The 491,592-nt window shown below is 43.1% G+C and overlaps 3 protein-coding genes and 1 long non-coding RNA gene across 7 annotated transcripts; 3 read left to right on the plus strand and 1 right to left on the minus strand.

The window, feature by feature from the left end:
- The first annotated feature begins 71,330 nt into the window (after positions 1–71,330).
- Positions 71,331–207,661, plus strand: ATP2A3 (ATPase sarcoplasmic/endoplasmic reticulum Ca2+ transporting 3). 3 transcript variants are annotated; one of them, XM_084650817.1, is made up of 22 exons: positions 71,331–71,518; positions 119,660–119,677; positions 121,410–121,492; positions 130,373–130,477; positions 133,728–133,866; positions 141,210–141,290; positions 143,813–143,898; positions 146,507–146,971; positions 166,900–166,988; positions 174,523–174,625; positions 176,194–176,325; positions 179,648–179,773; positions 181,652–181,870; positions 183,211–183,546; positions 184,409–184,629; positions 185,625–185,827; positions 187,162–187,247; positions 188,322–188,455; positions 189,242–189,359; positions 189,858–189,975; positions 193,488–193,575; positions 201,519–207,661. In XM_084650817.1, exons 1-22 carry the CDS (start codon positions 71,401–71,403, stop codon positions 201,595–201,597), a joined length of 3,147 nt encoding a protein of 1,048 aa, XP_084506943.1. In that variant the 5' UTR covers positions 71,331–71,400; the 3' UTR covers positions 201,598–207,661. The 3 variants fall into 3 exon arrangements, with proteins under 3 accessions (XP_084506943.1, XP_084506944.1, XP_084506945.1); XM_084650818.1 differs by having other exon boundaries at positions 193,488–193,563; XM_084650819.1 differs by lacking the exon at positions 193,488–193,575.
- On the minus strand, positions 195,782–272,435 carry LOC311532395. 2 transcript variants are annotated; one of them, XR_014714376.1, is made up of 4 exons: positions 272,276–272,435; positions 237,383–237,714; positions 200,485–200,591; positions 195,782–200,296 (listed from the first exon to the last, which is right to left on the minus strand). It is a non-coding gene; the product is annotated as an uncharacterized lncRNA (long non-coding RNA). The 2 variants fall into 2 exon arrangements; XR_014714377.1 differs by having other exon boundaries at positions 195,782–200,591.
- On the plus strand, positions 220,339–257,168 carry P2RX1 (purinergic receptor P2X 1). The gene is made up of 13 exons (XM_084650820.1): positions 220,339–220,613; positions 229,314–229,461; positions 230,268–230,339; positions 233,269–233,338; positions 236,070–236,166; positions 241,009–241,089; positions 243,462–243,603; positions 245,529–245,659; positions 247,351–247,441; positions 250,172–250,237; positions 251,079–251,180; positions 255,679–255,747; positions 256,196–257,168. Exons 1-12 carry the CDS (start codon positions 220,477–220,479, stop codon positions 255,742–255,744), a joined length of 1,203 nt encoding a protein of 400 aa, XP_084506946.1. The 5' UTR covers positions 220,339–220,476; the 3' UTR covers positions 255,745–255,747; positions 256,196–257,168.
- A 273-nt stretch (positions 272,436–272,708) lies between the features above and the next one.
- CAMKK1 (calcium/calmodulin dependent protein kinase kinase 1) lies at positions 272,709–470,993 on the plus strand. Its single transcript, XM_084651110.1, has 16 exons — positions 272,709–272,888; positions 343,911–344,480; positions 378,601–378,648; positions 381,419–381,472; positions 395,559–395,610; positions 397,784–397,917; positions 399,693–399,729; positions 404,659–404,680; positions 408,688–408,776; positions 428,537–428,736; positions 429,323–429,376; positions 431,793–431,866; positions 440,651–440,738; positions 443,347–443,475; positions 446,037–446,140; positions 464,571–470,993. The coding sequence occupies exons 2-16, from the start codon at positions 344,013–344,015 to the stop codon at positions 464,641–464,643; spliced, it is 1,626 nt and encodes a 541-aa protein (XP_084507236.1). The 5' UTR covers positions 272,709–272,888; positions 343,911–344,012; the 3' UTR covers positions 464,644–470,993.
- The last annotated feature ends 20,599 nt before the right edge of the window (positions 470,994–491,592 follow it).

A 491,592-nucleotide genomic window follows, 5' to 3' on the forward strand; every position in this document is an offset into this window, starting at 1 on the left:
ATGGATCGTGTAGTGTGGTCAGGGTGAAAGCTGGAAGCATGTAGGTAGGAATAGTGGTCAGTAGGTTTCCGGTATAGGGTGGTGTTTATGTGACCATTGTTTATTAGCACTGTATTCCACCATGATTTCAACAATTTTCCATCCCACCATCAACCTCAGCCTGGTCCAGTCCACACAAGAGATCCACTTCCTGGACACTACAGTGCTAATAAACTGTAGCTCACGAAAGCTTATGCTCAGATAAATTGGTTAGTCTCTAAGGTGCCACAAGTACTCCTTTTCTTTTTGCGAATACAGACTAACACGGCTGTTACTCTGAAACCTATTTCCCCTTGTTTTTTCCTCCCCCTCCCCTCCTCAGACGTTCTTGTTAAACCCTGGATTTGTGCTGGAAATGGCCCACCTTGATTATCATACACATTGTAAGGAGAGTGGTCACTTTAGATAAGCTATTACCAGCAGGAGAGTGGGGTGGGAGGAGGTATTTTTTCATGTTTTGTGTGTATATAAAAAGATCTTCTACACTTTCCACAGTATGCATCCGATGAAGTGAGCTGTAGCTCACGAAAGCTTATGCTCAAATAAATTGGTTAGCAATTGATATAAGGCTGTACAAGGAACTAGAATTGATGCTGTAGTGAAGGGGAGATGGGGGAGTGAGACTGGATGGAACAAGTCCTTTCCCTCTCTAATTTCCATGGTTTTGCCGCTGGTCCCAGTCCACATGGCAGGTACACAGTAGCCCCCACCCATGCTAATATCTAGTACTTAGTGCTCTGGCGTCTCTGCTTGGCTAGTTAATGGATGCTGTTCACATTCTCTGAGACGCTCTGTCCTGGCTCCTGAGCTAATCGCTTAGCCAAGTTGCAACTGTTTCACTTCCATTGGTAACCCTTTCTCCCCCCTCTCCCCGCACACCTTCCCTCCACAGGATGTGGCCAACTTGCTTATTCCAGTGGCTCTTTGAGGTGCGGCACTTCCTCTGTGTCCTGACTCAGGGGACCTGAGCAGGGCAACATTGGACTGTGTGGACAGCAGAACTTACTGGATCTGCTTCAGCTCCCTGACGCAGAACAGGAGCGAACAGTAAGCAACATATGCCATTCCCTGTCCTAGTGAAACAAAATGTCCCCTAGCAAAACGATCTGCCTCAAATCCTTGCCGAGCCAACACACAGTCCTGAAACATTGATTTGACCTGAACATTGTTAATTATTTTGCTTGGCTCGCTGCCAAGCTCTCCAGGAAACACTTGAGGAGACAGGATCTCTGAATAGATACAACCTGGTTAGAAATGCCATGCCATTTTCCATGTCTTGTGGGCTGATGACTGCTACTCTTTGTATTGCAGTGGCGAGGGAGGAAGAGAGGCAGGACGGTTAGGGCTTTAGCCTAGGAGTTGGGAAACCTGGTTCCAATCGCCTGCTCCACGACAGGCTTCCTGTGTGACCTTCGGTAAGTCACTTAGTCTCCCTGGGCCTCAGTTTCCCCACTCAGATACTTCAGTAATAGTACAGTGTGTGCAGGGGGTGCATACAAATATCCAAGACAGGCAAATAGCACCTAGAATCCCCAGCTAAGGCCTGGGCTTTATACAAACACAGAATAAAGATTTTACCCCAAGGAGAGTACAATAGAGTGGGAGGGGAAATAGAAGCACAGAGCGGGGAAGTGACTTGCCCAAGGTTACATAGCAGGTCAGTGGCCGAGCTGGGATTAGAACGCAGGGTGATGGGCCCTGCGGGACTTGGGACAGTTTAGTGTGGAGGTGCCTCTCTTGGGGAGAGGGCTGCCTTTGATTTTAAATAATAGTCCATGGAACTGAGCTACTAAGTTAGGGCCACGTTCCCTCTAATGGCGTCTCCTGCTCGTGTCAACGGGAGGCTTGCACAGGCCCTTGTGGAGGAACGCCTGGGTGTCGGTGACACTGCACGTGCAGCAGACTGGAAATTCCATGCCAGCTCCATGGACGTTACAAAAGGGAGCTTTTCACAGGCGCGAGAATATGAATGATGCCACCCACCCATCTGGTTCATTTGGGCCTTCGATGTGATTGTTTTAGGAGCCCCCAGAAGAGGGTGAGGGTCGTGGCAGCTCTCAGCTGCCTGTATATTTGGAGAGAGAGAGAGTGTGTGTGTGTGATGGCACCAACCAAGGCTAGTTGCTCCCCTTCTCAGGCCTGGGCAAAGGCAGTGGAACAGCACTTCTGCTGTCACTGCAGGCTCCCAGGGGTGCTTGCAGGCCAGCAGGCAAGTGGTCAGGGGAGGAGATGGAACAGTTCTTGATGCTTCTCCTTTCTTGCCTGTAACTACGGCCAGCAGCCTTTGTGGCTGCTCCGGAAGGGCAACTGATCCTGAACTGAAAAGTTGCTTATCCCAATCTCCCTGGCCCCTCCTGCTTTGCCCCAGCTTGCAGAGTGCTTGCTTACATTCAGGTCCCACCTCTGCCTCTTCCCCAAGCACCGATAGACATGCTGGCCTGTCCATTTAACACGCTGTACCTCAGCCTCCCCTGGCGCATGTGCGCACGCAGGCAACGTCACCAGTTAATAGACCGTACTGCACTTAATAGGCCACACTGCATTGTAAAGAAGGTCACGCGGGCAGCCTTTTGTCCATATCAACTGTCCCATTGCTATAGCTACCATGTCCTCTGTTGCCGGACACACCTGTTTGTTTTTCCAGCTTCTTTCTGCTACTGTCAGATTTCCCTGCTCACCTAAAAAAAAAAAAAAAAAAAGCCCACTTTTTTTTGTATACATTCATGATTGTTCCCTTTTAAAGAAGCCTCCCTGCCCCTGCTATTTCTGGTTGCTTTGTTCATGGAGGCAGCATGTCGTAAAGGGGCCTGTCTCTTATGCAGCAATGGGGTTTTAATGAATCCCTATTCCCACCCCAAGACCTTTATTTCTACCTGTAACTTTTAATATGACTCCATTCCTGTGGAGTAGTGGTTCCCAAACTGGGGTTCACGAAATATTACAGGGGGTTCTCGGGGGGGAAAAATTCCCTAATGGCGGACAGAGCTGTCCCTACAGACCCCAGGCAGCACGGGGCCAACAGCCCGGAGCCCTGGGACTTCCAAGAGCTAAGCAGATCAAAGCAAGCATATCTATCACACTGAGGAGATTTAAACTTCAAGACTCCTTATAAGAAATGGAAAGGGAGGTGGATATTTTTTGCTGTTTTTAAAATTAAATAGGTAGCTAGTGTTGTTTTTAAAATTATGATGAAGACCAAGTTTAAGCTTTGTTATACCGTGCGTCGTTTGCCCGGACTGCTCAAGACCTGAATGCTTGTGTAGGAGGAATGATTTGAGTTGGGTTCTTAAATACCTTCATGCTGTTTCATATCTGATACTCCTTGATGAACCATAGGAGCCTTGTCTTATAACAGGCTTATTCAACGTGATACAAGCTACGAAAGTGAGATCTTGGAAGAGTGTTGCCGTTTTCATAATGTAATAAAAATACTGTAATGATAAATAATAAATAGTGTGTAATAAGCATGTCATAAAAACAAATTTTATATTTGCAAGATTAATGCTTTTATAATTTATACTCAGGTAAAGGAGAAAATCCCTGGAAATATTCATGTTTAGGAGGGGGTTTGCGAGACTTGACATTTTCGTGAAAGGGGTTAACAGGTTGTTAAAGTCTGGGAACCACTGCTGTAGAGGTTCTACTAAATAGCTCTACTAATGTTCCCATTGTATTCACCTACCTGGGAGCAGAATAACCTATTTCATACATGGTGGATGTTGTATGCTGAGTAAGTAGACAGAGGCTTTGTTGCTTTTTTTCCTGCCACTCTCCCATTAAATATCTTTCTATGATTATTATTATTTGTGTTACAGTAGCACCTAGATGAGATCTGGGCCCCCATGTGCAAGGGGCTGTGTGTATAATGTATGTAGTGAGAGAGAGTCCTTACCCAAAAGAGCTCACCATCTAAATAGACAAAGGAAGGATTGTTATCCCCATTTTACAGGTGGGGAACTGAGACACACAGAGAAAGTGACCTGTTTGAGGTCACACCAGGATGTTGTGTCAGAGCTGGGGACTGAACCCAGATCTCCAGAGTCCCAGTCCAGTGCATTAGTCACAAGACTATCCTTCCTTGTTCACCTCAAGAGCCTTTTCTCTGCTCATGCATACTCAATCCTTCACTCCAAGTCAGTGACTGCCTCAGGGGAGGCTCTCTCATGAGTTCTGCTGGCACAATCTCCTGAAGGAGGGCATTCATGTTTGCACTTAGTCCTTTCCCATCCATCGTTCTCAAAATATTTCACAAAGGAAGGTAGCTATCACCATATGCCTGTTTTACAGGTAGGGAAACTGAGCTACAGATGATGCAACTTGCCCAAGAAATCACAGGCAAGACAGTGGCAGGAATAGAAATCAACTTTCTGACACCCACTCCCGGGCTTGTTCTACTAGTCTTAAAGAGCAATAACTCCTAAAGTGCCTGGAGTAGCAGCTCAGTCACACTGAGGAGCCACTGTTCTTTGGCTCTTTGAGCCACCATGTTTTGCTGCCGTGAGGACCCATGAAGAATGGGTTAAAAGGCTCTCATCTTCTGTACCACCCCCCCCCCCCATTTTGAACCAAGTGCACCCTAAACTCTTAGAGTAACAGTCGGGAAAGTTTGTGCCAAGGTTTCAGTGTTTGTGCAAGCAGCTATCTTCACTTGGGAAGAAGCTTCTGGCACATTTCATTGTTTAGAGTTGAATATAGGGACACTGCTCTGAAGCTATATCCCCTGGGGCGAGGGAGAGAGCTAGCCTTCCCTAAAGCCTTTGTGGAAATTTTTCTAAAAATATTTCAGGGCTTCTTAATGTTTGGGCTGACAGCTTCCACTGTAGTGTGTGCTGGGCATCGCCCAGAGAATGGTTTGGCTGGATTCCTTCTGGGGAAGAACAGCATTTGCAGTTCAACTATTAATGAAAGATTCACCAAGGCTATTGAGTCCAGTAGCCAGGAAGCCCTGATTCAATGTGTGACCTCAGGCAAGTGATGTAATCTCTCTGGGCCTTTGTAGAACAAAGGTAGTTTGCGAAGTATTATTATGTGGAGTGTCGCAAGGGCCAATTTAATACCTGTAAATGGTTTGTGAAATCCAACAAGCGTTAATAATTCTATAACTTCCTAGGAGGCGATGCTGTTGGAGAAAAAAAGCCATCAGTTGGGCTTAGTCGGGGAGAAAAACAGGCCTTCTTTCTAAATGTGTTTGTGATACTCACAACAGCCTAAGTCTCAAATGACGAGGGCAGATCCTTCCTGGAGGTGAAGAGAAAACTGGTAAATATTTAGAGTGAGCCGGTGTATGGGTGCATGCTTTGTTATAACCAGAGCACAGAAGGTAGGTTAATCCTCACGGATGATGTACTTTATTTTTCTTGTTCGGTGTTTATATGATTATACCAACAAGCCAACTATGTATAATGTGAGAGCGGGGCCTTGGGCATGGTGTGAATAAATACTGGGTATACACTAGTAGCTAGAGCTCAGAAGAGTAACAAGTCATTGCCAAAGGTCTAGGACCGTTTGTGCCAGAGAACATGCACTGAAAAGATCAGCTCTTCTGTGGGAATGATACGTAATGCCAACTACACCATAGTGTCAAGTATCAGAGGGGTAGCCGTGTTAGTCTGTATCCACAAAAACAACACGGAGTCTGGTGGCACCTTAAAGACTAACAGCTTTATTTGAGCATAAGCTGTTGTGTGTAAAAACCCCACTTCTTCAGATGCATGGAATGAAAATTACAGATGCAGACATAAATATACTGACCCATGAAGAGAAGGGAGTTCCCTCACAAGTGGAGAACCAGTGTTGACAGGGCCAATTTGATCAGGGTGGATGTAGTCCACTCCCAACAATAGATGAGGAGGTGTTTCAGGTGCTACTAGCTATTGCTGGGATAGGTGTTTGCTTTAAAGTACAGCGTTGTCTCATGCTGTAACCTGCTGATGTATGTCACTGTTTTGTAGAAGGTTTTAGAGTAGCAGCTGTGTTAGTCTGTATCCGCAAAATGAAAAGGAGGACTTGTGGCACCTTAGAGACGAACCAATTTATTTGAGCATAAGCTTTCGTGAGCTACAGCTCACTTCATCGGATGCATACTGTGGAAACTACAGAAGATGTTTTTATACACACAAACCATGAAAAAAATGGGTGTTTATCACTACAAAAGGTTTTCTCTCCTCCCACCCCACTCTCCTGCTGGTAATAGCTTATCTAAAGTGATCACTCTCCTTACAATGTGTACGACAATGAAGGTGGGCCATTTCCAGCACAAATCCAGGTTTTCTTCCCTCCCCCCCCCCCCCCGTGGTAATAACTTATCTAAAGTGATCACTCTCCTTACAATGTGTATGACAATCAAGGTGGGCTAGAAATGTGCTGGAAATGGCCCACCTTGATTATCATACACATTGTAAGGAGAGTGATCACTTTAGATAAGCTATTACCAGCAGGAGAGTGGGATGGGGGGAGAGAAAACCTTTTGTAGTGTTAAACACCCATTTTTTCATGGTCTGTGTGTATAAAAACATCTTCTGTATTTTCCACAGTATGCATCCGATGAAGTGAGCTGTAGCTCACGAAAGCTTATGCTCAAATAAATTGGTTAGTCTCTAAGGTACCACAAGTACTCCTTTTCCTTTAGATCAAGTAGCTTTTGGAGCAGGAGGGATCTGAGTTCTCTCCACAGTTGCCATCATGTTGCGTACGGCCACAATGTGCATGTGTCATAGGGATATCCAATGGGCTACACTGAGGGAGGGGTTTGAACTAAGATATGCAACTTCAGCTACGCTATTTGCGTAGCTGAAGTCGAAGTATCTTAGTTCGACTTATCTGGCCATCCTCACGGCGGCAAGTCAACCGCAGCGGCTCCCCTGTCAACTCCGCTTACTCCTCCTGCTGAGGTGGAGTACAGGCGTCGATTCAGGGATCTATTTATCGCGTCTAGACGAGACACGATAAATCGATCCCCGATAGATCGATCACTGCCCGCCAATCCAGCAGGTAGTAAAGACGTATCCTAATCGTGTGAAAAATACAAGGAAGACAGGGGAGTTGGTGGAGGAAGGCTGCTTCCTACAGTGTCTGTACTTGAATTAAATTTTTCCCAGTGTTTTCCCTTTTAGCCTTTGCTGGGAAACCAGTCTTTTCTCCAGCAGTGAAACTTTCACTAGAGCTTTGGTGCCATTCTACAAGGACGCCCTGAAAACACACCAGCCCTTGGTTTGGTAAATCTGCTGTCTGCTAGCAAAGAACTGCTTCCATAGCAGGAGCTCTCTTCTGTTTTAGTGTGAAACCAAATTTGGGTTATAGTGCTAATGGCAAGGTGTTCGTTAAGATGAAAATTTGCTATAGGCTGCAACAAGACTTCCATGTGAGAATGAAAGCCTTTCACAGTCTAATGTTCAGCAAGGATGTGGGCTAACTTTATGCTTCAGTTGCATGAGCTTGGATGAGTTTTCTCCATGCCTCAATTTCCCTGTCTATAAATAGGGATAATGATCCTAACCTGCCTCACAGGGATGTTGTGACACTTAATTCAAGTATCCAAAAGTGCTCTGTCCTCTTGCATAAGAGGATCTCATAATATTGGTAGCAGATCTGGTCAAAAAACTTCCCATGAAGAAAGTATTTCCTGAAAAAATTGGTTTCCACAGCAACAGGTTTTTTGGTGGTAAAACTTCATTTTTGTTGGAATTTTTCATTCTTTGACAACTTCCCAATGAAAACTTTTGACAAAATCAAGTTTTTTCATATTAAAGGTGTGTGGAAAATCCCACTTCTTTTCACAGACACCCCCATTTTTCTGGGGTCTGGGAGTGGGGGGAGGAGAGAGAAATTTTAAAATAGTGGGATTTTTTCCCTGCTAAAACACAATGAAAAATTTCTTCAAATTAAATTAAAACTTGTTTACATTTTAGGGGGGTGAAACTTACCATTTTTGACGAGAAGTAACTAATATTTATACCCTCTTGTGCCACAACTCTAGCCTATCTTGATTCTGCATATTGAACCTTTATTTGTGGAACTTCTTAGTCTCTTTTTTATACTCTCCAATCGACTCACATTAAAGCAAAGATTTTAAAGAAATGTGCAAAGTGGGTTAAAGAAATTCACCAGGTGCTGTGCTGTGAGGTTGACTTAGTTAATCCAAAAGCTGAATAGTCTGACCCCCTTAAATTGATCACTGCATTAATTCAACAACTTCCTGACTATCAGCAGCGACTTGAAAAGATGGTAAAGCTCTCTGTAAATTTGGACCTCTTAATGCATTTTGATTTCCTTTGTTTCACAGGGGAAAAAGCATTCGTGGAGAGCAGCAAGTAGAAATTTTAAGGCCTAATACAAATGCAGATGAGGTCAAGTTCCAAATGAATGTAGCAGATGCTAAAAAGGAAAGGAGAGAAGCATCAATGTGGGGCAAGTAGCTAGGGTGAGATCTTGTGTTCTGTGTACGGAATCTCTTAAATTTCTGGGGACTATGACAGTTTACTCTACCTGAGGATCTACTCTTTGCAGAGGCAGCTGCCATTTTGAGAGGCTGAGACAACGTAGAGGCAACAGGCACACTGAGCGCTCTCATAGGGGGACTTTATTTTTGTTCTTTCTTTTGTTGCTCTTTGCCTTAATCTAAAATGGCACTCAGAATGGAAATATCTGAGCTCTTTGCATATGGACAAATGCAGACCAGACCAAGGAGGGAAATTCTGGGGCAGCAGCACTAGTATGTGTCAGGACTCGGGCTCAGTTTGGGTTCGCATGGGCACAGGTAGGTATGTCTGCAACAACGTGGACTTACCATTCTGTCCCAGGGAAACCACTGGGGCTTGAGGGATTCCTTCCCTTGTCACTCAGGATCGCAACTTGGGCACAACTTATTCATTCAGCTCCCCATCCTGCAAGCTGATCCACAGAAGGGGAACCTTGTTTATCCCAGTTGAAATCAGTGGAAGCAGGGTTTGGCCTGCATGGATCAGTTTGCAGGATCACAGCCTTGGTCTGGCCCTATTTTCCAGGAACTGAGCCCTGTTTCTGCTGGAAATCTGCAAATCAGCACCAAAATAAATAATTTTTAGAACCCTGTTTAACATTAATTTCATTTGCTATTTATTGTCTTGTTTCCTCAGAGTAATTTCTAAATATTTCACAAGTTTAAAATAGTATTTTTGATTAGTTTGTTTTATCTCCATAAAGCACTCCTGGGTGTGCACACTCTGGGGCTAAGAAAGCCCTCTAGGTTCTCATATAGCACTCAGCCCTGTGCTGAACACCACCACAAGGTACGTGTTAATCCCCAATAATGTATGCCCTGGAGTGTTCTATTAAATAGAAATCTGTCAAATACTATATAAAAGTCTAACTGCTTCGGAGCTGCCAGCTGCAGTAAAATAAACCCAGTAATATAACACATCTGTTTGCTTAAATACAGTCCTGCATTTATGCAAAATTTCCAGCAATGCATGAGGAGTTCAGTATGTTCACCAAAAAGACACATCTGGATTGCACACACATCTGGGCAGCCTTTTCAATCTAAAGCAGGTGACGCAAGTAGTCTTCTCTCCTGCAGTGTAACTCTGAAGGGAAGAGGGTAATGGTCAAAACTCTTTTTAGTAGCAAGGGGCCAACTCTGCAGTGGAGAATTATGTGTATTGTATGATCCTGAAACAATAGCTATGTAAAATAAACCAATCTGCTGTTGCTGTTGAGTGAAACCTGAATCAGATGCCAAACTTCTCACAAATATATCAGTCATACTTTACAGTCAGGGTCAATTTATTAATAGTTTACAAAGAGTTAATACATAATTAATAGATTATTAATAAATGGCAAATCAAGTGCTATAGAGTCCAGCGGGCCAAATAAGTTGCTTGATAACTCTGGCTCATAGCCATTTGTAACACTTTGTACTGATGGGCTTAACTCTCTAGAACTCATGCTGCTCAGGACTGTAACATGCTCGTAACATTTATAAACCCTTATAAATCATAAGTAAATGAACCTTAATATAAAATATGACCAGTATAATCTTACAGGCATCTTTTTTAAAAAAAAATCTTCCCATATAAATTTCTGTCCAAAAAATTCCTTAGTGTTTTCGCTGAGGTCTGTTCACAAGGACATCTGTTTTTCCCTGAGTGGTTACACTTCATTTAGAACCAGTCAAGGTGTATGAGTAGCTCAAATTCTTTTTTGCTCTTTATTTGATGGATAGACTTAAGCAGTGAGTGGGCAACTGATTCGACTAGAGAGTGATGGGAATATAGCTACAAGTGACTGGCTGGGCCATCTTACAGATGGAGGGTATTAAAGCTCACAAATGGCTTCAGAATACCGAGGAAATAATTTTCATTGAGCAAATGGTGGAAGGAACCAGGCTTTGAGAAAATATCCCGGAGATGGATGGTGGGCATGGCTAACCTCACCCAGGTTAATAAGAAAAATACAAATGTCTGTGTTACTACATGTGAGACTGCTTCAGAGACACCTGGTATCCCAAGGGTTGGGTTTTCCCATGCTTTCCTCTTCAAGAGGCTGATCTAAAGCCTATTGAAATCAAATGAGAGCCTTTCAATTGATTAAATATATTTTTAAAGCCAGATGTGATGATTAAATCATCCAGTCTGATCTCCTGTGGTAATACAGGCCATAAAATTCCATCCAGTTACTTCTTCTGTTTTGAGCTCAATAACTTGTATAACTAAACCTATCTTCCAGAAAGGCATCCAGTCTTGATCGGGAGACATCAAGAGATGGAGAATCCACCACTTCCCTTGACAGATGCCTCAATGGGCTTTGGATAAAGCCCCAAGAGAAGAAATGTTAACAGGTAGAGGCTGCTTTTGAACCCTGCAGTTGGAGATGTCCATCTAAGGATGCCAAGGATTTGTTTCATAGAGATTTAGTAGAATTCACATTTGTGAATTTCTTTAAACTCTGTGGACGGGCGGCAGAATTTAACAAGCGCTTCCTGTTGGTATGAGCAGGGGCTCAAGTTCATGCACCGTGTGCTCATATACACAGTATCCTTCCCACAGCGTCATGTTTTAGGCAATAGTCTGTGGGGATATGATTAATCCCAATACACTTCCTCCCCGTTTTTCCACTGAATGCATCCGATGAAATGAGCTGTAGTTCATGAAAGCTTATGCTCAAATAAATTTGTTAGTCTCTAAAGTGCCACAAGTACTCCTTTTCTCTCTCCCCTGTGGCTTCTCTGTATTTAGAAAAGGCTTCAACTCCTTTCAGTAGAGCGTAGTTTTTCCTGGTTTCTATATCTGAAATGTCAGGTCCTTGCTTCCCTCTAGCCGTAGGAGGTGATCGGTGAGAACATAAGAATGGCCACACTGGGTCAGACCAAAGGTCCATCTCGCCCAGTATCCTGTCTTCCGAATTGGAGTCTGGATCATGGTGAGTACTGAGTTACCCAAATTTGGAGGGTGCCTTTGAAAATGTAGCCCTCTTTGTGCTTCAGTTTCCCTGTAGTTTACATGGGTATGATGTAACTACATTTCTACTGCACTGGGGAGTGTTGGCATGACCCAACAAGCCCTCATCCAAGCCCTGCTCTCATTCAGACTGCGTAATTTGTTCCACTGAATAAAATGGGGTAGATGATGGACAGAGAGGTAGGTGTCACCGTTGCAAAGACAGCGTTTTCCACATTTGCTCACCAAGCCCGCAAAGGGCCTCGCATACATAATGAACAGGAGTGGCAACAAACGAGAACCCTGCAGCATCTCAACTGAAGGGACCCCTGAGGTGAATGCGTAACTTCCCAAAACTTACCTTCTGGGACCTTTCACATGAAAAGGAGCACTGAGAGAGACTCCATCCCCCTCTGCTAGGGGTTGCAAGTAAATCCACAGCTCCTGGTGGCTAGTAGTATCAAAGGCAGCTTGGAAGGCTTAACAAATTCAGCATGGGCTGTTTATCCTCATCTGCCCCAAGGGGAGAATAACCAATGCAACCAGCATGGTTTCTATGTTTAGTTCTGAAGCGTGATTCACAGGGGTAAAAAAATCAAAAAGCTCCACAGAATACCTCCAGCACTGCCCTACCACAATCTTCTCCAATCCTAGAATTGGAAGACTGTATACTGGTTGGTCACTAGCAAGATGGTCAACGTCAAGTACTCTCTCTTGAGCAGAAACCTTACAATAATTTCCTCAAGGGCAGCTAGCACCCTGCCCCTTCTCTCTGAATGAGGTCCCTTTACCAGCAACCCTGGACTTCCTTATTGGCTTTCACCAGCCAGGAAGGAGGTAGGTTGTGGAGCCTGGAGCCACCCCCAGCCTCCCCACTAGATGCAGACACCAGCTAAGGACACACAGCATTAACCCCTGCTCTGTCACCAAGGAAACAGACAGCTCAGTGCAGATCTGAGCAATTTCACTCCACGGAATTGCAGGAGACTTCCCCAGAGCAAGAGTCTCAACCATAACTGAATGGAGACGCACAGGGTTAACCACGCTGCAAATGTTATGGCATAGGGGAAGGAAGTTTTCTTTTGCTTCCTGTCCTGCCACAGCACACTGGTCTGACTCCTAAAAAATGTCACAGTTTTGCTGTGGGCCAGTTCGCCACGTACGTATTTACAGCTGAAACTAGACCTTGCGTATTGAAGTGCGTGAAGCTGGGCATTTCTGTGGGAAACAGAGCTTCATATGAACAAAATCCTATGGTCTGAGAATGTGCAAATTTGGCTCCCCCGTATCATTGAGCAAATCTCCTTACGTTAATATTAGTACACACATTTTGCAGATGGCTTTTAGGGGGCTGCACTTGAGCCTCATCCTTCAGGACTGTCGTCCCCCCCCCACACATCTTGCCCCCTCTTTTCAGTCCCCAGTGAAAAAACAACTGACTGGCACACATCCCCTCCCTCTTGCCCTGCTGCTGCATCACTCCCTTTCTCTGCCTAGACTTTCTTCCCCGCCTTTGTGCTTTATCGAGTCCCTGTGTCAAACGGCAGGAGGCAGGCACAGGGTAGAGCCGCGCCTGCCCATTTGGCACCTGGTTGGCTCAGTCATGCCCATGCTGAACTGGAGACGTCGGAAGAGGCCCTGCTCTGCAAATAAACCGCACGCCGTCTTAGGAAACCCCGACACCCTGTTGCCGGGGTGACTGGGGTTGCTCTTGCCTGCCGTCAGGGAACCTTGGCTGCCCTGCTCAGCTGCGCCACTGACTTGCTCTGGGATGCCGGACGGACCCTGGGACCGAGATTTTCAAAAGCGACTAGTGATTTTCAGTGCCTGAAATTTTGGGTACGCAACCTGAGGTGCTTTAAAGGGGCCTGGCCCACAGGGTGGAGGGCTGGCATTTCCTGAATATCGGGCCTCTTCCGGTGTCTCCAGTTCAGCATGGGCATGACTGAGTCAACCAGGTGCCAAATGGGCAGACGCGGCTCTACCCGTGCCTGCCTCCTGCCGTTTGACACAGGGTCTCGATAAAACAATATTGGCCAGCTTTTGCAGAGTTTTTTTTTTTTTTTTCCTTGCAGTGTCATGAATGAATTTTTGGTACTTTTCTCTCAGCCTAAATTATTAGCCTGAATGGAGGTAGCTCCAAGCCCCTCCTTCCCTGGGTGGTAGTCTGAAAAACAGAAGGGGAAATAAACCAAGGACGCACCTAGGGCACTGGAAAACAGCCTGAGTCTAGAGCAGTGCAATCCCTCTGGTCATTCCCTATTCCTGTGTAACTACTAATGAGATCTGCCAAAGCTGCTCCTGTTCACCACCTCTCCTCACAGAGCCTTTGCTTCTGAAATGCTCCCTCATCACGCTGGACCCGGGTGCAATGCCAGCCCTTGTTTTGGTTCACTATGTGGTGGCTGGTTTCAGAGTAACAGCCGTGTTAGTCTGAATTCGCAAAAAGAAAAGGAGTACTTGTGGCACCTTAGAGACTAACCAATTTATTTGAGCGTAAGCTTTCGTGAGCTACAGCTCACTTCATCGGATGCATACTGTGGAAAGTGTAGAAGATCTTTTATACGCACAAAGCATGAAAAAATACTTCCCCCCACCCCACTCTCCTGCTGGCAATAGCTTATCTAAAGTGATCGCTCTCCTTACAATGTGTATGATAATCAAGTTGGGCCATTTCCAGCACAAATCCAGGTTTTCTCACCCTTCCCCTCCCCCCCTCCCACACAAGCCCACTCTCCTGCTGTACTTGTGGCACCTTAGAGACTAACCAATTTATTTGTGGTGGCTGCTCAGATCTCTGAACTGCGGCTGGTTGTGGCAGAGTGTGAGGTTCGTCTTTCCTTCTGTGCTTCTCCCCTCTCTAGCCTTGGGCCTGAACATCCTTTCTGTGTGAACATGGTGACTCAGAGAAAACCAGTGGGAGTCTGTATGTCTTCTTTCTGTTTTGTTTCTGTGGTCTTTGGTTGGATCATCTGCTTAAATTCCTTGCTGGGATTCCAGTTCCTCTTTGTGTGTGTGTCTCCACTTAAAGTTTTATTCATATTTTAATACATGTTGAACACAATTGTAATTCTAGAGTAGACAGGACACATGTTTGTTCCTGGTTGTGTTTTGTTTATTTGTATTTTTATTTGTATCAAAGGAACCTACAGTGCAGGATAAAGGCCTGGGTTATACAGGGAATCAGACTAGATCTAATGGTCCCTTCTGGCCTTTAAAGTCTTTGGAACTAAGTGCCTCTTTGTACATGTCAATAGAAATCTACATTGCATCTGTGCACTGCTGGCTTATGTTGAAGGCTTAGAGCTAAATTCATAGTGACGTGTAAATTTCATTTGTAAGCTCTTCAGGGCAGGGACTGTCTCTTCCTATGTATTTGTGCCTTCCATAATGAATCCCTTTTTCCTTATTGAGGCCTAGTAATAACATTATGGTGGAGACTATATTATTGTAGTATTTTTCCATTTGGGATATATGTGTGTGTACACACACAGACGCGTGCGCGCCAATGAGTGATGTTGTTGATTGTTTCTGGCTCTCACTATGCAGCATTTGCAACAGAAGCAGGTTTTTTTTAACAGTGAATCTTTTAACCAGTTCCTGTTTACATAATTGTTTCTCCTGCAGATTCCATTCTATTGAATTATGAGAGGTTCTGGAAAAGCAAGCTATTTTGGCAGCCAAAATGAAGGGTAGCATTACCGTTTTGTCATTGTTTCTACAGAAATGCCTTCAGACATCAGGCTCATTCTAGCACTAACAATCTCCCACAAGGCAAATAAAGGATCAACACCCCCCACCCCCAGTTTACTGAAAACCACCCAGCTTATACGGTTCAAGAATACAAAATCCCTAATTAGCGCAAGTTTTCTTACAGGAGATTTCTTAAAACAGCCATCTCTCAACTCTAGTATCTGAAACAAAAGGCAGATCAATACCCAAACCCCTTTTTTTGCGTATTTCTTCTTCCTTTCCTGAAGTCATTGTGATAATACCTCTTAGACTTATAGCCACTTTTCATCTGTTGGTCTCAAAGCACTTACCCACCTTTTGTGTAAAGCATTATTGTCTCCATCGAAAGGTGAGGGCCCAAGGACACACAGCAAAACAGTGGCAGAGATGAAGGGCCTAGTCTAGTGGGCTGTTTCTACTCTAGTGACCTATCTGACCTTGAAGGCTCCCTACCAAGGCTCAAAATGCTGTATATGTGATTTACAGTACAGATGAACCTGAGCTGCAGAAGTTGGGTTCAGCTCTGGGTTTTTGGGTATAATCAGATTTGTGGTTCTGGTTCAGCCCCTTAGAAAGACGGGCCCAAATTGTGGAATGTAGATATGGGTTTGGTTGTCATCCCCTTAAAATTTGCGTTATTGAGATTTGAATTTCTGGCTATCTCTGATTTGCAGTAAATGTGCCTGTCATTATCATTTAATATGTACTGGCTCTCCATATACAGTGCAGGAGAGATTATAGGTATAAACAGGGGAATATATTGAGTTGGAGTCAGGAAGTTCTATTACTTCTGTTTGCTTCTGACAGGACTGCTGCTGGAATACTGTGTCCAGTTCTAGTGTCCACAGTCCAAGAAGGATATTGGTAAATTGGAGAGGATTCAGAGAAGAGCCACAAGAATGATTATATGATTGGAAAACATGCCTTATAGTGATAAGAGTCAAGAAGCTCAATCTAATCTTAACGAAGAAGCAGTTAAGGCATGACTTGATCACAGATTATAAGTACCTACAATGGAAAACAAAAATTTGATAATTTAAGCAAAGACAGACATAACACGACCCATTGGCTGGAAGTTGAAGCTAGACAAATTCAGACTGGAAAGAAGGAACAAATTGTTACCAGTGAGGGCAGTTAATCATTGGAACAACTAATCAAGGGCTGTGGTGGATTCTCTATCACTGGTCATTTTTAAATCAAGATTAGATCTTTTTCTGAAAGATCAGCTCTAGCTAGTTCAAACCAGAATTAAGTCCGTGAAGTTCTATGGCCTATGGTATATAGGATGTCAAACTAGATAACCACTGTGGTCCCTTCTGACCTTACAATCTATGAATCGATTAACCCAGGTCAGTACTGACTAAGAAATGTTACCATCTGATGGCTGATCAGTAGCCTGTATGAAGTGAGTTTAGTGGTCCTGGATTCATAGGCACCGACTCTGTGGGCACTCTGGGGGTGGAGCTCCACGGGGAAAAAATGGTAGGTGCTGAGCCCCCACATTAGCTCCTCCCCACCCTCCTAGTGCCTCCCACCTGCTGGCAGGCCCCACAGGTCAGCACCTCCCTCTCCCTCCCCTTAATCCGCTGTTCAGCTGCCTGCAGGAGGCTGGGAGGGAGGGGGAAGGAGCAAGGACGTGGCACACCCAGGAGAGGGTGTGGAACTGGACTGGAAGAGGCGTGGTGTGGGTGGGGCCTTGGGGGAAGGGGTGGAGTGGGGGCTGGGCGTGGGGTTGAGCCGGTGTTGAGCATCCCCCAGTACTTTGGAAAGTTGGTGCCTGTGCCTGGATTGGTTCCTGTTAGAGAGGTAAATCAGGTGCCACAAGTACTCCCTTTCTTTTAACTATCTCACTGTCCTCTCTGTTGTGAAGGTGAGAACTAGCACTGAATGTGTATGGAGAATCAACTAATCTCTCTCCCTCAGGTTACATCTACACTACGAGCTAGGAATGTAATTTCCCTCCTCGTGTACACATCCACTCGCTCTCCTCAAGCTAGCATGTGTATAAATAGCAGTGTAGCCTTAGTAGAACTGGTAGCAGCCTGTTAAAGTCACTGGCAAAACTCTTGCTGACTTTAATGGGACCAGGATTTGCTTCAATGTTTGTATCGTAAAGTCATATAATCTGGGATCCATCTGGTCCTGCATATTCAAATTCTCATCAATGGTCAGATAACTTTGGGGGGGAGGGGGTTGTTTGTTTACTTATCCATCACTTGAGTAGATTACACTTGTTCAGTGTGTCAGAAATCTTCCTTCTTTCCCTGTTGAATTGATTTGTCTAAACGCAAGAGCCTGCTCCTTGAAGATTGTCTCAACATACCAGCTTATGGTGCAGTGTACTGAAAACTCTGTTCAAATTGTAGGCTAGATGAAATAACAGGGTTTTTTTGGTCCTGTTGGCAGGTTAGGGAACTCTGTAGGGAAATTTATGGTCTGGTCCTAGCAGCAGCCAGTCTGCAGACAGCCAATACTTAGGTGCCGGGTGAGTTCTGCTTCTGTGTTTTGGAGAGCAGCCTGCTTTGTGTATCTGTCTTTTTGGGTTCTTGTGTAATATCATTCTGAATTCTAAGAAATAACATTATGTTGCAACCTTACAGCATGTGCATTTGTTTTTATCTAACTTCTCTGCATGTGCCATGAATGTAACACACAGTACTTAAGGAGAATACTTGCAGGTCATTTACGTTCTCTGCCTAAGTGTTTCTTCTGTATTCATAGTTCTCAAGGCCTTTGGCAGTAGGTACAAGTATCTGTATCTCCAGCATCTTGCATCCCATCATTTGCAAGTTACACAACACTGCAAATGGGAGGATATTCCTTTCTGAGGGAAGAGAAAACGTGTTCTGGTCTGAACAACCTCTGCTGTTTATTTGATTGGGGGGGGAGGGGGAGAGAAAAGTTTTTTTAAAAAAAAACGGAACATTTAAGTCTGGAAATAAACACTGACCAAAATAAAATCACAGGATCTGAGTTGCTATCATCAAGAGTGAAAAATGAGTGAGGAAGGAACAAAGAATAGCTTAATTTACAGTAAGTAGGGAAAGTATCCACCACCAGGAACTGAATGCTTAACACCTGCCATACAGAAAAAGCAGGGTAATGCTAGAATTCTGCAAGGTTCCATACATCACTCCAAGGAGCTTCTCCATGGCAATAAAAGCTTGTGGGTGCCATCACCTGCCGAGCCATCACCTGCCGAGTCTGTCTTCCTCTATGGACTGTCAGAAGGCAGACCCTGAAGGGACAGCCCTAATAACCAGATTGTCACAAGTGCTCAGCGCCCGGAACAATAGAAACTGAGCCATTAGTATCTCTGGTCCAGAAAAGTGGCCAGGCTACCGTTATGCCTTTTAGGCTAGATTGAGTAGTTTTAGTGTTTTAGTCATTGAGTAGCCCCACTGAAATCAAGGTGATTAATTGAGGAGTAAGGTGTTATGCTGCATGAGTAAGGGCACAGGAATCTGGCCATGGGTGGTGGGTATAACAGGCCACTCCCCCTCTTCCCTGAAGTGGGCGGGGGCTCAGCTTGGGCTGGCAGCCTGGAGCTTGGGGCTTGGCCAGCCGGCGGCCTAAAGCTGGGGTCGGACTGGCCGGTGGACCAGGGTGGGCATGCCAGGGGTTGGGGCAGCTTGGATGGGGTTCCTCTGGCCATAGCGGGGGGGAGCTCGGGGCTCTAGCGGGTGAGGGTGGTGGTAGGGGCGGGGCCACGGGGCTAGCTTCCCCAAAGTGGGGGTTCACATGCCACCCATGAATCTGGCACTCTGAGGGTATGGCTACATGAGGATAAAAAACCCACGGCTGGCCTGGGTCAGCTGACTGGGGCTCCCAGGGCTGGAAAATAGTTCTGTGGACATTCAGACTTGTGCTGGAACCTGAGCTTTGGGACCCTTCACGGGCGGAAGGTCACAGAATGTGGGCTGGAGCCCGAGACCGAACAGCTACACAGCAATTTTTAGCCCTATGAGCCTGAGTCAGCTGACCTGGGCCAGCCGGGGCAGTGCCATGGGTCTTTCCCCCCAGTGTAGACATACCCTGAGAGGTCGCTAGTGTTGTGTGATACGTGCACCTTATGCAAGTTCAGCTACACTGAAGCTACACCTCATGCATGTGTCTTGCTGGGAGTGACCAGTTGGGATCGGAGCTCAGAGGACACAACATTCATAGAATATCAGGCTTGGAAGGGACCTCTGGAGGCCATCTACTCCAACCCCCTGTTCAAAGCAGGACCAATCCCAACTAAATCATCCCAGCCAGGGCTTTGTCAAGCCTGACCTTAAAATCTTCTAAGGAGGAGATTCCACCACCTCCCTCGGTAACCCATTCCAGTGCTTCATCACCTTCCTAGTGAAAAAGTTTTTCCTAATATCCAACCTAAATCTCTCCCACTGCAACTTGAGACCATTACTCCTCGTTCTGTCATCTGGTACCACTGAGAACAGTCTAGATCCATCCTCTTTGGAACCCCCTTTCAGGTAGTTGAAAGCAGCTATCAAATCCCCCCTCATTCTTCTCTTCCGCAGACTAAACAATCCCAGTTCCCTCAGCCTCTCCTCATAAGTCATGTGCTCCAGCCCCCTAATCATTTTTCAGAGTAGCAGCCGTGTTAGTCTGTATCCGCAAAAAGAAAAGGAGTACTTGTGGCACCTTAGAGACTAACAAATTTATTTGAGCATAAGCTTTTGTGAGCTACAGCTCACTTCATCGGATGCATGTGGGCTGTATCTCACGAAAGCTTATGCTCAAATAAATTTGTTAGTCTCTAAGGTGCCACAAGTACTCCTTTTCTTTTTGCTAATCATTTTTGTTGCCCTCTGCTGGACACTTTCCAATTTTTTCACATCTTTCTTGTAGTGTGGGGCCCAAAACTGGACACAATACTCCAGATAAGGCCTCACCAATGTCGAATAGAGGGGAATGATCACGTCCCTCGATCTGCTGGCAATGCCCCTACTTATACAGCCCAAAATGCTGTTAGCCTTTTTGGCAACAAGGGCACACTGTTGACTCATATCCAGCTTCTCATCCACTGTAACCTCTAGGTCCTTTTCTGCAGAACTGCTGCCTAGCCGTTCAGTCCCTAGTCTGTAGCGGTGCATGGGATTCTTCCATCCTAAGTGCAGGACTCTGCACTTGTCCTTGTTGAACCTCAGATTTCTTTTGGCCCAATCCTCTAATTTGTCTAGGTCCCTCTGTATCCTATCCCTACACTCCAGCATATCTACCACTCCTCCCAATTTAGTATCATCTGCAAACTTGCTGAGGGTGCAATCCACGCCATCCTCCAGATCATTAATGAAGATATGGAACAAAACTGGCCCCAGGACTGACCCTTGGGGCACTCCACTTGATACCGGCTGCCAACTAGACATGGAGCCATTGATCATTATCTGTTGAGCTCGATGATCTAGCCAGCTTTCTATCCACCTTATAGTCCATTATTCCCAGCTCATACTTCTTCAACTTGCTGGCAAGAATACTGTGGGAGCCCGTATCAAAAGCTTTGCTAAAGTCAAGGTGTAACCGGATGCAGACCCACCGGCGGCGCCTCCTGCTGGTTGTCCTTGGGAATTAGCGTTCCAGCCTCTGGAGCGCCCTCTTCAGGCTGGTGTCCCACCTTGCTGCTGTCTCCCATGTCCCTCCCAGGACTCCGGTGCCCCTTTCACTGGGTGCTGCCTCCTGTCAGTACCCCACAGTTCTGGGTCTCCTCCTCCCAGGGGAACCCCCCCACCCACTATCCTTATCTTGCCTCAGTCGTAGGCTCCTGCCAGTCACCAGCTAGCCCCCACACCCTGGGGCAGACTGCAGTGTGAGCCACTCATCACAGGCAAGGTTGGATTTGGACCTGCTGCCTCTGCCTACCCGTGGCTGCCCCTGTACCTAATAGATCTTACCAGGCCTACAGCCTGGGGCTTTCCTAGGCCAGAGCTCCCCAGGCTCCCTTGGCCTTTCCCCAGCCCTGCTCCAAACTAGGTCGTCTATTCAGGTCTTTGCAGCCAGGTCCCTCCCTCTCAGAGCTAGAGAGAGTGTGCTCTTCTGCTCCTGGCTTCCCTGGCTTTTATAAGGCCCGCTGGGTCTGTTTGGGATGTGGCCCCCAGCTGCGGCTGCTCTGCTAATCAGCCCAGCTCTTCCCCTGCCCCAGCCCTCTCTAAGGGCTATCTTAAACCCCTCTGGGCCCGAGTGGGTGTCCACCCCGCTACACCAGGAATAACACATTCACTGCTTTCCCCTCATCCAGAGAGCAAGTTATCTCGTCATAGAAGGCAATTAGATTAGTCAGGCATGACTTGCCCTTGGTGAATCCATGCTGACTGTTCCTGATCACTTTCTTCTCCTCTAAGTGCTTCAGAATTGATTCCTTGAGGACCTGCTCCATGATTTTTCCAGGGACTGAGGTGAGGCTGACAGCCTGTAGTTCCCCGGATCCTCCTGCTTCCCTTTTTTAAAGATGGGCACTACATTAGCCTTTTTCCAGTCGTCCAGGACCTCCCCATGTCACCATGAGTTTTCAAAGATAACGGCCAATGGCTCTGCAATCACATCCACCAACTCCTTTAGCACTCTCGGATGCAGCACATCCGGCCCCATGGACTTGTGCTCATCCAGCTTTTCTAAATAGTCCCAAACCACTTCTTTCTTCACAGAGGACTGGTCACCTCCTACCCAGGCTGTGCTGCCCAGTGCAGTAGACGTTATCTCTTTTGGGTGGGTATTTCACACTCATCTAGACTGCACCAAGCTGGGCCATCCACAAAGAGTCCAAACCCGGCAGTTTTACCAGCTTCCCATTTTCCCTATGGGATAACTCTAGGTTCATTCACTCCTTAGCCTCCCTCTGAGAATGGTTTCAGAGTAGCAGCCATGTTAGCCTGTATTCACAAAAAGAAAAGGAGTACTTGTGGCACCTTAGAGACTAACCAATTTATTTGAGCATAAGCTTTCGTACAGCTCACGAAAGCTTATGCTCAAATAAATTGGTTAGTCTCTAAGGTGCCACAAGTACTCCTTTTCTTTTTCCTCTGAGAATGGCAAATGGTAGCTAGTTAATGAAAGGAAGGGAAACTTTTGCTTTTAAGATCCAAGGCTAAGGTTGGCAGGTTATTTCACACAAGCCACAGAACACCTATCAGATGGTAACTTTGACTCCATCGATACTGGTCTGTGCTGGATTTGAACCTGTGCTTTCCCGTTTTTTGCTCACCTGAGCCACTCAACGATCCTACCGTGGGGGTGGTGTTTCTTCAGCAATAGAAGCAGTGCATGACACAGATGAAGTCATTGCCCTTGGCTGCTGCTTTCATATAAATTACAACAGTGGGAGGAACTGAGCAGAAAGCAAATTGTAATGATCTGAAATTGCCAGGAGTGATTGTGAAGCCTGAGTTGTGTGAGTTGCAGCTGCCTCCCCCTGAATGTGAGTCAGTTTCTCATTCCCCTGCTGTGTGAGCGAGCCTCATATGCCACCTTTTGTTATTTCTAGCAAGGTGAAGCCTTTCTGATCATTCTGCAGTAGTCACTGGTGTTGAACAGTCACTTGGATCGCAGACACACATGCAGCAATTAAGCGAATGTGCACAATTCATAAAATACTAACCAGGGTGGAGGAGAAGGAATAGCTGACGACAACTGACCTATGAGTAAGTGATGCCATATCTGTTTTCTGGGCTGCAGAATGCCTGGAGCTTTGCTACAGTTGCAGAAGTTGGGTTTGTTGTACTTCCTGCCCCAAATCTGTATTAGGAAATATCGCATTGGCCTCATGTTTGTCATTTCATTCCATCTCTATTAGGACAGAAGTTTCGGTAAGTGGGAGGGGGGAATACTGTTTTCTGTAGCAGTGTTTACTCTGAACATAGGGTGGGGGAAACTCCTAGTTTCATAGATTCTGGGGCGACAAGGGATGATTGAGTAGTAGGATTCATTAATTATTTGCATTATTGTAGCACCTAGGTGCCCCAGTCACATGCTAGGATCCCGTGGGGCTAGGCATTGTACAAACATTGGATAAAAAGATGCTCCCTGCCCCAAAGAGCTTACAATCTAAGTGTAAGATGTGAGACAACAGATGAATATGGATAGAGACAGCAGCACAAAGAAACAATGAGACCATTGACTGTTCTGCTAACCTAATGGTCTCAGCACATCAGCAGCCTCCCTGTTAAGTTCTGTGTAGGCATCACAGCAAAGGGGAATTTTAAGGTGGGATTTGAAGGAGAACAAGTAAGAGGCTTTGTGGATGTTTAATCATGTGGTCTGCCCTCCTACATGATGCAGACCACAGAACTTTACCTAATTTTACCAGTGGTCCTTGACTTCAAGGATTGATTGATATTAGTAGGAAAGGGAGCACTTGGAGAGAGAGTGAATCATATTTAGCACTGTTTGAGTGCTCTAAACATGAATTAATCTTCACAGCACCTCTGCGACAGGGAAATCTGTGTGGTGGTAATAATAGTGGTGAAGTTTTGAAACCACTAAGCTGAAGAGGAGGTTAATAAGCACCAATACAAATAATGAAAGTAGCACAAATAATGCCAGGTGCACCCAGCTCAGGGTTGTACTATGACTCTGTGTACTGCACCTTTAATTTTCCAAGAACTCTGTCTCCCGTGAGGCCCTCCGTTTTGGAGAATTGCAGACAACACTCTCAAATGGGGACTTCATGATGGATTTGTGTCCCTTCAGTTGGTGAAAGCAGTTAGAAGTGCTCTGTTGTACTTAGTATCCAAATATGTACACCCAAGTATGTTGTGACTAGGGAAGGCCCCAGCTTCATGGCAGCCTGCTCTTGAGGAAAGCTTGAAAGCATGTTATCAGCCACTTGAGACTTCCTCTTCACAGGAATTTCCTTGAGAAAACATCGCTTTGCACTTTGCAGCCCCACAGTACCCAGCAGACATCAAACAATGCTATATTGTTAAGTGGGACTGCAGAGAATAAAGCCTGAACTACTGGCCGGTTCTACCCAGTTCCTGTGGAAATTACTTGGCCGACTGATTTATGTTTTATTAGCTGGTCCTTGAGTTTTGCTCATGGAAAAAACGTACCCAGATGGAACTCTCCGATGGCCCGTTTCACCTTGCTGCTATTCTACTGCAGGAAATAGCTGCTACCTTGACTCTCACCTTACTGCATGGAGGCCATCTCTGAGCACCTTTGGTCACCTGTCATCTGCCTGCTACTAGGACTAGTTCACATAGATTAAGATGGGAATCTAATTGTGGAAAACTCTGTCCCTTCATCTGACAAGATTTGAATTGCAAACTGTGTGTGTGTGTGTGTGTGTGTGTGTGTCGGGGGGGGGGCATATAGTCATGATGTTGTAGTAAACAAACAGCCTCAAATGAGGCACCTAAGAGGCACTGCATTCTGAGAGAGCTCAGTTTCCCTTCACGTGCACTCTGGGGAATGAGTGGGTTTTGTTTGTGTTGGGAGGTTCAGTTAAGCACTAAAACACTCAGGTGTGTCTCCAAAACTCTTGGGTCTGCAGAAATGGGGTGGGAGGCCCATGAGAAACAGGTTTTCGTGATTAGTAGCACTTCCTGGTTTGGGTTGGATTAGAAATCCCAGAACAGAAGACCAACATGGCTACAACAACACAGCACAGAAGAAGATTAGTCTCTTTTTCCAGTGCTTCCAGGCCAAACTTGATCCTAGACGTGCAGAGGAAGAGATGAGGGGTGAAGGCGACTAAACTTTTCTAAACTGCCTAATCCATGACTTTATCACTTTTTTTTTTTTTTTAAAGCAACAACACTGAGCTTTGGGTGAAGATTTAGGTTTTTTCGTTGTACACAATTTGGTCTCAACCATCCATACTCTATTGTAAGACAAAGGTGCTTTAATTTGGGCTCGTCAAAGCCATGAGGAGAGGTATAAGAGCCCCAAAAGAATGAAGAAGTCTTACAACAGGGTTGTGGTCTTAAATCTGGCTGTTACATGAAGGGAATCTGCCTTTGTGAACCCATTTTGACATCAGAGCTCCTGTGTAATGCCCAGAAGCATATGAAGAGATGCATGAGTACTTTACTCTAGTACAGCATATCTGCAGTATTCCGTCCTTTCCTTAGCAAGAAATGTTTAAACCCAGTGCTACTTGCCCATCTCTAGTGGGCTGTCCACCAGGAAATAAACCTCATAGTTACTTTTAGAAAGAAAAGGGGGTAACACCGTTGTCCAGGGCCAAAGTGATTAACCATCAGAACAAACTACCAAAGGAAGTGGTGGATTCTCCATTTCTTGATGTCTTCAGATCAAGACTGGATGCCTCTCTGGAAGATATGCTTAATTAAACACAAGCTAGTGCCTTCGTTCTAGGGGTAACTGGGTGGAATGCTCTGGCCTGTGTTACACAGGAGGTCAGACTAGATGATTTTTAATGGTCTCTTGTGGTCTTTAAATCTATCCCAATTTTTACTCTGCCTTATTCATAGCTAGGCAAAACTTTTGTGTAATGGAATCCAAAATTCAAGAGAATATGTAAGCCACCATCTTCATTTCCTTGAAGTCCTATCCCTTCCATAATAGGCTCAGAAAACTGCCATTTGAAGAAGAGGTGGCGTGGGGCGAGCAGTGATCGCTACTACCGATTTGAATTCTCCATGCAGTTTAGTCTGTACCACCACATCCTGTTTTTGTTTATCTGCCCTTTATTTTTGATCCACCTGTTACAGATAAACAGTCTTTTAGATTGGAAGCTTTGTGGACAGGGATTGTTGTTTACTAACTGTGTTTCTAGCACAATAGGTTGTTTGAGGCTTCTAGGTACCACTGAAAAATAAATGATCAATATTTCAGTCAGCCTGTGCTGAGTTCTGAACTCTCCAGCTTTGGAGTATTTCATGTGAATCTGGGTTGATTGATGGTTCAGGGTGGAAAGCATGCAATAAGTGATAGTCCCGTGTAGTTGTTAGCAGAGAGAGGCTGTATCAAATCCTTGGATCCAGGTTGCAATCAGAGTTCACAGTTTGAGCTTCTCTGTAAAGGCCTGAATCTGAATGCTCCAAAACTTGGTCAAGGTTGAATTTGTATCTGAACTCCCAGGTTTGGGAGTGTTTTGAAATTGGTATTTTGCTGCAGCTTGTGAAAGTGAGAGAGAGACAGAACGAGAGAGTGTCTGAGTTCAAAGATGAAGATCAAGTCTGTCTTTAGGTTTCAGAGTAACAGCCGTGTTAGTCTGTATTCGCAAAAAGAAAAGGAGGACTTGTGGCACCTTAGAGACGAACCAATTTATTTGAGCATGAGCTTTCGTGAGCTACAGCTCACTTCATCGGCTGCATACTGTGGAAACTGCAGAAGACATTATATACACAGAGACCATGAAACAATACCTCCTCCCACCCCACTCTCCTGCTGGTAATAGCTGATCTAAAGTGATCATCAAGTTGGGCCATTTCCAGCACAAATCCAGGTTTTCTCACCCCCCCTCCCCAAACTGTCTTTAGTTTCCATCCCAAAGCCAGGCAAAATTTCATGGCTTTAGCTGAGCTGTGCTTTGACACCCTGACTTCCATAGAGTCATAGATTTTTGAGGCCAGAAGGGACCATTGTGATCATCAGACTAGATTCTTAATATCTATGAATCTAGTCTGACAGACCCAGGCATTCTGCATCAAACCCATAATTTTGGACTGAGCTAGAACAGTTCCTTATAGAAAGAAAGACATCCAGTCCTGAGTTAGAGGCTATATATATATATTTATATATATATATATAGCGGAGAATCTACCACATCCTGAGGTAAATTGTGCCATGAGTTAAATTACCCTTATTGTTAAAAATTTGCACCTTTATTCCTAGTCTGAATTTGTCTACCTTTCAGCTTTTAGCCATTGACTCTCATTTTGCCTTCATCTGCTTTATCCAATCTTTTCCCCATGCAGATACGTATAGACCATAATCAAGTCCTCTTAACCATCTTGAGGACAAGTCTTTCCCTGTAAGGCAGGTTTTCCAGCTCTTGGATAATTCTAGTAGCTGTTTCCTGAACTCTTTCCAATGTGTCAACCTCCTCTTAAAAGCATGGATGCCAGAAATGGACACAGTATTCCAGCCGTGGTCTCACTAATACTGTGTTTGAACTTCATGTTGGGGGTGTGGTCTGGCCTGTACCACTGTGAAACAAAACCACTATCACAGTACTGTAGTGCTTGCATCTTCAGGGACTCTGAGCTTTTGCAGAGTACTTATATACTTTTGAAAATTCCACCCTAAGTGATGTAGGGACTTTTGAAAATCTCATGAGTGGCTACATATTCACCCCACACTAGCAGTAGAGCTCATGGTTTTCTAATATGAGCTTTAGGCCCTACGGGCACTTTAGAAATGCCAGTTCTATTCTATTGAGTCTGTTCTGTTTACAGATTTTGAGGCTGGACAAAATGGTGTCATTCTGGCTTCTGGAGCCTTTTTTTCAAGCCAGTTGCTGCCGCACGCTCAAGTATTGTCCCTGGAGCTTCTGAAATGCCTCTGGAGAGTCAGCATTCTGTGCACACATGGTTTGCCTGGATCAGTCTAGCCTCTAGACCAAGACAAATGTTTACACACAATAAGCAAACTGCAAGAGGAAATAGGAGAGAATGTCCTCTCTGTGTGACAGACGGTGGCTGTGCTGAATTTGGGGACAGCCTGCTGTCTTAGGGAGCCACACCTGACTTAAAGGGGTCCGTCCATTTCCCTCTGCTCCTGTATGTGGGCCCTCCCCAACATCCTCATGTTGGTCCATATTTCCTCCTCCATGCTATCACTGCAAAGCAAGTGCAGGGACTAGGTCTCTCTCGCTTTGTACATATACATGCTGAGATACAGGCTTTTATGTCCTGGGTACAGGCTCAGTTAGTTATAGTAAATGTCCATATTGCAGGTGGAAAGCCTAGTTCTCCTGCTATCCAGACCACAAGGATTTTCAGTACTTTTCAGGCGCCTTTCAGGGTACATGGCTTATTGGAACCAAATCTTTGGTGGTTCATGCAGTGCTCATTCCCTCATCTTCTCCTGACAGCTGCCCCATTTTTAGCTCTTCTTTCCTCCTATGCCTCTCCTACTGATGCTTCTCTCCCCTTTTTCTCTTCTGCTGTTCCCCTGTTCAGCAGCTGTTTCTTACCACACACACTATTTTGACTACTTGGTTAACTATTTATCCAGGTGGAGCTGTTCTGTTGTCTTTAATCTTTCTGTTTTCCATATACAAATACCAGGCTGAAGCAAGGAAGACAAAGAGCCCACAAGCCCTGCAAATTATAATGAAAACATTGTGTTAGCTTTGGCTTAAATTCAGCCTCCCACAAATCGGCTGTCCGCACAAAATCCCCTTAATTTTAAATTCAGATAACCTTTATAGTTCGTGTGGTCCTTTCCTTCCCCTCTACAATGGGTCCCTGGCCCAATCACACCTGCCCTGCCCACGGGAGAAGCTGTGTCATCCTACGGGACTGGCATGGCTTTATTTTAATAGCACTTTATTTTAATCAAGGGCAAATGTCGCAAAGCACTTGGCACACCAAGCGATTTGCATTTACGTTGATTGCTGGAGCCGGAGCTGCTGTTAACTAGGCAAAGCTGCTAAAGGAAATGAGGTAGTCAGGACAGGTCTGAGGGGAACAGCACAACACTGTCCATAAGCCAGCCATCAAACCCTGGTTTTGGCATGCACCTTCTCTTCGTGTTCCTCACCAAAGCACAAAGAGGACTCATGCTAGGCAACGTGGACACTGTGCTAGTCAGAGCATCCAATAGTGGGAAGGTGTTTATACCTATCTTTAACTTGCCCCATCTGGGGGTTATGCAGTTACAGAGGGTGACTTTTCTACCCTGAAACACAGGGGTTCTGCAGATAATTCCTTTGCATTCCCACTAGTCCCAATGACCATTTTGTGCCCAAATTGATCATCTCATCAATGACAGAGGTTGTGGGGGGAAAGGACTTTATTGCAGGATTTCCCCACTTCTTCCAGGTTAACAAGACACACGATGCCCTGGACATGATTCTAGTACTTATCCCAATGGGGTGCAGGGATTAAACGTGGATGGTGGTATCATTCCAAAGCATGCCACACCTGATGTTGAAAAAATGAGTATGTGACACCCTAAGGGGTAAAATGGAGAGTTGGAGCTGCTTGTGGGTCTCCATCAAAGGGCTATGGAAAAAGTCCGGAGAGGGGTGCTCATGAAGAACACAGACAAGGTGCTGGACAGAGACCTGCTTCATGCAGTGGCTCAGTTCCTGCTGTCTCTGTGTTATATAACATGAGCTTCTTAAAGGTACAGTTCTCCACACAGGTCGAGGACTGCTTATGAGTGCCTGGGCCAGGGGGGATGAATTTTTGTACTTCTCTTGGACTCTAGTTTACTCCCAGAAGATGAACAGTTTTGGGGTTTGACTAGAGAGCTGAACTACTCAGCCAGTGACAGGCAGACTACAGACCAGTGGAGAAACTGAGGCACGGCTGCATCCCGAGAGTGACAGGTAAGAAATTCCTGCATCCTTATCTCCAAGATACAGCATCTGCCTTCATAAGTGTAATGATTTTATGACCTTTTTCTCCGAAAATGGTGAGTGGTGCACCTACTGTCCGCCTCTTCCTCCTCTCACACTGTCTGTACACGTGCTTGAGCTGATGTTATCTGCTGCATTGCACTGCCCTTGTGTTTGGTGTAACTGAGCTCACTCATGCTGGCTATGGTTATGTGCAATCCTCTGCATGTTAGGTCTCTAAGTGGCAGGTTTTTCAAGTGCTGAGCACTTGTAGTTGGAGCCAGATTTTCCAAAGTGCTCAAGACCCAGCAGCACCCATTGAGAGAAGGCCAGATCCTCAGAATCACTCAGCAGCCAGCTTGCACCTGCTGGGCTGAGCTCTTTGGCAAATCTGGCCCTAACTCCTGTTAAATGCAGACACTTACTGCAGTTAAACTAATGCTGCCTCTTTCTGATTTGGACCCAACATGCTGACTGACATGACACCTAACGCTCGCCATTTATGTTACAAACTCCCTTACAGCCTATTAAATAAGAAATTGCTTCTTCACAGTATTCTGCTTGGGTGTAGCTTTTGCTGTTTTTTTTCCTTCCATCCATCCATCCATTTTTTTTTAAATATAAAAATTATATATAATATGCATGCTGCAGGAGACATGTAGGCAGGGTACCGAAGGTCAAAGTGATTTACACACAGGCAAATTGAAGGCTCAGTGCCATCGGAGGTATGAAGCGTGTGTGTGTGTGTGTTCACTAAGGAAATAGCAGGATGTGGGGTCTGGATTTAGCTTCCCTGCCATATTTGCTTGGAAAATCTCAACTTTGAAATGTAAAAGGATCAGTGAGTTTTTGACACTTAATGCAGGGCTTGCCTATCCATTACCAGAGGAAGGATGGTTCCGTGGTTAGGGCATTAGCCTAGAACTTGGGTGACCTTGGTTCAAATTCCCTGCCACAGATTTCCTGTGTGACCCTGGGGAAGTAACTTATTGTCTCTGTGCCTCGGTTTCCCCAGCTGTACAATGGGGATAATAGCATTGCCCTGCCTCACAGCGGTGTTGCAGGAATAAATGCATTAGACTGTGAAGTGCTTTGAGATCTACTGATGAAAAGTGCTATGTAAGAGCCAGGTATTATTATTTATTATAGAAGCAGCTAAATTGTCATAGAACTGCAGTGTGTGATGGCTCTGTGGATATTTCCATTTTAAAATGTCCCTTTTCTCTGCAGTTTATAACTCAGCCTAAATATTTATTCTGGTAATAGTTGACTATAATGCCAGAGAATGGAAAACCCTGAGCTTTCCTCTGCTGACCAGCCTACCCCCAGGGTTTTCTGTGGTAGAAAAAAAATATGAATTGAAAATAAAAAACTGTATACCCTCCCAACCCCCAAATCCAGATAACATTCTCTCTTCTGAATGAATATGGACACCAGTGGAGCACAGAACTGCCTTCTCTGCAGCCTGTCAGGGCGTTCTCTTTATCAGTTGTAGTAATTTTGCCCATAAAACAGTGGTGCCCATTACCCCTGAGCATCCCGCAACCTGGGAGGCAGAGCCAAAGATCTGATAAATCCCTCCCTGTCCCCTGCAAGCCAGAGTGTGGGTGTGATTGTGAGCAGATCTCCAGTGTGCTCACAATGAGGGGTTGTGTATGCGTGCTGAGTGGAATCCTGGCCACAGTGAACTAAACAGGAGTTTTGCCTTTGATGTCAGTGTGGCCACAGTTTCATGCACTGGGCTTGTGCCAGAGTTCTGATTTGCACAGACGTTGTGGGGATTTGTATGCCGAAAATTGGGCCCGGGTATAGAAGCCCCACTCCCCTTGTGAGGTAGGTATTGAGAATAACCCACTTGGACACATGTAGCCAGTCCTGGCTGATGAGTGAAAGCTCCTCTTGAGGTGCTTTTAATGATGTTTTATAACCCTTACAATCTCATTCTCTCCTATGCCTTTGGGGAGGGGGATCCCCAGTGGGCATGTGGCTTTACAAAACCTAGCACCAGGGGGCTCTGATCTCAGTTGGGGAAGTGCTTCTGTAGACAGGGTCTATGGAACATCCTTCTCTCTCATCTTCCCCTGTGGCATTTGTGACTATATAGAAGCCCCGCAGGCTGCACTGACTCAGACATGGAGCAGGGAGAAGACGGTGGGTTATTGAATTCGCTTCTCGGTAGAACCGAGCGTTCAGACGTGGAGGGAGAGGCGAGGGGAATGATTTTAGTTCCCCCGTCTGCCATCACAATAACTAAAAGCAGATCCAGGGAAGCCTGCATCACCTGTTGCGTAAGCCAGTCTAACAATGACACTGCCCGGCCTCGAGCACTGGAGCGGGTTCCTCTGTACCTTCAGGGGGACAATGCCAATTCATTTCAGGCCTAAAATAACATAACATTTGAAACTAATGAAGGGGCAGGAAGGTCACAGCTAGATTAAACACAGAAATTGCCTCCTGGGTCCTAGGCAAGAAGCAGCTTTACTTAGCCAGGGTTGGTTGTTTTTTTTTTGTTTTTTGTTTTGTTTTGGTTTTTTTAAAAAAAACCTGTTCTTTGAGGGAGGTATAAATTTTCCAGGCTAAGCAGTGCATGAAGGCTGACTTCTTGTGTTGCTCACAATGTGAAAGGAAAGTTGGCAGATCTCCACTCTATTGTGAAGGGACGTATAAAATTAAAAAGCTTCGGCAGGACTTCCTACCAACTGACCTTATCGAGGCTAACATGCACTTGGCACTTCTTCATTCCAAGCGCACCCGGCTCCAAAGCTGCCCAGACGTACCCCAGGTCCGCGCAAAGCGTAGAATTGGCAGTCAGGAATGAGCCCGTGGAGTTATGCTATCCGTGTCAGCCCCCGCTTGGGAAAGAAAGGACATGTTCCAGCCCTGTGCTGCCCCCTTTGTGCCTGCTGCTGGGCCTCCTTCCCTGCAGCCCCCCGGTGGGGCAGACAAGGGGAGGGGCCAAAGGGCAATGTGCTCTGACAATCCCCAGAAGCCAGGTGGTCCTTTTAGAACCACAGACAGCTGGTGCAGGTTAGCTGGACAGCAGAACAACTGATGAGAAATTGAACCCAGGCAAGTTCCTAGGAGGTGCCACAGACCAATCCACAAAACACCGTTGCTTGAACGGGGCTTGTATTAAGGGTGGGTCCTATGTGTAGCATCCCCTAGTTTCAAATGGCAATGGCCCATGAGACATACCCCATTACACTGCCATGTATGTGTATAGGTCCTTGGGCTCTGGGGGTCATGCACTCTTACAGTACTTTGTCCCTATAGTGAACAGAGTCCTCTGCATTTGTATTTATTCCCATGGTGTGCCAGGAAGTGAATCAAGCAGCTATCTGAAAACAATTTTTCTGACCTCTTCACCATTTCCTTCTTATTTTGGCCCCAGCAAGGTAGAGTGTGGGGGACTGGCTTAATGACCTCTACCTTTGTGCCCTCTGCATTGCTGGGGACAGTTGTGAAGAGTGAGGCTAACAGTGTAGAGTGGGTCTTTCTTCTGTAGTCATCATGAAGTGGCAGAGGAATGGTAACGGTTACACAGTCTTGTGCATGAGCTCATCCAGGCTGTTGGAGGAAGAGAGAGCCACAGGAAATGACATGGATTCTTGTTACAGCCAGGCTGGAAGAGGGAATGAAGTGGGGGTTGGGGGAGAAAAAATGATGCTGACAAAACAAAAAACAAAACAAAACCCCAACACCCCTGCCAACAAAGGACACCGCTTTTGCCACATTGTAGTTAATTGCCATATCGTTGCCTGATCTGTTACCATTAGAACAGTTGGCTGCGGAAGGAAGGGGAACACTAACAAACAGGCCAGTCCTGGTATCTTTCAGTCTCAAGTTCTTTTTGAATTTGATTGACTTAGACGTTCCTGAGCTGGACTGTAAGGTGCAAATCACCCTCCCTTGAACGCTGATCCAGATCACAGCTTTGCTATTTGGACCCATCGCTACAGTGGGCTGAACCAGCACTTCAGATCTCAACATCCTGGGATTCAGATGAGTTCTGAATTTTGCTGCTTGCAACACCCCTGGCTTGCACAGGACGTTGAAGACATAAAGAGCTAAGCATAAGGATTACTGTGCTGTTAAGAAAAGGAGTACTTGTGGCACCTTAGAGACTAACAAATTTATTTGAGCACAAGCTTTCGTGAGCTACAGCTCACTTTGAGCTGTAGCTCACGAAAGCTTGTGCTCAAATAAATTTGTTAGTCTCTAAGGTGCCACAAGTACTCCTTTTCTTTTTGCGAATACAGACTAACACGGCTGCTACTCTGTGCTGTTAAGAAAAATGGTAAATGCAGTGCTTAGTATAAGGCTACTGGAGTTTAAGTACAGTCGCAATTAGAAAAATAGCTAAGAATAGACAGTGAGGGCTCCCTATTTATTTGTGGCTTCCAGATCAAATTTGTCTTGTTACAAATCAGAAGATGGTTTCTCTAATAGCCACCTCTTCTCTTTCTGCCTCTTAAATATTCTGCAGTTGCATCCTTAGCTCTTGGGTGGCTGGTATGTGAAGCACAATGAAATCCAGTGCGTTCTCCTTTAGCGGGACTGTCTAGACCAAGTCGACGTGCAAAAACTTGCTGGTGTCCATAAAATAAGCACATACAATGCACAGGCCCACTGGGAGGTTGAGAAAGGTGCTTGTAAGCTGATGCACCTGTAGCTGAGCCAGGACATGAACCCAGGTCTCTTGAATCCTAAGCCAGTGCCCTATCCCTGGATCAGTATGTTGAACAAAGCTTCCAACAGCAGAAGCATTCCAGTCCCTTCCTTTAGGGTGGTCTTTATTTAACACTTTAATGTCAGCTGTAAACAAAACTGTAATGGACTTTCTAGTTCCTTTCTGAAACCCAGAACCTGCTGCCTGGCTTTTCTCTCTATTGAGGCTTTTCCCACTGTTCCCATCTCCTCTCAGACCTTCCACCTGGTTGGTGCAGAGCTCATCCTCGTCCTTCCCGTGACCCTTATAGGAAGTTCTGCCTCTGAGCTTTCCCTTGACCCTGGATCATCTGACTCATCTGGCCAGCCAGAGCCTTGACATAAGGCACTTGTTAAACAGGTGCTTTACAGCCACATCATGCCCTAAAGACGAGATCGTCCTTCAGTTCCAAACTCAGGCTTTCTGGCTTTTTGGCCTGAGCCTCAGAATACCAGTTGTCGATCCAGATGCAAACATCTGTGAGACAGTCTCATCACTTGTCCTCCCTGGCTTGCATGTGCAGTGTCATACTTTCCTGTACCTACCACATCTAGTCCCTCAAAGGCAGCTATCGGCAAAGAAAATCAGCATCGATAGGGAGTGTTGCCTTCAGCACAAGGTTTTACTGTGTATTCTCATTTTGCCCTGAGGACTTACAGTTGAATTTCTAGATATAGTGTTTCTCTGTTGTTTACTTCTACCAAAGCTTCTACTAACCAATGTTAGTAAATTAACAGTTTAACAGGAATTGTAAAGCAACTACAGATGGATTTGGGCTTAAAACATTGGATTTGGTTTCAGGTAATCTAAATTCAATTCCTACCTCTGCCACACCCTTCCTGTGTGACCTCAAGCAAGTTACTTATCCTCTCTGTTTACAGTTCCCACCTGTAAAATGAGAATCATGCGTTTCTCCCACCATTTGCTGTTTTATTTATTTACATTAGAGTAGACTTGGAAAGATTAGATTTTTATCTGTAAATGTAGATTGTCGGTTTGACTGTTTACAGTGGAAAAATTATTTCCATTTAATATAATTGAAATTTAAAGATAAGAAAGTAAGAAAAAAATGCTGCTTTTGAGAACTTAAGGTTTGATTTAAGGAGGTTGACTTTGTAAATTTTAACCTGTGATGTTGACAATTTGTGCGTTAATGGTTAAAAAGCTTTACACTTTTTGAATCTCAGTGTCTTCTGTCATGAAATAATTGTCTGACCTCCCCATAATTTCCTGCAACTGTGAAAATTTAAACAGCTAAAAGTAGAGAGAGTTTAAAAATAAATATTGAGATTATCCATCAAAATTATATATATTTTTTTAAAAAATGGAATTCTGCCAAACTGGGAATGAGCGACAGGGGATGGATCACTTGATTACCTGTTCTGTTCATTCGCTCTGGGGCACCTGGCACTGGCCACTGTCGGAAGACAGGATACTGGGCTAGATGGACTTTTGGTCTAACCCAGTATGGCCATTCTTATGTTCAAACCTGATTATAAGCTCTTCAGGGTAGAGATGCTTTCTTACTCTGTGTCTGCATAGGGCATAGCACAATGTGGATCTGTTCTCAGTTGGGGCTTCTAGGTAGTACTGTAATGCAAATAATAAATATGAATAGCTGGTGCTGACTTTAATGATCTCTAAAAGTTTACAGAAAAGTGGAATTTTAAAAAAGTGACTCAGGAGAAAGTGCAGTTTCTGCACTAATGAAGGGAGCAGCCTCCTACACTGTTCTAAAGGTTCCTGGGCTTGCAAATGAATTTCAGGTTTATCCTTTAAAAGAATTGCAAAAATTCTAATAATTCTTATGTTAATGGTTTCTCTTAATTAAAAACTTGCAATTGATCTGGTCAGTGAGAAGACTGTGTAGGCCCAGAGTTTTGGAAAAGTCTCTTTAAATCAGTCAGATTGCAGTTTAAATCCAGTGAATTTAATAATTAAATAGCTAGGGAGTGATGCTGTGGTGGCTGTATAATGACACGATTAATGCGGTGAATGTTTGCTTTAAGGAATAGCATGAAGTACTACTTAAACCCCAATCTTTTTCCTCTAGAAATTGGATGTGGTTTTCAGGGATCCTTTACCCTCCATGTAGAAAGAAACTAAAGGCCCCCCCCCACCCACACACACAAAAAGATTTTGTACACCTCAAAGTTTTAGGGCTGTGTGTGTCAAACCTAGGTGTTTGGTTCAGTTCACTTTAAAAAAAAATAATTAAAAATTGCATAATAGACTTGGGGGTCTGAATTTGGATTTCAAACACTGCCCCCTAAAGTTTGCGTATTCCAGGAGAGTTTAGTGTAATAATTACCAGCATATGATTTATTCAGCAAATTCCCCCCAGTTCGATTCACAAATTCACTGATCTTCTACCAGTGTATTAATTTCTCATTCTACTGTTGCTTAAAGTTATATCCCAAATACCTTCTATGAATAGCTCTTGGTAAATAGGTACTGCACAAACGGTTAATTGTTGGAATTCAAAATTCTAGCTGCATTGGTTAGTTCTGACTGGATACATAGGGCACATGGTATAGTTCTTGTTCTGAAGATGGATCTGCATAACTCTTATGCTCAGGTTTCCAGTGTAAACACTCATGTATTTGTATTAAAGATTGGCTTTCTGTACATGTTCTCTTAAAAGCCAGTTTCTATGAACATTGCTGCCAGTTAACTTGTTTGCTAGAATATCTACAGAAAGCAAATGCAAAGAAGGTTCTAATGTAATTGGAGTGAATTCATTTTAAAATGTAAATGAACACTACAGGAAACATTTTTTTTCATGATTTGCTCAGCTTTAATGCTCAGACTTTTCCCATATACAAAAGTAGCTATCTGTCTAGGTACTTGTATGGACTTCTTCACTCCAGTGCCTGAGCACCTCACAATCATTACAACACCTTTGAGATAGGGAAATAACTATCTCATTTTACAGATGGGGAACTGAGGCACCAAGCAAGTTAAGTGACTTCCCCAAGGCCCACAGGAAGTCTGTAGCTGAGCTGGGAAGTGAGCTTAGGTCTCTTGAATCCCACTCCAATCCTTCCAAAGCTAGTTGATCTGTAGGTTAAAGACAGAGATTGAAATCTACATATGAGAGAGAACGGTCAGTGTCGTCTCCCAGTAAACCACAGCAACTCCAAGAACAAAATGGCCACTCTCTCTGCAGACAAGGTTCAGTTCTTTAAAAATGTAAAGGCCTGGCACACAGGCAATGCAGACTCCCCGCTTCATGCCTCAGCATTTAGATGTGGGAGTTTGGCTCAGGGTGTTCTCTACCCCAGCATTATGTATTTAGTGAGCAACTCAGCAGCCCTGTCTAGTCAACCATGACACTTTAAAGGCTCAAGTTTAATTGGTGCATTAGAAAGGCACAAGTAGCTTGTGGATCACAGAAACGTGCGGTGCTAGGGGAGGCTTCTGGGAATGTGCAGGGAGGAGTGGGGTGGTGACATCAGCCTAGGAAGCAGCAAGACAGGTGCAGAGCGATTCCCTTCCCCCTCCTCGCCCCCCTCCCCCGAAGGTAAAGTATCACGTGGAATAGCTGCAGGTGCTGTTTTGGTCCTAGCCCCAGTGCTACTCACATTTCTTAGGCCTAAGCCCATCGCCAGCATCACCTCACCTTTCGGTTACTCCGGCTGTTGTGTTTTGCTGATCCCCTTGGGTCAAGGCTGTTAGTGAGTGTTCAGGCACCTGCATATATCTGCACACCACACTAATGTGATGAGACAGTCGCCATGGCAACACTTTCATTAAAGAAAACAGCAGCATATTAAGCCCCTCCACTTTTTCAGCATGAAGTACGGAGGGTCCTCCGGAACTGCAAGAAACTGCTTCTGCACTCTCTGTTCAGTTTTTCATGGACTATGGGGGTCTTGCATTTGAAACCCTTTGATGGTTCCCACTTCTGCTGGCTCCTTCTCTTCTGGAGCCGAGTACTGATGTGCTGTGTGAGAGAAGCAAGTCCCTTTACTTCTAGGGCCTGGAAAGATTTTGTAAAAAATAAATCACTACTGGGAAATTTGCAAACTGAGGAATGCACATTATTCTAAGTATATCTATAAGCTTCAAAGGAAACCATTCCTATCTAGTTCAACTCTATTCTGCCATCTCAGGGTCTGAAATTATCCAGCAGAACCAAACAGTCTGAGGTTTATGTCCTATCTGTAAAATGTTGCCCTTCTAGAGAATCTTTCATCCAGATTCTCAGAGGACTTCACAGACATCTAATACATGTATCCTCACAACACCCTCTCTGAGATGGGTCCGCATCATTTAGCCTCATTTTACAGAAGGGAAAAGCAAGGCAGGGAGTTATGCGATATACTTATCCTCACAAAACACTAAGCTCTCCAGTATTCTCCCCAAGCCCTGCAGTGTTCAATCAATGCTGTAATACATTTATCCAAAGAGGGTTACAGAGCCCGGAATAGAATCCAGAACTCCTAACCCCTCCTGCTCCACCCAGTTATATGCTCCAACCTCTTGACACTTAGTTCCTGTCCCTTGTACTGTCCCTTTAAAGTTTGAGTAAGGTGACCCCTCCCCCAGCACACCCACCCACTACGGAGTCTAATATACTGCAGGTAGTAGGGTGACTGACATGGAAATTGGAAGCACTGTTGGATGCATTGGCAAGAGTTTTTTGTATTGTGTACGAGTATCGGAGTTTTATATCTTTGTCTGCTGGTGCATCCTGGATTCATAACTGCGAGCTTGATCTGTCATTTCAGAGCTTCTTGAGAGTCCGTGCTGTCCAGACTAAGCACCTAAGGTCCTGTCCCAGTATTAACTGAGTTCACTGTGGAACCTGGAGGGATTATTTGGGGGGCAGTCTCTGCTTTTGTTGTCCTAACATCATAGCCAGAGAATCAGAGGGCATGATAAGTGTCCATGGAAGTGGAGAAGATAACACAGACATGAGCAGAATCATGCAAAATATTCACAAAGCAGCAATTTGTCCCAAAAGGCCCAGCTGACATAAAATCCTGGAGCAGGTGGTGAGCCAGAAAGGTTTTGAAGCAGAATGTTTGCTCAGAGTTTTCCATGAGACATCTATGGCTCTTAGGTAAACAGGATTAGGTAGCGCCCAGAGCACGATAAGGACATATCAATACAGAGTTGAATGATGCAAGAATGAGATCAACTCAAAAATATTTATGTTCGGTCTGTTCTGCTACACCCATGCTTCCCCTGCCAGAGGAGCTGCAGGTGCCCTTCCTGCCCTGTGGCATCCCCACGGCAGCCCAGTGCTTGGTGACAGCCGTGCAGGAGCAGTTTCACCAGTCAGTGAAACATCTGGGCCCAAACCCTGCCGGTCTCAAAGTCACAGTGCTGGTGCAGTAAGGCTAGCAGGATTTAGCCTCTCTGGGCACTTCTTCCTATCGCCCTTCAGGTGTCCGGCCAAGTGAGACGAGGGTCTAAAGAAATGGTGGCAATGCAGTTTCAGGGATAAAGCACTGCACTGGGACACAGGAGACCTGGATTCTGTTCTTGGCTCTGCCCCTGCTCCGCTGAGGGACCTTGGACAAGTTACTTTACCTCTCGGTGCTTACCTGAATTTAAAATGGGTAATGATCCCTACCTCCTTTGTAAAGCACTTTGAGAGGTCTTGATGAAAAACACTAGATAAAAGCAAGGTGGTCGGGGGCGTTGTTGTTTATTACTAGTGATCAGTTTTGTTTCCTCTCCTTAGCCTGGTGCAGAGAGCTCTCCGTACCGCTAGCCCCATGACAGGGCTGTTGTGCAGTGCACAGTGGCTGCTCGGGAGCACGCATGCCATGGAGCTGTCTCTGTGCTGACTTCCACGTAGACCAAGACTGTTGATAGCGTCAGGATCAGATTATACAGACTCAATTGTCCTACTATCCCGTGCAAGTGCTGCGGAGGGTGGAGAGGTGCTGTTCTAGCTCCTAGGCTAGAGCAGCAGTAGCAGAAGGAATGAGTGCTGGGAGGTAAACACGTTGCAGCCGTGGAGCCCTGTCCTCGGCTGGGGAGGGTGGATTTCCAATTAGGTTTTAATGGGCATGAATTTCACTCTTATTTTGCAGAATCCTACAACTTTCAGGGCATTCCTTGCAAAATCCGCTGACATGCTATGGATTTACTTGCAGTATAATGGAGTGCAGAATAAAGTCTAGGAGTTTTCTCCCAGAGAAACAGGCTTACGTGCAGGATTCCCTCCTCCCATCCCCCCCAACAAACATAGATCGTAGGGTTCAGCTGTACATATAATGTTGCAGCAGATGACAAACCTGGTAACGTTTATGTGAAATATTAATACTCCCTGGAAATAGGCCACAAAGTAACTATGTAAGTGGGTGTTCTGCTTCCTAGAGGCAGTCTGGCCCAAAAAGATAAGAGGCAAGAACAGGAAGTTGGTCAAGCGAGTTGTGTGTATTTCTCCTTTTAGCTCTGGGGCTTTTACAATGACAAGCCAGACAGGGCCTGCAAAGCCTTTATCAGATCTAGGTATTACCCTCTGGCAGGGAGTAATTAGTGGTTTAGTGGATTACACTGTTTGTTTGTATTGTGCTCTTGTACTATGGCAATAGGAGAAGGAAAATATTCAAATAAGGACAGATTTCCCTGTCTGATTTTGCATCAGGTGCAGGCATGTACTGCGTGGAGGCTCCCTTAGAGCGAGTGCTGATTTGCCATTGAGAGCTTGATTTTCAGTCTTCTTCCTGGACTCCAGGGGAACATCCCCAGAGAGTGGGATAACCAATAGTGCAAGTAGATTTTAACTCTTACCGGTACCGTACTGACCCCCCACCCCCCAACCCAACCCTCCTCCCTCACAAAAAATGTTCCTTGACTAGAGCCCTGCATGGATACAAATTTATACCCACGGATGCAGATATCCGCAGATAGAACTGCAGGGCTCTCCCGGGAACCGCAGCGGCAAAAGAAGCAAAACGTGGGGCTGTCACTCCCAGGAGCCAGCTCCCCATGCCAGCAGCTCCTCCAGCATGGCTGTACTGCCCCCAGCCCTTCCACGCACCTGCGTCTCCTGTCTGGGCTCTGTACAGCCCCGCCGGAGGACAGAATCCGAGTCTCATACTAGGTGTTTGGTAGACAACCCTTGTGTAACCCTGGGCCATCGGTAAGGATAAAACCTTGGGAGCTGTAGTGCTAAAAGCATGAACCTCTGCTGTGCCTACATTGAAGGATTAAGGTACTTACCTGAGAGCCATCAGTGTAGTACCGGAGCATCTCTCGCTCTTTAAAGTATTTATCCCCATAAAACACCCCTGTGAGGTAGGGAGTCATCCTCATCTTACAGACTGGGAGCTCAGCCTCAATGAGTTGCCTGAGGTCATAGGGGAAGTCCTTGGGGAACAGAACCAGGCTCTCTTGAATCCCAAGCCAGCACCCTGACCACTGAACTGTCCTCCCTGTCACAATGGGAGGACTAGCCCCCGCAAGCAGCAGTGGAAAAAGGCTCATTAACTTCTGATGGGGACCAGTCCCTAGAGAGGCACAGAGATGCATCCTTTCTAGTGTGAGTTATGCTAGCATTCAAGTGAGTCATTTCCCACCCAATCAGATGATAACCCCCTGCCTTACCTTGCTTGTTTTTCATGAACCCAAGATACCAGCCATGTGAACCTTTGGTAAGCAGTAGAAGAAGAGAGAGAAGTCCCACATTCTTGGGGCTGAAAGAAGAAAAATACCCCTATGGAATTTGCACTACTAAGAACTTTGCATAGTGTCACTAGGAAGCAGTTAAATGGTGAATCTGCTCTGAGAGGAGACTGCAAATGACATTGTGGAGTTCCATGTCTGTTGCCTCTCAATCATTTCTGCATCAAATATGCTTAGTTTACTAATATAAAGAAAAGGAGGACTTGTGGCACCTTAGAGACTAACCAATTTATTTGAGCATAAGCTTTTGTGAGCTACAGCTCACTTCATCGGAATGCATCCGATGAAGTGAGCTGTAGCTCACAAAAGCTTATGCTCAAATAAATTGGTTAGCCTCTAAGGTGCCACAAGTCCTCCTTTTCTTTTTGCGAATACAGACTAACAGGGCTGCTACTCTGAAACCTAATATAAAGATACTTCTCTAAATCCCATCCCTGCAGACTCAACCTGGGCTCCGTAAGTCAAGCTGGGCTACTTCCTTCTCATGCAACATTGCTACTGACAGGTCAAATTAGGCCTTCATTGCCATCTGGGCAACTCCATTTGTATTCAGAGATGTTGCACAAATGTAACTAACTAGAGCTTAGTGAACAATCCTGTTGATGATGGACAAGAAAAAAAAAAAGAATAGAACCCAGCTCATTTTCCCATTGATCTGTTAACTCTGCAGGGCTAACAGGAGTGAAAACCAGTAAAAGCTTCACAGAAATAAATCAGCAGATCGGAATTTGAAATTAATACATGCAGGGACCAGATCTGTTGAGTAAGAAGGTACCATTTTTCAGTGCAGAGTCACATATTAGTCAGGGAAAGACTCTGTCTAAAAGCTAATAAAGTGTAAATTGCTCAAATAAACAGTTGGGCCCAGGACATTATATTCTATTGAGTGTACAATTTACGTATCCATTTAGAAGGTGTAAAACTTTACTGAGTCATTTGCTCAAGATCACTCAGATGAGACCCCACACATACCGAAGGACCCTGTATATAGCACAAAGAACTAGTATCTGAGGCTAGAATTTTCAGAAGCTCATAGGATCCACAAATGGAGCTAGATTTTCAAAACCATTCAGGTACCTAAATAAAGGCTGGCAATACCATAGCCCTTTTGAAAGTTTGATCCCACCTGTCTTAAATCGGTTTCCATTATTTTAAGGCTGTTTTGAAATAGTAATACTGAGTGCATGTCATAGTTTCAAGGGTAAATGCACCTGTATTTTCTTTTCCATGGTCCCTTGAGGGCACCTTCTGAAAGGTTTCTAGTTCCTAGCCATCATCTCTCTCCCTTCTGGCTGGGGTTTTTAAGGCTGCACAGCTCCCAGAGCTACACTCTGATATCCCCAGCAGGCCAGTTTTCCTAAAAGGCCAGCATCTGGGTTTTGCTTTCTCTCCACGGGCTGTGACCAGTGTATTGCCAGCAGTTACACAGCTCCTTCTAAGCAAGCACATCTATTCTTAAGGTAAAAGCATTAGAGAGAGATGGCATCTAAAACAAAAGAAGCATCTATGCACATGATAAAAAGCTTACCAGAGATCACCCCAATTCCAACCTAGGTGCAGGAGTCAGTCCTTCAAATCCCGCAACTGGGTTTTCACCGTGGTTATAAGTTCATATCGGTCTTTAGATCAGGAACTGGAACCAAGGTCGCAGGGCTTTTTATCCTAAAAGTCCTTTCTTTGTCTGTTTGCTGTCTGGAGAATCCAGTTTGAACCAAAATACATGACCCTCCCCATGTGGTGGTACCTCTCTAGAGGTGTTCTGTAACCTGAGAGATCTGCTTTAATTATCCCCCTCTGTTTTCGCTTCCTGCTGGAGCTGTGGTAGACTTTTCCTCCTGGAGTGCATACAGTCCCTAGCCCACAGTGATACATAAACCATTCACAATATGGGCTCCCAAAGATATTGTCGGAAGTTGCCCTATCTGCCTCGGAGTTTTCGGGGCTGCATGAACATCAGCTAACTAGACCTTACAGCATGCCATATCTTTATTTTATAGATGGGCAAAGTGAGGTTTAGAGAGAGAAAGGTGAAGTGACTTCCACAAAACCCATCAAGGGATTCCTTAGTGGAGTCAGGATTAACACTAGGTGTTCCTGGATTGCAGGTCTCTGCTTTAGACCACCAAGCAATGCTGCCTGCAGGATGAGAAATAGGGTGGGGCTGGACAGTTATTTGAATAATATGCTCCTTAGTCATTCATTTTAGGGTTGATTTCTTTATCGATGATTAACTGAAGCATTTCAGTCCTAATGGAAGGAAATAGGGAGGAAATGGTTTGTGTGTTGTATTCATTTATCAGGTATTGGGTTTAAATGCCTTTTACAGTGGCTGGAAATAGAACTTGATTGCACGTTCTTGGGTACAAAAGCCGTGTTGGACTGTGACTGAAGTGGCAGTTACTTGGACTTCGACTCCCACTGTCTTCCCTGTACAGTAATTTTCTTGTCTTCTTTCCCTTTCCTCCCCTTCTAGGCTTCTTGCCCCTAGTACAATATATCCTGCTATCCATGGTACTGCTGCAAGCACGATCCATCAATGTCAGAGCCCACCCATTAGCTGGTGTGTCAATGCCAAAGGAAAATGTATTCTGCTGCTGCTTATCCCTGCAGAAGAAATGTTCCTCTCTTTCCCTTCGTAACACCCCATTCAGATGGTGTATAATGGTTCGTCTGAATCTCTTGCCTCTGCATCATTGGGTTGGCCATCTTGTGAGATGTCAGTGTCGACCGGGAATATTACAAGTTGAGGTGCACAAAACAATATTTCCACAAGCTTTCACACTGCAACGTTCAGATGCAGGGCTTGATCCTGCGATGAATGTTAAGCAGAGTTCCAAAGCAGATGCAAAGTATCTTGGGGAAAATTTTATTTAATTGAGGGATTGGGGCGTTAGTTCGGGGGGATTTGTGAGCCCTCAAATTTCTGTTTTCTACCAAGTTCAACAAAATTGGCTAGCTTTGCACTGAGAATACAATTGCATTTTGAAGTTGCCTAATGAGCCTGCTTTTGACTCCTTAGCAATTTAAAGCAGGAGATACATGGGTACATCTAACCATAGTAACAAAATGCCCCAAACCCTAGCATTTTTACTAGCCTCCGTTTCCGCTCGTGCTGTTATCCTGAAGTCTGTGCATGACTGCTACCTCTTCCGGAGAATTTAAGCACTTCTGCTTCTAGCTACAATCAGGAAGTTCAGAATCAATATGAAAATGAAAAAATGACTTGGAAAAAATGAAAAAAAAAACCCTTGGTTTTTTAAGTTTAAAAAAACCAAACAAGCTTGTAACTTCAGTTCAGGCTCTAGGGAACAGTTCAGGTTAATTCTTACTTTATCTGAACTTGTTATTCCTGAAACCTTCCCTCAGCCCACATCTGAAACACAAGAGCATCTCCAGTGTGAACCTGGAATGGTGTTTCTGTGTATGCCACATTCTGAATTCCTCTATCAGGGCTTAAGCAGCCTCAATTGATTTCAATAGGAAGTGGGCCTTGGTGACAGCTGAGTTGAGGAGGTTAGGTTTTGGACCCATATTGGGAAGCAGAGACAGTTCTGCATTATCCGCAAGTCACTTCCCATTTTTCCCTCTCTAATCCATTTAACAAAGGATTCAGTTTTGTAGCTGTCAGAGTTCCCTCCACACTCTGAACTCTGGGGTACAGATGTGGGGACCCACATGAAAGACCCCCTAAGCTTATTTCTACCAGCTTAGGTTAAAAACTTCCCCAAGGCACAAATCCTTCCCTGTCCTTGGATGAGTACTGCTGCCACCACCAAGTGAGTTAGACAAAGATCCAGTGATTAGGGCAGGCCAGGGTTCAATTCCTTGCTGTGATATGGACATCATGTGTGACCTTAGCCAAGTCCCATAGGGACAGATTTTCAAAGGTATTTTGAGGCCTGAAAATACAGGTAAGTACCGAGTGGGATTTTCAAAAGCTTAGGTATTTCTGAGAATCTCACAAGGGCCCAGATTTTTATAGGTATTTAGGCATTGCTGAACTCAACATTGCAATGCCAAACTGATTTATCAGCTGAAGTCTTATTTTCCAAAGGGATTTAGGCACTTAGTTGACAATCAATGGGATTTTGGCTCCTAAGTGCCTAAATCCCTTTGAAAAATGAAACTTTGGCTCCCAAATGAGTTAGGCATTGCAACATTGAGTGCAGGAATGCTTTTAAATACCTGGGCCTAGGTGCCCATCTGCATCTCTAGGTCCCCAAATTCCTTTGAAAATCTGGCCCTTAGCCCCTCTCTGCCTCAGTTCCCCATCTGTAAAATGGAGATAACACTGCCCTACCTCCCAGGTGGGTAGTGAGGATAAACGTATTTGATTGTGAGGCACTCACTCAGATACTACAGTGCTGATGGCCATATAAGTACAATACATAGATAATCTAGAGTTTTTCTCTCTTGTCCTCTAGTAGCTGACCCACAGAAAGGATAAAGGATATACAACTACTGCTCATTATTGAAGATCTGATTGAGATCAAGTAGCAGAAGCTTTTGGGTTTTGGAGCAGAAGGATCAGGGACCTAGTCCTGGGTCCTCAGCGAAGGTGAGTGTGGTGATTTATTTTCTGTTTGCTTCTTCTTGGCTTCTTCACGTGGATTTGTTTAAACTAGGGGTGGGTCCACACAGCAATTGGGTAGACCTATCTGCACTCGCTCTGCTCAAGCTAGCACCTACAAATAGTGGTGTGGCTCTGCAGTAGCAGGGGCGGTGGCTCAGGTGGGATTGTATGTAGGTAATTAGCCCGGGAGTTGGCCTGTGCCCCTGGAGCTACATTGCTATTTTTAGATGCTAGCTCCGCTCAAGCTAGCGAGTATACGTCTACCCCAGCTGGGAATCGCGTCTCCCAGCTGCTATCTAAGAAAGATGCTAATGTCCATAAAAAGAGAGAACTCCAGATGGGGGGAAAAAAATAAGCCCCACCGTTCTGTTCTGCAAAATTCTCACCAGCTGTTGTTGAAATTTAGTCAAAAACAATATTTCGGCCTCCTGGCTGCATATTAACATTAAAAGTTTTAGAAAAGTGATGTCATACTGGAAAAAGGTAGGGAGAGGATGGCTGCCAGAGCTGACTCTCTCCCTTTACAGGGATCCCAAGCAAAGGTTAACACAGATAGTCGGGTGACATTGAAAAGTTTCCACCTGCAAAAGGTGGAGTGATGAATAAACTCCTGATATTAACTGTGCCATAATACAGCAGTCGGGTGTGACTCTCGTGACAGTACAGAACAATAGTCTATAAAGAGCTTTTTGATGTACACAGCCAATTGTTTTAGGGCCCTGCACTCAGGAGACCTCTGAGCTGTTTGTAGCTGTGCCACTGACCTGCTGGGTGACCTTGGGAAAGTCGCTTCACTGTTCTGTACCTCAGTTTTCCCATCTGTAAAAGGGGGATAAATACTGACCTTCCTTTGTAAAGTGGTCTGAGACCAATGCATGAAATGGGTTATGTACTAAGAATTATCACTAGACTAGGAAGTCTACTCATATTAAATACTAAAACAAACAATGTCAACTAATAGGAATGTTGAGGCAGAAATTTTAATGGAAGATAGCAGAGACAGTCTAAGTGAAGTCCAACATCCCCTTTGCAAGGTGTGTGTGTGTGTGGGCATGCGTGCGCACACACCCGCTCTTAGATCATGCATTGTGACAAGACTGCTGCAATAGAGACTAGGGAATCTCTTCATTTGTTTTCCAGTTGAAATAGAAAAGCTGTCTATGTGGCAACTCAACCAGGCAAGCACGCTTTATAGCAAATGCATTTGCTGGAAACGGTTACGCTCTGTTCCTGAAAAATATCTCCTCTATGTAGATAACTCAGCACGGTGTTAATAATGTGAAGTGGGACGGGGATATAGACCAGTCACATTCCCCCTTCCCCCCCCGGAAACTTCAGAATACCTGGCTTTGGATGCAATCTGGTCCATTCTAACTTGCTCTTTGGAAGTATATTGATGAGGTCATCATATCTGTCCACAATGGTTCAGCAGAGCAGGAGTGGCTCCATCACAAGCAATGAAAGTACCCCAACCTTCTGCTTGATAGGGTGATAGAATTTGTATTAGGGTCCCCCTCCAAGCACTGTCTCAATGCCACAATGATATGAGCATCAGCTAGTTATTGGGTGTCATTTTCAAAAGTGGGTCAGTGATTTAGGAGCTTATGTCCCATTTTCAAATGTGACTCACGATTTTTCAGTGCCTAAATTTTGGATGCCAAAATTGAGATGCCTTAAGGAGGCCTGATTTTTTTCAGAGCATGGGTGATGAAACCTTCACGGTGTCTCAGGTAGGGCACTCAGAATCACTGTTCACCTTTGAAAGTCTTGGCCCATGTCCCATTTTCAAAAGTGATTTAGTAGCCTGTTTTATTGAAAGTCAATAGTACTGAAGACATTTTTGAAAATGCAACTTAAGCTCTTAAATGACTTAGGAGCCTTTGAAAATGTTACTTTTTCTCTTATTCATCTCAAGTAACTACATACTCAAGAATCTTCATTTCAAGTGATTCCCTGGACACTGCTGTGCAAGGCATTCAACATGGCCTATCAGCTAAAGAATGAAAACCCTAGCAACAATTACATTGTTTTCTATATTTGCATCACTTAAGTATTAGCAGAAATGATGACACACTGCGGAGCTGGCAGTAAATTTGTTACTGATGCCATCTGTAAGAGCCTCCCACTCATGATGCTAAAATTAAATTTACTTAACTGTTTGTTTTACGTTTCTCTGCAGGTCTGCCTCCCAAGCCAGCATAACCCGCACCAGAACATGGATCGTTGCTCAAACTGTACAGCATGACAGACCTTCTGGAAAGTATATCATAGCCACGTACCAAAATGGATATTGCTCCTTCATATCTTTCTCATCAAAGATGGTAGGATATCAGCCCTAGTATTGGACAGTGGAGTATTCATTCTTGTTTCCCTTCCTTTGAATATTCCCAGGTGCACAGAGTGTCATGCAGACTCTCTTTCTAGGTATTGTCCACCTTCTGTTAACAGTGTACAGAGTTGCCAGATCTCATGACTTGTGATAGGGGACTTACGGGCTTAACTCCCATTAACTTACAATGGGAGTTAGGCACTTAACCTGCTTAGATGCTTTCGTAAATCCAACTGTCTGCATTAGCACCTTTAGGTTCTTCAATATTTTTGTAAATCTGGCCCTCGTTTTACTTGACGATTCAGGTCGTGGAGTCATGTGATGTGAGAATCTGAGTTTTCATTTTAAAAAGGAAGTGAGTTTCTAGCCTTTGTGGTTACATAAAAAGTGTGATCTAAGTTTACCTGTAAGCCTCATAAACCAGGAAGTAAATGAAAGGAATTCCAAATGTATTATTATTTGTAAAATCATGCCAATTGCCAGTTGTCAGTTGCATGATTTGGGGTGCCCGACTCAGGATTTTTGAATGTTTGAGGTTGGCTATAAGGAGTCTTGGTTTGGTCAGCAGAAAAAAAAATCCATATTGAATTAAATATTCTGTTAGGATCTAAACTGGTGGTATAAGCCATGTAACCGACACAGAGCTATATTATCTTCAGTTATGCCTAAACTGGACTCTCCTACTATGCAAATAATGCTAGGTTTATGGGTATTGTCTAGTGGGTGTGTAGTGAGAGCAGCACTGGGCGATTGCAAGATGCTGGTTTTCTGCTGTTAAACAGGGAAAGTGATCTCAGTTGTCTTTTAGCCTATCTGGAGATGTTTAGGACAAGAAAAAGAAAAAGAAAAGGAAGAAAGAAAGAAAGAGAAAAACACCCAGCTCGGAGGCTTTGAGAGAAATACCATAATGCTGAAACTGGTGAAGTCAGATTCCTTGCAGATAACTCAAAGGTGCAGTAGCTTCCAGCACACCTAAGCTTCTAGGCTGAGAAACGACAGCTCTGTGGTGTGTAGGGAAGGTTAAGAAAGCCAATCCTTTCCAATGTGCACATTCAGTAACACATGAACGGTCACTAAGCACGCTATAAATGAGGGATGCACTTCATAGTCTTCAGTATTGCCAGCCTCAAGTGTTCAAATATCACGAGCCTGAGACCACTAAATATTGTGAGATTAGCTTAAAATAATGAGGTTTTTTTTAATTGGGTTCTTTTTATTTACCTGGTGCCTTTTGAGTCTTCGGTGTGCATTTGCTTTCTGTTTCTTTGTTCCGTTTGTACGGCACCTAGCACAACAGGGTCTTGGCCTGTGTCTGTGGCTCCTAGGCGCTATGATAATACAAATAATAGTAATCATCATCTTCAGTCTTAGCTCTGCAGTCATGTTGGCTAGAAACTGGCTTTTTATTATTTTTTAAATTGAAAGCCAAGGTTGTCAGGCAAGAGGATGATTCCAGTAGCTGGGGCTTTTAGAAAAACATGAAACACTGCGAGACTCACCATAAAATCGTGAGGGATGGCAACACTGAGTCTTTACGCTCCCTTTATTGCTTGTAGAGTTCAGGTGAGTTTCAAGATCATCTGCTTTACTCACATGTAGAGTATTACACGGGAATGAATAGTGCACAGCCTCTGACATCCTGGACATCTGCGCCTCCCTGTCATTGGGGCTGCAAGTATTCCACACCCTTATCTCAGGTTTGGGGAGGAAAATTCATTGTCCCTTGCAAATCCTGCAAGGTTGATAAGACTGTAACTAGGGAGACCATATTCTGTGCAAAATGCACACAGCACCACTGCTTATATCATCCAGCCTGCAGAGGGGGAGTTCAGATCTAACAAGGGAAGCAGAATTGTTACATTACAATTATAACTGGGGAGTGTAAATAAAATGTAATATGACAACTAAGGAGCTGTTGTTCTGTGGCGTTACTATATAATCACTGGTTCTGCCATCCTTAGCAACGCTTCAGTCCGCAAATGCACCATTTTCAAATTGCTAGCTACACCTCTGTTGGGAAGGGAAGTTAGGGGAGTATCCTTGTTTTTGTTCCCTCCCAGCTCCATTTGCAGTGGCTCACTTTTGGTAAATAAATAATGCTCCGAGATACTAAAAAAACCAAACCAAGCCCCAACCCCCAACCCAAGCAGGCTTTCCTGAAGTGAGCCAGACCTGGAGGAGCCCAGGTTAATTTGACAATATTTTTCAGAAAAGAGCCTAAGCCTATGTTGCTTGGCAAGGGATTGATGCTTTTTTTTGGCCTTTGAATTTCCTCCTTTTTCCAGTTGAGGCTTCATGTTGTGAGAGCTCCCAGGAAGGAGACAAGCTGCTATGGGAGATGGTTTGTGTGGCAGTCATTGGTCTCCTGAGCTCGCACTCTCCCCCCCCTCCTCCTACAATCAGTTGTGGTCCCTTTGCTCTGCCTGGCTGAGAGTGGCATGGAGGTGGGTTTGAAGGCATGGATTGTGCTCGCTTTATGGAATTGGTTTCTCAGTTATTTTGTTAATGACATTCGTGGCTCACGTTTGCTTTTGAATCCCTGACTATTCCTAGAGCCTCAGGTAGGGATGATGGCCAGAAGTGCCTTTTACTTTCTGCAGTTCACTAGGAGCTTGAGGTTTTTCCACTCAGATGAGGACCTGCCAAGGGTATTCATGCCTTTATCACCTCTAGAGTAAATTATTGCAGCGGGTTTCATATGGGTTCCTACTGAGAAAGCTATAGCTAATGCAGAATGCACCTGCACACACATTTCACATGCCACATATTTCATCTGTTCCTTATGGCTTCCACTTTGTTTCTGGGGGCAATTCAGGGTTGATTTCAACCTGGTTAGTCCCATGTAGTTTGATTCCCTGCAGCTTGAGACCCATCTCTCTCAATAAACATAATTTCAGTGATTGAGCTCAGCTAGGATGTTTCTGCAGACCGTCCATCAGTATGAGCGCAGCCGAGCAGAGGCAGAGCGCTGCTGGTGGAAGACCCTCTATCCTGGAACTTGGTTCCTCTATCAGTCCCAATGGTTAGAGCCAAAGTGAGTTGACTTGAGGGCAGTGTGAGAGCTTTCTTGTTCCTGAGCTGGAGCGGCTGGGAAAGTTCTATGTCACGGTGGACGCTTGTTTAATTAGCAATAGATAATTAGTCATGTGAGAATAGGGTTTTTATTATCGTTCCCGCATGCTGAGGTGTTGTGATGCGTACATTTTACACCCTTACAAATGAAGAGACAAATAGTGTGGCAGTAGAACCAGGAGTGTCCCTACACCAGACTGCCACGGCTGAGTCAACCTGTTTGATTTCCCCCCTACTCTCCCTCTGACCAATCCATCATCCTTTTAGCAAGGCTGAAGTCATACATTATATTTTTACTTTCAAAACCTTGGTCCCTGGCACCCTGACTGCAGCCTGGAGGCAGTGGTATCACGGGAATGTACTTCTTAATTCACTGTGGAATAAGCAGTGTCAAGTTAGGTGAGGAAAAGAGCACTTCCCACGAGGCAGCCTAACCAGCTTCTGTGCTGCTTTTGGGCTCCAGCATCCAACAACTCTCACACGTGCTGGGGGGCACTTATTTGTGTCAGAAACTCCCGTCAACTTCCACCTGGATTTATGGAGCCTCCGTATGCGGCATTGATTTCAATGGGTTGACTTATGTGAGTAAGTGTTCACCAACGTAACTGGCCCTTCAAAAATACATGCGCCTACACAGCATATTTCAGAGATTTGCATTAGTTGAAGAGCTACCTTGAATACCTTGGGAAAATCATGTACATTCTCTTTTCTATCTACAGTGAACTCTTTGCCCCCAATATCCGCATCCTTCTGTGCCCCCACCCTCCCATGTCTTTCAGTAATCCATGAGCTGCCAGCTGTACTTAACCTGGAATGCCGAGTATTACATGTGAATGAATAGTGTATATCCTAAATCCAGGTTAAAGAGCCATTCCTGCCATCTGCTAGGATTGAAAGGTTAATCTAGCCACCATGTCCTGGCTCTTTGGTCTCTCTGCTGAGACTAAAAGCATACGGCCGGATCCCCAGCTGGTGTGAACCAGCGTAGCTCTGATTTCCACCAGCTGTGGATCTGGCCCATGCAGCATGTCAACAGTAGTGCGATGCCTTTAACAAAATGGTTTATCGTTTTAGAAAAATGACATTTAATTCATTCCCAGTGACAAAGCCAGTGACAAAGGACAGAGTATACAAAATGGTAGGTGGATTTCATAAATATGATTTGCCTACAAAGGTAAGAATCATGGTTTTCAGAAATGGCTGGTGATTCTAGATGTTGAACCTGAGACACCTTAAAGGGGCCTGAGTATCAGTGAGTGCTGAGCACTCACCCTTTAAGTTATTTGTTTTGTGAGAGTAGCTAGGCACACCAGTCATGGACCCATTACGCTAGGTGCTGTACAAACACCGAACAAAAGACTGTCCGTGCCCCAAAGAGCTTACAGTATATGTGAGAATCTCGTCTTTCCTCTTTATTTTAAAAGGTAAGTTTCTAGCCCTCATGGTTGCTGATAGAGGCTTAAAAGCATGAACCTTAAAGACTCCAGGCGAATAAGAAGAACCCAACTCTTTTTTTTAAAAAAAAATCATGATTTGGGGGAGCCTGGATCACGATTTCTGTATGCTTGGGGTTGGCAATACTGCACTAGTCACTTGGCCAAGTTCTCAAACAAGAAAGACACCGTGAACGGTGGTGAAACTTACTCGGCGGGTGGAAGACCTTTGCATGTTTTATTAACTTTCACATGTAGTTGAACTTACTCAGATCGACACCACCAAGTAATCAGGATATAGAGAGTAGATCTTAATCCCCAATCATTTTTTTGGCTCAATAACAGGACCATTATCAAAAGGAACAGAGCAATTTTGCCTGTTCTCAACTTGGGAAGCCAAAAGGTTTTCCGACACTTATAGTTTATATCTATACTTTGCCTTTGTTTAATCTAATCTTTGCAGGGAAGAGAAGCAAAGAAACCAGCATCAGAATGTTCTGCCTTTAACCAACACATTTTGTATGTTGTGCATGGGTAGCTTTAGATGTATATTTGGAACGAGAGTGTGATAATGTTCCGTTTTTTCTAGACTACCTGCAACACACATTCTCTCTCATAAGATGTGAACACTATAATTATAGTAGCAACCGAGAGCAGATCCATCTGCAGATTTAGATACAGACCATTTACATTTTGATTGCAGGGACCCTCTTTTTATTCGGTGTTTGTACAGCACCTAACACAATGGGATCCTAGATTGTGACTGGGTTTCTACGTGGTACCCCAATGTTGTTGTTCACGTAAGTTATCCTGAAGACTTTCAGAAACTGAGCCAAAGCCAAAAGACGTCACGCTTGAGAATTACTATCGCTAAGGTAGCATGAGCTGCTGCAGAGAACCATGACTTCACTGACCCAGCAGCAACATCTTTCTAATGTGGGCAGCTGAGCATTCATCAGACTAATTTCATATAGTCCCCCGAAGAGCCAGAAGCTGGTGAAGACATTTAGTTACTATGGGCCAGATTCAGCCGTGAACCCTCTATAGCCCATCACCAACACTCTGAGCCACCAAGGTTCCCTGCTGTTTTAAAGCAAGAACTAGATAAAAATTCCTCCTCCACTTAAAATCCATAAAAGGGGCAAATCGAATTAGGGCTTTTATTTGGTAGGACCAGGCCTGTGGGCATGGAAAGAGTCCTTTTAAAGTTAGCCAGTCTGTCTTTTCTTGCTTGCCCCACCACTGAATACAATCAATCTTGGATCCAAAGTTGTCCTATGGACAGTTTTTTGCATATCAGTGTAAAATAAACATCCTCCCCTAGAGGTGACTACAAGTGCGACTTGGTTGAGTTGTATTTTTGCCTGTGGGCTTCCCTTCCTCGGAACAGAGGTTTTTTGCAAGTTTATCTGGTTGTGTTTTGCTCAGTACACAAGCCCGTAAGAAAGAGGAAGGAAGCAGACACCACTGGGCTTGATACCCGGTTAAAAATAGCAGTGCTCACTCGGCCGGGGATCCCGTGTTTGCTAAAGGTCATTTCTCTAAGCCCCGCAGTTGAAAATAAGCCACTGAGCTTCCTGTTAGGGCTCATTTGTGACATGTTTGCCAATGGCAAGAAACCCTTCGCAAACTCTGTTTAACACTAGGCAAGATTTTAGTTGCCACCCTCCCGCTCTTCTTTCCATCTTATTCCTGGCATCCTTTCTGAGGGCCAGATAGTGATAACCAGTGAAGGTTACCTTGCATTGATAGCACCTTTCTCGTCCATTAACATCAGTAGGGCTTGTGGAGGATTAAGGTACCACTCAACATGAGTAAGGATGATATTGTCTCATTGTTTCCTTGTGCTTTGCTGTCGGTCTGTCTCTAGCCATCTGTTTTCTGTTGTCTTATACTTTCATTGTAAGCTCTTTGGGGCAGGGACTGCCTTTTTAGTTCTGCGTTTGTACAGCACCTAATGCAGGGGGTCCTGGTCCATGACTGGGGCTCTTAGGTCCTATGACAATACAAATAATAAATAATAATAATAATTAATAATAATGCAAATTGGCCTTTACCAGGATAGAGGGTCTGTGGTCCTCCCTTACATCTCTAATGGTGTAGCGACCAACTGGTGCAAGAGACTGAAAAATTAGTGAGTTTCCTCCTAATTTTCATAGACCGGGAATGGGGGTTCCTCTTTGATAGAAGGGGTGGGAGGAGAACATACTACTTCCCTGAGTTGCAGGTGGAGCTCAGAGAACAGGCCTGTCTATACTGGGCCCCATGCGCTTCCTCACTCCTTGAATTGCTGCTTGTGTGTTCCTGAACTCGTAGCTCAGAGTGGGAGCTTGCACGGAAGGGAACTGCATGCAAGTTAACACTGTTTTGGTGAGCACTAAGCTATGCTGGTTTGCCCTGATGTCTTTGAGGGAAGGGCAGATCGTATGCAGTGTGTCCAAACTGCCTTCTTCTAAGGACTTGGTTTTATTTCCCCAAGGAAATCCCCACTTCTCTCCCCTGCAGACCCTTCCTTTCCCCTCCCTAGTGCAGTTTTACTGTGAGCTGCATCAGAGACCTGGGCTGACAAGGCACACTAGAGGAGCTTCCTGAGGACAAATGGCATATTGCTAGCCGCAATGCTACTCAGGGTGGGGGAAGAGAAAGAGTGGCTGAAAGAAGGGGATGAGAGATGGGCAAGGAGGAGGGCAGCATTTACAGTTCAATGTAGTATTAGTCATCACTGGCACTGACTTGCAAGTTTCCTCAGTAACCAGGAGAGTGAATCATTTATAGCTGAATGCTTCCCGTTCCCCCCAACATTCCAAATTTTCCACATAGGGAAAGGCAGCTTGAAAAACACACACACATTCAAATGGCAAAAGATAACATTAATAAATTGTCATCCAATGTAGCTTTCCAGCAACTAAGAGCCACGCTTGCTCCTTCCTCTTCCGGTGACTCATGTAAGGCCACTCACAAACCTAATTAAAAGCGGGACAGCATTTGACTCAATAGGTGGATGCGGATCCTTGAAAGAATAGTCAGTTTAGTGTGTGATTTACTCTTGGAAGCAACCCGTGAGGGTCGTTCCTAGTCGGCAGCATCCCTATCACCAAAAAAAAGCAAGCATCGGCACAAATTGGCCAAGGGCAGGCCAACTCTTGGCAGACTCAGTGGAGAAACCAAGAACGGCATGGACAAAGCAGACTGAAGCACGCTTTCAAACAGAGATGGGTAGTGTCCACCTGTCCCAGGACTGAGGCCAGCTTGCTGTCCCTGCTGGCTAGATGATCTATTGTGCGGCTACAGGATGACAATTTCCAGTGCTCTGATGAGCAGACAGTTTATTCAGGCTCCTCTCCCTGCTTGACAACATCCCTAGTAGTGAGCAGAACTCATCTGCACTTGGATGAAAACGGATGTTCTCTGGATCTCCTTGGAGAACCTGAATGGTTCATGTCACTTGGTTAAAACCAGACATATTTTCTATCTTGTGCTTGCATTTGGTTTAGTGTGTGTGAATTTTTAGCCTCAGTGAGAGGTGCTGGGTCAACAACCCTGAAAACTGATCGGTCGACAACTCTGAAAACTGAAAAGACCCCGTTTACCCACAGGATGAGCACAGAATGGGCAGAAAGACATGGGCTTCCCTCTGCTCTTCCAGTCCCTCAGCCAAATGCAGCATTTCTCCTGCCCCTTTCCACCCTCACCTCTCCATCTGCCTTTGCTATTTTCCAAGCTGCGGCGAGAAAATACCAGGGGGAAGAAATGCCACAAGGATGACCTTTTTTCCAGGAGGTGTTCTGGAACCGGGAAAACTGAATGTCGGTGCCAATGTCCCCACTAGGTGGATGTTAATGCATGTTCCTAGCCTTGAAAGATGTTAATGCATGTTCCTAGCATTGAACAATTTGCCCAACAGAGGTCTGCTCTCATAAAAAGGTTTCAGAGTAACAGCCGTGTTAGTCTGTATCCGCAAAAAGAACGGGAGTACTTGTGGCACCTTAGAGACTAACAAATTTATGAGAGCTTTCGTGGGCTACAGCCCACTTCATCGGATGCATAGAATGGAACATACAGTAAGATAGATATAGATACAGATAAGTTGGAAGTTACCATACAAACTGTGAGAGGTAATTAGTTAAGATAAAAAGTTTTTTTCTCCAGCTGATAATAGCGCATCTTAACTAATTAGCCTCTCACAGTTTGTATGGTAACTTCCAATTTATCTGTATGTGTATATATATCTATATCTTACTATATGTTCCATTCTATGCATCCAGTGAAGTGGGCTGTAGTCCTCGAAATCTTATGCTCAAAAAAATTTGTTAGTCTCTAAGGTGCCACAAGTACTCCTGTTCTCTCATAAACAGACACTCCTGAGCCCATTGCTGCTGGGTTCAGGGAAAATACCAGGCAATTTACAAACTCACAAGAGAACCCCAGTCAAATCCAACACCTTTGAGCTTTGCCCTTGGAAACAATGGGCCAGGCTAGTGTGATTTTTCCTAGTTACAGTGGCAAAATATCCTTTCAAAGGCTGAAGGGGAACTGATTGGTGTCCTCCTGCTTAAAAGAGAAAAGGAGCGACATTTAGGACCTGGTTTATAAAGATGGAGGCTCAGGGCTGGCCTTACCATGAGGCAAACTGAGGCGGCCGCCTCAGGTTCCAGACTGTAGGGGGGGCGCCACTAGGACCCAGAGTGTAGAAAATTGTGTCTGCTGCTGGTGCTCATGTATTCTCTCTGCTGGAGGAAGGAGGGCGCAAGAGACATAACAGGCTGGCAGGAGAAAAGGTGAGAGGAAATAACAGAAAGCAGCAGGAGCTGCAGGGACAGAGAGGAAGAGGAGCCTCTTATGTACCTCTCTAGCACCCCCAGGAACCTGGACTGATTAACACCAGCTTCTCAGGGAGATTCCTGTTTCCTGCTGCTTCCCTGAACCCACTTGAGGAGAACAGGCAGACAACTGAACTAGTAGGAGCCAGTTAGGCCCTTAAGACGCTGATCTCTTCCCTCGCTCAGGCCCTGCTACCAGCCTGCTTATTTGTCCCCTTCAGTCGAGTGTTGAGAGCCACTATAGCCGGCACAGAACAGCGGTCACGAGTGAAAGGAGAAAACGCCCCTCTGGGGCAGCATTCAGAAAAAGCAAGCAAGCAAAGGAAGCTTTTCTATCTAAGCAGGAAGGTGCGCTCCTGAGATACATTGACACAAATGTTCACGGTGAGCCTTCCGGCCCCAGTGAGGATGTGAGTGGTGAGAATATGCCTGATCTTCCAGTTAGTCAGAGTGCAGGTGACCCGGCAGCTACTGCAGCATCCATATCTCCATCTCAAATGGATGTAACCGTGCACATTTCTGAAGAAAAGTGTAGATCAGGGAAGAGTGTGGTGGAGGCGCAAGAAACAGCTGCTGCTGTTTAGTTTCTAAGTTTAGTTCCATAAGTCTAGATGATCCAGGACTGTGGACCCACTTGAGCAGTAGCCCGAGGGACTTCCTTGTACTACATGGGCCACAGCAAGTGAAAAACTTCATGTTCCCCAAAGACAATGAAAATAGAAGTTTCCATCCAATACATTACTGTTATGAAATCCTCAGTGGTGACAAAGTGGAGGGCCCTGGCTTATGTACTCAAAAACCCAGAATGCTGCATACTGTTTTTGTTGCAAACTCTTCCAGTCTAATGTTTCAGCCACACTGGGTTCTACAGGAACAAAGGACTGGAAAAATCTGGCTAGAAATTTGGCATGCTATGAGAAGGCAGCAAATCACCAGAGCGCATTCCATAGGTGGAAAGAGCTTGAGATGAGACTAAGGTTAAAGGCCACCATAGATGATCAGCATCAAGAGAAGTTTGCATCAGAGTCTCTTTACTGGCAAAATGTTCTGAAAAGGCTCATTGCCATTGTGAGAATGCTTGCTACCCAAAACCTAGCACTGTGTGGCACTTCAGATCAGCTGTATGTGCCAAACAATGGAAACTTCCTTAAAATTGGTTTCAGAGTAGCAGCCTTGTTAGTCTGTATCCGCAAAAAGAAAAGGAGTACTTGTGGCTCCTTAGAGACTAACAAATTTATTTGAACATAAGCTTTCGTGAGCTACAGCTCACTTCATCGGATGCATCTGATAAAGTGAGCTGTAGCTCACAAAGGCTTATGTTCAAATAAATTTGTTAGTCTCTAAGGTGCCACAAGTACTCCTTTTCTTTTTCCTTACAATTGTGGAGCTGATGACTGAGTCTGATGCTATACTCCAGGAGCATCTAAGAAGAGTCACCACCCAAGAAATGTACACACACCACTACCTTGGAAAAACAATTCAAAATGAGATCATACAGTTACTGGCAACAAAAGTCAAACAGAAGATTGTGGCAGATCTGAAGTCAGCAAGATATTACTCTTTTATCTGGACTGCACACCTGACGTCGGCCATACAGAACAAATGACTTTAATGGTGCATTTTGTAACAACAACAGAATCCAGTGAAAATGTCCCTGCAATGGTGACTGTCGGAGAGCATTTTTTATAATTTATTGACATTGATGATACTACAGGAGCTGGTATGACAAATGTACTTCTTAAAAAGCTGGAAGATGCAGGAATCACGATAGCTGACATGAGAGGTCAGGGCTGCAATAATGGTGCCAACATGAGAGGAAAGAACAGAGGAGTGCAGACACGGATCCGAGAGTTAAATCCTCGAGCTTTTTTTGTCCCATGCAGTTCTCATTCATTGAACTTGGTGGTCAGTGATGCAGCATCAGCTTCTAGTGAGGCTGCTGAAATTTTTAATGTAATTCAAAGCATCTATGTATTTTTCTCTGCATCAACTCATCGATGACCAATTTTGAAGGAACATCTGGGAACATCCTCTCTGACATTGAAACCACTGAGTGCCACACGATGGGAAAGTCGAGTGTAGGTGATAAAGCCTATCAAACACCAAATTGGGAAGAAAGATGATGCCCTAGTTGCCATTATGGAGGATAATGCTATGACAGGAACTGTTCGTGGGAGAACTGTGGCAGAGAGAAATGGAATCACCAGAAACAGACATAACTTCCAATTTCTATGTGGCTTAGTGTTGTGGCACGACATACTGTTTGAAATAAATGTTGTAAGCAAGAGTCTCCAAGGTGTTGACCTTGATAGATCTGGAGCAATGGAACAAGTGGACAAAGCAAAGTCATACCTACAGTCTTACTGGTCAGATGAGGGATTTCAAAACATTCTGAAGAATGCACAGAAGTTGTCAGAGAAACTTCACACTGAAGCTATTTTCCCACCCATTCAAGAATACAAGAGTCACCAAAGAAGACGACATTTGATTACGAGGCACGGGATAATCCCATAAGAGACCTCAAACAACAATTCAAAGTTGAATTCTTTAACCAGGTGCTAGACTGCAATACAGTCAGTTGAAGAACGTTTCATGTAGCTCAGGGAATACAGCAATATATTTGGGAAGTTGTATGATATTCCAAAACTCCTCACTATACCTGAAGAAGACTGACACCAGCAATGCAGGGCACTAGTGACAGTGTTGACACATGATGATGTGCGCGATATTGATGCGAGTGATTTAAGTGATGAACTGAAAGCCCTTTCAAAATACATTTCAGCAGGATCAACTCCAAAGGCTGCTCTGGAATATATGCACACAAATAAGATGACCACCTTCTTTCCAAATGCTTTTGTTGCTCTGCACATACTTCTAACACTTCCGGTAACAGTTGCCAGTGGAGAACGCAGCTTCTCCAAGCTGAAGTTAATAAAAACACATCTACACTCCACAATGACACAGGAGAGGCTGGTCGGCCTTGCAACCATCTCAATGGAGCATGAGCTGGCCCAGACTGTGCACCTTCAGGAAGCAGTTCAAATCTTTGCAAGCAAGAAACCACGGAAAGAACCACTTTGATTATTGAAACAGATAAAAGTGCCAGTGTTTACTAGGCAGACAAGAAAAGTTACATTTGTTGTTCAGGCATTTCAAAGTTAAGTGTTACTTCAAATTTTTGAACTAGGCATTTTAAGTTGTTAGTTCTACTCCTCTCATGGTACTGCTCTGCTACCTACCTCAATAAAGGAGAACAGGAAGAAGGCAGAATTGAGATCTTTCAAAGTTTTGGCCCAAGCGAGGGGGCATGGGGGCATCATTTGAGCTCCCCGCCTCAGGTGCCAAAATGTTGTGGGCCAGCCCTGGATGGAGCCAGTAGTTTTGTGGGAAGGAACTCTGCATTTAGCTAGTATAAAGGTGGGGAAGGAAGGTGAGTGGGGACTTCTGTAATATAAGGTCTTGGCAGAAAACATTGCAAGGCGGCCACTGGCCCTCCATCTGATGCCTTATGCACAAAACATTTGCTTTCCTGGGCTCTGATTCTGCAAATGTGTAGATGTGTCCTTTTACTTTAAGCACGTAACTAGTCTCATTGACTTCAGTGGGTCTACTCATGCTACAAGTTTAACATGTAAGTGTTTGCAGGATTGGGGCCTTAGTCTTGAAGACCCTTTATCACCCCCAGCTACCTTCATGACCTCTTCTTTCCCTCTGCTTCTGTCACCCCAGCTGTGTGGAACAATCTATCTCCTGTCCTGTGTGCACTCTGATTCCCTTTACCTTTTATAAACTAATGCTGTGGTTTCTCTATGTTGTGTCTAATTACTAAGCTCTGAGCCATGATAAAACAGCATTATTTGTGGCTATATATATAGCTAGGTATGCAAAGTGCTCAGCTTCATTATAGAATCATGAGCAGAATGAGAGAAGGAGTTTGTGTGTCGTGTGTGTGCATGTGTACACGCATTCCTAATTTTGTGGGCAGCGGCTAGAAAATATTGCTTGAAAAAGGGAGCCCAGTTACTAAGGGGCTTTTCTGCTTCTGTTGATTCAGAATGAGGCCAATAAATAGGGAAAAGGCCAGATCCTTTATTTCACAATTGGGAAACTTTTCTGTCCCTGGGGCAGTATTTTATGTTAAATAAATAGTCTTCCTTATTGACTCTGAAGGGGTTTGGACAAAGCCCCATGTGAGTCAGGTTTAGTCCATAATCTCTCAGAATGCTGGACATCCGTTAGAAGTAAAATCCTAGCCCTGAATCCAAACGGTAAAACGTTTAGTCACTCCTCAGATTTTCAGTTCAGACATTATTCTCCGCAGGAAAAGCAATATCAAAGCTGTAGGAGAAAGAGCCCTTTCTTAATGTCCATAATAACGTGGGAGGAGGTTTACTACATGTGAACTGGGGGAGGACTGTTTAATGCGTGAAACACTCACTGTGGGAGAAAAGGGTAAGAGAACAAACGGTACAAGGGTGGAATGATCACAGGAAATGGGAATGCCACTGCCAGCTTAATAATAATCATGTCATCTTGTGTTAGAGTCTAATAGCAAACAGAAGGGCCGGGAGCTCTTCTGATTCCAATCTTGAACTGAAATATGGTGCAACCGGTTTTATCCTGCATAGTTTTATGACCGAGTGAGTTGCCTTGGCCTCTGAAGAGATTCCCACCTCCTTAGATTAGCCCCTTTGTTTCTGAGCAGATGATGAAGTATTTCTCCAGAATGAAGTAGCTTTAGATATTTTCCCCTCTCCCTCAGCTAGACAGAATTGCTGTACTGGAAAAAGTTTTAAAGGAGAGCGGGGGGCGGAGGGGGAGATTTTGTGAATTATCTTTATACTCAGGAAGCTGAAATGAAGTGTGTGGCGGTGGGAGGGTGCTAGATGGCTTTGAATTTACAAGCTAAGGATCTAGTCCTGCAGTTCTTACTTGCTCACTGCTTCCTTTTGAATCCAATGGAAACATGATCTGAGCGAAGATTGTAGAATTAAGCCCTAAAAGTATGTGGCAGGAAACAATTACCTGGGAAAGATGATGAGGATGAGCTACAGTAAAATAAAAGCCTGCTGAATTTTTACCCATCCCTCAAACCAGAATTTTTTTGCTGACATCCCTTGAAGTTCGGTTAACTTTTTATTTTATTCCTTGTCATCCACATCCACATTTCCTCTGCAACAGCACAGGTGCCAGAAAATAGGCAATTCTCTTTGTGTTTCCAGCAAGTATTACTTTATTCCCAGTTTAGGGGAACAAAGCTAGAGCTCTGTGCAGGTATAAAAGTTGTATCTGTATCTGATCCATTCACAAACATGGTCTGTGGATATAAAGTGGATATCTGCAGATTTGCAGGGCTCTAAAAATAGAGACAACAGCCCAATCTTATGAAGATTGTATTGTCCATGAGGCAAGGATTACAGCTTCTGTCCAAAGCCTGTTGGGAGTCTTTCCATTGACTTCAATGGGCTTGGATCAGGTTCCACGTGCCTGATGCTCTCCTTAAATTGTTTTTACACCGGTATAACTCCATTGACTTCAATAGAATTATTCCTGATTTACTCTCGATATAATGAAGATCAGAATCAGACCCTCATGTAACATTCTTTGTCTTGAATGGAGCCCAGCTCATTGTTGGTACTTAACAAACCAGAAATGGGTTGTTATTATTATTACCTGATGCTGTCTATTCGTATCATGTTCATCACCCTGGTGTCAGAGTATAAATTATAAGGTTTATTTTAAAAACATTTTATTTTTTCTTTTTAATAAGTATTTTAAGTTTCTCTACCTTCTGCTTCAGGTTTTAAAAAAGTGATTATTGTGGGAAAGCCAAGTCAAATAAGCGAGGTTTGCAATTTGTTCTGAAGGCAGCGAGATTCATGGCTGGTCTGATGTGTTCCAGAAGGGAATCCCCTCATTCTGGGCGGGCTGCCGAGAAAGCTCGGTCTCCCATGCTCACAGGTCTCGCCCTTGTGGCTGGCTGTTCCAGCGGAATGCAGCTGTCATTTTTAACTATTAGGCTGGTATCTGCTGTAATAATGTAGAGTTTAAATTGGAATGACTGTTTTATGGCTGTTTTTACAACGAACATTTTTCACCACTGGCCACTGTTGAACTGACTAATTTACTTCTCAAGGTTGCTAATTATATTTACTTATTGATTAATTATTAGCAGGGCTGGTATGGTATTATTAAGGTTGCCACAATAAGACCCTATTTTCAGTTGCTTATAACTTTCCCAAACTTTAATCATTTGGGCTGAAATTTTACATGCTGAGTGTCCGCCTCAGAATGACTGTTTTTGGAAAATTTCAGCCAAAACGGTTCAGCTGTTTTGAGATCATTGTTTTGCTCATATATTTTTTAAAAATTAATAAAGTCTGGCAACCTTTCCTTTAAACCGCTCTCGCGCTCCCATGCCTTAAAGCAGGGATATGAAATTTGGCAGGGGGCTGGCCTTTTGCTATCCTGGTGAAAACCCACTCAGACTTGGCCAAGTTTTAAGCCTTTGAAAAGTAGCAGATCACACATGCTCTGGGGACTTGCTGGAGCTCAGCTGAAATCTCCAGAGTCCATCTTTACTAAGCATGCTCAAACCTCTTGCAGCTCCTACCTGTGACTAAACTTCACATGTGTCATCCCCACAGAGCAACTGAGTATGCTGCAGGCTAGGGCTATGGATGTTCAGAAGGACTTTCCCTGTAATGGTTGCCCCCAGCAGCCCCTGGAACTGAGAGCAGAGAGCCTCTCTCTTGAGCTGTTAGCCCACTACAGACACACAGGTGGTGCCTGATTCAAATGCAGAGCGGACAAAAGGTGGACCGGGTGGGTGGAGGGAAAAGAGTGGATTGGGATAAGGAGTCTTAATACTGGGACTGGAGAGAGGGGGAGAAAGACTGTTTAGAAAAGGAGACTGAGGCTAGGAACTAGGTGTGGGGAACTTGGGGCGGGGTGGAAGGGGAGACCGATTCTGCAAGGAGCTGAGAGTGTGAGGGGAGAACTGGGACCAGCTGGGCAAAGGGACTGGCATAAGGAGCCTGGGGTGGGAAAGAGCCAGGACTGGGATTATTTGGAGGGGATGAAGCACAATGTATCCTACTGGGGAAAACCGGCAGGAGAGTTTGTGCTCACTAGAGCACGCTCCCCTCCAGAGCCTGGAATGGAACCAAAGGTTCCTGAGTCTCACCATTCCTCTGTGGTCAGCAAATATCTGTGAAACCCACTGGCAAAATATGTGTCTGCTTCTCTATACAGTGGATGACAACTTACTACTGCTATCATGTATTCTGTTAGCTTAAGTGGCAGAGACCTGTGTGGTGGATCAGAAGGTTCTAACTCTACTGATGACCAATGGTAGGTGTCAATATGATGCTAGATGATGGAATTCGTGTATTTGCATTTTGATTTTTTTTTAAAAAAAAAATCTTAGGAAACCTCTCTCTCTCACTCACACACACCACCACCAAAAAACCACACCAACACATAAAAGACCATTATTAAGATGACAAAGTCAAGCCCGCAAAAGATAGGAAATGGCAGAATAAAGTTGCCTGTGCACCTTTAATTCAGCCTCCTTGTGCGTATGCATTGAGATACTGTCTTTAAATACATGCTCCCATGCTATTTTCCCACAAGACCCCTGTCTCATTCTGTGCACTGGCTAGACCTGGTCCAGGGATGAATCAGGGCTGTGTAGTAAAGGAGGTGGTTGCTGATGCACCCCTGCTTTACTTGTTGCAGACGTTGGAAGCTGTGTACTGTTTGAAGTACTGGGTACAAGCAGGTCTAGGCCCACATAAAAACTAAAGGCTCTTTGCTCAATTAAGGGGGGAACCACTGATCCCCGAATTACTGGGGATAACAAATGAAAAAACAGCAGCGGGAGTGGGGTCAAAGGTTGAAAACCAGGGATCCCGAGCAGGATACTGAGCAGAGAACTCCTGACAGCACCCTCACTGGTGGACACAGCCCAGAGAAACTCTGTCCAGAGGCATGATCATTTGAGGGATTGGAAATAGGCCCCCCAGTTGCAGAGCACCTCCCTTCCTTTGGAAGTTGTGTAATGAATGAGGCAGGGATTGCAGCAAGAGAAAGGATGGTCTCCTGGTTAATGCCCTTGAATGCTGCCCTGGGGAACTGGAGTCTATCCCTGCCTCTGGCACAGTTCCTACATGAGGCTGGGCAAATCACTTAGCCATATTTTTCACAGGTGGTCACTAATTGTGTGTTCCTCATTTTCTGGGTGCCTGACTTGATACCTTGTGGTCTGATTTGCAGAAATGCTGAGCACTCACAGCTCCAGCTGATGTCAATGGGAGCTGTGCTTTGGACATCCAAAGTGGTACATAATGCTAAATACTCTGAAAAATCATGTCCTACTTGTCTCAAATTGGGCACCCAAAATTAGTGGAGACTTCTTACCTTAATCTCTGTGGCTCGGTACCTTGCCTGTAAAATAGGGATTATATCAGCCCTTTACCTTGCAGGGGCGCTGTAAAGATTAAATTAATGTTTGTGAAACACTCATATACTAGAGTGATAAGCTCCATAGAAAAGCCCATGAGGAAGTTAATTCCGTCTTCAGAGTGTATTTTGAATAATGTACAATAAATAGAGCATGGGGCCACAAACTGAACAACAAGGAGAAAACAAAATATTAAGTAGCTGCTACGTCCTGTAAAGACTGCACCGTGTGCCTATACACAATGGGAGAAAATTAACGTTGCATCGGATGCATAACACAAAAAAGTGTTCTGTGAATGTTTGCATTTGTAAATTATTTTGCTTCTGCTGTGTTTGCACATTTATTATGTTCACTGTCCATGAATATTTGAGCCAATGGGCCAGATCCTCAGCTAATGCAAAGCAGCGTTTTGTTCCACTGATTCCAGTATTACACTGATTTACACTAGCTGAGAATTTAGCCATAGGAGACTACTGCCAGGAGTGCCCATAGCCATAGTACATTTTAGCAATTATTGCAAAATATTCTATAGCAAATTGTGACTGGTAGCCATGAGTATGCACAGCAGGAACCATAATAGTTACCTTCACCATCCAAAGAACAGAATAAAAGCATGTGACAGATGTCTCATCAAATACTCAATATCTAATAGTCATGGTGAACTGCTTGTAAATGACCTACAATCTGAGAGTTTTTGGCAGAAATTATTGGAGGCCTCTATTTTTTTCCAAATTACTAATACTTTTGAGAAAATCAGTTTCTTTGTGGACAACTTGCAAACAGAACAAGAAGTAAAAGTTGTGAGATTTATTTGTTACAAGGCAATTTGCCTTGCTGTAGCAAAAAGCCTGAGAGCTAGATCTTCATAAAATGAGGTCTATCAGCTAAAATGAACATGCATTTGTCCTATGTGAGAGTGAGCACGAGTGTTGTTTGATCCCTGGGAGGCAAGGGGTTAAACTCTGCTCATCCTCCCACTCCAGTTGTAGAAGAGCTCAGCGGAAGGCTATATGAACAGCTGTCTGGGAGAAAGAATTCCATTAGGAAAGAGTGGCTTCTAAGGTCACAGGGTTGAGTTGAGCCCTGAGCTGGCAAATGAAATGTTAAGTCCCCCAACTCATTTGGTCTGGACAGTGTGATGCGATGGCCTGTTAGCAGCACTGACTATCTTGCTTTTCCCTTTGGTAATAGTTGGAGTTTGTTCTCACCTTCCACTGCTCTTTGAGCAGTAAAGAATGCAATGGCAGCTGCAGGGCTTTTCCTGAGAGAAGCAAGATGGGGTTGTCTTTACAAGGGCACAGTTTGGCTTCCTCCACATACAACTTTGGAGCATCAGACACAGGCCAACCCAGAAGCAGGGCACAAGAGTTGTTGGACTGTGGGATAGACGCAAAGTGTAAGTTTTGATGAAGGTTTACTGGAAAAAATGAAGGGCTTTCCCCAAAGGTTTTCATTCTAGCTCTGTTTCTCTTCTGTCTTGGTGCCTGAGAAATCAGCAACTGTTTCTGTGTAAGGTGGGACCAAACAAAGTCTAACCAAATGCCGAGAGCAAATGAAAGTCAAGTTGTGTAGTGTTCCATCTTCACTGATTCCCTGAAAACGGGCATGAAAAGCCCATGCTGTCTGGAGATGTATCCTGGGTCCTCCAATCCAGTTGTCATGCTGGGGGGAGGGAGGGCGTTTTTTGGTTGGTTTTTTTTGGTTGGTTTTGGTTTTTTTCTGCCAAGAACCATCCTCCTTGTTGTGTTCACTGGTATTTACCAGGTCCTTGAGAACTTCAAATTGTGTTTCCCAAGGGCAAGGGCGAAGTCATTGTTCTGTGTCACCCTACAATTAGTGCAGACAACGAAGAAAAATGACCAACCCCCACCGTATTCGTCTGAGGAAGCAGAGGAAGTATGACACTTCTTTTGCTAATTAGAGACCGGAATGTACATTGCTGATTCTATCAATGAGCCAAACTAAGGTGCTGGAACTTTTTTTTAAAAGTAAAGGAGTACTTGTGGCACTTTAGACGGTAACCAATTTATTTGAGCATAAGCTTTCGTGAGCTACAGCTTGATGCTTGTTATGAACAAGTCACTTTTTTCTTATTGACAGGTTTCAGAGTAGCAGCTGTGTTAGTTTGTATTCGCAAAAAGAAAAGGAGGACTTGTGGCACCTTAGAGACTAACCAATTTATTTGAGCATAAGCTTTCGTGAGCTACAGCATCTGATGAAGTGAGCTGTAGCTCACGAAAGCTTATGCTCAAATAAATTGGTTAGTCTCTAAAGTGCCACAAGTACTCCTTTTCTTTTTTCTTATTAAAAGTAATTCTCTAGGCTTCCCCCTTCTATTCTATGCTTCCCACTCTCTCTCTTTATTATATTCAGTTATATCTTCTTCGTATGGCCTGATGCTGAGAAAAGTAACAATCATCTACCATTACAGTTGGGTTCTTCAGTCACCCTTGGCAGTTGTCAATCCTCAGCACCTTCCTGAGATCAAGATCCTTACTGTATTAGCTCTATAAAGCCCATAGCTTGTGTGGTGCTGTACTCAACTCCTGTTGACTTAAATCTAACCCCTAATTCACTGACTTCAGTGGGAATTGCAAGTGTGCAGGTTCAGGCCTTAATTCTTCCTGGCTTTTGCTGCTACTCTTTAGCACACCTTCCTTGTCTTATCTCCAGCTGCCATTTTATGATCTATATTCACTGAGCCCTTGTAATGGGACATATAATCTGCTAAGCACTTGTATTAAGGCTTATATGTAACAATCAATTTTATTCTATGCAGATTTTATTTGCTGCTGCATTTACATCCAGCTGATGTGCAGACTACTGAACTGATCAGTTTTTATCCTGCAAAGACTTAATCGGTAGGCTTAACTGGCACTAGTTCCCTTGAGTTCAGTGGAGTTGTGAAGTTACAGGTACATAAGCCTTTACAGCCCTGAGGCCGTCACTAAACAATTCCTTCCCCAGAAGGCTTCTTGTGATGCATCTGGTAACTATGGATCCAGAAGGTAGGATTTTCACAAGCACTCCATCTTAGTCCTACTTTGCTTCTATGGAGGGCACTGGCAGCTGCGTAAGGACAATGCTGACTGCTTTTGAAAATCCTACACTGAAATAACGAAGACTTCGGTGCATGGTTCTGAAAGGGTACAGCTCTATCCTGTGTGCCTGCTGCTACCCCCCTCCATTGACAGCTGCCCTCTTCTGCAGTCTGCTTACCCCAGCTGGGGTCAGTGACTTAACAAGGTCAGGTTTCAGAGTAGCAGCCGTGTTCGTCTGTATCCGCAAAAAGAAAAGGAGGGCTTGTGGCACCTTAGAGACTAACCAATTTATTGGAGCATATGAGGTTTCCTCCTCTGGCTGTGCTACATAGCTTCAACCACAAGTGAAGGGGTAGTTCTTTAGTGGAGGGGGAGGGTGGGAGAGGGATCCCCCACCCTCGTTGAAAAGGAATTTGTCATGTTAAAAGAAAAGTGTTTTGTCCATTTAAAAGTGAGCAGGGCTGTGCTCTAAATGGGAAGTTGGAGGCAACATAATAGCTCTGCCCATGCGGCTTCGAGGTAGGAACTGTCACAGCTCTGATCTCTGGTGGATGTATCAGAAGGCTTACACCGCCCACGCATTCACAGAGACCCCCCCCACCCCCCTTTGCTAGGCAAGGGCTAAGGTGATCTCAGCTAGGAAGCGAAGGCATTAGAACCAACCCCCCCCCCCCCAATCACTTTCCCATCCCCTCCACGAACGAGCTCTCTCTCGAAAATGCAGATTTGAAAGCCTCGCCTCGCCAATCACGGCAGGCCAGGAAGGTGTGGGGGAGTGGCAGAGCCAATCAGGAGGGGGCAGGTAGCTTGTGAATGGGGGTGGTGGGGAGTTGAAGCTCAGCCAGTCTGGGGGCGGGGGCGGGAAAAGAGACTCTCAATAACCCCCAGCTGTTTAGCCTGGAGCGACGCGGTGCCAAGAGACATTCCCCGAGCAGACGGAGGGGGGGGGGGCGCCGTGGGCAGCACCCGGGGGGGGGGGCAGCTCCCCAGGCTCAGCACCGTGCGGCTCTGGCGGCGGGGGGGAGTGACTTGGGGCGAGCGGCCGGGCAGGGCGCTGAGCGGTGGCAGCTGCGGGGCGCGCAGGCTGTAGCCCGGGCGGAGGGCAGGGCTGCGCCGAGAGGAGGCGGAGCCGGACCCGGGGCCGGGCTCACCTTCTAGCAGAGGGAGAAAAGGTGCCGTGCAGGAGGCAGGGAGGACCGAGCCCGGGGAACTTTAAAGCGGACTCGACTTCTCCCCTGGAAGCTGCTGCAACGCAGGTCCCCCCCGCTGCTCCCCAGCTCCCCCAATACCCAGGAGCTGCTGCCCCCCCCAGCTCCCTCAGACCAGCTGCCCCCCAACACCTAGGAGCTGCCCCCCCCGGCTCCCTCAGACCAGCTGCCCCCCCCGGCTCCCAGGAGCTGCTGCCCCCCCCTCCCCCCGGCTCCCTCAGACCAGCTGCCCCCCCCCGGCTCCAGGAGCTGCTGCCCCCCCTCCCCCCGGCTCCCTCAGACCAGCTGCCCCCCCCTCCCCCCGGCTCCCTCAGACAAGCTGCCCCCCCCCCGGCTCCAGGAGCTGCTGCCCCAACACCCTCACGCCCCGCCCGCCCGCCCGAAGTCCAGCGGCTGCGCCCCGGCTTTCCCCCGGCCCCGTCTCTCGGCGCAGCCCGGCGGCCCCGGGGCATGGAGAACGCGCACAGCTCGCCGGCGGCCGCGGTGCTGCAGCGCTTCGGGGTGCGGGAGAGCTGCGGGCTGAGCGCCGAGCAGGTCCGCCGGAGCCGGGAGAAGTACGGACCCAACGGTGAGTCTGCGCCGCGCGCGGGGCCCGGGCAGGAGGGGCAGCTGCGTGCCTGAGGGGGGAGTAGCGGGTCCGGGGGCATTTGTAGGCTGGGGATAGAGGGGGAAGGAGGTGGGGGTATCTGTGGAGGGATACGGGGGGAAAGGTGGGGAGGTAGAGGGTTTGGGGATATCGGGGGGGCGAGGTACCTGTGAGGGAAAAGGGGAGGTATAGGGGAGGGGAGGGGCGAGGTATCTGAGGGAACAGGGGAGGTAGAGGGTTTGGGGGATATCTGGGGGGGAAGGGGGTATCTGAGGGGATGGGTGAAGGTAGAGGGTTTGGGGGTACCTGGGGGGAAGGGATGAGGTACCTGTGAGGGAAAAGGGGAGGTAGAGGGTTTGGGGGGCATCTGGGGGGATGGGTGGAGGTAGAGGGTTTGGGGGGTATCTCTGGGGGGATACAGGCAAGAGATGGGGAGCCAAGTTGAGGGCATGGAGTGTGCGGGGGTTACCTTTAGGTATGGGGATGGTGTGTACGGTGGGAAAGGTGTTTATTAGATGTGGAAGTGGATCTGATTTAACGGGGAGAGGTGCTTTGACCTGTGTGTGTAGGGTAATGGGCAGCAGGGTGAGGGATATATGGATTAAGAGATTTGGAGAGGGCTGTTAGGTTAAAGGGACATGGGTGTGGATGAAAGGATAGAGGATGTTACCTTCAAGAGAAGTTTATGGAGAACTGGGGTAATTTATAGTGAAAGGCCAGCTGTATGATTAGGCTAATGGGGGAATGGGTTGGGGTTCTGGTTGGGGTTAAGGCATGAGCCGGTTACCTGTGTGATTAGATAGGCTGGGAATTGGTTATTTGTTAAACATTGATTAAGGAGAGAGCTTTTTGGTTTTGTAAAAATATTGCCTATGGAAACAGTAAATAAAATGAACACACCTTGATCAGCAGAGTAAGGACTGGGAAAGCAGGTCATTTGCGGGACAAGGGGAGAGAGAGGCTTGCTTGGGAGATGGGGAAGGATTGGTTGCTCTATTGAGCATTAGGGCAAGGAGAGTGTAATCCACGCAAATCAATATTTGTTTAATTTAGGAGGCTCCCTAGAAGATCGGCTCCTCCCTAAGCAGTATTTGCATATGTCAGTTACTTTTCACATAGCTCTCAATGGGTGGAGTTGCAGTGGATGATGGAGAGACTCTAGTGGTGGGGATATGGCAAGTAGGGTGTGGATGGGTTATGCTGTAAATCGGACTAAATTTGAAAGACAGTTTTTGAACATTGGCAGGTTTTTTATGTTTCTGTCAAAAAAGAAAAAAAAAACACTCAGAAAAACTGTTAGTGAATGCCGACAAGGGAGTTCTGCTCTGCTAGATTCACACCTTGGAAAGCCCACTCTTGATGCTTTTGCAGTTGATTTGGGCTTGGGAGGAAGAAGCCATTTCTAACTGTCTTCTCATGATAAGAATCTATTCAGGTTGTTTGAATTATAAATATAGGGCTAGAGCAGTACTGGTGTAGGTCCATTGTCTCTAAGGGAGCTAAGGCGTTGTTTGCCAGCTGAGGATCTTGTGTGTGGCGGAAGAACTTAGTCCACATTTATCCTTGATGTAATGTTATCAATTTCAGTGGAGTTACACTAGGAGTAAATTTGGCCTACCGATTTCAAGGGTCTTATTTTAGTTTCTTCAATACAACGAGAGTTCAAGATCACCAACAGATCTGAGTTGGTTCTTCTTGCTTCTAAGTTCTAGCCAGGGGTGCTGGAACAATTTTTATAGTGCGGGGAGGGGGAGCGGCTGCTGATGGCAACCAAGTATCTGGTGTTTGTTATTTCCATTTCAAGCCAAGGGTTGTGGTAGCACCCCCCCCCACCCCTCATTCCAACATCACTGGTTCTAGCACCCTTTAATCTGATCTTCATGTTTCTAGGTTAAGGAAAGTTCAGTCCAAATAAATTCTGGTAGGTGTTGCCCCATTGCATCTTTATTTCCCTTTATAAAAAAAAATAGGCATGGAATATATGCAAATCCTTACAGCTATGTTTACACAATGTTACCTGTTTCACTGGTAAAATTGCCATCCAGTTTTGCAAGTATCTATTTAATTGTCAAAGTCAGAACTTGAGTTGTTTGGCAATTTGCTTTCCTTCGATTAAATCAAATCATTTAGGGTCAAATCCTGAAGTCCTTCCTGCTCAATAATCTGCAGAAATCTCATTGCAATCAATGAATTTGAGGATTTGTCTCTGTTAGAGTGTTGTGGGGATAATGGTTGGGGGAACCATTCATATAAAGGAGAATTACCATAGACTTCAGGAGCATCCTTAGGTGTTGAGTGCGGAATAGCACTTGAAGCATACTTTATTCAGCAGGAAATAAGGAACTCCACTGGCTCTGGATCTAGATACTGTCTTCCTATTTTCATGGAAATTCGTCTTACTCCTTGAAAATCTGACAAGTAATTGTAAATAATTGCCGCTTACCATGTCTTGCCAAACCGTTCTGTGCATTCACATGGACACATGTGGGAATATATTAAAATGTCCTTCAGTACTGAGTGAGAAAAATACCTGGGTTCTAATAATTTTACCCTCTTGCGGTACTGATTTGGCAGGAGTGGTCTGATCCAAAGTTCACTGATGTTAATGAGAGCCTACTTAAGTCAATAAATATGACTTTGGTTCAGGCAATAGAGCAGTGGTTCTCAAACTTCATTGCACTGTGACCCTTTATGACAACAAAAATTACTAAATGACCTAGGAGGAGGGGGGGACCGAAACCCTTAGCCCGCCCAAGCCCTGTCACACCTGGGTGGTCGGGGGCTAGAGCTGCCCAAGGACTTCTGCCTTGGGCGGGGGCATGTAACATTAGCACCGCTGACAAGGGCTGAAGCCTTTGGCTTTGGCCCTAGGCAGTGGGGCTTCGGCTTCAGCCCTGTGCCCCAGCAAGTCTAATACCAGCCTTGGCAATCCCATTAAAATAGGGTCATGATCCACTTTGGGGTCCCAATGCACAGCATTGTAGGTGCCCAGGGGTGCTGTGCTTCCAAAAGCAAAAGAGGCTGATAAAGAGCAAGATTTATAAGCTAAGAGAACAGGCAGAGTATTAAGTGGTCCTTGGATTTCATTAATTCTATCAAGCAATAGCTATTTAATATTGCCCTTTAGATAGGCGACCTGCCTTGATTGTGTTTCTGTCAGAAGCAGAAGGCTGTGAGCACTCTTTGACACCCAGTACATTTTTGGCTCCTTGGGCAATATTCTATTGCTGAAAATCTTAACCCAGGGCACTATTCATTATGCAAACAGTGAGTTGTAATGTGAGGCACAAGTGCTGAGAAGCTGTAAAGATGACAAGGCAACCATAAAAGTGAAACTGAAGTTTGTGATCATTTGTGGAACCCTTAGATGTGCCTGGACTTGTTATTTCCAGTACTCATATCTTACTGATGGATCTCACAAGCTATTACCAGAAAGGCATATTTAAAAAGTTATGCAGGAGGGCACCCTGTAAAACTTGTATTGTTAAAAATTTGGGCCAAAATTTTCAAACCTAGATGTCTTACGTTAGGCTACTTAATCCATGTTTTTAGACCATCTGAAAAAGATCAGGATACTTTTATTCAGAGGTGCTGACCACTCACAAATCCCACAGGCCACTTTTAGTTACGGTGCCTCAGAATGGATGTAGGAAGTTAACTTTAGGAACCCAGATTTGAAAGTGTTGGGCCTGGTATAACTGGAGAAGTCGTCCTAGGATTAATAATTTTACATGTAGGGTTTGATTTGATAAATTGTCATGTTACCTAACATGGAGAAGTTGGATATTAACATCGGAATTAACTAGGGTGAAGAGGATTTGTGTTATCCCAGTGGTCAGCAGCCAGAATCTTTATCTTCTATGCCACCAATGCAGCATCTGTGCAGAGCAGTTTGAGGTGAGAGGGAGAGACCCAGATCACGTGCACCTATCAGGAACTGATTGTGGCAGAAAGGGGAGACTAATGATGCCCCAACCTCCTTCCAGACGAGTTGTCACAATGAAGGGGCATACCCCTGTGCTGCTTTGCTGGAGAGAGCCAGGGAGTCGGGGCAGGGGAGCTGTACCCAAGCCCCTGGGATGCTTTGCAAACACTACAGAGCCTGCTCCATGTGGGCTGAAGCACTGCTCCGCTGCAATATTACCACACCTGTTGTTTTACTGCCTGATGCAGGAAAGCACGTAAGCGCTTGCTTTATTTTAATCACGTGTTTAAGTCCCAGTGAAGTTGATGGGCCTTAAGCCTGTGCTTAAAGTTGAGCATAGGCTGAAGGGCTCTCCTAAATCGGGGCCAAGGTGAGTGGCTCTGTGGAGGGTAATATATAAAATCACTTTAAAGTAGCCCTTCAGCAGCATCTTGCACCTGCGGCTCTCAAAGTGTGTTGCAAACACCAATATAGCTCGCCACATCCCTGTGTTACATGTTACAGATGGAGGGAAACTGAAGCATGGGGAGGTTAAGGGACTTGCATAAGGTTGCATAGCAAGGCAGGGTTTTTTTTTTTCATGGTGGTGGGGGAGCAGAGCTTGGCTTTCCTGACTCCCGTTTTGATGCTTTAATTGCAAGAGCAACCCTCCTTTACCCTTGCTGGTTTCACTTTCTCATCCCCCTGTTTCATATCCTTTGCTTCCTTCTAAACCTGAAATCAAACCGCCAGTTTTGTTGTGTATCGTGATCTAAACTATAGCTACATAATCCATCTGATAAAGAACCTTCTAATAAACATTATAGTCCTGTTTTCTTGTTTTTCTCCCTCTATAGGTATATTGTTGTGCTGCTGAGGCTTTTCAGAGCCATAACATCTGTAGCTGAGCCCAAACATTTAAATCTAAAGCGCTATCAATGGTGGTTGCATTTTATGTTTAATAATAATATCCTTCTTTAGCATAAAATTGCTTTTTTAATTCCAGTCCTCACATTTAAACTGGTAGGAAGAAATGGAGAGAGGACCTGTGTATTAAATATCTACAATTAGTGGCGTGGCAGCAAAACTGTAAGATATGGATTTATCAGGCCTTTTTGTTTTTTAAAAAAGGGAAGGGGGTTGTGTTCTTGTTTCATAATATCATTGTTGTTTTTTCTGCAAAGCAACCTACAAAAGATGCAGATCTCACCATTGCAGTTGTAAAAGTGCTTGGGAATCTGCAAACAAAATCTTAACAAATGAATACTTGGCAGTGTTTCCACTTGTCTGGTCCAGATAATTCCCTACTCCTTCCGCCATTGCTTTTAAACCACAGGTTCTTTTAAAAAAAATGCAAATCTATTATAATGAGCTAGTGTTTCTAGAATGCACGGTATGGAATGTGATAGAAATGCAAAAATATTTCTTGCCATCTTTCCAGGTTTAAAACCAAAGGCCTGATACACCCCTTCGCTACTCTATTGTATTGACGTAACTTAGTTAATTATAGTGGAGTTACATGATGGACAGTCAGGCCCCAAACAACTGTTTGTTTAGGAAGATTAATGTTATTTTTTAATCTAAATAGTTTTCCTATTTGAAAATAGGCACAAATTTAGGGCTTGGTCCTGCAAACTCTTAGGCATATGCATAATTTTGCTCCCATCATTAGTCGTTGACTTCAGTGGGGTGTGAGTGTAGTCACATATGTACTTGAATGTTTGCAGGATGGGGCCCTAATGTGTTTTGTATAAATGATTTCGTTGGGATGCAGGAGTCCCTCTGGCAAATGGGAAAATCATTATTTCATCAACTTTTAATTTGAAATAAATAAACCTGCTTGTTCAGACTCTTTCTCTGGGTCATCCCCGTGGTTTTATTCATCAGCTTCTTTACTGGAATCGTCCAATGGATGCATGCCGAAATCTACGCCTGAATTTTCTAAACCCTGGCACATTTCAGCAAAAGGCTTTATTACTAGCCTTGGCAGAATTTGATTTTTAATTTCAACAGGGCAAGTCAATGTTCACGGTTATCAATTGCAGTTTTCACAGCTGCACAAAATTATGAGTTTTAAGCATTTTTTTCAATTTTTATCAATGTAAATTTTTGCAGTTGTAGGAAATTATTATGGGGAAGAAAGCTCAAGCAATAATTAATGACAGTGGACATTGAGATTCAAAAAATTAAAGCTTTGTAATGTTAAAACACACACTGTTGACATCACATATCAAAATACACAAAATAAATATCAATATTTTTCTTTCTTTGTCTACATGTAAATTTCAGTGATCATCAATGGAAGTTTTTTCCCCTCGTTTTGTCTGTGTGTATGGTGAAATCAGTGTTTACTGACATTTAGTGACAACAATCTTAACCTTCCAAGCTTATTTATTACTAATAATATTACTCTTAAGCATGACCATAGCTCTATAGTGGTCCAAAGAAGTTTTCATATTAATGAGTTGGGATTTATCTTTATAATTTGATTTTTCTAACTCTGGGTTTTGTTTGGAAAGAGGAATTCTGCTTAGTGTTTGAAATGGTGATGGTGGCGAAGTGTGCCAGATCCTGCTTCTTGGGGACTAAGAGGGGAGAAAGATGACAGAGGAAACATACCCATCGGAACCAAGGCTTGAAATAGAGGGGCATGGTATTGTGAGAACATCACTGTTCTGTTGATATTCATGCATTTATGGATAGGGTTGTGTGATGAACTTGTATTGGTTTTATGCTGTTCGAACATCAGCACAGCTTTGAGCTGTTAAGAAAACAAAACAGATTGACACAGAGGTTAAGTTTGTAAGAAGCAGTGGCATGATGCACTTGACTTTTAGATGAACTCATTTTATTTTCTTTCTAACATCATATAGTTGAGTGTGCATGTGTGTGTTATATATAATATAGCCTACGTTATATATATTTGCTAACATATTTAATTATAGGCAATTACTAACCAGCCAAGGTTACATTCAGACTCTCTCTCGACAGTAAGAGATTCTGTATCACTCTAAAATATTTAGCTTCCTGAGATGCTAGTAGGAAGAGGAAAAGCACCATTTTTTTTCATTTTCTGACTCATCCAACTCTGCTCTCCATTCCTCTGTGCATCGCCCACCTTTTCCACCCCCAAAGCACACGCTGAACAGTCTGATTCATAAACATGCCCCCTCCCCCCCAATCTCTTCCCTCAAGAGAAATGCCAATGCATTAAAACATCTTGAGTGCCTGAAAATCTGCGTAGATACTAAACTCTATTCCTCTAATCGGGCAACAGAAAATCCAGGTTTTGATTTCTTTTTCCACTTGATAATACCTGTCTTGGTTTATGTTTTCAGAAAAAATATTTGTGAAGAGGCTAACCTCAGAAAACTTAAACTCTCATTTCTGTCTCAGTGCTGCAGCATTTTAACATATACTATACGAATTAGGAAAGAAGTAATTAGTTGCTTTATTGTAAATAGCCATTTGTGCATGTAGGATCTGTGGGTGTGTGGAGTTACTAGTGTTAATTTTTCTTCTGCTGTTGGCTGTTCTTCCCCATACTTACTTTGTTAATTTACATTAGTAGCTCAGTGTTGCCCAGTAAAACTGCACCTATTTTTTATGAAAATCTGCTTGTCTTGAGACCTCATGAAGAGAGCTGTACAAAATATTTTTGATAAAATGCCAGACCATGTGGCACTCTCCAGGTCTTGGGGTGCCTTCTAAACCCAGACTGGGTTTGCTGACACCTTTGTGACTCTGAGCCAGTTTATGCACATCCCAACATTTATGGCTGTTTTGCTTTGAGAATTTGGTTTCTTAACCCATCGTGGTTTGAAACCATTATTTCCTGTAACTCTGAGGAGGGGTTGGTAAACTTAGCCCAGGTTCAGCAAAGCACTTTGTACAGGGCCATTTCTCAAAAGAATGTTTACACTTATCCCGGTGAAGCAAAATCAAACTTTAATAAACTTCAGCCTGTTGGATCTGAAATGCTGAGGGCTGTGTGCATTAGGTACAATATGATGAGTGTTTTTCACCTTCAGATCTGTGGATCTGAACCCACTTCTTCAGTTAGAGTTCTAGAATCAGAACTAGAATGAACTTACTTGCTGGGTCAGCTGTGGTGATTGCAACTCCATCATAATTGGAGAGAGAAGTATGATATAGTGGTTAAAGCACAGGGTGAGATGTCAAGAGATCAGCATTCTAATCCCAGCTCTATGACTGACCTGTTGGGTTGGCAAATCATTTCCCTGTTCTGTCCCTCAGTTTCGCCACTTTACAGACAAGAGTGCCTCTCAGCACTCTGGTGATGTATTAATTCATTAATGTTTGCAAAAACACTTTGAAATTATTGATGGAAGAGTCAAGCAAGTCAGTTACAAAGTAAGAAATTTGCGTACAACAATGTGGTGATGTCATCTGCAGGTAAACTGAATACTTATAGAAACAGAGTTTGGGGGATAAATGGATTATATTGCAATGCTCCGCACAACTGCATTATTTGCATAGGTCATGTAAAGTATCCATAACAAAACAATAAATTCCCGTGTAATGACCTTAAGTCTTTATTATGTGAGAGATTGTCTATATTAATGTTGCACCTTGAACCAATTGTTCAACATGTTTCCCGCCTACTTCTAGTAATTTTTACTCTGGTGTCTCCAAACAACTGCATGTCTGCTTACTCTTACTTTTATTAAAGATGGTTTGGTTTATTTTTTTTAATCACTTCAATTTGATAGATTCCGTTTTAGGCAAGTGAGTTGTGTTTTTAGTGACTCTCCCAAAAGTTCTCTCTAGAACTTGTTTAAAAAACACCAGTGATTTTTGGAGGGAAATTTATAGAATGTAAACGGTCATTAAAAATTTCCCACAAAAAGGGTTAGGTTTTTCAGTGCAAAATTGAAGGTTTTTGAAAACCATTTTTGGTTTTAATAATATTGGGTTTGTTTTTTTCCATCCCAAAACTGTAAAAATTCATTAAAATACTTTTTTTTTCCTGCAAAAGGAAATTTCATTTCCATTAAAATTACTCCACCCCAACTGCTACTGAGCTTTCTTCAGCAAGATCTGTGTCTGATAGAGGTGGGATTGAACCAAATATCTACCGTCTGAACATCCCCGATTTTAAGGATATTTGTATCTGAGTCAAGAAATTTATGGCGCCAGCATATCCCTGTTAGCTAGTTTCATCCTTTTGAAGTGATTGGGCCACTTGACTGTGCCTTAATATACAATTTGAAAAGACACAAATATCCTCAGGAGGCAGAGGGTGGGTGTGGGAGCTGTTATGTCCGGTGACTCTTTGTAAACCTCTCTATGTATAAACCTTGTCCTGATATTGCAATGGGGCTGTACGCTGATTGCAGTCCCTTTGCAGGATCAGCGCCTTGTTCGCTACACTCAGAATTCCTATGAGGATTCTGATAGGAGGGAAGAATTATCCAGCTTGACTCTAATCTTGATGGCAACACATCTTTAAGAAGCTGCAAACCACATATGTGCTCCAGAATTTTATGCAGGCAAGATTGTGCTGGACCATGGTCTGAAGCTATGTTAGCAAGCAGAATTGTTAGGGGGACGAAATGCTGCGAAAATGGTTCTAACCTGGGTATAATAAGTTGCAAGGCTTATTTTACAAGTCACTGGTATAATGGCATAAGTGGTCTGGCATTGAAATACTGTTTTTGGCTACTGTGACAAAGTTCCTGCTCTACCTTGGTGGGTTTTGTGCTTTATTGGTGGATTTGCTTGCCTTGGAGCTTCACAGCAGCCCTCAGCTTGGCGGTTTTCTGAATTCACAGTCCAGGTCGACTCCTCCTGTGTCTGACCAGGAGTTGGGAGGATTTGGGGGCAACCCAGGCCTGCCCTCTACTCCAGGTTCCAGCCCAGGGCCCTGTGGAATGCAGCTGTTTAGAGTGCCTCCTGGAACAGCTGTGTGACAGCTACAACTCCCTGGGCTACTTCCCCATGGCCTCCTCTTTATCCTCACCATAGGACCTTCCTCCTGGCGTCTGATAATGTTTGTACACCTCAGTCCTCAAACAGTCTGCGTTCTCACTCTCAGCTCCTCGTGCCTCTTGCTGCCAGCTCCTCACGCGCACACCACAAACTGAAGTGAGTGCCTTTTTAAAACCCAGGTGCTCTGATTAGCCTTAATTGATTCTAGCAGCTTCTTGATTGGCTGCAGGTGTTCTAATCAGCCTGTCTTAATTGTCTCCAGAAGGTTCCTGATTGTTCTGGAACCTTCCCTGTTATCTTACCCAGGGAAAAGGGACCTACTTAGCCTGGGGCTAATATATCTGCCTTCTGTTACTCTCCTATAGCCATCTGGCCCGACCCTGTTACAATACATACAGCATGTACTTGTATTATTTGGCTGCACCTGTTATCCACAAGCGCTCTTTCCAAACAACTGTTTTTTTCCCCTTTGCTGCACTGGTGTCTAATGATGGGAGCTGAACTGAACATCTACAAATTTCATAAAACAAGCCTGTAACATCCATTTGACTTGTAAGCGATCAGACGTTTTCCTGTGTTTTATGTTCTAGCCATAACACAAAGATGCTTTCACTTATTAGGTTCTAACAATGGGATATATTGGATAACCCTGGTTATAAAGTAGACATCCGGGAGAAGGCAACATTTTCCCCACAGCCAACACGAACAAATAGAATTCAGTCGGGGTTAACCCTTGTCATGGCTTAGAAATGTTCATCAGGCTCTGAAATGCTAAGCAGGATCCTTTCTATAGTAAACTGGCTGCTGTTTTGGGCCTTTTATAGCACATCTACCATTCCAGAAACACCAATATGAACAATGCGTTAACAAGGTCAGGTTCATTCAAATGCCCAAACCAAAGCCCCGGTTGAGATCACTAGGAGTTCATGTGCTTTGCATCAGGCCTCAGGGTATGATTTTTTCCCAGCAGTACTGAGTGCTTACAGCTCCATTTGAAGTCAGCAAGATCTGGAGGCACTCAGCAACTCCGGAAAAATCAGCTCTTTAAAATATTTTCAAAATAGGTAGAGGATGATGATGGTGGGAAAGATTTAAGAATTGTATCTAAAGCACACACCAAAAAAAAGGACCTTTCTTGGTGCTTTCTGAGGAGGACAGTGTTGGGATTCAGTGCAAATGTTGCTATGTCAGAAAACTAGTGTGTTAAACTGCCTGCTATCCCCTCCGAGAAAATGCATCACACAGTCCTCTTGTGATTTTATGAAACATAGTGAATTGCTGATCCGAACTTTCAGAATAACTTAGTCCCCATTTAAGCATCAAAATAACTGGCCAGATTTTTAAACAGCCTCAGCTTCTTGGGTGCTGAGCTCTCTTGAAAATCTGGCCCATAGTGCTTATGACATTGAGATTGGCAGTTGTATCAAGGGCCTGCCCAATGTGGTTATTGCGCTGCTCTGGCAGAGCCCTGAGGGGCAAGACTCTCTCTCTCTCATTCTTGACCTTCAAGAGCTGTTAACCCAGGTGATTTTTCCCTGCATATGAGTGTCTAGTAGGGGCTGAATAGGGAGCACTAAGAGATTACTAGAAGTGCTGGTCTAGATCTCTAAAAAGTCACAACACACACACACATAGAATCATAGAATATCAGGGTTGGAAGGGACCTCAGGAGGTCATCTAGTCCAACCCCCTGCTTAAAGCAGGACCAATCCCCAACTTTTGCCCCAGATCCCTAAATGGCCCGCTCAAGGATTGAACTCACAACCCTGGGTTTAGCAGGCCAATGCTCAAACCACTGAGCTATCCCTCCATGTTGCATGTTTGTTCAGCACACTGAACACAAGTGGTGGGAGCTGGCCCAGAAGTTCTAATGTAGGTGTCAGTTTCCTGCACATCTCTTCTACGCAGCCACCATAGTAGGTTTGTATTTAATTAGCGAGTGGGAATGCATGGCACTCATGTCCTCACTCCATCCTAAGGCTTTGAAGTTCACAGCTGACTAGCTGTAGTTGAACTTCTTTACAAGTTGTATGGTGTGAATAGTCTCTCAGATGTTGTCTCTGAGGATTCCCACACCTCCCTCTCTTTCCTATTTGTATACTCGTGGAGGAGGAGGATATAGTCTTCTGAGGACTTCCTCTCCAGATTCCTGACCAGGTACCTGAAACAATCTGAAAAGAGATTTCCTCCAAAGAATCCTTCCCTGGGTTTAATACTGAACAAAGAGTATGTGGGGATGGGTCTTAAAGGCTGAAACTTTCAAAACGGTTTAGGGCATTTGGATGCTCAATTCCCATTAAAATTATTCCCCTGGGGGGCTTTAAAAATTTTGGTTTAGGAAGGGGTTGTGTACATGGGGAAATTTGCTGGTACAAGTATTCTAGTATAATTGTACCCGTATAACTCCACAGGTGGACACTCTTCTTAAAGTTTCCGCATGTAGATGAGCCCTAAAGTGTGCACCCAATGTTCTATAGATGTGCTCAAAGACGCTCCTAGGGAGTGGGAGCTACAGCACACAACTATGGAGTCTCAGAATCTTGTTTTTAAGGAGCTATGGGGTAGAAATGGGGTCCAGCAGATCATCGGTATCTCACCATTGACTTCGCAGATGCCATTTGGGAGGGGCAAGCAGGTATCTTTTAAACACTGGTGCTCAAAATTATTTGTTATTTGTATTGTGGTAGTGCGTATAAGGCCAGGGTCTCATTGTGCTAGGTACTGTACAAACACAGAACAAAAAGATGGTTCCTGCCCCAAAGAGTTTATAATTATACTTTTATTTTAATTACATTTGTTGTTAGTGAGTTTGTGTAACCCCCCAGCATGGTGCACTGGAAACTGATTGGCACCTGGCACTTGCTCTAATTGTAATAGGAGAAGGAGAGTGAGTGAGATAGGAGAGTGCTGTTTTCTAGGACAGTTTGTCTGATGTGGTTTATTTTAATAGCTAGTTAGCAAAGCCTGTCCCATAGAGAGAGGCAATTGGAAGGGGAGGGACAAAACTTGTGAGTTGACTAATTTGCTGGACTGACTTTATAGTTTTCTCAGAGCTGCAGGTGATACCGAGTTGCCAGCTGTCATGATATTATTGAGAACCACGATTACAGGTTGGAGTTTTTAAAGCTCCCCATGATTGTCTGGAAAAAGCTGGGTTTTTTCATAGCTTTTTGCCCTTTATAATATATAAATGGCCGCCACTTCCCTTTGGGTCTCCAAGTGGGATCAAAGCCGGGCTGCCCTCCGTAAAGCTGGCTGCCTGTTAGTCTCTAAGGTGCCACAAGTACTCCTTTTCTTTTTATGAATACAGACTAACACGGCTGCTACTCTGAAACCTGAAATTACTCAACCTGTATGTCCCAGGCAGGAGAAAGTGAGAAGGCAGGGAGGCTGTTAGGATGGAGGAATGTGGCAGGGATGAGAGGGAGAATGCAAAGGACTTTGAATCAGGGCAGGATGGGAAAACGTTGAGGGGAAAGAGCAGGAGGCTGCAGTTGGGCAGGAGACTGTGGGGAAGCCTGGAAGGACGTTGGGGCAGGACAGGGTGGGAGATTGTCAGGAGGGTGTGAACAGGGGAGGATCTAGGAGCCTGAGGAGAGAGACGGGCAGGGGATGGATAGTGATAGAAGGGCAGCTTTCCCACTCCCCAGAGATTAGGGGAAGGAAAGTGCAAAACCCCTATGAGCAATTGGCTGAGGGGTGGGGTGGGGGCATGGCTGCATTGTTGAGTGTGCATGGAGGGTTGAATTTTCAATATGAAGTGATTGCACAGAAATTGGGGCTTGGGGCAAGGTAACTAAAGGCACAAAAAAAACCAGTGACGGACCCATACTCCTCCACCCCATTTATTATTGTTCATGTGGTTTTTTTAAATTGTTAATGTTGCTGGTCCTGGGAGTGAGATCTGTAAAAGAGACCTCCATAAAAAAGAAGGGGGGGGGGCAAAATCTGTTGCAATTTATTACCGACTGCTCCAATAATCACTTTATAAAACGAGTAGCAAAGGTATAAATTGCGAGTCCAGAAATGTTCAGTAACTAGAGCTGAAAAGCTGTAAAGAGAAATGTGGTTACTTGAGTATTTCCATGACGTGTGCCTCTGTGTGCGAGAAATGCTCCTGAGTCGTGGTTTAATCCTGTTGCTTTAACCATTTAAAGGAATGCTGCAAAGACCAAACCTTTTCCCATGCTGTGAAAAATCCATCCAGTTTTCTTTAATGCTGCCTTCCCAGACTTGTTAACAGCCATGCAGTAGCCAGTGTGCATTGGCAGAAAGCTATTACATGCATATAATTTCAAGGTCAAGCTTAGGCCTGTTTATAAGATGTGGTTAATACTTTGACAAGTGTCGTGGTAGTCCAGTTAGGGGAATGAAGTCAATAAATTGGCTTTTTATTAATAATTCTTATTAAGGGGCAGACTTTGAACCCTTTACTCACTTGACTAGTCCCATTGCAGTTATCAGGTCTGTTCACATGAGTCAGACACATCAGTGAGGTCAATGTTGTTGAGAAGTGTGAAGAAGGGGTTAAAAATCTGTCCCTAATCTAACATTTTACCTATGAGGAAAGTTATTTTCTCTCCTGAAGTAAGTTCGCCTCACACTGGCTTTTACTAGGCCATCAACCTCTTGTCCAGAATTAGCGTCTGTACTTTCACAGTATAAAGAGACTGGGGGAGGAAACCAACATGAAAATTCCTAGAAACTGTCATCTTTCTTTTGCTGTCATTTTCAGACTTTTGGGCCAAATCTGCTGCTGATGTAACCAGGTGCATCTTCAGTAACGTCAGCAAACTGGCTAGATATCAATGACCTAACATTAATGGAGCTGGGTTTCACTTACGGCCATGGTAAAACTGGCTCTTTCTGCCATTGACTACTCATGGTGGAAGAGTCCGTGAACTGGGGAATGCAGTATCAGATTGGTCAAAACTGAGATCCTGGCCACTTGTGGCCATTAAAGACTGTTACACTTTTTGCCAAGAGTAGGAGTTGTAAACCCAGTCAGTGTCTTAGCCAGATTCTAATTTAGATAACTATGTTCTGCCAACCTACAATTCCCCTACTCCCTGAAGTTTAAATGATACTATTCTTCTTTTTATCGTTGTTTATATTGCTATATGTCATTAACAGCTTCCAAGTTCCACCCCAGTGGTAGCTATGTTCCCATAGCAGATGAAACCATTTGTGAGTTCCTCTAATATATTAAAAATTATAAAACAGTTTGGTATTCAAATAAAAGGACCTAATTAAATGTAAATTTCCTTTCTTGCGTGAACAAGAAGAGCTGTTCTAATTTACAGATTTGGAATGACGGGCTAGAAGTGAAAAGAAACTGGGAAGGATTAGAATGGATAAAAACAAGGAAATGTTGCATGTTTCTCAGTGTGGGATGCCTAGTGGAGTGTCAGAGCTTGTGCTCTGTGTTTTAGCCATCGTTATATTTTGACTGTTATGTACTCAGTTCTGACGGCGTGACTTTATAGAAGGAAATCCTCTTCTTGCTCTCACTATGTCCACTGTGTCCCTTGGTTCCTGTCCCTGACGTTAGCCTGCTTGTATTTTTGAATCTGGTATTTCCTGGTGTTTTCAGTGATTACATATTTTTAGTACATTCTAATCATGGGGTTGGTGGGGAAGGAAGATAATAAATTTTAAGGAACAAACATATGATTTTAAACTTTCAGCTTTGTGAGGAGATGTGAAAAGTTTGATTTCCATGGTAAATGCAAAATAAAGTGGGATTAGGAAAACATATTCGTGGTTCTAAGTGCTAGAGGGTTAACCCCTTCTCTGAGGTGGGGCTTTTCAGGGACATACAGAAAATTGAGCTGATTAGCACAGGATGGGTCTAGGACAACAGAGTTTCAATCTTGCTACACCACTGACTTGCTAAAGTGGCCTTGGAAAAAGTCACTTAACATATTAATAAAGGGGCAGATATTTAATTGGTTTAATTAGTTAATGCTGTATGCATGCTAAGCATTATTGACTAGGACGAGCACTCTCTTTAAATGGTTGCCAGGTTGTCTGCACTGCCCTTCAGGGCTGAAGAGGTGTACAGAGAGGTTTTTACGTGATGGCCTCTGTTTGATCAGAAACCCAGGCACTACTACGTAATCTCTGACTGGGAATTCTGAATGCTCTTTTTCAGACGTGTGAAAATACATCTTGATGGCGGAGGGTTCTGAGTGAATGACATGGGTTCTAGCGCTGTGAATATGCCGGGTAGCTGCATGGGCTGTGACTTAGTAGTTAATAGTTACATTGCTTTGAAACTCTGTTTGGTAGCGGGAGAGTGTGGAAAATCTTGGTCCAAGAAGTGCAGTTATGCTGGATAATTGGCCTCTGACCTCTGGACTGGGCAATTCATACAAGGTCTGTGGTGGTCGAGGTGTAGTTGGGCATTTGCAAAGAAAGGTACTTTGTCCTTTCAGGGCACTGTGTAAGGTGCCGCTGTTCAGGCAGATAGAGGATGAATTTTGGACAAGCGATGAGAGAGTTACAAGCCACTGGAGTCTAGTACTGAGGAATTCATTTGACCACCCTACGTTGGGGACAGCTTGTTGTGACATGACACGCAGATGGTATAATGGCGAATGCAATATACCTCTGCCTCCATTCTACTTTATTTTCAAAAGCTGTGGGGATTTTACCAGCACAACTCCCATTAACTTTAACAGGGGCTAAGCTGCTAACTTCTCACATCACTTTGAAAATTTGGTAGGTATGATGTTCGGGATCAAGTGTGCTACTCTTCTGGGTTCCTTGTTTTTTGAGTGAGGTTGTGGAATAAGCTGGCGCTGTGGCTTCGCAACCCATCTGCCCCTTCTTTAATTTAATTTTTGTTAAAACAAACAAACTCCTAAACTTTCTATAATATGCAGTCCTGTTTCCTTCTCTCTCAAGCACAAGGGGACATCCAGCTATGTGACACCTGAATGGGGACTACATAAAGCAGAAGAGAAAATTTATATCTAAATACGGGATCTTTATTTGCATTAATTGCAAAGCAGCTTTGCCATCTCACATAAACAAGGTGTGCCCTGTAGAAAAAGGTTTGTGAAGGCAAATTCTTCTTCAGCTGGTATTTATGTAATACCGTATTGCGGAACAGCAGGGAGTCCCACTAATGCAGAAGCTGCTGGACTCTCCTTTTAAATGAAGCTGTTGGCAATACCGCTGGCAGTTACATTTTTTTTCGTTGAGCATCTGAGCATCAGCAAAGTCTGTAAAGTTAATGTCTGCCAGCTAAGCGGCTAGCCCCCAGATCTTGGTTTAAAATCAAACATCAGCTGTCACAAGGTGACATGGCCGAGGCATGTAACTGCAGAATGCTCACTCCCACATGCACAGTTCCCACAGCTGTGAAAACAATTGCCTCTAACATCTTTCTGTACTATGTGTGATCCAAGTCATCTGGAATGGGCACTAATTCTACTGGTCTTGTCAATGGAGCCTGTGCTAATGTAACCAGCTTATTTGCTTGTTTCAGTTTCCGTGTCGGCCTTCCATTGTTCCTCCTTGTGCATTGGCTTATAATGTAACCTTGTTTGTTGGTATTCTGTATGGACATTGCTCTCTGCTGCTGTGGGCCAGCCTTAGTCTACTGACATTTTTTCATAAACCTGACAAATTAACAAGCCTGCATCTGTCTTGGTCTTTTATTATTTATTGTTTGTTCATTATTTGAACTTCAGAAATTGTCCTCTCAGACAAAAGTCTAGCTAAGCCCTGGAAGTTCCCCTTGCCAACTAATTCAGTGCATACGAGCTTCATTTGCAGATGTGCGGTCTCTGCATTCAGACATAACAAAGAAACAGCATCAGTTGATCCTAGCCTTAAAATCAAAGGCCCTTACTGCGCAAAGCATTAAGCGTCCTCGGCTTCCAAAGACATCAATGGGAGCTGAGGGCACTTAAGTGCTCCATAGGAAGTGCTCAGCACCTTGCAAGGTTGGATGGATCCTAGCAATGTGGTGCTTTGGACTAGCTACCAAAGGCAGGCATGTACAGAGTCTGCCACAGCTTTCAAGTTAGGGAACCTGGGTTTCTGAGATTAGGCAGTGATCTGCCTAATGCTGGTCTGACGCTTCTAGATCCAGATTAATTTGGTTTCAGTTCCTGCAGACGACAACCCAGCATCATGTTGTGTGTAACCCAAGTAACTGTTGAGCCCCGTTTTAAATTCTGGTTCTGGGGAGCAGACCCTTGCCTACTTTGTGACTAGATGAATTGAAGGAGACTTATTTTCTTGTGCTTTGTTACCAAACTTATAGCAGTGACTAAAAATTGAGGATGGATGCCTTGCTGCCCACACTTTCCCCCACCTCCGTACAATTGTCTGCTAGTTAAGGTGTTAAGTTTTCGGCATTCATCAATTAGGCAGTGCTTTGCACTCATGTGAATAATAAAAAGTGTTTTATACACACACATTCCTCTATTGAGAAGCATATGATGAATGTGAATTAATAGAATGTATCTCTGGTTTCAGAGTAGCAGCCGTGTTAGTCTGTATCCGCAAAAAGAAAATAATAATATCACTGTGCATTGCAAGGATGCTGTATACGTTTTCTCATTTCTGTTTCCTCAGCCAGGGCCTCAGAATGTGTGAGAGCCTGCCTATCGCTCCATACACAAAGGCAAATCTGGCTGACGTGGTAGATCTGCAGAGCTATAAAGTAAGCTTGTGGATGTGGGTTCCAGTGTCCAGGAGCTTCCGGCCCTTCAAATTCTGCTCCCCCATAGAACAAAACTGCAGTGTCTCTGCTGCTGAGCTGGGAGGTACGATTTGCTCCTTAGAAAGGTGGTGGGAATCGAGGGGATATGCAACTCACTGGAATCTCTTGGATGTCTAAACTGGTCACTCCTTTCTAACCAAGGTTATGTCTTTATTTGCCTGTGCATTTGTGGTGGCCATGCACAAGTCCTCTCCAATGGCAAATGAAAATGGCTGATTTGTAAGATCCAGGGAAAGAGCAAACCGAAGTTTTGAATGCATGATTCTGTAGTGGAAATGTGAGGGAGGTAGTGGTGCTGACCACCCAGGTTAGTAGGGAGAGGCACAGACCGGTGAATTGGACAGAGGGAAAATAGCCATTAGATCGTTTCAGCAATCCTGAGTTTTCAGGAGGGTGGATATTGATGCAAAGCTGGGCAGCCTCCGATGTGAGCCCATTCCTGTTGATTTTGGAAACAGGCCTGTTTGCAGTCATCGTTGTTAAAATTAGCTGGGGAAAATGCAAATATGCCCTTGTATCTTCGTTCACCTTCAGGAGGTGAAAACAAACCAATCCAACATGGAGCAACTTAATCTGAAGATTAATCGGTAGCAACAGTCACACTGTCTCCTATGCCTGTCAGAGTCCTGGTCCATGTGTAAAATAAACTGAAATGTGTGGTGTTGGCTAATTCTGTCATGTCACTTTCCAGCTAGATCGCCTGCTGTGAAACAATGTGGGGGGAAAACACGTATCTGCAGTAGTCTCTGGTGGAAGGGAGAGCCCATTATTTTGATAAGTACTTACAAATTGCCTAGCAAACTTTACATGTCTGTCCAGTTTTTTTTGTTCCATTTTGTAACCTCCAAGTCAACAAAGGGTCTAAAATAAGGGAAATGTGGTGAGTGAATGGAAAAATGAAAACAACCCAGCTGTGCAGCGTATCGGGCAGGAAACCTGCAGAGCACTTATAAAGTTGCAGTGTCAACGTTGAAATGAAACATTTGCTACTGCTCACGAATCGGATTTTTTTAAAAAAAATCCTCTTTGAGGGCAAGATTGAGGTCTTAAGTTTCTGGGTTTTTTGTTTGCTAAGGTATGTGGGGTATTTTGGTTTCTAAGGGTTTTTAAAAATTATTATTATTGATTCAATCTCCTTGTATTTTTCTTGTGCGTTAACATTCCCAAGGGTGAGGTATTTTAGGTACTAATGGTATCAGTGCAAAGTTGAGTGAGCACCATTAATTTCCCCATGAAGAATGGGGGTGGGGTGGGGAGAGGGAATCCCTGTCTTGTTCTTTGGGTTTTAAGTATCTAAAAGAGTATCTAGTATCTAAGAGCGTCTAAAAGATCTAACCTATGGGCTGGTTCAGGCATAGGGTAGTGTTGAATCCATGATGGCCTCTGTTACACTAGAACCATGGGGCTTTGGCTGAAAACTAGTTAGTTTTTTCTGTAGAATTGGCAACTGGCCTTTTTCTCCAGATCCCTTTCTTTTCCCCCTAGGATCATAGAATTTTTCCCCCTCCTCCAGATGTGTATGTGCCCTTTGTTTTGTGCACCTGCCTGTCCAGGGATAGTGGGGGGGATCCTATTTAGAACCCACTTGGCTTGGACAGGAGATCAGAGGGGTTATATCTTTCACAAGTTCAAGGTTTTCCACTAAGAGTTTTTGAGGCCAGAGGCTTTCGATTTTATCTAAAGGTCAATACAGGCTCCTCCCTGCAGAGCTCTGTCCTTTTACTAGCGTCTAAGGTGAATCGGAGCAATTTTAGCCTTTTGTAGGTAGGATTTAAACCATGGACATCACTTTGAAAGTACTGTGCACAATCAGGACTGGATAATCTTATAACCAATAATATTTACAGTTACTCTGTTAAATCTCCTGCCCCAGTATGTGATCCAATAGCCACCTGGTGTCAGGAAGGAATCCCTACCCCCACACCATGTACAACGCTGCACAGTGAGCTAGGTGCATTATCATCTGTGTTTGCCTTTCTCTGCAGTGTTGGGCATTGGCAGCCATTGAGGGAGACACTGGAATAGATGGTGCTAAGGTATAATTTATTATTCAAATCCTATGTGCCTACTGGTAGTTAGGTGCACCTGGTAACATTGCTCTGGCCATCAGTGCACCTCCACTGGTATGACTGCTAGCACAGATAAGGTCCCTAACATTTAACTACACTGTGGTCTAGACCTCTCCTGAGCATTTAGATAACCCTATGTCCTACATCCGATGAAATGAGCTGTAGCTCACGAAAGCTTATGCTCAAATAAATTGGTTCGTCTCTAAGGTGCCACAAGTCCTCCTTTTCTTTTTGCGAATACAGACTAACACGGCTGCTCCTCTGAAACCTATGTCCTACATGCACTATCGCGACCACCAGATGATGGGAACAGTGGTGAGAACTTTTTTTGGGGGGGAGGCAAGTACAGACAAAACAAAATAAACTAGTGTTTCACCAATATAAAAATCTCTTGCCTCAAGAGAGAAAAGTTTCTTAAGTATAGATATATGATTCCCAGAGAATTAAACCATTAAAAGTATTTTTTTCTCCCCCCCTTTCCTTCCCAGGCAATCCAGCAGAACAGATCTTTTGTACGCCACAGACATTTTTTTCATCTGATATAATCTAAACGAAGTGCACTGTATATTTCATTTTCCATGAAAATCCATCCAAGAAGGTTGCTGAAAATAGACCATGTTCTGAGAACAGATACCAGAAAAAGCAAGCATATGTGTGTGGGGAGGGAGGTCAGTTGAGGGGAGAAAAGTTCTTCTTCATAACTGAACTAAAATTTTTAGTGAACTTAAAAGAAGCACATCAACTCCCATGGAGGTCAGGGTTGGACTGTGCCTAGTATTGAGGGTTAGGGCGGATATGTTTTATAAAACTAATTTTGTTTATCAGCAGATGGGGATCAGCTAGAGATGAGAACAGTCAAGTTTCAAATTTCACAATCTTAAACTGATGGGGGGAAAAAGTTTCCTTCTCCCCTTCAAATAGAGTCTCATGAAACAAATAAACCGAGGACCCATGCAACCCTGTTTGAAAACCCAGTGTCTGAGTGGAATCTACTTGGTCTTAAACGCAAATTATTAAATTTTAAAATGACAATATTTGAAGATCATCTTTTCCATTATCAGGCAAGTTCTGGGCTCTGTTTCCCTTGCACCATTTAACGACAACAATCATAATCTGTAAGAGGAAAAATGCTGAATCCTGATCTTGGCAGGTGAAGGAGAGAGAAACTCGTTCAAGCTGTTTGGGCTTTAACATTTACGACATTTAACTGTCAGCAGTTGAGAGTCCCAGTAAAGTCAATAGGATATCACAGAAAGCAAGTCGGTACTGCTACTTGTGTGAGTAGGTGGTTGCAAGATCAATCTGAATTGTTTTCTTAAAATATTTTTTTTTAAACAAACACTTCCTGGGAAGTGCTGTGAACCCCTACACAACTGCATTTATATTGAACCTATGTAAGCCAGTGAAATTAACCAGATTAATTTTGTGTCCAAGCTCTGTAAAATGCAAAAAGTCAACAAACAAACATGGAAAAGCAAATTAGGTGTTTTAAAGTCATTGTAATGCCTTGAGTGGGTGTTAGTAACGCAAGTAAAGATTACGTGCTTCGGATTTTTATCTTAATAACAATTTTAATGGGGTTCTTTAAAACATTTTTTGCAGACCTCACTAAAGCAAAGTGTGATGGTTGGTCTTTGTAACTGTCTGCCAGCACAAGTAGCTTACTTTGATAAGATCTAACGGTGTTCAGAACAGGTGCTGAAACAGTGTCCTCCTCACCCCTGCAGCATTGTGGCAAGAGCTGTGTTTTGCTTTTTCCTTGATAGGTTTAACACAAAAGTCCATTATATGCGCATGTTGGAAAATTAACCCTTTCTTTCTGGAAGACTAGTGAGCAGCTCAAGTTGTGAAGACAGGGATCATCGAGGAGGAAAACTGCACACTTCAGCTTTGTTTCTCTGTGATAGTACTTTCACTACAGTCCCTTTATTGCAGAACTTTACAGAGATGGTAAAACAACGTGAAACCTTGCATTACTCCCATTTTACACAGAGGGTAAACAGAGGCAAAGGGTTGGGTGATTAACACAAGGTCACACAGCAAGTTAGTGGCATAATTAGAAATGGTACCTAGGAGTCCTGGCTCCCAATCCCCCGCTTTATCACTAGGCACTGCCTCCTGTAAAGTGTGATCTTTACACGTTAGATAATTACAGTGAGATACTGACTTTGTGCTTAGAAAACCCAGTGATAAGTTCAGCAGGGGTAGCCACCAACAACAAATCTGGTTTCGGCTCCATTCCAGCTCCACTTTGCTGTAAAGCACTGCTATTGCATAGATGCATTCGTGCCGGAGTCACTTGTCACTGCCTTTGGAGGCGCTCCAGGTAATTGCCTATGGAATGGAGCTCCACAGAGACAAGCGCGGGACGTTCAAAGGTGTAGACAGGACCGATATTCTGTGACCACTGATGACTGGGTAACTTTTCTTGGAGTTGGCTTTTTTTTTTTTTAAATAGAAACCTCTTAAGGTATTTAATTTTCCATATGTTCTGCTATGGCCCACGCCTGCACCCGCTTTTCTAAGTTACCCTGTCCTAGTAGATTTATTTTAAGATCTGTATATTATACATTCATCGATGTACTATTGTGGAAATCCTGGAGGGGAGGGGTTTAAGATAAAGTGGAATGACACCACTGGTCAGTAGTCTCTGAAGGTAGGACCAAGCTCTCCTCCCTGCTGTGAGTGAAACCGCCCCACTTCACCTTCGGGTCTGTGGGGTGTTCGGTGTGGGTGCGTTATATGGCCCTCTCTTGGCATGGCTGCACGTTAAGCCACCCCACTCTCAACCCTTCGTGTGTCAAATCAACCCCCTCACCAAGCGTGTCCCCCTCTGTGTGTAAACTTCCCCCTCTCTAGTATGCACACACCAGCATGTGTGTCTCTTCTTCTGTGTGTAACCTTCCCTCCCAGGTGTTCAGAGGAAAGATGGCACTCTCTGGGATCAACAGACACTCCCTCTCTCTGTGCTGCACTCCCCCAGCTGCAGCCCCTCTTCCCCCCAGCTCCGGCCACAGCCGGGGCGGGGAGGCATATAGCCCTGGGAAGTCATGAGGGGGGCGCATGGCAGGGGCTGCACGGTCCTTGGTTCTAGCCCCAGGTGCAAGGCAGGGGCGCACCGTTGCACCTCTAGCCCTGGCTTCAGCCCCTGACAGCTAAATCCGAAGAAGTCACAGAGGTCCGGTAAAGTCACAGAATCCATGACTGCCATCACCTCCATGACTAAATCGTAGCCTTATTGATAGATTGTTTATAGAAATCCTTAAGCAGAGCAACACAGATTGTAATGAAGTGCACTTTGAAGAGGATGGATCCTGGATGCCTGTATTATTGAAAAAGGAGTTGGAAGATACTACATCATACAAGAAGGTTGAAAGGGTGCAGCCCAAGAAATCTGGAATAAAATTAAAATTGATGTGATTGATATAGCTCTAGACAGTATGTCAGAAGAAGAGGAGCAGAGATCTACCCCAAAGAAGTTGTCTTACATATCTTCATCACCCATCAGGAGTTCAGTGACACACGGTGCAAGATACAGCAGCTAGCAAACGAGAGATCAAGAGGTGATGGAACAACATAAGTGACAGCAGCAAAAGGAGCAGCAGCTCCTTAAACACTTTTGGCAAACAGGCCAACATCATTGGCCCAAAGATCCAAAACCAGATTGACTGCGATTTCCTGGAAGACCAGTTCTACCACCTGCAGCAGTCAGAATGGAGGACAGTCCTTTATAAAGCAACAATTGACCAGTCAGAGCGTGACCAGCAGATCCAGAAGACACTTTTATCTTTGAGAACAAACACACAGACTACAGCGTGGCACAAGTCCGAGTGGGCCGGGAGGAGCTATTTATTTCCATTGCTACAGCCATCAACCAGGTGGAGAACCAGGTTTTTGATCCGCAACACCAAAGCGATCCACCCTGAGGAGCAGTAAAAGTTCTGGGTCTCCTATGATCATTCTGACAGGGATTAGAATTACACTTGCGTGGTGTTCTGAAGGTCATGTTCTCATTTAAGTTCCTGACTGGAGAGGAGAACTATATCCCTCTGGATAGACTACAACAGGAGCGGTCTCCTGAACAAACTGTGTATTGCCTTGCTCAGATGGCACCATACACTGGGCCTGATGCTCTGCCAAGTGCCCTGGATTACACACAACTCTTACAACACTCTCTGTATGGTGAAAATGTACCATGATGGCTCTTTTCTTCACCATCACGCTTGTATATCTGCTGTCCAGTCACAGCCATTCTTCACTTGCTTTGTCCGTATCCCTGTATCTTTTTTTTTTTTTTTTTACTTCAGATACCAAATCAGATATTGAAGGGGGGAAGAGTAGATGAGAGAAGATTGAACATAGAGGTTGATTTATCCTTTAAATTCAAATTTTACAGAAAATTTTCTGTAAAAAGTTGCATTTTATTGAACATTTTAAAATAGGAAAAATGAAATATTAAAGAAAATATTCTATCAAATGTGATGTCTTCCTAAACTAAGCACAATGTTACATTCCATTCTTTAACACACACACACTCTCTCAAACTGTATTGTGCTTAACTCTTCAACCTGCTGTTGTGTGTCTTATATTCATTATAGGGTTTAAAGGGAAATGTTTACTGGTTCACTTGTCTGAAAATATTTTTTTATGATAAGCTTTTGAAAACCGGCTGCGTTTTCCTAGAGGAAGAAAGTAGGCAGCTCGTGGTTTGTAAAATTAATTAAAATTTCATGATATGAATATAGTGTTTCAATGTTGTTTAATGCTGCTATATGTTCTAAACTTCTGCTAGAACATGCAGGTGGCCAGGTATCTGCCTGAAGGGCTGGCTCCTGGAATTAATGATAGCGCTGCCTAGACAAATAAGACACTGGAAGTGAAAACTTGATCTCACTAGTTGTCATTTGTGAAAACATTGTTTGGAGATAAGATGTTAAAGGATAATAGGGGCTGTGGAAGGTACAAAATCATACCTCCTTTTATTGGCTAGTATCCAAACTCATTTTGGGCTGTATACCTAACAATTCATAGGACCAGATCCACTAACTTAAAGTGGAGACATGTTTCAACACTATTTCCAATTTCTCTTCCTGGTCCAGAGTGGTTGATGCCTAAACAATTTGAGTATATGTTGCGGGGAGGGTAGCCAATAGGATATATTGTATTTTCCGCAGTCTGCGTGAAAGCTGCATTCTGGTACCAAAAAGTCTCCACACAATTTCCACATGCGTTGGCTAATGGAATATTTTAGTTAACTTTTTTTTTTGTATGCTAAACAAGCAGTATGTCCTCACTGGTTCCGTAGGACCTGATCCAAAAGCCATTCAAGTAAATGGAAACTCGCTTTCATCGGCTCAGTAGGGTGGGATTTTCTAAAGGGCTCATCATTGGCCCAGCTCTGCTCCCATCGAAGATGGTGGGAGCAGAGTTAGGCCAAGGCTTAGCGCTTTTGGCAATTCCATCCTTAATTCTGTTCTAAGGCCAGCAAGGAGGAGACCTTAGATCAGTCTTGGAGCTGGTCAGTGTTTTCTGGTGTGGGCTTGCTTGCTTATTTGTCTATTTATTTGTTTATTTAGAGCTGGAGATTGTTGCTTAAAAAGCGAGTAGTATTCTGTGATTCATTATAAAAGAAGAGAGTCCCCGTACTCGTCTGCTTTTAATTTTTTAAAGCATACATGCTGGCCATACCTGTTTAGCAGGGACAGTCCTGGTTTATTTTTTAAGCAAAATATTTATTACTGCTCCATCCCTACCATTGAATAAAGTTGTCCCAAATCCAGCACATCTGCGTTAAACTATTTCTCACATTTTTCTCCCCAAATGTCCCTACTTGTAGCTTTCAAAATCTGGCAGGTGTATATATATATTTTTAAGTGACCCTGGCAAGGCTTGACCTACCTTGACGACAACCCTTTCTGGAAGGGCTTCATTTTTGGCATCCTAACTATGTTTGGCTTTGTTTTGTTTTGTTTCCTAAACTGTTCTATGATGTTGCCAGGAAAATTTTATTGAGTTGAGTATTTGGCTTACTGTAAGTGACCTCCTTGGGGTGTAGCGTGGCAGTCTGTTGTGATGTGTCACAAAATCAACAGGTTGCTATTAAAGATACTTAGGTTTTCACCAACTTAGCCTAAATATTCAAGTGTGGCTAGATTTGGGTGCCTCTGTTTTGGCTACCCAACTTGAGAGCCCTTTGCCAAACCCAATTTTCCCAAAGAGGGATGCTCAGAACTTTATGAAGTCTGGTCCATTCAAAGTGTCTCAAGTTGGCCCCACAAAATCAGGTCACTTTTTTTTTTTATGTTGTCCATTGATCCCAAAATGAATATGAAATTATTATAAAAAAAAGAAACAATTCAAATAAAAATAAGCACTCAGTATAAAGTCTTCAGTAAATCTAAAATGAAAGAGCCAAGGGGGAAATAAGAAAGAAAACAATAAAATAGAACTGAATACAAATTAACGGAGAAGTCCACACCGTTAAATTACTTTGAATGTTATTCGGCTTGTATATATAAAAGCCTGGTGAAATGCTGTTGTAGGAAGAAAAAGAGCAGAAACCTTCCAGATCTGGGAAAAGCTTCTCCACCTTCTGTCTAAAGTGCTTTGAGACTGACCGCTGAAAAATGCGGTGTATGTGCTAAGTATTATTAAACGGTGGTTGGGGAAAGGTCCAACTTCAGATCCTTTGTAAGGGAAACAAAAGTGAAAAATTCCTTGTGACTTTTTTTTTTTTTTTTGGAAGGGGATGTGTATTTGAGGGCATGATGGCAGACTAAGGAAGGGAAATCATTTTTAAGGGTGACCTATAAAGTGGGGAAAACGGATTTTGAACTTTGTGGGGGGGGGTTACGTCTTTACCCTGAAACTTTTTTTTGGCTCTTCTCTTTACTTGAAAGCATAGGAATGTCAGGAATTCCTTCTTATACTGAAGATCTTTAATTGGATCTTTAATACAAACTCTTCCAAGAGTTTGTTCAGATGTTTGGATTCTATTGACCCTTGTTTCACTCAGAGTCTAAAACAATTGAATAAAAACTGTGCCCCCTGTCAGGTTTCATTTCCTTGATATTTCTGAAGTCTGTAAACCTACTTAGTTCTCCAGTTGCCCAAAGAGCCTTTCAGGAAAAACAAGGTAGCTGAGACTGGAATTTCTAATGTTAAAAATAAGTAAGGGAAAAATAATGCTATAGGCCACCTTGACATATCATAAAGGGGCAAACAGATCCCAAGCATGACTTTCATTTTCCTTTGTAGGTCAGCTCCAAGAAGCTATCCCTCCCATTCTGCCATATGCCTGAGTAAATCTCCTTCAGCAATGTAGCATTTTGGCAGCTCCTTGCATGTCTTTCAGTACCATTAAGGAATCACACCCCGTGCTGCTTGGCATTTCCTAGAGCTTAGCATTTGTGTCTCTTACAGAACTCACTAGAACTGGCTTTAATATACTGCCTTTGCTTGGGGCATTTATTTCAGCACTGCACGAAAGTTGAACGTTTAAAAAAAAATCTGTGGAAACAAACGGGCATTTCTCTCTCTCTAATCTTTGTGATCTTTCAAGCTTTGGAAATTTGCTGAACCCTGTAGTCCTGCTAGATTCTTCTTAAACAATTTGGAAATAGAAACAAGATGAAACTTAGTAGAGGCAAATTCAAGGCTAAGGATTCGGGGGGAGGGATTTTCAACAGAGAGATTTTGTTAGATTGCGAAAGTGCTTCAAGGGAAGAGGTGGAAGTCCATGAAATCATGTAAAACTAGACTGGACAAAGTATCTGAATACACAATAGGGGAACACTGGTTGGAAGTGGGGTGGCAAGAGGTGGAGACAGGTTAGATGACCCATAGGTTTTGTTTGTGATTCCCATGAAGTGGAGGTTTTCTGTTTTTTGTTTTGCTGCCTTGTGCATTCCCAAATGCCACCCACCCCATCAAGCCCTCTACCAAAGAAGACAAAGTTGTTTTATATATTTGATCCTGTAAACATTTGTACCTGTGGATAAAGCTAACTCCTGCAAAGTTTGCAGAGGAGTAACTAACTGTGTAGTATTGTGCCTTTGGATTTTAGATTTTTTTTTCTTTTCTGCTATTTGTAGGAGCTTGCCGTGGTTACTGGGCTACACTGTGTCCTGACCCCCTCAGTCTCTCTCAATGCACCTTTACTCAGGTCTTGGGCCTTGGGCTGTCACTTCTCTTGGGATGGAATCCAATGGTTTTCCCACTCTCATCTCGGGGCCTGGGTTGCAGTCTACTCTGTACTGACCAAATTACTTCAGCAGGTCCAATTTATGTTCAGTACCTGCAGTTTCCTTCCGGGAGCAATGATGGCGGTAACCGGTGACCAGATAGCCAGCAAAAAGCAAAGTATATTTATTTAGATTTTCAGAGAAAACAGCCACCATACGCCCATCTAGCTTACCCCGTGCAAAACTGTCCCCCACATGGGGGAACCTGGGTAAGTCTAACCTTCCTATAGATGTCTCTGCAGAGCTTCTGTTTGTGTCAGCTTGTCTCCTGAGAGAACCCAAGACAACCGACCCTGCTCCCCTCTTCCCTTGAGATGGGCTGTTTCACTGTTTACTGCCCTTTTGATCTCTAGTTCCCAGCCTGGAAAAACAGCTGTGTCACTTCAGACTGGAGCCTGGAAGTCCGCCATTGTTTTGTGATTGCCCCCTTGCCCCCCACCCCTCCTAAGTGTCTGCTCGGAAGTTGCTTCTCTGAGAAGCCATTGTGTTACTTTCTTGTGTGTTCTTTCCAAGCCCCTCTAAGCTAGATCAGTGCATTCCCACAGGAAAGTCTTCTAACCCGATATACAGCCACTTCCCCTCGCTGACCAGATCCCATAAAGTGTTAATCAAAATGTACACCTCACTATTCTAATATTATTACGTGGCATTTCCACATCTGTCACAGAGTTTATGGCAGCTCGCTTTCTGTCTGCTGGCGGTGAGGGAATGTTTATTTGTTTTGTTTCTTTGTTTGTTAAACTGCTTAAGCTTTATTTTATTCACACTCATGTGGGTTTTATTTTTTCCAAAACCAGTTACTATTTAAATGCAGATTTTTAGCTTTTTTTCCACTCAAGGGATTTAGTGGGAAATTCTTTCCACTGTGTTGGTTCAGCAGAGAACAAAACTCCCCTTTTAGTTTTCTCAATGAATATGTTCTAGGATGTTGCAGTGGGTTTTGAAAACCATTTCTTCCCCCCCCCCCCAACACACACACGCACATCTATGCCAGAGCAGTTGTTGGAAAAGTGGATAAACTACCCCGCTGGTCAGGATTATGGCTTTCCAGAGAGGGAAAAATAAAAACTCAGGCCATATAAGTTTCTGCAGTTGGCCGCTAATGATTCCAGGGCTGGCTCTGTGTGTATAGTGTGTGGAGGGGTGGGGATAGACTGGGCTCTTGGAATGCGCTTGAGCAGGCCTGGCTGACAGGAACATCTGACTGGAAAGGGGATTCCCTCAATCTGGCATGAAAGGAAACCCCAGGCTTGTGGGTCTGTTACTGCAGTGCTAGGAAACCAAGGGCTAGTTTTACATCAGGCAACTGCTTCTGCCACTGCTGGAGAGCTGCAACTGTGCAAACGCAAGGGAGGAATGGAAAAAAGGGAGAGAAGAAGCAAAGCAAACAGTGGAGAGTCTCCACCTTGCAGAAAGTGCATATCAGCCAATCTATCTTCCTATTCTAGCCTGACTTGCCAGAAAGCCAAATTCGCTTAGAGGCTAGGCTTGGAGCCTAGAGCTTTTTCTTGACCTTAAACTTCTTGGCTTGATAAGAAAATTGAGCTTGTAAAAATTGTTGCCTGCTGAGGTAGTTCATTTCCGTTCTCTGCTCACCCAGACTTAACCCATTTGTTGCCCTATGTCCTGCCTTTTATAGTCCTTTTGCCATGTGGCTTGTGCTTCCTTTGTTCTTACTGTAGAAAATCACAGCAGCAAGATGGAGTTTGTAGTCACATGGGCAAGTCACTTGTCCATGCGTGACTCGGTTCTTTACAGATAGAGCGGCAATTGCTCACATGCTGCCTTGGACATTCCCAGGAAGACTCCTCATATGTGGGTTGGAGTCTCCCATGGTCCATTGTTAGTTAACCGTGTTTCTAGATTGGGCAATTAATCTGAAGAGTCCCTTCTCAGTAAGCTGCCCAAATGCTTCCCTGGTGCTACTTAGAATCAAACGCATTGAGATACAAGTTCATAGTCAATATTCATAACTTCAGATACAAAAATGATACACACATGCAGACAGCATAATCATAACCAGCAAATTACAACCTTTTCATAGACACCTTACTAGACCTCCTGTCAAGGTTCCGTCCCCACTCTAGGGTACAGATGTGGGGACCTGCATGAAAACCCCCCCCAGCTTATTTTTACCAGCTTAGGTTAAAACTTCCCCAAGGTACAAACTATTTTACCTTTTGTCCCTGGACCTTATTGCTGCCACCACCAAGTGTCTAACAAAAATAACAGGGAAAGAGCCCACCTGGAAACATCTTTCCCCCCCAAGCCCTACATCCCCTTTTCTGGGGAAGGCTTGATAAAAATCCTCACCAATTTGCATAGGTGAACACAGACCCAAACCCTTGGAACTTAAGAAAAATGAAAAAGCAATCAGGTTCTTAAAAGAAGAATTTTAATTAAAGAAAAAGTAAAAGAATCATCTCTGTAAAATCAGGATGGTAAATACCTTACAGGGTAATCAGATTCAAAACATAGAGAATCCCTCTAGGTAAAACCTTAATTTACAAAAAGACACAAAAACAGGAATATACATTCCATTCAGCACAACTTATTTTATCAGCCATTTAAACAAAACAGAATCTAACACATATCTAACTAAACTGCTTATTAACTCTTTATAGGAGTTCTGACCTGCATTCCTGCTCTGGTCCCAGAAAAAGCAACACATGGACAGAGAGAATTCTTTGTTTCCCCCGCCTCCAGCTTTGAAAGTATCTTGTCTCCTCATTGGTCATTTTGGTCAGGTGCCAGCGAGGTTAACTTAGCTTCTTAACCCTTTAAAGGTGAAAGGGTTTTTCCTCTGGCCAGGAGGGATTTAAAGGTGTTTCCCCTTCCCTTTATATTTATGACACTCCTTTGTACAATTTTGGTGCCACTATAGGACCTTGGTTGCAACAATGGTCTATACAGTCACAGTTCATGTCAATAACGTCATACCTCCCTTAACGGATCTTGTGGTCATTGGGTGGGTTTGCTCAAGGTCTGCCATGCCAGTTTTCTGCGCAGGGCTGGGGTGGCACACAGAGGGAACACACATACGCAGCCAAACATCTATCAACATCTAACCCCACTGGTAACCCTGACCACTGATCTTGTAAGTAAGTTGTCCTCTGTAGGAATCACAATCTAACATGACAGAAAACGACAAGCTAGGCAGAGCCTGAAATTGAACCGAGTTTTCCTGAGTCCTGGTCAAATGCTTTAATCACAAGGTCATCCTTCCTTGGATTTGTAGCAGGAGTCAAAGGACATTTGGTTTGGGGCCACTTTGGGATAACTTGCATCCATTCTTATCTCTGGGGGTGGGGAGAGGATATAGTAAAAACTAGGGCTGTCAAGTGATTAAAAAATTAATCACAATCACATGATTAATTGCACTGTTAAACAATAATAGAATACCATTTATTTAAATATTTTTTGATGTTTTCTACATTTTTAATGTATATCATATATTGATTTCAATTACAGCACAACACAAGGTGTACAGTGCTCACTTTATATTTATTTTTTATTACAAATATTTGTGCTATAAAAACAAAAGAAACAGTATTTTTCAATTCACCTCATACAAGTACTGTAATATAATCTCTTTATCATGAAAGTTGAACTTACAAATATAGAAATATGTAGCAAAAAAACCTATTAAAATAAAACAATGTAAAACTTTAGAGTCTACAGGTCCACTCAGTCCTACTTCTTGTTGAGTCAATCACTAAGACAAATAAGTTTGTTTACATTTTCAGGAGATAATGCTGCACACTTCTTGTTTACAATGTCACCTGAAAGTGAGAACAGGTGTTCACATGGCACGGTTGTAGCCGACATTGCAAGATATTTACACGCCAAATGCATTAAAGATTCATATGTCCCTTCATGCTTCAACCACCATTCCAAAGGACATGTGTCCATGCTAATGAGGGGCTCTGCTCAATAATGACCCAAAGCAGTGCAGACTGACGCATGTTCACTTTCATCATCTGAGTCAGTTGCCACCAGCAGAAGGCTGACTTTCTTTTTTGGTGGTTCGGGTTCTGTAGTGTCCACACCAGAGTGTTGCTCTTTTAAGACTTCTGAAAGTATGCTCCACACCTCATCCCTCTCAAATTTTGGAAGGCACTTCAGATTCTTAAACCTTGGGTCGAGCGCTGTAGCTATCTTTGGAAATCTCACATTTGTACCTTCTTTGAGTTTTGTCAAATCTGCAGTGAAAGTGTCCTTAAAACAAACAACATGTGCTGTGTCGTCATCCCAGACTGCTATAACATGAAATATGTGGCAGAATGCAGGTAAAACACAGAGCAGGAGACACACAATTCTCCCTCAAGGAGTTCAGTCACAAATTTAATTAACACATTTTTCTAACTAGCATCATCAGCATGTCCTCTGGAATGGTGGCTGAAGCATGAAGGGGCATATGAATGTTTAGCATATCTGGTCCGTAAATACCTTGCAATGCCAGCTAGACAATGCCACGTGAACTCCTGTTCTCACTTTCAGGTGACATCGTAAATAAGAAGTGGGCAGCATTATCTCCTGTAAATGTAAACAAACTTGTTTGTCTTAGTGATTGGCTGAACAAGAAGTAGGACTGAGTGGACTTGTAGGCTCTAAAGTTTTACATTGTTTTGTTTTTGAGTGCAGTTATGTAACAAAAAAAATCTACATTTGTAAGTTGCACTTTATGATGTCGAGATTGCATTACGGTATTGTATGAGGTGAATTTAAAAATACTATTTTATCATTTTTACAGTGCAAATATTTGTAATAAAAATAATAATATAAAGTGAGCACTGTATACGTCGTATTCTGTGTTGTAATTGAAATCAATATATTAGAAAATGTAGAAAAACATCCAAAAATATTTTAATAATTTCAATTGGTATTCTATTGTTCAACAGTGCGATGAAAACCGCAATGAATCACGATTACTTTTTTTGAGTTAATCACGTGAGTTAACTGCGATTAATCGACAGCCCTAGTAAAAACAGATGCCCTGAAGCTGTGCATCAGCACATGCTATTAAAAGATGTGTTGAGTGCTACATTTTTAGAGGGTTGAGGTTCATCCTGAGTGTATAATAGGGCTTGCATGTGAGTCTGGAAGGCGCTGAGATAGCAGGAATGCTCTGGGCTTGGCTGAGGGTCAGTTGAGTGGTTGGGGTGGTAGGAAGGGATGTGCGATGCCCACACATGCTAATTCTAGTTCTCAGGGTTATGAGTTCCTCACTGTAATGAGTACTAGAAACAAAAGGGTTTTTCCAAACCAGTTCCTGGGGGGTGCCTCAAGCTGTTGAGTGGAAGATTTCTTCCCTAATGGGGAGAAGTGATGGAGGAAGCCCTTTCCAGGTTTGTAGCAAGACGACTCTGATGACCGGGTTGTCCATATACAATGTCTGTTTGGGTGGGTGTGTTTCCTAAGCTCACGGGAGAAGACCTACTGTCTAGATAAGTGTGTGTATTGGGGAGGGTGGTTCCATCATTTATAGCAGCACTGCTATCCACTTGTAGTGAGAATGGATAGTAAGACAACTTGCCCTCGAAGGGTGAGAGGGACGCTGCCGTTTATTTTCTGAGCCTCGCATTCAGATTTGAAATGGTCGCTTTCTATTTCTGCAGTAAACAAAGTGAACTGTGTCGCCTGGGGGCAATGGCACATGCCTCAGGAGGTGAAACAGCCAGACCCTAGAGGAGCTCTGAATGGTGCCTTAATGGTTCCATACAGAGAGCACAGATCCTGCGAGGGTGAACGCCGGCTGCTACGGGATTGTTACTTAAGAGTGCTGTGTGTGTAGAGGTGGGGAGGAGGGAGATACCAAATGGCTGGTTTGTTTGGCACCTTTCTCATTTGGAAGTTGTGGGGCTGAAAATCTTGTAGGTGAAACAATTATTCTCTCCCTCTGGAGAACAAATGTTCTTCAAAAGGGGGCCTAGGGGCATTAAAATCCTTGTTCTGGAAAGGTTTGCCAGCCTCACTACCTAGAGCCCGCTGCTGCTGTGAAATTAGCACTGAGCTAGCCCCTGTGATATGCCCACGTCACAGGGTTGTGTGCTCAAGGAGCTGCGTTTTGCAGTGCTTCAGGCTCAACCCAAAACTCTCCTTTATCTGGGCACGGGGATAATCTCTCTCCTTGCTGTGCTGGAACCCAGATCATTTCACACCATACTGGCAGAACATGTGTTCTGTTAGAGACTGTGTTATTGTTAGAGACAGTAAGGGATCAGATGGGGACAATGTCAGTGGTGTTTCACTGATGTTCAGGAGACCTGGTGTGGTTTTGAGTTTCTTGTTCCCTGAGCTAATGGACATAGACTTATCCTGCAGGAGAAGGAACAAGTGATCCAGTCAATTAATTACCAAACACTACCAGTGGGGTTACGAGTGGCCCAGTGGGAAGACCATGGCTGCTACCATAGTGGAGAGGGAAGTATTGTGGCAGTCTTGGCTGGTATTGACATCTGGTAAATTTAAATACTAAATTTTGGGGAAGCAGCATGGCCTGGTGAATTGGGCACTGAAGTGAAACGGACCTTGGCAAGTGTCATCCTCCCTCTCTGCCTCGGTTTCCCCCACCTGTAAAATAGGGATGATCAGTCTCACCTATTGTAAATTTCTCTGAGCTTTATGGGTGAAACTTGCTATGCTGTTTGTTATTTGAATAGCTTAGATATCTGGGAGTGACCCCTTTAGCCAAAACAGAAAATTCAAATACAGCGCAGTAGGCCAAAGACTGACTATGCTATGATTGGGTGTGGGATGGGAGAGCAGTAAGGACGTTTAACTGTAAAATACTTCCTGAAAAACAATAAGAGTAGTCACCTGAGTCCAGGCATTCTCAACCACTTTCATAGCATGGATTGCATCTTCATCCATCTTGGAATAAACCCGGTCCTGCTGCAGGTCTGCACTTCACTCTCGGTGGCATATCAGTTTGGCTCTACCCCATTGCAGTTCTACCTTGAATAAATGCTGCTTCAAAGGTGCAATGGGTCCTGGACACCAGCTGCGATTGATCTCAAGCTGGTGATGTCAGTTTGGGGAGGATCAGAGTTCAAGCTCCAGGTGTGCACAAAAAAGAAGTTATAAGACAGTAAATTTGATGCTGTGATTTTTGGATGGGGGGGGGGTTGTATATTGGGAACGCCTTCCTCAAACACTCCAAACTGGGACCACCTGACGCTGATGAGGCGCAGCAATTTTGAAGACCATTTGAGTAAGCTTGTGCGTTATAGCGCACTTAGAAAACCCATCTGTTCAACTGTAAGCAAGTCTTAACCTTAACTAGAGCAGACCTTCTGCTCTGTTACAATCTTGAGATTGTCTAATGGACAACTCCCCTCCATTCACCATCATGTAACATCTCTGTGGCAACTACAGCAACTGCTTGTCGAAAAGTAATATTCAGAAAGTATTTATGTTGTTTTTAGCTGTCTCTTAATGAAAGTAGGCAGATGAAAAAGTGAGGAGCCAGCTGCTTGTGGACCAACCAGCTTTCCACAGTCCCTCAGCAAGTACTCTGCAGATCACTGGTGGTCCAGGGACCATGGTTTGAGAACCATTACTCTACTCTAATTCTGGTATAGTCCTATTCCTAGTACTGTATATTTTGGTGCACTATGCAGAAGTTAAAGTATACATTCAGGTAGAACAAATACAAATCAATAAACCCCAACCTCCACTAAAGTGAGAGAGCTACTAACACTCACGGTTTAGTAGTAATTGGACCATAGTTTACGTTATACATCGACGTTTTACTATGTAGTGTATATTCTTGGGTCATCATATGATGGTGTCTGTCTTGGGAGGGGAACTTAACTGGTGATTGTGGGTTTACAGTGTAGACTGAGGATATGTGTTGTGTTGTATATGCCCTAGAGCAATGGATGGACAAATTTTAAATAACCTTAAATGAGATCTTCTTTGTGTTTTGTCTTATTTAACACTGCTTGAGGTTGTAGTTGCTCTTGAACTGTCACATCCCCAGACACTTCTTTTCTAATGTGAAATATTCATGTGTTTTCCATATGTTCATAGTACAGTATTCAGTTAACTTCTTCTTTAATGCAAGCAAGCTTGTTGTTGCGGTTTGTAATTTCTTCACCGAATGTAGGTAGCTTGGGTTTCCAAGCTACGAGCCCTAGTCTTGGTGTCTGCTTACCAGTCAGTAGCAAACAAAACAAGTTTCCTTTTATGCAACCAACTTCATCTTGGACTGTTTCCCCTCCCTCCCCCAGCCCTGCCCTGCAGAAATGCATGGGAGAGAACCCTACAAGCAGAGATGAAGGCATCTGATAGGGTGTCAGCATTTCCTGTGTGAATCGAATCTCCATCCCATTCTGTTACACTTCTGCTTTGTGACTACCGCTGTTTACTGTACAAGGGCTTTCTCGTTAAATGGCTAACTTGATGCTGTGGTATCCCTTATCTCTTTCTTTCTCCGGCGTGCAATAACAAACGTGATTCTTGCTGCTGCTTCTGAGAGGCCCTGTAAGCCTTTCTCCCCTCCCTACTCAAACTGCAGCTCAGGAACAAGTGCTTTCCGCATGTGACCCTACAGAAGTGAATCAGCTCTAAGGTGCAGAATGTACTCTTGTCTGCCCTGCCCTGCCAGCCTACTACGTTAAAAGGAAAGTGCAGAGAAAAGCATTTGTGTGGGTCTCCCCTGGAGTTTTCAACCTGGGTGTGGCTCACAGAGTGGCTCACAGCATGGCTGGGAGCACCTATTTATCAAACATTCCCAGCAAGTGGCAGAGTTCTGAAATATGCAGGGTGGTTCCTCAAATGAACTCCCCAGGAGAAGAATCAAAGATTTTTCCACTCTGGAGCCAGCCTTGCAGCTTTCTGTGTTCCAGGTGACACCGCAGCATTCAAGAGACCTGAGAGTGTAAAAGTTCCACTGGAGAAAATGTTATGGGGAACAACCCTGCGCTGGCCCTGGGGAAGCACTGCTGATCTAGTGTTCTTTTCCATCTGGTGCCACTGAGCCTAATTCTCTTTTCACATTGGTGTAAATCAAGAGTAACTCCACTGAAGTCAGCAGAACTTCACCAGCATAAAATGTGTGGGTGTGACACAAGAATGACTATTTCCAGACAAAAAACTACATTAGAATGGAGTTAAAGGTGAGAGTAATTTACAGGGGGGAAAGCATTTGATAGGGGTATTACGGTTGTCCCCAATCCGAGCATTATAAACCAAGGAAATTCAGAATTAAGTTTTCACTTAAAAGAAACCCAAACATGGTAAGAGGTATACAGGTAAGGCACTCAGATTACCTTAACTCTGCCCTGAAGTAACACTACAATTGTGATTGTCGTGTGTTTATCCCAGATTAATTTAAACCAATTTTTAAAGATACACTAGATTTTTTTTTTTTAATATCCTCCCTCCCAAATAGCATCACTGTAGGGTGCTATTCCCTGTAACTCAGGTGAAACTACAGGAGGTGATGAATAGCGGAACTCCTCTGTGTCTTCAAGTTGGATATTCTCCAAACAGGTGATCAGCCGAACTTGCTTTTAAAACAGACCGGCAAAGGGTTTTAAAGCTAGTGAAATCCATCAAATGCTTTCTCAAGAGCGCAGAGTGAAAAGCTGCCAGTCTGAAATTGTGTAAGCTGTCACTGCAGCTTGAAACACAGCAGATTATCTTTTGTGATGCGTTTTTGAGCCTAAGTGTGGGTAGAAATTTAGTTGGTTAAAATAACAATTTATGTTTCATGGAGTCTTGACGAATAACTGTGTCCCAGAATGGTGCTGTCTGGTTTTCTGTTCTGTGTCATGTATAGGGTGCTGTACCCTGGCTGATGATAGTTTGGGGATTCTTGTTCTTTTAATTGACCTCCTGTTTTTGCAGGTTTTTTCCACCTTGATTTTGGCAGAATCTAGAAAATGAGGCATGTATCATTTAGTGCAATATAAAAGGAACTGATTCAACCATTCCCTTCCCCTTTCAAAAACTGAGAACCTTACAACATGAGAAATATGGCCTACAGAAAGCTAGTCGTAGCAGATAGATAAGCACCATTCTGGTAGCTGATGAACATCTACGCTCACGTACCTTGGCGAGAGGGGCCAGAGTCGAGCCAGTAAAATCCTTGTCTTTCACTGTACACTATTCCTACAACACAGTGATTTGACTTGAATGCTACAGGTACTCCAGCCCAAGGTCAGGTCCCTTCTTACTGCCTCACTAACTGTTTTCTTTAAGCTTGGGTGAAGGACTGGAGGATGATGGCCTTTGTCATCTTCCTTCCTGTGGTGGTGGATATGAATTTAATGAGGTGAAAGGTACCAAACCAACAGCCACCCTCTCAGTAGTCCACAGAGCAGGTACGTTAGCAGGGCAGTATGTCTTTATGGTCCACGTGTGAGCTATACAGTGGCAATTAATTTTGACTTTACCTTTGACGAAGTTAGAGGGGTGGTGGTAGTGAGAAACTGAGCGCAGGTCTGTGAAGCGAATGCATTGGGATAGAGAAGAAGGGCATTGTGGGATTACCACTCTATAGGGCTTTGTGGGGATAATCTTGATATGTTCCTAGTTTCACCTTGTGACAGCAGAAATACCTCCCATATGGGAAGGATAATTGATTCTTAAGGATATTTCTAAGAGGGGGCAGGAGAGAGAGACTTCTTAAAATAATCTTGTCTACGGGAGACAATGTGGTTTAGTGGACAGAGCACTGAAACAAGACTTGAAGACCTGGGTCCTATTCCTGGCTCTGTTACTGACCTGCTGGGGGACCTTTGGCAGGTCACTTCCCCTCTCTGTGCTTCCCCATTGTGTAAAATGGGACTAGTGATACTTTATCCAGTGCTTTTGAGGTTTATGGATAAAAAGTGCTATATGAAAGCTAAGGAGTAGTATGCACCACGGGGTCCTGGCACGGGACTGGGGTCCCTAGGTGCTACTGCAGTACATGCGATTTAAGAAAAAAACCCTAGTAGACTTTGTTTAGGGAGGTAAAGCAAAGCAACCCTCTAGATTGGAGCTTTTTCAACCTCCTGATATACGTTTATTTCTTGTGCTAGTGCTGTTCTTCTTCCCCATGCCACAGAACATCTCACCAGAACCCTTTCCTCTGTGTGTATCACCAGATGGAATTCCAGGCCATGTTGTCCACGCTTTGCTTTGCCAAAGCAGTCTGTTGGGTGCAACCCAGATTCAGTCTCCTTCTCGTCACCTGAGCGTTGTGCCCTTACTCCTTTCTGTTGCCAGCCTGAGGGTGTCCATCCCGGAAAGGCAGCTTATTTGGATTGGCAAAGGACTGAACTTTTAACATAGTAGCAGTATTCTGAGTGTCAGCTCCAAATCTGCCCAGGATAACCAGTCTCTTTAGATGCCCTTAGAGGAGGTCATGTCAATATTTTGCAGTTCAATGAGTGCAGCCGTTATTCCATGCGTGGTGGGAGGGTGGGAAGCAGAGAAATCCAAAGTGACAAGTAAGTGGCAAATCCTTAATAATCCCTCTGGGTATCCAGAGTAATGATATTAAACATGAGGAAACTCTGTTGGTACTCCTATGGCTGCCCAATACTCAGAATGCTATTTTAACCTAGTGTAACTGGACATGGAATCCTGCAGGGCCTCACAGAATTGCAAAACATGGACATGTAAGAGAACCCTTAAGGCGTCACCTATTTGCTCAGTTTGTCTTTTTAAATTGGCCTGACTTTTAAAAGCTATTTTGATTGTTTTGCCAGGTGAAGTGGGGAAGCTCAGCATATCAGCTCTGGTCACCTTTACTGTGGTCTCCTGGCATGGTTTATGCAATAAACTCATACAATATTAAAGTTCCACATTTCCTGCAAGGGAGTGTCTTTGTTTTATAGGCTGTCAATATTATTTTATGGGATTCCCTCTCTAGGGCAGGTGGAATATGAAGACTCCAGGACAGTAGCCCCTATACTACTGAATGAAATGACTTGCAGGAGATAATTACAACCATTCCCATTAGGAAAGAAATTGTGCCCGGCATTGTAAAGAATTACCCACCTCTTCGTTCTTGTGTTTGAAATTAGTCTGTAATTTGTTGGCGCTGCTAACCAAAGCTTTTTATTATCTTTTTAAACCAGATGGCAAAATGTGTCCCTTCTGTGTGCGTGAGAGAAGAGAAGGTGCCAGAACAGTTTGTCCTGCCCTGAGAAACACTTATAAAGGAAAAACGTGCATGGTCAGCACTATGACTAAGCAAAGGCAAAGAGAAGTCTATTCTTACTCTGTAGGGCAATTTGGAAAATTGAAAGGGCACAGTCTGGGTGACGAATGGTGATTTACGTTTTTAGATTCTGAGAAGCAGTCTGATTTATACCTTATACTTTCTTCCCTCAGTACGATTATGGAAGATTATGGGCCTAGGAGACCCAGTCACAGATCAGAATCCCTTTGCACTAGGTGCTATACAAACAGAACAAAATTTTCCAAGAAAATGATTTTTCAACAGAAAATGTAGTTTCTGCAAAATCCCTAATTTTTTTTAAAATTTTCCAATGGAAAATCAACATGCAGGTCAAACTGATCCAAAATGAAATATTTCATCTAAATATTTTGGTTTGTTGAACTGACCCAATAGGTTTTGCTTAGAGTCCGTTCAGTAGGGAGCAGCATTTCCTGAAGTGTGACATTGCCTCATGGGAGTTGCCGTTCTGGATGTTTCATGTCCTATTGTTCCCTGTGGGACAGGCTCTGTGGCTGGGCTATATCTCCCATGATGCACCAGGCAGTCGCCTCTCTGATAGCTATGTATGGTGGGTCATGGGAGTCAATAACTACAGTGCATCATGGAATGTGCATTGAAGCCTGATGCCTAGAGGACCATGGGGTACAAAGCATTCAGAACTAGAGCTCCCATGGGGCAGTGTGGCACTATATAGAAATGCAGTTTAATATTGACCTGCCTCCAAATTAAACGTTTTGTTTTGCAAATACTGAAACTTTTTGTTTTGATAAAAATGTCCAAAACAAAACATTTTGATATTTCCATATTGAAATTTTTGAGATCATCTTATTCTACAGAAAACTTCAATATTTTGGCCTTTCATCATGGTTCAGGATGGGGGGGGGGAAATATCTGAATTTTTTCACTCAGATGGTTAACGCTACCTGGGCAGCTCAAAAATTGGGCTCCTTTTGTTTGCTAGGACCCATTTTGAAGGTAACAATTGAAAAACGTGAGGGCTGATTCTCTCGAGTTTCTCTCCCTCTTTCCCCAAATTTAGGTTTCTTTTGGGCACTACGTACAGAAGCTCTGGTGGCTTCTGTGACTCAGCAGCACCTGCATTGCCTTAAATTCGTAGCCGTGAAATTCTAGTTGTTTGGAACAGGCTTCCTTCAATCCCTCCATTTTCCTGTGCGTGCTTCACTGAGCTAAAGAAGAACTGTGCTGATCACTTGTTCCGTCCATTGAGTGCCCATGTGGCCATGCAGCCATGGGGTAGTGGTCAGAGGGGCGGATGAGCCTCAGCAACTTTTCTTATTCTTGCTGTTGATTTCAATGGGAGCCAGGTGCCCTCCACTCTTTGACCTGAGTGGCAGCTGAAGGCTGGGGTCACGGGTGGGTGTGTCAGGCAATAATTATTTAATGACAGTAAGGTGTTGAGAGTCAAAAAGTTAGAGATTCATAACTGTTAAAACACACATTGTCAACATCACATGTCAAAATATACAAAGTAAAGATCCCTAAATCAAACTCTGATTTCTCGATCAGCATTTTTCTTGTTTTGTGTATCTGTTAATTTTGATGGTTCTAGATGAACATTTTTTTCGTTGCTTTGCATGTGTATGGTGAAATGAATGTTTGCCGACATTTACTGATAAAAATCAGATCCCTCCAAGCCTAAGTGTAATGGTTTGAAGGGGGTGAAGTTAGGTTAGGAAAGTCATCACAATAACAAAGTTTCTGCCTCTGTTACTAGTAAGACCTGATGCTGTAATTGAAAAGTTGAATAAGTTTAATTTTTTTTTGGTCGTTTACTCTTTGCATTTCTTTGAATGAAAATAGACAATGGAAAATAGATTAGTTGGTTTCACTTCCTGGTTCTCATTCACCAGCTCTGTGCTGTTGCTGCTGTATGAAGATATAGAGTTCATAATCTAGGTTTGAGTCACCTTTTACTTTATCTAAACCTAGCCTTAATTTGCAGTTAGAGTAATTCAAGCACATTTGGCTGAAATCAGGCCTGGTGAAACTCCATTGAACTTACACCAGAGACAAATTTGGTCCATTAATTGGTATCAGTGAGTACCAGGGCTTGGAAGGAAAGCTTGTGTTTGCTGTCAGTTACCTATTTCAGTGCTTCACTATTAACAAAAATATCAGGCTGAAGACTAGGGTTGTCTCTCTCAAGGCCCACTGAATGTAGATGTGACTCAATCCCTTAGTCGTCTTTGAAAATTTCAATCAAAATAATTGGTATTTAATTACATGGAACTTTGATTTTTATTCTGATGTGCAAACAGTGTAGTACGAAAAGTGGAAGGAACAGCCTATTGCTGAGGGAGTTGATCGGGCATTGGAATGGGAATCCAGACATCTGGCTCCTATTCCCAATTGCCACTTAGCTGCTGTGGCCATGAGCAAGGCTCTTCTATTTGTCTGTCTTATCTAGTTAGATTATAAGGTCTTCAAGGCCGGGACTGTGTTTCACTATGTGTATGTACAGGTCCCCTAGCACAATGGGGTCCCAACCTTGATGGCAGTGCCCAAGCACTACCATACTATAGATAAATAACATTGATTCTTTGCTGGCTTATCAAATCTTGATTCCACAGGCTGAATTCTAGTTTGTGACACTGATGCAAACCGAGGAAGTCGGTGAGCCAAATCCCTGCCATCACTCCCCCAGCTTAACCTATGATATGAATCTACTAAGAAACCAACTCTTGAAAATGCAGAAAATTGTTTGCTCTGAAAGACTCTGCTGGAAGAGTTTGACAAGCCCTGAAAAGTCCCATCCTTGCTCTCAAACAGCCATCAGCTAGCGACTCCAGTATGCACATTCCAATCTTCCTTTGTACAAAAATATGTTACTGCAGTTTGGGTTTTTTTAGTGAACGTTTTCAGCGCTGGTCGTTTTTGTTCATCCTATGTTTTAAAAAAAAGGGTGTGACCCTTAGGTTTATAGCTGAACTTTAGGTTCAAGGGTGTTTGGATTTGTGTTTGTGTTTGACTCCTCTGTAATCTGGATATTACCTCTGTCCTCTCAATTCTCATCTTGCAATGTTTGTCCCCACGCCCCCTCTGTCCTTAAGTTTTATGGGGAGAACTCAGAACTCAAGTGCACTGAATACTTGTATACCACAGGGAGTGTAGTATAAATACCTAGCTAGACAGTGCGTGAGGGTGTCTGGCTTTGTCATATTACCTATCTTGCTCAGTTCTACTTGCTTCCTCCACAGAAGGCGAAATCGAAGCTTGCATGAGATGTTTTTGTTCATTTCGTTCAAAAAGATTCTTCCCTCTGAAATGTGTCTGCAATTGTGAGTCACCAGTGCTTTGCTATGAAATGAGAATTCATTCACTGAATGCTAATGATATTTTTTTTTAAAAAAAAAAAGAGACAGCGTGAGAGAATAAATGCCTTGGCTACCGCTGAGAGAGAGTGATCCAGCCATTTGCATGAAAAATTCAATGCCCCTTCCTCCTCCTCAGTGGAAGCACTGATACTTGTCTGGGATGAAACTAACTATGCTTTAGTGGACCAAACTTGTACTGTGGTGACCCCCCCAATGTTGAACTCTGCACCTTGGTGAATCCCTTTCGTCTTTCAGGAGCTGCCTGAAACATTATTAATGTGGACCCTGGTGTAGAATGGTTTCCCAGCTCCCAACCCAGGCTGAAATGTGTGCATGCAATTAAATTAGAGCACCCAGTCTTACGGCCTTTTGACAGCAAGCTGCAGGATCTAGGGAAAGTTGAAGAATTGGGATGTGCCTCTTGCCATTCCCCCAGCTCAGACAGTTTTCCTCTGTCCTCCCTTGGGAGCCCATCTGCCATCTGGACCGTATTCCCCTGCCTTCATCATTATTAGCTAGAAGTACTTTGTCCTGCTGGCTGTAATGTGGCAAACTGTGGCAAGTGCATGCAGTGTGGGCTCCGCCAGGCTTCTACATAGCTCTGTCAAACTACGCAAAATCCCATAGAAACCTTCACAGTGCACTGCGGGGGAGTCTAGTACAGTCTAGCAGAAGCCACTGTTCTTCCTGATCCCCTATCTCATTACAGGGCTGTCTGCTGCATATAGAGAAAATTCTAAACATGAGTCAACCTTAGGTAGTGTTCGCTCCTCCCAGCCCCAGGTGTGAAATGCAACAGAGAAAGTTATTGTAACCCCTGGATGGCCAGAAAAAAATAAAAATGTTAAGGCTTTACAATTCATTGTCTTTGGACTTCCCAGAGCTAGAAGTCAGTGCTCTGTGTGCCATTGGAAAGCTGGTTTTCTGGTTGAGTAAATCCCTGAGGGAACTGGCACGTGAAGTGGGCAAAAGTGAGTGATAAATACATTTATAACTCAGCTCTGCAATTTATCACTTGGAGGTCACCTCTGCACTTATAAGCCTGTGTGCGCCTGTGCGTGTATGAACTGAAAATCTTACTTTTGGAAATCTGTCATATATAACTAGGGTTTTTGGGTGCCGAACTAGGGTTTTTGGGTGCTGGACTAGAGGTGTTTTGGAGGTGCCTGACTTCCAGAGCGTGGGTGCTCAGAAATTTCTGAAAACTGGCCCTTTTCATATGGTTCAAGTAAGGCACACAAAATCACAGGCCACTTGTGAAAACCATGGCGTGTGTGTGTGTGTGTGTGTATATATGCCAAGATTCATTCTCTAATGTGTGTGCATGCATATAAATATATAGACTATAAACAAAATAATTTGGCTGTGGGTGGGAGTATATAATTGCAACACATGATATTGCATTGCCCTATACCTACCCCATTATTCCAGCTGAGTGTGGAAACATTAGACTATTATATCTATGAGGGAACTTCCTTTCCTGTTGCATTACCGCAGTTAAATATTTTCATTCTTAGAAATATGTGAGAAGTCTCTGAAGCTTGTAGTCTATCCTGTAAATCTTTATCAGGCGATTTCAGATTAGGAGCTTTTTTCCTTTCAGGCTTTTATTTTCACCTTGGGGCAGTTATCAGTTTTGCTTGCCAAGATTAAGATGCAAAGCTTTGCTCTGGTTGAGAGATCAGTCAGGGACTGTGTTCCTTAGAACTGACAGATATACCTTGGAATGGTGGAACAGCAGGTGACTGGTTAAAGCTGGGGAGTACCCTGGATTGCTAAGGGAGCTCAGGGCATCTGTTGAATATGAGTATTTGTAGGGGCTGCCTGTGGGAATTCTCTTCTGCAGGTGCCCAGAAGTGACCGATAGTAACATCAGTGACCCAGCCAGTTGTAGGTATTGCAAGGGGTGGCGTTTAAGTGTAAAAAGAGAGGTGGGGGAAAAGGGCTGATGACCAAATAAAATAGTCAAAATATATGGTTGAAGGTACTGGAGAGCAGCCTATCGTGAATACTGAAGCCAGTATAATTAGTGACTTATGCAAACTCACTGGTGTTTATGGTTACCTTGCCCTTCCATGCCCTGTTCGTCTGCTCATCCACTGATTGCATATTGTCAAAATGCTAGGCTGTGAGCTCTCTGGAACTGTTTTTGCACTACTTTTTTGTACAATGGCTAGCATGACGAGGCCCTGATTTGAGACCTGCAGACGCTATTGCAACAGAAATGATCAGTAATAAAGGGGGAGGTTGTTAGCACCAACTGGCATTTGTACATTCCAGACCTATCAAAATACTAGTGAGACTGGGGGAGAGAGAGGTGCCTCTCTAAAAGAGGTAGCAGGGACACTTGAACTGTTTTTCAAATAGTCTCAGCATTTCAGACCCAGAGGAATCGTATTTATTTGGAGCGCACAGTCTCAAAGTGCCTCAGTTCTCCTCCTGTAAAGTGATGATGGTACTTCTCTGTCTCACAGGTGTGTTGAGGATAAAGTCCATGTGCATGTGTGAGATACACCAATGATATGCTAAAACCTAGACAGACAGAGTTGTATAAGACCAGAAGCTGGCAATGGGACTCCTTTCTAACCGATGGGAGTTTGAAAAGTGTTGGCCTAATTCTGCTCTCATTGAATTCCAGGGGTAAAACTCCCACTGGAGCAGTGTTAGGTCAACCTTGAGTTCTTTTAAAAATGTCACCTTTATCTTCTCTGTTGTACTCAAAGGAGGGAAAAACAGAGCTAGTCTGGGAAGGAAAGTATAAGTGACAGAAATAAATAAATAAAATTAATTCCCTTCTGATCAGTTGTCGTCGTTCCGCCCCCACCCTGGACAAAGGCAGCCAAGCTACATACTTCATTAATCTCTTAAATCTCAAAATCTTAATTTGTTAACCCATAGATTCTGTTAAAATAATAATGCTTGTGAGAGGTATTGTAACTGACAACTCTTCTGATGTGGGACTGTTTTCAATACAAGCTGGATTTCCAAATGTCTTGCAGGCCGTCAAGGTTTCAGGCTAATGAGGATCTATTCAGTGTAATTAATAGTCTGTCAGGGAATGTGACTCTATCTTGGATAATGGAGTTTTGGATAATTGAGGTTGAACTGTATGAGCAAAGTGAGGGCTAGGCAGTTTAGTCTCTTGTCAGGGTTGTCAAGTTTGAAAGAAGATGTATATTTTATTGAAATCCAGTAACCTCTGAGTAATTCCAACTCTCTGCTCTGACCCCTGTGCCTTTGCCTGGTTGCACTGTCAGGGGGAAATGGAGACTGGCTTTTTGTTCTTTAAAACAAATGTTAGGAAGAGCAAAGGAGAAACGCAGACACTACTGGGAAGAATTATCTTGGGGTAGAAAAGAAAATGAATTCCAGTTTGGTCTCTAAAATGCATAATGTTCTCCATTCAACCAGCGTCCCGGGGGGATCATACATCTCACCTCTCTTCCTTAAGATTTGTTAGGCTGTCTCTTGTTGTGTTTGGTACATAGATGCCTTTTTTGCACCCTTTCCAAAGTTCTTGGGGCCTCAGATGTGTATAAATGAAAATATGTGGTTTTCACAAAGCTTTCTAGTCTAACCACTCAACCAGTTTGTTTCCAATGCTGAATTCTTGTGTCTGTTTCCAGATCAATAATATCTATTCTTTTTCTTTTCTTTCCTACCATGTATGTTTTTTGGCATGTTGGTGGAAATCTGCAGAACTCCCTGCTGAAGAAGGTAGGTGGAATTATATTGGCTCTGCTTTTTCTTTTTCGACCTTCCCTTCACTCTTGGAGCATGTCTTTAGATATTCTGGGTGGGGACCTTAGTGTCAGCTAGTCCAATGGAGACTGCTGGGCAGCTCACAAAGGACCTGATTCAATGCCCATGGGAATATTTTGCATTGGGCTCTTCTTTAAGCCCATGGAGAGAGTTGGAGGCCTAAGAACAACCCCAGTTACACAGAGGCAAAACATACCTGTGTGAGATTTAGGAGGGGAAAGAAAGATGACTTCACACTCTTGGGTGATGCTGTCTAGAATTTTGAGCTTGAAAATTGTCTCATAAAGGAATTTTTTTTTACTTCTTGATTCTGATACAGCAAATTTTGGTAAAAGATCATTCTATGGAACTGTTAAAAAGTAGCTCCTATGCGTACAGAGCAACCTGACCTGCAAGGCATCCTAAGCTAGACCAGTGCATATCTACTATAATAATAATACTACTTTACATTTACGTAGCACCTGTAACCTGTGGTTCCAAAAGCATTGCATAAAGATGATAAGCTTATACTCATTGTGCAGGTGAGTAAATTGAGCCCCAAGAGGTTTAAGGGACTCCCCATGTGTCATATAGTGAGTCAAAGACATTCAAAAATAGAATGCAGAAATGCTGACTTAGGTCCAGATCCTCAAAGGTATTTAGGTACCTAACTCTCATTGGTTTCAATGGGAATTAGACCGTAGCTCCCTGCTCTGATCGCTAGACTGTTGGTTCTCAGATAAAAAGGCATCTATTGTACACTGCTTTGTTGGGGATTATGAAGCAGGGTGGTGAAACCTTTTAAGTGTAAGAAGAATGGATGTCTTCAACACTAACAAGCATTTATACATCCTGTAAGTTGAGCACGTGCAGTTTTCCAAAACTACATAAATGAAGGGAAGGGGGCTCAATGTTAGTCCCTTTAGTTAAAACAAAACAAAACATGCAAACAAACTTAGTTTGGGGGAGGATTCATGTCTGATGATGTTTAGATAGGTCAAATTTTGGCTGTGAAAATCCTTCATGCTATCCCTTGAAAGGTGAGTTATATTACTCCAGAAATTAGAGCAATGCATAGCTCTGCAATGGCAGGCAGGGACCTCAGTTCCACCCAAACTAAAACCTTGGGCTTTTCAAAGTGTGTGAATCTTTTTTTTTTTTCTTTTAAACCCAGGAAACTTCAGGTGCATCAGTTTTTAGTGATATCCCTGTGCACAGGGCCATTGTCTACTAACCATCTGTGATCGCCACCAGGAAACACTGCCTTGTTTCTTGGCTGCCTCCTTCCATCCCCATTTGTCTTCTGCTTAGCCCCTGGCAAGGGCTTGTAATTCATGCTGGTGGAGCTTAGCATGATCCGGTCAGGCATCGGTATGGCTGCCACACGCTCACCTTGGAGTTGAGCTGGCAATGATACGAGTCCTGATTCAGGACAGCACTTAGCATATGTTTTACATTAGGCACGTGGTTGAGTCCCATCGACTTCAGTGGAGCGTAGGCATATATTTAAGTGCGGTCCTGAATAGGGGGTTCTTTCTTCAGTCAAGCCCACAGTGAGTCATGCCAGTAATTCTAACGCAAGCGGGTCCAACCTCAAAGCATAGCACAGAACCCTTGCACCCAAACAGGCTTAGTATCTTGAGCTCTCCCAAGTTCATTTTCAGCACCTGTGTAGCGCTTATGGTGCTTCCATATTTTGTTTTGCTAGGAAAGTCGCTCTGGGAGCTGGTGCTGGAGCAGTTTGAAGATCTCCTTGTGCGCATTCTTCTCTTGGCTGCAGTTGTGTCATTTGTAAGTATCCTCCTCTCCTCTGTATGTGTAATGCTCCCAAATAAACAAATACCAGTCAGCATTGTCTGTGCTCTAAAAGCAGACAGTGGTTGATGCTCCCTCTATGCACTCGCAAAGGTCCTGACTATAGTGGAACTGATGCTGCATCAGGGAAACAGGATTTGGAGGAAGTCTGTGAAAGTGAGTGAAAAGTATACAGAAAGGAGGTATGGGGTAGCACTTCTGGATTCGTTGTCAGGCACTCTCTTTGGAACCAAAGGACCACCAGGAGCAAGATCTGCTGCAACCTCAGAACTGCAGCAGCAGCCATGTGACTCAGATGGCTAGGGGGCAGAGGATTCCTACCCCAATATAAATCTGCAGATAAATTTAGCCCAAAAGAAGGTACAAGATAGACCGAGTATTGCACTTTAATCAGACCAGGTATATGGGATGCTAAGTGACTCTAGGTGCTTTACAAAGCAGTTATACCAGCAGTGCAGCGACTGTGCAGATAACTGACAGTAGCTTGCACACAGCTTTGATATTAGGGAATACTGATCAAGCCACTTACGTTATCCCAAAATTTCCTGGGTTCTTTAAATTTCACACTGAATTCTGTTGGAGATGGGCAGAAGGACGTCAGGGGTATAAGTGCCACTAACTGAGCCACATGTTGTATGCTCAAAGCCAATCCCAATAACATCCACCAAATTAGAAACCCTACAGCATCTATGTACCTTGAAACTTGGCTATTATCAGGTTCTCCCATTGAGTTTAATGATAATTTGGCAAATTTAAACCTTTGATCCAGATAATTCATTCTGAAAATTCATGTCAGACTTCTAAAAAGCCACAGCTGTTTAGCTGTGTATGTTTCACATGTGCTGTAATTAAGTTCCTTCCAAACTAGTTCAATAGCTGCCCAGTTAGAAGACTGCGAGCCCATTCATTTAACGAGGTATCACTTTCTACTGTACTTGTGGCTCTCTGGCTAGTTCCTGCAGAATAGCAAAGTACTGTGGTGTAGTGGGAGACAGTGCAGAGGACAAGGCACTGCACTAAGTCGGGAGACAAAGGCTATATACGCAGCTCAACCACTGACCTGCTGTGTAATCTTGGATAAAGCACTTCACCTTGATAGTCATTCATTTTAAGGCCAGAACAGACTACTGTGATCATCTAGTCTGGCCTGCATAAACTTCCCTGAATTAATTCCTGCTTCAAGTCCTGATAGCTGTGGTTGGACTCAAGAATATCTTTTAGAAAAACACACTTTCTTGATTTTAAAATGTCCAGTGATGGGGAATCCACCACAACCTTTGGTGAGTTGTTCCAGAGGTTGTTTACCCTCACTGTTAATAAATTGTACCTTAGTTTTCGTTTGAATGTATCTAGCTTCCACTTGCACCCTTTGGATCTCGTTATACCTTTGTCTGCTAGATTGAAGAGCCCTCTGTTATCAAATGTCTGTTCCCCATATGGGTATTTGTACACTGTGATCAAGTCAGCCCCAGTTGAATTTGAGATCACATTGTGCTAGATGCTGTACACGCGAAATAAAATACAGTGCTTGCCCAAAGAGTCTACAATCTCAACTGCATGCAATTCAGGAAATATAATTATGAAACATGAATACAGCACAAAAGATCTATAATCCGTAGGAATTTTAACAGGAGTGCTAAAACCCGTGTGATGGAGGAGCCACAGCAGAAAGTATTTTGAGTTGCTCAGCACTAAGTTAAGCTTGTTTTCCCCCCTGAGACGTTCAAGCTCTTTATAGTGACAGATCCAAGAATATGAGCTGCTCTGATGAGTGAGCATGGCAGGCAAATCAGTACATTTATTTAACCATGTGAATGTAGAATTAATATACAAGCATGGTTTTGAATAGGTGTTGAACAAGAGTAAAGGAGGACAGGATGTGTGTTTAAAGTAGTAGGCAAAGCTGCAACCAAAGAAAAGTTAATATGCAAAGAGACACAAATGACATGAATAGATGTGGTAGTTTTTTGTGACAGCTGCAGAGGTTCTGCATTCTCTAAAGTCCCAATTTAGCAACGCATTTAAGCATATCGTCACTGTAAGGACGTGCTCAAGTGCTTTGCCGATTTGGGGCCTGAGCAGCCTGCCCCTGAAGTCATTTGGGCAATCTCAATTTTGAACCACTGAGTCTCCACATTTTATTCTTCATTTTTCTCTTTTAATGGTCTCTTGTCTGTTAAAACTTCCTTTTACAGGCCATTAGCCCTGTGTGCAGACTCCAAGGTTAAGATGGCACCTATAATTCTGTTGCATACACAGATTTTCCCCTTATTTCTTGCTAAAAGTTCCAAGTTTCTGCATGAAAAGATCATAAGATTGTATTTGGCATCTCCCATTGAGCTCAGATGTTGCTTAGTAGGTGATGTTCTGCTGCAAGACTTGTGTAAGAAACTAAATTCAGCTTCCCTTGTGAGTTGCGTGAAAACCGTTGTACCCAAGCTAGATAAAATTAGCCACGGAGAGTCTGTCTTCACTGCAGAGTTAACCTGGGCTCTTACTTGGTGGTTGTCCTTAACCAAGCTTCTGTCCACACACAGAAACTTCTGACCTAAGTTGTTTGGTGCTTTCAACCTGGGGTAGCTGGCTATCCTGGGCTATAGACTAAAGCCTGAATGCTGCTTTTCACTTTGGCTGGTAACCAGCCCACTTTGCAGTGAGGAGACCGGCTAAACCAGTCGAGTGGTGATGGTCCTTCAGTGCCTTCTCACAATTCCCCCTGTATGCCCAGAAGGACAGACAAGTTCTCCCACAATTTGTTAGGAAAGAATCATATTGCGGCTCAGCTTATTGAAGTGCTAAGAACCAAGGGATGTACCCCCAGAAGGCCTCATGACACATGGGGGAAGTACAGAGACACTGTGGCCTCACGAACTTAAATGTGGCTTTATAGTGTTGCTGCTCACACCTGGGCTAAGCTAGCCTGGGTGCCCTGATCCACGTGCCAATCACCTGAGTTAACTCTGCAGCAAATACATCCTTAGTGCCAGGAAAAGTGTGCATAGGATAAAAAGAATGGAGGGTTGATCTGATCTTCCACATAGCAGAAGATTCAATGACTTGTTCCGTTCTTCTATTCCCGAGTGTCAGGAATCTATAAGGAGGAGTGGACTGCATTTTTGGAAGGGTAGGAAAGAAGTAGTATGCGAAATCTTTGAAGCTTTACCTGTATACCTAAAAGAACATTTTTTTTTTTTGTTGTGAACAGGCATCTCCATGATGTTGTGTGTGACTCTCTTCTTATGTTGAATGAAGGGGTGGAAGTGGGCTGTTTCTCCTTGAAGAGCTGTCTATTGGAAGAGAGGGTGGAAGGATTTAGGACAGGGGGAACAGACGGGGATTCCAGGTATTATGGAGCTCTGTATGGAGGGGAGAGATACGAAGAAGACTGTTAGGGATGCACCTTGGGCATAGTGGAAAGAGAAGAACAGAGTGACTGGGTGCTGGACTTTGGGTTCCTGTGGGGAGATGCAGAGCTATTCTGCTGTTTCTCACAAATAGCTGGATCAGAAGGGTCTGTGGAGCTCCAGCTCTGGTACATAAAAGGCTTGAGTGGCTTTCTGAAGAAGAAAGATCTAGAGGGAGGGATGTGAAGCCTGGCTGAGAAAAATGCCCTTTTTTATGTTGGCAAGTACAATCTTGCAGCGGGGCTGTAGTTAAGAACACAGGCAGAGTGCAAGAAAAAGGGTGAGGTTTATTGTTAAACAATACCCGGTGGTGTGATGATGTGGGAACTCTTCCTGTTCACAGATTGTGTAGGTCATTGGAGGTGAGACAGGGAACTTCTTATATAAGTGAAGCTAATATTAAAATTCCACATATTAATCAATATTCCGATCTAAACAGCAGGGACCAAATCCATGCATCTGTATGTATCAAGGAAGGAGGAGTCCTGAAATTGTTTACAAAATCTGTATGTTTGGACCCTCTTGCTTTGAAATAAAGCCTTTCTCTTGACAGTTTAATGTCTAGATGTGTCAAAGCCACTTTAATGCTAGTCAGAGGCATTAAATTTTTAATTTAAAAATCCAGCATTTTACATTATTTTTCTCCAGATAGATTCTTGAGTTGGAATTTCAGCATTATGCCATCGTGTGTAGGAGTTGCTCTTACACCTGCTGTTAGCTTAGTTGAGCCTGTTCTGTTTAAAGAGCCTATTGATGCCAAAATCATGAGTGAATGAGAGTTTGAGATATTGAAACAAACTCCACCTTCTCACTGTTGTGAATTTTGTCATTTTAGGAAAGGGATTTAATGGCATGGCTGAGTCTAATGCTATTTAGATAGCATAAATTTATCTTCCCTTTAAACTTCTACTGCAGAAAATGTTGTGATATCAGCCAAGAAGCCCTGACTGCAATTGGGGTTCCATAATAGCACAAATGCATAGTAAGACAGTCCTTGTTCTGAAGATCTTGCATAGACAAGACATCAAAGGGTGGGAGGAGAAACTGTGGCACAGAGGAGGGAAGTGACCTGTCACATAGTAGGTCACTGGCAGAGCTGGGACTAAAACCTAGGTCGTCTCTCTCTCTTCTGTCTTATCCACTAAATTATGTGCCTCCCCAAAATGTAGGGTGTAATTTACTTGACACCAATAACAAAATGTAGTTTTTAATTTCTCTGTACCTTAATATGTTATGTATTTTTGAGGATTTCAGTGTGGAAGTATAGATTCTAGTTGACGTATGAATGGCTTTTGTTATTCTTAGCTATTATGGAGTACTTCTTCATCCATAGATCCCAAATCACTTTAGAAAGATGGGTATGTAGATCATTTCCACTTTAGAAATGAGGAAAACGTCTTGCTGCTAGAGAAAATAAATTTTAGACTAATTCTGGGCATCCACAATGTAGCTTGATGTCTGTGGATCATGACACATTTTCTTTAATGACATAGCTATGGTAGGGCCATGTGTCTTTCAAGCTGAGGTTTCAGCTGTCACTACAGGTGATCCAACGAAAGCTTGGCATGCTTATCTGACCTCACCCGAGCTTGTTTGGGCATGCAGGAGACAACATGGTTTAGCAGTTAGATCAGGGCACAAGAAGTCAGAAATCCCCAGTTCTGTTCTTGGTTCTGCTCTGACTTTCTGACAGATCTTGGGAAGTTGCTTCACTTCTTTGAGGCAATTTCCCTCCTCCTGTGAGAGTACTGTAAAGTACTGCAGGGCACTGTAAATGTGCAGAATGTTTATTCAAAATGAGATGGCAGTCTTATGACAACAGGTTTTTCGATGAGATTTCTAGTACTTCCTGGACAGCTTGCAAACACCACCGGAACGGCTTGTGTGGGAAATTTTGGCACAGCAATGGAAAAATGGGAGCGCTGGATGGATTCTGGTTTGGGTTTGAGTTTTGGGAGAAGGATTTAGAGTTGGCTGGTTGTTAGCTCTACCTATCACTTTCTTCTTGGCAAGACTGGTAGATCTTTAATAGGAGTCTCTTCTCTCTCCGCTCTCCTTGTCGTCGTCCCCCCCGTAACCCCCCCCCGCATTTAATTTTTCAGTGGAAAGCTTAAACGCCTGTGTTTATTTGCTGGGGTGGAATGTTGATTCATTAGCAAACCTCTTGCCAGATGCAAAGTGTTCTCTGTAACTGAGGCATGTATGCAAACTCGCCCTTCCGGTTTACGCATGCTGAAGCTTTACTAACGTGTAACCCTCCTCCTAGTGACCTCTCTCACATCTGTTGTTGTTCTGAACAAATATATAGTGAATCAGCACAAAGTCCATACATTAGCATAGCAGTTAGTCTATACAACACTGAGTAATCTGAATGCTGGCACTCTTGTTGATTCACTTGCTATCAATGGCACTTAGCTGTATAGTGCAGACATAGCCTTTTAGCGACATGGGTGTGTTGCCACAGGCGTGCTGCTTAAAGTCGCACAGTGTAGCCACTGTTTGTCGGCTTTCCTGCAGACAAAAAACTTTTACCCACAGCGAGCAGCGTTTGTGTTATCGGCAGAAGAGCGCTCCTGCCGACAACACGCTGTTCACACTGGCACTTGCCGCAGCAAAACTTTTGTCTTGCGGGGGGGGGGGGGGGGGTTTAACACCTCTGAAAGACAAAAGTGTTGTCGTTCAATTGCCAGTGTAGACATAGCCTTTGAAACTACATCGCTGATTCTTGTCATATTAGTGGTGCCTGGTACTGTATGGTGTCATTGATTTCACATACTTTCAGTGGTTCGTAGAACTACAGTGCTGGCTGCATTAGAAATGTCTAATATCACTGATCTTTTAGATGCTCTCTGGGTAGTATGAAAAACTCGTGGCTATCTCTTTAAGGCATGTTGTCAGGCCAGATTTGCCTCCACATTTAGATTCTGTACAACTGAGCTTTAGAAAACCTGCTCTTGTGATTAACTTTGGTGTGTGTTTATTTTTTCTTTATGGTGGTTCATTCTTTGAATGCAGAAAATGACAATTTAGGGCCTGCGTTAAGAGAATGACATGCAGGTTAGGCGACTATATCGTGCTCTGTTGCTGCTGGTTTTGCTGCTGAATAAGGGACTTTCCTGTAAAGGCTCCAGGTGGCATGTCTGAAAAGCTAAAGCAGTCATAGAGTCTCAGGACCTGACTTAGAGAAAGATTGCACGCACAAAAGTGCATGACCATTTGCATGCCTAATTTGTATGTGTTACGGCTTATGTAATGGCAGCAATTGCACGTGCCAGTGACCACATCCAGCTGGTAATCTGCATGGGCAGTACTTGAAAACCAATCCTGACGATTGGGATTGTGAATGACAGTTGCTGTAAAACCTGCACATGGTGCTGGGGATTTTAGTGGGACTTTCAGCTTTGGCCTTCATCTTCCTTGCTTCAGTCAGCTAAACTCCAGGCTTTTGCAAAATCAAGGCAATGAGGTGGGGGGGCGTTGATGTAACTGGAAGGGGAACTCTGTAATCATAACTAGGATGTCACAGCTACTTCCTTGAGCTATAATCAATAATTCAGTGTCCCTCTGCTTTCAAAGGTGCTTGATTCTCAGATATTTGTTTAGTTCAGCACAAATGAATACTCATTTGGATGTGCTATCTCAGTCATCAAAGCAGGAAAGGACAGTGAGCTGGGAACTCGTGTTCTGATTCCTGAACTGCCTCTGACTGATTTAGGGACCCTTCTCTCCCAGTCTCTGATGGAACTTGCCTGACTCCCTTTACTAGATTCTCAGCTCCTATGAATATGGGGATCATGCTACATATACAGCTCCACTTTCCTTAGTGTACAGTTGCCTTACGTCCCCAGCTACCTCATGAATTGGTTTGCTGGTTTGAACATAATAACAGAGTCCAGAGTCATGCACCAGAGTTATTTACTGGCTGAGCCGGGGGTGGGGGGATTATGCACAGATGTGGAAGGAACAGATTTTAATCAGTATATATCAAGGTTCCTTGATTTTTCTCTCTCTCCAAAACCCAAGGGGGGAAAAGTTCCATAGCTGCTAATCAAGAGTACAGAGCGGGAAATGTAGAAAAATTTATTATGTAGTACTTGCTAAATACTTGGTGACTTACCCAACCCTGGCTGAAATTAAAAGGAGTCTTTCCATCAACTTCAGTGGGCTCTGGATCAAGCCCATGGTGCACGGTGTCGTCGTCAGTTCGACCTTCATCATGTGAGAAATCTCATGTAAAACAGAACTTTGAGATGCTATTATTTCTGAATCCTGACTTGCACAGTCACAACATTTTGAATAAGGAGCTTTTAGTGCCTTTGTCTTCTTTTCTGCTAGTGCAAAACCTTAAGTGGATAAACAGACCTGCTGGAATCCATTGAAAATAACCCACACAATATCAATTCCTTCCTAGCCCAGACATAGGTCAGAAAAGCATAATGTGAGCCATTCATGAGCTGGTGAGCTAACAAACTGGTTTCCAGTCCACTTGAATAGAAACCATCTGACAAATCTCCTACCATTTTGGACTAGATGACCTTCTGGGGTCCCTTCCAACCCTGATATTCTATGATTCTATGATCTCCCACCCTCTCTGCTTTAAAAGTGGCAACGAGTCCTGTGGCACCATATAGACTAACAGACGTATTGGAGCATAAGCTTTTGTGGGTGAATATCCACTTCGTCGGTGTCATTTTTTAATAACGGCATTCCATATCAGCCGGTAATTGTCTTGTGAAAATGACATGTTATCATGCCACACAAAGGGCAATCAAATCCTGGGCAGCTGCATTTTAAGCCTGACTTTGCACCTCAGGATTGCTGGCAAGAAAACCAGTTTGCCTTGTAATTGTCCTTCAGCAATTCTAGGTGGGACTGGTTTCTAATAGGAGGAATTGCAGATGGACTCCCTCCTGAAAAATCAACATGGGAGTGGGAACCTCTGATACATACATGCCTTCGACTGAGCTGACATTTGAATGCTTTACAGTGTTGTTGTGGCAGTGCTGTGATCTTTGCATACAAATGCTTTGACAAGCAGCTCAAGGGAGTGAAAATGTGGGCATGAGGGATTTTTTTTTGTACCAGCACTTGTGCTTTTCTCACCTGGTCATCTGATTCATAGCTTTGGGTGCTTCAGGGCTGTAAAACACTAATTTAAAAAATCCAATTCAGCAAGCTACTTAGGCAGGAGCTTAACTTTAAGCACCTGAGTGGTCCCATTACATTGAATGCAATGCAAGCAATCCTGTGTTTTCAGTTTAAGCACATGCTCAGATACCTTGCTCTGACCCAAGGCATCTAACACTAATAGCGTTCACACCCATGATGAAGGGCCTGATCCAAAGCCCAGGGAAGACAAAGGAAGGACTGCCACTGGCTTCAGTAGTTTGAGTTATGCTGCCCAAAACAGCTAGCGGGTCCTAGAGTTACACTGTATCTTGCCACCCTGCAGATCCTGGCCTGGTTTGAAGAAGGTGAAGAGATCACTACTGCATTTGTAGAGCCAGTTGTCATCATGCTGATTCTCTTAGCCAATGCTGTTGTGGGGGTGTGGCAGGTATGTAACCGCTTTTGTCTCCCTTCTTTAATTCCTGTAAGCACTGCGGTTTGTTTGGGGGGCAGTGGAGCTATTGGCCAGGTGCCTGGAACTGTACAGCCTGCATGAATGAAGCCCTGGCTGTTTAAATGCACGAAGGGATGCTCATGAGTTGGAACCATGTGCTAGGTTTGCGCTGCAGAGTTAACTCAAGTTTCCTACGATCCAATCCGCTCTTTTTTGAGCTAGCCAAGTTTGAGCGACTAGTCACACTATGAAATAACACTCAAGCTGCACAGAGCTGGCAAATTGTCTTCACTCAAGCTGTGGCCTTTACCCCCTCTCGAGCCAGCCAACTTGAGGCAAAAGCACCAGCACACTCACATGAAGGGGATGCAGGTGAGGGGTAATACTTGAGTTAACTCTGCAGTGAAGACAAGCCTGTGGTGAGGGAAGTATTGTGCAGCTGCCAAAAACAAAAATAAGACCGTGGAGCATTGAGGGAATGAAGGGAGAAATTCTGGTAAGGAAAACATGAACCCCACTTGAGGTTGATGAAAGCAGGCTTTTAATTACCAAACAGTAATGAAAATGAGGAGCCAGACTCTCAGCTGGAGCCTGATCTGCACAAGGGAAAAAGTCCCCAAAAAACCCCAGAGAAAAGCGAGTTCAGTTCGCCAGGTATTGGCAAAGTTGGTAACTAACGAGTAGGGAATAGACCCTATGCTGGTGAAGTCTCCATGTTTAGCTCACTTAAAAAAAAAAAAAATCTGTGAGTACTTTAAAAGGATATAAAATGCCATCCTGAATAAAAATAGAATGAGTGACATGTACTACATTTAATCTTTATTTTGTCATCCCTTAATTTTTATTTGGCAATTCGTATAGTTTGGAGTTTAGGATGCCACACTTATTTACCACCTAGTTAAATACCACTTATCTTTTGGCAGTGGCCAAATGCGTTTTCATTAAGCAAACTTCTTAATGCGCCCCAACTGCAGTAGCAGTTATTACCAGGTGCTTTCATTTGCCTGTTGTTCCCTGGAACATCTTGCAAGGTAGTATCCATTCTGAAAAAGTGGCAGACGCTAAGGTCTTTTTTACTTCAAAATATTAAGCTGCTGTTTAACTTAGTTTTAAGCTTATTTGATATATTCTAATTGCTGCATCCAGTGCTCAGGGGTGCTGCAAGTTGAGCCGAAATGTGTCTGGGTAGAAAATCCATATTCTTAGAAGCAAGAGACGATTAGGCTCACTGATCATTTGTTCCAGGTGTGTTTTCCCTCCAAGATCCTTTGTTACATTTTGATGTAGTTCCAAAATACTAATGCTCCTTTGTATGTTCAGAACACTTCCCATGCAAGAATCTCAAAGCATTTTCCACACACTCGCTCACGAAGGTCCACAACTGTAGTTGCTCTAGGCGCACATTAACCCCTATGTCACATATAGGGAAACTGAGGCAAGACTAACAAGGAGTCTGGTGGGACCTTAAAGAGGAATTCCTCTCCTGGAATTGACACCTCCTTATCAATTATTGGGAGTGGACTACATCCACCCTGATTGAATTGGCCCTGTCAACACTGGTTCTCCACTTGTGAGGTAACTCCCTTCTCTTCATGTGTCAGTATATAATGCCTGCATCTATAATTTTCACTCTATGCATCTGAAGAAGTGGTTTTCGCAAAAGCTTATGCCCAAATAAATCTGTTAGTCTTTAAGGTGCCACCGGATTCCTTGTTGTTTTTGTGGATTCAGACTAACATGGCTATCCCCTGATACCTGAGGCAAGACTGGGTTCAATGACTTTTTTTTTAATGGTCTCAGAGTAAGTCCATAGCAGAGTTCAGTCTAGAAATCAGAAATCCTGAGACTCTGTTGTTTTAACGATTAACAACACTACCAGTTCCTCTCAGATGGTTCCATACCACTTTGCCTCTGGCACATCCGAGATTCAGCACAAAATGTAGTTTTCAGAGTAGCAGCCGCGTTAGTCTGTATCCGTAAAAAGAAAAGGAGTACTTGTGGCACCTTAGAGACTAACAAATGTATTTGAGCATAAGCTTTCATGAGCTACAGCTCACTTCATCGGATGCATACAGAGGAAAATACAGTGGGGAGATTTTATATACACAGAGAACATGAAATAATGGGTGTTACCATACAGACTGTAACAAGAGTGATCAGGAAAGGTGAGCTATTACCAGCAGGAGAGCAGGGAGGGCATGGGGGATAATCAAAATGGGCCATTTCCAGCAGTTTATAAGAACTGTAGGAGGGGAAATAAACATGGCGAAATAGTTTTACTTTGTGTAATGACACATCCACTCCCAGTCTTTATTCAAGCCTAAGTTAACTGTATCCAGTTTGCAAATTAATTCCAATTCAGCAGTCTCTTGTTGGAGTCTGTTTCTGAAGTTTTTTTGTTGAAGAATTGCCACTTTTAGGTCTGTAATCGAGTGACCAAAGAGACTGAAGTGTTCTCCGACTGGTTTTTGAACGTTATGATTCTTGACGTCTGATTTGTGTCCATTTATTCTTTTACATAGAGACTGTCCAGTTTGGCCAGTGTACATGGCAGAGGGGCATTGCTGGCACATGATGGCATATATCACATTGGTAGATGTGCAGAACCACTAACCCAGGAACCTATCCTTGCAATAAAGACTGTTGCTAACTGTGTCCACATATCTATTCAGGGGACGCCATCATAGGGCCTAATCACATCAGCCACACTATCAGAGGCTCGTTCACGCGCCCCCACCCCCACTCTTCTGCTGGTAATAGCTCACCTTTCCTGATCACTCTCGTTACAGTGTGAATGGTAACACCCATTGTTTCATGTTCTCTGTGTATATAAAATCCCCCTACAGCATTTTCCACTGCATGCATCTGATGAAGTGAGCTGTAGCTCACGAAAGCTTAAGCTCTAATAAATTTGTTAGTCTCTAAGGTGCCACAAGTCCTCCTCCTCTTAGCACAAAATGTAGTACTTCATATACTGCTTTGAAGTCATTCACTACCCCTCCCCTGTCTGAAGTAGGTAAACATGTTTCCCTTTAGCCATGGGGACAATGAGGCATAGCAAGGTTCAGTGACACTGCCCAATACCACAAAACGAATAGACTTCAAAGCCAAGATTAGAATTCAGGAGTTCCTGGCTCCCATTCCCTTGTTCACACAACTGCGCCTCCCCCCCCCCCCCCCCCACGCATCACCACCATTTAAATGGTACAAATGCCTGAAGCTCTGCTGCACGCTGTGTTTACAGGAGAGAAATGCGGAGAGTGCTATTGAAGCCTTAAAGGAATACGAGCCAGAAATGGGAAAAGTGATCCGTGCCGACAGGAATGGAGTCCAGAGGATCCGGGCTCGGGATATTGTTCCTGGGGATATTGTGGAAGTGGCAGGTATGGCAATGATCTCTCCCCCTCTTCTCTGCACCCCCCCAGCCCCTCATCTCCTTTGCTGTATGCACAGGTATGAAACATCCTGCTGGGCTATGGGTGAGGTAATCCCACCCTGAGTTAGTTTAGAACTAAACTGAAAATGCAGCGAAACTCACCATCACCCTGGTTCTTTGGTTTTGAGCAACTTTTGTTTGAAGCAACCTTGTCACAGAATAGTGAGCTGAAACAGGAGAACCGCTCCAGCATTGTGTGCTGGCTTATACTGACTATCCAGCACTCTGCTCGTCTAAAGTAAGTTAGGCTTTGGTCTGCATGGCTTTCCATGAAAGAAAATGGTCTCCCTTAAGGTTTGTGGGATAATTATTCATGGAAGACAAGTAGTGCAGGGACGGGAAAGGCTGAGGGGAAAGCATTGGTTTGCGAGCACGGGAGAGACTTGTGCTTTTGGATCTGGGTTTGGGTAACCTCCATCTGCATTCGTGTACTTCATCCTATGGCTTATCCTCCTGTCCTTCCCTTGCACATGCAGCTGTTGGGATTAAGGTGCAAAACAGATTCCATTTTCACCTGTCCTGCATTGGCCTGAGAAATGTCTCCTGCAGGTTTCTTCTTTCTTGGCCATCGCAAGCAAATTCTCAGAGGAAGCCTTATTGACCACTCCACCCTGTTACCTTTCGCCACGAGTTTAGCCCTTTGCCCTTGTGCCTCCTGTCCGTTTGGTCCTGCTTGGGCAGTGAATGGAGACAGCTGGGGTGTGGGGAATGGAGAATGCTAAGAGGTTGGGATAAGAAACTCTCTTTATTTGTAGCTAGATTCCAACTGCATTGAGCTACCTATATATTTTTTGGCTTTCAGGGGCATCACAAAGATCAGTGAGTTCTCATCCTCTCTGCATCCCTTGTACTATCCCCGTTCTATGGATGCAGAAACTGAGGCACAGAGAGACCCAAAGGTCACACAGCAAGTATGTGGCAGAGGCAGGAATACAACCCAGGTTTTCTGGGTCTAAGTCCAGTTCTTTAATCCTTCCTGTCACCTACTCCTCTGAGCAGAGCCAGGCAGAATCTACCCCTACATTTATTAGGACTTGTAGGATTGTGTTCTTTACCCTTCAATATTGAAGGCACTGTTGGAGGATTAAATAAAAAGCATTTGTTCTTCTGGCTCATGATAGTATTCTTTATATTGATTAAAGTTCAGGGTTTGCTAGCCCACACCCCTCCTCAAAATGGCACATTTCAATTAGCCAGCAAAATTATTATTATTATTATTATTTATTATTTTTTAAACCAACTTTAAGCCTCCAAATCCCTCATACTCATCTGCTCTTCTCCACTTTGTGGACTTGCTAGTGGAAAAATGCTGCAGTTCCTTGTGGACTAATCCAATTCTTTAAGTCTTCCTGTTGTACTTCATCTGGAAGATAGATATATCTAAAAATAATGCACAGAAGATCATCACGGGCCATTTCCTCAGCTGGTGTAAACTGGCATAACTCCACAGCACAGCTACATCGATGAACGCCAGCTGGGGCTCTGGCCTGAGGTTAGCACAGACTGGATTTGAACTGTGTATGAATAAGGAACTGAGATTTGGTCGCACGTACGGTGATGTCTGATTCTGCTAAGTTTGAAACCATAGATTGTTGTCTAGATGGTGTTCGGGCGTCTCCTCTGTACTCTCTGTGTGGGTGGGAAAGAACAGGGCATCAGGGACATGTGCAATGGATAAAGGGTTCCTCTTTCTAGGCTCCATTCATCCAATCTGTTTTTTTGGGGGCAGGTCCTTTGGGAAAAACAGGTCAGGGCAGTTTTTCAGCTCCACAAAGCTCCCTTTCTGTGTGGGCAAAGTGAGCCCATGGGGATTGGCTGGCCAAGATGCTCTCTGGAAAAAGGAGGCTTGCGCCTGCCTTGAAAAGAACAAATTGTAAAATGCAGCTGTCGCAGGCCAAACAGCTCAAGGATTTTTCCACCAGGGGAAAATGTCTCGGCCAGGCCTGCCCCGTTAGGATCTTGAGCCGTGTGGTCTGGTTGTCTCTGTGGGATTTTAGGAGAATGCTGACTCGAGCAGTCAGAAGTCATTAAAGTACTTGGTGCTGAAAGCGGGCAGCTGCTCAGCTTGGGCCCCGTTTCTTGTCTGTCTCCTCCTTTGCCCCCAGGAGGAGCACAGACCCACTGTTTCGCTGGAATAAAAAGAATTACGCTGCTTTTTCTTGAACAAGAATTTCAGAAAGAGAACTTGAAATAAACAACAAAGAGAAATTAAATCAGAGTCCATTGGACTGTAAACTCTTCAGACAAGGAGATCTTTTGTATTATGCTTGTTTATGTGCCTGGCACAATGGTTCCCTGATCCCTAACTGGTACCTTGTAGCTCAGAGGTGGGCAAACTACAGCCTGCAGGCCACATCCGGCCCACAGGACTGTCCTGCCCGGCCCTTGAGCTCCCAGCCAGGAAGGCTAGTCCCCGGCCCCTGTCCCGTTGTCCTCCCTCCTCCGCTGCCATGCGGGCAGCGCTCTGGGCGGCGGGGTTGCGCACTCCTGCTGAGCAGAGTGGCAGTGTGTCTAGCTCCGGCTGGGCAGCGCGGCTGCCAGACATGCCGCTTTGAGGAGCGGGAGGGGGGTTTGGATAAGGGGCAGGGGTGTCTCGGGGGACAGGGAGCAGGGGGAGGTTGGATGGGGTGGAGGTTCTGCAGGGGACAGGGGGGATAGTTGGGGAACAGGAGGGTTAGATAGGTGTGGGGTCCTGGGGGGCCTGTCAGGGGGCAGGGGTGTGGATAGGGGTTGGGGGACAGGGAGCAGGGGGGTTGGATAGTGGGTGGGATCCCGGGGAGTGGTTAGAGGCGGGGGGTCCCAGGAGGGGGCAGTCAGGGGACAAGGAGCAGGGGGGTTGGATGGGTCAGGAGTTCTGAGGGGGGCAGTCAGGGGGCGGGAAGTGGGAGTGGGTGGATAAGGGGTGGGGGCCAGGCTGTTGGGGGAGGCACAGCCTTCCCTACCTGGCCCTCTATACAGTTTTGCAAACCCAATGTGGCCCTCCAGCCAAAATGTTTGCCCACCCCTGTTGTAGCTGCTACTGCAGTACAAATTATTGTTTTATCACTGCCCTAAACTCCCTGTGCCAGTCTGCCTGCCTTCCACCAGCCTTTCAGCCTGCTAGCAACTCCCTCCCCCTCTAACTATATAGGGCAGTTAGTTAAACACCATCACGATGCCTCTTCCAGCCCCCCTAATCAAATGCTTATTGCATGCGTATGAGTGGCTGATTTTTTAAAATTTTGTTTGTTTTTTTAATTACACCATCAACATCAAAAGTCGCGGAGAAACAGCTGAGCCGTTGTCTGGGGATTCATGATTTAACTGAGACAGACTTAGCAAATTATAATACCTAGCAAGTACGCTGTCAGATTGTGTAATACAAGAGTGTGTGAATCCAGCATGAGCACCAGCTCGTATAACATGATTGACACTGCTGTGTAAAATGACACACACCCTTAAACTCTGGTAGCTGACACATTTGCACATCTAACGGGGAACATACGTATATGCTACCTAGGACCAAGCTCCAGTATTTTTTACATTGGCAGTGGAATCTATGTGATGGTTGAGGAGGGGAAAGTGAAAACCTTAGTTACCTGACTAGTTACTCAATGCTGTGCTATGATATGGGGGTAGGGGGAATGGTATGTGAAAGACAGAAATTCCTTCTTGATCCGTGTTGCAATTAGCTGATGCCCTGAAAGGTGATATCTGATTACCTCAATTTAGCAAGTAAAACTATGCATTCTGCTTTTGAGCCTAATCCATGCCACCATATTTAATGCTCTGACTTCCTGTAGAGGTGAATTCCATTGGCTTTGGCTAAGTTTTCCAGGCATCTGATGAGGCGGTGATTCTATCCCTGAGTGAGTAACCGTGTGTGTCTCAGAGAGAGAGAAAGGTTGGGTGTAATATATGGAGGACTGAAGTTGGAAGACTGAGATTAATGCAAACACTTTGTAATTGACTTCATTTTTTAAAAGGTTTGGGGTTTTGTTTAGTTTTTTAAATGTGGGATCTACAAAGGGGGGAAAACCCCAAATTGATAATGGAATGACTGTCAATTTTAAAATGGAAAACAAAGCATTGATAGCTTAGAATGAGCGCTCTCTCTCTTATTTTTGCCATGACTGTGGAACATTAAACTGTAACTATCAGCTCATCATGGTGAGCCGTTGTCGCAGCCCTTCCTTGGCCCATGGGGGAGTGGGGTGGAGGTAACCACCCCCTGATTTCCCTTTTCGGATTGTGACTTCAGTGACAGCAGGTAGAGCAGGGGCTATGCACCAGAAACTCCCTGTACTGCAGCCCTGCGGGTGGGGAATGGGAGGAGCCCTGGCTCTTCCTCCACCACTCACTGGCCAGAGTTAGGTGATCAGGAGCATACAGGAGAGCAAATTGCTCCCTGAGAAGGTGGTGAAGTAATTTACAGCCTCCCCAAAGCAAGGCAAAGAGAGGAATTGTGCTGAGCATGGTTCATTCCCTGATTTTTTTTTGGGTGATGCACCACTCCTCGCATGTTCTGTCATTACAGTCTAGTTTAGTGGAGGGTTAGGGTCCATTAAAATCATTGCCTGGTGGGTAAAATGAAGAACAAGTTAAATAATTTGTTAAAATTGCATTAAATATGGCATTTTGCCTTCGTAGCAGATTTCTTGAAGCTGGCCTCAGCTCTTCTCTCCCAGGCTGTCTAAATACAGTAGATCGCCTGTCTCTTTTTTTGGGGTGGGGGTGGGGGAGAGGGGTGTTAAAGTTCATGTTAGAAATTGACATGAGTACTGGTGCAGAGAGTCAGGATGTCCCAGTGGCTAGGGCACTAGCTAGGAGGTCAGAGTTCAAATCCCTGCTCCACCACAGACTTCCTGTGCGACCTAGGGCAAGTCACTTAGTCTCTCTGTGGCTCAGTTCCCCATCTGCAAAGTGAGGATCACGGCATTACGGGGAATAAATACATTAAAGATTGTGAGGTCTTCAGGTGCTGTGGTGATCAGGGCCATATAACTACCTTATAACAACAGCAAAGTGATAACTGGCAACGTGTTAGATAAGGCAATTCATTGCCCATGCTATTCACAATGATCCTCATCCTGCTACCCTTATTCATGCTTAGTAATACTTTATTCTACAAGTCCCACTGAAATCAGTACCTACTGTCTGCTATGTTTATGAAAGTACCTACCACAGTGGGACCCCGGTCTCTCAGCTATAGTTTCTAGGGGCTGCTGAAGTACAAAATCAAAAATTGGCTTGAGCCAGCCCTGGCCACAAGACTTTTTGCTGAGCATCATAGAGAGAGGCAATGTTCCTTGCGAGATTTACTAACCAATTCTGATCTCTTGATGCCAGTGTTGTTCCTATTTTTCTTGTGCCCATCCATTATGAAAACTGAGCCACGTGCATTCATTGGCTTCAGGCAAACATTTTTCCTTTGGCCTTCACCACAGTGGAAACTTGCAGCCTTTGATTTTGTAATGATTAGCTTCTATTTAGTAGCTGTCTAAGGACAGTTGATGCCTGGAAGCAAAACGGCCCCTTGCTAGCACAGGGAGAAGAAAGTTTGTGTGTTAAATAAATAAGCTAGTTATAAATCTCTCTCATCTGAATGAGCCTTAACTGTTACCAACCCAATGGAAAAAACTCAATAGACAGGTTGCACTGCAGGCTAGAGGCTGATCCTGTCTTCGCGAAGCCAGTTCAGTTCCCACCCAGCAATTGGCACCATTGGCAACCTCAGAGGCTTTAAAGATTTCAGTTCTTTCTCAGCACTTAAAGCAGGTCCAGCAAGGTCAGCCCTGAGGCTCATGGCCTAAGCTCTGAGCCCTGCTCTCTGGGTATCTATCAAGCTCCAATCACCATAGTATAGATGTACCTGTTCTTTTCACATCCTGCTAATAGATTTTAGTGCCTGCAGCTGGCAATAGATTACATCTCACAAATAGATGACCCTTTCGTGTAAGGGGGAGTAGAGCATTTTGGTATATCTTAAAAAGGGTCCATCTACATGGATGCTGTCCGTGTGTGAATAAAATTTCTTGCCGAGGGGGGTTTCAGTTCTCTTTATCTTGCATTCTTTGGTTCAGGGATATAGAAATGAGAGACTTACCCCAAATAAATCTTCCAAAGTTAAGAGCTTCATTCCAAAGGCCTTGACTAAATAGTGTATAGTATGTCATCTGGCATTCACCCAATAGGTCTTGATTCAGTGCCCATTCAGGTCAGTGGAAAAGACTCCCATTGATTTCAATCTGCATTAGATAAGGCCCTTAGCCCTGAAACAACTGGGAAGGTGGCAGGAGACTAGTGGTATCAGGTTTGGTGCATCTCCATTTGGGATATTGATTACCTCTTTCTGCTCTCCCTCCTGCAGACAGTTACTTTTGTTGACTCCTGAACTATCTGCATTATCCGCCACTGCGCAGGAAAGCACTTCAATGATTTCCAGGCCAGGGAGTGGTTCTTTCCTCCCATCCTGGCCTATGCTTCTGTATGGGAGTTTATTATAGGTGTGTATTTCACCAGATTAGTCATTTTCTGTTTAAAATAACTGGTGACCAGGCCACTCTTATCTCCAAGACTTTTGTTAGGAGCTGTGCCAAAGGAACATTGATGTTCATCAACTCAGGTTTCTATAGGCAAGAGTGTGGTTGTATGGCTAAGGAACTGGACTGAGATTCTTGACTCTGCCACAGACCTGCTTTGTGACCTTTGGGAAATCACTTACTCTCGCCATTTGTAAAATGGGTGGTAATGCTTTCCCTCCCAAGGCTCTTGAGGATAAATATGTTTGCGTGGGTCTCATGTACTGTGTTAATGAAGGCCATATGAGTATCTGGATTATTTGTATCACTATGTATGGGATCTCAAGAGTTAAGAGGGGGATTTCAGTGTCTATGGCCCTTTCAGTCGCTGGCGCCTTTGCTGAGAGATTTAACAGAGGACGGTTGGTGGTGGTTTATCTTTGATGTGGACATTCATGCATTAGAGACAGGTGCTACATATACAAACAGAAAGAGACTGTCCCTGCCCTGAAAAGCTTACGATTTAAATGGAGGAACAGGAAGTAATGTTATCCTCATTTTAAAGATTGGAAACTGAGGCACAGGGAGATTAACTGGCTTGTTGAGGTTTGTGGCAGAGCTCGGAATTGAGACCGTTTTTCTGAGTCCAAGGTCTGTGCATAAACTGTCCTTCCTCTTGCTAGTTCCCATGGTTAGTTTATGTATCTCCCTTACTATGGTTGAGTTCAGTCACAGATCAGACCAAACACTTTTAACCTGTGGCATTTCTCTTCTACTTTCCCTCTCTTAGTTGGTGACAAGGTGCCAGCCGATATCCGGATCATTGAGATCAGATCCACGACATTACGGGTTGATCAGTCGATTCTCACAGGTATGGGCAGTGCTGTTACTGTGAGTATGGCGGTCTTGCACAGAATGACTGCTACTGGAATGAGTCCCACGTGGGGGTGGAGGTGCTGGGCTTGGTGCTTTAAGAACCTTCACACCCACAGAACGTTCAGTGAAATTTGTATCAACAGTTCTGAGTCCTGAAAAAGCTAGGTTTCAGAGTAGCAGCCGTGTTAGTCTGTATTCGCAAAAAGAAAAGGAGGACTTGTGGCACCTTAGAAATCGGTTAGTCTCTAAGGTGCCACAAGTCCTCCTTTTCTTTTTCTGAAAAAGCTAGTCCTCCTCTTAACGTTTTCATTTTCACACCTGTCTGGTGAATCTGTGGTGGCCAGCCTCTCTGTAACACTTTCCAAGGGTTACCTAATTAATCCAGACATTTGGCAAACCAATGTGTAGCATGTCCCTTTGAGGCTGATTGGTTAGCACTATTATCAGCCCTCTTTACAGCTGGAACAATTTAAAACCAGGGATTAAGGGTGGGGTTTTCAAATGCGTTCAGTGTTGGCCTGACTGCTCCACTGAAGTCAGTGAGCATTTGCAGTGGGAGCAGATTGGGGGTGAGATTTTCGAAATTGCTCCATTTAGGACTATGTGACTTGCCCAGAAAGGGAACCAGTGGCAGAATTGGGATTAGAACTCAGGAGATTCTGGCTCCATGTCTCATACTCAGACCAGTGGACCACAGCTGACTCTCAGCAGGAAGTGCCCAAAATCTTGAAAATGTGTGAGATTTTGTTAAGACTCAAGCCTCATATTAATGATGGCTACCCATTTTACTGCAGAACAGGGTATGTTGCTGTCTTACACAGGTACTGAACTGTGGCTTGAAAGCAAATATTGCTTGATTCATGTCTATCTTGTTGTGTAGCAATTAAAGAGTTATTCATTTCAGATGTGTGATATTTGCTAGAATCAGATGTTGTCATTGAGGGGAGGGGATTTTTTTTTAAATATGGATTAAAGAAGTGTTTGAAATATTACATATTAGCTTTAAACATTATATCACTGCTATCAGGGGGAAATGGAAGTTTCCTTTCTTTTCTATTTAGATGAACCATTAGTCTAAACTGAAAATCTCCTTTTGACATGATTTTAAAAATTCATTAGTTTAGGAAATGGCAAAAGGGAAGGGAAAACAATTGGAGAAATTAAATCTACAAGGACACCAGCACAGTCTCCCCGACACATAAATAACACAGGTTTTGTGCTAATTGAACATTCTCCCTCTGCTGCATCTCCTGTCACCTTGCAGAACAAAATTATTTTTGTGCTCAGAGCACAAAATAAAGACCTTCAGGAGAAGCACTCTCGATGCTTTCATTACATCGCCCAAGGGATTCCATCTCCTCTTGAGGCCGTTGACTGGCTTTGAGTTGTCCTTGAATAAGTGGAACTGTTGCCTCTGATTTTGATTCTTGTGTCCTGAGGAGAGGGGCTTTTCTTCAAAGTTTGGAAGTCTTGGCTGTTGTAAGCTTCCTGGAGCAGGGAACCATCTTTTCATCCGTGTTTGTACGGTGCCTATCACAGTGGGATCCTGGTCCATGACTAAATAAATAATCAGTAGTAGTAATGTAGCCAGTTTCCATGCCAATGCAGGACTGTTCCTTACAAGATGCAAAAGAAGATTTTTGGACTAAAGAGTATTTAATTTTAGAAGTCTTTTTTTTTCATGATGTCTTCAAAATAGAAAAATAGATAGTATAATCTTCACTGTCACTCTGTTTCCTGCTGTTGCGAAGCACCCCACAATTTAGGATTAGTTTTTGAGCCCTTCAGACCCCACCCACAAAAAGCTAATCCTTGTTCCATTTGACTATCTCCTCACACAATTAATGCCAAGAAGCAACTCTGGCTGAGATTCACCAGAACAACACTTGGTCTCTGGTACCAGTTTCTCTGTAGAAGTCTTCACCAGTTAGTTGGTGGCAGTTAAAACCTGTCTGGAATCCGGAAAAACTTTTGTCTGTGTTTGTACCATGCCTAGCCCAGTGGGGCTGGGGCCTCCAGATGCAACTACAATACAAACCACAATAATTCAGACAGCAGTGCTGTTATCGCTGGAGTGTGAGGAGGGCAGCAATTGGTGGGTGAGACCAGGGACTTGAGTTTGCCAACTTGTATCAGGCTGTTCAGATGCCTAAATATGGAGTTAGGTGCCAAACTTTACATTTTCTGGCTCAAAATGTTGACCTAACCCTGTTAGGGTATGCTGTTACCTTAGCAGCTTTTTAGCTCTTGTAATTTTCACTTGAGTTCAAGCTAGTTATTTTCCTATGACTATTCTCTCCATAGTGAACAGATGAATGGACCAGCTGTAACAGCTCATTGATGAATGTCCAAACAAAATGACCTAGTGCCAAAGATCTATTTTCAAGGCTATGTATTGTCACCAACAGAAGCTTCTAATCCACCCTAATAGAAGCCTTTGCTGGAACTGGATCTGTGTTGAGAATCTCAGTAGGAAACCCTGTAAATGTTTTTTTCTCCCTCCTTTTGTCTCTACAGGTGAATCTGTGTCTGTGATTAAACACACTGACCCGATTCCTGACCCCAGGGCTGTCAATCAGGACAAGAAGAACATGCTTTTCTCTGTAAGTTGTTTCACATCCGTCACCTCCTCTCTTGGGTCTTGTAGAAACAGCCCCAGGGTAAAGAACCTCACAGGCAGGTATCAAAGTATATATGTTTTTGAGCAGTAAAGTGTAATACAGGATAATTACTATTCACCAAAGGACACGGACAATTTAAGGTGGTATTTTTCCTAAGTGTTCAGTGCTGGCCTAATTCTGCTGCTGTTAAAGTCAATGGGAAAAGAGTCAGGCCAATGCTGAATGCTTTTAAAAAATCCCACCCTTAACAGTTTACATGTTGTCAAAAGTTGGCCTGTCATCTACTCACTGGACCAGGAGCATCTGAGTCTTGGTTGTGCTGCAGTAAAGAGTCCTTTCAAAGGAATAACTGGATGGGAATTTCACAATGGCCATGTCATAGATCTGGGTCTTGTATCCTTGTGACGATCTGAGGTATGCCAACCCTGTAGGTCCCTTTGGTCTTTGAGAGACATTTGTACCCCTGAACCAAGTGGGTTTGTTTTTTTATTAATGTTTCTTTTAAAATGAGGCTGAGAACAAAAATCACCCCCAAGCAAGCCAGACCCTCAGTTCCACTTGCAGTCGTCATGGGTTGTGGCAGAATCACTGAATTCAACATATTGGAGGCACGCTAGAGGTGACTAGCTTCAAACTTCCCCCCGCACAGCATTACAACCTACGCGACTAGTGAAAGGATATTCCACAAAGGCTTATTCACTGGGGCAGTTCTCACTTTACTGTTTGTGGCGGAGATTTTTTCAAAGAGGGCAGCCCATTGAGTTTTGGCACCTAACTCCTTTATACTTAGGACCCTACGAAATTCACAGTCATGAAAAACACGTCATGGACCATGAAATCTGGTCTTTTGTGTGCTTTTACCCCATACTATACGGATTTCACAGGGGAGACCAGTGTTTCTCAAACGGGGGGTCCTGACCCAAAAGGGGGTTGCAAGGTAATTTAGGGAGTATTGCCACCCGTACTTTTGCGCTGCTTTCAGAGCTGGGCGGCCGGAGAGCGGAGGCTGTTGGCTGGGCGCCTAGCTCTGAAAGCGGTGCCCTGCCAGCAGCAGTGCAGAAGTAAGGGTGGTAATACTATATCAAGCCAGCGGCTCTGCCTTCAGAGCTGGGCTTCCAGCCAGCAGCCACCGTTCTCCGGCTGCCCAGCTCTGAAGGCAGCGCCACCATCATCAGCAGCACAGCAGTAAGGGTAGTAGTTCCACAACCCCCTACGATAACCTTGCGACCCCCCCCCCCTCCTCACCCCTTTTTGGGTCAGGACCCGTACAATTACATCATCATGAAATTCAAATTTAAATATCTGAAATCATGAAATTTTATAATTTTTAAAATCCTGTGACTGTGAAATTGACCTAAATGGACCATGAATTTGGTAGGGCCCTACTTATACTCCTTTGAAGTCTCAGCCTTTGTGTTTCTGGTTTTCATCTGAAATCATGGACTAGAGGCGTTACAGGTGTTCGTGATTAAACATGCAGGACCCATGAGTTCTGATTCCCCTCCTGCTCCCCCCAGGCTCAATAAGAAGTAACGCTATATTGGTGTAAAACGGTTGATAGAGTTGGGCCAATGTGAAGCAGCCTAAGGCTGGAATATGGATGCTAACTCACTCCTTTTCATGACTTCATTGCAAAAGCAAGCAAAGCTCTGTAGATTCATCTGATTTTTGCTTTTCTTCAGGATTTTTTTTTTGTTAGTCCCAAGTGGTAACTTGAAACTTGTGAGGTGCAAACAACCCTCAAACAGGAAAACTAGAGATGGACTCAGAGTGTGGAATTTGAATGCTCCAAAATTCAAAGGTGTTTGCAACATGAGGTTTTGCTTCATCTTATAAAGATTAGGGGTTATTTAAAACAATTGAACATTTTGCCAGATTTGGAGGAGTTTATATATGAGGTTTTGTTACCAACTTTTGAACCTGAAGCAGGAAACAGGTAGCTCATTGTGCAGGGAAAGAATGTAGCCTGCCAATTAGAGTACAGGATGAGGTGTCAGGACTCCTGGGTTCTTTCCTGAAACCTGTCACTGACTCACTGTCCAATTTCTCTTACCCTCTTTGAACAAAACTGGTCATAATAATTTGTGAAGCAAGACTGTTATACCTTAAAATCCATTAAAAAGGGGTCTGGGGAGGGACGGGGGCAGTCCTTTTGTTTAGTAGTTTCTACTGGACCAAGCATCTTCAACTTTTCTATGCTCCTTAAGAGTAAAGGGTGTGCATTACATCTGGAGATGCTTCTAACTCAAAAAAGCTCCAAACCACACAAATCTTGAAGACCGCAGAAGACTCAGTAGCTAGTGATAGGTCTGGAGAAACCCCTGTTTAGGTTTGGTGGGATATCACCAAAAGTAGAAAGGCCTGTCAAGGGGTCACAGGAAACAGGAGTTATTGGGTCCAGGCTGGAGAGAAATTGAACAATAACTCAGTGACAGGTCTCAGGAAAGAACCCAGGAGTCCTGACTCCAAATCCTGTACTCTAATTGGTAGGCCCTCTTCTCTCCCTACACAGTGAGCTACCCATTTGCTGCTTTAAGCCTAAAGATCTAATATTTGTATATTCTGTACATACAAATGACTTCTTTTCCAGGGTACCAATATTGCAGCTGGTAAGGCTGTTGGAGTCGTCATTGCTACTGGGGTATACACAGAAATTGGGAAGATCAGGAATCAGATGGTTGCAACTGAGCCAGAGAAGACCCCATTGCAACAAAAGCTGGATGAGTTCAGCCAGCAACTCTCCAAGGTCATTTCTGTGGTCTGTGTAGCTGTCTGGGTCATCAATATCAGTCACTTCAGTGACCCCGTCCACGGCAGCTCTTGGTTTCGTGGGGCTATCTACTATTTCAAGATTGCTGTGGCCTTGGCTGTGGCTGCCATCCCTGAGGGTCTCCCTGCTGTCATCACCACTTGTCTGGCACTGGGCACGCGCCGCATGGCCAAGAAGAATGCTATTGTGAGGAGCCTTCCTTCAGTGGAAACGCTGGGCTGCACCTCTGTCATCTGCTCTGACAAGACTGGTACCCTCACCACCAATCAGATGTCTGTCTGCAGGGTGAGTTCTTGAGCTATGCAAATGCGTAAACACCATTTTGCTTTCCCATAAGGTGTGCAGGGTCTTGAGGCTAATGCATGGGGTTGAGAGTTGGGAGATCTGAGTTTTATGCCTAGCTCTGCGGGCTTCAGGTAAGTCACGTTCACTCTGTGCCTCAGTTTACCCATCAGTGTAGTAGGGATAACAACATTTACCTTCCTCACAGACATATTGCAAGGCTAAAACTGTCTCTTCTGGCAGAAACTTTGCTAATTTGAAGGAGAGCGTGAAAAAGTTTTGCGTTATTGCAAACCCGTATAAACATGACCTTCCTTTCCTCCCTATTGGTGATGAAAATCAGTTTATTATTATTTTTGTATGGCTCTAGGGCTGCAGTTATATAGCTCACTCTTGCTCCTTGTGAACAAATGAGACACCTGTTTAAAGGTTTCAGAGTAGCAGCCATGTTAGTCTGTATTAAAGGTGTGGCTTTCCAGAGGTTGTTTTATGGACTCTTCTTTCTTGGAGCTTTCCCCTGTGGTGGGGATCTACTTGAAATGAGAGCTCCTGGAAGTGCATGTATTTAGTCTGTTCTCTCCCATGCTTGTTTAACCAAGCTGGTAAGAGATTAGAAACTTAAGCTGAACTTCTTATATATTAAAACCAGGGAGTTAAACTGAGAATGGATCACCCTGAGAAATCCAGGGGTCAAGATAACAGTAATGCAACCTGGTTCATCGGTGGTTTTTTGTTTTTTTAATGCATGTTTTATTGTTCGGTCAGCAATCCCATACAGCTGAGTTTGGCATCTAAATGTACTATAAACACACATAATTGGGTAAACACCAGGGGCACCACGGCTGAGCAATGTATCAATTTTATCTGGTATAAAAGGGAGTTATTTTCTGGGGAGCATCTTCCATTCCCCTGCACTGTGGGGGCTTGGCTTTATTTGGATTGACAAGACTAGAATAGGACTGGAAATAATAGGACTTGGATAATCCAAGCACTCCTCAGTTTCCCTATTAATCCTCATGTCTAAGAAAAGATTTTTTTCTTAGTACTGGCACTCAGATTTTATAGGAAAACCTTGGAAAATAACATTTCACCAGAGGGAAAAATAAACCTGCCCAGCCTCTCTCCCCCAAACCTCCCAGCTTTAATACTTTTTTAGAACAGTCCAAAGTAGACAACATGTTGTAGCATGGCCATATACACTGTGAGCACTGACTGGTTAACCAGACATTATTAATGTTGGGAAAGTCTGAGATTTCTGCTCCTATAACTTACTGAAAATGAGAGAGCACTGGAGCTAGCCATTTAAAAAAAAGTGTCATTTCCATGCCTTGCTTAGAAAGAATGGACAGACGGACGGACACATACAACATCTTTATACACAACATCTTCCTATTATCCCTTCTGCAAAGCAGATATGTTGGAAGACCAGTGATTCTTCCCATCCCCTTCTACAGGCAGTCAGCTAAAGTAACATATGTGACATTCTGCCTACATATGTCAGTAGACATTCTGCCTCAGTTACATCTGGCAGGCTGTTCCTGTTCTGTGATGGTTCTTCTAGTTTCCTTAGTGATATGGCAGAGTGAGTGGCCCATGTTCATCTGCATAATGAATGCGTGGGAGTCTAAAGGCATTAAATGCCAAGTTGATGGTTCTGTGGACAGATATGGAAGCATCTCTTGCTGATCAACTAGCTACCATGTTGTGCAGGAGAGACTTTTATCTTTCCAGGAACCTGTTCACGCAATGACAGCACTAAGATTGCTTTCCCAGCTGGTTTCTTTACCAGGCAGGCCACTGATTTCATTAAGTCTTTTCCTTTTTATTTTAGGACTCCCAAGATGAGCTGTGCAAATCACAGTTCATTAAGGCTGCAGGGTTGCAAGCAGACTCCTTCATCTGGTTTTGGTCCATGTGCACACAAACATCCTGTGTTTGGACAAACCAGAAATTCAAAGGCACTGTCAACCAAAGCCACCCAGGTGTGTTTCTGGCTTTGAGTAAGAATGAGCCTGATTCACTACATTCAAGTGTGTTCAGATCTGGGATATCGATTCAAGCCCATCTCTGAATCAATGCCATGGGAACTTCTCTTGGCTTCTACCTAAAATCATAACTTGGTTCTGATGATGATGATGATGATTGCTACAGTGCAGGGGTGGCCAAGCTTCAGAAGTTCAAGAGCTGCAAGACATGCACTCCCTGCCCCGCAGGGTGTGCCTACCCAGGCATGGGGCTTCTGCCCAGAAGCCCCTAGCCCCACCACCCCACCGCAGGGCAGAAGCCCGAGCTGCTCTCCCCCACCTCCCCAGTCAGGTAGGTGGAGAATGGAGGGAGGCATGGGGGGCTCCGCAAACTGCACTTTAACTATAAAAGAGCCCATGTGGTTCATGAGCCGTGGCTTGGCCACACCTGATGTAGTGGTAGCACCTAAAAATGTCATTCAGGTTTGGTCCCCATTGTGCTAGGTACTGTACAAACATATATAGTAAATATCAAAATCCTACTAAAGTCAGTGCAAGAGTCCCATTGATTTTAATTTTACAGGGTCAAACCATAAAAGACGAGACCGAACAGGGGTGTGAAACAAACAAGCCAAAGTGTGTGTGTGTCTGGGGGGGACAGGGTCGGGGGGGATGACAGAGCAGCAATAACAAGAATATTTAATACCTGCAATCATCACAGTTCTCTCAAAACTCAGCCCAAATTCTCAGCAAACCTATCTTGAGCTTATAACTTAAAATCAGTTGCCATATTAATTCACTCCTTTTTCAGTATCAATTTAATCAGTCAGCAGAATTGGGGATCTTTTGGATAACATTATTCCAGGCCCAATCAGTTTGAGGACACACAGAAATTTTGTTAATGTTTAATCTTCAGGAGTTCCCTGGTTAAATAAGGTGACTGCTTAATGGAAGATTTGCAGACTGTTAAAAGGGCAAATATTTACGCTGGGTGGTCATGACTGCTATTGAGCACTTACTTACCCTGTAGGTGTTCACTTCCTTAAACAGACCAGCTCTATCTTGAGTGGGAACTGTATAAAGCCTGTCAATATCCTGGACAAAGGTTAAGCGTTAATTTGAGCTTAGTTGGGGCATGCAGCCTTTTATTAGGAAGAACTGGGGACCTTGTGTCTTCTGTAATGGTCCAAAGAAAGCTATTGTCCAAAGGACTCTTTAAAACCTGTTTCAAGAGGTTTTACAAATAAGAGGACTCCTCTGCTAACCGAGATCTATGGCAAGAAACTGGATCCCTGTTTGTAAATCTTTCCAGGTCTGAAGGCTCTCTGCTTTTTCCCATCTCCCTCAGTTTTGTTTAACTCCTTCACTTGGGGCTGGATGGGAAAAAAAACTTTGATTTGTTTTTGGATTTTCCCCCCTCTTTTATAACTTTGAAATCCAACAAGTTTGAAATCCAACCAGCGCTCTATGGGAAAATATGAAGAAAAAAATTTGTCTTACCATTTTTGTTTAAAAATTCAGATTTTGGCAAAAAAAACAAACAAGCAAACCAAAGATAATATTCAATGCTTCTGTCGTGTAACTCCCTGACTTTTCTTCCCCATAGTGTTACTGCACAAATGATTTATTTGCCCATCTTCTGAACGCATTGCTGGTAAAGCCTTTGAAAATTTTCTCCACTTGAATCCCACCATTTGTGATACTCCAGGTCTACCTGAGGCCAAGTCCTGAAATTCTTATTCCTTTTTTACTCAGCCCTTACTCTGGGGTGGGGGACAAAACTACTTACTAATGCCAGTGCATAATTAAGGACTTCAGTATTTGGGTCTTGATCCATCAAAGCACTTAAGCACGGGCCTAACTAAAAGTGTGTGAAATGGCTTCAAGCATGTGCATAATTTAAATCACATTTTAAAGGTATGCACTTTAATGAGAGCTGAATGCTCAGTAGAGCTTTGCAACCAGCATGATGACTCCGGTCCTTCTTCGTGACATGAATTATATGCACTATACCAGCTTCTGATCTTTGTCACTCTTGTTCTTTCACCACTAAGCTTTCTCTGCCATTGTTTGGTATGATAATTCCAGAACCTGGTGGTCATGGTAGCCTGGGAACCGGCTTTCTTGGTGAGTTCACAGATCCATTGGCTACTTTCAGTTTCATTCTTGAGAGTCTAGATAATTGCTGAGAGTGTCTCTTTTCTCAGCTTGATACATGCTGCTGTGGGGGTGTGTTGAAATTTTTACTTAATTTTTACAGGTTGTGCTCAGCACTGAGTAGCATATGGAGCTGCCTCACCTCTAAGTTTTGTCTTCATATGTTCTTTTGCTGTAGAGCAGTGGTTCTCAACCAGGGTCTGGGGCCCACTGGGGGGCTGCGAGCAGGTTTCAGGGGGTCCATCAAGCAGGGCCAGTGTTAGACTTGTTGGGGCCGAGGGCAGAAAGCCGAAGCCCCACCACATGGGGCTGAAGTCTGGGGCCCTGAGCCCCGCCACCCGAAGCTGAAGCCAAACGTAGCTTTGTGGGGGCCCCTTTGGCATGGAGCCCCAGGCAATTGCCCTGCTTGCTACCCCCTAACGCCAGCTCTGGCTTTTAGAAAACCAGTTATTGTGGCACAGGTGGGCCATGGAGTTTTTATAGCATTGGGGGGGCTCAGAAAGAAAAAGGTTGAGAACCCCTGCTGTAGAGAGTTAGGGTACAACAACACGTTAGATTCAGAGATCTTAAGGCCATAAGGGACAAATATAATCCATCTGACCTGTATAATAAAGGCCATAGAAGTTCCCTAAGTGATTTGAGCATCTTCAACAGAAGTTATGTAATCTCCAAATAGACCCACCCATTCAATCTCACGGTTCCTTGTTCTGAAGCAATTTAATTGGAGCTAGATAATTCATATTAATCCCTGCTCTCTACCCAGAGACTGAGCTAAAAGCTTTCTTGTGATCAGCAAAACACACATAGTTAATTAATTTACCTCTGTTTTTTTTTGTTCAGCTCCAATCCTTGAGATTGTGATTTATTTCTGTCCCATAACTTCCTCTAGATAATCTTACCTTTTTCCTTAATGATAATTAATGAATGACATGCAGCAACCCCAGCTAGCTTTGCTGGCCTGAATTTCTTGCTTTTGCTTCAGGGCTTTCAGTTCAAGTCTAGGTAGTTGATTTTTACCAGCCTCTTATAATCCCTAATTTACCTTTGAAAACCAGTCTATTTAGGAACTGTACCATAATTTTAGAGCCCTCATTCAGCACAGCAAGCGGGGAGGGATAGCTCAGTGGTTTGAGCATTGGCCTGCTAAACCCAGAGTTGTGAGTTCAATCCTTGAGGGGGCCATTTAGGGATCTGGTGCAAAAATTGGAAATTGGCCCTGCTTTAAGCAGGGGTTTGGACTAGATGACCTCCTGAGGTCCCTTCCAACCCTGATATTCTATGATGTGTGCAAGTCCCTCTCTAATCAGCAAAGCACTTAGTATGTGCTGAAATACCATTCACTTCACTGAGGCCTATTTGTAGTACAGTAGTGCCTAGAGGCTGTATTCAAGAGCGGAGTCCCCATTGTGATAAGCACTGTGCAAATGCATATAAAAAAGCAGACCCTGCCTCCAAAAGCTTACAATTTAAATAGATAGGTCAGACAATGGCTGGGAGGGTTAACAGGCACAGAGATGAGGAGCGGCTTTTCCAGAGTCACACAGCAGGTCACTGGTAGAGCTGAGAATAGCACCCAAGGTCTTGTGACTCCAAGTCCAGTGTCCAGTCCCCCTACGCTTGCATGAGGGAAGCCTGCACTGCAGTTGCCTGTATTTTAACTGTTCTGTGCACAGAGGACTCAGTCTCCCAGTCAGTCAGCCCTGGACCTTTTTATAAGCATGACGCTAGCTTAATGAAAGGAACGAGCCAAAAAAATTCTGTCGGGATGAGTAGGGTCCTTATATGGAATATAGCTAAACCTTACCTCTCCCTAGCCCACGATGGTCAAAACAGTCTGAATACTAGCTCTAGTCCAAGTTGGCATTGAAACCAGACCTTGGGGGGAATAATTTTAGAAGATTCCCACTATCTGTCTGGGTTATTGTCTCTCCTGTATGGCTGCTTTGACAGGGGAGATGATATGGGAGGAAGCCATTATGTAATTATGTTAACCGCAAGCATTATTTAACATAGGGGGAGGGGGAGAGAAATGTTTTTACCTCTGTCCTCGCAGATTGCTTCCTTTTTATAGAAGAAGATTGCAGGATCTGTGTAATAAGTTAATAACTCTGAATTAAGCTCATCATGGAGCCTTTGAACAACAGTTATTGAAACTGACATTCAGCTCAAATTATAGTCTCTTAAAACTTGGCATATGGCACCCTTTTATGCTCCATTACTTAATACACCAGGAGGCCGAGACGCAGAGGATGACATTTGGAAGTTATGATCTGATGGGCACGTTTGGAAAGATAAGTACATGCCTCGTAACCCATTGAAACAACATTGGATGAGCTGAACTTCCTGAGGGGTCAAAGAATATGTTCTTATTTTAAAACCAACTGCCTGGCTTGTCCCTTCTAAATAAGGGCAATTGGCACTGGGTTAGGCAAACAGAATGCTGTTACAGGACCTGATCCTGTTGAGATGCTCAGTGTCCTCCCAGCTTTTAATATGGGTGGGCGCCGAGAGAGCTCAACACCTTGTTGTTGGTGCTTTGCACTTGGCTGGACCAGTCCCATACCTCTGCCATTGCTGCGCTGATAGCCAGTTGTCAGCCTTCCTAGTAAGGGGGAGACATTGTGGAGAGCTCCATGTAGACTTTTACATAGATTGTGCACTGTGAATGCAGGAAGGGGAGAAGGGTGACTCTTAAACAGCTGAATAAGAGACGGGTGCAGTGGATTGCAACTATGTGAATCACCCATTGGATAGAGGAGACAGGTGAATTTGTGTTTCTGTGCCAATCTGTTCTGCAAGCTGACTTCAAATCACTCCCAGTTTGTCTCTCCTTTAAATATCCTGGTTTTGGGATCTTTTGAATGAGTTGTTTCAGCAGTTCTGGCTAACATGCAAACGCTTAAATGAGTATCCTGGAAAATGTTGTAGGCAAAATGGCTTCCTTAGAGTCATGTGGTTTTTCCTTGAATACTCCTTTGTTAAGGCCAATCTACAGGAGACTACAGTTCGATTCAGCAGCTTCTATCTAAAACAAACACAAGCTGCTTTTTATTGGATTCTCTTGCTCAGGGCTCCACCTCCTCCCCTTTTGGATCTATAGGACCTATAACCATTTTTCTGAGTTGCTGGGTTGAACCCAGCCCAAGTTGGTCGTGACAGAGGGACTAGACAGACACTTGGGGATCTTGATCAGCTTCCCAATAAACATGAAAATGAAAGTTTAAATAGATGACTAGTAGCCGATAGGAGTGTTTTAAATCATAGCAGTTTATTTCATTTTGGTACTTTGCACTTTTTTAGTGCATGTATCCATCTGAAGATCTAAAAGCAGTGTAAAAGGGTAGGTTCTTATCTGTATTTTGAAGATGGGCAAACAGGGGTAGAGAGAGGGAAAGTTATGTGCCCAAGCCCAATAAATCTCAATTACAGAACTGGGATGCAAACCCCAGTCTCCTGACTCTTAGTCCTATGACCCATAGTTCATATTTACTTTTATGCCATCAGACACTTGTTCACAGTTCGGGATCCCAGGAAGGTGTGAATAGTTTTTGTATTAATTCCAATTGTTTTTTCTTTCTTCTTGCAAAGTAAACATTTATCATTCGGAACCTTGTCACCGATATTGATGAGCCCCTGACATCCCATACCACTGTCCCATTTCAGCAGCATTCTTATGGATTTCTTTTCATGTAAGGCAGAAAATACTCACATTTAAATAAAACCTCCCAAAACTAACTGTCCTCATCTTGCCTCTCTCCTCACAAATGAGCCTGCAGCAAAAGTGCCCAGCGTTACTTGGAGGGAAGTATTTTTCTGATCCAGTTGCTTTCCAAAATGTGTCGCGGTTAGTGCTGTTACCCCGGGGGAAGAAATGAGATTTGAGCTGCAGAAGGACCAGTACGCATACATTTGTGGGTGGCAAGTTCCTAGGTGGTTTTTTTTTAGATCTCTAATATTACATTTTTGACACAAATATGGCTTTAAAAGGGTTAAACGCAGAGGTACGCATTGGAGCGAGAACTTGATCTGGGGCCAAGTGAGTTTCCTTCTTTGTGTGACACAGGAGTTAGTGTGCACCCTCCAGCCTTATAAGGTAAACAGTGCAGCGGTTTATATAGCAGATTTGTTTGGCTGGCTCAGTTCCAGCAGCTTTTCACAGAAAGTGCCATTTAAACTGCTGGTGCAGATAAGTTTGGGTTTTTATACTAACGTTACCTATCCTGTTTATGGATTAACCTGCAGCTATTTCCTCTTCACTATTTACAGTTACTGCAAACATACCCCTCTAGTCCCTCAGGAAATACACCATCATGTAATACCGAAAACCTGCTAATACCTTTCAGATCCCACAATCAAAGTCCCTTCCCCCACCTCCACCAACCCATATTGACTCAATGCCATTGTATTAGTCGCTGAGCACATTCTAGGGTAGGAAATGTAATGTAGTGCTTGGTTGCCGTGGGTTTCAGAACACCATTTTTAAATAGGTTTAGATTAGAAAAATAAAGGGGTTGTGACCAATTTTAAAAAAAAGAGATATTTAGCGTTGTGAAAGTGTTAATTGTTCCACAACCTAGCGTGTTTGAGAAAGAAGACCCTCATACCAAGCAGGGAGCGAGAACTGGGTAGGAGGTTGAGTGTAGTTGCAATCACCAGTTTGCAGACCAATAGCAAGTGCACCTGATGTCAACATATACAGCCCATAGGATGATTCAATACATGACACTCAGCTTTCAGAAGAGACCAGTAATTTTTGGTGCCTTTTGGGGGGGGGGGCACTCAACTTGAAGCACCTTAAAAAGGCACCTAAGTTTTCAGGTGAAGCTGAGCGTCCACCCTCCACAATCACACTTTAAGGTGGGCACCAAAAGCTTGAGGCACCCAAAATCAATAGTCACGTCTGAAAATTTCAGACATGCATGCATAAGTCTTGCCCTAAGTTCCTGTAGCTACTCTGTTTATCTGCCTAGGCATTTATATAGCCCATATATATATAGCCTATATATTTATATAGCATATATATATCCTCACTGTCATGTTTGAGCACTTACCACCTTAGATATAACTGGCCAGGCAGTGTTCTTGTGTTATTCTAGATACGCCTCTGTCTGAGTTTTGCCAGTCGTAGGACACCCAAGTCGATCAGCCCTCTTAGCAAAGTCCTTATTGCACTGGTTCTTGAATACCATGCTAGGAGAGGCGGGCTACCTTCTGACTCGAGGAAGGACTAAAAAAATATTCTGCAGATGAGCAGACTTGGCTCTTTCACAATCTCATGGTCAATGGTTCTCTCAGATATCCTTCAGTGGTGCTGAGATACCATGACGATGAGACTAAGAACCAGAACAGATTCATAAGAACTTAAGAATGGCCACACTAGGTCAGACCAAAGGTCCATCTAGCCCAGTACCCTGTCTTCTGACAGTGGCCAATGCCAGGTGCTTCAGAGGGAATGAACAGAACAGGTAATCATCAAATGATCCATCCCCTGTTGCCCATTCCCAACTTTTGGCAAACTGAGGCTAGGGACACCATCCCAGCCCATCCTGGCTAATAGCCATTGATGGACCTATCCTCCTTGAACATATCTAGTTCTTTTTTGAACCCTGTTATAGTCTTGGCCTTCACAACATCCTCTGTCAAAGAGTTCCACAGGTTGACTGTATTGTGTGAAGAAATACTTCCTTTTGTTTGTTTTAAACCTGTTGCTTATTAATTTCATTTGGTGACTTCTAGTTCTTGTGTTATGAGAAGGAGTAAAGAACACTTCCTTATTTACTTTCTCCACACCAGTCATTATTTTATAGACCTCTATCATATCCCCCCTTAGTCATCTCTTTTCCAAGTTGAAAAGTCCCAGCCTTATTAAACTCTCCTCATATGGAAGCAATTCCATACCCCATATCATTTTGGTTGCCCTTTTCTGAACCTTTTCCAATTCCAATATTTTTTTTTGAGATGGGGTGATGACATCTGCACGCAGTATTCAAGATGTGGGTGTACCATTGATATATATGCAATATTATATTTTCTATCTTATCTATTCCTTTCCTAACGATTCCCAATGTTCCGTTAGCTTTTTTTGACTGCCGCCGCACATTGAGAGGATGTTTTCAGAGAACTATCCACAATGACTCCAAAATCTTTCTTGAGTGGTAACAGCTAATTTAGACCCCATCATTTCACATGTATAGTTGGAATTATGTTTTCCAGTGTGCATTCCATTGAATTTCAACTGCCATTTTGTTGCTCAGTCACCAGTTTTGTGAGATCCCTTTGTAACTTTGCAGTCTGCTTTGGATTTAATTATCTTCAGTAGTTTTGTATCATCTGCAAATTTTGCCACCTCACTGTTTCAGATCATTTATGAATATGTTGAACAATATTGGTCCCAGTAGAGACCCCAGGGAACACACTATTTACCCCTCTCCATGCTGAAAACTGACCATTTATTTTTACCCTTTGTTTCCTACCTTTTAACCAGTTACTGATCCATGAGAGGACCTTCCCTCTTATCCCATGATACCTTACTTTGGTTAAGAGCCTTTGGTGAGGGACCTTGTCAAAGGCTTTCTGAAAATCTAAGTACACTGTATCCACGGGATCTGCCTTGTCCATGTGCTTGTTGACCCCCTCAAAGAATACTAGTAGATTGAGGCATGATTTCCCTTTACAAAACCCATATTGACTCTTCCCCAACAAATCACGTTCATCTATGTGTTTGATAATTCTGTTCTTTACTATAATTTCAACCAATTTGCCCAGTACTGACATTAGGTTTATCAGCCTGTAATTGCCAGGATTGCCTCTGGAGCCTTTTTTAAAAATTGATGTCACATTAGCAATCCTCAAGTCATCTGGTACAGAAGCTGATTTAAATGATAGGTTACAAACTACAGTTAGTAGTTCTGCAATTTCACATTTGAGTTTCTTCAGAACTCTTGGGAGAATACCATCTAGTCCTGCTGACTTACTATTCAATTAATCAATTTGTTTCAAAACCTCCTCTGACACCTCAATCCTGGGATAGTTCCTCAGATTTGTCACCTAAAAAGAATGGCTCAGGTTTGGGAATCTCCCTCACATCCTCAGCCATGAACACTGATGCAAAGAATTCATTTAGTTTCTCTGCAATGGCCTTATTGTCCTTGAGTGCTCCTTTAGCATCTCGATCGTCCAGTGGCCCTACTGGTTGTTTAGCAGGTTTCCTGCTTCTGATGTACTTAAAAAAAAATTTGCTGTTACTTTTTGTGTCTTTGGCTAGCTGTTCTTCAAATTCTTTTTTGGCCTTCCTAGTTATATCTTTACACTTCACTTTCCAGAGTTTATGCTCCTTTCTATTTTCCTCAATAGGATTTAACTTCCACTTTTTAAAGGATGCCTTTTTACCTCTAACGGCTCCTTTTACTTTCTTGTTTAGCTATGGTGGCACTTTTTTGGTCTGTTACTATGTTTTAATTTGGGGTATACATTTAAACTGAGACTCTATTATGGTGTCTTTAAAAAGTTTCCATGCAGCTTGTAGGGATTTCACTTTTGGCATTGTGCCTTTTAATTTCTGCTTCACTAACTTCCTCATTTTTGCATAGTTTCCCTTTCTGAAATTAAATGCTACCATGGTGGGCTGCTTTGGTGTTTTTCACCCCACAGAGATGTTAAATTTTATTATGTTATGGTCACTATTACCAAGGAGTTCAGCTATTGGACCTCTTGGACCAGATCCTGTGCTCTACATAACACTAAATCAAGAAATGGCCTCTCCTTTTGTGGGTTCCAGAACTACCTGCTCCAAGAAGCAATAATTTAAGGTATCAAGATATTGTATTTCTGCATCCCATCCTGAGGTGACATGTACCCAGTCAATATGGGAATAGTTGAAATCCCCCGTTATTATTGAGTTTTTTATTTTTATAGCCTCTCTAATCTCCCTGACCATTTCACAGTCACTATCACCATCTTGGTCAGGTTATCGTCAAGAGCACCCCAAAAAAGAGAGGGGGGAAGATCTGATGAGCAATATTAAACATTTTGTAGCTTGTGCCTATTTAGTGGGATAGGGGCACTGAAGGTATTTCTCCTCTTTGCATTGTAGGAGCCTTCAGAAAGTCCATTTTAATTATTTGCTAGTTTAAAGGTTTAAAATCGACCCCTATGCCTGGGTGCCGTACTCTGTTTGAAACCAATACACAGTTCACAGAAACTGAAAATACTCATCACATGCTGCAGAAGTGGCTCTCGTTATTTAGTGTGGAAGTGCTGACATTGTACACTGGGTGGTCCACCTAACTATTCACATGCTTGTATGTCTCCCATCACTGCATTATCCAAGCACCTCAGAAAGCATATCCTTACAGCATCCCTGTGAGGTAGGGAAATATTCTTATTGTCTGTAACATGTGTGGGGAAATGAATGCACAAATAGATTAAATGACTTACCTAAGGTCACAGAACAAATCTGTGGCAGAGCAAAGAATTAAAACTGGGTTTCCTGGCTAGCAACCTAACTGAGCCATTCTTCCTGTCTACCAGCCAACAACTGAACCCAGATCCACCTGAGTACCAGCCAAGTATCTTAGCCACAAGACCATATTTCCTTGTCAATGAATACATGGTCCTTGCCTCAAGAGGTTTACAATCTGACAAGCGAGGAGCTCAATGAGAGACCAGGATGATGATGATAACTTAGGTTTTTTTAATTAAAACAATAGGGCTATTGATGGCACTGTATCAATGTGGGTTGATGAACTCTCCTGGGAGAAGTGGATTTTTCAGGAGGGATGTAAAAGGGGAGAATGGGAGCTAGCCCCTTGGGGTGGGGAGGTCATTGCTTAAATGGGTAAATGGAATCTTGGCCTGGGAGAATGTGAAGTTGAATCCTGCCTTCCTTGCCCACCCAAATGGTCCCACAGAAGCCAGTCAAATTAGCCACGTACTAAGGCAAGCAGAATACAGCCCTACTCATTCAGTGCTGTTTGCATATGTTCTGGGGGAAGCACGTACTGGATAAAAAGCCTTTGTATGCTTGTATGTTCAGTGCGGCATTGAGCTATGGCCATGGCTCAACATTCCCTACCCCAGAACATTAAGCCCACAGGGTCATTATTCCTTTCCATCATTAGCTGCTGAAAGGTTTCACAAGCTGTTTTTTCAACCCATGTGCAAATGATCGTTTGATGGCTTTCTCCATTTATCAACACCCTCCCGCATGTGCTCAGGGAGATCTGGAACATAAACCAGGCTTAGCCAGTGCTGACAGGCAGTCTACACAGAATGAAATCCAAGAGGAAGTAGCCTGGGATTTGTGGGAGAGAATGACGGGTACATATGCGAAGTTTATAAACACTGGCCTGTTGATGTTTGCCTTTGCTTCCTGATGTTTGAAGAACTCTTTGGTTTCTACAGGGGCTAGAAACATTTCAGTGACTAAGCTAAGAGTCTTGTAGGACAGGGGACTGAAACAGGACAGCTTAGGAACGATGTTGGCTGCTGCCTCTCTGAGCAGGCCTGGTCTATTTTGGGGCAAGGGAGGTTGGGAAACTCAGGAGAGCATCACAGCTTGCTGCATGAGGCAGGAAGGTTTGCACTAGGATTAATGCCATTGTAAAGCAGTAGAAAGCTGCAGATGGTTTCTTCTGATGAGTAAAGCTACCATGGTGGAGTAGGAAAGGGTTTGTGCTCATGTAATAAGTGAATATCTGTCATGTGTAGGAGCCCAGAGGCCAATTGCTAGGCTGTGGAGTTCCTTTCTTCTGGCGGAGCAAACTGAGGCCAGCCCCTGGTTATGATGCAGAACTCTGTCCCTATGGGCAGATGTTGCACTAATCGCTAAGCTGTGAATGCCTCGGGTCACTGTCTCCCCTCATCTGTTCATGAGCAAGTGGCTTAAAAATGTGGGGAAGGAGAAATTGTACGGTAACGTTGATGAGCTTTTAAAGTTCATCTAACAGCTGCCAGATGTCAGGGTTATGCTTTAGTTAGGTGAGCAACCAGCTGGGACAGAAGTGAAAATGAGCTGGGTGTTATGTAGGGTTAATCCTTACTGGATGCTAGTCCACTTGTCAAAACGACAGTACCAGACTATTGGACTTGACTGGTGGTGTCCCTGAATGGATGGTTAAGCAGGATAAGGTGTACTGGGGAAGTCTATATGCAACTTTTATCCTGTTGTGCTATACCCAGGCTGTACCACCAGTGACAATTCCCTCAATTCCCCCTAACCAGTTAGTGCGTGGGTGGGCAAATGTGCTGTTAAAGTGTTTCCACCTTGCCCAGGGCTGGACTTTTCCTGTTCTCTTTTGCTGATAATGTGTTAAGGTTACTGAGCCATAAAGTTGCTATTTTGAGCCTGGAGCTCTCGGGTTACTCATTTATTCAGCTTAACGCCTTGGAATAATGTGTCACAGAAAGCAAATAGCCTGACTGATGGAGAGGAACCAAAGATGAACTGTAAATACAGGTCCCTGTTTAGGAAGTCAGTCAGTCAGTTACCATCCTTCGGCACATTAGGGTACTCAGACAAAAAAGTCAATAGTGGAAGCAACGGATGTTATTCCAACCTCTCTCTAATGTACCCATACATAACAGGTATTGTGAAATCCAGCTAAACTGTGCCTGTGCAGGAAATAAAACGTAGGTCTTCCCACTCAAGAGTCCTGAGCCTCATGTAAACTGGTGGAATTGCCCTGGGGAAAAATCAGTGGTAGCTAACAAGGTCTGTTCCTCAAAGGACAGTGTTTCTAGCAAAATCAAATCATTTAAATGAGCAGAAAATTAATGAAAACTCCCCAGACTGGGCTTCAGACCATTCCTGTCACCCTGGGATTGGTGCTCTGCCTGCTCAGAGCCATCCTGATCCCAGTCTCTCAGGCAGCAGCCACTCTGGTGGACCTTTCTCCTTCCTTGACTCTTGAATCCCAGGATGAGTTTGCAGGGCTGGCAGCAATGTTCTAAACGCACTCATTCATGGTTAATAAGGAAACAACATCGCTATAATCATGGAAGCTCCTCTGTGCTATAGGCCACTAACTTCAGAGAGCAGAACTGCGCGTTAAGGGCTGCTCCTGCAAGCTCTGGGTGTGCAGAAATCCCAGTGAAATCAATAGGTGTGTAAATTTGGGTTCTGATAGAGCTGATTTTGGGGCATTGAACCTGAACCACCTCTACTTTCGACTCTGTGGAAGTTCAGATCAGGATCAGAACTTCCTGGCTCCGGCCCATTTCAAAACAGAAATGCCATTTTAAGACACAGCTTGAAAATAAATTAACCTCTAACTGTGTGTGGCCTAGGGCTTAGAGAGAAGTAGGTTGTACCTGTAGCAGCCAGTGTCCTTGAGCGCTGTATGATGGCTCCAGTTACCGCCACTGCTTCCCATTCAGGAACCATATTCCTTTGTCAAATGTTCCTTTACTTTGCCAAGTTTCCCTATAGTACTTCATAATTTGTTAAAATTAACACAGAAAATCACTAGAAACAAGGAAAATAATCCACAGTGGATAGGGGTGGGTGGGGAGCACCCTAATTTTGGAAGCATGTGTGATCATAATGCATAGTTATGTCTCTAATGCTGGTAGACCCCCATTGGCAAAGACAACTGGAGAAACATGATAGGACAGTTGTCAAGCTAACTTCAGTTGTGTGTGTTTGTGCGGATACCATAGTAAACAGACTTGTAAAACTAATGTAAATTGATAGCTCCTCTAATGGGCAAGTTGCTGCTGATGAGGTGGTGAGAGATGGGAAGCTATCGTTCTCATCAGAGTGATTTCACTCTGGAGGCAGAATCTTCTGCACATGGTTACAATGTGCTTCGGCCATTAGAAGCTCACTTGTTGCTTACATTGGCATGAATATAGCACGTGGTGAATGGTACTGGATTGAGAGCCGTGAAGACTGATGTCCTCTCTTACATAAGAGAGATGCCCCATGTAGCGATAGAGCAGGCTCTATTATAGTGCTGGAGGGGTGGATTGACCTGATGTTAGATGGTATGGCTGGACCAGAATTCCTTAGGTGTGTTCATCAATTTATGGTGTATTTTAAGCTTTCATTTAAAATAGTTTCCAGCCCTGAAGAAAAGTTTACAAAGGAGATCTTATGATGAGGTGCTATCTTCAGAGTCTGCAGAAAGCCTGAAACAACGAGCATTTTATTTAAATCTGATGCTAATGCTGAAACCTAATGATAGTGCAAATATCGTTAATTATTTTGCTGCTGAGCGGAGGACCTGAGTTCTGTTCTTTCTGACTGAAGTTCAGTGGGGCCAGGATGGTGTGTAGGATAGCGACAGTTGTGAAGTTATTTTGGCTGCCTGGCAACATGGACTGCAGGCTTGATAAGTGGCCTGAACGGATAATCTAATTCTAATCTAGCTTGCAAGTGCCTCTGTATCCTCTGATGAAATGTTGTTGTGTAACTTTGCTAAAGCAGCTCTTAGTAATTTGACCACAAGGTCTCTCTGGGCTTTCTACACAACATTGCGCTATTCCCTCACTTTTCTTTTCTGCAGTGACAGAAATACCTCGCTGCCTCAACTGCTAACTTCCACCGTCCTGGTATAATAATAATTTTATCCAGCCATCCCAGGATGTCTGTGCAGGGCCTGAAATTGGAGTCTCTCCATTAACTTCAGTAGCTTTGGTCAGGTCCATAGGGAATAGCCTGTGTAAGTTTGCAGCCCTGTCATGCAGCCTGGTAGGGTCATAGTGGTTTGTTTAGTTGGGTAGGGGAAGAAAACAGTTGCTCATTCATTCTCAGCACCTCTTCTTCACATGAATTAATCCTGTTGTAGAGCTGATTATTTTTTTCATAGATCTGGCCCTAGTTCTTAATGATTTGCTGGCTGAGAGGTGAAAACACCACTCGCCATGTGTGTGTTATCGTTCTTTTATGTTGCATATGGCCTTGTAGACTCTACTCTGGTTTACGAAGGGTGTGAGAAGAGGCTGCAGAGAGCTTTAGCCTGCATGACCATTCAGCTTGCCTTCAAGGGTCACCTGTGATCTGGCCGGCCAAGCCCAGGGCTGGGAGTCCAAAGACCCTGGGTTCTGGTCGCAACTCTGCCGTTGACGCACTGCATGACCATTGTCATCTAAACACTTTGCCTTAGCTTACTTAATCTGTAAAAATGTGCTTGCCCCCTTTTCCATGCACTTTGAGAACCTTGGATGAAAAACATGGTGTAAGTGCAAAGTCGTTATACATGAAGTAATATAGATTCATTAGTTCTTCCACTGTGGTCCACAGAGCACTTACCTATTGTACAAGGAGAGCTGGCTAGTCACAAAGCTTTAGCATCTCCTTGTTTCCAATGCTAAACTGCATAAAAAGACATCTGAAAATACATTCCTGCTATTAGCTGTATTAAAGTAGCATGCAGAGGCCCACCAGCAATCGAGACTCCCATTGTGCTAAGTGCTGTACAGACACATATTAAGAGACCATCTCCCTGCCCTGCAGAGATTTTAATCTAAATAGACAAAGGATTGTTGCATGAGGGAGGGTGTGTGTGTGTGTGTGTGAGACTTGTCCAGTCCCCTAGGAAGTCAGGTCTCCTAACTCCCTGTCCACTAGACCAGTGGTGGGCAAACTTTTTGGCCCGATGGCCACATCGGGGTGCGAAACTGTATGGAGGGCCGGGTAGGGAAGGCTGTGCTTCCCCAGACAGCCTGGCCCCCTCCCACTTCCCGCTCCCTCCCCCCTCAGAACCCCTCCCCCACTCCTTGTCCCCTGACCGCCCCCTCCCGGGACCCCCGCCCCTAACCATCCCCCGGGACTCCACCCCCTATCCAATCCCCCCCATTCCTCATCCCCTGCCCTATCCAACCGCCCCGTTACCTGACTGCTCCTTGGGATCCTCTGCCCCTTATCCAACCCCCCGGCCCCCTTACCTTGCTGCTCAGAGCAGCTTGTCTGGAGCCGCACCGCCCGGCCGGAGCCAGACACGCTGCCCTGCATGAGCGCGCAGCCCCGCTATCCAGAGTGCTGCCCGCTCGGCGGTGTGACTGCGGTGGAGGGGGAACGGCAGGGGAGGGGCCGGGGGCTAGCTTCCCCTGCAGGGAGCTCAGGGGCCAGGCAGGACGGTCCTGCGGGCTGTAGTTTGCCCACCTCTGCACTAGACCATTCTGCCTCTGCTCACTTTCTGATGATGCTCTGTTCAAGCAAGCAATTGCTGTAGTGCTAATGGTGATGTCATGGGAGTGTGAACGAGAGGAGTGCAGAGCCCATGCAGTCTATCAACAGGAGGAGAGGTGGGTCCACAAGACCACCTACGTATTAAGCTGTGCTGCACACTATGAAAGCATTTGAGCACCGCTGCTATAGTTGAAACCATTCCATGTATTGGGTGTTCAAAAAGCCTTTGGCTGGTTCATTGTAACCAAGGGGATGGGGTCTTACCTCACCGGCTTCTTGGTCTCATCCACCTCCTTTGTCTTATCATTTAGATTGTCAGCTCTCTGGGCCAGGGAATGTCATTTGCCATATGTTTGTACAGTATCTAGCACAATGGGGCTGTGGCCTTCTTGACCTCTAGATGCTACTGCAATATAACTGTTAAGACTAATAATTTAAAAGGTGAAGTCATACAAGAAGCACAAATGGAACAACTTGTGCGTGTGTGTTTGTCTATGGAGTTCTTTGAGAATAGAAAGTATTATAAGTGGTTTAGAAATTCAGGCTCCTGCCTCTGCCAGTGTTGGTGGCAGGAGCTATCCCTGGCTTACTGCTTTTCCCCTTCCCCTGTCTTACAAGTGAGTCTCAGACACAGTCCAAATAAACAGTGATTTCCTTAAGATCTCCTCTCCGGGCTCCTCCCCCCGCCCCACCCCTTTTTTTTAAAAATGAAGCATTTTCCTGTTTGACATCTTGGTGGTGGTTACCAGGAGGTGGCGCTGCTCCCCAGTGATGCTGAGGTCAAGAGAACGCTTTTAGTTACGTGATTTTTTTCTCGAATGCAAATCATAAATAACGATCAAGGCAAAGCGAGCATCAACAAACCCTCTAGCAAGTCAGTGCAAGGAGAAAAGGACGCCACCGATCTTAAACTCAGCAGCTGACACTGAAAAGCATTTGCTGGAGCGGGCAGGAGATTTTGAGAGGTTAGGGTTTTTTGCTGTTGCTACATCAGGGAGGGGGAAGTTGGAAGGAGTTTGAAAGACAAAAGTTAGTAAGAATAGAATGTGTGGGCCTCTTACAACTTCCCAGGGTTTTATTAACAGCTGTCACATTCACACAGCATAGTGGTGGGCTGTAATCCCTGCTTATTAGCAGCACGAGCTGATGGCCAACAGCCCCCTTGGAAAGAGGCAGCACAAAGGGATCTTCACCACAGTTGTTTCCTGCTGTGGCTCTTACCCCATCTGAGCTGGCTGCTCTGAGAGGCTTCCCCAGGGCTGTGTGTTTTCCAGAGCAGCTTGGACAAGCTGCATGCCAGACCAGAAGCCATAACCCTCTCCTTCCCCACTCCAAGAAAAATATGGACAGCTCCTTAGAAGCTGGCTCTGTAGCTGCCCTTGGATTGGGGGGGGGGGGGGGGAGAGAGCGAGCAAGCTAGAGGAGATGAACATGAAAAAGGCAGGGTATGGCTGGAAGGACTTAGAAGCTGCCAGAAACTGAGTGGGCATTTCTTAGCCCCCTGAGGAGAGCACTGATGTATGCGTGGTATTGGTGGGATGCTGGCTAGAGAGGACAGGGTTGCCTCTACCCTTAGCAGAGCTGGCTAGTGAATAAAAAATGATCATATGGCTGCTTAAAGGCTATGGCTCTGGTGCATAAAGTTCCTAATATTGTGTGTCTCTCTCTGATTCCTGCAGATGTTTATTATTGAGAAGATTGAGGGGATCCACTGCAGCCTACATGAGTTCAGTATCACAGGCTCCACCTATACCCCGGAGGGAGAGATGTGAGTACTGACGCCTGGGGCAGACCAGGGTTGGGCTATGCAGAGTTTTTAGCAACTCCCTGGTGCTGAGCAACTGGTAGTCTCTGTGCAAAACTTGTTTTCTTGTTTTTCTTGTGTGGCCTAGTGGATAGAGGACTGGACTGGGATTCAGAAGAACTAGGTTCTATTCCCAGCTTTGCCACTAGCCTGCTAGGTGACCTTGGGCAAGTCACTTCACCTATCTGCACATCAGTTTCCCCATCTGTAAAATAAGGATAATGATATTGACCTCCTTTGTAAAACACTTTGAGATCTACTGAAGAAAAGCCATAAATATGAGCTGGGTATTCTTCTTCTTATTATTATTAATGCAAAGAGCTTTCCATGTAGTATAGCGAAGTGAGACACTCTGATTGCGCCCGTAAATGCGGCCCTGGATGCAGAGTAAATGGGAAGGATGATCTTGTGGCTAATTTGTTGGCCCAGAACTTGGGACCAATTCCTGGGTTCAGTTCCTAGCTCTGCCACAGATTCTCTAGGACCTTAGTCAAGTCCTTAGTCTCTCTGAGCCTCAGTTCCCCATCTATAAAATAAGGATAATACTATTTCCTTTCTCTGATCCTTTATCTCTTGCCTATTTAGACTATAAGCTCTTCAGAGGAAGGGCTCTTTCTTACAATGTATATGTGCAACATCTAGCACAGTGGGGCTCTGATATCAGTCAGGGCTGCCACATTCTACCTTAATAAATAATCATCATCATCTAATGACTCGTGATGATCCAGAGAGGTTAGTACAGCAGGAAACATCAAGTGGTATGGAACAATTTCATGATGAATGAGGTTTTCCATAGTGTGTGGGGTTTTTATTGTTTCAAATTTCTGAGTTTAAGCCATTATAGTAACAATTGGTCACCACTGCTTCCCCCAGCATGTGGGACAAAACTAGAAACATAATGTGGGGCTGTTTGTTTTAGGAGACAGCATGGTCGAATGGCTCATGCAGCAGACTGAGAATCAATAGCCTGAGTTCTGTTCCTGGTTCTGCCATTGACCGTCACTTTCCACCTCCATCCCTCATAGTCCTCACCTGTAAAACAGAGATAATAAATTCTTCACACGTGTCCTGAGGCTTGGCAGATGGATTGGGATCTCAGCAAGGGACAGTCGAGAGGGCACTGCATGGTCTTCCTTATCAAGGTGCCAGTTCAGCCAAGCACATGAGTAATTCCATTGACATGCTGCAGGATACAGCTGGGCTTTGCTGAACATGAGGCCCCAAGATTGGAGCTGGGGAGAGCCAACGAGTCTTCACCATTCTGTTCTATCATTATTATATGTTGTTGATAGAGTAACTTTTTGCTCAGTACTTATTTATTCCACTTGTCTTGAAATGAGAACTGTCAGAGTTTGATGTGTTTGTGCCACAAGGGTTTCTAGCTGCTGCTTCTAGAAGTACTTTTGTGTCCTCTTCTGCAGTAAGATTTTGTAGCCTATTTAGAGCCAGGCTCATTGAGTCAGGCTAGATGTTCTTACACCTCCTTCCATGTCCCAGAACCTTAGTGAGACTCCTTTTTATTTTCTCCAATGTTGGAAACATTCCAGTGTTGCATCAGACTGCACGTGAGAATGCTATAATCTTCCACTTCCTATGTTGATACCAATAGATTCTGTATACAGGGCGAAATCCACCCCAAGGCAGTGAACCTGCACTAGGCCATATGAGACCATCTACAATCACATAAGCTCCGATATTAAGGGCTTAGCTTGTACATAGGGCATTGTGTGGGCCCTCTGGATGGTGTGAATTTCACCTGGAATATCTAATATTATTAAACGTTATTAAGGTTCCACATGGGATACAGTTTGTATTAAGGGACCATGGGAGTGCAGCATGGAAACGCAAGCAAGTGGACATCAAAAACGTGATTGATCAGTGTTCTTGTTTACATCAACATCCTGTACACACAGCACATCACACTGTGGGGAGTGAGTCATCTAGCGTGTCATCACATCAGGCAACCTAATGCAGTTTGACTGACCCTCCCGCCCTTCGTCTCTCTGAGCTGAGAAATATGCATAATACAGACTTCACTACCAAGTGCACCTAACTTCATGTTAAGAGGTGTTAAATAGATTTGAGCAAACTCTTTGCTTTCATCCTGATGCATGCATAATAAGCTGCCTGTGGGATAATGCCCTATGAAAACATGATCATGCTGGTAGTTTAGGTTCAGCTGGAGAGCAGTATGTCACTTGGAAGCTCCTTTAATTAAGACTCGGTGGTGAGGTACATAACTCTGAGCTTTTACTACTCTATCCCCATCTTGTGAGAGTCACATGGCATTCATTAGACTCCCAGTACTCCCTTTCTGCTATGTACTGTGCTCATTGTAAAACCTGGGAAGGATTTTCTGGGGCCAAATCACTTCGGGCTGCTGCTCACCAGCCCTGATCAGGAATAGGGAGCGGATCTCCTCGGAATGTTACTGGGAAACTAATCAATGCGTCAGAAAAGCAATCCGCAGGAGATAGTGTACTTGGGGGGCCGCTCTGAATTTAAACTAGAAGTGGGTGAAAAGCTCAGTGCGGATGGCCTGGTGGCTGAAGTACAGGACTGGGAGTCAGTAGATCTGTTCCAGATCATTTGCTTTTTGACTGCTGAAAAGTCACCCAGCCTCTCTGTGTCTCTCTTCCCCCATGTGTTAACTGAGTATAACACATCCCAAGCTCATAGGCTTAAACCTTGGATAGAAGGTTCAATAGAAAATTATGAGCCAAGTCCTCGGTTGGTGTAAATCAATGTAACTCCACTAACTTCAAGCTCTGCTGATTTACACCCACTGAGGATCCTGTGTAGCTATCCACGCCTTAAATTGCAGGACCTGTTTGTCTTTTCGAGGACCAATTTACAACAAAGCATCTAATGGGAATCTGCACTTGGCACGGGATGATTTTTGTCGCCTTGTCTTTTTTAGCCCCTTCCTGCCAGCTCCATCACTCCTATTCACTTAATAACATATTAGTAATTAAATGCACAAAATCCACCTCCAGTCCTCCTCAAGCTGTCTGGAATGAAATACTTTGAGGAACAGCTTTCTGACCAAGAACTCACAGGACTGGTGCTGTGAGGATCTCTGGAGCCCTGTATTTAGTTCTGATTAGTTGTCTTTGTGGCTATCTTGTCCATAGGGAGCATTCAGTTCCCTTCTGCAACTCTTTAAAATACTCTTGCTTCCATTCAAAAAATGACTCTAATGGCCATATCCGTACTAAATGTCTGTGTAGATGATTCTTGTCCTTCCATTGTCTGAGCAATCAGACCTGTGGGCCTGACTCTTACTTCAGTCACAGGAGTCTTGCATTGATGTAATTCTGCGGACCCCAAAAGAGTTATATGGGGTTTACACCAGAATGAGAATGAAGAAAATCAGTCTGAAGAGATCCAGTTTGGCATATAGACTCCGGTGGGGGTGGTTTAGAAACACTACAGACAGATTTGGTCCTGTGGGATTCCTTGTATTTTACCAATTTCCGGTGAGATAAATGTAGATGAGTCCACCTAAAGGTTTTGCTGAATGAATTTTCAAGCAGTGTTGTGGGGTGGGAGAAAGGAAGTGTTAATACCCCCATTTGACAGATGGGGGAATGTAAGGACACAGAGTAAGTGACTTGTCCAAAGCTCACAAGGAATCTGTGGCAGAGCCAGGATCAGAACCTGGATCTCCGGAGTCCCAGTCTAGTGCCTTATCCACCCTCCCTGTCAAACAAATGAGCAAACAATTCTGCTAAGAATGTGGTTTCATACTGTGGACCTCTATGGTGTGTGTAAGTTCAATGAAAACAAAGGTGCAGTCATTTTGGGAGAGGTTTATTTTTTATCTGGGGATGATTTTCTTATAAATTTCAAATGTGTGATGGGACTTGTAGACATGTTGAGGTGGGGAAATCATTTTATGTATTTAATTCCTTTAGCTGTTGTCACTCAAAGCATTTTACAAAAGAGAGCTTGGATCCTTATGCCCATTTTATAGACGGGGGAAGTGACTTGTCCTAGGTGTTGCAGGAAGTCTGTGGCAGAGGTGAGAAGAGAACACAGGTGTGCTAAGTCTCTTCCCCCCAGCCCCCATCTCCTGACCACACGATGTCTCAAAAGAGATTCTAGCATTTCCAGCTCCAATTTATATTTGAAGTTTTCGAATAGCTTTTTAAAAATCCTAAATATTAACAAACTCCCTTTTTTTTAAAAAAAAGAAAAGGAGTACTTGTGGCATGTTAGAGACTAATGAAAGCTTATGCTCAAATAAATTTGTTAATCTCTAAGGTGCCACAAGTACTCCTTTTCTTTTTGAGGATACAGACTAACACGGCTGCTACTCTGAAACCTCCCTTTTTAAAAAAATTCCCTTCCCCGCAGCCTTCTGAATTCAGGGCACCCCACGTTGTTGCTTACCAGGAGAACTGCTGTCTCTGCCCTCGCTGCGTCCTGTATTTAAACTGGACGGTTTTTTGTCACTATGAAAACGGGTTTTTCTGACTTTCTTGGCCCTTGCCGGCTTTCCACTCTCAAGCTGTAACAAGGGCTCCAGAATGTTCTTTCCATTAGGAACTTACAGTGGAATAAACTGATAATGAATGTCTGACAAATTATTTTTCCAGCTAAAGAATGACCAGCTGAGTTTATACAGCCCTAATCTGAAGTTACCTCTGCTTGAGTTAGGATAATTTTCCTGTTTCCCCTGAAGACAGCTGCTGTCTTTTAACCATAATGCAGCAGCCTGCTCACACAAACAAGAAATGGCGTTTGGTTCCTTAAATGGTGATTGTGCAGAGCCGTGTCTGATGCCTTTCCTGTTAGCTTTGACTCTCGTTCATGGTCACAGGCCATTCAAGAAGTTCAGGGGGCTAGCAGTCACTCTGTTCTTCATTAGAGAGTGTTTGAAAGCTATTACCATTGGATGCATGTTTGCTGCCCTATGTGAAATGGGTTGGGGGCTTTTCTAGCAGCTCACTGCCAGAATTAATAATACCTAGCTTTTATCTAGTGCTTTTGATCAGTAGATCTCAAAAGCACTTTACAAAAGAGGTCAGTAGCGTTGTCCCCAGCAACTGGGATCCTTGCTGGCAGTCTGAGCAGAGAATTTTGCAACTGGATTAGCATGGAGTCTAATGGAACTAGCCTTTACTAATGCAGACCCTTTCAACCATGGATGCTGGAATACTCTGACCATTGCCTCACAGCAATGTTAACCCCATTCTACAGGTGGGAAAACCAAGGCACAAACAAGTGACATGTCCAAGTTCTCACAGCCAGAGTAGGGTGTAGGAGCTAGGTAACTCCACACTGGTGGTAAACCTTAGGAGAGAAGCAAATGGGATAAAGAATGTTATAGCCACATACTACTAGGAAAGAGATGGACTCTTCACCGTAGGTTCTCTGAAGCCAGTAAGGAGTTTCCAGTCTCTTTCTGATGGAGTTAAGATCATCAGAGGATTCATCCTGACTTTGACCAATTAGCGTTTCTACGATTATTGGTCTGATGAAGGAAACTGAATAATTGTTTAATTATTTTCCTTGTTTTCATCCTTTCAGTCTTTGAGCATATCCGAATGTGATCATTCTCTTCTTCTCATGCTTTCCTAGCACCTCTGCCTGTTCAGGATTTATTGTTTATATTACAGTAATACCTAGAGGCTGCAGCTGAGCTCAGGGCCCTATTGTGCTGGGTGCAGTATAAACATAGCAAGGGCCAGTCCTGCCCTGAACTACTCCCAGTCTAGGTAGACATGGCAGACAAAGGGCAGGAGGGGAAATGACTTGTCCCTGTTGATGTAGTGTGTGAGCGGCAGCAGTGAAAATAGAATTGAGGTCTCCAGTTGTCCTATCCATGAGACCATTCTGATTCTCATTTAAAAAAAAATACAACCCCCCAGAGACATTAGCGCATGTGTACTGATTATGTTCTAATTTGGATAACTGCATTCTGCCCACCTAAACCTGCTGTGATTAAGCAGCAAAGAGTCCTGTGGCACCTTAAAGACTAACAGACGTATTGGAGCATAAGCTTTTGTGGGTGAATACCCACTTCGTCAGATGCAATTCTCCTTCGCTTCTTGTCACAAAGTGCTGTGCTGCAGTGCCATGCGCGCCTTCCATGGCTGAACTTCTGGGGTGGGCAGGGTGATTCCAACAGGGGGAGTCTGTAAAGCACTCCAGGTTCCTTTGGAAGGAGAGACGTATCCACGTGTGTTGTAACTAGGATGGACTGAATGTAAAAGTGTTTAACTCTCTGGACTTGCTGGTTACATAAACTTCTTCCCCCTTCCCCAATGGTTTTTCAGACATAGGCTCCCCTTTTATTAGCAAAGTGCTAGTGCATCGCAGCTGTACTTAGGCAGAGATGTTTCTGAATGTCTCATCAAAGAGTACAGTTTGGCTCTAGTGCTTAGGAACTGCTAATCGAGAGCAGTTGTTGCACTCATTCTCCTTAAACATCCTTGTGTGCACTGTTCTGCGCCGCACAACTCTTGGGACAAATTGCTTGGGGTGGATGGGAGGTTTTTCCCACCAGTCTTGGGCTCTGATGGATACATGCAGAAATCTTGAACTCCTTGGGACATTCAACCTTCATGCTGTTCCATATCCTGCTATCTATCTCCTTTACTTTATCTCTTTGCCCTTTCTAATCTTCCCTTATCCTTTCTGTGGGCCTGAACTAACGCCCACTGAAGCTTTGGGTCAGAACATGTGTTTGTGTGTGGATCACTGTTGCTGTACTTTGCCTTCAACAATGAGGGCGAGGTTTGCAGCCCCCTTCATTCCCCCTGTACATCTGAGGTTACTAATCTGTGCCCTGACTAGCTACAGACCCTTGAGAGACCAGTGCTGGTACCTTCCTTTGAGACCAAACAAGCTGTCTCTTAAACACAGCTACATTCCAGCTGTCCCTGGAGAAAAAGGAGGGTTGCTTTTGAATCCAGATCTCCTATGCTACTGGAATAGCAATCTTTCTCTTCGGATGTTTACTAACTCCGCTGTTCAAACCTGGTTGACAATGACATGTCGTGTGATCTTTTCTTTTCACTCAAAAAAGAATCCTACCAAAAGTAGAAACTAGATCAAATTATAAAGGATAAATATAAGCAAGTATGTAGGGACAAAATTAGAAAGGTGAAGGCACAAAACGAGATTAAACTAGCTAGAGACAAAAAGGGTAACAAGAAAACATTCTCCAAATACATTAGAAGCCAGAGGAAGGACAGGGTAGGCCTGTTACTCAATGGGTGGGGGGAGGGAAATGATAACAGAAAATATGGAAATGGCAGAAGTGCTAAATGACATTTTTGTTTTGGTTTTCACCAAAAAGGTTAGTCATGATTGGACGTCTAACATATTGTGAATGCCAGTGAAAATTAGGTAGGATCAGAGGCAAAAATAGGGAAAGAACAAGTTAAAAATTACTTAGACAGTGCACTTCTCTCTTATAATGGGCTATACTAGGGATGCATTTAGCTCATTGGGCCTCTTTTGTGGCACGTATTCCATGTAATTGCAGCCTGAAGGATAACAAGCCCGTTCGGTGTGGACAGTATGACGGCCTGGTGGAACTAGCCACTATCTGTGCTCTCTGCAATGACTCCTCTCTGGATTATAACGAGGTGAGTGTGCTGGATCCTTACCACATTCGCCAAACCAACTGCACAGAGCGTTTTTTAAAGATGTTCCTGCTGGCAATAACTAAAGACACCTCTCCCCCATGCACACGAGGAGAGAGCATAAAGTAATGGAGTCAAGTAGTTAGTTTTGTGTCCATATCAAATTTGTTCCCATGGCCTACTTTGCATGCATAGGTTGGGATAGCATTGGCCAAGGCATTCCTATAGAGTGCCCCATTCTGTTGTGTTAAATATATATTGTGTTAGACACAGCGGACATGCACAAATTTCTGTGCTTTTGTTTGCTCTGCAGGGGGTCCTTTTAGCTTCTAAATGGACTGTAGCCTTTACCTTTGTGTAATGGAGACAGTAGCTGCTTTGTCCCTTCAGTTGAGTGGAACTGAACTATGCATGGGTGGATTGAATACTGCATAAGATGTGGTCCCCTCATCTCAAGAAAGGTATACTGGCATTAGAAAAGATTCAGAAAAGGGCAACTAAAATGATTAGGTGTTTGGAATGGGTCTCATTGAGGAGAGATTAAAGAGGCTAGGACTTTTCAGGTTGGAAAAGAGGAGACTAAGGGGGGATATGACAGAGGTATATAAAATCATGAGTGGTGTGGAGAAAGTGAATAAGGAAAAGTTATTTACTTGTTCCCATAATATAAGAACTAGGGGCCACCAAATGAAATTAATGGGTAGCAGGTTTAAAACAAATAAAAGGAAGTTCTTCTTCACTCAGCGTGCAGTCAACCTGTGGAACTCCTTACCTGAGGAGGTTGTGAAGGCTAGGACTAGAACAGGGTTTAAAAGAGAACTGGATAAATTCATGGAGGTTAAGTCCATTAATGGCTATTAGCCAGGATGAGGGTAAGGAATGGTGTCCCTAGCCTCTGTTTGTCAGAGGGTGGAGATGGATGGCAGGAGAGAGATCACTAGATCGTGACCTGTTCAGTTCACTCCCTCTGGGGCACCTGGCATTGGCCACTGTCGGTAGACAGGATACTGGGCTGGATGGACCTTTGGTCTGACCCAGTATGGCCATTCTTATGTTCTTACGATTTTCAGAAGAGTGGCCTGCCTTTTGCAAGTACAAATTGCACCTGCATTCATTTTATGCCTGAGCTCAGATCCTTGCACCTTTGTGGGTGCAGAACAGATGGCCAGAGGCACAGATACAGAGGTTTGCACTCCCCACCCCCTGCAATGTATTTGTAGGAACAAACTTTTCAGGCATCAGTTGAGCCTGAACTAAAGCTTGCTGGGCTTGAAAGTATTCCCCAAAACTATGTGCATCATCCTTACAGGAAGATTGTTACACAAACACAAAGCAGCATTATTCTGACTTGAGCAGCAAGTCAGCATGTATTACAATATTCAGCATTTAATGCACAGTCTGAGTTGACTCCAACGGCAGCCCTAGAGTGAGAGCGCTGCTGTTGGAATCTCAAGAACAATGCAGTAAATACAATCATCCTGGACTTAGTTGTGCAGGTTAGGAGACTGGTCCCACAGCTCATGTTTTTCTTTTACACTGAATGTTTGCGTTCCTTTCTTCCTGCTGGCCAGTCAAAAAAAGCCTACGAGAAGGTGGGAGAAGCAACTGAAACAGCCCTGACCTGCCTGGTAGAAAAGATGAACGTCTTCAACACTGATACAAGCAACCTCTCGAAGGTGGAGAGAGCCAGTGCCTGCAACTCTGTGAGTAGGATGAAGGGACAAAACCTGTGGAGTGAGGGAAGGGGCAGAGGGAAGTTGCATGGCTGCTTGTGCAAGAATTCTCCCTGAGTTACCAGAATAAGAGGTTGGAGTGGACTGACCTATATCAGATTCTCAACCACTTGAGCTCTCAAAGGAAATGGGATACCTGCACCCTAAGACAACATCTCACCACCCAGGCCAGGATTTCCAAAAGTAACTAGTGATTGTAGACTCTGTAAAGGTGCCTGGTTTTCAGAACGTGCAAGTGAAAATCAGAGCCTTTAAAAATGGTTCAAATTGGGCACCCAAAGCCACTAAGCCCACCTGAAAATCTTGCTTTCGTGTCACAGAGTATGTCCACACATCAAAAGCTGTGCACCGGCTAGCCTACCTGAGCTAGCTTGACTCTAGGATAACAGTGGTACCTGGGACAGCTTTAGCCACCAGTAGTACAAGCCCAGCTCGGACCCTGTGTACGCATTCAGCTCGCTAGCTCCAAAGCTTGCACTGGTTTCACTACTACTGTTACCCGCAGTAGCTTGATTCAAACTAGCTCATGTAGGCTAGCCCAGGCACAGCGCTTCCTGCGTAGAAATACCCTTCGGCTACACCACAGGGCTGAAATTTGCAATCCCTTAGTTGGCTTTGATGATCATCAGCCTAGATGTTCAAAGGCACCTGAACAGAGTGCTCCTTTAGATGCACTGTATGGAGCTGGGAGTGTCTGTCTAAACCAATGGGATGCACTGTGCTCCTTTAGATCTGCCATAAAATGGTGGCCATGTCTACCTTAGGCTTTTGCAATAAAAATAAAACAAAAAATTCATCCCTTTGCTTCCATGATGGAGCTGAACCACAGTAGCTACAGTGGGTGTGCTGGTCTAGGCAGAGCACCCGCCACCTGCTGGTTTTCTAAGTACCATGTTGTCTTACCCAGCTCAGAGCAGCTCTGTATCATACATCTGTTGGAGCACGGTCCATGGCAGTGCTCCCACTGATGCTATCTATTGCCAGTGGAGCTGAACCGGTGGGTGATTTAGAGGAATAAACCAAGTGTAGTCAGGGTTTCTGTGTCTTAAGAGGTGGTGTGAAAGTCATGACGAAACTGGGAAGCTTCTTTTGCATCTAGCTTCCATTTAATGGAGTTGGACCAATTTCTGCTATAAGCCTGCAAGTTTTTGCACAGACGGGGGAAGGGGTTTTTGGCAGGAAAATTGACCCTCTTTTATTGTTGTTTAAATCTAAATAAGTAAATAATCACCACTATAGGTGTCCTCATGATTAGACTTACAATTGCAAATGATGACCATCCAATAGAAAAAACAAACCATAGACAAATAATGAATGAATTCAGCCAAGCAAAAAAAAAAAAATCAAGTCAGCAGGACAGTCATTTAACATCCCCTCACTAGCCTCCCAGAAACACACATTCAGGATTTTCCCCGAAGTCCTGTCAAATAAATAGCTTTTTGTGGGATAAAATCTTTATTTTCCCAAGGCCAAGCAACTGCCAGATTTGTCTGGCATAATACTAAGTGGTCATGCAAGAGGAAGTGTTCATAAACCTTTGAAGCTCAGACAGGAGTGGATCTAATGAGGCCTAGTGACTATCTTGCTGGAATCTCAGCTGTATAAATTATTTAAAATAGCAAATGCAATAAGATCGGTTATGGTCTAAACAGGTGGCGAGTATGCATATGTGTGTGTAAATAAATTTGCTTTAAATAAATAAAATTTTGTTTTAAAATCGTGTGTGTGTGTGTAAAATAACATCCCTAAAATACAAAGTCACAATACACTAAATGCAAAACCTTCTTATAAACACAGCCTGAGTGCATAAAAGGGCATGACCACACACTAATGTCGCAGATCTTTGTCTTTCCATTCTGAAACTTGGAAGAAAAAAAATGTGCAAGATGCTTTTTGTGCAAATGAATTTTAATGCTAAGCTGCCACATGCTGCCTGTCAAGACTGTCGGGTGCAAAACCTGTCCCCAGAGGAGCCTAATTGGAAAATGCATAGCTCAAAGCATGCACAGAGAAGGGAGGGGAGGAAAAGTTAATTTGTCAAGGGCCTGATCCAGAACTTTTGAAGTCAATGGAAAGGTTCCTGTTGACTCCAGTGGGCTTTGGATCAGGCTTTAAATGTCTTGATCTTTATCATAAGGTTAAAACTGGAGGAGAACACTATGTATTTCCCCCTCTCTATATTACAGTAGCTGCAACTGAAATCAAATTAGGCAGTCATTTTTTGGAAAGACCTTAAATACCACTGCCTTCCCACCACCCCCAAAAAAGCCCCAATCTTACAACTGCATGACCTCAAACCAGAACTTAAAATGACTGTTTTGGCTTCAGGAGTGATAGGCATATAGAACCAGCTCATAAATATGAAGCCAATGGCAATAATATAAGCTGATCTTCTAGCCCATAACGTACGTGTGTGTGTGTACGCGTACACACAGCTTCTGTCACCATAGTAATGGAAGAGGAAAAACTGAGCCTTTCTGATAACAAGAGCGTTTGGTTTGAAGTTAAAATATTTGTGTACCTGTTGATTAGTACCCAGTGTGGTAAAGTGTTGAGTGCAGTGCTTTTCTAGCATGGGACTGAGTCTATTCCAGTACAAAGTGGCTGCAAAGGAAGAGAGTTTGATGGTCCATCCATTTCACTTCCAAATATTGAGTCAATTCATGGTGCCACTTGAGCTCAGATTGAAGGAGCAAAGGAGGTTAAAGCAGCTGGATGCAGTTGCACCTGCAGGCAGCTAAATTACCTTGGGAAAGCTATGGGGCTGAAAGTCCCCTCTGATGCTTTTCCTATTGTTGCTTAAATTACAGAAGCTGCCCTGACGAGTTTGTGCATTTATTTTTGACTTGTGCAGTGTGTTGACTCATCAGGTCCATTAAATAAAATCAAGTAGGGCCTGGCCATTGCCAGTCTCTTTGTCTGCATTTGACAGAGCTAATTGTATAGGGTTGCCAGGCGTCTGGTTTTCACTCCCCGCATCCCCCCCGCCCCAGCTCTGAGCCTCCTCCTGCATCCCAACCCCTTGCCACAGCCTGGAGCCCTCTCCCACACCCCAAACCCTTCATCCCCAGAGCCTGCACCCCCAGCCAGAGCCCAACCCCCTGCCCCAGCCTGGTGAAAGTGAGTGAGGGTGGGGGAGAGTGAGCGATGGAGGAAGGGGGGGATGGAGAAGGGGTGGGGCTTCAGAGAAGGGGCGGGGCCTTGGGGAAGGGCCAGGGGTGTTCGGTTTTTAGCCATTAGAAAGTTCACAACCCCATAATTGCACCCTTTTGGCACGTCTGTCCCACCACAGGTGATCAAGCAGCTGATGAAGAAAGAGTGCACCCTGGAGTTCTCCCGCGACCGCAAATCGATGTCTGTCTACTGCACTCCTGTAGGTTCCAGCCACACACCTGCTGGCAGCAAGATGTTTGTCAAGGTAACGGACATATGCTGCATTGCCTGGTGCAGGGGTCTGTGTGGGAGAACTTGTGATTGTTCCCCACGCTGAGTGAGGGTGGGAAGGAGTTAGCGTATCCCTGGGATGCTGCAGGAATTGTTTCTGATCTCACTTTGGGAGCCTCTAGGTACTACTGTAATATTAATAGCAACAATCATCTTCTTCCTATGTGCACCTGTACAGTTCAGAGCAGGAATATGCTTTAATATTAAAAGCCATCATAATCCTCTTTAATAAAGAGGGTGGAACTTCAGTCCCTAGAATGAGCAACCATCTAGGAAATGCCAGCTCTGATGGAAGCTGTATGTGTTCAGTCCCCAAAGGGTGAACACACTAAGTTAAAAGTTCTGGATATCATTGTGGGCTTCAGGTTGTCCTAGATAGCAGAGTTCCTGAAAGTGCAGGGTAGTTGGATGGCTCGAGAGCAAGACACAGCTTGGAAAGCTTTATTTCAATGCAGGAAAACCACTGTACTTCCCTCATGGTGGCTTGTGATCAGTTACCCAGCGTTTTGGGTTATCCAAGTTGTCTTTCCTCCCAGTCCCAACCTTATGGAAAAGCAAATGTCACTTGTCACCTGTCGGCTATTTTCCTAATGGCCTGGAGGGATTTCAGTTAGTGGACAAGATGATACGGTCAGGAGGGAGGGATAATTGGCTCATTGAAGCAATAATACAGCTGAGGTTTTGGGGTGGCTTGTTACAAGTGTCTTCACTATCAAAAGTTTGAGGAATTAGAGTCCAACGGTGGACTCAAGCCCTATTGATCGTGCCTCCATCCAAATCTGAATTCAGTATTATGGTACCAGGGCAGGTAATTCAGAGAAACATGCAGGTCATTTAGGGGAAGTCTGCACAGGAAGCAGTAGCCTGGGTCAACAGACTCGGGCATGCAGGGCTTGAGCTGCCGCGCTCAAAATAGCCGGGCTGCAGCTCAGGCTCTGAAGCCCACCCCTGTCCTTAGGCTTCACAGCCTGTACGTGGCTATTTTTAGCATGGTAGCCTGAGCTGCATGAGTCCAAGGCTGTTGACCCAGGCTCTGAGACTTGCTGCCGCAAGCTGTGGAGATGGTCCCTTTAAGACTAGACTGATTTCTCCCTCAGTCTGGATTCTTCGTTCTAGTGACTTAAACCGAGTCCATCTTACCAGCCATCCCCTTTCCCGGCACAGAACCTGTGGTGCTGGAGAACGGAAGCTTTCTGTGGGCCTCACCGTCTCTAAACACTGACGAGAGAGTGCCACCTAGTGGAAGCTAAGGATATTGAGGAAGAACCTGTGCAGTGAGCTCATCAGACTATGGCTATACTACAGAGCTTACAAAAAGAACAGGAGGACTTGTGGCACCTTAGAGACTAACCAGTTTATTTGAGCATGAGCTTTCGTGAGCTACAGCTCACTTCATCGGATGCGTACTGTGGAAACTGAGTGGCCCAGCGGCATCAATGCCACTGTAGCACTGGTAGTGGAGCCACTCTAAGCCGACGGGAGAGAATTACTCAAGCCCGCCAACAGAGCGCTGTCCACACCAGCGCTCAGGTCAGTGTAACTTACGTTGCTCAGGGGGTGGCTTATTCACACCCCTGAACGACCTCGCTTATATCGACATAAGCTATAGTGTGTACATCACCTTAGTTTCAGGATGGTGGTTTTGTCTCTTGAACATATTATCTCCTTTTCTGAGACAGTCTGCACTCCATGACGTGCTGTTTTCAGTGACTGCAGAATGCACTGAATACCCCAGGGGTTTAAAATGGGCTTTTGTTGATGGTTACGGAAGTTTTCACTTGGTTGTGCTTTGCTAAGAAGTTAGGTTGCGAGGAGGTATGTGTGAGTGACTCTTGTTCCTTTTGTTTCCAAGGGCGCCCCTGAAAGTGTGATTGAACGCTGCAACTATGTTCGTGTCGGCACCACACAGGTCCCCCTCACGCTCTCCACTAAGGAGAAGATCTTGTCCAAGATCCGGGAATGGGGGACTGGCATTGACACCCTGCGCTGCCTCGCTCTGGCCACCCGGGACACCCCCTGCAAGAAAGAGGAGATGCAGCTGGAAGACTCGACCAAGTTCATTAACTACGAGGTGAGGAAGTGTTAAAAGTGACCCCCGGGACAGGGTGTGGGAGCCATTTCTTGGGAAATAAAGGGTTTGCTCCAGGTCTCCTTCCCCTGGCACAGATGCTGACGGGAAGGGCTCTGAGAGCAGCTGCTTGGGAGGCAGAGTGGGAAGGATGCTCTGGAAATGCCAGGCTCCATGTGCCAGGGGTGCGCTGAACTCCAAGCTGGGGAGCCTTCTGTCTCCTTTCTGCTCATGTAAATTATTTTGCTTCCTAGTCCTGATCGTTGCCCCTCCAGGAACACACCGTGCTGGCTGCAAATGCATTGCCGCCTTCTGCTGAGTTTTCCCATCAACTTACAGATGTCCCATTGGAAGTTTCAACAGACTCGATGGTTCTGACTGGTCTCTGAGAGTTTCTACTGAAGAACCAAGTAGCCCAATAGTTCTCTTGTAAACCATAGCTGCCAAGAACCATGTGACAGATGCTAGTCATGATGCATAGGCCCCAATTCAGCAAAACCACACTTAAACATGTTTAAGACCCATTGACTTGAAACCATTGACTCAAGTACATAAGAATGGCCAGACCAATGGTCCATCCAGCCCAGTATCCTGTTTCTGATAGTGGCCACTGTCAGATGCTTTAAAGGGATTGAACAGGACAGTGCAATTTATAGAGTGATCCATCCCCTGTTGTCCAGTCGTAGCTTCTGGCAATCAGAAGTTTAGGAACACCCAGACCATGGGGTTGCATCCCTGACCATCTTGGCTAATAGCCACTGATGGATCTATGAACATCTATGATGGATCCATGAACTTAGCTAATTCTTTTTTGAACCCGGTTATACTTTTGGCCTTCACAACATCCCCAGCAACGAGTTCCACCGGTTGACTGTACGTTGTGTGAAGAAGCACTTCCTTATGTTTGTTTTAAACCTGCAGCCTATTGAGCATGTGCGCATGTGCTTTGCTGAATCTAGGCCTTTATGCACTCCCAGGAAGCATGCAGATACTAAGGTGCTGGGCATGGCATAAGAACCTGAACAGAATGCAGTGAATAGCAACCCACTACAGTATGTTAACTGGAAGCTCCCTGAAGAAGAACAAATCAGGATTACAGCTGAATTATTTTAAATGGAGGGTGATACTCTTTCGGGCCTGTTTGTGCTCCCATTAGAGTTAGTGGAAGTTTTGCCATTGGCTGTAATGGAAACATGATCAGGGCATTAGAGAGGAAAACTTGCCAGCATCTTTAGATTTTCCCTATGTGGGGTGAATTAAAAGCAGGGAGAACGACATGGCTCTGACCCTGGAGGGGAGGTGCATAGTGAGTGTTAACATGTTTCTTCTTCTCTTGCTCTCAGACTAGCCTAACCTTCGTGGGCTGCGTGGGGATGCTGGACCCTCCCCGGAAGGAGGTGATGTCATCCATTGAGATGTGCAAGAAAGCTGGCATCCGAGTCATAATGATCACTGGGGACAACAAAGGCACAGCCGTGGCCATCTGCCGGAGGATTGGGATCTTCTCAGAGAAGGAGGATGTGACGGACAAGGCCTACACCGGCAGGGAGTTTGATGATCTCCCCCTGGAGACACAGCGGGAGGCTTGCCGTTCGGCCCGTTGCTTCGCCCGAGTCGAACCTGCTCACAAGTCCAAGATAGTCGAATACCTACAGTCCTTCCATGAGATTACAGCCATGGTGAGTTGTCTGCAGGGCCCCTCATGTGGGTTTACTCATATGAATCACTTTGTAAGCATCATCGTGACTGTCTAGAGCAGGGGATGGGAGTCAGGACTTCAAGGTCCCAGTCTGAGCTGTAGAGTAGGAGTGTTGCCCTGTGTGGATACAAAATTTGTATCCTTATCCGATCCACAAATTTCTGTAGATATCCACAGATTTGCAGGGCCCTAGTGTTGTCCGTTGGTTTGGAGCAAGGGTTTGGGAGCCAGGACTTCTGGATCCTGTTCCTAGCTCTTCTACTTACTCTGTATAGCCTGGAGGAACACACTTAAGTTTTCCATCTATACAATGGGCCATCATAATACATGCCTTCATTACAGAGCTGTTGTGAAGCCGAATGTGAGCAGAGCGCTTGGAAATGCACCACAGCAGTGCCAAGTGATGCTGTTTTAAGAACTACTCAATAGGTAGAAGTCCTGCCAACAAACACACATGAATTCATGTGACCCAGACTTGGTTTTCAGGCTATGCCTGCACTCTGAGCTAGGGTGTGATTCCCAGCTCCTGTAGGCATACCCACCCTAGCTGTCATTGAGCTAGCGTGCTAAACAAAGTAGTGTAGCTGTGGTGGCACGGGCAGTGGCGAGTGGCAGCCATGCCAAGTACAAACCCTCTTGAGCCCTGTGGGTACATACGCGGCACCGTTGCCTGTACTCCCATGACGACAGGACTATTTTTAGCCTGCTAGCTCTCATTGACTACATCTACGCAAGCTGGGATTCGCACCCCTAGCTCATAGTGTAGACGTAGCCTTAGCTTCATGCCTAGGCCGTTTCCTTCTATAAAATGTCCTTTAATAAAACACCCATGCTTTTTCCAGACAGGAGATGGAGTGAATGATGCCCCAGCCCTGAAAAAGGCTGAGATTGGCATTGCCATGGGTTCTGGTACAGCCGTAGCAAAATCAGCAGCGGAGATGGTGCTGTCTGATGACAACTTCTCCACCATCGTATCTGCCGTTGAGGAGGGCAGAGCCATCTACAACAACATGAAGCAGTTCATCCGCTACCTCATCTCTTCTAACGTTGGAGAGGTTGTCTGGTAAGGGCTTCCAGTTCACACCTCACACTAGGATAGTCGGAGGGATGAGAAATATCACCAGGACAGAAGTGTCCTTTCTGATTCTTGGAGCTATATCCCAGTTGGTGTAAATCAGATTAGCAATGGCGCTATGTTGATTTACATCCACTGAGGATGTGAGCCTAGATAGCAGCACCACTTTAGGTCCCGTGCTCTCTGCCTCAGTTAAAAGCGGCACGGATACTTTCATTCATATTTCTATAAATTCAGCAGCTGCTACTGTAAAGCCAGCCTTTCCCTTGATGTGGTGTGGGAACCTCTGGCTATTTTACAGTATTTCCAATTTTGAGCACAATAAAGGAAGCACCATGAAACACTGCGATATGATCAAATACCATGGTGTGACAAATATGCTGATCCTTAAGTGACAAGTGCTGTAGCTTGCTATAAGTGCATCATTATGCAACTCCAGCGTGGTGTTGATAGATTCCTGTGAGGATATTTGTGTCTGACGGGGTAAATGAGAGACTCCATTACAATGCTCACGGCTTCTTTTACTGTGAACAATTTCCTGAAAAAGGCTTTCAGAACAAATCACTGTGTTCTGCAGCAATCTTGGCCAGGTACTGATTGCTTGCAGAGTTAACTTTTGAACCCCTTATGTCAGAAATTCAGCAGGGACAACTGTGCTGGTGACAAAAAGCACATTGAACAGTTGAGATGCCATCTGATGGGCTTCTTATGCAAATTTACGAGTCTGGTCCCCAGTGGTGAGATGGGTTGAAACTGCAACATTCAGATCTGAGTTTCAAATTCCCTAGAGTTTGGAGGTGTTTGAATCTGGGGCTTTGGGATGAACTTCAAAATCCAAATCCAGGTGTGGATTTTGAACAGCACCAATGTTTAGAGGGCATTTGGACCCAGGGTTTTGGCTCACACTCCAATTGTACAAGTACAATCCTCTCTCTCCCTGGCATGTATCTAACCTAGAGTGGTTGTGTCTTTTTCACCTGAAGTATTTTCCTGACTGCAATCCTGGGCTTGCCTGAAGCTCTGATCCCAGTCCAGCTGCTCTGGGTGAACCTAGTGACAGACGGGCTACCTGCCACTGCTCTTGGATTCAACCCCCCTGACCTAGACATCATGGACAAACTTCCCCGCAACCCAAGAGAGCCCCTCATCAGTGGCTGGCTTTTCTTCCGCTACCTTGCCATTGGAGGTGAGAGGCCCTGGCTAGAGATGTAGTGCCATGAATGGACAAAGTGCCGTGTATTACCTTGGCTTAAAACAACTGCTGACTAGTGTGTGTCCGGAGGGATGGGTCCATAGTGATCTCCAGTAATGAGGAGAGGCTTATTCACAGTGCAGAGAGATGTAGAGCTGCACAATATCCAGGGAAAATATATTCCTCATAACATAACATTCCTCATACATCCCAAAGTAGGCAACCCCTAAAGAATCCATCTCCTCTAAGATTAAGGGCACTGGAAGAGTGTAATCAGCTCAGTCAGACATCAGGCAATAGCTGAGAGATATTTTACCTTCAATAGTCCTGGGGTTGCTGTGGTGGGAGCAAGGGAACTTTCTGGTCCAATGACCGGGCCAGCTTGGGATTCTTGCAGTGTGCACACTTGGCTGCCTCTGCTAGGAGCCATCTTTTTCTTCTGGCCAGGCTCCCAGTTTGAGCTACCCCAGTCCCCACCCATCCATTACCTATGGTTATCTTCGGCCTAGGTAGCAGCATGAGAAGGCATTGTGCATGGAGAGCAAAGGCGGGACAGAGAGCCCATAGCAGCTTTGGGATCACACAGAAGGCCAGAGTGCAGAAGGGGATGGGCAGGGAGCAGGAGGGTCCCCACCTCCTGGGGTGGGTGGATTTTTGTAGTGACTGTCGGGACAAAGGATGCAAATAGGAATGGTGGTCTAGTGGATTAGGCGCAGGATTGGAATTCAGGATACCTGGGTTCAATTCCTGGCTCAGCTACAGAACTCTTGTGTGATCTTGGACAAGTCACTTATTCTACCCTGTGCCACAGTTCCCCATCTGTAAAATGGGGCTATCGCTTCCCTTCCTCTTAATGACCGTGAGGTGCTCCGGTACTACAGTAAAGTACCTGCACAGACTGGGCAGAAGGGATCTTGTTTAAGAAAGGGCAGGGGGAGAGACCTTAGTAGGGTGCGAGGTGAAGCTGTGGCAATGCAAGATGGAGAGAGAGGAGGGAGACAGGCTCAGGTTCAAGTGTTTTCAGAATTCTTGCTCCAGGCTCCTAATGAGCTGGGATGGAATATGAGGAGTCCCTCTGTGTGCGTAGTGTGGGTTTAGAGGGTCAGAACAGTTCAGGTCTCTTTTCCCAATTTGCTGTTCTTCCTCTACCCAAATGAGCAGCGAGAGCCATAGCACAGAGTGGAATCTACAGGTTCACTGTCCAGCACAAGGCAGTGTAACCCTGAGGGCCGGAGGGCCCTATGCTAACAAATAACACAGCAAGCGAGAACCAAACAATGAATCTCGTGCTTACAGGGCTACACAACCTGCTCTCTCTTTGGTTGCAGTGTACGTTGGATTGGCAACTGTGGGAGCAGCTACCTGGTGGTTCTTGTATGATGCTGAAGGGCCGCAAGTTACCTTCTACCAGTTGGTAAGTTGTGGCAGGGAGGGAGAAGGGAAGATTATTTCACTCGAACACCACTGAAAACTCTCTAATATCTAGGCTCCCCAGCAGGATCACCAGAGGATTTGTTTTTCTGCCAGTCCACCTCTTTTAAAAATTCAAAATTTTGAAAAGTTTCCAAGTGCTAAAAGAAAATGTGTCAGCTGAAATAATGGCAAAAGCCCCCTCCCAGGTGAGATCCCACCTCCCATCAGCTGGTCAGCATGGTGGTGACTTTACCTAAAGAAACATCTCTCATGTATCCCCAGACCTGATGGCCCACTCCACCCACGTCACTGTGAGGAGTCAGAGACACATTTGTAGGGAGTGCAGCAGGAATTGCAGTTATTCCGCTTGATTGCTGCCACTCTGATCAGGTGGGGTGAAGGTATTTGGGGAAGGGGAAACTTTCCCATCGCTGCTTTAAGGCATCAGTTTTAGGCCCCTTAAATAAGCAAATCTCTTATTACTCTGTATGTTTCTACTGCATCTAGTGCCAGATTGGCTACTCTGGAGACTGATTATTGTTATTTGCATTGCAGTAACTCCTAGATGCTCCAACCAAGGTTAGGGCCTCATTGTACTAGGTGCTGTACAAACAGGAAGAGTCATTCCTTGCCCCAAGGATCTTTCATTCTATATAGAAAAGACATGCAAAGAGAGAGGGAAAGCAGAGGCACGGGGAGGGAAATAGCCTTGCCAAGCATGTGATAACTGGTGTAGAGCAAGGAATAGAAGCCATGTTTCCTCATTTCAGGTATGATTAATGCAAGTTGCAGAGGTAGATTTATTTTTTGTAATGGAGACACATGTTCACTTGGAAATAAACTGAAATAACTAATGAATCAAATTCACATAGACTACCTAGAAGCTGTCATATGATCACTTACTGACTTACTAGATGAGCTGGATTCAAACCTGAAGATGAATGGCTTCATATCCTCTTATCAATCCCCCCTGAGCCAAGAAATATTTAATAGAATCTTTGATAACTGAGGCTCAGATCCCACCAGCAATCTGCCACTTCTGCCTGTTCATGCCTGTTACTGTTTCTTCTGCCAGAGGAACTTCATGAGATGCACAGAGGACAACCCCATCTTTGAAGGCATTGACTGCAAAATCTTTGAGTCCCGTTACCCAACCACTATGGCTCTGTCGGTGCTAGTGACGATTGAGATGTGCAATGCTCTCAACAGGTACAGTACGTATGGGAATATCAGATAAAGCATTCTGCCCTGAATAATGTTTGAACCAAGCAAACATGTTACTGTCATTAGAGATGGCAATGTGAATACATTTGGATCTCTTAGTGGACATTTTGGTCATATTAGCAAGCCAGTAATATCTGGATCCAGATCCAAAACCTTTCCGGGCTAAGGGTCAAGCTTGGATCTGACAACGCTGAAATCTCACTGACCCTTCTGGTAAAATCTGGAGCCAGAACCAGCAAATAGTTCCCTTTGCAATTTTGGCTCTGATCCCACAGATGGATCAGGACTTCAGGCTGGAGGTTCTGGTATTGGCTTTCACAATGAGTAATATTTTGGTGCTGTATGTGTACCTATCCAATGAGTTTGGGAATCTGATACTGAAGGAATAGCATGACATCAGCTATTCGCAGGCTGACCTGAAGAAGAGCTCTGCATAAGCTTGAAAGCTTGTCAATCTCACTTAGAAAAGTTGGTCCAATAAAAGATATTACCTCACCCACCTTGTCTCTCCATCTGAATAGAGAGATATTGCATGAAATTCACTTAAGAATATTTATTTCCAGAGCCTAACAAGCCTGGAAGGAGAATAATGTATGGTAATAGTTAAGTAATCCTTTTTCCTGGAGGAGGCTTTTATGCAGAGATCTAGCAACATATTTCTACTGATTAGGAGGGCTTAGGGATATATTGATTGACCCAAATTATACTTGTGAGGACAGGGGGTTATTTAGTAGGTGATTTGATCTAACCTCTGTCCTCTCGCTCTTGCAGTGTGTCTGAAAACCAGTCACTGCTGAGGATGCCACCATGGCTCAACATCTGGCTGCTGGGGACAATTGTCATGTCCATGGCACTGCACTTCGTGATTCTCCACGTGAAGCCTATGCCTGTAAGTGATGCAGCTGGCACAACACGCAGCTGGTAGGGTTGTTCTTTTGACAGGGAAACTCCATTGTACGCTTTACTTCTCAAGTCTTTGCTGATTTTCAGTGGGACTTCCCTGCCCAAAAGGTTTCCACAATTGAGCCTTGTGATTCAGAAAGATATGGGACTGGGAGTTAGGAGTCTTGGGTTCTAGTCTTAGGTCGGCCACAGAATTGCAGTCCGACCTTCAGCAGTTACTTCCCCTGTTTGTTCCTCACTTTCTCCATCTGTAAAGTGAATGTAATGTAATGATACTTATTGTCCCTTGCCAAGTTCCATGTCATTATCTGTATAAGCTTTAACGAAGTCCCTCTCTTCTGCGCATGTGATATGATCCAGAAGGCCTGGTCCCTTGCACATCTCTTACCTCAGTGCACATCCATACGAACAGAAATGGGTCTGATTTTTGTCTCTCTCCCCCCTTCCCTATTAATAAGTATATTGAACTGTTCCTACCTTGCAGCTGATCTTCCAGGTGACCCCCCTGAGCTGGCCGCAGTGGGTGGTCGTGTTGAAAATTTCCTTGCCTGTTATCCTGCTCGATGAAGGACTCAAGTACCTTTCCCGCAACCACCTAGAGGGTGAGCACACTCTGCAAAGTAACTGCTGACTAATTTCTGTACCATGGCTCTTGCTTTGTGCAGCTTTGTGCTTGCAGGCATGAGTCATTTAGCATCTCTGCTGAAGTTACGATTGGCCCATGCACATGCAGTCATACTTACTTTTCCTCCATTGTGGTTGTAACGGGTTGCCGACTCACCACCGCGGCGCCTCCTGCTGGTTGCTCCGGGAATTAGCTCTGTCCTAGCCGTGGAGCGCCCTCTGTGGGTGGTGTCCTGCCCATTGCCTGCTCTGCTGTACTGTCTGGCACCCGCGTTGCTCCTTGGCTTGCGGCGTCCTCTTCTGGACACAGCCCTCCGGCTGTGCCCCACTCGGATACCTCCCAGGGGTATCCGCAGTCCTCAGTCTGCACCTGCCCTCATGGCCAACTGCAGCCCCAAAGTCTAGCCCCTTGCCTCAGGGCAAGCTACAATCTATATCAGGCCACGCTCCTCCCATTGAATGTTTCCATTGACTTCAGTGGGAATTGGATCAGCCCTCTTTAAAAATCTGTTTCTTCCAAGAATTCTTCTTGCCTTGTTCTTTTGACTCTTTCTCCTCCAAATGATGGTTCTGTCCTGTTTGCTCTCTCTACGGTATGACCAAAAGGTGCTGAGCACCTGAAACTTTGATTAACTTCAGTGGGAGTTGCAGATGCTCATCACCTCTCTGAATATGGCCCTCATGTTGTAAACAGGAAATATTGTATAGATCTAGTCCTGCACCGTTTATGTCAGCTGCAGGTTTCCCAGTGTCTTCAATGGCAGCAGGTTGGAACCGGTTGCTCTAAAGTACAGTGGATATTTACAGAGCTCTACGAATGATTTTTAATATGCTAATATTTTCTTCTTGTTGTAATGAAATATCACAGTGAGCAATCTCAATATCCTAAGTTAAATCTTTCTTTTCTTTTCTTTTGTTGATGAACACTGTAGTCTTTCAATAATTCGGCCCATGGCCTTCAAAACTCTGCCCCACTACTTTCCTGCCACCATCCTAAGCGGACCTCTGGTATTTGTTCCTTAATTAGTTAACTCATATTCTCCAGAACTTGGCACTAAATCAGAATCTGGGCTCTGACATTTAAAGTGACTGGGATTGCAGTAGACTAATGGAGTCTGCTTTTTAAAGGGAGTTTACTCAACCCAGCAATGTTGCCAGAAAGAACAGAGACATCAAAATGGGAAGCTGTCCTGCTGATCCTTCTTTTCGGAATTCCCATGACAGGAAGACGGCTTAAGGGGTTCCGGCTGTCACCTTGCAAAAGAAGGGAGCCTAGGTGGCCAATCCCAGGTTACTCTTGTTGCTTCTCCTCATTGTTGGCTTGCCTGAATGTCGCTTTTCTTATCACTGGTGAGTGGTGGATGACCTGGCAGAGCACTTGAACTGTGTTCTTTCTTCACCCTGGGTAGATACTTTGACCATATTAATAATCATTCTGTTTCAGGCAGCACATGTCCAGGATGCCTTTCTTAGTACTACTTCCTTTTCACCTCTAAAGACAGGTCTCTTCTGCCCTGTTGAGAAGGGATTCCTTGGGATCGTAATCATTAGGGGACAGCTTGGTCACTTAGGAGGAGAAGCATGTGTCTTCTGAGATAGTGCTTATGAAAAGCTAATCTTTGCAAACCCTTTGCTACCATATAGTTTGCATAGCTTCTTCAAGGACAGCTGTGCAGCCCCGTTACTTTCATATTCTACACTAACACCTGATCAGCGGGGCTGCACAGATGTCCTTGAGGCCCTACTTTGGCCCACAGAACTCTTCTATTACTGGGGATGATCCACAAGATGGACAGACCCCAGCTGGTCTCTCTCTAGCCTGCAACCTCCTCTGAGCTTTGTTTCATAAACAATCTTCTGACTTACAAACTGAGCACATTTTTATATGGAAATATTGAATAGGGAACCCCACTGTGCTATTTTTAGACTCACTTTTTAGGGCAGAACCACCCTTTAAGATTGCCAAGAGCCACAAGTACTGTACGAGTAATCTGGGAGGGGAAGGGGGCGTTAAACAGATACACATTCCCCTTGGCTTGTGTTTTACTTTGTGAATATCAGATTGGCTGAGTCTAAAATACATTGTTGCTTTTGGCTGACTGATTCAGAGCCAGGTAGATTATTCAGGTAACCCACTAACCAGAAATAAAGATTAACAGATTTTTTTTTAAGAGCACCTCATTTTCAACAGAGGTGACTTGATGATGAACCACTGACTCTTGGACGGTTGTACAGCTGTTGTACAGTGACACCAGTCCTGTGTAGGTGCGATGGCAAATGTGAACATGAAGGTTGGGTGCTCTCTGCCACCCATAGCATGAGCATCCTTGCATTGCCTCGCTTCCTGAAATGTGCTGATGTTTTCAAAGGTGCCCTTACTTTCTTGCTAAGGATTAGCTCCTCCTCCAGCTGGACTGTGTCAGAAGGTGAAAGGCGATGTAATTCACTGGAGAGGGTGTATATGCCATTGGCATGTCAAATTTGCTCAAGGATACGTCATTAGTAAAACCTGCTACTGCTAACAAGATTCAGCTAACATGTTAAAGGCCTGTGCTTTCAGAGCAAAAGCTCTCTCCAGTTATCACCACTTAGTCTCTGGGAGGTCATCACATATGGTATAATGAAGTCTATGAAGCCATCTGGAGCTCTTACAAAAGATAATGAAGCACCATCTTTGGATAAGATCAGGCCTTTATGATTGCCTGTTTAGCACTTGGCCTTGTTCCAGACAAATGTTTCTGATCCTTTGTGGGCAGAATGCTGCCCACAGTCCCCTTCCTCTCTTGTTCACAAAGATGCACAGTCTGGTGACTGGAATGAGACTCTCCTCTGGCACTGCTGTATCAGCCAGAAAGGCTTATGGTGTTACAATTTCATCAGTGTACCCTAGTTTTGTGTCCTACAACAGCCTCACACACCTCTATCCAGCCCTCCTAATGGGCTTCTTCAGGTGTTGCCTCTCTATTGATTTAGCTGTAAGGTCTTTCAGAAAGTTGATCAGACTCTTGCTTCTCCCTATCTTACCCTCAACTCCCAATAACCAAGTGTAACGATAGTCTTGTGGTTAAGGGCTTGGGAGACCTAGGTTCATTTCCCAGGCTCTCCCACAGGCTCCTTCTATGACCATCATCTTCCAAAAGGGCTTTGGCTGCTAGTATAATACAAACAATTTCCAGAAGTGATTGCACCAGCTATTGATGTTTCTAGCCGCTGGGTCCCATCTGCCTTGCTGCCAGCATACCCGTTCATCCGCACTGTTTGCCATGCAGCTGCATCATGCTAATGCTGATTTCTGTGAATGGCCTTTGTCTGAACACTGCGTCACAATTTCTTGCCACTATTTAATTGCAGCAAGAGAACAAAATCATACCAGCCTGTGCTTCAATTGTCACATTCAAAAAAACCCAAACTCCTGTATTTACTCCACCTAATTCCTCTGAATAAATTTTAAAAACCAATCCTTAAATCTAGCATTGTCATTTTTCACCAGGAATTCTCAGGACAGTCAGACACACGTGGAGCGGGGAGCACCAGCTGAAAACCTGCAGGAGTCCAGATCAAACAGGGTTGGCTCTGTTGTGTGTATTGTCCTTGTCCATCATGTTCCTGCACCTGTGCCAGACTCTCTCATGTGCTGTGATGACCTGGTTGTACAGCATCTCGGAGGAACTGCTGAACAGCACAGGTCCCACTCCGGAAAATGTCCCACAATTGTTTAGTTTGTGATTATTATTGAGTAGCCATAGGACAACAGGATCAAACAGCATCTCCAGTTCCTTTGTGAATCACAGAACTACACTGTGTTCTAAATAAGAAAAGCATGTGTGTTTCTGTAGGAGGGGTGGTGCATTATCAGAGATGCTCTCACAACTAAAATATAATAATATTACATAGCACCAGAAGGCTCAGATGTTATGCAATGGCTTAGCGCCACTGACATCAATTTACATCAGCTCATGATCTGGCCTCAAGGTCAGAATTTTCAGAAGGGCTCAGCAGTCACAAGCAGGGCCACATTTTCAGATGACGTCAACGCACTGGGTGCTGAGCTCTTCTCATAATCTGGTCATTGTTTTGGTCCCATGAGAGCTGAGCTCTCTAGTCTGAGTGGCCCCAGTTGTGGGTGCTGCACAACTGAAATTCTACAGAGTGGAGTGGTGGTTAGCAAGTGCTGGCTTGCCAAAGGAGGCTTAGCACACGGGAAGGAGGAGGCTCTTCCAGCCCTAGGAGTTGCACAAGGAAGGAGCTTACTGGACTTTGCTCCATAAGGCTGTTACTTCTGATAATGTTCTCCCTAAAGGGGAGATTCCACTCATACAACTTGTTTAATATTTGACCATATTTTCCCTTTTTCAAATGTCCATAAGTCTTTTGAGTGGCTTTCTCTGCTAAAAAAAAAAAAAAAAAAAAAAAAAATTAGAGGCAGAAGGGCAGGTATCAGGTTGGAACAAATACATTGATGCAAACTCTGGAGCCTGAAAAAGTGTCGTCCCAAAGGTTCAACCTCATACTTTACAGCTAGAAAATCACTTCTGAGAATGTAGGAACTGATAGACCAGATTGGTGCAATGGTCCATCTAGTCCAATACCCTTTTTCTGACAGTGGCCACCACCAGATGCTTCAGGAAGAGTGGACAATTATGGAATCACTGGCCTATAGGGGGAAGCTGCTTTTTAACCTCTGTGAGATTGTGGTTGATGTATGGTTTCAAGCATAAGGGTTTTTCATCTCTTATAAGGTGGGATTTTCAAAAACACTTGAAAGAGTTGGGCCCCCAGTTCCCAGGAAAGATCAATGGAACTTTAGAGTGAAAAATAAGAACTTTTGAAAATCTCATTCATATGTAAGTGAGGCTCCTCCCATTATCCACATAAATATCCAGTCCTTGTTTTGAATCGTGCTAAACTCGTGGACTAATTGTATCTTGTGGCAATGAGTTCCACTGATATATGCTGTGTGTGAAAAAAGTGCTTCCTTTTATGTGTTTTACATTTGTTGCCTTTCTATTTGAATGTCTCCTCATTCTCGTACTGGGAGAAGGCTTGGACACTCCAATTTACTGTGTTGTCTCTCTAACCCTCATTATTTTATAATCTCTATCATGTCTCCTCTTACTCATCTCCCCTCTAAACTAAGCAGTCCTGATCTTTTCAGTCTCTCTTCATGTGGCAGTTTTTTCATACCCAGAATAATTTTCATCACCCATCTCTGGACCCCTTCTATATTTCTGTTCTTTTTTTTGGAGGTAGCGTGACTAGAACTTAGCCTGGTATGACCAGCAAGAGTGCATTGTTGAGTTTATATTGCACAGAGCTGCCCAAAATAATGCCCAGATATTTTTCCTGAGTCATTTCAGTTAATTTAAAGTTTGGATGAGTAGTTGAAATTAATCCTTCCAATGCTCTTTACCTTTCATTTGTCATCTCTAAATTCCATCTGCTATCATGCTGCCCTTTCACCCAACTCTATTTCCTTGCATAGTTTAGACTCATATACTTTAAGGCCAGATGGAACCATTATGATCATCTAGTCCAGTGGTTCTCAACCAGGGGTACGCATACCCCTGGGGACACAGAGAGCTCTTCCAGGGGGTACATCAACTCATCTAGATACTTGCCTAGTTTTATAATTGGCTACATAAAAAGCACTAGTGAAATCAGTACAAACTAAAATTGCATACAGACAATTACTTGTTTATATTGCTCTATATACTACTGAAATGCAAATATAATATTTATATTCCAATTGATTTTTATAATGATATGGTAAAATGAGAAAGTAAGCAATTTTTCAGTAATAGTGTTGTGACCGGGGTCCAAATGGGGAGCCAGCTATGGTCACTCAATTGGAGTGAACTACAAAGAATGGGGCAGACAATCCCCATAAAGTTGGTGAATATTCCAATACTTAGATTTACCAAGCCAGCATAAAACAGCTTCTTTATTAATTTACTGGTTATTCAGAACTCCAAACAACAGAGTTCCCTTAAAGTGATCCAGCCTCAGGCCTCCATCCAGGCACCAACGTCAAATATGATGAAAATTTCTGTAAATCTTATTTCATCATATAAAAGAAAAGGTTCTACCAATCCCAAAGGATCGGACACATCACCTCCCAGGTTAATTAATGTTTCAGATCTTACCCAAATACATGCTACAGCCAATTCTTATTAACTAAACAAAAATTTATTAAAAAACAAGAGAGAGAGAGAGTACGGTTAAAAGATCAATATACATACAGACATGAGATCAATTCATTGAGATTCAGATTCATAGCAGAGATGGAGAGCTTTGTAGTTGCAAAGAGTTCTTTTAGAAATAGTTCATAGGTTACAGTCCAATGTCCAAATGTCATATTCAGGGCATACCAGCATAACTGCGACCTCAGTCTTGTGACTCAAACTTCACCTGATTAAGTCTAAGCAGATCTGAGATGACAGAATCAGGACCCAAGGATTTTTTATACAACGATTTCATGTCTTTTGACAAATGTTCCTCAGGGAACAAAAGGTAATTAGGATGACTTTGAAGGAGGTTCATCACCAGTACTTAGCTATACGAATAACAAAAGGCCATTTGCTTGTTCCTCCACCATTCACCGTACATTTCAAAGAGAGATGAATACTGAGATATCCTGTGTTTACAATTCATTTAAATGATGGGATGTTTTTCTGACCTCTGAATTATCAGAATACAGCATAGACAGGGACTGTTGATTACATCGTTGACCCTATTCACACATATGTAAAAATACAAAAACACAAACATTATCTCCCTACATGTCTTTTGAGGGTTATTTATTTTGCAGGATGTTTAACCCTTTCCACCCATGTGTCACAAATATGCTGTGACACGTTTATATTTTTGTGTCTGATTTTGGAAGCAAATAGTTTTTAAGCGAGGTGAAACTTGGGGGTACGCAAGACAAATCAGACTCCTGAAAGGGGTACACTAGTTTCAAAAGGTTGAGAGCCACTGATCTAGTTTGACCTGCATATTGCAGGGCACAGAACCTCACCCACCCACTCCTGAAATAGATCCCTAACCTCAGGCTGAGTTACTGAAGTCCTCAAATCATGATTTAAAGAGTTCAAGTTACAGAGAATCCACCATTTACAGTAGTTTAAACCTGCAAATGATCCATGGTCCCTGCAGAGGAAGGCGAAAAACCCTCAGGGTCTCTGCCATTCTGAGCCGGGGGAAAATTCCATCCTGACCCCAAATATGGCGATCAGTTAGACCTTGAGCATGTGGGCATAACCCCCCAGCCAGACACTTGGGAAAGAAATCTCTACAGTAACTCAGAGCCCTCCCCATCTAGTGTCCCATCACTGTGCATAGGAGATATCTGTTGCTAGCAGTCGCAGATTGGCTATGTGCCATCGTAGGATGTCGTCATACCATTCCCTCCATAAACTTAACAAACTCAGTCTTGTTTCACACATCTTTCTCTTAATTATCTTTAAATAATCTTTTCTTATCTGAAATGTTGTCACCTTGTTGTGTTCAATGCCTCTTCCAGATCATTAACTGGTATATTTGACACTACTCCTAGAATGGAACTTTGGGCCACCACAGTGATGATCTTTTGCCTTGTTGAACATTGACCAGTTCCTCACCTTCTTGTTCTGTCTTTTGGGTCAATTTAGAACCTATGTCTGAATTTTATTCCCCACGACGACAAGGCTTTTGGAAACGCCAAATACATTGTCAATCATCTCTCCTTTATCCCCTAATCTGTTGACACACTCAAATAGTTCTAGCAGATTGGAGAGGCATGATTTCCGTTTACAAGAACTGGGCTGGTTTGTCCTTATATCACCTGTATTTAGTTTTTTTTTTAATAATTATCTTTAATTATAGTTTTAACCAATTTCATTTTGGAGTGAAGTGTAAGCCCTAACCGGTGTGCAATTCCCAAGAACAGCTTTGTGTAGATGCTCTTGCTATCCTCCAGTCTGTGTTGCAACCGTTGATTTGAACTAAAGATTGTGTATTTGTTAGCAGCTCAGCCCCCGAGAATAATTTGGTCCATTATCTGCACATGAGGCCAATTCTACTTCACCTCCACGCTTTACAACCTTCTGACTGATCTAGTGCTATGACAAATGGGTGTGGAGATAATGGACATATGTAGGGCCTGATTCAGAACTTGCTTACGCTGCTGTAAATCAGGAATAACTGTGTCAATGAAATTACATCTGTGTGAGATCAGAATTGGGACTACAGGTTCTTAAACCCAACATAAAGAAAAGGTTTTGCTAAACAGCGTGGATATAAATTCTACTGATCGTAAATAAGTCACAATGTTTAGGAACAATTCCCCTCCCCCCATATCTCACAAAAATACCTTCACATTGAGACAATAACGGACCATAAAAGGGATTCAAAAGCACATGTGAATCTCCATAGCAATGCATTAACAATGTGGACTAAACAGTTATTGTGTCTAATGGAGTCTGACAACAGCAGGAAAGATGGTGCTATGTTTCCAAGTCTATCGAGTGTCCTTGTGCGTTAATTTCTCTCTTTTGTTACCTTAGCCAAACTGTCATGTGGAAAGGAAAAGGTATCTTGTTTCCAGATATAAGTGAGGTTGTCTGAGCTGAGAGGTGTTGCCAAGGAGAGTATTGCTGCTACCTTTGGAGTATGTCAACTTCCCCAGATAAGACCTTAATGCCCTACTGGCATTTTTGAAGGCTCTCTTGACGTGCTTTGGGGAATGCAGGAAGAAAAGAACTTTTCAGGGGTAGTCAATTATATTTTTATCAAGTCTGAATTTCTTGGTCAAGGTATAGTCAAGGTCCAGACTCCAGAGGAAAATAATAACAACGATAATAGTAAGTAAATAAAAAGGTATTGTGGTCCGTTCAGTAGCATCTGGTGGTCCAGATTTGGCCCGCAGTCTGCCTACTGACTACCCCTCCTTCATATGATCAGATACACAGGTCTAGGGTGGTTCCATTTCAGGGAGTCTGTGCTCGTGAAAGGGGCTACAGTAGACTGAGAGCCTTAGAAACTGAAGTCCTGTATTTATCCACAGAACAGGGGCAGCACAAACTTCCACAACAATGTGCCTCAGCTGTTCCACAGAGAGCAGCTCAAGGCACAAGAGGTTATTTCAGTTTCCACACCCCTTTTCCATCTCGGTCTCAGCTAACGTTGCCAGCAAGGGTCCCAGAGTACTTATTTGGCATTTATTTCCAGAGGCACAGATTATATTGCTTTTTGTTTGCTGCCATATGGTTTGCGGGGGAGAGGGTGCTGTGTCCAAACATCTGAATTCCTGCAGTGTCTTCTGTTGCTAGGAGAGTGGTAATAAAACACACCGAAAAGGCAGGTGTCCATGATCTTGTGTGAGCCCAGTACGCATCCTTCGGCCAAAATTTACAAGCGTTCAAAGCAATGACTACATCAAAGGCTTCTGCATTGTGAGGCAGGAATGAAATTGGAACTGGTGAAGTGGCCTTGTCTCTCAACTGGCTGTTTCTGCTGTAGCTCTTTGACTGTAGCTGAAAGTCCTTCCCTGATGTTCAGAGATGTTAGGCTGGGATTTTCAAAGCAGCATAATGCAGTTAGATGCCCAAGTCCCATTAAAATTCAGTGGAGTTTGGCACATGACTCTTTTGGGCTCCTTTGAAAATGCCAGGCTTAGTGCAGGGTACGACAACCCTTCACATCTAAGTTGATTCTATTAAAAGCTTGTGGATGAACTTTTCAAAAGCATCTAAAGAGTTTAGGCACCTACATCCTAGGACTTGGACTCCTAAGTAAAGAAGGTGCTTTTGAAAATGTTACACTATCATTTTTTTTTTAAACTTCAATGTATTTCTTGACTCTTGTTACCAAACTCTGACATGTCAGCTCTGAACTTTACAAAGACCATTGAAACTCAGGGTTTTTTTTTACCCAACTGTACTGCTAAGCATCACTTGGGTGCTCAGATGATAGTTATGAATGCAATATAAATACACAGACTGCTGACTGTGCACTTTCCATATCACTCTAGGAGGCATTGCTCATTTGGCCTGAAAGTCTGATGTGTATGGCTGTGCAGTGGATAAAACTTCCCTTTGCACACTGGTGAAAATGTGCTGTACGGTGTAAACTGAGGAAGTGGGTGTACTCATACTTAATTTCCAGGGGAACTAGAAATGATGGCAAATGACAGTGTAATTTAGGTATTCTAGACATTATGGCTGGAAATTTCAAAGGAGTGCAAAGGAGTTAAGTGCCCAATTCCAGTTGTATCCCAGTGGGATTTGGGCACCTTCCTCCCATAGGTTCTCGAAAATCCAGCTAATGCAAAAAAAAGTGAACAAGTTAAAAATGTCTTAAATAAAATATGACTAATTAGTCTAATGAGAAACTTCCATCTTAACAATTCAGTCTAAAGTGGGCCTGAAAGAAATGACTTTCCCATCAGTAAGCACTGAAAATAAACATTTTGCAAAATAAAAGTTCTCTCTCTTCAAAATGGAACTTACCTTACAGTAACTTGATTTTCCAAGGGTGAAGCTGGATCTCTATCATTCCATACTACTTTGTGTCATCAAATGGGGTCCTTGTGACTCAGGAGCATTCAAACAGCCACCTGAGAGAGATGCAGCAGACACACTCAGTGAATAAAGAAACTGAAATATCATCAAGTATTTGTAATTAACTTTTTTCAGTGCAAATTCTTATTGCCTATAGGCTAGATTCTGCCACCCTCTCTTGTGTTTTATAGTACCTTGCTTCTGGAAGTCACTACGACTGCTCGACTGCACTATCAAAATGTGGCAGAATCTGGACCTATATATTTAAGATGAGATTTTTTTCAAAGCTGCCTAGGGAATTTGGACACCCATTCCCATTTAAAAATAATTGGAGCTCTCTAAGGCACTGTATCTAAATACTCTAGCTTTCCTTTAAGCCATAAATCACCTAATGCATCCCAGCAAGCATCTAGCTCTGCCATTGACAGGGTGAAGAAATTGGAGGAAAAGGCTGGTCTTGTGGCTCAAGCACACAACTGGGGGTTAGGAGGCCTGTGTTCTATTTCCTGCTTGGCCATGACTTACTGGGAGACCTTGGGCAAGTCACTTAAGCTCTGTGCCTCAATTTCCCAGTTGGTAAAATGAAGTTAGTACCTACCTCGCAGTGATGTTATAAGGCTAAATTATTTAATTTTTTATCAAGTGCTTGGGAATCCCCAGTTGAAAAGCACTGTAGAATTCCCATGTAGTAGTACTGTTCCATGTTGGTTGTACTGGGGTTCACGTGTCCCCGCCTGATGTACTGTGAGGTAGCCATTTCAAAAGAGAAGCCAAGCATTAAGAGCAAAAGCAGCAGATTCTACTACTCCATACTTGCTGGATTGGATAGGTGTGCATAGACACACCCTAGACTGGCCTTTTCATAAACCATCAGGTTATACAGGGTTCTACCCAGCTGTATGACTCAGTGAAATGTCTGTCTCGATAACAGAATTGGTGCTTGGCTTGCTTTTTAACCATAACCAATTTCCTTTCTTTTGCAGGAGAAGAGGGGAAGAAATGAATGACATAAAGGAAACTCACTTTCTAAATAAAGAAACCCTAAGCTGTAACTCGGACTGAAGTCTTGCATGTTTGACCATCACTAGGAGCCAACAGGACATGCATGTGTCCGACTATCAGACTAATGCGGGTGAATCGTCAAGAAGAAAAATACTGATTTTGTTTATGTTTCGTAGCTTTTTTTCCCTGTACGTAATGGTGCAATTACTGGACAGCTAAATTATAGTTTGGGGATGGAACTATATGTAATTGAGTCATTGTAACACAGCTCCTTAGGGGTCCACTCCTGAAAAGTTTGAGACCCTTTTAAAAAAAAACAGCCCCAATTTGTGAGCTCAGTAAGGCATCTTTTGTTTTGTAAAAATGTGGTAGGTGGGAGGTCATGCTTTCACAGTGGTGCACAGTATCTGTGCATGAGCAGTGATGACAGAGGTGCATTCCAAAGCTGCGATGTGGCACAACAGACGGCATCTCAGTACCAAGGAAAAGCTTATCTGTGTGTATGGGCTGGGGAGGTAAGCAAAGAAAGGTGCATGGGATGCAACAGGTTTATTCCAATTGACTTCCAATTTAGTAGAGTGATATCCACTAAAGTATAATACCTAGGTGGCAATGTTAGTGCTCTGGTAGCCACATTGCCTAGATGTCTCGCTTTGGTGGTTTCAGTGTACCTGTATCCTGGTATAATTACCAGTGTTGTAGATCTTGTGGACATGTATTTACTTGCAAAAATTTTTGTGGTGGAAGTTGAAACTTCCTCTATTTATCATATTATTCTCTGTTCTCTTTTCCTCTTGTGAAAATCTTGTACCTTCTCAGGCTCATCTGACACCAAAGCATGACCCAGTCCTCTTGTCCTTTCTCTTTTGTATAACACTTTGTTAGCTCCCTTCTTCTGCTAAGCATCTCCACCTGAACAGCTTAAAACAAAATACGGAAATGGAGAACTCTGGATCCCACCACATCTAATGCTCATTCCTGGTCAAATTTTCTGACTAGGTAAATCTAGATTACCTAGTTTTTAAAATATGATTACATTGAAGGTAGAATAAAAGACTTAAAAGGCAGTTGTCCATTAGTTAATGTCAGTTTTGGGAGACAATCTGTGCTCCCAATATGATGTTGAAAAAAGGAGAGGTGATCACATGAGAGCAAAGGTTGTCTCTCAGAAATTGACATTAACTAATGCACAACTGCCTTTAAGACTTTTATTCTACAACCTATCTAAAGTTATTTTTGAAACTCACATAGAACATTTGACCAGGAATGGGCAGTAGATGTGGTAGGATCCAAAGTTCATGATGAAAGGAAAAAGATGCCTACACTTTTCATTCCTTCTAAACTTCACCTGGGTGTGTGAAGTTGCTTTGCTTTGCCTGCTTTGCTATTATTTTGCTCCATTCCTATCTGGATCAGTTTCTATGTTATTTTTTAAGTCTCTTAAAACCCCCAGTGCTTTTTGTCTTTCTTCCGTGCAGGCCAGCTGCCTGAACTTTGACAAGCTGGCAACCGTAGGTACAGTATGTGCCAAACACCATCCTTTCCTTTCTCTCCATCACCAGCATTGAAAAAGATGGGTCGCACCCCCAGACCAATGGGAATGTACAGACTTGTTATACTACTGAGCTGATTTAATTGTACAGAAAACCTTGCATGAAATGTTGTTACTGTATTTAATATAGAATGTATTCAAGGAATTTTAATATGGAGCTTGTAAAAAAAAAACCTCTTTATAGATACTATGTGATTACAGGAAAATCGTTCACCGAAAAATCATTATTTGCGTTCTTTTAGAATTTTCCTTTTCCCAACGTGTTTTGTATATGTCACTTTATAGAGCTGATTTAATTGAGCTGATTACACAGGCTGACTGATTGCCTTTTAGAGAGAATTTTCAGTGTGGGTGGAACTTACCCTTGAGCAGAGGGTCAGCAGATGACCCATACACCTCGTAAGCTCTCTAAAGAGGGTTTAAGCGAGACTTAAGTGGTGTGTGGGCCATGCATCTTTCTGTACAGAGGTGAATTCCACCTTGTTTTATTACAAAGATCTCCATTGCTCCATGGCTTTCTGAACAGCCTGGGAAATAACCGGTAGGAATTTAATCAAAGATTTAAGGGCCAAATTCAGCCCTCATGTAACCTGAGCAATTCCATTGACTTCAGGAGAACTGTTTCTGCTTATTCCAGGGTTGAAATTGATCCTCAACATCCTGCCCACACTATTTGGGGGAGGGTGGGTGGGTGTCCATAGAGTGTAGTGCAACCAGAGCTGTCTGGTCTGTAAGTTGTCCCTGTTGGTACATGTTCATATCCATCAGAGATCCATATTGGATTATAGGGAGTCTTGGCCAGATCTGCAGCTCCTGTGAATCTATGTTGCTCTACTGGAATTACATTGATTTACACCAGCTGAAGATCTGACTTTTTTTTTTGGTACCCAAATGTGTGTGTTTTCTAAAGCTTTTGATACTATTTTAAACTCTGTAACAAAGAGAGATTAAAATATTTACAAAACCTGTGTCTTGGGCAAGCTTGGGACAGGCAAAGATATGACGTCAGTAACCTTTAAGTCTTCTATTAAATTCCTTTTGGTCATTTTGCTTTGTCTCATCTGAAGCCAGGAAGGTGGAGACAATTATGTTAAGTCATTGTGATTGAATATTGTGAGGAAGAGGCAGGGGCAATATGACTTTCTATTGGATTGGTTTTAATTTATGCTCAGCACAACTAAAACGCACTATGGTGGTTCACTGTGCCTGATGATGGATTGAAATTGTGACATTACAGGATATGAAATTCAGCAAATAGAGTGCAACAACTCTCAGCCATGTTCCATACCAGAGGCTTACTCTTCCCAGTAGCAGCAGATTTGGTCTTAAAATTCTGTTTGCCCTTTTCACTGTAAGCCAAATCAGTGGAACCTGCACTAGGGACACCTCCCACATGTATTCACTCTACTAAGGGTGACCTATTTTAAAGTATCCCCATTTTCTAGTATGATCCCTCATTGAAGAACCACGTCTCATTTTTTCTTTTGTTGCTTGTCACTTGATTGGCTGCTTTAAGACTGGTTTCCCGATAGACATTTTGGGGTTGTGGGGGATTATAGTTCAAATATTTTAATGAAGTAGAAAAATATCCTTAGATCAAATTTATTTTTCCTTTGTGTTTTGGTGAAGGGTCAGGATAAATCGCATAGAAGTTGTTTATTATTTGTGTGTCACCAGCAGTGTGCTGGCTGCTTTAACATGCTGTAGTGTTTTTCTGCGAACTTGAAGGTGGTTAAAGACCTAATCCCACTGATTTCAATATGGTTAGGATCAGGTCTGAATTGCATCTTACTGAAACATTTGATTGTGTGCAATAGAATGGAGATGTGCACTGGAATGGCTTTTTTTCCCTCTCTCTTCCTGATTGCTTGTTGCAAAAGGAGGCCTATGGGGAAAAGCTGTCTAGGCTCACTTCTGTTGGAAACCAGGATCTAGGAATCACAATCATTGCCTTCTGGTGTATTCAGATTCTTTATAATAGTTTAGTCTCTTTCCAACAATACTTCCAGCCAGCCTGGGCCATTACAATAGATCCTCCTAAACACAAGGAGCAAATCATTCATCATGCATCACAGCCTGAGCACCAGAAAAGTAGCCTTTGTGGTTGTCCACGAGCACTTTAAATTAATTTCTCAGGGGCCATTCACCATGTTGGATCACACCTGTAAAATAAAGGTAGGAGGCAAAGTAGAGGCTCTCCTCCCTTAGGAGAGTGCCAAGTGTGAGCATTGGGCAATGGCTATGAAGTCCACATTATGCTGTTTGAGGACTTGAATATCCTTGTGGCCGATGACTGGATAAACTCTCTCCTAACAAGAACTCTCCCATGGAACATCCATCATCTGGGAAGGGTGCATTATGTATGTGAAAAGACTGCTGTTGCTGCATTGGGGGGGGGATTACTAGTATCACATCTGAAATTTGTTTTCTTCCTTAATTCCTCTGTTGGCCAAAATACAGCCAAAGTTCTTGATTCTGATTCCATACATTGATTGGCATGGTGCCTTTCACAAGAATCTGGCACTGTCATGATGACACTGTCCTATTTACATGTTTCTAACACTTGGCCAATCCAAGACCAGGGTGGTACCATAAGGTGTCGGAATAGTGAGAAATTGGAGGTTTGGCCTTTATGGGAAGACTTGGTGGGTAACTTTAAAGGGACCCTTAATTCAAATAACAAATGTGGGGCTGGGAAAAAAGGGGTTTGTAAATGGAGCTTTTGGGAAGCTCCATCCCTATCTAGGTGCACAGTACAGTAGATGGGTGGGGTATGAAAAGCCAGATCAACAGAAGGATCCTGAGATGGCAAGTTTCAGTTCCTGTTATACACTTCACATTTACTATGCTGCTTAGAATTTAAAGCCCTGGTCCTGCCAACACTTGGGTGTAGCTTTATGCATACGGAGCTTGATCTAACAACCATTGTAGTCAGTGGGTGTTGTTTCATTGACTTCAATCAGCTTTGGGTCAGACTGATGAGTCAGTCCCATTAAACTTTAACAGACACATGTTTGAAGATTAAGTCCTAGATTTGTTTTTCGTATCTTGGAATAGCCACTGTCTTAAATAGAAGAATGAGATTCCTGACTGAAAAATTAATGGGTGGAAGAGCTTAGTGTTGCTGCAGAAAATCACAGGATCATCCCATCTCACGATTAATACTTCACATTCTGAACCACTGTAGGCACAGACCAGGTAAGACACGCCAAACAAATATCCAATGGAGAAAACCTTTTAAGGTGTATTCTCCAAGTGGTTTGCTTTGGGCGCTGACCATGGTCCTGATTAAAGAAAAGAAGCCAAGCATGGAGCATTGATTGAAAGGCCTTACCATGCATACAAAGGGTCTGCAGTGGGATTTAATATCTTTATGGACCCTCCAGCAGTCATTTGGCAATTTATCCATCATCCTTAGGAGTCTCCTCCCTTTTTTTTTCTCCAACCCCTGCTTCATTTTCTTTTTCATTAGGGCATTTTCTAGGTTGAGCATGTTCCTGGCCATGGATGAAAAACACTTCACACCCCCATAATGTTTCTCTAAAGAGTTGCATACATGCAACCTGTGTTTTCTCTATGCTGTGATGTGTATTTTTATAACAATCTAGATGTTTTCAAAGGTTTTGTCTTCTCTTATCCCCTCCTACCATCAATCTACTATCTCAGCAATCCCCGACCCACTGATTTCCAAGGTATTTTTAATACTCAGATTTTCACTGCCACTTTCTCCCACCAGTTTTTGATTATCCTACCAACCCTCCAGTGCTACCCTGAACTGCATGTCAGCCTGTTCATTCAGCTTAGCAAGAGAAGAGCAGTGGAGGTGGTTTTATGCGGCCAAATAAAGACCTCTAGACCCCATGAGGTTGGTAACAATGGTTTCTGTTGGGCATAGATTGGGATGATCCTAGGTTTAGGGTATGCAGGAACAAAATTAGTGAAAAGACAAATATGGGGGAGATACAAGTGTCCCTTGCATCCTCTCCTTTTGGTGCCATTCAGCTTTTGGTAATGTAAGAATAGAAAACGAAATGAGTCTAGAATAGATCTCTGTGCTCTGTATATACAAGAGCCTAAATAGGTAGGTGTACCCTACCTTAGGGATATCTGTATAGCAGACTCATGCCCATGCTATGTGGAGTCTGTGCTGTGTTTTGTCAGTGTACTCAAGACCATGAAGAGAGAAAACACTGACTTGTTTACAGGTGTCATTAGTGTCATGGTTTGACTCTCTGAATGTAGCACTTTTGCTACAATGCCTGAGCAGCCAAATCTAGAAACCTTGTTGAGTTTGCACTTAGTAGTGAAAGATAAATTGTTACATCTTTTTAAAAAGAGTTGTTTGGGGGTAGAATTGAAACAAGGTTTCCTATTTTATTATGAGAGATATTTTTCCACTAAATTACTGATTCCTAAATGGTGTACTTTGTCTGATGTAAATAGCCAGGTGTATCGTGAAGACTTAAGAAGGGTCATTGTAGTCACATATGTATGATCCACCCTGTTCGCACAATATTGAGCCAATTTGTTTTATACTTATGAAATTACAGAAATAAAAGCAATTTTACTGGATGACTCTGATTCTGCTTTTCTTCCCCCTTTTCTTGCTTATTCATTATTCACTTTGAGGCAACTAAAGAAACTAGTGAGAGCCACACACAGCCCCTGCAGCCATTATTTAGCCCTTAATCTATGGCATAAAAGATCATGGAATGTGGACTCACTATTTAGAAATAGACCCTGGTTGGCCTAAAAAGTTAACAGTTCCTTAAAATTTGGTGAGATTCTTAAATTGAGGATTTTGGGTGGAGCACATTAACAGCATGTCCCAGCAAAGGAGGTGGCTGATCAAAAGTCTGTTGAATCATTGATTTCACTGCATACTGTTTATATAACTGAGGAGTTACAAAGAAAATAAGGGGTCTTAATGTCACTAGATCACAATTTCCTATAGGTTCTGGGAGCAGCCAAGACAGAAATATAACATGACTGCAATCCCTGGCTGCAGGTGGCACGTCTGCTTCCAATACTGGTTGAAACTGGGAATTAGAGATGTGTGGTTATGCATGGTTGTGGAGAAGTTTTAGAGAGTGCAAATTAAACTTGAGGATATGGCAATACAAAAATTATTTCCTAATGTATCCAAAGTACTTCCCTGACCCTCGGCACAGTGTTTTGAAAGTGTTCTACATGTGTAGTGGTCACCAAAATGCTTTGTGTTTTCACTGCCATTTAGGAATGTAAAATGATTGAGGGCTGTACTTTAAAGAGCTATGTTCACAGCTTAGTATAAATCAGGGGTCTCAAACACACGGGCTGCATGCGGCCCACGGAGTTATTTCCCGCGGCCCGCCATAGGCACCGACTCCACCAGCAGCCAAGCTTCAGACATTACTGAGTGTTTACATTTTATTAAAATCCCTCTTCGCATTACAGTTCAAAAAAAGTTAATAGGTTGACTTTTAATAGCACACTATATTACTCTTCATTTTTTACTATACTTTTGTATACTTGTATGAAAAGGTTTCAGTGATGGGGCCCTTAGGCCAATGTACTAGTCCTCATGTGGCCCTCATGGTGATTTGAGTTTGAGATCCCTGGTATAAATCAATGGTCCACTGAGATCAGACTCCACTGACCTATACACCGACTGAGGGTCCGGCCCAAGCATGTGTTGTCCTCCCTTTCTAGAGAGCCCATGCTTGTTAGCAACGTGCGGACCCTGGGAGATGGAGCCTAAGCAGGTTTTATAAAAGTCTGTTTATAACATGGTTGGGCACTGGCCAGAGGAACATGCTCAGCACCTTTCTAATAAGAATCATGCTCTAATAAAATATATAGACTTTCTTTTGGAAATGGAGCACAAGTGCAGACCAGTGCTGGAACAGCTGCCCTGCAATTGCTGCAGAAAAGGACACATCATTCCCTCATTATCCATTGCAGAATAATCCTGAGTCTCTATAATCTCTACTGCACCAGAATCAATGAGCAGGCCTGCCCAATGCATTCTGTAGGCCAGCCACTGGGAGATGCTTCTGCCTGGGATTAAATCAGGGGCTCAAGGGGGGGACTTGCTGGGGAAGAAAAGGGGATAGCAAAGTGAAGGGGGTAGGGCTAAGAAGGAAGGGGGAGTTGCCTGGGTATCCTCTTCATGATCTTCCTAAATTTAGACCAAAATCTCAAATCCTGCTTCTACCTGATGTTTGAGCAAAGTGAAGCCACCTGCGCTGCCCTGCCCCACCCCTAACTCTCCTCACCTATCCAGTGGCTGACCTGAATAAAAATGTAGTGGCCTTATGAAGTAAAGTTTTAGCTTGGGGCTGTATATGCCTGATTGGTTCCCTGCTGCTATACAAGAGAAGTGTTACTTTGGACAATGCCCTAAGGCTGCATGGGTAGTTGGTTGTGCTGGTGATAAGTACATCCTCCTAGTGCTTTATCCAGCCTCCAGCGAATTTTCCAATGAAGGTTTATGCTGTTTGTATCTTGGGTAAATTTCCTCTCTCTGCACAATTCATAAGACATCCCTTTGGGGGAAAGAAGCATCGGGGTGTATTTACAGCTGGCCCTCCCTGCTGGATGCTAAGACTGAGATTTTTTTCATAGCTGCCCAAGCTGATTTCCTATTAGTTTTAATGGGAATTGGATATCTGACTCCCGTAGGGTGAAATTTTCAGGATTCCTAAGTGTTTATTTTTGAGTTGGATAAATCATTGCCCAGTTATTTGTAAGGTTGGATGTGTTGTCATGGCAGCTAAGGAATGCAATGCCATTTATTTCCCCTCTTCCCCACATAGTTTAGTTAATGCCATCGGAACTATTTGTCAGAGTGCACACTCTAGGGCAGGAAAGCACATACACAGAATAAAGTTGAAACCACAGGGAAGAAGCTTAGGGAGGTAAAGGACAAGTTAAAATTGGAAATAAAACTGAACATGCTGTTTTGCATAGGACATTACATAGACTTATCTGCAAATATTTTTTCCCCTATTGTCTCACCATTGTGTATTCCTGACCCAAGCCCCAATTGGAATCGGGGTCCTGTTGTGTTAGGTGCTGTACACACACAGTGAAATGTTCCTTACTCAAAGGGCTTACAATCTGAGCTTGGGATTTTCAATAGAACCAAAGGGAGACAGAACCTTAAAGGGAGTTGGGTGACAGACTCCCTTTGGTTCTATTGAAAATCCCAGCTTGACTCACAGAAAAGTAGGACTGGCAAGGACCTTGAGATGTCATCTAGTCCAGTTCTGCTGCATTATCTAGACAATCCCTGACAGGTGTTTGTTTAACCTGTTCTTAAAAACCTTCAGTCAAAAAGATTCCACAATCTCCCTAGGCAATTTGTTCCAGTGCTTAACTACCCTGACAGTAGGAAACTTTTCCTAATAATTAACTTAAGATTTCCCTTTCTGCAATTTAAGCCCATTATTTCTTGTCCTCTCTTCAGTGGTTAAGGAAAACAATTTATCACCCTCCTTTTTATAACAACCTTTTACGTACTAGAAGACTTAGGTCACCTCTCAGTCTTCTCTTCTCCAGACTAAACAAACCCCGTTTTTTCAAACTTCCCTCATAGGCCATGTTTTCTAGACCTCTAATTATTTTTGTTGCTGTCTTCTGGATTTTCTCCAATTTGTCACATCTTTCCCAAAGTGTGATGCTCAGAACTGGACACAATACTCCAGTTGAGGCCTTATCTCACTTGTTATATCTTGCTTTACAACACTCCTGCTAATATATCCCAGAATAATGTTCACTTTTTTTTGGCAACAATATTACATTATTGACTCTTATTTAGTTTGTGATCCACTATACCCCCACAGCCTACTCCTTCCTCGGCAATTACTTCCCATGTTGTACTTGTGCAATTGGTTATTCCTTCCTAAGTGGAGTACTTTGTATTTCTCCTTATTGAATTTCATCCTATTTATTTCAGACCATTTCTCCAGTTTATCCAGATCATTTTGAATTCTAATCCTGTCCTGCAAAACATTTGCAATCCCTCCCCAGCTTGGTATTATCCACAAATTTTGTAAGTGTTCTTTCTGTGCAATTATCCAAATCCTTTATGAAGGTATTGAACAGACCCAGATTCCCTGAGGGACCCCTTTCCCTTTTATATGCCTTTCCAGCTTGATTGTGATCTATTGATAACTATATGGTTTTCCAACCAGTTGTGCACCCACCTTTCAGTAGGTTTATCTAGGCTCTTATTCCTAGACAAGATACATAGACCCTACAGACTTAAGCACCACTGCCATTCAGTTTATTTTGAAGGTCATCTCCACAGCCACAAGAGACAGCTACTATTTTTAAAAATACATTGTCTATATTTTACAGATGGAAAAAGAGAGAGAGAGCAGTTCAATTCACCTAATGAATCAGCAGGGAAGATCTTGAATAGCAACCAGGAATTAACTCTTCCTCCCCTGCTCTAGTCCCTGTGCAATGCTCTATGGGTCTGTCTACGCTACAATGTAAGCCCAAGATGAGGAGAACTTGAGTTAGCAGACCCTGGGTTTGTTAACTTAGGGCTTGAGTGGCTACCCTCATTTGTAACCCCAGGTTAGGAACTGTTGAACCTGGGGCCCCCACTGGGGCTCCAGCATCTGCGTTGCCTTATGTGGATCTGAGTCCAACCATCCAGATCCCAGACTTCCCAGTGCCCTCCAAAAATGTGGCTGCTCTAGCCCTTTGTTCGTGGTGCTGTTTGGGAAAACCTGAGTGTCCACCAAACTTGACTATCCAGAGAACAAAGAAAGTCAGCCTGTGAGATTTTTGGGATACTTTTGGCGGACTTCCAGAGCATGAGCACAGTGACACTGCAAAGTAATAGGGCTTGAACTCTGGGGTCCCGGCTTGACTCAGGCTGGACCCTGCACCCCCATGGGAGCCTGGGACCCTGGATCTGAGCCCTGGGTTGGCACGACTTGTGTGTAGGTGGAAGGGGGACTAGGCTTGAACCTGTGTTTGAACCCTGGACTTTCACTGCAATGTAGTCAGACCCTAAGGCTATTGTCATCCTTTCAGTGATAACCCGGACAGTTTCTTGTGTGATGCCCATTAGGTGAGTTAACTCAGCAGTGAAGATTTGCCCTTCGATTGGCTTAAACTGCTGTTTGGCCCTTTCATTCCTCCAGAACAATTGGTGACTAATCTTTCAAAAACAAACAAACAACCCTGATATCACACATCGTAAGTGCAGCATCTGCCAGTACACAGGGGGAAAGCTTCCAGCCATAACCTGCTCCTCCCTTTTGTGATGACTTCAGAGTTCCTCTCTTGTCTTTGTCGATCTCAAGCTTTTCAGTAATATTGGCTTGTCAAGGTTCCTTCCCCCCTCTGAACTCTAGGGTACAGATGTGGGGACCTGCATGAAAACCTCCTAAGCTTACTTTTACCAGCTTAGGTTAAAACTTCCCCAAGGTACAAACTATTTTACCTTTTGCCCTTGGACTTTTGCTGCCGCCACCACCAAACATCTAACCGTTTTTTTTTTATTAGGAAAGAGCCCGTTTGGAAACGTCTTTTCCCCCCAAAATCCTCACCAAAACCTTGCACCCCCCTTCCTGGGGAAGGTTTGATAAAAATCCTCACCAATTTGCATAGGTGACCACAGACCCAAACCCTTGGATCTTAAGAACAATGAAAAAGCATTCAGTTTCTTAAAAGAAGAATTTTAATAGAAGAAAAAGTAAAAAAGAATCACCTCTGTAAAATCAGAATGGTAAATACCTTACAGGGTGTCATAAATATAAAGGGAAGGGTAAACCCCTTTAAAATCCCTCCTGGACAGAGGAAAAATCCTCTCACCTGTAAAGGGTTAAGAAGCTAAAGGTAACCTCACTGGCACCTGACCAAAATGACCAATGAGGAGACAAGATACTTTCAAAAGCTGGGAGGAGGGAGAGAAACAAAGAGTCTCTGTCTGTCTATATGCTGCTTTTGCCGGGGATAGACCAGGAATGGAGTCTTAGAACTTTTAGTAAGTAATCTAGCTAGGTATGTGTTAGATTATGATTTCTTTAAATGGCTGAGAAAAGAATTGTGCTGAATAGAATAACTATTTCTGTCTGTGTATCTTTTTTGTAACTTAAGGTTTTGCCTAGAGGGATTCTCTATGTTTTGAATCTAATTACCCTGTAAGGTATCTACCATCCTGATTTTACAGAGGGGATTTCTTTACTTCTATTTACTCCTATTTCTATTAAAAGTCTTCTGGTAGGAAAACTGAATGCTTTTTCATTGTTCTCAGATCCAACGGTTTGGGTCTGTGGTCACCTATGCAAATTGGTGAGGCTTTTTATCCAACATTTCCCAGGAAAGGGGGGGGGTGCAAGTGTTGGGAGGATTGTTCATTGTTCTTAAGATCCAAGGGTCTGGGTCTGTAGTCACCTAGGCAAATTGGTGAGGCTTTATACCAAACCTTGTCCAGGAAGTGGGGTGCAAGGTTTTGGGAAGTATTTTGGGAGGAAGGACGTTTCCAAACAGCTCTTCCCCAGTAACCAGTATTTGTTTGGTGGTGGTAGCGGCCAATCCAAGGACAAAGGGTGGAATATTTTGTACCTTGGGGAAGTTTTTGACCTAAGCTGGTAAAGATAAGCTTAGGAGGTTTTCATGCAGGTCCCTACATCTGTACCTTAGCATTCAGAGTTGGGGAGGAACCTTGACATAGGGTAATTAGATTCAAAACATAGAGAATCCCTCTAGGCAAAACCTTACGTTACAAAAAGACACAAAGACAGGAATATCCATTCCATTCAGCACAGCTTATTTTCTCAGCCATTTAAAGAAATTATAATCTAACACACATAATCTAACGCATATCTAGCTAGATTACTTACTAAGTTCTAAATTCCCCATTCCTGTTCTGTCCCTGGCAAAAGCATCACACAGACAGACCCAGACCCTTTGTTTCTCCCCCCTCCAGCTTTGAAAGTATCTTGTCTCCTCATTGGTCATTGTGGTCAGGTGCCAGCGAGGTTATCCTAGCTTCTTAACCCTTTACAGGTAAAAGGGTTTTTCCTCTGTCCAGGAGGGATTTTAAAGGTGTTTACCCTTCCCTTTATATGTATGACATGGCTCAATCCAGCAAACACTGATTACATTCCTAGTTCTGCACCATTGAAAGGAATGTGAATTTTGTCACTGACTTCAGTGTAAATAGGATCAGGCTTTCAGTACTTATTATCATGAGTCATTAATAGAGGTAATAACTTTTATGGCCTGACAAGCACCCATCTCGCAGTGTTTGCAGGATCCTGCCCTTATTTGTGATCAAACAAATACAAGTTTAAATGCAAACACATCTTATTTTGCACTAACCACAAGTTACTTTTCCATAAGAGGGAGCCAACCCCTGCATGAGAGGTTTCAGTCTCTTCTGTCTTTAAAATGTAAATATACTTAGGGCTTCTGGTTATCAGTGTTGTTTGCTTTAAAAATCTGTAGGTTGCCATTAGAAGAAGCCAACAACAGTATATAGCAATATTAAGCTGTGTGAGTTTGAAGTGTGTGTTAAGGGTTTTTGGGTTTGGTTTCCAAAGTGTGGTGGTACAGTGCAGCATTTCTGATATCCTCTCTGATCTCCCAGACCACCACTGTGAGTGTGAAAGTCCACAGGACTCCTCTGTTCTTCTGAAATCTTAGTGTGACTAAATAGGAGTGTGAGAAGCTGTGATGATATTGAGCACACCTGACTGGTAGACAATGACAAGTAATGTTCAGCAGCATGGGGCTTGATCCTCCTATGGGCTGAGCCCTCTGGCTCTGATCCAGAAAAGCTCTTAAGCATGCAAGTAGGCCCACTGACTTCAGGTTTGAAACCTCCAGTTCACACGCTATAAAGAGTCACTACTGAAGGCTAGCCCCACGCAGAGGTAGGGCAAAGATGATCAAAGGAACTGCACGCTGCAAGGGCATTTTGTGCTGGCACTCCAGGCCAGTTAAAGATAGTGTTTCAAAAGGACTCATTCCCTACCCTGTGTTGCTAATACCACCTGAGTGTATTCAATCTTTACATGCTATTACATCACTATTGCTGCTGTTTTCAACTTCATGCCTCTTTTGCTTGTAGTTGGTTTCACTTTTTGGTTTTTAGGACTAGGCTACACTGGAAAATTCTGCCATTTTATATCTGTATATTTAAAGTGTAAACCTCCCCTTAGTATTGACATAGTTATAAAGGTGCTGATAATGGTATAGCTTATTTCCATTCAGGAAGGGGAATAAACTATACTGGTATAAGGCACCTTTGCAGCAGAATAATTGCATCCACACTAGGACTTATACCCGCATAACTCAGTAGGTGTAAAAAAAAAAAAATCACCCCCTGACCAACAGTTATCCCGGGATGAAAACAGAGTATAGACCAGGCCTTACACACTGTTTCAGCAGCATATGCTGCATAGATTAATTTTTAAAATCCTGTTTGTACTGAAATGTTAGTTTAGATATTTCATAAAAACATTTGTGTTCATATCAAAGTTTATAAAGTTAATATATATTAAGCAAAGCCTACGTTTAGGATTAAAGCTGCCACACAGAATCAGAGCTCTGGCTGGTGTAGATCAGCAGAGCCCCAGTGACTTCAGCTAAGGCACCTTCTCCCAGTTATGAGCTGCAATGGAGCTATGATGGTTTACGGCAGCTGAGGATCTGGCCTATGAGGTCCATTAATTATTTTACCTGCAAGGCAGCAGCAGCTTAGCATAGTACTGGCAAACATGACAATTTAAACTAAGCATTTTTATACCACCACCATATGGTAGATGAGATGATCTCTATCGTAAGCTCATGCGTTTTATGAACAGGGAACCAAAGCTTTAATGAGGGAAGTGTTGTAAATGTTGCAGTTTAGGAAGGGATACAAACTACCACAAACATCTGTGCTAAAGATCTAGGGGCAGAGTTTATTCTCCCTGCCCAAGATAAACACCATAGTGCATTATCCAGCTGTACTTGCTCTGCTGTTTTGGTGCCAGGTAGCTTAGCAATATACTTTCAAGGCTAGTTGGTTACTGGTAATAAAGTAATTAAGACAGTAGGGTACCTGCTTTAATGGCTGCATCGGGTTAAGCGAGGGTGGAATGGGGTTGAGTGAGGATGGGGTGGGGTTGGGACTCTCTCAAGCCAGTCTGGAGTAGGTTTATTTGGGACTTGACTAGGGAGCAAAGGTACATGTGATGCACAAGAGGGTGGGTCAAAGCCTCTCTGGGGACTGAATGAGCACAAGGCCTATAGCAAGGCTGAAGATACATCCTGGGATGAGGGGGAAGAGTTTAGGCTTAAGCTTTCATAAGCTTTTTGGGTTTCCGTCTCCCTGGCCTTAATGAAGCCCAATTCCAAGAGAGCAGGTGCTCAACCCTTTTTGAAAATCAGGCCCCGTTAAGTCGTCTCAAGTTTGGCACCCAAAAATAAAAATCACAAGTCACTGTTGGACCCCCTGACTAGAGGATTTAGGCACTCAGGGCAGCCAATCCAACAGCTCCCTGAAGAAATTTTAAAATTGGAGATGAATATGGTCTCCCCTTAGTATTGCTGAAAGATTAGCCATTCTATTGAATCGAAGTCCTGGAGAGGGTTACAAGTTCCTCTTTTACAAGAGAGCTTGCTGTTAAATTTAGATGTCCTATTTTCCTTATTCCCATTTCTCTGGCAAGGGTGTGCAGCCTTCCCTAAAAGGCCACCTTTTGTACAGTAGGTTATGATTTATTTCCCACCCCCAACAGATGTCTAAGCTTATAAGGTCTGTTCTTCTCAGTAGCAATATCGGGCTTCACTCTTAAATGGTTATCATCAGCAATTTATGTTTGCTTTTGGCTTCCCATCTGATGGTTTTTCCACATCCTCTAGGGCTTAGGAGCCTGGATTACATTATGTCACTTAGAAGTAAGCAAAGTGGTACCATCTGATTTAGATTTCTAAGCTGCGTGGTATGCCCAAAAGGTTACTTTGTAAGTTCATCTGTGTTTTCACACAGTCTATTTTAAATGCAGCAAGTGGCTCCTTGTAGTCTTGTGAAAGGATCTTGTTATAATCAATTTGTTCAGCTCTTTTCTTGTTTGTCAAGCCTTCAAATTATTGACCTTGTATGTCGAAGTGTTGCCAGGCTGAACTCAGTAGAAAGTGAAAAGTGACTAGGTGAAAATATTGCCATGTCTCAACAGGTCTGCTCCCTGCATGTATTCAGAGCCCTAACTTCTCACAGTACACGTGTATTTTAAAAATCATGTTTTACTCTCCTTAGCCTGGTATAGCCACAATAGCCAGAGAAGGGGGGAGTTGGGGTCTATCCTGGTTCTTCTATCATTCAACACAATTGTTGTGAATAACTCCTTGGTTACTGGGGATGTTGCATACATCAGGAAGAGCCCAGCTTGACTCTCACAGGCCAGGCTGAATTTGCAGATCTGGCTGTTGGGGGTTGGGGGAAACTCTTGTTAACTAAGCACTTGTAATGCAGAAATCTTTGAGGCAATAATTATGGAACCTCTTGAAGTTGTGTCTCCCCCCTCCCCCTACATACACGTGTCATGGTAGAATCGCACTTTCAAGGCTGCCATACTGGAAGCCATTTGAAAAGTTGCAAGGTAACCTCGCTGGGTCTCCTGCAGTGGGATTTCTACATTGTACCTACAGCTTTTGCACTAGACAGGAGTCTCAGCCAAAACTCTACTTTCAGCCCTCCCTCACGTCCTGATCCAAGTCTCAATCTGAAGCTAACAGGCCCAGGCCCATTTATTGGCACTCACTGACCTGCAATAAATGTCACATTGAGAAGCTTTCCCCAGGCTACTGGGGCACTGTGGCTGTAGCTCTTTGCTCCCTTCCTCCTGAGATTCATTACATAGACCACATGGCAAGAGGATAGTCCTATCCTGCGCCACCTTGGGCAAGTCCCTTCACCCCTGTCCAGCTTGCTATTGATTCCTCGCTGCTTTATGGGTGAGCATTATCTTTCTAAAGTGCATTGATACCAGTGAAACTCTCACATGAACGCTAGTTGTTATTATGGGCCAGATCCTCAAGAGCACCCCAGCTCTACTCAGCATGACCGCAAGGGGCTTTCCACCACCTTTCCGCTCTCCAGCCCTGACCCTGGAGGGCAGCTGCAGGGCAGTTTGTCTCTCAGAACAAGATACAGCAGCATCACAGAGATGCTGCTCTATCTTGTTCCACCTGGAATTCTCCCCACAGTCCCAATGTGCCTCCACCAGGCAAGAAGAGCCAGAGTGAAGACTTGGCTATGTCCCTTTTTCTCCCTGGTACAACCCCAGAACAGCTTCTGTCCTAAGGGAGTCAGGACCAGGCACCATAGATCTGGCTACACCAGGTTTACACCACCCAAGGATTCCCAAACAGAGAGAATCCCCAGATGCCCCATTATGCAACTGATGCAAGAATCTGGCCCTGTTAATATCTGAGTACCAGGAAAGTTTCCTGACCCCCAGAATGTGCCCTGAAGCATGAGGATTACTATCAGAATTGTTCCAAATGCTCTCAATGAAACCTAAAATCTTTGTCTGGATTTGGGTTAAATTTACAGGCTTGAAACATAGTTGAAGTTTGCACAATGGTTCACTAAAGTTTTCCCACTACTGAGCTAAACTCGCTGATTTTATGGGATTTGAGTTGAAAACAAGTGAAATTCCCCGTTATGCAAACTTCTGATGTGAACCATGACAATTTTACCTGGGTTCTGCTTTATGTATCTGAACCAGAAATTAGTAGTGAAAAGTGCTGTGAATCCAGGTGGAGTGGAATCAAATCAGAAACTCGTGGGGATTTCTTAAGTGTACCTTCCCTAGTTTACACAGTCTTATCTGCTATTCTTGTACCTTCCAAATCCATCTCTTTAGAGACACACCTGAGTCATACAGTTTAGCTATGGATCTAACCTCTCCCAAAGTTCAGGAGTGTTTGCATTAGGCTGGAGGAGTGAGAGGTTAGATTACATCTATTTCTAGTATCTAGGGTTGTTGGAAATGGCTGTCAATAAACTAGGCAAGATATTCATCTGATCCCAGGTCTGGGAACCAAGTGCTCTTACGTTTTTAGTCGGTCTTTAATGGATTCTCTCCCTCTGTATCCTTGGCAAATGCCATGGTCTTTCAGCGTCTGTTTCTCCATTTACAGTATTATTATTAATTGGTTGTATTACCATAGCACTTAGGTATTCCAGTCATGGCCTAGCACCCCCATTGTGCTAGGTGATGTACAAACACAGGACAAAAAGACGGTCCCTGCCCATCTATAATATGAGGAAGCTACCCACATCCCATGTGTATTGTGAGGCAGTTAATTAACATTTATGAAGCTCTCTAGCTGTTGCTAGTCCTATTCCTGGACATAGCCAATCCCTTTATAATCTTACTGAAATGACCATATTTGCTAGAGATAGGCCCAAACCTAAATCCCAAATCTGATCGGCCCCACACCCAAACTTTGGGAAAGTGCTAATCCAAACTTTGTGGCTGGCCCTTATCTCTATAATGGCCCAAGAGAAACCCTTGGATGCAAACCCCACCAAACATTCAGATCCGAATTCCTTCCCTTAGGCTGTTGCTTTGAGTTCGTGACTCCCCCTTTGACCTCCCAGTGCAAAACTAATGCCAAGAAAGAACAGAACTATAGAGGAGAGTGACTTATTGGGCTCTGGAGGGCAAGTGAATTACCAGAAAGCTGCACCAACTGCTGTAATCATGAAGACCACAAAAAAAACCACCCACAGGAAAAAACATTATTTCCCAGTATACAGTTGCTTGGGGGAGCAGCGTACAATAGGAAAGGGTCCCATGCACTTTCAGTAAACCACAGCAATCTACAAACTGACCTAGACCACATATCTTGATTGCACAACTTCCATTTTTTGCTAACAAACAGGCAATTTCTGTTACCCTCGGATGATTTCACCTTCCTGAGAAATTATATATGGCAATGTGCTGTTCCTGCCAGAAGGTCTGCCCCAGTCAGAGCAATCCGAATAGTAACTCTTAGCACCTTACATTGCACTCTGCATTGTCCAAATGCTTTGTAAGTGTTAACCCATCCTGCCAGTGTTGTGCTGCAGTTCCTGTGCTGCCGGATAGCCTGGGCTGTATGCTTCTGTTACGTACCCACACATCCCCACCCCCAGACCATCTAAGGAGACAGTGAGTGTACTGTGCACGCAGAGGTGAGCATATAGGAAGTGCAAGCTTCCATCCCCTCGCTGAGAAGGAACCAGATGTGCAGAGGGAAACCCTGGTAGATTTTTGTGCAAACAGAAGACTTGACCTCTTGTATCGAGGAGCTCCACCCACTACAGTCAGAAGGGACAAAGCCTGTGTTTGGTTTGGGATTAGGCATTTGCATAGAAGAGCATTAGTCCCGCTGTATCAGCCATGGGGCTCAAGCTCAGGGAGAAAGCTGCTTCCTTCTTCTTTGAATATGACACCCCCCGGATGGTGCTGGTAAACAACAAGAAAGTGGGACTCATCTTCCGGCTGATCCAGCTTGTGGTCCTTGGATACATCATAGGGTAAGGCTTTTCTAGCTTTCTACATAGCCTTTCACTTCAGTGAGAAATTCCAAACAGCAGCTCTTCCGAACTTTCCAGATACTAGACCTGCTGACCAGCCATTAAGCTCAGTGGTAGTGTTGCCACACAGTCAGTTCTTGCTTGGCTTGGCTATTGGAATTTCTGTTTGGCCCCCTTAGTAAAGCTGAGGCCCTGCCGCTTATGATCCTTAAACACCCTGAGCAGGGGCATTAGCTAGATTCTAATGTTGTGGGTAATTATATTTTGCCTCCATACAGTCTCCCAACAGTTTCAGCTGGATACAGTATTCACTTTGCCCTGAGCCGTATGTTGAGCAGTGTTGCACTGCACTGTTAAATAGTTGCTGTGTTAAACCCCAGAGGTGGCTGCATGTCAGTGATGAGTGTAACAATCCCAGTATGTAAACATCATAAATTGTGGTAAGCTCACTGGAGGAAAGGCCTTCTATAAGGGCCTGATCCAAAGCCCACTAAGTCATTTGTTCAGGCTCTCAATGCCTGCTGCTGTTACTATTTTCATTATATTAACCCTAACCCTAAACTTTGTAATTTGTGAGACCCAAGCGGCAGAAAGAGGGAGGAGGAGTGGAGGGGAATCAGGCCAGACATTTCCTCTCTCTCTGGTACTGTTTCCCAAGAGGGAGGTAAAGCCAGCCTATGGGTTAAACAATGAGCATGGGATCCGGTGCTTCCAAAAGAGCAAGGCACAAATGTCTGCTTTGCTTTGTTTGTGCTTGAGGCTGGGCCCGAAGGCAGCTAGAGCTCAGCAGAAACTGTTTTAAACAGGGAGTAAATAAAGCAAACATGTCTAAAGCGCCTGACAAACTGAAAGGCACAGCGTGACCCGGGGTGTTTAGAGCTGCAGAAGGATCTTGCAGGAAGAGTTCATGTGCCCTGAATTGCCTGGGAAGTTTTCAGCACAAGTTTGTTTTTGAAAACTGTTACTGAACTGGCCGCCCGCAGGCAGCTATCAAACTGTAGCGTGGCACTGGGGGTTTTTCAAAAAGGGGTTAGAATCTCTGCACCGTTTGCACAGTGAGCCTCGCCACCTATTGAACAATCTCACCACAGAGCACGCACATGATTCACCACAGACACTGAAATACACTAATGTAGGCAGTAAAGTCACTGCACCAGCCTCCATCTCGGGGCAGGCCAGATAAGGGGCATGGCAAATTCAGCACATCAGCTGCAGCCTCTCCTGGTGAGGCTGCTGAGGAGCATCCAGAGGAACTTAAACTGCCCTTCTAGGATGGGAGCCTTGAAGGCAGGCTGCAGTGGTGGAATGGGAGTAGAAGGTCACCTCCTGCTCCCATAGCTATTTGCACCTCTCTGTGCCAGTGGGGATGCATCCGGTGAGGTGTATTCAGTGATGGAACAATATTGATTTCCCCCACGTACGCTGAACATGGGCAAAGCCCTAAAGATGGACTTCAATTCCCCCAGGAAATACTTGCCAGAGGGTTTCTAGGAGAAGGTTCTAGGACTGTGGGTGGCGCTTGGCTTTGTTTAACTCTCATTGTGGATGTGCAATTAGCAGCATTTGCAGGAGGGGCAGCGGGTGCATCCCGTTTATCCCCAAACAATCATTGCTTAGAGGCAGGGCAGCAGCCTCACAACCAGGGGGATGATGGTGGTGAGAACAGTAATTGCTGCCATTGGGACAGTTAAGGCCCTGGATCACCAAATTTGCTTTCTGGAAAGTGGCTGAAAAAACTTACTTTCTACGGAAAAACAGAAATGTCGCTTCACAGATTTTTTTGGGGGGGAGAGGGGGTCGGTCCTTCCCTGCCCCAGTCTTTTCTGACTAGCCCCACCTTCAAATCTGAGCTGTAGGGCTATTGCAGAACGGGATGGCTTCAGTCTCCGTGTAGGGATCAAGGGTGAATGCAAACCAGAAGAGTTGGGGAGGGGAATATGGCCTGCAAAACATTGGAGAGGAACAGGCAGCAAAGCCTGTGCCGTGGCTCCAAAGCCAGAATCCAGAGTCCTTTTTTTAAAAAACTTCAGCGGGTAGGTGCAATAAAGGCACGAACGAAGATATGCTGGCTGCACAGGCAATAAAAATGGCTGCCACATGGATAGAAGGGTAATTCTACCTCGCTCCCTCCCTGCCCCCCCCCCCTTTTTTTTAAGAAGGGTGAAAATTGTTTGACTCCAACATCAGGCCTGGGAGAAAAGCTCTTTCTCTGTGTGGAAGATTTTTGCTTGTGGACTGTGTTGGCCATCTCTGCCATGCCAGATTACACGTACTGTAGGCGCTAATGGCCACAAGTGCTCAGCATCTCAGCTGCGCTATCTGTCTGAAAGAGCTCCTTCCCCTGTTTCCCCAGCTTTCTGCAGATCAAATAACTATATTCTCCCTCAATGAACAAGCCTGAGGAAGTTAGACTTTTTTTTAATCTTTGAAAGCAAGCTTGCCAGGCAGGGTTATTTTTATATTTAATATGTAAATGAGTCCATTCTCTTGAAGAACAGTTTGCTGGGCGATTATTATGGCATTGGGGATCCTGCCTGCCTCTGGGAAGAAATGTTATCGTAATGACACCAACTGCTGCATATTCTCAGCTGTAGTGGTCATTGATAGCAGAGATAGAAACTTCGGTTTCCACTTGACCTAAAGGAGTTTAGGCTTGGAATTAGACCAAAGGTTTCTAACCATCAGAGGAGCGAAGTTCTGGAACAGCCTCCCAAAGGGAACAGTGGGGGCAAAAAAACCTAACTGGCTTGAAGACTGAACTCGATAAGTTTATGGAGGGGATGGTATGATGGGACTGCCTATGGTGGCATGTAGCTGATGTGTGACTGTTAGTAGCAAATATCCCCAATGGTCAGTGATGGGATACTAGATGGGGAGGGCTCTGAGTTACTACAGAGAGTTCTTTCCCAGGTGTCTGGCTCTCGGGTCTTGTTGAAGTGCCGAGGGTCTAACTGATCACCATATTTGGGGTCAGGAAAGAATTTTTCCCCGGGTCAGATTGACAGAGAGCAAGGGGTTTCGCCTTCCTCTGCAGCATGGGACATGAGTCACTTGCAGGTTTAAAGTAGTGTACATGGTGAATTCTCTGTAACATGAAGTCTTTAAGTTGAGGACTCCAGTAACTCAGGCAGAAGTTATGGTTCTATTACAGGAGTGTGTGGGTGAGGTTCTGTGGCCTGTAGTGTGCAGGAGGTCAGACTAGATGACCAAGGTGGTCCCATCTGGCCTTAAAGTCTGTGAGTCTATTAGTTTTCAGTAGCAACAGGGCTTGTACGTTCTCATGCTAGAAGCAAAGTTGGAGTTTAGCCCACTGACAAAAAAAGAGGCAGCTTTATGTCTCTGTAGCTTCCTCTACCCTATTTTTATCTATGTACATCCTAAGATAGAGTTATCAATGCACCCCAAGTACATGCAGTCATTATTGCATGGGTCTGTGGGTTTTTCTAATCTGACAAGTTTATATGCAAAGACTTTTCCAACTATGGTGAGACTGTAATGATATTTCATTTGTATTTTCCCTCTCATTGTCCTACTGGGGTTTCTTTTACCAATGAGAGGGTTCAGAAGGAAGTGAGCGTTGGCATACACCATGTGAAAAAATGATCATTTGTTTGTCTTGGTATGTACAGAGTACAGATACGACGCATCCTGTTCCAGCCAGCCCCAGCAACAGTGAGGCTTAGCAAGCTGGATCTGAACCCAAATCCTCAATCTGAGCATCTCCAAATATTGAGGAAGTTATTATAGTACAGTAGCATTAGGAGGCCCCAAGATCAGGGCCCTATTGTTCTGGGTGCTGTACATGTCTAGTAAGACAGTTCCTGCCCCAAGAAGCTTTCAGGAAGAACAACAACAATGATTAGGGGTATGGAACAGCTTCCATATGAAGAGAGGTTTCAGAGTAACAGCCGTGTTAGTCTGTATTCGCAAAAAGAAAAGGAGAACTTGTGGCACCTTAGAGACTAACCAATTTATTTGAGCATAAGCTTTGGTGAGCTACAGCTCACTTCATCCGATGCATACTGTGGAAAGTGTAGAAGATCTTTTTATATACACACAAAGCATGAAGAGAGATTGAAAAGTCTGGGACTGTGCAGCTTGGAAGAGATGACTAAGGGCGGAAATGATAGAGGTCTATAAAATTGTGATTGGTGTGGAGAAAGTGAATAAGGATGTGTTTTATACCCCTTCACATAACAAGAACTAGGGGTCACCCAAAGAAATTAACAGGCAGCAGGTTTAAAACAAAGGGAAGTACTTTTTCACACAATGCCCAGCCAACCTGTGGAACTCATTACCAGGGGAGGTTGTGAAGGCCAAAAGCATAACTGGGTTCAAAAAAGAAATGGATACGTTCCTGCAGGATAAATCCATCAATGTCTATTAGCCAAGATGGCTAAGCCTCTGATTGCCGGATGCTGGGAGCAGACAACAGGGGATAGATCACTCAATAAATTGCCTTGTTCTGCTCAATGAACATCTGAAGAGGGAAGCAGTTAGAGAACTGCAAAAGCTATAACACTGTTACCTGGTCTACTGCACATGTGCACATTGTTCAAGGTGTATATGAATAAGATTGACCCCAGTTAATGCCAGTTAGCTGCCCTAGGTAAATATGCCCTATGCATTGATCTTCACTGAGGTCTATGTGCATATTCATTGCATCTGCATTTGATGAAAACTCCAGGCTGGGGATGCTGAGGGAAAGATGCAGACAACGCTCTACTCCCTGGTCTAGCCTGGGAACACACAGGGAAAAGTATCAGTTTCAGACCTCCAACTGTCTAATCCTATGCCAGAAACTAAAACACAAGTCTGGTTACCAATAAGACTCTTCTTCCCATACTTCCAGTGGGTCCCAGCCATGGTAGAGAGTGATACGCAGTTCTTCTACTGCTGGGAGAATCTTGGAATATATATATATATATATTCACCAGTAAAATATGCAAGAACCACAAGTCTCAATTCCCTCTGGCTTCCCAGATGCTGCCTCTGCCAGGAAGGCTCATTTTCAAAAATCAACCCCTTCCCCCCACCATATACACACTTAGAAAAAGGTCTTTTAAAAATGGCCTTCCACAAATGGTTCTGCAGGCAGTAAGAACTGGGAGGCTCACTCATTTGCCTAGGATCCATCAGTTATTTGCCTAAGCACCCCAGCTATGGTGGCAAGCTTAGGAAACCTGGGCTGGAGATTTTGGCACAACCAAGGCATTCTTGTTGTTTCCCTTCTGTTTGGCTACAGATGGCATTAGGTTCCTAGTCCAAGTGTAAAACGCCATCTACTGAAGCAGGTCAACGCTGGCTCTGAGCATCTACTGGCCTAGAAAAATTGCAAGGCAGGCCCACAGTCGCTTTCTCATCTAGCCCCCAGAAACATGCTGCAATGGGTCTAGGCAGCAGACAGGCACTAAAGCTGTTGCTGCACAGGTGATTACTAAATCTGGTAGAGCTGGCCCTGTAGAAGCGGAGCTTTCTCTGACTCAGTAGGCAGAGAGCATCATTTTAGCTCTATTAGAGAGACAATGTGGGTGAGGTAATATCTTTTATTTATTGGACCTACTTCTGTTGGTGAGAGAGACACGCTTGCAAGCCACACAGAGCTCTTCTTCAGGTCTGGGGAATGTCCTTTGTCACTGTGGGAATGTTACCTTTCAGTTAATGAGGGGCAGGTATTGCAGACCTGCCTAATGCTCTGGGGCTATGGGTATTGCACTGTCTCTCTCTAGGCACCAGGGTCATCTCTTCTTTTGTTAAATCCGTTTCCTTTTTATTTCAATAGGGAATGCGTTACATGTGACACACTGGGAACTGCTGAAATGCCTCAGCCACAGCTGCAGTACTAGTTTTCCCAGCCACTTTGCTCCCTGCAGTGTCCAGCAACGCTCTAAAACTGGAGAAGCCAGCTGCCTGGCTAAGAGGGCAGTTCAGTCTCTGTGCTCATTAAGGCCCTGGGTGCCCTCAACTCCCAGTGAAGTCAATGGGAGTTGAAGGGGCACAACACCTTGCTGGAGGCTCTCATAGAAGCAGGCCCTTTGTTCTTGGCTTCTCTGCTAAAAACTTGGTGCTCTTCAGCCTGCTATGGCTGTAGTTTTAAGATGGCAAAAGGGAAACTCTGGTGATGCATGTGAATTTTTGCTTCGGCGTCTGTCTGCAGGGAGCTGGGCTGAGGCTGAGACCACTGTCTCATTTGGTGGAGGCCACCCAACAGCCTTTTAGTTACTGCTGGTGTAACATCCCTCTCCTGGGTGGGTTGTTGGCAGCAGGGATTGAACCAGGGATCTCTGGATCGAAAACCATGAGTCTCTACTTCCTGAGATAGAAGACCCATGTTTGTAGCAGGCTAATCAACCTCTATATACAGCCCAGCCACCACTACAGGGGGACACCACGCCACACTCAGTGGGTGTAGGTTAAATGCATTAGGGTTGGATTTGAAGTGGCATCCTAGGGGCTTTATATTTCATTGCCAATCCCCTAAACTACCAGGCAGTTCTTCCCTCAGCAAAAGAAATGTCAGGGTGCCCACAAATAGAAGGGATGAAATTCACCCATTATTAACACCACACACTAATCAGCTGAGCGCAGCTTGGGACATGTCCTGTGCTGCCTTCACCATGTGGCTAATTACAGGCACCTGCCGCAGCTAATGACCGATGTTCACCATTAATGGCTCTGAGCTCTCCTAGAAAACACCCCCAGCAGAACACTCACTTTGCATGCCAGAGCTAGTGGGATCCATGCCCACATTCTACAGCGGATGAAAACCAGATCTCTCCTTTTTTAGTATGACCGACTCTTACGTGGATGATTCCAAGAAGTCTTGGATTTCAACCCAAAATGGTCATCTGGCCTTGTTTACAGTTTCTCACAGAGTTAATTAAAAGACAGTTTGTTCACGTAATAGGCTAATTAATGTCAAAATCTGGCCCTATTGAAAGTATTAATGGCCATATAAATGTGATGAACCGTTCATAAAGTAATCTGTAAACTACTATTTAGACAACTAACTAACATAATTTACTGCCACTATCCTCAGCTTGCCAGTTGTCAGCTGAGATGTGTTGGCTAATCATTAACCTGAGTTACACCAGCCACATGTTGCACTGTGGGGAAGGGCGATGTTTAGATCATTAAATGTTGCTCTGATTTAATTTCATCTGGCAGAGGGTTCCGTCACACTCTTGATCATGAGGTCAAATTCAGATTAAGAGCAGAGAAATTCAAGCAGACGCCTCTACCCCCCCGCACAAACTAGATTGTGGCTAACTGCTGGCAAAATCAACCCATGCCCTCAGCAAAAGCTGCTGAATTCACATAGGGAAAGAACATGCATTTCAGTTTGAAGATCTCTTTCTTTATGGAACTATCACACATTTTGTGCCTTTGTTGAAATCTGGAGACAGTGACATTAATTTAAGGGGGTGGGGGTTGAATTAGCAAGTGGTTAGAAAAGATAACTGTAAGTTAGGACTTTCAGGACTGTAGGTTCTATTTCTGACTTTCACACTGGCTGCCTTAGATTTTTCAGTTACTAATTTTACAATCTTTGCAAAGGGAGAGGAGATATTTCCCCACTTTGTGGGGTGTAGTAAGGCTGAACAAGTTGTTTCTGTAGAGCACTTTGAGGCCGATAGATGAAAGAGGCTATGGAAGAGCTTGAAAGGCCTTCAAGATATGGATTCTGACTTAGGTCTATTCCTGCAACCCTTTTTCATGAAAGTATCCTCGGTGGAATCAGTAGACTTGCTTGTGTGAGCTAGACTTGCAAGATCTGCAACACATTAATATAGCAACTGCAAGTGTGTGAGACTTGGCTGAAAAGTCTCTCAAAACAACCTTCCTTGAAGGTATTTTAGCTGTTCGTGGTTCTGGTCCAAGCTCTGACCAGGACTCACAGGGTCATGCAAAAATGAATGGTAGGTTTTTTTTAACACCAAAGTTTGGTTTGGGTTAGGTTCAAATTTTGAGTGGGTTTTTGTTTCAGGGTGGTTTCTGTTTCAACTGAACCAATTCCTGTTCCCCACCAGGAATTTCAAAATATATTTCAAGATAGTTTGCACAGAAATAACTCAGTAATAATACTTTTCAAATCTACCTATAGCTCCTTCCATCTACAATTTCAAGTACTTTACCAACATGGCTGAGTTAAGACTCACAACACTCCTGTGAGATGGGTAAGTTTTGTTACCCGCATTTTGTAGCTGTGGAAATTGAAGCCTGTAGACTCGGTTAAGGACCAAATTTTCTAGCATGGCCTCTACTTCGGAGTGCCTCAGAAAGTGTCAAACTTCAGAAGCCACATGGGCCTGATTTTCAGAGGGGCTAGGGCCATCACAGACCTAGTGTTGGAGATGCTCAGCTCCTCTGGAAATCAGGCCTTTGGCTTCTGAAGTGGGAGACCCAAAAAACTGAGGCCATGCTTGAAAACTTAGGCAACTTGGTTAAGCCCAAGGTCACATAAGGAGTCAGTGGCAGAATGAGCAACAGAACTAGGTCCCCAAACACTTTAAAGTTCTTCAACCACTGCACTATGCTTCCTCCTTCTGGAATATCTGTGTTTTTCCCATTCTGCAAATGGAGCCCATTCTACATCTACTCCATCCTGTTAACTGGTAACTAGACAAAAAACAGATACCCCACTGTACTCCTAATGAATGTGATGTTCTGTAACTCATCTGAATGACTTTGTTTGCCTAGGTGGGTTTTCCTCTATGAGAAGGGTTATCAGTCACAGGATGGCATCATCAGCTCGGTCTCGGTGAAGCTCAAAGGTTTAACTGTTACTAACATTAGTGGGATAGGCCCACACGTCTGGGACGTGGCCGACTATGTATTCCCATCTCAGGTAAGGAGGAGGGAGGGCTTTTTTCTAATCACTGTCCTTTATTGGCACCTTGCGGAGGAGAGGGAACCAGCAAATGACTCTACAGCTCTGCAGCCTTCTCTGTGAATTGGCAGCATGTCCTAGGCTACCACTGTCTGAAAGGGTGTCTGTTCTTCAGCACACTCAAGGTCGTATTTCTAGAGGTCCTGAGCATCTGCCACTTCCCTTAAGGTCACTAGGAACTGAAGGTGATCAGCACCTCTGAAAAAAATCAGACTACAAGTTACCGTCAGCTCAGGACTAGTTCCTATTTATAGGGGGCTCTTTGTCCCCTCTCCAAAGCAGGGGGTCCAAACAACTGATGGGGCTCTGGGGAGGCACAACATCCATCAGTAGCCCAAAATGATGTATCCCCAGGAGACAGAACATCACAGATAGTCATTGCTGGCCCCATTGTCCCTCGTCTCCTTATTTGGCTGGGTGATATTTTATCTCCATTTCCTCCTACTGCTTCCCCTTGTAGCATCTCTGCTATCCATGGGAGAGACTGCCTGCCTCTCACGAGCAACCATCTGGTTAAGTCTTTAAAGTAACGGTGTTGGTAGGAGGGTTAAGGATGAGTCTGCCTGAGGGAGGAAGGACGGGCAGCCTGACCATCTCTGCCAGTATGTGCTCTAGGCGGTGGTTGTTTACCACCTGGGCCACAGTCAGATGGAAGATTTTTGCATAACAGTAACACCTTTCGCCCAGTAACTCTCCTGCCCCACTATGATGACTCACTTGAAAATAAGTTTCCACCTTTGACCTGATCACATTCCTCTTTGTAGGGGGACAGTTCTTTTGTGGTGATGACAAACGTCATTATCACCCGCGGACAGAAGCAGGATATTTGCCCTGAGGTAAATAGAATTGTATTATATTTGCAGGGATTTTGTTTTTTTTTTTTAATTTAGGTTTATTAGGGATGGGTGAATAAATTCAGGGGGGAAAAATCAGGCCTCTTCACTCTCCCCCGCGCCCCAAATATTTGCCTAAAATTCCAGCCAATCCCCCAAATGAAAGAACTTGTAGAGTATTTACCCAAACTCAATCATACCTCAGTATTTGAGTCCCAGTTTTGTGGAAGCTTCAGGTCAGTTCTTATTGTACCACACACTATTACTCCATCATGTATCATCATCATCCATCATTTCACAGATGGGGAAACTGAGGCACAGAGGGGGAAGAGACTTGCTCACGGTCGCAGAACTTGGAACAGCTGCTCTCCTGACTCCCAGTCTACTGGCCCATCCACTGAACCAATGATGAGACATTGGAACTGTCCCACTTTGGCTGGTTATTTCAATAAGAAACCTGCAATCACAAGTTTCCTCTATGCCTAGTGATAGCCAAGTCAGGTCACAAAGAATTCCTACCTAATGGATAAGAGACAGTCTCTAAACTAGAGCAGGTCAGGGTGGAATTGTTCCCTGTAGTAGCAAAGTCCCATCTCTTCGTGGGTAACACAGCCCACTGTTTTCCCACCAATTTGCTAGTAGCAAGCTTCTGATCTTTAGCTTTATGGATATTAAGATTCTCGGCAAAGAAATATGCTGTTTATAATGTAAAGGAAAGCTACTGTTAATGTGTCGGATGCACTGTACTACAATTGCCTTCTATATTAAAATATCCCTAGTATTGACAAACTCATTAGCAAATCTACTTTCAGCCTCCCCGATCCTCCCCACAGCAAACATATACCTGCAGGACTACTCTCCACAGTCTGGCTGAGATTTCCAAAGCCATTTAAAGGATTTGGATGCTCAATTCCCCATTAATTTTTAAATGGAAATTTGAGCATGCAAATCCCCTTGAACACCATTGAGAATCCCAGCCAACATATATAACAGGGACCAGTACAGGGCCTTTGGGAGGGTTGGATTATCTACTACAGTAGATTAGCTGACTGGAGTTTACCCTTGCCTCCTTTGTACTTTACTCCTGAGGGCATTCTGTGCCAAAAAATTAAAAATTCTGTGCATAATATTTTAAAATTCTGCAGATTTTATTTGACAAATAAATGTGGAGGCTCCAGCATGTCATTGGGAACCCTGAACAGAGGTGGGAGATCACTGTGCAGCTCCCCCCTGGGGCACAGACTCAGCAGTGAGGCTGCACCCAACCGTGACACAGCGAATGGACTGGGCCTGCCCCAGAAACACCCCAGAGCCCTGCCCCTCTGTGCCAGGTGCACCAGGTGTGGGCAGGCAGGCATAGCAAGGCAGGATCCTAATGTGGAGGGGCTTAGCGTCAGGGGATCCAGGTGTGAGTTGAGAGGATTCTGTGTGGGGCAATCTGGGTGCAGGCGGCTCAGTGTGGGACCCGGGTGTGGGGGGATCTGGATGCACAGGGGCTTGTTGCGGGGTTCTGGGTGCTACAGTAATGGGACTCTGCAGGGGGGATCCAGGGGAAGGTGGTTGGGGCTCAGCGTGGGAGTCCAGGTGGGGGGGCATAGAGCTCGGCAGGGAGGTCTGGGTGTGCGGGGCTTAGTGGGGGATCCAGATGCTGGGGGAGTGGGGCTCTGGGGTGGGGATCTATGTGCAGCTTGTTGGGGCTTGGTAGGGTGGTGATCCGGGTGTGAGTGGCTCATCAGGGTGGTGCAGGGGGAGTGGAGCTCGTTGGGGGAGTTCTGGGTGCAGGGGGAGGGGGGTGAGGCTCGGCAGGAGGGTCTGGGTGCACGGGGGTTGGGCGGATAGGGGAGCAGCTCCCTGTGCAGGGATCCCTCCCCCTGGGGCTGAGAAACTATGGGTGCAGGAAGCATGTGGGGTGGAGGGGGGGTATGCAGTGCTTCCTACAGCTGGGGGAGACATCTGGGAGTGGGTCTGACACGGCCCTGGATGCCATACAGAGGAAGAGGAAGTCCCGACCTTCTCAGCCCAGCTGGGACTAGCAGATGAGCCCAACGCAGGATACAAGCCACCAGCCAGGTCTTCTCCAGTCCCGCCCCCTTCCCCACAGTGATTTACCTCTCTGCTGCCTACCCTGGCACCCAAAACATATTGCTGGGGAAGGTCTCATGACCGCTCTTGTGGCTTCCCTTTGCTTTGCTGTCAGAAAGTCATTTTTTTGAGGAGAAGCAAAGAAATCTGTGGGGAACATAAATTCTGTGTATGCACAGTGATGCAGAATTCCCCCAGGAGTAGTACTTGTATTCACAAGATGCTATCCCTAGTGAGGCAGGGGATGGGACTGCGGTATCTTCTTCAGCCCAACAGTGAAGACAATCAGATTCTGTAAGGATTTGCCACTTTTATATTCTGGGAATGGCCACCTAGAAGATCTGTCTCCCACAGGGCACAATTCTCAATCCAGTTTAGGGCTTTTCTTCACTGCAGAGTTGTCCCTAATTCATGGCCTGTCCACACACAAAGTCCCTTGAGTGGGGTGGTGCTTTTAATTTGAGTTGGCTGACCCAGCAGGTAGTACAGAGTACAGTTCAAATGAGCACAATTTGCCAGCTGCTAATCCAATCACTCAATGTGGCTCCAGTGTTATTTTGCAATGTGGCTGCTCTCACTGGAGCTAGGCTAGTTTGAGTGGTGATAACTCGAATTACTCTGCAGTAAAGACACAGCTTGAGGGCTTGTCTATGCAGAACATTATGTGCAGTAAGCTATATGCTGTAGATTTGCACCCTGGCTTGCTGTGCAGTAACATCCCATGTAGACAAGCCCTTTGTCTAAAGACAACTGGAGTTGAAGAGGGCTTTCTCATGGACAGTACAGAGCGGAATTGCTGGACACCTGATTCCCAGCCACTGAGAGATGTTTGCTTTCTTTCTCATCACAGCTGCCCGATGCAGGACGATGCAATAAAGATAGCGACTGTATCCAAGGGAATTACAGTCGCCAGGGACAAGGTAAGAAGGGAAGCGTTAAGACTGTGAGCTTTTCAGGGCAGGGACTTTCTTTTATTGTCTCTGAAGCCCCTAATATGCTTTTGGTGCTATATGAATAAAAGGCTGCCAGCAGTTCTTAGTCTAGACTAAGATGGTACAATGAGAGGCATATTGGAAATGCAGAGATTAGATTAGACAGGTTTTGTTACTTTCTCACAGTGCAAGGAAGGTGGCAGTATTTCAGCCTGTCAACAGAGATGAGTTGAACCCATCTGGAAAGGGTCAGATACATCTGAACATGAGAAGATTCTCTCTTCTTCCCACTCTTTGGAAAAAGGGTCAACCGCTCCCACTGTCACATCCACACCTATCTGTGCACTCTGCAGCAGTGCCTCATTGGCAGCAGAAACTGAGACCCCCCCAGGTTCAATGCCAGTGTTGCTAACTTCCTTCTCTAGGGGTTTTCTTCCAATCTTAAGGACATGAAGATAATTCCATGAAGCAGGTTGGTGGGAAAATGGCTTACTAAGGTAGAAACAGGATTGTAATGGGGCATGCTGGTCATTCTGTCTCCTAATATACATCCCTCCAAGATGCTCTTGGACACTATTTAATTATATACTTTAACTTCCAAGGGGTTTTTTAAGCAGGTGAGTTTTTGCACCTAAAAGGCTATAAACATGGAGAAGCTGCCAAGGAGGTCTGAGTGATCCTAGTAAGGTCTCTCCAGACAACTCCCATATTCCATGCTGGAGTGATCAGAATCTACCAGAGAGCAACCATTAACTGGTTACTTTTGGGGGTCACTGTTCCATAGCTACAGGCTGTGCATTTTTAAAAGTTACTGGGGCAAACCTGGAAACTTGTAGGGGAGAGATATGGGGACACTGTCTGTACAACATCTGAATTCTGGCTGATACAGCAATTTTCATAGTGACAACTTCAAAGTATTATTGAATACGTCTGTGTGTACATGGACCCCATCCTTGCTGACAAGGGCTATATCCTTCCCAGGGATGACGGGGGTCATTAAACACAACCACTGACCATTCAGATGGAAGTACCTTGGGAAGTTAACTGGTTCTTCTGGGCTTGGGCTTTCTCCTACCCTTCTGCAGAAGGGGTGGGAGAGCACAAAATCCCCAAATGCAGGACAAAAAATGCAGGTGTTCATGCTAGTCTTTAACAACCACAGAAGTTGAGTGAATACGGGAAAGAAACACTGAGATATCCAGAGAAAGCCACACAGGAAGTTTTAGGCAGGAAAGGGGAGGAGACGGGCACCCTCTCATGGGGGAGGGGAGTAGTGGTGGTGGTTTAGCAGCAGGATCAACCAACATCAGAAAACAGAACGCTGACGTGGCAAAGAGGTGAAGACAAACAATGCACAGCAGGAGAGAGACCTGGATACCTCCAGAGTACTCTTATCCCAGCTGAAAGAATACTCTGGAGTGGTGAGGAAACGGAGGCAGGGAAATGCCTGTAGGTTTTATTGTTTTTGTATAGATCTGGGCATTTCTCATGCTATTAAATGTAAAGCACAGTAGTGTATTATAATCTTGCAGAGAGTCTGTCTGTGTTGTATGTGCTACACCTGTCACGTGCCCTTGAAAAGTTAACCTGTGAACCCAGAGCATCCACACAGCTGGAGTTTTGGGAAAAGGTGTGGTTAAGGATGGTAGGTCTGAAGGGTCAATATTAGTTTCTGGGCCAGGAAGGTGGACTATGGGGTCTCAAGCAGATCCTCTGTCTCACCCCTACCCCCCACGAGTGTACCTAGAGACCCCAAGCCAGAGACAAAGCCTGGACTCTGTTCAGACTTTGGAGCTTTTCAGCTCACAGGATTCAGCGGTGGGTCCCTCAGAACGGTGTGGTGAGCGTCTAGGAGAAACCGCTCAACTAGATCTGTGACAACAGGTGCTGCTAAAAACTGAGCAACTATCTAGACTCAGAAGGAACAGGATCTTCTGATCCTGAAAGTCTTACTGCTTCCTAACAATCAAAGTGAACTATTTGCTGGAGTGGTCCGGGGGAGTCAGAACTCCTAGCATCTGTTTGTGGCTTTGCCATGGACTCACTTTCTTTGGCCATACCCAACTCCCTTAGCCCCAGTCTGCCAGGTGAAATTTACCACGTGCAGAAGGCCAGCACAAGACCTATTTTGCTGGTTTAAAGCATTGCATAGACCTTGTACTGACACTCTGCACAGGGGTGAATCTGACCCACATATGCAGATAGTGTTATTGTCCCCCAAAGTTTTAAAACTGAGTGAGTTAACCACAGACCAATTGCAAAGCCTCATAGACAGTTTGCTTCAGCATTATTGCCTTTCTAGTGGTGTGTGTGATATTTGCCACCGGGCCTATTATAATAATTTATTTATTTATTAGAGTTACTGTTTACTCCCAAGCAAGATCAGGGCCCCATTGTGGAGTGTACTGGAAACACACAGTGTAAGAGACAGTCTGTTTCCCAAAAAGCTTACAAACCAAACAGACAAAAGAAACAAAGGAAGGATAGTTATCACCATTTCACAGATGGGGAACCGAGACACAAAGAGACTATGTGACTTGTTCAAGGTCACACAGGGAGTCCATAGCAGAGCTGTGATTTGAACAAAGTCTTCCAAGTCCTATGAGCACAAGGCTGCCCTTTGTCTCAATAATGTGAGATTTGACAGGGAGCATCTACAACTGTTGGACAGTCCCATAATTCAACTGCAAGTGTGAACTTTAAACACTGTTTTCTTCAGGTATCATGACTGGGAAGTGTGTAGATTTCAACAGTGATGTCCAGACCTGTGAGATTTTTGGCTGGTGCCCTGTAGAAGAGGACGGTCAGATTCCTGAGTAAGAAATGGTCCTATTTTCAGTCAGATTTCCCTTCTTGGTTGTGAGGGGTATTGCAAGTAAGCTTAGGATTGCACTGGAAAAAGACCACTGCCTAACTACTGCTGCTCATGAGCCAAATCCTGAAGCCCCTACTCAGGCAAAACTCTAATGGGGCCAAATGCTGACCCTGCTGCTCCATGACCTTGGAACATGGCCACAGTTTTGCAGAGCAGTAAGTACATCCTTGGTGGTGGGGTGGGGTGTCAGGTGCCATGTGTTGCAGTTTCAGGGTAACTGCACTTATATTCACCCTCCATGGTCCCACGAGGGCACCCACTTAAGGCTTCTGGCTCCCAATTGTCACCTCTCTGGGGCGGAGACCCATCACTCTTCCTTCAGAATGGGTTCTTAATGCTGCACAACCCCTGCCAGCCAGTCCGATATCCCTGACAAGCCAGTCTACCTAAAGGCCAGCCCCCGTACACTGCTTTCTGTCTCCAAGAGCTCCGAACAGCATACTGCCAGCCATTACAAGTTACCACACAGCTGTTTCTAAGCAAGCACGTGTATGCTTAGGGGAAAAGCATTACAGAGAAGACACATAAAAAAACATTAAAAGAACCTACATGCATGCTAAAAACTTCCCAGAAGTCACCCCCAACGCCAGCCTAGAATACTTGTCAATCTTTCAAACCCCACAACTGGGTTTGCCCCCTTAGTTACAAGTTCATGTCAATTTTTCAGTCAGGAACTAGACCTTCCAATGGACAATTCAGCTGCGTCTTTATACAGCACAGGCCTTTGCTCTCCGGTATCCTGGACCAGGCAATCACTAATCAATGGCCCTCTCCTCAGGGCACACCTTCAAAAGGCTGAATAACTGGGGTTGTAGAATTTGCATTAATCATTCCCCAGGAAATCAACGTAACACTTATGTCCCAAAAGTCCATGCCTGCCTAGTACATTTCAATACTATTGATTGTTGGGTTTAGTGTGCGGGTGCAGGGTGGTGTTGGTGGCCTGTGATGTACAGGGGGTTAGACTAGTTGATCTGGTGGTCCCTTCAGTCCTTAAGCTTTATTGAACTTCTTAGATTTCCCAGATCTCACATTTGTCACACCCCTTATCAGCAACCAAGGAACTTTCATCACACACTCACACGTGTATATGGCTGGGAAATACTGTGGAGTATCTTGCAGAAGTGCTCTATAATGTACATGCCAGAGCAGCTTACCTGATCCAGCAGCAGGTGCCTTCACCGCCTCTGTTTCCCCATCCTCAAGCTGGGAGTCATAGTCTTCCCTTTTGGATTCTGGTGTATTTGAGTGGTTGGGGCTGTCATGGTTACTGGGCTAGCTGTAAGTCTGTCCTCTTCCACGTTTCTCTGAGTGCACCATTTGAGGTCTTTTGTCTTTATCACAATTCTTCCACATTTAGCCCATCCCTGGGCTACAGCACCCTGTGGATCAACCATTTCTATCCAGCAGGTACAAATGAACTCAGGTACCTGTTGTTCTTCCCTGCAGGAGTCTGTGATCAATGGTTTACAGAGATCAGACAGCTTTCCTGAAACAAAAGTAGTATTTTAAACAGTGGGAACAAAGCACTTAGTGAAAAAGGATTTTAAAACAACTGTCTCTCTTAGCTAAAGGCTTCCCATCCCCTGAGTATTGGCAGGCATAACATCTCCAGACACACCAAGCGAGGTGTCATGCATCAGTCCCCTTGAACCACTTCTCCCCTCTCTTGAGAGAATGTTCCTTTTTAAACCTGCCACAGTTCTTTCAATCACCTGCATTCCCTGGCCTTTTCCTATCTTGGCATCATCTCTTAATTCTCGAGAGTTTGCTGAGAAGTGGCTTAACTGGAGCCTTTCCCTTCCTGCTTGTTTTTCCTGACAGCCACCTAGTAATCTAAACCAATATAGTCATACAGTAAACATCCCAATAACCATCTCAATATACCGTATTCATAAATTACAGAGACGCTCCAAATCCATCACATAGTCTTCCAGGCACTACAGCAAAGGTCCTTCCCCTTTCAGGGTAAGCCAAAGTTCCAAACAAAGATAGGCTTCCAGCAATTCTCCCAGGGTCAAGTAGTGCTGCAGATCTTCTCCGAGGCTCAGAATCCTTACCCTGTTTATCAAGGGGCTCCCTCCCCAACAACCTCAATATAGCCCACTACTAATGTATTGCCCAAGCCTCTTCCTTCCTCTGTGTACCCTTCCCAGCTTCTTCTAAATCTTACCTCCTCAACTCCGCCCCACTGTCTGCTCCCCAGCATTCTCTAGCCCAGCAGTTCTCAACCAAGGGTCCAAGGCCACCTGGGGGGCTGTCAGGGTTCCTTCCCCACTCTGAACTCTAGGGTACAGATGTGGGGACCCGCATGAAAGACCCCCTAAGCTTATTCTTACCAGCTTAGGTTAAAAACTTCCCCAAGGTACAAACTTGGCCTTATCCTTGAACAGTATGCTGCCACCACCAAGCGTTTTAAACAAAGAACAGGGAAAGAGACTACTTGGAGACAGTCTTCCCCCCAAAAATATCCCCCCAAGCCCTATACACCCCCTTTCCTGGGGAGGCTTGAGAATAATATCTGAACCAACTGGTTACAAAATCATCAAAGACCCAAACCCCTGGATCTTGGGGCAATGGAAAAATCAGTCAGGTTCTTAAAAGAAGGGTTAAGAAAGAAAGGTAAAAATCATCTCTGTAAAATCAGGATGGAAAATACTTTATAGGGTATTCAGATTCAAAACACAGAGGATCCCCCTCTGGGCAAAACCTTAAAGTTACAGAAAACAGGAATAAACCTCCCTCTTAACACAGGGAAAATTCACATAAAACAAAAGATAAAACTAATCCACCTTGCCTGGTTTACCTATACTTGTTGCAATATTGGAGACTTGGATTAGGATGGGTTGGCCTCTCTCAGTCCCAAGAGAGAACAACCACATAAACAAAGAGCACAACAAAAGCCTTCCCCCTCCCCCAAGATTTGAAAGTATTTTGTCCCCTTATTGGTCCTTTGGGTCAGGTGCCAGCCAGGTTAGCTGAGCTTCTTAACCCTCTACAGGTAACAGGATGTTGCCTCTGGCCAGGAGGGATTATATAGCACTGTATACAGAAAGGTGGTTACCCTTCGCTTTAGATTTATGACAGGGGCTGTGAGCAGGTTTCAGGAGGTCCACCGAGCAGGGCCAACATTATACTCACTGGGCAGGGCGGAAAGCTGAAGTCCTGCTACCCAGGGCTGAAGACAAAGCCTGAGCAACTTAGTGTCATAGGGCTCCCTGTGGCGTGGGGCCTTGGGCAATTGCCCTGCTTGCTGCCCCCTAATGTTGGCCCTGACTTTTACACACAGAAAAACAGTTGTGGCACAGGTGGGCCATGGCGTTTTTATAATATGTTGGGGGTGGGGTGGGGGGAGGGAAAAACATTGAGAACCCCTGCTCTAGCTCACCATGAAGAACCTCCTGCTGGTCTTTCTCCTGAGCCACAGATTTGCCTTATATACTGTAGCCTGTCACATAGCTGTCATTTAACCTGACCCCCAATCTCCAGCAGGACTTACTCTCTGTTTGGTCCTGTGATCTTTAGAAGACCTACAAGTCCCAGAATGTCTGTCCTTGAAGGGGCCAAGCCTTGGAACACAGCTGGCTGGACCCATGCCACAACTACCCTTAAGGAGAGGACAGACTGCATTACACAGGAAATGCATCTAGCTAATAGAGCACCATCTCCAGGGTACATATGAACACGTAGCATTTTTCATAAGTTAGTAGGTTCAAAAAAGTTGCCCTTGTGCACTGCAAATGGCTTCTTGATTGAACAGACCTTAGCAGAAGGGAAATGACTTTTTCCCCCTTACATCCCTCATTGGCGGAGGGTTGCTCCAACCCAGTGAGGTAGCTGAGTAATCTTCATGGTGCTTTTCCCACTTCGCTGAGTCACCAGAGCTGGGGAGAAGCAGGAGCCTATCAGACACACACCCTGCATGCATTCAAGGGATGGGCAACAATAATGCCTCTGGGGTCCCTCTCAGTCATCCCAGCCACTAGATCATGCTATGGATGCTCTGACCAGCCCATCACCACAATCCCCTCTCTCCTCCCTCTACGGGTTCTTCCAGACTTTGGGGTGTATTGTTGTGTCAGGGTTTTAGTAGCCTCCTCTCTTCCCCAGCATTGAGGGCATGAAAAGCCAGGATCCTTGGAGTCCTGGGTATGGGTCAGAAAGCTCCCTGCCCCTTTCTGAGGCTGCCCAGGATTTTACCATAGAAAGTAAAGAGCTCCCATCATGGGAAGTGAGAGCCTCTCATGAGCCGTGGATTTGAGCTTGTTGCCTTTAGTGGGAGTTTTGATTGAGGATAAAGGCTTCAGAATTTGGCCAACATGTTCAGCAGAAAAATCATTCAAATTCCTCTGTTCTAACTGTAAAACGTCAGGTGCGGTACAGTAGCCAGCTGCAAAACCAAAGCCTAGTCTCTGCATCAGCCAGTTGGTTAGTGGGTGGGGATGAGCAGGGGACATTGGGGTTCTGCATTATTGCTTCTCCACAGTAAAGTCAACACAGCATATAATGAAAGGAAGCTCCTTCATCAGGCCCAAGAAAAGGCTTGTCTGCATAGCAAATATTTCCCCTTCTCTATAGTGCTTCTACCTAGGATACTTTGGAATTCATCTTTTTACCTAGAAAGTGCAAGGACCAGACCAAATCTCTCATTGGGTCCTGAATGTGATTGTTTGGATGCTATCCCATATAATTTCTTTGCATCTATTTTTCTTCCCTTTATTATAATTACTTTAGATGTTGGCTAATTGAAAGACAAGCACTTGTTAACACGTGTATTTTTCAGCCCCCCGTTGCTCTTAGAAGCTGAAAAATTTACCTTATTTATTAAGAACAGCATCAGCTTCCCCACATTTAAAGTCTCCAGGTGAGTAAATGTTTGGGTTTTTTTTTTTTAAGAGATCAAATGTCAAATCTTTTTTTTTCTGATCGCTCATGAGTTGGATCCCTGCCACTATGTAGAGTGATGTAGTATTGTATGTATAGCTTTTGGCTCATTTGGTGCAGAAAACACCATCTTTTGTCCCTGAGTCCAGTATTTGGTTGACTGCAGCATTCAATAACAAATCAGTTAGTAGGAATCAGGACTGGTCCTTAAATGAGTCACAAACCAAAATGGGGACGAAAGCCCTGACCCTCCAAACAAGACCACTCATGTGAGTAAAGTCATTAACTTATTCGCAAGAGCAGGGCCTCACTTTATAACATGCGGTTTAGTGTAGCTGGGAGCGAGCCTCAGCATAGGCAGACAGATTCACACTAGTGTAACCCACACACCTTCTGGGTGTGGTGTTCTGTGCCATCTCGTGGCACTAGGACCACTTAGGGAGAGAGAGTTAAAATTAGTCTGTTCTACGGCCTTAGCTAAGAGCCAGTTGGCTTTTAGCTTATGCAGTAGAGGCTCATGCACTAAGTTCCAGAGGCCGCATGTTTGATCCCGCCTGCTGACGACCAGGGTCTGTCGGTGTTACACTAGCACACTATAAATAGCAATGTAGACGTTGCTGCACTGGCAGAGACTCACTCCCAGCTACAGTAAACCATGCATTATAAAGTTAGGCCACCTGAGCTCAGACACAGGCGATTGGGTGGCTAGCCTGAGCCTCTGCAGCAACGTCCACACTGCTATCCAGACTGGGAAGCACGCATCCAGTTGCAGTATAGCCATACCCCTAGTGGCTAGAGCACTGGATTGGGACTCAGGCAACCTAGTTCTATTCCCAGCTGTGCCACTGACCTTGGACAAGTCACTTTCCCCTCTATATGCCTCAGTTTACTCATCTGTAAAATGGGGGTAATCATACTGACCTCCTTTGTAAAGCACTGAGATCTACTGATGAAAAATGCCTGCATAGAAACTAGGTAGTATTATAAGGAACACTTCAGCTATGTAAAACCTGCTGCCTTGGTGCTAGCATTGAGCTGTAAACGGTGTCTAATTTCAGTCTTTAAATCAGAGAAGCAGAGATTGCAATGAAATTTACCAGAGATCTCAGTTGTCATGGTGCACACACATCTCCTCTTTCTCTGTCTTTTTATTCTTCTGAAGGCAGAAATATAAAATGAAGTACTACAATGGGAGCCGCTAAAGCACCAGGAGAACCTAGATTGTATAGAAATTGTCAAAGGCCCTTCACATCATTACGATTTCTGCTTCTATTACAGTAATTGACTTAGGAAATAATTTCCTAGTGCCTCTCTGTAAACTGTCTCTCTGACCAAAGGAACAAGTCTAAGAGGATTTGTTGCTGGTCTGATTATAAATTTGATCCAGAACAAATGAACAAAAGTCATTTGTGCTGAGCATGACAGATTTCCCTTCTATAGATTTGTACTGTCCCTGTACTATTTATCAGGTTAAATACACAGTAACCTGACATTAATCCAGGCTGCTCTCTGAAGCAGCATGTATTCAGTAGAGTCTGTCCAGCCACCATTACTCAGTGCCATGGATTGCCAGTTCACCAGAGACTGTGCTCCCAGGAGGGAAGAAAGAGAATAAGATATTCTACAGTGGTAATAGGTGAAATGCACAGAACCCAGCTAAACAAATCCCTTTGTTATATTTTGCCTTCACTATCTTAATTTCTACATGACAAAACCATGTTACAAAGTCAAAATGGGACCAGTTACACTAGTGTAAATCCAGAGAAACTCCAACTGGCTTGAATGAAGTTACTCTGGTTTACAATAGTGTAAGTGTGCGTTATGCCTTTTTGGTCAGGAACTCTTAGTATGTGTTCGTACAGCACCTAGAACAATGGACCTGTCCTGACTGTGGCCTGTAAGGACTACTGCAATATAAACAAACAACAGAAACAATCTGGATCAAAGTGAATAAAATCTATTGTGTCCCTAATGGGTTATAGCTATAACCCTCTCTTCCACTGCTTTGAAAACAAATTTCTGAGCCTTGCCTCAATCCTTATTTCTGTCTCTAAATTATAAGTTTTGTGAAACAATGTACGTTCTTTGCTCTCGTGTAGCTGATTTTAAAGCATGATGTTCACTATGGCCTAGCTTTTCGAAAGAGCTCAGTACCCACTCAGGCATGGAGACAAGTGTCCAGATTTTCAAAAGAACCTGGCATGTTGGGTGCAGAACTCTTATGAGACTCTGGACATCAGCTGCTGGGTGATGAGTAATGAGCTCATTTGAAAATCTGGCTTTTTATACCATAACTAATCATAGACTATCACATTTCATTCAGTTGACATACAGGTTCTTTTTTATTCACAGACGCAACCTAGTGGAGGGCATTACCACAAGCTACCTGAAAAAATGCACCTACCACAAAAACAAAGATCCTTTTTGCCCTGTGTTTGAGCTGGGATACATTGTGAAGGAATCGGGACAAAATTTTCATGCCCTGGCCCTTAAGGTACACAGATTTCAAGTGATGTGTGCTTCAGTCATGAGAATGAGGGGACATAGGAGGTTGACCTGAAATGGGTTTTGTTTTTTTGGCCACTGAAGTGAAAAATCAGTCATTAGCACAGCTCTATACCTTGATCCATAGTTCTGACCAATCACTTTATATATTTTGTTTGCAGCAAAATCCAAACTTGGTAAATAAGGAGTCAACAGGGTGTCTTTGTTTACACTTCAAGCTGGAGGAGCAAATTCCAGCTCAGGGAGACATACTCGTGCCAGATCTGACTGAGCTAGCATGCTAAAAGTAGAATGTAGCCATGGTGGTGTGAGCAGCATGAGGAGTTAGATGCCCTGAGTATGTACCTAGCAGGCATGTCTCCTCCAGCTCAAAGTGCAGACATACCCTTAGACTACAGAGAAATACAGTCTAATCTGCAAAAAGAGGTCAGGAAAGGCAGAGCATTTTGTGCTTATGTTAACAAGGATTGTGCGTATTTGCCACATTGCTGATCATGAGGTGCTACACTGTTTGTTTGTTTCAGAACAAATAAAGAGGGTTTTTTTCTGTCTCCACCCTTCTCATCCTGTTTGGCATTTGTACTGAGGAGCTCATCACTGCTTTGGTTCAGGATTTTTTGCTTCCTTATTGCTTTTTGTTAACATTTCCCTCTCCACCTCCACAAGTTCACATTCATGGTTCACACACAAGCCACCTATCTACATGTCAGTATCTTACACCGGGGAAGAGGAAGAGGTGAAACGTGTTACTATGGAGATGTGTTGATGCTGCTCAGTTGATTAGATGGAAAATGACCTCCTGAATCCAGCACTATCTAATCTGTGCCCTCTCCTTCCTAACCACAAGAATCTGATATGTTCTCTCCATCAGAGGCCCAGCCTCATGAGTGATCGTTCTAAGCCCACAGCAGTTGTGTACTAGCTATTGATCCACTGAACTAGTTAAAAAAGCTAGTAAAACACTGAATCTATGTATGCGCAGAAATGAGGCCCATACATGAAGACACTGTACCTCCCTATTTCCATTCTTTTTATTTGTTATTGTATTTCCAATGGTAGCCCATTATAACTGGTTGAGAGATTAATCTTTTCAGCTTGATTGGCCAGACCTGTCTGTTTAAGAGGTTACAAGTTAAGCTGTCTCTAATCCAAGAAGGAGCATCCCTACAGAGGGGCATGAGCTGCAAAATTTGGGTCCATGCCCAGTCTGTACTGCGAATTTTAGGGATTTTCAGATGCAGGCTTTTGGCGTAGGCCTCTCTCTAATAATCACAAAATGAAAGTCCCTTTTCTCACAGACGCACACAGGATGCAATCATTCTATCCACCAGCTTGGGCTGTGATGTCAACCCTGCAGCCCCAGGCCTTGGTGGCAGGGGTCAGAGCTGCTCAGGGTCATGCTTCTAGACACAGGTTGCCAAACAAAGGGGAGGCAACTCGTGAGCACTACAGTGATACTATGTAAACAGTAACAGTCACCACAGCCAGCATTACCAGGCTCCTGTATCCAACATCAGGACTTCCCACTGAAGCTCTTGATCTGCTCTTTCCAAATGGAGCAGCATGATAGTGGGAGAGGCTCTGGAAGCTCTACTAGTAAGTGAGGATGACGCTAGCATGTCAAGTGTGTCATACAAAGAACCAGATGATTGCAAGGTGGAATCCTATGTTGCTGAGAGTCCTGGGTGAAGAGAGGGAAATAAATTGGCAGGACTATGTATCCTGGCTTGATCTCTGGTCCCTTGGTAGCATCTTTGGAGCCAGCTGTGGAGAGTGAGTTTATTGGGATGGAAAGAGCATCCCTTTGCAAATTAAAAAGCTAACAAAACCAGAATGCAGCAGAGCATCCTGAGTACAAATTTCTGCATGATGACGACATGGATATTTGCTGTCCTTTTCTCGTGTCTCTCATAGGGCGGGGTTGTCGGTATCACCATAGACTGGGACTGTGACCTCGACTGGCCCGTGACATACTGTAAACCTGTTTACCAGTTTCACGGACTTTACAACGATGACAATAACGTTTCACCAGGCTTCAACTTCAGGTAAGATGGCCCTATTATCTTCTGTTCAGCCTTCGTATATAGTTTCTTTCATCCTGGAGGATCTCAAAGCACATTACAGACTCTATAAAAGCAGGGATTATTCTCCTGACTACCAAAATAAATGTCACCCTTGCATGTGCAAAGTGCAGCCGTTCGTTTTAGAATAGGAAGTGAAAATGCCTCACCTCCCTTTAATCAGCTGTCCTTCCTTTCTTTCTCTTCACACACACCCAGGCACTCACTCCAGACTTCCAGCTCTGAGCCATTGCAAAATCCTCCCAGGGTCACCAATTATGCCCCAAATTAAAACATCCTCATAATCACAACACTACGCATTTCCTTGGCTGAAATGAGTTAGCAGATACCATAATTGTCACTACAGTTGTGTAGTGTTACAGGTGGCACTGCTCTTAAGAGTACACGTAGCTCTTATATAGCACTTTGCATTCTTAGATCTCAAAACACAGGCAGTCAGTATCATTACTGCCCCTCTGGGCCAAATTTGAGTGAGTGATACTGTGACTTAGTTCATGGGGTTAACAATTTGGCTCGGCTCCCCTTCCCTCATAACGGGGGCAGGGGGCAGCTGGCAGCCAGGCCAAACCTGAGTGGCACTGTGACCCTCTGTGGCAGGTTCCAATGCCAAGAGCAGGGCCAACCCCGGGACAGGAGCCGAGAGTGCAGGGTGAGTGCAGAGTAGGCCTGCTCTCTGACCCTACCAACCCCTCAGTTGACAGTGCCATGCCAGCAGGTGCTGCTGAGAGTGGTCAGTGCTTCCTCAGTAGGGCGAGGAGAAGCGGAAGTATGCTAGCTGATGATTTTGGCCCCCCCACCCCTCCATCAAACTTGGATGCTGGGTGGGCTGCAAAAAATGACAACATGCAGTTGGTGGGCCACCTTATTAATATGTTCCAAATGTAGTAAGAGCATGAGTATATTCACTACACGTATTGTCAAGAACAAGGTATTTGTGAGTTAGGCCAAACTTTCCTAAAACCAGCCAGATACCCTCTAAACTGGTACCACAGTAATCACAGAAATTCACACCCTACATCCATTCACCCATTAGTGGTACAGGATTCTCAGTCGAATGCCTCATCATGCCTAGCTATAGATATTGAAATACCCACCCATTTTTTTGTATTTGTTTGTTATTAATTTCTTTAGATTTACAGAATAGTAACAAATGAGAGCCCTGTGCACCGTAACACTTAATTATTCTTCTTGTAATAACATAATACACCCAGTAGCATTAAACAACAAATGTTCAAACAGGAGCAAATGAACTCATCTCATCTTAGCCAATCGTGAAATTTTCAGTTGAATACTTTCAGTTCATTCACTGACTTTGATTTGGTAGAGGTCAGCTTCAGGATAAAAATTATAGTAACTAACAAGCTGTTATCTAGCACTTTTCCTCAGCTCTTATCCTCAAAGCACTTTACAAAGGATGTCACTATTATTAGCCCCACTTTCCAGATGGGGAAACTGAGGCACTGAGCAGGGAAGTGACTTGCCCTAGGTCACCCAGCAGGGCAAGAGTCTCCCAAGTCCAAGTCACTTCCTCTGTCCATTTAGTCACAAAAATTCTAGTTACTCAATTTTCTCAGTGGTTTATATTAGTTTGCTTTATTTTTCTTTTCTGAAGACCATGAAAGGCCATTTAACATATTATCTGTCTGATTGGAAAGGTATGCCAAATACTACAGAGATAATGGAACTGACTACAGGACTTTGTACAAGGTGTTTGGAATCCGGTTTGACATCCTGGTGAATGGAAAGGTAACATCCTGTGTGAATTCATTTTAATTCACAGAGTTTTCATCAGCCTCTCTTTTAATTTCATTGCCAGGTCATGTGTTGTTATATAATCCACCCCAGTATCTGAACCTAGTGCATCTCAGGGCCTTCAGTAAATGAACTTCAGGGAATATAGGAAAATGGCATACACACCATCCTGACTCAGAAGGAAGGTTAAATGAGAGTCAGGATGGTGTGTATGCCATTTTCCTATATTCCCTGAAGTTCATTTACTGAAGTAGAGGGGTTGAATTGTTTCAGTAAACTTTGTAGGGACGGATATGATTTCTGCTGGAGTCCTGGGTACTTCCTGCTGCTGCAGAGCGCGCTCTCTCTAGATGCAAGTTAATAGATAAACTGCCAGTAGATGGCTCTCGGGAATATGTACCATAGTTCCTGGTTTTGCAAATGGTTCTCTCTGTACAGCTATTTACACCAGCCCTTTACACTTTCCATAATGGCCATTGAGCACTGCAAACCATTTTTCTAAGGATGGTGCTTAATGTTTTGGTCAATCAGAAAGTAACCATTGTGAGCTGATGGTCTCCGTCTTTTCCTGGTGCCCACATCCCAGAATAACCCCTACATTAGTACAGATGGAACTCTGGTTGGCAGTCTCAGCACAGACACCAAGCATGGCTGTGGAGATGGACTTGCCCCTTGTCACTAGAAAATGGTCTCTTTGGAGACATGAGTAGTTGAGGACCATTGTGGGAGGAGCATAAGGAAAAGTGTTCATTGGGACTGCCCATCCTGTACTTTGCCTAAACAGAGAACTCCAGTAACATGGACAGAAATCCCAGTGTCTTCAGGAATATTCAGTTCACAAAAGAAAAAGAAACTAATGGCTTCATATCTAACATGCCCCGTCTCCTTCTCTAGAAGGGTATCCACAGCTCCTGCATACCTTTCATAGAATCATAGAATATCAGGGTTGGAAGGGACCTCAGGAGGTCATCTAGTCCAACCCCCTGCTCAAAAGCAGGGCCCATCCCCAATTAAATCATCCCAGCCAGGGCTTTATCAAGCCTGACCTTAAAAACTTCTAAGGAAGGAGATTCCACCACCTCCCTAGGCAACGCATTCCAGTGTTTCACCACCCTCCTTGTGAAAAAGTTTTTCCTAATATCCAACCTAAACCTCCCCCACTGCAACTTGAGACCATTGCTCCTTGTCCTGTCCTCTTCTGAGGACACTGAGAATAGTCTAGAACCATCCTCTCTGGAACCACCTCTCAGGTAGTTGAAAGCAGCTATCAAATCCCCCCTCATTCTTCTCTTCTGCAGACTAAACAATCCCAGTTCCCTCAGCCTCTCCTCATAAGTCATGTGTTCCAGACCCCTAATCATTTTTGTTGCCCTTCGCTGGACTCTCTCCAATTTATCCACATCCTTCTTGTAGTGTGGGGCCCAAAACTGGACACAGTACTCCAGATGAGGCCTCACCAATGTCGAATAGAGGGGGACGATCACGTCCCTCGATCTGCTCGCTATGCCCCTACTTCTACATCCCAAAATGCCATTGGCCTTCTTGGCAACAAGGGCACACTGCTGACTCATATCCAGCTTCTCGTCCACTGTCACCCCTAGGTCCTTTTCCGCAGAACTGCTGCCTAGCCATTCGGTCCCTAGTCTGTAGCGGTGCATTGGGTTCTTCCGTCCTAAGTGCAGGACCCTGCATTTATCCTTATTGAACCTCATCAGATTTCTTTTGGCCCAATCCTCCAATTTGTCTAGGTCCCTCTGTATCCTATCCCTGCCCTCCAGCGTATCTACCACTCCTCCCAGTTTAGTATCATCTGCAAATTTGCTGAGAGTGCAATCCACACCATCCTCCAGGATCATTTATGAAGATATTGAACAAAACCGGCCCCAGGATTGACCCCTGGGGCACTCCACTAGACACCGGCTGCCAACTAGACATGGAGCCATCGATCACTACCCGTTGAGCCCGACAATCTAGCCAACTTTCTACCCACCTTATAGTGCATTCATCCAGCCCATACTTCTTTAACTTGCTGACAAGAATACTGTGGGAGACCGTGTCAAAAGCTTTGCTAAAGTCAAGATACAATACATCCACTGCTTTCCCTTCATCCACAGAACCAGTAATCTCCTCATAGAAGGCGATTAGATTAGTCAGGCATGACCTTCCCTTAGTGAATCCATGCTGACTGTTCCTGATCACTTTCCTCTCATGTAAGTGCTTCAGGATTGATTCTTTGAGGACCTGCTCTAGGATTTTTCCGGGGACTGAAGTGAGGCTCACTGGCCTGCAGTTCCCAGGATCCTCCTCCTTCCCTTTTTTAAAGATTGGCACTACATTAGCCTTTTTCCAGTCATCCGGGACTTCTCCCATTCGCCACGAGTTTTCAAAGATAACGGCCAATGGCTCTGCAATCACAGCCGCCAGTTCCTTTAGCACTCTCGGATGCAACTCGTCCGGCCCCATGGACTTGTGCACGTCCAGCTTTTCTAAATAGTCCCTAACCACCTCTTTCTCCACAGAGGGCTGGCCATCTATTCCCCATGTTGTGATGCCCAGCGTAGCAGTCTGGGAGCTGACCTTGTTCGTGAGAGGAAGTGAACTCTTATAGTGGTAGCCATGCAAGGTTCCTAAGCAGGGTCATCCCTAGCCCTACTAATTCCTTCCCCGTGAAGGATTCCTCTGCTTTATTAGGAGATCCTGCTTATTTTCTCTCATTTTATTCAGGCAGGTAAATTTGACATCATCCCAACGATGACCACAATAGGCTCTGGAATTGGTATATTTGGAGTGGTGAGTATTGGTATGTTCAGCCTATATGTGAATATGCAAATTATTCTGCTTGCATGTGGCATTGAAGTGAAAGTGACTCTGAGCTATAGCAAAATACCAGCTCCACGTAGGCATCCACCTGGCCTTTTAAATGTGGAAAATGCAAAATAAATAGAAAAGAGATTTCCTTGCAGTAGAGCTCATCTATCTCCAGATCCCCTAGATATGAACAAACCACAGTGCAATGGGGACTGATGTTAGATGGTCTGCATATCAGCTTGGGCTGCCATCTTGCTGGACCCAGTCAAACTAAGGAAAGTCAGGCCTGGTCAATATTTTCATGGGAGACCTACAAAAGAAACGCTGGAGCAAATATTCTGGCTGATAGGTAGAGGTTGTCCTTCTGCATATGCCCCAAACCAATACCCCAGTATGGTTTCCAGAGGTGAGGTTCTGTCTTTGAGGTGAGATACCACATTGGGATCCTGGCTGCTTGTAGCCATTAAAGACTGCATGGCACCTTTTGGAACAGTAAGGGTGTTAAACTTAATTTGTTAGCCAAATTACAGTTTAAGTACTGGTATTTGCTTTCTGCCTACTTAAGTCCCCTAGCTTGAATCCTGCATATATCATTTCAGTCCTAAACTAAGGTGCAGCATGGACTGTGCACTATTAAACAGCTGCCATGTTCTACATCCAAAGTGGATGAAGTGACTGCTGTTTGCAAGGTGCTTTGGGATACTTTGGGATGAATGTTATAGCCTCAGGAGATTGGTGCAGATTCCTGGTTTAGAGGATCTAATACTTTAGGTGCTGCCCTAACCATGGTTTGGTTTTTGTGTCATGCTTTGTCTGATTTAAGGCATCTGTAGTGTGCGATCTGCTCCTGCTGCACTTTCTCCCACGACGGGATTATTACAAACAGAGGAAATTCAAATATGCAGAAATGAAGACTCCCGTGTCTGTAAGTAACAATTCATTCCTCTTTTACCTGAGACCGCAGAGGGCAGGAGGTATTTGTATACATGTATGCGTGTTCATGTATATAGATTATACAACAAATCTGTCTGAGTGTGTGTATGTACATAAAAATATATTGGAGGGCAGCTAGATACTTCTTTCTCTGGATCGGTTGTCTCTAGTGATTGTCAAATCCACAGAACACTGAACAGAGACTAGAATAATTGATCTTCAGCTCTGAAGTTACAAGAATTCTCTGTATGAAGAATTTCCACTAGCTCTTTGCTTATTCCCTCAGTGGTCCAGTCACCAAAGAGTGACAGTCATGCGTCTTTAGGGTGAGGTTTTCAAAAGCAGTCAGTGTTTGAGCTAACTCTGCTATGACTGGAGTCAATGGCAAAACTCCCATTGGCTTCAATGGGAACAGAGCTAGGCCAGCATTAACTGCTTTTAAAACCCCCACCCATATCACCTTAGAATAACATCAAAACATTGCAACACTGCAAATCCAGGTTGTTTTTCACAGCTGCCTAAGGGATCTGGACTGTCAATTTCCATTCAAATGAACAGCTATTCCAGAAATTAATTTTAATGGGCATTGAGCACCCAGATCTCCTAGGTGGATTTGAAAATCTCAGTCCTTATGTCTAATGATCCATTCTCAGAGTCGTGAGGTTGAGTTGGGGTTAAATCCTTTGCTCCATCTACAGTGCATCCTACAGGACAAGAGGTGACTTGCAGAAAGAACTTATTCTTGGGTGTTTTAAAAGAATACCCATTGAAATGTGGGGTTATTTATGAGTCACTGGACATACACTTACTGATCTTTCTAGGATACTTTTTAACTAGGACTAAGTGATTAAAAAATTAATCGCACAATTAATCAAACTAATTGCATTATTAATCAAATTTATAATAGAATACAATTTATTTAAATATTTTTGGATGTTTTCTATACTTTCAAATATATCGATTTCAATTACAACACAGAATAAAAAGTGTACAGTGCTCATTTTATAAGTATTCGTACTGTAAAAAAACAAAAGAAATAGTATCTTTCAATTCACCTCATTCAAGTACTGTAGTGCATTCTCTTTATCTTGAAAGTTGAACTTACAAGTATAGAATTATGTACAAAAAACCTGCATTCATAAATAAACCAATGTAAAATTGTAGTGCTCGCAAGTCCACTCAGTCCTACTTCTTGTTCAGCCAATCGCTCAGACAAACAAGTTTGTTTACATTTGCAGGAGATAATGCTGCCTGCTTCTTGTTTACAATGTTGCCTGAAAGTGAGAACAGGGGTTCTCATGGCATTGTTGCAGCCAACATCACAAGATATTTACATGCCAGACGCTCTAAAGATTCATATGTCCCTTCATGCTTCAACCACCATTCCAGGGGATATGCGTCCATGCTGATGACGGGTTCTACTCGATAACAATCCAAAGCAATGTGGACCAACGCATGTGCATTTTCATTATCTGAGTCAGATGCCACCAGCAGAAGGTTGATTTTCTTTTTCGATGGTTCAGGTTCTGTAGTTTCCGCATTGGAGTGCTGCTCTTTTAAGACTTCTGAAAGCATGTTCCACACCTTGTCCATCTCAGATTTTGGAAGGCACTTCAGATTCTTAAACCTTGGGTCGAGCGCTGTAACTATCTTTAGAAATCTCACATTGGTACCTTCTTTGTGTTTTGTCAAATCTGCAGTGAAAGTGTTCTTAAAATGAAGAAAATGTGCTAGGTCATCATCTGCAGCTGCTATAACATGAAATATATGGCAGAATGCAGGTAAAACAGCAGGGGACATTGAATTCTTTGGGGGAGAATTGTGTCACAAATTTAGTTAACGCCTTATTTTCTTAACGAGCGTCATCAGCGAGGAAGCACGTCCTCTGGAATGGTGGCTGAAACATGAAGGGGCATATGAATGTTTAGCATATCTGGCATGTAAATACCTAAACAAGTGCCATGCAAATGCCTGTTGTCACTTTCTGGTGACACTGTAAATAAGAAGAGGGCAGCATTATCTCCTGTAAATGTGAACAAACTTGTTTGTCTTAGCGATTGGGTGAACAAGAAGTAGGACTGAGTGGATTTAAGGCTCTGAAGTTTTACATTGTTTTGTATTTGTGTAGTTATGTAACAAAAAAAAAATCTACATTTGTAAGTTGTACTTTCACGACAAAGAGATTGCACTACAGTACTTGTATGAGGTCAACTGAAAAATACTATACCTTTTGTTTATCATTTTTACAGTGCAAATATTTATAATAAAAACATACACTTTGATTTCGAACACAACACAGAATATATATGAAAATGTAGAAAAACATCCAAAATATTTAATAAATTTCATAGAATCATAGAATATCAGGGTTGGAAGGGACCTCAGGAGGTCATCTAGTCCAACCCCCTGCTCAAAGCAGGACCAATCCCCAATTAAATCATCCCAGCCAGGGCTTTGTCAAGCCTGACCTTAAAAACTTCTAAGGAAGGAGATTCCACCACCTCCCTAGGTAACGCATTCCAGTGTTTCACCACCCTCCTAGTGAAAAAGTTTTTCCTAATATCCAACCTAAACCTGCCCCACTGCAACTTGAGACCATTACTCCTTGTCCTGTCCTCTTCTGAGGACACTGAGAATAGTCTAGAACCATCCTCTCTGGAACCACCTCTCAGGTAGTTGAAAGCAGCTATCAAATCCCCCCTCATTCTTCTCTTCTGCAGACTAAACAATCCCAGTTCCCTCAGCCTCTCCTCATAAGTCATGTGTTCCAGACCCCTAATCATTTTTGTTGCCCTTCGCTGGACTCTCTCCAATTTATCCACATCCTTCTTGTAGTGTGGGGCCCAAAACTGGACACAATACTCCAGATGAGGCCTCACCGATGTCAAATAGAGGGGAACGATCACGTCCCTTGATCTGCTCATTATGCCCCTACTTCTACATCCCAAAATGCCATTGGCCTTCTTGGCAACAAGGGCACACTGCTGACTCATATCCAGCTTCTCGTCCACTGTCACCCCTAGGTCCTTTTCCGCAGAACTGCTGCCTAGCCATTCGGTCCCTAGTCTGTAGCGGTGCATTGGGTTCTTCCGTCCTAAGTGCAAGACCGTGCACTTATCCTTATTGAACCTCATCAGATTTCTTTTGGCCCAATCCTCCAATTTGTCTAGGTCCCTCTGTATCCTATCCCTGCCCTCCAGCGTATCTACCACTCCTTCCAGTTTAGTATCATCCGCAAATTTGCTGAGAGTGCAATCCACACCATCCTCCAGATCATTTATGAAGATATTGAACAAAACCGGCCCCAGGACCGACCCCTGGGGCACTCCACTTGACACCGGCTGCCAACTAGACATGGAGCCATCGATCACTACCCGTTGAGCCTGACAATCTAGCCAACTTTCTACCCACCTTATAGTGCATTCATCCAGCCCATACTTCTTTAACTTGCTGACAAGAATACTGTGGGAGACCGTGTCAAAAGCTTTGCTAAAGTCAAGAAACAATACATCCACTGCTTTCCCTTCATCCACAGAACCAGTAATCTTCTCATAGAAGGCGATTAGATTAGTCAGGCATGACCTTCCCTTGGTGAATCCATGCTGACTGTTCCTGATCACTTTCCTCTCATGTAAGTGTTTCAGGATTGATTCTTTGAGGACCTGCTCCATGATTTTTCCAGGGACTGAGGTGAGGTTGACTGGCCTGTAGTTCCCAGGATCCTCCTTCTTCCCTTTTTTAAAGATTGGCACTACATTAGCCTTTTTCCAGTCATCTGGGACTTTCCCCGTTCGCCATGAGTTTTCAAAGATAATGGCCAATGGCTCTGCAACCACAGCCGCCAATTCCTTTAGCACTCTCGGATGCAACTTGTCCGGCCCCATGGACTTGTGCACGTCCAGCTTTTCTAAATGGTCCCTAATCACCTCTTTCTCCACAGAGGGCTGGCCATCTACTCCCCATGTTGTGATGCCCAGCGCAGCAGTCTGGGAGCTGACCTTGTTAGTGAAGACAGAGGCAAAAAATGCATTGAGTAGATTAGCTTTTTCCACATCCTCTGTCACTAGGTTGCCTCCCTCATTCAGTAAGGGGCCCACACTTTCCTTGGCTTTCTTCTTGTTGTCAACATACCTGAAGAAACCCTTCTTGTTACTCTTGGTATTCTTGGTATTGGTAATTTCAATTGGTATTCTACAACAGTGTGATTAAAACTGCAATTAATCACAACAATTTTTTAAATCATGATTAATTTTTTAAGTTAATCTCATGAGTTAACTGTGATTAATCGACAGCCCTACTTTTAATACAAGTCTACTCTGATTTCCAAAGAGTTGGGAGTGCTTCACTAAGAATGGTGTGAAACATATTGAGATCAATTGGATCATGATTACTGTTGCACAACATAGATTAGTCTTTATCACTGATGCTGCTGTGGGGTAATCCCAGAAGGAATAATTGTTTCATCTGGTTTGGACTGGGCAATATCACAGGAAAAAGAAGAGGCTTCCCCTTCCTCCATGTGCAATCTGCAGAACAACGTGACGGGCTCTCAGTGAAATGTAAGTGGCCTCCCCTTCTAAGTTAGATGCACCACTGAAAGTTGATGAAGTCACACCATTTGACCCAGTGGTGAATTTGGCCCTCCCTGTTTCACACAAGGCATGAGAAAGATGCTGTTAAGATAACAGAGCTGGGGAGAGCAATAAGAGAGAGTTGAAATGGGGTTGCAGATGTGGCTTATGGTTGGTTAGATCAACAGATGGGGGCTGTAAAATCTTAACAGGTGTGAATATTTTATTGTGTGGGCTGGATGCACGCCCACATCATGGAAATAATATCTGGGGTGAATGGCCTGGGTTACTTGTAAAGTTTTGGGCGTGACTATGGCAAAGTCAGATGAAGTACACTTTAGCACAGAGCTATGCCTCCTGGGGAGGTGCTGGGCAGGAAGACCCATCCAGGAGAAGGTGGTGATGACTTTTACTGAACCTGTCTCTTTCTCGACAGGGTCTGCACTGAAAGAAGAACCTGCAACCTCTTCCTCTTCTGATATTTTGTAATAGCCCCCAGTTCATCAGGCCATCACAGACCAAATGCCAGCTGAACTCACCATTTTATACCTTAGACTGAGTATTCCTAGGCTGATACATCTTGTCTGTGTTTCAACAGACTATATTTGTCAGGATAGGAGTGCACATCTTTAGGAGCGCAGCCAAAATGTGAGTGGAAGCTCAATGGGCTGCAAGATAGCAGATGGTTCTGATTTAGTCGCAGCTTTAGGCACTGACTAAACTATTCTGGCATGGGGGATTCCCACTGACTTCACCCCAAAAAAAGAGAAGCATGGAGCCCCATTAATTTAAAGCACAGAGGGACTTTTTCCTTGTTGCTCTTTTTTAAAAGGCCCTCTGAAGTTAAGGTGACCAGCTGTCCTGATTTTATAGGGACAGTCCGATATTCAGGGCTTGGTCTTATATAGGCGCCTATTACCCCCCACCCCGTCCCAATTTTTCACACTTGCTAGCTGGTCAGTCTGTCTGAAGTGCTACTATCCTTGGTCCAAATACAATAGACAGAGAGGGAGAGGTTAGGCCAAACTAAATACTGAGTGTAAAACAAACATGGGGAGACCCAAACAGTACTGATTACATCACCCTCCTGATCCCTAGTTGGGTGTTGGCACCACATATGATAAAGGCACACACCCACAGAGTCCAATGAGATCATAGCAGACAGTTCTAGTTCCACCTAGATCTTCTGTGGTCTGCTATGAAATGCACAGGGGCTGTTTGGAGCTATGCTCTGGATTAGCCTAGGATCTGCCTGATTTGTAGGGATTTTGTTAGCCCTGGCTAAGCCACTTCCCCGTAGAGGAGTGCCTACTCCTGATGAGGACTGCACTGTTCCTCTTGGTCAATTACAACACTTGGTTATTTATTTTATTAAAAAATAAACCTCTAGTTTTTCTACTAATTCACCTCTCTGTGCCAGTGCTTGTCCTTGGAGGGCATAGATAGATGCAGTGTGCTGGCAGGCACTGAAGAATTCAGCATTCTCAGAAAGGTCGTATATACAAGTCTACAACTCTTCTCCTCTAGCCTAACAAAGAATGTGACCATAAGCAAACCAGGTGCAGCAGCCAGAGCTGCATGTAGACAGTGAGGATATGCCATTTTGACTCTGCACAATCTAGACTGCATCTCTCTGCTCACTTTTTCCTCATACTGCACATGCCTGGGATCCCCCTTAAATTGTCATACCCTGTTTAATTGTTAGTTTCCCTCTGCATCCCATCTTCACCCATAGATAACCTATTTTTGCTCAAATGACATAATGAATAATACTTTGCTGTTCTTTCATCCAAGGAGCTCAGAACATTTTCCACAAATCAACTAGTTAAGCTTTACAACACTTCTGTACGGGTAATAAAGGATTTATAGGGATCACTTCATCTGCCACAGAAATGCAGTTATCTCCGGCGTGGGACGCAAGAGCTGTTTGACAGCATACAGCAATATTACACTACAGTGTAGGGCAGGAAGTGAAGGAGAATCTTGTAACATTTGTAACCGCAGGAGGAATTTAGTTAGCAGTTCACCTAATTGCATTGCAAATCATTCGTTAACAAGGTTCTATTCCTCCCCTGTTTACCCTTAAAAAGGTACCTTAGCTTTGCCACTAATCTATACTGACTGGTTAATTTAACTAATCGTTTCTACCCTTTGTAATGACCTTGCTATTATACATTATAGCCCTTAAAGAGAGCTGTTGACAAGAAACTCCATATCCTCTATCAACTGGACTCAGTTAAGGTTAAGAGCCATAGGGAGAGAGAATGCTCTGCATTTCTGCAGCGGTCACTATGCTCATCCATGCCATAATCATAGACAGATTAGCAGTCACATCCCAGAGCTGCTCAAGAAAAATACAAGTGCAACACATACTTTATGGGTGAATCTTCAAGTAACAAATATGCTGCAGCAATAATTGTCTAGTGTGGCTGCATTGTTCCCCTTGCAGCGGCACACTACAACCAGCAGATGGAACTAACAGACCATTGATGGCCTTTTAATTCAAAGGCAGCACAGGAAAAATGGAATGGTCAGAGATCCAAAACACTGAAATAAATGTGTTCACACAACCTTTTGTGCCAGTTTAACTAAATCAATCCCTAAGATAAACCAGCGCAAGCTGCGTGCCGAGAAACTGATACAGTAGTTCCTGGCTTCTTGGTATTTTAACTTTTGGGCTTTTGAAAAGCAAGTTGGAGGCAGGCTTTGTATTTTGTTTTTTTAAAAAGGAGGAATAAAGCATTTGGGAAAATGCTACTTTATCAGTACTGCCAACTCTAAACATCCAAGAGTCAGCCCCGCCTCCCCCCCCCCCATCATGACTTTGTCCTTAAAATCATGATATTTTAAAATATATATATACACATTGAGTTCTTTTTATTTGCCTTCTGGTTTATGAGAATTTAGGCCATATTTTCAAGCTCTCTGCAACCATGAGGGCTTAATAAAAAGAGAACTGAGATTCTCATGTAATTACGTGTCCCAGGGCCTGGAGCTTTAAGTTAAATACCAAATAATATGAGACTCATGATAATACTGCAAGAGTTGACAACTGTTTTGTTTTAATACAGCTCTTCCCCTTTTGCTCCATTGAGATGTAGAAAAACCTGTAACACCTCCAAGGCTAGGCCTGGTGGAAGGTATGCTATATCTGGGCATATAGCATGTGAAATAAGTCCAAATGAGCAGACAGAGATGCACTAGCTCTTTCGTTCATTCAGTCTAGGCAGGTGGGTCCTCCTTAGGTGTAGTTTCTGTGCTTCTATGTTGTCCGATCATAAGCCCTTCCCCCTTTTAAATTACATTTGATGCAAAAATAGCTCATCCAAGTAAAGAGAAGAGGTATCCCTTAATCATATTCTTCTGTCCAGCTGGAGCCTCTTTGTCTTCCAAGTATTCATTTGGATGTGACATTGAGTCTGAGAGTCAGGGGCCTGGGGAAATGGCCTCTGAAATGACTGGTAAACATTCGAGAAGAAAATGAAAACTGCCTTTTGATTGTGCCTAATTCTCTCCTGTGCCAAAAGTAAACTGAAGAGAGAAAGGTACAAGTGTTATCATGGGGGATCTGGGTAGCTCAGTGCTTCCCCCTACAGTTCCTGGATGTTTATAATATGAGACAGTGGAAGATTATTTCGGAGGGTGGGTGGGAAGAGGCCGTGCAAATGTATATATTGTGGGACACGAGTACCAGATTGAACCTTTCGGTCTCTCCTCCTGACTCATTTGTATCTCAGCATCGACCTGCTATCACTGCAGAGGTCAGGAACTATTTTTGTCTATTGGGTTCATTATGCATAATTCCCTGTGGAGCCGGTCTGAGTTGGTCTCCTTCTATTCTTCAGCAAGGGGCCAAAACACATCTGTTTACCATACCATTAGCACAAGGGGGTTTACTTCTTATTTACAAGTTCTGTAGAATTTTTGTAAGAATCTCCTCAGTTTGCTGTATGTGCCACCTTATTTGTGCAGGAGTGGTTTTTTACAGCTCCTTCTCTTGTTTAATTGGGGTTTGGTCTTGTAAATGATTATTTAATTAATAGAAAAATACAATGTAGCTCCTGATTAATTAAATGCACTCGCCAATCCTTTCAGGCAGAGATCACACAAGAATTAATATCTCAGGGACCAAATAGACATTGTTCTTAATTAAAATAAAATAATAATAATACCTCTTATATAGCTCGTCATCAGTAGATCTCGGAACACTTTATAATGGAGGTCAGTAACACTAGCCCTGCTCTACAGATGAGGAAACTAAGGTACAGGAGAATTAAAGTACTGCAGCTGGTGTTTGAGTAAGTGAACAGTTTTATTGCTCCGTCTTTGGAATCAGTCCAACACAATAGCCTAGATCTGAGCACTTCTGAACTTTGGGGAGTTTGAAATCTGGATCCAAATGTAACCCTAATAAATAACGGTCTGAGCCTTTACTTATGTCAGTAGACCCTGACATACTTTCATGAGTGGGGGTTATACGATCAGGCTCTAAATAAATATACAAACATATTCATATACTTAGGCCTTGTCCTTATAGGAAAATTGACCACAGGGAATATTCTATTTCTCAAAGCTTTTGCAGAATAACTTATTCTGCAATAACTATGACAGAATTTTTTCCCCATGTAGAGAAGGCCTCAGATTATAAACTCTTGGTCACAGGGACTATTTAATCATTCTGCATGTGCATAGTGCCCAGCAAAGCTGGGCCCTTATCCCTGACTAGGGCCTTTAGGTGCTACAGCAATGCCAATGATAATAAACAATAACATTATAAAATATATATTTCCCATTCTACACAATCTCTCCTTGCTCTAATACATTCATTCCTTGGCTGTAAACTGTAGCTTAATTATTCCACGATATTTTCTATGGGAAACTGCTATTTCCTTTTGTCTTTTTTTAATTGCTCACTTTATTTTAGAGTGAGTGACAGGCAGGCAGGGCCAAATCTATTCCTGACAACAGTGAAGTCCCTGGACCAGATCTTCAGCTAGCGTAAATCAGCATAGCTCCACTAACGTCAACAGACCTATGCCAATTTACACTTGCTGAGGATCCAGTTCTATGATATAGATCTGGCCCACTGTTTCAAAAAAGAAATGGTAACAACTCTGACTTCTTCTTAAACAAACTGTACTTGTCACACAATGACAGAATGTATGTTATGTCGCCCTCCGGTGGCTGGCCCAAAAAGAACAACAACCTACCAATGCTACTAGCTAACGAAGTTATTCCTTTAGCTCAGTGGTTTTCAAACTTTTTAGGCTGTGTATCCCTTGCCAAATAATGTAGCCTGCCGCATACACCCAACTAAGATAGGGTCATAATATACCCATGAAAACAGAAAAGAAAAAAAAAAGTCTGTAAGGGATAACATGATGTATTGTTCACAAATACAGGATTTTTCTCACGTACCCCCTGACAAGAGCATGAGTATCCATAGGGATACGCATACCCCAGTTTGAAAACCACTGCTTGAGTTCAAGTGGTAGAGGTCTGTGCTGCAGTACTAAAGGAAATAGGTTCAGATTCTGCTGATGTCCCTTGTATGATGCTGGTACATAACTAAGCCAAGAGTTTTAAAAGTGACCAGAGATTCTGGTGCCCAACCTGAGTCACATTAAAGGGATCTAAGTTTCGGGGAGTAGTCCTCAACCCTATCAGAAAATCAAGCTCCTTTAAAGCATCTTAAGTTGAACACCCAAAAATGGAGGTAGTCAAAATTACTAGTCACTTTTGAAAATCTGGGACTGACTTTATTAATACTTTCTAAAACAGGATCAGTAGGGAAAAAAATATCATTCCTCAGATCAAAAGATTCTGTTCTCCCCTCGAAGCATGCGAGCAACGCTTTGTTGGCATTAATGATTGTTATACACATTAGTTTGAGAGGTACTGAAAGTGTTAGTGAAACTGTCCAATGTTTAGTCTTCTATATTGAGATCTTTATCTTGAACTATTTTATGCTCCAAAGACTCACTTGCATCACAACACACTATCTCTAAGTATGAGTACCTTCTGTGGATCCTATAGTGCCAAGGCACAGCAATGTCTACATATCTGGATGTATATAAGAAAAGGTTTCTATGGCTCTCATTGTTCTGAACTGGGAAATATTTTGTCTTGATTTGTTTATACTGCCTGCAAGAGTTCTATTAAAACTGATATACAGTTAGCTCTATCTGTCTGAGCTCCCTAAATCAAAGGCTGCCGCCATAACACTGTGGCAGCCTTGTGATCTCATTGTATTTTGCAAGCTAAGCAGAGTAAAGTCTTGTCTAGACTTGAAGAAACACATCTAAGAAAAATTCAGGTGATGCAGGAGGCAGTGTTGAAGATTCAGTAAGTGGCAGTTTTCTCTCTGAGTCAATATTGAACCAATGCTCCAGGGTTCTGTTAAGGGGCACCATTAAGTTGTAGGAGGGTACAGTCTTTTGGATTCAATGTAAAACGGAGGTCAATGAAAAAGTCCCACTGCATTTTCTGCAAGGGTACAGGAGTTACCTAGAGATTGTCCTGAATAAAACACCCTGGCTCTAAACACCCTTGAGTTTGGGTAAAGTTTGGATCTGTATCCAGACTTTGCAGCTCAGGCCCAACTATTCTGTAAACACTGGTGTTCGGTCCAATTACCTGAGGAGTTACATTCTGCCCCAGGTGAATGCAGCATAAGAACCTGAACAGAACAGAATAAACGACACATCTGATCATTTTCACTCCTTGCTCTGAAATGTGTGCACTATTCAATATCTACCACATTCCACCCCACCTAATGACTGGCAAAGTCATTCCTGTGCATAGACAATTTAAGACCTATGGGATGAAAGATTCTAGATAAATAAGATATTGGGGTATGTTTAACATGGTAGTTTAAACTGGTAGAATAAAGCCAAGAGTTAAGGGGATGCTAATGAGAAGAATTATATTAACTAAGTGTATACATAAAATATAAAGGGACACCTATCCAAGGCTCTAGACACCCTGTGTAATGGTGTGGAGGTCACCCCAGTCTGCCTCCTGAGGTCAAGCATTTGTGCCTACCTAAATTTCCCCTCACGTAGGGCATAAGCAAGTCCAAGCAGGTCTTTCTAGTATTAAAGAGTGCCCTATGTGGAGGGTCTCATTTATTTAACTGAAAAGAACACCACGAAAACATAAATGAAAGCATCAGTCAGCTACTCCACCAGAAACTCTCTGCCTCTGGATTAATCAGTCTAATGTCTTGCCCCTGTAGCCATGGAGCTCTCTCGGGGCTGAATTACCTGCCTGTAGCTTGGGCCTCTGCTGGGCATTCAGCTGGATGCCACCCTTCCCCCAACAGCGCATCGCTCTTTTCAGAGTCTGAGAAAGTGGGACTTTTCTAAAACACTTATGAATCCCACAAGTGTCTCAGTTTCCCTCTGCACTTTACATTGTAAAAAAAAAAAAAAAAAGTTTGTCTCCTACTAAACCAGCGCAGGAAGCATGAAGTGAGGGGCCACCTGGCTGTCTGGGTCATTAAAAAACTGGCTCAAACCTTCCCCGAATCAACACAGCATTCAGCAAGACAAAGAGATGCTCAGGGACTGAACCATCAACACCTAACAGCAGGAAACCCCAGCAGGCGGGACTTATGAACTGAGCTGGAGAACCAGGTGTCAGGTGAGTGGAAGAAGGCGGCTTTTTGGAGAAACTCAGGAGCTGGGGGGACAAGGTGGGGAATTCATCACAGCTTGGCTGTTTCATCATGGCACTGGTTGACCAGGATGGACTATGGCTTCACTCAGTGGTCCCCAAATTGTGGGGTGCACCCCCCCCTAGGGAGCACAGAAGAACATCCCGGGGGGTGTGGAGGGGCCTGGGCCAGCTCCCACAAGGGATAAAGAAGGGAGCACCACTCAGCCCTACTCTGCCCCAGCTCTCCTCCGACCCCACTCTCAGGCCCCAGCTCCCAACTTGCAGCCGCCAGCCATGGCCTCCAGCCTGGCTGCAACTCCACTCCCAGTTGGAGGGCCCCAGAAACATTTTATTATTGGTAAGGAGGGGCGGGGGATGGTGAGAGGAAAAGTTTGAGGACCACTGGCTTAATTTCTGCCTCTGTGCTAATTGAAGGACTGTAAGAATCTGTGTGCTCCGTAATTAATAAAGCTTTGAAAAGGCTGCCGGTGTCACTGTAAACACTGACTGGGAGCACTGTGCCCAGAAGGGCACAGTACAAGCCTCCCTGCAGGAATCTGGCTCAGCTGGTGCCAAAGGCCCAGCCTTGGAGGCCACAGGCCTGTCCTGGAGAACTGTGTGGGTTCTTGGGACCCGGCCCGCTAAACGGGTCACTTACCAGCTGGGCATAGACCAGACCCTGTGATTCCCTGACACTGAGCAATTCCATATTCGCTTCTCAGGAGGTTGCGTGCCCCGTTTGTTCTCCTGGGCTGCTCTGGTCCCTTGCCTGGGAGCACTTTTTCTCTGGGCCTGTCCCTCTCCCTGAACATCTGTTCACCAGGGAGACAGCACTGGGAGTAGCTTCCTACTCAGCTCCCCTGAGGAGTCTCTCTCCTCAGGAGCTTCTTCTGTTCTTGCTTCCTAACTGAGCTGAGACCTCCTAAAACTTTATTATGCCCAAGTGTTCCTTAACTAATTAACTGCTGCCCAGTCACCTAGATAATTAACTACTCACAGTAGATCTGGGTTTCAGAGTAGCAGCCGTGTTAGTCTGTATCCGCAAAAAAACAGGAGTACTTGTGGCACCTTAGAGATCTGGGTTGGCTCACTCTCCTGAGCAGAGCTTGTCACAAGTAGGCAGGGTGCCTGACTCCCCACTTCCCTCCGCCCCTGAGAGTATGTGTCTACCCTTCAGATAGACACCAGTGGCTGACCTGCGCTGACTCGGGCTCACAGGACACAAGCTAAAGGGCTGTTTAACTGTGGTGTAGATGTTTGGGCCCTAGGACCTTGTGAGGTGGAAGGGTCGCAGCCAAGCCCGAGCATCTGCACCACGATTAAACAGCCCCTTAGCCTGAGCCCTGTGAGCCCACATCGGCTGGCAGCTACCCTGTACCACCCTGCTATAAATTATGAAAACAAAATTATATCATGCATCAAACACCAACTCCTTCCTCCCCCACACACACACCTGATTTCTCCCTAAGGTCCTTCTCCACAGCAGCCCATGTAAGTAGATTTGTCTTGCAGTGTGTCCTGAAGGGCAATAGTGCTCCCCTCTCTTTTAAATCAAGGAGTATAATTATACCCAGCACTCAACATCTTCAAAGCTCTTAAGCATTAGTAATTAGCCCCCACAAAGCACTGCAGAGGTAAGTATTATTTATCTCTATTTTACAGATGGGTAAACTGAGGCACATCTACTTACATGTGCTTACTTACATGTAAGTAAACTGAGGCACGGGGAGGGGAAATGACTTGCTAAAGGCCAAAGCATGTGCTAGTGTCAAAACCAGCATTAGAACTGGACCATCGTCATATGTTCAATCAGGGATGTGCTAGGGATAGACACTGGCTAGAGAATTTCCTTACTGGCCTTCTTTGAAATGCTGCATGTCAAAAGGAGATATACCAGGGGTACTTATCCTGTTTCTACTCTAATTAGATTGTAAGCTCTTCTGGGGTCTACCTTAATCAGGGCCTGTAGACCCTACTGTAATACAAATGTGATAAACAATAGTAAAAACTCGGGCAATCTTTTAAACTGTGCCTAGCATTCTACAGAATAAGCATTACCAACATTCTTATAAACTTTTAGACTTGTTGAACTAGTTACATGTTGTTTCCTTGGTTTTAATATTGGTTTCTTCTTATCTCATTGTTTATTCAGAACCACTAGTAAAGGATATGGGGAGACAAATTAGTTTATATATGTAGGGAAGCCTTTTTTTTTTTTTTTTTCCAACTTGTATATGGAATTTGGATGCCTATCATAAGTACGTATGTCAGAAAATTGGGCCATGCATGACTAAATTTTATGGAGATTTTTGCATCCAAATATCACACTGGGTGCATAATGCAGCCCTCCATATGCATTTTGTATCATAACCATATTAGAGAATGGTGCTGGTAAATTTAAACCAGAGCATGCTTAAAATCTCTTTTATGGAACATCAAAGAAACTAATTAAATTGTTTTGATTTCCCTTTTGCATTTACAGACTCGGCAAAATGACAATGGAATGGGAATAGCAAAGAAAGCGTCAGGCTCTCTGCACCATTGCCCTGTTTGGTTTCGGTTTATGAATCTCCCAGGGAAATACAGGCAGGAAATGGTTCTTTATTAATATTTTATAGGATTCCTGCCAATTGTTTTTAAAAATGCAATCAGCGCTGTGCATTTTACAGTATTAATATCAGCCTTTTACAGACTAGGGAGCTCCAGCTGCAGGCTCAGCATTGGTATGAAATGATCCATCAGACAGTTGGGTTCCTTAGGCTTTGGGAGTTTGGGTGACAGCGTTGCACCCCCAGAACTGCACTGTTGGCTGATTTCCAAAACTCAGAAGACAGAGAATCATCACTGGTTTGTATGTGCAGGTTCCATTCAATAGGAACTGAAGCTGCAAAGAGAAAGTGATAGTAGAAGGTGAGCAGTCCTCAGAAAGGGCCTAATCCTGTTGGAATTACTCAGGCAAAACTCCCACTGAAGTCAACGGGCCCTTACTTAGGTCCAAATAACCCGCTACATGGGAGGGAACTGCGGATGGGCGAATTACCAGGTTCCCCTCAGATTCCTCTGAATTCTTCCATCAGTGGAGGGGTTGTTGGGGATTGTCCCTGCCTTGACAAAGAAAAGCAGGGGATAAAGTTAATAACCCCTCAAGTGCCACTGGTGTCCCTTCCTCTTTGTGGATACCTGTGACCATGTGAGAACAGTGATGCAAAGACTGCCGATCTCTGTCTTTTCCACAGGAAAAGGGCAAGACCTGGGTACATTTAGTTCTTTCCATCCAAGAATCACATGGAGATGTTCAGTTTTTACTCATTGCAATACCTGTTGTCTCCAGAGGGAGTTGTTCCTAAGTAAGGACTGCCTAGTGGGAGTTTTGTGGGAGTGACAAGCACAAAATCTGGCCAGTAATAATTAGGCCTGGGGAAACCTCATGGTATTGGAGCTTTCGCAAACCTCTTATTAGATTTTGGGTTCCCAAAGCCAGTCCGAGTTCTTTCCTACACTGTAACTTAAACTCATGAGGATTTTTCAATTAAAAAAAATAAAAGTAGCCTGTAGTCTGTATTAGGGATAGAGAACCTTCACCCCAAACTTCCCTTCTCCAAAAACAGACTCACAGAAGGGGGTATCTGATACACTATGTTGATATTTTAATTTGGATTTCTTTCGCTTAGCTCTGGTTGTAGGCAGTGAGAGTAGTGTGCATGTATCTAATGACAGAATTGGATTGAATAGTATTTAAAGATATGAAACCATGGAAACTACAGCATGATTATAAATAAAGGACATTGCAAGGATATAACTGCCAGGTTACCGATAATTTTAAAAACTAAATGGTCAGTCTAAAATTTGTCTGACTTTAACCCCCAGCCACTGGTTCTTGTTATGCCTTTCTCTGCTAGATGAAATACCCCTTTAGTACCTGGTATTTTCTCCTCATGAGGATACTTATACACTGTAATCATGTCACCTCTTGATTTTGTTTTTGATAAGCTAAATAGATTGAGTTTTGAGTCTCTCACTGGTAAGCCATTTTCTCAGAATTTAACAATTCCTTACCATTTGATATTGGCTGATAAAGCAAGCTTTGATAAGAGTGCTGGGGCTTGGATACATAGAGCTACTGCAATATAGAAGGCCTTTTTAATGACTGCAGTTTAGACTAAATAAAATAAAGTCCTTGCAAGGCTTAGTGGAAACATTGGTATTTTAATAACTAGTGTCCTCTTAATAATTATCTTTTGATACTGCTGTGCGCAGAGACTAAATGCAAATGAGCAAGACTCTGTTGGATGGGAAACAAAAGTTTATTGTAAGCCACAAGCTGCAGTAATATTGTGTCAGTTATTTTGAGATTTGAAGCCCACACTAAAAATAAAATAGTTGAGCGATGGAGAACATTGAGCCGCTTCAATGTCTACAGAAGCACCAGTGAGGAAAATTCCTGATCCCATTGAGATGTGTGTGTGAGGCGAGTGAGAGAGGGATTGATTCCCTTCCCTACAATGGTTCACTCTTGGGGTGATCCTCTCCACAGAATGGAAAGGGCTATCCTGCCAGTGTTCAGATTTGTGTGGGGCCTGTCAGGCTGTCCCTTAAGCTCATTCAATTGCAAAGCAAATACTGATTGGAGACTCATGGGAAAGCACTCCCATGCCATGGGATTAGCTAGCAAACTGATCTCTGTCCCTGCTCCAGTGAACTATCTGCATCTGTTAAAGCACAGGACAGGACTGCCAATGGTGGCAATAACAGCAACTCTGATGGCAAGTTGGGTCAAGGAATAAAAGATACCCTAACTGATCAAAGCTACCGGTATCATTCAGATGTAACCTACTATTAATCAAAGGACTGTATTTAACTCCACGGAAAAGTAGGTAAAATAGATCAGGAAAAAAGTCAAATAATTTAGAGTACCTCCTTATGGGGCATAACAGATTAAATTCAAATTGTGTTAGTCAACATGCATCACTTATCCACATCTCCCTATAATTTCAGTAAATGCTTGTATTTGCAGTCACAATTAAATTCTATTAGTAGCTCCTGAAACTAAACCTTTGGATTAAGGAACCTTCTGTAGTACTGATGGGGCTAAAGCAGAAGATCCTTGAAAGATTAAGTGCAGCTGGACCTCTCTGCATCAGGACACTTGAGAATGAAGCATATTTCTACCAGACAAATTCAAATTTTAAAAGCACTTGTATTGTATTGGGAGTTATGTTTGTAATGGATTTTATGACTGTGTTGTAGTTATTTTTATTATTTGTATTTTGGTATTGCCTAGAGACCCCAGCCCCAGTTTGCTAGCTGCAGTACAACCTTGGTCATGTCCCAAAGAGCTTATGATCTAAGTATAAGATGAGATAATAAATTGGTTGATATAACAGAGAGACTAGGAGTACAAGATCAATGAGATGAGATGATCAACATGATAAGCAGCAGTTACAATACACCAGCCAACTTTTGGTAATTATTTTTGTTGGCATCATATATTCGTAGATTCCAAGGCCAGAAGGGCCCATTGTGATCATCTAGTCTGATGTCCTATATATAACACAGGCCACAGAACTTCCCCAAAATAATTCCTAGAACAGATCTTTTAGAAAAATATTCAATCCTGATTTTAAAATAGTTAATAATGGAGAATCCACCATGACCCTTGTCAAATTGTTCCAGTGATTAATTACTCTTACTGTTAGAAATGTACACCTTATTTCCAATCTGAATTTGTCTAGCTTCAACTTTTCCAGCTATTGGAATACGTTATACCTTTCTTTGTGCGACTGAAGAATACATTATTAAATATTTGTTCCCCATATACGTACTTATAGACTGTAATCAAGTCATCCCTTAGCCTTCGTTAAGCTAAATAGAGTGCGCTCCTGGAGGCTACCACAATAGGGCATGTTTTCTAATTCTTTAATCATTCTTGTGGCTCTTCTCTGAAACCTCTTGAATTTATCAACATCCTTCTTGAATTGTGGACACCAGAACTGGACAGTATTTTGTCCAGTGGTTGAACCAGTGTCAAATACAGAGGTAAGCTAACCTCTCTACTCCAACTCAAGATTATCCTGTTTATGCATCCAAAGATTGCATTCACCCTTTTGGCCACAGTGTCTCACTGCAGGATCAAATTCAGCTAATTATCCATCACAATCTCCAAATCTTTTTCAAAGTCACTGCTTCCCAGAATAGAGTCCCCCAATGTGTAAGAAAAACATTTTTTATAGATGTATACACTTACATTTAGCTACATTAAAATGCATATTATTTGCTTGAGCCATTTACCAAGCGTTCCAGATCACTCTGAATCAGTGACCTGTCTTCATTATTCCCCCAATTTGCGTCATCTGCAAACTTTATCAGTGAATATTTTATGTTTTCTTCCAGATCATTAACAAAAAAAGGTTAAATAGCATAGGACCAAGAACAGATTCCTGAGGGATCCCACTAGAAACAGTCCCGTCTGTTGATGAGTCCCCATTTACAATGACATTTTGAGACCTATCAGTTAGCTAGCTTTTAATCCATTTAATGTTTGCCATTTCGGCATGTAAATAGGGTTTAAAAGTAGTAACCGTTTAACCTATTAAAATTCTATTGGTTAAACAGTTAACCGTTAAGGAGTTTGCATAGGCGGGGAACTAGGGGAGGGGGTGCTGCAGCACTCCCATATTTTACGCAGGGCTCCGCTGCTGGCCCCGTGCCTGGGGTTCTGGCTGGGGCCAGCCGCCAGGAGGCTGGGTGGCAGTGGAGTTTAATAGTTAACTGAAACCGATAAGACTGATGCTTATTGGCTACTGGTTAAAGTTTTACATCCCTAGTGCCATTAAATGTATCTTTCTAGTTTTTTAATCAAAATGTCATGCGGTACCAAGTCAAATGCCTTACAAAACTCTAATTGTATTACATCAACGTTATTACCTTTACCAGCCAAACTTGTAATCTGATTTTAAAAAAAAAATCATGTTAGTTTAACCAATCTGTTTTCCATAAACCTATGCTGGTTGGCATTAATTATATTACCTTTCTGTAATTCTTTATTAATTGAGTCCCATATCAGTTGCCCTGTTATCTTGCCTGGGATTGATGTCAGACTGACAGACCTACAATTACTTGGGTCATCCCAGTTACATTTTTTAAATATTGGCACAACATCAGCTTTCTTCCAGTCTTCTGACAATCAACATTAACAGTCAAGTGAGTGCCTCACCCAACTCTTTTAAAACTCTTGGATGCAATTTATATGGACCTGATTTGAACATGTCACTTAAACAGGTGCTGTTTAATATCCTCCTGAGATACTAGTGGAATGAAGAGAGTTTTATTACATGATATGACTACATCTTTTTTCTCCAAATACAGAACAGAAATATTTCTTTATTCATGACCTGTAAACTTCTGGTTTTTAATGTTTTATTAGTGGAGATAAAGCAAAGCATCGTTTTTACTAAATATTTTAATCTGACTCTAATTTGTGAGGTCCCCTAGACTATCGTACAACACAGTCCCTCTCAAAAACTCAGCATCTGAGAGACCTTGGTCTACATTCACAGCACACACATTTGGATGTGTGGCATGGTCACAGCTGTATTTAAGTTATTGCTGTTATGACTCCTTTGGTGATTAGAGGTAAAAACTGCTGAAATCTTAAGGCCTCACACTCTTCAGTTTAAATAACTAGAGGAGAACAGTGTTCTAGACTGCTTCCACTCCAAAAAAATCACAGAGAGCTCCTCACTTTGTATTTTGACCCCACTGATACGGTAGGAAAAGATATTGCACTGGCAGAAAGATGGCCTGGATAATAAACTACATCTTTTCCTTCCCTACATTCTTTTTATTGTACAACACTTAGCACAGAGGGACCCAGTCTGGTTCTGGTGTTTAAGGGCTACCACAATTACTGGAGTTACTTCTGCTATAAATGTTAAATAAAAATAATATAATAATTTGATTTATACAAACACCTGCTTCTTCTCAGCTCAGCCTCATTTGCTACTTGAAGTCAGAAGGCTGAATTTATGTTAGCAAAACCATTTCCCTGTCAATCTCTATCCTAATCTGATATTGGGAGGATTACCCCTTAGAAAGTGCTGTATTGCCAACCCCATGTGTTCAAAAAGCATGATTCAGCCCCCCCCCATAATGAGATTATTTTTAAATCCCATAATTTTTTAAGACAAATAAATTCTGAGTTCTTTTGATTTGCCTTCTGGTTTCTGAGCCTTGAGGGTGCACTTGGATTACATTTTCTACTACAGTGAAGGCTAGAAAATACTCCACCCCCCACTTATAAATGAAAGCTAGGAGTCTCAGATAATCACATGCCTCCAGAAGCTAAGGCATTAAGATAAACAACAAATATTGCAAGTTTCACTATAAAATGGTGAGAGTTGGCAGCACTTGAAGTGTGGGGTGAAAAATCCCTGACCTCCCACTCCATCAGATACATAGGGCTGTAGTAATTTGCCATTGGAAAACAATGGCTAAGATTTAATTTCTAGGTTTCAGAGTAACAGCCGTGTTAGTCTGTATTCGCAAAAAGAAAAGGAGGACTTGTGGCACCTTAGAGACTAACCAATTTATTTGAGCATGAGCTTTCGTGAGCTACAGCTCACTTCAACTGCATCTGATGAAGTGAGCTGTAGCTCACGAAAGCTCATGCTCAAATAAATTGGTTAGTCTCTAAGATGCCACAAGTCCTCCTTTTCTTTTTATTTAATTTCTAGTGGCTTTAAAAATATTAGTCATTAAAAAGTAAATTGCTACCACTGCTTAACAAAGCAATGGGAATTCCAGTAATTAGGTGTATTTATCGTTACACTGCCCCCCTTTTAAATGCATGTAAAGATACCTTTGTCCTGGATACACAGTCATCAAGGCTGGTGATCTGCGAGACACTCACAGAATTCTCCCAAAACTGCAGAAAACAGTGATATAACCCCACATGAAAGAAATACGTTGAGATTTCTTTGTGAGGTTTTTCGATCAAAACGCTCCAATCAACCTGCAATTTACAGCAGGTTTGGGGAGAAAAGCCTATGGAAAGCTCAGAAGCAATGAACCAACAGGAACCCAACCTCATATAGTTATTTACATAGTCCTCTGTGCCTCCAATCAGAAACCAGAGTTATAATATACAGTCCACCAATCGCACTGGACATCAGAAATTTCCAATAGGAGGAGAGCCGAGGATGCTGCCCATGGTACAGAATTGCTGATAGGAGGATCACTTGATACTTTGTATAGTCTCTGCAAACAGAGGCACGTTGCAAACAGCCCAGACAGAGACCCAGAGCCGCAGCAGCTCTAGACCTTCCAGCAACCTGCCCAGGTGAGTGAGTGCCAGAGGGTTACGTGCTGGGGCAGCAGCATCCGATCGGAGAGCGACACGTAAAGGGCTGGGCTGAGACCACCAAGTGCTCATATGCCTGCAGGGGGAAGCTGCAGAGGACTTTGCTGGGAAGGTAGGTGCAGCCCATCAGCACTGGGAGGGGAGGAAAGTGCATACAGCAGCCAGGCTGGGCTGGAGAAACTTGGCTGGCCGGTTAAGGATCTAATGCCTGGCACCCTTCCTGCTTCCTTGAGCTGAGTAAAATGCCCCATTGCTGCAGCTGTCTGGGATTCCCATACTCCGGCTGTCCTTCTGGAAGGGAATTTCTCATAGTCTTTGTACAGATCCTAGGGTCCTATGGGGCTGCTGCCCGGCTGAATCTGCCCTTTGCACATTGCTGGGAGGAGCGGTGCGTTTCCACCTACTCCCCTCACCAAGCCTGAAGGGTTCATGCCCAATGGTAAGCAACTGCCAGTGGCTTTGCTTGTGGCTGCACCAAGGGGCTTTTCGGAACGAAATGTGCCCCTTTCATCGAAGCAGATGAATGTTCAGCGCTGATGGAACAAAAGCGGGAGGATTTGGAAGCGACTTTCTGGCTTTAAATCTTTTCATTGGGAGGGAATCGTTAGTGAATAGAGGAGGAAGGTTTAAATGATCTGCATCCTGCACATTATTCACCCCTGTGTTTGTGTAATGCATATTTATATTGTTGCAATATGCATTACATACCTAAGGATTGTGTTTTGTTCTCATTTGGGCATTACATCCAGCAGAGCATTTAGACAAATCATAGTAAGAATGAGATTGCTTTGCTCTGGAAGCAGATGCAGAATTCTCTTTGTATTCCATTTTCTATTTTGCCGAAATGTCTCTAGTCTGCAAAAGGAAAGGAAAAAAACGGAATAAAACAACCTCAGCTGGTTCTCTAACTCCTGTGATGCTTTTTGGGGGTGGTGCCTTGGGGGGAATCTGCTTCTCACGCTGTATTCTTCCTAGAACCATATTCAGAGGATCTAGTGGAGCAGCCAAATATTCCAGTTGTATATACATGCATATCTATAAAAATCTGCATGGTATGTATTTCAGGACTGTGCTTCTCTCCATTTTTATGCTGAAAACACTGGCAAGTGATCTTGATTTTTTTTTATTTTAAAGTTGAGACTAATTATCATGCACTGATTATAACACTACTTATGTATGATTAATTCTGAGCTGATGTTTTTTTTAAATTAAATGTTGCTATAAATGCCTTTCGTAAACCTTTTAGGGCTGGGACTGTGGGCCAAATTCTGCTGTGTTACACCAATGCAAATCCAGAGCAACTCTATACATTGTGTAAATGGAACTTGGTCCCAGGTCCTTACTGATGTGCCAGATTCTGCTGTGTACACATGAAAATCTATGCTAATTCCATTGGCTTCAGTGGAGTTACTCCTGGTTTTAACTAGTGTAACTTTGAGCAGAATTTGTCGCTCTGGGTATAAATTGACAATGCTGTATAAATGTTTTACCGAAGGTATCTTTATAATAATAGTACGGCAGATTTTGTCCTCTGTGCACCTGAAATTTGACTTCAGACTGAAAAAAGTTACCACACAAAACCTGAAATTTTAAAACACCATGCTTGTTGGCTGTATAGCAGGAAAACTGGCTGTAGCCTTGAAGAGCTCGTTTTTGGAGTTGTGCAGCGGGGGAAGGTGGTTACAGCAATCAAGCTATACATCAGCAGGTAGCTGGAAGCTACTGTAGTTCTGGAGAATGGGTAGGAGGCAAGTCTAAGTGCATCTATCAGTGGGTACAGCGCAAGAGGTGCCACGGTCAGATCTAGTCATTCACTGCTAGGCTGGTTATACAAAATGTTCTGATTTCAGAGTAGCAGCCGTGTTAGTCTGTATTCACAAAAAGAAAAGGAGGACTTGTGGCACCTTAGAGACTAACCAATTTATTAGAGCATAAGCTTTCGTGAGCTACAGCTCACTTCATATGCATCTGAGGAAGTGAGCTGTAGCTCACGAAAGCTTATGCTCTAATAAATTGGTTAGTCTCTAAAATGTTCTGAGTAAACCCTGGGGGGGGGGGGGGCGGTGGTTGTAGTGCTGCTGTTGCACTGCTGTGAATATATAGGCTGTCAGTGAGTTTCCAAGCTAAACACTCTACTACACTGGAGGTTGAAATTTATAGAAGACATCAATCTGGGAGGAAATGTGTGTTTTGTTTCTTGTTTTGTTTTTCCCCTTCCTAAAAGTCAAATCACACTCTCATTTTATTCACCTGAGTAATCCCACTGGTTTCCCTCACTCAAGTAAGAACTGAATTCTCATGATCAAGGTAAGCAGGGTTTGATCTATTCTTTTAAATTATTTATAATCGTCCTTTTTTTAAGTATCAGAGAAGCAAAATAATTTGCGATATTTATTTATAAAACATCCACAAATCTGGAGTTTTGAGGTTGTTTTTATAAAACTCCACCTCATTTTTCTTTGCTAAGTCTGAGTTTAAACCGTAAACGGATTTGCAAAAGAGCTCAGCTTCTATTTAGGTACCAAAATAAGTGCCCAGCTTTTCACAGAAGCTCAGCTCAGCACAGTATGTTGGGTTCTATGCAGTTTTGAAAATCTGGCTCTTATATAGGTGTTAAAATGGTTACTGAGTTCTTCTGAAAATCTGGCCTCACTTATGGATGCTTGGCATTTGAAATTCTGGCTCTGAGCCCCTTAGAAAATGTGTTCCTTAGTTCTTGCTAACAGCAGAAGTTTACTTTTGCATTTCAGTCTCTTGGATATATGTGTTTACTGTGTGCTGTGATGAGAGACACTAGTTGGTTAACTAAGATCTGCTAATGAGTCTAAAATAGAATTGCTACGAGAGAAAATCAGGGAAAGATTGTATTGGATTCCTGTGTCCATGTTCAGATAGGTCTGTTTGACACTGGTGTGTGCTGACAGTGTAGCAATCTGGGTTGTAATGTGATTATTTATTTACCAGTATTTTAGCATTAGAAATTGAAGGTCAATTGTTATTGATGCTATAGAAATTGCATGGAATCATAAGTTGTCCCAACTAGGTTTTCCTCAGTACATGAGGTGTGCTAAGATACTATGGTGAAGAGAGTCACATAAATACCTGGGTAGCTAGATAATGCAGAGAATTCTTAAAAATGTTATACAGTTTCCTGTGGTGGTTAAGAGAGTGAGTTTTTTAAAAGGTGGTGAAACTGTTGTTCCCATCTTCAACACACTGGTATGTTGACATGGTAGCAGTGGTTTAATGTGAGCATGTTATAAGACATATGATGAAATAGAAGACTTTTGCATGAAAAGAGAGGCATGGGAAAACCCAGATGTTTAAGTAAAGGGTGTATTAGATGGCTAAGGAGATGCTGTGTATGGCTGAGATGTTGTGTAGTGTGCAGGACATTGCTTTTGCAAAGTGTCTGTTCGTATGTCTGTGGAATGTTTTGTTTTAATGTATAGCTTTGTAGTTTTGTTTCAAACTCAGAGACATAGTATTAAATAAACAAACTGATTTTAATAGCTTGAGACATTTAATATATAGGAAGTACCTATATATTAATTTCTGAGCAGGGAAATATACCCAAGTCACTTTAAGGAAGGATGGTATGCAGTTAAATCACAGGTTTTAGATACAGAAGGCCTGGGCTCTATTCTCAGCTCTGCACCAGACCACAGTGCACCAGAAGAACTCCAGTGGTCTAGGGTAAATTCTTGGCTCTGTCACAGACTTTCCTGTGTGACCTTGGGCAAGTTACTTAGTTGCTCTGTGGCTTAGTTCTCTGTCTGTAAAATGTGGAGAGTAATACTTCCCTACCTCACATGGAGGTTGTGAAGATAAATTCTTTCATGTCTGTGTACTGCTCAGATACTACAGTATAGGAGTCCTAGACTATAGAGCTATTAAAAAAATAAGGAACCATTTTTACAATTTATTACGAAAATTTCAAAACAATTCCATCATGAGTTGGTTAAAAAAACAGGTGGGGGAGGAAAATATTTTTGAGAAATGTTTGCAAAAAACTTTAATCTAAATTTTGAAAAATTTTGACCTATCCTGATAGAGAAGTCTATCAATTTTTATTTATTTTTTTTTTTATTGTGGCGAACTCCACAATGATGTCTACTAACTGGAAGTTTATCCCCTTTGCTATGCCAAAGCCCCGGGAAGTTAGTTTTGAGCTGTCTTGGTAGCTTGGATTTTCCATTGTGACGGTGCACAGTATCAGCCTTTGCAATCACCAGTATTGATTTTGAGATTAGACTGTTGTTATTACTTGATTGGTATATAGTGCCAGTTGAAAGTTTTTTCCCCTACCAATATCTGACGTCCACCTTGCAATCATGCATGTACAGTGACAGCACTTTTATTATCTCTGTCTTACTGATTCTTCGGAATAGTTCTCTTTTTTCCCTCATAATTGCCTGTACATTGTTGTTAAGGAAAGCTGCTTGTGTTGCAATGATAGCAGTTTCTGCAGCTGTGCTGTCAAAGCAAAATATATGATTCTGTTGTGGTTAAAAATCAATGGAAAGGTTTAGTTTAATAGGAATCATGGCTATTTTATTTACCTCCCTCTTTGCCATCATTTCAAGCTAAACATATAATGCAACTTCTATTAATGTGTTTATTTTTTCCCTGCAAGTCACCACAGCAGTTTTGACTTGTTTGGCTTTTGACATAGGATCACTTTGAAAAGATGCTTCTGAAATTGCATAAGGCAGGCAAGTAGCCTTTAACTCTGTCACTTAAAAAGAAGAAAAATTCTACATTAATACTGTGATCCCACAAGTATTTGTGCAGTGTACAGCAGGTTGTTGTACTGCAGCATGAGTGTGCACAGGAATGAGTGAAATTAATCACAAGGTATGCTGACTTCTTTGCTCACAAGTGTGCAATGTATGGGTGGAGAATGGATATATCTCAGGAAACATGGATTTAAGCTACAGCTTCTTTTGTTCTGATTAGGAGCTCAGGTACATTATTATTTATGTTAAAGTAGAACCTAGGGCTTCAACTGAGACTAGGCGCCCACTGTAATAGGCGTTGCGCACATACAAGAGAAATCCCTGTCCAAAGAACTTACAATCTAAATAATCAACACAAAGGATGGGAAGGCAAATAGAAGCACAGAGAGATGCCTTTCCCAAGGTCATACAGCATATCATGGAGCAGAGCTGCAAATAGAACACAGGTCACACAAGTCCCAGTGCCATGCTCTATGGTCAGGATAACACTGCCCCTCTCAGTCACTCTTAGGGGCCCTCCTGCTAAGAGGTTGTAATGCAGTGGCCATGGGCGAGGGGTCTCACTGATACAGCATCGGGCTCACCCGCACTCCCTCAGCACTGTTGTTCTTCATGTGTGTGTGTGATTCTCTGCCTTCGCTTTGTAGAGGACCACACTCTGAATGTTCTTCATCAGATGTGATGCATTAATCGGCTTTAGAGGGCTAACTTTCTTTGGATGGGAATAAGTGGTTAATAATAGGCAGAACCCATGTGGTTTCCCCTGTGACTGCAGTATAATCTTGGAGTTTTAGCCGGTGAGGTATTAAACAAGACATCTGTCTTGAGTGTGTTTGGGGGAGGAGGAGAGTGCTAAAGCAAGGCATCAGGCTCTATCAATTTACAGTGCAGTGGATGGGTCCTGGAAGCAACGTCCACTGACTACTAGCATTTTCCTTCCAGTGTTAGTTTTATTTCAGACTGACAAAGAAGCTTTATCATGTTCCCACTGTCCCCATAGCTCTCCAAATTAAATTCTCTTGTGGAGCTCAAAGGACCAGTCTGTGGTTCTTTTTGTTACTGTAGCCATAGTTTAGATGATAACAGAATGAGGGACTCTAGAACAGACTGGCAGTGCCCTGTAATGGGTATTGTCAGAGCTGGCTGCAGCTACAGTGGCAGGCATATATAGGAGCAAAATTAAAAAAACCCAGCTACACCCAGGATTCTAATAGGAGCAATTCTGTATATGTTAGACTATGAATATGTAATGCTAGGTGAGATAGACGGATTGCCTGGGAAGAGGAATTTAGGGATAAAGTGGACAGCAAGGTGATAGATGAGCCATGCCTGAGTTGTCCTGACAAAGTCCTGTGGCGTTTGTCCTTTGAAAATACTGAATTATATACTGAGAGTAACACAAGTACTTGTGCACTGTGTGTCAGAGATAACCCAATAAGAACTCTTAACACTGATGGCTTCACAGTTCTGTACAAACACTGACTAACTAATCCTCATAATCCCTCTGTGAAAAGAAATGGGAGGTTACGTATGGGGCAATAGAGACAGTAAAGTTAACTGCCTTGTCCACCATGACACAGCAATACCTGAGTCCTTTGTGAACATGATTTTTATTTCCTTCACATTTCTGTTCATGGGACTGGATAAGAGGCAAATGGGATCCTTGAAATTGTTCCCAGAACCAGGTCTTGTGTTGAACACAATCCAACAAACCTGCCCCTAGGCACTCTCTATAAAGACACTGTATAAGCATAAGCTTATTTTAATTGCCTGAAATATACCAATGTGGAGAGCAGTATTAGACAAGCCACAAAATAGGTGCTGCTAAAAAGATCCCTTTTTCTACTGCAACATCAGAGAAAGTGGGTATTGTACTTTCATCGAGTAATGATTTCATCAAATGCTAGCCAAGTTGTTAGTCTGCTTTCTGTAATGCTGCAGTGTAGGAGATGCTTAATGGTGCATAAATGGAAGTGTCCTGAAAGCTACTTTGGATGTAAGGAAAGCCAAAAGGCTTCAGTCATTGATTACAACTAGGGTGAGGGACTAATCTCCATTAAAAACCAAACATGGATTTGGCCTGGTGTAAATCCGTAGCTCTAGTCAAGTAAATGACACTATGCTGCTAGTCAGTTATGTCAACTATTCTTGAAGTTGAAACTTGAAAGGCAGAATCTAACCTGAAGGTGAAGGGATGGTTTAAAATTGACTTACCACTGCAAACTCACTTTTTTACTTTGGACAGAGGAAGGCAGTAGCTTATGATTTTACATCAGAAAAGTCCGAGTAAAGAATTGAGGCCCGGGGTGACTCAAGGGATTGTTAATAGGGTACAGAGACTTTCACTGGAAATCAGTGGGGTTGGGATTCTCAGAGGAGTTACGCATCCAAATCCTATTGAAATTCATTGAGTTCTCCCTTAAGCTCCTTTGAAAATCCCAGTGTAAGAGTCCTGTTTAATTAAGGATGAGAATTTGGCCCTATATCCAGTCTCGCATACATGGATGATGGACATTTGTCCTTTCATATGTTTGGAAGCACTGTTTGTTCATATGCAGCAGAATAGGCACAACCATGTGGAACATGAGGATATGTTCCTGCTGGTTCTCCCTATATTTTATTTACCTGTTGATGAGTGAAATCCAGGACGCTCATGCATTTTCACTCTTGGTCCCTCCCAGACTTTTGGAAACAGTGTCCTCTCAGGAGGTCCAGGAGTGCTGTGGTCACCACGCCTAATCTTGAAACGATCACTGACAAAGGGACAACTGAGGCAAATACATCAGGTGTTTAATCTGCTAGTTCCTATGGGCTCTAACACCTTGTGAGTCCTAGGGTTGCCAACAGTCCCATATTATAAGGGACATCCCTTATTTTTTCATCTCTATACAAGATTGGGACTTGCTGAACGCTGCAAAAAGCAGCAAGAAATACTCCTGGCGAACATAGGTGAGTTCTTCTTCTTCTTCATAATTAATATTAGGACGAGGGGTGGGACAGGGGTTCTAAGAAAACAGTCTGTTATTTTTGAAATACAATGTTGGCAACCCTAGCTCCTAACTGACTTCCACACCATGCTCCACCCTGGACCCCAGATACATCTGTGACCCATTTCTTCCAACCACCACAGAACCTTCTGCCCTCCCTTCTCCCAACTGTCACGGAATCTTCCCCACTGCCTCTGTGACCCCTCCCCCCATCTGCCCCGGAATCTTCCTCCCCCCCAACTGCCTGAGAACCTTCCCCCCTGCCTCTGTGACCCCCCCAACTCCCACAGAACCTTCCCCCTGCCTGGGTGAAACCCCAACTCCCACAGAACCTTCTTCCCCACCCCCAACTGCTTCAGAACCTCCTTCCTGCCTCTGTGACCCCTCAACTGCCACAGGACCTGTCTCCCCCTTAACTGCTTCAGAACCTTCCCCCTGCCTCTGTGAAACCCCCATCCCAACTGCTACAGAACCTCCACCTGACTCTGTGACCCCCCCCATCCCAACTCCCACAGAACCTGTCTCCCCCTTAACTGCTACAGAACCTCTCCCCTGCCTCTGTGACCCCCTCCCCTCCAACTCCCACAGAACCTTCCTCCCCCAACTGCTTCAGAACCTCCTCCCTGTCTCTGTGAACCCCACCCCAACTACCATAGAACCACCCCTTCCTGCCTCGTGACCCCTCCTCATCCCAACTGCCACAGAACCTCCCCGCTGCCTCTGTGACTCCTCCCCCCAACTGCCACAGAACCTGTCTCCCCCCAAACTGCTTCAGAACCTTCCCCCTGCCTCTGTGCCCCCCCACTCCCACAGAACCTTCCTCCCCTCAATTGCTTCAGAACCTCCCCCCGCCTCTGTGACTCCCTTCCTCCCTAATGCCATGGATCCGTCCCCCATCTCTGTGACCTCCCAACTGCCATGGAACCTTTGTCCAGTCCCCCCTTCCGTGATCCACCCCCTCCTCCCCACTGCCCTCCTTGTTGCTACAAAACCTTTCCTTGCTGGCAGCCCCCCATCACCCACCTGAGCAGGAGCAAAAATGCAGGCGCAGACTCGCCCCCAGCAGTGTCACCGCCCTGCTATGACTGTAATAATAATGAATGGCTGGTTTGGTTGCTTTAAAAAAAATCCACTATGGGAAGATCCTGGTTTCTATGACTAGACATTTATTTTTTCAGAACTGATGTGTATAAACAGAGTCAAAGCTGTTAGTTGTAACCATTAAAGCTCTAAGGGGCTTGTGCCTGGTCACCTGAGACACAGTGTCTCCCCATGTCATACTGCCACAGTTAAGATCCATGGGGGCTCTTGAGCTGGAGTCCTCTCAGTTCAAATTGGGGGGCTACTGGCAGAGCCTTATGTGGGGAGGTCCTTTGCTGTGGAAGTTGCTTCTCCCCATTGTCCGCCAAGACTTGGGGTTGTTTGACTTACTGTGATAATGGAGACCATATAAGTACATTAGATAGTCTACTTGATTACATTTGTTGAGTGTATTTGGTGTGAATTGTAAAAGTGGATGGAGGGTACCAATTATTGCTGTACATTGAAAGAATAAAGATAAATATCAGCTGAACAAAAAATAGATGGGTTTGTATTCGCAACTTCAAACAAATATTGAAAACTGTGTAGAAGGACAGTTTTTTTGACATTATTCTTTATATTATGGTCACTCCTGGGGGTCCCAAATGAGATCAGGGCTCCATTGTGCTAGGTGCTGTACATACAGATAGAGATGGTCCCTGCCCCCAAAGAACTTACAGTCTAAATAGAGAAGACTGCATGGGAAGCAAAGTGATTTGCCCAAGGTCACACAACAGGTTAGTGGCATCCTAGGCTACTACCCTATACAGTGGACTGCACTGCCTCTTATGGCAGCATGCTTTGTCTTTTTTTTTCTTTGTTAGATCTCTCTTCTTTCTCTATTGCTTTCCATTTCTTATTCCTTCTTTTCTCCTTCCTGACCTTCCCCATTTCTTTTCTGCTCTGGCACTCTGTTTTGGGAGAGAAACACTAATTCATCAGCCTGATTTAGCTCTGGAGCGTGAGCATCTTAAAAACTGTCCTTTGGAAAGTGACGTAATCTGCAGCAAAGAGAGACAGTTAAATGTAACTGTTATGCGTGTTCGGCCATAAAAACAATGTATATGGTAGAAGTGTGTGGAAGTTATTGTTGACATAGCTCATTCATCACAAAGGTATCAAAACTCAATAGTGATGCTTGTGATGAATAAGGCAATATACTAAATAGATGCGGTGTGCACAAGCATGCCGTTTTAATTAAACAAACCCCTGTTTGAAAAAAGCACCTTTTTAGCACTTTGAAAATAAAAATATGCTGATGCTAATTCACATGATATTAATCTGAAGGATTAGCAACAGGACAAAAGAAACATGACAAAAGAAAATCCATGGACTACAGTAGTGGCTGCTTCCCTGAGGTATGCAGTTTTGGCCACTGGATTCGTGTAATGAGGATCCACCTACCTGCTCCTTGTCCCAAGCCCATTCTGGATTGCCATGGAGCACTGTTATAGGACACAGAAACACTGTTTCCCACCCAAGTTCTTCCATATCTGGGGAATTCTCAGTCTGGGAGACTTCCTTTTTAGGGAGCCTTAATCCAAAACGCACTGAGGGCCACAGTTTCTTCGGACAGGACTGATCTTTTCAGCTGTGTCAAAGGTTGCTGTCTATTGAGATAGAGAGCAATATTTCCATCAGGTTGTTTTATAGCCAACCACAATTAAAATCTATGCTTTTCTCGGAGTTGAAGTTCTTTGTGCCAGAAAGTGTGCTAGATTAATTTAGCTCATTTGTCTCTGGTGTAACTTTAGAATTTCATATGAATCTGTGACTATGCTCAGACAAAGCTGTGAAGTGTTGAGAGTGATAAATTCTCCAGCATGTATTGTTCAAGTAAGTTTATAGTAAAGTTGTTAGCTAGTTAGCAGTGACTGTGCTAATTATATTGGTGTGAGCGTAAACAGAAATTAACGCTGCGATGCTGTGTGTGAGATGTTCCACTGCTTGCTGGAGAAGTATTTATATTCTGTGTTGTTTTCTGAGATTTGGCTTATCATTTTCTCTTCTCTGGCTCCTCTGTTAGAGCCCTTGTTATGTTGTCAGCAAAGCTACTGTATTTATTACTGGGGATAAATTATGCCATATGCAGGAAAATCCATCACCTGATTCTCCTCTCAATGACACTGGTGTAAACTGGCAATAATCCCACTGAAGTGAGTGGCGTTTAACCAATAAAAAATCTGTGAAAGTGAGGTAACAGTCAAGCTCACTGTGTCTTACACTCCTCAAATTTCCCTTGTTTTTACACCTTTGTAGCTCACTGGCTTTAATAGTCCCTCCTGATTGACATCATTGTAAGAGAGAGGAGGATCAGGTCCTGTTAGTTTCATCTTGCAGAGTTTACTGCTCATCGTGAATGAGAGTCACTTTCACAGAGTGGAGGCATAACCTGAACAGGTCCTTATAGAAACATCAGGAACACAGAGCCCTGTGAATCCTGTGCATCTCCCAAGATGAGGGGAAGGACAGGAGGGCTGCTCCCTGGGACCCCCAACTCTTATGCTAGGTCCCATAGAAACCCTTGTTATTATTAGCACCATAATTCATGTACTTGTTAAGAGCAGAGCCTGCATATAAATGTACTCTCTTATAGACCCATTGGTTACTTCTTCCAGCCAAGAAAACTTACTAACTTTCCTGGTTTAGAGTTTTCTCTTGGGGAACAAAGCACTGATCCTACATCTCAGACGATCAATTTCCTTGCAGGCTGTATATACATAATACATTTGCAGAGAAAAAGTTCTAGGATTTGCTCTTTTTTTTTTTAAAGATGAATTCTGAGATAGCAGTCAGATTCGGATCACACTGATCAGAAGCCAGGCCTACAGACTCATGAGAATCAGAATTTAGAGAAAGCGTGGCCCAGTAGTTAGGGCACTAGCCTAGGGTATGGAAGCCCTAGGTTCAATTCCTAGCTCTTCCCCAGTTTCCTGTGTGATTTGGTTAGGTCACTTAGCCATGGTTTACACTAGGAGTTGAGGTCAAATTTAGCAGCGTTAAATCGATTTAACCCTGCACACGTCCACATGACGAAGCCCTTTTTTTCGACTTAAAGGGCTCTTAAAATCGATTTCCTTACTCCACCCCCGACAAGGGGATTAGCACTGAAATCAGCCTTGCCGGGTTGAATTTGGGGTACTGTGGACGCAATTAGATGGTATTGGCCCCTCAGAGCTATCCTAGAGTGCTCCATTGTGACCGCTCTGGATCGCACTCTCAACTCAGATGCACTGGCCAGGTAGACAGGAGAAGGCCCGCAAACTTTTGAATTTCATTTCCTGTTTGGCCAGCGTGGCAAGCTGCAGGTGACCGTGCAGAGCTCATCAGCAGAGGTGACCATGATGGAGTCCCAGAATCGCAAAAGAGCTCCAGCATGGACCGAACGGGAGGTATGGGATCTGATCACTGTATGGGGAGAGGAATCCGTGCTATTAGAACTCCGTTCCAGTTTTCGAAATGCCAAAACATTTGTCAAAATCTCCCAGGGCATGAAGGACAGAGGCCATAACAGGGACCCGAAGCAGTGCCCTGTGAAACTTAAGGAGCTGAGGCAAGCCTACCAGAAAACCAGAGAGGCGAATGGCCGCTCCGGGTCAGAGCCCCAAACATGCCGCTTCTATGATGGGCTGCATGCTATTTGAGGGGGTTCAGCTACCACTACCCCAACCGTGTTGTTTGACTCCTTCAATGGAGATGGAGGCAACACGGAAGCAGGTTTTGGGGACGAGGAAGATGATGATGAGGAGATAGCTCACAGCAAGCAAGCGGAGAAACCAATTTTCCTGACAGCCAGGAACTGTTTCTCACCCTGGACCTGGAGCCAGTGCCCCCCGAACCCACCCAAGGGTGCCTCCCGGACCCGCCAGGTGGAGAAGGGACCTCTGGTGAGTGTACCTTTTAAAATAGTATACATGGTTTAAAAGCAAGCGTGTTTAATGATCAATTTGCCCTGGATTTGCGGCTCTCCTGGATGTACTCCTAAAGCCTTTGCAAAAGGTTTCTGGGGAGGGCAGCCTTATTGCGTCCACCATGGTGCCACTTTACCACTCCAGGCTAGTAGCACGTAGTCGGGAATCATTGTTCAACAAAGCGTTGCAGTGTATGTTTGCTGGCATTCAAACAACATCCATTCTTTATCTCTCTGTGTTGTCCACAGGAGAGTGATACCGTTCATGGTCACCTGGTTGAAATAGGGTGCTTTTCTTAAGGGGACATTCAGAGGTGCCCATTCCTGCTGGGCTGTTTGCCTGTGGCTGAACAGAAATGTTCCCCGCTGTTAGCCACGGGGAGGGTGGAGGAGTGAGGGGCTAGCCAGGCGGCGGGGGGAGGCAAAATGCGACCTTGTAACGAAAGCACATGTGCTATGTATGTAATGTTAACAGCAAGGTTTACCGTGAAAGAGTGTACCCATTGTTCTATAAAATGTGTCTTTTTAAATACCACTGTCCCTTTTTTTTTCTCCACCAGCTGCATGTGTTTCAAGGATCACAGGATCCTCTTCTTCCCAGAGGCTAGTGAAGATTAGAATGCAAAAAAAAAACACACTCGCGATGAAATGTTCTCTGAGCTCATGCTGTCCTCCCACACTGACAGAGCACAGACGAATGCATGGAGGCAGACCATGTCAGAGTGCAGGAAATCACAAAATGACTGGGAGGAGAGATGGCGGGCTGAAGAGAGGGCTGAAGCTGAAAGGTGGTGGCAGCATGATGAGAGGAGGCAGGATTCAATGCTGAGGCTGCTGGAGGATCAAACTAATATGCTCCAGCGTATGGTTGAGCTGCAGGAAAGGCAGCAGGAGCAAAGACCGCCGCTACACCCCCTGTGTAACCAACCACCCTCCTCCCCAAGTTCCATAGCCTCCTCACCCAGATGCCCAAGAACGCGGTGGGGGGGCCTCTGGTCACCCAGCCACTCCACCCCAGAGGATTGCCCAAGCAACAGAAGGCTGGCATTCAATAAGTTTTAAAGTTTTAAACTTTTAAAGTGCTGTGTGGCCTTGTCCTTCCCTCCTCCACCACCCCTCCTGGTGCTTCCCTCCTCCACCACCCCGCCCGGGCTACCTTGGCAGTTATCCCCCTATTTGTGTGATGAATTAATAAAGAATGCATGAATGTGAAGCAACAATGACTTTATTGCCTCTGCAGGTGGTTATCAAAGGGAGGAGGGAAGGGTGATTAGCTTACAGGGAAGTAGAGTGAACCAAGGGGGCAGGAGGGTTTCTTCAACAAACAGAACTTTCACACCATAGCCTGGCCAGTCATGAAACTGGTTTTCAAAGCTGCTCTGATGCACACCGTGCCCTCCCATGCTCTTCTAACCGCCCTGGTGTCTAGCTGCGAGTAACCAGCAGCCAGCCGATTTGCCTCAACCTCCCACCCCACTATAAACATCTCCCCCTTACTCTCACAGATATTGTGGAGCGCACAGCAAACAGTAATAACAGTGGGAATATTGGTTTCACTGAGGTCTAACCGAGTCAGTAAACTGCGCCAGCGCGCTTTTAAATGTCCAAATGCACATTCTACCACCATTCTGCACTTGCTCAGCCTGTAGTTGAACAGCTCCTGACTACTGTCCAGGCTGCCTGTGTATGGCTTCATGAGCCATGGCATTAAGGGGTAGGCTGGGTCCCCAAGGATAACTATAGGCATTTCAACATCCCCAACGGTTATTTTCTGGTCTGGCAATAAAGTCCCTTCCTGCAGCTTTTGAAACAGACCAGAGTTCCTGAAGATGCGAGTGTCATGTACCTTTCCCGGCCATCCCACGTTGATGTTGGTGAAACGTCCCTTGTGATCCACCAGTGCTTGCAGCACTATTGAAAAGTACCCTTTGCGGTTTATGTACTCAGCGGCTTGGTACTCCAGTGCCAAGATAGGGATATGGGTTCCGTCTATGGCCCCACCACAGTTAGGGAATCCCATTGCAGCAAAGCTATCCACTATGACCTGCACATTTCCCAGGGTCACTACCCTTGATATCAGCAGATCTTTGATTGCGTTGGCTACTTGCATCACAGCAGCCCCCACAGTAGATTTGCCTATTCCAAATTGATTCCCGACTGACTGGTAGCTGTCTGGTGTTGCAAGCTTCCACAGGGCTGTTGCCACTCGCTTCTCAACTGTGAGGGCTGCTCTCATCTTGGTATTCATGCACTTCAGGGCAGGGGAAAGCAAGTCAAAAAGTTCCATGAAAGTGCCCTTATGCATGCGAAAGTTTCGCAGCCACTGGGAATCGTCCCAGACCCGCAACACTATGCAGTCCCACCAGTCTGTGCTTTTTTCCCAGGCCCACAATCTGCGTTCCATCGCGTGAACCTCCCCCTTTAGCACCATGATGCCCACATTGCCAGGGCCCGTGCTTTGAGAGAAGTCTGTGTCCATGTCCTCATCACTCTCGTCACTGCGCTGACGTCGCGTACTCACCCAGTTTCGCTTTGCCAGGTTGTGGTGCTGCATATACTGCTGGATAATGCGCGTGATGTTTAATGTGCTCCTAATTGCCAAAGTGATCTGAGCGGGCTACATGCTTGCCATGGTATGGTGTCTGCACAGAAAAAAGGCGCGGAACGATTGTCTATTGTTGTTCTGACGGAGGGGGTGGTGACTGACGACATGGCTTACAGGGTTGGCTTACAGGGAATTAAAATCAACAAAGGGGGTGGCTTTTCATCAAGGAGAAACAAAAACAACTTGTCACACAGAATGGCCCCCTCAAGGATTGAACTAAAAACCCTGGGTTTAGCAGGCCAATGCTCAACCCACTGAGCTATCCCTCCCCCTGGTATTTCAGGCTGGACTGAATCTCCATTAAACTTTTCAAGGTGCCCCTGACAGACCTTACCGGAACGATTGTTGGCCGTTGATTTCACGGAGGGAGGGAGGGGGGAGCAAATGAATACAAAACAAATCTGGTATATTTCTTGTTTTGATCCACTCCATCTATCTTTTACATCTTTGGCTGGCAGCAGACGGTGCAGTAAGACTGCTAGCCATCCACATCTCCTGGCTGCTCGGCAGAACGTGGTGCAATAGGACTGCTAGCCATCCTCATCTCCTACCTGCTCGCCATAAGATGGTATAATGGGATTGCCGGCAGGACTAAAGAGAATGACCTGGTCGAGACACTACTAATTTAGTGCCTGTGCCCATGTCTGCCCAGGCGCACCTGACCGACCGTCCTGAGGCAGCCAGGAGCACCTCGGACACGATGACGATGGTTATCAAGCCTATTGCACCATCTGCTGCCACAAGGCAATGGGTTGCTGCTGCTGTGTAGCAATGCAGTACCACATCTGCCAGCACCCAGGAGACGTAGGGTGACAGTGAGTTGAGCGGGCTCCATGCTTGTCATGGTATGGCATCTGCACAGGTAACTCTGGAAAAAAGGCATGAAACGATTGTCTGCTGTTGCTTTCACGGAGGGAGGGCCTGACGACATGTACCCAGAACCACCCGCGACAAAGTTTTTTGCCCCATCAGGCATTGGGATCTCAACCCAGAATTCCAATGGGCAGCGGAGACTGCAGGAACTGTGGGATAGCTACCCACAGTGCAACACTCCAGAAGTTGACGCTAGCCTCAGTACTGTGGAAGCACTCCGCCAAGTTAATGCACTTAATGCACTTGGAGCATTTTGTGTGGGGACACACACAATCGACTATATAAAAACGATTTCTAAAAAAATCAACTTCTATAAATTCGACCTGATTTCGTAGTGTAGACATACCCTTAGTCTCTCTGTGCCTTGATTCTCAACCTGCAAAATGGGGATAATAGCACTTCCCTAACTTGTGGGGTACTGTCAGAATAAGTACATTAAAGATTGTGAGGTGCTCAGATTTTGCAGTGCTCACCTTGTAAAATGGATTGAGCACATACTTTTGACCTCCTAGCAGAGTGGTGTGGGGTTTTATGCTTTGAGCTGACCATGTTTTTTTGAGTAAATGAGTACCATGTGTTCATTTGCTGAGCAAGCCCAGGTTGAATATACCTTGCAAAGACATATTAGTGTGTAAATAAAGAGCTGCAGACACTCATGCTTATGTAGACATATATCTGTGTTATACGCAATATTATTTTCTAGGCCTGTTTAGGATGAAACTAAAGAAGTCAGAGTTGTGCTTTTTATTTACATCACACTGAGTAGCATTCTTTGGTTTGCATTTAACTATCAGAGGTAGCTATGTTCATTTACAGTTTTAATTAACCCCCTCACAGTGTGCTATGTTAAATATTTAAATCACTCTTCTATATTGATAAATTTGTCTAGATCTACCTTATATGTAGTATAAATACCAGGCCAAAAGCATTTAACTTAATGCGATTTTGCTTCTGCTACCACTGAAGCATATTGGCTCCAATTCAGGAAAATACTTAAGCATGTGCTTAAGTCCATCCTATCCGGGACAGCTTTTAAGCATGTGATATCAATGGGATTTAAGCACATGCTGAAATTCTCTGTTGAATTGGGGCCACACATATTAATTATGTTAATTGCCATGGCATATTTGCCATCATGCAGCTAGAGGAACACACAAAAAGGGCCAACCAAAAGAATCCATCCCTCTAAAAGTATGTAAAAGAGGGAAAGCTCATGGGACTTAACAACATACAAGACATGCAAAGAATGGCCTAGGATAGACAGGGATGGCGGAGGCTTATTCGTGCCCTAAGCAATATTTGATGGCATGGGAAGGATACAGGTTCAATATATTAATTCATTCAGTGCACAGAAGGGACTTGCTCTGAGCATGAATCATGACTGTGTAGTGAAGGAAACTGTTGTCTGTAGGATCCCTGACTCATTTGTTGCAGAAGTTGGAAAGTGTGCAGTAAATGAGGCAGAGGATTGCAGAAAGAGAGAGGACGATCTTCTCACAATGCCCAGTCAACCTGTGGAACTCTTTGCCAGAGGATGTTGTGAAGGCCAAGACTATCACAGGGTTCAAAAAAGAACTAGATAAATTCATGGAGGATAGGTCCATCAATGGCTATTAGCCAGGAATGATGTCCCTAGCCTCTGTTTGCCAGAAGTTGGGAATGAGTGACAGGGAATGGATTATCTGTTCTGTTCATTCCCTCTGGTGCACCTAGCATTGGCCACTGTCAGAAGACAGGATACTGGGCTAGATGGACCTTTGGTCTGTCCCAGTATGGCCATTCTTATGTTCTTGTGGATAAAGCAGTTCAGTGCCCCAGGCAGCATTCTTCATTCATTCTGACTGCTCAATGCTGGAAATGGACAACAAGGGGATGGATCACTTGATGATTGCCCTGTTCTGTTCATTCCCTTTGAAGCATTTGGCATTGGTCACAGTCAGAAGACAGGATACTGGGCTAGATGGACTGTTGGTCTGACCCAGTATGGCCATTCTTATTTTCTTTTTTAATTCTATTCCTGCCTCTGCCACAGAGTTCCTGTGTGATGCCGGGCAAGTTACTTATGCCAAACTTTTCACTGATGATTAGTAATTGTGTGTTTCTCATTTTTTGGGTACTTGATCTGAGGTCTTGAAATCTGATTTGCAGAAGTGATGAGTACTCACAGGTGCAACTGGAGTCAATGGGAGGCTTGGGAGCTGTGATTTGAATATATAAAGTGGTGTATAATGCTATGTACTCTGAAATATCAGCTCCCAGGTGCTAAAATTGGGCATCCAGAATTAGTTGATACTTTTGACCATAATCTCTCTGTGCCATAGTTCCCCATCTGTAAATTGGGGATAATTATGCCCTCTGTCATTTTACAGAGGTGTTGTGAAAATAAATATATACTTGTGAAGCACGCAGATTCTATGTTGATGACCATCACAGAAAAGCCCATGAGGAATTATTCTGTAGAGCAGGATTTGAATAGTGTGCAGCAAACAAGGCACGTGGGACCGTACATTAAACAGTGAGGAGAAAACAAAATCTTGAATAGCTGCTCATTAAGTGAGCACAATCCATTCTGTGCAGTGAATGAGGCAGGAGTCGTGGAAAAAATAGTATGTGATAAGGTAATTAAAAACTGTATCATAATGTACATGCACAAGGGAGCAGAATTAAGGTTGCACAGGCAATCTTATTTCTGGCATTTACTAACTTTTGAGTGCTTGACTTTGCATCCTTAATCCCCTTTTAACATAGTTTATTTGTGTGCAATTTAATATTTATGTTGTAAATGAGGATTAGAGTCCCATTGTGATAGGCACTGCAAAGGTGCATACAAAATCATGAATTTGCCAAGGGGAGCATATATACCGTATTAGAACTTTAAATCCAATTAGTGACCCTCTATTAGTGACCTATGGCTGATGATGGATGGTTATATGGTGTTGAAACTTCTAAAGCCCCATTCTGTTGCTTTCTACAGGTAACTGCATTGGTAAAGATTAAAAACAACAACCCTAAACTCTGCAAGATTGGGTATTTTACAAAGCAGCAGTTCTGAGCGATGGGTTTCTGACACAGTCATCTCAGACTTGAACAGATAGTAGCATTCCCAGCAAATCCTTTTCATCTTCCCTGTGCTAATTGCTCTATGCTCAGAAACAAGATTATCTTGTTGCCTTGGTAGATCATTATTTCCCTGCCACCTTTAAAAGTGTTTTGGTCCCTCACATCAGCCAAAACAACTTAAAGATACCATCCAGTTTTTACCAGCCACAATCATGTAGTGACATTAATGAACTTCAAATGCTTCGAGTTAATATAATGCCTAGTAGTAACTCATCCTGATTTTTTTATACATAAACATTAGAGTGATAGTGCATCTGCTCCAACATGTTTCCATACTCCAGTCAAGTTGCCTCCTTTCCATCTCATAAAATATTGATGCAGGCAGTGCTTGTAATTTGGCTTGCAGTGATAGAATAAAGGTATGACTTATTCATGTCATGTAGGAGTTCATTCCTTGATGTTGGATGGATTAATTAAAGTCTTAAAACATGGCAGGGTGTGACTTTAATATGTGCTTATATTGTACAGTCGGACTTAGCTGATTTCCACTCATCACTGGGATTCCCATTGGGAGTTACCAAATGAATAAGTCAACGAATGATAAGAAGATAAAGCTGGTCCACTACCAAATGTATCAGAGGGGTAGCCGGGTTAGTCTGGATCTGTAAAAGCGGCAAAGAGTCCTGTGGCACCTTATAGACTAACAGACGTATTGGACCATAAGCTTTGGTGGGTGAATACCCACTTCGTCGGATGCACATACCGACAAAGTGGGTATTCACCCACCAAAGCTTATGCTCCAATACGTCTGTTAGTCTATAAGGTGCCACAGGACTCGTTGCCACTTTTACCAGTTGTATGATACATGTAAATGTGTTCTGCCAGACGTTTTAGCAAAACTAATAGAGTCTGAGTAACATGAGACTGTGACATCTGTATTGTTTTATTGTTTCCTTGTGCTCCCCCATCTATCTGGCTCCACCTATTTCTTTTTTCAGGCTTAGATAGTAAGCTCTTTGGGATACAGAGCATTGACTTCTTCTTTGTTTGTACAGCTTATAGTACAATGGAGCCCTGGTCCATGACTAGGGTGCCCAGGTGCTACCACAGTACAAATAATAAATAATAGTAAAGTGAACCTCAGAGCTTTAAGAACTGCATAGACTCAGGGAATCCAAGGCCAGTTCTGAGTTTATTAGCCACAAGAGAGCATATCAGAGACTTTGCTACAGTACTCCTGCTTTTAAAGGCCTGATCCTACAGCTGTCATTGACTTGTTGTGCACGAAACTCCTGCTGATGGTAATTCTGTATGTGGTGTGGTCACAAGATCAGGCTCTAAAACTCTTTTGTAGTGTGGGGAGAACACTGTTCTCTTAGCTTTTGTGAATTGCAAAGCATGTGGATTATCTGAAGTTCTTTTATAGCAAGGAAACTTGAATTATTCTGGATCTCTGGTTCCATTGAAGGAGCTGCTGCTGGTAAATACGTGAGCAAAGCAAGTGTGTTCCAAGAATCTGAGTATTCTTAAAATAAAATCAGAATGAATACTTCCTTGGCCCAAGCATTTCCCTTCTATTAGAGCCTCTCTCTCTTTTTGATGAGACGGTGGCCTTTTCCCAAGACACAGCTTTTATTAACCTAGAAATGCACTGACATTTCTACATGAGAATGACTCCTAGCAAATATGGGAGCTGTGCGGAGACTCTTTGCAAATCGCCAGCATAATTATCTCTGAGAGAAGAGAAGGCTACTCCACAAATGTGTTCATCTCCAGAGGAATTTGGTTTTCCTTCAGAGATGTTTCTCTGCAAAAGCGCTTTACTGCAAGTCCGTGAACATGTGTGGACAGCCCTGTCATAAAATACAAAATCAGTGGAGGGAGAGATTTAACCAGAGTTAGTTAATGTTCATATTGGTGCCACATCTCCAGAGACTCCCTGTCCAAATCATGAAGGCATTCTCCCTAGCATTGTCTCCTTTGTCTGAGTTTCTGCGTGGAAAGTTACCATCTTGTCAAACTTTCATGAATTATGTAGTTCTTATGCTTTTGTGGATTCGCTTTACATTCTTGACAGGAAGCAGGTGACCTATTCTAAACCCATCAAATCCATTTTCCTTGGGACTGTGCATAAGTGGTTAGAGTTCAGGATAGAAAGTCAGAATTTCGGTATTGAGACAGACATGTCCCAGGTTGGACAGTTCTGAGGAAGAAAGAGTGGCTTCACTTTTCTCATATTATGTAGCATAGAAAGAGGTTATAGAAAGACCCCTGTGTGTTTTGCCTCTTAGATCTATATAGCCTCTGTCTTGCTTGTTTCTCTGTGAGGTATGTATTTGATGTGATAATGTTGTCCTCATGAGATGTTTGCACCATTGCGTGTAGAGTGGAATCCACACTAAGTGACCACACAATCGGCTAGCTGAGATTGGTCAGCGAGCTACAGCGATCACACAATAAAAACCAGTCACTTAACCAAAGTTCTGGTCACAGGGTAGTCGCTTAAATTAAGGTGTTGCCTCTGGGAAGTTTTCGGACTGAAGTAAAAACAGTCTTAAACTATCCTTTACTCCAAGCTACTGTCTAAATTGCAAGGGATGCCAGAATCCTGTTGGGTGCAATGCCTAATGCAATAGAGCCCTGATCCTGATTTGGGCTTAAGGGTATTACTGCAATACAAATAGGTTGGGATTTGGGTATCTAACTCACTTAGGTCCCTTTATAAATCTTAATCATAATAAATGATAACAAGGAGATGCGCATGAAAGAAGGCTGTAACTCAGCCCACTTGTCTCTGGCAACTAAAGTTACCTGAGGAAGCTGTAAGCATGGAATGTTGCAGCCAAAATCAGGACATTTTACTGTCTGATCCAATTCCCATTGAAGTCAGTGTGAGTTGGATAGGGCCATTATTTATTCAAGTGGCAGTCAATTAACATAATGTATTCAAGCTCACTGATACATGTCAAGCCAAATAATCTTTTGATAATTAGGACAGACAGAATTTTTCTCCTATAGAACTGATAATTCTAACTATAATCTTGCATCTCTGCTGGAAGCCTGTAATTTTTCTAGCCTTTAAAGACCACCTCCCAGAGGGGGAATATGGGAGTCTTAAGTGTTTAGGCATAATTAGAATGATACAATTAAATTCCTGAATTTTATTTTTTTCTTTTGCATTTGATGAGAGTTTTTTAATTACTTTGATTTAAGCGATGGTAGTAGCTAATTGGATTTCAGGCTAGATCTGTGTAGGCACCAGTGAAGAGAGAGTGGAAACGATTATTGTCAAGAAATTAAACATTTAAATATAGTTCTTACTGGGACCAGTAAAATCCCCAAGGGCAAATTAAAAACAAAAATCCCTTTTAATGTGTTAATTTATCAGCCAACATCATCTTAAAGGGAATGAGAAATATAAATTTGGGAGTTAGGTAAGCAAATGGTAGGGTAGATCATCCCCTGTACTATGTGCATGAAAACAAGCTACATTGATGACATCTTCATTATCTGGACCCATGGCAAAGAAGCCCTTGAGGAATTCCACCGTGATTTCAACAATTTCCATCCCACCATCAACCTCAGCCTGGACCAGTGCACACAAGAGATCCACTTCCTGGACACTACGGTGCTAATAAGCGATGGTCACATAAACACCACCCTATACCAGAAACATACTGACCGCTATACTTACCTACATGCCTCCAGTTTTCATCCAGACCACACCACACAATCCATTGTCTACAGCCAAGCTCTATGATACAACAGCATTTGCTCCAACCCCTCAGACAAACACCTACAAGATCTCTATCAAGCATTCTTACAACTACAGTACCCACCTGCTGAAGTGAAGAAACAAATTGACAGAGCCTGAAGAGTACCCAGAACTTACCTACTACAGGACAGGCCCAACAAAGATAATAACAGAATGTCACTAGCCATCGCCTTCAGCCCCCAACTAAAACCTCTCCAATGCATCGTCAAAGATCTACAACCTATCCTGAAGGACGACCCATCACTCTCACAGATCTTGGGAGACAGGCCAGTCCTTGCTTACAGACAGCCCCCAAACCGGAAGCAAATACTCACCAGCAACCACTCACCACACAACAAAAACACTAACCCAGGAACCTATCCTTGCAACAAAGCCTGTTGCCAACTGTGTCCACATATCTATTCAGGGGACACCGTCATAGGGCCTAATCACATCAGCCACACTATCAGAGGCTCGTTCACCTGTACATCCACCAATGTGATATATGCCATCATGTGCCAGCAATGCCCCTCTGCCATGTACATTGGCCAAACTGGACAGTCTCTACATAAAAGAATGGACACAAATCAGACGTCAAGAATTATAACATTCAAAAACCAGTCGGAGAACACTTCAGTCTCTTTGGTCACCGGATTACAGACCTAAAAGTGGCAATTCTTCAACAAAAAATACTTCAAAAACAGACTCCAACAAGAGACTGCTGAATTGGAATTAATTTGAAAACTGGATACAATTAACTTAGGCTTGAATAAAGACTGGGAGTGGATGTGTCATTACACAAAGTAAAACTATTTCTCCATGTTTATTTCCCGCCCCCCTACTGTTCCTCACACGTTCTTGTCAACTGCTGGAAATGGCCCACTTTGATTATCACTACAAAAGGTCACTCCCCCACCCCCATCTCCTCCTGGTAATAGCTCACCTTACCTGATCACTCATGTTACAGTGTGTATGGTAACACCCATTGTTTCATGTTCTCTGTGTATATAAAATCTCCCCACTGTATTTTCCACTGAATGCATCTGATGAAGTGAGCTGTAGCTCATGAAAGCTTATGCTCAAATAAATTTGCCACAAGTACTCCTTTTCTTTTTGAGGGAGCTGAGCAGAGCAAGTCTCACCTCTGCACCCAGAGGCTGTGTTACCTGCTGTTCATCCCCACTGCACCCTCCCGGGGCTGGTCCGCAGAGCCTAGTACAGTAGGGGAGACAGTGTAGCCTAGAGGATAAAGCACCAGACTGGGAGTCAGGGTGCTGTTCATGGCTCTATTCCTGGGTGACATTGGGCAACTCACTTCATCTCTCTGTGTCTGTTTCCCCACCTGTAAAATGGAGATAATGGAAAGCCTCCTTTGTAAAGCTCTTCAAGCAGTGCTGTATAAGGGCTACATATTATTATTTTATTACATATTAAATAAATTGGTTAGTCTCTAAGGTGCCACAAGTACTCCTTTTCTTTTTGCGAATACAGACTAACACGGCTGTTACTCTGAAACCTGTCATTATTATTATTGTTGTTGCTGACACCAGCAAAGAGCTAGATTGTGACCTTGGCTACAGTGTCGTGCAGACAAGTAAGGGGACGTAAGGAGGCCTCTTATTACCCTGTGAAGGCTAGAGTTATTTTGGGTAGGAGCAGTGAGGAAAGAAACTTCTGTTGGGCTGCGTCTCCCCCTTTGAAGCATGTGAGTGGGTGGAGTCTTGGTTCTGTCCTTCCCCATGATATAGGTTAATGCAGCTGAGCTAGCATACTAAGGAAAATAATCCGAACCAATTACAGGGTTGGTGCACACTGCATTCCGCCCTCCTCCCCATGTCACATCAAAGCAGTGGGGAAACTAGGGAGCAGAATGTGACTCTGAGTGGCAGTCCTGCTCCTGGTCTGCTCTGGGGACAGCGCAACAATGTGCTGCCGCTTATTTGCGGTTTATGGCAAAGATGCAGTCAAGCTCTAAAGGAGTTGGGCCCAGAGCCACAAAGGTATTTACACTCCTAACTTCCACTGAATTCCTCTGTGGATCTGGGCCTTACTCATTTAGCTCTGGTGAGAGAAGCTCATGTTTTAGACCAAGCTTGGTCCCTGGTAATGACCCATGACATCAGTCATTGCACCTGCAAGATACCCTTGGAATGAAACCACGCATGTTTCTAGTCAGTCTGGGAGAAGTGGAACAGGAGTGGCAGCAGCTGTGTGGCCTTGTCTCTCTATAAAGCTGTGACATGGCCAAAGGAACTTACAGCGGGAGTCAGTGCTGCTGCTTTCAAGCTGAACACCCACTTTCTTGCCTTCTCTCCCTTTGGCAAGAGGACAGGTGCAGGGGCATGGCCAAGGATGTATTGATAGAAGGGCTACACTGGGAGAAGGCCAGGCTGTGCATCACAATGGGCAATATCAGGATATCCTTCTGGTTAGAGGGCCAAGCGTGTACACCTCATCCTCTCTCCTCAGACATTTCCTCTGTGATTTGGCGACTTCTCTTCCTCTTCCATCTCTGGCAAGGTTGTGCCCTATCCCTCCTGCTTCTGCCTGGTTTGCCACATGAACACAATACAAAAAATCTTTCTGCAGATGTTGACGGCCTAGTTCTTTCTCTCCCTGCTGGTCTTTAATGTAACTTGGCTCCCCAGAATAAGCATTGTGCATAAGGGGGTGCTCTTTTGTCTCTGTGATTGGGGGAAGTTGTAAGGAAAATGAGATATAATGTGGCAAATGATGCCAAAGTCTCTAATGAGCTGGAGAGGAGTCATGTTTTTGTTTTCCACTGGAGTACTTGAGCTGTATTTCTTCATGGACCTGTGGTGACTGTTACCCCACAGAGCCTACTTTCAGGGTTATCATATTTCTGACTACATAACCAACCATTTCAGTGATAATCTTGTTCCTGGGGAGCCAGGTCTCCGTGTGTTGGATCAGCACAGTACTCCTCACGCTGCCCATTAATGAGACTCCCGAACCAAGATCTGCCATACATTTTACCCTACATATATGCTTCAGGAGCAGGTCCTCCAAAGCTTGGAAAGCCTGTCTAAGGACATTTTCTGGTTCCATTAACAGAATAAAAATATTGGGCCAGATTCTGTTGTCCACGCCTTTGCCTTTGCACTGCTCTGAATAAACTAAAAGAGCAGCTGCAATGAGAAACGAGATGCCGGTTTTTTACAGTCACTTTTCAGAGAAAATCACACTGCAAACTCCAGCAAAATCCATTAATGTAAACCTGGAAGGGGCTTGTTTCACAGCAAAGTTAACTCAGCTGGCCAGGCAAAACAGGTTTAACAAGTAATCACATTAACAGAATGGGTGTCCCTGTTTAGTGCACTAACCAAACTGAGGGAGATGTTTCCCTTGTGGGCTCACTAGTGCATTAGTTACATTAACAATAGCCTTGATTTGTCCATGGTAGGCTCTCCATGGTAGAAGTCTCACCTGATTTGCGACAGACCTGACCTCCTTTTTGCATTGCAAATGGATCTCAGGTGCAGTTTAGGGAACGGAACCTGTTAGTCTTCTCCACAAATTATTTCCTATTGAAAAAAAAAATAATGGTCATGAGAAAAAATAATGCAGAAGAACAGTTATTTGGTGATTGTGTTTCCCAGGACCTCAAGCTTTCAACTTAGTTTTTGTTCCTTCCCCAAGATAAAGCAGTAGGGTCAGTGTAGGGTTGGATTTGTCTAGGGCCTGATCTACATCGCTCTGGACACCCAGAACTGCTCTAGCCTAGGTAACATGTTTTGTATAATTAATAACCTTTTTAGTTGAGATAGGCCCTAACAAAAGCCTTGGGTCCAAACAAGGAAGAAGAGTAGTCTTATGTTTAAAGCACAGGACTGGAATCCAGAAGATCTGGGTTTAATTCTTGGCTCTGCCACGGACTCCCTGTATAACGTTAAGCAAATCATGCAGTGCCAGATTTTCAAAAGAGTTCAGGGTACTTACTGTTGCCAACTCTTGAAATTTTATTGCAAGTCATAATATTTGATGTTTTACTTAAAGCCCCAACTCCTGGACTCATGTGGTTATTTTAGGAAAGAAGTAAGTTTCTTGTCCTCCTGGTTGCGGGAAAAAAAGCTTTGAAAGCATGAACCCTAAAGACTTATAATATGGAAAGCAAATAAATATAAATCCATGTTTATTAATTTTTTAAAAACTCATGATTTTGGAAAGGTTGCTAATACTGATTTTGACTCTGAATAAGTGGTGAGATATTCAAAAACGCTCAGTGTGGTGGGTGTTGACCTCTCAAAAATCACTTGAATAAACCCTTTAAGGTGGTGTTAAAATTGTTGTTACACAACAGCGGTTCTTCTTCCCATATCGTTCTGGGCCTATTTATTTAGGTCCCTAAATGGGAACTGAGCTCTCTGGAAAATCTGGCCCAAATTGTGGGTGCTGAGAACTTTAGGAAATTCTGCCCTTAATATTTCTGTGCCTCAGTTTCCAATCTTTTGTTTGTTTGTTGTGTCCATTTCTTTATCTGGCTTATCTATTTAGATTGTAGGCTCTTTGGGGCAGAGAGCGTCTCTTACTATGTGGTTGTACAGCCCCTAGCACAATGAGCTAGTGTTAGTAATGTGTTAGTTGGGGCCTTTAGGTGTAGTTGTAATATAAATAATAACAAATTTTGAAGTCCTGGGCCAGACTCTTTTATTCCACTGCTCTCACCAAGAAAATTAGGAAGCCTAACTGTGATATGAATAAAAGAAGGGGAGAGAAGCACCAAATGAAATGTAAACTATCAACGGAGTTCTGTTGGAGCTTCAGGTCTGACCCTGTCAAATCACAGCAGCATTGCTCTCTTAGTAATTTGTTGCCACTGTAACCATCAGTTACAGCCACCAAGAGAACAGAGTGACTGATTTCTCTAAATCCTGATGATATAGTCTAAGATGGTGCTGCATGAGCAAATTGAAAAGGGTGATTTCTTTTTTCTCCTCCTCTCCTGCTATTTTAGTGAACAGGTAATGTTTCTCGCAGCTTCCCATTAATTGCTCCTTTCAGCATCTGCTGGTGCACAGAGCGGCAAAATGAATGGTCATTTTCTATCCCCTTTGATACAGTATTTTCAGAAATATATGATTATCAGAACTAAGTAGATTCATGGAGAGATCCTGGAAGTAGATGTGTGGGCAGTAAATTTCCCACATATATTTGCCAAGGGTGCCTGAAATTATCTGCTAAACCAGCTGGATTAGGAGCATGAGGAAGGAAAGTAAAATAGAGAAGTGAGAAATAGTGTCTCGTAAATATGGGCCAGATCCTGGTCCTGTTGAAGTCAATGGCAAAAGGCTCATGGACGTCAATAGCAGCAGGATCAGGTCACAGGTCAGTGGGAGTTTGTTCGGAAACATGTGACGGGCAGATAATCCCCCTTGTTGTCTCTAATAAGGACTGAATTTACTTAGCTGTTCTGGAGTGTGAAGAAATGCATCTTTTTCCTATAGAGAAGGAACATAACCTGCTCCTGCTCCCACAGATGTCAATGGAGAGTTTTAATCTTGATTTCAGTGCAAAGATCAGCTGCATCACAGACATTCTACATTTAGGTATAAAAAGCAGGAGGGGCGCTTTATTCAGAAGACCCATCTCTAGGGTCTCTCGTATAGATGGCATCTGTAGACTGTGAGTCAATGCAAACGTCTTGGTGTTAAATCCAGTTTTCCATTCCTCTGCAGATTACAAACTGAAAGACTGGGTATACAAAATATAAGGTGCAAATTACCACTCCACCTTTACGTTTCACTCCCCGTCCCTGTCTATTAGTATGTTCAGTTAGCATGTGGAGCTATCAATGGAGCTGTGGCGTCTCATAACTATACCAGAGGACTGGTAGTCACACCTCCTGCTTTCTTTTCTCTGTAGTTATGTGACCTTATGGCCTGATTTTCAAAGGTGCAAATCACCTACATTTTCCATTAACCACAGTGCGAGCTGGGGTTCATCAGCACCTCTGAAACTCAGGCCATGAATCTCTCCGTGCCTCAGTTTCCTCATCTGTGAAATCAGGATAATGATAGCTACTTCCCGGGGACAACATAAAGCTTGTAAAGGGCTTTGAGTTCCTGGATAAAGTGTAATAGGAGAGAAAAGAATGATTGAACAGCACTTCATAGAGCAATTTTCATCTTCAAAGCCTAATGCAAACTTTTACTACTTGTCCTTTCCATTTCTGATTAACATGAGATAGTTTATTGGACCAATTTGTAGGGTATGAATGGACATGGGTTTTAAAATCTGGTGCTGTATTTATTTATTTATTTATTATTTTGATTGGCGCACCCACTAAAAGAGCACCTCTTCATAACCTGTAGAAGACCTTGACATAACTTTAAAAATACAGCAGAACTAACACCCAAACTTAACTGAACAGTAGCAGTGCAATTCAGTATAGCTAAGCCCTTTTGTGTTCAGTTTAAACCAATTTTTACCGAAAAATTCCTGGGTTTTACAAAAAGTATTATTCATTTTTTTCTGATTTTTCAATCTACTTTTTTATCATTCTAATATATAAAAAATAACTTGTTTTATTAGGAAAATACAATACATTGCATGAGATATACATAGTACGATAATACATTAGTCTGTGTGTGTATGCAAAGCTGCCTGTTGAAGGAAGGCCATATATTCGTCTAGAAGATAGACGCAATAAACAAACAGGAGCGCACACAAGCTCTGAAGTGCATGCGCATCTGAACGTACTGATGAATCTCACGCCTTCCACGTACACATTTCAAGCTGTTAGAAGATAACTTTTAAAGATTTAACACACTAAAATGGGAAGAAAATGAAAATCTCTATCAGATTATGTTCCAGAACACAAGGAAGCATTTGAAAGTTTTTAGAAATTCTAAAAGTTTAAAAAAACAAAAGCAGAAGTTGAGTGTATGCGCTGCAAATGATGTGGTCCAATTATTAAAGGTAAATATTTATAGGTTAATAGTTCTAAGTTTACAACAGTAAACTGTTTTTTCAAATCAAAAGTTTTATCTCGGGATTAGAGAGAGAGTATTTTCTTAAACTCAAAGGTAGTGTGTTTTCAGTTCGGTTTTAGTTCTGCAGCAAACCAAATTGATGAACAGAATTCAAAGCATTAATCTACTGAATAATTTCCCCCCATCTTTCCATCCACAAAAATAAACCCAGATGCTTACCCAGAAAAATTATTAATAGTTTTATGCACTGATTTTCACCTCTTTTGGTGTTGTGGTAATAAACACTGATAAATTCCTGGGAAAAATTAAAATAAAAACTGAAAATCAAGGGCACTAAGGGTATGTCTACACTACGAAATCAGGTCGAATTTATAGAAGTCGTTTTTTTAGAAATCGGTTTTATATATTCGAGTGTGTGTGTCCCCACAGAAAATGCTGTAAGTGCATTAAGTGCAGTAACTCGGCGGAATGCATCCACAGTACCGAGGCTAGCATCGACTTCCGGAGTGTTGCACTGTGGGTGGCTATCCCACAGTTCCCGCAGTCTCCGCTGCCATTGGAATTCTGGCCAAACAGGAAATGAGATTAAAAAGTTATCAGTTCTTTTCCTGTCTACCTGGCCAGTGCATCTGAGTTGAGAGTGCTGTCCAGAGCGGTCACAATGGAGCACTCTGGGATAGCTCCCGGAGGCCAATACCGTTGAATTGTGTCCACAGTACCCCAAATTCGACCCGGCAAGGCCAATTTAAGCGCTAATCCACTTGTCAGGGGTGGAGTAAGGAAATCAATTTTAAGAGCCCTTTAAGTCGAAATAAAGGGCTTCATCGTGTGGACGGGTGCAGGTTTACATCGATTTAACGCTGCTAAATTCGACCTAAAGTCCTAGTGTAGACCAGGGCTAAGTATCGCCCACTACCAGCAAACTTCACCACTCAGGCTGTCAAATAACCCCTCTTTCCCCCATTTTCAAATGCCTGAGAAAAATACATAATTTTTATACATCCAGTACAAATTGTGCTATCACATTTGCAATATATCAGAGGGCACAGGAGCCCTATATATCAACTTTAGCAATTCATAGGCAAGGAGGGATTACAGTGCTGCTTCCAGCTCCAAGCTGTGATCATGCCATAAACGGCTTTCATAATTTAGTGCAGCAACAGAACCCCAAAATGGTATCATTGTGCTAGGTGCTGTACACCCGTAAGGTAAAATAGAGTCCATGCCCCAAAGAACTTTCAATGTAAAGACAGGACAGGTGAAGCGTGTGAGAGAGTATGTTATCCCCATCGGGAATTTACCCTAAATCTCCTAAATTCCAGTCCAGTGCCTTAACCACAAGACCATTCTCCCCCTTTTAAAGTGCTGTTAATGTAGGAGGAAGTGAAAAGATTCAGTCTCATCCCCCCACCCCCACCCCGCTCTCTCGAGGGGAAAAAAATGAGATCAAATCTTGCAGTTTTCAACCATGCAGAACTCCCATTGAGTAATAAATAACTTGCAGCTTCTTCTTGGCATGATGGTCCCCATTTTATTCCAGTGCAGGTTACCCATGTGCACCATGTGTCCAGAGCCAGATAATTTGAAAGTAGTGTGCAGCATTTATATAACATCTTATCATCCATAGATCTCAAAGCAGGCAAGTACTGTCGTCTTCATTTTACAGGTGGAGGAAATGGACATGCAAAGAGGTTAATATGATTTGGCCACTGTCATACAGCTAGTGAGTGCCAGAATGGGGGAAAGAACCCAGTTGTGGTATGCATTATTCACAGAGGTCATTGCAAGTTTTGAATGTATAAAGACCGGGTAATTACTGCACGTTTTTGACTAATGGATAATAAAAAGGGAAATTACAGAAAAAATCAAAACACTAGAACAGATTTAGTAACTGGGAAGAATAATTCTGAAGTATTTTAGAATATTAACTAATGGATGAATGCATTTACTTAACATAATGAAGTGGATCTGCTGTGTTTTTTTTTAATCAAACAGATGGGTGAAAGATTACGAACAAAAATGAGATCTGAATACAATGAATGCATTTAATTACTGAAAAAGACAAGAAGAGGGTTTGTTTTTAAACTCAAGGAGTGAGCTAAAGGATTTTTCTACACTGTACATTCAGAAAGTCTCAAATATTGTTTTCCTTAAATCCAGGTTATTACTGTTTTAATGGTTTGTGGGTGTTTTGGCACAAATGTTGGAACCATGTCTGAAGTTAGCAGGATATCTGCCACAATGCAAGGAAAGATTATTTGGTTAGTGATGTCTGAATGGCCAAAGGAATATGAGGGAAGCTGTTCTTTGAGCTGGAAGCTGTGACCAATGGACTCCTTTGTGTTGTGTTGAATTTCTCAAGGGAAAAAATTGTTGGTGGTAGTAAAATTTAGCACACATACAGTGCTCTTAGCCACTTTTGTGAAACATACTGGGATCTATGGATTACATATAATTTCCCTTTTATAGATGGGAAAACTGAGGCAATGACTCATCTGAGTAAATTCCTGAGTCAATCGGTAATGAGGAATATACTCCATAGTCCAAAGCCATATCCCTTGAACCATGCCTTATTAAATTAGCTTCTCTCCTAGTGTTATGAACCACATCTATACAATATGTTTCTACTCCAGCTTTTTATTGTGAGATGTGATTTTGATCTACATACCCCTGGGAGGTGTTGGCAATTGAGGGTTCTAAAGCACTTTTATTGCTTTTCAAGGTGGTTCTATCTTTGCAGGTTGCTAAGAATCCTGTTGTAAAACTCCTTCTAATTACCATTTTGCTTGTTTTCCAGATCAATTCAGTAATGGATTATAGTAGCTGATACTTTACCAGTTCCTAACGTTACCAGATTAATGGTTTATGCCACTTGAAAGCTTGGAATGCCAGATTTCCCACTGAAACTAGTTATTGCTGCTATCATATTGAACTTCTTACATGAAGGTGCTTTTCCTTTTTGTTGTCTGTCATTCCCTGTCCAACTTGAATGGCTGCATCCTGAGGATTATCCCATTCCATCGGGGACATCGCCCAAGCCAGCTATACCCACTAGAAAGATAACATGTAGCTCTTCGGGCTAAGGCATGGAGAATTGTGGTTTCAGCTCTAACCCTTTGTGAAAGGCTACCATTCTTTCCCTTTTAATCACTCCCTCCTCTCCAAGTGAAGATCAGTGCTTCTGCCCGTGCCTGATGGATCATGCCTGCAGTCACTTAGCAGAGAGTTTGCAGCCCCAGATATGCTATGCTGTGTCCGCATTTGGCCAACAAGCAAAGGACTGAAATCATGCCGCATAAAAGGTAGGCCTTGCTGCAGGGCCAGCCTCAAATCTCTTTCCTGTTGGCAATCATTAAAATATGATCTAGATTATCTCACCTTTGCCAAAATCAAAAGAATAGTGTGGTAGAGAGACCCAGGTTTTTTTAGTTTTGCTATTGTCCCCACAAAGAGGGGCCTCCAGAAGGGGACCATGAGAAACCCCTTTATTAGGTAAAATCTGAGAATGTCATTTGATGAGTCCCAGGGTAAAAGCACTGACACAGGGCAGAATGATCAAACCCATCTACATGCTTCAGATCATTAAAGTGGCCAGTGTGTGTGGTGGGAGGAGGGCTGAAGCAAAGTAAATACAGCAAGGACCTGTTTTTAATCTCCAGCCAAAAGCGCAGATCAACAAAGCTGAAAGATAGGGAATTTATCTAGGCCTGAGGCGGGAGTGGGAAAGTGAAAGTAAATCTCATTCCGATTGATGAAAGGCTTTGTGTTTGCCTTCATCTCTGTGTGCCAAGTGAGGCCAAGCTGCTTTTGCCATTTTTTAAATTAATTCTCCCTTTCATTGCACTTATCTCGTTCTCCAAGCACACTGAATAATTAGCAAAACATAAATTTTATCACAACAAATTCAGTGCTTCTCAGGTCCTCGTCTGTACTTGGTAGGGTGACCAGATAGCAAGTATGAAAAATCGGGATGCGGGGGGGGGGGGGGGGGGGAAAGGGGGCCTATGTAAGACAAAGCCCAAATATCAGAACTGTCCCTATAAAATCGATTTTATAGGGACATCTGGTCACCCTAGTACTTGGGATTAGTCCTGACTCAACTGTTGGTAGCCAGCAACCAGTGGAACTGCACAGGTGCAAACCTGAAGTGTACAAAATCTGTCCTTTACACCAGCTGAGTTTACACAAATTTCAATAAACTCCATTGGTGCAAATTGGAGCTTTCCTTGTCTACACTTGGGGTTTGGACTGGTGCAGCTACACTAGTTATTGGCCACCATTGGCTGAATTCCAAGAATTGACCAATAGATACAAACATTTGCTGCATGGACTGGGGAATATCACAGCTTTGGGGAAAACATCCTTATTTTATAGCATACTACAATATCTTGAAATAATGGTCCAAATCACTACAGTTTATAGTAGCCAGACTGAAGGGATTGGAATTATTGCTTTAGAATACTGTAGAATTTTATTTTACATGAGGATTGACTGGTCCACCACATATTTACATTTACTCCTGTGAGTTTATAGTATAGCCATTGAGTGTTGCTATTTACACTGCTTACCTTTATTAGAGGAACTTGGTGTTAATTAATAACATACCCAACCACACGGTTAGAATGTTAAGGCTCCAGGTGTATATGTAGTCTTCCAAACAACCATGTTTTTGAGGTTTGCCAGCTCATGGGATTTCTGCTCAGCCCTACTTTACAGGCTGAACACAATATTTTTATATTTAAAGAGCACCAAGTATATAATTATAATAATTAATTAATGCCTTGTAGCAAAAGAGTGCTTCAGTACTTTTTCCTCAATACTCAGTTCTTTATTCTTTGTAGGTGTTGTCTTACAGTCTAGGAGAATCCCTTTTTTAGTTTTGTATTTAAATTAGTTATGATATCCTTCAGTTTATTTCAGTACATGGAGTTTCATGTTTAACTTGAAGCACATAAGTAAGTTGACGCCGTTGAAGACAGTGCTGTATTGCAGCCTTTAAGTTAACCTTACGTTGTTTATTTCTTTGGCTGTATTGGAACCCTAGATTCTACAGGTTTTGTCCCCTTTCTTTTACATGCGTGGTATAATAAATAAAAAGCATTTGGGATACAGTAGCTTGGTTATCTGTGGCTATAACAGGGCAAATCATTTGTAATGAAGAATTTTACTGAATATTCCCAAAATTGTCTGTGACCATATAGGGATTTTTGCTGATTTAGAAATGATTTGCCAAATAACTTATTTGAATAATTTTTTGACCTGTAGCTTGTTTAAAATCTTAGGTCATGTCTACACTACCACTTATGTCAGAAAAACTTATGTCATTCAGGAGTGTGAAAAAACACACCCCCCCCAAGCTACATAAATTTCACTGGCATAAGTGGTAGTGTTCACAGCACTATGTTGGTGGGAGAGCTTCTCCTGCCGATATAGCTACCACTGCTCGTTGGAGGTGGTTTAACTATGTCGACGGGAGAGCTCTCTCCCATTGGCATAGAGCGACTACACGAGAGATCATACAGCGGTGCAGGTGCATCAACGCAGCTGTGCCGCTGTAAAATCTCTAGTGTAGACACAGCCTTAGAGACAGATTTCCAGTACGAATACTCACGTTTGCAAATTTTAAAATGTGCTTTATATGACTAGTACCTAATGTTTCCTTAATTTCATTGATATCATGCAACTCCCCCAGTCTTGTAACCTTCCCACAGTTACTCAAGAGAGGAGAGAGTTGGACCCTATGTATTAGTATTAATGGCCTTATGAAGTTAGAAGAATTCAGCAGCTGGGCTAATAGCGGAGTGTTTTTTACTGAGTGTCTAAACAAGATGCAAAACGTTACACTCTGTGTAATTGTGTATCTAATCTTGTCTAAGAAAATCCTTATAATGGGAATGAGACCCTATTCAAACTGCTGATTAATCAGCAGCTGCTTGGATGGCTGGACATTAGAATAGCAGGCAATCATTAGACAGATTCAGCAAAGTAAGCAGAGTGACAGTCCTCTTCACAAGCAAAGACTCTTCAGAATCGTGGTTGCTTTCAGAGTCCTCTTTTTGGCCCAGGAAGTGCAGGTGAAGTCAGTTGTTACCATCGCAGTTCTCCACACCCACAATATTTCTGCATCTTGTTATTGACCACTTGAGGCAGGTGACGGTGCTCATGAAGGTGCACAGTGCTGTCAGTTTCTTCTGCAAGCATGCGCCACTCTGTTGGAAAACTTAGAAGTTCTGAGAGAGAGGCATTTGCTGACTGGGTATAACCAAGATGGAGACAGAATGAAAAGGGATTGTACTCCATGATAAATCTATGCTAATTGATGCTACCTGAAGTTTTGGCCCTTCATTTTTATTTTTCACACCACTTAACTTAGATTATTGGATTCTGACTGGTTAGTGACCATTAATTAGTACGAGCCATCTAGCTGAGGTCACGTTGCTATGTGGCATGTTGCTTAGTACTTCATTTTCTTCCAGCCATTTCCCTCTTCTCCCCCGCAATCAACACCAGTAATAGCTGGAAGGTTATTCTGTGGCAATGGGAGAATTTCATTCTCAAGGGCCATTGTGGGAGCAGCAACTTCTTGTCTGTTTGTTTTTCCATTTCATTTTTAAGAATTTTATAAATAATTTACATCTAAACTCTCCCTCCTCCTCCTCCTCCTCATTTATTATTACAGTTGGCCCTAACTGAAATTATAGCCCCATAATACTAGTCCATGTAAAGACACAGTCCTTTCCTTGAAGAGTACACTCTGCATAGAAAAGACGGACAAAGAAAGTATTAGTTTTTCTTATTTTGCAGATTAGGATCTGAGACACACACAAAAAATTAAGTGACTTGCCCAACGTCACACAGAGAGTCTGTGGCAGAGCCTGCAGTTGAGCCCAGATCTCCTGAGACCCAGTTCTGTGCTTTAATCCCAAAGGCATCCTTCCTCTCTGTGAAATACAGCAGATAGTCCACAATACGTTACAATATGTCCCCCTGGCTTTTACGTTGCCAAGCTTTATCTGGAAAGCAGGCTCTTCCAGCTTCTTGACTGACTTATTCTAGTATTTTAACATTTACTTGAATTATATAACAGCCAAACAATCTGTTTTGTGAGTTTAATATAAACCTAATTCCAGTGAGTCACATGCTGTGCTTGCAGTGGTGCAAAGTTAATGAGTCAGGCGAGCGAAGGTGATTCTTTCTAGGCTTCTGCATGGAAATCTCTTGTGGCCTGAAATATCTCTGATGCCTCATAGTCAAGTAAAGCTGCCAGTTTTCCTCCCCCGGTCATTTTCCATCACTGGGGACTTGTTCTGAAACTTTGAAAGAGCAGCTGATGCGTCACATCAGCTCTCGTTCTTCAATACCATCAAGCCCAGTGGTCTTCATTAAAGTGCTTTATATGTCACAAACGTCTGTAGCCATCTCCAAAAGAGGTGTGCACGGTTGTCCCAAATTCTCTATGATCTTGGCCATTATTTAAGTGTATTGCAGGGCAGAGGAACGGGGAGGATGTTGGGGAGGGGCGGTGAGGAGGGAGGAAAGAATTATAATGGCCTCACAATTCAAAAAACACAGCCTGATTCTTGTCCTGTAGAAACATGCCTTTTCTAAATAATCAAAAAGTGCAACATCCACTTAATGTAAAAACTTGGGCATAAATCTTAGAGGCCAAATCCTCAGCTTGTGTAAATCAGCATAACTCCACTGAAGTCAATAGAGCTATGCCAGTTTACACCAGCTGATGCTCTCTTCTCTTCTTAATGTCAAAGTGAATATCTCTAGATGTTCTTTCATGTGTACTGAATTCTAGTATGCAGAATGGCCCTCTGTTTTAGCTCACAAATGTAGGTGCTGTCCACATGTACATGGCATAGTTCCAAGTATGACCGACAGCTGTCATAAGAGGAGTGAGAACAGCTGAGGGAAGCTGACTGAGTAGCTGACCACAGGTGCAGCCAGCTCAATCAGGGCCCAGCTGGCCCTGATAAGAGGGCTGTGAGGGAGGAGCTGGGTCAGTCTCACTCCAGCTTTGGAGTGGGAAGGACCTAGCTGCCTGGGAGCAGGGTACTGGAAGCAGAGTAGTGCTGGGGAAGGGCAAGAGGAGCTGGGGAGCTCCAGACTGGCAACTCCCCAGGCTGAGGCCTTCTGTAAGGCCTAAGGAGATACTGGGGCTGCAGAGGTGCAGCCCGGGGATAGGCAGAGGCAGCTGGTCCAACCCACTTACTTGTGATGAGTGGCCATTACACTGTTTAGCTAACCCAGCATGTCTCTTGTTTGCAACTTGCCTATTTGGATCATTATTTTCAGAATGGGAGAGAAGTGCTGGCTTATGATACCCAGTCCTGCACTAATTTTAAAAGCATACAGAGCACTTATAAATTATTTTCATCTCAAGATAGCCTAATTTCCATTGTTTCACTCCACCCTTCCTTACAGCCTTGTGTCTACCATCCCTGTAAAAAGAAAAGGAGTACTTGTGGCACCTTAGAGACTAACCAATTTATTTGAGCATAAGCTTTCGTGAGCTACAGCTCACTTCAGCGGATGCATACTGTGGAAAGTGTAGATCTTTTTATACACACAAAAAGATCTTCTACACTTTCCACAGTATGCATCCGATGAAGTGAGCTGTAGCTCACGAAAGCTTATGCTCAAATAAATTGGTTAGTCTCTAAGGTGCCACAAGTACTCCTTTTCTTTTTGCGAATACAGACTAACATGGCTGTTACTCTGAAACCATCCCTGTAAAGATTTTTCTGATCAAGTTCTACTCCCTTTTAGAAATTGAGGTGCTCACATTAGATTCTTTGTTTCTCTTTTTGATGCTTCACAGATTCAGTCACGACGAGCCGAGTTGCTGTCTTACTAGCAAACTCTGTGGTTGTAGGCAGCTGGGCAGGCCTGATACTTCAGTGATCTTTTCCAGTCACACTGAGCCAATTGTTGAGAGATGCCAGTGGTATAACCTAGAAGCTTGGAAAAAACCCACAGGTCTGGAATTTCTGAGCCTTGTGTGTTCAGGGCTTTGCAAGTATTTCTAACCACACCCAAGCGGAGTTTCTTGATGAGTAAAAGGGAAAATGTTAGTTTCTCCTGCAGTTGAGACATTTACAAGCAAATCCTAAACTTGAACTTCTGCTTGCACCAATGAATACATGAAGTCCCGCTCAAGAAGGCGAGGGAGCCAGGGAGTGAAATTCATCTGGGCAATCAGTACACTGGAGCAGTAACAAAAACAAACAGAATATCCATGTTGAAAAAGTGGAGTTTAAAAAGGTTTGCTTATAATCAAAATGATGCTGTGGTAACTCTGGGAAGACAATGTTTGATTTACAATTGATAGTATATTTAGAAAGGCTGCAGTAGATGTTGAGGACTGTTTTGTGGTTGTTAGTTCCAATAATGTCTCACATGAATAGACAGCTGCTTATGGTCTTATCTCTGTGTTAAACACTCAGACAAAGAATTTTGTATCTAGGGCCCAGTCCAACTTGTATTAAAGCCTGTGGACAGAGGCCAATGACTTTATTTGGACCATTTTTTTCCCTAAAGAGTGCAGGGGTGAGGGGGGTTTCAAGAGCTCAGCATCCACATTTGGGGTCAGATTTTTCAGCCACTCCAATTGTGATACCTGTGGCTAGCTTTTCAAAAGAGCTTGGCATCCAAGATGCACTTAACATGCTGAACTCTTTTGAAAAGCTGGCCCCAATTGCAGGTGCTGATCCCTTCTGAAGTCCTTAGTATCTGCATCTGCTGGAACTCAGTAATAGAAGTGGGGGGTGCCAAATTACCTCGCTGTCCTTTGACTAGCTCTGTGTCCCAGGAGAGCTCTCTGGTTGAGGTATACTTGCATATCTACCTGGCCTGTGTAATTATCGTTTCATCTCAACCCCAATGGTGCTCTCAGAGGCTGATGGCCATGGTCACGCATCAATGTTGCTAGAGGAATTCTGCATGGGAGTCTTCATAGACAGCCTTTGTGAACACAGCTGAGATAAATGTTTTTCAGAACTAAATGCAGTAACAGGTAATCTCTCAGAGCAGTCACCTGCGTCCTGCATGATGAACAGAGGCTTTGCTGCTTTGATTAACAGCACTGGCAAGAACATTAATTTACTTTTTCTTTGGAAACAAGAAGTATCTATCAAGAAGAAGTTAAGGGATCAAGTACCAGCTGGAATATTGAGATGGGTTTCCTGACCCAATATGTAGATATAAAATCTAGATCAATAATGTGCTCAGTATTTATTAGTAAATATGCACTAATTCTGTCGCTCTAGGGACGAGATTCACTGTAGTGGAGAGGGTCAACACAAAGCCTATGCAATGCTTAAGACCCACTTACACCCTACTTTTGAGGATTTAAGTGATCTATAGGTCTCATACTGGTCTTCTGCACTGGGGTGAAATTCACTCTGGGCATATGCTGAGCTTGCTATATTAACAACTGACAAACTATCAAACAGCAGTTAAAGGACAGATGACAATTTTTAAAGCCTCAGCAAGACCCAAAATACCCTGATTCTCTCCTCCCCAGCAAAAGCCTAAGCAAATAAAAGCACCTTGCTAGGCCAGTGTTGTCAACTCTTGCAATTTTATTTTATCTTATTTTTTTTCAAGCCAACCTCATGATTTTGGGGGGCCTGAGTCCTGATTGTTTGAACATTTGTTGTCAGCAGTACTGCTCTACTCCCTCATTATCAACAAACATAGACGCTGAGTGCTGGAGCCGTGGGAAAAGTGACCCTTTCACTAGCAGCACCTTGGTGTTTAACTCAGAGGACTGTTAATTCAAGCAGCAGAGCTGATCTCCGTGTCCTGGGTATAAAATGTAAAGGGAGACGTGGTCTCTCGATAGGCAGATCCCACACTATTAAGTACATTAAAACTACTCCTTTGAACTGCACCTGTAAATGAACTGGTATTCAGTGCAGGTGTCATGCTCTGTGCAAGAAGCACTTCTGAGTAAGGGCAAGGTTCTGATACCTTTACTCATGCTTAGTAGCACTTTACCTCACAAGTAGTCCCATGGCTAAGACTTTGGTAAGGTTCTGTTCAATATAAGTAAAGATATCAAGTGAACAACCACCTTAAGTTTTGAGACAATACAAGAAACAAACCCACTCTCCCCAATTCACTAGTTTCCATCGAATCTCAAACATATTTTTTCCCCTAAACAAATATTTTAGGATTTTTTCTATCTTCCATCTAGCTATAAAACAGTCAGTAAAACACAAAGAAAAAGTCACTTGACAGACCTATACATTTTATATCCAGTGCAGCTTTTAATACTTGAAATACTTTCAAAAGCCTGTTTAATTCACAGCTCATGTTTTTCCTGTTGAATTTCCTATCCTAAGTAAATAGCATATGGCAAAACATTTCAAAGCACACTTTGCTTGTTTGACACTTATGGCCAACATTTTGGAAACAACCAAACACTAGAAATTATATATATTTATAACTGTAACTGATTATTATTATTATTTATTATTATTTGAAACATTTTCCTTGCAATTGTCACTTTCCATACTCTGTACAAAGCCACGCTCCAGCAATGTATATATTGGTGATTGTCCAGGTTAAACGTTTGAGAAGATGAAAGTACTGGTCGTTCTTTAAAGGAAGCTCAGGGCTTCAGCTATGGAAAATAGTGATGTTGCACTTCGCTTTCAAACACCAGTGGAAGCTAGTGAGACCTCAAAGCAGACTACAATACTAATATTAACAATACTTCTCTGTCACCTTCCTGACAAGGATCTCAAGGGACTTGAGCTTCACAATACCTATGGATTAGGGAGTTATTAGCCCCATTTTACAGAGAGAGAAATTGAGGTATTAAGAGATTTGTAACGTATCCAAATTAACACTTAAGATTGGTAACTGAGTCAGGAGTAAAAAGAAAAGGAGTACTAGTGGCACCTTAGAGACTAACCAGTTTATTTGAGCATAAGCTTTCGTGAGCTACAGCTCATTTCATATTTTCCACTGAATGCATGCGATGAAGTGAGCTGTAGCTCACAAAAGCTTATGCTCAAATAAATTGGTTAGTCTCTAAGCCCTGGTCTACACTAGGACTTTAGGTCGAATTTAGCAATGTTAAATTGATGTAAACCTGCACCAGTCTACATGATGAAGCCCTTTGTTTCAACTTAAAGGGCTCTTAAAATCGATTTCCTTACTCCACCCCTGACAAGTGGATTAGTGCTTAAATCTGCCTTGCCGGGTCGAATTTGGGGTACTGTGGACACAATTTGATGGTATTGGCCTCCGGGAGCTATCCCAGAGTGCTCCATTGTGACTGCTCTGGACAGCACTCTCAACTCAGATGCACGATTGTTTGCCGTTGCTCTGACGCAGGGACGGGCGACTGACGACACAGCTTACAGGGTTGGCTTACAGGGAGTTAAAATCAACAAAGGGGGTGGCTTTACATCAAGGAGTATTTCAGGCAGGACTTCACGGAGGGTTCCAATAAGAAATGGTGCACCTAAGTTATTGTCCTTATTGGAACAAGGAGGTTAGTCTGGCCTCTGATTGATACATGGCTAGATTTACCTCGCTGCACCTTCTCTGTGAGTGACTGCAGTGTGACCTAGAGGAATGAGTCCCCTAGACAGGAGGCCGGAGGGGGGGGGGGGTTTGCAAATGAGTAAAATGAGTACAAAACAAATCTGGTCTATTTCTTGTTTTGATACACTCCATCTATCTTTTACATCTTTGGCTGGCAGCAGACGGTGCAGAAGGACTGCATGCCATCCACATCTCATGGCTGCTCGGCAGAAGATGGTACAATAGGACTGCTAGCCATCCTCACCTCTTGCCTTCCCGGCAGAAGATGATGCAATAGGACTGCTAGCAATCCATATCACCTGCCTGCTCACCATAAGATGGTTCAATAGGACTGACTGCAGGACTAAAGAGAATGACCTGATCAAGTCACTCCAAATTTAGTCCCTGCGCCCATGTCTGCCCAGACGCTCCTGATTGACCTCACACAGGTGACCAGGAGCACCTCGGACATGACGGCTACCAGTCCTATTGCACTGTCTGCTGCCACAAGGCAATGGGTTGCTGCTGCTGTGTAGCAATGCAGTACCGTGTCTGCCAGCACCCTGGCGACATACGGTGACAGTGAGCTGAGCGCGCTCCATGCTTGCCGTGGTATGGCGTCTGCACAGGTAACTCGGGAAAAAAGGCGTGAAACGATTGTCTGCTGCTGCTTTCACGGAGGGAGGGAGGGAACGGGGGCCTGACGATATGTACCCAGAACCACCCGCGACAATGTTTTAGCCCCATCAGGCATTGGGATCTCAACCCAGAATTCCAATGGGCAGCGGAGACTGCGGGAACTGTGGGATAGCCACCCACAGTGCAACACTCCGGAAGTCCACTCTAGCCTCGGTACTGTGGAAGCACTCCGCTGAGTTAATGCACTTAGAGCATTTTCTGTGGGGACACACACACTCGAATATATAAAACCGATTTCTAAAAAAATGACTTCTATAAATTCAACCTAATTTCGTAGTATAGACATACCCTAAGGTGCCACTAGTACTCCTTTTCTTTTTGTGAATACAGACTAACACGGCTGCTACTCTGAAATGAGTCAGGAGTACAACTCAGCTTTCCTGACTCCCAGGCATGGACTATTAGCACTAGACCAGGCTCTCTCTCTTAGGGTATGTTTACACTGCAGTCAGGAGGTGTGATTACAGCATGTGTAGACATACCTGAGCTAGCTTTGATCTAGCAAACTCACTAAAATAGCAGTGAAGCCGCAGCAGCAGGGGTGGTGGCATGGGCTAGCCACCTGAGCGGTCGTTAAAGCCTAACCTATCCTGTTGAAAATTTCTCTCTGAATCCTAGAACTGGAAGGGACATCAAGAGGTCATTTAATCCAGTCCCCTGCACTCATGTTAGGACTAAATATTATCTAGACCATTCCTGGCAGGTGTTTGTCTAACCTGCTCTTAAAAATCTCCAATGATGGAGATTCCTAGGCAATTTATTCCAGTGTTTAACCACCCTGAAATGCATGCAGTGTGCAGAACACACTCATGAAGAAGTCAATGCCCAGAGGAATATGTGATGGGTATAAAAAGCAGGGGTCATACTGACCCAAATTCATCTCTGGTATAACCCCACTGAAGTCAGTGGAATAACATCAGGAATAAATGTGATGCATTAATAAATTATTTTCTACATTGAAAGTTGGATTTATGAGTCTGCAGTATTTCTTCACCTTCCAGTCAAAATGTGTAGAATATAGCTGGCTACTGCCAGGTGAAATGTACTGACATTAAAATGAAAACAGCAAAAAGGCCACGATTAAAACAGATCATAAAAACCACAATCCAGCAGCTTGGCAAAGCACTTATGCACATGCTTAACTTTGCTGGGATGTAAGTATGTATTTAAAGTTAAGCATGTGCTCAAGTGTCTTGCCAAATAGGGATTGAAATAAGTTTGTGCTTAAATGGTTTACTGAGTCGGAACTAAAAGACAGCTATTTAAAGGTCTAATCCTTGATGATTTTTCTTTTTAAAGTACATCTGGAAAATTACCATTGAAGAGTCCTACTGAAGTCCTATGGAATGGTAAAACTCCTCCCGTCTTCAATAGGGGCCGGATTTCACCCCCTAAGTGTCAGATTCCCCAGCACTTAAGAGGTGCCTAGGCCTTTTGCTAGCAATCTGTGCAGAGGCTGAATTGCACCCTGGCCAAATAAACTGAAATAAATAAGACCTGCTAACGCTGGAGATAAGTTAATTAAAAAATATTATCCCATTCCTTTTTGTGGAATGACAAGAGTACAAGATAAATGTCTTTGATTTTTTTCTCTTTTTGGGTGGAAATATAAAGAATGATGATTGCATTGGAAAAAAGCTTCATGTGGAACAAAATTATTCTGAATGTGGAGGTAGCAATATAGCATTTAATTCTAATTTAGAGATTTTTTGGGAACACATGATTGACAGAAAGTGAGGAGTGCATTATGTTGTTTCTCATCAGATTGTCATTCCTGCTATCCATTTACCTGTCAGCGGTTCACAGGAAAGCTTGTCTTCGAATGCCATTAACCCAGTTTCATGGAAAACTACTATACACTTTTTTTAACTTAGTGTCTGTACAGACTCTTTACTGTATTCTGTTCTGTAGTAGAAAACAGACCGATTCTGTCCTGACTTTCACTGGTCTAAGTCCACAGTGACTCTATTGAGTCTGATTCTCTTTTTCACTTTACATCAGCTTTACACCAGTGACTTCAGTAGAGGTACAACCAATTTACACAAATATGAGAAGATAATTTGGACAATAAACTTCATTGGAGTTACTTCAGACTTACACCAGTTTAACTGAGAGCAGAATTTAGTCCCCAAAACTGGAACTGAGTGGTAGTGGTTTCCTTAAATTGAAACATGGTTAATTTTTTTTTGGTTGCAACTTGCAATTTAAGCAATCTCTGTCCTTTTACAGACTATGGTACAAAACATGAATGGTGATTGTGAACTAGAAGCAGAAAAAAATTGAAGGTCAGATTCGTACTTTGTGGATTGTCATGTCTGTGTTAATAACTTGAAAAATAGATCCAAAATGGTGGTAGTAAACAGATATTCTACTCCTTGATCATGAGAGAGACCAAACTGTATCTCTTTGATAATCCTCAGAAACGTATAAATGTACCAGAAGAGAGGAAGGATGATCTTATGATTAAGACACTAAACTGGGACTCAATAGATCTGGATCCAGTTGTTAGGTCTGTCATAGGATTCCTGTGTGATCTTAATCAAGTCACTTAATTTTTCTGTGCCTCAATTCTCTCATCTGTAAAAAGGAGATGATAATCCTTCCTTTCTCCCAGTCTTTGCTGGTCTTATCTGTTTAGTGTAAGCTCTTTGAGTAGGGGCCGTCTCATACTACGTTTGTTGAGTGCCCAACACAATGGGTCCAAACATTTGTTGATGATACAACAGGAGAACCAGCACTGCTGTTATCTATAGCAGGTAGAGTCAAGGCTGCACAGGAGTGGATCTATAGGGGGTAGAGTCAAGGCTACACAGGAGTGGAGTCAAGGCTGCAAAGGGATGGAAGAGCAGGGGCATCATATGAAGCCTTTTCTCTTCCCATACTCAGAACAGTGATGCATGCAGCCCATACCTCCCCCTTGCAAACATTTCTATGACTGATACTCTTGCCCACAATAAATAGTACTACTAAAGGATTTGTTTTTCTAAAACTTAAATTTTGGCCAAAATTTTTTCTTGACACTGTGTCTTTGGCTGCACTTTAAACACTGAGTATCTTACTGCAAATGTGGGACTCCTGCCATTATTTCCTTGCTGATGTACAGTGTTTATATTAGAGATGCTGTTTTGCAAGGTGAGAACCTGATTGGGTTTGTTTTAACAATTAATAAATTTTTGTTGTGCCCATTCCCACAAGAGTTAAGTTTACTATGAGTTGATAGTTGCCCATCTAAGCACAAGTGTTATTGCTCCAAAGATTGGCTTCTTATCTGTCTGTCTGGTTAAAAAATATTAAATGTTTCTGGCTGGTGGAAAATGCCTTGGCATTCTGCTATTAGAGACGTTTTTTAAATGGCTACTTTTACAAATGGTTATCTTTGCAAATAGCTCTTCTCTGCTTGTGATGATATTATGTGTCTGGTCCAAAGCCCATTGAAGTTAAGGAAATTTTTCCACTGACTTCATTGAGTTTAGGATTAGGCCATCTATGGGCAAAGTTTTTTTTGTTTTTTTTTAATTTAACATTTTTATTGCAGTAGCTCCTAGAGGCCAGCTGCGTTGGGGCTCCTTTGTGTTAACTGCAGTAATTAGGAACAGTAATCACAACTCTCCGCCTGCCAAGCCAGGATCAGATTGCACTTTCTGTATGCATCATAGCAGAGATGTGTTGTAACACTACTTTGGATGTCTTGAAGTTATTATGACCTTTGCAAAAGTTAAGGGGCCTTTTTCAGCACTTCTGAAAAGTAGAGTACATAGATTTAAAGTTAAAATATATAAGATTAAGATAATGACATTTTAAAATACCATATTGAGAGTAAAATACAGTGCCTAAGTATATGTCACAAAAATACTAAGTTACTTACGTTAAATGCTATTTTTTATTCTTAATTCCACATATACTCTGTGATTTATTTTCAAGAAGGATTTCCCCTGTGCTCGTAAAGAACAGAGCTCCCTAAACAGACGTGAAATGTTTATATAGTTTAACGACTGTAGAGCTGTTTAACAATGTGGTTGCATGTAAAGTTCTTTTGACTAAATTCTACAATCTTGAATTGAGCAAAATTGATGTCCTTGGGAGTTTTGCTCAGTGTGCTCATGAATGAAAGTGTGTATGGCAGTGGTGGGCAACCTGCCGCCAGTCAGGGTAATCCGCTGGCGGGTTGCGAGACAGTTTGTTTACAGATTGTCCGGAGGCACAGCCACCCACAGCTTCCAGTGGCTGCAGTTTGCCGTTCCCGGCCAATGGGAGCTGTGGGAAGTGGCAGCCAGCATGTCCCTGCGGCCTGCGCCGCTTCCCACAGCTCCCATTGGTCAGGAATGGTGAACCGCGGTCACTGAGAGCTGCGGGCGGCCGTGCCTGCGGATGGTCAATGTAGACAAACTGTCTCGCAGCCTGCCAGCAGATTACCCTGACAGACCACGTGCGGCCCACAGGCCACTGGTTACCCACCACTGGTGTACGGGGAGAATTGTTATTTGTAGGGTAACTTGTGTAGAAAATGGGTCAACACATTGGTTGGTTAACCTTGGTTAAATCTGCAAGGCCTTTGGTGAGAGCTCTTCATGAAGGATGGACAGTACCGCAGGAGCTTTTGATGTTTGTATCCTTGCTCTGATTGTTTTTCTTGCCAATTATAAATAGTGTCTTACTGTGGTTGACATGGTCTGAATGCAGCAAGTCTGTCTGCAACCCAAAGTTTTTTCAGCAAAGGAATAAGATGCTTTATGCAAAAGACTGATTTGAAGATGGAAAGTCTGATTGTGCTCTGGCTTCAGGAGTGTAAATCCAGAGCCACTCGCTGAAGTCAGTGGAGTTCCCTTACACTGATGAGTGAGAGGAGAATTGAGGCAAGGAAGTATAAAGTTGGGAGCAAGCTCAGCAGTTGAGAAGCCAGTGAGAAGAATCAGTGTCTTAGGTCATGTCTGCGCTACAGAGTTTGGTCCATGTAATTTACATCAGCTTACAGCCACTGACATTTGTATATTGCTCAGGTGTATGTACACTTGGCTGCTTGCATAGGCGCTGCACATCCTCGCTACAAGTGGTTGCATCGATGGAAAACGCGGTGCACCACAGTGCGCCCTGTGCTGCTGTCTGGTGTAATGCCTTACAGGATATTTTTGCAGTGCTTTGTGGGATTCCAGCAACTCACCCAGGGATTTCTGGAAGTTGGGGAAGGGTCAAGTTCTCAGAATGCCACTTTTTGCATCCCATAATTTTCATGCAGTCTTTCAATTTTTCAAAGTCCTGTGCACTGCATTTTGTTCTCTATCATCTCTCTGACAGAAGCTTGGATCCTGTACAGCTTGGTGCATTTCTCATGTCCGTTGCTAATACAGGACACACAATTCTCCTGTATCTGTGCAATTTCAGCAACTGTTACTACAGTGGTGGTGTAGTAAAGAAGAGGAGATGCTCGAGAACGATGATGGACAAAGCGAATAAAAATGTTAGGTTGCTGCTGGCATTCACAGAGCAGCTCCTCATGGTGGATTGGCACTTCTGGGCCTGAGAAACAAGTTCTGAGTGGTGGGATCACAGTGTAATGTATGTTTGGGAAACTCCATGTGAGTTTCAAACAGCTGCTGGCTCACTGCATAGTTTGTGTCCCCCTTGGTGCTGTCCTCTTCCACCCATCTTCTCACTGTGCACTGCAGGTGTTTCCATGGCTGGCTCTTGCTAAGTATCCACACTCAAATTTGGGGTGCTGGGGAGGCCCCCACCAAGTATGGCATGCAGTTCATTGTAGCAGTGGCAGGTCTATAGGGTGGCCCCAGATTTGTTGTTATCATCCCACATCTTTCGATATTTCTGCCAGAGTTTCTTGGCTTTCACCAGGCATTGAGTCTCATCCTATTGTACCTCTAGCATCCCCAGCGCAATCTGCACGTAAATGTCTGTATTCCTTTGGCTGAGCCTTAGCCTCTTCTCCCCACAGAGCGAGGAGATCCATTTCTTCTGCCCTGCACCAGGCAGGAGCGTGTCGAATAGCTCTCTGTGTGGATGCTTGCAAAGGTGGGCAACCAGGATAAAGCATTTCAGAAACATGCTGTGGTTTGTAAAGGGGGAGGAGGCTTTCAGTATCTGTGATAAGTGGAGTTCAAACTTTTGACTAGAGCAACCACTGTCACAGAGATGGGGCATTCTGGGACAACTGCTGGAGAACTGTTAGGGTTGACACAGGTAATTCAGCATCTACACTTGCACAGTATCCACAGAAGCGGGTCAACTTTGGCTCTGCATTGTTTGGGGTGGTTGTATTATTGCGTCAATGAAGCAGGGTGTGTATGTCCGCAGGAGACAAATTTTGGCGTAGATGCGTGCAAAACTACGTTGAAACAAGTTGATGTAGGTTGATGTAACTTTGTAGTGTAGACCAGGCCTTAAATTAAACTGGAGCCACGACCTGAAGTTATTTAAAAGGAAGCATGGGAGAAGGGAGTGAAAAACCATCATCAGAGTGACACTTTCCTGCTCAGAGCAAAGCAGAAAAGTCCCATCACACCGACTATGGAAGCGTGCCCAAAAACTGTGAAGCACAATCCACACATTTGAGGTAAAATATAGTATGTTCTATATGGGTGGAGTTCAAATCTTGTTAAATTCGTGCATTACTATGGCATTGCTCAGCTGACTTCAGTAGAGCCATGTCAGTGTATACCCACTGAGAATCTGGCTCACTGTGTCTGTGACTAGAAGTAACCTGGACTTCAACAGAAGTTTGGCTTCTGTTATAATTCACTCTCTCCCAGCCTATTGTTTTTGGCCAGCATGGACAAAACCAACATTTCCTTTATACTGTGGTCATCAGAGATGCAAGAGACCAGACTATACAACCAGCTCCTGTGTGCTCAGACCAACAGTAACAGAACCGGATGATTTCACTTTACCAGTCTCAGGCATTTTTTGTGTGAGTGACTGCAGAGGTCTCCCTTGAATTGCTGCTGGTTAACTCAAGACAAAGGGCCAGACATACCCCATTAAAGCCAGAGGACTCTAAATCAGGAATGAAGGTGGCCCTAATGGTGATGACAGGTTTACGGATTTGAAGTTTTCCTGCTAATCAACGAATCTCTCTTAAATGTGGTTGCTTTCTCTTCTCTTTTGGGTGCTTAGCATGTAGCTGTGTTATAGCATCACTGGGAGTTTTTCCACTGATTTCAAGTGGGAGCAGGCTGAGGCCTCTAGCATATAAACCATCCTACAACCAAAGACCCAGAATAACTTGCCCTTTTTTTTAGAAGTATTTTTCCATTGATTTTCCAACCTGGAAAGGAAGGTTGCATTGGGGTATGATCATTTATCCTGAAACCAGAAGTCCATTGCCTCCTGTATGATATTCCCCTTAACTGTTTGTATGTTTTCTCTTCTGCCCTTTCATGGTTTTAGCCTGTCCTTCACATTAGCAACAGTCTAGAAGACTGCAGAATTAACAAGACCTGACAGAATTAAGCTCCTTTCCACTAGCCTCTCTTCTCAAGGTGCAACTTCTTGTCTGCTGAGAGGATCTGCCCTTCCTCAGGTTCATATTTCACTATTGCCAGAAGCACCAGTTCAAAGTACAGTGGAATTCTGCCAGTTATGTAATCCTACTAGAAGTCATTAACTCCCTTATGCAATGGCAAGGAAACTTTGAGCCTGCTGTTGGACGTATAGTGTTGTCCTGTTGGCACTTGAGAGAGAATGACTTGGAAGGAGATAGAAATGTAAAGGGGTTATCCCAGTGGGGAACTTGACAGATCTTATGGCATTATGACTGTATCAAGAGAGATGATAATTGCCCTTTCATTGAGGTTATGTTAAAAGGTCTCTTTAGTGTGAATGAGAGAGGAGGAAGTGGTTTGCAGCTGTGTTAAATGGATTACAGCCCAACTGCCTTATCATCACAGTAAATGCTTTGTTTTTCCTTCTTCACTGGGACTTCTATAAGCACATCAGACATGATTAATGTTGAAGGCAATATCAATAATATGCTGGTGACTTTTGACCTGTGTGCTAAACCTTATGAAACTCACTGTTCAGTGTGTTACATGTCCCACCTCAGTGGCTGATCCTCAGATGATGGGTGTTTGTTACTGCTCCCATCTACTAAACTTAACTCAGGTAAACGAGAACTACGCTGAAGTGCTGAAGAGCCCAAATTCAGACCATGTTGTTAGTACATTGTGGGGGTTGTGACACGTGCCCATTTAACAATGATTGCTGAAAATGGTGCTGAACCGCATTTATCCTTGACTATACTTGCAGCTGCACACGTTGTCAGTAACAGATAATTTTTGTAATGAAGATATGGCTTTTGATGAGGTAAAAAGTACTTGTGCTCTTTTACTTCCATGTGGATGGCCAGAAGAGAAGGGCAAAAAAATACCTTTGGTTTGACATTTTATCCAAAGGAAGGCACTATCGTAATAAAGCGGCCCTTTAGTACTGCAGTGTTGGCACTGGGCTTGAGCCCAAGTTTCAGTGCGGGGCTGCGACTTACAACATCCTGATCCAAGAGCATGTGAGGGCTAACTAATGGTCTAGTCACTGAGTTGCTATGTGACTGTAGACAAGGCACTTGCTCTCACCATGCCTCAGTTTCCCCCCTCTCTAAAAAAGGGTCTGATAAAGACATATGTGCCTTTTGTAAAGTGATTTCAGAACTTTGGAGAAAAGGAGTGAAGTATTATTATTGTCTGTTAATGTAACCAGCCTGACACTGGCAAATTGGAAGATCCCACCCTAATGAGGAATTTCCGTTCTTTTTCTGGATCAAGACAGAAACTTAAAGGACTGGTCACTTTCAAAGGCCAGATTTTCAGAAGAGCACAGCAAATTGGATGCATGTTGGGTGCTGAGCTTTTCTGAAAATCTGGTCCAAAGATGTCTGCCTTAATATTAACCTACGACGACAGTTGCCCCACTATCATCTGAATCTAACTTTAATTATTTCACATTTTCTTTTTTTTAAATACACTTTTGCTGCAACACTAAACTAAACTGGAGAAATTAACCACCCCACCTACTTACTGTGCATTGCGCAGTGAACCAAGTAATACAGACTAATTATCCCCTACCAGACCCCATGTACCCTTCTTCGTTTACTGTGTGATGCACCGCATGTCCAAGCTTTATTTTTAAATGTTAGTTCTTAGAAGTTTAACTCCCATGTTTCATATGCCCTCTAAGCACTTTGGCCTCGATCCCACAACCGCATAAATCCCCATTGACTTTAAATGGGGTACTCTGAGTGGATAAGGGTTTGCCTGGGCAGATTTGTTTGCAGGATGAAGGCCTCTGTTTTCTGAAAAAAGAAAAGAAATTTGTTAGTCTCTAAGGTGCCACAAGTCCTCCTTTTCTTTTTGCGGATACAGACTAACACGGCTGCTACTCTGAAATCTGTTTTCTGAGTCTGAAATGGTTTGGAGATAATAGAGGTGACCTTCAGGACCACCTGCTGGTGTGGCTCTTAAAGCAAATATTTGATGACATCTGATGTATCTCTGAAGTTAGCTTTTGTACCTAATAAATACAGCTATTTATGTAAATGTCCATGTCTTCTGTAATATAGATTTCAAGGAGTGTGCTGCCTCTCTCAGCCTAATGAGATCAGCAGCAATTACCCTAGGGTCTGTGAAATGGGAGCCTGTTCCCAGCCCCAGAGCGCTGGCACATTAGCATATAAAATGGACAAGTGATTTAGATAATGAAATGGTCTGGACTTGCACATAGACTGAATGAGACTATCCGATCCAATGTGCTTATTCATCAGATGACTCACATCTTATTCATCTTTAGAAATAATACTTCCATTTCTTGATACTCCCAGAATCTTATATGCAGAGATGAGCTTAAAAAAAAGAGCTTGTATAAAAGAACAAAATTAAAGTGGGCTAAGAAAGAGGGAATGCGGGAGGGATGATAACAGTTAAACCAAGACCTGCAGATAAGAATGTGATAAGATGTTATGTAGAATGGGAGATGAAATAACTTATTCTGGAAGCTACAGTGTCTGTCCAAAGAAATGAGCCTGAACTTTACAACTATTAGGAGACACTAATACATCTTGGGTGCTGTTGCTTCCTAAAGAGGCATTGTGGATAAGACATTTGACTGGGACTCAGGATATGAATACCTGAGTTCTCTTCTAAAGACTGTGTGACCTTGGGGAAGTCACGTCCCCTCCCTTTGCTTCTGCTTCTGTTTCCCTTCCCATCATTGTCTATTTAGACTATTAGTTCTTTGGCGCAGGGACAGCCTCTCACTGTGTATTTGTATAGCAGTTAGCACAATTTTGGTTGAGGCCACCAGGTGCTACTGTACGCCTACTCCTGCTAATAGTAATGGAGGGCAGAGGCTGGGGATTGCGCTGCAGGTGTAGCTCCACTGACTTTTATGGTTTCTAAAATCATGTTTTTCTATTTTAAAAATGTTTTTGTTTTTCTTTCCCCTGCTGCTCTGTGAAAGATCCATCGGAACAACAAGGGAAAGTGACTAAGGCCCAGATTTTTAAAGGTATTAGGTGTTATGATGCTCAGCATTGTAATGCCTTATGTAGGAGCCTAAGTCTCATTTTCAAAAGGGATTTAATCACCTAGGAGCCTAAATCCCACTGGTATTTAGTGCCTAAATCCCTTTAGAAAGCAGCATTTAGGCTCCAAAGTCAGGTGCCTCAATCTGCAACACTGAGCACAGCAACGTCTAAATACCTTTGAAAATCTGGCCTTAAGGCCATGATCCTGAGAAGATGAACACACGTGCTTAACTTTAAACGTGAGTAGCGTAACTGACTAGATGGGAAACAGTAAAAAGTGATTATGCAGAAACTGCTGCCAACTATGTTTTATAGAAAAGAAGCAGGAAAAAATAAAGCAAAGAAATATATTCTTCTTTGAGGGGATGCGGATGTGTCTTCCACTCGGGTGTGTGTGTCCCCTGTGCGCCAGAGACAAAAATATTTTCCACAGCAGTTTGGGAGTGGCGCACACGTGCCCTATGCCTCCCATGGCCCTTCTTGAGGCTGTATAAGGGCGGCGCTGCCCTGTCCCCATTCAGTTCCTTCTTACCGCTCATGGCCCAAATCAGAACTCCCCATGTGGTTTTCCTTATGGTTTCTTCTGTTCCACAGTTAGCCCTTAGCTCTGATAATCCTGTAAATAGTTGGGTTTTATTTACTGTTTTAATTTTCTCTTTTCTGCTGGTTTAGTGTGGTTAGTGGCAGTGCTGAGCAGTGGGGGCATTCAGCACTCTCCAGCCTTTTTGTGGGGTGTCCATTCTTAAGAGTGACCCCACACTTGTTGTTTATTGTGTCTCAAAGAGATGTGTAGCATCTGCTGCTCCTTCAAGAAGCACATTCTGATCTCCAGATATCTGTCTCTCAAACAGCACCTCCTGGAACAGGCAATGAGGCCTGCCTCGGTACCGACACCGGCCACGGATTGCTCTGTCCACATGCAGTCATACACCATGGTGCAGGCTTCAGACTGACTCTTGGACTCCATCTACTCTCCAGGAAGGAGGAGAGGTTGGTCTTGCTCTCCTGGGGTTTCTCGCAAAAGGACCCATAAGACTGAGAGGAGCCATTCAAGATTCAAAAGAGGCTCATCTTCCACCCCAAAGAGGGGATCGGAGCAGCGCCGAGATTCACCAGGTACCTGGGTAGAGCTGGGCTGTCAGCCTGTATCTTCCTGATACCGAGACAAGAGACTCTCGGCCCTACTCCGTTGACTCTAGATCTGTTTGTGTGGCAGATGTCAAGTCTGGTACTGATGGACAGTGTTCCCGCTCTGCACATGGTGGTGCCTCCAACCTCACAGGAACATGAGGTGGCGAAGAACCTGCTCTGTCTGTCTACCCCTGGTTCACCACTGATACAGGAACCTGCAGGACTCCTGTTGGCTCTGACTCTCCCTGGGCTCTCTGCCTTGTCAGCACCAGGGCAGGGACTATTGCCAGCACCATCATTGATGCCGGTTAAGAAAAAAAATCTAAAACTGCCCTGTCTGTATCTTCAGCACCGGTACTGACTGTGCCCTCAACTGGGGCTTTAGTCTGTCTGGGCGTTGACACTGGGCTATGCATTGCCACCTGGTAAGCCTGTTCTTGTACCAGAGGCGAGGCGAGACCTTCAAAGTCCCAGGAGGTGTTTGCAATACTGACCAGGCTGCCATCTCCAGTACTGCCTTTGTCTTTGTCCTGAAGTGAGTTTGACTGATTGGGCTGCCCAGTAGAACCACTGGGTTTGGTACCTTCTATGCCAACTGATATTTCAGAGGACCCCTCTAGCTCCTCCCCACCCCTGCCATGGTGCATGAAGTTCAGTAAATCATCCAGACTGACTCAAGAAGAAGAACTTTGGTGCCAGATTGTACCAATCACATTGTAAGGAGAGGCTGGTGTGGCCTGAGACAGTTTTGCCTCCAGTGTTTTATTGTATTGAACCTGTGGGGCCCCCACTAGATCCTCCAGATCTTGATCTCCACTTGGCTGCAGGATGATGTCTCTGGAGCCATCCAGGTTAGAGTCTTGTGTGCTGGAAGAGTGAGCAGGCATTTTCTGGCTGAACAGACACTCCAGAAGGATGAGCCATTGTTGATGAAACAAGCTTTGCTCCAGGTGGCTACATTGGCTCTTGTAAATTTATCCTTGCCCTTCTGAGAGGACTCACTGGTCTCAAGCTCATCGTCACTAGTCCCTGAAGATTTTAAGTCCTATCAGGATTTGCTAGAAAAATGGCCTCTCTGCTTGGTATAGAAGCTGAGTTCTTCAGGGGAATACCCACAAGCTGTTGGATATTCTGCAAAGGGGCAACCCCAGGAAGGGTAGTCCTCCTGATTAATGAGGCCCTTTTGGAGCCACCGAAAGTCCTATGGAGTACACCTGGGTCACTGTCTCCCACAGCTAGACAAATACTACCACGTGTCTGCCCAGAGATTCAAGTGTTTTGACTCATATCCAGCTCCAAATTCCCTGGTAGTCATCGGTGCCAATGAGAGGCCAAGGTAAGGGAGGTTCAGATCAGCCCCCAAGGAAAGAGCCTCAGAGACTGGACACAAAGATTTATTCCGCTTCATCTCTACAAATGCCAGCAGCTAATCAACAGGCACTGTTAGCCAAGTATGATTTTCTTAATCGGGAGGTTCTGTCAAAGTTTGTAGATAAACTCTCTGAGGATTCCATGAAAGAGTTCTAAGCCTTCATGATGGAAGACCGTCTAGTTGGAAACATTTCTTCAATTTTCATTGGACACTGCAGATAGTTCCTCCAAGATTATGCCTCTGCAATCATAATGAGAAGATTCTCTAGGACTTATGCTGAACAAAGACAAGTCAACATTGGTACTCACGCAGAGACTGGAATTTATCGGGGCCTTGCTCTATTCTACAATAGCAAAGATGGGTGCTAAAACAATTTTTACAGTGGGGGTGCTGATGGAAACCGTGGAAACCATGTATTTGGTGTTTTGTTATTATTACTTCAAGCCAGGGGGTGTGGTAGCACCCTCAGCTCCCCTAGATCCAGCACCCCCTGTAGCGAAAGCCTTTCTTCCTCAAGAGAGGTTCTGAACTATTTGTAATCTGTGTCCCCCACTCAGGATTTACCTATCCATCATGGCCCAAATGAGCCTCAGATTGCTGTGTCACAGGACAGCATCGGCTTATGTAACCTTGTATGCAAGACTGCGTCTTTGCCCTCTGCAAGCATGGTTAAGATTGGTTTCCCAATCAAGCAGACACCATCTGGACAGCCTGGTCCAAGTTCCTCCTGCAGTCTTTAGAATGGTGGATGGTCTAGGGGACAGTGTAAATGCTGGTGTCCCATTTGTCCATTCCCTTCCAGCAAAGACAGTTGTAACCAACAATTCTACAATAGGCTGGGGTGTTCTGATTCAGAGTCAGAACTTTTTGTGTTCTATACCTGGCTGTACCAGGACTTTAGCAAGACTCTCTGCCCCATTTCCCATTCTGTAAAATGAGTATTCTTGCCCACTGTCCAGCCTAGAGGTCTTCAGGGTTAACATCTGTAAAACACTATTTGGTCATTTGGGAATGATAGTTGTTATGCAAATGAGAATTCCCATTGAAATGCAATGGCGCATAACTTCAAAAACAGGAAGCCCCAGAATAGGGTTTTATTGTTGAACAGAACTGATGAAAGGAAAGCCACAAATAGTTTTCTTAAGAGTGTCATTAATCTTAATCAGCTCCTGGAAAATAATTCAGAGTCATACATTTTAAATCCATTATGATCAACATCAAGTCTGACCTCCTGAATAGCACAGATCAGAGAATTTTACCCAGTGATTTCTTCGAGAGGGAATTATTCTTCTCTACTCTGTAAATGAACACTATTAAGCCCAATAACTTGTCGTTGAACACATGCTTGCTGCTGCTTCTGTTTATTTATGTATGTATTTATTTATTACCATGGCACCTAGAAACCCTAGTCATGGACCAGGACACCATTGTGCTAGGTGCTGTACAAAAACCCAAAAAGATAGTTCCTGGGCCAAAGAGTTTACATTCTAAGTTTCAGAGTAGCAGTCATGTTAGTCTGTATCCACAAAAAGAAAAGGAGGACTTGTGGCACCTTAGAGACTAACAAATTTATTAGAGCATAAGCTTTCGTGAGCTACAGCTCACTTCATCGGATGCATACAGTGGGAAATATAGTGGGGAGATTTTATATACACAGAGAACATGAAACAATGGGTGTTACCATACAAACTATTTCCCCTTGTTTATTTCCCCCCCTATTGTTCTTGTCAACTGCTGGAAATGGCCCACCTTGATTATCACTACAAAAGTCCCGTCCCTTCCTCCTCCCCCCCCCCCCCCCCCCGCTCTTGTGCTGGTAATAGCTCACCTTTCCAGATAACTCTTGTTACAGTCTGTATGGTAACACCCACTGTTTCATGTTCTTTGTGTATATAAAATCTCCCCACTATATTTTCCACTGTATGCAACCAGTGAGGTGAGCTGTAGCTCACGAAAGCTCATGCTCTAATAAATTTGTTAGTCTCTAAGGTGCCACAAGTCCTCCTTTTCTTTTTACATTCTAAGTATAAGACAAAAGACAGCAGGGGAAGTCAGACAGACAGACTGGGTAGCAGAAAGAAACAATGACAACTTTAAAAAATCCACTCTAGATGTGAAAGTTGAGAGGAGTGAGAAAGTTGAGAGGAGTGAGTGTCTGTACTCTGAGGGGAACATACAGCTCCATCATTGCAGTTTTGGGAATTGAAATCACTCTGCTTTTCAGAGGTGATCAGTGCCTACGACTGCAGTTGAAGTCAGTGAAGAGCTGCAGGTAGTAGGCACTGCTGTAAGTTAGGCATATGCGTGTGAGATGACTGAACAGTGCTGCTTCCTAGCAGCTATTGTATTAATTGTTTTAAATGACAGACAAGTGAGAAGAACAAAAAGGAGAGAGAGAGAGCAAGAGAGGATAATGCTAGACTGGGAGAAGGGGGTGGTAGGCAGAGTTTATAGAAGCTAAGTGCTGGAGTATTTGTTGTCAAGGGTAAGGAAGCATTGCTATGGCAACAGATTACTAATATTCTTACTTTAAAAGAGCAGCTGAGCTTTGAGAAGTGCTTCAGAGAATGGCTTCACTGGAAAGGTCAGCTTGCTGTGTTGAAGTCCCGCTCTTAGGGCCTGATAGGTAGCCCTATGATGTCAAGATTTGGCCCCAAAAGTGCTTCCCTGATGGGGCTAGAGGAGGCAGAGGGTTTGTCTACACTTATATCACGAAGAATGTGCAAGAAACTCCGCACAGGCAACTTAGTGACGCTACTTGTGCCTTGTGTGGGAGTATCCCACATGGGGGCCATGGGGGCTCTGTTGTTTCTATTAGTATTGTGACAAAGTTCCTCCTCTACCTTGGTGGGTCTTGTGCTTATTGGCAGATTTGCTTGCCTTGGAGCTTCACAGCAGCCTTCAGCTTGGCCATTTTTCTGAACCCACAGTCCAGGTTGACTCCTCCTGACCAGGAGTTGGGAGGATTTGGAGGGAAACCGGGCCCACCCTCTACTCCGGGTTCCAGCCCAGGGCCCTGTGGAGTGCAACTCTCTAGAGTGCCTCCTGGAACAGCTGTGCGACAGTTACAACTCCCTGGGCTACTTCCCCATGGCCTTCTCCCAACACTTTCTTTATCCTCACCATAGGACCTTCCTCCTGGTGTGTGATAATATGCTTGTACTCCTCAGTCCTCCAACAGTCTGCGTTCTCACTCTCACTCCTAGTTTGTCTTGCTCCCAGCTCCTCACACGTGCATCACAAACTAAGTGAGCTCCTTTTTAAACCTAGGTGCCCTGATTAACCTGCCTTAATTGATTCTAGCAGCTTCTTGATTGGCTGCAGGTGTTCTAATCAGCCTGTCTGTCTTAATTGTCTCCAGAAGGTTCCTGATTGTTCTGGAACCTTCCCTGTTACCTTACCCAGGGAAAAGGGACCTACTTAACCTGGGGCTAATATATCTGCCTTCTGTTACTCTCCTGAAGCCATCCGGCCTGACCCTGTCACAGTAAGTAGAAAATCAGTGCATCTGTAATTAAGTGGATAATCCCGTGGTTTCACGGATCTGTTTTAATGCCTATAACATAGCCATTAATGCAGACTACTGTACATACTGCCCAGTATGTGAGAGTGTGCATACAGCCAGCAATAACTATTGTCCCAGAAGAAAACCCAAATGTTTATTAAATTTGTTTTTCTTTGGTCAGGGTCACAGTTTAGTTTGATAACTGTTGCTTCTTTAGCAGCTTTTCCTGACTTTCCAGAAACCTTTGATGAGATTCCACGATAGCTCCCACTTGAGCCACAATGCAAACAACAGGGACTATCTATTATTGTAACAAACAAAGCCCTTGTTAAAAACAGGAAGCAGACTCCTTCTGCACTGTTTATTCATGCAAATATATGCACATGAAACCACTTTCATTGCCTTGCATTTTTCTCTCCTTTCCTTTCAAGCTACAAATAAGAGAGTCTTTCCATAATCTTCTGCCCTGTGCTGATTCTTAGAGGGTACACCTTGATTACCGCACTCTTACTGAAAGGCCATGATGCTTTTTCAGAGTTTTAGAGATAATTTGTTGAGTGGCATATGGGCCTGCTCCTGCTCTAATTGAAGTCAAAGGGAATTTTGCCACCCTTTGGGATCATCCAACCCAACTTTTGGAAACTACTTCTTAAGTTCCCATTCTAGTGGTTCCCTTTTTTCCATTAATTTGTCCTTGAATGCCTTTTCTAGGGCAATTCCAAGACATCATTACAGAGAACACAAGAAAATGGCTTGCCTGAGACTAATCCATTTATTTATTTACCTGGAAACAATCCAAGTATTTTTTATTTTTGTTTGCAGTTTAGCTTCTTATTGGCACAGACGTTTGAAAAGCCATTATTAAAATGAAACTTGCTCAGTGTTTTGAATCCTAAATATAGTGTAGTGTCTTCACTTGTTACTTTGCTGTTGAATTAGCTGGGTCAAGACACTTCATTATTAATACTTAAAAATACCTTAATCATTATGGTTCATTGACTCTGATGTCTTCTATTATTTTAAAGCAAACCTCTCCCCCCAAACAACAACAAAAACAACCCACACTTGGTTATTGTGCTAGTTCCCTTCAGCTTGTCCTATGGCCTGCTGCAAATTTTGTCTTTCTCAGAAAAAAATGGAGTATTACAAAAATGCTGAATGTATTTGGGATGGGGGAGGTTGGCATATACATAAAGTCCAAGTTGTATGTCTGTGTTGGTCATCTCTACAGGATAGCATGTTCAGGATAGAGACGTGGCCTAGTGTTCAGAACACAGGACTACTCACATCTAATACCAAATCTTTCTGGGCGACTTTGGGCAAGTTACTTATTGCCTGATTTTCAGAGGTGCTGAGCACTTTCATTGACTTCAGTAGGATTTAAGGGTGCCCAACATTTCTGATAATCAGGTCATTAACCTCGGAGCCTCAGTGTCCCCAGGAATTTACTCCAGAGCTGATAATGGAAGGCCATCAGGAAAGGAAAGAAACAGTAAAATAAAATAATCTATTAGTCATACAATGGGAAACATTAAAGTACTAAAATAGAGATGTGTTCGAGCTACATATTGTGTCTGAGCTACATATTTTGGATCTGGAATCAAAGTTCAAGAGATCTTTAGAAGCCAGACCGTAGCTGGTCCCATCTCTTCAATAAAAGATATAAGACAAACCTGCAACAGCAAGGAAATTTACAGCAATGGTTCAGAGATCCCGTATGTTTAGGTCCAAATTCAGCCAGAATGTAATTGGACACTTTCCGATTGGAATTTCAATGGGAGTTGCACCCACTTAACCCAAGTTAAAAATGAGTCCCCAGATATAACTGTGGACAGTAGAACAGTGTTGTAGCACAAAGAAAAGGAGGACTTGTGGCACCTTAGAGACTAACCAATTTATTTGAGCATAAGCTTTCGTGAGCTAGTGTCTTATTTCATCACGGACTTGGGATTTTAAGCCTGAATGCTAACTTTCCTTTCACTTGAATAGATTTGCAACTCAGCCCTTTTAGTCTCCCTAATGTTTTTTTGTTGTAGGAATTTTCTTAAGAAGAATTTTTTTTTAGTGTAATTTTTGGTTGATTATTGCTTATATATGCAATTAGTGTAATTGCATCTGATTATGCCAGTTAGAGTAATCATAAAATTAGAACATGCAACGATGAAGTATAATGCATCTGTGAAGTCTTTTGTAAAATTTCCTGAACTACATATACCAAGCAAAAGATGGTTATTTTCTTTTGTTTTGGCTGTTGTGTGTTTGAGTGTTAAATTCAGCATCCTGGCTTGCTTCAAAAGAGAGCTTTTTAATTTATGTTATTAATTATTCTTAATATTCATATTGTTATTCATATTATTTATTATTCTTACTTGTGATACAGTAGGACCTAGTGACCACAACTGAGATCAGCCCCCACTGTGCTGGATGTTATACAAGCACATAGTAAGAGACGGTCTCTGCCTATAATCTAATAGTCAAGGCAGAAAAAGGAGGTAGTAGTATTGCCATTTTACAAATGGACAGTAGTGACACAGAGCGATTAGGTGATTTGCCCAAGATCTCACAGGGAGTCTGTGGCAGAGCCAGGAACTGAACCCAGATCTTCTGAGTTCCAGTGCAGGGCCATAACCACAGACCATCCTTCTGGTCTCCTCCATTCAGTAGTTAATATTTAGAGCATTCTGAAAGAGGTGAAAATTCTTGCACTTACAATCTAATATTCCTTCATGCATCCTACTGCGGTATCTCTGGTGAAGAAGGAGATGGTAGGCGACCTTTTGTTCAGGCACTGTGTTGCTTGGGAAGCAGCTAGACATGAGGAAAAGAGTAACAGCTTTGGAGCTTAGAATTGTTTGCAGAAAAGACTGTATAACTCTATGGCTGCTGTGCTTAGATACTACAGTAATAAGAACCGTATGTGGCTAGATAGATGTTACGGGGCATGTGTCAGAATAGCATACCCTGGGTATATTTTTGAAGGCCAGTAATGGCATCTCTTGTCTCTGCCCTATATTAGCAGGTGGTTTTAGAAGCAAGGGGATACTACCATGTACCAGATCGCATTGGAGGCCATTACTTTCAAAAGTAGCTAGTGATTTTGATTGCTCAACTTGAGATCTCTTAATAGGGCCTGATTTCCAGAGAGTGAGTGCTTAATGCATCATGAAAGTCAGTCCCCAAACTCAAAGAGAGAGTTTCAAGGCGGCTACCCAAATGCTTCCAGTGCAAATATTTGCACTCATTGTTATTAATCATTATATGTCTGACAATGTAGATCAGGTCCTGATGTGCTAGGCACTATGTACTAAGAGACAGTCTCTCCTCCAGAGAGCTTACCACTGAAACAGAAAAGGCAAACAATGGGGATCAGAGACACAAAAAGATACTAAGTGACTTACCCAAGGTCACTTGGGTAGTCTATAGCAGAGCTAGGAAATGAACCCAGATCTCTGGAGTTCCAAGTGCCCTAATCACAAATTTATCCATCCATCATCAAAAGAAGAAAATTCTTGTTGACCAAGGGAATGAACCAAACATTGAAGCAAATTTGTGAATTTCATTTCAGCCAGCGTTTGCAAGTACTTTATTGAGCTGCAAAACTAATTAAATTCATCCTCCTCTGGCTTCCACGTACAGTACATAGAGACCTTTTTCAGAAACACGGTCTTTTTAAATATATATTTCATACTGTGCTCTGTGCAAAGCATATCTGGAAAACATGTGCAATCACTTGAAAAATAAATTGCAAAGCTGCAAGAAAACATAATCAACTTTAAAGTGATGGTCTGTGTGCTGCAGGGGAATAGCTCCATTTAAAGTGAAAAATAAAAAATAAGATATCAGTAAGTAAATTAATTCTGCTCATATAAGCTTATTTGTAGTTTTGGTTCATGTCTGCAGCGTAATCCTTTGATCTAAGACAGATGTTTCACTTTGGTTGGGATCAGACAGATGACCATGTCTAAAGCACCATGCCCACAGATGCAGGATATGGTTTATAGATAGTGACTGTGCGGTTCAGCTTTGTTTCACTTGAGGTGCTGGCTCTGGGTTGCTATTCAGAATCCTGCTTATAAGAGGCAGTAATGTTATGCCCGACAAGTTTTCCAGACGTGGGGCTCTGTCCGCTGTAGATTGTGCTTCGGGGAAATACTTGCTATTTGGTGCTGGGTCTTGTATAATTACAAAATGTAAAACGAGAGTGGATGTGTACTTTGTTTGCTTATCCTGAAATCAGTTGTTTTGATACTTCCCATTTGTGGTGAATTTAATAGAGAATAAGAACCTTTCTATAAGGTTGTTGTTGAACTAGCCTATTAAGAATTGTTAGAATTCTGCGACAGAGATATAAATCTCTATCATATCAAAAAACAAACCAAACCAACCCCAAACCCTGCTGTAGAGACAAACTCATTTTCCATTGAATTCTGCACATTTGTAGAGTGATATCTACAGAATCTGATTGGTTACCGTGGTGGTCTGTGTATGTAAAGCCTCATCTGACTTATTACCATTAGTAACTTGCATTACACTAGTGCCTAGAGGCTGCAACCAAGATCAGAGCAAGGTTGTGCTAGGAACTGTATAAACACATAATAATAGACAGTCCCTGCCCCAAGTGCTTACAGTCTGGGGCTTCCAGTACTGTGAGCAGTCCCATTGAAGTCAATAGGCTACTTACCGTAGTGTTTGCATAACGTGGAAAGCGCTTTGGGATCTTTTGGCATGAAGCACTGTATGAATGTAACATTTTATTAACCATTATTCTGTATAGAGTGGCAATATCTCTAAAAATAATGTTTCCTCTGAATATTGTGGGGGTGCCTCAGTTTCCCCTATGCAGTTCTTAAGTATCTAGGTGGTGGGATAAGGGTGTATGATCATTGCAGAGCCCTAGAGGGCAGGTATGTGCAGGGGTCTGGACACAGAGTATGGCCAACACCCTGTTTCCTGACCACTGATGGTCTAGCCCTCCCCCCCTGCAAGGTGAGAGCTAAAGGGTTGGAGAACAAAGGAATCAGGTGACCTCCTGGCCTGGGAAAGGGACAAAGCCCAGAGGAGGCAGGGCTGGGGAGAGTTTCAGTTTGGGGCTGGCTGGGGACATGGTTGTCTGGCTCACTGCCCCCAAAATGGACCCAGCTGAGGCGTCCTGTTCTCTGCACCTACAAGCTCTGTTTTAGACCGTGTTCCTGTCATCTAATAAACCTTCTGTTTTACTGGCTGGCTGAGAGTCACGTCTGACTGTGAAGTTGGGGGGCAGGACCCTCTGGATTCCCCAGGACCCCGCCTGGGCAGACTCACTGTGGGAAGCACACATAGGGCAGAGGATGCTGAATGCTCTGAGGTCAGACCCAGGAAGGTGGAAGTTGTGTGAGCTGTGTGTCCTGAAGACTTCGTAGGGAGTCTCACAGAAAGGAGACTTCTCCAGAGTCCTGAGTGGCTTCGTAGGGAGCAGCTCCAGAGCATCGCCCAGGGACTCGTGACACCGTAATGTTTGCATAACGTGGAAAGCGCTTTGGGATCTTTTGGCTTGAAGCGCTGTATGAATGTAATATTTTATTAATCATTATTCTGTATAGAGTGGCAATATCTCTAAAAATGCTTTGGAACCCAGCCCTGAGACTGTGAGCCAGATTTAAGCAAAAGGGCTTGTGCACTAAAACAGTGAGAAAGAAGGAAGGAATCCTCATTTGCAATGTACGTGCCTTTATGCTGAGCCATGTGCACAGTCAGCCCACCATTCACTGCTCCTGTTGGGTGCAGAGAGGACTAGCACACGCAAACCACCTGATATATGTGGCCATGCAGTCCCACTCTGCGCATGGGGCCCTCTGGCCATAGCTCTGTTCATGGGCAACACACCTACACTCCTTAGGCCTACATTCCTCCAGAGACATGCTGCAGAAGTGACTATATCAGTGTACAAGGTGGGATGTGGTATCCCTGGCAGGGTTCTTTCCTAGATTGTCCCAGTGACTACTGGCTCTTAGAACACCCAATGATCTCTGTATTGGCCCCTGAGTGGCAAACTTGTGGGGTTTTATTTCTTTGTAAAGAAGTCCTTTATTATCATAGCAGTTTTATATGTAATACACAGGAAGGATAAATTTAACCTTCCCCCCTGCAAAAAAAACCCCGCCCCCCCTTAGTTTTTGTTTTTGTGTTCTATATACCCTATACAATTCTTTGAAGTCAATTTCTAGGCACTACATCTTTAAATCTCTAAGAACCATGTTGCCCGCAGAAAGTGACAGCCATTTTGTATTCAGTCCAGCACAGACTGCTACAAGAGAGACCTGCACACTGCCCTCTTTCATGGAAATTTTCCATTTGTTCTTTCTTGTTTTGTTGTTCTTTTAGTCTAAAATAATAAGACATGTCTGTTTTGTATACAGAGAGCATGCAGGGAGTTTCTTTCTGAAAGACTGAGATACTGAGGTACTTAGCCTGAGGGTATGAAAGAGCAACCACAGTGTAACACAGATATTACTGTTTAATATGTTTCACACAGCCAGCCCAGGTGCCTCTGGGTCTTTCCTGGTAGCAGGGGAAGGGTTAGACACCCCAGCTGCACTGAGAGGGAATTTGTGCAATAGACTGAGCTATCACTTCAGCCAGACAGTCCGTGTGTTTTTACTGCCAGCCTCACAAATGCCTCAAAAGCAAATGCCCCAAAAACCTATAATCAGCAGCAGCAGAAAAAAGCTTTGGATGTTTCACTGCTGTTCTGGGTTTGTTTCTTTTTAACTGATACTCTTTAGGGAGCAAGGTGAATTGTAAGTGACCACGGGCTAATGCCTCTTAAGGAAATACCTTGTGCCTTGGAACAACCTAATTTCTTTTTAACAAGAAAATCAAAGCCAGGTTTAAATCCTCAGTGGAGGATGAAATCAGTTGGAATTCTGGAACGGTGATTAATTATTCTCTCAGATAACTCTTTTGTACATTAGATTAAATGGTTTGGGGGCTTCTTTTGTTCTGATCAGAAGTAAATGCCAAGGCTGGAGTGTGCACAAACAGTATGAGTAGATCAGTTTGCATGGTATGCACCTCTGTTCAGAGCTGCATCTGTTGCTGCTGCATCCTAACACTGAGCCTGTCAGAGACAACCTGGTAACAAATTGAGTGTGGGATGGATCTCTCTCTTCCTTGACTTAATGACTTCACTAATCCATGGGAATCCATCTCCTTCCCATGCTGTGATAAAGGCCAGTTTCTACACTCTAGGGGCCAAAACTCTTGACTCCAGTGCAAAGCTCAAGCATACAAGTTTTGCGCAGGAGTTCTCCACAGGCTTCCCATCTCCAGGCCACAGAGCACTAGTAGAGCTGCTTCAGAGTTACTAGCGCAGTCACAGGGCTGCAGTGTCCACAACCTTGTGCTGGACGTGAACAGGAATTAGCCACGTCTATATGCGAACAACATGTATATTTAGTGTGAAGGCAGCATGCCTCTTTGGGAAGCTCATCCAGATCGTACACACTTACAGCTGATGGAGCATTAATGAGTTATTGGTGGGGTATCGGACATTTCTCTCTCTCTCTCCCCTTACTTTGTAAGCATCCCTATTCTCTGAAGGGGATTCATGCTTTGGGGTTAGATAGTTTAATGTGGTTTTAATGTAAGCTTTTAAAACTGATCTGCCATTTGATTGCAGCTTCTAATGACTGTGACATTTTTTTCACTTTGTTAAACTGCAGAGAGAGCAGGGAATGATTATGCATGGGAGGGAGAACAGTGTTACTGCAAGGGAAAAATTGTTCAATTTTGCTTCTTTCCATTCTGTGATATTTAGTATGCTAACAAAGCATGAAAACTCTTACCTGTTGGCATGTGATCAGATGTGATCTGGAGTTAAGATTGTAAGCCAAATTCTGCCATTGTTTACACCTATAAAGCCCTATTGAAGTTCATGGGGTTGCATAGATGTAAGTGAGGGCAAAATTAGACCCCATATCCTTATCTGCTCATGCAGTTTTTCTCTTAAACCCTCGTGACAGCCTCTTTGCAACAGGGTTCAGCTTCATTATTTTTAATTATGCATTTATTGAATGCTTAGGGCCAGGACCTTCCCTTGATCTGCGAACAAAATCCCTATGATCTACAGCAAATTCCTGTAAAAAGAAAAGGAACACTTAGATTTCATAGAATATCAGGGTTGGAAGGGACCTCAGAAGGTCATCTAGTCCAACCCCCTGCTCAAAGCAGGACCAATCCTCAATTTTTGCCCCAGATCCCAAATGGCCCCCTCAAGGATTGAACTCACAACCCTGGGTTTAGCAGGCCAATGCTCAAACCACTGAGCTTGTGGCACTTTAGAGACTAACAAATTTATTTGAGCATAAGCTTTCGTGAGCTACAGCTCACTTGTGCCTGGACTAAAGGCGGTAAGCTGATTCTGATCTTGATTTACAAACTGGTGTGAATCAGAAGTAATTCCATTCAAGCTGGGGTCACACTGGCGTAGGTGACATTAGAATCAGAACTAGTGCATGACTAATAATTAACAACTTGACTTATGTGTAAAAGACTCAAGCAGGCTAGTGTTGTTCTTGCATTTTTGTACTTCACTAAACACAATCCAGAGTAAGAGAGAAATGCTAGGACTAACCAGACAAAAAATCCACTTAAGGGATTCAGATGTACATGTCCTGCAGCACTGTGTTGTCAGAGATGATTAGTGGGTGACAGCTGTATATTATATATGATCTTTTCCTTTTCTGGTCCTATCAGCTTTTTTTATAGTCTTAGATGGTTGGTGGTTAGGTTAATGTACCCATCGGATAGCTAATTTCACCATTTTTCATCACCCTTTCAGAATGTATTAGAGAGCAGCTCTAACTGTCACGTATTTACACTGCAGCTCATGTACTAGTTCTTTTGTGCCTTTTTTAAAAACTTTTCTGTTGATTATATGGTAATGAATTGGACATGTGAGTATGTGTGACTGCCCCTTAGTGGCTGGAATCAGCAAGGTTTACTGTGTATCGTTGGCCCTGTACTGCTAACAGCAAAAGGAGAGTGACATTCTGTACCTCATGGGAACACCCTACACCACCATGTTCATCCTTATAATATGATTGTGTGGTATCTAATGCAAAGTTTGTCATGTCGGGTGTCTTCAGAAGGCTCATAATGTACTAAGCATAGTTGTTATGGTAATATCATAATAATTGTTGTTCTAGTAATGTTATATTATAGGTTGTAATTTCACGTATACAGTTATGAGGTTGAAAATGTGTCCTCATGGCTTAAAGCAAGCCCATGGAAAAACTCTCCAGAAGCAGAGGGGCAGTTCACACCTCATCAGAACATGTATGGGACAAACCCAGCCCAGCCTCACAGGAACAAAGGACACTGGTCTAGGCAACAACGAAGGATCTGTTGTACTCTCGAGTGAGTCACCCCCCTGTTCCTTTGGTCAGTTTGGGACTGCAATGAGGTAATGCTCACCTGACTCTAAAGGGCGGGGGAGCAAAGCCAAGAGGGAAGAAAGGACATGATAAAAGAGAGAGAGGTTTGCCATGCTCTTCCACATACATCTACAGACACCACACCAAGCGACTGAAGCGCTGATCAAAGGGGAGAGCCTGGCTGAAGAGCAACCAGCCAGTCTGTGATGAGAAGCATCTAAGTTTGTAAGGGCATTGAAAGTGTTAAGATCAGCTTAGAATGCATTTTGCTTTTATTTCATTTGACCAAATCCGACTTGTTATGCTTAGATTTTAAGTGATTATAAGTCAGTCTTTGTAGTTAATAAATCTGTTTGTTTATTCTACCTGAAGCAGTGTGTTTGGTTTAAAGCATGTCAGAGACTCCCCTTGGGATAAGAAGCCTGGTACATATCAATTTCTTTGTTAAATTGATGAACTCATATAAGCTTGCAGCGTCCAGCGGGCATAAATGGACGCTGCAAGATGGAGGTTCCTAGGGTTGTGTCTGGGACCGGAGATATTGGCTAGTGTCATTCGGTTGCAAGTAGCTGGGACCAGCTTACATGCCAGAGGCTGTGCATGAACAGCCCAGGAGCGGGAGTTCTTACAGCAGAGCAGGGTAAGGTTGGCTCCCAGAGTCAAGGATTGGAGTGATCTAGCAGTTCACTGGTTCGGATAATGTCACAGAGAGTTCCCTTTAGTGCAAGTGGCTAGGCTTTATCCCAGCAGGAGGTTTGAGATCTAAGTTCTCAGGCGCTAGGATGGACAGTGTAGTGATTATCTTGAAGTCCTATGTGGCTATGGATTTGATGCACTCTGTAAGAATGGTTGGTTCACAATGTGTGTTTTTCCATGTGTCATGCTGCGTGATAGGGCAATCTCCTGCCCTATCTTTGGGAGATCATATTGTATTAAGTTTATGAATGGTTTATGTATCATTGTGGGTCAGATGTTGCATGCACTCCATCAGGGGAGGGTGAACACAGCTCCTCCAGGAAGTGAAAACAGTAAGGAATGATTAGAGCAAATCATTCAGATGTAACACCTCCAGAGAAGTATCACCTCTCGGGGAGACTCTAATATTCTGGTTCAAACTAGATTCTCTAGAGACCAGCAGACAAGGAAAGGGTACTTGGATAAATAACCTGAGTTTAAACTGACTTGAGGCCTTTCTTGTAACCACATGGAAAACCAAGTTGATCCCTATGTTGGAATTGGGGTTGATCACTGATAAGCTTTTTAGCATGTGTGTAGGTTCTTTTATTGTTTTTATATTCTTTTTTAAAATGCTTTTACTTTAATAATAAATGTGCTTTCTTAGAAGGAGCTATGTGGTAACTTGTAACTGCTGGCAATACCCTGTTCAAAGCCTGTGGAGAGAAAGCAAAGTGCAGGTGCTGGCCTGTGGGGGATATCAGAGTGTAAATCTGAGAGCACTGCCACCTTAAAAATCTCTGTCAGAAGGGAGAGAGACATGGATCTCCATCCAGGAGGGCAAAGACTGGGAGCCAGAAATCTTTAAAGCGGTACTAGGGGGAAATACTGGTGCAGTTGCCCTGAAATTATGACCTGCTGTACCTATAAATGTGATTTAAAACAAGATCAAATGTTTGGCTTGTCATCCCTGTCATTTTTCTTTTAAGAGGCTGTACTAATTTCTTCCTTCCCGTATTAGAAATTAACACTATCTGTTGATCTAGATATGAAAAGCAGAAGTATCTTTTAGCTGGCTTCCAGATCAGCTGATAAAATTCTGCCCTTATCACTTGTAAATGTTTTGTAACTAGTTTGTTGATTGGTTTTGCTTTTCCTTCTGGATGTTTTTAACCTGTAGCTCCCTGCTGACATTCTGCCTTCATTTTCTTCGAATCTTTTTCACATGCCTGCTACTGGAGGTTTTGGCTACATCCTTGCTTAGCTGACGCCATCACTCAGTGATCTTTCATTGTGTTTCCTTCTAGAGATCCATGTGGAGAGAGTCCTTCATGCCACATGTTTTCTGTGAGCCCTAAGACCACAGCTGTCTGCAGTGTCATCTGAGATCTTGAGAGTCGCACACCGTTATGGGAGATTCTCCAGCCGACACCACTGATGAAGGTGCAGACACATGCTGCAAAGACACTCAGACTGACCTGGCAGAGAGAGTAGCAGCCATAGATGTTGCTGTTGGGCTTAATATAGATGACCAAAATGTTCAAGAAGCAATAGAAGAAAATGACACAGTCTTTTCTGACAGTTTAGCAGACATGCAGAGGAATGGGGTCCATAGTGACATGATAACAAATGAATCTTTACCTTCACAAGACCCAGCGGATGTTCATCAGATGAATGTTCCAAAGAAAGCTCCCACTAGGCCTGTCCTATCCAGCAGAAAGTTGTCTCTTCAAGAAAGAGCTACAGGAAGCTACCTGGCTTCTACCAATCCTCCAGGCTATGGTCCTTATGCAACAGGACCTTTAACACATATCTCGCCACGTATAGTGAGGAGACCAACGATAGAATCCAACCGGATCGCCATCTCAGATGCTGAGGTAGGTTTCTTCTCTGCTGTAATGACGATGCCAAGGTATGATGCTGTCTTTTCTGCCTGCTGATAGGAAACTTTAGCCTCTGAAGCCAATAGTTTGAGGCACTAAATTTAACTTATGCAAAAATGCCTAAAAACAGTAAGAAGTTATGATTATAAGCAACTTGTAGTATAGGTTGTAACATAGGTAAGCAACTTGTATATGTCTGTGCCTTCAACACTTGAAGCAGTCTTTACTTCTATTGTAAATGGACCATCTGATCATCTAGGTCATGGCCAGATTTCCGAAGAGCTCAGCTCTAGAGCTGGTGAGGATTTTTTTCCTTGGAAAATGCTGATTCATCAAAACCAAAACTTTTTGGGGAAATTTTTTGGTTTTGACAAAGCTTTTGTCAGGAAGGTGTTTTAGATCCAGGATAAAATGTAGAGAAAGAGAGAGACCCCAGGCTAGACTAGCCTATAGCTCAGGAGCTGCGGAGACCCAGGTTCAAGTCCCTGCTCTTAATGAGTTTGCATCTGGGTCTTCCACGTCTCTGGTGAATGCCCTTTTTGAAAGGGCTTCGTTTTGTTCAGATACAGAAAAAAAACAAATTTGAAATCTCAAATATTTTTGCAAAACAGAATTCTTGTTTTCTGGCCAGCCCTACTCAACTCCCATTTGGTCGCTTACCTTGGTGCCTAAATGGGAGCTAAGCTTTTTTGAAAATCTATCCCTACATGTAGATGCTGAGCACTCAAGAATCTGGCTCCTTCATAATATATTTCATTCTAGCCACATGCCTGTTTCCCCTTGTTTCTCTTCTCCTTTTGCTTCCTGTTTCTACCACCCGTTCATCTTCCTCTTTCTTTCCTTCCTCCTTTCTCTACTCTGTACGGAAAGATAGCTGCCGAGCTAACACAGTTCAATGACGAGCGGTTTCACGGTGAGGTTTCATCTTTTATCATTAGATAGTAAGAATTTAGTGGCACCTCCTGGTCTTCCCCTCCATGGGAATTGGAGGTGCCTGACTGCAAAGATCAGGACTGTCCCTCTGCATGTAGTAGAGTGGGGGCAGGATTTGGGGAGTGTACATGGGAGCTGAGGATCCCCAGCTCATCGCAGTATACTGCTCTTTGGAGATCCCTCTGTGGCAGGGGGAAGGGGGATGGAGTTGAAGGTGGATAGGAGTAGGTGCAAGTGGTGATGGAGTGGGGAGTCTGTGACTACACAATTTCTGATAGCCTTGCCCTACATAGAGGGGTTGCTGCTCCAGCCCTGAGGTTGCAGTTAGGAGGCATAGAACATCTAGGATGGGAATCTTTTTCCCCCTCCATCACCTGTACTAAGAACCCTCAGCACAATCTGGTCACTCAGGTGGTTGCTGGAAGAGAGAGGTTCCATGGCGGTTTCCACACCATTATTGCCGGCAAATCTCCTTTCCCTCTGGAGGCAGCAGCTAGATGGAGGAATACAGTAGCTTTTCAGGTGGGCCTCAGCTCTTCAGTCTCATAGTCTCCTCATGTATTTGCATCCCTTAGTGTGGGAGACTTTAATAGCTTGGGGGGTTCAGTGGGGCGAGGTGCATTTTGTGGTGTCTGAATTGTTTGCTCCACAGGAAGGGTTTCACTGGTGGTCATCAGAGATGAGAGAGGCTGCATGGCCAGTCCACAGGAACGACTTGACAGTAAAGGTGAGGATGGGAAGATGAGTGACTCAGTAAAGATAGGAGGAGTCAGGGCCTGTTGGAAGGAAGAGCCAAGGCCTGCCTAAAGCGGTGGGTAATATCAAAAGGTTCAAAGAGTCAGATGAACATCTAAACTATTGGATGCTTAACTAAAGGTTTTAAGGTACTGCCCACACCTTATCCTTATGGGCTAACTCCTAAGCTCTTACACCCATGCCACCCTGCTGCAGTCAGTGAGGTGTAGCTGAGGGAAGAGGATAGCTCTGTATTATGGAGGCTACATCGTTTAATAGCTAGAGCATGAGCCTGGAAGTCAGAACTCTGGGTTCTAATCCAAACTCTACCACTTAGTTACTGAATGATCTTGGGCAAAGTCACTTAGCCTTCCTGTGGTTTAATTTTTCCCTTCTGAAGAATGGGTATAATTCTGCTTACTCCCTTTGTAAATCCAATTTTGATCATCAGGTGAAAGATACTATAAAATCACAAATTATTATGACTTTTAAAGTATTGTTCTGTTGTACTTTTTGGGGTGGGGGACCTTTGTGAGTCACTGAGCAGTGAGAGAGGAATTCATTGCACTCTAGCACTAATAAAAGAGAATATACGAATATAACAAACGATAGGCATCTGCAGTATTCTTTAGCCCCAGTAATATGCTTTGATGGAGGTTCAGAACAAATTTCAGAAAACTTACTTGACTTCTGTATGTCAGTGCTGTAATTCTGCAGTGATTTTTACAGTGCTGGGAATGAAGTTTGTTTCAAGGTAACTGCAGTGGAATAATAATATTTATAACAAGCTCCAATCTGCAGGGAAATTCAAAACAATCAAAACCCTCATATATAAAATCAATATCTTAGTCAATAGATGTTGCTTTTGAAAAGAAGAAGCTTGGTTTGAGATGCAAATGCAGAGACCTTCATTTCTCTGCTCCAGTAGCAGTTTTTTATTGTGCGGTGCTGCATTTTGAATGGTCAGTTTAACATAGCTATTAAGAGCCCTGCTACACCATGACTGAAATACTTAACAAAGCTGTATTCTATGGAAACTATCATTCATATTACTGGAGCGTCACTGCAACAGGAAGAGGTGAAGGGATACATTGGCAGAGAGTCTAAGACAGAGGGACCTTATGCTGTTTTTAAAGACAACAATATTATGGTTCAGGTTTTAAGGGTAGCCTGGAAATCTGTAGGCCCAATCTTGCAGATTTTGATTATGGTTTTTATTATCTGTGTATTTTGCAGTACAGGCTTTCCCCCTCCAGCATTCCTCTAGAATCCTTCATTTGTTCAGTATAGCGTGTGGGTATGTGGGCCCAGAGGTTTTCATCTGTTTCTTTCTGTGTTTGTACAGTACCTAGCACAATGGGCCCCAGCTCCCCAGGCACTACCGTAATTGAAATAATGGTATCTTCCTGTTCACTTTCCAGGCCAGTTTTGCCCTGATTTACATCCAACAGAACCCCGCTGGCTTCAGTCAATCATTTTCAAAAAGCAAGGATGAACAAAACTTTCTGAGTTGATAGTGCCACACAAGCAGGGTTCATTCTTATTTGTATACCTAGGTATTTAGTTGTACCCTGGGGAGCTGGGTGTGCCAATCTTTGTGAACTGAGAAGAGAAGGTGCCCTAGGCTCTTGGATAGGAACCTTCAGTCATTATGTGAGGGAAGGGCAGAGTTACCTTGGGGAGAAAAGTTGCTATGGGTTTGTTTGTTTTTCCACCTGAGCTTTGATTCTCAGAAGCATTTAGGGATAAATTTATAGGCAGGTTGAGGGATCATGTCCACATGCACACAGATACTTGGTTTCCTGGGAGCAAACTGTAGGTGTTGGTCATGTTTGTGGAATACACATTCCTTAGTACATCAAAGTGTGTCTGTATATTTAAGGTCAGCACTGTTATCTATCCAGAAAAGACTTTTTTTTTTCCCCATGGAGCCTAATCTTTTATGGCATCTGTATGAGTCGACCACTGAAATAACATCTCCTCCTAGTACTCTTCTAGGAAGTGCGCAGGATAATTGTGCTTCAGTGAGGTGTTTCTCTGTAAGACATTACAAACTGAAATGAGAGGTCATGCAGGTCAGTAGGCTCTGGGTTATATTTTGAAAGCTTGGCCTCCATTTTGGCACTAGGAATTTTAAGACACCAGGACTATACTTACACCTAAACTTTTATTTACTCATAAGGAATTTTAAAATACAACCTCACATTATTATTGTTGCTCAATTGTATTCTAGTAGCATCTAGAGGTCCCAACCAACACTGGGATGCAATTGTGTTGAGTGCTGTTTAGACAGATAGGATAGCATCTGTGCCCCAAAGAGCTTACAATTTAAATAGACATGACGCACAAAGAGATGTGATGGGAAACTGAGGCACAGGGAGGTGAAGTGGCTTTCCAAAGGTCACACAGGAAGAGCCACAGCCAGGAATTGAACCCATATATCCCGAGTCCCCAACAAGTCCTTTATTATAAGACTACTGATTCAGATAGAGGATAAGAGGCTGCTGCTGACTAATGGAATAACTCCTTTAGCTCACTTGGTGGAGAACGGTGCTGAACAGTCTGGGCTCTATCTCTACTGATGAGCCATCCTGTGGGGTTGTTCCAACTAGGGAGATGAGCCAAAAAGAGAAATGGAGGCTGACTCAAATAGAACTCTACTGGACAGTGGTACTGAAAAGTAAGCAGTGAAGGTGGTTGCTTTTTATTACAGAAAACAGGGCTGATGACGCTGTCCTTTAAGAGATGGCAGGCAGAGGGGAAATATGGGCAATTACAGAGAATGTAGAGCAGAGGCTAATCACTTGACTAGTGAAGCTCAGAGATACATACGTTTGGTATCACAAGGAGAGGTGAGAATGAATAAATGGAGTGATGCCCTGGTATCTTTTGCACAACTACCACCACTATGTTGTTTATCATTTGTTAAGCATGGACAGTGAGCTCAGGGCTGTAGAGGACACAATACAGACAGTTCCTCTTCCAGCATACTTACAGTCAAAACAAGATAGATATGGTTGACAAAAATGTATGAGGAAGCTCTCAGGATGAATAGGAATTTGTTTAAAGCTTACACTCTTATCTATTCACTTGCTTCTTGTGTGCTTCACTGCAGAAGGGAGTCATTAGGATGGATTTGAATGAAGAGAGAGTAGCGACTTGGCAGAGTGGAGTTATGGGCGGGGATGGGGGATATTCCAAGTGTCTTGGTTGACTCCACATTGAGGCTTTTATCCTGCAGGGGATGAAATGCAGGACCATAATTATGGTCATGCTGTGCTGCTTTTTATACAGATCCCTAAGGAAGCTTTGGTAAACAGTTCCTTTGTGAGCTGAGAGGCCAATAGGGCAGGCTCTCAGACTTGCCTATCCAGTAATTGAATAACCGCCAGGTTTCAGTGCAGATGGTCTTTCACAAGTCCTTTCCAGGTGAGTCCTGTGGGACGCATTTGTACAGAAGGCGTTGGTGACCTGCGTGTGTTAAAGCACCTTTAAAACTGCTCCTTTCTCCTTGCACTGACTGTTTGGCATCGTCAGTCAATGTCTTTCTAGAGACAGTGCATCCATCATTCAGAGCTAGCAGTCATTACCCAAGGTAAATTATGGTCTTTGCAAAAATGAAGATTAAATCCATGAACATCCGTACTTTGTCAGATATGTAGAGATAGTCTACATCAATCAGAAACTAAGATGGATTGTCCAGTCACACGCTGGGATGTATCAGAATTTCCGAGCTGGTATTGGCTATGCTTTCATCAGTCATTATACCAGGAGTTGCAACAGTTCAGTGTTTTGCCACCATAGTTCCTACGTTCAAAATTAATCTCAAAAAAACACTAAAGAATGTGCTGCAGGTAGATGGATGGAATGATCTGGTAGGTCTATCTACTGTGGTTCCCTGATGTATTGTAGAAGAGCCTGTCATACACCTATAGAGATTCTGCTTGTCCTTTTGGGGTTGCTGTTCCTTGCCTAGAAAGCTGAGTGGAAATCTCCTTTCAGGAGAGGGGCTAGTTGTTCTTGGACTGTGGCCAGGGGGAACCGTTGCGTGTGTTCCTTCCCTAACTCTGTAGTACACTTACTCCGTAATTCCTTTAAGATTGATTAATATTACTAATGAGATTACTTGCTTTTCATCCATAGGTCTCAAAATGCCTTAAAAAGGGAGTAAAGTGATCTTCAACTGAAGCACAAAGCATTTTAGTACTCAGGTCCGTAACAAGTCATTGCAGAGATTAGAACACAGGTTTCCTGACACAGAGTCCAGTGTTCTGTCTACTGGACTGCACTGTCGCCTTCAGTATTAGCTGTCTGTATATACAGTTTACAGTTTCCTTTTCATTATATACAAGATGATGAGGGGATAGCTATAATATACCTAGCGTACAATCCAGACTAATGAGCAGCTGTTTCTCCCCTGCCCTCTAACCTAGGGTGCCCTTTACAATGCTTTGCTGCTGTCGCCTCCAGCCTGGACTACTCCCAGACAGCCTCCAGCTTGCAAGTCACTCCCAGCTGTGTGTGCGCGTGCGTGGCCGGCCTCCAGCCAGCTTGGTTATACTGCAGGGTGATCCCAACACACTCTGTCTTAGATCCCCCTCCTCCCTCTCCAAAATGTGTGTCTTATATTGCCCAGCCCTCTCCTGGACAACACAAATTCGTATGAAGTCTGTATTTGTTTAATAGAAATAATACACACACAATTTGTTACCCCAAATGGAGTTTCACAGAAGCTTCAGTTTAAACATACTGGATTAGATAAAACATGTTTATTAACTACAAAGAGAGAGATTTTAAGTGAGTACAAGTAATGAAGCCTAAAAGTGAGAGATGGTTACAAGAAAAATCAAGATAAAAAGCATCTGGTGCCTAAATTAACAAACTATGTTAAATTAAAAGCAATGTTTTTCTCACCACGTGCTCTCATTGGTTTTACTGACCAAACTTCTTAGGTCAGGACCCCTTTTCCAGTTCAATGGCTGCTTTCTTTGTCCTTTGTGGTGCAGTGAATTGATGGACACAGAGAAAGAGAAAGGATGGGTGCCTGGGGGTATTTGTCCCTCCTTTTTGTAGATGAGCTTCTGGAGACAAAAAGTCTGTGGAGAAGGATTTCCCTAACCTGTCTGAGTTTCTTTTTCTACCCTTCCTGCTTGATGACTGTTTACTGCTTAAATGCAAATTAAGCAGAGCATACATTCCTTTGTTTGAAACAGTCCTGTTTGCCAACTTCTTTTATGGTATGGAACACGTGTTAATAGCATTATACAGAGAAATCTTATAACTTCACATACAATGCCGCTACACATACTTTATCAGGACAACATTGACTAGCAAATTATGCGTTTTCAGATGATACCTCACAAGGCGCACTTGTAGAAAGATTATTATAGCAGTGTGTAGGGTGTGGACCCAAGAGTACATTCTGTCTCAATAGATTCCTCCTTTAGCTATGCTGTTAGAACTGAAATCTGGTTTATTGTCAGGATGGGACTCTGGTGCCTGTACTTACAAAATACTGGAGATGGGAGCTTGTCTCTCTGAAAAATCTCATTACAGACTGACTGTGAATCTTCTCCTTATCGCCATATCTGATGTGACTTGTCTTACATAAAACGGCAGAGATATTACAAATGAAAAAGAAAATGTAAATACTCTACAGTACCATGCTGGAGTACTGTATTTGAAAATACACCACTCATTCTCCTCCTCCTGCCAAAAAAGAAAAGAAAAAATTATAGGCAGCTTTCTCCATTTGCTAATCTGACTCTTTTTTCCCCCAACTGCCTAGTATGGTTAATTGGATCACCCTTTCTTTCCCCCAGACTCTCCTGACTGATTAAATTGTCTTTTTCTCTCTTGCTCTATTTCACATTCTCACACTCACAAGCTTTCTCTCTCCTCTCCCTGGGTGTTTGAATTCCCCATCCCCAGAGCCTGCCTGTGCTATCCATCCTCTGGGATCACTGATTAAGTTGTCCCTATTTCTTTGTTGCTCAGGCAGCGTAGTCTGTATAAGTGGAAGGCCATACAGCACATGCTTAGCAGAAGCAGAGAGGGTGAGACCAGGTACGTGGCTGTTCTCTCACTTCTCAGTGCTCCTGCTGCTGCACTGAGATAGACTGAGAGAAGTCCTTAAGGATCTGCTGTCTCCTTTCCCACAGTCTGGTCCTTAAACACTGCTGTAATAAACACAATTAATAATATGCTACCTCCGTATTTACCCTGCTTAACTAATATTTAACCTATTTATTAGCTCTGAATTTTTGTTTAATAGTATTATTTTGGAGCATCCCTCCGAGAACAGAGATTAGTACCTTTTAAGGCCAGAAAGGACCATTGTTATCATTTAATCTGACCTCCTGCATAACACACAGGCTATAGAACTTCCCCGAATTAATTCCTACTTGAAGTCCCAACAACTGTATTAAACTAGAGCATGTCTTTTAGAAAAACATCCAATCTTGATTTTAAAATTTCCTGTGATGTAGAGTCCACCATGACTTTTGGTAGGTTATTCCTGTAGTTAGTTACCCTCACTGATAAATTCATACTAGAAGTAAGGTGCACATTTTTCATCTTCCACCCAACCCTTTTAACACTTGAACACTGAAACAAACATGCAAAATTAAAGGACCTTCCCACCCCTTTCTTAATTTATGGACAGCTCCTGTGGCTAATGCACAGAACTGGAAGTCATGAAATCTGGGTTCTGTTCCTCGTTCTGTTCTGCCACAGTCTCATTCTGCAACTTAGGCAAGTCACACAACCTATCAGTGTCCCCATCTTTTACTTGGGGATGTAATAACTGGACTTTTGGAGTTGGTCCTAGAATATGGACTTCCATATTTTGATTCTGTGGCTTTGATTTCTGATCAACACTGATCTCTGGTGCTGTTTGGTTTTTGTTTTTTTTTTCCTCCAAGGGGGATCCTTGTACATGATGACAAACAGAGCATCTTGTTTTAAGACAAAACAAGTACTGTACATTCAAATAAACACAGCAATCTAATTGTCTGACAGCCTTTCATCAAAGGGTCGTATTAATCTTATAGTTCCTGTTCTGATCTATCAGCAGTTGTGAACACACATTAGCATGATGGAATCAATAGGGATCTAAAATGTTACCTTTAAAGAACACTTGTCGACTTCATGGGCTCTTAAAATCGATTTCTGTACTCCTCCCTGACGAGGGGATTAGCGCTGAGATCGACATTGCCGGGTCGAATTTGGGTTAGAGTGGACACAATTCGATGGTATTGGCCTCCGGGAACTATCCCAGAGTGCTCCATTGTGACCGCTCTGGACAGCAATTTCAGCTCAGGTGCACTGGCCAGGTACACAGGAAAAGCACCGCAAACTTTTGAATTTAATTTCCTGTTTGGCCAGCATGGCTAGCTCATCAGCAGAGGTCACCATGCAGTCCCAGAATCGCAAGAGAGCTCCAGCATGGACCGAACGGGAAGTACTGGATCTGATCGCTGCATGGGGAGACGAATCCATGCTATCAGAACTCCATTCCAAAAGATGAAATGCCAAAATATTTGAAAAAATCTCCAAGGGCATGAAGGACAGAGGCTATCACAGGGACCTGCAGCAGTGCCGCGTGAAACTTGAGGAGCTGAGGCAATCCTACCAAAAAACCAAAGAGTCAAACGCCTGTTCGGGGTCAGAGCCCCAGACATGCCGCTTCTATGATGACCTGCATGCGATTCTAGGGGGTGCCCCTACAACTGCCCCACACCTGTACGTGGACTCCTGCAAGGGAGTCTCACGCAACAGGGATGAGGATCTGGGGGACAAGGAAGATGAGGGGGAGGTTGAAGATAGCGCACACCAGGCAAGCAGAGAAACCGTTCTTCCCGACAGCCAGGAACTGTTTATCACCCTGGAGACATACCCTCCCAACCTGGGCTCCCGGACCTTGAAGGCGGAGAAGGAACCTCTGGTGGGTGTACCTTTGCAAATATAATACACAGTTTAAATGCAAGCGTGTTTAATGATTAATTTGCCCTGAAGACTTGGGACGCATTCGCAGCCAGTACAGCTCCTGGAAAAGTCTGTTAATGTGTCTAGGGATGGAGCAGAAATCCTCCAGGGATATCTCAATGAAGCTCTCCTGGAGGTACTCCCACAGCCTTTGGAAAAGGTTTCTGGGGAGGGCAGCCTTATTGCGTCCTCCATGGTAGGACACTTTGCCATGCCAGGCCAGTAGCACGTAGTCTGGAATCATTGTTGGATCATATTAAAGAAGTTCTGTATTAAAATCATAAATGAGTTTGATTCCCCATAGTTTAAATTCCAGGGTATTACTAATTAAGAGGTCTCTTGGTTTTTGAAACTTGCAAGCTGCTAATTGTGTTAGTACATTCTAACACAGAGTCTGTTCTCAAAGCAATTCTTTGTAACAACAACTACTCACACAGAGAGAGACTCAAAGCAATACTCTGTAACAACAGAAACAGCACCCAGAGACTCTCCACCCTTTTGTTGTATTCATCTCGCTTTAACAATTGTGATTACAATAGAGATAGAGGATGTATGTGGATAGATGCTTGGTGTGGATAATAACTGAATGATCAGGGAGATGCCTGCCTAAAAATCTAGTGTCCGTCGGCTGAAGAAGGCGTCAAGTGGAAATAACTAGAGGACCCCCGGAGGGCAGACTGGAATCCACCCAACAGCCTCAAGAACGGGAGAACCAAAGAACAAGATAACATCTGGCAGCACGGATCCGTCAGGAATGTGCTATCTGCTGATTGATTCAGCAACAGCATGATGAAGCAATTCCCATAGACTGGCATAGGAAGAAATTCCTATAAAAATGGACTCTAGAAAGTGAGAACTTTGGAGTCTGATTCTGCAAACCAACTTCCAGGAGCATCAGATGAACATCTGACAAGGCCCTGCTCCCTCCTCATGTCCAGGCCACCTGGCCAGTGGCTTGGCATGAGCAACTCTAAGGCTGGTAACTATGATAACAATGTTGCAGAACCTGTGGGCGTGTGGTCCCAGTGTTTCCTGGCATTCAAGCAACATCTCTTCTTTATCTCTCTGTTATCCTCAGATATTCATGGTCACCTGGTTGAAATAGGGGAATTTTATTAAGGGGACATTCAGAGGTGGCCGTTCCTGTTGGGCTGTTTGCCTGTGGCTGAAAGTATTTCTTTTACAAATACCCTTGCTGATTGCAGGCAAAACAGAGGAATTACCCCCATATTTTCCTGTGTTTGTTCTATAGGCAGGCCAGGTTTCAATGGCTTTTATCTTTTAAGGGTAATGGGGAAATTATCCCACTGTTTAGTCATTAAATCCCTGAGGTGGGGTACATCAGTTTCCCTTCTTATACAGCAGACCAAGTTTATAATGTTTTTCCTGCTGTGTTAAGCTTTAAGTTTATTTACAGGTAATAGCTGAGAAGCATCATTACCATATGACCTTAAAGGATTTTTCCAAAAATCATACACACTATACATTGTTACAGGGGTACTTATTATCATTAAATTTATTAAAATTCTCTTGTTATCCCATGCCTTTTATTTGGACAGTTTCTTTGCTGACCAGGTGTGTCCTTTATCTGCAGCTCCTTTGTGCTGCTAGTTCTTTCCTTCCTTTATCATTTAGGTCATTTGCATTTTCACAGACGTGTCCTGCTTTTGGATTTAAAGCCATCAGTAGCTCAGAGACTCAATCTTAAAAGGGACACAATCAGCTTTCACCAGAGTTTTGATGACTTTTTTAAACTTCTGCTTCCAAACCACACAGCAATCTGAAAAAAAAAAACAACCTACTGTGGCTCCCTTTGGAGCCCTAATAGCATTTTAATTAAGTAGCATGGTATGTTTGCATTTCTTTTGCCTCTTCTACAATATACCCTGCACATGTTCTGGAGCAAATGCACATTCCTTCCATAGTTTAACTTTTATAACATTATCCATATCAATTTTTACATAACGTGTAACTATTTCTTTTTTTGCAGAGTTTTCATGTACCTTTATCAAAGTGACAGTCTGATTATTCAGAGACATTTTAAGACTCAGTGTTTCTAACATTGCTTCTTTTTGTTTTGTGCTCCTCACCCCTGCTGTTGCTTCAGAGGGGCACTGTCTTTTTTAATTTCTTACTTATTTTTTTTACTACAGCTCTCATCTGCTATTTTGTTACAAAAGCAAACAAACAAAAACCAACCAAACAAACAAAAAGAACCCAGAATTTTTTCTATTCTCCTGATTTTGACTGCCCTGCTGCAGCCACAACCCAAAACTATTAGGGCAAATCTGAAAATTGAGACCCCTGTTGATTTCACTTCAGGTTCTTTGACATGAATGGAGCTACTCTGATTTGCACCAGCTGAGGATCTAGCCCACTGTGTTATTTGCCAGGCCAGCCACCTTAAACCCTCCCTTGAAGTACAATTTTCTTTCCTTTGTGTGCACTCTCTTTCTCTAATCCCGCTGAAATCAGAATGTGATCCAGAGTGTTTTCTCTTTACCTACGTCGGCCATGGTCGATTCAGCATTCATAGCTGGAATCAGAGATGGTTAAAAAAAAATTGTAAATGCTAGAGATTTAGAAACCTTTCATTTTTACACACAGAATAGGCATTTTGTCCTATAATCTTAGTATGAGCAGCATGCTGGGGCCATTTGAAATTGAAAGGTACTGCAGTGATTGATAATCAGTTCTCCTTAGACATGCTGAATGCTGGGAAAATCAGCAATATCTCAGATCCCAGTTTGTGTAACTGCTGCTATACTATGGCTTTTTATTAGTGGCTACTGTACATTTGTCCAAAACATTTTCAAGCATGATTTGCATGTTTAGGTCTGATTCTCACTTACATGGGTGTAAATCAGAAGTAGCCATACTGAGGTCTATAAATGAGATCAGAAACAGGCCCTCAGAGCTAAGCCTTTATCTTAAATCCTCTTCCTCTCACCAAGTTATGAGTACTGAATAATATAAATGGAAGTGAATTACTAAAGTTTTTCTGGTCTTCATTTCAGATGCTCCATAGCCATCAGTGAGGCTGAATTCATCCCTGTGCAGAGGGTCAGCATGAGTCCTATGCACCTCTTAAGCCTTATTTTGAATATCTTATAGTGGCCCTCTCAGGGTGGATTTGATTTAAATCACTAGTCAGGAAGACTCGATTTAATCATGGATTTCTACATAAAAGTGCATTCTTGTTGGTTGTTATAACCTTAATACATATTCTTCACAACTCAGAGATAGATGTAGGTTTCATTTTTAGAAGGTACACACTGTACATTTTTAAACAGTGATTTATTTTGAAAACTTTTCAGATTAGTTTTACAGCTATATCAGAAAATGAATGATTGTTTGGTTATTTCATTTACCAAAGGTAATTGGAATAGATATTTATGAAGTCACTGGGAGGTGAACTATCTCCAATTCAACAGGTTAATCATTAATATTTGGAGGATTTTTTTGCCATGCTGGATTAGGAGGAGAACTTCACCAGATAGACATTTAAATCGTTTTATTTAATTAAAACAACGTTATGTATTCTGGATTTTTTCCTTCAACAGCAAACATATAATATTTTCACAAAACAAGCATATTAATTTTTGAATTTAGTTAAACATTCAAGTTTTTTTAAATCAGGTTTAATTAAAGTAGTGTGACAAAGTTCCTGCTCTACCTTGGTGGGTCTTGTGCTTATTGGCGGATTTGCTCGCCTGGGAGCTTCATGGCAGCCCTCAGCTTGGCCGTTTTTCTGAATTCACAGTCCAGGTCAACTCCTCCTGTGTCTGACCAGGAGTTGGGAGGATTTGGGGGGAACCCGGGCCCACCCTCTACTCCGGGTTCCAGCCCAGGGCCCTGTGGAATGCAGCTGTCTAGAGTGCCTCCTGGAACAGCTGTGTGACAGCTACAACTCCCTGGGCTACTTCCCCATGGCCCCCTCCCAACGCCTTCTTTATCCTCGCCATAGGACCTTCCTCCTGGTGTCTGATAATGCTTGTACATCTCAGTCCTCCGACAGTCCGCGTTCTCACTCTCAGCTCCTAGTGCCTCTTGCTCCCAGCTCCTCACACACACACCACAAACTGAAGTGAGTTCCTTTTTAAAACCCAGGTGCCCTGATTAGCCTGCCTTAATTGAGTCTAGCAGCTTCTTGATTGGCTGCAGGTGTTCTAATCAGCCTGTCTTAATTGTCTCCAGAAGGTTCCTGATTGTTCTGGAACCTTCCCTGTTACTTTACCCAGGGAAAAGGGACCTACTTAGCCTGGGACTAATATATCTGCCTTCTATTACTCTCCTGTAGCCATCTGGCCTGACCCTGTCACAGTAGTTAAATGAAATGTTTATAAAATAAAATAGACTATGTCAGCCAGGTCAACATGAAAAACTTAAAATATTGGCTTCTGCAGCTAACTTGGTCGTCTTCACCTTCATTTTCCTGCTTGTTCATAATCTGGAAAAGAAAAAGAAGCTTTCCTTCTTTTTCCGGTCCCAAACAATTTCTCTTTTTGGAATGAATTAGTCCAAAGGAAGAAAATATTCTTTCTACACCACCAGAAGAAGCTACTTCTGTTAAAAGTGAGATTATCACTTCAACAGTGTCTGAATCCAAGTGCTTCAGTGACTTCTACCAGTTCATTTGTGTGACTTTCTTTAAAACATCATCAGCAAACATATATTTCTTGAATGGCTCTTATTCCCAAACTGGGTCTCTTTTACGGCCTGCTGCCATTATAGGTTTTCCCTTCTAGTGAGAGAATGGTATGGTAGATCTCAAATCAATGAAGGTTACACTCAGAAAGACCTCAAGACTTCTGGAATATGCTGCTCAAACAGTTTCACTTTTGTTTCTACTGCCTGTCCCTCCCTTCTCACATTTATCTCCAGACTTCTTCTCCTTGTCCTGATCTATTCCACCCCAACAATCTTCTATTCATTGAACTTTCTGAAACTTTGCACTTTTAGAGAGAGGTAAGGGATTGACTCTGTGTACCCAGATTTGCAGAGGGACAATAGACTCATAGACTTTAAGGTCAGAAGGGACCATCATGATCATCTAGTCTGACCTCCTGCACAGTGCAGGCCACAGAACCTCACCCACCAACTCCTGTAATAGACCCCTCACCTCTGGCTGACTTACTGACGTCCTCAAATCATAGTTTTAAAACTTCAAGTTACAGAGAATCCCCCATTTACACTAGTTTTAAACCTGCAAGTGACTTGTGCCCCATGCTACAGAAAAAGGTGAAAAATCCCCAGCTCTCTGCCAGTCTGACATGGGTGGAAATTCCTTCCCAACCCCAAATATGGTGATCAGTTAGACCCTGAGCATGTGGGGAAGACCCAGCAGCCAAACACCTGGGAAAGAATTCTCTGTAGTACTCAGAGCCCTCCCCATCTAGTGTCCTGTCAGCGGCCGTTGGAGATATTTGCTGCTGGCAGTCGCAGATCGGCCACATGCCATTGTAGGCAGTCCCATCATACTATCCCCTCCATAAATTTATCAAGGTCAGTCTTGAAGTCAGTTAGGTTTTTGCCCCAACTGCTCCCCTTGGAAGGCTGTTCAAGAACTTCACTCCTCTGATGGTTAGAAATCTTCGCCTAATTTCAAGCCAAAACTTGTTGATGGCCAGTTTAGATCCATTTGTTTTTGTGTCCACATTGGCACTTACCTTAAATAACTCCTCTCCCTCCCTGGTTCTTATCCCTCTGATGTATTTAGAGAGAGAAATCCTGTCTCCCCTCAGCCATCTTTTGGTTACGCTAAACAAGCCAAGCTCTTTTGAGTCTTCTTTCCTCAGATCATCCTGCTAGCCCTTCTCTGCACCTGTTCCAGTTTTAATTCATCTTTCTTAAACATGAGAGACACAGTATTATATACGAGGTCTCACCAGTGCCTGGTATAATGGTGCTTACACCTCCCTACAATAGGGTTGAGGTCTGTTATTTCTCACCTCTATATATTATTTATTTAAAAACAGTTTTGCTGTTAACAAGCATGTTATCTCTCGAGACACAAATCGACAGTTTGAGAACTGCAAAACTAAGCATCTCTGATGGTATCTTCTAGACTGAGCACTGAGTCCCGTTGGGTAGATAGAAAGATTAAGCTAAATAATTTATACAGAAGCCCCTGTTACCCCATGAGATTGGGTCCCTAATCCATGAACTATTGGAACTCATTTACAAAACTTTTCTTAAACATTACTTGAATATATTGTCTTATACTATAGAATTAGAATTTATAATCCCTATTCCATGATGAGATATCTTTGAGCTATAATGTATCTTAATTAAAACTGTCTTTAGATAGGTTTTTTTCTCAAAAAGCATTTTATCAAAAAATCTGATTTAAATAAAAAAATCTGATTGTTTTGATTTTTTTAAAAAAATCATTGATTTTTATTCACCCTGGGCCCTCTGCAAAGCTGTAGCTTTTAGATTGCCTTTTGTGAGGACTCCAGGCTTAAGTTTTCAGTAGAGTCTAGTGATTTTGGATTCTCTTCTTAAGGCACCTTTGAAGGGCCTGAGTTTTTTCCAAAGTTCTGAGCACTCAAGCCTTCTGAAAATCAGGCTCGTTTAAGGAGTTGCAGGCTGGGTGCCCAAAAATTGTGCCAGCCAAAATCACTAGTCACTTTTGAAAATGTAAGGCCTCATCAGTATTTATTCCATGTGCTTGTCCTTTTTTGCAGCAGACCACTTGCTGGCCTAAATCTTGATCCAGAAGTATTTGTGAGGCTCAGCCTCAGCTAAAGAAAAGTGTTAAATATGGAGTGGAAACTGCCACTGAGTTTGGAGAAAACATGTTTGTGTTCTGGCCACCTGTACTTCTGGTGCTGTGCTGTACATGACATCTGTGAGCACCCACTACATTAGCTGTACTTTGGCTGCTGTTGAGCAGAACTAATGGTGTCTATTTAGACAAGCATTAACCTTATTAATGTAAGCAGAATGTGATAACTATAATTATAGCAGCTAGAAGTTGTTCCAGAAATCCAATATTATCCTTGCATGGACTAACACACATCTCCTTTTGTCTTCCCTTCTGCTGTCAGATGGCCCCTCCGAGGCCCCCTAAACTGCAGAGATGTTAGTTCTTATCCACCTTTCCCTCATGTCAAACCACTAAACCTGCCTCAAACACTTCTAGCACATGAGATACTCATATCAGTACAAACATATGAGTTTCAGCAACATTTGCACCACACTGGTAGGTACTGGAGTGTCCGTTCTCCCATAGAAGCCACTGCCTCATTTGGGTTATTAGCAGACCTGGTTCAAGCAAACCTTTTAAAAACTCAGTGGCAACCTTAACGAATGGAGTGCTTATTTTCTCTCCATTTTACCATATGGGAGGCAGTGTGGTTTATAGAACAGGGAACTAGGAGGCAGGAGACCAGAGTTAAATTCCTGCCTCTGCCATTGACTTATGTGTCCCTGGACAAGTCACTTTATTTCTCTTGTTTCCATAGTTACCCAATCTTTAAAATGAGGATCATAATATTTACCCACATTTTGGAAAGCAGTTTCAGCTCTTCTCTTGAAAAAAAGAATGCTATATTAATGCAATTATTATTGCTATTGTGTCACCATTGGAGGCTGCTGTGGCCCATTGCTGAAGAAGACTGTAATATTTTTTTACAGGGGAGATAACTCTGTGCCAAACCAGAAGAGCAAGCCAAATGATATGTCAGAGCTTATAATATTTCACAGAAGGGGTGCCTGAAATATGAAAATGTCAGAAGCAGTAATGCCCCCAAATATGTCCATTCAGTGAGAAAAACATTTTCCCTCACTCCACCACATATAATCTACCTTTCCCCGTCAGTAGGAGGATTCCTGCCAAAATACTACAGCTCAATAAATCACCCTTATTCTCCACTTAGGGTTGCCAGCCCTCCAGGATTGTCCTGGAGTCTCCAGGAATTAAAGATTAATCTTTAATTAAAGATTATGTCATGTGATGAAGCCTCCAGGAATATGCCCAACCAAAATTGGCAACCCTATCTCCACTCCATCCTTTTTTTAAAATTAAGATGCCAGCCATGTCCCTGTATCTGCCCCATTTGTTGAACTGACTCTCTCTCTCTCTCGGGTTTCAGTTTCAGGCTTTTACTTTGGTTTCATGAAAGAAGCTCCACCCCCGTTAAGATTTAAAGGCAAGAAAAAGGGAGGCAGACTACCATGAACACCAGCTCTTAGTGAGAGCAGAGAGCAATAAAGAGGTGGCAGGCAGTATCCAGTGCTAGGATGCAGTTCAACCGCAATACGTTATTGGATCCATTAAAGTTTAGTCAGCTAAAGTGCTTTGTATTAAATTCTGTTAGAATCTAGAGAGGTATAATATATGTGGCTCACAAGTCAGTATCTAGAAGAATCTGGTTGCTGCATGCAAGCTAAGGGCTGCAATTACACTTAGCCTGCTTTGTGACAAAAGCCATTCAGTTAATAATAAACTAGTTTAGTTTATTAAAGAGTGTTACTTATTATTTTATCCACCTTGTTGTATTGACAGCCCAGATTCCCTCCCCCTCTCCCTCTTCAAGTGCTGTCCTGGAAACCAGTAAAATGAAAATTATGGTTGGATGTTCTTATTTGTTCACATACCCTGGAGCTGAAGCAACATGGCAAATAGAAAAATATTAGGGCTGTCCATTAATCTCAGTTAACTCACGCGATTAACTCAAAAAAATTAATCGCGATTTTAAAAATTAATCATGATTAATCGCAGTTTTAATCGCACTGTAAAACAACAGAATACCAATTGAAGTTTATTAAATATTTTAGATGTTTTTCTACTTTTTCAAATATATTGATTTCAGTTACAACACAGAATACAAAGTGTACAGTGCTCACTTTATACTATTTTTATTACAAATATTTCCACTGTAAAAATTATAAAAGAAATAATATTTTTCAGTTCACCTCATACAAGTACCATAGTGCAATCTCTTTATCATGAAACTGCAACTGACAAATGTAGAATTTTTGTTGTTGCATAATTGCACTCAAAAACAGAACAATGTAAAACTTTAGAGCCTACGAGTCCACTCAGTCATACTTCTTGTGCAGCCAATCGCTAAGAGAAATAAGTATGTTTACATTTATGGGAGATAATGCTGCCCACTTCTTATTTACAATGTCACCTGGAAGTGAGAACAGATGTTTGCATGGCACTTTTGTAGCCAGCATTCCAAGGTATTTACATGCCTGATATGCTAAATATTTGTATGCCCCTTCATGCTTTGGCCACCATTCCAGATGACATGCTTCCATGCTGATGACACTCGTTAAAAAAATAATGTAACTAAATTTGTGTCTGAACTCCTTGGGGGAGAATTGTATGTCTCCTGCTCTGCGTTTTACCCGTATTCTGCCATATATTTCATGTTATAGCAGTCTGGGATGATGACCCAGTATATTGTTCATTTTAAGAACACTTTTGCTGCAGATTTGACAAAACGCAAAGAAGATTCCAATGTGAGATTTCTAAAGATAGCCGAAGCACTCAAGCCAAGGTTTAAGAATCTGAAGTGCCTTCTAAAATCTGAGAGGGACGGAGTGTGGAGCATGCTTTCAGAAGTCTTAAAAGAGCAACACTCCGATGCGGAAACTACAGAACCTGAACCACCAAAAAAGAAAATCAGCCTTCTGCTAGTGACATCTGACTCAGATGATGAAAATGAGCATATGTTGGTCTGCACTGCTTTGGATCGTTATCGAGCAGAATCCATCATCAGTATGGATGCATGTCCTCTGGAATGGTGGTTTGAAGCATGAAGGGATATATGAATCTTTAGTGCATCTGGCATGTAAATATCTTGCAACGCCGGCTACAACGGTGCCATGAGAACACCTTTTCTCACTTTCAGGTGACACTGTGAACAAGAAGTGGGCAGCATTATCTCTGCAAATTTAAACAAACTTGTTTGTCTGAGTGATTGGCTGAACAAGAAATAGGACTGAGTGGACTTGTAGATGCTAAAGTTTTACATTGTTTTATTTTTGCATGCGTTATTTTTTTGGACATAGCTCTACATTTGTAAGTTAAACTTTCACGATAAAGAGATTGCACTTAAGTGAATTGAAAAATACTATTTCTTTTATTTTTACAGTGCAAATATTAGTAATAAAAAATAAATATAAAGTGAACACTGTACACTTTGTATTCTGTATTGTAATTGATATCAATATATTTGAAAATGTGGAAAACATCCAAAAATATTTATATAAATGGTATTCTATTATTGTTTAAGAGTGGGATTAATTGTGATTAATTTTTTTAATCGCATGATTAATTGAGATAACATTTTTTAATCACTTGACACTCCTAAAAATATGTCTTAAAGTCTAGAAGAACTTTTGGATTTGTATCTGTGAATAGTGAGGCTGATTCCCCACCCCTGCTGCCTTGCTTGGCCAGGAGTACATACTTTAATTAGATGTTATAGGTAAAATATATAGAATGGGTGCAGTTTTTTTTAAAAGGACAAATGGCACTCAGGCACCTAACTCACTGATTTTCATGGCACCTAACTCTCATTGATTTCCAATGGAATTAGGCACCTAAATCCCCCTTTGACAAATTACCCCATGTGATTTAGGAACGCAAACCTCATTGAAAGTCAGTGGGCCTTGTACTCCTAAATCACTTAGGCCCAGTGATTGTAATTTCTTTCTCGGCCCCCTCTCTGAGCTAGAAGAAAAGCCCCACTCGATAAAGAAAGGGGACTCTGGGTTGTAGTCATCAGTCCTTAATCAGGCAAAAGTCCTATAGACTGGTCCATAGTAATAAGGGATATTCCTGCTAACTGCCAGAGGAAGGTAAGAAACATCCAGTATGCACAGGTTATTCCATAATTTTACGTTATGGGCTTTCTTGCACTTTCCTCTGAAGCATCTGGTGCTGGCTATCATTGTATACAGGATATTGGACTAGATGGACCACAGGTGTGATCCAGTTTGGCAGTTCCTTCTATGCACTGCTAATAGAATTTAGGTAACACTAAGATCTGTGGCAGTGATTATACTGTGGAACTGAATTATGATACAGTAATTAGGACTGCAAATTAGCTGATTGGCTGGGGAATCAGACCTGCTGTATTGTGCACAGTCCTGGAGCATACCAAGTCATCAAGGGAAGCCTGCATGAACTGCACTTGTGCTGTGTTTGAGAGGATACACAGTGTACAAGGAAAAAGAAAAGGAGTACTTGTGGCACCTTAGAGACTAACAAATTTATTTGAGTATAAGCTTTCGTGAGCTACGGATGCAAGTGTACAAGGGCATCATTATGTCCATGACCTTGAGAATCAATGTGTGTAAGGCAGCAGGGGTTGGATGAGGGAGTACAGAATAGGAAGCTGGAAACAAAAACATCTTGGTTGGCTTCCTTCCCTGGAAAGACAGGAGAGACCAAGGACAACTGGAGCATTTATAAAATGAATGTAGCTAGGCAAGAGAGAGGGAATGAATCAGGGGGTGCAGAAATATAGGCGAGCAGGCAATTACAATTAAACTGCACCTGTTTTGTTCCAGGGGGGCTATGAAATTTCTCATGGTGAAGAGCACTACAGTAAATTAAATGAATCTGCAGGTGAAGTATTTCTCTGAAATGCTTAAAGTTCCACTTGCAGGGCCAGTTAGACAGATGGAACTGAAGAGTCTTTATGCATGGATAAGACAATGGTGTTAGGAGGAAGAATTTAGATTTATTAGGAATTGGGGAATCTTTTGGGAAAGGAAGAGCCTATACAGGAAGGACGGGCTCTGCCTAAATCAAAACAGAACCAGATTGCTGGCATGTAAAATTAAAAAGATTGTAGAGGATTTTTTAAACTAAGGGCTGAAGGAAAGCCAACAGGTGCAGAGAAGCTCACGGTCCACAGTATGCATCCGATGAAGTAAGCTGTAGCTCACGAAAGCTTATGCTCAAATAAATTGGTTAGTCTCTAAGGTGCCACAAGTACTCCTTTTCTTTTTGGTCCATACAGAGACATCCCTTAAGGGAATATTAAGGGAGATACTCTATATCCTAGAAAAAAGCAGAGGATATAAGCGAATAAAGTACAGCTGGGACGTGAAGAGAAACAGTCAAATAAAAAGGAGTCCCGTTCAGTTACATCAGTGAAGGCAGACAACTAACTATAGACACATGTTATAAGTTCCTGTATACAAACGCTAGAAGACTAAAATCTAAGATTTGTGAACTTGAGTGCCTGGTATTAAATGAGGATATTGATATAATAGGCATCACAGAAGCCTAGTGGAATGATGATAATCAAAGGGACACAATAATACCAGGGTACAAAATATATAGGAATGACATGACAAAAATATATAGGTCATGCTGGTAGGGGAGTGTCACTGTATGTAAAAGAAAGTACAGAGTCAAATTTAGTAAAAATCTTGAATGAATGAAACAGTAAATAGAATCTCTATAGATTGAAATTCCATGCTTGAATAATAAGAGTATAGCAGTAGGAATATATTACTGACCACTTTACCAGCATGAAGAAAAGGAGTACTTGTGGCACCTTAGAGACAGACAAATTTATTTGAGCATAAACTTTCATGAGCTACAGCTTACTTCATCGGATGCATTCAGTGGAAAATACAGTGGGGAGATTTATATATACAGAGAACATGAAACAATGTGTGTTACCATACACACTGTAACGAGAGTGATCAGGTAAGGTGAGCTATTACCAGCAGGAGAACAGGGGGAAAAACCTTTTGTAATAATAATCAAGGTGGGCCATTTCCAGCAGTTGACAAGAACGTCAGGAACAGGGGCCCGGGGGGGGAATAAACATGGGGAGATAGTTTTACTTTGTGTAATGACACATCCACTCCCAGTCTTTATTCAAACCTAAATTAATCTTATCCAGTTTGCAAATTAATTCCAATTCAGCAGTCTCTCGTTGGAGTCTGTTTTTGAAGTTTTTTTGTTGAAGAATTGCCACTTTTAGGTCTGTAATCGAGTGACCAAAGAGATTGAAGTGTTCTCCGACTGGTTTTTGAATGTTATAATTCTTGACGTCTGATTTGTGTCCATTTATTCTTTTACGTAGAGACTGTCCAGTCTGGCCAATGTACATGGCAGAGGGGCATTGCTGGCACATGATGGCATATATCACATTGGTAGATGTGCAGGTGAATGAGCCTCTGATAGTGTGGCTGATGTGATTAGGCCCTACGATGGTGTCCCCTGAAAAGATATGTGGACACAGTTGGCAACGGGCTTTCTTGCAAGCATAGGTTCCTGGGTTAGTGGTTCTGTTGTGTGGTTGCTGGTGAGTATTTGCTTCAGGTTGTGGGGGCTGTCTGTAAGCAAGGACTGGCCTGTCTCCCAAGATCTGTGAGAGTGATGGGTCGTCCTTCAGGATAGGTTGTAGATCCTTGATGCTGCATTGGAGAGGTTTTAGTTGGGGGCTGAAGGTGATGGCTAGTGGCGTTCTGTTATTTTCTTTGTTGGGCCTGTCCTGTAGTAGGTAACTTCTGGGTACTCGTCTGGCTCCCTCAAGCTGTTTCTTCACTTCAGCAGGTGGGTATTGTAGTTGTAAGAACGCTTGATAGAGATCTTGTAGGCGTTTGTCTGAGGGTTGGAGCAAATGCTGTTGTATCGTAGAGCTTGGCTATAAACAATGGATCGTGTGGTGTGGTCAGTGATTGTAAAATGTGCAGGGATATTAGAGAGGCTACAAAAACAGAAAACCCAACAATAATGGGGGATTTCAACTATCCCCATATTTTCTGGTACATACCACCTCTGAATGGGATGCAGAGATAAAATTTGTAGACCTCATTAATGACTGCTTCTTGGAGCCTCTAGTTTTGGAACCTACAAGGGAGAGGCAGTTCTTGATTTGGTCCTAAGTGGAGCACAGGATCTGCTCCAAGAGGTGAATATAGCCAGACCACTCAGTAATAGGGACTATAATGTAACTAAATTTAACATCCTTGTAGGGGGTAGAAATAGCAAAGAAACTTACTATGGAAGCATTTAACTTCAAAAAGGGAAACTACATAAAAATGAGGAGGCTAGTTAAATGGACATTAAAAGGAACAGTCACAACAGTGAAATTCCTGCAGTTTGCATGGAAACTATTTAAAAACACCATAATAGAAGCTCAAACTAAATATATACCAAAAAAATGCTACCATGGCTAAACAGCAGAGTGAAAGAGGCTGTTAGAAGCAAAAAGGCATCCTTTAAATATTGGAAGTCAAATCCTACTGAGGAAAATGGAAAGGAGCATAAACTCTGGCAAGTCAAGTTTAAAAATATAATTAGGCAGGCCAAAAGAGAATTTGAAATGCAACTAGCAAAAGACAAAACCTAACAGCAAAAGAATTTTAAGCACATCAGAAGCAGGATACCTGCCAAACAATCAGTGGGGCCACTGTATGATCTAAAAAGAAAAGGAGTACTTGTGGCACCTTAGAGACTAACCAATTTATTAGAGCATAAGCTTTCGTGAGCTACAGCTCACTTCATCAGATGCATATCGTGGAAACTGCAGCAGACTTTATATATACACAGAGAATATGAACCAATACCTCCTCCCACCCCACTGTCCTGCTGGTAATAGCTTATCTAAAGTGATCATCAGGTGGGCCATTTCCCACCTGATGGAAATGGCCCACCTGATGATCACTTTAGATAAGCTATTACCAGCAGGACAGTGGGGTGGGAGGAGGTATTGGTTCATATTCTCTGTGTATATATAAAGTCTGCTGCAGTTTCCACGATATGCATCTGATGAAGTGAGCTGTAGCTCACGAAAGCTTATGCTCTAATAAATTGGTTAGTCTCTAAGGTGCCACAAGTACTCCTTTTCTTTTTGCGAATACAGACTAACGCGGCTGTTACTCTGAAACCTGTATGATCTAAGGTGCTAAAGGAGCACTCAAGGAAGACAAGGCAGTTGTTGCAGAGAAGCTAAATGAATTCTTTGCTTCAGACTTTACTGCAGGGGATCTGAGGGAAATTCCCACAGTTTAGCCATTCTTTTTAGGTGACAGATCTGAGAAGCTGTCCCAGATCAAGATGTCAGTAAAGGAAGTTTTCAATCAAATTGATAAATTAAATAGTAATAAGTCACCATGACCAGATGGTATCCACCCAAGAGCTTTGAAGGAACTCAAATACAAAATTGCAAAACTAACAACTCTGGTATGTAACCTATTGCTTAAATCAGCCTCTGTGCCAGATAACTGGAGAATAGCAAATGTAATGCCGATTTTTAAAAAAAGGCTTGAGGCAATCCTGGCAGGCCAGTAAACCAAACATCAGTTTACTGAAAGTATAGTGAAGAAGAGAATGATCAGACACATAGATGAACATGATGAACATGATACAGTATGTTGAGGAACAGTCAACACTGCTTTTGTAAAGGGAATTCATGCCTCTCCGACCTATTAGGATTCTTTGAAGGAGTTAACAAGCATGCAGACAAGGGTGATCTAGTATTTGAGCACACTAGTGTACTTGGACTTTCAGAAAGCCTTCGACATGTCCCATGCCAAAGGCTATTAAGTAAAGTAAGCTCTCATGAGATAAGAGGGGAGATCCTCTCATGGATCAGTAACTGGTTAAATGATTGGAAACAAAGGGTAGGAATAAATGGTCGGTTTTCACAATGAAGAGAGGTAAATAGCAGGGTCTTCCAAGGCTCTGTACTGGGACGTATTCTGTTCAGCATGTTCATAAATGATCTGGAAAAGGGGAGGACCAGTGAGGTGGCAAAATTTACAGATGATATAAAATTACTCAAGATAGTTAAGCTGACTGTGAAGAGTTACAAAGGGATTTCACTAAACTGGGTGCCTGGGAAACAAAATGGAAGATGAAATTCATTATTGTAAGTGCAAAGTTATGCAAGTTGGAAAACATAATCCAAACTAGCCATACAAAATGATGGGTTCTAAATTAGCTGTTACCACTCAAGAAAGAAATCTTGGAGTCATTGTGGATAGTTCTCTGAAAACATCTACTCAATTTGCAGCAAGCAGTCAAAAAAAGCTAACAGAATTATAGGAACCATTAGAAAGGATCGATAATAAGAAAGAAAATATTATAATGTCACTATAGATATACATGGTACTCCCACACCTCAAATACTGCATGCAGTTCCGGTCACTCCATATTAAAAAAAGATATATTGGAATTGGTCAACAGAAAAGGTTAGGGTTCCCTCTAAGGTGCGTGGCTGTGCAGGGACTCAGGGCTGCGGTTGGGAGAGATGCCTTTCTCCCAACACATACCTGCCGCAACAAGGGGAGGCGCTTCTTAAATGGACCTACCGCAGTGGGGAGAGATGCTTCTTCCCATTGGCCACAGCACAGACCTGCCCCAGACTTGCGGGGGCAGAGAGAGGCACCTCTCCCCCCGCAGCTGAGGTGCTGTTGTGGGGGGAGAGAGAGCTGGGGGGAGTCCTCTCTCCCCACTGTAGTCCCTGGGCAGCTTGCACCCCAAACCCCTCATCCCTAGCCCCACCACAGAGCCCGCACCCCCAGGCAGAGCCCTCACCCCTACCCTGCATTCCAACCCTCTGCCCCAGCCCTGAGCCCCCTCCCACACTCCGAACGCCTCTGCCCCACGCCCGCCACATGAAATTGGTTATGTACACCTCTATGGAGGTGATGTGTCACACATCGCCTCCATAATGGTGCACATAACAAAATTCATTCCGGACATGCATGGGAAAAATTAGAGGGAACACTGTTGGAACAGTTTTCATATGAGGAGAGACTAAAAAGACTGGCATTGTTCAGCTTAGAAAAGTGACAGCTAAGGTGGGATATGATAGAGGTCTGTAAATCATGAATGGTGTAGAAAAAGTGAATGTGGAAGTGTTATTGACTTCTTCATATAACAGAAAAAGCAGGGGCACCCAATGAAGTTAATAGATAGCAGATTTAAAACGGGGAAAAAAAAGAAGTACTTTTTCACACAATGCACAGTCAACCTGTGGAACTCACTGCCAATGGATGTTGTAAAGGCCAAAAGAATAACTAAGTTAAAAAAAGAATTAGATACATTCATGGAGGATAGGTCCATCAAGAGCCAAGATGGTCAGGGATGCAATCCCAAGCTCTGGGTTTCCCTAAACCTCTGACTGCCAGAAGCTGGGACGGGACGACAGGGGATGGATCACTCAACAATTGCTCTGTTTGGTTAATTCCCTCTGAAGCATCTGGCATTGGCCACTGTTGGAACACAGGATACTGGGCCAGATGGACCATTGGTCTGACCCAGTATGGCCATTCTTTTGTTCTTATTTTCATAGAGATTGTGTTTTCAGTAAGCATATAACACAGCAAAATCCTATTTTGTCCATTTATATAACATCTTGCAAGGTGCTGAGCACTCTGGTCCTGATCCTGCAACGTATTTAAGCACACTAGGAGGCCCATTTAAGTAAAGATAAGTATGTGCTTAAGTGTTTTGTAGGATTGGGCCCAGAGTGTTTGTCACATTGCTGGCATTGCAAAATAGATGTAGATATATAGAGATAGATATAGATATAACATGTGTATATAATATAGGAATATGTATAATTTTAAATAAGCAAAGACAATAATATACTGAATATATGAAAACAATACTAATTGTACTAAAATTTTCCCACATTAAGATGTTTGTTTCTTCTGAATTCATTCTGAAAAATATGGTATCAGAATTGATCTGTTCCTCTTTGATTAAAAACCAATAAAACTTTCGTACTAAACATTTAAAATTTGTTGTATCTTTATGTGCAGCTTTCTGGCTTTTGCTGTTTTCCGTGTATCTTATCCACCCTTCTTCAGTACTGACTGATTGCCTCTTTCTATCTATACATTGCTGCCGACAGAGCTAATGTAATCCTGTTACTGCAGTACCTAGGGCTGGATCCTGCTCCCTGTGAGGTCAATAAAAAACTCCTATCGACGTCACTGGGAATAAGATCAGTCCCCAGGTAATTCCTTTTATTGCTGATGTACTGTTACCTGCAAATTTCAGCAGTGTTGGTTACAGCGGTATAATTTAAGTAATAATTTCCCCTATTTCTTTAGTTATATTTCACCGTTTCTCACATAAAATGTACTGCCGTATTTTGCATATTGGTGACTACTATGGAATACTGCAGCTGTAAACTTTAACATGCTTTAAAAACATAATTTTTATACAGATACATAACTCCTTAAATATCACCTGTACAAACATCTCACAATGATTAAGAGAATAAGTATGACACAGGATTTCATTAGAGACCTTACATGACACTCTTTATTGAACTAGAATGTAAATGTCACACCTAGTGGATCCCTGTAACCCTTATGGACTTTCCCAGCTGGCATCAAGTGATCCTTGGGTCACAGAGGGGGACCCAGATAAGATATGCATTGTCTGAGGAGAAAAACAAGCTATCTTTGGGAGATGAAATCTAGGTTGCCTCTGTTTATGCAACTGCCGTGTTGAAATTAACAAGCAAAAGCTGGAAATATCTAGGTTAAATGGAGTCTTGAGTGCATTAAGAGTGAAATGCATCCATGTCCAGAGAGCCAGCACAAGGTCTTAGGCTCCACTTAAGGCCTAAACCACAATCTATTCTTCAACAGTTTACATGGAACTTCAGTGATGCCTATGTCTTGTGCTGGCCCCCTGCATGGAGTGAATGTCACCCTGCTTGCAGAATCTCTTAGACAATTCCTGCACACCCAAAAACTCACTGAGGAGGGATAAGGGAAGCCCTTGAACTAATTAAGCTCAAAAAACTATTGCAGTGGAAGAATTTCTACCTTAGAAGCTGGCAGTCTGTACTTTCCTGCTTGCCTGTCCCCCAAGGGCATTCTCATTAAAGAAAGCTGCTGCTGTTCTAACCACTAAAGAACCACGTTTAGTAGCTAAATTTCTTGTGGATGTTGTGTTCAATTCTGCAATGCACTTAGTGAAAGGCTGCTATGCTGATAGGCCTTTTTCTGTTAGGGTGAAATTCACCCTTGTGCAGAGGGCCTGTGCAAAGTGGGTGCCCATCTGAAACCCTCAACATTTCATCCTTAGTGTATTTACTTTTCATTTAATCCATGGCATGGTATAAAATGTACAGGGGAAGAAGAGAGGAGGCTAGTAGTAGCTGCAGAAGGGAGTAAAGCATTTTAAAGGGTTGTGACAAGGTATGCAAGCCCTTTAGTGTCTTGTGGTGGAGTAGCTGTAGCCATTACATCCCCCAGAGCTGAGTCCTCAGGGAAGGTCTCACTTAGGCAGACAATAGGGTGAAGAGGATTTGTGGGTAGTTATATCCCAGCAGGGGTCCTGGAGTGCATTTCCTTACTTCCATCTCAGAGTGCCTAAGTTTCCTGTCCCTGCAGTAAGCCTGGTTAGACACAGGGCCTGGAGTCCTGTCGTGGCTCTGGGATTGGAAAGGATTTTCAGAGTAGAAGCCAGGACTGGGAGTTTAGGAGATATAAGTTGCCCTTGTTTGTACCTCTTTGACCCTTCCTATGAAAATACCCACAGGAGGGGCCCTACAACCTCCTGACATCTGGCTGCAGTTCTCCCCTATGGCTTGGGGAAGCTGCACAGACAGTCGGGCATGTGGCCTCACAACCCTACAGAGTTCAGGAATATGCCAGTCCTGCAGATGGGCTATTCTTCTGCATAGCACGTCTGCTCCCTATTCCTTGCAGGTGCTGTACTGCCAATGGGCAGATTCTTTCCTCCCAGAGCGATGCCAGGGATTTGGCTTTCAACATCTTTGTGCCTCTCCTAGGATTCACCAAAGCCATTCATGAGGAGCCCCTGTGCCTCAATACTGCTCTTGCCATTGCCTCCTTGCTGAATACCACCCCACAAAGCCACCTTGGCTGTGGTTGTGTTGTGAGGTGGGATGGCGATGTACATTATTTCTGATAGGGTCAGTGTTAACTGACACCAGGAATGTTCACAGGCATGTTCACAGAAATGTTCACATTTCCAGCCCTGCTTCCATGGACCCCTTTTCCACTTGCTATGGGACCTCTGCAGGATTTGGGGGAGGAGGGAGTAAATTATGGAACCTCTCCTCCCTTCTGTCCCCTTCTCACTGGCCTATATCCACTGCCAGCCTGCTCTATTCACACTAGTGATCAGCTGGGATCCTAGAAATCCATTTGCCCCGGGAAAACGCAGAATTTGTGTTTTTACAAAGAATCTTAAGTTTTTACATTTTGTGAAAAAATGAAAACATATACAGTAGAACCCCGGTTATCCGAGCCTTCCTTATCCATTTCTTCATATTAACCAAACTGGGCCGGTGGGAATCGGGCTGACAGCCCCGGGCTCCCACTGTCAGCGCCGAGCGGTGGAGTTCCCACTGTCAGCCCAAGTCCCACCACCCAGGGCTGACAGACATAGAAGTATTTGGTACATGTAAGACGTACAAATTGCAATTCTATTAATTTTATTTTATTATAATGATTGATGGCACTGGTGGACTTCCAACTTGCTTAAAAATTGTAAATATATCAATAAAACGTGTTTGACTGATACCTATTTATAGGGTGGCTAGGGAAACTAAAGTTCAATGTTGCATTTTAATCACAGAAAAACATGGATTTTTATGTGTTTTATTGGAGAATTTTGATTTTTTTTTTGCATGACAAATTAGGATCCCTGGTGATCAGGCCCAGAAGGGTCTCATGTCGTGTAGCAGTTATTTTCAGTGACACACAGGTGCATTGCTCCTCAACAAGCAGCATTTTGGAGCTTGTACCAGTATTCTGAAATCTGAATCCCAGGCCCCATAGGAATCATCCAAACTCTAGGAAAATCTAATGGGAAGGAAAAAAGTTCCATTGCATTTCTTCAATCTCATGTGCCTTCAGTAAAGTGCACAGGATACAGAGTTGCTTTGCTTATATGCTCAAAAATACTCTGCAACAGCTACTGTCTATACCATAAGCCACAACTGTCTGTTCAGATGTCCTATGCTGGTGTCTTATGATGTTATACCATGGGCTGACTATTGTGAATTTAGCAGCAGTCCAATGGAGGCTCATCAGTGAATGCTCTGACAGCATACTCTTCTTGCTGTAGATCATAATGGAAGTCACATGGTGTGGTTTCATTAAAACACAGACGTTTTGGCTCCAGCAGAATAAGATTTCACTTTAATTTTTGTGGAATGCTATCAGGATAATAAACACACTGCAAGATTTGTTTTCTTATTTCAGTAGGACTTATTAGACCTGAAAGAACATATCTGAACTTGGTAATTTATCCTTCCTCTCATCTTTTTATTTTCTTTTTGGTAGAAGCTGTTGATGATGCAGGATCTTGTTTTCAGAAGTGCTGAGAAACTGCAATTCCCAGTGAAGCCAGAGGAAGCTTACAGTCTCTGAAAATCAGGCCCTCAGTACCTAATCATTCTGGGACAAATTCTCTCTTTATTTACATTGCCTCACTTTGAATTTCAATGAGAATTAGGGACCTAACTCATTTAGGCACCTTTGTAAATCCCAATAGACACATATCTGCATCATTACGTGCCTAAGTGCCTTTGTAAATCTAGCCCAATGTCAATCTTGTTGTTGACTTCACTAGGACTTGGATTGGTCCCATACACACGTTGCCTTCTTTGTTTAGCATAGTTCCGAAATGAAAGTCCACCTCAGGATGTGCTATGCTCAGGGGTAGATCTGTGTCAATATTTAGTGGTGCTGCACTCATTGACAATTCTCCCATGGTTGCTATGTATCCAGCATGTGTTTAATGTGGAAGATATTCCTAGAGTTCATGCTATGCATGCACATACTGCTACATGTCTTCTGCACCTGATGCACCCTGGGGAAGGTTTTAACTCATTGCATTGTATCTAATGCCCAAAACTTGAATACTCGTGAGTATCCTGCTAATATGGAGATATTGGGCCAGATTTTGAAAGGTATTTAGGCACTTGATTTAAATGGCTGTTAGGCACCTAGGTGCATTTGAAAATAGCAGTGGTGACTGTTTTCACCTTTAGGTGCCAAAATACCTTTAACAATCTAGCCCATAGCGCCATGTGGGCCTTTGTAGTCTGGTGATGATATCTTTGTTTAGAGCCAGAAGCATGTCTGGCTTTGTTTCTTAGGCTGCAGAATTACCTAGGTAAAATTTCACCTCAGAGAACTGACCCTTTGATGCCGGAGTTTTCAATAGGCCTCTGATCCATATGTACTTAGCGCCCTGAAGGTGGTACAGTCCAGAGAACCTTGAAAAAAATGGCCCTTGTTTCATGATTCTCAAAGAGCCTGATCCAAATGGAGTCTTTCTATTAATTTCAATGACTTTTGGATTATAGTCCATATGTAAAAGTTACAATTGTTGGTAGTATGTTGGATGCCCTCCTTGTATTATCTGGCTGCTTCACCTAGTTATTCGGCTCTTCCATTACCCCAGATGACTGAGCTGATCTTGACTGCGTCCTCCTTAGTTGCCCATATGGTACACCAAGCTACTCCTAGAAGAGTCTCAAGAAAAGTATTGTCATTTAGGAACAAAGGGCCAGATTCTGATTTCAGTTATATTCAAAGCCCTCGATGGGATGGGTCCAGATGATCTAAGGGACATTATCATACTTCAGGACCACATCCTCCCACAAAAGTTCTGTTCTTCAGGAACAATGGAACTGTCCACTTCAAGAGTAAAACTCATATGCAGGTGATAGAGCTTTCACAGAGGCTGATCCATGACTGTGGAATTCACTGCCACTGGATCATAGAACAGCCACTAACCTTACCACCTTCAGGACAAAATGTAAAGCTCACTTCATCCACTCAGTTTTCCCACACAACAACAGATAAAAATAACCCTGCTCTTTCAGAGGGATCAAGAGAGACCCACTACCAGGCATGTCTCATCTAGTGTACTGTTTTGCATGGTGCTCACATTCCATGTTGAGGAGTGGTAATGTAAATGTGGAGTTACTTCAGATTTACACTGATGTAATGGATATCAGAATCCAGCCCCATATCTTTTTTTGTGATGTTTCAGGACAAAAGAATATAGCTGACATTCATCAGTAAAAGAAAGACAGAAAGCTGGTGTGCTTCTTGCAACTGAGCTAGCTACTTTTATGAGCTGTGATATTATCCTATTCTATTATCAAGTGCCTTTATAAATAATTGGAATGTGATAAACAAATCCTTTGCTGTACAAAATGGAATAGAATCCTGCTCAGTGCCTCTTTGTCTTATTATTCGGGGTAATAGGCATGGAAAATGAATTAGAGCTGGCTGAAATTTTTCAAACACATTTTTTCCCCAAACTTTAGGGTTGGGAGGGAGGAGGGAGAGAAGAAAGGAAGGAAAACACAAAAATGAAAACAAATATTGTGAAAACAGTAGAGGAAACAAACATTTTTCCAAAAAAGCAAAAAATAGGTAGGTCTGTTTTGAACTTTGCAAAATGAAAACCACTTTGAATTTTTTATTTGTTTTGTTTGTGAAATTTAATGTTTAATTTGCAGACCGCTCTGACACAAACATATTGTAGTCACTTAAGTCACAGATCTGACTGTGATGCAAACCAGGAGCAGATCTGATGGATAAGTAGGTTCCATAGTTACATAGTTACTTTTCAGAGTAGCAGTGCACTTTACAATACTGTGAATTTTAAGTTTCCAGTGAATTGCATCCTATCCTTAATGGAGCATTAAAAGAACACCTTTAGCTTCCTAGATGGAGCACAAAGAAAAGGAGGACTTGTGGCAACTTAAGGCTAACCAATTTATTTGAGCATAAGCTTTCGTGAGCTTTTCGTAATCGGATGGAGCACATGACTCATAAAACAGTGCAGATCCCCATGGAGCTGCCCAGGGCACGTAGATCAAAGGTCCCACACAGGCAGCATGTTGTACTCCTGCCTTGACAGTTGTAATGAACTCAGTTGGGTGGGCTTCTGTCAAATCTGGGTTTTTTTTATTCCACCCTAATTGCAATTACACGATCTGAACTTAGTGGAATTTCACTCCTTGCTAACTCTCACATAGAGGTTAATGCAGTTTACAGGTAATTGATTCCAATAAATATCAGATCAATTTGAAAGTTCATTATTCTTTTTGGTAGTCTTTTAAATGAGCATGCCTGAATGCTTGTTTCTTTTAAAATGTGTATTCTGGATGTTGGAATTCTGTTCCTTTTAACTGCAGTGGGTAGATACAACCCCCCAAATTTTAAACATAAAAGGGCCAGATTCTGCTGTGATTTATACCAATAACATTATTGAAGTGAGTGGAGTTACTCCAGATTTACGCCTGTGTAACTGAGCTCAGAATCTGACCCATAATTACTTTGTTCTATTGTCATAAAAATGCAGTAACTATAACTTAACATATAATGGCTTAAATAAGCCTTAATGCTTCTGTCTTCAGGATTTTTTCTTCTCTTGGTACTGATTCAAGTTCACAGTAACTCCCTTTTACTAATACCCAATTTTTTTTCTTTTTTTGATCTGCAGGACTGTGTGCAATTAAACCAATACAAGCTGCAAAGTGAAATTGGCAAGGTATGTTAGTGTAATTAAGGTTTCTATTACGGTAGCACCCAGCAGCCCCATTTGTGCTACACGCACACCCACATGAAGACACGATCCCTGCCCTGAAGACCAATATAGTCCAAGACTATATTCAGCCTTCCTTTTCTTCCCTCTTATTTGTCTTATCAAGTTTTGCTCAAGATCAGCATTGAACTACTTTCTCTGAAGTCTAAATTTATTTTCCTTCCAACTGAAGGTATTGAGCTGGCTCTCTTCCAGGGTGTTTCTTGCCAAGGTAACACCAAGGTCCTTTAATGAATTAATTCAATGAGAAAAGAAAGATAAAGGTAGGCACTTGTTCGCCATCAGGACTGGTTAAATCTTTATTTCCATGTAGAAATTGCTGATTTAATTCTATTCTTTATTTAAAAGTCTCAGAATGTTTCAGAAGAGATTCACTGAAAGTTATTTAAAGGTCTGAACTGGTGAACAGTTCAGACGCCCGCACATCTGGACTCATGCCATGTGTCTGCAGATGGATCAGTAAATGATCGTTCCCTAAAGGCTGTACTTGCTATTGCTGTCTATGTATTCCATTTGGAAGTGACTACACCTGCTTCAGCAGGTAGTTTCACCAAAAAGGTTATTAGCTCAAACTTCTCTAGGGCTCACAGACTCTGACCACTTCAGAGAGATTTCTTCTTACTTACAAACTGACTGTATGGGTCAGTTAAAGAATCCAGATTAGCAAGCACCAGGTTGTAGTAGAGTAGGTGTTTCATAAGCATGCTGCGATTCTGCACTGCAGCCAGTCCCTGAGGTGGCAGTAATTACTGTGTGTATCAAAACATATGTGTGGCTCATTTCCAAGTTTTAGCACCTGTTTTCTGTGACAAGAAGCCACAGTTGCTGCCTTCTTTTTGTCCTTCATACGCATGCAGGAATGGGGGAAAGGGCAGTGGGTGGTTTCTGTTGCGAGGCTTTGAATGTACCTGTCTAGATTAATTGTGTAAGGGTATAGTACACACAGAGAGCAGAAACAGGGAGAGGATATTGGAGACTCTTGCTAATTCTCAATTGCGCTAATCTCCAGACTTGACAATTTTCATTCACAGATATTCTCCCAGGGGTCTCAGATATCAGAGAGAGCGCTCTAAGCAGTTCTCATATCACCAAGACTTTATGACACATATGCAGTTTACCACAGCACATTCATTAGTGGAAGTTTACCTTAAAAAATTAAAATAGATATCGGTCCAGGCCAGGAAGTTCAGAGAGATGCAATTCTGAAGATGTTTGGACCTGAGTCTTTGGTTTTGCCCATGGTAGAGTTAGGAACCAGCTGCAAATTCAGATCTGGCTCCAGACATTTCCATGGTTCCAGGGTGTTGGGATCTGGGAATTCTCTTTGGGCCTACATCTATCAGAATGAATTAGCAAAGCCCCATGCTTGATTTTTAAAAAATTGTATTTCTTTAATTAGGGCCATATTACAATATGCTTACTCTCCTTGTGTAGTACCTTACTCTTCCATTAGATCTGTGGAGGTCAGTGAAGAATGTATTATTATTCAAGGTGAGTAAATGTATCACAATCGAGCCCTTGAAGTGAAACTCACTCTTGTGCAGAGGGCCCACCAAGCCCTATGCACTCCTTAAGACCCACTTAAACCTTATTTTGGTGGCTTTAGTGGGACTTAAGTAGTGGACAGGGCTTGTGCAGGCCTTCTGCAGAGGAGTGAATTTCACCTTTACTTTCTAATCTGCCACATTAAAGAGTTCACAGTGGGCTGGATCCATAGTCCAGTAAAGTCAGTGGAAAGACTTCCATTAATTCCAGTGGGTTTTGGGTCAGGCCCAAAGCTTTGCTCACCAGCCCTTCATGAGATTTACGGTCTCATTCCAACTCTTAAGTCAATGGAAATGCTCCCACTGATTTCAGTGGGAGTTGGATCACACCCTTAATATAGTTCTTATACATGTATTCAATGGGCAACTGTTGGAGGAGGAATCTAGTTATGGTTTAAAATCTTGGCCGTGTAAAATGTATGAAGTTGACAGAAAACTAGACGAAATTTCAGTGGTTTTACTTTGAGCTCCTACTGGAGCTGTCATGTTGCACATGTTCTAGTATTGACCTTTCCATCAACTGCAACTGACCAGGCAACACACACTCATTAGAACTGTGCCAATTAACATCAGCTGAAAATATGACCTGCAAAGTGTTAATTTCTTATAAATTCCCAGTGCATGGAAAGTCCTCTATGAAAATGGTGGAGGCTTCCAGTTGAGAGGGGTTGAATGAAGGGAATTTTAAAAACTAACACAGAAACAAAAAGACTTTTAAAAAGTAAATTTTCCCCAATGTTCAACTTGTAATAAAAATATAACCTTGGCTCAGGGCGTTGCTGAGGATTAATAACTGGTTGGAGTTAATGGCCTGAGGCAGTTCCTTCCAGACAGTCGTTAATCCTCAGGAAATGCTCTATGCCTCCATCATTATTGGCTAAATGAAATAGCTGCCAGGAGAGGAAGGACAGTTTCCCTGGCATTGAACATAACAATGAAGAGGAGAGAAACTCCCTTTGCCCCTGTATGTGTCCTGGTCCATCTGAATTGCATTTCGTAGAGGGATGGGAGCTGCACTGTATAATGGAATCTGGCATCACGTAGAGCTTTTGCTCAAGGCTGTTGAGGGTACTTCTTATTTTTCACTGCAAGGCCAAACACGATAAGCCTTGAGCAGTTGGCAAACAAAGCAAGGCAGCCGAACTGACTGTGTAATTTGTGTTTATTTATAGGGCTCCTATGGTGTTGTGAAATTGGCCTACAATGAGAGTGACGACAAGTATTACGTAAGTGCTTCTCTCCCCATATTACCGACTGGTGTTGATATTTCTGATTCTTTTTTCACATCCCAGAGAACTAGCTCTCTCCTGCTTTTTTTTTTTTTTTTTTTAATCCTTCTGAGCCACGTGGCCTGTGAGTAGAAAATCAACCTGATGGGGCACGAGGCTACACTTTTCAGTGTGTGATGCAGAGCAGTGTAATGTGAGCAAAACCTAGTGTGAAGTGGTGTGTAATGAGTGGAGATGTTGGACATATGTTTCAGAAATAGGCAGGCAAACTTATTGCTGAGCTATCTTGACATTTTCTAGATATGAAAGAGGTCACCTGAAATGAGAGATCTACCGTGCTTCTAAAAAATCTGCCTGGAAGGAACAGGCACATTTCATAACAGAATGTTGGGCCCTGTATGTGATACCCCTAGCAATACAACCCAGCACAGCACTGTGTGGTTTCTTTGTGACAGCACTGCGTGTTATACTATTCAATTAGCAAGTCAATGTTTAGCTGTAGGGAGTGTTGCCTAGGGGATAGAGCGCTGGGGTGGGGCTCAAGAGACCCGGATTTATTCTGAGCTCTGCCACAGGATTGCAAGGTGATCTTGAGCAAGTCACTTCCCCTTGTCAAGCCTCAGTTTCCCCATTGGTAAACTGGGGGTAATGATGCTTACATCATTGTAAAGTGCTTTGAGATCTACAGATGAAAATTGCTGTATAACAGGTAGATATTATTATAATGAAGACTATGGAAAAATCAAGATATTATGGTGAAGGGCTCTGTAGCAAGGCCTGCAAATAAGTAAAAATCAATCAGTCCGTTGTATAGCTAATTGTAGGGTTTGGGCTTATAGACTCAAAAATGCTTCCTTAGTTCGGGACACATATAAGCACATACTTAAGTCCTTTCCTGAATTGAAGCCATAGGTTTAAGACTTCTGCGTCTAAATAGCTGTTAAATCAAAAAAGCCCAATACCTGTCACGTCAAACCCACAGATAGGGTAAGCCTGGAATCTCTAATCTGAACCCCTTCAAAATTTTCTAGTGAGGGGTGGATTTGACTCCATAGTCCTATACCTACCCTTGTGGTTTTTGTTCTGGATTGGATCAAAAACCACAACACCGTCCTTTTTTTTTATTTGGATGTATCTGAAATCTCATGAGAACAGCTGATCTTGAGCGATTTCTACCACTTTGTAGGCAGAAGTCCGAATCCAAACATAAACCTTCTTTGGACCCAAACCTTTGACAGGGTAACTGATTTGGTGGATAGGGGGAATGCAGTGGACATAATATACCTGGTCTTCGGCACATGACATTCTGATAAGTAATCTGGAGAAATGCAGGCTTGACAGTGCTATCATTAAGTGGACATATAATTGGTTAAACAACTGCAAACAAAAAGTCACTATTAATGGAATGATGTCAGATTGGAGGAATGTCTCAAGTGGAATTCCACAGGGATCTGTTCCGGCTCCAGTGGTGTTTAACATCTTTATTAATGACCTGGATGTAGGACTAGAGAGCACACTGATGAAGTCTGCAGATGACACAAAACTAGGGGATGTTGCCAGTGCTATGGAGGACAGAGCTGAAATTCAGAGGGTTCGTGATAAATTAAAGACCTGGGCTGTAGACAATAAAATGACATTCAACAAAGACAAACGTAAGGTGCTGCACTTAGGGAAGAAAAAACAAAGGCACAGATACAGAATGGGGGAAAACTGGCTTGGCAGAAGCACTGCTGAGAAGGATCTTGGAGTTGTGGTGTATATCAGCTTCAACGTGAGTCAGCAATGTGATGCTGTTACAAAAAAAGTAAATGCAATTTTAGGTTTAAGTCATGGGACATGATAGTACCGCTCTACTCAGTGCTGATTAGGCCTCAGCTAGTGTACTGTGTCCAGTTTTGGTCACCAACGTATAGAAAGTATGTAGAGAAACTCCAAAGGATCCAGAGGCAAGTGACAAAGATGATCAAAGGGATGGAATGCAAGCCATACAAGCAAAGGCTGAAGGAGCTGGTATGTTTAGGTTGGAAAAGAGGATGTTAAGGGGGGATATATTAGTGGTATTCAGATACTTGAAAGGTTGCCACAAAAAAGAGGGAGGAAAGTTGTTCTCTTTTACCACAGAGGGGAGGACAAGAGACAATGGGTTCAAACTGTAGCATAACAGATTTAGATTAAATCTCAGGAAAAGCTTCCTATCTGTAAGAGCAGTAAAATGGAACAGACTGCCTTGGGAAGTTCTGGAAGCTTCTTCACTAGAGGTTTTCAAAAGGAGACTGGATAACCATATGTCTTGGATGGTTTAGACACAACAAATCCTGCATCTTGGCAGGGGGTTAGACTAGATGACCCTTGTGGTCCCTTCTAATGATTCTAACCTCAGTCTAATTTTAGTGAGGATTGGGATCTGAACACATCCCTATCTCTCTGAAATCGAAGATCCACACTCAGCTTCTTGGCCAACATTCTGAAGCACCATACTATAGAGCAACCCCAGACAAGGCTGGCTTCCTGGTCTGAAGTTTCTTTGTCTGAGTGTGGTGTGGGAAACACGCACCCCATGGAGTGGGGGAAGCTTCAAGGCTAGAGTAGCAGCCACAGAGCACCTCCACTGCTCATCGTCTGGGAAGAAGCGGTTCTTCCCCACCACTCACTCTCCATGGAGGGCCCCAAGTACTTTGGCTGTGCAGACCACTTAAGTCCCACTTAAATCCAGTTTTGAGAGCTTACGTTGTACTTAAGTGGTGCATAGGCCTCTGATGGCCTTCTGCACAAGAGTGAATTTCACCCTGAAACGAGGATTTGCCCCTTAGGGGTCAAATTGGAGAGTTCATAAATAGCAGACTGCAACTGCTATTAGTCACATTGCTTACTGCACTTCTGAAAGGTGTTCCGATATTCTGGTGATGAGCATGACATAAGAATCTATCTAAAACAGAATAGCCTGTGCCAGTGCCTGGAGATACCTGGAAGTCTGACTGTCCCTACAACTGTAGTGATTTGCATTCTGTGTGTGAAACTTGCCCCCATTCAGAGAGGCAAGTCAAGGCCTATGGACCACTCAAGCCCCCAGCACAAGTAGGGTACAGGGATGAGGAATAAGCTCTCCAAATTGGTTTCTCATTTTCACGGTAATAAGAAGGAACTTTCACAAATAGCCATCCTGTTGCTCAAATATTTTTTTTCCTGACTTGCAGTTTTGCTATTGAGCTAACAGCTTTTTTAGCATGACTGTTAACATCATTATCCAAGATTATCCTAGCCGATCATATTTCCAGCTAGTGTGAAACTGCATAGGAAATATATTGAAATGATAGAAGGAAGAAATGATGCAAAATCTGGAAAAGACACCCTGAATCTATCCAACTGGATGGGATCGCAGTTGTTTCCATGCCATTCACTTTCCAACTGACTCAGCCCGTTAATTGAAATGTTTGCTGTTCCCGTTAGTTCCTCTTTCTGTTCTGGCCTCCTAACAAACTCTGCCCTATTGTGCTGATTTGGGTGGAAACTGCATATTGCACAAGACATTGTTCTATATGCGGCACCGAGTGACGTGCTAATACAGTCCTTTCTGTGAATCCCCTCCTCCCCCTTCTACCTGAAGATGTCTCTGTAACATGGAGGGAAGCAAAACACTAAACATTTCAGATTCATTAATGCAGGAATTTTAATTTTATTTCCTGGGCATGACTTTATTTACTGAGTGTGCTCAGTGCTACACAGAGGGCTGGTTCAGTGGACCTGGGGGATTGTGTAGATTAGGAAAAGAGGTCAAATGTAGGTTGGGATTATCTAACCCTAATGGTATTGTGATCATTGCACTTGTGTTAGATGCACGTTAACACCTTTTGTTTTGGTTTAGCTGGTGAACAGCTAATTCAGGGTAAAATGTGCTAACATGTCTTCATTAGGGAAAAGGTCCGGGTGAGTGAACACATTTGCTAAACACCACTTAAACTCAATTTCTTTTTCTAAACTAGACAAACCTTCAGAGGCGAACGCATCCGATGAAGTGAGCTGTAGCTCACGAAAGCTTATGCTCAAATAAATTTGTTAGTCTCTAAGGTGCCACAAGTCCTCCTTTTCTTTTTGCGGATACAGACTAACACGGCTGCTACTCTGAAACCTGCAGCCAGAGTGTACCATCTACTGCTAGGAAGATTCCATTTCAGCCCTGATACCTCAGCAGAGACCCTCAGACACAAAACCCATTTACTCAGACTTTGTGCAAAGAAGGAGTAGAGGTCCACAATGATCCATCCTCCAAATCCCCAATAGACTTTAAGGCCAGAAGGGACCATTATGATCATCCTGTCTGATCACCTGCACATTACAAGCCACAGAACCTCTCCCACCCACTTCTGTAATAGACCCATAACCTCTGACTGAGTTACTGAAATCCTCAAATCATGATTTAAAGACTTCAAGTTACAGAGAATCCACCATTTGCACTAGTTTAGACCTGCAAATAACCCATGGTGCAGAGGAAGGCAAAAAAAAACCCCAACCCAGGGTCTCTGCCAATCTGACCCGGGGGAAATTCCTTCCTGACCCCAAATGTGGCGATTAGTTAGAACCTGAGCATTTTGGCAAGACCCAACAGCTAGACACCAGCAAAGAACTCTTTGTAGTAATTCAAAGCCCTCTCCATATAGTACCCCCTCACTGGCCACTGGGCATATTTTCTACTTGCAGTCTCACAGCAGCTATCTACCATTGTAAGCAGTCTCATCATACTATCCCCTCCAAAAACTTATCAAGCTCAGCCTTGAAGCCAGTTAGGTTTTTACTTAAGAACATAAGAAGGGCCATACTGGGTCGGACCAAAGATCCATCTAGCCCAGTGTCCTGTCTTCCTACAGTGGCCAATGCCAGGTGCCCAAGAGAGAATGAACAGAACAGGTAATCACCAAGTGATCCATCCTCTGTCGCCCATTCCCAGCTTCTGGCAAACAGAAGCTAGGGACACCATCCATGCCCATCTTGGCTAATAGCCATCGATGGACCTATCCTCCATGAACTGTTTTGCCCGCACTGCTCCCCTTGAAAGTCTGTTCCAGAACTGGACTCCTCTGATGGTTAGAAACCTTCATCTAATTTCAAAACTAAACTTGTTGATGGCCAGTTTATATCCATTTGTTCTTGTGTCAACATTGACGGTTAACTTAAATAACTCCTCTCCCTCCGTGGTATTTATCCCTCTCTCGTATTTATAGAGAGAGAGCATATCTCCTCTCAGCCTTATTTTGGTTGGGCTAAACAAGCCAAGCTCTTTGAGTCTCCTCTTATAAGATAGGTTTTCCATTCCTCTGATCGTCCTAGTAGCCCTTCTCTGTACCTGTTCCAAGTTGAATTAATCTTTCTTAAACATGGGAGACCAGAACTGCACACAGTGTTCCAGATGAGGTCTCACCAGTGCCTTGTATGATGGTAATAACACTTCCCTATCTCACCTGGAAATACCCCATCTGTTGCATCCTAGGACTGCCTTAGTCTTTTTCACGGCTGCATCACATTGGCGGCTCGCAGTCATCCTGTGATCCAACAGTACACCCAGGTGATGGTCTTTCTTCTCCACTGTTGCTTCCAACTGATAAGTCTCCAGCTTATAGCAAAAATTCTTATTGTTAATCTCTAAGTTTACACTTTGCACTATTAAATTTCATCCCTGCGACCAATGCTCAAATCAAAGGATACACCAAAACAGTGGCAGGGGGAGGCCTGGGTTTTTCAACGCCTCGGGCAATAGCAAAAAGAAAAATATCTGACTGCATTGAATGTCTGCTATTTTACAACCCATGGTGGAGGGGCTTGCTACACAATTGACCCAACACTTTATAAGACAAGGACAGATTGCTGCAGCAGAAGAGTAATAATGCTAGATTTTTACTCCATTGCCTTCACACGTCATTCTTTTTTGTGGTGCAGCCATAAAGGGGGCATTCCCTCACTACTGTGTAAAACTCTGGAATTTTGTTGGCTGATCATCCTGTGGGCATCAGTGTCGGTATTCTGCCGTGTTACGAATTATGATGGGGAGGCTTCCAGTTTCCCGAGGTGTTGAAATACCCTGGAATTTGACAGATTTTTTTTAAAAGCTTAAGAGAAATGGTAGAGAATTGTGTAATTAGCTAATGGTTGCATTGCTCCTCACATTTCCCTGTGTGTTTGACTGACATGCAGCTTTTAATACCAAGATAAATTGCATGTTGTTTCACTTATCGCTGCTGTCTGAAACCGTGTTACACCAATACACTTTGACAAGAGTTGTCAGGCGGTCAAAGGGGAGATCTAATGCAAATGTGTAGCACCGGCAATTACCAGGAGCAATTCTGATCATGGCAATTGGGAGAGGGGGCTTTTTTATTCTTCGTTTTCCAAAACCAACATTGTCAATTTCTCTTTTTGTCTTCATGTTGAAAAGTGACAATAAATAATTGGAGAAAATTAGCATTTGAGTGGCCTGGAATTCTATATGGTATGTAGCCGAACCTCACACATTCTATTTCAGTACAAGGAAGTGTTGCCACCTAGTTTAAAGGAAACAGAGAATGATTGTGCAAAAAAAAGTATATACCTATAAACAGGATAAAACTTATTTTTAAGACTCAGTGTTTTATTCACGTTACAAAATCCTACACAGTGCAAAATCGCAGTGTATGATCCTTTACATGATAGTTGCTGAAGAACGGGACAATGTGCATTCTGTGTTGATTACTGCAGAACTTTTAAACACCAATAACCTGACTCAATTCTTGTGAAAGTCAGTAGAAAGAATAACTATGTTAATGGATTTTGGATCAGGCCTCAAATTAGGCCTATCCTTTTTAGTAAGAAATCAGTGATCATCCCATGTGCAAGCAGGAGTTTATTTTTTTCTGATTTTGACCTTCTATTAAAGGAAAGGTAGAAAAATGGAAAGAATCCCATTGGCTTTGTTGGGCTTAGCCTGCTAAAGCACAGGCCTCTACCATCTGAGTTCATCTATGCATCCGATGAAGTGAGCTGTAGCTCACAAAAGCTTATGCTCAAATAAATTGGTTAGTCTCTGAGGTGCCACAAGTCCTCCTTTTCTTTTTGCGAATACAGACTAACACGGCTGCTACTCTGAAACCTGTCATCTGAGTTCAGTCCCTGCTGCTAAGCTCTGGTTGGAGCCATTACACCAGCATTTGCAAAACTATGCCTAGGAACCCTTACAGCTGTAAATATTTCAGTGTTATAATTTGCAGTAGATGCATTAACAGTGATTAGAAAAAAGGCCAAGCACCTTAAAAGGCAAAAAATACAAAGCAGAAACAACATATGTCCCTGTGGAGGTCTAGTCTGGAGTAATTTTGCTGATGAAATTTGAGCCTGAGAAGCCTCGGGCCATGTCTTTTTCCCGTTTTTAAGCTCTGAAACAGCTTGTAGCACAAAGTTATTGAGAAGGACAATTGCCGTTCCACTTTTGGACAAAAATTATCCCATTCCATTTTTTTCCTGCAGCTTCTTGATGGAGATGATAACGATTGAGTTTCGTCATGAAACCTTTCCAGATGCAGCCATAAATCCTCCATTAAAAATCACACCAAAAAATAGGGAGGGATGGGTAGCAATCCAGGTTCCAGGGACATAGATGCCATCGCTCAGTCACACGTTACGCATGCAACTCGTTCAGCGATCAAGAAGGATGGAATGATCGGATGTAAACTGTTTAGATGATTATATGATAAACAGTGCTTGGGATTAGTGATGACAGATTTATTGTCAGCATCTGAATAGCATGATATGCAGGCACTAATGGCTTTCCCTTATTCAGCAAAAGAGGGTTTGTAGTCCCTTTTCATTGGGATGTCATTCTGAAACACGGGAGATAAGGGTAAAGAATAGATGGGGGGCTTATTGGAAATAGACAGTGATTCTTTTCTGCTTTCCCAATGGGACATTTAATCCAACAATGGTATAAGATTATTGATAATAATAATGCTTTGAATGTGTATCACTTTCCATATCCAAAGTGCTGGACAAACATCAATCCAATGTATCTTCTATACAGCTGAACCTCTATAGAGTGAGCTTGGGTATACAGTAATTGAAGTCCTCAGCTGTCTCAATGCATTGCAATGTGCAGGTGGCAAGTCCAGTTACAAGGCCCAATGCTGCTTATTGCCCCCATCTGAAATAATGGAAATTTTGTTACTGGCTTTACTGAAAGCAGGATCTGAGCTATAGAGTCGGCATCAGATCAGATCACCAGAACTTCTGAGTTACAGAACTCCTGAGTTACAGAACTCCTCCTGATCTTTAACCTTTCATCTCAAAGATACCAAAATCCTCTTTTGTTGGGTTATTCCCCTAAAGCAGTTTAGCCCTTTTGATTATGCTCCTCAATATACTCGGACTGCAGTAATGCTATGAAGAAAGTAGTAGGCTTAAATATTGTACAGAGGTTTCCATTAATCAGAGAAATTGTAACATGATCCCCATGCTGCCTCCCAAGAACACACGCCATGAACCACATTCTCATGAAATCAGAAAGCGGCAGGAATTGGGCACAGGGGCATAGATAGAGAAAACTACCTGCACCATTTGTTTTTGAAGAAGCTATTGAGGCACTTGTCAGTACTAAGGAAAAATCCACCCACAAGATTCTGAGAGAATTCTGTGTCTGAAAGGCATTGTTTGGATAATTAGCTTTGCTTGAGAGCGGAAATGGGTTGGTTGTTTCACGAATGCATTGCCTTGGTGACAGCTCTGCTTGAGCCTGGAAGGAAGAGAGACTTGCTAAATCCCCATTGTATCTCTGCTGTTATGCACAGCTAGGATTTGCCTCTCCAACTTTCACTGTAGTGAAAACTGGACTTTGATACTGTTTATTCATGCCTCTATTCTTTGTGGTAATTAAATGACTCCTGCTTGTTCCGTAAGAAACTTTGCTGTTCATCCCACATGAGGATTTAGAAAACAGTGGGATGGATTATGATCCAACCTCTTTGCACTGCTCTGATGGCACAAAGGGGCTAGAAAGCAACCAGAGTTCTGCAGATGGGGAGTTCCCAAGGGTTGGGGAGTCACCAGTCGACAAAAAGCTGGTGTAGCCACAGCTGCAATATAGGAAGCAAGTCCGAATGCTGTCATAGGCCTCACAGGTTTCAGAGTAGCAGACATGTTAGTTTGTATCCGCAAAAAAAAACAACAGGAGGACTTGTGGCACCTTAGAGACTAACAAATTTATTAGAGCATAAGCTTTCATGGGCTACAGCCCACTTCATCGGATGCATTGAATGGAACATATAGTAAGAAGATATATATATACATACAGAGAAGGTGGAATTTGCCATACAAACTGTTTCAGAGTAACAGCCGTGTTAGTCTGTATTCGCAAAAAGAAAAGGAGTACTTGTGGCACCTTAGAGACTAACCAATTTATTTGAGCATGAGCTTTCGTGAGCTACAGCTCACTTCATCGGATGCATACCGTGGAAACTACAGCAGACATTATATATACACACAGAGATCATGAAACAATACCTCCTCCCACCCCACTGTCCTGCTGGTAATAGCTTATCTAAAGTGATCATCAAGTTGGGCCATTTCCAGCACAAATCCAGGTTGGTGAGAAAACCTGGATTTGTGCTGGAAATGGCCCAACTTGATGATCACTTTAGATCAGCTATTACCAGCAGGAGAGTGGGGTAGGAGGAGGTATTGTTTCATGGTCTCTGTGTATATAATGTCTTCTGCAGTTTCTACAGTATGCAGCCGATGAAGTGAGCTGTAGCTCACGAAAGCTCATGCTCAAATAAATTGGTTAGTCTCTAAGGTGCCACAAGTCCTCCTTTTCTTCATACAAACTGTAAGAGTCTAATTAATTAAGATGAGGTATTATCAGCAGGAAAGAAAAAAACACTTTTGTAGTGATAATCAAGATGGCCCATTTAGACAGTTGACAAGAAGGTGTGAGGATACTTAACATGGGGAAATAGATTCAACATGTGTAATGACCCAGCCACTCCCAGTCTCTATTCAAGCCCAAGTTAATGGTATCTAGTTTGCATATTAATTGCAGCTCAGCAGTTTCTCCTTGGAGTCTGTTTTTGAAGTTTTTCTGTTGCAGAATTGCCACCCTTAAGTCTTTCACTGAGCAGCCAGAGAGGTTGAAGTGTTCTCCTACCGGTTTTTGAATGTTATGATTCCTGATGTCAGATTTGTGTCCATTTATTCTTTTGCGTAGAGACTGTCTGGTTTGGCCAATGTACATGGCAGAGGGGCATTGCTGGCACATGATGGCATATATCACATTGGTAGATGTGCAGGTGAACGAGCCCCTGATGGCGTGGCTAATGTGATTAGGTCCTATGATGGTGTCACTTGAATAAAGATAATAGCTCATCTTAATTAATTAGCCTCTTACAGTTTGTATGGCAAATTCCACCTTCTCTCTGTGTGTGTGTGTGTGTGTGTGTATATATATCTTCTTACTATATGTTCCATTCAGTGTATCCGATGAAGTGAGCTGTAGCCCACAAAAGCTTATGCTCTAATAAATTTGTTAGTTTCTAAGGTGCCACAAGTCCTCCTGTTTTGTTTTTTTATAGGCCTCATACAACCTTAACTACATTACAGTATCCGTACAGTGGCCATGTAGTTCCTTTCAGGTGAGTTATGAACAGTTGAGATGACTGGGTTACTACTACTTGCTTCCCCCATTGAATGTGAGAGCACTGCTTTACTGGCATCTAAAAGTTGCTGTATCCTTAATCCTATGACAGGGAGGAAGGATGGTACAGTGATTAGGACACTACCCTCGGACTTGGAAGACTCAGGTTTAGTTCCTTGCTCTGCCACAGACTTCGTGTGTTCATGGGCAAGTCACTTAGGGCTGGATCCTTAAAGGTATTTATGTGCCCAGTGAAATCTTCAAAAGCATCTAGGCACCTAAAACTCATTGATTTAAGATTGCTTGTCACTGTTATTTGGGTGCAGGGGGGAGAAATAAAAGTGGAGAGTGTGTTTATAATACACTGAGAACCCTCCTGTCCTGGGCCTTCTTTCAAAGTGCGGATTGTGGAGGTGGTTTTTGGATTGTGGACATCAGAAACTCATTTCACACAGGTTTCAGAGTAACAGCCATGTTAGTCTGTATTCGCAAAAAGAAAAGGAGTACTTGTGGCACCTTAAGAGACTAACCAATTTATTTGAGCATAAGCTTTCGTGAAGCTGTAGCTCACGAAAGCTTATGCTCAAATAAATTGGTTAGTCTCTAAGGTGCCACAAGTACTCCTTTTCATTTCACACAGACCACAGAATAATTCAGCCAACCAGTTGGAACCAAGATTAGACAGGGCAATGTGTAGGTGAATGACTAGAACTGTCTTGTCTCCATCTCCTGATACTACTATTTTCAAAGTGTGCCATTGTAGTTATGAAATGGAATTGAGGGCCAGAGTCTCTGCTCAGTTACACCAGCATAAATTCAGATTTCATTGGAGTTAGTCCAGCTATCCACTGATATAAATGAGATCTGAATCTGGCCCTTAAACTGTGTAAGAGACACTGAAAGGATGGATGGGGTTTCTGGTTGGTAGCTGTATCCTCACCAGCAGAGATAACTAGTATGAGGTAATGTGTAATAAAGTCTCCTTGCCCCTGGGTGATTATATTTCACTGGGGTTACTCCACTGTGGATTACAGATATGGAGGTTTGATTAATAGAAGTAAACTACTCATTCTGAAAAAGCCTCACTAGTGCAGGATATTTCCCTGAGCAGATGGTCATATGAGCTGGTTTCTCATGAAATATTTATCTGTGAAGTCTTCAGGGATCATTGGAGTGGCTGCGAGAAGGTTATTTAACACGGCAGTATGCATGGAGTCTCAGAGATTTGATTTATTATATTCAGGTTGTCTTTTGCCATCATGCCTAATGCCATTTGGACGGCAGAAAAATTACTCTGATGTCCACCATCTCACATCAACTACGTATTGATTCCAAATAACTGTATGATACTGGAATATGAGAATGTAGAGGGATGGAAGAGTGTCACCAAGTGGCTAGCTTATTTAAATCTATGCTTCCTTTTGTGTTCTCTTATCCATTGTACCCTGCAATTCCTATGCTACCCCACAGATCGCTGTGCCCCTCAATCTGTGATACCACAGTGACAGGAATCCTGGAAATATCTAACCTGGAGATCTTGGGCCTGGTTCTCAGTTACACTAAGATCCCTTTATGCAACTATGGCAGCGTAAAGGGGGCAGAAATGGCCTTGTGAGAATACTGCCTGTGCAAAGGGCTTCCCCAGCCAAAGGGCTCTGTGCTGTTCTTGCTCCCAGCTCCTGGCATAGGGTGAGGGCAAATATACACAGGTGTGGCCAGAGTACATCCCAGTTATTTGGTTTCCCAGAGTCAGTGGCAGCTGTAGGAAGCCAAGCGTTAGTGAAAGTACTCTAAGGTTGCTCTCACTTGCCCCAGTGGCTGAGTAGGCCCCAGAATATGGGGAGCAAAAAGGTAGCTTAAAGTCACCTTCCCTCCTCAGTCCCTGCTCAAAGCACAGGAACAGAATGTGACAGCTCTTGGGCTACCCAGGACTGTGAGCCACCTTGTTACCCCATTCATCCAGCAAGAGGGAGTCTTTCTAGTGGTAACTGGGTGTCAGCTCCCTGATACCACCAGCCCTTCAAGCACTCTCCTCTGGACTACACCTGCCCTAACTTTGCCTGGCAGTTTAATAATAGATGCACCCAGGCTCTGAGTCCCTTTGAATTGTTCCCTGGTGATATCCAGCCCCTGACATTGGCTACTCACAGGAATTCCAGATCTTCTGCCCCCAAAGGAGCTGTGTACCCAGTTTTACCTGAAGCCAGCACTTCTGTAAGACACACAGAATTTATGGGCATTTATAATAAAACCAAAGTAGGGTTAATTAAGAAAGAATAAAGATTTAACTGGAAATGAGAGAGAGTGGTGGAAACAAATGGCCACAACACAAAACAAACACATAAAATACGAACCTGGTTCTCTACTTATCAAGAGTTACTGTCCAATGAATTGGATTTTTTCCCTCAAAGTTCAGTCTGTTGCAGAGTTGGCTGGAGTCAGGATCTCAAGAATCCCCACTCCACGAAGGTTTTCCTCAGTGAATGGATGCAGAGTGCTTCTTTCTCCTCTGTGCTATACTGAAAACAGCCTTTGGTGTCTATTCACAGATAGGACAAACACCTGTCTTGTTATATGTTTCAGAGTAGCAGCCGTGTTGGTCTGTATTCGCAAAAAGAAAAGGAGTACTTGTGGCACCTTAGAGACTAACCAATTTATTTGTCTTGTTATAAAGTGTCTTTTTTTATCTTTAAGTAGTTCTGATTGTTTGTCATTGCCTCTGATGGTTTCCTGTGACAAGTCGTTGTATTACACAAGGCTAAACAATTGAGCCTTGCTGGCATCACCAGCCAAACAGGGCAGGGTGACAACTCCCCTTTGCCCTAATGGGCCATCACTGAGACATATTATCTCCTGATGACTAATTTCTACTCCCAATCCATAAAGCAAATTTTCAGTATAAATACATTATTCTGTAAATATCACCTGCACATATGTCTCTCAGTGATTATGAATTGTGACAAGTTATGAGCTTTCTGTAGTTACCTTACATGTTACTTTTTAGGGATGAATATCCTACACAGCATGTGTGTTGTAGTGAGTTTCTCGTGTATGAGATGAGAGATGTTTGCAAAGAGCAGGAGACTGTTTACCAAGGGGTCTCTGTGTCACACAGAGTAACTGAAAATCGGGCCCCCTTGTTACTTATCTGATTAAGATAAATTAATCAGATTTATTTTTGCTTTGTAAAAAAATGGGTAAAATTGGCCTTTTTATGTACCTAAAGGAAAATAATTCATTCTTTCTTAGATCTTAAATATTTTGAAGGTGTCTGTCACTAATTAATCTCTCTCTCCCTTGGATAAAGGTCTGAAAACTGGAGTCCCAGACCAGTAGATGAACTGAATTGCAAAGATAGAGTGATGAGTGATATTGCAAAGATAGAGTGAGTGTAACTCCCAGCTTTGCTCTGTTTTAACACTTTTTTTTTTCTTCCCTCAGGCTATGAAAGTCCTCTCCAAAAAGAAGCTACTGAAACAGTATGGATTTCCACGTAGGTGTCATGCTTTTAAAGGTTACAGACAAACCCTGCAGGCCTTACCAGCTATCCTCTCTCAGGCAAAATTTCCAGTGACTTCACTGGAATTTTGCCTGAGTAAGGCATACAGATTTCAAAGCTGCTTGGGTGGTTTGTGAGGATAGGCATACTGGATCATCTATAATAAGGACAGACACAAGCTATCATCCAAAACACAATTCCCCACCTCACTGCTCCTTTGTGCCCTCTGTCCCCAGACTGTCTTGCTCCCTGATGGTAAAACACTGGCCTCTATGCTTGTGTGGCATATAGAAGCCCCTTTTCTTGTTGTGCCTCTACTGTATCTTTCAGCAGATTATCTGAATACGCTTTCAGGCACAACTCTTTTGCGTGCACAAAAACAAGACACTATACTCAACCTGTAAGGAGAAGCCATTTTGAATTTGTGATGTGATCCAGAGCCACCCCTGCTTGTTTCCCAGCCATCAGGAAGTTAACTCTCCTTCTTGAGTGTCCCTCAGTGGTCCAGCACAGAATGTGGAGGTGGAGACTAAAGGCTCAGAAAGGTTCTCAAAGAGTGTGCAAGTCACCTAGGGCTAGATTTTCAAAAGCACGTGGCACCCAACGTGCTGAGCGCTTTTGAAAACCTGGCCCTGACTGTGGACACTGAGCCCTTCTGAAAATTCTAGCCTTGGGACCAGATTGTCAAGTGTTCAGTATCCATAGTTGGAGCCAGATTTTCACTAGATCTCAACAACTGGCAGTTCCGATTCTGACACCGATGGCCAGATTTTCACACAGTGTGCTGAGCACTTTTGAAACTCTGGCCTTGTGAATGGAAAAGGGTTCTGCACACTGGCCTGGGTTGTAACCCACGTTGGGTTTATCTGTTTTTCTAGTTTGTTTTTCTTGCTGTAATTCAGGCAACCTAAAATCTAAGAATCAAACCTTGAGGAGAAAAACTTGCTGACTAACGGCTTGTCCTTTCTCTGCTGGTCCATTCCACTAGCTCAAGTAGTTTCTTATAATGAGACCTTTTGCCTAACACATCAATACAAGCAGTATCCTGCCTGGTTTGTCTTCTTGCTCTGGAAACTTAGGCTTTTATTCATTCCTTCATGTGAAATGACATGTTTTAAATTTAATCTTTTGAAAACGTTGGGCTTGATCCTACTATCTGCTAAGCACTCTCAATTCCTTCTATGATCAGGCTCATTGCAAAGTGCCATGTACCCTTGTGAAATTTGATCATCAAGAACCACATTTTCCTTTTGAGTAATTTGGCAGTTTCTCTTGCAATAATTCATTCAAACTAGTGAGAGGCCTAATGATTGCATCTTAAAGCTCTTTTATTGGTGGATGGCTTCACTTGCCAGGTCTTTGTAATTGTTTTGGAAATAGAACAGGACATGGAAATTGGAACTTTCTGTAACAATAGAAAAACCAGACTAGCATGAGCATTGCCTTCTGCCTAACTACTTATCTGCATCATAGCTTGTGGTATGATTTTTTTCGATGGGATCGTGATTATAATAGAATAATGCATTTATCCTGAACGATCCTAAACCTATTTACAAATGAGAGAGAGTGCAGCTGTCTCTGGGGTGGAAAGCATCAACTAAGTATCACAGTAGTTGGGGGCAGATAAATTGTGGCAAATCCCTCTATGAAAACATCCCATCGTCTCCTTAATGTTCATGAAGAATTTTAGTTTTAAGGCTTCACCTACACACAGTGAAGCACACAGAGCTCAATTCATCTGCCTTAGAAAGATAATGGGATGAGTTGACCCAGCCAAGCTTGGGACCTGCTGGATGTCCTTTCAGAGCAGAATGTAGGAACGTTGATGGGGCAGTGCCGATGCCCATGTTGTACCTGTTCTGTGGCTGACTGATTTCCAATCCCCAGAACAGTCAATCTGAGTCTTTTCACTGGCACTAAATTTCAAGTTGACTTTATACGAGAAAATAAAAGTCAGGCATTGACTCATGCGGAGAACGTTCAGTAGGTCAGTGTGTCATCTCTGTGAGGTCATTCAACCCCTGCGCTCTTACATCTGTGTCTGGCTGGTCATATATTTTTAGGTCCTGCACCCAGTCAAAGCCCCCATGTTATACAGCCATTCACTGTGATGTATCATGTGCTGCCAAGCAGGGGTAAAGCCCAGTTTTTGTTGTTGCTGTTGCAGGTCGACCTCCCCCTAGAGGATCCAGAGCAACTTCTGATGGGCAGCCAAAATCAATGGCACCGCTGGATAGAGTTTATCAAGAAATAGCCATCTTAAAGAAACTGGATCATGTCAACATTGTGAAGCTAATCGAGGTGTGTATGCCAAAGCGGGTTGGGAGGGAAGAGGTGCTGTTATTCAGGTCAGACTGTGCAGATGGCTACATTCAAGTTTGGGTTTTTTAAGTTAATGGGGATCAGGAAGCAAAATCCCCTAGATGGCTTTGAAAATGGCAACCTATGTTTATAAATTAAGGACCTGATTCTGGCCACACTCCACACAATGGGGCTGTGCATGTGGAGGGCTTGCTTGATCAAGGTCAAAGTTGATAAGTAGAAGCTCCTTAAGCAACTGTGTGTTTTAGAGCGAGAGAAAGAAAAGGTAAGCCTTGCCTACACACAAACTTGCACTGGTTTAACGAAACTAGTGCAGGCTCCTGTGTAGTCATTCTTTTATTCAGTCTAAGACTAGCTTACTTTGGTTTAGCTTAAACCTGTGCCTAATCAACATAAGCTATCCAAAATAGACCTAGTTTAAACCAAAATTAGTGTCATCTCAGCCTTTTGCTCCAGTTTAACTAAATCAGTTTAACTGATGGACTGATGGATGCTGTATGTAGACAAGCCCTATGCGTGTGTGTGGCAGGGGGCCGGGGGAGAGAGAGAGTGCCTATGTGGTGATGGACCTTAGTGCCCTGTTAATCAATATTTGTCTGACATGGGCAAATAGCATCTTCATTTGTATGTACTGTCTCTAGCAGGCATAAGAGTGCATGGAATTTGTTTTCTTTAGTTCCCCAGATTTTCCAGAATAAACTAAAGAAAATTTCTCTCTATCCTTCAAAAACCTCCTCAGTGCAGTGAGTTTCTAACTGCTAGCAGTTGCTCTGTGGCACTGGAGTCTTTGAATAGGATCTCTGACCCCATAACAACTCCTGTATGCCCATTCTGATCCTGGCAATGTGGTAAGAAGGGAAATATACCAGTGAATATCAGTGCCTACTCAGTGTAAAAGATGGGCATCCACAGAGATATTTGGGTTCAAGTCAAGGTTTAGCTGCAAAGTTTGGTGAACCCTGAATCCAGTGTGATGACACTTATGCAGGGCCACTGCTTAGCTCTGTTGGTGTCAAGACATTGCAGCACATGCCCAGTGAGACCTATTCTTGCCCCTCCAGTGGCCCCACACTGCATTTAGAGAAGTCTGGCTGCAACTCCTTTCTGAGCTAGTAAATAATGTGCATAGGTGGACAGACGAGATTGCGACAGGGTGATAGTCCCAGCTGCTGACAGTCCAGGAGGTCAGGACCCAAACTGAGAAACTTCCTAGCATGCTAGCATGATATCCTTTCCTTAGACTGTAAGACCAGCCTGATTTTTGCATGTAGGTTACATGGAGACAGATGCATAGCAGCCTTTCTTGCATACACTTTGTCTGATAATCAGGCTTATGTGACTGTATGTCATGCATGAGCAGGGCCCTTGGTGTGTACAGTGATTGTTCTTACCATAGTTCAAGGGTGCAAGTCTTGTTATTTTAAGTCTAGTCTGCAGAGCATCAGAAAGAGGTCAGATTGCAATGTGCAGATCTGTAGCTAAATTTCCCAGGTTTAGGGATGCTTGAGTCTATCCCTACTAAAAACTGGTAAGAAGTGTGTGCGCGCACGCAAATGCAAGATAGAGGCAGGGGAGATAGATGTATATTTAAAGTCACGAATCGCATATTACTCCATTAAATTTCAAATCCAGGTGCCCTGTGAGTTTAACACCCTCCAGCACAACATGAAATATGGGTAATTATAGAGTATTATTGGATTAAAGATGTCTCCCTCTCTGTTTCCCTTCCCTTGCCTCTGTGATATCCATTTTAGGTACTGGATGATTCTGCAGAGGACAATCTGTACATGGGTATGTACCTCCCTGTATGTTAATAGAGCCATACTTGCTTATTCTCACTGAGGCATTTAATGTACATTTCCAGGAGAGATCATAACTAGGAGACTTATACAGACCACAGCAGATAGAGTTGGTACCTATGAAACGTTAAAGTCTCCTAAGGGGTCAGGTTCAGGAGGCCTTGCATCTTAGGAGAGCTGCACAGAGCAAGAGCTGCTGCATCCACTGACACTGAACGGGTATTGTTTGTGCTTCCTGCACACACTCACCCTGGCTCTAATTCATCCAGCCAGAGTAGAAGGGTGGGAGAAGTGGATGGCACCTCTTCTCTCTGGGGAGTCTAGTGTGACGTGCAAAGACTGAGATCATGTCTACCTCATGCATGCGCACAAGGAGTGGGGGGAATTCCCTTCTGTCCTGTCTCCCCTAACACTCCTGTGAAGAGTCAGCCACAGTATCTACAAGGATATGCTTCATGAAATAATAAAGGAGGCTTTTGCAGCTGCCTGGAAAGGGGGATCTGCCTAGCTCTGAATCTATTAAAAAAGTGGGCGGGGTGGGGGTGGGGAAATGAAGCTGCTTTCCTTTGAAAGGCCAGTTTCCCTTTCAAGAGCAGATTCAGCCGAAGCCCACACTGTTGGTTGAGAGACATCAAAGATGTGGCAGTTGGGAGGGGCCTGTGTGTTAGATTCCTTTTGGTTGCACGAAAGTCAGTGCAATTCAAAAAGCAGCAGAGGAAAAAGATGTGCTGCTGGGTCACAGTCACGGTGATAGCAGTAATGATAGTGTCAACCCCTTACTCATACTGGAGAGCAGTTACTCACATGAGTAGACCCACTGAGTCTGAGCAGTGAATGGTCATCAGCGAATGGGTGAGCAAACTAAGGGCATAACCACCTGCATAACTATCTCCAGTGTCACCCTCTCTTTAACCCCTGGAATAGCTTATGTGAGCAGTAGCTCAGTAGTGTGATCAAAGGGTTCATAGACTGGGCCAGGAGTACTCGAGTGGGACAGTAAGGGACACTTCATTGGTACTAGTAGGTACATCTGAGAACATTGTGAAAAGCAATTTTTTCATGTGCCATTAAAACCAAGCCAAGGTGTAGCAGCACCCTGCAAGGTGTGCAAGCTTTACCGTTCCATCTGCATGTCTCAGTGATGCTGTCTGAAGATGTAGGTCTGATCCTGAGTGGGGCTGATTTTCATCCACACACTGCTTCCTTTGTAATGCTCAGGGAACTCAGAGCAGCTACTAGGCTGCTCTAACCTGGGACAAGGACCTGCAGAGAATCAGGGAGCTGTAACCACCCCTCTCTGCTTTACAAAGAATAAGCTTGGCAAAGCTGAGAATCTGGCTGTGTATCTGTAATTCCTGTTGAAGTCAGAGGACGTGGTAAATGCTCAACACCTCTCGAGCTCAGGCTGTCTGACATTAGGCTTTCAGCTGCATGGTGTCACCATTGATAGCAATTCCCAGCAGGATGATTAGAAATCCCAGGCAGGCTTTCCTTCTAAAATGTACTGTAGACAATCAAGTACAAAAGAAAACAAGAGAAGGTGCAGGACAGAGTGAGCTACTGAGACTTAAGCACATTGGCTTGTTTATAGTTTAGTTTAGAAGTAGGATTTCTTGCATCCATGTACACCATGCAGAGCTTGGTGCTAAGAAAGCAGGGCTAAGAAAACTGAGAAGCTGAGATAGAGGAAATGGTAGAATTATGAAATGCTGCCAAAAGCAGCTTGTTCCTAAACCTGCAAAGAAAGACGAATTGGCCTTAGTATATTGCAGCATGTTATAGTTGCACCTTGAGCTGTTTGAATATCACTGCTGTATGGTAGCAAATAGGTGTTTGCTGTAAACAGATTTAAGAGTAACAGCCGTGTTAGTCTGTCTTTGCAAAAAGAAAAGGAGTACTTGTGGCACCTTAGAGACTAACCAATTTATTTGAGCATGAGCAGTTTCCACGGTATGCATCGGATGAAGTGAGCTGTAGCTCACGAAAGCTCATGCTCAAATAAATTGGTTAGTCTCTAAGGTGCCACAAGTACTCCTTTTCTTTTTGCTGTAAACAGAGCGGTCTCACTTTACAGATAAGAGTTTGCATTGGGATTTTGCTAGTGTTGCAGTATCTTGTTTAACTACTTGTGAGGGAAAGGTCTCCTTGGTTTTGGCAGATCACTCCCTAACGGTATGGGACCCTACTGCCTAGCTGAGCCTACACATCTGACACAAGGGTGTCTAATGGTGGAATAAGAAAAGGAGTACTTGGGGCACCTTAGAGACTAACAAATTTGTTAGTCTCTAAGGTGCCCCAAGTACTCCTTTTCTTTTTGTGGATATATATTAACACGTCTGCTACTCTGAAACCTGTAATGGTGGAATTGCATTGCTGGGGAACCCTGTGCTATTATGGAGCAGTGATAGCTGCTTTGGACTTTAGGCTACAACCCAATTCCCAGCCTAAGCCCTGTTTTTGCTCAGCAGACCCCAGTGAGTTGGTGTTACACCTGTTTACACCTTCATATATTGAGGCAGAGAGAGATTTAAGTGACTGACCTAAGTTCACAGAGTGAGGTAGTGGCAGAGCCATAGATAGAACACAGGAGTCCTGCTCTAATCACTATAAAAAATTTTAAATAACTTTATCAAGTTTCACGCTGACATCTTAATTTTCTGATCTGAGGTATTGGGTAACTGAGCTCCATAGAGTGGCTAAAAAGGAATGTTTCCATCAGCTTGGGGAAGGAAGGCAGAGTAGTCCTCTGGACTGGGACTCAGGAGACCTGGATTCTATTCCCAGCTCTGCTGCTAGGCTGCTGGGTGAGCTTTGGCAAGTCATGTCACGTTTCTGTGCCTCCCGGGCTACAGCATTGTGACCAGTACTGGGTTGTGTTACTTGCCCTGCAACTCTGGGTGTCTTAAATGCTGTGCTGCTGTTGCTCACAGCCTGACACTAACAGCCCTCTGAGAAGCAAGCAGGCCACACCCTGGTTTCTATCACCCAGTTACTTTTTGCAAAGTGATTCCAAAATGCTCCCAGTCCTGAATTTCCCCAAAACCATCTACCAATGTGACAATCTGCTGAGGTTTCCAGAATTGTGAGTTGCTGTGTTACCTGTTTCAACCTCAGCAAGTGAGAGTTTTGCTACTCCTAAGCTGTATGATAGCTCCCTGACATACCAGCTTGTCAGCCTTGCCAGCAAACTTTGCCAGTCCAGACTTTGCCTAAAAGGTAATAGACAGTGAATCCCAGCTTCCGAATTCCTGGGATACATCTCCCTGCAGTGTCCAGCCCTCTCATTGAAACTGAGCAAAGTTGCTAAGTTCATTGCTTCTTTAAAGAGATAGTACATGGCAGCTCATTAATTTAACTGGGGTTTGACAAACACTCTTATTTCAGGTTTCAGAGTGGTAGCCGTGTTAGTCTGTAGCAGCAAAAACAACGAGGAGTCCTTGTGGCACTTTGGAGACTAACAAATTTATTTGGGCATAAATAAAAAGCTTATGCCCAAATAAATTTGTTAGTTTCTAAGGTGCCACAAGGACTCCTCGTTGTTTTTACTCTTATTTCAATCACAGCACTGAATTGTTTTTGTTGTTCTTCGAGATGTGTTGCACATATCCATTTTACAATCTACCCTCAGTCCCCTCTCTATCGGAGCCTGTCCAGTAAGAAGGAACTGAGCAGGGTCGGGGCAGATCTGCCCTCTTATACCGGCATTCAGTGGCTCATGGCATCAGAGGGTGCTCAAGCCACCCTGACCGGAACCAGTGAGGGGAAAAAGTTCTCTGACCACTGTGCACAAGGCACACACCCCTACAGTGAAATGGACATGTGCAGCACAGCTTGAAGAACAGCAGTTACAAAAGGTAGGTTAACCGTTTTTTTAATTATTCCATATTTTTATTTGTATTTTATTAATTGAACCTCCAAAGGTTTGGTTTTATGAAAGAAAAACAAGTACCAGATGGTACCAGGCTGTGGCCCATCTATCCCTCCCCAACAGAAGGACTATCTGCTTCACTGTTCACAGGGCTGCTAGTGTTCCTTCTTCTGCACAGGGGGACAGAGCCAAGGCCCCAGTGTGCCTTCCAGTGCGCCTTCCAGTGCATCTGCAGCAGAGGAAGTAATCCGCACTAGGAATAGGGCTGAGATAAGTGACTAGGGTGTGGACAGATGGGATGGGGAGGGAGCAGACTCCTGGATCCAACGCCCCCTCCCCCATATGCCAACAGCATAAGTGCACCACTGTTTGTGGGGAGGGGGAAGTAATCTATCAGGCTGGTACAGGTTATTCCCTGTCTCTCCTCTTCACCCTGATATGGGTGGGGAACTGGGATGCAGATTGGGACTCTGAGTCACAGGCTGGTTCCCAGGCTGTTTCTGGAGCAGTGCAAGAATGTGCTGCTGCTTACTCAGCAAAGCCACGCTTTCACCCATGATAAAAAGGAGAACACTCAGAGTTGTACAAACTAGAGCATGTTTCAAACTCATACAATTGCATCCATTTTATCTGATGATAGTTATGTAGCTATCCTACCAATTTAATACATTAATAGTGAGGATACACATTCATACCGTATCATGTTTTGCTATTGATAATATTACAGTGGTACAAGAACCAGTGCTGTTATTCAAGAAGGGAAAATCAAATCAAGAGGGTCTGGAAGCCAAGAGAATGGAAGTAGGGTTAGTAAATTGGTATCTGTTGTCTCCCAGTTGGAGCTGGCCTGGGTAGTTATATTTGTCTCTGCTAAAGTAACAAGCTCTCTCAATTTTGCATCGCCTTGTAGCCTTGTTGGGTGGGATAAATTGATTAAGATTGTTCTGGGACAGTGTTCATTTTATAGGCAAATATGCTAGAAATGTGTGTCTGCACTAAATTGGATTCCTTCCCTCTTACCCATGGTTGCTTTTTTTTCCCCTTTTCTTTCAGTGTTTGACCTTCTGCGCAAGGGGTAAGTAGCCCGCAGGGGACTTTAGGGAATAGAATGTTTAGGTGTTTGCAGTTCTCATCAGATGGAGAGCCAGCTTCTGAATGCAGGAGGACTCATTCACTAACTCCCTGGGTGAAATGCAGAGGACGATGTGTAAGATGGTGCCAGTTGTACGTCACTAAGTGGGTGTGAAGGAGACAGATTCCGATTGCAGTTACACCACTGTAAATGTGCAGATACTCTATAGATTTTGTAGTCACTGCAGATTTACACTGGCATAACTGCTTTCAGAATCTGGTGAAGGGAGTCTGACTTGGTGTAACTTACGTGTCAAGTGGCCAGAAGAAGTTTTTAGATAGTGTAAGTTAAAGTAACTTCCACCTTACACCTCCTTCTGTCATGTCTATGTATAGGGTACATTTCCTTAGACTTCCTTTCACTCGTTTATTCACCAGTGTCTAACCTTATGCCAATCATATTGAATTCTCCTTCCCCCCAGTTATTTGAGACACAACATTTTGTAAATGCAGGAGCTTTTCCACCTCCACACATTACATTATCCATATCTTTGGGAGAGATACAGTTTACAGCAGATCCTGAAGCGCGTACAATCTTAATATGCAAGACATGTCCAGGATGGGAGAAGGGAAGTCTTACTAACCATGGTTTTGAATGCCCCTGCCTCAGCGAGAGATGAAGCAGTCAAGATCAGACAGAGAATCTCTATCACAATGAGCAACTGAACACAAGTCTGTATCGTAATCCAGTGCCTTAGCCACAAGACCATCCTGCCTTACGAGCTGCTTTGCTTTGTTTCTTCTGGGTCCCAGCACTCACTTTCAGTTCTTTAGATTCTGATGTGGGCTCTGCTTTTCTTTTTGCTGGGTCCTCCAACATAAGAACGTCCAGACTGGGTCAGACCAATGGTCCATCTAGCCCAGTATCCTGTCTTCTGACAGTGGCCAATGCAAGTGAGAACCTCTGCATGCTGTAGCATAGATGCAGTCTGATGTGCATGTGATGCACAATTTTCAGTGTGACATGATAGTTGTTATTGCAGCAAACAATTGATGACCATCACAGAGTAAAATGAGATCATCCTTAGAATTTACTGCTCCAAATGAGGAGAGGTAATGGCGGAAAATGCCTTCCAGAGTACCAGCTGCCAGGTAGAAACGTGGGCTGGAATCTTGGCTCAACCAAAAAAAACCCAACGATGCAGGGTCGCGATACAGTTTTAAAATATCATAGCATATTCATGTGTCACTGCGCCCGCCATGTGGCAGAGTGGTGGTTGTTAATGTTATCGTCCTGGTGGGGTGATGGTTTTAGGCCTCATCAAGTAGAGGATGAAAAGCTGTTCACTGTTCACGCCAATTGAAGGGTAGCCTTTTCCTGAGCAGAGTCCATTGTGTTGTGTAGCATGTTGTGGTAGTTTAGGGTGTTTGGCACTGGCCTCGCTCTACTCCAATTGAAGCAACTGGTAAAACTCCCACTGACTTCAGTGGAATGAGAGTTGAGACAGTGGTAAGCACCTTTGAAAATCCCACCCTTAGCAACTACTGAAGACAATGATAGTCTTTCCAGTGGCTTCATTTGGCTTTGGATCAGGCCCTTAATTAGAGATCGGTAGAAATACCCTCATTGATTTCAGTGGGCATCGGATTGGGTCCTAAGGGTGTAATATTACAAAGTACTGAGCACCCTCAATTACCATTTATTTCAAGGCAGGATTGATCCCTAATACTCTCCAGGACCTATTACTTCTGCTTTGGAGCCAAACAGAACAAACGGTAGAAGACATGAAAGGCGGGTTTACCCTTTGAAGCTATGCGTACACTGCAAAGTGAAGGTCTGATTGTAGCACGGGCAGGCATACCCAGGTTAGCGTTAATCTAGCTAGCACGGGTAACAGCAGTTAATCAATCAGACCTTCATTTTGCAGTGTAGACAAATCCAGAAGTTCCTCTTTCCAAACTCTCCTCCCATACTTGATTTAGGGCCAGGTCCAACTCCCAAGGAGGTCACTGGGCGCCTTTCCATTGACTTTAATTGCACTTGGAATGGGCCTGTAATTCAGAATACAAGGAAGAGGGAGAAGGAGAGCTAAGTCGGCAGGGAGACTCCATGCATTTTATTTCCCTTTACCACCTTTTTTTGGGCTGCCATCTCTTGCAGGTTAATGGTGACAGGATGAGAGACAAGGAAGGTGTTACTGGTGACCAGGACAACAATTGTCCCTTGGGGAAGAGGGAAAACTCTCTTTTGAGTCTGCACGGCTCAGAAAAAGCCATTGTAATCAGCTGCTGCCACGAGGGGGGCTGTGCCACTCTTTTGAAGCAACCTTTCTACCGCTAGCAGATGGCAATTATACTTCATTAGCAGTCCTGTCGCTCCCATTGCTTCTCTCAGGAGCCAGCAACATGAAAATGTTGCCATGTGATGGGGGAGGAAGCTGGAAATCGGTGACAAAAATGGAAACAGCATTAAGCTCATCTATTGAAGGGGGGGGCTAAAAAGCACAGAGAGTAGTTTTCTGACAGCTTCCTTGAGGTTTTGGGCGGGAGGGCACAGGGTGGTTAAAAGAGAGGGTAGCTGCCGAGAAGCCGCTGGAGACCTTTTTTGCTGACATTCTGTTGTGCATTGATTCTCAACGAGGGCTCAACCTTGCAAGATACTGAGAACTCTGGCTCGGATCCAGCACAGCATTTAAGCACATGCCTAAGTCTCTTGAAGTCAGTGGGAATACTCGCATGCTTAAATTCTGCTTTGCTGCCTTGGTGCCAAATACCTTGCAGAATCAGGCATAATCCTACAAGATGTTAAGCACCCCCACCTCCCATTTTCATCATTGAGAGTTGAATGTGCTCCTTACCTCTCAGAAAGTGCTAAACAGCTCATAGAGTCTAGGCCCTAATTGCCATTTACACTTGGCTCTCAGCTGGAGGCAGGGGGAGAGGAGGGTCACTTACGAGACTCTGCACGTCTATTAACAATGAAGACATAAAGGGGGCCACCAGGGTAGGGAAAAGGGAGCTTTCAATCCGACTGCTGACTCTTGAGACATTTTCCCAGGCTAACCTGTACTGCACCTTGCACAGGAAAACAGGGTTTAAAGAGCAGCTAAAATGATACATCAGAAATATTTTCATGTTAATGTCAAACCCTACAAGGAAAAATATTTAGCCCTTAGTCTGGTCTCATTTAAACCTGGACGACGCTGGTTTTATTGCCCTTTGCTTCAGGAGCAAATCCTAACTCGCAGAATGTCAAATCAGAATTGGAAGACTACTTTTGATATGCAAGTCATGTTCCAACTGTATGGTGCTTGAAAAGGCCATAAGGTAATATACCACCATCAGTTTCTTTCTGTGAAATTGATAGTAATGGTTGTGACATGCTTCTTTAATAAGTGATATAATAATAAAACAATTTTGCACTTTTTATAACACTTTTCATCCATGGTTGTCAATGTTTCACCTTGAGAGGTAGGTATTATCCTGATTTTACAGAAGGGGAAACAGACAATTAGGGCCTGAATTTTAGAAGTGCTGAGTATGCCCAGTTCCCATTGCCTTCAGCTGGAGTTGTGGGTGCTCAGTCCTCTGAAAATCAAATCCTAGGGGTCAGATTTTCAAAAGAGCTCAGCTCCCTTTTAGACACCAAAGTAAATGGCCAGATTTTCCAAAGAGCTCAGCATGCTGGGTCTTTTGAAAATCTATCCCCTAAGTGTCAGAATGGGAGATGATGGAAGGTGAGTACGTTTAAAAATCTGGCACTTATGTAGGTACCTGAATGGGAGCTGAGCTCTTTTGAAAATCTGGCCCCCATTGTGTTTGCTGAGCACTTCTGTAAATCTGGTCAGAAATGACTTGCCCAGGATCATGCGGAGTCATGGACAGAAATAGAACCCAAGAGCTCTGTTTACTAGCTGACTGCTCTAACTGCTAGAGCACACTCCTTCTTCAAATAAAGAATATTATTTCCCGTTAACTGGGCATTTGGTAATTTTCCCTTTTTCCTTTCAGACCTGTCATGGAGGTGCCAACTGACCAGCCATTCACTGAAGAGCAGGCTCGGCTCTACTTTAAGGACATTGTCATGGGCATAGAGTACTGTGAGTACCAAGATCAGCTGCACCTTTGCAGAGCATTGCACTGACCTACATTCTTGTTTGAAGCCAACCTTTTCATCACTTGTGAACTGTCAGGGGAGTAAAAGGATACTCTCTAATCATATATGAAGGGGTTTGCAAGATTGGCAATGACCCGTCTCAGCCTGGATTTGTATGGGCCATATAACAGTTATTCAGTGGCAGCTGTTCTTTAAAGTGGCACTATGAAAACGATTAGCAATTTTTTTTTTTGTTAACTGTCTTGGATAAAAATTGTAGACTTTAATTCTTACAGCTGCGCCAAGCTTGGCTGAAGCCAGGAAACAGCCTTTGCAAAGACACAGGCTAAGAAAGTCAATTAGCTTCGGTTGAAGTGAATTTGCGCTGCTTCCAGCTGAGCTATGGGGGAAGAGCTTGCAAGTGGCTACTGGAGGGCTTCTGTCCTTGTCTCCTCCCTTTGGAATGCATCTCAGTGATTCATCATTACTCAGGGCTGTGACATGCAGAGAACATGCCACCTCATCACCTGCCATCACAGCTGGTGGCTTGTGTATTTCACAGAATCCTCATTCAGTATTCAGCATCTGTATATTTTTAATGGGCTATTGCACAATTTAATTTAATAAATCAAATATTGTGTTTCTCCCTCTAACCTGGCAGATGGGTTCCCAAGTATTTGGGGCCAGATTCTTATCTAAGATCCAGGATTGAGTACTACAAAAGGGCCAGATTTTAACCTTAAATGGTCATCAGGGAATTTCCCTGGCATAAGGGAACTGGCATATCACTGCTGGCATAAAGATAATGGAGACAGCCCCTGTGCCAGCTGCCCCACCCCGCATGTAAGGAAATGTTGGGGGAGGAAGGGAGTCGTGAGTAGTTGTGTAGGATAAGAGCAGCCTTTGACTGTCTAGCTCTTACTGAGACCAATGCACACTGCCCCTCAGGAATCAGGATCAAAGATCCATTTATGGATTCCTTGATGCTACTTCCTTTTCTGCACTGAGCAGAGATCTAGCATTCCAGAGCTTGCTTGCTCTGTCTAAAAGCTATCAGTTGGGTTTTTACACCAAACTCATCACCATGGTATCTGAGTCTCTACCAGATGGTCTCCTTACTTCCTTGTGATCTGCAACCTGGAGTTCATTATCTAAGTGCAGGAGGAAATATCTTCCTTCCTTCCTTCCTTCCTGGCTGGGGTTCTCCATTTAAGGCTTCCCTTTCTTAGCATTGACAGAGCCAGACTTCCTATTATTTAAATATTGCTGAAGTTTGCTCTATCTGTGCTGTCACAGGGAATGGTGGCCCTTCAAAACATGCCAGATTTACATCAGCTCAGGACAGTTACATCAGTATCTTTCTATTCCCTTGTATTTCCCAATACTTACTGGAGGAGTACCTAGAAACTGCAGATGCTGAGGTTACCAAGCTGCAGTTTAGTTTTCTTAAGGGCTAGAACTGTACATACAAATGGCTCTCTTAGATGTCCCTTTTCAGTGACTGGAATTAAAACGATTGAACAGTCTCTCTGGCCACTGCTGTACCAAAGAGTTTTAGGCATCTAACTCATATTGACTTCAGTGGGAGTTAGGCATCTAAATAAATAGGAGAATCTGGGCCTCAGAGAGTAGGAATGAAATCCTGGCTCCATTGAAGTCAGTGGCAAAACTCTTGTTAACTTCAGTGCAAAGGCCATAAGGCCATATACCAACAGCAGTTTCTTTCCATGAGACTGATAGTAATGGCTGTAAGAAGAACGAGGAGAACTTGTGGCCCCTTAGAGACTAACAAACTTATTTGGGCATAAGCTTTCATGGGCTAAAATCCACTTCATCAGATGCATGCAGTGGAAGATACAGTAGGAAGATAGATATGCACAGAGAACATGAAAAAATGGGTGTTGACATACCAGCTCTAACAAGACTAATCAATTAAGGTGGGCTATTATCAGCAGGAGAAAAAAAACTTTTGTAGTGATAATCAGGATGGCCCATTTCCAACAGTTGAGAAGCTGGTGTGAGTAACAGTAGGGGGGAAATTAGCATGGGGGAATAGATTTTAGTTTGTGTAATGACCCGCTTCTTTAGTAAGTGATATAATAATAAATAATACAGTTTTGTACATTTTATAAAACTTTTCATCCGTGGTTGTCAGTGTTTCACCTTGGGGTAGGTATTATCCTGATTATCCAGGATTTCACTGTAGAGGACGCATCTTACAGCCTTTACTCAGGTCAGTAGCTTCATTGACAACTTTAGTAAAGCGGTCTATGGGATAGGTTGTGTTACCCTCTCTCATATTGAATCATACCTTCCAATACAAGCTGTGAGTAGTAAGTGAGAGTTGAAGGATCAGACCGTAGGGAGACTTCTAGATATGTAACCTAACCTGTTTTGCTTCCATAGTCTGAAATGCAACATTTTCCACTGTTTCAACCATTAGGAAAATCTGTTCATCTTATTGAACCAGAGGGAATAATTTCTAATGCACTTCCACTGACCATATTTTAACAAAGCAAAGACATAGCCTTGTCAGTCTAAAAGAAATGTATTATCCTGTAATATGTACTTAGAGCCTTGTCTGTCTTCAGTTAATTGGATCTCAGAAAGACACAGGGAGGTCTACTGCTCTCCCCATAGGCTAAACAAAGCTTTAGGTTTTGCTTGGCTCTTTTACAGAAGATCGGGATCTGAAAGGATAACTGGAATGTGAATAGAAGAGGAGTACTTGTGGCACCTTAGAGACTAACAAATTTATTAGAGCATAAGCTTTCGTGAGGTACAGCTCACTTCGTCCCTAACGAGCACAGCAGGCTTTGCTGAGATGAAGGAAGATCATTCACAAGGCCACATTCATATCACATGCTGCAATACATTAGCTCTGTCTTCCACCTGAAACTAAACGCACCATACCAGCCTCTGAATGGAAATGAAAGAAATACTTAGTCATTGGGACTGTAGTTTGAGTTAAGGCTGCAGGGTCCAAGGCCATTTTGCCAGTAGAGTTTATGAGTTAGAAAAAATTGTAGTTTATATTCTGATAGTGCCTAGATCACTCCACAGAGATCAGGGGCCTGTTTTGCTTGGCACTGGGTGTGCACATAGTAAATGACAGCTCCTGCCCCAAAGTAGTTACAGTCTAAAAGGTTGCAGAGTAGCAACCATGTTAGTCTGTATCCGTAGAAAGAAAAGGAGGACTTGTGGCACCTTAGAGACTAACAAATTTATTTGAGCATAAGCTTTCGTGAGCTACAGCTCACTCCATCGGAGGCATACAGTGGAAAATATAGTGGGGAGATTTTTACAGTGGAAACTGCTCATGCTCAAATAAATTGGTTAGTCTCTAAGGTGCCACAAGTACTCCTTTTCTTTTTGATAATTGTTATGTAATTTGCTAGACTCAATCACCATGCAGCTGTTTTAAGCTCACAGTGTTCACAGCAGTAACTGCATCATTGCTAGTTGTGTCTTATTAAATTAGATATTAAAAACTGGATTGTCGTCACAAACTGGAATGTATTAATCAAGAACAATATGCTGCATGTTGCATGTAAGGAATCTTGTTTTAGATGGAAAATGACTGTATGACTGAATACAAGCCTGCCTATGACAGGCTTCTGAGTAGCAGCCGTGTTAGTCTGTATCCTCAAAAAGAACAGGAGGACTTGTGGCACCTTAGAGACTAACCAATTTATTTGAGCATAAGCTTTTGTGAACTACAGCTCACTTCATCGGATGTGTGTAATGCTGTAGAAATATTGGCTTAAGTTACTTATTGGTGCCTGTCACAGAGTGGGCTGGCCCCATAAGGAGAGTTGGGCTAGCCCCACCTGTGCCTAATTACCTGTTGCCAGTGGTTGGGTCAGGTGCCCATGTTTCACCCAGTGGCAGCCAGGGGTTGGTGCTTCTTACAGAAAGGAGCCTGCTCCATTGAGAGAGAGCCACCTGTAGGGAGATTCTTACTGGGATACAGAGTTAGAGAAGACCGGGGCAGAAGTTTTCCCTACCAGCCAGAGGCAAAGGCCTGGCTGGAGCTGTGTGCAGTGACAGGCAGGAGCAAAACCCTTAGGAGAGGCAGAGCAAACTGCTGAGCGCGTGGGGTGCCCCGATTGAGACAGGGATGACCTAGCATGAGGTTGCCAGGTGTCTGCTTTTATTTTCTTGATCTGTGTTGTTTTAGTAAACTAGATTCTGGAGTATCTCATATACACAAGAATCTGGGACATTTCCTCAGAGAACTGAGGTATTGGCAGGGTCTGATGCTAAATGAGATGAAATTCTGTTACAGTGCCCTTCCTGAATCCATGGTACAAGCCATCAGCATTTACCTTTCCTTGCCAGTGTGACAGTGATTGGCACAAGATTAGCTGGGCAGGAGTGACATTACAGTGGGTGACAAAAATGTCCAAAAACCATTGTTTTTTTAGTGTGTTTATTAATTTCATTTATTTAAATATAATTCCAGTTGCGCCTGTCTAAACTCTAGGCAGGGAGTGCATACGCATGTGTGTTTGTGCACACACAGGTAGATCCCAATTCAGCAATCTCTTAAACACATGCATAACGTTAAGCACATAAGTAATCCCATCCTTATTCAACAGGGCCCCGATCAAAGAAAGCAGCCCTATTCAGGAAAGCGCCATATCCACACGCTCAAGTGTAAAGTCATTTCCTGAACTGGGAGGGAAAGCCCTCTACCATGTGCTTAAGTAGCATTGAAGCCAATGGGAGTTAAACATCAAGTGCTTTGCTGAACAAAGATGGGGATGTTCACATTTTTAAAATTAAGCATGTGCTGCACTTAAGTGTTTTCTGAAACAGAGCCATGATGATGTATTGTGCACTTAGATAATGCATTTCAGTTGAGCAACTCAAAGAGTTTAATAAACATTATTTAAGCTTCACAACACCCCTTGAGTGAAAGCAACTGGTAAACTGAGTTGTCCAAAAGTTACCTTGACTTATGTAATGAGTCAGTAGCAGAGCTAGGAATAGAATACAGAAGTCCTGACTCCTGTTCCCCAGCCCTAATACCTGGACAACACTTCCTACCAAATATAGAGAACAAATCATTGTTTTTCTTTAATATTGGCTAACAGTGCTAGAACCCAGAATCCCTATAAATAGGAGTGGTACAACATTTCAGAGTCAGACCATCTTCCACCCTAAACATGGTTGGAAATGTTTAAAACAACACATGAAAAATCTACAGATTTGCTGGAGTAAAAAGAAAACCCCATTTATTTGCTTAGAGTATTTTTTATTTATTTTTTTTTTTTTGTATCTCAGGTACAGTGGGTTAGAGGTTTGACATCTTGAGTACAATTAGTAAGGTTTCTTCCAGGTTAACTTAATGCTAATTTTCTTGTCAATAACCAAGCTTTACATTGGTTTGCTGAATAAAGATGAATTGGATGTCCTGCAGATTTGCTTTGGCAGGTGAACCGTGGAAACCAGCACCAGGTAAAGTAAATAATAGAAGGAGCATGTTTTTTCCACAACTGTCAGGCTGACATCTCTTAATGAGAAATCTCTCTCTTGCTGGGAGCTGACATTTGGTTTAACAAAAGGAGGTGGAGGCTACACTGCATCTCTTTGCAAATTAGCGATGTAAGTGTGTGTGCATGTATGCATGTGCACGTTTGAGGTGAGGGTGAGAGAGAAAAGACTTGTTATATAAAATTGCATCAAGCAATCCATTTATCAATATGGGGTTTGGCAGGCACACAGTTGGCTGAAGTACTCTTTTGAAGCCTGAATGTTCCTGAAGTCCTTATTCGGGCAAAGCCCTAGGACTTCAGGATTCAGCCGTGTCTGCGTGTGTGTGTCTGTGTATTCAATTACTGCACTCACAAGACAGACATTATAATTTAAACTAAATTCTTAGTGAGTCAGAATGCTGATTCACTCTCCAGGGACCTACTTTAATGAATGAAGCTTTCACAATGATGTCATTGTTTGTTCAGTCTCCTTGGATTTGGAGTAGAAAGCATCATACCTTAAGGCAGTGGTCACCAACCGGTCGATCACGATCAACAGGTCAATCCTAGAGGATCCCCCAGTCGATCACGATCTCTGGTAGTGCAGCGGGGCTGCCACTAAGGTAGGATCCCTGCCTACCCTGGCCCCATGCCGCTCCCGGAAGCAGCCAGTGCAGCCCTGGGGGGGAGGCGGGAGCCACATGCCCCACCACTGCCGCCAGGGGCCCCAGGGACGCGTTGGCTCCTTCCAAGAGCGGCGGGGGGCCATGGTAGGCAGGGAGCCTGCCTTAGCAGCAGCCACGCTGCACCACCGACCGGGAGCCGCTGAAGGTAAGTGCTGCCCGGCAGCAGGCCGCACCCCAGCCCTGAGCCCCGTCCCGGAGCCAGCACCCTGAACCCCCTCCTGTACCCCAAGCCCCTGCCCTGACCCCACCCCCTGAGCCAGTACTCTATACCCCCTCCTGCACCCCAACACTCTGCCCCAACCTGGAGTCCTTTCCTGCACCCAAACTGCCTCCCAGAGCTTGCACCCCTCACTTTATGTCGGGGGTGGAATGGAAATTAACCCAGTGTCCTCCACACAGTGCAGTGGTTGATTGCTACGCTCATCCTACTCTCCTTCCCGGCCCCCCCGAAGTGACTGTGTTTCACTGGTACCAAATGGATATAGTGTAAATGTTTGTGGCATACTTTAGGAGGATTGTATTGATGTAAAATGTTTTTGTAATTGTATTTGTTACTATTAAATATCGTAAGAGTTAAAAATATTTTAAGAGTAAATTTTACTTAGCATGAAATTGAAAGGAGACCATTCCCTCTTACTCTATGTAAGAAAAGGTCCAGTAGAAACACTGGCATGCCATAGCAATTTATATAACATCTTCCTCATCTCACTACAGAATTAGAGATTTTGGCCTGTATGTGTTTACTATAGATGGGTTTAACTAGAACCTCAAATGTGACCCCCCTGAACCCTTCAAAATTTTAGGGTGAGGTTGGGTTCAGATACCCAGATCGGGCCCAAACTCTACGGTTTTAATTGAGGAACTCGAGTCAATTAGCTTCATTTTGTAAGGGCCTGACTCTGGAGTCTTTACACAGGCTAAAGTTCCATTGGCTGCAGTGGGAGTTATGCCATAGTAAAGATGAACTGCAGGATTTGTCCCTTTGCACTTCATCTGCAAGCATGATATTAGTTTTATCTGGATCACAAAAAGCTGGAACAGCTGCAGTTGCTGTGAGTGAAATGAAGAAAATCCATTCTTTCTGCCACTTTTGCACTAGGAAATGTAAAGTCTCTCTATTGATTGTATTAAGGAAAACCTGCTTTGCTTACTATGTGGCAGGTCTACTATCCGCTCAAGGGAACCCCTGTCATCTGTTAGTTGAACCAGTGGGTCAGAAAGAGGAACAGGAAAGGAAAATGAAGTGCAGCTAAAATCATTGGGAAGGTACTTTTCCTGCAGTACAGTCATACAAAGCAATTCTCAGTAAACTCCCCCACCAGCATCTGGAGCGCTGCGCCATATACTAAACCCAGAACAATATGTAAATGCCTGCAGTGCTGATCGAAAGCTGGCTTTTCCAGGATAAAACGTATCTTTCTTCTGTACTATCAATATGTGACTATAATTCCCTTTATCTTAAAAGGGGAGTTAAGTAAATATATCAACAGAAGAGTCAATTGCAGTGGATTTGTTTTAAGAGTATTCTCAGGACTGTTATCAAGTGACAGGTAAATTCAAACGCTGGTGACATGGCAAGTAAAAGCCCTGGTGTACCCATGGTCTTGTTTTGGATTTTGCAGCTGCATGTTCTGCATGACGCATCTGTTGTGTGGGCTTTTGCAAATGTGGCTGTAAGCGCATAATGCACATGGAGAAAGGAGGATGGTCTTGTGGTGAAGACACTGCCATGGAACTCAGGAGATTTGGGTTCAGTTCCTGGGTCTACCACAGACTCCCTATGTGACCTTTCTACGTCACTTAATCTCTCTAGGAATCAGTTCCCATCTGTAAAATAAGGAAAATAATCCTCCTTTTCTCCCATTTCTTGTCTGTTTAATTTGAAGACCCATCTGGGCAAGGACTGTCTTTTACTATGTGTATACACAGCACCTAACACAGTGGGGCCCTGGTTTCAACTGGGGCCTGTAGGCACTGCTGAAATATAAACAGTAAGAACATAGCCAGTACTTGTGGCACCTTAGAGACTAACCAATTTATTTGAGCATGAGCTTTCGTGAGCTACAGCTCACTTCATCGGATGCATACTGTGGTTGAAGTGAGCTGTAGCTCACGAAAGCTCATGCTCAAATAAATTGGTTAGTCTCTAAGGTGCCACAAATACTCCTTTTCTTTTTGCGAATACAGACTAACACGGCTGTTACTCTGAAACATAGCCAGTGTTTGTGTGTATTGTAATAAATCTATTACGTCCTGTTTCTCCCGCCTCTCATTAAATGTTCTTCCCCGACCTTGCTAAATGCCTGTAAAATGTTGGTTTTAGTGTAGGAGATTCTGGCACTTATGCCTAATCTGTGACAACTGATTTTGCTTATTCTATGAATTCAAAGTTTCCAAAGATCTCAGCTGCCAGAAGTTCTCATTATGAAGTTTTGTGGCCATATTTTCAAAGAAGCTGAGTACCCAATATGCACTCACTGTGCTGAGCTCTGTTGAAAATCTCGCTGTGTGTCCAGGGGCTAATCCCTCCTGGAAATTCTGTCCCAGGTGACTTGCTCAAGGTCATAAAGCAATTCGGTGTTAGACTAGTGAATGGAACCCAGAAGTCCTGATTTACAATCCTCTGCACTGAACATTAGGCTAAGTAAAAAACGTGTAAATGGTCACAGGAAGCAGGCTGTCTCTTAAATGTAGCCTACTGGTATGTCCACTTCCTTTGGATCATCCTTGGTGTCTGTGGAACACTGCAAACTGGCATAGCAGCCTTGCTTCAAAGAACAGCTTTTCATTTTAAGCTTTATCGGTTGCTGCTGCAGCTTCCTTGGTAGAGTGTTAAATCATTTCTCCACTACAGGGCTGATGTGAGGGTAATACTAAACAGACTCTGCAGCAGCACCATATGGATTGCTTTTGCCCTTGAACAGTAACAGGCTTCTGTTTTAATCAAATATAATTCAGCACCAGCCTTAGTAAATAGCATTATGTGCTAATATGTTGCAATTTTTTGTAATGGCGTTTTGGAGAGTTAGTAATGAAGTGCTCAGGCCCTAGGATTTCCAGCAGGGAGAGCAGAGAAGGAAGCTGTTTTAAAAGACAATGGTGAATAATCTCCCATTTCCCCCCTCCTGCGTTTTGCTGCTGGTTGGTATAGATGAACAATTCCCAAATGTCTGCTTTTGAATGACAAGCACAGCCTGTTTTAGTGTCTGAAAGTGGATGTGTTTAGAAATGAGGGGAGAGGGGGTTCTCATTTAAAAGGTGAGTTTAGTGTTTGTGAAATGTGCTGTATTATCACCCCTGAAAGATGGCATGGTGATGGGTTCTGTAAAAGGACCAGAACAGACTGATGTGCTCTTTTCATGCTTCATTAGCAATAAGGAATGCAGGAGACAGGCAGAGTAGTAGGAAAGAGATCTGGATTAAGTATACACAGAGGGAGAAACCTGTGTTTATCAAATAGCAGCCTGACCACCAAACTAGGTTCCTCCTGAAACCTGACCCTCTTTTTCGCACAGTCAACCTGTGGAACTCATTGCCAGGGATGTTGTGAAGGCTAAAAGTATAACTGGGTTCAAAAAAGAATTAGGTAAATTCATGGAGGATAGATCCATCAATGGCTATTAGCCAAAATGGTCAGGGATGCAACCCCATGCTCTGGGTGTCCCTAAGCCTGTGACTGCCAGATGTTGGGGCTGGATCACTCAATAATCGCCCTGTTCTGTATATTCCCTCTGAAGCATCTGGCGTTAGCCTCTGCCAGAAGACAGGATAGTGGGCTAGATGGACCATTGGTCAGACCCACTATGGCCATTCTTATGTTATTATGGTCTCCAGTCCCACTCATCATAGCACAGTGCATTCATTGGAAGAGTACCACCTACAGAGGCTGCCCTGCAGCACCATAGGTCTGTGACACAATTTTTTCAGCGTTCCACAATAATAGAACTAATAGAATAATAGAATAATAATAATAATAGAATAATAGAATTGTGCAGCACAATGCAATTTACAGTTGTATTTCCCTTGGGAATAGGCCCACTAGTGTGGCACACAGAGTGAATGGGGTATTGTTGGATGCTGATCTGGCTGGAGCACCTACAGAGGTCTGAGGAGGATTGACAGCAAGGGTTGTATTTGTGATATTTCCTACAAAGTGAGTATTCACCCACGAAAGCTTATGCTCCAATACGTCTGTTAGTCTATAAGGTGCCACAGGACTCTTTGCTGCTTTTACAGATCCAGACTAACACGGCTACCCCTCTGATACTTGATTCTTGAGAGTTTCTCATTTTGATGTCATTGAAGTAGCACTCTGACCCCAGTTCAGAAAAGTATTTAAGCATCTGCTTAACTTTAACACACATGCTTAAATGCTGTCCTGAATATGGATGCTTTTCTTCATCAGGGCCTCAGAACACAGACATCCTGCTGATCTCCTGGACCTTTCTCAATGGGAACTCTGTGTCTGGAATGTTTGCAGGATCAGATTCTTGCTGATATGAGTCAAGAACAGCAAAATGTAGCACCAAACCCTTCCAGCATTTCTGCATTAAAGTCCCTCTGTGTCTTTTCAGGCCTATCATTCAGGAGCATAGAGACATCTGTCTTGAGGAGCTGGTGGAGTGGGCAGTGAAGGAGGTGGAGGAGGGCAAAGTTGAAACAAATAAACCAAGAGTTTTGGAGGGATGTAAGCCAACCTGGAACTGATATGGGTTAGGAAAAACTTTCCATATGGGCAGGTTGTCCCATCAGTGCCTGCTGCGTGGTTATTTGCACCTTCCTTTGAAGCAGCTGATACTAGCCACTGTCAGAAAGAGTATACTGCAATAGATGAACCATTGGTCTGATCCAATATGGCAGGCCTCATGTTCTTATACTAATGAATGGTAGCCTTAGATTTTCAGCGGTTTTGTACTATATATCCATAACTATGATTCCTCACTGCTAACATCAATTAAGTGAAAATACTTTGTTTTAAAAAAACATTGAAAGCCAAGTTTGCAAAAGTTTGGGTGATTCAATTTTATGAGGCCCACGTTTAGACACCTACGACCTGATTTTCAGAGTTACTGAGCATTCAGCTGCACTGATTTCAGTTGGAGTTGTGGGTACTCAGCATCTCTGATGATCAAGCTCCAAATTAGTAGACATGCTTGAACATTCTGTGCCTCAGCTTCCCCGTTAGTAATACTTGCCTCTCTCATAAGGGCTGTTGTGAAATTCAATTAATGGATGTTTATAAGGTGTTTAGAGATTCCTGGATGGAAGATGCTATAAGAAGGATAAGAATTATTATTAAGATCCAAATGGTGCCTGAATTGCTGCTTACTTTCTCACAGAAGTGAAGGATGACTCTAATAAAACTGAATTTACCTGAGAGCTCCAGAACCAGATTTTCCCCCAGGGGCTCTAACTGTAATACGGACAATGTTTCATTTTCATTATAAGAAAAGGAGGACTTGTGGCACCTTAGAGACTAACCAATTTATTTGAGCATAAGCTTTCATGAGCTACAGCTCACTTCATCGGATGCATACTGTGGAAAATACAGAAGATGTTCTTATACATACAAACCATGAAAAAATGGGTGTTTACCACTACAAAAGGTTTTCTCTCCCCCCACCCCACTCTCCTGCTGGTAATAGCTTATCTAAAGTGATCACTCTCCTTACAATGTGTATGATAATCAAAAAGGGGGAGGGGGGAGAAAACCTGGATTTGTGCTGGAAATGGCCCACCTTGATTATCATACACATTGTAAGGAGAAAGAAAGGGAGTACTTGTGGCACCTTGGAGACTAGCCAGTTTATTTGGGCGTGAGCTTTCGTGGGCTACAGCTCACTTCATCGGATCCACAGTATGCATCCGATGAGGTGAGCTGTGGCTCACGAGGGCTTGTGCTCGGGTGAATTGGTTGGTCTCTAGGCCACAAGTTGGCCACAAGTACTCCTTTTCTTTTTGCGAATACAGACTAACATGGCTGTTACTCTGAAACCTGTCATTGTAAGGAGAGTGATACTTTAGATAAGCTATTACCAACAGGAGAGTGGGTTTGTGGGGGCGGGGGAGGGGAGAAAACCTGGATTTGTGCTGGAAATGGCCCAACTTGATTATCATGCACATTGTAAGGAGAGTGATCACTTTAGATAAGCTATTACCAGCAGGAGAGTGGGGTGGGGGGAGAGAAAACCTTTTGTAGTGGTAAACACCCATTTTTTCATGGTTTGTATGTATAAGAACATCTTCTGTATTTTCCACAGTATGCATCCGATGAAGTGAGCTGTAGCTCATGAAAGCTTATGCTCAAATAAATTGATTAGTCTCTAAGGTGCCACAAGTACTCCTTTTCTTTTTGCGACTACAGACTAACACGGCTGCCACTCTGAAACCTGTCATTTTCATTATGAAGCAGTATTGATTTATTTTTTAAATCAGGTCCGTCAGTTAACATTGAGACAGCAGCGCAACTTGTACGCAGGGAGCTTGTTGTAGTGAGCAGCCAATCTCAACACTAAAGAGCTGAACAATTTCCAGCCAAAATGAACAGCTTAAACCATTTGTTTGAAGTCTTTGACAAATCATCTGCTCTGGGATTTTTTTACCAGGAAACTGTGTTCTCATTGGCCCAGATCTATATTGATTTACACTACTTTAGGATCAGACCTATTATCTTTATACTGGAGTAACAGTGAATGCACTATTTGGCTGTCTCTGAGACTCCCTAAAGTGGTTGTTGCACTCAGGATCTTGGGTATGTAGAAGGAATGTGATCAGGTTACAGCTCTACTCACTCTACTGAGGGTAAAGATCAATCAAAAAGGTTTCTCAAAGCCAAGTGCCGTGGTATGGTCCAGAGAAAAGACCAACTGGTTTATGGCTAGTTAAGCAATTCTTCAGCTGCTGAGATAAGAGAACAAGTGTCTCATTACAGCATTTGTCTCTACCGTAGCTGAAGATGATCTGTTAATATTGGATTCCTGTCTGCTGGACCAGGTGAACCACATCAGTTTGCAGCGTAGGACTAAAATGTTAACTGCTTCATATCAGCCTGGAAAACCAGCCTCAGTTCATACCAGTATACAGCAAGCAGTCGGATCTGTTAGGGAGAAAATCATTATTTATTCATACCAACGTGAGCAGAGGTGCTGGCCTGAAAGTGTGCTCTGACTTACTGGGTGGGGGAATGCATGTTCAGGACAAGCTCAAGATGCCCTGAACAGCTTTTATAAAGCGTGCAGTCACAAGCTGAAGTAACTTCCTACCAGTGCTGCCTACAAGAAAAATGGAGTGAATGTTGAGGCTTCTGCTGATTCCCTGGCTAGACACCTCACATATGTCTCTGGGGGGACTGGGAGAGTGCTGGTAAGGACTTCCTATAACAGGTTTAGATAAGAACTAGTATTTGTTTTTGTTAAGTTTATTTTGATGAGTGTTGATTTGTATGTTCTGTACATCTTTCTATACAATATGTTCATGCATCTCTGCTGTCTTGTTGTTATGTATGTTTAGTTCATAGTTCTTAATACTTAGAACCAAGAAAAGCTAGTATTGTTAATTTTCCTCACCTTGTGGCTGACATTTCTGGTGATAATGAATAGTAGGCTTAACATGATTGCCTTTAATTCCAACCACTATTACTTGTGTTCACAGGGATCCAGGAGACAACCTAATCCTGAGCACTTTGTACTGATGAAATAAAGGGTTAATATGGTGCGAGTGTAAACTATGCAATTTAATTTTACTGTGTATAAATATCATCAACTCCCTTGTTGTGATCTGTCTGTGGGTCTTCAGAAGCCAACAGTGGCACAAATGTATGCTGCTTGTGCTATTGTCCTCACTATATGATAATCAGGAGCTTATCTGAAGGTTGTTCATGCTAATAAACCCTTTGTTTTCAGGGCAGTTGGGACAGGATGTTTAGCTTTTTCTCTTGAGCTTTCTCTTTATTTCTCCATACTGTGAGGAGACAACTCCAGTGTTTCCTGTCATTGCAGCAGCCTACAGCCCTGGCACTGCAGCAATTTTTTGTGCTGGAAATGCAAATCACACCAATTTGCTGAAGTTTTGCTGCAAGCAAAATGATACTCAAGAGAACTGTTATCCAGGGTCATTTTCTGTTCCAAAAAACTCCCCCTCTGCAGTCTGTTTAATCCCTAAGGATTCCAATGCATGCAATAGTCACTCTTTTAAAGGACAAAAGTCCCTTGGTCATTCTTCAGATGACCTTCCTATAAAACACAGCATGGAGCTACAGAGTAATTAACTAAACTACAGGTTTCAGAGTGGTAGCCGTGTTAGTCTGCATCAGCAAAAACAACGAGGAGTCCTTGGGGCACCTTATAGACTAACAAATTTATTTGGGCATAAGCTTTTGTGGACTAGAACCCACTTCATCAGATTCATGAAGTGGAAAATACAGGGGCAGGTAAATACATGAAAGGATGGGGGTGCCTTACCAAAGTGTGAGGTCAGTCTAATGAGATAAATCAATTAACAGCAGGATACCAAGGGAGGAAAAATAACTTTTGAAGTGGTATTGAGAGTGGCCCACTACAGACAGTTGACAAGAAGGTGTAAGTAACAGTAGGGAGAAAGTATTGGGGAAATTAGGTTGGTCTTCAGCATGGTTACCACCTACATCACGAGTGGTTGTTTTGGTATTCATTACTTTAAGTAAACAGGTATCTTATGTTTTGCTTTCAGCTAATCAGCTGATACAGTAGATGGCTGTTGGCTCATATTATTTGTCTCCAATTTGTTTGCACTATATAGTCACATGAGTCAGCAATCCCAATCGGTTTTAGAGTTTTATTATGGTCTCTATTAAAACTGGAGATGGCCCAAGCTAAATGCTCCCGTACTTTACAGAATTTCGGACCTGAATCCAAAGTTTGCAGCTTCGTCCCCTTTCTAATTAGAATTAGCAAGTCACTTTTGTTTCATTCATGAGAGATCTCGAATTCTCTTATTTCCAAAGCTGGTTTGCTGGGAAATTATTTGAAATCTGGTGTTTCTTTATGTTGTATGGATAAATAGTTCTTGATTCTTTTCATAAGACCAGAAATCACTGGGAGTTGTTTTCACTGACTACAGTCAAGTCCATATGGAACTATATTTTATTGTTCCTTACACAGCACCATATGTACCAAATATATTTCACAATAATGTGAGACCTGGGACTAACAGCTCTCCTGTTTGCTCCATTGAGATTTCTTTGAAGAACTAGCTCCACCTCGAAATGGGTTTGCAGAGCTCTCCCTGTGTTTGAAATAATGTCGCAAACTCTTCAGGATGGAAAAACTATACATGGCCCACACTAGAACTGAGGACAGATTTCTTTGATTGTAGGCTCCCCTCTAGGTCATTTTATTACTTAATATAAGTAATTAGAGGGGGTGTTCTTCTGACTAGTAGTTCAGCACCAAATTATCCATTGTTGTAAATAAGCAACACACAACTGAAGTGAAAAGAGTTCCTCCCATTTACATCAGCAGGGAATTTGGCCCGCAATATTTAGAAATGGTTCTCACTTCTTTTTCTCATCAGTATGGCTTTTACATATGTAACAGGAGGTTGTGTAGGGGAGAAGATGGGGGGAGTAGTTTAAATATCTTTGAATTAACTGGTATTATGCTGTTATTACCATAGACACTGACTCCGTGAGTGCTCCAGGGCTGGAGCACCCATGGGAAAAAAACAGTGGGTATTCAGCACCCACTGGCAGCCCCACCAGCAGCCCCATGGATCAGCTCCTTCCCCTCCCCCCAGGGCCTCCCACCTGCCGATCAGCTCCTCCCAGCTCCTCCCACCCACCGCAATCAGCTGTTCAGTGGCATGCAGGAGGCACTGGGGGAAAGAGGGAGGAGCAAGGGCAGGAAGAGGCAAGGGGAGAGGATGGGAAGAGGTGTGGTGGGGGCATGAAGGGGCTTGAGGGAAGGGGAGGAGCAGGGGTGGGGCCTGGGCCAGAGCGGGGGTCCAGCACCCCCAGGAAAATCCCAAAGTCGGTGCCTCTGGTTACTACTATTAGAGAGGCAGTGAATACGACCCTGGGTTGGTGCTCAGGAGCCCTGGATTGACCAATGGCAATGGGCAAGTCACTTCACCTTTCTGCTCGTTTCCCCACCTGCTTTCAGTGTCTTCTCTATTTAGATTGTAAGTCAAATTTTGACTAAGGCTCCTAAGTGTGTAAGTTCTACAAGGAAAGAACTATCTCTCACCATGTTTGTATAGTGCCTGGCACAATGGGACCCTGATACCAGTTGTGTCCTCTATCTATTACTATAATACTAATAAATAAATAATACTCATTTGCAATACTTGAACATAATGACTTGTGAACCATGTACACTTATGAGTCCTGTAGTTTAGTGAACTTGATCCCAGGTACAATTTATTATGTGTTTATTTGTAGTACTTATTATTTAACATTTTATATTGTGATTGCACCCAGAGCCTACCCAGATCAGGGCCTAATTGTGCTGAGTGCTGTACAAACATATCATCAACAACAGTTTCTACACCAAAGAGCTTGTGTTTACTATCTTTTTATTAGATTTCACAAAGGCAAGTTATATATTTTGAAATATAAATATTTATTTGACTTGGAATCACGTTTTACTTTGTTTTACGGATGAAAGAATAAAAATCCTGGACTAAATTCTCCGCTGGTGTAAAATTCTATCAATTTCCATAGGCTTTAATTCCACAGCTGAATTAATATGACCTATATTTCATGGCCTATATTTTTCTTACAAAAATGTGTTGGGAATCTGAGCCCTGCAGTCTTTTATTCTTTAAGAACCTTATATTTCACACCTGCATGAAAGGAAGCTAATCATTTTCTGAAGGGAAACTGCAGTCTCATTTTGTTTCTTGCATTACCATAATGAAATCATAGAATCATAGAATATCAGGGTTGGAAGGGACCTCAGGAGGTCATCTAGTCCAAGCCCCTGCTCAAAGCAGGACCAATCCCCAATTAAATCATCCCAGCCAGGGCTTTGTCAAGCCTGACCTTAAAAACTTCTAAGGAAGGAGATTCTACCACCTCCCTAGGTAACGAAGTCTAGCTCATCAATAGGTTTGCTATGCAGCAGATGTCTGATAATAATTACTGTTGTCATAGGGTGTTTTGTGTTTACCCAGATTGTCTAGTCAGCCTCTCACAGAGTTAACTGATTCACATCACGATATAACTGCACAGCAACAGCAAATCTGGGACAGAATGACCACTGACGTTTCTTAGCACTATCCTGTGAGCATTTGTCTGGGAATTGGTCCAATAGGCATCTAGATTAGCTCTTAAAGAAGAATACTTACTAAAATAATCTGTTCACTACTCAAACAGATGCACAATGGTACTGGGTAAACACGTAGTATCATACAAAGAAACCACTTAGATCATTGTATGCTATTCAAGGTCTTATATAACACTTTGCTTTAGATGACAGCGACATTTCAGATAACCTTTTCTGAAAGTTCTTGTTTAAATTGAATACTGCTGTCATGATATTGCTATACAAAAGGTTTTCTTTTTATAATTTCCTTCTTCCCCTTTACTCCAGGACATAGAAATTCCTTTTCTTACCACAACAGTATTGCCTCCAGGATAAACTGCAAACCCAGTAGTGAATTTGTTGTAAGGCTATCTCTTGACCTCGTGATCTACAATGATGAGCTTTTCAACCTTATGTAATTCAACTGGATCTGATATTTGGGAAGTGCTATAAACCAGTTAAGACTTAAGAGTCCATTCTCACTTGCCCAGGAAGCAGTTCATTCATTCAACCTAATCATAATTGCAATCTTTCCTGTTGTAACATTTCAGAATGGAAGTCGGTTTCAAACATGACTTTGCTATAAAAGGTTTCCTATGACAATAACTTGTAAGGCCACATTTCTGAACATGAGAGTGATCATTATTTTCAAGGTTGGAATATTTTTTTCTTTCATTTTATTCTCTTTTAGAATAAAACATTCTGTGTCTCTTTCAAAGGTTCCTGTTTATGACACACCTAGATCATGGTGGTATTCTCCAGAGTTCTGGAATCAACAATCTGATTATCACTCACATTTAAAACAGCCTCTTTCAAACTGAAAATGTTCACTGGTTTTTTTTCTGATGTGTCAGTTCCCCTTGGCATAAGGATGCTAGCTTAGCCCCCTCAATCTTCCAGTCTTCTCATGTGGGCATGTTTCTTTCTGTGTGGGGATCTAATGCTATGTAGATTAGCCACGTAGAATTGCAATTTTGAGATAAACATCTAAAAAATTGAACCCATGGGCTGCATCTCACAAACCTTTACTCACATGAGCAGTCCTGTGGATTCATTTGGGGTTAGTAGATGGAGTAAAGCTTTTCACCATCTGCAAGCCTTGACTAATTATTTCCTCCTTCAACAGCAAAACTCCCTCTCCCTGGGTATTAAGATCTCTGGGGCTGTGCCCACTCTCTTCGGTTAATTACCTTTATCAATTTGATTTTTCCCTTAACGTTTGTTCAGTGCTGGCAAAAAGTGCCAGATTGACAGCCCTGGCTGCATCTCAGGTGACACGCATTTGACAGTCCTACCACAGAATGCTGCGTCTTGTTTGAGATGCCATGCATCTGGCCAAGCTGCTGGAAGGCTGTAGGCATTTGCCTGCAATTGCACCTTTTGGACACTAGGGCCTGCAGTGGCATCCGCTGAGCAGGCAGCCACATGCCACCAGGAAGTTGCAGTAGTGAGGTCGAAGCAGTGGCAGAAGGTGAAGGACCTGATATGGGCCCTGGGCTCCCTGTTTCTGCAGGCTGCTGCTCCAGCCACTTACGAGTTTCACCACCCTCACTCATCCCCAGGCTCCCGCAGCACGCTTCAGAAGCCCCCATGAGCCTCAGCACCCTCTACTCCCCAGTGACACAACAGGCAGGCAGAGTTGTAGAAAGCAGCTCTATTAATCCTAGAGTGGCCAGTGTTACTCGATGAGGTTCTGTTGTTCACCTACAGCAACCCAGCCCTGGCTTGTATTCCTGGTCCCTTGCTAATCCCAGTCCCTCTTGAAATGTGACTGTCCTCCAGTTCCACTCACCATCCTACTCTGGGGACTAAAGTCCTCCTTTTATGCACAGAACAGTAGTCCTCTGGCAATCACTGGTCCCAGGGCTGTGCTGGTATAAGGGATGACATGTATAAATAAAAATGCTTTGACTAATTTACACCATTTAAATTAAGGTTACTGTCATTTTAAATACAACCACCCGTGTTGATTTTATGGCCACTCAAAATTTAAGAGAAAGCTTCAGAAATACTAAGCTCAGCAAGGGAAAAATATTTTTACCTCCCCAAGGGGGTTGAACAAGGCTCACTACAAAACAATAGGAGTACTTGTGGCACCTTAGAGACTAACCAATTTATTTGAGCATAAGCTTTTGTGAGCATAGTGGGTCAACAACTATTTTAGAAAGTATGATGAAGCCCTTGGCTTTCTAAAGTCTGATGTATAGGCCTGGGCATTAGCTAGCATTTGGTTGGAGATGGAAGGGTGCTGTTCTATATTGTGGTTTCTTCCAGATGTGCTGGGTAGTTTCTGAAGAGCATGTTCCCATCTGTTTACAGTGCACTATCAGAAGATCATTCACCGGGACATCAAGCCTTCCAACCTGCTCTTGGGAGATGATGGGCATGTCAAAATAGCTGATTTTGGAGTCAGTAATCAGTTTGAAGGGAATGACGCCCAGCTTTCCAGTACTGCCGGTACACCAGCCTTCATGGCTCCAGAGGCGATTTCAGATTCTGGCAAAAGCTTTAGTGGAAAGGTAGGTCTTCGATCACCACTAATTAGTCTGAGTTTTAAGACCTGGGGAACATGAAAAGAAGGGTGGTATCCAAACCATCCTCATCGGTGTGTCTCTGTTCACAGGCCAGGTAAAATAAAGAAGAATTTTTCTTTTATTATTGAGTCAAATCCTGAGGTCCTAACTGTTTTACTCAAGAAAAAACTCCCGTAGACTCCAATGGGAGTTTTGCCTGAGTGAGACTTCAGGTTTTGATCCATTATTGTTTGTGTAGGTCAGATTTCTGCCAGGCTTCTTCATGTTAAGTAGTGTCTTCCTCCACAAGTAGTCTGATTGAAATGAATGGTATTGTTTGTACAGTGAGAAACTACTGGATGTGATTAAGGCTGGCAGAATCTGGCCAATAGCGGTAAAAGTGTGGTGGTTGGTTTGCAGACTTCTTTGTGTGCATATAGCAATGTATCTATCTAATTACATTGTTCGGTATCTATAAAATTGGGTTCCTAATGAAAAAGAGTTTATTTTTATGTTTGAGAAAATAGCTGGCTGATCTAAAATGTATCTAGCTGATGGATCTAATTTACTAAGTGCAATTGCTTTCTTTCAGGCACTTGATGTATGGGCCATGGGAATTACTTTGTATTGCTTTGTGTATGGGAAGGTAAGATGACTGTAGAACAATTGAATTTTATATAGGAGCTGTGGCTTGGTTATCATTAGACTGATTCTCCCACAAATAGGTGAAAAACAATAAACAAAAGCTTGAATCTGAAAGCTCTCATTCTCCCAAATAGTCCTAATGAAGTCAGTGGGTGAATAAGGGTGGCATCCATACATAAAAATTCACAGGTCTGCGCCATAGCTTACATCAGTGCCCAGATTGGCACCAGTGGCAAAAATATTGACTCCCCTCCCCCCACCCAAATATTTCCTGGATTTAGAAAACAAATCACGCAGAACATGTGGAGAGAAGCACGAGTTTGATACAAAAGCTGCTCTAAAGTGCTTTAAATGATCCAGATAGTGTGCCGTCGGTCAGCTGATAAACACGGCAGACCTGTACAGGTTATGGTAATTTGCTGCATGAGCAAAAAATTTTTATGGTTTTGTAGGATCCTCCCAAGGTCATGCAGGGCCCCACAAATCACACTGCACAGTTTCAAGGCTTTGTAGCTGATGTGGCTATAATTGACTGGGGTAAAACGTAAAGGAACGAGTAGTTTTGTTACAGTTGTGATTGGTTTAACTAATTCAGGATATTTTATTAGTTATGATAACTGCGCACTGGGCTATTTCTAAAATAAATTATTTGCACCAAATCCTGAAGATAGTTGAAGTTGACTGTGCATCTCTCAGGATTTTGCCCCCTGGTGATATCATTTCCCCATGTGTTATGGCATGGAGAAGACTGGAAGAGGTAAGGTAAATAAAACCAATTAACTGTTCTGTTCCAAGAAACCCCCATACAGTTTCAGTTGGTCTTGCAGTAAATACTGTGCACTCATTTCCCTTCATTTTATAACTCACCTTGGCTAGGCGGTTCAGGGGACAAGGCCAGAAAACCATCCCCTATCCCACCAGAAGCAGGTGCTCACACTACTGTCTTTGGACCAGCTGTAAGGGGCACTGCTGAATGCTCTGCCCCCTTGAGGTTTTCTGCAAGCAGAGTGGCTCAAGTAAAGGCTAGTCAGTCACAACAGCTCCGCTCCTACCCACCTGCCCATGGTGCTCAGATAGGAAGAACCAGAATTTAGGCATATATCAATCAACTGGAAAAAGTTACATTAGAAACAAATGTGCACTGAGCTCATGTATCTGAATTTAGCACAGAAAATTTAAAAAGGGATTGAAGAAGACTATTTTAGGCATCATGTAGGTGGTTAGTGCCCAAGATCTGTAAAGCTGTTCTGTGAAGCATTTTTAAATCTGTTTAAGATCCTAGATCGTGAACAGTCTCCCAAGTAAATGTCATCCTTAAAACTTAATATATTTGAAAGCTGGGTCCTACTTCGCTTACCTGTGAAGACTTGAAGCTCAAGATTCCATTTCACCTGCAAAAGTCAATGACTTTGCAAACAGACAATGCAGTCAGGGGGAGTGTGATATGACCAGCTGTCAGAGGAGGCCCCAGAACTATGAACTGACATCACAGCAGGCAACTAAAGAAGGAAGCAATTTTCCATGTATCATATAAAAATATACCCATATATTCTATTGAGTGGAGGCTCCATACAATGTCCTCCTGACCAAAAATCCCCATGGTAGCCCTGCATGGCACTGGCTGACAGAGCAACACCACATGGGGACTAGACCCCTGTGTGTGTGCTATGAATGAGGGTTTCCCAGCGGCTCCAGATAAACTGGTGTATAGGAGAGCATTGAGGGGAGAGGGGTAGGAATGGAACCATTGGATCTGTGCTTACACAAATCCAGTAACTGTTGTCTAGAAGTCTAAAGCAGCAGCAGGCACATTCCATAGACTGGAATAGGGGCTATGTGGTAACTCGCAGCGTTGATGCAAGTTGCATGTGTGCAGGGTGGATTGGATTCCATCCCCTGGCCTTGGGTAATTTTCTTGCTTCATCTTTTTTCTCAGACAGGTGAATCTCCACTATTCATTTTGGAGATGAATTTCTTAATTACCCTTGTATGGTAAACAATAATACCTAGCACTTATACAAAGTTTTTCATCAGTAGGTCTTAAAGTGCTTTACAAAGAAGGCCAGTATTGTTACCCCCATTTTACAGATGGGTAAACTGAGACACAGAGAGACAAAGTGACTTGCCCATGGTCACCCAGCAGGTCAGTGGCAGAGTCCGGAATAGAACCCAGATCTCTTGAGTCTCACTCTAGTGCTGCAGTCGCTGGGCAACCCTGCTCTTTTAAAATCTCTGCATTTAACTTTTTAAGTAAGGCATAACTCTGCTTGTGAGAGGTGGGGAGATTTTACTAACATACCCTGCATGTATCTTCTGGGTCAAATTCAGAAGAAACATGTAACAAAAGTACATCTGAATGGCAATTGCTAAACACTTGAGATGCCTAACAGCTGGAAAATCATTGATTTGTTTTGTAGTGCCCTTTTATAGATGAATACATTCTGGCTCTCCATAACAAGATCAAGAACAAGGTGGTGGAGTTCCCAGAAGAGTAAGTAACCTTTACTGCACTATTGTAAAATAAAGTGCAGTCTGCAATGTTATTAATTGTGCAACATACATGATAACAGGTGGCTATCGTGCTGACTCTGTGTGGAGTTTTATGTGTGTATTTGTTTGTTCTGAGGTTTCCTTTCTGTCTATCCTATGGCCCCCATTATTGTAGTATCTTATTGCGTATTTAATATAAATCTGTATTTGTATACATCTTTAATGTATTTATCTTCACAACACCCTTGTGAGGTAGAGAAGTGCTGTTGTCCCTATTTTATAGATGGGAAACCGAGGCCTGAGACTAGGTGTCTTGCCCAAGGTCACACGGGAAGTCTGTGGCAAAGCAGGGACTTGAATCCTGGGTCTCCAAAATCTAGCACTGTAACCACTGAACTATCTTTCCTCTCCAGCTGAGCTAGCCTCCCTCTGGAGGCTTTGGGGATGTTGTTTAAATTGTGTTGTCTCTGTTCTTTTTTTATTTTGCTTGTTCTACATGCTATTGTTTGTAAAAGTGAGAAGTTCCATCGGCCAAATTCTGGCCATAAATGAGCATATGCAGTTTTCACTGAAGTCAGCTGGAGCTGGGTGCAACATATGTGAAGATAGAATTTTGGCCCTAAATGACTAACCAAGGTTTTCCAATGCTAGACCAAAACAAGATACTTAACTAAGGGTTGGTAGTGCCCGAGGTATCAGCATGGGGGGGGGGGATTATTTATTTACTTGTTTGGGTTTTTACAAAGTCTAACAAAAGAATACCACTCCAACGCTCATAGCACCCTTAATCTTAAAAAATGTACTATAAAACAAACAGACACATCAGTTACCCAAGATCAGCTCAGATAACCTAATGACAACATACATATATATAAAAAACAGAATCGAACCAACCCCAATACACTCCCCAGAGCACCAGCCCTGTCCAACACCCATCTCACAGACAAGAGAAGAAAGGTGGGCCTTGCAGCATGTCCTGAATGCAGAAAAACTTGGGCTGTTGTGAACCTTAGGAGGAAGCATATTCCAAAGGTTTGGAGTGAATGGAGAATGCTCTGGAATCTGCCCTCTCGGTTATAGACAAGGGGCTTCAGCTCAGGTGCCTCCGCTAACCAGAGTGTGGCACTGTGTGCAATGTTCACAAATTTTGCTGAAGAAAGATATTTATTCTTGAAGCCAAATCCAGCAGTTCACTACCCTCATCACTTATGATAAGCTAATAGTGTTACCGTGAAGTGAGTGGTTTTAGTGAATAGCTGTAATACAGTGATGGAGGCTACCAGCACATGTGGCCATAATTTCCATAAGGATTGTGTATAGAGAAGGAAACTCTAAAAGAAATGGAGGGATAATCAGAAGGAAGCTGCTGGAAACACATATGGCTACAATCTATCTGTGAAACCTGCTGTTGTAACAGAATTCTTCATCTCGATCCTTGTATTCTAGTGGAGCGCTGCAGGGTTAAGATATTCTACTAACTCCGCCTGCTAAAAAGGCAGGATAAATAGAGATACACAAGAGATGAAGCAGGCTCACCAATTGATTAGAAACTGCAGTCTACCTCTTTGGCAGTGCCAAGAAAGTATCATAAGCCCTGGCATCCCTAATGGTTTTCATAGTCCCTTTTTTATCACCGCTTAAGATCTAGGACTCTGTGACCAGTGAAGCTAACACTTAATGCAACTAAATAGTAGTAAGGGAAAATAAATTGACTTAAGACTATATTAAAGAAGTCAGTAATTCAAGAGGCTGGAAGAACAAAGAAACCCATGGAAGCCAAATCCAGCAGGATAATAGCATCAGTCTAGAGGAATGTTTTCCGAGATGGGAATTTCACCCTGCAATAGTGGGTGGGCAACAAATGTTCTGTCATGCCCAATAGTACAGTGAAATAGTGACATCTACAGCTGTCCTGTTGTTTGCATCCTGTAGTAATAATGAGAGTAGTTTCATACTGTTTGTAACTATGGGGTTGGGTTTTTTCCCTCATTGATGCCCATCCAAAAATTTGCTTTACAAATGAGAGTCAGTTTAAAACTTAATAGTTAATAATATATGAGGGGACTATCGTGGGAGCTCCTGTGAGAGTCATGTTGGTACCAGTGAGTGCAGGATGTTTGGGTATTTTGTTTCTAGGGGAAGGGCAGAGGCAGCATGACCCAGAAGGCTCACAAGGATGAGTCCCAGGGGATACATGTGAAGGCTCTGTTCTCTTGACCCACAGAAATCAGTTGTTCTATTCCTGTCAGCTTGAACTAGCTGGCTGAAAAGTCTGTCTGCAGATTTATTAGACTCCTGGCTTCTATCAGTAACCCCATTATGATGTCATAAAATCAGCCAAAGCAATATTATTGTACTAGGGCATGTGTGCCAGTGATGTTTCCAGAGACAGACATGAGAAGATCCAAATGGAACATCAAATCTCAACTTCCTAGAATAAAATAAAATATCAAAACCTCTGATTCTCCCTTAGTTGAAGCAGTGCCTATCTAAGCTGCTGAGAATCTGCCGAGGGACGGTAAGTATTTATTCCCCCTTTGCGTGTACTGCAGTGTTGGAATTGAAATGATTGCCAGTTTTACCTAAGATAAATATTATTTTTATTATTATATATTATTTGTATTACTGTAGTGCCTAGTTTTGGACCAGAAGCCCATTGTGCTAGGTGCTGTACAAACAGAACAAAACAATAAATGATTACTTCACTATCGGCTCTGTTGTCTTCTGCGTCTCTATATTTACTGTAGAAAATATCTTTATTACTGCAAATTGTATCAAGTTACTTATGAACCATGTTGTGAACCTCTTGTGCTCACTGGTAGTTCTTCACACAAGTACTCTGATTTGAGTCAATGGGATTACTTGTGTTAGTAACCACTCACCAGTGTAAGTTTTCCAGGGTCTGATCCTGAACCAACTCCCCACCCCCACCCCCTAAGAATCAGAATAGTAGCGCCCTCTACTAAAGTCCTATGATAACAGAGGTAATAGAAGTCTGAGTGATATACTCTCATGACCCTGGCTTAGCTTGATGTGGGACACAGTAGAGCTGTACTACTGGATAATAATGTAACGCTACGTCCTTTGATACTTCCTGTGCGGAATATTAATTGGGAACGAGAATTGTGTTAGAGGATAACGGTTGGCCTTGCAAAGGATGAAATAAAGCTGTTGAAGGACTGGATGTATGGAAAGCTCTCTTCCTGAATATTCACCTACACTATGATGGGATTTTTTACTCGGTTGGTAACTAGGATGTAGCAAGGTTGATCCCACACATGCAACATGATAAATACATGATTCCTAACCATGTGGGTGTTCCTTATTGCAGCACTTCACTTGAATAGTGTTCTGCCTTAGTTCAAACATGAATGGGGGGAATAACACTGTGTCTGTTACCTGTTTAACCAGTACTTCTGTCTCCCACAGGCTTGATTATTCACTGCCTTGCATCTTGCGTAGTCGCATACACCTGTGCAAAGTGGGTGTAAAATGCTTTCATTCTGATATTGGTAGCATTTCACACTCACTTTACACAGGCTGTAAATGACTACACCACATGCAAGGCAGGAGAGAATCAGGCCCCACGTCTGTGCCAGAGGATATCTCAAAAGTGCAATGCACCATGTGAAAAACAACTTTAACTTTAACCCCCACCCTTGGCACCAGGATCTAAGGCTGTATGAAACAGCTGCCTGCATTTTCACAGAATGTACTGATGATGATGATAATGAATTCCCTCAACTATAAGAGTTACTGGGTAAAATTCTATGGCTTGTGCTATGCAGGAGTCAGACAGCATGATCATAGTGTTCTTTCTGGCCTTAATAATATTGATCTGTTGATCTCAGGGTTGTGCAGTGTGGCAGATGAATACAAGCCAACCAAATTAACACACAGTTGTAGTGGGAAAAATGCTGTTATGTGGTCCATGTTTTCTGTACCGCTGTCAAATGAGTCTGTCCGTCAGTCCCTGGTTCCACTTAACATGGCTCTGTCTGTCGTGTAGACAGGGCTATAAAGCGTCTGTAAACATATCTGCCACTTCTCTGCATTTCACAGCTTCAGGCCTTCACTCTGGCTTTTGGATGATGATTTATTTATTTCTCCATTTGCTTTTGGATGAGGAACCCAAAGCTGCATTTTTTCCAACTCAGCCCAATATCCAGATACAGAATTTCTGACCTACTTGCATTAATTAATCCTTCATTTTAGTCAAAATCTAGAGATAAAATTACTTCAGTATTTAGAAATGTGCATGAGGACATTAAAACTCTAATGAAACATGCTCCTGGTAAAGTACCAGGGTCACACAGCCCAAATTGTAGCCAGATATTCATTATCCAGTGGCGTGAATCATTTTTGAGATGCTAAGGACCTTCTCCTCTGAGGAGCTGAGCATCCTCAAATTCCCACTTAAATCAGGAAGGGGCCAGATGAAGAGCTCAGCTCCCATTTAGGCACTCAAATAAGGTCCAGAGTATCAAAACTTCTTAGACTCCAAAGTGAGCTCCTTTGAGAATCTGCTTATTTGTCTTAAGTGCCTAATGGGGAGCTGAACTCATTTGAAAATCTTGCTCCAATTGTGGGTGCTGAGTCTTTCTGAAAATCTGGCCCTTAGGTTTGAGGGCATCAGCCCATTACAGATAATCAGGCCCAAGGCATTGCAAATATGGACAGAACCCATTAAGGTAATTCATTCTGTGTTGCCATTGCTGCATGATTTTGGATGGATGTTTGTTTTAACAGAGCTGCAGCAAAAAATTGTTTACGTAGACAATCGTGTCTCTGCTCTCTCAGGTCCTGGGCAATTTGCCCATCATATATTTGGGTTAGCAGTCAGTTTACGAGTGACTGTTCCCATCTGTCTCCACAGTAAGTTATTAACATTTAATGGGCTAACTGGGTTGCGTTAAGAAACCTTTTCTTCATGCAGCCATCTCCTTCAGGAATAACTCTTGCTGCATGATTTATTTTGACTTCTCATTGACCGATTCTCCCAGTCTAAAAAAAATCTTGCTGCTTATTAAGATGTTAAGAGATAGAAAAAGTTACTGTGTGTTGATTGCTGTCTAAACTAAATCCATTTATTTGATAAAGATGGTAACAGAGAGATGCATATTAAGCAAGAACTCACTGGACTGATTCCACCTCAGACCTCCCACAGAATTAGCACCCAGCTATATATAGGGGCATTTTACCATGGCTACAAAAGACACACATTTCTGTTTACAGAGGGTCCGTGGAAACTCAATCCCTCCTTTATGAACGATTAAAGAAAGAAATGTAACTTTCTGTGCTCCAATATTTCAGCTCCCCTTAGGCCAGAAACAGTGGGTAAATATTTTCTGTAGATATGCAGCTCTATTAATATAAATGAGGATCATGCATCTAAACTCCTGTGCATTGTGCTAGATATTTAAGAAAATGGATGTAGGTATAATTTCATCTTGGGTTATGTTACAATTGACACTAAATAAAAATTATTCAGGACTAACAACAAATTGGTAAAGGTTTTGTGTCCAGAAATCTATTAAGAGTGCAGGAAATATTATATGTGTGATTCTAATAGGGATCTAAAGTTAAGTCATTCTTTTTCTGACCTACAATGGAGGTAGCATGCAATGTTGACAATTCTCACTATTTTGTCATGAATCTCACGATACTAGGTGTTCTTCCAAGCTCCTGGGAATATTCGAGAATCTTAGTTTTCATTTAGAAAAATAAAGACATTTCCAGCTCCCTTTGTTGTGGGGAAAAAGCTGGAAAACATGAACCCTAATTGCTCCAAGTACAGAAGGCAATTAAAAAGACCCCAAAGTTATTTAAAATCTCATGGTTTTTAAGCCCATTGGGGACTATTTGAGGCCTTGTCTCAATGGTTGTGGTTAGCAATACTGCAGCATGTTTGAATTGTGAAGAAGCCCTGTGCCATGCTTTAACAATACCCCTGGCTGATTGAGAAATAGTGTTAACGAACTCCAAAGTATTGTGCAATCTTCCACTAAAAAAATTGTCAAGTACGACATGAGTTCTTTTAAAATGGAAGAGTGAAGGGGAGAAATAGGGAGACTCCATGAGTCTCTAATGGGAGACAAACAAACACGTTTGTACACATATGTTCCAAACACATGGAAGACATTTTCCCCTTTTTGGTGCACATACTGTCCCTTTGAATTGCCCCGGAGTGTCCTGCACATCTCCTGCATAGAAGTGCTGGTGTAAGTGGTGGGCATTTTGTTTAGCATTGACATAGTGAATAGCCGGTGCAAGGCCATTTTTTCCTTCCTTCCTCTCTCTGTTATTAACTGGGTAATTCAATTAATTTCAATAGTAACGTACCCAGAACTGCATGAATTTCGCAAAGAGCTTGTCTGCAACAAAGACAGCCATGCATTTGCCCTTTCTTATGACTTTTCATTATTTCTGTGTCTGCCTAGAAGTCTTTCTGGCTCGTAGAAAAATATCAGAGTAGACCATTGTGCTGTCTTTTTTTTTTTTTTTTTTAAACAAATTACATTAATACTGCTTTTGCGCTGACAGATCTTAGACCTTTTAGAAAGCACCATCTCACCTTTATCTCAGCTACCTGCTGTGTTAGCAGCCCTGACAACTTATTTATGACCTGCTGACTACTGCTCTCTGCTCCAGTATTAGTATCTTCTATAGCCCAGATCTTTGTTATAAGAGTGTCATGGTTTTTCCCCTTCCTGCCCTCTGCCTAAAATTTCATGTGACTGGTAGTCTAGAAAATGGCAGTATTCTACTGGTCATTCCTGTCCCTCCCGTTGTCTGAGCCTGATCCTCCCTCCACCCGCCATGGCACCACTGTGATGTTTAAAGAGTACCGCTTTATGACCCCTTTACACAGCCAGAGCAGTATTAAAGAGCTTCAGTGTAAGTGAGAATCAGGCCCTTTTGTTCTCACATTGCTAGCTATCACAGTTACAGGGCTAGCTGCACTTCTGTCCTCTTTCAGGGCTCAGACCTTTACCTCTCCTGGAGTGAAATGCCACAATTGTCTTGTTCTTATACCAGGCCCTGGGATACAGTATCTGTGGATCAACTGTTCTCACCCACCTGAGGTCCAGCTGAACTAGGGTACCTGCAGTTCCTCTCAGTCTGTGATCAGTGGTGAACAGGGATAGGACAGACTTCTTGAAACAAAAGTGTTGTTTATTTTAACAGTGGAACAAAGCTTTTAAAACAAAAGCATTTTAAAACATGTCTTTCTGACCTAAAGTGTTCCCATCCACTGATGGTAACCTAGACAGACCAGTATGTTACTGTGTCTGAGTCTGGTTCCCCCAAACAACTACTGCCCAATCTCAATGAATTCCCAGGCATTTACTCCTCTGGTCCAGACCATTCCTGTAGGCTCAATAGGAGATCAAGCCAGAGTCCTTAGGGCCAATAGTTCTGGCATTGTCTCTTAACAACTCATAAGTGTTTTCTGAGAAGTGGCTTATCTTAAGCCATTGTGGCCCTTCCTGCTTTTGTTTTTCCCGACAGTCCCTTATTAGACTAAACCAACATATTCATACACTGAATGTCCCAATAACCAGGTCAACATACAGTGTTCATAAGTTATTACAGAGCAGCTCCAAATCCATCACACTGGTATGTCCCTTAATATGATTTGAATGTAATTTATTTGTATATGGTTGGTTTATTTCCTTTTGCTTTTGAAGAGGAGAGAGAGGGAAGCGTTATGCCTAGTTATCACCAGCATTTTTAATCTGTCACATTCATGAGCACTGAAATGTATTCTCATGGGAGGGAAGTGTTCTCCTGGCGTGAAATTTTACATTGCCAAGTTCCAGCTTTGAGCAAATATATGCACCACTGAAAATTGTTTATGAGAGAAATGCTGACAGAGATCATCAACTAACTATCACAGTGCTAACACACACTAATGTAATTTTATTTCAGAGTATTGTCATAATAAAAATTATTTTTGTTTTTAAAAGTCCTTACCGGTGTTGTTAATACTACTGATCATACAGTCCTTTGCTTTTAACAGTAATCCATTTAAGGGAACAACTTGCATGAGCAACTACCATTTGTGTGAAGAGGGGTTTACAAGATTGGGGGCTAGATTATTAAACCCAGGAAAAACTATTTTAAAAAATCAAATGTTCTTGCTACCGTTTGTGTTGATTGTTTACTTTTTATAAGACCCTTATCTTGGGAATTGAAACTATTTCCCTTCTTTGACCCTTTTCTGGCACAGTTCTGCAGCATTTTGGTTGCAAAAGCTTCAGACAAATGTTAAATTTGAAATCAATTTTCATAAGCATTTGTGGAAACTTTTCAATTAATACAACCTGCAAACTCAACCTGAGATTTGAATATCAAACAGGGCTATTTCTTTCCAACACATTGTTGTTAATAATAATGTTTCTGCAAGCAAAATGATGTATTTATTGTCACTTGTACAACACCGTTTAGATTGTGCCCGTCAGTTATACCTCTTTGTCTCAGATTCTGCCCTCAGAATAGCTATAAACCCCCCAATCTTTAGATATGCCTTTATTTGCTCCTGTACAACCCCTTTGTCTATAGGCAGAATCTGGTGTACATTATCCTTATTAGTGATCATAAGGCCAAAGAAGAATTGATTTTCACTTCCCAGTCTGAATATCCTCGCAGTTGTGTGTGGGGGGGAGAATTCTGTACTTGTAAACGGAGCAAATTAACAGAATATTACTACGAGAAGCTTTATGCATAAGATTGTCATTTGTAGTTACCTTATTAACCATATATTGGTATTTTCTTTAATCAGGCCACAGATAAGTGAAGAGCTCAAAGAAGTGATTGTAAGGATGCTGGATAAAAATCCAGAAACGAGGATAACAGTTCCTGAGATTAAGGTAAATTCATCATGAATGTTATATTTATTTGGAATTGTTTCATGTAATCTCAGTTGGTTTCATATTTCTTGTATTACTTGTAATGTGACAAAACTTACCAGCATAGCTCAAAGGGTGAGTACATTCACTTGGCTCCATATTTGTATGACTTAAAATCACTCTGATGCTGCTTATTTCTGAGAATATTAATAAAAGGGGATTTTTAATTAAAATTGTTCAAAATCTGGATAAAACACTGACAGCGTTTCCCACAAACACTTTTGTAGATTGAAATCTTGTTTTTTTACTGAGATGGCTAACTTGAGTTATCAGACCTGTTCCCTAGTCTAGCAGACACAGATGTGTGTTGCAGTGACTGTGAAGCTGAATACTATACGTGTATGTACTTGTTGTTCATACCATGCTGGCTGTTGTTATACATGTAGGAATGGGATCAAGGAATGTAGCGTCCATTTCTGTCAACATTACCTTGGTCATTGTTCTGCAAAGCTCATGAATCCAGAGCAACGAACACCCCTGATGGAGAAAGATGCTCCATGCTGCTTTGTACATTTTGTTTCAGGACTGATACCATGTTCTGCTATCATTAGTCACTGAGAAGTCTCACCTATTTGAAAAGAGTCAGAGGGCTTGTCTACACTGGCGTGAAAAAAACACCCCCCTGAGCGCAGCAAGTTTCAGCGCTGTAAAGCGTCAGATAGTATAGATAGATAGTGGCCAGCGCTGGGAGCCGAGAGCCCTCTCCCAGCGCAGCGCTGCTGGTGTAAACCAGCCCAGAGAAACTGAAGTTGAATAAAGCAGGGGTGGGGGTGGATTAACTATATCTACCCTCTCCTAATTTGCATCTCGGATGTATCACTCTTGTTATTCACAGTTATTTAGGTCTAATTGTTTGGCAAACTCAGTTTGGAATTGCAGTTAACAAAAAAAAATCAAGGAAATTATATGGGGGAACATAAGGAAATTGCTGTTTCTGAATCATGTTGATGCACGAAATACACTTATCTCCTAATTGAAATGCTCACACGACTTAGATATTCCATACTTTTAATAAAAATGATTTCATTTAGGGTTGACTGTGGTGTTTTGCTTCTGAAGAGGGTTGTTATAAGCATGAATAATCATCTTTGGAATACACAATTTAATTAAGTGCCATAAAGAAGTTCTTTGCTGAGCTCTTGAAAAGTGCTCTGGACACCTGCACTAAACTCCTTCTAAAGTTTGTAGGCAGCAAACATCAGTCTGATTGAATGCTGTGGACTAGTCCCCAGGAGGTAGGCAGGTATTTTTTAAAAGCATAGTGGATGCTGTTCTGATTAACCTCCATAGGTGCCAGCCCTTGGACAAATACACTGATATCAAAGAGCCCCACTCCAGTACTGTTTGTTTATACTTGAAACCCCTTGTATTATGTAGCACATTAGACCAAAATTATGCACAGGCCTCCCATGCCCTAAACTGATTTATATGACATTATGGGACAATGCTAATTAATTACAAGATCATCTAATAAGCCATGTGGTTACTAAACTAGAGGAGCAGGGAGCAGCACAAGAAGGTGAAGTGTTCTCTGGGGAGGGAAAGTGGGAGGCCTGCTGGAAGATGCAGGTACATCTGAGGCTCCTAAACCACATAGGAGCCACTCCTGTGGCGTTTAATTATTTGGGAAAGAAGACACATCCTCTAACAAGCTTCTTCCTGCTCCCTCACGGTCATCTGTGCCTCCTTCCACTGGCTGCGTCCTATCCAACAATCCCCTAGTTTGCAATGTAATCCACCTCCCCTGAAGACCCTCATATGTTGGGCAAACAAGCTGAACAGCCGGAAGGTGGTAGGAGGGTGGCCATGTTTTTTTTTAGTGATGTGGTATGAACATTAGTCTGTGTGGCATCTAGGCAAAAAGGTAAGTTGTGTGGGCAATTGCATAGCCATGTAACCACATCGTGTATAGGGGCCTCTCCATGACCCTGAAACATTACATTAGTGTTAGGCCAAAATGCTCAGACTTGGGTACTATATTATATGTTTACCTAGGTGGCCTGATTTCCAGAGATACTGAGCATTTGCAGCAGCATCTGAACTCACGAGTTATTGAGTGCTTAGCACTTCTGAAAATCAAGCCACTTGTTTAGGTGCCTAAATTTAGGCACCCAAGTTTGAAAACACATTATGGCGCTTTTCCTGGGCCTGGGTTGTTAAAGTGTCTGTGTATGTGAGAGAGAGCTGCTGTTGATGAACGGGATTTTCATAGGTTTTGACTGAATTCAGTGGAAATTGAGTGCCTAACTCTCTTATCCCCTTTGAAAATGCCAGCCCATGACAATTAGTGCTGATGGTCTCTTAAGGTCTATAGAGACACTACACACAGTCGCTGGAGTGCAACAGAACCTCTGAGTTAGCCCTCAGCCTGTTGATTCAGCATGTGCCAACCTATGTGGAAAATGGAGCCATCCTGACTCGCAGCTTGTAATAATAATCAGCCCTATAGTCATTATTTCCCAATATTAACTAACATCTATCCACACTGTGTGAAGTACAAGGGACATACACATTTAGGATTCTCTGCAGTGGCTTGTTCACCGCTTTCTTTGTGTCCCTTTTCATGTAGTTGCATCCCTGGCTAACAAAGTTTGGGGAGGATCCACTGCCTCTGGAGGAAGAGCATTGCACTGTGGTGGAGGTGACTGAGGAGGAGGTGAAGAATTCCGTCAAGACAATCCCAAGCTTGCCAGCTGTAGTAAGTGAAAACAGGAGCTTTCTAAGCTTTTATGTTCCGGGAGATATGTCACTTTCTTTGAACCATCAGCTTGTGAAGCAATCTCAACGTGAGGGATAGACAAATTTCCAGTGTATAATGTGCATGATTTAGCCATTCAAGTCAGTGGGAGTTGTTCATGCCTTTGAGCTGTGCATTTACCTCAAAAGGTTTACTGGTACTCCAACACACGGGGGCCTGGTCCTGCAGCCCTTATCCATATGAGCATTGACGTCAAAGGGGCTACTCAGATAATAGGTGCAGGGCCAAGCTCCCCAGGTGGCCAGCACCAGAGGAAGCAAATGATAGAAGCAATTCAAATTTGCAAAGACTTATTACCAGACGCATATGTAACTCCAATCCCAACACCACCACTACGACTGGAAAAAGGGAGAGCAGTGAGGGAGAGTAAAGGGTTGTTTGCACGGTTTGCTGTGCAGCCACCCATGTACATAGACAAGGCAAGAAGCAGAGCTGCAAATGGCCCAGAAAATTCAGCATAGGACACGCTCTGGTAGTTGTTGAGCATATTCTCTTTGGATCAGCAGTAAGGCCTGATCAAAAGCCCATGAAATCAATGGGAGTCTTTTCATTGACTTCAGCGGACTTAGTACCAAGCTATAGGTGCCTGTAGCAACTGAGTGGGCACTAGGTACCTCTAGAGATATAGACCTGAGAACTCGAATCCTATTCTTTTCCCATTTTGAAGGCAATTTAATCATATGGTATTTTCCCTCTAGAAATAAATGTGTGAAGCCTTTTCCTACAGAATCTTCTATGTGATGGAATAATAAACACACTGCAAAATATTGACCTCCAGGTTTAAAATAAATCATTAAAATTACAATGGGTAGTTAAGAACTCAGCCTTTCTGCTTTAGGCTCTTAAACACTGGGCTCCAGTGTCAGGAGCTGAAAGACTTGCTTCCCTTTATGAGATGTGTCCTGGCAGGTTTAAAATTTTTTTGTTTAATGAAAGGAAAAGATGAAATTGTAATGAAAAGGGGACACTTTACTGATTGCAAATTGAGGTTATGCTTAAGTGTGCGTGTGGTGACCAGATGTCCTGAAATTGACATATGAAGTGCAGTATTCCAGACAAATATAGGTCATGGTCCTGAAGAGTCTTCCTGGCATAAAACTACATGCCTGCTTTTCAATTATTGAAACAAAATATTGTTAACATATCCTCACTTATTTAAAAAGCAAAGGGGGGTAAGCCAGGTCTAAAGCTGGTGGCTTAAGAACTTCCACATGTGGGAGGAAAATACTAATACCATCCCATAATTTGGGGAAAAATCCATAGACCAGAGCTACAGCTGGTATAAATCAGTGTAGCTCCATTGGTTGGTTTCAATGGAGCTACATCAGTTTGCATCCGCTGAGAATCCGGCCCCATGTTTCTCTACTGATTTTAGAATGCAATCACTGAAATATTGCAGAATTTGTGAGCCTACCTCATCACCATGAGCCAGCTACCCTGTGTCTTTTAGATAAGATTGAACTGTAAAACTTGTTCTAAGGTGTCTCATGGTTTTTTTCCCCTAAGTCAGAGGGCTTCTCTTTTCCTAAACTATTTGTTAAATAGTGAAAGTCAAAATGACAGCTTATTTGACAGCCCTGGAAACTTCGATACTCTGTTTATTCTCGTGCATCTCCACAATAGCTAAAGTCTTATACTGTGCTTATAGTGATGGTATCTGATATTCTTCAGGGAATCCTGATACCTAGAAATAGAAACAATAAGATCTGTTAGTAACCGAGATGGCCCCAAACTTAAACACCAGGCACCTAAATGGAGTTAAGGATTGGGGGAGTACAGAATCTGAACTTGAATCTAAATCTAAATTTAGTGACTAATCCCACTAGGGCGGGGTAATTGTGACAATTCCTTCACCCAGCCACTGAGGTGGTGTGGCTATTTACTTCTCCTTTTTTGGGGCTTGTGATAAAACCACATTCTAACCTTTAATGACTCTCACAACTTCCCTATGAGGTAGATAAGAGAACATTATTATTTCCATTTCACAGATTGGAAAAGGGATTTAAAGTGGCCAGATCCTCAGCTGGTGTAAATCAACATAGTTACATTGAAGCAAATGAAGCTAATTCATTTATGCCAGCTGAGGATGTGGCCAAAGAGGTTTAAAATGACTTCCAAAGTCACAAAGGGAGTCACTGTCAGAGCTGGAACTAAGTCTTATGAGCTCTTGGCTCCCAGTCCTGTGCTCAGGCAACCAGCCTGTTCCCTTCCCTCTAGTCAATGGGTGTTGACAGTATTCATATAGCTATTTCTAGCAATGCTTTGCAAACAGAGATCTAACTTCAGTAGCCAATGGATCAGCATTTATACCAAACAGAAACCTAAGGGCTATTATACAGATCCCTCTAGTTCAGTTTTTACCTGTGAAACAGCATTACAATTTTATTAAATTAACAAAGTAATCATTATATTCCTCTGATCTAGTGCTTAGAGCAGCATTATAAAGATGATGAAAATTCTGTGCCACCTATCTTCTCTGATCTGTTTTTCCTTCTTCAAAGATTTTAGTGAAGGCCATGCTAAGGAAACGCTCATTTGGAAACCCATTTGAGGTTCAGGCCAGAAGGGAAGAGAGGTCCATGTCTGCTCCAGGAAACCTATTAATGTATGTATATCTGCCCCTTCTAGTGCTCTGCCTGAGCTGTATATGGCCGCTTCAAGGAACAAAGTAGTGTGGGAGGAATAATGGAAACTGTTTTCAGATAATTTCCTTAGAATTTAAAGGTGAATTTCATGTGGAAAATCAGTCAGTGGAGTTACACTAGGGATGAATAAGGCCTCAAGTGTCATTTGGGGTTGAAGTATAATGAAACATCCACATTAGAACAGAGTAAACATTTCTTTGTATGGATGCAGCTACTTTCATATTTAGGGCCACGTCTTGAGCTGATGTAAATGAATGCAGCTCCATGGACTTCAGAAGAGTTGTACCCATTTAGAGCAGCTCAGAATCTAGCTTTTTAGCCAGTTTGTTTATTATATACTGTGTGTAGTTTAAACAGTACTCAAACATCAAGCTAGCAAAGTATCCATTGATGAAATTCAACTAGGTTATTTAATTCTTAGGTAAGTAGCCTCTGCTCTGCTGTCCATGAACAATAGAAGTAGGAGGTTTGGAGGAGTCCAGCTGAGTCATCTAGACATTAAAAAATAAAAAACCTGTAAAACTAGAAGCATGCTGATATATTTCAGCTCTGCTCTGGAAATCAGTGACCCATGTAATCTCTGTAAACTGGAAAATGTGCACATCCTGGACTGGGTCTGGAAGCCAGTGATGGACACCTTTGACATTACATTATTGGTATTGTGGGAACCAACAAAACGCATCATATGTGATAAACCAAGCTACAGTACATAGCGTACATCGGGGTCAGCAACCTTTCAGAAGTGGTGCGCCGAGTCTTCATTTATTCACTCTAATTTAAAGTTTCACGTTCCAGTAATACATTTTAATGTTTTTAGAAGGTCTCTTTCTATAAGTCTGTAATATATAACTAAACTATTGTTGTATGTAAAGTAAGTAAGGTTTTTAAAATGTTTAAGAAGCTTCATTTAAAATTAAATTAAAATGCAGAGCCCCCCGGCCCGGTGGCCAGGACCCAGGCAGTGAGAGTGCCACTGAAAATCAGCTCGCGTACCGCAGGTTGCCTACCCCTGGCATACATGCATCATGCCTAAAACTCAGTATCTTCCATGCTAAACGAACACCGCTCTTAGCAGATTTCCAAAGATGCTGATAACTTTTTATATATATTAACTAAACTACCTAACTACATCTTTGGAAATACAAAGTATTTTCTCTCACCAGTGTGTAGGGATTTGAGTGGGTTGCTCTCGTTAAAGATGATGGGACTTTAAGGCCCAATCCTGTACTAATGAAGTCAGAAGCAATTTTGCCACTGACTTCAGTTGGAGCAGGATCAAGGTAATGTGCAAATCCCCAGCACGCAATGGAGCCTACATCAGTTAGGCCTTGTCTACGCTGCCACTTTACAGCCTGAAACTTTCTCGCTCAGGGTATGAAAAAACACGCCCCTGAGTGATGCAAGTTTCAGCGCTGTAAAGTGCAGTGTAGACAGTGCACCAGCTCTGGGAGCTACTCCCCTCATGCGGGGTGGGGGTTTTTACAGTGCTGGGAGAGCTGTATCCCAGCGCTGGTGCTGAGACTACATAGCCATGTTACAGCACTTCTGCGGCAGCTCTGCCATGGCAGCACTTTAACGTTGGTAGTGAAGACATACTCTCAGAGTGTTCAGACAGTGTTGTGCGATAAAGACTGATCCTCATTAGAACTTCTCATAAAGCTGTGAAGAACTGATCTTAAGGAAAAGCCATTTAACTGTAAGGATTTTTGTTTGATACTTGGGTCAGGAATATTAGCCAGGGCCTTGTCCTAATTTTAACTCACAGTTCCCTGTATGACACACAGGCCAAGTTCCAACTCCCATATGTTTCCTTAATTAAATTTTGCACAACAGATGGTAACACAGGACCTGCCATACACTGTACTAGTCAGATGGCTGGCACCATCTAGCTGAGTGTCCTATAGCTCTAGCTATCTGCCCAGATCCTTACAACGGAGAGAGAGAGAGAATGACTACATCCAATTAGATACTTTTCTCCTTTGTATCTGCCTCCCTTCTCCCATCTACTATAGGAGACTCTTTCAGAGGTAGGAGAGTTAAAGGACCTTGATCACCATAAAGAAGCACCTTTGCTCTTTATATTTTATTGCCTTAACCTTTTCAGAACCAAAAGCCTGCTGTAAATCTACCTCATGATTAACCAACTGTGGATAATGAACTGCACTCCTGATCCAGAAAGGAAAGAGTTACTGCAGTCATGTTGAACTGAACCTGGCTAACAGAAGAAGCACTTCTATCTTTATGACCTTACCTAGAACAGGTTTTAATATCTTTTTCCCAGGAACCCAATCCTATGAGGTGCTGAGTGCTTCCTTTTAGGGTTCTGAGCATGCTCAAATCCCATTGAGATTTGGCCTGTAGTGAGTGCAGAGATGTACCATGCTCTCTGATTTCTGCTGCCAGTTTTCTGAAGCTCACTGATTTTCAGAGTCTACAGACTGACAGTTTCAATCCAGGCTGGCAAGCGAGATGTCATCCAAGAGACTGCTCTATATGATGTGATTTTTAGCTTCAAGTACAGTCTCGGGTACATGTCAGAAGAGCATTTCAAATGTGGATACTTCATCAGCTTAGCAGGAAGAGTTTATCTTCACTTTATATAACTCTCAGACCATCACTTTCCATTCCTATCATCCTATGACATAGCCTCACATAGTTCCTTGCCAGTGAGTCTCTTCACTCTATGATGTTGAGACTTTACTGAGTCTAAAGAAAAATACCAAATAGCTGTCAGACCCTCCAGACTGTTTAACTCAGGGGAAGCAATGGGTGCTTTTTTCCCCCCCCTTTTCTTCAAATCTTATCCTAACTGGTATATTAGGATTTTCTCTTGTTCTCATAGAAATCACTGAGATACATAGGAATAGCCATACTGGATTAGACCAGTGGTCCATCTAGTCTGTCTCTGACAGTAATCAGTGCCAAATGTTTAAGAGGAAGGTAGCATAAGAAACCCTTTAGTAGGCAATGATAGAATAAACTACCAGTAGGAGACATTTCTTCCTGACCCCTCTGTTTGTCTTATGCCCTGAAGCATGAGGGTTTATATCCCTTCTAAAAAAATCTTTATCCAATCTATCTGATTTTTTAAAATCTTATTAAGCCTTGGTGACAGGTAGTATACTTCTATTGTGTCCCTTTTATTTATCTCCTCTCTAAATTGAACAATTCTAGTCTTTTCAGTCTCTTGTTGAATGGAAGCTTTTCGCGCTTCCAATCATTTTCATCCACCATGTCTAGACTTAGTTTCCTTAATAGCCTCTTGTGTGGCACTGTGTCAAAGGCTTTTTGAAATAAATTATGTCAGCTAGTTCTCGTTTATCCAGTATTGTGTTGGCTTGCTCAAGGTACTTGATTTACAATAATGAGCCAGTTCACTGATTGAATCACAGCCAATCTGTGGTTGCTCCAAAGCAAGGAAGTTTATATCTCTTCCTTAAAAAAAAGTTTATCCTATCTATTGTAACCTTTGTGTGTGCAAGTGCTCAACTATGCTGTCCTCTTCACTTAATTGTACCCAATCAGCTTATGTGATATCATGCAATCAGCATTTCTGGCACCTTCCAGTAATGTTTGATTACCCTAAACTAAGACTTGCAAAAATGGACCTTATGGACCAGCATAGGAATGTTTCTAATTAAATCAAGAGACATTGACACATCAGACAGTATTTCTTACATACAGTGATATATTTAATACTGTAAACAGATAATTTAAAATAATATGAATTTTTATTTTTATGCATTGTAAAAGTTAGATTAGTGCACTTGAATGAAAGAGATTTAAGCTTTCTTTCTCTGTGTTTTGCTTCATTGCATTTAAGAAAATACAGAAAGCAAGAGGCAAAGCTATTTTATTTCTGTGAAGTCTAAGTGGGAGTGCTCATTGTACTAGGTGAATTATGTCCTGATTACATTGAGTATATTTGCAAAGAGAAATTGTGCTAGATATTAAACTCATGCTTCATGCCAACCTAACTTTCTTAATTTACAATGGATTGTTCTGTATAAAATCATCTCCAATATAAAAGTAAAATAAAATATAAATTATGTTATGAATGGTGCCAAGTTAATTGAAATAAATCTAGAACAAGAGTAAAGGATAACAAACTTCTAGGAACTAACCATGTTAAATCACATTGTTACAGTATAAGGGCTTGATATTGCAAAGTCTGGCCCTGATCCCACAAAGCATGTAAGTACACACAACTTTAAGCCCATGAGTAGTCCCACTGAAGTCATATATTACATATATTTGATTTGAGGTCATAGTCATACTCAGTGTGCTTTAATTTAAGCATGTGCTTAAATCCTTTGCTGGGTCAGGGCCAGAGTGCTCAGCATCTTGCAGGATTAGTCCTAAGGCAATATTGTGTATGCTGCTTCAGAAGTTCACGTTCAGGGGCAGTATGTGTCTTCAGAATGGTGGGATAGATTCTCAGCTGGTATAAATCAGAGTAGTTCCATTAACTTTAATGCATCTATGCCTTTGACACCAGCTGAGGATCTGGCACATTGAGTCTTTAAAGCAAGTACACATAATACACAACAGTAAGGACTAGATTGAGGAAAAGTTATACTGCAGGGTGGCTGAACTATCTGTTATATGCCCTCCACTATCTGCCACCTGTTTTCTGTACATACAACATCGGCAATGATGCAGCTCTGTTATCCAGATGGCCTGTGAGCTGCTCTATGTGTCTCATCTTAGCCAATATCCATGTGAGCATTTGGTTTATAAGAAAAACAAAACATGACACTTTCCTCTAACGTATCTAAAGTAATTTATATTCAGTCTTATGTAAGATTCATCTTAGTTATATGGGGATAGCTCTCATTTTAAGAATTTAACTGTTCAAATCCAATTAGTCTGCAGAAACATAGTCAGTAACTTTGCAGAAAGTACAAATCATTTTGGCAGCACCCACACTTGATGTTCTTGTGAAAAGTGTGATAGGATTGTAAAAGATGCAAGTGTTCAGAACTTTGGCTTTACATCTCATCAAGCAGGCAGTATGCTCAGCATCACAGTTCCCCCTACAACCATGTGTGTGTCCATTGGTGACTGAGAGGGAACAGTACCTCCTAGTGAATCACCCACATCAGTTCCTAGGAGCTCTGGATATTGCTGAGCACACCAGCACCCACTAGACTCAATTCTGCTGTCCTCACTCAAACAAAATTCCCATGAAAGCAACATTGCAGACTTCACGATTTGGCTCATGTTCCTGAGTGGAAATTGAGAGCACTTTGCATGGTCTAATAGTGAGCTCCTGTGTGCTGAAAACACACTGGAAACTGAAGTGCAACCTGTGTCACCTTTATTATATTAAAGGTATCTCTGTTATATTAATGAAGCAAACAAATTTTTAAAAAATCCCAACAACACTGTTTTTCCACATCCCTGACTGTACTGTCTTTGAAGTGTGGTAAATCAGTGATGGTATTGTTGCATTGTGTTCCTACATAGGAAAAAAGAGAAGCAATTAGAAAACTTTCCCAATTTCACATTCAATTTGTGTAATTAGGCTGCTTGTAAAATAGTTGGGGTTTTTCTAAGCCATATGTACTGCGTGCTGCTGAAGTCAACTTGCATCTGTGTCAGTGTCAAGAATCTTCCTGCAAGAACCCTTTTGACAGCTGAGTTAGCTTTTCAATATCTGGTGCCTAATTAACATTTCTGAAAAGGGATCTGCCCTTTAGAAAAAGAGAGAAAGATGCCAATTTAACAGCCTACTCATTGAGTTTCTTAGGTTGGAAGCTGCCTGACTTAATTAATTTCTTCACAATCTTTCTACTACCTGCTCACAATATGCCAAGCTCTATTCTGGGAAATGCTTAGGGAAGAAGATGCAGATCAAAGTTCTTTACAAAAGCAGGAGACCTTTCATAGCTGTTACAGATTTTGATCCTTAAATGGCCTTGCTTTAAAAATAGTTTTTAAATTCATGGGGAGGGCTTAAATTTTTCAATTCTTGTAAGATTTTGAAAAATCCTTTCCTGTTTGTTATTTATTTCTTTACTTAAATGTCTAGAAATGTTTAAAAGGCACCTATGCTTAGGCATTTGGCAAATATTACAATTGAATGGAGCTAAAATGAAGATGGCTGTTTTTAGCAACACTATTTATATAGCTTCTGCCTCTGGCAAAAGTACCACTGTACACCTACATCACTGATTGAGCTTGGAACTGTGTTTAACTGCTGCTACAGGTCACAAAACACTGTGGGACTGATCTTCTGGCTCTCACTTTGGTCCCTACATGCTGCTCCAGTATATAGGCAGCACAGAAAAGGCTGCCGTAAGATAGAGCAGCCCTGAAGGCTGCTCTGACTTATGCTGGGGAGTCATTTGGGTCACAGCAGCAGCTTCCTGGAATCTGAGCAGCTCAAAGGTAGTGTAAAGCCATCTGTAACTCCCCTCTGGGCTGTTCTGTCTATGCAGCGTCTCTCAGAAGATCTGCACTGAATCTGACCCTTTGTTTTTTTAGATCCTACATGCGATGGGCCAAATTCAACTATGATGTAACTAGTACTTCAGTGGAGCTACATTAGGGATGAATTTGGTCTCTTGCTTTTAAATTTCCCAGTCACTGAATACAGGTTTTTAAAAATCCCAACTGTTCAGTATTCTCAGTTAACTTCCATTGTATACATCTTTATTATAGGTATGTAGATTCCCCACCTGAACCAGATTCCTCACATTAATGCAGGCATAATTTCACTGCATTTATTACTCTTATTTATTATTGCTAATACATCTCAAATTAACTGAAAAAAATGTTTTGGCAGATCCACTATACTTGCACATTAACCATTGCTGTGCAGTTGGTAAAGTGTGGTTTTCAGCTACCATACATGGAATTATTCTTATTATTTACAGAACTTGATCCCACTGATAGATCAGATCAGAAGATCCATGCCCTGAGAGCTTACAGTCTAAATAGAGAAGGCACAGACAGGGGCTGAGGGCAGCAAGATACAAAGTGACCAGTGCAGCAGGGGTGCTTGAACAATTTGTATAATGGGGGTGCTGAGAGACATTGATCCAAAGAGATGCTGCCACACCCCACTTTAAGCCAGGGGGTGTGGCAGCATCCCCAGCACGCATAGTTCCAGCACCTATGCAGTGAGGTTTAGCAAATAGCTGTAACAATGGAGCCTTTCATCTGAGAGTCACTGGTTCAAACACGGCCAGTTTGGCCGTGACTGACTGGTGGCTTTTTGGTCATTGGTTAGCAGTCTCGGTCTAGTTCTTGTTAACAGGTATCCATGTCACCACAAAGAGTTGTCAGGTTTGTTGACAAGTCTCAACAGAGTTCAAGGACTGAATAGGCCAGGATCTGCTCTCTCCACAGGCGGATGGTGACCCCGCTGCCCGGGAAGTCTAATCCCCAGCCCCTTCCCTTGTGCCTGAGGCCCCGCCCTTTTCTTTCTACCTCCCCCTCCCCCGCAGGAGCCCAAAGCACCCCCACTGTGACCCCCCCAGTGCCAGACTGCCGGGGGGGGGGCAAGGCCCCAGCCCCAGTGCACTGCAGCCTCAATGCCCCCAGCCCCTGGGCAGCACGGCCACAGCACCCCCAGCCCCAGTGCTGCAGGTGGCCAGGCAGCGCAGTCACCGCACCCCCAGCTCTGGGGCTCTGGGTGGCAGGGCAGTGCGGTCGCTGTGCCCCCAGCCCCTGGGCTCCGGGCAGTGCGGTCACCGCGTCCCCAGCCCCAGGGCTCTGGGTGGCAGGGCAGCGCAGTCGCTGTGACCCCAGCCCTGGGGCTCCGTGCAGCGCAGTCACCGCACCCACAGCTCCGGGTGGCCCCCAATCCCGGTGCTCGGCTGGCCAGCACTGGGCAGGCAGCACAGCCCAGCATCAGCGGCCCTGAGTCACTGCAGGAGGCATACTGGCCTGCGGGCAGGGGCCATGGTAGGCTGTTTGGGGAGGCAAAGCCTTCCTTGCCTATAATACCTGCTGCCTATGACTCTCTCCAAAACCCAACTGAGGCCCATTGGTGGGGCAGCATGGGCAAGACTTTCCTTACCTATTGTGCTGAGAGAGGATGCCAGCCCCAGGGCTAACAGTCCAGCACCTTTTACTAAAATTACGTTCACTTTTAAAACATAGCCTGTTGACACCTGTAGCCAGATTAAAGTCTTCATTGTTGATGGTATTGGCAGGAGACTGGCTGCAGAAAGGATGCAAAGTTTGACTTAACTCTTAATTTCACAAAATGTGTGTTTAAGGGGGCACATCTACACAGCAAAAAAACACTCCTGCAGTAAGTCTCAGAGCCCAGGTCATGCAGTAAATCTCAGGGTCTGGGTCAATTCACTTGAGCTCATGGGGCTTGCGCTTGGGGCTAAAAATAACAGTGTAGATGTTTGAGCTCAGGCTGGAGCCTGGTCTCTGAGAATGAGGACTTGGAGGGTCTTGGAGCCCAGGCTCCAGCGTGAGCCCAAACATCTACACTGCCATTTTTAGCCCTGTAACACAAACCTAAGTCAGTTGACCCTTACTGCCGCAAGGTGTTTTTTTTTTTTCCTGTGTAAATGTACCCCAAGTCAGTCTCTTAACATTGCTAAAATTCTGTGGGCATCTGTATATTAGCATGCAGATTTTGACTAAATAATACATACACATTGTCAATGGAAAATCCTGTCCAAGTAAATTTCACACTAATATATTTTTCATTGCAAGGGAAGGATGTGTGCTTTTATTAAAAGCTATGGCCCATATTGTGGCAAGGGTAAGTATTATTAGAGTCTAACTAATGGTTTACAGACTAACTTCAGCACAGAATATCATAACATCTTGTTACACTAGGAACATCACATACAGAAGCACCCATCATCTATTCAGTGGTTTGTGTCTAATTCCTGCTCAACTTGTGTCCTTTGGCAATTAATAACACTACATGTTCATAAGACTTCTACATGCTAGGGACACAGACCTGTATGCTGCTGAACACCTTCCACTCCCACTGATTTCACTAGGTGTTGATGGCACTGAACAGCTTGCTGGAAGCAATTGGCACCCTGCAGGATCAGTTGCCTTTAGCACAGGTGTATGCACAGCACTGCACTATGGGTGACAGCTGCAGCAGCACAGGAGCTAGCAAACAGAGCTGTAAACAGGGGAGTTTGAGTGGGAGTTTGAAAGCGGAGTTTGTCTTGTGGTGCTTGTGTGGGGTTTGGTTTTGCTGTGGGTGGTGGTGTTTTGGTGTGGTTTGTGTTTCCCAGATTAACAGGATTTAGGTGGGAAGGCTATGACAGATTCAGAGGTGGCAGTGGGAGTGACCCATGTAGCAGATGACACAATGAAGATGACTGGATGTGGAAGCTGTGGTATGTACATGATCCTGGAGGGGGCACCTGGTAAGAGTTTTGTCTGCATGAAATGCCGTCTGATAGAGCTGATGGAGGAAAAGATCAGAGGTTTGGAGATGCAGGTGGAAAGTCTGGTAGAGTTTAGGAAGGGGTTTGAGCAGATTATGGAGCAAAGACATGAGGTATCTGAAGGGAAAAGCTCAGACTTGCAGATGGAAGCAGGACTAGGGAATTCTGAGGGGAGACTGGGTGAGGAAAGTGGTCAGTGGAAGCATGTGACTAAAAGAACTAGGCAGAGGAAAAGACGGGCTAGTGAAGGAGAAATAGAGCTTCAGAATAGGTTTGCAGAGTTGGAAAATGAAGAAGGGGCTCAGCAGGTAGTCACTGAAGGTGACAGGGCAAGGAAGAAGAGAAGAGCGGTTAGTCCTATAGGAAAAGGGGAAGAGTTAATGGAGATTACACCAAATATGAGCCCCAGGAGGATACAGGATGGGTTAAAAAGGATTACAAGGGAGAATGGGAATGGAAAAAACTTGCAGCCAGAGGGAACAGGGGATAGACTGGAGAATAGCACCGTCACTAGGAAAAGGCAGGTCTATGTGATTGGGGACTCTTTATTGAGAAGAATAGATAGGCCTGTAACCAGAGCTGATCCAGAAAATAGGAGGGTGTGCTGTCTTCCAGGTGCTAAGATACGGGATGTAGACCTGAGGTTAAAAAGGATTCTAAAGGGAGCGGGAAAGAATCCCCTAATTATCCTTCATGTGGGAACAAATGATACGGCTAGATTCTCACTGGAAAGTATTAAGGGAGACTATGTTAGGCTGGGGAGGACGCTTAAGGAAATTGAGGCTCAGGTGATCTTTAGTGGGATTCTGCCTGTTCCTAGAGAAGGGCAACAAAGGTGTGACAAGATTATGACTATCAATAGATGGCTTAGGCAGTGGTGCTATAAGGAGGGCTTTGGGATGTATGGCCATTGGGAGGCATTCATGGATAGAGGACAGTTCTCTCGGGATGGACTTCATCTGAGTAGGGAAGGAAATAGACTTCTAGGATGGAGGCTGGCACAACTGATTAAGAGAGCTTTAAACTAGGAATTTGGGGGAGATGGTTGGGAGATGTCCAGGTAATCTCCACGCCAGAATTTAGCATAGAGTGGAAAGAAAATGAAGTAAGAGTGGATACAGCTGTAGGTAGGAGGAAGGGCAGTGTAGATACAAGTCTAATAGGTTATACTGGTAGTAAAATAACCGTGCCTAATAGGGTACAGAATGTGAGTGAGGCCAAACAGCAAAAATTAAGATGTTTGTACACTAATGCAAGGAGCCTAGGTAACAAAATGGAGGAACTAGAGTTACTGGTGCAGGAAGTGAAACCAGATATTATAGGTATAACAGAGACCTGGTGGAATAGTAGTCATGACTGGGCTACAGGTATTGAAGGGTATGTGCTGTTTAGGAAAGACCGAAAAAAAGGTAAAGGTGGTGGAGTAGCACTGTATATCAATGATGAGATAGAATGTAAAGAAATAAGAAGCGATGAAATGGATATGACTGAGTCTGTCTGGGCAATAATTAAATTGGGGAAGAAAACTATTAGAGCCTCCCCTGGGATAGTGCTTGGGGTGTGCTATAGACCGCCGGGATCTAATTTGGATATGGATAGAGCCCTTTTTAATGTTTTTAATAAAGTAAATACTAATGGAAACTGTGTGATCATGGGAGACTTTAACTTCCCAGATATAGACTGGAGGATGAGTGCTAGTAATAATAATAGGGCTCAGATTTTCCTAGATGCGATAGCTGATGGATTCCTTCAACAAGTAGTTGCTGAACCGACTAGAGGGGATGCCATTTTAGATTTGGTCTTGGCGAGTAATGAGGATCTCATAGAGGAAATGGTTGTAGGGGATAATCTTGGCTCAAGTGATCATGAGCTAATTCAGTTCAAACTGAATGGAAGGATTAACAAAAATAAATCTGCAACTAGGGTTTTTGATTTCAAAAGGGCTGACTTTCAAAAATTAAGGAAATTAGTTAGGGAAGTGGATTGGACTGAAGAATTTATGGGTTTAAAGGTAGAGGAGGCCTGGGATTATTTTAAATTAAAGCTGCAGAAGCTATCGGAAGCCTGCATCCCAAGAAAGGGGAAAAAATTCATAGGCAGGAGTTGTAGACCAAGCTGGATGAGCAAGCATCTTAGAGAGGTAATTAAGAAAAAGCAGAAAGCATATAGGGAGTGGAAGAAGGGAGGGATCAGTAAGGAAAGCTACCTTATTGAGGTCAGAATATGTAGGGATAAAGTGAGACAGGCTAAAAGTCAAGTAGAGTTGGACCTTGCAAAGGGAATTAAAACCAATAGTAAAAGGTTCTATAGTCATATAAATAGGAAGAAAACAAAGAAAGAAGAAGTGGGACCGCTAAAAACTGAGGATGGAGTGGAGGTCAAGGATAATCTAGGCATGGCCCAATATCTAAACAAATACTTTGCCTCAGTCTTTAATAAGACTAAAGAGGATCTTAGGGATAATGGTAGCATGATAAATGGGAATGAGGATATGGAGGTAGACATCACCATATCTGAGGTAGAAGCGAAACTCAAACAGCTTAATGGGGCTAAATCGGGGGGCCCAGATAATCTTCATCCAAGAATATTAAAAGAATTGGCACAAGAAATTGCAAGCCCATTAGCAAGAATTTTTAATGAATCTGTAAATTCAGGGGTTGTACCATATGATTGGAGAATTGCTAACATAGTTCCTATTTTTAAGAAAGGGAAAAAAAGTGATCCAAGTAATTATAGGCCTGTTAGTTTGACATCTGTAGTATGCAAGGTCTTGGAAAAAATTTTGAAGGAGAAGGTAGTTAAGGACATTGAAGTCAATGGTAAATGGGACAAAATACAACATGGTTTTACAAAAGGTAGATCGTGCCAAACCAACCTGATTTCCTTCTTTGAGAGAGTAACAGATTTTTTAGATAAAGGAAACGCAGTGGATCTAATTTATTTAGATTTTAGTAAGGCGTTTGATACTGTGCCACATGGGGAATTATTAGTTAAATTGGATAAGATGGGCATCAATAGGAAAATTGAAAGGTGGATAGGGAATTGGTTAAAGGGGAGACTACAACGGGTTCTACTGAAAGGTGAACTGTCAAGTTGGAGGGAGGTTACCAGTGGAGTTCCTCAAGGATCAGTTTTGGGACCAATCTTATTTAATCTTTTTATTACTGACCTGGGCACAAAAAGTGGGAGTGTGCTAATAAAGTTTGCAGATGATACAAAGCTGGGAGGTATTGCTAATTTAGAGAAGGACAGGGATACCCTACAGGAGGATCTGGATGACCTTGTAAACTGGAGTAATAGGAATAGGATGAAATTTAATAGTGAGAAGTGTAAGGTCATGCATTTAGGGATTAATAACAAGAATTTTAGTTATAAGCTAGGGACGCATCAACTAGAAGTAACGGAGGAGGAAAAGGACCTTGGAGTATTGGTTGATCATAGGTTGACTATGAGCTGCCAATGTGATATGGCTGTGAAAAAAGCTAATGTCGTCTTGGGATGCATCAGGAGAGGTATTTCCAGTAGGGATAAGGAGGTTTTAGTACCGTTATATAAGGCACTGGTGAGACCTCACCTGGAATACTGTGTGCAGTTCTGGTCTCCCATGTTTAAGAAGGATGAATTCAAACTGGAACAGGTACAGAGAAGGGCTACTAGGATGATCCGAGGAATGGAAAATTTGTCTTATGAAAGGAGACTCAGGGAGCTTGGCTTGTTTAGCCTAACTAAAAGAAGGTTGAGGGGAGATATGATTGCTCTCTATAAATATATCAGAGGGATAAATACCAGAGAGGGAGAGGAATTATTTAAACTCAATACCAATGTGGACACAAGAACAAATGGATATAAACTGGCCACTAGGAAATTTAGATTAGAAATTAGACGAAGGTTTCTAACCATCAGAGGAGTGAAGTTTTGGAATAGCCTTCCGAGGGAAGTAGTGGGGGCAAAAGATCTATCTTGCTTTAAGATTAAACTCGATAAGTTTATGGAGGAGATGGTATGATGGGATAACATGGTTTTGGTAATTAAATATTCATGGTAAATAGGCCCAATGGCCTGTGATGGGTTTTTAGATGGGGTAAGATCCAAGTTACCCGGGAAAGAATTTTCTGTAGTATCTGGCTGATGAATCTTGCCCATATGCTCAGGGTTTAGCTGATCGCCATATTTGGGGTCGGGAAGGAATTTTCCTCCAGGGCAGATTGGAAGGCCCTGGAGGTTTTTCGCCTTCCTCTGTAGCATGGGGCACGGGTCACTTGCTGGAGGATTCTCTGCTCCTTGAGGTCTTCAAACTACAATTTGAGGACTTCAATAGCACAGATATAGGTGTGAGGTCTTTTTTAGGTGTGGTGGGTGAAATTCTGTGGCCTGCATTGTGCAGGAGGTCAGACTAGATGATCATAATGGTCCCTTCTGACCTAAATATCTATGAATCTATGAATCTATGAAAAAAAACTGTCATGGTTTTTTATTTGGTCTTTAGCCTTAGTAAACATTGCTGACTAATATCCCATCCTCTGTTTAATTTCATTCCTTTAATATTCAGAAACATGTGCTCATTTGCCTTTTGCCAACATCTTCTTTAACATTTTCTTCCTTTATCTCATTGTTTGCCCTTAGGGACAGGTTCCTCTTAAGCTCATCTCTATATTTGCATCCATCTTTAAGGTAACTGTGTGTTTGTGTTTTCCCTGGATGCAGTAGAATTATAAATCCTCTCCTCAGTTGTCATGCTTTCTGTGTTATTGAGAACATAAAATTCCATCCTTCATATAGGAACAGTTTTGTTACAGTAGTTATGTAGTTTGTTACAGTATTTATGTGTGTGTGACACTAACATTCATTCTCTAAGTTATTTGGGATTTTTCTTGGTCATTGGTTTCCTCACTCTTCTTCTTTTTCTTTTGGGAAGGATGGGAGAGGGAGACTTGGTGAGTTTTAGCAGAGAGCAGGCTCAATCCAAAACCCTAGATCCAATACCCACAAAATTTGGGAATCTGGATCTGAACTTGCAGCTCAGGCCCATCTCTAATATTTAGACCTTATGAAAGATTAATAGATGTGGCTACAACCAAATATGCAGCAGGTAATTCTATCAATACCTCTACTCTTCAAGTTTCTGGGACTCTGCTGTGATGACTGATATGGACAAAACCTCTTGGTCTACATTTCAACATGCCTCATTTCAATCAGGACTTAAGCAGACAGCATACATATTTTGCAACACATTCCACAGATTGGTCCACAAAGTATGCCGTCCAATTTAAAACAACAACAACAAAATACTGTAGTTAATGTAAACCATTGGAGATCATTAAAAAAAAAAGACATCTCAGTGCAAAATCCCACTTTGCATGGCCAGCTCAAAGCATAGTTAGTCTGCCTGGAATTTGACAGAGATGGTTTCAGATGAATGCTTGGAAATTAATCATGTCTCTTGAAATTCCATTTGAGCAGCTCCATTATTATGGAGACAGTTGTTTGCTTAGGAGCTCATTTATCACTGTAAAATAAATAGATGAATCAAGCTAGGGACACCTCCTGCTGCAAGAGTGAAGGATTTTGAAAAGATTCTCCAAAAGTACTGGGAAGGACCTGAGCAGAATAAAGGCTGATGTAGCACTTTTATTGGCATTTGGGTTGTGATGCATGGGACTGTTTTCAATTTTGAAAAAAGAGAAAATTTTAGTGTAAGTAATAGTCTTTTCCACTTGGATGTACAGTTAAAGAATTCATAGATAGGCCCACTGAAGTCAAAGGAAGTTTTGCGCCTATGTTGACTTGAAAGATCATGCTCAGAAAATCAAGCTCAGGAGAAACCCCCTGTATCATCATCCATTAAGGCTAGAGAGATGTAATAAAATACAAAAGTTCACCACTTGCACCATGATACTTGGTTTCAACCACAGCCTCCTGTTTAGCCCTAACAGCAGCATATGTATGGTCTCCCAGTAAGGGCATGACTGAGGCTTGTCTCCGTTGGGAATTTACCCTGATTGCAGCCATCTGTGGCCAGTTGGCTCCATTGACGTGTACCCTGGTTTCAAGTGCGAGTAATCTCAATCTGTGCAAATTGAGGGTTATCTTGCCAACACTTATTTTGCACTGATACAGATATTTCAGTGGCTGGCCAGAGATTGCTAGAACTAAGACAAATTGCCAGTGCAGACAGTGCTTCAGCTTTGGAATGAATAACACAGCCTGGTGAAAATGAAACCTGTGATTGATTCCTGATGAATAGACCTCAGAGGTGCAACAAACTGTTCACAAGAGAGATGCTGCCATTGGTCTGAAGCCATTTTTCTTTAAATACATAGGACCAAATTCTCTTCTCAGATACCCAGGCACAACTCCTGGCTGCTTCATTCCCATTGACGTTCTGCCTTCATTCCCACAGAAGTCAGTGGGAGTTCCAAGTGCATAAATGAGGACAGATATTGGCCCACAGTCAAGGCATAAATGGCATTAGGGAAGAATCCTTATCAGTTAACAAGACAGAGAGTAAGCGAGCTATGACTGAACATGGGACTAGGAGTCATGACTCAAATACTATTTTGCCTCTATCCTAATTTTACTATCTGTTATGTTGTGAAGCTTGTGCCATTGATGTACAAAAATTGCTAGATGAGTGCCATGTGTTATTACGACTATTAACAATGGTCTCAACAGTGCAGCATGTTGGATAACCACATAGAGCAAGGTTCATTAGCCTTCTATTAACAAATGTAACGCAAATACAAAATAACACCTTAAGAAAAGCTATTTAATGGAGACTAGCATTTAGCCTCAGTCCTCTCAGCATGTAGTCACGTCTCCTATGTGGCAGCACAGACTGCAGACTACTTACTGCAAGATCACCCCAGCTGTCTGTAGAAAATAAATTTAGTTGATATTCAGTATTGTATTGAATGTTTTGGCAATTTATGCTATATTGCACCCATTCCACATCCTGTGGATCACATTGCCTTTAATGCTAAAACAAGGTGTACAGACAGGTATCAGCTATTGAGAATTACAGGGAAACATTTAATCTGATTCATCAAATTGCAGACAGTAGCAAATAGTACAAAATGACAGCAGGCTCTAAATAACCCGTGAGACACCATCTGCTGCTGAATTATGCTTGCCGTTATCCCACTGCACAGACCTGCTTGCATTATATCTGATAATGAAACCTGCTTTCCTGTTCACGGTAATAAATCATTTAAAGAGGGTGATGACAGCCCCTGAATTAACTCAGATCAGCCACTGAAGATGGATCTATTACTCAGCATGTTGAAGTCAGGCCTGAAAGTGCATTTGGAAATGGTCAGTTGTCTATATTCAAGGTCAGGTTTATCACCTGGGCTGTGATGGTGCACTTAGGAATGGAATTATGCTTAATGGCAACCATTGTTTTTTCTGTTTCACTCTTTAAAATACAGCTCAGACATAAGCGTTCTTTTGATACAGCTTCAAATTAACTGATAAGGTGTGATCTCCAAAAAAATTTCACCTACCAGTTTTAAGAGTTGACTAGCCTTGCTACCTCTCCTAGGCTGTCTTTACTGCAGAGTTAACTCAAGTTACCTACACTCTAGTTACTTCCTCTCAAGTTAGTCAAGCTCAGGTGAGAGCAGACATATTGTGAAATAACAGTCGAGCCACACAGTGTGGTTGTATTAGCAGCAAAGTGATTGTGTTAGCACTTGACAAGTTGCACTAACTTAAGCTGGAGTCTTCACCACTTGACAGGCTTGCCAACTGTTCTGCCAGTATAACGTGCATCTCCAGTAGAACAATAGCTATACCAGCAAACCTTTCAAGTGGAGACAAGGCCTTGAAAGCACCACCACACTTGAGTTAAGGTTTTTGTGTGTGGATGGGACTCAAGTAGGGGCAACACTCAAGTTGACTTTGCAGTGGAGACAAGCCCATCAGTTTCTTGAATCTGCAAGAGAGGAAGTTGAAATTTAGGAGCATTCTGAAAAGGCTGAAGACTTTGTGAAGTAAGACAAATATAAGTAAGTTATCTTCATTTTGTTTTTGTGGCTAATACTGAGCAAGTTTTCTCAGACTTTTTCATTGAATTATCAGAAATTGGAAACTGAAAATTTTTGGTAAAACTTTTGAATTATCAGGAACAATTTTGAGTTTTTGTAAAAATGTTCAGCTTTTGGTGTAGTTTTCAGTAAATATTTTCAGGTTTTGGATTTCAAAAATCAAAAAAATTTTATCGAAAACCTATTTTTTTTTTCTTAAAAACATTTTAAAAACTAATATTTTCTAGTTTGGGTTTGTCTTGGAAAAGCTGAAAAAAGGGACAGTTTGGGGGAAAAGCATATAATTGGCATTTTAATCAGCTTTATGTTCTAATTCTATTAATATTCTATTAATATTAATTATAAGTTATAATTATTGCAGTACCACCCAGAGACTCAAGGAGGATCATGCCCCCGTTGTGCCAGATGCTGTATAAACACACAGGAAGATGTGATTTCCGCTTCAAAGAACTTACAGTCGCCATTGCAACGCAGCAGTTGGCTACTTTTTCATTGGCCTTGAGGAAACATAACTGCCGTTTGCAGTTGAGCTTTGGAAAAAGGGTTGCAGATGTCAAACCATAAAATCAGTGAAACAAGTAGAGTTTAAAAATATAAACCAAATAAACTTATAAACATTGCTGCCTTTCTATATTTCTGTTTCTGAGAATTAAATCTCTTGTACTAGTGCAATAAAAGGGAGTTGAGAATGTATTTTGACAAACTAAGGAGCTGTAGCCTCATGATACCAAGTTTTATCATACTTGAGTGATCAGTGCACTGATGTTGATGCATTTTTCTTTATCACAGTTTAACTGTTTACATGGTATACTTTTTAAGGAAATACAGTTTTGTTTGAATGTCATTCTTCATCTAGTTATTGATGTTATTGGTTTGACTTGCCTATTAGAGAAAACTACGCCTGCTCTATTTTTCTAAATGCCTGTTTCTAATTATTTACTTCCCTTCATTCATTCATGTAGAAAGCAAGGGAGCAGAGAAGGAGTAAAGGACCTTGATCTCCCTGACGTCTGTGAAGATGAGGCTACTTCCTGAAGCCATGTGCATGTCCTGGATTGGTTATTTACTGCTGTTGTAACCATTGTGTTGTGTCCCACACATTCTGCTCTCATGAACCAAAGTTTGTGACCTGAAAAACAGAAATTGAAAAGAGGAAACAAGCAACAACAACTAACAGTGCGAGTTCTTTGGAAATGGTTTATTCACGGAATGTTATGTTGTATTACTCATTGGCTTCATTCAACATGTAAGATGTTTCTCTGTATTTGACATGTGCCTCATTCTCCATTTGAGCCTATGTTGTACGGTCATTATTGTCTGGTATCTTGACCAATGAATGTGTTTTTATTTATAATTCAAAGAACCAAACTTTATCTAATAGGGCACTTGCCATCAAGATGTTTTCCAGCTTTTTGCATTCTGCATTCAAAGTACCAAGAAAAAAGATATGCAGTAGCCAGGTGTCCTCTCTTAGGTTAACTTTTATTTATTACTCAAGCGCTTAAATTTACTGGGGCACAGTCTTACTTCTGCTGAAGTCAATGACAAAATTCCTGTTGACTTCTGTTGAAGTAGGATGAGATCTTCCACTGTGTAATTCTTTGTGCTTTTCATTCTTTCTTATTTTTGCATTATATAGCTCTTATTTTTGCATTATATAGGGCCACATTAGAGTCATTTTAGTACAATATTGAAAATATACGATATTCCCACCCATCTGCATTGAGATTTGGACTGTCCCTGAACTGTTAAAGGCCCTAATATTCATCTGAATATGATGGATTAGTGCACCAAGAGCATTTGCTTATAGAGTGTACTGTTCCCAGAGGGCTGGGATTTGATTCCATTTGTGTGCTAATGTGTGGACAGGAATTGTATTTACTGATCTGAAAGCATGAGACAATGGATTTTATTTGTCATTTAAGGCAGTCTGATTCTCCTTTCCCACTCACCTCCCAATACCCCCTCCCCCACCATAAGAGAGAGACAGTAGGTGTGTTTGATTATATCTTGAGTTTTTTACCTAACTGTTGTTTACTAGTAAATGCCCTGAAATAGGACATTTTCCTATAAGAGAGTATGTCAGTAGATGATTCTTTGATGGTAAGCAAGGACCCAGAAAAGCTACAGGACAAAAGTTGAGTTTAATTTAACTCATTTGTGTAACATTTCAATACTTTAGGTTTTATGCACTTGGTCCTCTGCTGTGGCATGCTGCTGTAACACCCCCCAATGTGGTTTTAATAATATCATGAATCTTCAGTGTTGTTGAATTAGAAGGTCAGAGATTTGAGCTTGTTTGGAATCCCAAGTCAGCAGCAATGTAGGCTGAAACCACTACAAAAATATTTATGTCATGTCCTAGGTTATGTACTGCAGCAGTTCCACAGGAGAGAGAGAGAATAGCTTCCAGTATGAGTTGTGAGATGAGATTGTCATGTTGCACAGCTATAAAGTTGGAGTAATGCATCCACTTCAATGGAGTTACTTCAGATTTACATTGGGGTTTCTGTGTTTAGTCTCTCAGGCAAGTACAAAACTGTGTGCACACCTCTATAGAATCATAGGACTGGAAGGGACCTCGAGAGATCATCTAGTCCAGTCCCCTGCACTCAAGGCAGGACTAAGTATTATCTAGATCGTTCCTGACAGGTGTTTGTCTAACCTGCTCTTAAAAATCTCCAATGATGGAGATTCCACAATCTCCGTAGGCAATTTATTCCAGTGCTTTACCACTCTGACAGGAAGTTTTTCCTAATGTCCAACCTAAACCTCCCTAGCTGCAGTTTAAGCCCATTGTTTCTTGTCCTATCCTCAGAGGTTAAGAAGAACAATTTTTCTCCCTCTTCCTTGTAACAACCTTTTATGTACTTGAAAACTGTTATCATGTCCCCTCTTAGTCTTCTCTTTTCCAGACTAAACAAACCCAATTTTTAAAATCTTCCCTCATAGGTCATGTTTTCTAGATCTTTAATCATTTTTGTTGCTCTTCTCTGGACTTCCTCCAATTTGTTCACATCTTTCCTGAAATGTGGTGCCCAGAACTGGACACAATACTCCAGTTGAGACCTAGTCATTGCAGAGTAGAGTGGAAGAATTACTTCTTGTGTCTTGCTTACAAGACTCCTGCTGATACATCCCAGAATTATGTTTGCTTTTTTTGCAACAGTGTAACACTGTTGACTCATATTTGGCTTATGGTCCACTGTGACCCCCGGATCCCTTTCCGCAGTCTTCCTTCCTAGGCAGCGATTTCCCATATTGTATGTGTGCAGCTGATGGAGTAAGTGGAGTACTTTGCGTTTGTCCTTATTGAATTTCATCCTATTTACTTCAGACCATTTCTCCAGTTTGTCCAGATCATTTTGAATTTTAATCCTATCCTCCAAAGCACTTGCAACCCCTCCCATCTTGGTATCATCTGCAGATTTTATAAGTGTACTCTCTATACCATTATCTAAATCGTTGATGAAGATATTGAACAGAACCAGACCCAGAACTGATCCCTGTAGGACCCCACTCGTTATGCCCTTCCAGCATGACTGTGAACCACTGATAACTACTCTCTGGGAATGATTTTCAAACCAGTTTTGCACCCACCTTGTAGCTCCACCTAGGTTGCATTTCCCTAGTTTCTTTATAAGAAGGTCATGTGACACAGTATCAAAAGCTTTACTAGAGTCAAGATATACCACATCTACCACTTCCCCCCCTATCCCCAAGGCTTGTTACCCTGTCAGTGAAAGCTAACAGGTTGGTTTGATGCGATTTGTTCTTGACAAATCCATACTGACTGTTACTTATCACTATGTTTACCTGTGTCAACAAAAAGGGCAAATAAAGTCAAAAGGCAGGAGTATTTTCTATTATTATGCATTTAAATGCAAATTATGGGGTTTTTCTGTGAGGAAGGCAGCTAGAATATATGTTGTTTCAGAGAGAAAAGTGGTAAATTAAGGCTGGTCGGGATTAGGAGGTAGGGTTTTTGGCCCTTTTTAGGGTGTGAATGAGATAAAGTTATAAACCCATTGTTTATATCTTATCTTCACTCCAGTTTCCTCCCCTTTTCATTTTTCATAGAATCATAAATTTTTAAGGTCTGAAGGGGCAATTTTGATCATCTAGTCTGACCTACAAAACAAAGGCCATAGAATGTCACCCACTTTCTTCACCACATCCCTCTTTTATTATTACATATGTTAATAGGCACCTCTGCTAGCAGCATTCTGTCAGTGTCAGGAGTTCGTTATTTTTCATCACACAGAAGTGTTGTTCTGAAAAATGTAGATTCAGTGTAGCAAAAGCTAGGCAGAGGCAGACCAGTAGCCTTTACGTGTCTGGTCTAGTTGCAGAGCACAGGACTGGGAGTGAGGAAATGGGAGTTTTCATCTGAACTCTGACAATGACTCACAGTGTGAAGTTGGGCAAGTCACTTAACTTCTCTGTGCCTCAGTTTATCCATCTGGAAAAGGGGGATAATACTCCCCACCTCACGGGAAGGCGAATTTTAATCAAAGTTTGCATAGTGCTTCAATAGCACCTTCTATCTACAGATAACAAAATGTTGTAATCTATTATGCTACAGAGTAGTAACCATAAAAGCAGGTGTCTTAAATCATCCTAGTCTTGGAGTTATTGTTATATTTCTTTTTTTGTAAAAGGAATGGTGCTGATGGAAAACTCATTTACTCTTTTCTTCAGCTCAGGCAAGAAGTCTGACAGAGAAGAACTTGCCAATTACAATATTCTCAGCAGAGGTATTCTCCTTGAGTTCACTTGGGCTCTAGCCTTGTCTACAGTCAAAGTTGCACTGGTTTTAACTGAGGTGCGACTTTAAACCATTCAATTATATGGGTGCCAAAAACCTTAGTGGACACTCTGAATTCAATTTTATACTTAGTTTATATCAGTAAACTTGATAAGGAAGTTAAACTTTGAATATAGCACCTGACATCTATCTGCACTAAGAAAATCTTTCAGTTCAGCCTCAGTGGTGTTAGCTGACTTGGGGGATGAGAATTTAGATTATTTCTTAAACCAATGGATTTATGGTTCAATAACTATCTATTTTGAAATTATGGAGGAGATTTTTCAAAGGACTCCGGTGGAGTTATGCACTCAATTTCCAGTGGGATTTGGGAGCCTAACTCCTTTAGCGTTGCTTTGAAAATCCCAGCCTCAATTAATAAAACAAATCAAAATCTTAATATTTTTGGGAGGAGTAGGCTTAATGTGCTATTTCTTTAGCTATAGGACACTGTGTTGCTTTTATAGTCTTTAAATCTCTTAAATTCTCCCCAAAATTGTTTTTAGAAAATGTTCAGTGTTCCTTTAAATAAAAACCACAGTAGACCTGTTTCTTCCAATCCAGGCAAAAGTGAATTCTACCTCAGAGACTTTGTCATCTCTGGCTTTCAGCCCAAGATTTCTTTTTCTTTAGATGACAAGAAATCATCCTAATTCCATCACACAAAGCAATCTTAAAATCTGTACACAGTTCAAAAAGGGGAAATTATGCCAGCATAAAAAGAAGTCTAATAATTTCTGTGCATGTCTAAAGGGAATGCTATAAAATGGCATTCCACTTCTGTAACCCTATCAGAGTGAAATGTACAACATGTTTGCAGCAATGTTAGTGTAGCTTGGAGCAATAGTGCCTTTCTACTATGGGACAGAAGCGGTTTAAAGGATATAAAAATTTATTTTTTTTAAAAATTAGCCTTTTATCTCTGACAATTAAGCCCTATCCAGAATGGATGAAAATCATTCTCTTTACATAGATACCGGGCATTGGGATGATCTGCAGAGCAGAGGGGAGGACTGAAATAGTCAGTCTCTGATGTCTTTGTACAATCCCTACATTTTGTATTCAAAATCCTCCACCACCATTTAATATACTAAACAGCACTGTTTCTGCTGCAAGAGTATCCTGCAGAAGACAGTGCCTGAATTCATCAAAATGTGTGTACTCAAGTCCATATCTGTGAGAAACACCGCTAACAGTTTTTTGTAAAGCAAACTGTTATTTGTCACCTCTTATAATTTAGTCCAAGTTGTAACTAAGTTATGTCTAATTTGAGAAGCCTTCAAAGAAATTTCTCTTGTGGAGAAATAACACACTTTTAAATCTGCGTGAAGTACATTTTTAAAAAAAATTATTAATAGATCTAAGTTCTTAGCTTGAGAGATAACACTTGGTAAAGTTTGTCAAGTCTGTTAGCAAGGGTAGCCATATTAGAGATCTTTATCATTTTGGGTGGGAGTATTTCAATAGGAACAGGACACTACAAACAAAATTCCCATTGTTTTCAGATACTTATTACATTGTAGAGTCTGAGTGAAGCATGCACAGTGACTACCCCAGTGTGCACGTGTACTATATCTGCTGTTGTGCCGTGGTTTCCTGGCCATTTGTCTGTGATCAAGAATAATGTGTATTTGCTGGTAATTGTGTCATATCTGCATGATTCCACCTTTGAGCAGCAAAGGTCTATAAAGACACCTAGGAAATCAGCCATGTTAGATTTTGTCAGTTGTCTTTTAGACTGCTGGAGACTTTGACAGTGCAAAGTAAAGAAACAGAAGTTTATAGTGTAGCCTTTCCAGTTTGAGTCACATAATCAGCTCCTATAATTGTTGTCTACAAGAGAATTTAGTGCACATGCAGTAGTAATCATGGTTTTAGATTTAGATTTTTCTATGGTTCTTTTTGGTGTCTTGAGATATGTGAAATAAACAAAAATCCTCTGTTTTGTAGGTTAAAAAGATAATGAATCAGGTTCCACAAAGATCTCTGTAAGACCCACCTGTTTATTTACTATATATAATATTATTTACCTTAATATAGAACATATAAAGCATAATTTGAAAAGTGGCTAACATTAATGACATGTTCACAGATTTTCTTTGGCTTTCACTCCTTTGGTGACAACAGTTTTGTATCTTGTTTGAGTAGCTTCTGACAAGACAATCATCTGCTGGTTTTTTACTTTACTTATAATTGCCAGTGGGTTGCATTTCAGGGCAGTCTTTGAGTTTCAAAGATGTTAGGCAACTTAGAGGTCATTTTTGTTGTTGTTTTAAGAGGAAATAGGGTGCTAGCTTGATTAATTTTATTTGCAAATTGTGTACAATTTGAAACATTCTGATTAAGGTCTTATACTGCTCAAATTGAAGACAATGGAAGTTTTGCCACTGACTTAGTGGGAGTGAGATCAGGGTCATAAGTGACTAACAAGTGGCTGTGAAAATCTTGAAAAAAAGCAGTTTTTAAAACAACTAATTTTGTTCTAGAGTAGCAGCCGTGTTAGTCTGTATCCGCAAAAAGAAAAGGAGGACTTGTGGCACCTTAGAGACTAACAAATTTATTTGAGCATAAGCTTTCGTAAGTGAGCTGTAGCTTACAAAAGCTTATGCTCAAATAAATACGTTAGTCTCTAAGGTGCCACAAGTCCTCCTTTTAATTTTGTTCTGTTTGTCGTAGCTGTTATATTTGTCTTCCAAGCAGGTGTTTATAGCAAAGCATAAGCTCTGATGTAAACTCCTCTTTGGAGACAGCATAATTGAACATGGTAGCCATGAGACCCCTTGAACTGCTTACATTTCCAGAATCAAGGACAAAAAGAGAATGTGAGGATTTTTCTTGTGTTACTGTGTATGATAAACCTGTGCCATGTTGGTTGCAATGGATTTCATGAAAAGAATTTCACTGTTCCGTGGATCATGATGTCAAAGCAGTAAAACTGTAAATAAATCTACCTCCTTTGATGGGCAGTTGCAATCTTAATTGTAATATTTATTTCAGGAAAGTATGGACTGTGAGTCAAGTTAAAATTCAAGAAATTTGAAAACAAATCCCCTTATAATAAGAGTTTCTAGGCCTTTAACTGCACCAACTGAACAGAGGCTAAGTTAAGTTCAGAGATCTGTTGTCTTGTGAAATAAATTATGTTCAACAAAATAAGCATGAGGGCTATAGAGAATGTACCCCTTAAAGCCCAGACTTTGGTCTTTGTAACACTGGGTTCTTCATAACCTATCAGGCAGAGCTACCTGCTATAGCAGCTGGAGTTACTGTGTGTAAGTTCAAGTGATGCTAATTTATTTTAAATGAAAATATGAGCGCTACATGAAATCAACATAGATATCTTTCTATTAAAGAGTTTCTAACTTACTATGCAGTTTTACTGCATGCTTCCAATTCTAGGCTAATAAATTCTTTTGACAAGTAAATCAAATTCAGATGATAACTTGGCCTCTTTGTGAGCCCAATCTTGTAAGGTGCTGAGTGCTCACTTGTGGAAACTAAATGTGTGGTTTTTGTATACGTGAAGTGTGTCACTTTTGTATAGGCATGTATGTGAATGTGCACTGTAATTTATGGAAGAGACCATTTAAATGTACATATTAGCATATAAAGGAGTCTATACATGGTCTACTATGAGTTTTAATATCATTTGGATGTAAGTGACATATTTCTGTTCCACAAGGACCTCCTGGGAGGTATGGTGTGCCCTCAACACCCATTGATTTCAGTGGGAGTTTAAATAACTCAGCACATTGCAGGATCTGACGCTAGAAAAGAATTTAATGATGCAAGGATAAATAATCCTTTATTTATCTTAGTCTAAGAGCCATACAGCATAAATAAAATGAGATCTAAATTGTATTGGGAATTCAGTAGAAAATTTTCTGACAAATGCTTTTTAAACGTGCACTCCACCTTGAAATCTCTGCAAAACAAAGAGAATGCTGTTACAACAGCATTCTTTACTTAGGCAAATTGGTACTGTAGGTGGGAAGCAAACTATCTATAGATCAGGGAATGTTCCATATAACAGAGTCTTAAAATAAGGAGAGAGAGCATGGTATAGTTCTTTCTCAGAGACAAAATACCTGTAGTGCAACTGAAAGAAAGTCCCCATAACAGATTTTACTATTCATTACTTGACCAGCCAGCTCACAGTTAAGGTTAGACATTCTGCAGTCCTTAAAAAAATCAAAACTCCCAGGGGCTTCTAATGACTACCTAAAATATTACTTGAAATTTGTTTTCTTGCATTTTGTGATAAATTGCAACGTGAGATCCTTTAAAGTCTAGGAATATATGTGTCGTCTCTTCTCATGATTAGTCCAGGAGGATCAAACAAAGCTGTATTGACATTGTTCACAAATACCCATCTCTCCGTAAAAGCCGCCATTACCTCCCCCACAAAAAAAACTCCCCCCACACACCATGACCACCTTCTTTCTCCCCATCATCAGCAAGTCAAAGAGCTGTATAGAAAATGTGCAAGAAAGAGAAGGTCGTCTCAGTATAACACATAGATCTCAGGTCTCCCATGTAGAGCAGCAAGTTGTGTATGTGACAGATCATTTGTTACATGATTGCAAATTAAACTTTCAGTGTCATGGCTTTTCAAGACTTGTACAGCAAAGAATGTTACTTCTCCAATTCAACTAAGGTTCCATCCTGCAAGGTACTGAGCACTTTGTATATAGACATCAGTTGGGCTACTCACAAATTTTAAGTTAAACATGAGCTTAAGTTATTTCCAGGATCTGGGCCAGAGTCCTTCACACAGTGCAGGATCAAACCCCTAGATCCTTGCTGCATGCTGATCAGGTGTAACGCAGCAGTTCCTGATCCTTGATGCTAATGCCAAATGTTTTAGTGATTTGAGACAAGAAGGAGACAGAAGGAAAGAGAGAATAATCTCTCCATATAGAGGGCATCTAGATACTAATCTAAATGAAAAAAAGGAAAGTGGAGTTGCTAGAGCTTGTGTGCACTTTTATTGTGTTTTAATTAAAAAGATTATTAGCTCTTACAGTATTTTAGATTTTACAGCATTTCTTAGGGCTTGGAGGCATCTAGTGAATTTTTGTATAGTGCATTATGTGTTACCTAAGATTCTGCTTTTCACCTGAACCCATTTACAGAATTGTCCTGTGAACAAAAAGTGAAAGCATTTTCTTTCCTGGTCCAGAACACTATACAAAAACGCAAAAGATCTGCTTCATTCAGAACTCTGGATGTACTGGAGTGGGGGAAAGAGAGGAAGTAGCAATTTATCCCTAGCTTTTTATGCAGGAATAACCTTCATTCACTGAATCAAAGTCACTTAAGCTTAGCGTTTCCTCAAGCTGAGGCATGCGCCTTCGTTCAACATTCCTTCTCCATAAAGTGTTTCCAACACTAAAGTTTTCAAAAAGAATGATAAAAGCTAAATAAATTATAATTTTCAGGATACAATGCTACAATGATACTGTGTGCCGTAATTTTGCTGCTCTGTACCTGATTTATATGCCTGTTCTGTGTTGGTATTCACATCTGTTGTGCTATTTGGTGTGAGGTATAGCAATCTATGTATTCTACTATAACTGAAGCATGATGTATATGTGCTTTGTATTGTGATGGCACGTGGCCATTACAGTGTAAATATGTACTATTAAGAGAGAGGCTATTTTTTGCATGCTTTTATACTCTGGAACTGAAAGGAAAATGACAATAAAGTCTATAGAAACTCCTAGTGCTGATGTAGTGATTGAAGTACAAATGATTTTAAATTTGCGTATTTAAGCATTGAGGCTGAAATTCACCCCAACTCACAGAATTCATACTAAGCCGTACTTTTCAATTAGGGCTTAAGCATGGAAGGTACTGAGCATTCCAGCCCATTTTTAAAAAAGAACCACACGAGCTAATTTTCTTTAATACTTTATTAAGTCATATTCATCCTATCTCCCTCCACATCTGGAAACAACGCAAGTATCAGTCAAAATTGGCTAGTATATTTATAATGGAGAGGTTACAGGGAAATTGTCATCTCCTTGCCACTGAGAACTGCAACAGCTTGTACCATGGATGTTCAGTTCTGGTGTTTCATGAGAGCATTGGATGGGAAAGAGTCAGGAAGCCCAGAGGGATAGCCACAAGACCATCTCTCTCAGCATACTCCATAAGATCATGCTGCCCCCATCACCTTCCCTTGTGGGGCAGTCACCTCTGCATTATTATAATTATGCTAAAGACACCTTTACCAACTCCTGCACAAGTATTTATCTTGTGTCCTTCACTGCTGTTTTTTTCCCCATTTTAGGTGGAGCAAAAGGTGTGCTTCGTGCTGGGATAAATCCTATCCTCATGTCATATTCACATCACCGACCTTTGCGAACATTGCTTAAATACAACCCCCTAAGATCACCCTGCCTTTGATAGTGTTTGTTTCCTAAGGAATGTGCAGTTTGCTCATAAAAAATAGCAGCTGGCTCCTAGTGAAGTATTAATATTTCCAGTGCTGTGATGGGCAATCCAGATTATAACCTGACATTTGAGCAACAATATCAGTCTGCATGGATTTTTAACTAGCATGCAAAGGATTAGAGCAGTGGGAAGATATTTAAAAGCGTGATGCTTCCAGTGCTCTCCTTGTCCTAATATCTCTTCATATGCAAAAAGGAAATTTCTCTCTTCAGTCCAAGCATTACAGTATCTAAAAACCTCAGGAGAGACTTCTGTGATGGGTTGGATCACAGAAACCCCCCTGGGAATTTCCACCTGATGTGCCAAGACTACTTCTTTTCCTGCCCTGTCATCTTAGGACTTCAGTGCCCTGCCTGGTTTGAGCCAGACCCGCTAGCCTGCTGCAAACCCAGACCCAGATCTGAACCACATCCCCCAACAGCTGTAGGCTTAACTGAAAGCAGCTCACAGAACTGTTCCTGTCTTTAACACTCAGATGCGCAACTCCCAATGGGGTCCAAAGCTTATACAGGGTAAACTCGTAAATTGTTCACCCTCTATAACACTGACAGAGAGATATGCACAGCTGTTTGCGCTCCCCCCCCCCTTTCCAGGTATTAATACATACTCTGGGTTAATTAATAAGTCAAAAATGATTTTATTAAATACCGAAAGTAGGATTTAAGTAGTTCCAAGTAGTAACAGACAGAACAAAGTGAATTACCAAACAAAATAGAATAGAACACGCACGTCTATGACTAATCAAACTGAATATAGATAAAACCTCACCAGTTCCAGTAAGCTTTCTTTTATAGACTAATCTCCTTCTAGTCTGGGTTCAGCAGTCACTCACACCCCCTGTAGTTACTGTCCTTTGTTCCAGTTTCTTTCAGGTATCCTTGGGGGCAGAGAGGCGCTCTCTTTAGCCAGCTGAAGACAAAATGGAGGGGTCTCCCAGGGTTTTAAATAGACTCTCTCTTGTGGGTGGAGACCCCCTTGTCTCTTCTATGCAAAGTCCAGCTACAAAATGGAGTTTTGGAGTCACCTGGGCAAGTCACATGTCCATGCATGACTGAGTTCCTTACCAGCGAAGCCACATTCCTGGGAAAGCCCACATGTGGACTGGCATCTCCGAGTTCATTGTTGGCTTAAGGGCTTCTTGATTGGGCACTTACTGAGAATAGTCTTTTTTCAGAAAGCTGACCAACTGCTTCGCTAAAACCTACTCAGAATCAAACAAGTATGCAGCCAATATTCATAACTTTGAATACAAAAATGATACATGCATACAAATAGGATTAATAGATTCCGTAGATCATAACCTTTACAGAGATATGTTATATGGCATGTATAGCATAAAACACATTCTAGTTATGTCATATATACATTCATAACTATATTTCCATAAAGCCTTATGGGGGGCACCATCACAACTTCTCATGTGTCTTGTCATGTATGCTTTGGTCTATATGAACAAAGATTAAGTACTGTATTCACTTCTTAAAGCTCATTTTACAACTATACCTGGGCACAAAACTTTGAACAATATTATAGGGGTTTTTTGGGTCCACAAACTGACCACACTACCTTTTGCTACCCATGTGTACAAAAAAGTAAGGGTCAGGTCCTCAGCTGATATAGATTGATGTAGTTACACTGATTTTCCCAAGGAAATGGAGGTCACCACATAATTTGAAACTAGACTACAAAATATATCACACAGTATGCTTCAGCTGAGAGTTGAAATGAGATAGCAAGACAATAAGGTAGGCTGTTCCAGAAATCCAGACCTATAAAGAATTTTGCTCAAAAAATGGTGCGACTGACTAGAATGACTAAGAGAGTAAGTCAGTCCTAGCAGAAGCAGGAAGCGATTTTATACAGTCAATTGTGTGTGTCCCCACTAAGTGCATTAAGTCGCAGAGTGCGTCCACAGTGACTCTGGGAAATGTGCAGGTCTTAGTGGATGGCTTTGCTGCAATGGGGTTCCCTAACTGTGGTGGGGCGATAGATGGAACACATATCCCTATCTTGGCACCGGAGCACCAAGGCAATGGTGCTGCAAGCACTGGTGGATCACAAGGGACGTTTCACCAACATCAACGTGGCATGGCCAGGAAAGGTACATGACGCTTGCATCTTCAGGAACTCTGGTCTGTATGAACAGCTGCAGCAAGGGACTGACTTTCTAGACCAGAAAATAACCACTGGGGATGTTGAAATGCCTATAGTGATCTTTGGGGACCCAGCCTACCCATTAATCCCATGGCTCATGAAGCCATACACAGGCACCCTGGAGAGTAGTCAGGAGCTGTTCAACTATAGGCTGAGCAAGTGCAGAATGGTGGTAGAATGTGCATTTGGGCATTTAAAAGCATGCTGGCACAGTTTACTGACTCAGCAAAACCAATATTCCCATGGTTATTACTGCTTGCTGTGTGCTCCACATTATCTGTGAGAATAAGGAGAAGCTACAACAGCAAAACATTGTGAGGCACCCAAGGTTGTAGGGCAGGGGTGACACAGCACCTCACTGGTTTGGATTGCACTCCAGAATGCCAATTTGATACTGGCATCCCACACTGTCCCATCTACCAGGGGCTATTCTGTGAGAAATTCATTCCTGGACACAGTCTGAATTGTCTTGCAACTCAAACTTCAGGTACATATTTTCAACACTCTAAAGTACAGGAATGTTTGGATTTATGGTTTGGCTTTCCAGCAAGGCAATCAAAGACTCCTGCTATCAGATTTTGTCATCAGAGGTCAAACCTTCATACTTAACAAATCTACTGTACTCCTTTGTATTATCAGACAAGTAATTTATATGATAAGATCAGGGAAAAAACATGCCCTAGATATTCTTCAGTGCCATAGCAACAGTGTTGAACTCGCTGCAAACAATGTGCCGAGAGGGGAAGTAATGGGTACAAAGCGGGAAATAGGCTAACAAGATAGGGGGGGGAAGTAGGATGGAGGTATTAAAAAATGAAATCAACAACACAAATAAATAAATAGCCACTTTAGTTGGTTTAATGAAGCTGCATACTCCAATCCGTGATAACATGCCAAAAAAAGCCCCATATATTTCCAAGCATGAAATAAAATAATTGAGCGAGAAAAATGGCTTAAGGCACAAGGCCCACTTCTAAACCCATTTACACCAATGTAACTAAGGAGTAACTCCAATGAAATTAATAGTATTACACTGCTGTAAAACTAGTCTGTGTGCAAAGTATCAGGACCTGCTATTTCTAATATGCATTATTTTAACATTAATCAATTGGTCTTGACAGAGTTCCCTTTCAGTTAGAAATGTTGTGCAATGAAAACAGGCATTTTAAATTAAACACATTCATTGAGGAGGAAGCCAAAGAGATAGTTTCTGTCCATACTGTAGACTGATTGATTTAAATGTATTCTACATGTTTCTTATATGATTCAGAGTGTTCCAGAGACCTACAAAATTCACTCATTGCTAGGAGTTTACTGAATATCTAGGTTTGAGAAGGGATGGTGGCAGATCTTCCTGACTGTCTTCTAAATCATAGAATCATAGAAGATTAGGGTTAGAAGAGACCTCAGGAGCTCATCTAGTCTAATCCCCTCCTCAAATCAGGACCAACCCCAACTAAATCATGCCAGCCAGGGCTTTGTCAAGCTGGGCCTTAAAAACCTCTAAGGATGGAGATTCCACCAACTCCCTAGGTAATCCATTCCAGTGCTTCACTACCCTCCTAGTGAAATAGTTTTTCCTAATATCCAACCTATACCTCCCCCATTGCAACTTGAGACCATTGCTCCTTCTTCTGTCATCTGCCACCACTGAGAAAAAGCCTAGCTCCATCCTCTTTCGAACCCCCCTTTCAGAGAGTTGAAGGCTGCTATCAAATCCCCCCTCACCCTTCTGTTCTGCAACTAAATAATCCCAGTTCCCTCAGCCTCTCCTTGTAAGTCATGTGCACCAGCCCCCTAATCATTTTTGTTGCCCTTCAGTGGACTCTCTCCAATTTGTCCACATCCTTTCTATAGTGGGGGGACCAAAACTGGACACAATACTCCAGATGTGGCCTCACCGGTGCCGAAAAGAGGGGAATAATCACTTCCCTCGATCTGCTGGCAACGCTCTTTCCAATGCAGCCCAAAATGCCGTTAGCTTTCTTGGCAACAAGGGCACACTGTTGACTCATATGCAGCTTCTTGTCCACTGTAATCCCCAGGTCCTTTTCTGCAGAACTGCTGCTTAGCCAGTCGGGCCCCAGCCTGTAGCAGTGCATGGGATTCTTCCGTCCTAAGTGCGGGACTCTTCTCTTATCCTTGTTGAACCTCATCAGATTTCTTTTGGCCCAATCCTCCAAATTGTCTAGGTCACTTTGGACCCTATCCCTACCCTCTAGCATATCTACCTCTCCCCCCAGCTTAGTGTCATCCACGAACTTGCTGAGGGTGCAATCCATCCCATCATCCAAATCATTAATGAAGATGTTGAACAAAACCGGTCTCAGAACCGGCCTCTAGGGCACTCTGCTTGATACCGGCTGTCAATTAGACATCGAGCCATTGATCACTACCCATTGAGCCCGACAATCTGGCCAGCTTTCTATCCACCTTATAGTCCATTCGTCCAATCCATACTTCTTTAACTTGCTGGCAAGGATATTTTTCATAACACTTTATGAAATCCTGTATTTGAAAATATAACATCTTAACCAACAAGCTCAGCATACAAGGTAATATTTAGTGTATTAAGGATGTTACCCCTCATGCAAACCCAGCTTCCTAAAGACATTAAGGCTTCAGGTGCTGTGGTCAACAAAAGAACTCTTAACAAACAAACCACCCTTCACTATTTGTTATTAGGAACAGGCCTGTCTATTTATCTAGGGTTTTCACACACTCTTCACTGTAGTATCTGAATGCCTCAAGAGATTTTAAATATCAAAATAGCAGACACTCTTACTTCCCCCCAAGATGGGAGCTAATCCCATACTTTGCCTGTAGCAGTGTTACCAAGTCTCACGATTTAATCGCAAGCCTCACACTATTTGGTGTTTTCCTTTAAGTCTCAGCCCCTGGAGTTCTGTGATGTCATGAAAATCACAGTTTTCTTAAATAAGTAAGTAAGTAAGTAAATAAATAAATAAATAAATTTCTAGCCCTCATGGTTGCTGTGACAAAGTTCCTGCTCTACCTTGGTGGGTCTTGTGCTTATTGGCGGATTTGCTCGCCTTGGAGCTTCACGGCAGCCCTCAGCTTGGCCGTTTTTCTGAATTCACAGTCCAGGTCGACTCATCCTGTGTCTGACCAGGAGTTGGGAGGATTTGGGAGGAACCCGGGCCCGGCCCCTACGCTGGGTTCCAGCCCAGGGCCCTGTGGAATGCAGCTGTCTAGAGTGCCTCCTGGAACAGCTGTGTGACAGCTACAACTCCCTGGGCTACTTCCCCATGGCCCCCTCCCAACGCCTTCTTTATCCTCACCATAGGACCTTCCTCCTGGTGTCTGGTAATGCTTGTACACCTCAGTCCTCCAACAGTCCGCGTTCTCACTCTCAGCTCCTAGTGCCTCTTGCTCCCAGCTCCTCACACGCACACCACAAACTGAAGTGAGCTCCTTTTTAAAACCCAGGTGCCCTGATTAGCCTGCCTTAATTGAGTCTAGCAGCTTCTTGATTGGCTGCAGGTTGTTCTAATCAGCCTGTCTTAATTGTCTCCAGAAGGTTCCTGATTGTTCTGGAACCTTCCCTGTTATCTTACCCAGGGAAAAGGGACCTCCTTAGCCTGGGGCTAATATATCTGCTTTCTATTACTCTCCTGTAGCCATCCGGCCTGACCCTGTCACATTGCAGAGAAAAGTTTACAAGTGGGACCCAAGTGCATCCTAATGGTTCAAAAGCCAGAAAGCAAAAAGGGCTCAATGTTTTAAATCTCATTATTTTTAAGCCACTTAGTGATTTTGGAAAGACCCTACTCATGATTTTTGGATGTTTGGGGTTGGCAACACTGCAAAACAGCTTGGGGATGCCAAGCCAATGAAATGAGTATTGCATTTAGTTCCTGTACTTCCCCATGTACAGGGATTGCTAGGCCCAAATCCTCAAAGATATTTAGGCTCTTGGAGACTCTGGGCCAATGAGACCCAAAGCATTTCGTTCCCAGTCTGCCCTTATGAGGCAGAAAAAGGGGTTATGCTGAGAGTTGCCTCTGAGGAGAATTTCTTGGACTATTCCATTATCCATAAAGAGAGGGGGAGAATTTTCAATAACGATCACTTAATTACAGATCATTAATTACATGATCACAGAACATTCATAAACAAAGGCTCAAATCCTACTACAATCACAGTAACAATTCACAAGGGTGAGATCTGTGCATTAAAATGAGAAAACTTGAGGTAAAATCCTGAGGGGAACTTTCCAATCTGAGGGCTGGAAGCAGATGGGTCAGCCTGCCCACCTTTGCTATCAGTGCTAGACCTGACCTCAGTAGGTACCTGTGGCCATGGCAACAAAGAGCCTGATTCTGTGGGGTGCTGAGTGCCCATAACTCCCACTGACTTCTGTGGAAGCTGCAGTCATTCTTTCAGCTGTGAGCATGAAGCTCAAGTAAATCGCATCCCCCAATGTGCAGCCACAAGCAGAATTTGGCCTATATCAAGATGCCTTTCACACATTTAAATTCTTTCTCCCTGCATAATTGTCATTCATATAGGGCCCTATTCTGCAGTCCTCATCAAGCACAAATCCTATTGGCAGTAGAATCTGGGCCCATATTAATTATGACAATGGTTTTTAAATCAAAGACAATCAGTTTGATCATAGAAGTCAGTTTTATAAGTTCCCTATGGACCAGCTAAATTTAACCACGCGGGAGATCCCTCATTGGGTATTCATTTTACATCTCCCTCATTCAAGTAGCCCACGAAAGCTTATGCTCAAATAAATTTGTTCGTCTCTAAGGTGCCAGAAGTCCTTCTGTTCTTTTAGCTGGTTCAGACTAACACGGCTGCTACTCTGAAACCTCAAGTTAAAAGGGTTTCCCTGAGTGTGTTTCAATTAGTTTTACAATTTCTCTCAGGATTTGATTTTTTTAAATCACCCTCATTCAAACTGTCCCAGCCTGAAAGCCCTGGTCTTATGGTAATTTTTTTAATGGACCAGGTTTTAAGATGAGTTTCTTGAGTAATAAATTATATTTAGGGTTGGCAGAATTTGATTTTTTTTAAATAATTTCATCAGCTACTGTGGATGTTTATTTCGAAGCATTTTTTAGATATTTATCAATTTAAATTTTCACAGTTGTGGAAAATTATGGGAGGTTGGTCAGACAGTAGATGCTGCGATTCAAAAAGTTAAAATTTTATAAACCATTAAAACACATTGTCCACATCACATTTTAAAATATACTAAGTAAACATCCTTACATCAATAAATCATACTTGTTTTTACTATTCACTAATCCATTTGTAACAATCCTAATTCAAAAATCTAAATCGAAAGCAGCATTTTTCTTACTTTGCCCAGGTATAAACGTTTATTATTATCAATGAAAATATTTTTGATTGTTTATGTGTGTGGTAAAATCGATGCTCACTGACAATTACCAATAAAAATCTAAACCTTCCAAATCTAATTATAAAGTAGTATGTATGCTAATATCCGTTATCTACCATTAGTCTGTCCTAGCACTATTCGATAATACTAGTTATTGGAATTATTTAGGGTGATTCAAGGATGCATGATTAGTAGTGATACGAATACTCTTACTAGTGTAAGAAAGGGACAATTTAGGCAGAATAGCAGGAAGGTTTCCTGCCAATGAAGTGTATTAAGCTGTGAAGCAGACTCCTAAGAAAGGTAGTGAAAGCCTCATTATTGAGCACATTTTAAACAAGACTGGAGAAAACACTAGAAAAGTACTGCTGAGAACACAAATCCTACCCTGGTAGCAGGCTGGAGTCAGTGACCTAATAAGTTTTTCCACTTCCGCATTTCTAAGGTTCTTTCATTTGCTGAGTCTGATTCATTGTTGAGGCTACTGTATCCTTTCCATGCTCACATGCAGAATGGGGCAGGAGAGAAATGTATGCAAAAAGACAACTATTACAGTAATCATTCACTGTTCTGCTCTGTTTAGGGTTCCCCATGCTCGTGGAAGGCGTAGTATTATTTGGCCCTCAATAAATAATTTACTTACTATAAAAATTGCCCAGTAACACCACTACTTAATCATTTATACTCCAGACAGCCTTCTTTAAGGGCCAGTTCCAAGCTCCTCCTCTGCAGCTGTGGAGGGCCCCTTAGTGGGCAATTGGAGGGGTAGTTTGATTGGAAGATGCAGGACATATGGAGTCTCCTGTTCTCCACTCCTGTAGGGCGCTGCATAAGGAACTGTAAATGCAACTTCAGCCATTGGGCTGAAGCTGCTCAGGCTGGTTGCTGGGCTCTGGATTTTGTCCTTAGTAATATTAAAATAAATATTTTAGTGGACAAAAACAAGACTCAGTTCATATTAACTACAAATTGGTATTGTCCAAGCAAAGAGTGAAAGATCAGGAAGACAGTGAGAGCAATGAAAGTAGCAAAGAAAGAGAAACAGACTAAAATCCACCTGAAGTGCATGTGCATGCTAGTTAATTCTCTCTGCACTGAGGGTGCATGAAGGGTGGCTCCTGACCTTAATTTGCTTTAATGTTAAACGCAATGTCCAATATGTTCAAACTTGGATGCTGAACGCCAGGCAGCTGCAAACAAGAGGCCTGACTTTCTGATGTGCTGAGCACCCCCGCTTCCCACTGAAAGTCTTAATTTTTCTCTAATTTTTAAATTTGTATAACTGAGGGCCATATTCTGACCTCTAAGTGAAAATCTTCTTGAATGCAATGCAAGCTCCGTGTGTAACTAATGGAACTCTTCAGCTTTAGTATAATGATTAGTTATGGAGAAGGACAAATGAGCTCAGGGTGCAATAGTAGGACTAATAAAATTTCTGTCACAGTGTGGGGGAAGGGCAATGGAGTGTTGAGGGTTGTAGTCATATGTCCCAAACAGGAGACTGAATCTAGCTCATCCATTCCTAGCTCTAAATACTGTTAAGAACTTCAAATAAATGTGATGTTACACTAACTAGGAAGACAGGACACACCTTGCTCTAAAGGAAATCCATAGCTTCAGCCTGAGGAATGGCAAGCAACCACTCTTTGATGGCTTCAAGCTGCGATTTGCTGAGAAAGAACCTGCTGGGTTCCACTAATGTAGCAGCCAAGTGAAAAAGAAGGTAATTTCATCTGCCCTTTCCTCTGGACCTCTGCACTTTGCTATTAAAGTTCTGTAGCTCCAATGTTAACCCCACAAGGAGCTGAAGAATGTCTCTGGAGTTCTTGTGTGTAAAACCAGAGAAGCCAGACACATCATAGAACCAGCACTTTCACACGAGGGTGTCCAATCTATGCACTGTGCAAATAACCTAGCTGGAGATGGAGAATGAGAGCATTATGAGCCATGCTGAGAAGTTTCCTTTAGGATTTCCTTTCTATCTGAGGAAAGGTTATTCTGATAGCAAGATGTAAAGGAGACAGATGTCAGCATGACCTCTAGTGCAGTCATGGCTAGAGCTGTATGGTAATTTGCACTAAGACACAGTGTTAAAAGTTGTCTTTCAGAAGTTTTAGAAAAACAAATATCTAACCCTTTTCTGATTTGCATTATGCTCTTGGCCTCAACGATAGCAGGTACCAATGGGTGCCAGTTATGCATTGTGTAAAATAGAGTAGTAGTTTCCTTTTTCAGTTTTAAATTTGCTAACTTTCAGTTTAATTGTGTCCCCTTATTCTTGTATTATGTGGAGAGGGTAAATAGGAGCATGTGGTTTACCTTCACTAGTCATTATTTTGTGTGTGTCTTGATCACATTCCCTCTTATTTGTGCACCACCCCACCTTCAGCCACAGAAGGTTTTGAGTGACACTGCTTGCCTGAAAAACCTGCCCTGTTCTCAGATGATGATCCTGTTGGAAAATGACAAAGAAAAATAATATTTTTAAATTAAAACACTGAAGCTCTCATTTCCTCTTTGGAGACAGGGAACATGATCAGTTAGGCCAGGAGTTCTCAATCTCTTTCTTTCTGAGCAACCCCCCCATGCTATAAAAACTCCACCCACCTGTGCCACAATAGCTGTTTTTCTGCAATAGATTAAAAGCTGTATTAAACTGATGGTTATACAGTTAAATACACACACATATATAATATAAAAAAGAAAAGGATTATAGGTACAAAAATAAAAAAACCTGAATATTATGTTCAAGTATTAATATGCCCAAGCTCCACCAAGCAGGGCTGAAGCCGAAACCCCACTGGCTGCTACACTAGGCATCCTGTGGCGTGGGGCGGGCAATTCCCTACTTGCTACCCCCTAACACCAGCCCTGATGAAGCCAATAGGCTTCAGCATATCATGCAGGAAAATTAACGCACTCTGTGGTAAAAAAAAAATTAATAAAAAAGCAATGTGTGAGGTGAAATGGCTTTTATTTTTTGTATGCTATTTGTTGTATTTTGGCGGATCCCCTGAAACTGGCTGAGGGGCCATGGACCCCCAGCTGAGAACTGCAGTCAGGCTCCAGCCAAGTGAGAATCATGTTTGTTCTATCCAGGGATTAAAGTTAGTTGGCAGTTTCTGTCTGAGCACGTCATCCTGTTCATAAGTGTTGAGCCTTCTGGAAAATATTAACTTTATTTTTTTGACTCGCTAATGCAGCTGGATATTTAACCCACCCAGCTATAAGAGAGATGAGTGTGACTCTAAAAGACAAAAGGAGGAAAATGAGAGAAAATATCTGAGAAGGAATCAGAGTGAACAACATCAACTGGCTATTACATATTGTCTTTCACTGCACTGACAGTGTCTGAAGAGGGATTTGTTTTGTTTTCCTTGCACTCCTTAGTTATTTTTTAATGTGAAAATATAAACTCTAACTCCAAATGTAAGGCATCTCACTGAAGAAGCTTTTCCCCCCAGGAATTGTGCTAGTAAACACAACACAAAATATCTCAGGCATTTCAGTTCTGATCATGCTGAGAGAGAGAGACCACTTTTATTAGACTCTTGCTTTTGTGTGGCCTTGAGTAACAAGGCATTAGGTGCCTTATAAGTACTTAAGACAGTTCTCTTTCCTATAGTAAATTATTTTGCTTCCAAGGCTACTTAGTGCTAGTGAGATGTGAATAAGTTCAGAAGGAAAGGCTGCTAATATGAGCTACAATATCAATACACCATGGAATAGAGATTTGTAAACACAGCCATGCCTATAGCAGAATGAGGCCTCTTGCTTTCACACTCCTTATACGCAGCCATTTCGTAAAGAGTAATTGCAAGCATTAATAAATCTGAAGCTGTACTTATTTCTGAGGCATTCCCAATTGATTTAGCAGAAAGAGTGATGGTGCTCCCAGAACGCACCACCACCATAAAAGGGATAGCACCAGGGTGCTAAGTGAAGTAGGGGAGTAGCAACTGCCCAATTTTTTATTTGGATTATCATAACTGGTTGTCTGTGTCAAACTTTCAGAAGCACGTAGAAACAGACCTGTCCTCAAAGTGGTAGGTAGGAGTGGCAGCACACTGGTCTGTAGACCCATCCCTGGTGGGGGGATTCAGGGAGAAATACTTTGTATTCATCCCATGCGGACTTGATCACCTGATTGTTGCTAAGCATTCTCTCCTCTCCTGCCCACACACCCCCAGCTATATCAGGGTGTGACCGGCTGAAAGAGGTCCGGACTCCAAAGAAAAGGTTAGATAGAGTAGTGCAAGTGAGATTCAAGTTCAACACAGCTACAAGCTTTGAAAGTCTGATGAAAAAATTTAGTATTATGGCTGCATTGTTGATCACGGCTGCATCAAATGATGAGATGCCTATGTTATACCAATAAAATAAAAACCAGCAGGATCTTATTAAAGGGGATAAGACAAAATGTCACATTTATTGTGAATACAAAAGAATCATAGTAGGCAGTCAGTTATAGCTATAACATTTCATTTAGTTTCACATTCATTCACAGGTTCATTCATACACACACAGGTTCTGCAAATTTGTTATAGTTGCTAGCCTAAAGGTTGCTCTTGCCAAGTTACTGGCCAGGTAATTTGGGCATGAGGTTGGAGCCGAGTCTTTGTCAGATGCGCATCCAATGCTCCTGGAGGGTGGTAACAGAACCAGACTCAAAGTTCTCAGTTTCTAGAGTCCATTTTTATAGGAATAAATTCCTATGCCAGTCTATGGGAATTGCTTCATCATGCTGTTGCTGAATCAACCAGCAGATGGCACATTCCTGACAGATCCGTGCTGCCAGATGCTATCTTGTTCTTTGGTTCTCCCATCCTTGAGGCTGTTGGGTGGATTCCAATCTGCCCTATGGGGGTCATCTGGTTGTCTCCACTCTGCGCATTCTTTGGCTGTCCGATACTGAACTCCTAGGCTGGCACCTCCCTGATCATTCATTTCTTATCGACACCAAGCATCCATCCCCATACATCCTCTATCTCTATTTTAATCACAATTGTTAACAAAGCGAGATAAATACAACAAAAGGGTGGGGAGTCTGTGTGCTGTTTCTGTTGTTACAAAGTATCACTTTGAGTCTCTCTCTGTCTTAGCATGTACTAACACAATTAGCAGTTTGCAAGTTTCACACAGAGAGGGAGAGAAACGGTAATAAAAAAACAAACAAACCAAGAGACCTCTTAATTAGCAATGCCCTGGAATTTAAACTGTGGGGAATCAAACTTACTTGTGATTTTAATATAGAACTTCTTTAATATGATGCAACATCTACAAACCTCCGTCACCTGGCATTGGTTAGCCTGGTGGCCACCTGTCACTAGGAAGATCACTTAGACTGCTAGTTTATGCAAATATATTAAGCTTGTACTATCTTGTTCTTCTCCTGTTTGTCTGCTTATCCACCTTGTCATAATCCTAGACCGTGAGCTGTCTGTGGCATTTGTACAGTGCCTGGAATAACAGGACTCTGTTTAGGACCTCTAGGTACTACTAGAATATGAATAATTAAAAGTTTTTATTCAATGCTTATGTCTCAACTGGCTACAGATCACATAGGAGGCCCTGGTCTAAACCAATTAGTTTTACTTGCTTCAGAAATAAAGCAGCAAAAAGTCTTTCTGTCCACAGACTTCATTTGCCAAAATGGGACTGAAACAGTCACTTTTACGGAAATCATTAAACAGAATATCTTCTGTTATCTATTTGTACATTCATCAAAAGTAACACATGCTGTACTGTCATGCTTTGAAGGCCCCCCCACCCCCGTTCACAACCTGTGCCCCAGGTTCAATGAGAATACAAATAATATTGTATTAATAACTTAATTATTGAGCTACCTATTTTACACTTATTAGTGTTCAGCACAGCCCATTTCATAAGAGATGCTTACTCACGGTCCTTCACATAAAGGAATTAAAAGCTTCTGCTTCGTTAAAAAAAAAACAACCCTCTATCATTTACTTACATTTAATTCAAATTGACCAGTTAATTCATTAACCCATTTAAATAAACAAAAATAATTCCTGAAATCATGTTTGTTAATTTAGCCAGACACACCAAAACAGAATGGGTTGTGATTCCTAAACTACATTTCCCAGAATGCCTCAGGCTTAGGACCAGCATTTACAATCCCTTGCAAAGTATAAAAGATGTAGTCGGGGAAGAGGGGGGACATACTTTCACCATAAGTTGTAAATAGTATGAAGAAAACACCTGAAGCTAGCAACTATGTTCTACACTTCCACTGGTCCTCCCTAAATAATGTGTCTTCAAACACTCTAATAAGGTATGACTTGATAATCAACAGTTTGGGTTTTTCTATACAGCTTAAAAGTGGCCCTTTAACTAGTAATTTTTTTCCAGACAGAGCTCTTTAACTCCTCTGATACTCACACATCCCTAAGGCAGACCTTTTCAATATCTTTTTCCTAAATGTACATCCCAGACCACTTCAAAGCTAAAACAGTTAAAAAATTACTAGCCAGCAAAAGGCTGGGAGGGAACTGCACACTTTACATACACCACATGTGCATACAAGCAGTCTCCCATATTTCTTGTCTCAGATATTTCTGCTGCTTGATCTAGGCAGTAATTGGGCATTATAATTCTAGCAAACCTTTAAATCCCAATACATGTTACTTGGTTAGCTAAATGCAGGCTCCAATGCCTCTCAAGCCTTAATTATTACTTATCACTAGTGAAGAGTACTACTCTCTTGCACTGAAGTTTAATTAAATTAGTGTTGCCAGCTCCAAACAGTCAACAATCATGAGTCAGGCCTAAAAAATAAAAAGCAACAACAACAAAAACATGTGATTTTAAAAATACTTTGAGTTCTTTTCATTTGCCTTCTGGCTTTTGAGTCTTTAGGGTTCACCTTTTCAAGCTCTGTAATAAGGGCTCAAAATTGATTGACTGATTTTAATGACAGCTTAGTTTCTGTTGTAGCCACAGTGACTCCAGTACTTTGATTAAAGAAAAAAACCACTAAATATTGCAACAGCTGACAACACTAACAGCTTTTAGTGCTTTCTGCTGGGCTGGATTTATTACCACGGCACTCTTCTATTTCAGTCAGGCAGCTGCCATGGTGTTCCTTTACATAATGAATGGCTCTGTTATTTTCAGCTTGGTTAGACCCTTTTCAGAGATTTCAGCTATGATACATATTTAGCTGTGACTGTTTACATGGTGAAAACTGTACAAAAGATCTCATTAGGGAAACTATTTTAAAAGGCTACCAAAGAGTATCTCCAGATGTGTCAAGGACAAACCTGCCCCACCTTTATTAAACTGCCGCATTAGTCAGGCAACCAACTTTTGCAAATCCCTTGAATGACCACAACAAACAGGATTTACTGTATTTATGTGTATTAACTATTACATGTAAACGTCTAACCATGTGTTTAAGTTTCTTGTAGTTAATGCTTCTTGAGTAGCACTGTGTGAAGTTATTTCATTTATCACTTTATTTTAAAAAAACAATTTCCAGTGATGACAAGCAGCAGAGCAGTAAATGTGACCAAGGGCCCTTGGTGATAGCAGCCCTGACTGGATTTCTTTGCTCATGTAAATGAATGTCTTGGCACTAATGTTATCTGAATGGACGCTTTCTGTGTTTAATTTATTATAGTGGTGGGAACAGGGAAAGTACTGTACAGAGTGAAGCCAAAGTCCCAAAATAATTTTCCATGAATCCCAAAGAGCCAGGCTCCTGCCTGGCCATACAATGGCTTCACAGCAACTGTCTGACCTTAGAGCTGAGTGATGTGGAAACACGGTGAGAGTGACAGTCTTGCTGCACAAAATCCACTACACAGTAACTCCCATATCCCTTGGACGTTGTAGCCTTGCCCATCTGTCTCAATCCCTTGTTGTCCGCTTCTTTTCCACAATAGTTTATTCTAGACTCCTAGTTGATTCCATTCACTTTACCTCATCACATCTTGCATCCAAAATATTTGGACTGAACGCTTACACTTCAAATCCAATTGCATCCTTAACTGATCACTCTGCATCAGTGACTATTCACCGCCTTCTGCTATGCCTGCCTTGTGTAGGATGAATTACAAATAGCCTCTGTGCCAAGATCAGGTTAACTCAGTGAGCCTCTACTTCACAGTCCTATGCATGCCCCTTCCCTCCTCCACCCAGATTTTTTTTTTTTACTCTTTAGTTCTGCTGTACCAACAGAACAAGGAGATCCAGCACCCACCCCCTTTTTTATTATCACACAGGTTAATTCTCTTTGGCCAGCATGTTGAACCTCTCACAGTTCCCCATAGTTGCAGTTACCACCTGAACAAGGCTTGCCTAGCTCTAGCTGCTTATGATAAGACAGCCAACTAACCAGCCATTCCTTAGTCTCCATGTCTGGATTCCCCCTGCTGCTATTCTTACCATCCTGGCCTGCCCTGCCCTGTCAAAATAAAACAAAAACAAGGCTATATCTACACTGCACAGTTAACTCAGGTGATTGGCACCTGTGTTAGCCTAGCCCTGGTGTGAGCATCCCCACTGCAAAGCCTTACATATAGGGTTATTGTGTCCTCACAGCTTCTGCAATTGCCTGTGTCTCTGGGGGCATAAGCCCATAGTTTTTTGTGCTGAGGTGCTTTAGAATTCTTTCCTAGTCAATGGTGGGAGGATTTTTATGTCCTTTGGACAGAATTGTGGGAACAGCACACTGGAGGACTATTAGCACTCAAGTGTTTTAGCCTGGATCCTCACTATAAAGTGGGTGGGTACCAGCCAGAGTTAAAGCAGACCTCCAGTTCTAATCCATACACCCTTCCCCCTTAACCCCCCTCAAGTCAGCTAGCCTGGGCTTTAAAACACCTCCAAACTGGGTCAGAGGTTTTTGTCTGTGGCCTATAGGGGAGTTAAGGCTAAAAAACAGTAAAAGCCCAGGTTAACTGTAGTGCAGACACAGGCAAAAAAACAAAAAAAGAAAATCACTGTACAGACCTTGGGAGCGTTTAGGTCAATCCCTCCTCTTATTAGTTTAAGGACACATACCTGTAGAGAGATGAATTAAGGAGACCCAAATTGAATTTCTAATGATTCAGGGTTGTTTCAGGTGATGTTTAGCAAACTGCAAGGGTCCCTAGGTCATACAGACTCCACTCAGGAAGAGGTGTGATGTTTGTTGGTTACATGTCCATCCTGTGTGGCTGGAAGA

This window comes from Lepidochelys olivacea (genome assembly GCF_965140295.1).
Source record: "Lepidochelys olivacea isolate rLepOli2 genome assembly, chromosome: 17".
Lineage (NCBI taxonomy): Eukaryota > Metazoa > Chordata > Testudines > Cheloniidae > Lepidochelys > Lepidochelys olivacea.

What these genes read in the sequence shown, in the direction of transcription:
- ATP2A3 (XM_084650817.1), top strand. Translation starts at nt 71,401, where the DNA reads ATGGAGAACGCGCACAGCTCGCCGGCGGCCGCGGTGCTGCAGCGCTTC. An exon ending in ATCAGATGTCTGTCTGCAGG is followed by an intron (nt 146,972 to 166,899) that starts GTGAGTTCTTGA and finishes TGATTCCTGCAG; the next exon opens with ATGTTTATTATTGAGAAGAT. An exon ending in TCCATGAGATTACAGCCATG is followed by an intron (nt 183,547 to 184,408) that starts GTGAGTTGTCTG and finishes TGCTTTTTCCAG; the next exon opens with ACAGGAGATGGAGTGAATGA.
- CAMKK1 (XM_084651110.1), top strand. Translation starts at nt 344,013, where the DNA reads ATGGGAGATTCTCCAGCCGACACCACTGATGAAGGTGCAGACACATGC. An exon ending in AGAGTGACGACAAGTATTAC is followed by an intron (nt 381,473 to 395,558) that starts GTAAGTGCTTCT and finishes TTCTTCCCTCAG; the next exon opens with GCTATGAAAGTCCTCTCCAA. An exon ending in ACATTGTGAAGCTAATCGAG is followed by an intron (nt 397,918 to 399,692) that starts GTGTGTATGCCA and finishes TATCCATTTTAG; the next exon opens with GTACTGGATGATTCTGCAGA.
- P2RX1 (XM_084650820.1), top strand. Translation starts at nt 220,477, where the DNA reads ATGGGGCTCAAGCTCAGGGAGAAAGCTGCTTCCTTCTTCTTTGAATAT. An exon ending in AGCAGGATATTTGCCCTGAG is followed by an intron (nt 230,340 to 233,268) that starts GTAAATAGAATT and finishes TTCTCATCACAG; the next exon opens with CTGCCCGATGCAGGACGATG. An exon ending in ACATCCTGGTGAATGGAAAG is followed by an intron (nt 247,442 to 250,171) that starts GTAACATCCTGT and finishes CATTTTATTCAG; the next exon opens with GCAGGTAAATTTGACATCAT.